This window comes from Eleutherodactylus coqui, chromosome 1, assembly GCF_035609145.1.
Source record: "Eleutherodactylus coqui strain aEleCoq1 chromosome 1, aEleCoq1.hap1, whole genome shotgun sequence".
Taxonomy (NCBI): domain Eukaryota; kingdom Metazoa; phylum Chordata; class Amphibia; order Anura; family Eleutherodactylidae; genus Eleutherodactylus; species Eleutherodactylus coqui.
The window spans coordinates 261,431,636-262,008,351 of NC_089837.1; the positions used below are offsets into that span (position 1 = coordinate 261,431,636).

A 576,716-nucleotide genomic window follows, 5' to 3' on the forward strand; every position below is an offset into this window, starting at 1 on the left:
GCTGCTAATTATCCAAGATTTATTACTGTATTACCTGAAGGGAAGATAGGTATTTTGCTGCTTAACCCCTTAAAGGGGTTGTCTCGCGAAAGCAAGTGGGGTTAAGTACTTCTGTATGGCCATATTAATGCACTTTGTAATATACATCGTGCATTAATTATGAGCCATACAGAAGTTATTCACTTACCTTCCCTGCGCTGGCATCCCCGTCTCCATGGCTCCGTCTAATTTCAGCGTCTAATCTCCCGATTAGATGCGCTTGCGCAGAAGGGTCTTCTCCCATCTGTTCGGCCTGGCACGAGCGGCATTCTGGCCCCGCCCCCTTCTACGCGTCATCTCGTAGCTCCGCCCCCGTCACGTGTGCCAATTCCAGCCAATCAGGAGGCTGGAATCGGCACATGTGATGGGGGCGGAGCTCCGTTTCTCATCTGAATCGGAATCTCTGGCTGGAGGTTCTATCGAAGATATGGCTGAAAATTCAGAAAGAAGAAGCGCTGCATGCAGTGCGTTTTTCTGTCCAAAAGCAAGAGATTTGGCGGAAAGTGAATGGATTCTATTATAGTCAATGATAATAGTCTTTCGGCCTCGGTGATTTCCCTCTACTGCTCTCTGAACCTAGCAAAAAGCAGAATCTCTGTTGCAGATGGGAAGCCACCACTTTCTCCTTCCCCTTCCTGACTGATTCTGTTTGCATCAAGAGGAACAGGAGGAAGACTGTTAGAGCTCTACAAAATGACCTCCAGTGTCTTACTGAGCTGCAAGTTTCTGACAAAATATTGGAAACCTACTCCATGAAGTGGTGTTAGGGCCTGACATCCTGCAGTGGGACATGTGTTCATAGCCCAGCACCGTGCAGTTCAATTGGCATTCGCTAGAGAATGCCAGAATTGGCAGGTATAGCATTGATGTTCTCTTCACAGATGAGAGCAGGTTCACACTGACTACATGTGACATTATGTGCAACTGTCCAAGGATATGCTCCCTAAAGTTTTTTTAAGTAAATCTGTTTTTTTCAGCAGTGTACTCAGAATTTTAATTCCCATGAGCCCCATAATCTAAAGTTATGGGCTCATATAGTAGGAGCTGAAAAACTGAATCTGGGGATGTGGCACTCATACGCACCTTTCACGTTTTCACAGGAGTAGTCCTGTCATTATCAGCGCTCACCTCTGTAGTTTGTGGGATGCATGGAGTGGCGGCTTTGGAGGTGGACAGTGGGGAAATAGTGAGAAAGCTATGATTGACCAGTGTTGTCCACATGAGCAGTGCTGGCCAGTCAGAGCAGCATGTAGTATGTAAGGCTACCAATGCATACTATACACAGTGCGCATCAGGTAGTCAGGGAAGTGGTTTGCCATCTTTGTTTCTTCACTCCTGGATGGTTACTTTAAGTTTGGCCGCACACGTGCGTAAGTGCATGTATGTTTGAAACAGCATGAAATATATGCGCTGTGCAGGGAACACGATTACGTGGTATTGCGCCTATACTTGCGCTTTTAACTGTACTTTTTGGCACTGTTGGGACCGCTCACATCGGCATGGTCTTGGCAATGCCATGCTGGAGTAGGCTGGCCAGCATACTTAGACCCAGGTGTTATCGATTTTTTTCATGCAAAATTGCACAGTTTAGTGCTCGATTTTGTGCAGTTGGGACCTTTTGTGTGCAAACGTGCACCAAAATAGGGCATGTTGCGGTTTTTTTTTGCTCGTGCAAAATGACCATTTGAAGGAAGCCATTAAAATCAATGGGTTCTATTCACTGTGTATTCTGAGCGCAGATTTTGTGTGCACCCTAAAAGTTTATATTGGCTATGTACAATGTAATTGGGTGTGAGATGCAGCTGCTCATAGATTTTTTTTAACAGTCTTCAATTTAATTGCTCTCCAGCTACTCTGCAACATTCTGAAGCTTTTAGGGCACTTCCACATGTGGCAGAAAATTCTGCTGCTGTGGAAAAAAATCACAAAAATCTTCACGTCTAATAGCGCTTAGAATAGAAGCCATTGTTTTTAATATGTTTATACACACTTTTGCGCACAGATTTTGCACGTGCAAAAAATAAAATGCGACAATTTTGACATTTTTTGTGCACATTTGAGCACCTAAGGCACCTTAAGGGTCTACGTGGGTATCCAATAGCCATAAAGTTGCCCAATGAACTGCACAATTTGGCAGGGAAATAGAAAACACCGGAGACTATTTAGGCTGCACAGCCTCTTAAATCACAGTCTCTGGCAGCGCAAAAAGTGCAGTAAAATGCACTAAAACGCACATGACAGTGCAATCTTCACAGCAAAAAAATGTTGCACTATCCTCAGCACTTTTGCACTTACACCCGTGTGAAGCCGCCCTAATATGCAATAATTGTGCTGAAAATCCGCATCAAAATCCATATGTTAGACATGAGGATTTTGGTGTGGATTTTTCCACGGCAGAATACGCTGTCTGCACGAAAGTACCTTCAAGGTATGTTCACAAATAGCATATATGCTGCTTATTTTCCACCGCGGATATGAAACAAATATGCAGTATATTACAGTAGCAGCAAAGTGTATAAGATGTCTAGAAATATGCACATGTTGCAGCAAAAATCTACAGTATACATTGACCTGTGATGTAGATGTTAAATCAATTGCATGTCAAATTGTACTGTGGATTGGTTGTGGATTTGTTGCAGATTCTTAACATTGGGTTCAACAGGGGAAATAAAATATGCAACAATCTGTTGACGAAGATTTGCGGACCCTGCGTTTTTTAAAAATTATTTTATTATATTCACTTTCTCCATCTTCTCCCTTATCAGTACAGTCTTGCCAAGCTTCTGCTGCTCTGTGCATCCTTGTCTCACAGGGTACAGGGGTCGGATGGGGTGGCGCATCATTGCTGGAGGCTGGAAGACCCTAACAGGGGAACAGGTAAGACTGTATTAAACAGGGAGCAACAAATTTGATAAAGGAAATCCTCCCTGTGTGAACTAACCTTTAAACTAACAACTCAAGGCATGATCAGTTAGAACTGGGCACGAATCAGGCATTGGTAGTATATTCTCTCACATATCAGCATGTCATGGGCTGATCAATGAATATACAGGGCATGATGATGATTTATCAGTCATTGCCAGCTTTCAGCATATGCAATGCCTTCTTGTCTTTGTCTGTTTCTTTCAGATTTTCCACAGTCATGTTCTTGTCAACCTTGATTGTGTCTAGTCAGCGTGTTCTTTGGCGTCCTCTTCTTCTGCACCCACTGTGCTGAGCATTAATGCTGTTTCCAGAGAATTGGCTTGTATGACATGACCAAAGTATGAAAGCCATTGCTTGGTGATTTTGCTTTCTAGTGATACTTTTGGTCTGACATGGTCTAGCATTGCCTTATTTGTGACCATCTCTGTCCATGGTATGCGCAGCATATGCCACCAGCACCATAGAGCAAAGGCCTCGATTCTTCTTCTGTCTCCTTTCTTCAGTGTCCAGCTTTCACATTCATATGTAGTTATTGGAAAAATAATTGCACTGATTATTAGGATCTTTGTTGTAATGCTGAAGGCTTTGCTCTTTGCCATATTTTGCCATTCTTTGCATTGCACTACAGCCAAGGTTGATTCTTTGTTTGATTTTAGGCCCCGATTTGCCACTGCAATCGATCTTGGATTCAAGGTAAGTAAAAACTTGGACTAATTCAATTTCTTCATTGTCGATTGTTATGCGTGGTACAACATTGCTTGCTGTTGTCAGCAGCTTTGTTTTCTTATTATTGAGATACAGTCCCATATGTTCGCTTTCTACTTTGACTCTTCGAAACAGGGGATAGAAATAAAATAAAACAGCAAGTGATCACTCACATTCATGCAAGCATTATTACTATTCTAATACAGAGTAGTAAACATTAACTGGACACTTATCTCTTAAAATTTTCATTTAATGTGTTAAGTGTCAAGTTAAAATCACAGGTAGAAAAAATACACCTTAAATGAGCAATAATGTGCAACAGGTCAACATTTTCAGAGAAAAAAGGTGCATATTTAAAAATATCTTGTTCATGCTAAACCAGTAATAATAATCATCTTGTTTTGTATAGCACCAACTTAGAAGAGTAGAAATAGGGACATTGTGATCCCGCTTTATAGAGCTCTGGTGAGACACATCTGGAATACAATGTTCAGTTCTGAAGACTGCACCTACAGAAAGACATTGATAATATAGAACTAAGACTACAAAAAATGGTGGAAGAAGTCAAGAGCTAAACTTATCAGGAAAGCTTAAGGAACTTTATAGTTTGGAGAACAGAAGTGAAAGAGAGTACATGATCAAAACCTTAATAATATATGTTAAAGGTATAAATATGGTTCAGGAAGAAAGTGTTGTTTTTACTAGGAAGCTAAACACTAGAACAAGGGGGCGCAATCTGAAATTAGTTGGCGGGGGGATCAGAAACAACGTCCGAAAATATTATTTTACTGAAAGAGTAGTAGATATTTAGAACAAACTTCGATCAGACGTGTTGGGAAAAACAACAATAGAATGAATTCAAGCATGCCTGGGATAAGCATAGATCAACACTAAGACAGGAACAAAAAAGAAATGATATAAGGGCTGACTATAATTCTATGTTTCTTCATGGTCCACTCAAACGTTACAGTTTATAAAATCTGTAACTAGTGCAATGTAAAATAAATATACAGTTAGGGCCAGAAATATTTGGACAGTGACACAAGTTTTGTTATTTTAGCTGTTTACAAAAACATGTTCAGAAATACAATTTTATATATAATATGGGCTGAAAGTGCACACTCCCAGCTGCAATATGAGAGTTTCCACATCCAAATCGGAGAAAGGGTTTAGGAATCATACCTCTGTAATGCATAGCCTCCTCTTTTTCAAGGGACCAAAAGTAATTGGACAATGGAATCGAAGGGCTGCAATTAACTCAGAAGGCGTCTCCCTCGTTAACCTGTAATCAATTAAGTAGTTAAAAGGTCTGGGGTTGATTCCAGGTGTGTGGGTTTGCATTTGGAAGCTGTTGCTGTGACCAGACAACATGCGGTCAAAGGAACTCTCAATTGAGGTGAAGCAGAACATCCTGAGGCTGAAAAAAAAGAAAAAATCCATCAGAGAGATAGCAGACATGCTTGGAGTAGCAAAATCAACAGTCGGGTCCATTCTGAGAAAAAAGGAATTCACTGGTGAGCTTGGGAACTCAAAAAAGGCCTGGGCGTCCACGGAAGACAACGGTGGTGGATGATCGCCGCATACTTTCTTTGGTGAAGAAGAACCCGTTCACAACATCAACTGAAGTCCAGAACACTCTCAGGAAAGTAGGTGTATCTGTCTCTAAGTCAACAGTAAAGAGAAGACTCTATGAAAGTAAATACAAAGGGTTCACATCTAGATGCAAACCATTCATCAATTCCAAAAATAGACAGGCCAGAGTTAAATTTGCCGAACAACACCTCAAGAAGCCAGCCCAGTTCTGGAAAAGTATTCTATGGACAGATGAGACAAAGATCAACCTGTACCAGAATGATGGGAAGAAAAAAGTTTGGAGAAGAAAGGGAACGGCACATGATCCAAGGCACACCACATCCTCTGTAAAACATGGTGGAGGCAACGTGATGGCATGGGCATGCATGGCTTTCAATGGCACTGGGTCACTTGTGTTTATTGATGACATAACAGCAGACAAGAGTAGCCGGATGAATTCTGAAGTGTACCGGGATATACTTTCAGCCCAGATTCAGCCAAATGCTGCAAAGTTGATCGGACGGCGCTTCACAGTACAGATGGACAATGACCCCAAGCATACAGCCAAAGCTACCCAGGAGTTCATGAGTGCAAAAAAGTGGAACATTCTGCAATGGCCAAGTCAATCACCAGATCTTAACCCAATTGAGCATGCATTTCACTTGCTCAAATCCAGACTTCAGACGGAAAGACCCACAAACAAGCAAGACCTGAAGGCTGCGGCTGTAAAGGCCTGGCAAAGCATTAAGAAGGAGGAAACCCAGCGTTTGGTGATGTCCATGGGTTCCAGACTTAAGGCAGTGATTGCCTCCAAAGGATTCGCAACAAAATATTGAAAAAAAAATATTTTGTTTGGGTTATGTTTATTTGTCCAATTACTTTTGAGCTCCTTAAATGTGGAGTGTTTGTAAAGAAATGTGTACAATTCCTACATTTTCTATCAGATATTTTTGTTCAACCCTTTAAATTAAACGTTACAATCTGCACTTGAATTCTGTTGTAGAGGTTTCATTTCAAATCCAATGCGGTGGCATGCAGAGCCCAACTCGCGAAAATTGTGTTACTGTCCAAATATTTCTGGCCCTAACTGTATGATTATGTTATTGTGCAATAAGAAGTCATTGCATTGTTGCATGATTTCCCTGTCAGTAGCATGGACTTCTATGGTGTTTTTGTTTAGTTCAGTTGAACCACAGGAGATCCAGATGTTGCATCTGTAATAGGATGCTAAAGTATGCCCACACTAAAGACCTTTAAAAAGTGGCCCTACTGACAATTCTGCATTTCTAAGGCTGGACACACACTGGCATTTTATTCTCTCTTGCGCTGCGAGAGCCAGTGAAAATATTTGCCTCGCAGGGCAAGAAAGCACTGGGATGACGCTGGAATATCACCAGTCTTTCCAATGGGGCCAGCGGCAGCAGGGCTAGCCCCATTGAAAAGATAGGGAGAATACCACAGACTTCTGCCACAGCTATGACAGCTGTGACAGCTGTGGTAGGAGTTTCCTTCATCCCCGCGGGGACTGCAGGGATAAAGGAATCCTCTGCTACAGCTGTCACAGCTGTGACAGCTGTGGCAGAAGTGCAGCATGCTATCCCATTGCTTGTGGCAAACCCCGCAGTATGATTTTCGGGGAAGGGCTTGAAATATAAGCCTTTCCCTGAAAATCATCATTAACTGGTAAAAAAAAGAAAAAAAAATTTACTCACCTCTCCGCCGCTCAGACACGTCCTCCGGCTGGCTCCCCGACACTGACAGCATTTTCAGCAGGTGGGGATTTAAAAATCCCCACCTCCTGAAGGGGTTGTGCTGATTGGCTGAGTGCTCAGCCAATTACAGCTAGTGCTTAGCTATTGGATGAGCGCTCAGCCAATTACAGCTAGGGCTTAGCTATTCATGAATGAAGTCCGCAGTATTCTCCCTATCTTTTCAATGGGGCTAGCGCTGCTGCTGCTGGCCCCATTGAAAAGACTGGCGATATCCCAACGTCATCCTGGCATTTTTCTTGCAATGCGAGGCGAGTGTTTTCACCGCAATAGAGAAAAAAACGCCAGTGGGTGTCAGCCCTTAGGCTTCCCTTACACAGACATTTTTTACTGGAATTTACGCAGCGCTTTCAGCACTGCACTAATCGCAGCATAGCACTCCCATTGTTTTTAGTGGGACCACTCTTTTCAGCGCCGCGATTTTCGAGCGGTGTCTGTTCTATTTTTGATGAGGAGTGCTACAAGCCGGCGAAAGTAAAACGCAGCAAAGCGCCACGACTTCAATCGCAGCGCTTACCGCAATGTCTGTGGGAGGCAGGCCTAATAGGGAAGAGGGGCTTATGTATCCCCAAGATGCTGATCCCTATTCTACGTTTTACCTTTGCAGCCTTCAGCTAAAGCCATTATATCTAAGGGTATGTTCAATCTCAAAATTTTCCAAATGAAATCTGCCTGTAAAACCGCAGCTGAAATCTGCAGCTATTCTCCCGTGGTTTTTGTCAATAGGCAAAATCACTGTATGGAATTTCTGAAGTGTTTCCGTGCAGATCCGCATGAAGAAGTAACATGCCACTTCTTCACGCTGATCCGTGCAGAAACCCATCGGAAATTCCATACGTAACAGAGCTAAATCCGAATGTGGATCCACTGCAATAACTGAGGTAGAAACGCATGGCTTTCTGCCACGGTTTTGCAGAAGGATTCCATTAGGAAAATTCCGCAGTGGAATTTGCCATGTAAACATACAGATTTACCTGAAAGTACCAGTTGTGCCTGACTAATCTTATAAAACAGATACATGATGGTAGTGGTAGATATTAATATGTTAGCATTAGTATATCTGTTATTATAATCAAGAAAAAAATGTTTTGTGCTCACGGAGGGAATTTATCAAAAACTAGCACAAGAAACAAATATCTGTGAATGCTTCATGCCTTATTATTCCTGATCAAAGAGCAATTATATCATTGAAGTTGTGGGTAATGGCACTTTTCATACATTTACTGCTCTGCTACTGTAAAACTTTAATAATTTTCTTGTCGGGTCTTAAAAAGCCCCCAACCATTCTAAGCCATTAAGTGAAGGAGTGAAAAATCACCACCTTTATTTCATCTTTGTCTTCTTTCCAGAGCGACTGATTCGGTGCGTCTTTTTTGTATTTAGATTGAAATGAACCTTGAAGCCCAGTGCTTGCTTGAGGTGAGTTTAAATAAGAAACATTAATTGTGTCTGCAAATGTAGAACTGTTAATTTACAGCAGGTTTTCATCTTCCCTAAAGAAAAACTCACACAGTTGTAGAGGGAGTGAATGATGCACTAATGTCTGAAATTATAAGGCAATTATCACATTTTCAATTACATACCACATATGGCAATTAACATTTTGTTAATCATCCTGCTTCTTTTTTACGTGGCTTTTTAAAATAAGTAGCTTACCCTCTAACTCCATAAAATTACTGTTTACAATCACTGCATACATAATAAGTCTGGAAACTTAGCACAAATTCATTGAGTTCTTACGATCCCCAATTCACATCTAGGAAGTTGTGACTAGTGCTGCTCATCTTGATCAAAATCGTCTCAATTTTCACAAAATTGAATTTCCCATAATGCCTGTGTATAGGTCAGTGTGCAGCTTGTATACTGGGGTTATATTGAAGGAAACAGAAAAAGAAGCTGCATCATGTTTTTATGCCTATATAGCAAGTGCTCTTTGTTATTCTACAGAAAATATACTGCTGGGTGTGAAAGCTTGTGTACCAGCAGAGATCTTGAAAGGGGTTCTATTGGAGGCAGTAGAGAAAGTTGCTGCAACATATTTATATGCCTATAAGAAACATGGTCCGTACATTGAGTCCGTATATTTATGTTGCTATCCATATATTTAGTAGCAAAGCAGACAGACAAACTTTGGTGTGGGGAAAATTGTAGTACTCTGCTTGTGGCTATGGAAGTCATTCAGTTATTATTTGCAGACATTATGCAACTGGCAGTGAGGTTTGTGGAATTCAATTACAAACTAGGACAGCTCACAAAAATACAAGCTAAACTCTGTGGCTATCTGTTCTCACATATTGTGTTTCCCAGGAAGTGCAGCTTAATTAGTCGGCGGTGTTTTTTTTTTTGCTAACATAAAACAAAAAGAAAACCAAACAGGGAACAAGTGAATACGCACAGTGTGTTTCTGCAGCCCCAGATATCATTCAAAGTCACCAGTTTGACCACTGCAAATTACTTGCAGGCCTTAAGCAGCTAGAAAAGGTTTTCTGCAATCTACAAAGTTAGCTGATATTACATAATGCTATACTAAAAAGTGAACAAAAGAAAAACTAAGTGAAAACATAAATACATATAAAAGAAACATGAAGAAAGCAAGAGATAGGGGACATTTTGGTGGTTGTGGTGGAGGTGGTTGAGGACAAGCCAAAGTTGGCACTTCAACTGGCTCCCACTGAAACAACAGCTCCATGTTCTGCAGGAGGCAAGACAAGCCCACTGCCATTGCTTTGAAGTGATTCTGACCATGCGTTACATCTGCAGCACACAGAACAGGCTGTAGAGTGGATGACACAGCATGCCTCAAGTACCATTACCTCATCTCCCTCCCTGTTGCAGATACACAGCAGTTAGTCTGCACCAGTCGGCCATAAGCATCCCCTCTCTACTTCACCCCATGCCAAATCCCCTGCACCCTCCGAAGCAGGCCACATGGATGTCAACCAGGCAGTCCAATCAACCAGAGGGAGAAGACTAAGACATTAAATGCACTGTTGCCCAACCTTTTTTTTTCCTCTGAAGAGGAAGAGGAGTGTAGGTCAGTGCACACAGTCAGCCTTCCATAGGCAATGTGCACCCAGGGAGATGTGGAAATGGAGATGCCAGCTCCCGACGTTCACTGTCACAAAGAGTCTACTCAGGAGGAGTAGAAATACAAAGAGAAAGGGAAGGTGAAAGATAATGAGATGCTTGACCCAACATAAACAGATAGGCAGAGTCATGATAGCAGGTGAGACAAGAAGAGGTGGACATTGCAGAGCAGCAACATGCCAAGTCAGCAAGTAGGGTGTCATAGAAAAACAATAGGGCAGTGCCGTAACCGTCAGCTACCATTGGTCATACAAGCAACATCAGGTCCACAGCTAGGTCTGCTCAGAGAATCTGTGCAGCCTGGGCATTCTTTGAAACCACACATGATAACAGAAGAGTGGTCATCTGTAAGATCTGCGGAAAGCATTTAAAATATGGCAAGAAAATAAACAACCTCAACACAATGTGTATAATCAGTCACGTGAACTCCCACCACCTGCTACCTTGGAGAGTCCACATGAGCCAGAGGGCAAAGAATCAGTCCCATTTTGCTCCCTTCTTCCGCTGGTGTAGCTCCCTCTTACTCTATCTCCCTCCACATTCAAACAGTAGCCTCCGAGCATAAAGAGGCAGCTTTGTGTATGGACGTAGCACACCTACTTTAGGCCTCTTCTCCACAACTGATGATCGGGCTGCAGGTTTCAGAGCCAGGAGTGAGAAACAGCGAGCAGAAGTTGAGCTGCAATCATCACCGCCACCTAAACCTTTATTCCTCCATTAAAAAATTATTGCCATACAGATGGTTGCTATGTTTTGACCTTTCAGTCTGGTCTTTTTGAAGTACGAAACATGCTTGAAAAAGACTTGACTGAAAGGTCGAAACGTAGCAACCATCTGTATAGCAACCATTTTTTAATCGAGGGATAAAGATTTGAAATTTTTTACTGCATCTATATGCTGCCGCGGGCTTTCTTTTTATTGGCTGCTGTTTTGAAGCTTTAAGTCCGGGCTCCTATTTTTCTGTGGCGCTGCATACCTATGGAGGTCCTGCCCTAGTGGATGATTGTAAGTGCTACTTGTAAACTATCTTTCTACCACCACCTAAACCGATATTGATGTCTACCCTATATTCCAGCATGTTCCAGGTCAACAGCTAGCCCTCCATTCCCCAGCTATGGCAAAGTAAAAAAAAAAAAGCGCCCCAGCAAACCACGAGCACAGAGGCTGAAAGCAATCATTGCACAGCTGCTTGCAATGGAAATGTTGCCCTCCAGGCTAGTGGACATATACGTCTTCCACAATGTGATGCTTCATGCTACCCCACAGCACCAGATGCCCAGCCACCATTTCGTTGTTCAAAAATACCTGCTGGCAGTCCTTTGCCTCGGCAATCTCATACATGTACCTTGCCTAGTCCACGTGATGAACCTGGTGGTTCAGCGCTTCCTAAGCAATTACATAGGTATACATCCAGTGCTGGAAAAGGCCAGGAAACTGGGCTCACACTTTCGACATTCAAACCCAGCCTCCTCACATTTGGTGGAGGGAGGTGCAGTGACAGTTCAGGCTATTACCAAATCATCACATATGTAATATTATTTTATGGTGGAATTCCACATTGCATATGTGGCAGAGGCTAAGTCAGCAACAGAGAGCAGTTAAGGAGTACAAAGTGGTTCCCTCCCTGCAATTACTCTGAAGCTGGGCAGCAGCATTAACAAACCACAGTAAATGTAAGTGTGTTTGTCTGTATTTAAACCCGTTGTGTTTTATATGTATTCATAACTAGAGAAAGGCATAATATGTTTGCCGAAATACATAGCTAATAAAGAAACTGAACTTGGACTTGATATCTTTATCGGAGTATTAAGTCCTTTCCCAGTGGCTAGGCACGGAGCATGGGCACGACTTTTATTTTTTTCATATTGGTGTACCTATCACAGCTCCTGGTTATCCAGGTAGCTGGCAGTGACCCAAGACATCTCCCCGATTCTACTGGATTGCAGCCACCATAAATCATTTTTATACATTTGCTTGGACAGCAGGTGCCGGTGTGAACCTCTTATGGGCTTAACCCATCGAGCACCAGGTGAGTAACAATTCACTTTCCAAATATTGTTTATGCATTCTACAAGGCACAAGTCTAACTCCGTTCAACCTGCCATATGTATTTTGCTTGATCTAGTTGAGTGGCATAATAGTACTGTAATATAGAAAGACAACTCAAACTTCTATCTTTTACTAGTCTGAATAGTATTGAAGCTTTAGCTCTTGATTTAGATTTTTTCCAAACTGCATAATTATTGTTTGAATTTGTTGTAAATAAGATATTGCGAGATATATTGGGATAATTCTAAATAGATAAATAATTTTTGGGATAAACAACATCTTGATTGTCGCGATTCTACCCAACCATGAAAGTACCTGAATATTTAGTTTGGCAAGATCTTGTCTAAGATTTTTTAGTAGAGGTAAATAATTTGCTTTATAAAGATCACTCACTGGGTAGGTGACATTTATTCCCAAATAGGTGACTTACTTATCCACTTGTAAGGGAAATGATTCCGAAGGGGGGACTCTACTTTCTTTGGTATGTCCATGTTTAGTCCCAAAGATTTAGAATTATTGACCTGATAGTAGGAAGGGTCACTAAAAGCTGAGATAATATTGTAGACCACCAGAAGTGTAATCTCTAGAGAGGAGCAAATCAAGATAATATCATCTGCAAAAAGGTTTAAGCGATGTTCTTGCAAGTTCATCTGAACCCCCATAAAGTTTGTAGAAATTCTTATTTTTTTGGCCAGAGGTTCCATAATTATCGCAAAAATTAGAGGAGGAAGTGGACACCCTTGTCGAGTGCCATTTGTTTTCAAAACTCTTTTTTATTACAATTTTTCATAATCAAAAACAAAACATAGCAACTCACATTATGATACAAGAGAAAAAAAAATTGCATAGTTAAATCGCATTAACATCTTTGACACATGTACATGTTGAGTAATTGCATCGCAGTGGTTAATAATTATATATATAGCACATTAGCTTTAATTGTCTACATAGAACAAAATAAAATAAATCAACAAACATTTAACAGTGGACTTTAAGAGTACAGCTTTTTGTTTCTTTGTTTTTCCTTTTTATTAATTTACTATATGCTATATGGCGTATCAATATATAAAATTTTCCGTTTATTGCCTGAAAATATCATCTTCTCCTCTCCTATATGATTTAATAGTATTGCTTTATGTTATTTTTAATCTTCCTAATCTATCCGCTCCTGCCTGAGTGTGATACCAGGATGTGTTACTAAATGGGCGCATGCATTCTAAGATCTCATCCGGGTCCATGAATCTTTCTATGAAAGCTCGCCATTTCTTAAAAAATTTTGATCCTTGGGATTCTGCCCGTTTTTCCGTCTCCAGTCTCTCCATTTTTAGAAGGTGTTTTAGTTGCTGTATGATATCTGACATTCCCGGGGGACTGGCCTGCAACCATTTTGCTAACATGCTCCTCGAGTGCCATTTGTGATAGGAAATGACAGAGAGGAAACCAGATGTAGAGACCCTGGTTGATGGAGATGAGTAAAGGGCTAACATAGCTGTCAGTATCAGAGCCCCAAATCCAAATTGACACAGGACTAGAGATGAGCGAACACGTTCGGCCCCGCCCCTTTTTCGCCCGAACACCGAACTTTGCGAACACTTCAGTGTTCGGGCGAAAAAAGTTTGGGGGCCGCCGTGGCAGCGCGGGGGGGTGCGGCGGGGAGTGGGGGGGAGAGGGAGAGAGAGAGGGCTCCCCCCTGTTCCCCGCTACTGCCGCCCGCGCCGCCGCGCATCTCCCCGCCCCCCGGCGGCACCCGGACCTTTACGCGCGAACACTGCAGTGTTCGGCAAAGCCGGTGTCCGGGTGCGGATGTGTCCGTAACGGACATGTTCGCTCATCTCTACACAGGACCGATCTCGGGTATCCCCAGTGTACTCGGTCAAATGCTTTCTCTGCATCCAAGGATAGGAAAAGAGAAGGCATCCAACATTCCAACACATAGTGGATAATGTTGATTAGTCTCCTTTTAGCATCTCCTGTCTAGGAGTAGGAAGTCAATTGTTCTGTTTTCAATAATTTTTGAATAGATCTTCAAAATCGCTGTTTAAGAGAGAGGTTGGCCTGAAATTTTCTGGTCTGTCTGGAGTCTTGTCTGGCTTCGGCAAGGTTATTATTGAAGCATTGAGCATCACAGAAGGCAAGCTGTCACTTTTTAAAATGTCATTGAAAAATTGCAGAAGATGGGGCTACAGGATGTGTGAAATTTTTTATAGTACTCCTTGGTCAGTCCATCTGGACCAGGAGATTTGTTAGATTTTAGTTGTTGGATTGCTGTATTTAATTTGGATATGGAAATAGAAGAGTTAAGTAAGTCAAGATCATTTTTTTCTAATGTAGGGAGGTTGAGGTTGTGAAGGAACCTTGCAAAGTCTGCTTCCGTTGGATGGTTTATAAAACTATCTCTTTTAAAGTTGCATAAATTAACATAATCAGCCAACATGTCTGAAATTGAGGGTTAGTAATTTTTGTTTTGTGTTTGTCAAAGATAAATGGTATTCTAGTTGTAGTTGATTTATTTTTGAATTTATTGGCTAATAGTTTCCCTGTTTTGTTGCCTTGCCAATAGTAATGCATTTTGGTTCTAGTAAGGCAAGTTCGTGCTTATAATGCAAAATTTGATATAACTGATATCTTTGTTTTTTATTACAGTATTTATGCTATGCAAGAAAGCTTGTTTATTTGAATCTTCTAATTGTTTGATTTTGTTTAAGAGGTTTTGTGTTTTATTATGTCGGTCTTTCTTAATAAAGGAAGATAATTTAATAAAACAACCTCTTATGTAGGCCTTATGTGCACATCAATTATTAGATCTGGATGTATCGTTTGGGTTGTTGTTTAAAAAATATTTTTTCAATTCTGTTTCAATCTGTTGGGTGTTGGGGTCAGAAGATAAGAGCAAACTATTAGAACACCATGAAGAAGATGGAATTTCATTAAATTGTTCCTTAACAGAAATAGATACAGGAGCATGGTCAGACCATGTTATTGTACGAATGGAAGCTTTACTGACATCTTGAAGAAGCCACTTGTCTACTATTATGAAATCAATTCTTGAGTAGGTCTGATGTGGATTAGAGAAAAAAGTATGATCTCTCTCTGATGCATGTGTAGTTCCCCAAGAATAAAAAAGCATATATGGAGAGTATACTAAATTTTTCATTATTGATATGCTCTGGATACATAACCACGCTACTGCATACTAAACAGTACAAAAGAATAACCGCATAAAAGGGAACAAACTCTCCCTAATAAACTAAAATAAGGAGGGGACCTGCCTAACCAGCAGATGAACCGTCCTGACGAGGACGAGCCTGATCTTGCACCTTGGCCACTAGTAAACCCTGCTTGGGATAGGGGAATAACACAGGTAACAGAGGAACCAGCTCCAGGCTTCAGGCTTCCTCCACAGCAACACATACATATATGTATAATTACTTCATTTGTCAATTTCTTAGCTGTAGGTTTGGTGTTGGCATTTATTATTCATTTTATTCTACAAGCCATGCCTTTAATTGAGAAGAGGTTTATGCAAACCAATATAAACTCCCAGACACCTACCTCTGGTAGCTGTATGCAGTCATCTGCAGTCCATGAAATGGTTAGTCTGGCTTGCAGTGAGGAAGACATGGGTACGTTGACCAGTTGGTCAGGAACGTAGCAGGCGTATACCATGCAGCGTAGTACAAACCAGGTCACAGCAGTGTTGACCCTTGGGGCAAATCAAACAGAAGACACTATACCACACAGTACCTCCTCAGACCAATAGGGTACCTGTGTAGTATAGTGTCTTCTGTTTGATTTGCCCTGGGTTCAACACTGTAGATAATAGCAATTGAATTTGACAAGTATAAATGTATTTGAAATATTGTATCTGACCAAAGAAAGGGTTTCTTCAGACCCTCTTGTTGTTGAGATAGACAGAGAATATCTTGATTTGACATATACGCATTCAGGCGAGCGTGTTTATGTGCATACATAAGTGCGCACAAAACCACCCGTCTATTTGAATATGCACGCATGTCCTATGTTTTGCAGGTGTGCGCGTTTGCACACCTGTAAAACACGGACATGTGAATACATCATAGGAAACACAGGGTTCAAGTAGATGCTCGGTTTTGTGCGCACCTATGTACGCACATAAACACACTCGTCTGAATGAGGCCTCAGGTGGAGTGTTTAGTTTTTGTGTTTTTCTCTGCTCTGAAGAATGTGTCCTTCTGTATTGACTATAGAATCTGAGATTTAAGTAAGACAACAGAAGTACTTAGCAATTAGGGATGAGCGAGTATACTCGCTAAGGCACTACTCGCTCGAGTAATGTGCCTTAGCCGAGTATCTCCCCGCTCGTCCCGAAAGATTCGGGTGGGGAGCTGCGGGGGAGAGCGGGGAGGAACGGAGGGGAGATCTCTCTCTCCCGCCCGCTCTGCCCCGCTCCCCGCCGCAACTCACCTGTCAGCTGCGGCGGCCCCCGAATCTTTATGGACGAGCGGGGAGATACTCGGCTAAGGCACATTACTCGAGCGAGTAGTGCCTTAGCGAGTATACTCGCTCATCTCTATTAGCAATGTTGTTTGAGTGTATCACCCAGGGAGGTACCTAGGTTTGATTATTTTACCTGATGATGTAGCATACAAGGTGTTAGCATTGGAAAAACGTTTTTTACTAGTCACATGGAGCTCGACAGACTGTTAGGAGGAAGGAAAAAAATAAAGGAGTCTTTCCTAGGTATAGATCTGTGCCATGAATGGTGGAAAAAAAAATAATTCCAGCGGGTTTCTCTAATCAAAGGGTCACAAGCCAGACCCGGCCTGAGAGAGAGAAGCTTTTGTTAAGGCTATGGGTGGCATACTAAGCTATAGCCTTGAAGATGGCCGAAAGATCGACATACAGATTGTGGGGGAAAGAGCAAGGGCAAAAAAGCAAAGTCCCCTCTACCCTCTTACGATCAAGCAACTAGAGACTCTGGAAAAATGTATCTGTGAACATAGAAGATGTGGCTTAAATGACAACTGACAGAATCCCGAGTATATGCTGACAATACCTTTTTGCAATACTTGGACAGGCAAGCATAATTTACAGACTGTTCAGTCTCCTTATCAATGTGTATGTCGGGGACACATTTGGTAAATGTCATGGAATGTAATTGTTGGTAAACATCACTGTAATGTGTATAAATGTTCCAAATTGATTTAAATTCACAAGCCACATGAAGAGTCATCGCTGTCTTCTGTGTCCCTAACTAAAAATGTGAAAAACGAGCTAAATAACATGTTAAATAAAAGCAAAGCCAGGTGGAAAAAAAAATAATGCTGTTTGAGACATCAATTCATCTGCTTCCTCAAACATAGTACATCTTCCATGGAACTGCTCTTGAGGACTCAGAAAGTAGCCTGTGAAGATGTCTTTGACTCAGTAACCAGATATTGCTGGTCTGCAATGCAGCCTGGGTTGAACCACAACTTCTGAAGGGGTACTTGCAGAGATAGGCTCTTTTCCATACCAACTAGCATCGTTGCCCAATCAAAAATTGTGTAGAAACATGCAGGCTCTAATTATCACACACGTTCTCAAGTTTTAACTGAAGTGCACTCTGGAAAAAATGTGTAAGAAAAGTCTTACAGTATTTTTTTGTTTGTCCAGTGTCTACCACCTGAAAATTCCAATAATCCTTAAAATATTCCACTTGCTCGCATTCTTCACCTGAAATGATAGAGCATTTGGTTCAATTTAGATAATAGTCAAAGGGGCAACTAAAGTAAAAAAAGGAATGGGTGGACTACAATACTAAGGAAGGTTATCAAAATTAGGGTTATTTAGTTTAGAAAAAAAAGACAGCTAAGAGGCCATCTTGGCAACGGGCGTGTGCACAGAAGCCAGGGTAAGGTCTGCGGATAAATCCGGGGGCCTTAAGGACATAGTTTCATCTCCCCTCACGGATATAATCCATGAGGGGGAGATGAAACAAACTTTTTTTTTTTACACTTTTTTTACTTTTACATGATCGCTTTTATCAATTGGATAACAGCGATCATGTGACCGGGAACCACATACAGTGCCTCCTGGTGACAGCTCCGTCCTCTCAGCTACTCATACTAGCCGGGAGAAGGGAGTTTTTAAATTTCTCAGGCCTTCTGGCCCTCTGCGTATGTGCGTGACTTAATGCCATTCTGAAGAACATTGTGGAGGATGGGGATAAGTATCTTTTTGCCTGAAAGAGATTCCCAACTAAAGTCTGCATATTTAGAATTTCCCAGAATCACTATGTCCTGCATTTTTGAGAACTTGATGTAAAGTTCATCCATATCTTCTGCTTGCCCAGGTGGCCTATAGTGAATGCCTACAATGGTGTCCTTTCTGTTGTTCTTTCCTTTCTTTCATTCTACAGATCTATTATGCTATGAAGCTTGAGGATGACTACCCACTAGCGTTTTTTTTTCCGCTGTGAATTCGCTGCGTTTTTTTGTTTCCAATTGTCAATAGGACTTTCTAATGTTAAAAACGCAACGCACCAAAACGCAAGTTGCGTTGCGTTGCATTTTTAAGATTAGAAAGTCCCGAATTCACAGCGGAAAAAAACGCTAGTGGGTAGTCACCCTGAATCCCTGTTGGGATGCATGCTTTCCTAATATGCAATGCATGCTTTCCTAATATGCAATGCAATACCTTTTACATTAATTCTGCTAGTTAGTATGATCTTGTTATTACTAGAGATGAGCGAGCATACTCGTCCGAGCTTGATGCTCATTCGAGTATTAGGGTGCTCGAGATGCTCGTTACTCGAGACGAGCACCACGCGGTACTCGTCTCGATTAAACGAGCACTGACCATTGCATTCAATGGAGCCGGCAATACAGCCGGTTCCATTGAAAGCAATGGGCTGCCGGCGAGCGTGGGATGAATTGTCGGGAAGGGCTTAAATATATAAGCCCTTCCCTGCAATTCATCCAGAAATGTGTAAAAAAAAAATATATATATATACTCACCTGGTCCCGGCAGACGGAGTTCAGCGCAGCCGGCGGCAGTCCTCCTGAACTGCTCTGAACAGCTGTGAGTAGTATTTAGCAGACGGGGATTTAAAATCCCCGCCTGCTGAATGAGCTGCCTCTAATTGGTCACAGCCTGACCAATCAGAGGCAGATCTCACTCACACACCCATTCATGAATTCATGAATGGGTGAGTGACTGCTGCCTCTCATTGGCTCAGCGCAGGGACCAATCTGATTGGTCCCGCTGAGCCAATGAGAGGCAGCAGTCACTCACCCATTCATAAATTCATGAATGGGTGTGTGAGTGAGATCTGCCTCTGATTGGTCAGGCTGTGACCAATCAGAGGCAGCTCATTCAGCAGGCGGGGATTTTAAATCCCCGTCTGCTGAATACTACTCACAGCTGTTCAGAGCAGTTCAGGAGGACTGCCGCCGGCCGCGCTGAACTCCGTCTGCCGGGACCAGGTGAGTATATATATTTTTTTTATTTTCACACATTTCTGGATGAATTGCAGGGAAGGGCTTACATATTTAAGCCCTTCCCGACAATTCATCCTGCGATCGCCGGCAGCCCATTGCTTTCAATGGAGCCGGCTGTATTGCCGGCTCCATTGAATTCAATGGGCTAACATCGTTCTGCCGGGACAAGGTGAGTATTTTTTTTTTTTTTTTACACATTTCTGGATGAATTGCAGGGAAGGGCTTATATATTTAAGCCCTTCCCGACAATTCATCCCGCGATCGCCAGCAGCCCATTGCTTTCAATGGAGCCGGCTGTATTGCCAGCTCCATTGAATTCAATGGGCTAACATCGTTCTTCTCTGCCACAGCTTTTACAGCTGTGGCAGAGGAGAACGATCTTTATGCTGACAGTGGGGGGGGGGTCTCACTCTTGCCACTATTGTGGCTTAATAGTGGGACCTGGGAACTTGAGATGCAGCCCAACATGTAGCCCCTCGCCTGCCCTATCCGTTTCTGTATCGTTCCCATCACTTTCTTGAATTTCCCAGGTTTTCACAAAAGTGAAAACCTTAGCGAGCATCGGCGATATACAAAAATGCTCGAGTCGCGCATTGACTTCAATGGGGTTCGTTACTCGAAACGAACTCTCGAGCATCAGTGAAAGTTCGACTCAAGTAACGAGCACCCGAGCATTTTGGTGTTCGCTCATCTCTAGTTATTACCAAATTTATATGGTTTTCTTTTTTTGGCAACTTTTTCAAACTTTTGTAAAAAGATTTTATTTTATTCTATCTAAGTATTCAGACTCTTTTTTTTTTTTACTACACTCTGTGTGCTTTTTCTGCAGGGCAAGTTGTACCAGTTGACTATTTGATAGATTTGATACTTTTGTCATGTATTAATTAATTTTTTTCCAGAATGTACAGCATGCGGGTTAAATAATGTACTATCTTTTCTTTGCGGGTCATTACGCACATGGCAATTCCAAATTTGTGTTTTTTTTGTGTTTTTTTATATATATACAAAAAAGGAAAAGGTGAGGTTTTAATATTTTTAGGGTTTTTTTTATATTTTTTGCACTATTGTAACTTTTTATTTTTGTCCCAGGACTTGAACATCATTTGATTATTCTTACAATACACTGCTATAGTAGCAATGTACAACATTGCCTGTGAAGCTAAGGCAGAGGCTGAGCCTCATAAGCAACCGTAGATGGCATAACAGAAAGCCATTGTCAAAGCCTTTAGGTGCCATAGCAACCCACTAGGACCCTGTGATCACATCAAGGGTGTCCGATGGGGGACAGAGAGGGCATACCCTTCCGTCAGCACTTTACATGCAGCATTTAAAGGGTTAAATAGCAGGGATTGGAGGTTTCTCCAGTCCCTGCTGTTATTGCATGTGCCAATCTGCCATTTATCAGTCAAGCTCCCACTCTCCTTGGCACTAGAGACCTGTGCAAGGCTTCTGGTGCAGAACTGTGAAGAGGAGCATGCATAAAAATCAGGTCCCTTTCCGTAAAAAGGCGTATAGGTGGTTATTAAGTTATTAAATGTAAATACAAACCTTTTAATAATTATGATTTTGATTTAAAGTATATTCAATTTTATTCTCATTGGACAATCCCTTTAATTGAACCTTTCCTGATAGTGTACTGATTAGAATTCCAATGCTCTTTTAAAAATTGAGATTGTATTTTTTAAGTAATTTTCTGGGGGGAAAAAATCCTATGTTACACAAGTATAGAAATTCGACTTTAATATTTCAAAACAAATGCAAATGTCGAAGCTGTTCAGGAACTAACATACTTGGATGTTACATCCATATTTTTTATTAAATAATCCATGCAACATGTCAAGTTTCAGCAGTCTTGCTTAGGAAAGTGCTTCATAAATAAACATTTCATCATATCTGTTTGTTAGCAACGTTCTATTTCAGCTATGTTGATGTGGTGTTACAGAATATGTACCATTTCCTCTGCTAAATGAACATCCATGCATAGACTATAAAATGAATAATAAAATGGTAGAATGAACACCTTAGAATTCAGAAATCACTCTGCACCTGTTCCCCTTTATAATTCAGTGTTAGAAAATGTGTCTCTAGATATTTACAGTCCTATAATTTAGATAATTATCCTTTGGATATTCTAAATTTATCTGTCAGTAGGGCTGAGAGCCCAATATGTATAAAATACTTAAATATGTGATTTTATATCATTATTGTATGAATTCAATAAGGTTTAAAAGAGCACCACATTTTTAATAGTTACTAAAGAACAGGAAATATATTTGATACAATGATACAAACGCTGCCTATGATAAGGCAATTCTTCACAAAGCTGTTAATTCATTCTAAAATGTATAGAAATCAATATGTTATTGAATATTCTTTTAACTGTCCAGTGGAGAACAGACTGCTGAAGTTAATTATGTTTGCAATAATGAACAATTGTCAGTCACTTTTAACTTCTTAATGACCACCGATACGCCTTTTGACGGCCTGTATCGGCGGCCTATGTATAAAGAGAGACATCACGGGTTGACCTCTCTCCATAAAGCGCAGGCTTCAGCTGTTTATTACAGCTGACACCCACCGGCAATAGCTGCAATCAGCCGCGTGGCCGATCGTGGCTATTAACCCTTTAAATGCCGCTGTCACTAGTTGTGGTCCTCCAGGGTGGCTAAAAAAAATGAGTAAAAATAAGATCAATAAAGTTTTATTAATTGTAAAAAAAAAAGTAATAAAAGTTTAAATCACCCCCCTTTTGCCATATCTATAATAAAAAAATCTAAATCATAAAACAAAAATACATATTTGGTATCGCCGTCTCCGTAAAAGTCCGATCTATCAAAGTAGTGCATTATTTATCCCGCACGGTGAACATCGTCCAAAAAAAAAAAAAAGAAAGCCAGAAATGCACTTTTTCAGTCACCCTGTCTCCCAGAAAAAAATGAATAAAAAGTGATCAAAAGTCGTATGTATTACAAAATGGTACCAAAGCAAACTACAGCACGTCCCACAAAAAAGTGAGCTCTCGCACAACTACGTCGACAGAAAATATTTTAAAAAACTTAAATGTCTTTGGAAAAAAATAAAAGTAGTACAGCAAAAACAAACTACACAAGTTTGGTATCGTAGTAATCATACTGACGCAGAGAATAAAGTTATCATGTCATTTTTGTTGCAGTTTGTGCACCGTAGAAACAAGACGCACTGAAAGATGGCGGAATGTAAATTTTTTTTCATCTTACTCCACTTTGAGTACATTATATGGTACATTAAATAGCACCATTGAAAAATACAACTCATCCAACAAAAAACAAGCCCTCATACAGCGACGTCGATGGATAAATAAAGGAGTTACCATTTTTTAAAAGGGGGAAGGAAAAAAACGAAAATGGAAAAAAAAAAGGGCCGTGTCATTAAGGGGTTAAAGGAACAGCCGGACTTTGCGTCCAGCAAATTTGTGAAGCAGCTTTGAAATATACTCTGATTTGACCAATAATATTTATATTTGGGCAAATAAAAAATAAATGAAAATGTTATCAAGTATATAGAATAGTGAATGGTGAGTGCATAGGATTCCGTAATGCTATTCAAGATTGAGGTGCAGTCTACACAATAAGCTTCACTGAATTTAGACATACAAGTACAATGATCCCTTAAGTTACAATGGCCTCAGTATATAATATCTTCAACATATAATGATCTTTTCCTTGTCACTATAACTTGAAATTAATTTCAGCATACAATGTCACAGTTAGTCTGGATCTACGCCATGTGCAGTTTGCTAGAAAATCCAGCCAATCAGCTTGAGCATTGCACTGGTAACACACATATCTACAGTATCATGCAGCACTACATGTTCTGTACTGCTCTTTGCATGTACCAGGATGCTCCTTTGGACACCAGGTGAGGACTGCTCCATTTTTGCTTTCTGATACACTGTATGTACTCTACAGGACACGGAAGATACTTCTGTCCTCTAAAATAAAAAGTAATTCATATATTCCAGCAACTTTCTCAGACTTTTATATGCAAAGGCTTGCTTTATCTATATTAGATATCTATTTATTTTCTTTTAATACTAATTTTTCCTTCTTTTATGTTGATATTTTGGAAAATTTATAACCAATGACCAGTTTTCCACAGAGTCATGGTTTCAGCATACAATGATTGACCTGGAACCAATTAATATTGTACACTAAGACATCACTGTAATGGTAAGGCTCGGGCAGAATTCAAATCTCACTGCCAACATTTACGTGTGTTCTAGACATGTTTATTTACATCAATCCTATGATGTATCAACACAGCATTTGCTAGAGGCTGTACCATCTATGTTTGCCGAGGGACGTTAAATGATCATTATCTTCAGTATTCTTCTAAATAATGCTAGCCCAATTTCTGCCATACAGTATGGGAGTAATTGGGCTAAGCATCAGCACATGTGAAAAAGTATAATAGAACGATTTACATCTCTTCTATATTTTGGACCCTCTCCTAGTTATGGCTAGGAAACACTGATAAAAATACTGACCAGAACAATTGATACAAGATAAGAATTCCTATAGAATTTATTCAGACTGCTAAACCACTTCTACGGCCTTCAAAGTCTAGTGCAAAACAAAAACATGAGATGCTGTCCATGTACTGTCCCATATACATTGCATTTTGTATTCTCTTATCGTAGAATCAAAGAATTCGAAGGGACCTTCGGGGTCATCTGGTCTAACCCCTGCTCAATGCAGGATTCACTAGTTTATCCCAGACAAATGTCTGTCCAGCCTCTGAAGACTTCCATTGCAGGAGAATTCACCACCGTCCATGGCAACCTGTTCCACTCATTGATCACGTTCACTGTCAGAAAGTTTTTTCTAATATCTAATCTGTGTCTCCTCCCTTTCAGTTTAATCCCATTGCTTCTACTCTTTCCTTTGGCAAATCATAGAATGGTAGAAATGGAAGGGACCTCCAGGGTCATCTGGTCCAACCCCCTGCTCAGCGCAGGATTCACTAAATCATCCCAGACAGATATTTGTCTAGCCTTTGTTTGAACACTTCCATTGACGGAGAACTCACCACCTCCCATGGTAACCTGTTCAACTCATTGATCACCCTGAGGCCTCAGTCACACGGGCGCATCGGCACCCGTACACCGGCGCCGATGCACCCGTGTGTCTGCAGGAATGAGACGGACGTACCTGCAGATGGCCGTCCCTCTGCAGCGCCGGAGGAAAGAACACATGACCGGCAATGGAGCCGGTCACATGTTCTTTCCTTGAGCGCTGCAGAGAGACGGCCGTCTGCAGGTACGTCCGTCTGCTGGTGTCAGTCACACGGGCGCATCGGCGCCGGTGTACGGGTGCCGATGCGCCCGTGTGACTGAGGCCTCACTGTGAAAAAGTTTTCACTAATATCTAATTTGTGTCTCCTCCCGTTCAGTTTCATTCCATTGCTTGTAGTCTTTCCTTGTGAACATGAGAATAGACCTGATCCCTCTGCACTGTGACAGCCCTTCAGATACATGGAAACAGCTATTAAGTCTCCTCTCAGCCTTCTTTTTTGCAAGCTAAACATTCCTAGATCCTTTAAAGGGGTTGTCCCGCGAAAGCAAGTGGGGTTATACACTTCTGTATGGCCATATTAATGCACTTTGTAATATACATCGTGCATTAAATATGAGCCATACAGAAGTTATATACTCACCTTCCCTGCGCTGGCGTCCCCGTCCCCATCTAATTTCAGCGTCTAACCGCCCGATTAGATGCGCTTGCACAGAAGGGTCTTCTCCCTTCTGGTCAGTCCGGGCACGAACGGCGTTCTGGCTCCGCCCCCTTCTACGCATCATCGCGTAGCTCCGCCCCGTCACGTGTGCCGATTCCAGTCAATCAGGAGGCTGGGATCGGCAATGGACCACACAGAGCCCACGGTGCACCATGGGAGAAGACCCGCGGTGCATCGTGGGTGAAGATCCCGGCGGCCATCTTGGAGGAAAACAAGGAAGAAGTTGCAGAGAGGGGATTCGGGTTAGTAAAATTATTTTTTTAAATTTCAACACATCCCTTGGGTTTGTCCTGCGCTGAACGGGGGGCCTATGCAAAAAAAAAAAAAACCATTTCGGCGCAGGACAACCCCTTTAACCGTTTCTCATAGGACATGATTTGCAGACCGCTCACCATCTTGGTAACTGCTCTCTGAACTTGCTCCAGTTTGTCTATGTCTTTTTTAAAGTGGGGTGCCCAGAACTGGACACAGTATTCCAGGTGAGGTCTGACTAAGGCCTTAGTCAGACGGGCGATTTTTCGCGCGATTTGCGCATGCGCATGCGTCCGGCGATTTTATAAAACCATTGCTTTGCAATGGTATCGGACACATGAGCGCTTTTTATGCGCTCGTCCAATAAATTATAGAACAAAAAATCACAGATCGCACCTATCTGCGATCTGCGATTCCTGTTCTCTTCTCTATATGCGCTCAATGGGGCCGGCGGCAGCAGCGCCGACCCCATTGAGAACATATAGAAGACAAATCATTCTTCTCTGCCACAGAACGATGTGAGAGCTGCCCCTGAGCCAATCAGAGGCAGCCCTCAGTCACCCATTCATGAATTAATGAATGGGTGTGAGTGAGGGATGCCTCTGATTGGTCAGGCTGTGACCAATCAGAGGCATCTCATTCAGCAGGCGGGGATTTTAAATCCCCGGCTGCTGAATACTACTCACAGCTGTTCAGAGCAGTTCAGGAGGACTGCCGCCGGCCGCGCTGAACTCCGTCTGCCGGGACCAGGTAAGTATATATATATTTTTAATTTTTACACATTTCTGGATGAATTGCAGGGAAGGGCTTATATATTTAACCCCTTCCCGACAATTCATCCCGCGATCGCCGGCAGCCCATTGCTTTCAATGGAGTCGGCTGTATTGCCGGCTCCATTGAATTCAATGGGCTAACATCGTTCTGCCGGGACCAGGTGAGTATATATATATTTTTTATTTTTACACATTTCTAGATGAATTGCAGGGAAGGGCTTATATATTTAAGCTCTTCCCGACAATTCATCCCGCGTACGCCGGCAGCCCATTGCTTTCAATAGAGTCGGCTGTATTGCCGGCTCCATTGAATTCAATGGTCAGTGCTCGTTTAATCGAGACGAGTACCGCGTGGTGCTCGTCTCGAGTAACGAGCATCTCGAGCACCCTAATTCTCGAACGAGCATCAAGCTCGGACGAGTATGCTCGCTCATCTCTATTTATTACAATCCCCCCTTAAAATGACTATTTTATCTGTCCCTAATTTCAAAGACCTATACAGCTCCACTGAAATGCCTTTCTTAAACACTTCTGCAGCCCTTCTGACAACCCATGGCTTATGCATGGGCTCCCAGAGTCACCGTCTTGGCATAACAGATGATCAGGTGCTTTCCCTGAGACTTAAAGGTATTACAATTGCTATGGGGAAAGAGTCTTTAGGGTGATGTAGGATTTCTCGTAGTCCTCTCGATGTTCAGCAGTGTCGGTGAAGCATTGTCCACAGCCTTCTCACAGAGTTTCTTCAGGCAGGGTAGTACACAGAAGACTATAAAGGCAAGGATAATCAGAATTACAAGTATGGTTATCCCTACCTGAGCCAGCATTCTCTGCCACCCACTCATCCAACTAAAGTTTTGGTCCTATGGGTCATTTATACGTGAGTTCTTCTTTAGCTCCACTGACAAGTCCTCCAGCTTTTTGATGGCTAAAGTCAGTTTACCGGTTGTTCCTGCTAAGATCATATCTAAGGCGATTCTATTCTGGAAAGTCATGGAGGAGGTCGGTCCTAGCTGGTCCGCCAGTCCCTGTAGGGCGTCCTTGGTGTCCTCAAAGGTAGGGTCAACTAGAACTATCATGTTGTTTAAAGTCTGTATCTTAGGGCGTAGGCGGTTTGCTACAGGTGCAGGAGGGCCAGTATTAGGTGGTACATAGAAGGAGCTGTAGTGTCCCAGAACATCATTCTGGACCCTTCCAAATTGTCATACATATTTGTCTTATGTAGATGCACTGTGCAAAGCCGTCCTGTATAATTTTTTGTATGTGTGTTGCACAGCTGCAGTGACTGAAGAGTTAAAGGGGTTGTCCCGCGCCGAAACGTTTTTTTTTTTTTTTCAACAGCCCCCCCGTTCGGCGCGAGACAACCCCGATGCAGGGGTTAAACAAGAAGACCGGCCAGCGCTTACCTGAATCCCCGCGCTCCGGTGACTTCTTACTTACCTGCTGAAGATGGCCGCCGGGATCTTCTCCCTCGGTGGACCGCAGGGCTTCTGTGCGGTCCATTGCCGATTCCAGCCTCCTGATTGGCTGGAATCAGCACGTGACGGGGCGGAGCTACACGGAGCCGCTCTCCGGCACGAGCGGCCCCATTGAGAAAAGAAGAAGACCCGGACTGCGCAAGCGCGTCTAATCTGGCGATTAGACGCTGAAAATTAGACGGCTCCATGGAAACTAGGACGCTAGCAACGGAACAGGTAAGTGAAAAATTTCTGATAACTTCTGTATGGCTCATAATTAATGCACAATGTACATTACAAAGTGCATTAATATGGCCATACAGAAGTGTATAGACCCACTTTGTTTCGCGGGACAACCCCTTTAACTACCTTAAAAATCCTTGCTGTAAGTTTGGTTGCATGTTGTGTGTACCTATCTTGCTATGTCATGTGACATGGTGTGCATGAATCTATAAGTATGAGTGACTGGGTTCTAGAGAGAGGTTGAGTTCCATCTTGTCTGCTGAGGAGCACCCATCTAACACCTGAGGGTTTGCTACCACAGAGGCGCATGAGGGCACGATCAGCCCTTGTGCAGCTGAAGATGGAAGAAAAAGAGAGACCGCCGGACCGTATGTAAAGCGCATGGAAGTGAGTGAGCCTAAATGTTTTCCCCACCAAAGTCCCAACACAAGAAAGAGTCATAGTAAGTAATTACCCTTGCAAGTGACAAGAAGTGTATACAGTTGTATAATAGTGCAGAAGTCTACGGAGCCTCTGAAGATAATATTGACATTTATTGATGATTCCTATGCGGCCGTCTGGAGTATAGATCACTGTATAGTGGTACACCCGTAACTGACACCCACGCGTGCTGAAGTCTATGACAGCGGGCTGATCCTTATAGCCATTCTGTGGCCATTGACTTTCATGTCAAGCAATTGCTGAATATGTACTGAGTTTTCCTGCACTGTAAAGTCTGCATACTGAAGTCTACTGAATTTCCAAGAAAAATCACTAGTAAAGTTTTACCGTGTCTCCACCGTTCCGGAGGACCCGAGGTACAATGCATGCGCCGAGCATGAATGTCAGTGTATGGAACGGTGGTGTCACGAACTGACAACTATGACCCCCATCATTGCCTGACGTTACAGGTAACAAGAAAATGTGTATATAGTTTATCCCTCGGCCCCATGTACAAATTCTGGCCTCATACAACAGGATTCTTTTATCTGTAACTTGCACGTTGCAGAATGTGGCAGTCATAAGTAGGATATATTTTTATATATTTATTTATATTGCACGTTACAATAAATGGCATTTCATGAGCAGGATCTAACCTTGTGTGCCTATAAGTTTAATGGACAGTTGAAACTTTATTGGGCAAAACCAAGATGGCGCTTATCTTTATGGCTCTCCCAAAGCTCACTCCCGCCAACAATTTCTCGTCAAACACAATTGGCGCCAAACAGCCAACACCCTGGCCTGGCGCAAAGTAGGGGGGGGGCTACCCCTACTTCATAGACTTAGGGGATGTATATCTATATATTTATTTATACTGCACATTGCAGAGCCATCTGCCCTAAGGACCTGATAGAGGGACGTAGTGGGCTTAGGTCCCTTCTAGTTGTGCATTCTGGCTGGTGTACCAAGATGACTTCCGGAACTGGGTGGAGAAGGTGTAGTTCCAGGAGTGCTAAGTAGGGCCGCCAGGACAGGAAGTAGTCACCGGAGTTGTAGTAGGAGTGGCTTGGAGTACAGGGAGAAGAGGTGATGTCTCAGAGGGATGGGGTTGGGAGGCACCACAATTAAAACAGATGTCATGTAGAGATGAGCGAGCACCAAAATGCTCGGGTGCTCGTTACTCGGGACGAACTTTTCGCGATGCTCGAGGGTTCGTTTCGAGTAACGAACCCCATTGAAGTCAATGGGCGACCCGAGCATTTTTGTATATCGCCGATGCTCGCTAAGGTTTTCATTTGTGAAAATCTGGGCAATTCAAGAAAGTGATGGGAACGACACAGAAACAGATAGGGCAGGCGAGGGGCTACATGTTGGGCTGCATCTCAAGTTCCCAGGTCCCACTATTAAGCCACAATAGCGGCAAGAGTGCCCCCCCCTTCCAACAACTTTTACTTCTGAAAAGCCCTCATTAGCAATGCATACCTTAGCTAAGCACCACACTACCTCCAACAAAGCACAAATACTGCCTGCATGACACTCCGCTGCCACTTCTCCTGGGTTACATGCTGCCCAACCCCACCCCCACGACCCAGTGTCCACAGTGCACACCAAACTGTCCCAGCCCAGCCTTCAGCTGCCCTCATGCCACGCCACCCTCATGTCTATTTATAAGTGCGTCTGCCATGAGGAGGAACCGCAGGCACACACTGCAGAGGGTTGGCACGGCTAGGCAGCGACCCTCTTTAAAAGGGGCGGAGCAATAGCCCACAATGCTGTACAGATGCAATGAAAAATCCAATCCTGTGCCACCTCCATCAGGAGCTGCACACGTGGGCATAGCAATGGGGAACCTATGTGCCACACACTATTCATTCTGTCAAGGTGTCTGCATGCCCCAGTCAGACCGCGGTTTTTTTATAAATAGACACAGGCAGGTACAACTCCGCAATGGGAATTCTGTGTGCACCCACAGCATGGGTGGCTCCCTGGAACCCACCGGCTGTACATTAATGTATCCCATTGCAGTGCCCATCACAGCTGATGTATCGTCAGCTTTAATACAGGTGGGCAAAAAATTAATTGGATTACACTGTAGGCGAGGGCCCCAAAAAATTGGTGTACCAACAGTATTAATGTACCTCAGAAAAATTGCCCATGCCCAACCAAGAGGGCAGGTGAAACCCATTAATCGCTTTGGTTAATGTGGCTTAATTGGTAACTAGGCCTGGAGGCAGCCCAGTTAAAATAAAAATTGGTTCAGGCGCAAGTTTCAACGCTTTAATGAGCATTGAAACGTATAAAAATTGTTTAGAAAAATTATATGACTGAGCCTTGTGGGCCTAAGAAAAATTGCCCGTTCGGCGTGATTATGTGAGGTTTCAGGAGGAGGAGCAGGAGGAGGAGGAGGAATATTATACACAGATTGATGAAGCAAAAAGGTCCACGTTTTTGATGGGGATAGAGAACGATGCTTCCATCCGCGGGTGCAGCCTACGTATTGCTTAGGTATCGCTGCTGTCCGCTGGTGGAGAAGAGAAGTCTGGGGAAATCCAGGCTTTGTTCATCTTGATGAGTGTTAGCCTGTCGGCACTGTCGGTTGACAGGCGGGTACGCTTATCCGTGATGATTCCCCCAGCCGCACTAAACACCCTCTCTGACAAGACGCTAGCCGCAGGACAAGCAAGCACCTCCAGGGCATACAGCGCGAGTTCAGGCCACGTGTCCAGCTTCGACACCCAGTAGTTGTAGGGGGCAGAGGCGTCACGGAGGACGGTCGTGCGATCGGCTACGTACTCCCTCACCATCCTTTTACAGTGCTCCCGCCGACTCAGCCTTGACTGGGGAGCGGTGACACAGTCTTGCTGGGGAGCCATAAAGCTGTCCAGGGCCTTAGAGAGTGTTCCCCTGCCTGTGCTGTACATGCTGCCTGATCTCCGCGCCTCCCCTGCTACCTGGCCCTCGGAACTGCGCCTTCGGCCACTAGCGCTGTCGGATGGGAATTTTACCATCAGTTTGTCTGCCAGGGTCCTGTGGTATAGCATCACTCTCGAACCCCTTCCTCTTCGGGTATGAGAGTGGAAAGGTTCTCCTTATACCGTGGGTCAAGCAGTGTGTACACCCAGTAATCCGTAGTGGCCAGAATGCGTGTAACGCGAGGGTCACGAGAAAGGCATCCTAACATGAAGTCAGCCATGTGTGCCAGGGTACCTGTACGCAACACATGGCTGTCCTCACTAGGAAAATCACTTTCAGGATCCTCCTCCTCCTCCTCCTCCTCCTCCTCAGGCCATACACGCTGAAAGGATGACAGGCAAGCAGCATGTGTACCCTCAGCAGTGGGCCAAGCTGTCTCTTCCCCCTCCTCCTCATGCTCCTCCTCCTCACCGTGCTGAGATATAGACAGGAGGGTGCTCTGACTATCCAGCGACATACTGTCTTCCCCCGACTCTGTTTCCGAGCGCAAAGCGTCTGCCTTTATGCTTTGCAGGGAACTTCTCAAGAGGCATAGCAGAGGAATGGTGACGCTAATGATTGCAGCATCGCCGCTCACCACCTGGGTAGACTCCTCAAACTTTCCAAGGACCTCGCAGATGTCTGCCAACCAGGCCCACTCTTCTGAAAAGAATTGAGGAGGCTGACTCCCACTGCATCACCCATGTTGGAGTTGGTATTCCACTATAGCTCTACGCTGCTCATAGAGCCTGGCCAACATGTGGAGCGTAGAGTTCCACCGTGTGGGCACGTCGCACAGCAGTCGGTGCACTGGCAGATTAAACCGATGTTGCAGGGTGCGCAGGGTGGCAGTGTCCATGTGGGACTTGCAGAAATGTGCGCAGAGCCGGCGCACCTTTCCGAGCAGGTCTGTCAAGCGTGGGTAGCTTTTCAGAAAGCGCTGAACCACCAAATTAATGACGTGGGCCAGGCATGGCACGTGCGTGAGGTTGCCGAGCTGCAGAGCCGCCACCAGGTTACGGCCGTTGTCACACACGACCATGCCCGGTTGGAGGCTCAGCGGCGCAAGCCAGCGGTCGGTCTGCTCTGTCAGACCCTGCAGCAGTTCGTGGGCCGTGTGCCTCTTATCTCCTAAGCTTAGTTTCAGCACGGCCTGCTGACGCTTGCCCACCGCTGTGATGCCACGCCGCGCGACACCGACTGCTGGCGACGTGCTGCTGCTGCTGACACATCTTGATTGCGAGACAGAGGTTGCGTTGGAGGAGGAGGAGGGTGGTTTAGTGGAGGAAGCATACACCGCCGCAGATACCAGCACCGAGCTGGGGCCCGCAATTCTGGGGGTGGGTAGGACGTGAGCGGTCCCAGGCTCTGACTCTGTCCCAGCCTCCACTAAATTCACCCAATGTGCCGTCAGGGAGATATAGTGGCCCTGCCCGCCTGTGCTTGTCCACGTGTCCGTTGTTAAGTGGACCTTGGCAGTAACCGCGTTGGTGAGGGCGCGTACAATGTTGCGGGAGACGTGGTCGTGCAGGGCTGGGACGGCACATCGGCAAAAGTAGTGGCGACTGGGAACTGAGTAGCACGGGGCCGCCGCCGCCATCATATTTTTGAAAGCCTCCGTTTCCACAACCCTATACGGCAGCATCTCCAGGCTGATAAATTTGGCAATGTGCACGTTTAACGCTTGAGCGTGCGGGTGCGTGGCGGCGTACTTGCGCTTGCGCTCAAACGCTTGCGCTAGCGACGGCTGGACGGTGCGCTGACAGACATTGGTGGATGGGGCCGAGGACAGCGGAGGTGAGGGTGTGGGTGCAGGCCAGGAGACGGTAGTGCCTGTGTCCTCAGAGGGGGGTTGGATCTCAGTGGCAGGTTGGGGCACAGGGGGAGAGGCAGTGGTGCAAACCGGAGGCGGTGAACGGCCTTCGGCCCACCTTGTGGGGTGCTTGGCCATCATATGTCTGCGCATGCTGGTGGTGGTGAGGCTGGTGGTGGTGGCTCCCCGGCTGATCTTGGCGCGACAAAGGTTGCACACCACTGTTCGTCGGTCGTCTGCACTCTCAGTGAAAAACTGCCAGACCTTTGAGCACCTCGGCCTCTGCAGGGTGGCATGGCGCGAGGGGGCGCTTTGGGAAACAGTTGGTGGATTCTTCGGTCTGGCCCTGCCTCTACCCCTGGACACCGCACTGCCTCTTGCAACCTGCCCTGCTGCTGCCCTTGCCTCCCCCTCTGAAGACCTGTCCTCAGTAGGCGTAGCAAACCAGGTGGGGTCAGTCACCTCATTGTCCTGCTGCTCTTCCTCCGAATCCTCTGTGAGCTCCTCCCTCGGACTTACTGCCCTTACTACTACCTCACTGATAGACAACTGTGTCTCATCATCATCGTCCTCCTCACCCACTGAAAGGTCTTGAGACAGTTGCCGGAAGTCCCCAGCTCCATCCCCCGGACCCCGGGAACTTTCCAATGGTTGGGCAGCAGTCACGATAAACTCCTCTGGTGGGAGAGGAACCACTGCTGCCCAATCTGAGCAGGGGCCCGAGAACAGTTCCTGGCAGTCTGCCCGCTCCTCAGAATGTGTCATTGTAATGGAGTGAGGAGGCTGGGAGGAAGGAGGAGCAGCAGCCAGAGGATTCTGAGTTGCAGCAGTGGACGGCGCAGAACTGTGGGTGGACGATAGATTGCTGGATGCAGTTTCTGCCATCCACGACAGGACCTGCTCACACTGCTCATTTTCTAATAAAGTTCTACCGCGTGGACCCATTAATTGTGCAATGAATGTGGGGACGCCAGAAACGTGCCTCTCTCCTAATCCTACAGCAGTCGGCTGCGATACACCTGGATCAGGAGCTCGGCCTCTGCCCACACCCTGACTTGGGCCTCCGCGTCCTCGGCCGCGTCCACGTCCTCTAGGCCTACCCCTACCCCTCAGCATACTGTATTACCAGTAATGCAGAAACAGAACGCTGTAATTAAATGTGCCGCTTATTGGCCTGTGGTTGGAGGCTGACTTTGCTTACGGAACGCCAGGAAATACTTTTGCGCAAGCCTGCTGTAACACTTAGCTGGCTGCGTATGAATTTGGAGAACTACTACACCCAGCAGAGACCCAGAACACTGAGGACACTCACAGGCAGCCCAAATAGATTTTTTTCCCCAAATGTATTTGCAAAGGCCCACTGCCTATATTCAATCAATATGTCTTCTGTCCCTGCCTAAGCGCTTCTGGCCCTGGAGTATGTCAAAGAACTGCAGAGTGTTGCACTGTGGACTGCAATACAGCGGTGATTTAACAGCCCAGACAGAGCCAGGAAACAATTTTGCGCAAGCCTGCTGTAACACTTAGCTGGCTGCGTATGAATTTGGAGAACTACTACACCCAGCAGAGACCCAGAACACTGAGGACACTCACAGGCAGCCCAAATAGATTTTTTTCCCCAAATGTTTTTGCAAAGGCCCACTGCCTATATTCAATCAATATGTCTTCTGTCCCTGCCTAAGCGCTTCTGGCCCTGGAGTATTACTGCAGGGCGCAATGCTCTACACGGCCGATATACCAAAAAAAAAAAAAAGTGCAACACTGCAAAAAGCAGCCTCCACAGTACTGCACACGGTTAGATGTGGCCCTAAGAAGGACCGTTGGGGTTCTTGAAGCCTAAAATACTCCTAACACTCTCCCTATAGCAGCTCCACCAAGATAGCACTTTCCCTAAAGTATGTCAGAACGCATCTGTGGCGAGCCGCGGGAGGGGCCGATTTTTATACTCGGGTGATACCTGATCTTGCCAGCCACTCATTGCAGGGGGGTGGTATAGGGCTTGAACGTCGCAGGGGGAAGTTGTAATGCCTTCCCTGTCTTTCTATTGGCCAGAAAAGCGCGCTAACGTCTCAGAGATGAAAGTGAAAGTAACCCGAACATCGCGTGGTACTCGTTACGAGTAACGAGCATCTCGAACACACTAATACTCGAACGAGTATCAAGCTCGGACGAGTACGTTCGCTCATCTCTAATGTCATGCCATCTGGGATTCTGGACGTCACAGGCGAGACATACACAGTATCGCAGGTCGCCAGTGTAGGGCGGCGGAGGGGCATGCTGAAGTCTGATCCTCTGATGTTGCGTCTTGAGTAGGGTCATACGACTAATTAAGGATTTCCTGTTTCTGTCTATCTTGTCTGAAGCACTCTGTGGTTTGCAGCCCTAGTCTGTCCCTGTGTTCCACCCCACGGATCCCCAATAGCTACAGTCCTGTCCCCAGTAAGAATCCGTGATGCATATGTACATTATGCCCGCATATCTGAAGCATGAGGGCAGGGGCTAGGTAATAATAATCAAAGGAGAATGTGGCTACATGGGTGTTGGATGAATTGTACCAGAACGTAACTGTACCCTCGTATGCCATCGACCAGAGGTTCCAGTTCCCATTATTTTCTCTTGTGATGGCTAGCTGAGATCCACCCTGAACAGTCCCAGTAGTAGAAGGTAATATAGCATAATTATGCTTGCTCCTCAGGAGGTGGCGCCTTCTTGCAATGGAAAGCATGGATCCAGGAGCTCTTTCCATCTAATTTCACTGATGTGGCTGTGGTCAGTAGCACCTGGTAGGGATTGTCGTATTTAGGTTCAAGGGAGTGTTTTCTCACAAATTTCTTCACATAGACCCAATCTCCAGGAAGCAGGTCATGGGTCCCCATGTCAGTCTCTGGATCTGGAAGGGAAGTAAATACTTCAGAATATACATTAGTTAGGTGTTTTGTGAGAGCAATAACACAGTTCATCAAGCTACCATGCTGCATGTGGAGTTGGTATCACGGTAAATACAATCCTAACCTTGGGGCCGACCCAAAAAGTACCTCATATGGGCTGAGGCCTATTCTGTCAGGCGTGTACCTTGCAGAGAAGAGTACCAGGGGGAGGCACTAGGTCCATGGTCTATTGAGCTCTGCCATGGCCTACTGGATTGTGGTTTCTAAGATACCATTTAAACTTTTCTGCTCTACCACTGCTTTGTGGATGGTATGGAGCATAAAAGGCCAGTTCTAGCCCCAACACTTTCATTATTTTCTGTATCACTTCTCCTATGGAGAGAGTACCTTGGTCACTCTCAGTTGTCTCCAGTACTCTGTATCTGTATACCACCTCAGAGATCAGTTTTTGGTGGTGGTGTTTGTGAGCAGGTATGCCAGACTGGCTACCCTGTGTACGGGTTTGTAGTTTGTAGGGTTTGTAGTTCTGTGTCTTATATTTAGATAGGAACTATCAAAGGTTGATCCAGGGATTATTCTGATTGCCGTTACGGAGTCTAGAAGAAATTTTCCCCCAAATGGGCTAATTGGCTTCTGCCTCTTGGGGTTTTTGCCTTCCTCTGGATCAACTAGGGGTCGAAACAGGCTGAACTAGATGGACATTGTCTTCATTCAGCCTAACGTACTATGTTACTACTATGTTACTATGCCCCAATCCCTAAAGGATCAAGTCTGGGCTTCTGTGTGGCTGTCTTCACAGCCTAATCAGCCGGGTGATTTGTGGTCGCCTCTTTTGTGCCATCCTTGGAGTGGCCTTATGTTGCATTTTCACGCCACTCTCTCGGGCGGCAGGAGGGCTTCCATCAGTGCTGGTACATCTTTTCTGTTTTTAATTGCTATTTTCAACAATGACCTCGCTCTCCTGATGGGTCCGTAGTTATGAGCAATGCCATAGGCATAGCGGGAGTCTGTGTAGACATTAGCCGCACTCTCATGAGCATGAGGTTCGGCTTCAACTACATCATATCAGGAGAGTACAACATAACTTGTATAGAAGCTGCCTTCTTGACCATACCTCGATCCATCCACAAAGAGTTCAAAATCAGGGTTATCTAATGACTGATCAACATGACTGAATCCCTTGTCTTCTGGGCCATTAGCTAGTGCCTAGTCATGTGTATCAAGCTGAGAGAGAGAAAAAGCTATCAGGTGATTATTCCCACTTCCCCCCTTTCTCCAGAGGTAGCAAGGTAGCTGGACTGGGGGCGTTGCAACGCTGGCATGATGAGTGGCACACTGTAGGTAAAGGTGACATTCTATGAAGCAAAGTCTAAGCGAAAACCCTTTTACAGTGTGAACAGAGACATCATGGGGCTAAATACTGTCATATGTAAATTGAAAGCTATCTCAAAACCTTTTATTTTTTATTATTTTTCCAGCTGCAGTTAGCATTTCTAACACAAGAGGGCACAACACAAGCAACAGAGTGGAGGCATGTTGCTTAATATGCTGGGAGGGCCATTGCCACCCATCCAGTCTGTGGAATTTCAGGGACGGCACAGTTTATCACGGCTTATTGTGCCTGAACAAAATTGCAGTTTCAGTGAAGACTGACACTAAAATATACAAAGACATAGAAAAAAACAAAAATGCGGCTGAAATTAACATATTACTCTGAGCGGTCATTACACACATTACGGCTTAAACACTGGTCATTAACTCTCATCCATCCATGCAGTCAAGTCTGTCTCTCTCACATAAATATTAAGAACCATATGATCCTCCACACACAATGTTTACTGCTGTTACGGATTTTCAGGAAATTGTGTATTCACTGGACCAACTAAACCAGCTGAGGACAATCCCTGCGCTGGAACCTCGGGTCTGACTATCCCTAAATGGGTGAAACTCCAGAACTCATATTTCTACTTGGACATTCAGAGGGATATACCTCTTTTAATTACTAATGGCTGATATTGTTTAAAAATTTTTTAAAGATTCGAAGCCTGCTTTCTAATATCTTTTGCCATATTTTGAAGTATGTAGCAGTGCTATGTGAAATAACTATGTGAAAGATAAAAAACAATGTTAGAAAGACATAAGAGTCATGTGTATCAAGCTCAAAGTCTCTGACAGAAAGGGAGGGGTGAGTGTGTCTGTGTAAAAAAACTAGAGAATTGCTTGAATGATGTCCAGCCATTAAGGTGAGTGAATGAGTGCTACTTTTGGCAAATTGTGTGAAAAAGTTTGCTGAGTGACTGTAGAGATTTTCCATCTTCCTTATTTACTGAAGCTGTTATACGCTATGTTAAACGCTGGTGTTTTTGGAATGCGTGGGTATGGTGATGTTTCACCCCCCCTCTCTCCTTCTTCAACCTCTGACTGACATTCCTGATAAGACAGAGAACTTCTAATGTCTAATATGTAGCTACTATGTTGTAAATTTATGGACAGTTGTGACTATTTAACACTGTAGATGATAGCAATTGAATTTGATAGATGCACCTAAAACACTGCATCAGACCAAAGGAAAAGCTATAGAAGTTCTACAACTCTCCTTATTTTGCATTCAATCGCTACCACTAACATTCAACCTTTAACTGTTTGTGATGCTTTTCCCATACGTAACAGTATCAGGATTTAGCAATTATGCACGTGTCCAACTTATCACAGAACTGACATGTACACAAATAACAGCAAGAATGTACCTTAAAATTCTTATCTTTCCTGCCTTCTAAGACAGTATAATTCACTGGATTCACTACAAGTTTCTATTCAATTGATTCAAGCAGAGCACAGTTGTAAAACTCTGCAAGGTTAGTCTCACATTCTTCTCTCAGTACTCATCTCATGAGACCCTGAAAATCTGGGAGACAAGGAGGGGGCTGCTGCTGCCCGCAGATACGGGTAAAAACACAGTCTTTCTGAAGGGCGCTGGAAGCAAACTCAGTTAACCATTTATCTATCTATCTATCTAGTATCATACGTCTTTTCCTATGTATCTATAGGTGACACAATCACACTCTTGCACTGTGTATGTATATCTATTATCACGTACAGCAGTGATCAAACGGTATGGTGGTTAATTGTCACATAGTTGTCCACAGATTTTGCATGAAGTTGCAATTCTAGACAAAACTACTTGGGGTGCTAAACACAGACTGTAGGACAGATAATTGGGAGAAAGTTGTTTGAAACCGGGATAGAGGGGATTTGAATACTCCTATGCAAAATTCAGAAAACGCACCCATCATTGCAGTGTAAAAATTGGGATGCCAGGTAAAAGGAGATGAGATAGGATAGGAGATGAGAAGCCAACTCATATCTGCTGCAGAGCTAAGATGACACCTGGGCAGCAGCCGAAAGTCCTATTACAGCAAATGCTAAAATGGCCGCTGGGCCATGGCTGTCACTGAATTGGCCAACGAAGGCATAGCCTGTCTGGACGATGGTGACAGGCGGGTCCAGGAATACTACATACTAGACACGCATCAAGGTACATCATCCATGACACGGCCAGGGCTGTGCCCTCAGATGGTGAAGAAGGGCTGGCCTTCCTTTGTCTTCACTTCAAAGCACATGAAGCAAATGCCATCTTGTAACTGCAAATATCTTACTTTAACTTCTGTTCCTTATGGTTTTCCGCTATTCCTCTACCAATAATATTTTCCCTGCAGTGTACGGGACTCCCACACACCTTCATTAAGTTACTCATTTTCTTGCAACATCCTCCTCCCTTGTCTCCACCAGTTCACATGCTAAAATGACTTCCTGAGGCTTAGACTGCCTCGTGCTCATCTCTCTTTAGTGTTCCTATGGCCTCCCCAACTGGAACCCTAACCACTTAACATATTCCTGTTCTGTTTTCTCACAGCCCTCTGGCTATTCCTCTCAATACTATGTTCACTTGCTAACACTTGCTCCTCAGAGACAATCTCACCCTCTCTTCAACTGGGTAATGGACGTTATGGCAGAAAACCAGGACCTCAGGCGAACATGGCGTGATAGGGTGGCATTCTAACAATTTAACCTCAAATCCTGGTCTCTTAGTCTGTTAGTTTTAACTAGACCCCTGCCACCCTCATTTATACCAACATAAGCCCAGTTACAGTAACACACTTAGGACATAACATAACATTAGACAATACCGGTCATAGGAGACTGTGGAGGATACTCGTAACTAAGGTCGCCCCATCGCTTTACTGCCACAATTCTAGCGATCTGCTTCAGTGATGAGCTACACCATTCTGTTACTCCAAAGCAAGTATACCCGCGCTAATGTGTCTGCAGACCTAACCGCCATTTCACCTAATCCTCCAAGTTTCTTCCAACCAATGCACCCATAATATAAAACCAGGCAGCAGATATTCAGTATGACAGGTTTGAGTTATCAGATACTGGGCAAGAATATTACCTGTCTTTGGTGGCCTCCAACCAGCCGTATAAGTCACAGAAACAGAAACCGAGCAGGGTGGCAGGTGTACTGGTAAGGTCATATATAGGGCATCTAATATGACCTACCGAACTCTAGGAGGTGATCAGTTTCCAACTGTCTCCGTCGGGTCGTTTCATCCACAGCAAGTTTTCTCATGGATGCTCACGCAGTCCAAACCCTGTCATCCCATCTGGGTCGCCATTTGTTATAGATTGGTACTAATATACCTAATGATGAATATCTGCCCCCTTCCTGATCAGAAGATCTAAGGCCTCAGGCCTGTGCATGCACGGAAGAATCACGCTGAAACCTGCTGTACAGCTAAATGAAACTTCTTTATTCTAATTAAGCTACATTGGGTTTTATAGACAGTGTGCATGGTTAATACGTCATGAAGTACGAATCTGTAGCTAATTGGTGATTATCTTATATGGGTCTCCTCCTCCAGGAGCTGATGTTCTTATCTTGGAAAATTCCTGTTCACCATGAATTTTCAAAGATTACAGCAAGCAGTTCCGCAATTACCTCTGCTGCTTCCTACAGTATCCTGGGATGTTATTGGCTGCGTCTAGCTGTCCAGAGAACATCGCCAGACCAAAGATTGAAACTCCAGGAAAATAATTTGTCTATTCCTGGTGCATCCTGGGAAGAGTAAAGAGTCGCTCTGAGTGGGAAGAATGATGGGTTTAGCTGGGTTATAAAATCCCTAGAATTATTGACTTTTAGAAGTGGACATTAAGTGACACCATGGTAGGGTTGAGTAGTCATATGGTGAGCTGCAATGTATGCTACATGTTTACAGACCTACCACAGGAAAAGTCAAACTTCACCTGCCAGAAATGCAAGCAAAAGGTGCAAAGTCTTGAGGAGAGAATGCAGAAACAGAGGAATGGAAGTATGTGACCCAAAGAAGCAGGAGGATCAGGAGTCAGTCAGCACTAGAGATGAGCGAGCGTACTCGGATAAGCACTACTCGCTCGAGTAATTGGCTTTATCCGAGTATCGCTGTGCTCGGGTCTAAAGATTCGGGTGCCGGCACGGAGCGGGGAGCTGCAGGGGAGAGCGGGGAGGAACGGAGGTAAGATCTTTCTCTCCTTCTCTCCCGCCCGCTCTCCCCTGCTCCCCGCTGCGACTCACCTGTCAGCCGCAGCGGCACCCGAATCTTTAGACCCGAGCTCAGCGATACTCGGATAAAGCCAATTACTCGAGCGAGTAGTGCTTATCCGAGTACGCTCGCTCATCTCTCGTCAGCACCTATACTGCTAAGGAACTGGCACCAGGCTCACACGCAAGAAACATCAAAGAACATTCTAGTAAGCTATCAGAATGCTATTGAAATGAGAAAAAGAATTGTTGTTGTGAAGAAAAGGAGAGTGCTGGTTGTTGGGGATTCCTTATTGAAATTGTTAGAACCAGCTGTCTGCAGACCTGACGAGAGGTTCACAAATCAAAGATGTGTCTGATAGGCTATCAAGATGTTTCAGTTCTACAGACCAGTACCCATTCCTACTAATACATGAAGGGACAAAGGGAACTTGCAACTATCTGCAGAGACTTTGAAGACCTTGGCAGGAAAGTGAAGGAAACAGGAGCACAGGTGATCTTCTCATCCATCATCCTAGTAGATGGCCATGCAGCAAGAAGATGGAACAGGATTCTAGAATTGAATAACTAGCTGCATCGATGGTGCCGTCAGCAAAGATTTGGATTTCTAGACTATGAAGTGAGTTTCCTATTTAATGGACTTCTTGCTAAAGACGGGTTGCTACACACATTAGGAGAGCTTTAAACTAGAACAATGTGGGAATGGAATATAAGGGGCAGGAAATAATATATAGCTAATAAATACAATTTAGAACCTTGCTATTAGAAGTGGAAAGAAAGAGAAAAGACAAAAATTCAGAAGGAAAGTAGAGGAGCAAGAGACACCAATCACAAACTAAAATGCTTTTACACAAATGCACAGAACATGGGAAACAAACAAGGGAAATTGAAGCTCCTAATACAGAAAGAGAAATATGTCATAGGCATCATGGAAACTTGGTGAGATGATAAACATGATTGGAATACAAGACTTGAAGGATACAACCTTTTTATAAGAAACAGACCTATTAAAAGAGAAGGAGGTGTTGCATTGTATGTTAGGAAAGCATACATCTCCAAGAGGGTAGGAAGGATCCAATGGCTGCACGTTCTTAATGGCAGAAATGTCCAAGAACGTTGGGAAAAATTGCAAAATGAGATTGTCAAAGCACAATCATTCACAGTTCTAAAAAGTAGGAAGAATGGGAAGCATTTAAAGAGAACAGGATGCATGAACACAGAACTTGCACACATGCTAAACATGAAGAAAAATATATGTTTATTAAATGAAAAGAGCGGGCAATATCTAAAGAAGAATATAATGCAGTCTGCAGAAACTGTAGGGCAAGTGTCAGAAAACTAAAGCCAATAATGAATTGAAGCTTGCAACAGAGACTAAAAGCAATAAAAAGGTTTTGGGGGTATTTTAAAAGCAAAAGAAAAGTCGAGGATGCTATAGGATGTTACTCTTGTTTGTTTCCCATGCACTTTGCATTTGTGTAGAAAAATTTTAGTTCAGTTGATGTTACATCTTCTTTCTGAGAGAAAAAAGATACAAAATAGGAATTGAAAAGTTTGGCCTACTCAACATAATTTTTAACAAATTCACTATTTTTATCCTGTAAACATTTCATAGCACCTTTGACTTTTCTTTAGCTATTGACATACTCCTAAAATCCTTTTTTATTGCTTTTGGCCTCTCTTGCAAGACTCAATTCATTATTAGCTTTTCTAACACTTGCCCTACAGTTTTTGCAGACTGCATTATATTCTTATTTAGATATGCCCCCTATTTCCATCTGATAAACCTATTTTTCTTCCTTTTTAGCATGCATTTAAGTTCTGTGTTCATCCATCCTGGTCTCTTTAAATGCTTCCCTTTCTTCTTCATTTTAGGGAATGTTAATGATTGTGCTTTGAGAATCTAATTTCAATATATTTACCAACCAACATCCAGCAATTGGGTGCTTCCTTCTCTCTTTGAGTTAATGAAAACCTGCCTTTCTGAAATCCAACCTTGAAGTATAAGTCTTCTCAGGTCTTCCTCCCCTTGTTATCCAAAATTCAATAATAGTGCAATGAACCAAAATATAACATGCTGCAATTTTTTCTACATTGATCGTCAATCCGTGTACAAAAGTTGCCTGTGTGAATAAACTTATTGGCTAATATGGATCCATGTACTGTTCTTGGAATAAACAGACAGAACAAGGACCATCTGAATAAGCCCTTAACTATATTAATACCTTCATTTAGACATCATATCAACTATTTTCTGCTTACTCCTAGAATCAGTTATTCTACAAATTCTGAAAATGTTCCTAACTATGGTATGATTAGGTTTATCTCTTCACCTAAATTAAGATGCATTTATTCTTCAGTAAAAGCCTTAGGGTTTAAACGATATGTTTAGTCTTACTTCAGCACTTAACTGGCTAACATCCAAGCATCCGCGTTTCATCAAATTACTTTTTTGTCCTACATAGGTGACCACATTTTTGGACGAGATTTGCACATAAATGTTTCATGAGTATTTAAAATTGCCAAACTTTTATAAATTAAAGTCAAAGACAGCTTGCTTTATTTTGTGTGTTGTATCACTTCCAGATACATTTTAAAGGGATAATCATTGTGTTTCTTTTTACAATTTTATGTAAATGTCAAATAACATCAAATGAACAATCTTCTATAACATGATGTTAACTGCCAGGGACATTTTACAGAAAATTAAAAATAATAATCTTTATTTGTATAGCACCAACATATTCTACAGCGCTTACAAAGACAGGGGGAATACAGAAAGACAAAAGTACAATTCCAGAACCACGGTCAGATGTAGTAGTAATCAGTTGATGGAAACAATAGGGGTAAGAGTTCTGCTCCAGCGAGCTTACATAATACAAGTAGTGGGGTGATACAAAAGTTAAAGGGGCTGGAGATGTGCACGGTGTGGTGAGTTGGAGAGTGGGGGATGCTATACTCATAAACAATGGTCAGACATTAAGCCGTGTGATGGCAGAAACAGTGTGACTGCAAGGGGCTGTTGATGGTGGCTAGCAGGGATTGCAGTCAATAGGTTAGGGAACAGTGTTATCAGGAGGAGCGGAGAGGGTTTGGTTTAGGAGATGTGGAATGCCTCCCTGAAGAGGTACGTTTTTACAGACGCTTGAAGTTTTGTGAGTCATTGATTTCCCGGATAGCCTTTGGTAGTGCGTTCCAGAGGACTGGTGCTGCTCTGGAGAAGTCTTGGAGGCGGGAATGAGAAGTTCGAATTAAAGGGGCACTCAGTCTGATTTCATTAGCAGAGCAGAGAGCCCAGGCTGGGTAATGGATTGAGATAAGGGGAGACATGTAGGGCGGCGCGGTGCTGTGGAGGGCTTAATGGCTGAAGGTAGTGTGTTTAAATTGTATTCTGCATTTGACAGGCAGCCATTGCAGTGACTGGCACAGGGCAGAGCCATCCGAGTAGCAGCTGGACAGAAAGATGAGCCTGGCTGCTGCATTCAGGATGGACTGGAGAGGGTAGAGTCTGGTGCGGGAGAGACCGATCAGCAACGAATTGCAATAATAAAGCCGAGAGTGAATGAGGGCAACAGTGAGTGTTTTTAGCATTTCCACGGTGAGAAAAGAGCAGATTCTTGCAATGTTCTTGAGGTGAAGCTGACATGTTCGGGCCAGAGATTGGATATAGGGGGTAAAGGAGAGATCGGCGTTGAATATGACCCCAAGGCAGCGGGCATGCTGTCTGTGAGTTATGGAGGTGCCACACACTGAGATGGAGATGTCAGGATGAGGTTGGTTAGTAGAGGGCGGAAACACTAGTAGGTCAGTTTTAGAGAGGTTTAGTTTTAGGTAGAGAGAAGACATAGTGTTAGAGACAGCGGACAGACAGTTGGTGATGTTTAGGAGGAAAGGTGCAGAGATGTCACGGGAAGAGGTGTATAGCTGGGTGTCGTCAGCATTGAGGTGGTATTGAAGGCCAAATCTCCTGATGGTTTGTCCAATAGGGACTGTGTAGATGGAGATTTGTACTTTTTGTAAATAATAGTCATAATGTTTTTCTAGGATTAAATCTGCCTAGATGATTTTATTATACTCAACTTTTCAAAGCTTTTACTTCATACATTATGCTGTGTTGGTGTACAACATACAGGATGGATGTTTTATTATATAATGATGTGACTTTCAATCTGAAAATTCAATTGTGACTGTAGTCTGTCCTATGGCACACTTCCAGGGTTTCATTAGGCTAACAAACAGTATGGGGAGATGTTTTTTTTAAGATTCTCACATTAGAGAATAAGTGGCCACATCTGATTTTATTTCCTTGTTTTACAAATAGTAGCTCTGCCATTTTCAGCTTACATCCACACAGGGCATAGTTTCTGCAGTGTAAAATCTGCTACAGATCTTGCTGCAGATTCATGGTTGAATTTGTAACCGTTCTATAGCAAAATTTGCATTTTACATGGCAGTTTGCAATGCAGTTTAGTAGAGAATGCTACAGCCATAACAGAAGCTCTGACCTTATATATACCCTCTCTTCTTAGGACCAGACTGCTGTTGAAATTTCTTTCCAAACTTCCAGGACCTCATCTCAGGATGAAAACCTTTCCAGTTCACCAGGTAGAACAGCTTCCCTCCTAGTTTTTTGACTTCAAGAATTTCTTTTACCTTGAATTCATCTTTAGAAGTGGTGGATACAGAGGTAGGGGTTGAAGGCTTAAAGAATCGATCCAGGACTAATGCTTTTGAAAGGATGAAATAAGTTTGGAATTTGCTAGGAGGAAGGTAAAAGAAACTTGTAAGCAACTGTGTTCAACTATTTAATGACTTAAAATGGCCCAAGGTACCTGGGAATAAACATGAATAAACATAAATTTTGACAGCCTCAGACAAATATTCTTTGAAAGTGCTAGACCCAATCTCCCAATGATTGGTCTCCACTATCTGTTACTTTTTCATGCAAGCAGCTGCTTGTAACAAAAAATATCTAGCCTTCTGCCAATTTTTAAGGAATTCTTTGTGGAAAGCATTGGTTGCAAGTTTTAGCTTCTGGAAGAGGAACCCAGAGTATGAAAAAGGGGAGACTGTCAAATTCAATTGCATGATTATTATATGTGAATTCTACCCACAGCAGAAGCAAGACCCAATTGTCCTAGTGTTGCAAATGTACATCAAGTGTTTAATTTAGGAGTTCCACTTGACAATTAACTGAGAATGCAGAAAGGAAATCCAGCCTAATATCCACCAGACTATGAGAATCTATGGACACATAACTTATACTGAATAGTGATGAATGATTAGTGGACTGCAAAAAAATATCCAAAAAGAAAGGAGCCGGTTTGTGTGAAAAACTATTTTGTCTTTATTTCAACTGTGCCACGTACATCAAGATAAAATATTTGAAATATTTGGCACAGTTGAAATAAAGGCAAAAGAATTTTTCACACAAATCAGCTCCTTTCTTTGTGGATATTTTTTGCATACAAATACCACCAGGACTGGGTGGGGAATATGGTCTAATGAAAGTCTTTACTGAAGTGATCTGAATGTCGATGGGAGGAGGAGACGTGAGCTAAATCTTTTTCATTTTTTATATGAATAGTGGACTGATTGGTTCTTGCCAGGATTGGGCTGATTTCACTAAAATTATCAGGAATGTGACTGTCATTAAAGTCAATGGGAGTAAAAATTGGTTTAAAAAAGTCAATTGGGAGTAAAAAAAACACATCCCACCCCAAATTGCATGGGAATACAGCCACACATACTGGGAACACTGTGTTCCCGCTATAAAATTGGTAAAAAATAGTGTACAGTGGTGTAGGGGTTAATAGTAGCACAGGGGTGTCACTAAAACAAAAGAAGTCCCACATAGGGTCTTCTGGATCAAAAATTGCATCAAGGAAGACAACAGGTGTGCTCCTTGTTTTAAAAGCAATATCAAAGTTTGCAAAGGACAATTTCTACCAGGTAATCATAAGGCCTTAGTCAGACGGGTGTTTTTGCGCATGCGTCCGGCGATTTTATAAAACCATTGCTTTGCAATGGTATCGGACACATGAGCGCTTTTTATGCGCTCGTCCGATAAAGTATAGAACAGAAATCGCAGATCGCACCTATCTGCGATCTGCGATTCCTGTTCTCTTCTCTATATGCGCTCAATGGGGCCGGCGGCAGCAGCGCCGACCCCATTGAGAGCATATACTAGACAAATCATTCTTCTCTGCCACAGCTGTAACAGCTGTGGCAGAGAACAACGATGTTTGCCCATTGCAATACAGCCGGCTCCATTGAAAGCAATGGGCTGCTGGCGATCGCGGGATGAATTGTCGGGAAGGGCTTAAATATATAAGCCCTTCCCTGCAATTCATCCAGAAATGTGTAAAAATTAAAAAAAATATATACTAACCTTGTCCCGGCAGACGGAGTTCAGCGCGGCCGGCTGGCAGTGGGTGTGAGTGGGTGTGAGTGAGAGCTGCCTCTGATTGGCTCAGCGCAGGGACCAATTAGGGGCAGCTCTCACTCACACCCACTCACACCCACTGCCGGCCGGCCGCGCTGAACTCCGTCTGCTGGGACAAGGTGAGTATATATATTTTTTTTATTTTTACACATTTCTGGATGAATTGCAGGGAAGGGCTTATATATTTAAGTCCTTCCCGACAATTCATCGGGAGATCGCCTACAGCGCATTGCTTTCAATGGAGCCGGCTGTATTGCCGGCTCCATTGAATTCAATGCACTGGACATCTCCGGCCCGTTTCTATTGAAACGCGGCTAGGAGCAGTTTTTTCGGCGATTTCTCGGCCCCGGTCACGCGATTTGCGGATGCGCATCCGTCATGCGATCCGCAAATCGTGGCAAAAAACTCCCGTGTGACTAAGGCCTAATAGCGAAACAGAGGCCTTCTCTATGGAAAAGCTGTTTTTTGTGCTTTAGGAAATTTTCATTTTGGGAGAAGGAGGAGGAAGAAACATTGGGGAATCAGGAGAAGGGGAGCAGCAGCAGTTTCACCACCACCAACAGCAACAGCACCTTGAGGGTAAAATGTGCTCCTCATGGAAACATGAGAACAGTAGCTCTGTATTTTCATATTTTCATATTTTTTTGTTTGGGGTGTATGAGAAGGAAACAAGGTGGAAGCAGAAGAAGGTGAGCAGCACCACCACCACCAGCAACAGCACCTTGATATATATCTATGTTCAGTCATATGTGAGTAAAAATCACCAGCGGGCTAACTAATTAGTTGAATCTGCATAAGGGTGCTGAAGTCATAAAAAAACCCATGACTGGTTCATTTTTATAAATATCAGAACAGCATTATTTGTGGACAAGTGGATAAGTCTCTCAATTACCACAACTCCAACTGTGCTGAACATCCTCTCCGATATCACACTGGCAGTGGGGCAGGCAAGTACCTCTAAAGCATGTTGTGCAAGCTTTGGCCGCTCATTCCCCTTATACACCCTGAAGTCAAAGTAGCCAACTCAATCTCAGAGTACGTTCACATGGGAACTGACATATCCTCGAACATCATAGATAGGTGGTGCCTGTGACTGTGATTCCCTTTCTGCCACTCCTCTGTTAGGTGTTGGATAGAAAACTGGCTGCTGACCTGGGATATGCTGGCATATGGGGTAGATTCAGAGGCATAATTTAAAGCTTCTGAGCCCAACTGCAAAGTTTGCAACAGGGTCCCCAACTATAATGTTTTATTCAAAGTACTTGGCTTTTTATTAGCTGCTTTGTTCCGGTATACCTTGACGATATGCTTATCTTTTTGTCGGATTTTGATTCACATATTTCTCATGTTCATCAGGTCCTCCAGGCAATATTCGATAATTTGTGTTGCAAAAAAGGAAAACTGTGTTTTTTCCATAAAAGAGATCACATTTCTGGGACACATTATTACCCCGGGGGGGTTCAAGATGGATCCATAAAAGGTGCGGGCGGTACAGGACTGGGTGCTACCAGAGAATGTGAAAAAGCTTCAGAGGTTTCTGAGTTTCGTCAATTATTATCGAAAATTTATCAGGGGATTTTCGGTGGTAGTCAAACCTTTGACAGATATCATAAAGGTTGCTTCCCTTCTAAATGGTCCCCAAGGGCATTACAATACTTTCATTCTTTAAAGAGATGTTTTGTGTGCAAACAGACTCCTCCAGACCTTTCGTGGTGAAGGTTGATGCCTCAGAAGTTGGGGTTGGGGGCGCTGCTGTCTCAGGGAACTAGTATGTTGCAAGATCTTCATCCTCATGCATTTTTATCACATAAATTTTCTACTGCTGAACAAAATTACGATATTGGTGACAGAGAGCTGTTGGCAATTAAATCGGTTTTTGAGGAGTGGCATCATCTCCTCGAAGGGGCTCGGCATAAGGTGACAGTTTTTACGGACCTCAAGAACCTGATCTACTAAGAGTCAGCCAAAAGACTCAACCAAGACAGACGTCCTGGGCACTATTTTTTTTCGCGCTTCGACTTTATGATTACATATTATCCTGGCAGTAAAAATGTTAAAGCTGATGCACTTTCCAGGAGCTTTGTCCTGGTGGTTTTAGATGAACCCCCTGCACCAATTCTTTCTGAGGGGGTTGTAGGGTCAGCAGTTTCACTAAATTTGAAGCAGCAGGTCCACAAGGCACAGGATTTAGCCCCAGTGAGCCTTCCGATGGGAAAGCTTTTTGTCCTTGTTCATTTAAGGCTGCAGGTGCTGTCTGAAGTACATAGTTCTGTGTTAGCTGGTCATCCGGGGATTAATAACACCCGAAAATTGGTGGTTGTCATTACGACAACATGTTTTTAGTTTTATCTCTTCTTGTGAGGCTTGTCCAAGAACAAAATCGCCTCATAATGCCCTTGCTGGAAGGTTGATGCCTTTGCCGATATGAGTGAGACCTTGGACTCATTTGTCTGTGGACTTTTTTACAAATTTGCTGCTTTCTGAAGGTAATACTGTCATCTGTGTTGTGGTATATAGTTTTAGCAAGATGTGCTATTTTTGACACTTCCCAGTCTTCCCAATGCTAAAACCTTGTCCAGATTGTTCATTACTCATATTGTGAAATTGCATGGGTTACCAGCAAATATCGTCTCCAATCGTGGGGTCCAGTTCATTTTCCAGATTCTGGTATTTTGTTTGCTCTCGTTTGGGAATTCAGCTCTCTTTTTCTTTGGCATATAACCCAGAGACCAATGGACAAACTGAGAGATGTAACCAGAGTGTTAGGTTGTGCTGCTGGAGTAATTTGTTCTACAGGGTTCCAGGAGCTCATCTGCACAGGTGAGGGTTAATTGAGCTGACTGGGTGTGGTTGTTCTAGTCAGCCAATCCCCTTGGTTTGAGGGTGGTTATATACTCCAGCCTCTCTGCAAGAGGAAGCTGTATTTCCTCAGTCTTGTCTGCCTGTGTTTGTGTCATGTCTGCTTGCAGCTTGCTGTGTGTGGATTGTCTGGTCAGCTTGCAGCTTGCTGTGCGTGTTGTGTCCTGTGCTGCCTGTTTTGTGTCTTGCTAGAGTAGAGACTGCAAGACACTAGGAGCCTTGAATGCGGCCTTGCAGCTTGTTCATTGGCCAATGTACAAACTAATCCCTCACTTTTATATTTAGCTTTACCATCTGCTTTAGAGTGTGAGGTTGAGTGGTAAGTGTGTTTGTGCATTTGGTTTGTCCGTTCTTGTCCTGGTTCCGTGTAACTCCTATTCAGGGATCGGCGATAACGCCTATCCAGGGCCAAGGTTCCAGCGTGGGGCCACCTTTATTGAGGCGATAGCTCAGGATCAGTCGTCCCCTAACCCATGTTTTTGAGTCACGTTCGTGTGGGCCTGATGCTTGTTTGCCCACACGAACGTAACACAGAGTCTGAAACAGTACTTGCAGTGTTATGTATAAGAGAAGCAGAGGGATTGGTCATGGTTTTTGTCTTTGGTTGAATTTGCACTTAATAGATTGTTGGAATCTACGGGGACATCACCTTTCTATTGTAATTATGGGTTTCATCTATGTTTTGGTCCTTTTTCCAAGAAGGTGTCAGAAGTATAAGATGAGAATGAGTTTTCCTCTAATATCAAGGCGGTGTGGGAGGTTATTCAGAAGAACTTTCAGAGGATGGTTCAAAATTTCAAGCGGGTAGGGGATAATAGGCATTCTGAGGAGACTGATTTTTTGGTGGGAGCCTTGGTGTGGTTGTAAACTAAGAACATAAACTCAAACAACAGTCCTTCAAGCGATTTATGGGCCCTTTCAAATTCATTACAAAAATTAATCCTGCATTGTTTTGTTTTGAGATTTCTAGTTCTATGAGAATAAATAATGTGTTTCACAAATCTCTCTTAAAGCAGTTAGTTGATTCAGGGGATGGTGAAAAATTTTCACAGACTGAATCTGAATGGACCTGGTCCTAAGGGTCCTGGGACCCATTCTAAAATGAGAGGTACTGTTGCAGTGGTTCTAGGATTGCTGCCATGCTGATAGTCTGGTGCAGGTTTTGCCGGTGGTTCTGGTGGGTATTGTATTAGCCGCACCTGTGGGAAATTGCCAGGGCTATTTAGTCTGGCTGATGCTGGACTGAATTGCCATTGAATCTTCAGTCTAGCTCTGACTGTGGTCTCAGTCAGAGTTTGGTCCTGGACCTATCATTTGCCTGCTGCATCTCAAAGTTAAGTTTGTATTTCTCTTTTGTGTTTCTTATGTTATTCCCCTATCCCGCGTAGGGTTAACCAAGGAGCAAGGTTTGAGGTCAGGTATGTCCTTGTCAGGGCGAATTGCCTGTGTTTAGGCAGGTCCCTGTCCCTGAGGTTATTTAGATAGGGAAAGAGTTCCCATGTTTTGGTTATTATTGTTTTGACACAGTTTGTGTGTTTTTGTGCGAGATCTGCGGGTTATGGGTCCAGCACATCCCAGGTGGAGATGCAAGGGGTCTAAATGGGATGCAAAAGCATAACCAAATATTATATCAACCACACAAAGATCCCACATTATTTTCCTACACGAGACTCATTTTCATGCCAGGCATATCCCCAACATTATGGACAGATGATATAACACTTGGTTTCACAGTGCAAATCCTGTGGCAAAGTCTAAAAGAGTCTTGATTGCTAAACATAAAGCAGTTCTCCATAATGGACACTCTTGTAGATCCTGAGGGGTGGTTTGTTTTTCTAAAAATCAAGACATGGAATACACTATTCATTCTGGCAAACTGGTATCTTTCCATTCAGGGTCCTATGAGAGTGGGTAGATCAATCTTGGGCCACCTGGCGAATTTTGCAGAAGGGATAGTGGTTCTGGGGGGCGACTTTAACTTCTCTCTCCACCCATTCATGGATTGTTCCTCCTCCGGGGGGCCCTATCCGCGACACAACTTTTGTGCGTTTAAACTGTCCCTTAAAAGATTACAACCAGTGAACGTATGGGGATTATGCACCCTAACGATAGGGATTACTCATATTGCTCTCCTGCCCATCATTCCTATAGTCGCATAGACATGCTTCTGATGAGTCTTCATGCCCTATGCCGGAATCCCAAGGCCTCAGTAAGTAATGCAGTTTCATCGGATCAAGCCCCAGTGTTCCTCACCCTAACTATCCCTAACTCCCTGACAAAGCCCTGGACGTGGAGGGTGACTGACAACTTCCTGAAGTATTTGGTATGCTACTCAGACCTGCACGATACCATAAAAGACTTCCAAACAAATCATTCCCTAGACCCCAATCCCTTGCCTGCCACATGGGAGGCACTAAAATGCATCACGTGAGGGGTTCTCATTAAACACGCTACGCATATCAAAAGGGAAAGAATAGCCAAAGTAAATTCCCTGATAGCTAAAATTACAATGCTGGAGACATTACCACGACCTGTACAATCCTAGGGGCCAGTTACCTGACATGGCACCTGAGAATTTATGGGCTTGGATTGGCCTCTTACATAAATGTAAGAGGCCAATCATTACATAAATTACAAACATTACATAAATGTTCAATGTTCGTTTGCCCGACACTTGTCCAGTGTAAATGGGCCTTAAAGGCCAGCTCTGGAACTTATGAGCTACAATCCCTCCCAACACCAATGGAATTCCTACTACTGAGGAAGGAACCTCCCACCAGGGCCCTATCAAAGATCTATAACATTCTTCTGACACAGATTACCCCAGGATACCCTTCCTTCACTGGATCCTGAGAGAGGGCGATGTCTATCACGGTCTCGGACTACGATTGGGGCAAGCGATTTGTATTCTCCCATAAACTACCAATAGTTTGCACAGTATAGAAAAATAGATGCAAGCTGCTTACTAGGTGGTATAGATGTCCATCCCTCATACATTTATCCATCTGTATCAGACTCCTGCTGGCACTACGGATCTGGGCCTTGGACCATATTTCACATCTGGTGTGAATGCCCGACTGTTCAAATCTTCTGGAATTCCATTTTCTAATTATATGAGCAAACCACATATACGTCAGTAGAGGCGTCCCCCCAACTAGTACTACTCTCTGGTATCTCAGGTTCATTCACCAAGATAAAAAAGGGCCTTTTGTGACACTTCCTCACAGCAGCATGCTCCACAATCCCCTGGCACTGGAGGACACCTCACCCTCCGACTATGTTGGAGTTTATACAAGAGCTAAACCATATAATGCACATGGAGGAGATGGTGGCTGAGAGTTCTCGCAACCTACACACAAACGTGAGCTCATGGTTGGCATGGACCTCTTTTCATGAAACCCCAGAATTTTTATATTTATTACAGCGAGAACACGGCGCTGAGCAGTATTTCCCATAATATCCCCAATATGCTGCCTAACATACTCAAACACATACACCCATATCTGCCCTTTCGTATCCCCATTATTACGTATACACATTTATTTAGTCCCTCCCCCATCCCTTCTTTTTTCTTCTTCTCTTCCTTCCTCTTCTCTATCTCAATCTTTTTATTCTTATTTCATATCTTTTCTCTATGCTTCTTTTCTATAACCTATACTGCCGATAGTATGCTCTGAAGTTCCTATGATACTGGGTTCTCAAGCTGTAAAGTGATTATGCATGACAAATGACTTCATGATGAGAAATTTGCTCTGACAAAGAGACTCATAGCATAAAAGGTAACTCTACAGCTTGTTACCAAAGAAATGGATGGGAACCGTAATCCAACCGTTTTTCAGTTGTTACATACAGGCTTTTATGGTATTGGAAGGACTATGAGAAAAGCTCAAAAAAGTTACAAAGACAGACTATAAGAACTATTTGGTACAACTCTTGCTTTGGAATTCAAGGCCATACCTTAAAAATATATAACTGTTCCGCTGACCTTTGTACATTAAATTTAAAATTTAATAAATAGACTAAACATAAATGTGATGCAGCATCTTATTCTGGTCCCTCCAATAGAACCCCATTTAAGTTCTTTGCTGGTAAACTAGCTTTCACACCTATCAGGAATATAGGTATCTAGAATACCTGTCCCTAACAGACCACATTTTACATTGACATATAAACGTGATACAGGTTATTTTTTTGGTCTCTCCAATATAACCCAAGTATACAAGCTTTTACGCTAGTGGAACCCAAAAACACACTGACTAGCCCTCAGACTGTGTAGTTTAAGCCAGTCAAGAACCACATATAGCTTCTCAGTATTCATTCGAAGACCAGTGTCTGAAATGATATATCCTAAGAAGGACAAAGCCTTCTGGTACCCCACTTGACACATTCTTCCAGTTGGATGTGTAGCCATTTACGATCACTCAGCCAGATGTGAATCTACCTTACAGTTGCCTTGTCAATCCCATATTTGATCATTTTTTCAATAAGGATGGTATGAAATACTCCTGTATTTTCATGGTTAACCCAGTTGGTGATTCCGACATAGAAGGAAATTAGATTTGTTTAGCATGACTTGTTTGTTACAAACCCATGCTGGCTCTGCTTAATTACTTAATTCTCATCCAAGTACTTGCATACATGCTGTTTAATAATTTGTTCAAAGATCTTTCCCAGTATAGAAGTCAGGCTCACAGGCCTGTAGTTACCTGGGTCTACCTTCTTCCCTTTTTTGAAGATAGGGACAACATTTCCCCTTTTCCAATCTTCTGGGACTTCTCCTGTGCAATGAGTTTTCAAAAGTTGCAGCAGATGATTCAGTAATTACCTCTGCTGCTTCCTTTAGTATACTAGGATGTAATTCATCTGGACCAGGAGACTTGAATTAATTTAAGTTAGCTAAGTGTTCCCTCATCATCTCTCTGTTTATAGATATCCTGCATTCTTTTATTTCCCCAATAGCACAGGGAAGATCAGTTGATGCTACATTTACTTTCTGAGAGAAAACAGATGCATAAGAGGAATTTAAAAGTTCGGCTTTATCAAGATCATTTTTAACCAATTCACCATTCTAAAGACCCTTTAACATCTTTGACTTTTCTTTGCTTTTTACATACCCTCAAAATTCTTTTATTACTTTTGGCCTCTCTTGCGAGGCCTAATTTATTATTAGCTTTAACTCATCTGACACTTGCCCTACAGTTTCTGCAGGCTGCATTATATTCTTCTTTAGATTTGTCCCCCACTTTCCATTCGATAAAAAGGTTTTTCTTCTTTTTTAGCATGTATTTATGTCCTCAATAGTTTCATCAGAGCAGACGGAGGGCGGCTCCAGCAGTGCAGAGCAGCGGCACGAGACGGAGACGGAGGCACGAGCGGGGAGCTGAAGGGGACAGCGGAGCAGCTCAGCAGCCGAAGCAGGTGCGGGGGCAGCCGAAGCAGGTGCGGGGGCAGGAGAGACCAGAGAGACCGGAGCGCAGCAGCCGGAGCCAAAAAGCCACCAGGAGTTCAGCGGAGCAGCTGAGACAGGAGGGCAGAGTGAGCGGCCGCAGGGACAGCGGGTGACGTCACCAGGAGGAGCGGAGGAGTGGAGGAGCTGATAAGTATATTCTGTGTGTGTCTTCTGTGTATCTGGTTAGTTGGGTCTTCCGTGTGTGTGTGTGTCTGGGGGTCTAAGTTTTTGTGAGGGGGGTATAAATTTAAAAAAAAATAATAATTTTTGTGACTGGTTGCGCATAAGTGTCAGCAGGTAAGAGGTTGCGCGAGAGCGGCAGCGTGTGAGTGGTTGCACAGAGGCAGCAGCGGGTGAGGGGTTGCAGCAGCGGGTGAGGGGTTGCAGCAGCGGGTGAGGGGTTGCAGCAGCGGGTGAGGGGTTGCAGCAGCGGGTGAGGGGTTGCGGCAGCGGGTCAGCGGTTGCGGCAGCGGGTCAGCGGTTGTGGCAGCGGTTGCGGCAGCGGGCCAGCGGTTGTAGCAGCGGTTGCAGCAGCGGGTCAGCGGTTGCGGCAGCGGGTCAGCGGTTGTAGCAGCGTGTGAGCGGAGTGTGAACAAGTCTATCTTCACTACTTCCACAAGTAAATTGTAGATCCCCATTAGGATGAGCTCCATGCCTGGCAATGTCATCCAGTGTGCTACTTGTGCAATGTATGCGGTCCTTGATCAGCCGATCGAGGGTGCATACTGTTGCGCAAGATGCGTGCACGTCGAACATTTAGAAGCCCAAATTCTGGATCTAAATGGGCAACTGGCAACACTGAGAGCCATTGACATCATGGAAAGGAGTTTGGTGCTCACTGAGCAGACACTCGCTGGGGTAGAGGCGGGGGCGGATGGTAGTACGGAAGAGCAGGGGGAGCAGGCAGTCAGCTGGGTGTCAGATAGAAGGAGGCGTAGAGGGAATAGATTCAGGGAGGCTAGTCCTGAACTGGCACAACCCAACATGTCTGCAACGTTGGCAGATGAGGGCAATGCCATTACAGAGCCAGCACCGCTGCAGCACGACACGCCCTCTGAACGCCAGGGGCATGACTGCTCCAGTGAGACGGGGACGGGGAGCGCAGGGCAGGCTAGACAGGTTCTAGTGGTGGGGGACTCAATTATTAGGGGGACAGAGAGGGCAATCTGCCATAAAGACCGGGATCGTCGAACGGTGTGTTGTCTTCCTGGCGCTCGAGTTCGACACATCGCGGATCGGATTGACAGATTACTGGGAGGGGCTGGTGAGGATCCAGCAGTCATGGTGCACGTTGGCACCAATGAACAAGTTAGAGGTCAATGGAGGGCCCTCAAAAATGATTTCAGGGACTTAGGGTCCAAGCTCAGGGCAAGGACCTCCAGGGTAGTTTTCTCGGAAATACTACCTGTACCTAAAGCCACACTAGAAAGGCAGCAGGATCTTAGGGAGATAAACAAGTGGCTCCGGAGTTGGTGTAAGAAGGAGGGATTTGGGTTCCTGGAGAACTGGGCTGACTTTGCTGTCGGCTACAGGCTCTACCGTAGGGACAGGCTGCATCTTAATGGGGAGGGTGCAGCTGTGCTGGGGGAAAAGATGGCTAGAAGGCTGGAGGAGTGTTTAAACTAGGGACTGGGGGGGAGGGTAAAATGAGAAATAGTGCGGTAGCCAGTGTAACTAGCGATCCGGGTCCAAGCAAAGGGAATGGGGGTCGAGCAGGGGGTGGGGTTAGTACAGTTAGAACTGATAGATCAGCCATGAGTACGAATAGCAACAAAACAAATTTAAAAAACAAAAAAAATGATATAAATTGTATGACCACGAATGCACGAAGTCTGATCGGTAAAATGGGTGAGCTTGAAGCGAGAATGACTGATGAAAACTATGATATAGTCGGAATTACTGAAACATGGCTTGATGATAAGTGCGATTGGGTGGTGAATTTGCAGGGGTACAATCTCTTCAGAAGAGACCGAAGGAAACAGAAAGGGGGAGGGGTATGTCTGTACGTCAAATCAAACTTGAAGTCGAGGCTACGGGAGGATATAGGGGTAGGAGACGAACAGGTGGAATCTCTGTGGGTAGAAATACAGGGAGGAAAAAATAACAAAATCCTGATAGGGGTCTTCTATCGACCACCAAAAGCAACAGAAGAAACTGAAAACTTACTACTAAGGCAGATAGAAGAGGTGTCAAAGCGAAACAAAGTAATTATCATGGGGGACTTTAATTACCCAGATATAACATGGGAGAACGAAACCTGCAAATCTCACAGGGGTGATAAGTTCTTGAGAGTAATTAAAGACAATTACCTGAACCAACTTGTGCAGGAACCAACAAGAGGGAGGGCCATTCTGGACCTAGTACTAACCAACAAACCGGAACGTATAAAGGGGGTGCAGGTTGAGGGGCACTTGGGGAACAGCGACCACAATATAATCAACTTCCAGCTGTCAATCAATAGGAAGCCTTATCAGGGAGTGGCAAAGAAACTAAACTTTAGTAAAGCAAAATTTGATGAGCTCAGAACTACTATCGGTAACATTAATTGGGACAACATCCTCAAAAATATCAGTACGGAGGAGAAATGGGAAAAGTTCAAAAGGATCCTAATCGCCTCATGTGAGCAGTTCATTCCCTTTAAAAATAAAAGAAACTCAGCTAAAAGGAAACCAATGTGGCTCGACAAGACGGTAAGAGGGGCAATAAACGGAAAAAAGAAAGCGTTCAAACTACTAAAGCAAGAAGGCAGCGAAGAAGCGCTAAAATCATACAGAGAAAAACAAAATATGCAAAGATAAGATCAAAACTGCCAAGGAGGAAGCAGAAAGACGGATCGCAAAAGAGAGCAAAAACAACCCGAAGCTATTTTTCAACTACATTAACAGCCAAAGGATTTGCAGGGAGAGCGCTGGCCCTTTAAAAAACAATGCAGGAGAAATCATTGATGATGACGAAGGGAAAGCAAATCTACTAAACAGTTTCTTCTCAAGTGTATTCACCAAAGAAAAGGAAATGCCACAAGAGATGCAGGGGAATAAAACGAACCCCTCACAAAATATCTCATACCTAACGCAGGAGGAGGTGCGGAAGCGTCTAAAGAAAACTAAAATTGATAAATCGCCGGGCCCAGATAGATTACACCCAAGGATACTAAAGGAACTAAGTGACGAGATAACTAGGCCGCTGTACCTAATATTTCTAGACACTATCAAGACCGGAGTAGTACCATTGGACTGGCGCAATGCCAACGTGGTTCCAATTTACAAAAAAGGGAGCAAAAGTGAGCCTGGTAACTACAGGCCAGTAAGTCTCACTTCAGTAACGGGAAAAATTTTCGAGGGAATTCTGAGAGACGCCATCGATGAGTACCTCAAGGAGATTAAGGGAATAACTCCTCACCAGCATGGATTCATGAAGGGTCGCTCATGTTAGACAAATCTGATCAGTTTCTACGATGAAGTAAGCTCTAAGCTGGACCAGGGAGAATCTATTGATCTTGTATATCTGGACTTCTCTAAAGCCTTTGACACCGTGCCACATAATAGGCTAATATACAAAATGAGGCAGCTCGGACTGGGCGAAAACGTGTGTAAGTGGGTAAAAAATTGGCTCAATGATAGAAAGTAGAGGGTGGTAATAAATGGCTCATACTCTGATTGGACCACAGTCGCTAGCGGGGTGCCACAGGGTTCAGTATTAGGCCCCACTCTGTTCAACATATTTATCAATGACCTGATAGAGGGGCTGCACAGCAAAATATCAATATTTGCAGATGACACAAAATTATGCAATATAATTAATGCAACGGAGGACAATGTGCGGCTACAAACGGACCTGGATAAGCTGGGGGCTTGGGCAGAAAAATGGCAAATGAAGTTCAATGTTGAAAAATGTAAGACTATGCACATGGGCAGGAGGAACGGATGTCACAAATATTCACTTAATGGGGTACCACTAGGGAAAAGTGATATGGAAAAGGATCTGGGGGTATTAGTGGATAATAGACTAAACTGGAGTAACCAATGCCAGTCAGCTGCTGCAAAGGCAAATAAAGTCTTGGGGTGCATTAAAAGAGGTATAGGGGCGAAGGATGAGAACATTATCCTTCCATTATATAAGGCACTTGTCAGGCCTCACATGGAATACTGCGTACAATTCTGGACACCGGTGCTCAGGAAAGATGTCACAGTGCTTGCGGGGGTTCAAAGAAGGGCAACTAAACTAATACATGGAATGACGGGACTGGAATACCCAGAGAGGCTATCAAAATTGGGACTATTTACTCTAGAAAAAAGAAGGTTAAGAGGCGATCAAATAACCATGTATAAGTACATGAGGGGACAACACATGGATCTCTCCCGCGATCTGTTTACACCCAGGACCACGACGGTAACAAGAGGACATCCGCTACGATTAGAGGAAAGTAGGTTTCATCACCAACATAGAAGGGGGTTCTTTACTGTAAGAGCAGTGAGACTGTGGAACTCTCTACCAGAGGAAGTGGTGATGGCAAAATCCATAGAGGAGTTTAAAAGGGGACTTGATGTCTTTCTGGAGAAGAAGGATATTACAGGATATAAATATTAGGTTAAGTGTCAATCCTGGTATATAGGCAGGTAGGAACTATTAGGGGTTGATCCAGGGAACAGTCTGATTGCCATTAGGGAGTCGGGAAGGAATTTTTCCCCCAAAAGGGCTAATTGGCTTCTGGCCTTGGGGTTTTTTGCCTTCCTCTGGATCAACGCAGTAGGATAGACAGGCTGGACTAGATGGACATTGTCTTCATTCGGCCTTACATACTATGTTACTATGTATTTAAATTCGGTGCTTATCAATCTTGGTCTCTTTAAGAATCTCATTTTGCAATATTTCCCAATCTTCTTGGACATTTCTGTCATTAAGAACATCCAGCCATTGGATCTTTCCAGATAAATTCCAGAAGATTAGACAGAAGCACTTTTACACAGTCTATAGAGTATAATGAAAATAAAGGTATGGTACCTTGTTAGCCAGTAGAGCAAAATGTGATTGTTCCCAGCAAGAGAAACCACATAATCTTGTAGATATGATACCTTTTAATGTCTAACAAATATACTTGATGTAATAGCGAGCTTGCGAACCTCTCGGGATCTTCCTCAGGCTAAAAATGGAATACATCTGAAGAGGCATGAATATTTATACACACTTATAACATACATACTTATGACAAGGCACAGACATGGATGCGATTGGTTTGCACTTAAAAGGAATTCTGCAACAGAAAACAAACTTTTTTTTTTGTCTAGGCACTGATAGCAGAGTGAAAGTTTTATGGTCCCTGAATTACTGTTGGGTGGGGGTCGTCAGGCCAGGAATGCTACAAGAGGTACACAAACATTTTTAACTAGACACTGATAAGGGATTGGAAGTTTATGGTCCCTGAATTACTGTTGATGGAGGTTTTCACCAGGCCAGCAGTCTTATCTGTGCAAAAAATGTCTCACACCTCCCATTCATGCATAAATCCTGGGGAATAATTTAACCCAGTATTCAGCGTGTCAAAAGTTGTTATCAATTTATATTCCCAAATTATTCTATGGTTTTGTGACTTGAAACCATCCTTCAATATCAAAACTCTCATATCCCCTATGTCATGTCCAAGGTTAGAAAAGTGCTCGGCCACAGGTAATTCTCTTTTTCTTGGTTTAATTGTGTGGCGATGAGATTTCATCCTCGCTTTCAGTCTTTGCCCTGTTTCTCCGACATAAAGACCCCCAACAGGACATTTACTGCACATGATCAGGTACACAACATTTTACGTGGAGCATGTGAATGTCCCCGGTATCTTACAGTCCTGCTGTGTGTTGGGGATCCGTATCCTGTGCGCAGTCAGTATATGTGAGCAAACCATTGGCCTACTTCCGCTACATTGATGACATCATGATCATCTGGACCCACACCGAACAAGAATTAATAAAACTCCATGAAAGATTCAATGCATTCCATCCCAGAATAAACCTGACATTAAGCTACTCGTATACTGAAATCAATTTTTTGGACATCACCATAAAGATTTCAAACAACTCAATACAGGCATTCCTATACCGAAAACTGATTGATCGGCCTACATACCTCAGATAGGACAGTTTCCATCCTAAACACATCAAAAAGTTCATTGTCTACAGCCAGGCCATCAGATACAACCGGATCTGCTCCAGCTCAACAGACAGAGAAGAACATTTGTACCATCTTAAAAGGACATTTTTAAATCAAGGCTACCATCCCACCTCAATTGATGACCAAATCACCAGAGCCACCAGGAATCAACTGCTCCAATACAAGGAGAAGGAAAGAAACAATCGTGTACCTCTAGTAGTAACCTACAATCCGCAACTAGAGGTACTAAGAAAAACTGCAAAGAAACTCCATCATACCCTACACAAGGATGACCGTCTGAACACCATATTCCCGGACCCTCCGCTTCTGTGTTACAGGCAACCTCCTAACTTTAGGAACTTTATAATCAGGTGTGCATTACCCTCTGACACACAAAAAGGAACTTATCCCTGTAATATAAGGAGATGCAAGACCTGCTCACATATACTGACTGCGCACAGCATACGGATCCCCAACATGCAGGACTATAAGATCCCGGGGACATTCACATGTTCCACATCCAATGTTGTGTACCTGATTATGTGCAGTAAATGTCCTGTTGGGGGTCTTTATGTCGGAGAAACAGGGCAAAGACTGAAAGCGAGGATAAGATCTCATCGCCACACGATTAAACACAGAAAAAGAGAATTACCTGTGGCCAAGCACTTTTCTAACCATGGACATGACATAGAGGATATGAGAGTTTTGATATTGAAGGGTGGTTTCAAGTCACAAAACCATAGAATAATTTGGGAATATAAATTGATAACAACTTTTGACACGCTGAATACTAGGTTAAATTATTCCCCAGGATTTATGCGTGAATGGGAAGTGTGAGACATTTATTCCACAGATAAGACTGCTGGGCGGGTGAAAACCCCCATCAACAGTAATTCAGGGACCATAAACTCCCAATCCCTTATCAGTGACTAGTTAAAAATGTTTGTGTACCTCTTGTAGCATTCCTGGCCTGACGACCCCCACCCAACAGTAATTCAGGGACCATAAAACTTTCACTCTGCTATCAGTGACTAGACAAAAAAAGTTTGTTTTCTGTTGCAGAATTCCTTTTAAGTACAAACCAATCACATCCATGTCTGTGCCTTGTCATAAGTATGTATGTTATAAGTGTGTATAAATATTCATGCCTCTTCAGATGTATTCCATTTTTAGCCTGAGGAAGATCCCGAGAGGTTCGCAAGCTCGCTATTACATCATGTATTTTTGTTAGCCATTAAAAGGTATCATATCTACAAGATTACGTGGTTTCTCTTGCTGGGAACAATCACATTTTACAGTCTATAGACTAATTGCTCAGATATCTGCTAGCAAGGGAAGAAGCCTAAAATAGCCAGAAGTCTGCCTTGATTGGCCATGGATGGCAAATCTGGGTACACGTGCTGACCCTTTAAGAGACAAGGCAGCTGCAAGCATGGAGACCTGGAAACTGACAGTGTCTGCCACAGAGAAGACAGGGAACATGGTGCTGGGCACGCCCAACAGCAGGAGGAGATAGGGTGTGCCACCAACCATAACAAGGGGTCTCCACATCTTATGCAATCTTTCCCATCCTTTAATATTTCAGCTATTTAAAGTTATGATTAACTCAGTTATGAAATTTTAAGCCCTATAAATTTTGTATTTCAGTTTATTTTATGTAGTATGTCTATGCAGAATACATTAAAATAGCTTCATGGAGATAGGGTTATATAGGCAGTACTATTGCTGTGAAGTTCCACTCCACAGGAAGATGAGAACAAAATCATGGATCTACTTTGTTAATCTAGCAATATCCTATGCACACATCTACTCTATGATTTAAGGACAGTTTTAATGCCTGAAGAATGCTAATTTTCAAACTGCTATACATTTTCTAAATTACTCATATACAGTAGAGATGTGAATTAATACATTTTGTGATTTTTCATATACATGAATCACTATTGAAGATTGAGGCACCAACCTGAAGCTAGAAGCCACTTGTATCTGAATGCAAAATGTATGCACATTTATAAAGCATATCCAATATACGCTTATACTGGGTGAAAATGATTAAAGGAGAGATATGCCATGAATGTCTGATAGTGAAGTTTCTTCCCAGACAATGGTTATTTCTGTAACTCCCATAGACTTCAATGGAGGGAGCAAACCCACAGATCTCCCAATCTGTATTTATCTTCCCTTCCTGTTTGTGGATTGACAAACATGATTAATGGGACATATGTTCCCGTAATAGATGGGGATCCAGCGGTAGGTTCCCCTGTAAGGAGGCCTTTCTTTTTAGAATCACTAAAGTGCTATTACAATAATCACAATTCTAAAACAAGCATATTAAATATCACATATTCACATGTACAGGACAATCATAAGAGCATGAACATATCAATAGTGCCAACTTTATAATCGGCGCCCCGATGCACGTTTCGTTCAAGTTTTCTCAGGGGGGTATTTTCTTTATAGAGTCACTTTGCCCAACTTGCAACAACAGAATAGCTTTAACTTCAATGCCGAATTCTACAGCCTTGTTAAGCACAGTGCTAATTTCTTAAACATTTCTCTACTATGCACAATCTGCAGGGACTGGAGATATGGCTATTGTGTTTTAACCTGTCGTTCTCCAACAGGTGCTCTCTCAAACTGCACCACACAAACTGAGAGTGCCAAAGTTCTTCAATTATCTTGCCTCCACCATATTGTCTATTGGTGATTATACAAAGTCCTGCTGTTCTGCATCACTAACACAGCAGGATTCTCAGGGACTCCATTTGGCCACTGCCACACTTGCTCACAGGTGTCAAGCTCTCTCCTTTTTATGCTGTCTCTTCTACCTATACTCAGCACTGTAACAACACTGAGCACCACAGCACTTACCAACCCTTCAGTTTTGTGCTCTGCATGGGTCTGTGGAGATGCACAGCACCTCTTACTGCTGTAAGCTGAGAGCCAGGGAACTATCCTTCAAGTTGCCCAACCCAGTGATACTGGTAGAGGCTGGCAGTCTGGTAGCCACAATGCACACAAAAAAGCAGCTGTACAATGCAGTAAGCTAATATACAGGGGAAGCAGATGGGCACAGGCAATGGAAAAACAAAACACAAGAGATGCAGACAATAATACTGTCAGTGGTAGAATGAGGGTTTCCTCCTAACACCCATATGTATCAAACTTGCAAGTTATAGCCTGTAAATATGCCATGTAGGTCCATGTTGGTTGGAATATTTCTCTAAAGCAAATTTGATAATCTTTGGTATACATTCACTTATATATTAGGGCATTTCAATTATCGCATTTATCTACTATATTTTCCACTATATATTAGTTTTTATAAGCATGATTGATTTAACAAAATGGAATGGTTCAGACAAATTCCCCATGGGTGGATTTTGAGGTAGATAACACAGGCACTTTTTTTGTTATTTTTGGCCATCGAAGAGGGAATGAACTATTGGAATGTGCTAGAAGAAGCAAGTTATAGTGTATCAATGTAAATGTAAGCTAAAGGTGAACTGTCTCCTAAAGATTTATGACATATTCACAGAATATATACTGTAAAGTTCTGATAGATGCAGTCCATCTCTGGGACACTTACCTAAGTCTAGAGTCCACCAATCTTGGCCACCGAATCCAGGCCCAGATTACATAGTTATAGAAATATTGTGGTATGGCGAGTTTGCCAGTTTCCTTAATCCCGACCACTTCTCCATTTTACCATAGCCTGAATTGGATATGTCATGGGAATAACCTTTTCAAAATGGACAAGACGGTAATATCAGAGTATAGTATATGGATGTTTTTATAGTTATTTTCCCCAAATGTTATTCTATAACATGATAAATTAATGAAATAATATACTTTAGCTAAAACCTAAACATATCAGAAACTTGAATTTCTTACTGGCAAGGTCAAATTGCTTCAATATAAGAAAAAAGTTTTAATCAAATTAGAGGATTTGTAAAAACTCCCAGATTACCTACAGTTAGGTAGCAATCTGTTGAAATGTTATTTTACCTGCCTTGTGTGATTTAATTGCATTTTGTTGTCTGAATATATTTAGAAGCCTCTAGGACATAAACCACCATCTTAAACAGATTGGCTCTATTTTCGAAATTCCTATTTCACTTGATAAACCTCTTTATGGTAATCAGTTCCCTAAGATATGCCATTAACCCTTTAGATTTGTTTTGTTTTTCCTTCGCTTCTAACAAACTATATCAGCAAAAAGTAAAATAGGTTATAATCACTGAAATAATAATTTACACTTTTTTAAATCTTTATTTAAACCACAAAATTACCTGCTATATTATCTCATGAATTTTAAAAATTCTCAATGTGGATATGAGTCTTGTTTGTTTGCATAGGCTTGCAAACGTAAGAAATACAATTTATTTACCAATTACAGCAAAACGACAAACAAGCAAATAGGAATAGGGTCTGGGCAAGATAAAAATTAGGAATTTGCTCCCAGAAGGACTGCTTGCTTTAAGGATTTATTAAGTTGTTAAGACATTTAAAAAAAATTGTAGTCCTTGTGCCCTTGCATCATCTGTGCATGTACTATCTTTACTATAATAATTATTTACCATACATTTACTAAGACAATGACATATAAAACAGAGAAAATAGAATTATTGACCCATTAGAACAATCTACTGTATATTTACAGCATATTTGTGCGCAACCTATGTATGGGATAGTCTCGGAAGATGATCCAGATCCATAAGTAGTGGGTGCCAGCTGTATTGGAAATAACTCCACTCTTGAAGCAACAGTCAAGAGCAACATTGGAATCTAAGTGGATGAACAGAAAGAGAGAGTGCTTGTCTCTGTCACTCCATCACCCCCTACCTTTTTAATGCAATCCTGGGGTGCCATTGAGTTATCATGGAAACCAGGGATCTAATGAATGCCCCCAAGTCTTTCTTCTTAGTACTTCTATTTGACCCCGCCTGTGTCAGGGTTTAATAGGATGATACTAACAGCGCAATACACTGAGATACGATATTGCAGTGTATTATACAAGTGATGAAGTGAGTGTATGATAAAATTTCCTAGTGGGAGTAAATTGAAAAAAGGTTTAACCCCTTGTGTGGCGGGTTTCCTACGACCCTGTCGTGCCCACCAGGGCAGGTTTTTTAAATGGTCTAATCATTGAATTTTAACTAATTTTGCAGTTGCGTTCCAAGAGCCATAACTTTTTCATTTTTCCATTGACCAGGCCATATGAGAGCTTGTTTTTTGTGGGATAAGTTGTACTTTTTGATGGCATAATTTTTGGGTATATATAATGTATTGCATAACTTTTGTAAAAACATTTGTAGGGAGATTGGGGGGAAAAAAAGAAATTCTGCCATTTGTTTTTTGGATTTCATTTTTACGGCATTCAACATGCAGAATAAATAATGTGATAACATTATTCTCTGAGTCACATGATTGCGGCGATACCAAGTTTATACAGTTTTTATAAACTGGGGAAAAAAGAAAAAAAGGGGCCATGTCATTAAGGGGTTAAATAATGTACCAACTTCCTTCTCTGGGTCATTACGACACAGGGATACCACATGTGTGATTTTATTTTACATTTTTTTACAAAGTAAAGGGAGACAAGTGTTTTTATTTTTTTATTATTATTATTTTTTTACTTTTTTTTTTTTTTGTCGCTTTAGGGGACTTCCAGAGGGACCCATCAGGACCCCCTGATCACTTTCCGGGGGTCTGATGGTGACAGCCCTTTACATGCTGCAGTGACAGCCGTTTACATGCTGCAGTCACATAGACTGCAGCATGTAAAGGGTTAGCACAGCAGAGATCGGAGGTTTTCTCTTATCTCTGCTGTAAGAGCTGGTGCCTGCTTGTCCTCTGACAGCCAAGCACCAGCTCTCCCTGCAACAGAGACCATCGGCTTGCTTCTGACAAGCCGATGGTCTCTATGGCAACCTATAAACAAAGCAGGAGACTTAGAAGCAGGAGATTGCCGGCATATCGGCAATATCTTCCTGCTTCTCAATGTCCTGCTTTGTTCTCTGTGGGACAGTGCAGGCAGAGTACACTGTCACAGCTTGTGGCATTGTGCTCTGCAGCTCCCATAGTGATACATAGCCCGGAAATCTTCCAGGCTATATCGCTATGAGCAGTGGAGCTCATCACGGAAAATTTCCGTGCGTGCCACTCAAGGGGTTAATAGAATTATATATAGGCAGAAGAGTAGAATACATTCAGGAGTGCTTATGCGTGATCGACTGCTGCAACACTGTGCTTGACCCAAAAACTCCTCTGGTAAGTAATAAGCATGTTAATACAAAATTGCAATTTAATGTCACATTTCTTTTATTTACAACCAGTTATGTGTACTTACTTATTATACATGCAGCACTGTTAAATAGCGTGGTCATTGTACATATGAACTGCATTATTTCAGAATTATTTTCCCATCCTGATGGACAAAGAACTACATTTACATTGCTGTTACATTTGGTTATTAAATAACATATTACAAAATCATCATACAATAAATACATAATACTACATCAGACAACACATGGATGGGATATCTGAGTGCTCTCTAATCTGAGTTGAGCCCGAGGATCTAAGGCATAACTTTTAAATCGCTCATATACATGCACTGTAAGGCCAAATGTCCACGGGTGGGTTTGATTTGTAAAATCCACGCAGGGCACCCGCATGGAAGATCCACAAATCAAGCCGCTCATAGGAAAGCATAGTCGTCCCCAAATTAAGTAAAGCATGCAGATTTGATTAGCAGACCATTTGGTGTGAAAGAAAAAAATTTGCAGCATGCTCCATTTCAATGTGGATCCCACATGGACGGCCTCCATTGAAGTCAATAGAAGCTGTCTAGATGGGCTGCAGATTACGTGGCAAAGCAGGAGTTTCTTAAAAAACTCCACTGTGCATATGTGTTGGCGCACCGGCCAGCGCTTCCACACATATGAAGACCTGGATGGGTAAGTAGAAGACCCACAATGTCCTTGGCCACAGGCAGGGTCAGATTCTGATGTGGATTACGCATGTGCATGTGGATTACGCTCCGCCTGTGGACATGAGGCCTAACTTTTATTTTATTAATTTAAAGGGGTTGTCTCGCGAAAGCAAGTGGGGTTATACACTTCTGTATGGCCATATTAATGCACTTTGTAATATACATCGTGCATTAAATATGAGCCATACAGAAGATATTCACTTACCTGCTCCGTTGCTAGCGTCCCCGTCACCATGGCTCCGTCTAATTTCGCTGGCTTCTTGCTTTTTCAGACGCGCTTGCGCTGTGCGGTCTTCTGCCTGGTGAATGGGGCCGCTCGTGCCGGAGAGCTGGTCACCGCGTCGTCATCGTAGCTCCGCCTCCGTCGCGTGGTGCTGATCAGCCAATGAGGTGGCTGTATCGGCAGTGGAACGCGGAAGACAGAAGAAGAAACTCCACGGTGCACCATGGGAAGACCCGCGGTGCACCGTGGGAGAAGACCAGCGGCGCCATCTTTAAAAGAAGAAATGAAGAAGCTGCAGAACGCTGATGCAGGTAAGTGCAATGTGTTTGTTAAAAACTAACACATGCTTTCTTTTTCACAGGGCATAATGCAGGGGTCCATTTAAAAAAAAAAAAATCGCTTTCGCCGCGAGACAACCCCTTTAAGTCTCTGCTTATTGTGAGTTTAGATGTACAGTGGACGTTCTTAATGACTGGCTTCCATATAAGACTGTACATACAGATATAACTGTCAATGACTATGGAGAATCAGCCAACATAGAAACATCCTAAACACAGAAAGAGCTTCTTCAAGTAGCCCTTTACAGTTGCTGACATTTGCAGGGCTCAGGTTTTTGAATCAAGAATATCCTAAAATAACTATGTAATGCTATGACAATGTATGCAGTTACATAACATTTTAGTGAAGGTTAAGCAAAAGATGAAACTGCACTTTAAGCAGGACAAACTGTGTCTTATAATGGTATGCTGGCATTGTAGTCATTGCATTACCTGTAGCCTTAAGCTAGCTATATTCACACAGCATGTGGAATAAACGTGTAATGCTTGGGGATTCACTTGTTACTGAACATTTCTGTTGTGGGGTATAATTGCAGTATATGAGAGAAAACTCACATAAATATACATAAACACAGATAGCTGCAATAAAGATAGATGTAAAAAAATTGGCAGATAGACAGCCTGTATAGCAAAATTCAAAGGGAACCCACAACACAATTCCATGGTTATATACATTTAATAAATGAGGTTGGGTTTTTTTTAAATCTAATATAAGCATGCTATGAATTTGCAGTTCTAATGCATGCTCTTTCTTGTTTCTCATACATTTTATTGAATTTTCAATAAAGTAATAATACATTAAAACAAATATAAGCAAAGCAGTCATTGTTTGATAAACATCGGATATAGGATACATCAATGAAAGTTTTAATCTTGATAGAAGGTCATGCGTACCTTGTCAAAATATAAAAAACAAACTACTTCCTTTTATCCAAGTCAGAAATATAATCATTAGAAATAATTTTCCAGAATTATAACTGCTGAAACATTAACAAAAAAAGGGGGGAGGGGGGTAAAAGGGAGAGGGCTATTGCGGATAAAACACAAGGTTTATATGTGGGAAGGGGAAATGGTTAGAGGTTGGGAACCTTCATATGTGCCTGGTCTATAGAGTTCTTCCAATCTCACGGTTTCACTTAAGTCGCTTCCTGTTAAACAGGGGGTGTAGAGGAGGCACTAATAGGCTGACTCAGATTACAGGGGCTAGTCTGGGCAAGTGCTGCAGGGTTCCATATCCGCATAGTAAGGGAACATTGGTACCTGGATGCCCATGTGCAATCAAAGAGTTCATCCTGGTCCATCAGGAGGGAGACCTATTTCTTGTTAGTCAAATTCACTACAATTTAACCTTAATGAGGTCAATGCTGACCGGGGCCTTCTTCCAGGAGCGCGATAGCCACTCGGGCGGATAAAAAACACAGGGAGATCCATCGGGACATATGTTTGGGTATATCAGGTATCCGTCTTCCCAAGAGTGCCACCCAGGGGGATTTGGATAAATTAACATTTGTGATGGAGAATATCAAATTATAAACTTATATCCAGAATCATCTTAATATAGGGCAATTCCACCAAATATGTAAGTACGTGCCCCGCCCGCTGCAACCCGACATCCCTGGGAACATCTTAGAAAGGCTTTGGGGAGAATAAAACAGACAATTGTGCTAAGTGGGCCGCATGAAAGTATTTTTGGAGACTGGGAACTCCTAAGCCATCCTCAGTTTGTGGAGCATATAAAGAGGCTCGTTGGATGCGTCTAGTTATATTCAGCCAAATAAAGGAGAGCATCTTGGTTTGAAGGTGTTTCAACGTTGCAGAGGGGACCGGGATTGGTAGGGCATGGAATAAATATGATATCTTGGGAAGCCAGGTCATTTTAATTGAATGGATCCTACCTAGCCAGGAGAAATTTTGTGTGGACCACGACACAAGATTTTGTTCTAACCGCTTTATCAATGAGGGGATAATTAGCTTGACAGAGTGTTTCAAAGGAATCGGTAAGGTAAATCCTTAAATATGGAAGGTACTTGTCTACCCATCTGAAATCAAAGTTTAATTTTAAAAGTTTTAGCATTTGGGGAGGGACTTTTAAATTTAGCGCCAGGGATTTAGCGTTGTTGACTCTGAGACCAGAGACTGCTCCAAATTTATCTAATATGTTATAAATGTTGGGAAGAAAGACCAAGGGGGAGGATATGAACAGTAACATATCATCAGCAAATAGTGCGCATTTATGTTCTTTCTCTCCAATACAAAACCCCTTAACACTAGCATTAGAACTGAGTAGGGTGGCCAGAGGTTCGATTGCTAGTGCGAAAAGGATATGAGAAAGGGGGCAGCCCTGCCTAGTTCCCCTCTCTATTGTTATATTATCTGATTCGTAGCCACGAATGTTAACCGAGGCTGTGGGAGATGAGTATAAGGCTAGTATAACCGTTAGAAAGAATATTCCAAAGCCCATCCCTTCCAGGAGATAGGATAAATATTGCCAGGAGACAGAGTTGAAAGCCTTGCACAAGTCTAAGCTCAGAGGTAAGCCCTTTCTATCTCTATCTCCATCCCATCCTGAATGCACTGTGGATATGACATCTATTGCTCTTCTTATCTGGTCCGTGGCCTGACGACCCGGAATAAATCTCACCTGATCTAGATGGATATATTGTCCAATAAATGTATTAAATCTGTTGGCCATAATTTTGGTATCTTCAAATCATTATTAATCAGGGAGATAGGATAATAATTTTCACATATGACATGATCCTTATTATGCTTAGGGATAACCTGAATATATGCCTGGTTAGCTGGGGGGGGGGGGGTGAGCACGGTTCCAAACACAGGTAATTAAAGAAGTCTGGGGTTCCTGAGGCAAACAAAAACTTCTTATAATAAACATAAGAGAAGCCATCCGACCCTGGTGCTGTGGTTGGTTTAAGTATTTTGACTGCCTCTCTAATTTACTCAACTGTTATCTCCCTATCCATCAGGTCATGGTGTTCTGGGAGCAGTTTAGGCTAGGTCTCCTCAATTAGCTCCTTACATCTCTGGTCCGAGAAATGTTCCTTGGCATATAATTTACTATTGCATGCTCTTTCTTATACAGAAATCTCACAGATTTTCTCCACGGATTTAACAATTTCATGGTTTGGGATGAAATTCGCTGAGATTCGTGTCCACAGCAAAATCCAGGGATTGTCATGGAACTGCAACAGACTTGAAATTCATGTCAGACAAAGTGTCCACCCCATGTGAAGGGAAAAAACACAGTTAAGCTCATATATATATACTATTTATGGTTGGGGTTTCACCACAAATATTGCTTTGGCAGCAGCTGCCTGACAATAGCTGTTGCAGGTAAGTTTACAGTTAACTAAAATTCCCAAGTCTTTTTCCATGTTAGTTTTCCCCATTGGTTTCCCATTTAGGCCTCGGTCAGACGGGCGTTTTTTCGCGCGATTTGCGCATGCGTCCGGCGATTTTATAGAACCATTGCTTTGCAATGGTGTCGGACACATGAGCGCTTTTTATGTGCTCGTCCGATTAATTATAGAACAGAAATCGCAGATCGCACCTATCTGCGATCTGCGATTCCTGTTCTTCTCTATATGCAGCAGCGCCGACCCCATTGAGAACATATACTAGGCAAAGCATTCATTGGGTGAGTGAGAGCTGCCTCTGATTGGTGAGGCTGTGACCAATCAGAGGCAGCTCATTCAGCAGGCGGGGATTTTAAATCCCCAGCTGCTGAATACTACTCACAGCAGTTCAGGAGAACTGCCGGCAGGCCGCGGCTGAACTCCGTCTGCCGGGACAAGGTGAGTATATATATTTTTTTACTTTTTACACAGTTATGGATGATTTTCAGAGAAGGGCTTATATTTTTAAGCCCTTCCCGAAAATTCATCCTGAGATCGCCCGCAGCCCATTGCTTTCAATGGAGCCGGCTGTATTGCCGGTTCCATTGAATTCAATGCGCTGGACAGCGCTGCACTGCTCTGGCCCGTTTCTAATGAAACGCGGCTAGGAGCAGATTTTTCGGGCGATTTTTTTTGGCCCCGGTAACGCGATTTGCGGATGCGCATCCGTCATGCGATCCGCGAATCGCGGCAAAAAACAACCGTGTGACCGAGGCCTTAGTCTGTAACAGTGACATGCATTTTCCCTTCCTATATGTCTAACCTTACATTTATTATTATTTACATTTGCCCCTTTTCTGCCCAAGCCCCACAACTTTTCCAAATGTTACAGTTTGTAACAGTACACTGCCCTTTTTCATCGTAACTACTATACACAGTTTTGCATTAGCAAATATTGATATTTTACTGTCCGTCTACGAGGTTGTTAATAAATATGTTAAAAAAATAGGGCCAATTACTAATCCCTTGGTACCCCACTAGTTTTGGTAACCCAATCAGAGTATGTACCATTAATAACCACCATCTGCTTTCTATCACTGAGACAGTAAACTTACCCACTAAGACACACTTTCCCCAGACCAAGCATTCTCATTTTACATACTAACCTTTTATGTGGTACAGTATAAAATGCTATGGAAGAATCAAAATATATGAAAACCAATCCCTGTTCTAATCTAGAACCTACATCTTTGTAGAAACAGATATTAGTTTGACAGGACACATCCCTCATAAACCCATGCTGATATGTAGTTATACAGCTATTTTCATTGAGGTACTCCTGGATAGCATCTCATAGAAACCCCTCAAACATTTTACCCACATTAGAAGTTAGACTTACCAGCCTAAAATTCATGAGATAATAGAGTCCTTATTAGAGATGAGCGAACGCGTTCGTCCGAGCTTGATATTCGTGCGAATATTAGGGTGTTCGGGATGTTCGTTATTCGTAACGAACACCATGCGGTGTTCTGGTTACTTTCACTTCCTTCCCTGAGACGTTAGCGCGCTTTTCTGGCCAATTGAAAGACAGGGAAGGCATTACAACTTCCCCCTGCAACGTTTAAGCCCTATACCACCCCCCTGCTGTGAGTGGCTGGCGAGATCAGGTGTTCGCCTAATATAAAAGTCGGCCCCTCCCGCGGCTCGCCTCAGATGCCTGGTGAGTTAGATGAGGGACAGTGCTGTTTATACCGGAGCTGCTGTAGGGAAAGAATTGGTAGTTAGTGTAGGCTTCAAGACCCCCCAAAGGTCCTTATTAGGGCCACTGATAGCTGTGTGTTGGCTGCTGTTAGCAGTGGCATTTTTTTTTTCTCAAAATCGGCTCTGCAGAGCGTTGCACCTGGCATTAGGGACAGAAGTGCTGCATAGGCAGGGAGAGTGTTAGGAGTGAGTGTAGCCTTCAAGAACCTCAACGGTCCTTTCTAGGGCCATATTTATCCGTGTGCAGTACTGTCCAGGCTGCTGTTAGCTGTGCTGCATTTTTTTTGGGCTTCTCAAAATCGCCTCTGCAGAGCATTCCACCCTTCATTGATACTGCAGGGAAAGAATTGTATAGGCAGGGCCACAACACAGTTATTATTCATAGAATATACGCAGTGCTGCCTTTTGGTGGAAAAACAAGTGAAAACAAATCTATTTGTCCAGCCTCTGTCCGTCCTTACGGGCGGTGGACACGTGTGAGCTGCGTGAAAAACATTGCTAAATCATAAGCACCCAGCTACGCTTTACTGCTGGCTTCGCCATTTGCTTTCCTTAATTGGGAAAAAAAATACCTGCTCTGCCAGAGTTATAATAACTCTGCTACCCTCACGTTCTGTGACACATTAGCAGGGACACAGCACAGTTATTAAACTTCTCATGTTCATTGAATATACGCAGTGCTGCCTTTTGGTGGAAAAACAAGTGGAAACAAATCTATTTGTCCAGCCTCTGTCCGTCCTTACGGGCGGTGGACACGTGTGAGCTGCGTGAAAAACATTGCTAAATCATACGCACCCAGCTACGCTTTACTGCTGGCTTCGCCATTTGCTTTCCTTAATTGGGAAAAAAAATACCTGCTCTGCCAGAGTTATAATAACTCTGCTACCCTCACGTTCTGTGACACATTAGCAGGGACACAGCACAGTTATTAAACTTCTCATGTTCATTGAATATACGCAGTGCTGCCTTTTGGTGGAAAAACAACTGAAAACAAATCTATTTGTCCAGCCTCTGTCCGTCCTTACGGGCGGTGGACACGTGTGAGCTGCGTGAAAAACATTGCTAAATCATACGCACCCAGCTACGCTTTACTGCTGGCTTCGCCATTTGCTTTCCTTAATTGGGAAAAAAAATACCTGCTCTGCCAGAGTTATAATAACTCTGCTACCCTCACGTTCTGTGACACATTAGCAGGGACACAGCACAGTTATTAAACTTCTCATGTTCATTGAATATACGCAGTGCTGCCTTTTGGTGGAAAAACAAGTGAAAACAAATCTATTTGTCCAGCCTCTGTCCGTCCTTACGGGCGGTGGTCACGTGTGAGCTGCGTGAAAAACATTGCTAAATCATACGCACCCAGCTACGCTTTACTGCTGGCTTCGCCATTTGCTTTCCTTAATTGGGAAAAAAAATACCTGCTCTGCCAGAGTTATAATAACTCTGCTACCCTCACGTTCTGTGACACATTAGCAGGGACACAGCACAGTTATTAAACTTCTCATGTTCATTGAATATACGCAGTGCTGCCTTTTGGTGGAAAAACAAGTGAAAACAAATCTATTTGTCCAGCCTCTGTCCGTCCTTACGGGCGGTGGACACGTGTGAGCTGCGTGAAAAACATTGCTAAATCATACGCACCCAGCTACGCTTTACTGCTGGCTTCGCCATTTGCTTTCCTTAATTGGGAAAAAAAATACCTGCTCTGCCAGAGTTATAATAACTCTGCTACCCTCACGTTCTGTGACACATTAGCAGGGACACAGCACAGTTATTAAACTTCTCATGTTCATTGAATATATGCAGTGCTGCCTTTTGGTGGAAAAACAAGTGGAAACAAATCTATTTGTCCAGCCTCTGTCCGTCCTTACGGGCGGTGGACACGTGTGAGCTGCGTGAAAAACATTGCTAAATCATACGCACCCAGCTACGCTTTACTGCTGGCTTCGCCATTTGCTTTCCTTAATTGGGAAAAAAAATACCTGCTCTGCCAGAGTTATAATAACTCTGCTACCCTCACGTTCTGTGACACATTAGCAGGGACACAGCACAGTTATTAAACTTAGATTATTCATTCACTAGAGGCAGTGGGGCCTTTCGTTTTCCAAAAAGGGAAAAAATTATATTTGGCCTGCAGTCTTGCGCCAATTTATTTCCTGCCTGTGAAATCAAATCACTGGTAATACAGCATGCTGAGGGGTAGGGGTAGGCCTAGAGGACGTGGACGCGGCCGAGGACGCGGAGGGCCAAGTCAGGGTGTGGGCACAGGCCGAGCTCCTGATCCCGGTGTGTCGCAGCCGACTGCTGCGCGATTAGGAGAGAGGCACGTTTCTGGCATCCCCACATTCATCGCCCAATTAATGGGTCCACGCGGGAGACGGTTATTAGAAAATGAGCAGTGTGAGCAGGTCCTGTCCTGGATGGCAGAAAGTGCTTCGAGCAACCTATCGTCAACACGCAGTTCTGCGCCGTCCACTGCTGCAAATCCGAATCCTCTGTCTGCTGCTCCTCCTTCCTCCCAGCCTCCTCACTCCACTACAATGACACCTGCTCAGGAGCGGGAACACTCCCAGGAACTGTTCTCGGGCCCCTGCTTAGATTGGGCAGCAGCGGTTCCTCTCCCACCAGAGGAGTTTATCGTCACTGATGCCCAACCATTCGAAAGTTCCCGGGGTCCGAGGGAAGAGGCTGGGGACTTCCGCCAACTGTCTCAACAACTTTCTGTGGGTGAGGAGGACGATGACGATCAGACACAGTTGTCTTGCAGTGAGGTAGTAGTAAGGGCAGTAAGTCCAAGGGAGCAGCGCACAGAGGATTCGGAGGAAGAGCAGCAGGACGATGAGGTGACTGACCCCACCTGGTGTGCAACGCTTACTCAGGAGGACAGGTCTTCAGAGGGGGAGTCAAGGGCATCAGCAGGGCAGGTTGCAAGAGGCAGTGCGGTGGCCAGGGCCAGGGGTAGAGGCAGGGCCAGACCGAATAATCCACCAAGTGTTTCCCAAAGCGCCCCCTCGCGCCATGCCACCCTGCAGAGGCCGAGGTGCTCTAAGGTCTGGCAGTTTTTCACAGAGACGCCTGACGACCGACGAACAGTGGTGTGCAACCTTTGTTGCGCAAAGCTCAGCCGGGGAGCCAACACCAACAGCCTCACCACCACCACCATGCGCAGACATATGATGGCCAAGCACCCCACAAGGTGGGACGAAGGCCGTTCACCGCCTCCGGTTTGCACCCCTGCCTCTCCCCCTGTGCCCCAACCTGCCACTGAGATGCAACCCCCCTCTCAGGACACAGGCACTACCGCCTCATGGCCTGCACCCACACCCTCATCTCCGCTGTCCTCGGCCCCATCCAGCAGTGTAGTTCAGCGCACCGTTCAGCCGTCGCTTGCGCAAGTGTTCGAGCGCAAGCGCAAGTACGCCGCCACGCACCCGCACGCTCAAACGTTAACCGTCCGCATAGCAAAATTCATCAGCCTTGAGATGCTGCCGTATAGGGTTGTGGAAACTGAGTCCTTCAAAAGTATCATGGAGGCGGCGGCCCCACGCTACTCAGTTCCCAGTCGCCACTACTTTTCCCGATGTGCCGTCCCAGCCCTGCACGACCACGTCTCCCGCAACATTGTGCGCGCCCTCACCAACGCGGTTACTGCCACGGTCCACTTAACTACGGACACGTGGACAAGCACAGGCGGGCAGGGCCACTACATCTCCCTGACGGCACATTGGGTGAATTTAGTGGAGGCTGGGACAGAGTCAGAGCCCGGGACCGCTCACGTCCTACCCACCCCCAGAATTGCGGGCCCCAGCTCGGTGGTGGTATCTGCGGAGGTGTATGCTTCCTCCACTAAAGCACCCTCCTCCTCCTCCTCCTCCTCCTCCTCTGTCTCGCAATCAAGATGTGTTAGCAGCAGCATGTCGCCAGCAGTCGGTGTCGCGCAGTGTGGCAGCACAGCGGTGGGCAAGCGTCAGCAGGCCGTGCTGAAACTACTCAGCTTAGGCGATAAGAGGCACACGGCCCACGAACTGCTGCAGGGTCTGACACAGCAGACCGACCGCTGGCTTGCGCCGCTGAGCCTCCAACCGGGCATGGTCGTGTGTGACAACGGCCGTAACCTGGTGGCGGCTCTGCAGCTCGGCAGCCTCACGCACGTGCCATGCCTGGCCCACGTCTTTAATTTGGTGGTTCAGCGCTTTCTGAAAAGCTACCCACGCTTGTCAGACCTGCTCGTAAAGGCGCGCCGGCTCTGCGCACATTTCCGCAAGTCCCACACGGACGCTGCCACCCTGCGCACCCTGCAACATCACTTTAAGCTGCCAGTGCACCGACTGCTGTGCGACGTGCCCACACGGTGGAACTCTACGCTCCACATGTTGGCCAGGCTCTATGAACAACGTAGAGCTATAGTCGAATACCAACTCCAACATGGGCGGCGCAGTGGGAGTCAGCCTCCTCAATTCCTTTCAGAAGAGTGGGCCTGGTTGGCAGACATCTGCCATGTCCTTGGTAATTTTGAGGAGTCTACCCAGGTGGTGAGCGGCGATGCTACAATCATTAGCGTCACCATTCCTCTGCTATGCATCTTGAGAAATTCCCTGCAAACCATAAAGGCAGCTGCTTTGCGCTCGGAAACGGGGGCGGGGGAAGACAGTATGCCGCTGGATAGTCAGGGCACCCTCCTGTCTATTTCTCAGCGCGTACAGGAGGAGGAGGAGGAGCATGAGGAGGATGAGGAGGAGGGGGAAGAGACAGCTTGGGCCGCTGCTGACGGTACACCGGCTGATTGCCTGTCATCCTTTCAGCGTGTATGGCCTGAGGAGGAGGAGGAGGAGGAGGAGGAGGAGGAGGAGGATCCTGAAAGTGATCTTCCTAGTGAAGACAGCCATGTGTTGCGTACAGGTACCCTGGCACACATGGCTGACTTCATGTTAGGATGCCTTTCTCGTGACCCTCGCGTTGCACGCATTCTGGCCACTACGGATTACTGGGTGTACACACTGCTCGATCCACGGTATAAGGAGAACCTGCCCACTCTGATTCCCGAAGAGGAAAGGGGTTCGAGAGTGTTGCTATACCACAGGACCCTTGCGGACAAGCTGATGGTAAAATTCCCAGCCGACAGCGCTAGTGGCAGAAGGCGCAGTACCGAGGGCAAGGTAGCAGGGGATGTGCGTAGATCGAGCAGCATGTACATCCCAGGCAGTGCAACAGTCTTTAAGGGCCTGGCCAGCTTTATGGCTCCCCACCAAGACTGTGTCACCGCTCCCCAGTCACGGCTGAGTCGGCGGGAGCACTGTAAAAGGATGGTGAGGGAGTACGTAGCGGATCGCACGACCATCCTTGGTGACGCCTCTGCCCCCTACAACTACTGGGTGTCGAAGCTGGACATGTGGCCTGAACTAGCGCTGTATGCCCTGGAGGTGCTTGCTTGTCCTGCGGCTAGCGTGTTGTCGGAGAGGGTGTTTAGTGCGGCTGGGGGAATCATCACAGATAAGCGTAGCCGCTTGTCAACCGACAGTGCCGACAGGCTAACACTCATCAAGATGAACAAAGGCTGGATTTCCCCAGACTTCTGTTCTCCACCAGCGGACAGCAGCGATACGTAAGCAATACGTAGGCTGCACCCGCGGATGGAAGCTACGTTCTCTCTCACCATCCAAAACGGGGACATTTCTGCTTCATCAATCTGTGTCTAATATTCCTCCTCCTCCTCCTCCTGCTCCTCCTCCTGAAACCTCACGTAATCACGCTGAACGGGCAATTTTTCTTAGGGCCACAAGGCTCACTCAAATAATTTTTCAGAACAATTTTTATAAGTTTCAATGCGCTTAAAAGCATTGGAACTTTAACTTGAACCAATTTTTCGTTACACTGGGCTGCCTCCAGGCCTAGTTACCACTTAAGCCACATTAACCAAAGCGATTAATGGGTTTCACCTGCCCTCTTGGCTGGCCATGGCCAATTTTTGGGATGTACATTAGTACTGTTGATACAGCAATTTTTGTGGGCCCTCGCCTACAGTGTAATCAAATTAATTTTTAGGCCACCTGCATTACAGCTGACGTTACCTCAGCTGTGTTGGGCAATGCAATGGGATATTTTTGTGTACCGCCGGTGGGTTCCAGGGAGCCACCCATGCTGTAGGTGCACACTGAGTTTTTAATACATCTGTACACTTCTAAAGAACCCGTCTGACTGGGGCATGCAGTGTGGGCCGAAGCCCACCTGTATTACGCACGACATTACTACCTCAGCTGTGTTGGGCAATGCAACGGGATATTTCTATGTACCGCCGGTGGCTTCCTGGCACCCACCCAGGCAGTGGGTCCACAGGGAGTTTAACCTACATGTGTCCACTTGTAAAGAACCCCAGTCTGACTGGGGCATGCAGTGTGGGCCGAAGCCCACCTGCATTAAGCACGACATTACTACCTCAGCTGTGTTGGGCAATGCAATGGGATATTTTTGTGTACCGCCGGTGGGTTCCAGGGAGCCACCCATGCTGTAGGTGCACACTGAGTTTTTAATACATCTGTACACTTCTAAAGAACCCGTCTGACTGGGGCATGCAGTGTGGGCCGAAGCCCACCTGTATTACGCATGACATTACTACCTCAGCTGTGTTGGGCAATGCAATGGGATATTTCTATGTACCGCCGGTGGCTTCCTGGCACCCACCCAGGCAGTGGGTCCACAGGGAGTTTAACCTACATGTGTCCACTTGTAAAGAACCCCAGTCTGACTGGGGCATGCAGTGTGGGCCGAAACCCACCTGCATTAACCCTTTCCAGTCCACTGTGTGACCTGTGAAGACATTAGGGTTTAAGGCTGTACAGCTCCGTTGTTGGTAGACGTCCGTCGGGGTTCTCTTACTGTATATTGCCAGCCTCTCTGCTGTCGGAGCCTATCCTACGTGTCAGCTCATGCAGTACTGGCTTTAGCCAGCATATAGCGCCGTTGTATAACAGCAGAAAAAGAGTAAGCCCCCTAGGAAAACCATATACAAATTGGATTGGAAAGGGTTAAGCACAACATTACTACCTCAGCTGTGTTGGGCAATGCAATGGGATATTTCTATGTACCGCCGGTGGCTTCCTGGCACCCACCCATGCTGTAGGTGCACACGGAGTTTTTACTACATCTGTACACTTATAAAGAACCCCAGTCAGACTGGGGCATGCAGTGTGGGCCGAAGCCCACCTGCATTAAGCACGACATTACTACCTCAGCTGTGTTGGGCAATGCAATGGGATATTTCTGTGTACCGCCGGTGGGTTCCAGGGAGCCACCCATGCTGTGGGTCAACAGGGACTTCACAATAGGGAGTTGTACCTGCCTGTGTCTATGAATTAAAAAGCCCGGTCTGACTGGGGCATGCAGACACCTTGACAGAATGAATAGTGTGTGGCACATAGGTTCCCCATTGCTATGCCCACGTGTGCAGCTCCTGATGGCGGTGGCACAGGATTCTATTTCTCATTGCTTCTGTACAGCATTGTGGGCTATCGCTCCGCCACTTTTAAAGAGGGTCGCTGCCTAGCCGTGCCAACCTCTGCAGTGTGTGCCTGCGGTCCCTCGTCATGGCAGACGCAATTCTAAATAGACATGAGCGTGGTGTGGCATGAGGGCAGCTGAAGGCTGCCCAGGGACACTTTGGTGTGCGCTGTGGGGGGGGAGGGGGGGCGGTTGGGCAGCATGTAACCCAGGAGAAGTGTCAGTGGAGTGTCATGCAGGCAGTGATTGTGCTTTGTTGGAGGTAGTGTGGTGCTTAGCAAAGGTATGCCATGCTAATGAGGGCTTTTCAGAAGTAAAAGTTGTTGGGAGGGGGGGGGGGCCCACTCTTGCCGGTATTGTGGCTTAATAGTGGGACCTGTGAACTTGAGATGCAGCCCAACACGTAGCCCCTCGCCTGCCCTATCCGTCACTGTGTCATTCCCATCACTTTCCTGAATTGCCCAGATTTTCACACATGAAAACCTTAGCGAGCATCGGCGAAATACAAAAATGTTCTGGTCGCCCATTGACTTCAATGGGGTTCGTTGTTCGAAACGAACCCTCGAGCATCACGGGAAGTTCGTTCCGAATAACGAACACCCGAACATTTTGGTGTTCGCTCATCTCTAGTCCTTATATATTAAGAATAATGGTCTATCATATCACTTAATTCCCTTAGACTCGGTGTATGCGATCTAGACCTGGTGAGTTTTGCATTTTAATCTTTTGTGACAATGTCTGCGTGGGGGTGGGGGAGGTTTTTGGGATGTTCAGAGATAACAGAAAACTTGGTAGAAAACAATCGCCACTGTCAGCACATACAGTTGATTCAATAAACAGAGCAAATGCTTGTCCATCAAGGTACTAACTAAACAGCAGTACTCTCACTTACTATTAGCATGCAGCAATGGGGAGCAAACAGCAGCAATGTGCTCACTCCAAAATCTGTCCCTGACTGCCTGAACTTCTCTTCACAGTAATAGACAAACTAAAACTACAATACTTTATTAATAATGGTTTAAATCTCACGGGCCTACACAAACAGACTAACATATATCACATACAATGAAAAGAAATCTCTCATACCTCAATGGATAAATTGATATCTCAAGGAGTCTTAGACCGATTTCAGATATAATTGGTCCAAGCGCATGAGGTGAACAGCTCTTAAATAGGAGCTATGTCCATCATGAGTCGATGAGAGAGTCTGATTGGAACTGGCAGTATCAGTGCAGAGATTGATCATAGCTCTGCCAGATATAATAGCCGGAGAGAGTATTGCTCAATCACCAACTACAGAGTGATAGTCTATAGATGATTGACCCAATCAGTCAGAGTGGGTATAGCTTGATAAAAAACTATTCCTCCAGATATTTAAATTAAGTGAATACTCCCCCTCAGTGGTAAGACCAGATCTTCACTCATTCCAATATGGACAGGGTCTATTCACAATGTTATAGCTGATAGGTCACACATCATGAATGATTACTTAATTTAAGTTCATGGTTCTTAGTCTAGGTTCAACGCGTTTCCATGTCTGATGTTGACATTTTATCAGGAACCTCACAGTAATTATGTCAGTGTTGGATCGTGATATTGACAGCTACAGTATGGGGAGGTAGGATCTGAGATGGCTATTAGTAATTAAATACGGACTGACAGAAGCACTTGGCAGAATTCGATAGATTGGCACATAGATGGCAACTGGAGGCTTATACCTAACACCACCAGAGCCAGATGTGTTTTATGTTAGCAGTGCTGAAAAGCCTGTAGGTGGCATAATCTGGGCACGTAGTCCCAGAGTGGTCCAGGTCTTAGTACACTGCTCTAAATAACAACTGACACAGTCTAGGTACATGAGCTCAGAGTGGTCCAAATCTCAGTGCTGCAGATTCTGAGATGAGTACACTGCTATTGATAATAGCCAGGAAATATATAGCTAATATGTAGTCCCATAGACATATAGGTCCCAGTCCTATAGAATCTTTGTGATACTAATAGCCCGGTCAATTGACCGGTAACTGCATCTGTCCCATAGACGTATAGGTCCCAGTCCTATATAATCATTATAATCCTAATAGCACGGCTAATAAACCGGTAGCTGCCTCTATCAGCTCTAGATAATAATCCCCCCAGGTTGTTTTCAGAAGTATACAAAAAAAATAAAAAGTAAAAGATATATGGTGAGAGATAGCGCCTCCGGCCTGGGTGGTGTTCCAGGCTGTGGAAAAATAGAACTCACCATTTTTTTACTTTGGCAATGAAACTTTTAGCTGACTTCAGGAAAATTGATATGTAAGTATTATTTAATTACACTTAATACAATTAATAGTTTATGTACTTTGGCCAGGCGAGATAATATTACCATCAGAATATTTGGTAGTACCTTTAACATTGAGAAGTACCTTAATCGCATTTTCACCTTCTGAAAGTTAATTTAAAAAAAATATATTAAAAATAGGGGAAAAAGTTGGAAGAAAAAGAAAAGAACAAGCAATGGATAAATAGGTATGTTCAGACATGGCAAGAAATTTCTGTAGCAGATTGGCAGATCATCTACAAATCCAAGTCAACACAATGGGCATAATATGCAAATGGCATTCTATAAAGCTTTATTACTCACTTGCATTGTACATCACCTCATTGAAAATTTTGGTATAGAAATCAAACCGAACAGATGCAACAAATAAGCCATTTCTGAATGTGACATTATAATTCTAGGGGATCTAATAGAATTCATTAGGAGCCATTACAAAACACATCTTTCATGTACATTATGGCTGCTATAAAAATGAAAGCAATGACACTAATGTGAATAGAGATTAACCCTGTCATACAAGTCAAGATAGAATTTTAAAGCCCAACGCTGCATTAAAATAATTTCATGTCCTACATACTATACCTAAATGTCTTCATCCTATAAGCAATTATTGAATTATATCATGAACTTTTTCAGCGTTTATGTTCCAAATATTAGCTTTGCTTTTCGTCTGCCATTATAACTACTTTCTACATATCTAATTGTTTGTTTTTAAGTAAGATGTTGACATTTTCATAGTTCTGGTTAATTACAAATTTTATATGATAAATGAGTGTGCTCATTATTTAGGCTATGGTATCAAGCCACACATTTTGTGTAATTTAATAATACTCCTTGCTGTCTTAGAGAACAAGTATATTTCCCCCAAAAAGTTGTGATTGTTTCTTTGTAATTATTGAATTCATATTATTGATAGACTTTATATGCTCCTTGCTACAAACTTTCAGTGCTCTGCAAACGCATTCACCATATTTATTTTGACAAGAATACCACATCTTAAATATTAACTGCAAATTATAATTCATACCACTGACGCTGAAAACATCCCCATCTGTTACTAGCTTTAAAAGTGCTAAATTTACAAAGGAGATATTTAAAAGTTAGTACATCAATGCAGTGTCTAACATTTTATAGGTATCATAAAACTTTATGTATTTTTTGATGATCCTGTATGGCCCATGTATTAGGCTAGATTCAAATCTGCACCCAGGGGCAGACTGGGAACCCAAAGCGCTCCTGGAAAAAATTACAAAGTAGCCTCATATTATAGGTGGAAAAACAAAAAGGAAAGGCTGTGGGTCCAGCACTGTAATCAATACCAAAACCAATGTATTTGCCAAAAGCAGCCGCCATGAATGAATCCCCTTTAAAATAAATTATGATCACATAATACTACCATAATATTACTGAAAAAAAATATATACAAAGACCAATATTACTCCCATACAGTAACCATATAGCAGTAGATATTAGCTTTATACAGATGCTCAGCAGATCAAATAAGTGATTACATTACAATTATATCCAGTGATCACAGGTGACTGGAGTTGTTCACTTTCGCTATTCTTCTCCACCAGGCACAGACCACCATAATGACTTCTCTTAGTCACAAATCTCTGCAGAATTTGACATACAGACATTTTTGACTCCTGAATTTAACAGACAACTGGCTTTGTTTTCCGAACGTCTCCCCTTCCATAGTATCTCAGATAGTAATGATGTCCCCCATGTTGCCCCACAAACTAGTAGTATCCCAGTTTTCATGCTCCCTGTAGGCCCAACACAATAAGTACCACTTGAAGTGCCCCTCACACAGTAATATTGCTCCCACTCAGTAATAAGATAATATACAGGAAAACTAGGGGACCTACAGCACTCTGCCAGAAGAGCAGAAGTCTGAGATGCTGCCAATTGACTGAGACTTCTGCTTCTCTTTCAGCGTGCTGTGGTTTCCCTGGTTTGGGAAGGTAGCTGCTGACTGCTAGGTGTATTTGTGTGCTGTGCCTCAGCGCAACCACAGGAAATACCAGTATTCCATTACCTCTGTTCCTCCTACATTTCTGGTGCTCAACCCATCTGTACTATGAAGCGCTTACTTTTATTTTAATTACACACAATAATAATGCCCTTCCTGATCTCCATTTAGTAGAAATGCCCTTCATGGCCTCCATTTAGTAATAATGACCCTCATAGTCCCGTTTAGTAATGTTCCTCATTATCCCTTTAAGTAACAAATAGCACCCCATATGGAATGTTAGCTAATAAATAATACCCCTAATGGCTGTGCTTAGTAGTAATGCCTCTTGTGCCCCTTAAGTAATAAATATAGCCACGTTAGATAATGAATAATGCCCTTCATGGCCCCACTTAGTATTAATGTGCCTATGGCCTCATTCAGTAATAAATAATGCAACTTATGGCCCATTAAGTAATAAATAATGCTCCTCATGACTGTATTTAGTAGTAATGTCACTTATAGCCCCCTAAAGTAATAAATAATGCAACTCATGTCCAATAATTAATAAATCATGCCTCTCATGCCCCCTTAAGTAATAAAGAATGCCTCTCATGGCCCCATTTGATAGCAATAAATATTATATAAATGAAAATAAAAAAACAGTTATACTCATCTCTTTCGCTCCTCCTGCTCCCAGCCTCCGCAGTACATACTGCACTGGTCCCTGGCTGATTTCCAAGTAGTGTAATCATTATGGCCAGTTCCACCACAATATGTCTGCTACTGCACCAGGGACAGGACCCGACTGGCCCACCGGGATTTTTCCCGGTGGGTTTAATGGCCAGTCCCTGTCTGCGTCGGAGATCCCGTTCGAAGCCTTCTGCACAGATCTGTCACAAAATGCCAGACAAAATAGCACACTATGCTACATTAGTTTGTTTGGTAAAGAACTTGAAATCAAAATGGAAGCCAGACAGACTCAATTACAGTAAAATTTTGATCGATCATTGAGCTCTGTCATTGGCTGCAGAGGCCTGTTACATCTTATACACAGGCTGCTGCAACCTGTAGACTTCACATCAGAAAGCAGACCCTGAGTGGCAGTGCTAGACACAGCAGGCAGCTGAGAAAAGTATGTGTAAACTGGTGCGTTATTTTTAGTCATGGGGAGACAGTTGAGACAACCCCTTTAATAAATGTACCAAGGTATCCAAAAACTTGTACTCTATGCACCTCCTTAGAAACAGAACTTCACCTGCTTCTTACCACTGTATGCCATGTGAACTTGATGAGAACTCACTAAGGAAATAGTTACATGTGACAAGCTAGTACTCAGCCTGTGATTAAATCTTTAGGTGGGCATTTTGTCAGTCACTAGATAACGGAAACTGTTGGTATTAAAATATGAATTGTAGCATTACCTTTAATATGAAACTAAACCAATTCTTACCAGAAATAACTGTGTGTTTGCATCACTGTTGGTGCCATGTTTTTTCTTCACAAAACGAGCTTTGTATCCGAAAGACAGTAGGCTATAAAATAAATCTTTATAATCCCCATTTTACTTTGTGAGCAACAACTGCACAGTAAATCTACAAAAAAAATACAAAAAAAACTACAGCTTGGTTTAACCCCCAAAGAAAAAGCAGCAATATAGCAGCAATAGATGTCTAAGGGTCCTTGCTATACCTCACTGGAGTTCCAATGTCAAACAGAGGAATTAGATTTTTTTGTTAAATTATGTATCAATCTTAAAGTATTCTAGTGGACTGTATTGTTTCTAGGAGGGAGGAATCAACATAATACAGGGAATACTATGAAGGCACAATATAGTGGCATCCTGTATTATGGTACTTGGCTCAGCCATGTTCATTATGCCAATTTCAGGAGGCCGTATTATGTCCGCAACATAAATGGGAGATATGACAATGCCTCAGCAGTGCCACTTATTAGAAGGTAACTTTCCTACAAGTCAATGTCTGACCTTTTAACAGGCCTTATGACATGAATAGAAGCCAAAAACAGAGTCTTCACTAGATGGAAGAGATAACATGTACATATTTGGAGTTTTTTGCTCTTTATAAGTGTATAGTGAGTTTCTTTCTGGCTGAGTAATAGGCCTATGATGTTGGTTTAACCCCTTGAGTGGCACGCCCGGAAATTTTCGGGGACAAGCTCCACTGCCCATAGCGATATAGCCCGGAAGATTTCTGGGCTATGTATCACTATGGGAGCTGCAGAGCACAATGCTACAAGCATTGTGCCACAGAGAACCAGTGCAGGACTTTGAAAAATGGCAATCTCCCGCTTCTAAATTCAAACTCCTGCCCTGGTTAGTTTACAGGTTGCCATAGAAACCATTGGCTTGTCAGAAGCAAGCCAATGGTCTCTGTGGCAGGGAGAGCTGGTGCTTGGCTGTCAGAGGACAGCCAGGCACCAGCTCTTACAGCAGAGATCAGAGAAAACCTCCAACCTCTGCTGTGTTAACCCTTTAAATGCTGCAGTCTATGTGACTGCAGCATGTAAAGAGCTGTCATCATCGGACTCCTGGAATGTGGACAGGGGGTCCTGATGGGTTTCTGTGGAAGTCCCCTAAAGGAACAAAAATAAAAAATAAAAAAGTTAAAGAAAAAAGTAAAAAAAATAAAAACAAAAACACTCGTTTCCCTTTACTTTGTAAAAAACTTAAAAACAAAATTACACATGTGGTATTCCTGCATCGAAATGACCCAGAGAAAGAAGTTAATACATTATTAAACCCCTTAATGACACGGCCCCCTTTTTCCTTTTTCCCCCATTTCTTTTTTTCCGCCCCCTGTTTAAAAAATCATAACTTCGTTATTCATTCATCGACGTCGCTGCATGAGGGCTTGTTTTTTGCAGGACAAGTTGTATTTTTCAATGGTGCTATTTAAAGTACAATGTACTGAAAAACTTTTACAAAATTCTAAGTGGATTAATTAAATTGAAAAAAAAATGACACTTTGCCATCTTTCAGTGCGTTTTGTTTCTATGGCACACAAACTGCAACAAAAATGACATGATAACTTTATTCTATGGGTCAGTACGATTACTAAGATAGCAAATGGGTATAGTTTTTTTTGCTGTAGTACTTGTATTTTTTTGAAAGACATTTAATTTTTTTAAATTATTTTCTGCTGCATCTTCTGCGCGCAATAACTTTTTTATTTTTCCGTCAAAGTGCTTGAGCAAGGGCTCATTTTTTCGAGATGTACTGTAGTTTACATTGGTACTAATTCGGAATGCATAGGACTTTTTGATCGCTTTTTATTGCATTTTTTCTGGGAGAAAGGATGACTGAAAAAGTGCTTTTGTGGCGTTCTTTATTTTTTTTTTTGGACTACGTTCACCATGCGGGGTAAATAATGCACTATTTTGATAGATTGGACAGTTACGGACATGGTGATACCAAATATGTATTTTTCTTTTATGATTTAGATTTTTTTATTTCAGATAAGGCAAAAGGAGGGTGATTTAAAGTTTTATTACTTTTTTTTTTGTGAAAAAGTCGTGAAAAAAGAAAAAAACTATTACAATTTGGTATTGGCATAATCATACTGGCCTGAAGAATTACTTTAATAAATTATTTATACTGCTCAGAGAATGCAGTGAAAAATAAAAATAAAAAACATGCCAGAATTTCAGATTTTGTTAATCTTGCCACTAGAAAAAAATGGAATAAAAAGTGATCAAAATTTTACATGTTCCAAAAAATTAGATAAATGAAGACTAGAGTTCATCCCACAAAAAGCAAGCCCTTCTAGAGCTCTGGCTATAGAAAAATAAAATTAATACGGCTCTTGGAATGTGGTGACACAAAAGCAAACCTTTAAGAAACCTTTAAGAAAAAAAAAGGTTTTAAATGTACAAAAATAGGAAAACATTAAAAAATCTGTATGAACTTGGTATCGCCAGGATCGTGTTGACTCAGAGAATAATGTTATCACATTATTCTGCACGCTGAACGCCATAAAAATGAAAACCAAAAAAAATGGCAGAATTCCTTCCCCCCATCTCCCTACAAATATTTTTACAAAAGTTATGAAATACATTATATATATCCAAAAAGTACAACTTGTCCCGCAAAAAACAAGCCCTTATATGGCCATGTCAATGGAAAAAATGAAAAAGTTATGGCTCTTGGAACGCGACTGCAAAATTAGTTGAAATTAAATGATTAGACCATTTAAAAAACCTGTCCTGGTGGGTACGACAGGGTGGTAATAAAACCCGCCATTCAAGGGGTTAAAAGCGGTACAGTTTCTACTTGTGGAGAATACCTAGAAGGTGTGAGGAGATTTAAAAGGTATACCAAATTGCATTGCATAGCCTTTTAAGTCTCCTCAAACCCTCTCCGTGCTCTCCACAAGGAGAAACTGTATTCTTCCTGACTCACATCATAGGCAGGCCCGAAGTCAGCACCCGGCAAACTGAAGCAGATTCGTGTGGGGCCCACTCCACTTGGTGACCAGAGATGGTCATACCTCCTGTGTCACTCCCTGTTTTTTTTTGAAAGGTAATAAACAAATTATTTAAAAATCCATAGCCTGCATAATCTAATATACAAAATCCTAGAGGCTTTTTCTTGCACCACACTTGGACTCCTTTGCGTGACCTTTGGTGGATGATTTTGGTGTCCTCGCCACAGCCATAAAATCCTAAAATTTGAGTTTGATACATTGAGTGACCAGTGAGGCCAGGTCAAAGTTCCAGTATTAAGTCTATCAGCAGCGCCGCTAGGAAGAGTGCAGAATTGCTAAGTGAGTTCCAGTGGCGCAAGCATTGCTGTGAGAGAGACTTCGCTTTGCTACACGCAGCCATATAGACTCGGATCTACTACACGCAGCTATGTTGATTTGACTCTACTATACTTCGGTAACTACACTCCAGTGGCGTAGCAAGCTGGGTGCAGGAGGTGCAGAATGCCCCTGGTGCTATCAGTGAGGGGGTGACAGCTCAGCCAGTCAGCTGCGGTGGCAGGGGGAGAAGCTTGTATTAGAGTCTGCCAGAAGCCCCTCACAGAGCCTGCACTGCCCCCTAGCACCGGTTAACCCTCCCTCGGCAGTCCTGACATCAGGGGACACACAGACCTGCAGAGCCGGCAGCTTCCAGGACCTCTGATGATGTCATGTCATGTGATACCCTGTGTGGGAGATGTCAGGAATCACATGACCACGGGGGACATCAGTAAATGTAGGACTCTGCTGTGTTCTGTGTTGTGTGTGTATATGTGTATTGGAGCTGTGGGGGTCTGGATGGATGGATGAGTGAATGTGTGAGTGGACCTGTGGGGATCAGGATAGATGTAACGGAGTTGTGTGCAATGTCTGTGAATCAGGATGGATGTAGCGGATCTGTGTGAGTGATCGGTGGGAGTCGGGATGATGTAGTGGAGCTGTGTGTGTGATGTCTGTGGATCAGGATGGATGTAGCAGAGTTGTGTGTGTGATGTCTGCAGATCAGGATGGATGTAGCAGATCTGTGTGTGCGTGATGTGTGGGTGTCAGAATGGATGTAGCGGAGCTGTGTGTGTGATGTGTGGAAGTCAGGATGGATGTAGCAGAGCTGTGTGTGATGTGTGGGGATCAGGATCGATGTAGTGGAGCTGTGTGTGTGATGTCTGTGGGTCAGGATGGATGTAACGGAGCTGTGTGTGATGTGTGGGGATCAGGATAGATAGAGCGGAGCTTTGTGTGTGATGTGTGGGGATCAGGATGGATGTAGAGGAGCTGTGTGTGTGATGTATGGGGGTCAAGATGGATGTAGCAGAGCTGTGTGTGTGATGTGTGGGGATCAGAATGGATGTATCAGAGCTGTGTGTGTGATGTGTGGGGGTCAGGATGGATGTAGTGGAGCTGTGTGTGATGTGTGGGGATCAGGATAGATGTAGCGGAGCTTTGTGTGTGATGTGTGGGGATCAGGATGGATGTAGAGGAGCTGTGTGTGTGATGTATGGGGGTCAAGATGGATGTAGCAGAGCTGTGTGTGTGATGTGTGGGGATCAGAATGGATGTATCAGAGCTGTGTGTGTGATGTGTGGGGGTCAGGATGGATGTAGTGGAGCTGTGTGTGATGTGTGGGGATCAGGATAGATGTAGCGGAGCTTTGTGTGTGATGTGTGGGGATCAGGATGGATGTAGCAGAGCTGTGTGTGTGATGTATGGGGGTCAGGATGGATGTAGCAGAGCTGTGTGTGTGATGTGTGGGGATCAGAATGGATGTATCAGAGCTGTGTGTGTGATGTGTAGAGGTCAGGATGGATGTAGCGGAGCTGTGTGTGATGTGTGGGGATCAGGATAGATGTAGCGGAGCTGTGTGTGTGATGTCTGGGGTCAAGATGGATGTAGCAGAGCTGTGTGTGTGATGTGTGGGGATCAGTATGGATGTATCAGAGCTGTGTGTGTGATGTGTGGGGGTCAGGATGGATGTAGCGGAGCTGTGTATGTGTGATGTGTGGGTGTCAGGATGGATGTAGCGGAGTTGTGTGTGTGATGTGTGGGGGGTCAGGATGGATGTAGCAGAGCTGTGTGTGATGTGTTGGGATCAGGATGGATGTAGCGGAGCTGTGTGTGTGATGTCTGGGGGTCAGGATGGATGTAGCAGAGCTGTGTGTGATGTGTGGGGATCAGGATAGATGTAGCGGAGCTGTGTGTGTGATGTCTGGGGTCAGGATGGATGTAGCGGAGCTGTGTGTGATGTGTGGGGATCAGGATGGATGTAGCAGAGCTGTTTGCGTGATGTGTGGGGGTCAGGATGATGTAGCAGAGTTGTGTGTGTGATGTCTGCAGATCAGGATGGAGGTAGCGGATCTGTGTGTGTGTGATGTGTGGGTGTCAGGATGGATGTAGCGGAGCTACCTGTGTAATGTGTGAGGGGTCAGGATGGATGTAGCAGAGCTACAGGATGGATGTCCGGCCGGCCCTGCAGTGACAGTGTTGGGACCCGAGGAGGAGAGTGGAAGAGCAGTACATGCGATACAACGAGGTATGTACCATGTACTGCATGTAATCTTGTATGTTTAGGTGGTATACGTTATACCAACTGTACATATAATTATGTAAAGGACATATCAAGGTAACATCAGCATCACTATATACAGGGCATGTATATCTGCTATATATCGTGATATGGAGCATGCTGCGGTAACCTGGGTATCTCCTGTATATAATTATATATGTACAGCTGGCATAAGCTAGACATCCCCTGTATATAGTGATATGGAGCATGCTGGCATAACCTGGTATATCACTATATACAGCAGTTGTACATACATAATAATATACCAGAGATACTCAGGTTAGGGCTCCTTCACATGGGCAAGTGCGATATGTGAATCACGGCCTGATACTGCGCTCCCCACCAAGTGAACGCCCGTGGATGCAAGGAGTTTTCATGTGAAACCAGCCTCTCATCACTGCAGGAATGGAGGTATCCCCGCTGCGGCTGGCACAGCCGCAGCAGAGGATCGCAGGCTTAGCTGCAAGTCAGCAGGGAAACATTAGACATGATACAAATAGCACATTTTTCACTTGCATTTTTTGGGTCAGTGTCTATTTTTTGGCTTTTTTAAATATGTTTCTGCTTAGACTTCTCCATGACTAATGGCAGAAAAAATGCATGCTAAACATAAGTAAACAAATAGTCAACACCCCAAAACACCTGTGAAAAGCTCTTGTGTCGGTTAAAAAAATGTTGCCATTTTTTTAAATCCATTTTTTTGGGGAAAAAATCCTATTCAATTTTTCTCTTGTTTTTTTCTATTTTTATTTTCTCATTATAGATTTTCTTTTTATTCTACTGTCTGTACAGGATAACGGGGTGGCCATCTTGCTTTTACTACAGTCACAGCATTTAGAGTGATGCTTTACTGCAGAACTTTCACAAAGTAGATAGAAGCTGACCTAATAATTTAGGGGGAGGAGGTAAGCTGTGACTTTCACTTTAGCCTTAAGATTCTTGTTAACGTTATGTGTTTCAGAAGCATCGTGTGAGAGGTGTTTTTCAGAACTAAAATTCATCAATAACTCCTAGGTCCACGATGAGTCAAGCTCAGCTTTCTGGCTTGGCCATCTTGTCAATTGAAAACAAAGTAGTGAAAGGAATTGATGTTGATGATGCGATTTCAAAATTTTCACTGAACAAAGTCAGGAGATAAAGGATTTAAGTGTTAATGCCCACAATGTTAAGTAAATAAACCAGAAAATTACACTTGCAACTGTAAGTATCTTGTCTTTCCTTCTTTCTAATCATTTCAAAATTGGGGAGGAGGGGTGACAAAAAAATTCCGTACCGGGTACCACCTGACCTTGCTACGCCACTGCTACACTCAGCTCTGCTTCACTTTGGTAAACACACTTGGCTCTGCTACATGGCAGCTATTTACACTCGGCTCTGCTCCACGCAGGTATACACACTCTGCTCTTCTACACGCAGGTATAGAGTGGTCTACAATTCAGTGACTGTATAGTCTCTCTGTAGCAGATCCAATCTGTAGAGCATACCAGAGATATGAGGTATTACCGCAGGATACATCAAATAAACTTATGTAATATACCGACATGTAGCATACACTAATTGACTGTTGCCATGTCCCCAAAACATGAAAGACCAAGCCATGGACGGCAAACAGTTCAAACCGAATCCTCGGCTTGACAGTTCTTAAAATATTTACAACCATTTTTCCAAACCTTTAATGTTTGAACATCAGGTCAATCTAGTTGTATAAAGGAACATACAGTAAATACATTACAAAATGCATATATATACAGTATATATATATATATATATATATATACACACGAGGGGCTGCTGATAAGTCTTTGGCTTTACACAGAAAGAAACGAGATAGGAAGATGAAACTTTACATTTATTCCACATTCTCTCCACTGATGTCAACACACTTCTTACATCGGTATTCCAAGTTCTGTAAGCCTTGCAAAAAGAAGAATTTCGGTTGTGCCTCAAACCAGTCATCCCTAGCAGCCGTGGCAGCAAAAACGGTGTGAAATTTGGTACCTTTAAGGTGTTTCTTCAGGTTTGGAAACAGATGATAGTTGAAGGGAGCTAGATCTGGTGAATAAGGTGGGTGGTCAACCAGCTAGAAGCCTAGCTGTACCAGTTTTGACATGGTCGCTTGTGCAGTGTAAGCATAAGCGTTGTCTTGCAGGAACAAGATACCTTTGGACAGCTTGCCGCACCTTTTGGTCTTCAGAGCTGCCTTCAATTGGTCCAAAAGTTCAATGTAATACCTGGCATTGATGATGGAACCATTATCAAGGTAGTCCACTAGCAGTATGCCCTCCTTATCCCAGAGCACAGAAGCCATCACCTTAGTGGCTGCTTTTTGCACCCTGAACTTCTTTGGGCGAGGAGAACCACTGTGCCTCCACTTTTTTGACTGCTCCTTGGTTTCAGGGTCATACAAATAAATCCAAGTCTCATCCGTAGTGACCAGTCGATCCAGGATGTTCTAATCAGTCCGGAAACGCTGACAAATGGACCAGGAAGTTTTCATTTGTATGCTTTTCTGATCTGTTGTCAAACATTTGGGGACCCACTTTGCAGATAGCTTCTTCATGTTCAAATGTTCATGGATAGTGACACAAACATGGTCACGAGAAAACCCCATGATGCCTGCTATTCCTTTAGCTGAAATTCGCCGATTGTCCTCTCTCGGTTGTCCATGATGTTCCTCACATTGGTGCTGAAGTGGCCCGTTTTAAATTTGGCAACCCAGTTCTTAACTGTAGAATATGAAGGCCATTGATCCCTCAATGTCTGTGTCATATCACCATGAATATCCTTTGCGGACTTTCCTTGCAGAAACAAGAATTTTATCAGTCCTCTGCTCCTATTTGCTGTGAATATCACCTTAGACTCTGCCATTTTGTTTTCCCGTGTGCCTAGATCACTGTTGCCATAAGCTCCGAACACAAAATTTTGTAAACATACATTAGACACATAAGGCTTTCATGAGATGTAACATTCGTCACCATAGAAACAAAAAAAGAACACAAAGCCAAAGACTTATCAGCACCCCCTCATGTGTATGTATATATATAATATAATATAATATATATATATGGGTTGCATGGAAAAAAATGTTTATTACCTCTCATAAAAAAGGAAAGATTTTTTGTATGTAGTTTTTAATTCAGTTTGTTTACATGTTATGATCACTGGCATGTGGGGATAGATGGAGAACCCCATTACGTCAGACGATCTGTTTTTCATATTATCTGTTTAAGTGTTCTTAATTCTCCTGCTCTTGTAATGTGGCCTGATGAAGAAGTCTGTCCGACTTTGTAAAGCATAGCCCTAATAAAAATTTTCCTAATCCCTTGTGGCTACACTGATCAAAGACAGCAGCGCCACTACGAGTCTTTCATGCATTATTTCTAAAAGGGGCATTATTAGTGAAGGGGGCAGAAAAATGAGGACAATGCTACCGTGTGGGATACCACAGGTTGCTTTATTACTATATTGGGTACTATAAAATAGGAAATTGTGTTATAACATAGATAATGGATGAAGGGTGATGAAAAACTAGGAGCCAAAGATGTCTGTATGGTAAATTCCCAGAGACAAGTTGTGACCAGGAAAGTTCTCATGGTAGTGTAGGCTGGATACAGAAGAAAAGGGGAACTAAACAACTCTAGTCAGAAAACGTCACCTGTGATTACTGGATATAATGATACTGTAATCACATAGAAGATCTGTGGGAAGCTGTTATCTACCATTGTATGGCCATTGCCGCACTGCTGCAGATTTACTGCCACATGTGTGTTACACATTGTAAAGGGACTGACTGGGACTCTGTCGCTCAAGGGCCTGCATAAACCTGTAGTTGGCTCTTATTATGGGCCTTCCACCCAGCCAGCCATTAACCTACTCTATAGCCATGACTCCCTAAAAGTTGTTTGTGCATAGTTATCTTTTTCTTCTGGAGAAGACACATGTTTTGACTTATATTCTTAAGGTAATTTTACACGCAATGATTGTTGCTCAAAATCTGTTCAAATGATCGGAAATGAGAGGTAATTATTACATGTAAACGCGGGCAGTCATGCACTATTCGTTCAATTATTAGCCAAGATTTTTAGACTGGCATAAAATCCATTGTTTGATCACTGGAAATTCTTACAGTTTGAATACAGTTCCCTTCATGTTTCCAGGCACTAAGTGATGGCTTTGTTTTGCTTTGCATTTTCAATGAATGCAATGTTTTCTGGGCTGAGCCAGGAGCCAGGAGGAGAACAATGGAATGTGTGTGGCCCGCTGGGTGATGTGTTTATGCAATAACATTAGCCTAAACACATGCCCAGCTGAGCAAACTACTTGTGGAGGAAAACATAGATGATTGCAGCAATTAATTTGTTATTCAAATATGTCAGGAGCTCTTGAATTTCGTTCAATCTTTCGGCAGTTTGAGCAATTATCTTTGCATGTAAAAGGGCCTTTAGTCATTTTTACAAAACCTTTTTAAAGGTCAGACATTTTTTTGTAGGAAAACTACCTTCTAATATGTGGCGCTTCTGAGACAATTTGTACAACCAAAGCACAACTGAAAATAAATTTTATTTAAAATAGTAATAGGATTTTCACCTTTAACAATTCCAATCACCGAAATAATATTTTTTATGTATGAGAGTTGCACTGGTCTATCCAAGTGCCCTGGTTCTGATAGAATAATGGGCCCAAAGGTCCAGCAGAAGATAACCCCATTTGAAGATAACTAGTTGATTTTATGTTATGACTTGCATACACTATAACAACAGAATATAATTAAAAGTGGACATGCAATTGTTTTGCATAGACTGAAGTTAGTAGGCCTCAACAAAACTTCCTCTGGTGGGCTCTGGTTACTTAGGTTCCACAAAATGTGCTTAAACTGGTATCTAAAATTGGCTCCACAGTCTGCAGGTGACCAATATGGACAATGGACACCTAATTTTTATTTGGAACGGGCCAACAATTGTTAGGCCATATTCAGATGGCTGTGTGTCAGTTGCTCCTGAGATTCTCGGATGCAGCTCATATTGGACAGCACACAGACACCTGCCTATGTGCAGTCCAAGCTGCTCAGACCCCACAAGTAGCATGTGTTATTCTTGTCTGAAAAACAGACAAGAAAAGGACACGCCATGATTTCTTTCACATGAACCATCGGTCTTTGTGTAAGATTGCTCATCTGAATAGCCTGATAGGCTATTACAGGTCCAGGTACTGACCGCAAAATACAAAGACTGCACACAGATAGAATATACGTTTGTGTGAAAGGCCTTTAGGAAGAGATGAAAAGTCATTGGCAGCACACATAGAGGGTTGTGGAACCTTACCTCATAAATGATATATTTAAAAAAAAAAACATGGATTTAAATTTAATATATGTTTAAACGTCAGTATACTTTTAACAACAAGTGTAGTGAACAGTTAGATTTTTTATATGTAGAGATTGTTATATAATAATTTTGGCAGGATTATTCACAGCTCTGCCATCTTCCCACATATGCCAAATGTGCTTTTTAAGCTGGCTGCTACATTTACTTAGGATGACTTCTGATGTACTCTTTCGCTTTTTAAAGGGGGGCACATGCACATTACTGGTTTATAATACAGTATGTCTGAGATACTAAATGGAAGATGCACAAGTAAAACTAATAGCTGTCTTTTGCTTTTAAAACTGGGACCAGATGTGATCCTGGGCTCTAGGGTGTCTTGTGTGTCAAGGGGTACTACTACATCAAGAAAGAGAGTTACCAACAAGAGTTCACCAAATTCTATCTGCTAAATGACAGCTATTCATTTCTAGTGATGTCAGATGTAAAGGACATTTTATTAAATTTTATATTAATGTAACATAGTAACAGTGTATGAGACTGAAAAAAGACATAAGTCCATCCAGTAAAAAACATATCTACATCCAGTAATATATTAATAAGACAATATTTGTGTAATGAGACAATAACAGGCAATCCATCTTGCAAATTGGATACATCTTGCAAATTTATTAGCTGTACACAGAAATATTGTGCAGATTTTCAGTGTTTACCTTCTTTCTTCATTATTGTCAATTGCGAAAGAGCCGCGGGTCGGACAGTTTCCACTGACTTACATGTAAGCTGTCGGTGCGGAATCCGCAATTGATTTCCGCTCGTGTGGAGTAAGAAGCACTTTTCCATAGCATGTTACAAACAGTATTTGCCGTGGATAAGCCGTGCAGATTCAGTGATGCAAATCCATTCCTGTGCAGCCAGCCTTAACCCTTTCCAATCCACTGTCTGACGTCTAAAGACATTCTGATTGAAGGTTGTACAGCTCCAATGTCGGAAGACGTCTAACAGGGTATTCTTACTGTAGATTACTGGCCGCTCTGTTGTTGGGGGCCTCTCCAGCATGTCTCATACCGCAGTACTGGCTCTAGCCAGCAGATGGCGCCATTGCATAATGGCAGAAAGAGAAAGCCTGAATCCAAAATTGGATTACAAAGGGTTAAAGCTGGGCATACATTTCTTATTTTGTATTTTTATCTAAAGTGGCTGAGGTTTGTAAATTGAAATAAACATCTTGAGTTTGGAAAACCTGTGTTCAGGTCGCTTGTGTTGAAGGTGTGAGCAGTGGTGTATATAACGAGCAATCACAAGCTAATTTCTCCCCATTTGGTATTCCAGAATTGGGCAACGCACGATAAGTAGGAACAAGTGGTAAAGCCATTAGTGAGTGCTACTGCAGCACAGCAAGAGGCAATCAACAGCACACAAATGCCGCTCAGCAGGCTGCAATATGAAAGTGACAGGAGACAAACCACTTGCTAGAGGCACAGTCGACCTCATTAACCTAAATAGAAATAGAGACCACCAAGTCCTGCAGGAGGTGGTGCAGCTCGTGGTTGAACTAGCAAGCCATACACGTGAGCCAATATATCAAGAATATGATGGCAGACAATGACGTTGAGGCCTATTTTGCAACGTTTGAAGCATGACCAGAAGCATGCTCGGCCTGCCTGAATGGGAGAGGCACAGAAAGCATATTTTAACCCATTCCCACTTCAGGGCGTAAGTTTACGTCCTGGGAGCGGGGTACTTCCCGCAACAGGGCGTAAACTTACGTCCAGGGTATAGCGCGAGATCACATATGATCCCGTGTTATCCCGCAGCGGGAGCCAGCTGTCAGTCACAGCCGGCATCCCGCTGCAACAGCGGGGGGCCATCGGAGATCTAAGTAGATCATGGCAGGGAAAGAGTTCACAGAGGGAGCGCGCTCCCTCTGTGTCTTCGGCCGGCTCTCGCGATGTTATCGCGAGACCCGGCCTGTCGCCATGGTAACAGGATGCCAGACACTGGCGTCCTGCGTTACCAGTGCCTGAGATCGCTGTATAAGCGATAAGGCATGGCAGAGCTGGCAGAGCAGTAGCTCTGTCATGCCTTATCACAGCGATCATCAGGGCTGTGGTCAAAGTCCCTCAGAGGGACACAAATATTGTAAAAAAAAAAAAACAAAGATTAAAAAAAATGTAAAAAAAAGAGTAAAAAACCCATTTTGTTATGCTTTTTCTCAGATTAGCATAAAAAAAAATAAAACCCCACATATTTGGTATTGTCGCGTCCATAACGATGCGTACAATAAGCTGCACATGCTTTTGACTGTGCACGGAAAAAACGTTTAAAAAAACGCTAAAAAACTGAGGCAAAATGCTAATTTTTAACATTTTGCCTCACTAAAAACAGAATAAAAGTGATCAAAAAGCCGTATGTACCCTAAAATGGTACCAATAAAAACTACAGCTTGTCTCGCAAAAAATAAGCTCTCATAGAGCTTTATACATCAAAAAATAAAAAAGTTACAGGACTTTGAATGCAGCGATTTAGAAAAAAAGAAAGATTTCCAAAAAACGGGTTTTTATTGCAGAAAAGTGGAAAAACCTAAAAAAAAATGCAAGAATTTTGGTATCGTTGTAACCATACCAGCCCGCAGAAAAAATGGAATGTCTCATTTATGCTGCATGATTAACGCTGTAAAAAAAAAAAAAATCTATGGCAGAATTAATGCGATTTCTCTCCCTGCTATCATAAAAAAAAAAATAAAAGTTTTACAATATAGTTAATAGACCCAAAAATGACGCCAATAGAAACCACAGTTCGCCACGCAAAAAACAAGCCCTTACATGGCCGCGTCGATGGAAAAATTAAAAAGTTATGGCTTTTGATAAATGGAGAAGAAAATCCGCCAAAAATTGTTGCGTCCTTAAGCCCAAAATAGGTCATGTCATGAAGGGGTTAATCTGGAGGTGGACGGAGCTCAGAACTATAGTACTCTGAAAGCCAAAGTTTTGGTTCCTTTGGAGGTAGCAGCTAGAGTTCAGTGAGTTCCCCAGTGGACCTACTTTGCAGACAAACCAACATGGTCACAGATGTACAACCTCATCTAACGAAAAAATGGCTACAACCGTCTGTTTTCATGGCACCTGAAATTGTTGTCCTTGGTTGGTACCTGAGAGCACTACCAACAGTGCTGAAAAGGTGAGTTAGTTATGGAGACCCTGAAATGGATGATTAGCTGGTGGTAGTATGGTTACTCTAGTGAAAGCTAGCCTGATTAGTGGTATGGAAAGAAGATCAGAACCATGACCTGTGTATATGGCGATGCTCACCAATATCCTATGATAATTGTCTATCCTCAATATCCACAGGGAATTGTGCATCAGAAAGTTGGGTGGTTCCAGTTCTAATATATGATATTATCCTGGGAAGAGACTTTCCCTACTTTTGGGACTTGTGGGAGAGTAACAGTGGAACTAGAGCTGAGACTGTTGTGACATCCTGGATAAACACAGAACCATCTGAAATGTATTCCTTGACAAGGGAAGGAGACATGTCAGAGGAATAAATAGATCCTTTTCCTATATCTGCTATGTCCAGAGAAACTGATGACCCAGTGCAGGGGCTGATCCTTGGGGTGTTAAGCTTCTGTCTTTACCAAGCAAGGGAAAATATAAGAGTAATTAATGGTGCATCTGTAAAACCTAATGTAAATCTGACTTTCCCATATATATTGGAAAATGATTCACTGTACCAGGTGGATAAAAAAGGGGATAATACAGTTAATCGTCCCAAGGGCTTATCAGAGAACCATTCTAGATCTGGCTTTTGGTCATATTAGAAGTGGCTGTTTGGGGGTCCATATAACCTCTGAAAGAATATTACAGAAATTCTTTTGGTAAGGTGTACATAGGGATGTCAAAAAATATTGTGAGTCATGGCCAGTGTGTCAAATTTCAGGCCCCATGCCTTACTATTTACCTGGTACGTATGCCTATTATTGAGGTACTTTTTAAAACGTATAGGTATGACTCTAGATGGTCCATTAGTAAAGTCCCCTCAGGGCCACCAACATATATTGGTGATAGTAGTTTACGCTACACTGAAGCTATTCCTTTGTGTAGTACTTCTTCCAAAGTGATTGCAAAGGAATTAGACTATGTGTGCAGTAGGGTGTATTTTCTGAAAGAGATATTCACTAACCACACTGCCCCCTTGATGTCAAGAGTTATGAAGGAAATCTGCCAACTGTTGAACCCCTTAAGAACATGGCCTATTTTGGGTTTAAGGATGCAATGATTTTTGGTGAATTTACATTTTAACTTTTCAAGAGCCATAACTTTTTTATTTTTCCATGGACATGAACATATAAGGGCTTGTTTTTTGCATGGCAAACTATAGTTTTTATTGACAACATTTTTGGTACAATTAATGTATTGTAAAACTTTTAGTATTATTTTTTTAGAGCAGGGAGAGAAAACACAACAATTCTACAATTGTTTTTCAATTTTTTTTACAGCATCAATCATACAGCATAGAGCTCCTCCAACATGTCTCACCAGACAACTGTCGTCCTCAGGGGTATATGGAGCTGCGCACAGCTATTACAGACATATATATCAGTAGTAGACAGGAGAAACAGTGTGTGGCAGTCAATAGAGGAACACATAACATTCAGCCAATGGGAGACACATTTCCAAGACACACCCTGTGTTTGTCAGCTTATTGGTCTTTCTCCTACTGGTCTTTGCACTTTGCCACCATTGCTTGGAGAGATTGCAGAGCCACCTGTGACAACCATTCTGATAACTCGTGGTCTCCCCCACATTGACATGCCCCACTCGGTTGCTGCACAGGCAGTTGTTGATGACTTGTTGGCTGCCGGTCTGACAGCCAATCTAAAGAAATGTCACATTGGATTAAAAAAGGCCACAAACTTTGGCTATCTCATGGGGAGAGGCCTTGTGAAGCATCAAGATGAGAAAATTTAAGCTATCCAAATATGGCCCCATCCTGCTAACAAGAAACAAATAAGAACCTTCTTAGAAATTACCAGTTATTACAAACAGTTTATTCCAACTTTACAGACATAGCCATCCCTTTGTCTGAGCTAACAGGGAAAGATTCAAGCTTAATAAAATGGAGTCTGATGGCCAAAATGGCATTTCAGGCTCTGAAACGTGCCCTGTGTTCTAAACCAATATTGATGACCCCAAACTTTGGAAATAAGTTTGTACTGTAAATGGATGGCTCTAGCAATAGTCTGGAAGCAGTCTTATCCCAGGTCACTGATGGAGTAGAGCATCCGTTGTTGTATTTAAGTTTGAAAACAAACAAACCTGAGAGAAATTACACCATTTTGGAGAACGAGTGTCCGGTTATGAACCCCTTCCCGCTGCAGGGTGTAAGTTTATGTCCTGGCAGCCTGGTACTTCCCGCAACAGGACGTAAACTTACGTCCTGGAGATAGCGCGGGATCACATATGATCCCGCGCTATCCCGCAGCGGGAGCCGGCTGTCAATCACAGCCGGCGTCCTGCTGCAACAGTAGATCGCGGCAAGGAAAAAATTTACAGAGGGAGCGGACTCCCACTGTGTCTCCGGCCGGAACTCACGATGTCATCGCGAGAGCCCGGCCTGTCACCATGGCAACAGGACGCCAGACACTGGCGTCCTGTATTGCCTATGCCTATGATCGCTGTATAAGCGATAAGGCATGGCAGAGCAGTAGCTCTGCCATGCCTTATGACAGCGATCATCAGGGCAGTGGTTAAAGTCCCTCAGAGGGACACAAACAGTGTAAAAAAAACAAAGATTAAAAAAATGAATAAAAAAAATGTAAAAAAAGAGTAAAAAAAACATTTTTTAATGCTTTTTCTCAGATTAGCATAAAAAAAGGTAAAAAAAAAATAAAACCCCACATATTTGGTATTGTCGCGTCCGTAACGACGCGTACAATAAGCTGCACATGCTTTTGACTGTGCTCGGAAAAAAAATGCTAAAAAACTGAGGCAAAATGCTAGTTTTTAGCATTTTGCCTCACTAAAAACGCAATAAAAGTGATCAAAAAAGCCGTATGTACCCCAAAATTGTACCAGTAAAAACTACAGCTCGTCTTGCAAAAAATAAGCCCTGATAGTGCGCCGTACATCGAAAAATAAAAAAGTTACAGGACTTTGAATGCAATGATTTAGAAAAAAAAAAGATTTCCAAAAAAAGGGTTTTTATTGCAGAAAAGTGGAAAAACCTAAAAAAAATGTAAGAATTTCGGTATCGTTGTAACCGTACCAGTCCGCAGAAAAAATGGAATGTCTCATTTATGCTGCATGATTAACGCTGTAAAAAAGAAATAAAAAAATCTATGGCAGAATTGATGCGTTTTCTTTCCCTGCTATCATAAAAAAAAAGTTTTACAATATAGTCTATGTACCCAAAAGTGGCACCGATAAAAACCACAGTTCGCCACGCAAAAAACAAGCACTCATACGGCTGCGTCGACGGAAAAATAAAAAAGTTATGACTTTTGATAAACGGAGAAGAAAATCCGCCAAAAATTGTTGCGTCCTTAAGCCCAAAATAAGCCATGTCATGAAGGGGTTAAATGGGCTTTCAAGGCCTTAAAATATTAACTGTTAGGCTGGAAATTTAAACCGCTTACAGACCAAGCACCCTTAAAAAGAATCTGACCTTGATGGGGATTTGAACCTGGGACCCAGTAATGGGCTGCAACCACTGCCTCCACTGTTGTTCAAGGGACATTTTGGAGACCTAAATTAGAGAACCTGATTTTTACTCCCATTGATATTAATGGAAGCTGGAATCGGGAGCCTTGTTTCACAATTATTTTTCTAAATCGGGTCGGTCAGTCCCGATCCAATTATTTCAATAATCACTCAACACTACTCATCAACTTAGACCTTATTGCCAGTATTTTTAAACTACTAAAATGTTATTATAATTACGCCCATCTTTGAGTGAGGAGTCCTACTGGGTTGGCTGCACCTTAACTCTCATCCTATTGGGTCTCATTTCAATCATGGACCTAAGGCGCAACTGAGACTCACAGCCCACCCACCCAGCAGCTGCAGTGCCGAAATCCACATCTCATCCCCTGCCAGGGGTGTTCCACCCTGTTTTTTCCTCTAGAATCATCTAGCCATTGATAATAGCAGCCATAGTACCCTGCTCCTAAATATTTAAGAGGAAAATAAATTGAGTGCCCCAAACTTCTACCTAGCAATGCAGTTCATGTAATTTCACAATGAAGACGTTAAAGAGTTAAAACTAGTCAAACTTTACAATATCAAGGACTATGAGGGTTATAGCATTTAATTGAAATGTGTACTACTTTAACACAATAAAATATTGATCTTATATTGCATTTATTGTGAATGAAAACGTTTCATAGCTTTATACTCATAAGAAAGGAAAGAAATGTCACAATGTTCCAACATTTAGCAGCTGTGACACAGAATATAGCAAGAAATTTTATAATGTTCTTCCAGGAATATGGGATATTAGACTGGGGAAAGTTGCCAACCGATGCCATGGTATAAAACTGAAAGTGCGTTATTGAGATAATTCCTAAGAGCACCTTTATATGTCTGTGCTTAGAGGCTGACACGGAAATAATACTGAAGGCTCCATTTTAGAACTAGTGTAACTTATTTCCTATTCCTTACAGAGTGTAACCTTGCTCTTACCAAATAGATATTGCAAAAAAAATGTTGAATTTATCTGTACCACGCTGACTTTTTTAATTGCTACAATGTGCTGCCTTAATATTGTGCTATGTATAGCACTATGGAGTTTGATGGTGCTATATTAATAAGTAATATCTTAACCATTGTTGCTCCTTATGAGCTCTGGTATATATATTCTGGTTATTTCTATTTAGTTGTATATGTTTACACCTTATTGATTATATTGGGAAGAACTTTGATTATAATCGAATAATTATAGTAACAAATAGCATTACCGAAAAATGTTGCAGATATGTATCTAAGGGCCTGTTTACATCCCGTTTTTATCTGTGTCCAGGGAATCCCTTGCACTTTACATCTAAAAACCAGAAAACGGAGCTCCTGGATGAACAGGAATAAAAGCTATTGCTTCTATTTTTCAAATATCCTGAAATGAAGATGAATAGGTCTCCATTACGGCAGTTTTTCATTAACTTACGAAATTATGTGCCAGAAAGAATAATGTGGTCCACCCAAAGCAAAACAGAGAAACAGAGGTGGGCATATATATTAGATATATATATTGCCCAAACTTGGCTGATCATCTAATATACGAGGGGGTACCCAAAAGAAACAGGCAGGATATTACTAGTGCAGGCTTGTTATGCTACAAAGAGCCTATAAGAAAGCTGCCATGAGAAAAATACATGCTTACAAATGGTTCTCCCATTTCAAAGGAGGTGAAATGTCACAATGTACAGAGAAAACATCCTGATTTATGGCTCTGGTGACTAGTTTTTCCATCATGGCAATACATCTGCCCACACAGCGCTAAGTGTTAAAGGGGTTTTGTCATTAGAAAAAAAAATCAATACTTACCTATTCCTCCCCTAGGCAGTCTTCTTACCGCATCTTCTCCTCACCAATCTTCAACTGGCTCCTCCAGTCCCCAGGTCACGTCACCTCCAGCCGGCTGGATCCTCTTCTTCCTGTTTTGGAGCATCCATTAGCCGCAGTTCACTTCCTGAAGGGCAGTGAATGCTACGAGTGACGTAGTGTTCACTGCCTAGCGGGGAATACCGAATTCTCGTCAACCTGCTTTAGCGCGCATTTACGATATCTCGGCGCTAGTGTTTCATATTGTATGTGCATGACACACTTGCCACGCCCTCTTTATTCACCCAATCTCACTCTGCGCAACTTTTTTATTTCTCGGATTAAAAGAGGCCTCAAAGGAAAATGTTTTCCTGATGTTGAACAAGTGAGAAAAGAAATGGCACAAATACTACAAGGCATCAATAACAACGGGTTTAAAAATATACTTTGAGCAATGGAAAAAAACGTTTCGACACATGTTACTTCAAATGGAGAGTACTTTGAAGGAGACTGAAATTTCAAAATGTATAAATGAATAGATTATTTTTTAATAAATGTGGGTCTCCTGATTCTCCTCTGACAACAAATGCCAAGGGAGATAAGTGGCTGTCAGAGGTGTTTGGCAGTGGATTTCTCCTCTCTCTACATTCAGAACATATGCACGATGTGTATGGGGTTTCAGGTGACTGGCATGTAAGACGTTTATGACTGACATGTATCTAATTCATATGGCCACCTTAAAGAGACAGAAAAAGTGAGAAGGGAAGATACATATATGATGATTTACTCGCTTTACTTTGGCTCCACTATGAAAACAGATTGTGGCGATTAATTTACTTATTTACTCAGAACACTGTTATCACACATTTGGCTGTAGTATTCCAGCATGGAAATAGTGCTGTGTGACGATATCTGATTTTAGATTTATTGAGAGGCAACCCGCTGATAACACTTTCCAAAGCCCTATTAATTGAGAATGGCATAATTTGAGCTAGCCATACAGCTACAACAGCTGTCAGCTTTATGCTCATTCTCACCTCTCCATAAGCACGCACGCTTGACTCAGCTGAGTGTGCACAATTATTTCACTGGTAAGACAATCCGCTGCCAGGCACTTCTAGTAGCAGCTTATCTCCTGGCAAGACCAAGCTTCAGGCATGTTGAATTCCAGCATGTCCAATCCTCATTTTGACCCACATCTTTCATCAAGTGACAGTTAGCAGGCCCCATAGAAAATAGATTGTCAGTAGATCTAAGCAAAATCCCTTTTTATTTGTTTCAGAGGCTTGGAAATTTGGCAAATATTAGTAGTCAACCTGCTATGTATATGTGGCCACTAATATTATAATAGCTCCTAATTTTATTAATTTTATAATTTGTAACATTATGATATTAGACAATATTGTGATATTTTTTTTAGCAGACCTGCTCTGCAAAAACAATATAGCTAACATGGCACATATCCATAATTTTACATGTAAGTGATTCTTCAAGGAGTTTCTTAATCCTAAATTACATTATACCATAGCTGAATCACTGAGAGTAATGCATTAAGAAATTGTCAGGTGTTAATGTCAAATCTAGTGAGCTGATTGTCAGAGAAAAATGTTTTTATCTCACCATCACCAGGTTTTCACAGCAACTGTTATGATTTAAAATCCAGGATTTCCAAATGTTCTTCAATCTGCAGAACAAGTTTTCATCAATAACCATTTTTGTGCATTTTTTTTAGATGATAACAGACTTTCAAGCTGTGAATTGGAATAAGCATACTACTGAAATATTTTAATAAAAAAGAGAAAACTGTGATTTTAACAATTTAGCAAGCTGATCCATCTTCTGATATTGATCTAGATATATAAAAGTGTTTAAAGACGAATTTTGTAAATATTTTTTATATTTATACAATCAATTTGCCTTAAATATTATTTAAACGTTAGAACCAATATATAGGGTTTTCAAACTCATCAGAAATAAAATAAAAAAATCAGCACTCTAAGGGCTTTTACCCACTAGCGTTTTTTTAACGCTGCAATATCGCAGCTTTTTTTTTTTTTTGCAAATGTCAAAGGGGCTTTTTAAATGTTAAAATCGCATCGCACAAAAATCACAAGTTTGCGCTTAAGATATTTTATATGCTTAAATGTTTCAAACCAATATGAAGGGTCTCAAAATTACATATTTATAGCATATCTTGTGTTAGAGGTGGCAAAACACTTTAAGACCATTGGGCCCATTCAGACATGCATATTTCCATCCCGGTGTTGTCCATGTATTTCACGGACAGCACACAAAAACATTATAGCCAATTAGGCTATTCACACAGGCAATGTTTCATACAGAAAGATGGTTCCCGTGAAAAAAAAATAACAGCGTATCCTATTCCGGTTCATATGATAGACTAGAATTGCACATGCTATATCTCAAGTGTGCTGTCCAAAGCAAATTGCGTCTGAGAACATGAAACGCAATTCACACGCGCCAATGGGAATGGGTATTTATTCCCACCGGCCAGTGCCATTTTGGTCAGTAAAAAAACTGATCAATTTCACTGCGAGCGTATGTGCATTTTGCATAATTTTTTTGTGCAGTTTTTTTTTGCTTTATTACACGAGTGTAAAAAAACTGAATGTGGCCGAAATGATGTCATTTAAAACTCTCATTGAAGTCAATGGGCGCATGAAAAACAGAGCACACTCACATTCCATGTAAGGGCATTCTGTGTTTTTAACGCACCCATTGACTTTAATTGGTGATTCTGGTCCAAGTGTGACACTAGAACAGGATGTGAAGCAACTTTTTTACATAGACCATTGGTCTGTGAAAAAAATTGCACTTGTGAATACACACAGTGATGTTAGCGGCTCCAAGTTCTGTCCACATTCTGTCAGTTTCATACTCGGACCGAACTCGGATGTTAAAATCATCCATGTGAATGAGCTCTTAAGGATATGTTGACATATGGCTGATTTGTTGGCAGGCTTGACCCACACATTTGAGTGGGTCTTGTAGAAAACCCTTCAGATGTTTGGGACTGAATTTCAGTTACATACATTTCTGCAACAATAATGCAGAGTTGTTACTTGTGTTATCTATGTTGCGCTAAGTTAATGCAGCACATAATATGGCTAGGGAGTCTGAGGTTGGGGATTTTTTATTTAATTAAGGTTTGCTGCAGTATTTAACTGTAAAAAAACAGAGTAAATTCTAGCTGGGATCACAGGGTCCAGAAGAGGATGAGTCTACAGTCCAGCACCCCCATACATTCCAGTTGAAAACTTTCTCTATATCCATGCTCAGACATGTTTATGATTAATGCTTCCCATGGGAAACTCCATTTAACCAGATGTTCATTGCCAGCAATGTGGATTTAACGTTAGTTTCAAGGTTTTGTAATACTATGACATCCTTGGTGCTATAGATGCCAACAACTAGTTAAATGCATGCAGCTTGCTTTGCACTGGTTTTATAGAGTAAATTATATGATAATCACTCATGGTTACAGTATAAATGGAATATTAAAGGGGCTGTCTGCTTTCTGATTATTTTTTAAAATGTGGAGGAAAAAGTACAAAAGGTCACTTACAAATATAATGTGACTAGCTGATATACCCGGCTTCGCCCGAGTTAATTTGGTACTGGTGTTTATCTGGTGTTCACACAGAAAATCTTATTAAGTCGTGCTTACTTTAGAGATACCGGAAAAACATATGTTGACCATTTTGCATAATTCTCTGCGTTACCCAGGAAACACCACGTGGAGGTAACCATGTGACGTTTACTTTATATAAAATGACATCAGGAAGTGGGAGAATTAGATTACGTACATAAAATTAGGACACTAATTCTTTTGCGCATAGAATTGAATAATCAAGTTGAGACCCATTAACTTTTCCTATTTATGACATAATCAATGCTCGTGCCAAATTTCCCGTTTCTATGACACCGGAAAGTGAAAAAATTACATTCTGCACGTAAAATTTGGACGCTAATTCTTTTGCACTAGAATTGAATAATCGAGTTGGGACCTATGAACTTTTCCTATTTATGACATATTCAATGCTCCTGCCAAATTTCACGTTTCTATGACACCGGAAAGTGAGAAAATTAGATTCCGTACGTAAAATTTTGGACGCTAATTCTTTTGCGCATAGAATTGAATAATTGAGTTGGGACACATTAACTTTTCCTATTTATGACATAATCAATGCCCGTGCCAAATTTCATGTTTCTATTACATTGGGAAGTGAGAGATTTAGATTATGTACGTACAATTTGGACGCTAATTCTTTTGCGCATAGAATTGAATAATGGAGTTGGGACCCATTAGTGTTTCCTATTTATGACATAATCAATGCTCGTGCCAAATTTCCCGTTTCTATGACACCGGAAAGTGAAAAAATTACATTCTGCACGTAAAATTTGGACGCTAATTCTTTTGCACTAGAATTGAATAATCGAGTTGGGACCTATGAACTTTTCCTATTTATGACATATTCAATGCTCCTGCCAAATTTCACGTTTCTATGACACCGGAAAGTGAGAAAATTAGATTCCGTACGTAAAATTTTGGACGCTAATTCTTTTGCGCATAGAATTGAATAATTGAGTTGGGACACATTAACTTTTCCTATTTATGACATAATCAATGCCCGTGCCAAATTTCATGTTTCTATTACATTGGGAAGTGAGAGATTTAGATTATGTACGTACAATTTGGACGCTAATTCTTTTGCGCATAGAATTGAATAATGGAGTTGGGACCCATTAGTGTTTCCTATTTATGACATAATCAATGCTCGTGCCAAATTTCCCGTTTCTATGACACCGGAAAGTGAAAAAATTACATTCCGCACGTAAAATTACGACGCCAATTCTTTTGCGCTAGAATTGAATAATCTAGTTGGGACCCATTAGCTTTTCCTCTTTATGACATAATCAATGCTCCTGCCAAATTTCACGTTTCTATGACACCGGAAAGTGAGAAAATTACATTCCGCACGTAAAATTTGGACGCTAATTCTTTTGCACATAGAATTAAATAATCGAGTTGGGACCCATTAGCTTTTTCTATTTATGACATAATCAATGCTCGTGCCAAATTTCCTGTTTCTATGACATCAGGAAGTGAGAAAATTAGATTCCGCACGTAAAATTTGGACGCTAATTCCTTTGCGCATAGAATTGAATAATGGAGTTGGGACCCATTAGCGTTTCCTATTTATGACATAATCAATGCTCGTGCCAAATTTCCCGTTTCTATGACACCGGAAAGTGAAAAAATTACATTCCGCACGTAAAATTTCGACGCCAATTCTTTTGCGCTAGAATTAAATAATCGAGTTGGGACCCATTAGCGTTTCCTATTTATGACATAATCAATGCTCGTGCCAATTTTCCCGTTTCTATGACACCGGAAAGTGAGAGAATTAGATTCCGTACGTAAAATTTGGACGCTAATTCTTTTGCGCATAGAATTGAATAATCGAGTTGGGACCCATTAACTTTTCCTATTTATGACATAATCAATGCTCCTGCCAAATTTCGAGTTTCTATAACACCGGGAAGTGAGAGAATTAGATTCCGTACGTAAAATTTGGACGCTAATTCTTTTGCGCATAGAATTGAATAATCATATTGGGACCCATTAGCTTTTCCCATTTATGACATAATCAATGCTCGGGCCAAATTTTAAGTTTCTATGACATTGGAAAGTGACAGATTTAGATTACGTACGTAAAATTTCGACGACAATTCTTTTGCGCTAGAATTGAATAATCAAGTTGGGACCCAATTACTTTTCCTATTTTGGAGATAATCTATGCTCGTGCCAAATTTCATGTTTCTACGACATCGGGAAGTTGGAGAACTTTTGGCGAGTCAGTCAGTGAGTCAGTGAGTCAGTGAGGGCTTTCGTCTTTATATATATATAGATTAGTGGATCTGTGCCGATTGCTTGATTTGCAAAGTCATGCCCCTTCATTCAGTACACTCTTCACAGTCATTATGCAGATCTATCCAGAAGATACCACTTGCACATGGAACTGTACATGTGCTACTGCCCTTTGCAATTCATAGTGCTTTTTACTTCAGGCTGCTGGAGTATTATTCATACAGAAGTCGGCACTGATCTACTAGTCCCATTATATTAGTAATTGACACATTATGCTGTTTTCACATTTTGAAAAAAAATCATAATGAGATCAACCCCTTCAACCTCTGTGGAAAATAATGTTAATTTCTGTAATAAAAGGCCTGGAGAAAAATAATGTGTTGTAATCACAGGTTGCAATAAAACCTGTACAACCATCTCAGAAACCTGTGTACGCATATTTACACTTTAAAATCAGCCTCATTCATATTTCTGTACATGAAACTAATCTCGGCATGTGACCCACTGTAAAATAAAAATGTCCAAGATCCTCCCTCTCTCTTCCCTGACGCTCAGCTCTACTCCATCCACTTTTCCGGCATGATCATTTGTTGGATGCAATCAACCCCTGGCCATAGGCGCTGAGTGAGAGAGGTATCTTGCTATTTTCTATTTTACTCTATTTTATGGGGTATTGCTGCTGATTGGTGGCAGCAAACGAACCATTACAACTGATAAAGGTAACAAAGGAGACATTGCTACTGTGTAGGGATAACAAAGGGAACATTACTACCTGGTGGGAGGAACAAGGGGGCATGGAGGCAGAAAAGGTGGCATTATTACTGTGTGGGGACAAAAAAAATGTAGCAGCATTATTACTGTGTGGAGGCAGAAAAGTCTAGGTTATTATTGTTGTACTGATTACTGATGTACTGAAGAAGTCATTATGACTGATGTGGGCTTAACGGGACATTATTACTGTGTCGGGGTAGAAAAGGTTTTGTTATGACTGTGTGCATTTTCCTAATGCAGGTTGTAAAATAGAAGCTGTTATCTGATTGGCTGCTATGTACAACCAACTGTGCAACTGCTTTTTTTTGCAATAGTTTTAGACAATCACCTATGTATCTCCATGTATTTTTTCGATAAACTGAAAGATGCCACAGACTTATGCTCTGTGTATGATGTTAAATACTGTAGGTTTAGAAGTCCCTAAATTCTCCATTTGTACAAGGAAGCAATTTTAGGAGTTATAGTAATATTTCCTGCATGAATAGTAGGTTTTAACACCACGTACACCTTTGTATTAATTTAACTTACTGCAAATTGTATACTCGCCCCTTGGATGAAATATTCCTCAAAAATGCTGGAAGGAGTATCTGTACTAGAGATGAGCGAGCACCAAAATGCTCGGGTGCTCGTTACTCGGAACGAAATTACAGCGATGCTCGAGGGTTCGTTTCGAGTAACGAACCCCATTGAAGTCAATGGGCGACCGGAGCATTTTTGTATTTCGCCGATGCTCGCTAAGGTTTTCATGTGTGAAAATCTGGGCAATTCTACAAAGTGATGGGAACGACACAGTGACGGATAGGGCAGGCGAGGGGCTACATGGTGGGCTGCATCTCAAGTTCCCAGGTCCCACTATTAAGCCACAATAGCGGCAAGAGTGCCCCCCCCCCCGCACTGTCAGCGTAAAGATCGTTCTCCTCTGCCATAGCTGTAACAGCTGTAGCAGAGAAGAACGATGTTTGCCCATTGAATTCAATGGAGCCGGCAATACAGCAGGTTCCACTGAATGCAATGGGCTGCCGGCGATCGCAGGATGAATTGTCGGGAAGGGGTTAAATATATAACCCCTTCCCTGCAATTCATCCAGAAATGTGTTACAATAAAAATATATACCGGCGTATAAGGCGACGGGGCATATAAGACGACCCCCCAACTGTCACCTTATACGCCGGTAATACAGTGGAGCAAAGAATAAAAATCATTACTTACTTCTTCAGACGATCTGCGGCGCTCCTGCAGGCTCTTGCTCCCTCCTGGTCCACGGCAGAGTATTGCTTTCTGGACGCAGGGCTTGAAATCCCCGCCTCCAGAAACACAGCCAATCACAGCCATTCAATGACATCATTGACATTGGCTGTGATTGGCTGAAGGCACGTGTGTTTCTGGAGGCGGGGATTTAAAGCCTTTCGTAGAGAAAGCAATAGTCTGCCGGGAACCAGGAAGGAGCAAGAGCCTGCAAACACCAGGAGGGAGTGACAGCCTGCAGGAGCGCCGCAGATCGTCTGAAGAAGTGAGTAATGATTTTTATTCTTTGCTCCACTGTATTACCGGCGTATAAGGTGACAGTTGGGGGGTCGTCTTATACGCCCGGTCGCCTTATACGCCGGTATATATTTTTATTGTAACACATTTCTGGATGAATTGCAGGGAAGGGGTTATATATTTAACCCCTTCCCGACAATTCATCCTGCGATCGCCGGCAGCCCATTGCATTCAGTGGAACCTGCTGTATTGCCGGTTCCATTGAATTCAATGGGCAAACATCGTTCTTCTCTGTCACAGCTGTTACAGCTGTGGCAGAGAAGAAGGATTTGTCTTCTATATGTTCTCAATGGGGTCGGCGCTGCTGCAGCCGGCCCCATTGAGCGCATATAGAGAAGATTTATGGCCTTTAGAAGGACCGTTGCGGTTCTTGAAACCTAAAATCACTCCTAACACTCTCCCTATAGCAGCTCCAACACGATAGCACTTTCCCTCCTCTATGTCAGAATGCATCCGTAGCGAGCCGCGGGAGGGGCAGATTTCAATACTCGGGTGACACCTAATCTCGCCAGCCACTCACTGCAGGGGAGTGGTATAGGGCTTGAACGTTGCAGGGGGAAGTTGTAATGCCTTCCCTGTCTTTCTATTGGCTAGAAAAGCGCGCAAATTTCTCAGAGATGATAGTGAAAGTAACCCAAACATCACGTGGTGCTCGTTAAGAGTAACGAGCATCCCGAACACCCTAATATTCGCCCGAGCATCAAGCTCGGACGAGTACGTTCGCTCATCTCTAATCTGTACTCTTCTGGAAAATATGTAGTTATAACCTCTGGATATCATACAATAATGCCATAGCAAATCCTAAAAAATCTTTCACATATTCAAAACATTCCACAACTTATTTCCATTAGTATATTAAAATAAATAAAATTCATTGGAAAGGAAATAGTAATTCCATTACATAAACTCATTGGGAAAATCATAGACTCAATCCAATAAAATGTTAAACTGTGGAGACTTACGGTGTGAGATTTGAAAACTGCATCTCCCCAAAGTATAGCAATGAATGTGAAGAGAGGGGGCAGCTTTGGAGACTTCTGCCAGTAGTGTCTTTATTTCCCCTCGGGAAGTTAACCTTTCCACTCCTGGCCTGTGGCAGATGCAGATGGACTTAGTCAGACATTGATCTTAAGCTAAAACAGGTGTAGAGATAAAGGCCACCCCATTTTATCAATTAAATATATTTGTTTTCAAACCATTAACTTTTCTGTTTTCAAGTTTATAATAAAATAATGTTTTCCATATTTGATATTTTCAAACACATTGATGTACTCAGTGGTGAATGAAGCCATCATTTCCATATCCAGATAATTTATACAGGTGATCCTTTACATGCAAAGCAGGTCTATGTTGAAAGCAGTCGGTTGAATAATTTTGTATCTTAATTCATTTTTATGGTATCTCTGTGTTGCATTATAAAGTTGTGTTCCAATTAAGAAGTAAGTTATTCATAATCACCAGTCGTTGGAAGATCACCCTTTAAATGGATTCCCACATGAATTGGCTTGTTTTGTGTTGTCTTTATTTCCTCTGTATATTCATTTTCGTTTGTAGAATAAAAATCAAGTGTTTCTTTCCTCTTTTCATCTGAGTCACCAGCTCCCTTTGGACCACTCAAGAGAAGAAAGCTTGTCAGAAACCCTGACAACTCCACAATTCAAAAGTGCTTTTCAGCACCACCAGCCCAGGTGGGTTTTAGCATTAAAAATTGTACTATACTTGACACTGTTACTAAGCAGCTTGCCAACTGTAGACACAAGTTAAAATGTAAAAAAGTGGTTAAGTAACTGATTTTACTGACAGCTGAAAAAAAGGACATCATAAATTTGAAATTTATTTGCAAACATTTAACAAAATGATGTATTCTCTATATTGCATTGCCTTTATAGGTTCAGAGCTTCATTTGTTCTGGCATAGCAGAAAAATCAAATAGAAGACTATACTCAGACAGAATATTATAAAGGACAATTTTTGTTACATGTAATGGATGTTCTAATTACTTTCAGTTTATGGTGAATTAGAGCAGGTAACACAATAATGGTAGTTTCATACCTGTGCCTGAGTTTCCACTTTCCTGCTCCGTTTGCAGAGCAGGAAAGGGGAATCCCCTTGGCCAAACGGCTTGATCCCAGCACTGCCTGCAGGACTTTTTCTTCTGGTATTTTGAGCTAGATCAGTGGAGGAACCTCCGACCAGAGGTCCAACGCAGATGTGAAACCACGTTATCACTGATTTCGTAGGCTGCCCCTACACAGAGTGCTTTTTACCGCGATTAGCGCTGCATCCCGAACAGTGCGTTAACCACGGTACAATACGACCACTGATTTCAATTGCATTTCTAACACCTCAATTTTGGAGCGCTGTCTCTTCTATTTTCGTGCATTATTTTTATGTACCTCATTCCCCATAACAGTGATGGGGTGCATTAAAAAATGCTGTGTTTGAGAATGCAAAATTGTGGTAAGATGCTGTTGTTTCGTGCGATGTTTTCTGAACGCATGTGTGAGAGCAGCCTTAATTTTGTGAACACTTTTAACATTTTCTGTGTTTACACTGATGGGCTACGTTGAAATGCAAATAACATTTATATTGATTACAATTCTGTCTCTAAGCACTGATCATAGTTACAGCAGCTATTAGGACAGCATCAGAGAGATAGGGAATATTATGTGGGGGTGCAGATATTCCAGTCACACTAAAACCCTAGTCCACTACATTTTTCCTTCTGGCATAACTTGCCCTACAGTTTTTGAAGAAAATAATGCAGTCTGCAGAAACTGTGGAGCAAGTGTCAGAATAGCTAATAATGAGTTTAGGCTTGCAGCAGAGGCCAACAGCAATAAAAAAGGATTTTGGGGGGGGGGGGGGGGTGTATGTCAAAAGATGCTATTGGATGCTTACAAGATGAAAATGGTGAATTAGTAAAAATGATGTTGAGAAGGCCAAACTTTTAAATTCCTATTTTGTATCTGTTTTCTCTCAGAAAGTAGATGGAACATAAACTGATCTTACCAGTGCTATTCGGGGAATAAAATAATGCAGGCTATCTATAAGCAGAGAGATGGTGAGGGAACAATTAGCTAACTTAAATAATTTCAGGTCTCCTGGTCCAGATGAATTACATCCTAAATACTAAACGAAGCAGCAAGGGTAATTGCTATAATTACTCGCTATAATTTTTGAAAATTCCTGGAGAATAGGAGAAGTCCCAGAAGATTGAAAAAAAGCAAATGTTGTCCCTAATGTTGTCCCTATCTTCCGAAAAGCAAGATCCAGGAGACTACAGGCCTGTAAGCCGGACTTCTATAAGCCGGACTCCAGAAAAGATCTTTGCACCAAATATTAAACAGCATGTATGCAAGTATTTAGATAAAAATGGGGTAATTAACCAGAGCCAGCACAAATCTAATTTTCTTATATGACAGAATCATGGACTGGATTGATCAGGCAAATGCGGTGGATATAGTATATCTTGACTTTAGTAAAGTATTTGACAAAGTATCTCATACCATACTTATTGAAAAATGACCAAATATGGGATTGACAAGGCAACTGTTACGTGGATTCACAAGTGGCTGAGTGACCGTACTCAAAAAGTGCTCATACATGGCTGCACATCCAAGTGGAAGAATGTATCAAGTAGGGTACCACACGGCTCTGTCCTAGGCCCAGTGTTGTTCGACATTTTTATAAATGATCTGGAGGAATTGATGAAAAACTGATCAAATTTGCCGAAGACACAAAGCTAGGAGGGATAGCTAACACTGGGGAAGAGCGAGTATTCAAAAATATCTAGAAAAGCTTGAACAGTGGGTGGCCACTAACAGAATAGTATTTAACAAGGAGAAATGCAAAGTCCTACATCAGGGCAAGAAAAATGAAAAAAGCACATACAGAATGGGAGGAATCGGGCTAAGTGGCAGCACATGTGAAACAGACTTGGGTATACTAATAGATCATAGACTGAACATGAGTCAACAATGTGATGCAGCAGCCAAAAAGGCAAACACAATTCTGGGATGTATTAAGAGAAGCATAGAGTCTAGATCACGTGAGGTCATTATCCCCCTCTACTCCTTCTTATTCAGACCTCATCTGGAATATTATGTCCAGTTCTGGCACTCCACTTTAAAAAAGACACAGACAAACTGGAGCAAGTTCAGAGAACAGTTACCACAATGGTGAGCGGTCTGCAAATCATGTCCTATGAGGAACAGTTGAAGGACCTTGGAATGTTTAGCTTGCAAAAAAGAATGCTGAGAGGAGAATTGATAGCTATTTACAAATATCTGAAGGGCTGTCACAGTGCAAAAGGATAAGCCCTATTCTCATTTGCACAAGGAAAAACTAGAAGCAATGGGATGAAACTGAAAGGGAGGAGACTAGAGATGAGCAAATATACTCGCTAAGGACAATTCCTCGATCGAGCATTGTCCTTAGCGAGCATCTCCCCGCTCGGCAGAAAAGGTTCGGCTGCCGGGGCGGGTGACAGGTGAGTTGCGGCAGTCAGCAGGGGGGAGAGGGGGGGAGAGAGGGAGAGAGAGATCTTCCCTCCGTTCCTCCCCACTCTCCCCCGCAGCTCCCCGCCGCCGGCGGCAGCCAAATCTTTGCTGCCGAGTGGGCAGGTACTCGCTAAGGGCAATGCTCGATCGAGTAATAGACCTTAGCAAGTATACTTGCTTATCTCTAGAGGAGACATAAATTAGATATTACAAAAAACTTTCTGAAAGTGAGGGTGATCAATGAGTGGAACAGGTTACCATGGGAGGTGGTGAGTTCTCCTTCAATGGAAATGTTCAAACAAGGGCTGGACAAATATCTGTTTGAGATGATTTAGTGAATGCTGCGCTGAGCAGGGGGCTGGACCAGATGACCCTGGAGGTCACTTCCAACTCTACCATTCTATGATTCTAACCTTCAGAGATGGAGACCAGTTGGTCTCTGCTTCAATAAAGTGAATGGTTTGTTCCAGGGGTTCCATTTTTGGGATTTTAGACGTAAAAACTGATGGAACTCCTGGATGTACATAAAAACAAGATGTGAATAGGCTCTTAGTTGAGGGGTCGTTGTTGCAGAAAATTGTGGTTTAGAGACCAAAATTTTCACATTAGCCCACTGGATTGCAGCATATTTGTTCACAGTAAACATGTTGCTACAAATACATACAGTAAGGCTACCTGTCCATGGGCGCTTTGGCATTGCGATTAGAGATGAGTGAACATACTCGTCCGAGCTTGATACTCGTTCGAGTATTAGCGTGTTCGAGATGCTCGTTACTAGAGGCGAGCACCGCGCGATGTTCGAGTTACTTTCACTTTCATCTCTGAGACGTTAGCGCGCTTTTCTGGCCAATAGAAAGACAGGGAAGGCATTACAACTTCTCCCTGCGACGTTCAAGCCCTATACCACCCCCTGCAGTGAGTGGCTGGCGAAATCAGGTGTCATCCGAGTATATAAATCGGCCCCTCCCGCGGCTCGCCACAGATGCATTCTGACATAGTTCAGGGAAAGTGCTGTCTTGCTGGAGTTGCTATAGGGAGAGTGTTAGGAGTTATTTTAGGCTTCAAGAACCCCAACGGTCCTTCTTAGGGCCACATCTGACCGTGTGCAGTACTGTTGAGGCTGCTTTTTGCAGTGTTGCACTTTTTTTTTTTTTTTTGTATATCGGCCATGCAGAGCATTGCGTCCTCAGTCTGCAGTAATTTTACATAGTATAGGGCCAGTAGTGCTAAGGCAGGGACAGTGAAAAAGGTGAAAGACATATACTGTCTATATAGGCAGTGGGCTTTTCCCAAAAAATTTGGGAAAAAACATTCTATTTGGGCTGCCTGTGACCGTCCTGAGTGTACTGCGTCTCTGCTGGGGGTAGTAGTCCTAATTAATACGCAGCCAGCTAAGTGTTACAGCAGGCTTGCGCAAAATTCTTTCCTGGCTTTGCGTTGGCCCTTACATCACCGCTGTCATCCTGTCCAGAGGAAAACAGTCTGCAGTAATTTTACATAGTATAGGGCCAGTAGTGCTGAGGCAGGGACAGTGAAAAAGGTGAAAGACGTATACTGTCTATATAGGCAGTGGGCTTTTCCCAAAAAATTTGGGAAAAAACATTCTATTTGGGCTGCCTGTGACCGTCCTGAGTGTACTGCGTCTCTGCTGGGGGTAGTAATCCTAATTAATACGCAGCCAGCTAAGTGTTACAGCAGGCTTGCACAAAATTCTTTCCTGGCTCTGCGTTGGCCGTTACATCACCGCTGTCATCCTGTCCAGAGGGAAACAGTCTGCAGTAATTTTACATAGTCCAGGGCCAGTAGTGGTGAGGCACGGACAGTGAAAGAGATATACAGTCTATATAGGCAGTGGGCTTTTCCAAAAAAATTTGGGAAAAAACATTCTATTTGGGCTGCCTGTGACCGTCCTGAGTGTACTGCGTCTCTGCTGGGGGTAGTAGTCCTAATTAATACGCAGCCAGCTAAGTGTTACAGCAGCCTTGCGCAAAATTCTTTCCTGGCTCTGCTGTGCGTTCCGTAAGCGAAGTCAGCCTCCAACCACAGGCCAATAAGCGGCACATTTAATTACAGCGTTCTGTTTCTGCACTACTGGTAATACACCATGCTGAGGGGTAGGGGTAGGCCTAGAGGACATGGACGTGGACGCGGGCGAGGACGCGGAGGCCCAAATCAGGGTGTGGGCACAGGCCGAGCTCCTGATCCAAATGTATCGCAGCCGACTGGCGTCCCCACATTTATCTCACAATTAATGGGTCCAGCATCCAGCAATCTATTGACCACCCAGAGTTCTGCGCCGTCCACTGCTGCAACTCTGAATCCTCTGGCTGCTGCTCCTCCTTCCTCCCAGCCTCCTCACTCCATTACAATGACACATTCTGAGGAGCAGGCAGACTCCCAGGAACTGTTCTCGGGCCCCTGCCCAGAATGGGCAGCAATGGTTCCGAATCCTCTCCCACTGGAGGAGTTTGTTGTGACCGATGCCCAACCTTTGGAAAGTTCCCGGGGTCCGGGGGATGAGGCTGGGGACTTCCGGTAACTGTCTCAAGAGCGTTCAGTGGGTGGGGAGGACGATGACGATGAGACACAGTTGTCTATCACTCAAGTAGTAGTAATTGGAGTAAGTCCGAGGGAGGAGCGCACAGAGGATTCGGAGGAAGAGCAGCAGGACGATGAGGTGACTGACCCCACCTGGTTTGCTACGACTACTGAGGACAGGTCTTCAGAGGGGGAGGCAAGTGCAGCAGCAGGGCAGGTTGGAAGAGGCAGTGCGGTGGCCAGGGGTAGAGGCAGAGCCAGACCGAATAATCCACCAACTGTTTCCCAAAGTGCCCCCTCGCGCCATGCCACCCTGCAGAGGCCGAGGTGCTCAAAGGTCTGGCAGTTTTTCACTGAGTGTGCAGACGGCCGACGAACAGTGGTGTACAACCTTTGTCGTGCCAAGATCAGCCGGGGAGCCACCACCACCAGCCTCACCACCACCAGCATGCGAAGACATTTGATGGCCAAGCACCCCACAAGGTGGGACGAAGGCCGTTCACCGCCTCCGGTTTGCACCGCTGCCTCTCCCCCTGTGCCCCAACCTGCCACTGAGATCCAACCCCCCTCTCAGGACACAGGCACTACCGTCTCCTGGCCTGCACCCACACCCTCACCTCCGCTGTCCTCGGCCCCATCCACCAATGTCTCTCAGCGCACCGTCCAGCCGTCGCTAGCGGAAGTGTTGGAGCGCAAGCGCAAGTACGCCGCCACGCACCCGCACGCTCAAGCGTTAAACGTGCACATAGCCAAATTTATCAGCCTGGAGATACTGCCGTATAGGGTTGTGGAAATGGAGGCTTTCAAAGGTATGTTGGCGGCGGCTGGGGGTAGTAGTCCTAATTAATACGCAGCCAGCTAAGTGTTACAGCAGGCTTGCGCAAAATTATTTCCTGGCGTTCCGTAAGCGAAGTCAGCCTCCAACCACAGGCCAATAAGCGGCACATTTAATTACAGCGTTCTGTTTCTGCACTACTGGTAATACACCATGCTGAGGGGTAGGGGTAGGCCTATAGGACGTGGACGCGGGCGAGGACGCGGAGGCCCAAGTCAGGGTGTGGGCACAGGCCGAGCCAGTGCGGTGGCCAGGGGTAGAGGCAGGGCCAGACCGAATAATCCACCAACTGTTTCCCAAAGCACCCCCTCGCGCCATGCCACCCTGCAGAGGTCAAGGTGCTCTACGGTGTGGCAGTTTTTCACAGAGACGCCTGACAACCGACGAACAGTGGTGTGCAACCTTTGTCGCGCCAAGATCAGCTGGGGAGCCACCACCACCAGCATGCGCAGACATATGATGGCCAAGCACCCCACAAGGTGGGACGATGCCCGTTCACCGCCTCCGGTTTGCACCACTGCCTCTCCCCCTGTGCCCCAACCTGCCACTGAGATCCAACCCCCCTCTGAGGACACAGGCACTACCGTCTCCTGGCCTGCACCCACACCCTCACCTCCGCTGTCCTCGGCCCCATCCAGCAATGTCTCTCAGCGCAGCGTCCAGACGTCGCTAGCGCCACTGTTTGAGCGCAAGCGCAAGTACGCTGCCACGCACCCGCACGCTCAAGCGTTAAACGTGCACATTGCCAAATTGATCAGCCTGGAGATGCTGCCGTATAGGCTTGTGGAAACGGAGGCTTTCAAAAGCCTGATGGCGGCGGTGGCCCCGCGCTACTCGGTTCCCAGTTGCCACTACTTTTCCCGATGTGCCGTCCCAGCCCTGCACGACCACGTCTCCCGCAACATTGTACGCGCCCTCACCAACGCGGTTACTGCCAAGGTCCACTTAACAACGGACACGTGGACAAGCACAGGCGGGCAGGGCCACTATATCTGCCTGACGGCACATTGGGTGAATTTAGTGGAGGCTGGGACAGAGTCAGAGCCTGGGACTGCTCACGTCCTACCCACCCCCAGAATTGCGGGCCCCAGCTCGGTGGTGGTATCTGCGGCGGTGTATGCTTCCTCCACTAAACCACCCTCCTCCTCCTCCTCCTACGCAACCTCTGTCTCGCAATTAAGATGTGTCAGCAGCAGCACGTCGCCAGCAGTCGGTGTCGCGCGGCACGGCAGCACAGCGGTGGGCAAGCATCAGCAGGCCGTGCTGAAACTACTCAGCTTAGGAGAGAAGAGCCACATGGCCCACGAACTGCTGCAGGGTCTGACAGAGCAGACCGACCGCTGGCTTGCGCCGCTGAGCCTCCAACCGGGCATGGTCGTGTGTGACAACGGCCGTAACCTGGTGGCGGCTCTGCAGCTCGGCAGCCTCACGCACGTGCCATGCCTGGCCCACGTCTTTAATTTGGTGGTTCAGCGCTTTCTGAAAAGCTACCCACGCTTGTCAGACCTGCTCGGAAAGGTGCGCCGGCTCAGCGCACATTTCCGCAAGTCCCACACGGACGCTGCCACCCTGCGCACCCTGCAACATCGGTTTAATCTGCCAGTGCACCGACTGCTGTGCGACGTGCCCACACGGTGGAACTCTACGCTCCACATGTTGGCCAGGCTCTATGAGCAGTGTAGAGCTATAGTGGAATACCAACTCCAACATGGGCGGCGCAGTGGGAGTCAGCCTCCTCAATTCTTTACAGAAGAGTGGGCCTGGTTGGCAGACATCTGCCAGGTCCTTGGAAACTTTGAGGAGTCTACCCAGGTGGTGAGTGGCGATGCTGCAATCATTAGCGTCACCATTCCTCTGCTATGCCTCTTGAGAAGTTCCCTGCAAAGCATAAAGGCAGACGCTTTGCACTCAGAAACGGAGGCGGGGGAAGACAGTATGTCGCTGGATAGTCAGAGCACCCTCATGTCTATATCTCAGCGCGTTGAGGAGGAGGAGCATGAGGAGGATGAGGAGGAGCGGGAAGAGACAGCTTGGCCCACTGCTGAGGGTACCCATGCTGCTTGCCTGTCATCCTTTCAGCGTGTATGGCCTGAGGAGGAGGAGGATCCTGAAAGTGATCTTCCTAGTGAGGACAGCCATGTGTTGCGTACAGGTACCCTGGCACACATGGCTGACTTCATGTTAGGATGCCTTTCTCGTGACCCTCGCGTTACACGCATTCTGGCCACTACTGATTACTGGGTGTACACACTGCTCGACCCACGGTATAAGAAGAACCTTTCCACTCTCATACCCGAAGAGGAAAGGGGTTTGAGAGTGATGCTATACCACAGGACCCTGGCGGACAAACTGATGGTAAAATTCCCATCCGACAGCGCTAGTGGCCGAAGGTGCAGTTCCGAGGGCCAGGTAGCAGGGGAGGCGCAGAGATCAGGCAGCATGTACAGCACAGGCAGGGGAACACTCTCTAAGGCCTTTGACAGCTTTCTGGCTCCCCAGCAAGACTGTGTCACCGCTCCCCAGTCAAGGCTGAGTCGGCGGGAGCACTGTAAAAGGATGGTGAGGGAGTACGTAGCCGATCGCACAACCGTCCTCCGTGACGCCTCTGCCCCCTACAACTACTGGGTGTCGAAGCTGGACACGTGGCCTGAACGCTCTGTATGCCCTGGAGGTGCTTGCTTGTCCTGCGGCTAGCGTCTTGTCAGAGAGGGTGTTTTGTGCGGCTGGGGGAATCATCACAGATAAGCATACCCGTCTGTCAACCGACAGTGCCGACAGACTTACACTCATCAAGATGAACAAAGCCTGGATTTCCCCAGACTTCTCTTCTCCACCAGCGGACAGCAGCGATACCTAAACAATACGTAGGCTGCACCCGCGGATGGAAGCATCGTTCTCTATCACCATCAAAAACGGGGACCTTTTAGCTTCATCAATCTGTGTATTCTATTCATCCTCCTCCTCCTGCTCCTCCTCCTGAAACCTCAGGTAATCACACCGAACGGGCAATTTTTCTTAGGCCCACAAGGCTCAGTCATATAATTTTTGTAAACAATTTTTATACGTTTCAATGCTCATTAAAGGGGTTGTCCCGCGAAAGCAAGTGGGGTTCAGCACTTCTGTATGGCCATATTAATGCACTTTGTAATGTACATTGTGCATTAATTATGAGCCATACAGAAGTTATTCACTTACCTGTTCCGTTGCTAGCGTCCTTGTCTCCATGGAGCCGTCTAATTTCAGCGTCTAATCGCCCGATTAGACGCGCTTGCGCAGTCCGGTCTTCTCCCTTCTGAATGGGGCCGCTCGTGCCGGAGAGCTGCTCCTCGTAGCTCCGCCCCGTCACGTGTGCCGATTCCAGCCAATCAGGAGGCTGGAATCGGCAATGGAACGCACAGAGCCCACGGTGCACCATGGGAGAAGACCTGCGGTCCACCGTGGGTGAAGATCCCGGTGGCCATCTTTGCAAGGTAAGTAAGAAGTCACCGAAGCGCGGGGATTCGGGTAAGTACTATCCGGTTCTTTTTTTAAACCCCTGCATCGGGTTTGTCTCGCGCCGAACAGGGGCGCTATTGAAAAAAAAAAAACCGTTTCGGCGCGGGACAACCCCTTTAAAGCGTTGAAACTTGCACCTGAACCAATTTTTATTTTAACTGGGCTGCCTCCAGGCCTAGTTACAAATTAAGCCACATTAACCAAAGCGATTAATGGGTTTCACCTGCCCTCTTGGTTGGGCATGGGCAATTTTTCTGAGGTACATTAGTACTGTTGGTACACCAATTTTTTGGGGCCCTCACCTACAGTGTAATCCAATTAATCTCTTGCCCACCCGCATTAAAGCTGACGTTACATCAGCTGTGCTGGGCACTGCAATGGGATATATTTATGTACCGCCGGTGGCTTCCTGGGACCCACCCATGCTGTCGGTCCACATGGACTTCCCATTAGGGAGATGTACGTGCCTGTGTATACTTATAAAAAACTCGAGCCTGACTGGGGCATGCAGTTTGGGCCGAAGCCCACCTGTATTTAATCAGACGTTAGCTCTGCTGTCCAGGGCACTGCAATGGGATATATTTTTGTACCGCCAGTGGGTTCCAGGGAGCCACCCATGCTGTCGGTCCACACGGAGTTGTAACTGCATGTGTCCACTTCTAAAGAACCCCAGTCTGACTGGGGCATGCAGTGTGGGCCGAAGCCCACCTGCATTTAACATGACATTACCTCAGCTGTGATGGGCAATGCAATGGGATATATTTATGTACCGCCGGTGGCTTCCTAGCACCCACCCATGCTGTCGGTCCACACGGAGTTGTAACTGCATGTGTCCACTTCTAAAGAACCCCAGTCTGACTGGGGCATGCAGTGTGGGCCGAAGCCCACCTGCATTTAACATGACATTACCTCAGCTGTGATGGGCAATGCGATGGGATATATTTATGTACCGCCGGTGGGTTCCAGGGAGCCACCCATGCTGTTGGTGCACACGGAATTCCCATTGCGGAGTTGTACCTGCCTGTGACTATTTATAAAAAAACGCGGTCTGACTGGGGCATGCAGACACCTTGACAGAATGAATAGTGTGTGGCACATAGGTTCCCCATTGCTATGCCCACGTGTGCAGCTCCTGATGGAGGTGGCACAGGATTGGATTTCTCATTGCTTCTGTACAGCATTGTGGGCTATCGCCCCGCCCCTTTTAAAGAGGGTCGCTACCTAGCCGTGCCAACCCTCTGCAGTGTGTGCCTGCGGTTCCTCCTCATGGCAGACGCACTTATAAATAGACATGAGGGTGGTGTGGCATGAGGGCAGCTGAAGGCTGCGCAGGGACACTTTGGTGTGTGCTGTGGACACTGGGTCGTGTGGGGGGGGCGGTTAGGCAGCATGTAACCCAGGAAAAGTGGCAGCGGAGTGTCATGCAGGCAGTGATTGTGCTTTGTTGGAGGTAGTGTGGTGCTTAGCTAAGGTATGCCTTGCTAATGTGGGTTTTTCAGAAGTAAAAATTGTTGGGAGGGGGGGGCCCACTCTTGCCGCTATTGTGGCTTAATAGTGGGACCTGGGAACTTGAGATGCAGCCCAACATGTAGCCCCTCGCCTGCCCTATCCGTTGCTATGTCGTTCCCATCACTTTCTTGAATTGCCCAGATTTTCACAAATGGAAACCTTAGCGAGCATCGGCGATATACAAAAATGCTCAGGTCGCCCATTGACTTCAATGGGGTTCGTTATTCGAAACGAACCCTCGAGCATCGCGAAATTTTCGTCCCGAGTAACGAGCACCCGAGCATTTTGGTGCTCGCTCATCTCTAATTGTGATCCCTGGGCAATAATCCGGCCACAGGGAACGCAGTGCATGCTTTCCATAGCTTTGCTATGGAAAGCGCAGCCCCTCTGTCCACGAGCAGAGATCCGCCTGCGGGATACCCTAGTGGCGTCTCCCGCGGCGGAGGTCCGCCATGGGATACAGCAACGTCCCATGGACAGGCAGCCTAAAACAGGTATTTTGCTCTCTTCCATAAACTTTTAACAGTCCAAAAACAAATCAAAAGAAAGCTTCAAAAGGTGGCATGTAAATACTACTTATTTGGAAGTGTGAGGAGGGAAATATAGAACCCCTGTCACACATGAAATGAAAATGGCTTCTATGGATGACATAGAAACACATTAGAAAATCTAGCTGGTGTACACTAAACATAATCATACAAAACTTTTGGCCAATATACCTGAAATACTACAGATAAACCTATCTGGTTGACATGTTATCTTGTGAAGAAATCTGTGAACTCATTGGAACAACTAAGCTGTAAGGTCTACATTTATGTCTAATGAAATAATCATGTGAGCATCTTTGTTCATATATTTCCATCTTTCCTCTCTGACTATTTCTATGTGTATTCTGAATAAAGGATAGGATTTTAAGGCTGGCTTTACATAGGCGTATTTACGCATGCAAAATTTGCATTCATAATATGCAATAAATAGAACCCATTCATGTAGATTCATCTACATGTGCGTATTTTCCTTCGCATTTCGAGCAAACATGTACTCGAAAATGGCGATACTCGCTCAAGTAATTTGCCTTAACGAGTACGCTCGCTCATCTCTAATTATAACTCTATTCCCTCTGAATAGAAAAAAGTAAAAGGAGCAAAATAAGGTTTTGGTTACATAACATAACATGGTAAAATATAACATAACATGACAAGTCAGTCAGTCAGTCAGTCAGTGTGGATACCATAAACAACAAAAATAAATAATAATAATAATAATAATAAAATCCCCTTAGATTACTGGTTTTATGGTACCTTATGGACACACAAATAAGTCTGTCTAAGATTCACCTGGACTAAAATATTGAAATTTTGTCAGCAAACCTTTTGCATCAACTACAGAAAAGCTGATAAAGCATAATCTACTGAGTTACAACAGGAGAGTAGGAAAAAGTTCACAATGGCACTTAATATCTGTAGATTTTATCCAGTACATCATATATATCAATTGACATGACAAATGATTTTAGTCTGTTTGATGACTGTGAAAGCATAGTTGATACTATAAGACAGTCTGCTGCAAGAATATGTAAAAACATCAGCACATATGCTTTTTGTAATTTAAATCAATGTTGATTTGATTTTCTGTCAACTCTCTGTTTTGTTGGTTAGCTGGGTTATATCTACACCTATTCCGATAAGAGAAAGCATATGGGGAATGATGCTGACATGATAAAGCAATATTTCTATATCTATGCTCAGATAGAAACATACATTATGTATGATATGAGCTACGACCGACAGCTGAGAATAAAAACATAAGGTGTGCTCTATGATGTTGACCATTGTTTCAACTCTCTTCATTTCACATCATGATTCATCAAACTAAGGGCTTGTCAAAACTGATATATATTTCCGTACAACTGAACAGATGGTTATTAAATATGCTGAAATGTTGAACATTCCTAACAATTCGGCAGATATCAATACTTCTTGTTCTTGTTCTTGTCACATATGGTTTAATCCATTAAATCTTTAGCTCTTCTTAAAAAGCAGACAATATGCCATAATTTATTAATATTTGGACATATGCTTATCTACTTTTTACGTTTCTTAAATCAAACATATGCAAAAACAAATTCTACGAAACAGCCTGTAGTTACCTGATGGACCACAGTTCAGAATAGTCTCAATAAATGATAAATAAAATAATTATCTTAGAAAGTTTGTTTTAAATGTGGAATTTAGAATCACATGTGTTGTAAAGTATCAGAAAGCATTTGTTGAGCAGCAGAAATAAGCACAAACATTGATGTGAACGCCCAAGGTGAGGATGGGGAGCCATTTGCAGCAGAAGATACTGATTAAGAATTGTGGGACAATGACTCACTCGAATGATGGATCTTTTCAAATGCTGCATATTCTATTTTTCAGAGCAACAGATGATCATTTGCTACCTGTGATCCCTCTGTCTCCTTTCTTGCATCAAACAGTAATGGCCATTAACTGATACTTCACAAAACGCCTCTAGTCGTGCCTTCCTTAAAGGGGTTGTCCCGCGGCAGCAAGTGGGTCTATACACTTCTGTATGGCCATATTAATGCACTTTGTAATATACATTGTGCATTAATTATGAGCCATACAGAAGTTATAAAAAGTTTTTTACTTACCTGCTCCGTTGCTAGCGTCCTCGTCTCCATGGTGCCGACTAATTTTCGCCCTCCGATGGCCAAATTAGCCGCGCTTGCGCAGTCCAGGTCTTCTCCTGTTCTCTATGGGGCTCCGTGTAGCTCCGTGTAGCTCCGCCCCGTCACGTGCCGATTCCAGCCAATCAGGAGGCTGGAATCGGCAATGGACCGCACAGAAGAGCTGCGGTCCACGGAGGCAGAGGATCCCGGCGGCCATCTTCACAGGTAAGTATAGAAGTCACCGGAGCGCGGGGATTAAGGTAAGCGCTCCGGTGAGCTTTCTGTACGTCCCTGCATCGGGGTTGTCTCGCGCCGAACGGGGGGGGGGGTTGAAAAAAAAAAAAACCCGTTTCGGCGCGGGACAACCCCTTTAAGGGGTTTTTCTAGGACTGAACTATTGATGATCTATCCTCAGATTAGGTCATCATTAACTAGTGGGCAGTCTACTGCTTGAGATACCCACCCATCAGCTATTTGAAGAGTTTGTGCTGTGGTTACTTAGGCATATATATAGCATTTCCAGTGTATATCACTTGGTGTCCTATTAAGGTGATTAACACATAAGGGAATTGCTTAGTTTGATATTTTACAGGATGTAGTGCTTTCAGAATTCAGTTTTACATAGTGATCAATCTTTGATATATAAGTCCAATTCCCAAAAAGTGGATGCTGTGTAAAATGTAAATAAATGTAAAGAAAAAAAGAATGCATTGATTCGGAAATCTCATAAAACCCTATTTTATTCACAATAGAACACATATCAGAAGGTGAAAGTGAGACATTTTTCAATTTCATTAAAAAAATTAACTAATGCAGAAAAACCGGTGGCAGTGGCAACAACATAGATTCCTATAGAAGTGTTCACATGAAGGAATTTTAGACGTACAGAAAGCTCGTACCTATCAAAGATAGGACATGTGACTGCAAACTCGCATCTAAGATCTGTGCTGCTAGAAAAGATAGGACCTGACCTATCTTTGGTGCATGCTTTCGATAGACTCCTATGAGAGCTAGAAAACACGCACTACGCACCTCGGATCATGTGATTGGGCTAACTCAAATAGCTGGAATTCACCTGTTCACGTGATGAATGCAGTATAGGCGCAATCTTTTCACGCGCCTATACTGCGTGCCCACATTGTTCACGTGAATGAGCCCTTAAACTATCACCACCAAGCTGGAATAGAGTATTTGGCATATGCACACTAATACTAATGGAAGTTCATATGCATTTAGGGTTCTGCCATCTGCACAAGGCTTGTAGGTACATGTTTGTTAATTACAACTGGTGTGTGCTGTATGGACATTGCAACCCAGCAAATTTTGTCTGTCATGTGATTGATGTTTGAATCATTATTGGGGCTTTTAGACCTCTAGTACGTTCCTGATGAAGAGGCATTATGGGTACGATCTGCGTGGGAGTCTCTATTCATGGCAGCTTTATTGGCAGTGGTTGTATTCTGACAGGCACTCTCTCCTGGACTAGGAGCTCATTTATTCCCATTGAATTATATTTCAATTGTGCGCAACATGTTTGCTTTATATCTTTTTGATGGTTTGAAGTTGTGCATAGCAGTTAATTTAACAGCAGTATCTTTGCAGCCTGGTACCTTTGCCCTGCACATAATAACATGTTTTGTTTCGATCATGCATGATATTTTTCTTTGAGGTTGCCTTCACAATAGCCATTCATCTTTTGTGAACTTTATATTCTCTGCTTTCCTTTTTCCATATTGTATATGCGGCTATGCACATACACAGATTTATGCATACCTGACTAGTGTATATTCTATGTTTTTAAGTGTTTTTATAGTTTGTATGCATCCTTAATAAAGCTTTGTTTTATATTTTCTATTTAGGTGGATTTCTTGTCATTGTGTTGAAGAGTGCACTTCCCAATACTATGCTGCTTTTTCTTCTTAGGTATAGGACATTATGTTTATCGGTCACATCGCATGAGAGTAGCTCAGTCCTATTAAAGTGAAGGGAATTGAGCTTCTACACCAGGCATAGCCGCTATACAAAGTGGCAGCAGCACTCATCTGAACATCCCTGTCACTTCAGTCAGCTGATTGGCAGGGATTCCAGACGGTAGCCGCACTACTAAACATCTATTGATGACCTATCCTGAGGTCATCAGGATAGGTCATCAATAGTCGTTCAGCAGTGGATCTACCGCTGCCGCGGTCGCTTGTGAAACCAGTTTTGGTGGAGCTAGGCTTCCAGCTGGTTGGCCACCCACCTTATTCACCAGATCTAGCTCCCTCCGAATATCATCTGTTTCCAAACCTGAAGAAACACCTTAAGGGTACCAAATTTCACACCATTTCTGATGCCATGGCTGCTATGGATGGCTGGTTTGAGGCACAACCAAAATCCTTCTTTTTGCAAGGCTTACCAATGTAAGAAATGTGTTGACATCAGTGAAGAGTATGTGGAATAAATGTTAAGTTTCATCTTCCAATCTCATTTCTTTCTGGGAAAAGCCAAAGACTTAGCACCCCCTAGTACAAGATTCTAGGAAACCTAGAATCGTGAGGAGTCTGTGAGAATCCAGGTCCACAGTTAAGCATATAAACAGCAATCAGCAGCATAAGCTGTGTGCAGGGAAGCTCATAAGCATGTTAAACAAAATATCTTAAAATTGTATTTCATATTTCCAAGTCAAATACCACTCCCCACCCCCCAAAAAAGTATAATCACACTTTGTTTTCTGTAATTTTTAAATTACTCAGTGGGCAAATAATAGTATAAAAAGACAAAAGCACAAAAGACAGTACTTGCCTTTAAAAGTTCTGCATCTCCAGCACTGCCACTCTGGCTCCATAAACTCCTGCAGCAGTCACATGTCGTTCATGTGTAAGGCCTCCTTTACACAGACGTCATTGTACAGCATTTAGCACTGCTTTTTCAGCACAGCGCTAAACGCTGTACAAAGCCCCCATTAATTTAAATGAGGCTACTCACACAAGCATCAAAACGCAGTGTCAAAACGCTGGGCTTTGATAGCGATGCATGTTCTATCTTTGGCCGTTTTCAGCTCTGTGTTGCCCATTGAAACGAATGGGCAGCGGTTTCAGCGCTGCCAAAAATGCGGCACAACTTGGTACCACGCTTTTGGCAGTGCTAAACGCCCTAGCTACACTACCTGAGGGGAAAAAAATCCATACTCACCTAGCAGGGGCTCTCCTGGCTGTTGAAAAAGACCTGACGGTCGATACGCGTTCAGCGTCCTCACATTTTACATCCGTGTGTACAATACCCTGTCGTCAATGTTAAAGAATTTTTAAAGAAGTACACCTAGATCAGGTAAAATTGAATATAAGAGTCACTAGTGACTTAACCCTTAACCAGAATTCAGACACGACATCCGAATGTAGTTAATGGCAGTGAGTGCTCGGCGAGCCAGGCACCCACCTTTTATTGAGTACACAGGAAAGGCGTAATCAACATATAGATTAGGGAAGGCATATTCAAATAAGATATAGGTAAGACATATGGGCGTATACGTTATTGGCAAATTAATGACTTTCCCAAGCTCGAAATATCACATTTGACATAGAAACATTGGAATTTGCAGATGTTGAGAAATCACACAATGAAAGGATAACCCCTACGCACCCCACAAGCTCAATGCATCCTGGTTCCATAATAAAGATAGTTTCCAGCACAAACATCCTTGTATTAATCACTATGTGTACGTGACCTGCTAAATCAGCACACAGTTCATGACCAGGCCAGTGTGTTCTTCTCTGAAGGCCTTAAAGGGATCTTCAGAGTGAACCAATGTCAATGAACCAAACTATATCTTTCACACAATAAAGGAGAAGTTTTATGGTTGCAGCTATCCTTTTTCTTTGCTCTTTATTGGACTTCAGCTGCTTGCCGACAGCTCTATGAGAATTTAGCTCCCATTACATCTTCAACCAGAACATTGAGGTGTTGCAGGAGAGGTGAGCTCTGTTTTTTGAAAATTGTTGTGCATTCCTTTGCCTTTAGCTCTCGGGGTCCCCACTCCTGTTCTATGTAGTTCGGGGCTGGCTGCTGGGCACTAGTCAAGCCGGCAAAGTATCTATTACTAGTGACAGGGATTGAAATTCCTGCCTCCCAGCGAGAGATTGCTTTGATTGGCTGAGCCAGCTGAGTGGCTGCCAGCTCGGCCAATCACAACCAGCACTAGATGCACCAATCAGTCATTCAATGAATGTCTGTGATTGGTGCATCCAGCGCTAGCTGTGATTAGCTAAGCTGCCTGTCACTCAGTGGATTCAACTAATCATAGCAATCTCTTGCTGGAAGCAGGGTCTTCAAACCCCATCAATAGCAAAATATCTTCTGTCAGTGATGACAAGTGGCCAGCAGCCAGCCCGTAACTATGGAGAACAGCAGCGGTGACCCCGACGGCACCTGCTAGGTGAGTATTGATTTTCTTTTTCTTCAGCATCCTTGGCTGCTGCAACCAGGCTGAAACAGTTGAAAAATGCTGCGTTTCTGCAAACACCTGTGTGGGGGAAGCCTCGGAGAGAACAGGTGTTCCCTTGCTAGTGTCTGCGTTCCCAGTATGCTATTCTATGTATCTTGTTGTAATGGCAAAGCAAATTAATGAGTTAAATACAGCTATAGTGATGTCAAGAGTAGGCATGGAGAGGTGGAGTATTCAAAGGAGTTTTTCTGGCAGCGCCAGCTGTCAGTGCCGGGATGCAATTGGGATTGGAGCGGAAGCTGATGCTCCGATCCCTGTTTAGTGGCCGGTGCTGCTTGTAATTGCAGGTGTAGCACTCATTGAAATCAATGAGTGCTGCACCTGCAATTACGAGTGCCTGCCCCCAATGTATCCCGACACTGACAGTAGGCACTACCTGAAATACCCCTTTAAGCCCTGTTCCTGTGCAGACGGAGGTGTGATGCTGGCAGGTGAGAGAAAGCTGTAGTGAGAGGACCTTGGTTATAGTAATTTCAGCCCTTAAAAGTATTGCTAGTGTCTGGGTGAATGTCTATCTTTCCAGAAGATGTTGACTGGGTGTGAAGTGACCAGTGCTATTGAGCTGCTGGAGCAGAGCCTGTGAGTCACCATATAAGGCCTAAGTTAGCCCAGTTATTTTCTTCCACCTGAATGACTTGAGTAAAGAAAACTGCTTTCTGCCAAATGTGGCATCACTTCACTTGCTGTATTTCCTTGTGTTTGACCATCTGTCATTACACATGCACACAGAACCTACTAGTGTTACTTGTTTAATGGTCTGAGATGAAATAAGTTACATAAAGAATTGGAAGATGTGAGTGCAGGAACATTTCTATAATTTAAAATCCTAAATAACACCTTCTATTTTTGAAAACTTCTAGACAATGAACAGGCTTGCCATACATTTCCAGTCTCTCTACATTGAGAATTTTATTGCATACCTTTGAGTCTACTGCCATGGTGGGCATAGATTCACCTGCAGTTTATCAAAGACAAAATTCACTGTACCTGCTGTGCCACTCACATCAATATCTGTGCACTTATTACACACATTCCAAATTGCCCCATGGGGCTTTAACACAAAAACAGAACAGTACAGAAATAGTCTGATTAATGTACATTAGCATATATGACAACACTGCATCAAAGCAAACATACAGTAAAGTCAATGATTATTCTAATATATCTTAGTATTTATGCATATGATTTTTTTCATTATTGGACAGCTCTGGTCTTTTATTATACTGACATATGTTTGTTGTTTTTGTGTATCTCTTGAATAGTGTAGTTTATCATGATCAGTTGGGTGCAAAAATCACCCCAATTTTCCCCAAATCAGGTAAGTCCAACAAAATTTTTCACAAAAATTGTGCGAAAATCTAACTTTCCATAATGTCTGCTGTAGAGACCAGAGTGCAGCCAATCAGCAGCCAGGGCACTTTGGTGATGTCACTAAATGTGTCCTTCATCTTGCACCTGAACAGCAGTTTCACTGGATGCCTGCAACACATGACCTAGCCATATATAACATAGGCACAGTGTAACCACTAATCATTTTACAGTTGAGCATAGGACAGAGAAGCTGCATCACGTTTGTATGCCTATATAACATTTGGTCTGCTCTGAGAAAGAGATATTCTACAGAGGACCTTAAAATGCAGAAGTATATTAGGACAGATTGTTAAGCTGCTTGAACATAGCATTTCCCCATGGCCATGGAGATGAATCTGCAATGGATCACAGTCCTGCAGCTCATACGAAAAAACAGAACATGTGGCAGTATATGTTGATGCAGAAGAAAACTTCAAAATTTTTTACATTTTATTCCTCCATAGCTTATCAAGCTTGACAAAGACCTTTACCTAGGTCGAAACACAGCCACTGTTTGGTATGGAATTTTGAAGTTTTCTTTTGCATCAATATATGCTTTCACATGTTCTTTTTTTTCGAATGTACCTAATGAGAAACGAAGGTTCAGGTTCCTGGTCTGTGCCTTGTGCATTTTATTTGAGTCCAGCCCGTAAGGGTCCTAAGTGAGTACTGCCTGCAAACTTCTGCGTGAAATTAGTTCTGCAGCTCAGGCAGATGAGCAGGAAGCTGCTGCATCAGCACCACCATCAATGGCAGGGGAAGTCTAACAGAGGTGTGACATAGTTTTTTCAGCCTGTCACAGCCAGCACAGGGTAGCACTAACAGTCACAGGCAGCACCTATCCATGATGGTCCAAGAGTAGCTCCTGCATGGCAGTACTCAGACATGGCATTGGCACCTATTGACTTAAGGGTGTCTAAGCTGGACGGGTGGCAAGACCTTGCACAAACATTCTTTACAGGCGCTTGCCAGTGTGCTATCAGAAAGTGTTCAGCACAGCTACTGGTGTGATAACTGACAGACGCATCCACCTGTCCACAGACAATGTGGATCGGCTGACATTTAAAAAAACAAGCCAGGTGTGGATTTCACCTGACTTCTGCACCACCAAGGCAGATTCCACTGATTAGTAAGCACGCTGGCAATTTTTAATCACATATGACTGAGCCTAGATGTATATCAAATACCACACTGTGCCTTCATGTTGCTGCTGCTGGAAATGCTGATGCTCTCCATCTCCTGCTTCCACCATATTTCATTCTCCTATTTCCCCCCACATGTAAAATGTGTCAATATGAAGCTACAGCTCTCATGTTTTCACAGGGATCACACTCTGCCCTAAAGGTGCTGTTGCTGCTGGTGGAGCTGCTGATGTTCACCTTATTCTGCTTCCACCATGTTTCCTTCTCCTCTTTCTCCTAAAATTAAAATTTTCTAAAGCACAAGAAACAGCTTTACCTTGGAGAAGACCCATGCTTGCGGGTTCAGTTCACCTGGAATGATTTTCCATTGAAGAAGTAATGACATTGCTTTTAAAACCAGCACCACACCAGCTGTTTCCCTTGCTATAACTTTTTATAGCTTTACTGGTTTTTCCTTGGAGGAGGAGAAGGAAGAGATCCATGCTTGGCTGTTCTATTCAACTGGTAGAATTTGTCCTATGAAAATGTATGACTTTGCCTTTAAAAGAAGCAGCACACCTCATGTCTTGCATAGCGTAATTTTTGGTAGCTCTACAGTCATTCCTGTTTCCTTGGAACATGCTTGAATGTTTTGGTCACCTGATAGAAGTTGTCCTTTGAAAAATAATAACATTGCTTTTAAAACATGGAGCACGGAGTGGCGTGGCTAACTGCTAATGGAGTAGGCCACAGGTGCTCTCTGCTCCCGCCTGAACCGCCGCCTGTAAAGACGAACCAGCCGCTGCAGACTTCAAGACCTACCTGGTATGGGAAGGAGAAAGGGAGTAGACACCCAGGAGCAGCACCGGAGACCGCCCGCAGCTGTAATGGAGCGCTTTCTCCGCTCCCCGATGGGATTGCAGCCACAGCGAAGTGCAGCCAAGATGGCGCCGCACACGAGGAGGAGGGAGGCCAAGCAGCCGCGGGACGCGGTGACAGAGAACACCCGGGCGCCCACTGCAGTGAAGCGCCGGCTGACCGAGGGACCGACCAGCAGGGGAAGGAAGTAAGGAGGCCAGATACCCCTCAGGTACCAGCGGGAAGCGGCTGGAGACGCGGAGGGGAAGCAGCCATACACCAGACAAAGAGCTGATCCCCCACCCCCAGCAGAAGCCATAGAGCCGGCAGAGGCTATTAACCCTGTGATGCAGGGGATCATAGGGGAGACAGAGCCCCCAGACGGCCACCCAGGGACCCCCAAGCAAAGGCTCAGAACCAGCTCAAGAAACTCCCAGTCCCCCCTCTCCTCATGGAGAAACACAGAAGGAGGGCAGGTGAGACCCACTGCGAGTACAAGGCAGAAAGCCGAGAAAGACCTACCTCGCTCCCCCCTCCCTCAAAGACCCGCACGAGGTCAGCAGGACCCCCCATTAGCAGAAGATTCTGCACAAGCAAAAAGCACTACAACCCTCAGCATAAGCAGCGCTTCAAAAGGGAAAAAAGCTACTGCCCAAGCAGCAGCCCAGGGGGAGACCCCCACCCCAAAAAGACAAACAGATCCATGTACCAGCCCCCTGGGCAGCGGAGGACGCAACCCTACAGATGATGACTGGGACTGGAAAGCTCACCTGAAGGCGATCCCTACAAAAGCTGAGATGAACTCACTTCTACAAAAATTAGACGCTGCCCACAAGCAAGATATCGCAGCCCTACAAGGAGATATCAGACATATCGGACAAAGGGTTGTAGATATTGAAGAGAACCAAGACACGATCCAGAACTCCCTAAAAAAACATGCGCAATTATTGGAAATGCAAGCACATCAGATCGCGGAACTGACTAATCATATTGACGACATTGAAAACCGTCACAGACGGAATAATCTCCGCATAAGAGGCCTTCCTGAAGAGGTCGACAATAGCCAACTGGAAGAATGGACCATCGAATTCTTCAATCATATTTTGGGCAGACCCTTGGAGAGCCACCTGGAACTTGACAGAGTGCCTTGGGCCCGAAATCAACTGATCCAACCAGACCCAGAGACGTCATATGCCGGGTACATTTCTTCAGGGAAAAAGACCAAATCCTCCAAAAAACTCGAACAGCCATAGACCTAAAGTTCAGGGGCCACACGGTTGAGGTGTTCCCAAACTTATCTAGACACACGCTGCAGCTACGGCGGGCCTTGAAACCTTTGCTTAATGCTATGCGAGAAAGAAACATCCCGTACAGATGGGGATTCCTGCTCCAATTACAAGCTAGGAGAGGAGAAAAGATGGCGACCTTCAAAAATTTGGGAGACCTGCCGGGGTTCCTGGGGACCTTGGAACTGCCACACATTGCGACCCCAAACTGGCCCTCTTTCAGGGGCCTCCCAGTCCCTCCACCAAGGTAAGAATGGCAAAAGGTGGGAAAAGGCGGTCGCAAAACACAAAGCAACGAGACAAAAGAAAAGGACAGCAACGTAACTTAAAGAGTTACCTCACCTAAGGTCTCGAGTCTCATGGACACATGTAGCTCCGGGGTTAAAACGGAACTCACTCCTCCCTTATTACACACCTACTGAACATGGTCAACTTACGGACCCCAGTTAACGAGATGGCCCTGGAACTTTTTCCTATCCTCCTCTGCTCTCCACTTTCCTGTCGCTCTTCCCCCTTATATCACTCCCCCCTTACCTTTCTCCTCTTTCCTCCCTTCCCCCCCCCCTTCACTTCTCTTCCCTTTTCCATAACCCCTCTCCTCTTTCTCATCTGTTCTCTTTGGTTTCTCGCCACCCCTACAGCTCTTCTTCCCCCTCTAGGATAGAGCCACGGCGATGGTGAAGTCTGGGGTAGACCTCCGTTTTTGGTCTCCTCTTCCCCCCACATAGGACAAGCAGCCCTGAGCTGCTTTAAAAGTTAAAGAACTTTATTACTGAGTTGTATTTTGATGGGCAATCATACCCTGCCCACTAAAGTCTTTTTTGTTTTTGTTTGTGTTTTTACTTCACCCCCTCTGGGGACTTTTTATTTTCCTTTTTCTTTTTTACCTTTTTTTCCATTACTATTTTCAAGTTTTGGTTACAAAAAAAGGCATGCTCCTGTTCTCCCTCACCTCTCTCCCTCCCGACTTTCGTTAGGGCCTCTCATCTGGTCAGATCACGCACCAGTCTACGCGGAATTTGTGGACACGCAGGGCGACACACGACTAAAAAATTGGAGACTGAATGACAACTTATTAAAAGACCCCGCATGTGTTCAAGAGGTTAAAACCACCATAACAAACTTCATAAAGGACTACCAAAATGACGAGACCCAGGCCCCGTTGAAATGGGATGTGCTAAAATGTGTCACTAGAGGGATATTAATATATGGGGCAAGACTGAAAAAAGAGCGGGCATGCGAATTGGGAGAGCTACTGTCAGCCCTACAGAAACAAGAAACAGCGAACAAAAGAACATCAAACAATGGGTTGCAGGCAGACATATCGGCCCTCCGACAGCGAATTAGGTCAATCTTGGACCAGAGAGCCTTAGCTTACAGGGACAGGATACGGGGCATAGACTTCGAATCCGAAGATAAATGCGGTAAAAGGCTTGCACAATGCCTACATCCTAGAACGTCTCAGACATTCATAGCCAAATTGCACAAAACTGGGGGGAATTGGCCTTTTCAACGCAGGACATACTAGAGGAATTTCACAGATACTACGATGGGCTATGCAATATAGAAAAGGAGAGCAGACTAAATGAAGACAGCATAAAGGAAGAAGAGGAATACCTAAAAGAGTTCGAGCCGGGTGGAGCAGGAGGTAGCTGAGAGCTTAGATAAAGATTTCACCCAAGAGGAAATCATGGAGTGCATCATTGGAGAGCTAAAATTAGGCAAGAGCCCAGGCCCAGACAGGTACTCAGCACGCTTTTATAAATTATTTAAAGACTAGCTGGCCCCCCTCTTAGTACAAACCTTCAATGAGATATCCCAAGAGAGCCCCTCCCCCCCCCCCCCAAGCTCTTCAGGCGCAGATAGCAGTGGTCCCAAAACCGGGGAAAGACCCATCATACTGCTCCAACTTCAGACCAATATCCCTGATCAATATCGATGTCAAAATGTTCGCTAAGCTAATTGCTAATAGGCTCAGCGAGCATATTCCGGATTTGATTCACAAAGAGCAGGTGGGCTTTGTCCCTGGAAGAGAAGCCAGGGACAACACCATTAAATCTATCTCCCTGATTAACCTGGCCAGAGCACGAGACGGACCACTATGCTTACTCACGGTGGACGCAGAAAAGGCGTTTGACAGGGTCAGGTGGAGGTTCTTGGAGGGGACTCTACGGTGGATAGGCCTTAGACAGAAGACAAGGGAGCGTATCATGGCACTGTATAGCTGCCCATCAGCTAAGATTAAAATCAATGGAGCCCTCTCAGACACCATAATGATCCGCAATGGCACTAGACAAGGCTGCCCTTTATCGCCTTTACTTTACATCCTATCAATGGAGTCCCTAGCCAACGCCATCCGGAGCAATGCTTCAATCAGGGGCATACTAGACGAGACCTCTGAGCATAAAATGGCATGGTTTGCGGACGACCTCCTCCTGTTCCTGTCAAACCCCAGAGTCAGACTGCCAGTGGTGATGAGAGAATTTGCAAGATATGGGCGGGTAAGCAATTTTAAAGTAAACTTACAAAAGTCAGAGATATTAAATGTAACGATCCCCCAGAGGGAAGCCTTGGATCTTGCAGAGGCCTTCCCCTTTAAATGGAGACCCTCATCCATCAGGTACCTCGGGGTCCAGCTTCCCGCAAACCCCGCCCACATCTTTGAGCTAAATTTCCAGCCCTTCCTCTCTAAACTCAAGGAGGACTTAGAAAAATGGGGTCCACTCTGTGTGTCCTGGACGGGCAGGATCAATACAGTAAAAATGGACACCTTACCGAAATTCTTATATCTATGTCAGACTTTACCTGTCCAACTAGACCGACGGTATCTGCTCAGTATTCGCACACTAATCACCAACTTTGTATGGAAGGGACGCAGGCCTCGACTCAGTTTTGTGCTCCTCACACGCCCTAAGGAACAGGGAGGGCTGGGACTCCCAGACTTCACCCTATATTATAGAGCAAGCCTCGCTAACTATGTGATATCTCTCCTACGAGATAAGAGAACGAAGCTATGGGAAGAGATAGAACACAACTTAACATCTACGGCGGTCCAGGGGGCCCCATGGATACCAAGACAGTCCATGAGGGAGATGCACACTCTATCACCGCTTCTTCGGGGGGTATTAAGAGCATGGGGCACATTCGCCCTGAAAATGGGCCTGATCTCCGTCCCGGGACCACTGACACCACTGATAGCTAATCCCCAGTTCCAGGCCTTCGAGAGAGGAGACCTCATCCTGTCCCTGCCTAGTACTCCTATACCACGAGTAAGAGACGTAGTCGCACAATCGGGAGTAAGACCCCTAAGAGACTTTTACGGGGAAACTAGACCTCCACCGGGGGCTTGGCTGAAGTATTTCCAGGTGAGGGGGTATGTGGAATCCCTGACACCCAGAGGATGTGGTACTTTGCCACTGACACAGTTTGAAACTGCCTGTATGTCGGCGTCCCCCGTGGAACATGGGATCTCGTTGGTATATAGAATGTTGGTGACCTGCGAGACAGAGGATGACCCTCCCAGATACGCGGCACAATGGGAATGGGAATTGGGGGTAACTTTTACCAGTGCTGACTGGAAAAGGGCCTTCCTTATGTGCCACAAGAGTACCAAGTTTGGTACAATACAAGAACAAAACTTTAAAATCCTATCACGCTGGTATAGGACACCGTCGAGACTGCACCAAATGGACGCCCAGGTCTCCCCTACGTGTTGGAGATGTCAGGGCAGCACAGGAACAATGCTACACATCTGGTGGGAATGCCCTCCAGTAGCCAAACTGTGGAAAAATGTAGAACTTCTCTACAACAATATGACCAGATCGACGGTGTCCATTACAGCGAAAATGGCCCTCCTACTAATGCTACCAGGGTCCATGGCAAAGATTAAGTCAGGACTATTGAGACTGGTTATCTTGGCGGTTAGGATGTCTGTCCCTGGCCTATGGCGATCCGCGGTCCCCCCCACAAGGATTGTATGGACAGAAAAATTCAATACACTTATGAGATATGAAGTTGAGGGAGCGGAAGAGGAGAAGGAACGCAAAAAGTCCTGCAGTCTCTGGAGCCCGTGGATCGCCATGAGAGCATCAAAACCCTTTGAGAACTGGCTGAACACAGGTACGCTGGACCCATAGGGGCCCACGGAATCATACAAGCAAGACCCTCCCCCCCATCTTCTTACCCCAGCCTCCCCCCTCCCCCCCCCCCCCCCCCCATTCCCCTAGTTGGTTGCAAGCCTTTTTTTATCCCTTAGGTATATTGCTACATATTTTCTTTTTTTTTCTTTTTTTGTTTTGTTTTGTTTTAAAAAGAAAAACAAAAGTGAGTGTATTCTGCAAAAAATGCGATATATTCCAGGGAGATTCGTAGCTGCCACACTACGACTGAACAGTAAAACCAGATCAATATGGTGTAATACTGTTATATTGTTTATTGAAAATGTTTACTAAAAATGATTGAAACTAAAACATGGAGCACACCTGTTGTCTTGCATAGTATAAGTTTTGGTAGCTCTGTAGTGGTTCATTAAAGAAGGCCCATGCTTGAGGGTTCTGTTCACCTGGTAGAATTTTTCCTTTGAAAATTTATGACATTACTTTTAAGACCAGCAGCATACCTGCTGTCTTGCTTGGCGCAATCGGTTTTTCTTTTAAGCTTTTTTGGTTTTCAGTGATACCCCTGTTCTACGTGTGACTCCCATTGTATACTATTTTTACTCATTTTGGGGAGGAGCGCAGATGTGTGGCTTTAATTTCCATTTGGTGGGGCTTCAGCTGCATTGGGGACTTTCTGAAGAGCAAATTAGTGAATTCAATTTTTACTCCCTTTAACTTTAATAGGAGTCAAAATCCGCCATCTTGATTCATTAATCGCTCATCACTACTCTTGAATTTATAATAAATTTGTATAATTTCTGATTACCAAGTTAGTTTATTTTGTAACAATTTTGACAATCACTGAATTAAAATTAAAGGGCAGCCTAATATGGCTCCTCTCACTTCACTGAAAATGCAGTAAAGTTTTAAGAATATTTTAAAAATTTTGTATATAGCATTTATCCCACTGTGGAATTATTACATTGATCCTTGACTATAAGAAGACAGGAGCCATGGCAGTTAAACAGTTGGCAAATGGTTAAGCAATACTCTGCTCCTTAAACCTGACTCAAAGGCATAATCCTACATGGACTTACTAACTTTCTTAAGTGTTATTTTTTATCTTCTTTGCTAAAATGGTTGCTTTTTGTACTTTGTTTCGGTTTGTGAGTACAGTTAAATAAACAGAATTTTTTTTCCTTCTGTTCCAAGGCTGTTAACCCTAGCCACGGTTAAGTTAAGCAGAAGACAATTTAAAAGGGCATACTGGCTTTGTTGTAATGTGCCTTGATGTTGGTGATGAGTGGAAGGCCAGGCTGCCTTTGCTGCCACACCATGCATTCTTTACAAGACATGAAACTTTGAAGAGGCATGACAGAAAAAAAACTATTAGCAGATTAATGAGGATCCCTACAGTTCTGTCTTTTATGATAGCCAGCTTCTTATTCATTGGTCAATTTCACTGGACAAGTAAATCCGCAAAGGAAAATGTGAAAGGCTTTCTCCTTCAACTGCAAAGAAGTATTAGGTTCTTCATAAAGAGATCTGGCTGCATGCAACAATCAAAGTGTTATATCCCCCCACCTCACACACATATTAGTGTTATCTAAAAGAAAAAATATTCTCCCAACTGGATAAAATGGGTTCCACACAAATATGCAGGTTTCCCTATTTATATTATTATCTTTAGAGATAAGACATGGCATGGCTAATCAAAATAATTCCTTGATGTATAATGTGCTGCTCTTAACAAAACAGCATATGTCTCACAGCTAGTGATATTACATAGCAGTGTGAATTAATTCATTGTACAATTCTTTTGCAGCATATAATTTTTGCAACATTTATTATCTATTATTAGACTTTGCAAAGTTTGATCAAAATTATTGTATTTTTATATAGTACGTGGCATTTTTAGCATTGTTATTCAGGTTTGTATAACTGCGTTTTTTTTCAACAAGATTTTTAATTCTAAGATTTTTAAACAAAAACACAAAAAAAAGCAACTGCACATGCACCCTATGAGAAATTTCTACTGATTGTGCTACTAGGATCGCTTTTGCCTTCAGGACTACCTGAGGAATGGGTTTAATGCTGTGACAGCAATGCCATCATATTCAGGCTATAGATTGTTCGACTGGTGTTGCTAATTTGATCACAGTAGATTCATCATGCTCATAGCCTTTTCTGCTTCACTGTGCAGATTTTTAATTGGTTTGTGAGAAAGAGACCATACTGATCACTGCAATAATATTGTATCATGAACATGGGCCTTGAACCATTCCAACAGTCTACGTGCTGTGACAAGGTTTGTTCTCTTGTCGGAAAGAGACTGCAATTGTACACATGCTTGGTAATCATGTTAAGATATATAGTGCAGTAATAAATAGTGGGGCAGTGACAGAGGACAGAATGAGATTATAACAGCATATGCCAAGCCCGTGCAGGCTGTGGGAACAATGACGTACACGAACGCAACCCAAATAAGTGCTGGAAGGAGGAAAAAGCAGGAACGTGCATACATGATGGACACGAACAACATAAACCAGATGTGCATATCAACAACCATAAAGACAACAGACCCAAATGCTACCAATAGTACTAATGCACAAAGGCAGTTGGAATTGCTAATAAGTACGTACGAAGTATAGGTTTGTATTTTAACCAGAATACATGAGCCCGCAAGCCCACTTCAAGGGTCCTCGTTGTCTTGTGAGTCCCTACTCTAAGACAACTAAAGCAGCCTAAAAGGCACCCTGCCTACAAGTGAGATGATCATCCCAATAGGGATTGCCCCACATTGGAACCTAGCGGTCTGGCTCACCGTAGGCAGTAACAGACAGGAACACCAGACAAGGAAAATACAGTACACACTGAACAGGACAGTTCACATCAAGTGTAGTCAGCACTTACAGGACATACACTGAACACAACCTTGTTCACACCAAGTGACTGCAACTGAAAGGAAACACTACACAGAACAAGAGATGCACACCAAGTGCAGTCCGCACCTTCAGACCTACACTGAACAAGTCATTATTCACACCTAAGGTCTGCTCACCTCACAGACTGAAGGAAAACCCCACTGAGAACCTCTTGCATGCATAGATATAACAGGAGCTAGCTCAAGTGTCTACACACTAAGGGAAAAGAGCGTCAGACACCAAGCTGATGTAAAAGGAACAGTGTCAGATATCACCCACCTACAGACAGGGAGATTAGGTGTCCAGACCATCTTCAGGGAAGGTGGAGAAAGCAATTCAAACGAGCAGCATGCAAAACACCAAAGTACTAAGTGGGGAAAGGATAATGAATAAATGACTAGATCCTTCTAGTAAGAGGGGCTAGTATTTATGTGGACAAGACCAAATGGTGATTCGGTGGCTGGAGAACTCTACACCATCATCCAGCCAAATCAACCACATCTGCAGCAGTGTACTCCTGGAAACACATAGAACTACAGGTCCCAGAAGCACAACATGACAGCATCATACTATAGCTACAAATACCTGGACAGTAAACATGGCACTTATGGAGTCTACAGTCATGTGTGGCTTTCACAAACTTTGACCTTACTGTCTTTAAAGGGGTTTTCTTACTTTTTACTATTGATGACATTTTCGCCACTCAGGATCCCCACCAATCAGCTGCTTCTTCAGCCCGCTTTCAGTGCGGCAGAGCTGAGAGTCCACATTAGGGCCAGGAATGTAATAGATGGCTTAACTCATATTGAAATGAATGAGAGCAAAGCCATCTATTACACTTCCGGCCCTGGCCTGCAAAGCCGGACGTTCACATCAGTGGTCTGGGCCGGTAGTATAATAGACAGCTTTAACATTACGATGTGAATGTTCAAATAGTCTAGTTAGCATATTAGTAATACATTGGGTATTACAATTACAGCACATAAAGGTTACTATTTGAATAATGATAAGTTATGGAATTCTGCAATATGGTTTCAAGATCTCTACTTGCTGTTATTCAATAGGAACTCTCATTGTTTTCTTCAAGTGCTTAACCCTTAACACTACAGGGCTTACAGTTAAATCCTGCAGGTCCTATTTATTACAGCCGACACCCAGCCACAACAGTTCCGATAAGCCAGACGCTCATTGGAGCTATTAACCTTTTAAATGCTGACAGCAGCATTTAAATTCCCAGACCGATGTTCGGGGGTCCTGCACTGCCCCACGGATTGCCATAGCAGCTGGGGGTCTTCTGAAAGGCCCTAGGGCTTCCATTGCAGAGTGCCTATCAAGCCATGATTGCCTGTCAGATCACAGTATATTGTAATGCTATGGCATTGCATCATACTGCAGGAGCGAGTCTCCCCTGGGGACTGAAGAGACAAAAAATAAGTTTTAAAAAGTTTTACGAATTAATAAAAAAAAATTAAAAAAGTGATAAAAATTAAAACAAAGTAAAAGGAAAACCAAAACAAAACACTTTTGCCATATTTAAAATAAAAGAATCTAATTAATAAAACAAAAAAAAACCATAGCAATTTAGGGCCGATCTATAAAAGTAATGCATTATTTCCCCCGAACGGTGAATGTCGTCAGAAGAGAAAATAACACTAGAATTGTGCTTTTTTTGTCACCCCATCTCCAAGAAAAAATGTAATAAAAAGTGATCAAAAAGTCATATGTACTCCAAAATTGTACTAACACAAACTACGGATGTCCCGCAAAAAATGAGCCCTGAGACAATTATGTTGACGGAAAAATAAAAAAGTTATGGCTGTCAGAAAATGGTGGCAGAAAATTATTTAAAAATTTAAATATTCTCGAAAAAAAATAAAAGTGGTTCAGCAGAAAAAAAAAGACTATATAAATTTGGTATCGTAGTAATCATACTGACCCATAGAATAAAGTTGTCAGGTGATCTTTATTGCAGCATTTACATTGATGGAAAAATTCCTTTTTTTTCCATTTCACTCTACTTAGAATTCTTAGTTTTTCAGTACATTTTATTGTACAATTAACAGCACAATGGAAAAATACAACTCGTCCTGCAAAAAACAAGCCCTCTGACAGCTGCATTGATGGATAAATAAAGTTAGGATTTTTTAAAAGACAAGGGGGAGGAAAAAATGAAAATAAAGGGCCGTTTCCTTAGGGGATTATTATCTCTCCTGGTCATGTGATGTACACACAGATGCTTGCCTCATTACAAGACAGGGCTCTTATATCTGCAATTAGATGTTTGTCCATCAGATAATTTTATTTATAATACAGAAAGCATAATTACCATATACATAATTAAAAATCTGTATACAGAAGCACGAATACATCTGAAGTATTATGTTATAGGATAAATACTGTATCTTAATGCATCAGAAAGTAAAACTCTGTAAAACAGATGATTAAGATAAGTAAATCTTGGCGATTTGACATTTTGGTAAATCCCAGTTTGATTTGTTTTATTTTCACTTTCAACTCTTAGGACCAATTCAGGCATGCATATCTTCAGTCCAACCATTCAATAGACAGCATATGAACCCAAAATAGCACCAGACATAATAGCACAATCCCTACATGTCCTATTCTCGTCTATTTTCATGGACAAGAATAGCAGATGCGATGTGTGTGATCAAGATTATGAGATAGCACACATACGGGTGTCCATGTGCTTTCTGATTTTTTACGGGTACAAATCACACACGGCCTTGTAAATACAAACTAATGGTATCTCTATTGGGTGAGGTGTAGGAACACCTAGTGAAAGAGAGCTACTTGGTTGATGCTCCAAATCCATCTACAAACAAACTGCTGCAGCCAATGACAGCGCTTTCACTGGCTGCTGCAGCAGGTTTACAGAAGGTCACAAGCTGACTGCAGCCTGTAAACAACAATATAGCAGAGACTGGAACTGGTGACATGAAACGAGTGGGGAGTGGGGAGTATCACCTGTTTGCTATTTTGGGGGACCATTCAGAAACACTTTATATAACTTGGACAACCCCCTTTAACTGAACTGAGCTGCAGTATCAGGTATGGCTGCATATACAGATGTATCACTTTGTCTGAAAAAACAAGGGAACTGGGGGCTCCCAAGAAAGTGTTACAGCCCCATTTTATGTGCAGCAAGCATTGTAATTAGAGATGAGCGAGCGTACTCAGCCACGCCCCTTTTTCGCCTGAGCACCGCGATTTTCGAGTACTTCCGTACTCGGGCGAAAAGATTCGGGGGGGCGCCGTGGGTGAGTGGGGGGTTGCAGCGGGGAGTGGGGGAGGAGAGGGAGAGAGAGAGGGCTCCCCCCTGTTCCCTGATGCTACCACCCGCTCTGCCACACCTCCCCCCAGCACCCCCTGAATCTTTTCACCCGAGTACGGAAGTACTCGAAAATCGCGGTGCTCGATCGAGTAATTACTCGAAACGAGTAGGTTCGCTCATCTCTAATTGTAATCTATTATTTTCCTAGGTCATCAATAAATATTCTTGGAAATCTTTTTTATTTACATTTTTTTCTATGTAATATTTTATTACTTGATCTGCAATCTATTATTTTGCAAAACAGTATAGAACAGCCAAAGAACATATTTAGACAAAATGTAAAAAAATTGTATTGGAATTAACATTTGCGAAAGTGTGGATATACAGTCTACTATCAAAGCCCCAAAACTGCATCCCGTTAGTAAGGGCTCTCTCTCACAAGCGTTTTTAAGCAGCACACTGCGCACGGATGTCCCGCGCGGGAACATGCAGCAGTACACAATGCCGACAATCCCCAAATACTATCTTGCCGTGTATGCACACACCAAGGTAGTGCTGTAGTGATTTTTTTTTTGCGTACGCATGTCACACACTGTGTGTGAGAGGCACAACTGAAAGTCAATGTTAAGATTGGTAACGCGTATTCTGCATGTAATATGCAGTGAAATACGCTTTTTTGAGAGCCCTAAGGAACACGGATAAGCATTCTTTAATGTTACTGAACACAAAACTCCTTATGGTTTATTTAACAATTAAGCAGTTCTGGGAAGAAAAAGTGTGTAACCACAGAGGAGGAAATACATATGAAAAATGAGGTTTATAAAACACATTAAATTATTTTTGCTGTTTTATTCATTTGTTTCTACAGTTTGACAATACACCTAATTATTTTGCATAAAATAAAACGTGCTTGTTTAGCTAAACTCTAAGGTAGTGTAAAATGGAGCTGCATAAGCAAATTGGGCCCTGCTTAAAAAAAATAAGAATTAATATTGATGGAATCCCACAATCCTCTTGCCCCAAAGGACTGTGAAATTTCATACTAAAATCTTTCAGAGCATTGAACATTGCTCGTTTCATACATTAGCGATGTAGGTTGTGTATTAATCAATGTTTAACAGTGTAATTACAGCTGCTTTAATATCACTGGAAAACAGATCACTAAATGACCTGGACCTAGTGAAGTGTGCAGACAATGCCATGAATTCTGCTCACCTCACGGGTCCATGGAAAAATTACACAGTAAAGTAGTTTTGTTAATTTTAAGAATTTCAATTCAGCAGATAAGTCATTTCATACTAATTTCATACTGAATTATTCAACACATAGAATATCCAAATCAAGACAACTCACTTTTGTGATTATGTTTGTCTTAGACAGAAAGCCCAGCAGTTTTCTTAAATCCTGTAAATGAGATTTTAATATGGAGTGTGGGAACTTCATGCAGATCCATTGTTTATAGCTACAAAGACCAGCAGTTTATGCTTGATGTGAGCAAATATGAGTTGTTCCCTCAGAAGAGAATTATTAATGCAGTCCGGAGATATACTACCTAGCCTGCATCCAACAGTTTATTGAAGCAAAAAGAAGCAGCACGAGGTAACAATGTAATTCTAAATACAGATTATATGTAGATCAACACAGCTAAGCTTTACAGGGCTGGCTAAATAGTTCACAGTAGCTGATATTCTTCCCCAGATATGTTTTTCTAACTTTATGCTTTAGCAAGTAAACCAAACTAGTCTGGTCAGTGCAGTTTTGACTGTTACACATACACATATCTATATATACACACACAGCAATAAAAAGTTTGGAGGTTGAAAGAAAAAAGTGGGAGTTGATTCTTCTAGCTGGAGAGATGAGATAAAATTCAACTAGAACGGGAATAATCATTTACAGTAGCTATCAGTTATCACTTATTTCAACAATTGAATTTCAAAACCAAATACTGTATATCAATGTACCTGAAAAATATACTAAGTTTTTTTACTAAAGAAATCTATGGTTATTACTAGAGATGAGCGAACGTACTCGGATAGGCACTACTCGTCCGAGTAATGTGCCTTATCCGAGTACCGCTGTGTTCGTGCTGAAAGATTCGGGGCGCTCCGCTGCTGACAGGTGAGTCGCAGCGGGGAGCGGGGCAGAGCGGCCGGGAGAGAAGGAGAGAAAGATCTCCCCTCCGTTCCTCCCCGCTCTCCCCTGCAGCTCCCCGCTCCGCAGCGCGTGCCGAATCTTTCAGCACGAGTACAGCGGTACTCGGATAAGGCACATTACTCGGACGAGTAGTGCCTATCCGAGTACGTTCGCTCATCTCTAGTTATTACTAAAAAAAAAAGGTGGAGTTCTAGTTTCCAGTTTCAATGACAATGTGCTTGGGTGGTTAACACCATGGTTTCTTCGTGTATGGGCTAAAATACTAAATTATGGCTTTGTAACATTGTAGTTGTAATACAAAGTTTTAATATACCTCCATGTACCTTCAAATTTCATACAGAATCTCCTTCATATTTTTCTAACATTGCGTCTAGGGGTGCAAATATATGAAATAAAATATGGTACAAAGCACCATAGGACAACACACTAAGTGCCTATGGCTGTTTGGTACACAGCTGCAGGGACTTCCTGTACCCCTGTTACAGCCTCCTATTACTACTGTCTCTGTCACATAGAGGAGGCCTAAATTACACATGGTTAAGGCAAGTGCACAGGCATGGTATTGCAGCCCCCAGAGTACACGCCCATAATATAACTGTATTCATGAGGCCTTAGCTGCATTTACTGTAGGATCAAATATAAACATTTGATGAATGTTATAACTTATCTCTTGGTTGTTCACTTTTAGGGAAATACCTTTCAGAAAATAGCTTGCAGCAACTTTACCAAGGAAAAGAAACAGGGCAGAGCTGGCTTCAATTTTAATGCAAGTTGTAATTTATTAACCCTTGGTTTAAAAGTAAAACATTAACTCATTATATGTCTATAAGCTAAGTACACGTTTGGAGGAAATTTTGTTTTCACTCAAATGTGTGTATTTTGGGATGACAATCATTTTTGCAGTAAGCTTCAAAATCAATGTAAAAGACAGGACTGCAGAAACCATCATTAAAAAATTGTTTATTGAAAATTATATATAATAAAAACATTTTTAAAAAACTGAACCGAAGGGTGAAACATGTGCATCAGGGCACAGAAGTTTCCAGACCCTCGGTTACGTGGTAACACTTTATTATGTGCACGACATTGAGCTTAGTTGCGTCTACTGTACTTTGATATGAGCATGATTTTCTTTAGGAACTTTTTATGTGAAGTATTTCCTCATGTATTAATGCTGCATTTTCTTCTTGTTCTGTTTTTTAAAATATTTTTATTATATATGTAATTTTCGCTAAACAATTTTTACTGATACTTTCTGTCTTGGTCATTGATTGTGGGGTTGTTATTAGAGATGAGCGAGCATACTCGCTAAGGACAATTGCTCGATCGAGCATTGTCCTTAGCGAGTACCTGCCCGCTTGGAAGAAAAGGTCCGGCTGCCGGCGCGGGTGGGAGGTGAGTTGCGGCAGTGAGCAGGGGTGGCCGGGGGGGGGGGGGGAGAGAGGGAGAGATTTCCCCTCCGTTCCTCCCCGCTCTCCCCCGCCGGCAGCCGAATCTTTCCTTCCGAGCGGGCAGGTACATGCTAAGGACAATGCTCGATCGAGCAATTGTCCTTAGCGAGTATGCTCGCTCATCTCTAGTTGTTATATTAGCTGATGTGTGGGACTGTCATTTTTGGTGGGATTCATGGTTTGTCTTCTGTAGCTTCAACATATAGATACTGCAATCTAGGAGATCTGTTACTGTGCTGGACAGAGGCTTCGTCTTCAGCCTTTATCACTCCTCTCCTGGGCATCCTTATCAGCTAATTTGAGAGAAACAGAGTTTATTTTAGTTGTGATCATAAGTTAGCTGATAACATGCAGAAGAGAAAAAATACGGGCTCATCAGTCCAGTACACTGACGAATCTCCAATTGAGACTTATGGTCCTTTCAGACAGGATGAACTGTTGTGCAAACGATGCTCCTGTGTAACAGCCCATGAGTGAACATTATTGGGACGAATGTCAGGCGAGTATTGTCATCGCTCACTGCAATACCAGAATGGAGGCAGAGTGGTCCAGAGAGCATTCTCCCCTGGCAAGCCTCCATCCACAGTAAGCAGACAGACGTTCAAAAGTGAACTGCTGTTTACACTGAATGGCACTTCGTTCAGTTTTCTGTGTGCAGAAACTGAATGACTGAACAATTCTCATTAAGTTGTTCAGGCGCATCATGCATTTACATGGGACAATTATTGTTCAAATTCTTGTCTGAATGATAATCAGCCATTAAACTGCAGTGTCTATGTACAGTGATATGTAGAAGCTGCAGAAGACAACTGATGCACAGATTTTTAATTAAATTAACATTTTGTTTTAGCTCAGAGTACATGCATTTAAGTGAAGTAAAAAAAAATTGCATTTAATCTACCTACTGTTTGTACTGTAGGAAAAGAACATTGTAATTTAGACAAACAGCGCTCATTCTAAGGCCGGCTCCACACGGGTGAGAAATCACGTGATTTTTGTCTGCTGCGATAGTCAGTAAAAAAACAGAATATGAAACCAATAATTTCCAATGGTTTTATTCTCATCTGCGATGTTTTCACTGATGTGATGTTGAGGGGATAAAAAATCGTGGCTTACTCTATCTTTCTGCGATGTGCGATTTTTTTATTTTTTTTTTAATCTCTCATGTATTCCTATGGAGGCTTCTTTTTATAGCAACGCTATAAACGCTGCAATTTTAACATTACAAATTCCCCCCCAACATTGTTCAAATTTGTCGTGCGATATTATCGCGGATGGCAACAATGCGATGTATGGTTATTCTCCAAAAAAAGCATTGCTAGTAGAGATGAGCGAACGTAGTCGTTTCGAGTAATTACTCGATCGAGCACCGCGATTTTCGAGTACTTCAGTACTCGGGTGAAAAGATTCGGGGGGCGCCCTCCCTCTCTCCCTTTCCCCCCCCACCCCCCGCTGCAACCCCCCACTCACCCACGGTGCCCCCCGAATCTTTTCGCCCGAGTACGGAAGTACTCGAAAATCGCGGTACTCGGGCGAAAAAGGGGCGTGGCCAAGTACGCTCGCTCATCTCTAATCGCTAACAATCACAAATCGCAGTGAATAAAGATGCGGTTTTGCAGCAATTTTCTCAGGCACCAGAGAATGATCTGTTTGTGATATGGGGGAGTCCTTTTTTTTCCAAAAAAGAAGTGAGAAAAGGAGCACCTGCTCATCTATTCACTCCTCTTCACTGTTTAATGTGGCGGATACCAGTTATTGCTGACCGTCGGATCTAAAGGATTTTACAGAAAAAAAAGCAAATCCCCTTACACAATGCTTTAAATAGTGAAAAATTAAAAAAACAGAAAAAAACAACATATAACTGGTATTGCTACATCAGTTACAACCCGCACTATAAAATATTACGTTATATTTCAAGAACGGTAACCATAAATAAAAATGAAATGCCAAAATGCCCGTTTTCTGTTATCCCGCTTCTCCAAAACATGAATAAAAATTAATCTAAAGCAGTGTTTCTCAACTCCAGTCCTCATGGAGCCCCAATAGGTCACGTTTTCAGGGTTTCCTTAGTGTTGCACAGGTGATGTAATTATTGTCGGTGGCTCAGACATTGCCACAGATCTTCTTACTAAAGGATATCCTGAAAACATGACCTGTTGGGGCTAAATGAGGACTGGAGTTGAGAAATACTGATCTAAAGTCAGATATACCTCAAAATGGTACCAATGAAAAATACAAGCCATTTTGCAAAAGACAACCCCTCATACAGGTCTCTTTTGTTGGAAAAATAAAACTACCATAGCCTTGGAATCTGGAGGTATGGCTGAAGTCTCATTGGCCAAGGTGCAAAGATCATTTTGGTCCCATCTACCCTACCCAGCTACTCTGCACTGCTACCGGCTGTGGTCAGACCCAAAAATACACATGCATACTATATATCAGAGGGCTTATCCTAAGAAAACATTTAGAACTCCGCTTTAGTAACCTTTATATAATTCAGTCACCATATAATAGATACAAGTTTTACATCTACACAGTGCTAGAGATTACAGAGCAGTTGCCTGCAGTTATCACAGGTGACATCTTCTTTGATTGGGGTCATCCACTTTTTCTTTTATTCTCCACTGAACCCAGATTGCCATGAGGATTTCCTAAGGTTAACTTGCAACTATCACCAACTGGACTTTAAATAACTTTAGAGACAAAGCCTTTTTGCGCCTTAACGACCAACTAATTTTTCAGTTTTTCCCATCGTTGCATTCCAGGAGCCATAACTTGCTAATTTAATTTTCCATTCTGTAGTTTTTTTGGACTACATTTTTAAGGCATTCAGTGTGCAAAATAAATAACATGATAACATTATTCTCTAGGTCAGCAAGATACCGGTGATACCAAGTTTATACATTTTTTTCATGTTTTACTATTTTTTGTACATATAAAAAGCTAATTTTTTTCATAAATATTTGCTTTTTGTGTTGCCGCATTTCAAGAGCCATAGCCTTATAATTTTTCCTTCAACTGAGTTGTATAAGGGCTTTTTTTGTGCAAGATGAGCTCTTGATTTTGATTGCTTTTTATACCCTTTTTTTCCAGATGCAAGATTAACAAAATCTGCAATTCTGGCATGTTTTTAATTTCTATTTTTAACCGTGTTTACTGTGTAGTATGAATAACGTGTTAAATTAATTCTGGAGGCCAGTACGATTAAGTCAATACCAAATTTAGTTTCTTTTCTTTTTCACACTTAAAAAAACAACAACAAAAAAACAACTTTACTTTTTGTTTATTGCTGCATTCAAAGACTCCTAACATTTTTCTTTTTTTTTTTGTCAATGATGCTATGAAAGGGGTTTTTTTTGCAGAATGAGTTGTACTTATTGCACCATTTGTTGATCCATGCAAATTTTTGATCACTTTCTATTTTGTCTTTTTGTAAGAGGGGTTGGCCAAATTAGCTATTTTCGCCATATTTGTCTAAAAGGAGTCCATTTTTTGTGTCATTTAATGTTTGACTTGCTATTCTGCCCCTCTCCTACCCTTTACACAGCAGCTCTGCTAAATCACATTGGCTGCATATGCATTATAAAATAGACCCATGTATGAGACATTAGCTTATGGTCAGTTTTATAGTACTATATTTACTCAAGTTTCGTGATGGGTACTCATTACTAATTGCAAAAAGCTTGAGCTCAAACAGCTTTGTCCCTAGCAAAGTACAAAAATAATACTATAAAGTTGCATAATGTTTCATTATACTGTACAGTGTTCAAGCTTTACATAAGGCTAGGTAACTACTTTCACATGTGTTGCAGATTTATAATACATTCTATATCCATGAAAGGCTGAATATGGCTAGAAGTAGCCATGAGTGTAGATTATTGCTGTGCACTGTTTGGAACAAAACACATAAAAGGTATGCAAAAATACAAGCTCATAGTAAAGAATATGTGCACTTTTGCAAGCACTTTTATTGTTCCAATACAATAAATAACAAGAAGCAACTTTTCAAATATTCTTGGTTCCAGAATATCTTACCATTTGGGGGATACAACTCCAATGGAGACCTCACTGTCTCCATGGTTACAGATGACAAAAACCCGATGTAGTCTGAATCTGATCCTAGTCATGTAACATTCTTCCACATGCCCTTGTTCTACTGAATGTAGATAAGCCATAAGGGGAGATGTAACTATGAAAACACATAAATGTTGTATATACAAAACTGTAGGATATTTTATATATACATACAGAAGCTGCATATTTGTTTTGCCTAATATAGCCAGCCCTTGCCAGTTGTCATTGTAATGAGAGAATGGTTGTTCACCCTGTCAGTGTTTCTATTGTTATGGTTGATCCATGTGTGTATCATATAATTATATTATCATTCTCCATATAACAATTGGTTGGGCTTGTCAAAGACAAATTAATACATTATACACAATTCTGAAAGATTACTGCTTCCCGAAAGTGTTTACTCTCATTCTGGGTGTAAATGTTCATGGTCTTCTATACAAATATAATTGTTTTCTGGACTCTTGATAACTTATTAAAAACATTACACTGATGAAATGAAATGTGGCACTTGGCTCAGTTATTCAGCCATAAGAAATACTGACATGTTAATGCTGTCACCTCTTTCAGGTAGAAATAGTACATTGCTGAGTGTTTGAAGCAGTCCTGACAATCTGGCATGTAATGCAATCAGCTCATTCAGCACCGACACATCTGTAAGCATTTGGTTATACTTTCAAAGTGAAATAAAATCCTGAAATAAAGCAGTTAGTAGTAAAGTAGTTTTCCACTTAATGGATTTCTCAAATATGTCTTGCTTTTCCTATTTTTCAAAATGGAAGGTATAGAGAAAAAATGCAGACAATAAAATTCATTCTGGTAATTCTCAGCATCTGCAAAACAAATAATGAAGTATACATAAATACAAAGTCCTTGGCAAAACAAACAGCGAAATCCAGTGTTGCCAAGCAATGTATGCTTTTTTGGATTCTCCTCTGTGTCTACATGAAAAGCAATTCTAATTCAAATCTAATTTAGTCATGGCTGAAAATTCTTTTGTTAACTAAAATAGAGAAAGAAAAGGAAAAGTGTAAAGTTTAGAAAATTGGGTTAATAAGATAAGGTGGCAAGATATACAGTATAGCTTGCATATTTTGGCCAATGTATCAAATACTTCATGATTATTATTTTTGAAGGAAGCAGTATAGCCCTAAGATGTTGGGGGAGGTCAGGGGCTCAGGGACTTGTGTGGCACACTTACAAAGTGTGGGGCAATCCACTTGATCTAATAGTTTGATAGTAGCATATGCAGACAGCACTCCAGATGTTTCGACCCGATTGGCTCTTTGTCAAGCTTGACAAAGACCCAATTGTGATGAAACGTCGCTGCTGGGCTTTTGCCATGGGCTAAAATAAAAGTCTATTGACTATATTCAACTGTGCTGTCGGGAGTGCTGCCTGCATATGCTACTATTGGACTGTCTTTGGAACTAAGGATCCGGTTCCCTCTGGCATGCACCATTGGAGTTTGAGAACTCCTACCATTTATTGGCTTTGGTGAGTGCTGCTGATACTCTTACTATTTATTGATCTAACAGTTTGGGTGTCACCAATTGGCTGTTAGCCTGCATAATGCACCACACATAAACCATAGACATCAGTCATGCTGTAGATAGTTGCTAAAAGTAGATTCTGGTATAACTCATTTAACACTTACGTACGCACCCGGACTTATCAAGGATGTTTCACACCTGGGTGCCCATGTGCGTTACAGCTGCTCTAGACAGTGTAAACAGATAGAATTCAGGGGTCATGCATACACTCTCGCTCGGAGAGGACTGTAAGTAACGGCCGTTCATTGTATTTCAAATTTTTGTGAAATACAGGTATTTATTGTAATAGTTTCCCCCCATTTTCACTGAAACGAGCTTTTAAAATCTTTTTTTTCATTGTAATATTATATATATTTATATAAATATGAATACAATGCATTACAAATTCTATTTCATTCGGAGTCCAAATGCGTTCTGCGTGTACTTTTAAGTGACGTTAGGAAACCATGGAAAAATAAGACAAAGCTGGTGTAGACACTATGGACCAAATGTTAGGCAGATATACCACGCATCGACGTACAAATAGATGGCCATTAACCTTTTTTTTACAACATTATCGACATTGCGAGTTAAGCTGCGTGCATTACTTATTAAGAAAACAATAAAATGATTCCAAAGAAAACTAACCAAAGACGGCTTTTCTTGAGACAGTTGAGTGTACCAATTGCAGTACCGATAATTGAAGATCGTTCTGAAAATCAGCAAGTTATCAGAAATTATGAAACCAAATTGGCAGTTGAGAGCGTTCTTGGTCAATCGATTTTCACGGTTTCACTACCTTCGACATGTCAGTCACAGTTAGATTGAACTGGTTGAAAAGTTGTGGTTGGTTCTTGCACCGTTTGCTATCAACAAACAATCAGAAAATGCCGAGAAACAAGAAAATCTTGTGCGAATTGTAGTAAACCTGTGTGCGACGAACACGCCGTAACTACGACAACATGTATCCCCTGTGAAAATGTTGTTATTCATTAAGCATGTAATTAGTAATTATAATTAAATAATTGAAATAAAACATATATTACACTGTGCAACAAAAAACTACTTTTTGTTTAGGTGAATTTTTTTGTTTTTATCGAGTTAATCTGGTCTCAACTGAGATTTATTGAGCATTCACTCCTGCATCCATCCAAACGATTTTATCACAGCGAGGTTCAATTTCCATATTTTATTGGTATATGAAAACCGTGCAGAAGCTTTTGAATACATAGATAATAGGGATGAGCGAGTATACTCGCTAAGGCACTACTCGCTCGAGTAATGTGCCTTAGCTGTGTATCTCCCCGCTCGTCCCGAAAGATTCGGGGGCCGGCGCGGGGAGCTGCGGGGGAGAGCAGGGAAGAACGGAGGGGAGATCTCTCTCTCCCCCTCTCCCGCCCGCTCTCCCCTGCTCCCCGCCGCAACTCACCCGTCAGCTGCGGCAGCCCCTGAATCTTTAGGGACGAGCAGGGAGATACTCGGCTAAGGCACATTACTCGAGCGAGTAGTGCCTTAGCGGGTATACTCACTCATCCCTAATAGATAACTTTCTTTTTTTCCCCCCTTTGCTTTAGGGAAAGTTTGTGAAGTTAAAATTTGTAGCAGTCATTTAAGAGTTCATTAATTAAGTGATGGCAACTTTTCGAACCTGCAAACATGATCTAGACTCTTTTTGCTACGTCTGTGGTGTCTTTTTGAGTGGCAAAGCAGTCAAGGATAGAATCAAAAGGTGCCAACAACTTCTGTACAGCCTACAAGGCCTATTTTGGCATGCTAGTGGGGGGAATCAAGACAATAAATGGGCTCCCCACGTAGTTTGTGGTAGTTGCAGGTCCAATCTTGAGGCATGTTATAGAGCAGTGTTCCCCAACTCCAGTCCTTGTGGACCGCCAACAGGTCATGTTTTCAGGATTTCCTCAGTGTTGCACAGGTGATGTAATTATTGTCGGTCCTTAGACATTGCCACAGATGTTCTTACCATAGGATATCCTGAAAACATGACCTGTTGGTGGTCCTTGAGGACTGGAGTTGGGGACCCCTGTTATAGAGGAGAGAGTCCATAGATGAAGTTCATGGTGCCTCGTATCAGGCACAAACCAACAGATCATCTCAAACAGTGCTATTACTGTGTCATTGATGTTTCTCATCGCCAAAAAAGGAAGAAAATAGATGTGTTTGACTATCCAGACATTCCATCATCCTTATGGCCAGTTGCACACAGCGACAAGATTCCTGTTCCTTCTACTCCAAGAGAGAATGACAGTGATAGTGACTCATCAGATTGTGAAAATGTGCAAGATGAGGAATTTTCTGAAGATGCAGATTCCAAACCTTATTTCCCAAATCAACAAGACTTAAAATTTAATCCGAGAACTTGGACTAACAAAATCAAATGCGGAGATTTTAACATCACGGCTAAAGGAATGGAATCTGTTGGATAAAAGCTGCAAGGTATCTAAGCAGCGAAAACGTCAAACATTCTCTCAGTGGTTTATTCTTAAAGATCAACTGTGCTACTGCCACAATGTGAGGAGCTTATTTGGAGAAATTGGATTGCCTTAAGCTCCAAAGGCCTGGCGACTCTTTATCGACAGTTCTAGCAAACGTTTAAAAGCAGTTCTTCATAATGGCAATAAATATTCCTCTATCCCAATTGCTCACTCAGTGCATCTCAAAGAAGACTATAGAAATGTCCAATACATCCTTCAGGTGTTACAATACAAGGAACATCAATGGGATGTTATAGATGACTTTAAAATGATCACATTCTTGGTGGGATTGCAAGGTGGATATACAAAGTATCCATGCTTCTTGTGTTTATGGGATAGTAGGGATACTGCCAGGCACTATGAAACTGTTGAGTAGCCAACGAAGAAGGATTTTGTGGTTGGTGAGAACATAAAGTGTGAAACACTTGTGAAGCAAGAGAAGATATTAATGCACCCTCTTCACATAAAACTGGGGCTCATTAAACAGTGTCAAAGCATTAGACCTATAATTCTGAAGCTTTCCAATACCTAAAGACTGTTTTTCCACAACTTTCAGAAGCGAAGATCAGAGGTGGAATTTTTGTGGGTCCACAAAAATTATGACTATATCTGAGGAATAATTAGAGAAAATGATCTAACCCACAAAAGGAAGAGTAGGAAAACTGTGCACTTTTAGAGGTTATGTGTTTAATGACATTTAAGTACCCTCAGGTGATTTTTAATGCACTGATGCATATTTTACATGTTCAGGAAAGTTTCAGCAATTTTATTGTCAGTAAATATTTTTATGCAACACTGCAACCCAATTTGAAATGAGAAAATAAAGGAATTTTCTCCAATTTTAATAAGTAGATCTGAGTCTAAAAACGATCTCACAGCTAAAATTGTGGATGTTTTCATGGTTTGGTGACCTAATGAATCAGAAAAAAATCCACTTAAACAAAATCTTGTTACACAGTGTTATCGTTAAAGAATGTTTATTTTACATTCTTACCATTTTAGAAAGCTAAAAATTCATTCATTATATAAAAATAGACACGGATATCCGGGTACACTGGGTATCGTTATTTTCAACTCCATTTTTTAAAATGATTACATACTTTAAAAATTCTGGTAAAACAATATTTCCATCAAAAAAAGGTCAAATTGTGAGGATCTAAAACTGCTTGAAGAAATCTTTGCACAAACAAGAGAAATATTATGAATAAGTGGCTAGTGTGTACCTGGGTGCGAACATAAGGGTTAAAGGGCAACTACATGCAAAATATGGTATATTTTGACAAAGCATAGACACAAACCCAAATATAGGTTTGCAAAAGGTCTTCTTAATCTCACAGGGAAGATCCCATCCTTTAAGGGGTATTCAGAATTTGGACATTTATGACATATCCCCAGTTTGCACCATAAAGATCTGATAGATTAGGGTCCCAGAGGTAAGGTCCCAAAACTATGTGGCGTAAGAAGGGCCCAAACTGCTGCCGTATGCAGACGGAGAATGGTAAACAGCATGCCACTAGCACTGCTCTCTCCATTCACTGTTATGGGAGTAACAAACTGTGAGTGCATACTCAACTGTTTCTGTAACTCATATAGACATGAATGAAGAGATCTACAAAAATGCAGCCATATCTTCATTCATTCTTTACCTGTATGTGGCAACAAGTGGAAACCCCTGATATGGGCCCTAGAAGTGGAATCCCACGTATATCAGACAATTACTGTATGGCACATATACTGTAGATATGCCCTAAATGTGTAAGTTGGGAATATCCCCTTTACTTTGTCTCCTGCCTAGAGCCATAATGCAGCTGTATGCAGTGAGCCAAGAGGACAAATGTGCCCAGTTAAAGCCATGTAGCCCAGGTCAGAGGGGCTTAAGAAATTTTTGTTACAGCCTACTAGTTGTACTTGTGTTCACTAAGCTGAAAGGGAAACGTACATATAACAATGTAGCTCAATATTTAAAGGGGTTTTAAAATAATGCTTCGTCAAATACACCATCAGGTGCTGAGTTGATAGAGAGGAGCCCTTTATTGTACACCTCTAACAATTTGTTGGAACAGAGAGTGGACAGCTCATCGATTTCAATATATATCAATGTCTTATTTCTTCTGTACTAGCACCGCAAAAAACTAAAACACCTGCTGTAAGACTTCTGGGGTCCCATCAGCGGCACAACCTGTCATCAAGTCCTTTCAGAACATCCTAAATTAAAAGGGATTGTAAAATTGGATAACCCCTTTAAGTTGCTTACTTCAGTCAGCTTCCTAACAACTTACATCTTCTTGTGAAATTTTGACATTGGATGGCCATTCCATTTAAATGGATGATTGTTAGAGATGAGCGAACGTACTCGGTAAAGCACTACTCGTCCGAGTAATGTGCTTTATCCGAGTACCTTCCCGCTCGTCCTGAAAGATTCGGGGAGTGCCACTGCTGACAGGTGAGTTGCGGCGGGGAGTAGGGGAGAGCGGGCGGGAGAGAAGGAGAGAGAGATCTCCCCTCCGTTCCTCCCCGCTCTCCCCTGCAGCTCCCCGCTCCGCGGCGCTCCCCGAATCTTTCAGGACGAGCGGGGAGGTACTCGGATAAAGCACATTACTCGGACGAGTAGTGCTTTACCGAGTACGTTCGCTCATCTCTAATGATTGTCTAACAATGACCATGTATAACCTATTATTCATAGTAATAATTAAAGATTATATAGATGTTTATCAATGGCTAGGCACTATTTACAGGAGGAGGCTGGGTGGTGAATTGCTAGACTACAAAGTATAAGCCACAATGGCCATAATGAAGGCTTTTCGTATTTAGCCTTCTTATAATTATGCACTTTTAAAGGGCAAAACTAATTATATACAACCATAAACTATTTAATTATTACTGGTAACAATAGGGTATATATAGTTAGATCACTCCCACATACCCATAGAAACAGATGGATGTTATATCACCCCGGATGGGAGCATTTATCCATTTTGTAAACTATGGAAATCAAGCATGGTAGTGTAACAGCCCCTACAATTTTTGCATACAAGTACCCCAATTTTGGGACACATTATGTATGGCACAAACTTAATAGTGAGTATGCTCCTTTTTAACATCTTCAAACTTTATTGGGTTGAATATATGTACCTGGGTTTATATAGTACAACATTCAAGTACTAACTTTATGCTGACACCTAAGTACTAACTGACAGTTGATAGATTTTTTTTCTAAGTCCGACAATGGAAGTCATGACTATGCACCAGAATGCATGCCGATCACACGCACACCGAACAGGGGGGAGTTGTCTCAACTATCTGGCTGTGAGTGCCTGTTTGCTATTGGCACTTGCAGTGACAGCGCTATGATGCAAATGCCCAAATATCTGGTGATTGCTATTGCAACATTGTGATTAGCACATTGACCTGCCCATCAGAAGCGAATGCTTGATTATGATTGGCGTTCGCTGCAGTGGCCTTCGAATAAGTATATAGATCGATCTATCCATCAAGAAGTTTAATCCTTATTTGTGGAGCATCTCATGGAGTTCTGGCATACACTTGGATTAGCTGTTCATATACTATGGGTACCTACTCATGTCTATTTAATTGTTGGGAGTGGCTGTGTTGGTTTTTAACTGCAGGGACTGCTGGGAGTTTTAGTGCATATTATCTAGGTAATTTTTGTGTTTCAGACTTGAGCCACATTCTTATACCTCCAGACTGGGATACTTGGATCATACTAATTGTACGTATGAATAGGCTTCAAAATTTAACTATTCTAAATGGAACTTAAACGTCCAGCATCCTTCAGCTTTTAAACAACATGTATGTCTATTAGTCCATTTTATACTATAAAACATAAAGATTTCTGTTTTATGCTAGGGTAGACATAATTCTGGGTATTTGTCGACTTGTAGGCATGTTTGGTATAAGCCAAGTTACAATACCAAACACAAAAATATATAAATACTCCAATGGATGATGAGAGACATGTCGAGAGAGACTTTTTATCAATATGCCAATAGGAATACAGCTTTAATTAACTCCAACCAAAACATAGTTACATTTTATTAACCTTAAAATGGTGCTTTACTGAACTCAAAACTCTAAATACATGAGGTTGCTGCCTTAGAGAGTACTAGAACCCCCCCTCCCCCTAGGAGCATACAAACTGGATATCAGACCAGATTAAACACCGAAAAAGAGAATTGCCTGTGGCTGAGCACTTTTCCAACCGTGGACATGACATAGGAGATATGAGAGTTTTGATATTGAAAAGCAGTTTCAAGTCACAAAACCACAGAAGAATTTGGGAATATAAATTGATAACCTTTGACACGCTGAATACTGGGTTAAATTGTTCCCCAGGATTTATGCGTGAATGGGAGGTGTGAGACATTTATTGCTCAGATAAGACCCCCATCAACAGTAATTCAGGGACCATAAACTTTCACTCCCTTATCAGTGTTTAGCTAAAAATGTCAATGTACCTCTTGTAGCAATTCTAGCCTGCCGACCTTCCCCCCCCCCCCCCCTCCAACAGTAATTCAGGGACCATAAAACTTTCACTCTGCTATCAGTGCCTAGACAAAAAAATTTGTTTGCTGTTGCAGAATTCCTTCTAAGTGTGAACCAATCACATCCATATCTCGGCCTTGTCATAAGTATGTATGTTATAAGTGTGTATAAATATCCATGCCTCTTCAGATCCAATCCATAAGCCTGAAGAAGAATCGGAGAGGTTCGCAAGCTCGCTATTACTACATGATGTATTTTTGTTAGCCATTAAAAGGTATTATATCTACAAGATTACGTGGTTTCTGTTGCTGGGAACAATCACATTTTAATCCTAGCATTGCACTCTTTGGTGGAGGCCGTAGACATTCATTTTACTTCAGCAGTATAAGGCCTTAGTCAGACGGGCGTATTTTCGCGCGATTTGCGCATGCGTCCGGCGATTTTTTAAAACCATTGCTTTGCAATGGTATCGGACACATGAGCGCTTTTTATGCGCTCGTCCGATAAATTATAGAACAGAAATCGCAGATCGCACCGATATGCGATTCCTGTTCTCTTCTCTATATACGCTCAATGGGGCCGGCGGCAGCAGCGCCGACCCCATTGAGAACATATAGAAGACAAATCATTCTTCTCTGCCACAGCTGTAACAGCTGTGGCAGAGAAGAACGATGTTTGCCCATTGAATTCAATGGAGCCGGCAATACAGCCGACTCCATTGAAAGCAATGGGCTGCCGGCGTGCGCGGGATGAATTGTCGGGAAGGGCTTAAATATATAAGCCCTTCCCTGCAATTCATCCAGAAAAGTGTTAAAATAAAAAATATATATATATATATATATATACTCACCTGCTCCCGGCAGCCGGAGTTCCGCGCGGCCGTCCTGCAGTGGGTGTGAAGGGGGTGTGAGTCAGACCTGCCCCCTGATTGGCTCATGGAAAAAACGCCCGTCTGACTAAGGCCTAAGAAAGAAAGCTGCACTGCAATTGGTTCCTGTAGGCAACAAAGACAGATTTTATTTTAAACAGCTTTCCTAAATCTGTCCTAAGGTGTTCTTTCTGCAACAGTAAATAGTTGATCTGCGAAGTGGATGAAATGCAAGACGCCTTCCCCGATAAGTACACAGGTACAAAAGCAGCTGCTAAAAAGTGTATTCAGAGTTTGCTTCAATAATGGCACCAAACTGGGTCTGTAGCGAACATGAAGAAACTGAAGCCTTTGTCAGTTCAGATATCCAAGTCATTCAGGAAATAGCCCTCGAAAATCAACTCCGAGACTGTGCCAGGAAGTTGATGTATCACAAACCTGAAACTACCATGAAGAACGCGTTCAGGGACTGAAAGACCTTGACAAAACTACTTGTGTAAATTATTGTACGTTGCTGCTGACTATGATTGCAAGAGGACATGTGGACCCATTGCTATACTTTATGTGAAATCACAGAATCCTAGGTACTGGTCTACTGAAAATCTCCATCTGACTCATGAAATACCATTGCACGGCCAGAAAACTCGCAGTTCGTGTGCATTATCAAGAACACGAATAGTGAGCAGTTTTTTTTTCAGATCAGCTGTAAATACCATGGATTATCTGGACGCGCTTGAACAGTTTTACAACCAACTAACACCAGAAGAAAAAAAAAAAGTGTGCTGCTTTTTCCACAAGGTGAGGCACACCTTTCATGACTCAATGGGCACAGGTTCATGAATGGTTTACGGAAAAGCGAACTGAGGGCAAGGGGTTACAGCCATCACGTTCCCTGGACTTGTCTGCATGTGATGTTTATCAGTGGAGAAATTTAAGAAGAAAGTGTACGCCAATAATCCACATACCCTGGACGAACTCAATGAAAACATCATGAACACTATCCACAGCATCACAGTTGAAGAGCTGCAGGCAGTATCAGCCAGCATGTTAAAACTTGTCCAAAGGTGCATAGAAGTAAACAGAGACCACTTCCAGTATCTATTGTAACATATGGGTAGATCAATAAAGCTTTGGAAAAAAACCCTCTCATTCTTCCTGTCACAGAATTGTTGGAGGAGGACCAGTTCTCCATGGCCCACCCTGTATAGTAGCCCATCAAAAAGAATGATATGTGTCCAGGCACTGTTATTAATACACCGTAATCTATATCAGAATGTGACAGGTAGCTGCAGTTCACCTCATTACCATGTATGTATACTAAGCATAACACACACTTTGCCAAATAAAAGTCTGTTACATCAGACCCCTGACTCTGCTCCACTTCCCAGAAAACGCTGATAGGGTGGGGTTGATGTGACCTAGACTCTTAGTTCTGATATAGATTATTATGTATTAAGAATGTCCAAACAAACCTAGGGTTCTTTTTAAGGAGTTATAATTCTCTATATTCGGGCCGGATACCCAATTGGTATTCCATTGGAGAAGGGTTCTGTTACTCTATAAGTTTGCTATCTTGTGTTTTTAGATTAAGTAAATATAGGTATTGCTGATAAAAGTTAAGTATTCATTTTTGGATAGCGTTATCTAGGGCTTTATGGCCATTTGCAAATCGTTAATAAATATGAGTTGCAACACCACACACAATCCATGGCCAGGTATGCCCTGTTTCTGGAACAAACCAGTCATGTTTTTCTAGTCCTAGATAATTCTATTAAATTTTGAACATTTCCTTTTAGTTGTGGGTTATCATTCTATCATTGCATCAAAAGGGGCAATAATTCATAAGGCCTATAGACATGCAACATATTACTTTTCCCTATAATTTCATGGCTTGTTAGGTATATTTTATGTTTACATCAACTGGATGGATCTGCTTTGTGATAATGTTTTAGCAACTGTGGTGGAAACAAGACAATTTTACATCCGACAATTCTCAAGGAAATTGCTGCATTTTTCAAAATAAAAAACTAACTAAAAGCGGAGGTAAATCTATAGACTGCTTTACCTGCAGTGTGTTGGCCACTCTGTCCTGTTAAAGAAAAGCCTATGTTTGAAGTTGTTACGGGAAGAGATTGCATCTTGATATATTCTTCTCTTAAACTGTAATTTTAAGGAACAGGCCTCAAACTAATTCTGTTAACTTCAGCTTCAGTACACTGACTCCGGAAAGTGCTTTATTATTTCCAGTCACTGCATTTCTTTGTCTCCAATTTAGGCATAAACAAAACAATACATGGTTTCTGTGTTGCAACCGAGAACAAGAAACATATTGTATGTTTTAGGCAGAGCAGAAAAGATTACATATAAAATCTGTGCTTGTAATTTACGTGGTTTATCCCTGTCCTCTAATGTGAAAGGAGTCTGGCACATTATGTTATTTATTGGGTTCAAGCTCCAGGGATCCTTTGCTCGCTTCTCAGGAATGCAATTCTCAGTGCGCATGGGTGACAAGTGGATAATGATGTTGTATTTGGAATACCTGAACCTGAGATGCTCTCCAGTTGAACATCAGAATACCTGATTGTCATACCAAACACCTAGCAATGAAAGGAAATTAACACACACAAAAACCTGTGACTATGTGTTAGTATAGTGGAGCCGAGTTTGTTCTAAGCAAGACTGTGGGGGAAGTTACTGTATTATCTTAAATTGCAATGACGATGAACTAAAAGGTTTAATAATGACAAATTTAAAAAGCTTCAACATGCTATATCTATATATTTCAGATAATGCGTCAAGACCTTTGCATGTATTTTACTTCATGCAGTTGTATAAATAAAAGGGCTTATTCAAGTGAAAGGACTGTTCCAGAAATATCCAAAGTACAAGAGTATAGCTGTTTCTGGAAAACAATCCTTTTTTTTCTAATCCTGAACAACCCCTTAGGCCGCCTGAACACAGCAGAGTCGGATTCTGCATGGAGGAGCCCGCAGCGGAATCAGACCCCGACAGCAGCCAGCGTCCGCGAATACCAGTCTCTTTTCCGCTATATCTGTACTGCAGATTGGAGCGGGGAGCTGCTGTCGGACATGCGCAGTACAGATTTAAAAAATAAATAAATAAAAAATGTTTATCTTTCCCGCGCAGTCACTAGGCGATGAGGCGGAATCTGCAACCTGTCCGCAATGTTAATTGTGGATGGGCTGTGGGTCGGACAGCTTCCATTGACTTCAATGGAAGCCATCCGCCTATGAATAGAGCCTGCTGCGTTTCTCCTCCATTCATGGAAACCGTAATTGCGTTTTCCGCGAGTGTGCAGGGGAAAAAAAAAAAAAAGGAAAAACGATTTACCATTGCATGCAATGGACGGTATTTGCTGGGGATCCGCAGTGCGGACGCCCGCCCCGGATTACACAGGAAAAAATATATATATTCATGTGCAGGTGGCCTTACAGTTATTAAGGCACTTTTGCATCAGTAATTTCCAATAGTAGAACCAATACTCTGAGAAAGTATACTGAAAAGATTTGCACCGCTTTTGTATTTAGGACCCACTCCTGGTATTGCTTAAAAATACCAATGCAAGATATGGAAGTGTGAAAGTGGGCTTACAATGTATAAGGCAAGTTATAACTGGACCACCTGAACCAAGCAGATATTTTGTGATGCATTTCAAAAACAAAAATACTATTAAAGGTGGTTTGTCATTAAAACAAAGCCTCAACCCCGAGCTGGACCCTACCTAAAATAACAAACAAGAGTATACTCACCTCTTCTGGGGCTATGGATGCAGCTGGCATTGGTGGCGATCTCTGGCTGGAAGAAAGCATGTGGCAACTGTGGCCAATCATATGCCGTAGCATCACCCTCGGCGCTCCTGGCATCAGCACTCCTATCCTGGCCACCATGATGCCAGAGGTTTGGGGACGTGACGCTGCGGCCTTTGACTGGAATGGTTCAATTGCTTCTGCCCAACCCATCTACCCGGAAATCACTGCTGAAGCCTATGCCAGCTGTATCCCAGGAGGAGTGTGCCATCGTTTGTTATTTTAGGAAGATGAATTTTTAATGCAAGAACATTACAGAAGTGATAAGACACAAGCTAGTAGATACCTGATTAATGTGAATTGAACACCACTCTTCACATTAGGTTTGGTGGGTCCCATGACTGATGGCCTTTACTATGGACAATCTAGTCCATGGGCTATACCATTCTACTGTGCAGACAGGAACCACTGCACTGGTATATGAAAGATTTGAGTATTTTAAATGCATGTAAAATTAGAAAATTGGGGGGGATTTTGTATTCTGTGACCCAAATAAAAACTACAAAAACCAGTAGACAGCGAACAACCCCTTAAAAACATGCAATTTTGCTGATTGTAAAGCATGGGCCAATGGGTAAATTATAAAATGAGCGCTCTCGCTTTGTCAGCATCACGATCAGCATTAATCCTACTGCTGAAGAAATTGAACATCTGGTTTAAGAGTTCTCATATGTGATTGTGTAGCCACTTCACATAATCACAGTACCTTACATAATTTTGACAGAAAGGGTTAAAGTTTTGAAGGTAAAGCACTATATTTGTAGATGTTACCACAAAAAACAGCTGCATACAAAAATGAATCATACATAATAAACAATGTTTGAGCTATGAGGCAAGCTGACACTTTCTGGAGCAAAAATTGTAAATGTACTAATGCAGATATATTAATCATTTCCAAAATAAGGCCATCTTTCAAGAAGTTGGGTGAAACGCAGGTTGTGGGCCTCTGAACGACAGACACTTGGGAGGTATAGTATTACCACTGTTTTCTCTTCCCTGCATGGAGCATTTTGTTTCTTCCACAGTATTTAAACTACTTAGTGATCTGCATTATGTGACTGCCCTTACACCTGCAGGAACAGATGCCAAGCCAAGCATTAAGGTACATAATAAACTAGTTATACATTACAGATGTCTGCCAAGTGAATATCTGGAGATCAAGGATGCATCTACAGGAACCATCCATCAGAAGATTTTGGGAATCCATTGTCTCACATTAACCCCTAAGCATTACCTAGAGAGCAAATGCATAATATTACATTGCAAGTAAAAGCACTGAAATATGCAACTGTTGATTGAAATCTAAGCAATATACATTATTAATGTGGTCTTCCTGCATTTACTGTAGATACATTGGAAGTCTTCATTTAAAGCAGCCTAGATTTCTTGTCCACTATTATTTCCTTGGCAGTGAAATATAAGAAATGTGTGAGAAAATCACATGTACTGGTAGAAGATAGTATAGTGGTATCCCCATCATATAACGCTATAGCATAACACTAGGAAATGTCTCCACATTATGAGGGTCCGACTTCTGGGACCCCACCATTCACACGACTGAAGGGACTGAGGTTTCTTTGGCTCATGCCCCTGCACAGCAGAACTCCTGGCCACTTGCTGTGCAAGGAACTCCAAGCAAATGAGGCTGTGTTGTAGTTGCTTGCACATCGGCTGGCTGGGAAGTGTTGATATGTAGGGAAAAACCACTTAAAGGGGCTGTCTGAGTAACAGCTTATCATTAAAGCACTTCTTGCGTATATTAAAACAACATATACTCCCCTCTTCCCGCTGTGTCCCGCAGCGCTGTTTCAGGTCTCCTCTCCGGCGTCCCTATCACTGAGTTCCGTTAGTGGCTGCAGTGCCTGTGGCATCCCGTAAACCAGGCACTGCAGCCTGTGAACAAAGGCACAGAGAACCGAGCATTAATGCGGAACAGAGTGGGGTGAGGGGAGTATATGTCTGTTTGTTAATTTAGTACATCCAGAAGGGGTTTTACAGATTAGCTATAACTCAGACAACCCCATTAAAGCCCCAACAGTTTTGGATGAGCTTTATGTGTCCCGCAGCAAAAGGACGTTACGGTTTTGGACAGAGTTCTTCCTAATGTGAATGGCTATAGCTATGGTTTCTTACAGAACCGAAGCTACAGCCCTTTGAAATGAGGTCGGGAATGCTGAATTTACAGTTGTCAGTTTTCAGTCAGTGTGCGCAGTGGAAAGAGGGGTGGAGGAGGAAGACCAGGGGCAGTAGCGAAGCTCTGTGATTCCCCTATACATTTCCCTGTGACAGAGGAAGGGGTAACAATTTTTGTTCCTGTTATCAACCCCCCCATCAATCAGGAAGCATTTACTCTCTGATTGTCACATATGGGATTTTTCCCAGAAAAGAAGTGAAATAATGAGGATTTGCTCATCCAACCACTCCTCTACACTGTTTAACCTAGCAAATGCTCCAAACTTTGCTGGTGGTGGCACCTAAATGTTTTTTATAGAAAAACAGCTTTTTCCCCCCTTTCTCAAGGCTTTATATTTTGAAAAAAAAAAAAGGAACAAAAAAACTACACATAATTGGTAGAACCATAACAACCTGTACTATAAAACATTGCATTCTTTATGCAGCAAAAAAACTAAATACAAATTATGCCAAATTAGCTGTTTTCTGATCACCTTGCTACCCCAAACAGGAATAAAAAATAATTAAGTTGTTTATACCTCAAAATAGTACCAATACAAACTAGAAGTTGTCTCACAAACAAAAAAAAAAACAAAAAAAACCAGGCCTGACACAGCTCTGTCAACTGAAAAATAAAAATATTCTGCTTCTGGAATGCGGCTGCTCACAAAGTCTTTTAGTTTGAAAAAAAAAAATGGTTTATATTGTGTAAAATTGGTAAAACCTTTATACACTTGGTGTTGTCATAATTGTAATCACCCGTAGACTAAAAGTAACATAATTATAGCTCGCTGGGAACGTCATAAAAAAATGTGCCCCTCAGCAAAAATAAATAATAATAATAGCTATTCAATACATTACATGTACTCTGAATTGGTTCTTATAAAAACTGGAACTTGTCCGGCTAAACGCAAGCTGTCATGCAGCTACATTGATGAAAAAACAAGAGTTATGCCTGCTGGAACACAAAAGGGAGATAATTTACTGGCTCTTAGGGCTAAAGCTTCTTCGGTTATATTCACACTTGTGTCTGAGGCACAATATAAAAATGACAGACTCCTTTGTAAATCAGTGGGATTCACTGGGCATTCTCTGCTGAGTGACAAATGAAGCTGGTATGAGTGACAGTATTACTACAGAGACCCTACTGCAGGAGTTTGTGGCTCTCTGGCTGTTGCGGTACTACAACTCCCAGACTTGTACTTAGAAATCCTCTGGAGAACGGCAGGTTGCAGACCACTGCTCTACTCTATATAGACATTCGGTAGACAAATTCCAAAAGCAAAAAGGCAGTCCACATTGTGACTCCAGCTAAATAATTAATGGTGTAGACAAAATGAATTATGGAATAAAATATATCAGATAACAGCGAGCTGAAATGCAGGTCCCTCCGGCACAGGCTGGAGTAGTCTATAATGTGTGCCAGCCAGGCAAGTATCGATCTGAGGAGATGTCAGGGTAGTGTCCATTTGCTGAACACTTCTCCGGCACTTGGAGTGACATAGCAACCACAATCCCACTGCAGCTCGGAGCAGGAATGTAGACGGGGATAATAATGAGAAGCCTCACCAAACTTCATTATGCATTGCAGAGAAGTCTCAATGTCTTTCCCGCTTGATATTGTTCTACTGTCAATCATGCACATTATCCTCACATCCATTAATCAATGCATTCATTAATTGGAGCTCTCATGAATGTAAGCGGTGCCTTAAGTTACTTTTACAAGTGAGAAATAATAATGCTCCCCAATTTCTACCATGTTCCCATGAACTTTACTCATGTCCTTGTATAGAAATATGCCATGTATATTAGCCAGCTAGACAGATACAGGGGGTGAAAGATAATTTAGAGGGTGAGAGAAGTGCTGCCTGCACACACAGGGGCGACTATCCAAGTGACTGGCAGCTCAGCAATTACAGACTGTATGGGTTGTGCACCGCCCTGAACTACTTGTCATTGTTCTACTGCCAAGTTACTGCCATGAAGTGACCCCTCAATTTCGGGACAGAATTCCATCCTGGGACCGGAGGCGGTATATTACCTGCAGGTGTTCTTCTCTACCGTCCTTCCAATCCGCTGCTTCTGGGTCCCATTTTCAGTCATCCAAGATGACCAACAACCTTCTCACTACTTACTCCACATAGTGCATTTGTAGTGCTAGATTACATATACACTATACCTGCTCTTTGATTAGCCAGAGCTGCTCATGTGATCAGCAGTGACCAATCAGAGAACAATGCCCAATGTGCATTAGATGGTCATAAAATCTCGGGGTCCTTAAATAGTTGGATCAGAGGGCAGCAGAGAAGGACGACTGCAGGTAATATAACACCCCCACCATTGGTCCCACTACAGAATTTTGGCCAGAAACCAGAGGGTCACTTTACTGGTATGTTTACATGGGAAGTAGATGCTACGGAGTTTTCACTACATTTAGGCAATCTAACATGGCGGTAATGCTGCGGGATTGTCACTAGGGAACTGCTATGAAAATTTTGCAGAATTTGTAATTCAGGTCTTCCCCCTGGATATTTTCCGTGACGAATCCGCAACAAGTCTATGTATACTGCAGAATCACTCTGAATTCAACTCTTGCAGAAAAAGGGTTAAATTCCACACCGCTGTTCTGCAAGTAGTCAAATCCGCACCATTTACAAGTGGATTTACTCACAGCGGAAAATATCGAGTTGCAGAATCTCCTCCGCATGGCTTGTACTGTAAACACTGCGCAATTTCCACTTCCACCCCGCAAGCGGAAATTCTGCAGCAGATCGTGCTGTGTGAAGACGGCCTAAAAGAAGGACTTGTACCTCTGCCTCCTGCTGGATCCACTTCTGGCGTTAGCTCAAGAAACTGCAAGTGTGTGAACGCTGTGTGAAGCCATTGTACGGTGGCTGCGGGATAGCAGCAGTGGAAAACCTGCAGGAAATACTCTGAAAAACCACATACCTAAATGGTGCAGATTTTGCTTTTCTTATTGCAGACCTGCGTCAGGTTTAACAGCTTTGTATTTCAAGGAATTATTCACATCACGCAGCAGAGATTGTGGCTGCAGAAATCTGCATTTCTAAAAGCAGATTTCACTGCTGAATTGCCAGCAGAGTCAAGTCATCTTCAATTCTGAATCCAAAGCCGGACGTTACACATGCAGGTTTTGGGGTGGACTTTTCCACACAATGGCAAATTCTGCTGCGTATTTCAGAGCCGTTGTGCTTGGGTTCTGCTGGATAGAACTAGAATGTCGTGGCTGGAGGTCGCTAATGGACATGTGTGAGCACATATAGGAGAACCCGTGTACAGCGTAGGATCTATAATCCGCTGTATGACGGGATAGAAGACTGTCAGATCTGAAAGCAAACAAATGTAAAAGTCCATGCCCTATTATTACAGAACACATGCCAGTCCTGCAGCTACTGTGCGCTCGTTACATTGTAGTCCAGGAGATTCTGAAGCATTTTCCACTGCACACACCAGAGCACAGCCATCAGCTCCCGCCAAGACATCATGTTCACACACATAGAAGTGTGGGCACTAAGGCTGTTTCCAGGTTTTTTCTATAAAACCATTTAAAGAGCAGTTTTACTTAAAATGAACTTTTTACACCCAATAGTTATTACTAAATTGTTTCAAACTGAAAAAAAATAACACAAAACGATTAACAATTAAGAAAACTATCATTTTTTTTTTAACTTAAAATGTGTATTTTGAACGATCATGAAGAAATAGAGCAAAACCCCTTCTACCCTCGCAAGCACCAACATGCTGCACCTGAACGCTTTATTCCCCACTAACTGCTTTTTTAATGCTTGTGTTATTAAGCCTTCCAAAGAGATAAGTGCTGCTCCGCCACAGCACCTTGGAACATCAGTTCTGTCCCTGCAAGTGGCGGTGATGCCCTGTAGGGTTCATCACTCCTATTAGACGGACTCTCTAATCCAGTACTTCACTTTCAGAGTTTTTGAAAAGCTGCCGTACATCAGTTAGTTGAAGATCAGGTTTTCGGCCGACCGCTTTGGTCTGCTACACCTATGTTTGGTAGGACTGACTTGTTTCTGGAGGGGAGTGAACCCCAGGTAAGCGCGCTGCTCAGATATCTTGGAGGACATCTCTTCTAACAGCTTCTCCAACTTTGCCTTTATCTTCAAGGAGACGGATCCTGCCAGCAAGCCTATTAGTTCTGTCCCGGCTCTCTAATGAGTGTCTTCTCGGAGATGGAAGGACTGCGGCTCTCTACCTTCCCATTTCTTCTGACCAGGATAAAGACATGATCCTTAGCAGAGGTCTAAGATTTTAAAAAATCTTTTTGCATGACCATTTTTTTAACCCCTTTACAGATTAATTCTGCAGAGACCTTTTTTAACGACACGGCTGTTAAAGGATTAAACGGCCAAGAAGTGAATGAAACTCTGTGTGCCCGCCACATGCACAGTGCCCTACATGTATGCCAGTCTCATCTAACCTGGAAGGGGTTACATCCCAAACTCCTAGATAGGGGGTCTAATGGACTCCCTGCCCTCGGGCTCCGTGTTCACATGTGGAGGATTTGATAAGGACATTTCTGCGACCGGATACTTACCTGCAGACACTTCTACAAGCGTTCAGCCACACGTGACTCACCTCTATAGGGTCATTATATAAGGTCTTCCCAGATGCAAGATCACTGCATTTAGATACCCAGAAGTAGGAGAGAAGAAGGGAAGTTACTTCTAGCCCCTTATACACATCCCATTTCTGATCCACACACACACACAACAGGCTGAATACAAAGCGATGAGCTGAGAACGGAGGGGGAAACCACTAGAGAGCTTCCAGACTGGCAGGTTTTACATAGGACTGCACACAGCCTGCAGGGTCTCACTTACACGGGGCCACCCTCACTGATCCCGCGGAGTGGGCCACGTTATGTTACGCGAGGATGCTCGGTCCACGGCACGGTGTAATACACCGAGAGCGTCGGCCACTCATTACCTGCCGGGACGCGGAGGTTCCCGCCTGCTAGCTTCACTCAGCCCAGGCCCCGCCCCGGCCGGTCACATGACACTGACGTTCTCACAGCTCCTTTAACCCGCTCGGATCTAGCAGCAGGCTGCAGTGAGAGGCTGCACGTCGCGGAGCAGCACGAGCATCCATCAGTGTGCACAGGAATGTATTCTGCACGCGGCAAGTCCACCAACTACACCTGAGAGCACGAAGAGCCATCCCGGCGGCTCGCCGGCTGCCGCCACTCCGAGCAGAGCCTGCCCCGGGTCCCTCTCTCCGTGCACCATGTCCCCGCGGCTCTCCTGGATTACCTTCTGCCTCTTTCTATTTGCACATAGCGGGGACACGCAGACTGCCAAGGAAGGTAAGCGCCCCCCAAACTTCCCTCTCTGCACCCCGTGGAGGGGCGGCATTGCCGGGGGCGGCCGGAGATAAGTTTCTGCATTGTGGAAAACTCCGCGCACGTCATGGCAAGAAGCGGCTCGTGTGCCGGCGGTCCCCGGGGAGCCCGTCCTCCGGGGCTGTGAGGCTGGAGCCAAATATAGTGCCTGGGTAATAGTAGATGTAGTGGGGACGTCACCTGTGTGTCACAGCTGTCACACCAGAGTATTACTGCAGGTAGTGGGGACGTCACCTGTGTCCCCTGTCACCACCAGAGTAATAGTATATATAGTGGGGATGTCACCTGTGTCCCCTGTCACCACCAGAGTAATAGTATATATAGTGGGGACGTCACCTGTGTCCCCTGTCACCACCAGAGTAATAGTAGCTGTAGTGGGAACGTCACCCGTGTGTCACATCTGTCACACCAGAGTATTACTGCATGTAGTGGGAATGTCACCTGTGTGTCACACCAGAGTATTAGTGTATGTAGTGGGAATGTCACCTGTGTGCCCCCTGCCACACCACCAGAGTATTACTGGAGGTAGTGGAAATGTCACCTGTGTCCCCGTCACACCAGAGTAATAGTAGATGTAGTGGGAAAGTCACCCGTGTGTCACATCTGTGTGTCACACCAGAGTATTACTGCAGGTAGTGGGAATGTCACCTGTGTGTCACACCAGAGTATTAGTGTAGGTAGTGGAAATGTCACCTGTGTCCCCTGTCACACCAGAGTAATAGTGTAGGTAGTGGGAATATTACCTGTGTCCCCAGTCACACCTAGGTAGTGGGAATGTCACCTGTGTCCCCTGTCACACTACCAAAATATTACTGTAGGTAGTAGGAATGTTACTTGTGTCCCCTGTCACACCAGAGTAATAGTGTAGGTAGTGGGAATGTCACCCGTGTGTCTCCTGTCGCACAATAGTATATGTAGTGGGAATGTCTCCTGTGTCCCCTGTCACACCACCGAAATATTACTGTAGGTAGTAGGAATGTCAGTCACTTGTGTCCCCTGTCACACCAGAGTAATAGTGTAGGTAATGGGAACGTTACTTATGTGCTGCCTGTCACACCAGAGTAATAGTGTAAGTAGTGTGAATATTACCTGTGTGGCCCATCTTTCACACCAAAGTAATAGTGTAGGCAGTGGGAATATTACCTATGTGCTGCCTGTCACACCACAGTAATAATGTAGGTTGTGGGAACGTTACCTGTGCCCCACCTGTCACACCAGAGTAATGGTGTAGGTAGTGGGAATATTACCTGTGTGCTGCTTGTTACACCAGAGTAATGGTGTAGGTAGTGGGAATATTACCTGTGTGCTGCTTGTTACACCAGAGTAATACTGTAGGTAGTGGGAACGTTACCTGTGTGTTCCGTCACTCACACCAGAGTAGTAATGTTGGCAGTGATAGTTATAATATAACCTTCCTGAGTACTACCATAGTGTAGGTGGTAATAATAGTGGTTGTAACCTGTGTGATAGGAGTGCAGGTGTATGTGGTGATAATATGAGTGCTGTCTGTCGCACACACAATACTAGTGCAATGTGCACTACTATTACCTGTGCGGTGTTGGTCACACTCCTGAGTAATGGTGACTACCTACTACAGTTCTTTTTTTCACAGCGACATTCCCAGCATTTTTTTTCCCCAGGGTTCTATGGAACTTGTTAATGTTAAAATCGCATCGCGCAAAATCGTGATTTTGTAGTAAATTGCGATTTTGCCGTGATTTGTTTTTAACATTAGAAAGCCCCATAAACACCTGGGGAAAAAAACGCAGGAAATTCGCAAACGCTAGTGGGTAGTCACGCTAATAGTGCATGTAGTAATAGTACAACGTGTGTGATGTCTGCTGCACACTTGAGTGTGTAGGTAGCGGTACTGTTACTTGTGTGTGACACTATTATGTAGTGCTGATAATACTTGTGTGTTGTCTATTGCTCACCTGAGTACTATTACTGTGTGATAGACACTTGAGTAGTGTGATAGTGCAAGCAGTAGTAATTGTGCCACACACCCGCAGTAATACTACTGTTTAATATGCATTAATAATCCCTACATAGTGAGGTATTAGTGAATATGATGCAGTCTGTGACGTGTGGTGTTACATACTGGGGTAATGTAATAATATATTAAGATGTCACTCGCAAGTAATGGTGCATGCAATGATAATGTGTGGCCTGGGCCGCAGGGCAGTAGATGTCGCAAGACCCCTGCCAGCCGGCATCCCCTTCTAATACATGCATTTATCTCTTGCACTTTGTGTGCCAGTAGTATATGTACCAGTAATACATGTCTGTGCATGCAGTTGGCGGGATAGTGTCTAATATTGTTACACCCCTGGATGTGGAGATGCTGTTCTAGTACCAGTGCATGTACCAATAATAATTCTATCACAGGCTTGTATGTGGAGTAGTTGGTGTATTAGGTGGTAACAGTCGTGCTGTGTCTGGGGGGCTTACACAGTCTGCTGGAGCAGCAGTTTTAGTTTCAAGGGAAAGTTCCCTCCAGCGCCTGTAGAAGGAGCATAGTGACCACACAGAGCACCCTGTGTGGAGCCCAACTTCATGTGTCATCTACCCTCGTTATCACCTTGTCGGGACACTGCACCCCGTCTCTTCTAGGCACTGCGTGGACCTACAGACGCACATACATTTATCTGGTAAACGGCAGGCTCCATGTCTCCCAACAACTGGCATCAGAAAAGGAAGGAAGTTTTCTAGTATCCTTTATTCCTCTATATCATGAACCAGTCGCACCATTCTGGTGACGCCTCATATTTTTCCAATTTGTTGCAATGTAATGTGACATGGTAATCAAAGTAATGTATACATACGACACGTCGGATTTGTCGTAGTCACGGCTGCCGTAAGAGTCCTACAACATATGACACAGAGATCAACAGCAAATCCGGCATAGTGAATTCTTATAGATTGGATCCCTTCTGCTGTGCTTTGGAAAGCCTTGCGGTCTGCTAGAAGGACTGTTGAGTTGAACTTTCAGGCAGTTTCTGGATATGATTAGATGTATGATAAGGTGAAGGAGCTGGGTGTAGCAGAGCGCTACACAATGAGCGCTGCCCCTAGAGCAGTATGAATGCATTATGCAGATCACAGCTCGGTGTCAGCAGTGAATGATCCAGCCAAACAGGACACAAAAAGCTTCTCCGACACAAGATAAGAGACTGCCACCTTTCCTGGAGCAGCTTTATAGCTGTAGTCCTGGGAATAAGGGTCTGTGCAGAAAGATCAGTCTCCAGTGCTTGCAGGCAAAACATATCCATTTCTTGTCCTTCTGCTTGAATCCACACGTCTCATTGTAGAACCATTACACCCAGCAAGTGATGTAGAAATGTGTGCTGTGGGGTAATGCTGACACACATCCTAAGCTTCAGCACAGTAATCCACATCCAGCAACGCAATACATATTTTATGGGATGGAAAGGTCAGTTCATTGGAAGGTGGCACTACGCTAATACTACCTAGATGATGAAGATGATGATCACTTCAAAGATCATAAAATAAGCTTAGCAGACAGGGCTTGTTTCTTAAAGAGGCAGGCATAAACTAAATTGCTGGGTTATGGCTCTTCTGACATCTAGACAGTGTTTAGGAAAGGGAGATGTTGACTGTATATTACTCTTGTCGTACGTTGAGGGCCAGCGTGAGTCAGACAAGGTATGGACGTATCTTCAGCCTTTCTGTAAGGACCATAAAAGCCGTGAACGTGTGATCTTCCGAATATTTGTGCGACTTCACATGTAACGTTTCACTGGGCTTTAGATCTCCATGTGGCACATTTTGTTCTAGGAACAGATGAAATTAGATATTGCTGTCTGTCAGTAACAGACAAAATAGCTCCGAGGTTGTTGTATGTTCTGCTTTTTACAGCGTACGGTGTAGAGATGACATATTATGTGAGTGAATTCTGTCTAGATCACAATTTTACTTTTCTACATTATGATGAACAAGTCTTGGATATGGCCCACAATAAAACACAATGACTAAAATGCTTAGGGCTAAAGTAACAAAACAACATACAGTATTTTGCAAAAAATAAATGCGTATTACCCAGTTTCTGAATTTATTTCTGCCAGTTGACTACATGATATTTATGTGTTACCCCCTGCAGTGCTGGAAGGCCTAGTTGCCATTGAATGGTAAAACACTTTACTTCACAGTGAGCACTATACCCCAAAGGAAATGTTTCAAATTGATGATACTGTAAAAAGTGCGCACAATGATGATCCTAAATTAAAAAAATAAATAAAAAAATTCAGCATCAAAGTTCAAAAGGGTCAAATGTTATAAATAAATGGACTAAAGTGGAGCCATGTTTTAAAGAAGGGACATGTGAGATTACAACAAACATATACTGCTGGCAGGGAATTGGTGTATTAGAGGAGCCGGTAATATATACTGGGCTAACCAAAGTACCTGAAGGCAGCATGCAGTCAGAAATATAACTGGGAGTATATGAGATATCGGCGTCCCTGGCCACAGCACAGGACCAACATACACTTTGAACACAATATATAATTTCTTCATTCTGAGCTGAGCAGTCCTAAGGGCAGTCCTATCATTGACTGACAGCCTGTGCTGTATGTACAGTCATACACAGATGGCTGTCAATCACTGATATGTCCGCCCATTTGACTAGTTCAGTTCAGAACGAAGAGGGTTATAAAGTAATAAAATACAAGTTATACAGTATCTTTTCCCGTAAAACTATATAACAATCTGCTCAGTTCCTCCTGCTAGTTGTGGTTTGGACAGCATGTTCCAGCTGACAGATTCCCCCTAATGTAAAGTACATTTCTATTCTTCATGGAGGGTCTAACTCTTGTCACAACTTTTTTTTCTTGCAGTTATATTGCTGGATTCCAAAGCACAACAAACAGAATTGGAATGGATCTCCTCTCCGTCCAGTGGGGTAAGATATCTCTCAAGTAGTCCCCCAAAAAGTTAATTTCATGCTTGATGTGCTGAGAGCAGACTGTAGGCTTTAGACTGCTTATGCTTTAAGAAGGCAACACAAAAGGATTTAGATTTCATGTTTGTGAGGGAACCAAACTTTGTTTTAGTATTGAACTCAAATAATTTCTTCTCTAGTCCTAAAACCTTCTTAGTTTTGTAGTAACTATGCAAATCTTTTTCTAGTTCACAAATGGAAGTGTCATTCCCACATTATAGGAGGCTATTACTGGATGCTCCATCACACATTGACGTGCTTTTCATGTAGTGCTTCAGTACTTGTGAAATAATTACCAGTGGACAGAAGATTAGCTAGTAGATTGTTCTTGCAAATGGAATTCACAGTTGACTTTGGGAAAAAATTAAGAGCTAGTCTTTTACCGTTAATGATTACAGTCCTAAATATATGGTTCATAGCCCTGGCCTTTCCATTTCCACCACTGTAAAAGTATCGTGCAGGTTTACAGCTTCTCCTCCTTATTTGGCTGTACCAGATACAGTAGAAAAAATAGTAATAATGTGTGTTCACAGCCTGAAATATCATCAAACACTAAATATGTAGAATGACTGAAAGAACACGCGGAGCTAATTTCACGCTTTATCTTAGTTTGAATTAGTGTTATTCTCTTTTGATTTAATTCCTATATCCACATATTGAAGCAAAAAAAATATTGCTGTAAGATGGTATGAAAAAGCCCTTTATATCGGGGAAAAAATGACACAAATTTGTTGGGCTGCTCAAATTATAACCCATAAAGTGCACTAATTTATTAAAGGAACAAATCATTCTTGCCGCTAGGGGTTAACATAACTATTGTAATACTAAAGTACTATAGAATACTGTAATACTCAAGTGATATCAGAAGAATAAAAATTATTTTTAGAATTCCATATTTACAGAAAGGGAAATATCAAACAGGCGAATAAAATATTTACCATTTGAGCTATACACAATTATTTTCTGGATCAAGGCTGAAACGTTCTGAAGCACCACAATGCAGCACCCACCTTCCAGCCAAGCCATGTGTTCCTGCTGTCAGATAGCTATGATGCTTTCAGTTGCTGCCGTAATGTCACTGTACTTCCCATCTGACTGAGTTTTATGTCTTTCCAAAGATACTTGTTGGCATTTTTCCATTATTGCCTATAAAATGTATCACTGCCACAGCCATTTAAACTCGTCTCAGGTATTCTTCTGTGTCGGTGTTTATAGTGATGGTGCTTTTCATTTTATTTAACCCAAACTGTTTCCAAAAGGAGCCCCAATTAATGTAGAAGTCTGGAAGGAAATGACATGCAATATATTGCAACATCATGTACAACAAATACAAATAGTTTTCCTGGGGGTCATGTCTTCGACTATTATTACATAAAATGTTAACAAATATACACAATATCCTCAGAAGTAATTTGCCGCACACAGACTGCCAAGTACAATTCCTTTCTCCTGCGTACATCTGTTTCCTATACAACTCATGCATACCTCTTCTCATGTATGAACCCATACTGACAGGTATTATGCTACATCAGAACATACTGTAGCCGAGCAAGCACCTGGACTACCTGTCATTGTCCTCCTCTCACCAATATGTGGCATCCTATTCATACATTGTATAAAGGCTCATAATTTATTCTTCCTGGGAAGTGAAATTTTGAACTTCTTAGAGATTCAACCAATTATTATTTGTTTATTTTAATTACGTTTATTTTATTTACTGCCACCTTGTTTATATAACACTCTGATATAGTAACATCAAAATGGTGTAATTTATAAGGTACAGAAAGTGACACTTCACAGCTCATTTCTGACAGGTAGTTTTCTGAATTGTAATCTCTAAAATCCTATTTCTCGTGACAATCTCTTCCATATGAGGACATATTAGTACATTTACTGATGCTGAAAGGCAGATATTGTTATCTAATCCTACATATAGTAGTGGGCTTGGGTAGCAACACTGCTGGAGGGTGAAGTGTCTTCCAGATTAACAGTGATCCCCTTGTTACATGACTGATAGAAATTCTATCTGTTTTTAGTGGGAAGAAATCAGTGGATTGGATGAAAATTACACACCAATTAGAACTTATCAGGTATGTCAGGTCCTGGAACCCAACCAGAACAACTGGCTACGAACTAACTGGATTTCAAAAGCCAACGCACAAAGGATTTTTGTTGAACTAAAGTTCACTTTAAGGGATTGTAACAGTCTTCCTGGTGTACTGGGAACTTGCAAGGAAACCTTTAACTTGTATTACTATGAAACAGATTACGACACTGGCAGAAACATGAGAGAAAATCAATATGTGAAAATAGACACTATCGCTGCAGATGAAAGTTTTACCCAAGGAGATCTTGGAGAACGGAAAATGAAACTGAACACAGAAGTTCGGGAAATTGGACCTCTCTCCAAGAAAGGATTCTACCTGGCATTTCAGGATGTAGGAGCCTGCATCGCCTTAGTGTCTGTAAAGGTATACTACAAAAAATGTTGGACCATTATTGAGAATTTAGCCGTATTCCCTGACACTGTCACTGGCTCTGAATTCTCCTCCTTGGTTGAAGTAAGAGGGACATGTGTAAGCAATGCAGAGGAAGAAGCGGATAATTCTCCCAAGATGCACTGCAGTGCTGAAGGTGAATGGCTGGTGCCCATTGGAAAATGCATCTGCAAAGCGGGTTACCAACAGAAAGGCGATACTTGTGAACGTAAGTCTGATTTTTTTTTTTTTCTTTTCTCATTGCTTAACGAGTAACATAGTGGCTATCCCGTAGTCGTGGTGCTAAATAAATGATTGTGTGAAATGTGACTGCCATTTTTTTTTTTTTGCATTTGTAAATTGATTAGTTTGTCTACTGACAGAGTTAATCAGGAAAAGGCCATTTCTGCCTGGAAAGTTCAGTGTAAGTGGTCTCCTGTATTGCTTAGGCTTTATGAACACTGATTATATTTGTAGCAAAAAATAATGTAGAATTACAGAATAGAAATCAGAGAGAAATTGAGCTCTCATATCAGCGCCATGTACTGGGAGATATTTTATCCTGCAGAGCACAGCTTCTCCAAATGCATACCAATAGAGGTTTGTCTGGCAGAGCAGCGACATACTTATTTATCTTCCAAGTGACTGAAAATACGTATCAGGGCAGCATGTGTGATGTTTTTCCCCAGGAAATACTGTTGCCCCTAACATTTCACTTCTGAAACATAAAACAGATTATATTTATATGCTGACAGTAACAAGCAAGTACATCAAGACATCTTCCAGGGAACAGTTTTTTTTTATTTTTTTTATAGAATATGCCTTATATCTCTCAGTAATGGAATACATAGGAAAACCTTTACTAGCTCTAAGATTAGATTTCCACAAAAGCAACTTGCATAGAGATCTGCATACCTAAATTCACACAACAGACCATTAAATAATATTTAATTGTAAAAATAATGGTAATATTCTCACATTTATTCTCTGCCAGAATTTCGAAATAGAACAAATTAAGCCCAACATTAAATGAGAGCCCTCACTGGAAGGACACTTTTCCATTACTTCTGCCATGTCTGTAGACGCTAAATGCAATGTTATAATCCTCAGGAAACTCAAATGACTTTCTTTAGTAAGGTTTCATGTGTAATTGCTAAGCACTTGTGGATTCTGGTGCAGTTGATCAGACACTCCAGCGTCTGAGCACAATTCACTTTAACACTTGGAGCAGAGAAATTGAAAGCAAGTTTGAAAGTTGGAAGTTAAATCTAATTAGAAATAGAGGTTATAGGTTGCCCGGGCAGCTCGGGCATTTTGCACAGCACTGTGTCTAAGCTCATAACGGCATTAAAGGCAACGCTTCAAAGGTTAGATCCTCTCTAGCGAGAATGATGAACTCAATTTTCCATATGTATCATTGTCTACTCCACGCCAGCTATATGGGGAAACACAGTCGCTTAGAGCCATGTAAAATAAATGCACTGAACAAGCTTACTTGAACAGGGTACTTAATTTTGAGCAGCAAAATGTTGACTATATGCTTGTGCTGTCATTTATTCTGGAGTATTGCACTGTGTTTGTTTGCTACAATAATTCCCTTCCTTGGCTTTCATCCCAAGCAACTGCAGAGAAAATGCTTTATACAAGAAACATACATCAGTTCTGCCTGTACTGAGCCTGGCAGCCTGACCATGAATTCCCCACAGCTATGATGGAGTACTCGATTTGCCAATGCACTTGATCATCGATCCCCCGATCAGTATACACTTACTGCCATCTTGCTTCAAGTCAAAGCTTTATCTATGTTCTTTATGCCAAATGTTTAATGCAGTTAACCTAATGTTGCCATCTAAAATTCATATAGAGGAGGATTTATACAGAGAAAAGCAGAAAAAGCCAACGTTTGGCATCGTTTATTTAGATCGTTAGAAACCGGAGGAGATTACTCTCTCAAAATGACTGTATGAAATGAGTCTTTGCTTCATTATTAAATCATTAGCTGGCTGATGGCCCTGACATTGTGCTGCCTTTCACCATCAAGAGAGCGGCGCTGGTAACATTCTTCTACAAGGTAGAACGGTGGAGGTGAAGTTGCGATCTTAACTCCTTTAAGGCTCAGTTCACACACACTGCTTTATTTTCTCAAGTATTTCCACTTTTTGTCCCCGAAAACTCTTTGCGGGATGTTACGTTAAAGTTTATAGCAAATTATTGAAAAGTGCAGTTTTTGTTTCCTGTATTTCTGTGGCATTTTGGGGGTTTGAATAAGGTGGTTTTTTTCCCTATAGCCTTCTCTGTAAAAAAAAATAAAATAAAATAACTTTACAAGTGTAATAAAATTAAAATGCCACAAAGGAATCTTTGTTGAAAAATTCAAACGTTTGAGGGTTTTTAAAAATTACTAAAAAAATGTGTCCAAAGTCTGTAGTCGCACATGTAGGAGTGGATTCAATGAGAAGGAGCCGTATAAAGACTGATGCTGCTTTGTTTTTTGCATTCACGTCTGTTTTTGGCTTAAAAAAATGGCATCTGAAAAAGCGCCTAACCTGCATGTGTGATTCCAGCTGCACGGTATAGCAGAGGCGAGTCCCTGCAGTGCTTAGACACTGGCTACATTCTACATTGCCAGCGGATCTCGCACGCTTTGTACACTAGCACCACTATATTTCTAGAGATTAGTTTAATTAGTGTGGTCATGTTGCCTGTTCCAGTAACTTCTCACCTGGGAGAGCAGCCATCCTTCCTACATCTTTATCAAGGCCAGCAGCTATACATACAAATTATATATCACCACAAAGAAGTCAAGTGCAGGAATTAATTTGCCTGAAGCTTTAATAATGCATGATCGGACTGCTTCACTCAATTCCCCCTTTCTAGTGTTTCCTTGTTAGCGTGGCTTGCAAAAATAAATGTGGAAATGGAGCTATTAGGAAATCCAAGTTAAGTGTCACTGCATCTAATGGGCATTGTATCTCCCTGCAAATGCAGTTAAAATTTTATATGGGGACTTCTGTAGCTTTTTAAAAAAAAAAATGGCAATTAAAGCATCCAAAATTCCTAAACAAGACCTAAGTTTTCTGTTAGTCCAGCTGCACATTGCGGTAGGAGTCCAGCAGGTGAGTTATAAAGGTATCGAGGCGGTATACAGAGCCTTCTATTACCACATACATTAAATATGAGCAGAATGTGTGTCTAAACGAGTGTTTGGCCCCTTTTCATTGCCTTTATTAAACACACAGATGAGCATTACGGCTCTTGGAAATACTTCTTTCAATCAAATCGTCAAAGCATCAGTTATGTAATGATGAGCTTTAACTAAATTGTACCGTGATTTAATCATTCAGCATTGAAGAGTAAGGGAAGCGAGGCTTCAGTTTCATTCTTTTATCCTGAAAACAGAGAGCCGCTGTGAAGGCATAACTTGATAGGTGTGCACAATAGGGCAAATTGTTCGGGAGCTGAAGGCTTGTGTCATTATTTCTAAATCCACCAACTGACTTGGGGAAGTCAGAAAATGAACTGGATTTATTCTGTCTGAAACATGTCTATACTTTTTTCCCACAAATGATATATTTTATTGTAAATGGTTTTCAAGAGTCAGAAATTAAAGGGATAGTGAACTGGCCACATTTTCTTATATTTCTGGAGATAAACCACAGTAGTCGCGGTTTAAAGTAGTTTATATATCTGTGCAGATATCATGTAATAAAGCTTTTGTTTAAGGCCTATTTGAAAAAAATAGCAAGGACATCTTTTAAAGGTGTTTTTCTTGTGCATAAGAGGACAGATCAATACACTTTCTAGTAAACTCCATTTTGCTTACATGCAGTTTACTCATTTTAAAAAGCAATGATCTGTAGTGCTGTCACCAAGCCTTTCTACAAATCTCCTTATGTACGGTATATTGTGATGAACAAGAGCCGCACTTCGTGTGTTAAAGGTTGGGCAGCATGGTTGCAGCACGGCAATCCCGGGGTCAAATCGGACCAAAGACCACATCTGCATAGAGTTTTTGTTCTGTTTGTGTAGATTTCTACTGATTCCCTCCTACACTGCAACACTATGCAAAACAAGCAATTTTTGAAGCAATTTGTTAGAGATTTCCAAGCAATTTTCATTATATTCTATGGTGGAAAGAGTGGCTACCGCTATTTAAGATCATTAGCTACTCACATGACTGAAGCAATTTTTAAAAAAAAGATTTTCACGCTACTTATTGCATTCCTGTAGATAGCGATATCCTGGCAGTTTGTTTAGTGTGATTAACAAGTCTAGGTGTAGCCTCTTTATTAACAGTGGGTTACACTTAGACGTTTTTACCACTCTGCAACAAATTACTATAATTTTGCATTGAGTAGCTTGAAAATCTCTTCAAAATCACTTCAGTCAAGCAAGTGCACAGAATTTCAAGGTGAATTGACTTCCTGACTCTTAGGTTTGTAGGTCATTGATGATCTCAAGCTTATGGTATACTAAAGCTTTCTATTCCTAGAATGTACTTTGTGCAGAAAACGGCTACTATTTAAAAAGTAACTTCACCCCAAACCACATCATCATTTTTTCTTTTTTTTAACCTTCCCTTGTTTTGCACTGTTCACATGGTTTTTGTCAGGTTCCTGTTTTTGAAGGTCAGAATAGTGTAGCATGCAATGCTCTTCTATCCGAAAAATGAATGCAGTGTCTGATAAATCCAGTAAAGATTACGGGGGTAGGGGAGTGGGTAACAAAAAAAAGATCATGATTGGCCATACAATTCATTTATCCTAAAAACACAGACCTAATGGCATTGTGAACAGAGCCTAAAACGATACTACCCCCCCCCACACCCTTTTACATGTCTAGAAAAACGGACTGTTGTTCCTAGTTAAATAGTCTGATGTGAAAGCATTAAGGGCCAGTCTGAATCATGTATAAAGTTGATCCAACCATATATTGCTGCAGTTTTATAGACACATGCTGTACAAATGCTCACTATTTTTAAGCAAGATCTGTATGCTTTAACCCCTTTGCTGCCACAACAGTTTACACGTTTCAAAAATACAAAACCTGAATTAGAAATAAATGTAAAAAAATCCCATACCCATATTTTCTGAAAGTAGAAGCTTACACTCATAAGCACCCTCTTGCAATATTCCATCAAAGTGGGTTTAAAAAAAAAAGGGTTGTGGCTGAAAGTTTAAAACTGGCAACAACTGTTAATAATAAAAGCTTAGATGCCGCACAGATTTCCGTCCAGAGAGCTTGGTCCTGCGGCGTGATTAGACACGCAGGATGATTGGATGTGCAACTGCTCATAAATTGTATTTACTACTCAAAGAGTAATAGAAATAAAGCCTCTCCGATATGATAAATGGGGTGATAACCTAGAGAAAAGTTCCTGTATTCCCCTCCGGTGTCACTGAAAGGCGGTGGATGAAGAGAGATGACCGGTTGGAGTGGGATGGACATTTAGCTGTTACATGCAGATTTTGTTGCAGATTTTCTTTGTTGCATTGAAGGTGGTAAAATCTGTGACATAATGGACATATAGCAGATTTTACAGGCTGTGCCACATGTGCAGGAAAAAGTGTTCTTGAGACTTGTGAAATATCGCCATTCATTTGCTTTATACTGTCATCTGCTGTAGATAACCTGTGCAAATCTGCAGCAGTTCTGCTCTGTGTGGACTGACCTGACAGGCGGTGATCTTTCTTCTAGATGTCACTTGCAGGTACATAGAACCATTTTGTTGATCCCTGAAGAAGACTCTGGCCTTTAATATGATGTCAATATCTAATGCCGGTTTCACATCTGTGTTGGAACCTCTGGCGGGAAGTTCCGTCATAAATCCGACTCGAAAAACACTGGAAGAAACAGCCATGCATGCAGCTCTTCTTGCATCCAAACGCCAGGCAGTTGGCTGGAAACTGGGTCCATATGGTGCCGTTTGGTTCCGTCCTGGGACGGAGCCAATTGCCCGTGGGGATTCTGAACATAGCAGTGAAGTGGAACCCCAAGTGCAGATGTGAAGCCACCCTAAGCCTTAGCCTTGATTACTCTAGCCACAGAGAATACTTATATGTACTGGACTTCTTGACAATGAAAGGGTTAAAGTGTAGACGTTCTCCCTGTTCTGGTGCTGTTTTCTGATGCTTTTCACCCATTTTTTTTACTGGTTTCCTTGCACAGTTTTTATCTTTAACTAACTCTGCCATCAATGCTGCTTTTACTGTTCTATTAATGGAAAGCCCAGAATCATCTAAGGGGCTTTGTTGGGATGCATTTTCTGTGCATACTTTTATAAATTCTTGCATTTTTATCTCTGAGCCAAAATAACTATAATATAAAACCCATAACAGGCACAGAGATAAGGCAGCGTGGAAAAGGACACTGAGAACAATTAAATGTATTTGGAAGTAGGCTTACGGAAAACTGTGAAACAAATAGTCACTTAGGCTTCCTTCACGTATTTTTTTTTCTCCTTTTTTCTTACCTAGCTTGTAAAAAGTGCATGAAATTCATGTGTTTTCTCCAGTCATTTTGTGGCCATGCATTTATATATTTTTTTCTTATACAAAAGCCTGTGGGAAAACTCCATAGTAGGGCATGCTGCAATTTTGTTAAAAATAGCATGGACCCTGGAAATTGCACAAACTTAAAGAAATGCTCTGTAGGGCATTTCATAATTCTCTATCTCCCTCCAATTAATATGTGAACATGGTTCTTAGTTTTTTTTTCTGCAGGAAAGTGGTATTTAAAAAAAAAAAAAAAAAGACAGACAGCCGTAGGTGTTTTTACATGAACATATTTGTGCACCATATGTGCTTGAAAACTTTGCACATCCAATATGTGGTGAATAGAGACCATTGATTTCAATGCGTATTTTGTGTACGCATTTTGTTTGCGCAAAAAAATATACAGCATTCTCTATTTTGCTGAACACATTGGACTAATTAAATTAATTGCCAAATCAGTAAATGGGAATATGGTGGCATGTTGTTCTTTTCGTGCCCAATTTACATGCGCAAAAAGTACATTAAAGCATGCACACGTATGCATAAATGCTCTTATGCCGGTGTGATACTAACCTTACTTGTATAGAGGAAAGAACGTACAGCAACCCTCTGGTCCTGGACAAACGGATGGCTGCTGCACCGCTAAACTGCATGCCTGAAGCAGTGACCAGGTCGCTCTGTCTAATATCTGTTAGCTTCCTAAGCTGTTGAAGAAAACCTTGGAAACCCTGAACATTCGATTTTTCACTGAGGTTAAGCACATCCTCAATTATCCTCATAGGGTCAATGAAGCTGAGCTATGGTACTGTTTGCAGGGACTTCACATTGGAAATCTGTCCCTGTGCATGCACAATGGCCTACGGAAGAACAAGGAGTCATCTATGATGTCCTTGAGGAAAATGCCTTCTCGGGGTGAAACCGAGAACATGTGGTCACTGGTGAATTTCTTTCCCCGAATAACAGAGTTCCAGGCTCTAGGATACCTGATGCATATTATGATTCTGCAAATGGCCCCACATATAGTATCTCGCCCTCCTGGCTGAGAGACGAACCAGAGGGAGCTCTCAAATTGAATTTTCGGGCTGTGTGCAGAGTTGGTCTTTAAGAAGGCTTTGATAGAAATCGAAAGAAAAGCAAATGGTTAGTAACAGCTCTTCTACCTATCCAGAGGCTGCAGTCTTTTGTAGGATAGCTGTATGGCAGCAGCAGATTCCTGCCTGACTATTCTGCAGACGCATACGGAAGCTCTAGTGCTATTTCATTGTGAATAGCTGTTATACAGACTAGTACTTCTTTATTTCACATCCATATTCCGCAGCACTGATATTAGGTTCTCTCCCCTTTTGGAGCTCATGTCTAATTAACTTATTACCATGTTTGTTTGTTTCTTAAATGTGAGAGGAAACCTGAGTAGCGGAAGAAAACCCACGCTGCATGGCGGCAGTGCTAACCATTAAGCCATCGTGCTGACCATACTTAAGACAAGCAAAATCTGGTTAAGAAGTCATGCAGCACTCCCACCTCCGATGAGGATGAAATCTACAGGCAGAAGTGTAGCATTGTTTTCTTTGTTTGTTTTCTACTGAAGTGTGCAAATCAAATGAATAATAATACACATTTTAATCTCCTGCTGATCATTCCCCCATTGTAAGCATATATGAATATGTAAGCAGACGAGGTACTCTTATTATTCATAATCAGTCAGACGCTAACTGACAACAGGAATCCCAGAGAGCTGTGACATTGATTGATAGACGTGCTGAGAGACAACGCATAAGCTATTTAGACACATAACACCACAGTTGCCCAGCAGCCCCTACAAAGTACAATGCCAGCCATTCACTTTCCTCTCAACAACGCTAAAGACGTTTGTTGAAGGGGGGCATGCTTTTTGCTCCTTTAGTGTAAATTAGCATATAAGAACGCAGGGATAGTGTTTTACTATAGCTTAGCTATACAGTAGTAATATATGTAAAAGAGTTGTCTGTGTTTCCAACTCATTGAGACTACTTTGTAGTTAGAAACTGTACAGAATAAATACAGATTCTGATTTATGGCCACTTCACACTTACTCTAGGCAAACATGTAATGACTTCTGCATGGAAAAACTCTCGCTGTAAGGCCAGGCTCACACGAACAGGGCGGATTCCGCATGTGAGAGGCCCGCAGGGAATTTGAGCTGTGAGCATGGCCGGTGACCCTGCGTATGGCACTAACCTGCACTGCTGATGACCGCAGAGGCTTATAGGTGGTCTTACGCAGTACAGGGTTTTGTGTTTTGTGCGCTTTCACTTAGATTCCGTGGCAAAATAGAGCATGCTGAGATTGAAACTACATTCCTTTTCAGTGCCTGCGTTTTGCCACAGAAAGTCCACACGGACTCTAATCGCAGAATCCCCAATAAAAATCTGGTTGTGTGAGACTGGCCTAACAGTATCTCTTCCTTCATGGCCTATATTAAGTTATGTATGTGTTATAGACCGTTAATTTCAACTTATCTGTTGAAATAATATCTGGGAGCACACATGATGCTTTATCAAGGCAAGTTAAAAAAATGTACAAATGTCTTTTCTGGTATGTTGAGAATTTAGTTTGGGGCAAAAGTAATCCTATAATATTTCCTCAAAGAAGTCAATTTAAAGGTAAAGCAGGGGAGAACAAAGGTGAGGATGCAGAAATTCAGCAGTAGGTAAAAGACACACTATAGACCATCTGCATCTGTGTTTAGGTGACAGTCCATGGTCTGGCTGGTTCAGTGTTAAATAGGAACTAGTTATCTTGCTTTTCAAATGAACTTGCATAAGTACAAAGCAGAAACACCAGTATGAATTAGTATGAAAGCAAGCTACAATAAAATATATGGCATGGAAGTTGTCTCAAGAATAGGATTGCTGTCACTCTTGGACATTTGATAGCATGGAGTATTGCACTATAAATCTACAAATACAAACGAATGGAGCAGCAATGTAGTTGTGGAGGCAAATGTAGAAGAGGAATACAGTTCCTTTTAGAAATTTTAGTCTGAGAGCCTAAAACCAGAATTTGTCCAGAAAAAAATAAAATTCAGTGCTCCCAAGCTTCACATATTTTTCACTTTTTTCACCAATAATTCACAGGCTAACGCTTTAGCTCTTCTGTGGATAAATAGACTTAAAAAGAACTTGTTGTCAGTTGTAAGTGCCATAAACTAAATTATGCTATATATAGTTTAGGTGATATGGAGTCCGGGCAGCCTCTTTTCATACTCTCCCATTCCTGCACTCTTCTCCAGCAAACTCAACACATGCACAGCAAACTAAAATTTACTCTCTTTAGAAGGCTGTGCATAAACATTACCATTCATCTCTATGGGAGTTCGCGCATATAGCCTTCTGACAGACAAAATCAATACTTACCTATTCTCCCCAGACAGTCTTACTGCATCTTCTCCTGGCTCCTCCAGTCCCCTGGGGTTACCTCCCCTCTAGCCGTCCGGACAATCCACTCCTCTCTCTGTTTTGGAGCGTCCATTCTTGGCTGGTCAATGTATGTTACGTCACTAGTGACATAGTGTTCACTGCCTAGCAGGGAAATACGGGCTATTGTCGAGACTGCGCATGCACACTGTCTTGCTGCGAGTGTTCATGTACTAGTTTTGCGAGACAGCACAGGCACAGTCTCGGCAATAGCTCGGCATTCCCTGCTAGGCAGTGAACGCTACATCACTAGTGACGTAACGTACATTGACCTGCAGGAAGGAGAATGCTGGCATCCGCGAAGAGAAGATGCAGTAAGAAGGATGCCTGGGGAGGAGGAATAGGTAAGTATAGATTTTTCTTTTTTTCCTTTAATGACAGAACCCCTTTAAGCTGTTTGTGCACATGCTGACTTCATCGGGGGATTGGCTGAGTATAAAAAGAAGCTCCCCAGACTTAGTTTATGGTGCATGTAGTTGATGACTGATTCCCTTTCAACCACTTCATTTGTAGCATTGGACTGCTGCTTCTTCTTCTTTGCAGCTTTTCTATTATTGTAATGGGTAATGTATTTACAATAAACAACATTCATAGGAATTTTATGATCTCTGACAAGTGATACATACAAGTTATTTTTAGTCTGCAGAGGTGCTGGTTTGTCCAAGCTACAGACTACGGCCTCCTGCAGACGTCCGGGTCAGATACCGCTGCGAGAATTCTCGCAGTGAGATGCGAGCCGTGCCCCTGCAGTGACCACCGCGGCTCACCTACTCCACCATCTCCTCCACTCTGCTATATGCCGGCACATGCGCAGAGCAGAGCCGGCGCGTCAGCCGTGACGTTTCTGTGCAGGCCTCTGCGAGGTTCATACAGATATAGGACATGCCGCGATTTGTTTACCGCACTAGTTTTCACGCTGTCAAATCGTGGCTGTCTGCATAGGATTGCATTATCTAATGCAATCCTATGGCAGCGGGCACGGGCGGAAATTCTGCGGGAAATCCTGCCACGGACTGTCTGCCCATGTGCAGGAGGCCTACTTCTGATAAAACAGGCAGAAAAGATACAATCGTTATGTAAATAGTGCTATTATACAACTAGCATGTTATAACCAGGGATGTATAGGAGTGTTCCAGATGGTTTGTACACAATATACCAAGAATGCTTTATATGGTATATTGTGCGGATTCTGTGTGAACGGGTTAAATTTATCTGTGGTCTATTCAGGGCTACATGCCACAACAATTTTCAAGTATTTTTTTGTGTGTGTATGTAATTATATTAGTGTGTGTTTGATTATTTAATTATGCAACTTGGACAGCTGATGCTGAGGGAGACTTTCAGTTCAGGTTGGACAAAGAAAAGATTTTAGTGTGTAGCAGGAGATGTTGTCTGGTGGTGCTTTACTTTATGGTATACAGTTTATGGCCCTTTGCTGTATATAGCTCATGGCTGTGTCCTAGCGGTTTTTGTATTTTGGTGTACATTCTTTAACTTTTATGCTCCAAGGTTTAGCTAGAGCAGGAAAAGTGCTAAAAAAGATTTCAGACCAAGTGCATCACTAGCGCTCGTATCTCTTGCTCTTTACACAAGACCACCTGCACACTGACAGGTTGGATTCCGCATGCGGAATCCGGCCCTGGCAGCAGTGCTGTCCGTGCGCACCTGCCTTTCTTTTTCTTCATCAGTACTGCAGATGGTCCACACGGCTTGCCATCGAGCATGTGCAGTAAAAGATTTTTTTCTTTTAACCCCTGCTTTTCCTGTGTCATCGCCTAGTGATGACATGGAACCCGCGACCCTTCCACGGGCCGCGGTTCGGAAGACTTCCATTGGCTTCAGTTGAAGCAATCCGCTTAAAATCTGCGCAACAGTGGAGCATGCTGCTTTTTTTTTTTTTTCCCCCTCTCCAAGTGGGAACCACAATTGTTTCCCGCTCGTGTGCAGGAAGAATCCCTTTTCCATAACATGCTATGGAAGGTATTTACTGCGGAATCTGGAGGCGGATGCCCACTTCGGATTCTACAATGCAAATCCGCCTGTGTGCTGATGGCCTTATTGTCTTACTTTCATTTCCTGTTACTTTGTGTGGCAGCACTGTCACTCAAGCATAAATCACGAGCAACTATTATAGTATACTCACACATGAAATCACAACATTGATGAAACAATGGAGCCAAAGATATAGATTGGGAACAATATATGGGCAGGAAGGTTAAAATTCCTCATAATACCTGAAGATGTTTCCAATTCTCTGAATGAGCCCTCATCCCTTGCCATCTCTTTCAAGTTAAAAATGGTGGAGCTATATAAAATTCACTCCAGCGATTTCCCCCCCCCCCCTCCCATTATCTATGTAGCTAAGCCCCCAGTATATTTAAGTGAGCTAATGTTACCTTGGTTAGTTAGAGAAATAACTGAAATGCCTGGCCTCTTTCTCCTCATATGGTCATGTGATCTCAGTTCTGACCAGCTCAGACTTCCATAGGTTTATATGCTTAGTTTCTACTCAAATTCTCAGTCTGTATGAGTCTACTACATAGACCCTACCACATGAACTACTTAAATGGGAGCACAGACACTCCATTGGTTACTGATGATGATAACAACACAGTTATAGTAGAGGATATCACCCTTCATCCTCCTGACTGTATAGTTATGGTCTGTTGTTTATTTGGAAGCTAATGAGCATTAAACCGCTCCCCTAGCAGGCGTAGATGGTACAGCCTCTAGTTATAACTGTTCTGATGCACCATGTGATTAATTTGAAAGCTAAAGCAAAATTTTCACCATCATGATGGTGGCTGACCTTGCATGTTAGTGACTGCAATATACAGAGGAGACCTCCAGACTGTATCGTGCAATCGAGGTGAGGCAGGCAGAAATGGAGAGATGTCTTTTCGGTGGAGCGGCCATTTTTCAGATGACTTTGTGTGAAAAAATTGTGGAAAGTAAGTGGTGGTCATATGAAATCTTGTCTGGAGGATTTAAAGGGGTTGTCTCGCGGCAGCAAGTGGGGTTATACACTTCTGTATGGCCATATTAATGCACTTTGTAATATACATCGTGCATTAAATATGAGCCATACAGAAGTTATTCACTTACCTGCTCCGTTGCTAGCGTCCCCGTTGCCATGGTTCCGTCTAACTTCGGTGTCTTCTTGCTTTTTTAGACGCGCTTGCGCAGATGCATCTTCTCCCTTCGGCTGGTCTTGGAAGCATCGGCGTTTTGGCTCCGCCCCTTTTCGCGTCATCGCGTAGCTCCGCCCCCGTCATGTGCCGATTCCAGCCAATCAGGAGGCTGGAACCGGGACACGTCATGGGGCGGAGCTACGCGATGACGCGAAAAGGGGGCGGAGCCAAAACGCCGATGCTTCCAAGACCAGCCGAAGGGAGAAGATGCATCTGCGCAAGCGCGTCTAAAAAAGCAAGAAGACACCGAAGTTAGACGGAACCATGGCAACGGGGACGCTAGCAACGGAGCAGGTAAGTGAATAACTTCTGTATGGCTCATATTTAATGCACGATGTATATTACAAAGTGCATTAATATGGCCATACAGAAGTGTATAACCCCACTTGCTGCCGCGAGACAACCCCTTTAAGCACTATTTTGCCCTTTGATTTTTGTTTTTAGTATGGGAATGGTGAAGCCAAGGTCAGAGAAACAAAGCTTCTTCAATTTAATTTAGGTTGTGGGTATGCAGAAGATATTGCATTGTGAATTGTCACAATTGATATTCCAAACAGTGCTAAACCTTGAATAGCAATTTTCTCATAGTTTTCTTGGTTTATCAAGCAGACGTGAAAGATTTTATATTACAGAATACGGCTTGGTTTTGCAGAAAAATGTTATTAAGTTATGTCTTAATTATTGTTCAGAACATACAATAACCATAAAACAAATGTAACTTGCCTCCAGTCTTATCACCATTGGTGGGTGATGCGTTTCATTTTGTTACGCATATCATGTGGTTTTAAAGGGCCTAAATGTATAAAACTCATGATTTATTATTACACACAATATTACATATTAGCCATTAACTGCGATATTCTGTGCAGTGTTGAAAGCTTTACTGTGGTCGCTTGCAAATAGCAGTCTGGTAATATTACTTTAATTAAAGGCCTCTTGCTATGTTGATTGTTCTTTCCATAAGGGTGTTCACCATACTAAAATGTTTTGTTTGTTCGGCATAGCCATGTTACCCATGGAAGCAAATTCTATTTAGCAGGATGGCAGCTGCTACGATATACGGGGAAGCCTAAGGTTGTGCATATTGTGAATACAGTACCGTTCACATTCCACATCGACTGCTGTGCAGCACCAACCTCAACCCTGCGAAGGTGCTAGCCCTGCATAATACTGCTCTTACAGGAGAGATCTGCTGGCTTTTCTGCGTTATACAGATTATAAAATGGTTCTTTGTAATATTTAAGAATTCAAAGTTAAGAAGTGTGTGTGTGTGTATGTGTGTGTATGTATGTGTGTGTGTATATGTATGTGTAGTGATTATATGTGTGTGTGTATATATATATATATATAATCGTGAAAATGAATTTAGACAGAAATGAACCATCACACTGCAATTTTAGCAAAGCATTTATATTAACCCTTCTCAGTTTAGCGTCTGACCTCGTCTGACATTGAGATTTCCCTGCATAGCTCCCATGACAGGTGAGGTCCGACACATGTTTCTAAAAGTATGCAGAAGAGATGTCTGTCATTTGGCGCTCTCTTCTGCATATGTATATTACAGTATGCAGGAGAGAGGTCCGTCATTGGAGTTTCCTAATGTGCATATAATATATATAATATTACAGTATGCAGGAGAGAGGTATTCCATGCACTCTGAAATGGGCCAGAATGGTATCCAGACACATTTCATATTCACTTGAATAGGAGCTGTACGGCATTCTGGGTCACTGCACAATTTATGGAACTGTGTATTTCTGGCAAAGGGTGACCCCCGGCACTGAAATGCCAGCTCTGACTATCGGGCGATCTGTCAATCAAGTATTGATGACTGAGCACAGGCCATCAATTAAAGGTGTAAAATCCCTTAAAATATCACTTATTAAATATGTAGTGAAATATAGGTAACACATTTCCTGTAGATACTAGTTCAGTATTCTTCACATAATAATAAAGTGTAGTGAAAGTTGGTCACTCTGACATCTGATAATCTGAGGCTTTCCAGCGCAGCACTGCAGTATAATGTGGAATTTCAGAAGACCAGGAAGATTGGGTAGAGAAAAGCAATTAGGATACTTATCTGATAATACAGAAAAAGCATAAGGTTTTATAGCAGCGGGTCACAGGCTTTCCCATTCTGGGATTTTGTTTTAAAAGCTAAGTTTTATATCCTTTAATATGTTCATCTAATTAATCCAAATTAATTGATAAGGCATCAGACCACATTGATGCTGTTTTAAAGGAATTTTCCGTTATTTTAATAATGGCAGCATTTTGATTTATACACAGTCGAGTCACATTATTTTGACCACCTCCTACTTTCGACGTCAGCAGCGTGTAGCCCACGAAGGAAGTGATGCGTTGTTGGATGGCATGGGGAGGGTGTGTGATAGGCTGTCTGCTCACATTTTACCTTTTGTTGTTGGTAAAAGGATCCGTTTATCAGAGTTTCAAAAAAGGCCAAGGGTGACTGTTTTTCAAACAGCGAACTTTATGAACTGTTCGCCTGTTGGTGTGGTGAAAGTTATTCCTGAGTGGAAATATGGCATCATTTGGAATAACCAGCATGGAAACTGCGGAGCACCACATGTCAGTGAACCTCTTCTATGAAGGTGCACACTACAGTGGAGCAGCTTACGATGAAAATGAACCAGGAGCTACCAGACGTGTCTAAAACAGTTCGGTGAACCCTACTGTGCACGGGGCTTCAAAGCAGACGGATGGTCACTCCACCTATGCTAACGAAGGTGCATTGGAAGAAAATGCTTTAATTTTCATGGCAGTACCTGAATTGGACCACCGTTGATTGGCAAAGGGTTGCAACCCTTGTTGGAAGAAAAAAAAGCAGGTGGCAGGTACTCTGAACCAATTTGGTTGTGAATCCATTCTTGCAGATCCCGTACACCCATACATGCCATTTGTTTTCTTCCCTGGGGCAGATGGGATCTTTCAGCAAGAAAATGCAACATATCACACAGCTAGAAATGTCTCATAATGATTGGAAGAGCACAACCAAGACTTCAAGTACTTCCTTGGCCCCCTAATTCCACAGACTTGAACCCAGTTGACCATTTGTGGGACATCCTTGATCATTGTGTTTGTTTTATGTATCCCCCCCGACGCACCTTCCAGTAACTGTGGGATGCACTGTAGCATGGTTGTAGATACCTGAGACAACCTACCAGCACCTTGCATGACTCCCAGCTCATCCAACTGCTGTGGCACATGGCAGTTACTCTGGATATTAGTTGGTGGGCATAATAATGTGACTCCACTATATAGTTTCTCCTATCTACATAAAATTAATATTGATTATTCTATTCAGCCTTTAAAAATATCATATATATTTAGCTTCAGCAATGCCACATACATTTGCTGTCAGCTCAGCATAAACATGGCAGTGCATTGGATTCCCCAAGCCAATGTGTAGCCTTTGGGCCAGTAGGTAAAGAGTTCTGCCTATGGGCATCGCGGAAGGTTATGTATATAAGGCACTTCTGTATTGTGAAAAAGATGAAGTGTTGGCTCTCTGAATATGCATTAAATGAAGTTTAAGTTCCATGTTTTTGTATTGCAGGGAAAGAGATTACCCAACACGTTATCAAGTGATTAGATATGATAGCAAATCAAATGTAATTATGCACAATAACGAAAAATGATTAGAAGTGATATTCACATTTGTCTCAAGTTGTATCTAAAATATGTATAAATTGTGTTTTGATAAACTGACCGTATATAGGTGGGGAAGAAAGTGTAAGTGAGGAATTGGTTAACGTCTTGAGGCTAAACACATCACTTTCTTTTAAATGCCATGGGGAACCTGAGATAAGTGGATAGGCATTTTCTGTGTTGATGTGGTGTTCACTTGTCCGATTGCATACTTCCCAACAGACAGCGGAGAAGCAATTAGAAAGACATCTGTGCCAGGGTTTAGCTCACCATAGAGGGCAAGCTCTTGTGCTTAAGGAGGATAGAAAGCGATCGATGGAAACGTCTGGACCTGTTAGCACCAATAAAACTGAAGACCACTGGGAGATCGGAGAAGGCCTTTTGTTGTAGAGATACTGAAGAAACGGAACTGTGGCCCGATAGGAGGGATAGGGGTCAGGCTGTGCAATCATCCATCTTCCTCAATGGCAGCTCTCTGTCACATTGTAGCTCAGACCAGGTGAACAGGGACATCACCGCTGCCGACACCAGGCCATTCTACACCAAGTGTAAATTAACTTAATATTCCATGACCTTCTATAGAGCCAATAAAAACATTCATGTCACCTAGGTAATAATGGCATGTGACACTTTAGAATACACCGGCCACTAGCTCTGATGTGTTTGCCTTGGACCCATATCCAAAGAAGCATTGTTACTGTGTCATAGACGTTGTATGATTTCCTTAACTGTAGCTGTAATCTACCTCTTTGACCTCCGAATTTAATTATAAATTTGCATGTCGTTATATAGATGCCTTATGTATTCACATGGGGGTTAATTAGATTACTCTTAGGAGAAATGTGATACTAAAGAAACAGGCGGGAACAGTCATGAATACTTATGTATGCGCAGGTGCACGGTTTCAAGGAACATTTGCAATCTTGAATAGTTTCAGCTTTCTAATCAACACAATTTTACATGTAGTAAAATGCAAAATATCATACTTTACATATTTAACCCCTTAATGACCGCCCATGCACTTTTTTATGGCGACCATTAAGGGGCTTTATTCTGCTGCAGTCGCCTTTTTACAGCGCTGCATCAGAAGCAGACGTTTGGCTGTTAGAGCAAGTGCCAGACCGTTATCCATCATCGGGGACTGGAGAAACCGCCAATCACTGCTGTTTAACCCCTTACATGCTGTGGTCATGTGACTATGTCATGTGAATGGCTGAAGAAGGGACTGCCTCTCTTACCCATTGAACCAGGTGTCCCGAGGCACCCAGAGGCCTGAATATGACCTCCAGGTCTGCCAACTACGGTGGCCTAAGACTATTGACATAAAAACACCTTGCATCTGCGGGGAAGTCACATGTTTGCGAGCGCGATATCTCTCTCTCCCACATGAAGTTAGCCTTACTGTGTGTGTAAAAAAAAACAAAACAACTAAACAAACAATACCCCACAAATCTTATATTGCTGCGTAGGTAATAACACAGAGAAAAAGCTTGTGCATTATTTAACCCATATGGTGCACACTGTGAAAAAAAGGAGAAAACAGCTAATTTTGCCTGTCTTGTCTTACAAAAAATGGAAAGCAATTGGAACGTCTTATGAAGCAATAAAATGGACCATTAAAAAGTACAACTCATCCTGCTGATGAGCGTTGACAAAAAAAAGAAAAATGTTAAAGGGTCTTTTAAATGCTTTTTTTTTTCTTTTAAAGTTGAAAAAAAAACTATTTTTAAATTATTTAGTATTGACAGAATTTTACTGAGCTGCAGAATTAATTTAACATATTTATTTATGCTGCACAATCAACACCACTAAAAGTTTTAAAAAATGAAAAAAGTTCAGATGTTGTTAAGCTTGCCTTCATAAAAAAATGGAATAAAAAGCAATTGATTGTAATGTCTCAATAATGGGATAAATGAAAACTAGAGTTCATCTCGCAAAAAAAAAGACATGCGCAGCACAGATTTTTTTATTCTAAACAACTGCTTTTCCCGTGTGCACAGTCCGTGGAAAAATGGAACATGCTGCGATTTTTATTTATTTTTATTTTTTTTAAAATTTTTTATTCCCCCCCCCCCCCATCCCCCCTCAGCTTTCGGAAACCGCAATTGGCTTCCACAAGTGTGCAGTAAGAATTGATTTCCCATAGCATGCTCTGGGCGCTATTTGCTGTGGAAAGACTGAAAAATTACAAGGTTTTGTTAATGTGTCTATATTTGGGGAAAAAAGCCACTTTTCTTAATGCATTTTGCTTGTCCTATTCATTCCACAGTCTATTGTTGGGGAAGCTGAGAGGCCTGCAGACAGCCAAGAGATATCCTTGACTATCTGTCACCCCCATGGACTTTGACGGGACCAGCATCACGCATGTTTGAGCAATAAAAAAACAAACCTAATTGGTATTGCTGCATTCGAAAAGGAACCAGACTATCTAATGTCATGATCTCACACAGTAAACACTATTAAAAAAAATGCATAATGCCAGTGTGGTTTTTTTGGTCTTGTATACATATAAAAATGGTAGCGATAAAAACTACAGCTTGCCCTGTTAAAAAAAGGAGTTCTCAAACACCCCCATCGACAGAGAAATAGAAAATAGTTATGGGTCTCTGATTTTGATGACATACAGGTGTTTTTTTTTTTGTTATTTTTTTTAAATAAAGGGTTTTTTGTAAAGTAGTAACTTTTTTCCCTTTTTTAAAATATTTTTAACGTCCTTTTTATCACATTATGAATTCCACAGAAAGTAAAACCCCCTGAAAAATTTCCTACTTGAATTTTTTTATTACATTTCACCCCACTTTAAAACTTTTTTAAAGTCTTCCAATCTATATATATATAAAGCTGAAAGCCCTCACTGACTCACTGACTGACTCGCCAAAAGTTCTCCAACTTCCCGATATCGTAGAAACATGAATTTTGGCACGAGCATTGATTATCTCCAAAATAGGAAAAGTAATTGGGTCCCAACTCGATTATTCAATTCTAGCGCAAAAGAATTGGCGTCGAAATTTTACGTACATAATCTAAATCACTCACTTCCCAATGTCATAGAAACGGGAAATTTGGCACGAGCATTGATTGTCATAAATAGGAAAAGTTAATGGGTCCCAACTCGATTATTCAATTCTATGCGCAAAAGAATTGGCGTCAAAATTTTACGTACGTAATCAAAATCTCTCACTTCCCAATGTCATAGAAACGTGAAATTTGGCAGGAGCATTGATTATGTCATAAAAAGGATAAGCTAATGGGTCCCAACTCGATTATTCAATTCTATGCGCAAAAGAATTAGCGTCCAAATTTTACGTACGGAATGTAATTTTCTCACTTTCTGGTGTCATAGAAACATGAAATTTGGCACGAGCATTGATTATGTCATAAATAGGAAAAGCTAATGGGTCCCAACTTGATTATTCAATTCTAGCGCAAAAGAATTGGCGTCGAAATTTTACGTGCGGAATGTAATTTCTTCACTTTCCAGTGTCATAGAAACAGGAAATTTGGCAGGAGCATTGATTGTCATAAATAGAAAAAGCTAATGGGTCCCAACTCCATTATTCAATTCTATGCGCAAAAGAATTAGCGTCCATATTTTACGTACGGAATCTAATTTTCTCACATTCCGGTGTCATAGAAACGGGAAATTTGGCACGAGCATTGATTATGTCATAAATAGGAAAAGCGAATGGGTCCCAACTCGATTATTCAATTTTTGCGCAAAAGAATTAGCGTCCAAATTTTACGTGCGGAATGTAATTTTCTCACTTTCTGGTGTCATAGAAACAGGAAATTTGGCACGAGCATTGATTACATCACAAATAGGGAAAGCTAATGGGTCCCAACTCGATTATTCAATTCTATGCGCAAAAGAATTAGCGTCCAAATTTTACGTGCGGAATGTAATTTTCTCACTTTCCGGTGTCATAGAAACGGGAAATTTGGCACGAGCATTGATTATGTCATAAATAGGGAAAGCTAATGGGTCCCAACTCCATTATTCAATTCTATGTGCAAAAGAATTAGCGTCCAAATTTTACGTACATAATCTAAATCTCTCACTTCCCAATGTCATAGAAACATGAAATTTGGCACAAGCATTGATTGTGTCATAAATAGGAAAAGCTAATGGGTCCCAACTCGATTATTCAATTCTAAGCGCAAAAGAATTAGTGTCCAAATTTTATGTACGTAATCTAATTCTCTCACTTCCTGATGTCATTTTATATAAAGTAAACGTCGCATGGTTACCTCCAGGTGGTGTTTCCTGGGTAACGCAGAGAACTATGCAAAATGGTGAACATATGTTTTTCCTCAGTATCTCTAAAGTAACCACGACTTCATAAGATTTTCCGTGTGAACACCAGATAAACACCAGTACCAAATTAACTCGGGCGAAGCCGGGTATATCAGCTAGTCTATATATATAAAGCTGAAAGCCCTCACTGACTCGCCAAAAGTTCTCCAACTTCCCGATGTCGTAGAAACATGAAATTTGGCGCAAGCATAGATTATCTCCAAAATAGGAAAATAAATTGGGTCCCAACTCGATTATTCAATTCTAGCACAAAAGAATTGGCGTCGAAAGTTAACGTACATAATCTAAATCACTCACTTCCCAATGTCATAGAAACGGGAAATTTGGCACGAGCATTGATTATGTCATAAATTGGAAAAGTTAATAGATCCCAACTCGATTGTTCAATTCTATGCGCAAAAGAATTTGCGTCAAAATTTTACGTACATAATCCAAATGTCTCACTTCCCAATGTCATAGAAACGTGAAATTTGGCAGGAGCATTGATTTATGTCATAAAAAGGAAAAGCGAATGGCTCCCAACTCGATTTATTCAATTCTAGCGCAAAAGAATTGGCATCAAAATTTTACGTGCGGAATGTAATTTTCTCACTTTCCGGTGTCATAGAAACGGGAAAATTGGCACGAGCATTGATTATGTCATAAATAGGAAACGCTAATGGGTCCCAACTCGATTATTCAATTCTATGCGCAAAAGAATTAGCGTCCAAATTTTACGTGCGGAATGTAATTTTCTCACTTTCCGGTGTCATAGAAACAGGAAATTTGGCACGAGCATTGATTATGTCATAAATAGGAAAAGCTAATGGGTCCCAACTCGATTATTCAATTCTTTGCGCAAAAGAATTAGCGTCCAAATTTTACGTACATAATCCAAATCTCTCATTTCCCAATGTCATAGAAACATGAAATTTGGCACAAGCATTGATTGTGTCATAAATATGAAAAGTTAATAGGTCCCAACTCGATTATTCAATTCTAAGCGCAAAAGAATTAGTGTCCAAATTTTATGTACGTAATCTAATTCTCTCACTTCCTGATGTCATTTTATATGAAGGAAACGTCGCATGGTTACCTCCAGGTGGTGTTTCCTGGGTAATGCAGAGAACTATGCAAAATGGTGAACATATGTTTTTCCTCAGTATCTCTAAAGTAACCACGACTTCATAAGATTTTCCGTGTGAACACCAGATAAACACCAGTACCAAATTAACTCGGGCGAAGCCGGGTATATCAACTAGTACATTATATGGTGCATTAAATAGTACCTTTAAAAAATAAAACTTGTTCCACAAAAGAATAAGCCCCCATACAGCTGTGCTGAAGGAAAAATTATTGCTCTTAAAGCATTAGGATGAAAAAAACCTGAAAATGACTGGTAGTTAAGGTGTTAAAAGGACCCTTCAAATACATATTCAGGTATACTCCGCAGCAGTAAACGCCACCGTTGTATCAGCTGAGCTCCATAGTTCTAGGAAGAAGTTCAATCCATATGAACTGATGTGCAGTCACGCTTTTTCCACCTCTGCCTACATTACTTCTCCACATGCATTGAACGGAGTGCCAAGCACATAGTGGAATCCAATCTTGTGTGATTAGAAAAACCTGTTTCACTGATCTCACAGGGCAGAATTTGACCCACTTCTTGATTTGAAATCGTTGCAAGAAGGAGTAAATGAACCTTTTGGTGATATCAGGATTTTGGCATTGATTACAAATAAAATGTGGTCCAATTTGTTATCGAAGTCAAAATTCAGGAGCATTACACAAGAATTAGTGGCTGCTACTAGTGCTCACAATTTCCCAGTAACTGCAGGACTGCACCTGCTTGTCTAATTACAGGCCAGCAATTGGCACGTGCCCGCTGTCTCTGCAATAGATCAGCATTCCTTCCTAGCCAGTGAATGCTACGTTACAGGGGCGTGACCTTCACTGACCTGCAGGAAGAAGGATGCGAGGAATGCACGCTTCATAACAAGGAGAAGAGGATCCCGATGGCTTTCGGTGAGCTGACCTGAGGGACTGGAGAAGATCAATGAGTAGAAGATGCGGTACGGAATCTGCCTGAGGAGGAATAGGTGAGTATAGAATTTTTTTGTTTTTAATGACAAAACTCCTTTATCCCTTTAGTGACCACGCCATCGTGTTTTTACGTCCTGCGGTTGCAGGACTTGTATGGAGGGAGATAGCGCTGCTATCTCCTTCCATACATCGCAGGTGTCAGCTGTTCATTACAGCTGACACCTGTGGGCAACAGCCCCATACGGCCGAACAGGACTGTTAACCCATTAAATGCCGCTATCAAATCTGACAGTGGCATTTAAATCCCCCAAACGATGCTTGGGGTCCCTCACGGCCCCCTTGCGGTGAGATTGGGAGAGCCGTGCGGGTGGCATATTTGGGATTTCTGCCGCAGTTCAGCAGCGCTGCTGATTAGAGCCACCTGATTGGCTCTTCGGCACCACGTGACTACACAGCGTGCACGCAGATTGCCTTCAGCAGCCGTGCACTACACACTACAGTTAAGCAGCCGTGCACTACACACTACACTTAAGCAGCACGGGGTTAGCTTTAGGGTTAGGTTTAGGGTTAGGGTTACCTAAACCTAACTCTAAACCCTAACCCTAAACCCTAACCTCGTGCTGCTTAAGTGTAGTGTGTAGTGCACAGCTGCTGAAGGCAATCTGCGTGCACGCTGTGTAGTCACTGAACTGCGGCTGAAATCCTAAATATGCATGTGGGTGTCATGACAACCGGGGTCCTTCTGAAAGACCCCAGGGCTGTCATGGCAGAATACCTATCAAGCCATCCCTGTGGGGTGGCTTGATAGGCTGCCTGTCAGAATGCAGTATGATGTAATGCTATGGCATTACATCATACTGCATAAGCGATCGAAGCATCGCTATGTGTGGACTAAAAGAAAAAGTAAAAATAAGAACAATCAAGTTTTATTAATTATGTTTTTTTAAAAGTAATACAAGTTTACCCCCCCCCCTTTTGCCATACTTACAATAAAAAATCTAAATAATAAAACAGAAATACATATTTGGTATCAATGTATCCATTAAGGTCCGATCTATCGAAGTAATGCATTATTTACTGCGCACAGTGAAAGTTGTCCGAAAAAAACAAACAAACCCAGAAATATGCTTTTTTGGTCACCCTGCTGCCAAGAAAAAAAAAACTAATAAAAAGCTTTCCAAAACTCCTATGTATTCCAAAATGTATTCGGTACTAACGAAAACAACAGAACGCACTGCACAAAATGAGCCCTCACACAACTATATCGACGGAAAAATAAAAAAGTTATTGTCCGCAGAAGATGGAGACAGAAAATAGTTTTAAAAAATTAAATATCTTTAAAAAAATATATGAGTAGTACAGCAGCTTTAAAGTCACTGCTGCTGATAGCTCAGAACTACGGAGTCGGGGACAGCGGCAGAAGTCGAGGCTGAGCCCCGGCAGCTGAAGAGAGGTGAGTATTGTATTTTTTTTTTTTTATACACTTTTTTTAAATGGCTTTTCAGGGAAGAGCTTATGAAGCCCTTCCCTGAAAAGCCATTGACTGGGATGACTGCGGTTGAGAATTGAGGAATTCCTCTGCTGCATCTGCCACAGATGTAGCAGCAGGGAATTCTTTTAACTAGCGGGGGTGAAGGAAACATCTGTGTGTTCTTCTTGCCCGCGGGGGCACGGCAGCAGCGGGGAGGTAATTTTTTTTTTTTGTTTATTTTTGCACTAAAATGTTTCTTTTTCAGAGAAGGGCTTATATGTAAAGCCCTTCCCTGAAAAAGAATGCAGGGGTGCCAGCAGAGCATTGTTTTCAATGGAGTCGCCAGCAGCAAGTACAACTCCATTCACAACAAGCACGCAACTGTGTTCACGTGTGTTTTTGCTCGTACCTAGGTGCGTACATAAGTGCACAAAAACACGCTCTGATGAATCCACCCTAAGGGAAAAAAATTCCTTCCCGACTCCAATCTGGTAATCACAATAGTGATTATAGCACGTAATATTGTAATGCTCAAAAAAGACATCCAGGCCCCTCTTTAACACTTTTGTCGAATTTGCCATCACCACATCCTCAGGCAGTTCCATATTCTCACTGCTCTTACAGTAGAGAACCACCTTCTATGTCCATGCAGAAACCTTCTTTCTCTGTATGGTCCCCTGAAATATCTATACATAGTTATTAGAACACTATGAGCGTACTCTTTATTTGAAGGAGTTGCCAAGTGAAGGTTTTGTGGGTTTTGCTGGCATCGATCCTGCTACCTCTCATATTCTAAGCGAGTGCTCTACCATTTGAAACATACGTCTAAGGATTAAATTGCACAGAAGAGATGCATCAGTATGAAAAACACACATTGGTAAGCGCGATATTGTGCTCACCCATGTGAATGTAGCCTTCGGCTGCTATAACGCGTAGGATCTCTTAATAGCAAACTGGCACCTGGATTTCTGCTTTTCAACCAGGCCCATTCACACCTGCGTTTAGGGCTTCAGTCACAATTCCATTTCTCAGTTCGTTTTTTAAAGCTGAAAAATTTAAATTGGAAATAAACATTTCTGTTATTTTCCCCACTGATTTAATGGGTTTTATCAAAAAAGCAGAACACAAACGACAAACTTTCAGTGTACTTCCATTCTGCTAGGCTTCCATTTTTTTTCACAGAAATAAATAGGTTTCCATTTTTCTGTTAAACTGCACTAACAGAAAGGAAGCAAAGTGAAAGCTTTCAGTTTTTTTCAAAACCCATTGAAATCAATGGTGAAACATAGACACGTTTATTTCCAATCTAATTCTGTTTTTCTGCTCCAAAAACCAAACAGAGGAATTGTAACTGGAGTCCTAACCACAGGTGTGAATGATTGAACTGAGACACTACGTATAGTAGCAGCTTAATAGCAGCATTTTGTCGTGGCGATATCGGGATTTTGTGGTGCTGGGATTTTTTTTCTTTTTTTGGGAGGTGGGGGGTTGTGATATAACCCCTTCTCCGATATTAAAGGGGTTGTCTCGCGAAATCAAGTGGGGTTATACACTTCTGTATGGCCATATTAATGCACTTTGTAATATACATCGTGCATTAAATATGAGCCATACAGAAGTTATTCACTTACCTGCTCCGTTGCTAGCGTCCCCGTCGCCATGGTTCCGTCTAATTTCGGTGTCTTCTTGCTTTTTTTAGACGCGCTTGCGCAGATGGGTCTTCTCCCTTCGGCTCGGCTCGACAGCATCGGCGTTTTGGCTCCGCCCCCTTGTACGCGTCATCGCGTAGCTCCGCCCCATGACATGTGCCAGTTCCAGCCTCATGATTGGCTGGAATCGGCACGTGACGGAGTGCAAATTATTCACATCTATGTCTGTGCCTTGTCATAAGTATGTGTGTACTAGTAATTATTAGGAAATTATAGTGCCAGTGTTTCTGGCGATGCCACACAGCTGTGCTACATGGTACATCCATTATGACCCCCCACACATCACAGATACAGCTCTACTACATCCATCCTGATTCCCACACATTACACACACAACTCTACTACATGCCACACACACCGTTCTACTACATCCATCTTGATTTCCACACATTACACACACACAGCACATTACACACACAGCTCTACTACATGCATGCTGACCCAACCATCACACACAGCACATTATACATACAGCTCTACTACCTCCATCCTGACCCCACACATTACACACACAGCTCTGCTACATCCTGATTCCCACATATTACACATCACATCACACACACACAGCTCTAATACATCCATTTTGACACCACATATCACATACACAGCACATGACGCACACAGCTCTTCTACATCCTGATTCACACACACACACACAGCTCTGCTACTTGGTACATCCATTATGCTCCCCACACATCATACACGTAGCTCTACTACATACATCTTGATTCCCACGCATTACACACACAGCTCTACTACGTACATTTTGACCACACGCAGCCCATGACACACACAGCTCTGCTACATCCTGATTCACACACAGCATCCATTATGATCCCCACACATTACACACACAGCTCTACTACATCCATCTTGATTCCCACACATTACACACACTGCACATGACACACACAGCTCTGCTATATCCTGATTCACACATCACACACACAGCTCTACTACATCCATCCTGATTCACACACGGCACACACAGCTCTGCTACGTCCTTATTCACACACATCACAGACACACAGCTGTTACATCCACATCCATCTTGACTTCCACACATCACCAGAATTCTGGATACAACGATGAGCCCTTGGTTATGTGATTCCTGACTCCACCCACACAGGTGATCACATGATGGGGACATCATCACAGGTCCTGGTGGCTGCTGTTGGCTTATACAGCATACAGTACTTTCTACCACACTGCACAATGGCTCCTTCCACAGTAGTGACGTCACCGCAGGTCCTTTAGCCCACCGGATCTCTGAGGTGATGGTAGGTAGGTGTCTTCTGTAAGGACCGTTGAGTTGTGTCAGAGATAACGGCTTAATTGTATTCTCATTTTGTTATTTTTGTCCTCTCCTTTTTAAGAGCCTTAACTGTGTTTTGCTTCTGTTGATCAGGCTCTGTGTTTTTTATATATGTTGTAGGCACTTTGATGACCTCACTAGGGGCGGAGCATCAGAAGCGCTCACATACTAATTGATAAGTGGTTGTTAGTAGTGTGATAAATATGCATGCCTATTTGGATCTATATCATTTAAGCCGGAGGAAGAACCTTACGTTGGTTCGAAAGCTTACTATAACATCATGTATTTTTGTTCGCCAAAAAGGTATCCTATCTACAAGATTACATGGTTTCTCTTGCTGGGAACAATCACAAATATATTTACCTGACACATTAATTGAAATCTTCAATAAAAAAATGTGACAGTTTTGGGACTCTTGAATTTTAACGTGACTGTTGGAGGGGGTTAAAAGGACAACTAATAGAATAATATAATAAACTATCCAGTGCTCAACCATCAAATGTCCTGCTGCTCCAGTCTTGGAAGCTCCTTCACTCCTCACTGGCCTTAGTGGTAATGCTGTGATATATAGCACACGATCGCAGAGACAATTTCCTGTTTTTTTACTAGTTTTTTTAAAAGTCCTGAAATGCTCCTTTTAACACTACACATCCGGATGGAGTGATATAATACAGCAACTTGTCAACTTATGGGCTTCTTCACACTGGTCCATTTCCCATCCGTGTGCTGGGCATGTAGTTCAGACTGTACACTGACCCATTATAAGACTATGAGGCTATAAATATGAGGGATTTTCCACACAGAACAATAGTTTGTTTAAAAAAAACAAATAGAAAATTGCTACGTGTCCTGCTCTCGTCCCAACATGCACTGTCCTTGCAGATTGGATGGCACCCAGACGAGTGTCTGTGTAATCGTGTTGCACCCAAGAGTCTCTGGTGCAGTTCCCAATAATGCTATCTGAATGAAGTCTGCAATGTACGGCACCGCTGGTGGTACATCAGACTGCTAAGCGGGATGTAGAAACAAGTTTTTCTTTTGTTTATCTCTGAAAGGAGACGTTGGGCTGGCAGAGCTAACAGCTAGTTTGTCATGGTGTCCAGCTGTTCCTATGGAGTTAGCCAGGCAGAAGGGCACACTGGGACTGCATAGATAGAATAGTTATTCTCCTGAATAATCTAATGTGGAGGGGGTGAAAGTTTCAGTGCAAAGATGCCGCCTCTTTCATTATACAGAATAATGGTTAATTCTCACCAATTCTCCCACTTGGTCTCTGAAGAAATCACTTGTATGGATTGAAGTTCTTTTTCTTTTGTATTGTCAGCAAAGCTGTGATTTTAGCTATCAGACATGGAAAAAAGAAAGGGAATTAAAGTGCTTTGAGCGCAGCTACACAACCTCAATATTGTTTGGTATATTGTCTATACATAATGACTCAATTCCTATCTTATGCTGCCTGTAGAAATGAACCTGACTTTATAACTCAGAAATCTGCTGCTTAATTTCTTTTATATTATTTAAAAGGGAACTGAAAAGATGTATCTTATATATTTTCTTGACATGACATAAACAAACATTTGTGAGTCCATTATTTCTGCTAGAAAGTTTCCAAAATAGCGGATCATAGTACTCCCTATAGATTGCATAAACCTAGCAATAGTATAAGCCTTCAATATAATTTAGGCACTGCAATCTCTATCATAACTCCTATGTTGGCATTTTTGGTTGTCACCCAGCTTTCGCAGGGGGAAAAAAATATTTGCCTTTCAAGTTTACTGTTTTAATGTTATGTGTTTCCTAACCTATATAATTGTTGTTCAATTTATAGAAACATACCGTAATCAAATACATTGCCTTATGCTTTTTCGCTCACATTTGTGTGTAAGAATTGCGTAATATGTGAGCGGAAAAAGGACGTAGCGTTTTATATTCTATAGCGCTAAAGAGAGCCCATTGTTCACTATGGGCACATAAATCAACGCGTATATACGTGCCGTTGCAAAACCTAAAAAAAACGGGAAGACTGCACGTGACAGCATGCGTGAGATACTGTGTTATGCACAGTATAATATCACTGCCATATATCACCACCGTCTCCGCAGAGGTCACTGACACACTGTTTTACTCGTACGGCCGTGTGAGCCTGGCCTAAGTCTGCATGTGGATGAGAATCTAATCAATAGATATGTTCTCATTATTGTAGTTAGGTTTCATAGTTGTATAGTTGCTTTTTTTTAGTAAATTCGAAAGTAAAACAAGTCCAAACTTTTATACATTTAAGGCCTTCTTCACACGGGCGACACGGCATTGCTACGAGAAGGCTGTAGCGATATTGCATCACTGGTCCATGCGATATCGCTGCATAATCTCGCGGCAATACCACGATTTTGTAGCACCACATGCAAGGATTTTCGGGGGAGGCTTGAAATATAAGCCCTTCCCCGAAAATAAGCTGTACCTGAAGAAGAAAAAAAATATACACATACATCACCTCTCCCGCACTGTCAGCCCGGCCGCATCTTCTCCACGGGTATCGGCACTGATCTTCTTCTTTTCTTCTAGCCGTGGATTCAAAAATCCAAGCCTCCTAGAAGCGCTGGCTGGGATTGGCTGACGCTTAGCCAATCACAGCCAGCACTCGATGAGTGGCTGTGATTGGTTCAATCATAGTCATTCATCGAGCACTGGCTGTGATTGGCTTCCAGGAGGTGGGGATTTTTGAATCCCTGGTCAGAAGAGAAGAAGATGATCAGTGCCAGGACCCAGGGAGAAGATGTGGGAGAGATGATGTATGCGTATTATTTATTTATTTATTTTTTCTGCAATTAGGGCTTAGATTAAAGCTTTGACAGTAGCATTTGCTACTGTCAAAGTTGCATCGCATCGTACGAAAACCGTGTTTTCATGCGATGAAACAGAGAAGAAGGCTCCATAGGGAAACATGGGCTATAAAACCTCGCGAGCCGCGGGCATATTGCTGCAACCACGAGGTTTCGGTGTGAAGGTTTCCTTCACACATGATACAAAACATTGCATGTGTGAAGGAACCCATAGGAAAGCATGGGCTTCTCATACATGCGATTTGTAGCATTGTAGCAACGCTACAAAATCGCTCTACTTTGTTGCCCGTGTGAAGGAGGCCTAAAGCTCTATATGTTCCAGTGGAAGACAAAAAGCTTCCTTAAATGGCGTAGACCAATTCGGCGTAGAGTGGAGAATTTTTCTTTGTGACCCAAACTGGCAGTCGAGGGGAACCTTGGATAAACCTTTTAGATTATCTGTAATCCTATGTGTAATTTTCACCAAGGGAGATGTCTTCACCTTTCTTGTATCCATCCACACTTTAATTCCTGTGGCAACGTATGCTATAATTTACTATTTTGAACAGCATAGTAATGTGTTTGATTTTTTTCTTTCAAGTAAAATAGTTTTTCTTAGACGCACATTTCTTTTAAGCCTGAGCTTCCTTAGGGCTCCATTAGAGTTTTCCATCGTTGTTCTGTTTTTTGAGCAGAGAAATGGAATTAAAACTGAAATGTTTCCATTTTTTTTCCCCCATTGATAATGGGTTTTCAAGAAAACCAGTAAGCTTTCAGGTTGCTTACGTTCAGTTAGCTTTCTATTTTTTGGGGTCTTTTGGAATTGAACAAATTGCACAGTCTGTGGTGATGTCAATAAGATTGAAGCTGACTATTACACTTCTGGCAATGAGCAGCAACAATGCCATCCAACCCGCTGTCAGTGCAGCTGACCAGTTGATCTGTGGGGATTCCCAGCATCGTGCCCCGTCCATCAACTATTGACCTATCCTCAGGATAGGTATTCAGTGATTAAAGTTCCGAAATACTCCTTTAATAGGCAGAAGATAAATAGTATATTAGGGATATATGGGTAAAGGAGTTTTGTCACTTTGTACTATTAATGACCTATTCTCAGAGTAGATCATCAACATCAGCTGATTCCTGGTGCAGTTGTCATTGTGGACCGTGCAGGAAGTAGAGAACGCTGATCATAGCGCAGTAGCCTGGGTTGGTATTGCAGGCACAGCTCACATTGAATTCACTGGGAGCTGCCCTTGCAGTAACAACCCAGGCCAATGTGCTACGGTCGGCGCTTATTCCACTGTCCATAGTGACAGCAGTGCCAGGAATTAGCTGATTGGCAGGGATCTTAAGCTGCGGATTCCCTCAAATCGGATAATGCTGGCCTATCTAGAGCATAGGTCATCAATAGTACAAAGTGACAAAATCCCTTTTATTAAAGTCCCTTTATATCCAAATGTCCCTTTAAAATACTCTGAGTGATCTGCAGTGGATATAAAAAGTCTACACACCCCTGTTAAAATGCCATGTTATTGTCATGTCATGTTGTTGTCATGTTAAAAGATCCGCCAAAGATCAAAGATGAATTTTAGATTTATTTCCACCTTCAAAGTGACCCATTATCTATACAATTCCATTGAAAAACAGTTACTTTTTTAGTGTGTAAACCAAAATAATATGCTTGCATAAATATGCACACCCTAAGGCCTCATGTCCACGGACTTAAAATCCGCAGCGTTTCTCCCGCACGCCGATCCGCGCCCCATAGGGATGCATTTGACACCCGCAGTTAGTTTAAATACCTGCGGATGTCATTTTTCCCGTCAGGCACGGATCCGCGTGCGGGAAAAAAAATGGACATGCTCCATTTTCGTGCGGGTCTCCCGCGGGGACGACTCCCGCAGGCTTCTATTGAAGCCTATGGAAGCCGTCCGGATCCGCGGGAGACCCGTACCAGAATTAAACTCGCCTGCTCCGGACGATGCGGTTCTTCCCTTCTTCGTGGTCGGATCTTCTTTCTTCGGCCCGGCGGATGTGCCCGGCGCATGTGCGTGGTGTGCCGAGCACATCCGCCGGGCCAATGAAAGACGATCCGGCCGCGAAGAAAGAAAGATCTGCATCGTTTGGAGCAGGTGAGTTTATTCTGATTTTTAGGCCTCATGTCTACGGGGCAGGAGGGACCTGCTACGGATTCTACATGAAGAATCTACCCTTTGACTTTATGACAGCATTCAGTCTTTTTGCGTAGGTGTCTATCGGAATGGCACATCTTGAGTTGGCAATCATTGCCCATTCTTCCTTGCAAAAACGGTCGAAAACTGTAAGATTTTAAGGGCATCTTGGGTGTACCGCCCTCTTCAGGTCAACCTACAGATTTTCAATAGGAATCAGGTCTGGGCTCTGGCTGGGACATTCCAAACTTTGATCATCTTCTGGCGAAGCCATTCTGTTGTTGATTTGGAGGTATGCTTTGGGTGGTTGTCATGCTGAAAGGTGAAATTCCTCTTCATGTTGAGATTTTTAGCAGATGTCTGAAGGTTTTGTGCCAAAATGGACTGATATTGGAACTGTTCATAATTCCCTACACTATTGCTAAAGACCAAGTTCGAGCAGCAGAAAAACAGCCTGAAGCATAATGCTGCCTCCACCATGCTTCACTGTGGGTATGATGTTCTTTTGGCGATGTGCAATGTTGGCTTTGCGCCAAGCACACCTTTTGGCAGACTTGATATAGGTTTTGACAAAACATAGCTGGACCTGGATGTTTTTCCTTGTTAGAAAAGGCTTCCATCTTGCCACTCTACTGCACATCCCAGACATATGAAGAATACGGGAGATGGTTGTCACATACACTACACAACCAGTACTTGCCAGAAGTTCCTGCAGTTCCTTTAATATTGCTGTAGACCCCTTGGCAGCCTTCCAGATCAATTTTCTTCTGGTCTTTTCCAGTATTTTTGAAGGACGTCCAGTTCTTGGTAATGTCACTGTTGTGCCACATTTAATCCACTTTTTTATGACCATCTTCACTGTGTTCCATGGTATATGTAATGCCTTGGGAATTTGTTTATACCCTTCTCCTGACTGATGCTTCTCAACAATCAGATTCCTTTGATGCTCTTTACAGACCTAGACTTTTGTTGAAAAATGAAAATAACTGTTTTTCAATGAAATTATACAGATAATGGGTCACTTTGAAGGTGGAAATAAATCTGAAAGGATTCATCTTTGATCTTTGTCAGATTTTTAACATAACAACATGGCATTTTAACAGGGATGTGTAGCGTTTTTATATCCGCAGTATATAAACAAGTTATGATGCTATATCTCGCTCTCTTCAGGATACTTCCACGAGTGGTTTATGTGTCTGTGTTCTGTCTTCTGTCTGCCATGTTTTTCATACAATAAGGAAATTATTTTAACTGCAGATAAAAAAGGGAAAAACATGAAGCACAGAAAGCAATGATCAACGGGAAACGAACATAAGGCAATTGTGATATTGCCACATTTAAATAGCATTTAGCAAAGCAAAAATTTATCAATAGAGCCATGATGCTTTTGTTCATCTGCTTGTTGCTTATGTGTTTTATTGTTTGTTATTCTTATCTCGATCTCCTGTTAAACCATTTTACATATATATTTATATATTTTTTTCTTTTTTATAAAATGTAATAACTTTTATGGACCAAACAGATGATCATTACCTACAAATAATTCTGCAAGATGATCATTAACAATTGCCTAACTCAGTGATTCCCAACCAAGGTGCCGCGGCTCTCTGGCTGGAAAACACGTCGGTACTGTTGTACCTTGACGTAGTAGCGTAGCAAGGTAGGTGCGGGAGGGGTGGCCGGCATTGGGTGTTATCAGTGAGGGGGGGGGGTGACAGCTCAGCCAGTCAGCTGTGGTCCTGGCGCGCAACAACTTGGCAGCGGCGGGTGGAGGAGCTACTAGCTACTATTAGAGTCTGCCATAAGCCCCTCACAGAGCCTGCACTGCCCCCTAGCGCTGGTTAACCCTCCCCCGGCAGTCCTGTCATGAGGGGACACACAGACCACCAGAACCGGCAGCTTCCAGGACCTCTGATGATGTCACATCACGTGATACCCGGTGTGGAAGGAGTCATATGCCGAGTTTTGCAGCAAAACAACATCTCCTTAGTGCTGGATTTTATTTATTTTTTAAATAGTGTAATATGCTTACTATTTTATCCATCAGGTTCTTCTAGAAATTTCCCAGCTACTATATAGGTTTTTTCCCACCTATTTATAACTACTATACTGTACATGTTTCCCTTATATGGTTACAGTTGCATAAGATCATCACAAGACTTGTATTGCCACAAGGGGAGTTTTCCATATGCATATCCCATTGATCTCAGCAGCACTAGTTCAACCACTTATGAGTTCACCAGCAGAGAGTCTCACATTTTGCTACTCCAGAGTGAATCTCTGATCCCTAATTGAAGCTATGAAAAAAGCATTTAAGTGTGAAAGGAAGCATTCATTCAAAAAGATAATTTTACAGAGCTTGTTTTTAATCAGCGTATACAGTATTGCCTACAGAATCAGAATGCAAGAGTACTCCAGTCAGTACATGTGACATGAGAGCCAAAAATGGTTCCTTTTTCTTTTAGATTCACTACCTATTACTAGTGGTGAGTTACACTGTAATGATGGAGATAACCACTTGAAAATGCAAGGATCTCAGCTAATCACCCAAAACCTCTTCCGGCACCTCTGGCAAACAGCTGATTTTGTCAGAGGAAGCCAAGAGCAAAACCCTCTGACATCTACATTCCTTAATAGGGCATGTAATGTAGACAAGGGCTGTCTTCTTGAGGCAATTGGCTGCCAGAGGTTATGTGTAATTGTATTATGCTGCATACACTTACTAGGGCTTATTCACACGGGCAATAACATTGAGCGAGTTTTGCACACCTCATAACGTACAAATATTGCATGAATATTAACCCTTTCCAATCCACTGTCTGATGTCTTAAAGAGGTTCTGACACAAATAATGTTTTTATGCTTTAGCAGCCATTGTTCCCTGGTCTGCCTAATGGACCCAGGGAACCCATGGTTTAATGGCTGCTAACTAAAGATGAGCGAACACCAAAATGTTCGGGTTCGCGTTATTCGAAACGAACTTCCCGCGATGTTCGGGTGTTCGTTTCGAATAACGAACCCCATTGAAGTCAATGGGCGACCGGAACATTTTTGTATTTCGCCGATGCTCGCTAAGGTTTTCATGTGTGAAAATCTTGGCAATTCAAGAAAATGATGGGAACGACACAGCAAGTTCTCCTCTGCCACAGCTGTAACAGCTGTGGCAGAGAAGAACGATGTTAGCCCATTGAATTCAATGGAGCCGTCAATACAGCCGACTCCACTGAATGCAATGGGCTGCCGGCGATCGAGGGATGAATTGTCGGAAAGGGGTTAAATATATAAGCCCTTTCCTGCAATTCATCCAGAAATGTGTAAAAATAAAAAATATATATATACTCACCTGGTGCCGACAGACGGAGTTCAGCGCGGCAGGCTGCAGTTCTCCTGAACTGCTCTGAACAGCTGTGAGTAGTATTCAGCAGCCGGGGATTTAAAATCCCCGCCTGCTGAATAAGATGCCTCTGAATGGTCACAGCCTGACCAATCAGAGGCCAGCCCTCACTCACACCCATTCATGAATTCATGAATGGGTGAGTGAGGGCTGCCTCTGATTGGCTCAGGGGCAGGAGAGCTGCCCCAATCAGAGGCAGCCCTCACTCACCCATTCATGAATTCATGAATGGGTGTGAGTGAGGGCTGGCCTCTGATTGGTCAGGCTGTGACCATTCAGAGGCATCTTATTCAGCAGGCGGGGATTTTAAATCCCCGGCTGCTGAATACTACTCACAGCTGTTCAGAGCAGTTCAGGAGAACTGCAGCCTGCCGCGCTGAACTCCGTCTGTCGGCACCAGGTGAGTATATATATATTTTTTATTTTTACACATTTCTGGATGAATTGCAGGAAAGGGCTTATATATTTAACCCCTTTCCGACAATTCATCCCGCGATCGCCGGCAGCCCATTGCATTCAGTGGAGTCGGCTGTATTGCCGGTTCCATTGAATTCAATGGGCAAACATCGTTCTTCTCTGTCACAGCTGTTACAGCTGTGGCAGAGAAGAAGGATTTGTCTTCTATATGTTCTCAATGGGGTTGGCGCTGCTGCCGCCGGCCCCATTGAGCGCATATAGAAATGATTTCTCAGGGAAGAAAGTTAAAGTAACCCGAACATCCGAACATCGTGTGGTGTTCGTTACGAATAACAAACATCCCGAACACCCTAATATTCGCCCGAGCATCAAGCTCGGACGAGTACGTTCGCTCATCTCTACTGCTAACGCATAAAAAGATAATACTTAACTGTGCTTCTGTTGTTGTTGACATCGGGGGGGTCATCTCCCAGCAGGCGCTGTTCCTCCTCTTCTGTCTTTTTGACCGCTCCTGCTCTGCTTTAAAGGCACAGAAAAAGATGCCGGCTGGAGGGGACATGCCTGGCGATCGGGCCAGGCCAGGCAAGGTGAGTACAATTTTTTTTTTTTGATGTCAGAACCCCTTTAAGACATTATGATTTAAGGCTGTACAGCTCCAATGTTGGAAGATGTCCTTCGAGGGTCTTTTACTGTGTATTGCCAGCCTCTCTAGTGTCGGAGCCTATCCAACGTGTCACCTCATGCAGTACTGGCTTTAGGCAGCAGATAGCGCTGTTGTATAAAGGCAGGAAAATAGTAAGCCCCCTAGGAAAACCAGGATACAAATTGGATTGGAAAGGGTTAAATCTATTCTTTTGAATGGACTTATACACATGAGCTATTTTTATGCCTTAGCAGCAATGCTGTGAAGAAAACAAATTGCAGGACGTTGTATCTTTGGGCATTCGCCTTGAACACCTCGTTCATTATTTTCAATGGGACCTTAAAAGACATAGCATGGCATTCGCATGTGAGTGTAATGTGATGTTTCTTATTGAAATCAATGGGAAACAGGATCCTCTGATGAGCATGAAACACGGGAATGCAATTTCACTGAAGCAATGCAACGTATTTTTGAATAAAAAATGCCTCACATCAGTGTGAAAAACGCACGTTGGCAAATGCCATATTGGCCCGAGTTTCTTGCCCCAATATTATGCTTACCCATGTAAATTTAGCCTTAAGTGCAAGAGAGTTTAAGTTGAAATGTACATTAACATCTGTATACTGGTAATATCCACTTTATTGCTGAATGTAATGGTAGTCATAGTTATACTGTAATTGTGTAATTTGTGTTTGACATCTGAAAATGGCATACTTGTGCTTTGTTTTAGAAGTTTTCAGTGTGTTTGTATGATAGAGATTTTAGCTCTATCACTACCATTTTGCCTGTAGCTTCACTAACTACGCAGCTTATGAGAGGTTAACTTCTTTCAACAGTGCAGTTTCATGTTGCCCACAACCACGTAACTTAAGCCGTCTGCTTCCACTGCTGACCTCAACTTTTAATGAGATTCAAGAATGATGAAGCCTCTTTAACAACGCACACAGGCAGAATAGACACAATGGACAACAACTTTTCTAAAACGGTGAAACTCTCACTGCCGGATAACTCCTCATTCAAAAGCCCACAATATTTCAGTCCTTTCTCAAGAAACTTGAATTCGTGTCACTCATCAAAGATATTAAATGCTTCTGGGTTTAGTAAGCAAGTGTTTGTCTCAATCTGTTTAGTCTATGTTCATATTTCTCTTCTCAAATTGTAATCCTTTCATTCAATTAATCTAGCCAGTTAAAAAATAAATATTTTAGTTGATTTTTGTTTGTATTCTATCTATACAAATATACTGAATTTAGGTTTAGGGTATTTGGACTTTATCCAGGATTCATGCTTCATATCCGTTTTAATGTATATATTCTAAATATTTTAAAATATACTAAACCTAAATTTGTATAGATATATACAAACAACTGAGGACATGCAAAAATCAACAAAAATGTTTATCCAATTTCACTCTTTAATTCTCTCATGCAATTAATCTACCAGTTAAAAATAAAAATAAATAAAATAAACATTTTAGTTGATTTTTGCATGTACTCAGTTGTTTGTATTCTATCTATTTAGGCTTTGTATATTTTAATCCAGGAGGAAGTATAGTGATGCCTTAAAAATATTAGAGTAGACTAATTACGGCATCCTAATGGGTTCTAAGGGAATTAAGTAATATGATATACAGACTATTGCTTAATTTATTTAAGGACTGTATAGTGACAAGGTCTGTTCCACTTAATTGACACATTGCCAGTGCCATGCTGATATATAAAAATGGTTCAAAAAGTGAACCTGAAAACTACAGGCTGGTAAGTCTTACTTCTATTATGGGTAAAATATTTGAAAGGTTTCTAAGAAATGCTATTCTGGAACACCTCAAAGAAAATAGCTGTGTAACTCTATAACAGCATGGGTTGAATCATAGACTCATACAGTTGGGAAGCACCTCCAGGGTCATTTGGTCCAACCTACTGCTCAATGTAGGATTCACTAAACCACTCTAGACAAAGGTCTGTTCAACCTCTATTTGAAGACTTCTCCTACCTTTCAGTTTCATCCCATTATTTCTAGGGCAAAATAGAATAGGGCTGATCCCTCTACATTTTGGCAGCCCTTCAAATATCCTGTTTCCCTGAAAATAAGGTCTACCCTGAAAATAAGCCCTAGCACGATTTTTCAGGATTTTTGGAGATGTAGAATGATTTTTCAGGATTTTTGAAAATGCTTGAAATATAAGCCCTGCTCCAAATTAAACCCTGGTTACAGTTAATAAAAAAGGCAATTTAAATAGTGTCCAGGCAGCTGTACATGTAAAAAAGTGAAATCTTTTGATGCTAAAATTAATATAAGACACTGTCTTATTTTCTGGGAAACAGGTTATCTGTAGACAGCTATTAAATCTCCTCTCAGCTTTGTTTTGTTGAAAGCTATACATTCCCATATCCTTCAACCGTTCCTCATAGGACATGATTTGCAGACCGCTCTTCACTAAACTTGCTCCATTTTGTTGATGTCTTTGAAATTGGGGTTGCCAGAACTGAACACAGTATTCCAGATGAGGTCTGACTAAGGAAGAGTAGAGGGGGATAATCGCCTCACGTGATCTAGACCTTATACTTATTGCATCCCAGAACTTTGTTTGCCTTTTTTGCTGCTGCATTACACTGTTGACTCATGCTCAGTCTGTGATATATTGGTACACCCAGGTGGTTTTCACATGTGCTACTACAATTTCTCTCTTTCTGTATGTGCTTTATTCATTTTCTTGCCCAGATGTAAGACTTTGCATTACTCCTTGTAAAATATCAGTCTGCTGGTCGCCTCCCGCTGTTCAAGCTTGTTTAGATCCTTTTGAATCCCCTCTCTCTCTTTTTTAGTGTTGGCTATCCCTCCTAGGTTTGTGTCATCTGCAAACTTGATCAGTTTCACCTCAAATCCCTCCTCTAGATCATTTTATAAAAATATTGAACAACATTGCGCCCAGGTCAAAAGCCTTGTAGTACCCCACTTGATACATCGTCCCAGTTGGATGTGCAGCCGTGTATGACCAACCCTTTGAGTATAATCAATCAGCCAGTTGTGAATCCACCTAACTGTTGCCTTGTTAATCCCATATTTGGTAATTTTTTTCAATAAGGAAGGTTTGAGATACTTTGTCATATGCTTTACAAAAATCAAGATATACTATATCTACTGCATTTCCCTAATCAATCCAGTCAGTGATTCTGCCATAGAAGGAAATTAGATTAGTCTGGCATGACTTGTTTGTTAAACACCCATACTGGCTCTGGTTAATTACTTCCTTCTCATCCAAGTACTTTCATACATGCTGTTTAATAATTTGTTCAAAGATCTTTCCTGGTATGGAAGTCAGGCTTCCAGGCCTGTAGTTTCTTGGGTCAACCTTCTTCCCCTTTTTGAAGTTAGGGACAACATTAGCCCTTCTCTAATCTTCTGGGACTTTTCTTATTCTCCAAGAATTTTCAAAGATTATGACGAGTGGTTCAGCAATTAATTCTGCTGTTTCCTTCAGTATACCAGGATATAATTCATCTGGACCTGGAGAAATCAAAAGGTATATTACAGTCAGAAAGGGGATAAAGAGAATCTTCAGCTGTTTTGACAATGTTAAAATGCTGTGCTTTGTAGGGGTAATGTGTAAGGTTACCTTCTGATGCTTTTAGGGTCTCCAGCAGTCAGAAAAAGAACTTTGATGGGCTGGTGGAAGTGCTTTGGATGCAGGCCTTCTCCTTGAAGTGCTGTTCCCAAGCTCTGATTGTCAGCTCTAACCAGGATGCTGCTTCAGCTGTCAATCAGAGCAGTGGAGCAGCTTGATGGACAGACAGAACAGCATTTCAGAAGGCCTGCCTCAAGAGTACTTCTAGCAGCATCAAATTTTCTTTTCTGACTGCTGGAGATCCTAAAAGCATCAATAGAGGTACTTTTGCACCCCCACCTGCAATTTTGCATCAAAACCACTGACAAGAGTCACATTAAGTGTTGATATCCTTGCATGCAAAAATGAAAAGAAAAAAAAAAACTAGGAGAGCAGCACAATTTTGAAGCTTGACCTATGGTTAGCAAAGTAACAGATTAATATTGTTTTTGTATCTATGTGTGTCTAGTCTAAAGTTATTTTTAATAAAATAGAATTTTATTATGGTGCTTCTTTTTTGTAGCAAACTAAGGGCTAAGGGCTTATTTACACAAGCGTATATCGGCCTCCATTTGAGCAGGTACCCAGCCTTCCCAGCCGTCTTTCTGCCTCTCTCCTCCCCCCCGGTTGTTTGCAATGGGAGTGAGTGGGACATCCCGCCCCCTCCTATTACAAACATCAGAGTGGAGGAAAGAGGCAGAGAGTCGGTGAGGGGTAGGGAAGGGGGGGACTGCTCAAATGGAAGCGTATGTCAGCCGGCCAATATACGCTCGTGTAAACAAGCCCTAAAGCCCATTAAGGAGCCTTTAATGGGGGAATTTTTAATGCATAGACCACCACAAATGTTTTCAGATTTATGCCCTAACATATTTTTTATTCTATTGAACAGGACTGGTAAATCTTTCTATTTGATATTTATATGACTCTGCTTTTCAAAATATCACTTTAGGAAAAAATAAGTTACTTTAGTAGAAAATAAACATTCTCTGGAATTGTTGGCTGATAGTCTTCAAAAAAGGATCATAATGCATAACAAAGTTGCATATGCTGTAATTGTCATTAAGTTATATAAAAAAACATCCTTCATAAAATTAGGAACATGGGAGTCCACTGCCAATTTATCAAAAGGAATAAGGCAGCATTAATGAATAAGAACTTTGAATAGAATAATTAGTGGCATATTTTGGTGCCAGCATATTATAGGAAATGCCAATTATTTTAATAATCTACAAGAGGAGATCTAAAATAGTATCTTCTGTAATCAGTATTCAGGAGAAGTGAAATTTGGCTTCAGTAGATATTGTTAATATCTTGTAGGCAATTAATGCAAGTGAGTTCTATCACCACAATAAGTTGCTTGTGGAAGAGGAAGTCAAAAGTTTGAAAGCTGGGTCTAATACAACAACTAAGGTTTTGAAGTGAAAATAATATGGGAAGTCACCATGTTATTTTGTGAAGCTGTATCATTTATATCAGACATGATGAAATGTTTGGTCTCAGACTCCAGACTTTTTGCAAGCAAATTTACATATACAGCTCTATGTTTAAATAATATTCAAAATATTGTTTACAGTTAAATCTATACCATAATTATAAACATTTTTTCTATTTACACTTATTAATAAAAGTTTCTATTCCCAGATATTCCACAACTAATATTAGAATAGCGCCACCTGCTGTTCCTATTGAAGAGTCTTATGTCCAGTCCACATCAGTAAGGCCCAATGTCCACGTGCGGATTTTATTTATAAAATCCGTGCGTGGCCCCCACACAGGAGATCCATGCATCTTGCTGCCCATAGGGATGCATTAGCAGCCGTAAAGCAGCTAAAAGCATGTGCATGGGATCTGTCCCCAGCGTGCCGAGCACATGCCCCGGCTGGAAGAAAGAAGATCCGGCCTGAACGTCAGAGAGTCCCACAGTGTCCGGAGAGGTAAGAAAAATGTCTTTTCCCTCTCCATGGACGCAGGCATGCACGGATTTCACTGCGGGATTCCGCAGTGGAATCTGTGCGTGCAAGTGGACATGGGGCTCAAGGGTTCCTACCCACTTGTGTTTTTTAACGCTGCGATATGTCTGCGTTTTTTTTAACACAATTGTTAATGGGACTTCCTAATGTTAAAAACTAGAGATGAGCGAACGTGTCCGTAACGGACACATCCGCACCCGGACACCGGCTTTAGCGAACACTGGAGTGTTCGCGCGTAAGTGTCCGGGTGCCGCCGGGGGGCGGGGAGATGCGCGGCGGCGCGGGCGGCAGTAGCGGGGAACAGGGGGGAGCCCTCTCTCTCTCCCTCTCCCCCCCGCTCCCCGCCGCACCCCCCCGCGCTGCCACGGCGGCCCCCGAACTTTTTCGCCCGAACACCGAAGTGTTCGCAAAGTTCGGTGTTCGGGCGAAAAAGGGGCGGGGCCGAACGTGTTCGCTCATCTCTATTAAAAACGCATCGCACAAAAATTGCAAAGCACAAACTTGCGATGCGTTCTTAACATTCGAAAGTCCTATTGACAATCGCGCTAAAAAAACGCAGCGATATTGCAGCGTTAGAAAAAACGCAAGTGGGCAGGAGCCCTCAATGTTCTAAGTTGGTCACACCTGCTCCGTACGGTGTCTCGCTCTCTATCACTTGCTCAACATGTCTTCTTACGTCAAAGAAGACGCAGTTGCCCATCACACCAGAGATGTCCCCCACATACCCGGTGGAGCAGAGAGAGAAGCAAGACTGCGCACGTGTGACCACCTGTGAACAGTTACTGAAGTGAGCACAGAATAGAGACGCAGGAGAAGCTGTTCTAGATAAGTCCTGAATTATCTGCAGATAGAAACATTATTACTATTAAGTGTAAATGCAAAAAATGTTTAGAATGTGGACTGCATTTAACTACGGTATTAACAATATTTTTTTTTCCTGGAACAATGCTTTCAATAACTATAGCTTAAAACGGCAGCTTCTGTTTTGCAATAGATTAGTGAACTGTGTGCTATCTGCGTTATATCATTTTAGGCGATTATCCTTGTGTAGAATATGATGCAATTTCCTTGCAGTTCTGCCTAGTACCTCTAGCTGTAGATTTTAGGTCCCTACCAAGAGCATACACTCGGGTATTTCTATCACTGCCATTGAAATGAATGGAGTGCTGACTGAGCATACTCGGCAAGCGCTGCATTCAGAACTGCGTCAATGCTGGGGAAGAAGCAACCCCTACAGTGACAGGGCAATGGGATCAGTGGGGATTTTGTCCAGTTAGCATAGTTTGAGAGGGGGTGTATTATTGGAATGCAAGAAGCTGGATGGACCATTTCGTTGATACAACCATTCTGACCAGACCGTTGGAAAATGTTGGGACCAATGGATATGTGAGAGCACAAATACAAGGCGTATAAGGTTAGGATGCCCTCAACAACAGACCAGTAGAGAGAATCGTCTGCTAAGCACGAGCAACTCCAACTGTTTCGTTATGCGCCATCCAGAGACAGATGGCACCATCATGCTTGTTGGATGATCAGATAATCCTCTTTACTGTTTGCCTGTCAATGGCGTCCTGAGCCCAGTTGCCATGTGAGCGTACCCTCACACAGCCACTGGTCTCAACCCCTCCTAAAAGTCTTCTTAGAACAGCCCAGGGGGCTGGCGATTAATTAATACAACCATCCAGCTTTTCACATTCCAATAATGCGCCCCCTCTCAAACTCGGTCCACTCGACAAAATCTCTTTGATTGCATGATTGAATCATGTTTAGTGGTCAGCAAGCTCTACATAGGTGGAAATAGAGGTTCACTACATATCCACTACATACAAGTAGCCTCTGAGAGCCTTTTTATGGGCCAAGGCTAAAACTACTTCATTTGATCACTCCAGAACTCTAATCATAATTGCATGCTGAGCTTTTCAGCAAAATGACAGTTCCTTCTGTATGGTTAATTTTTATTTTTTTTTACAGTGCACTAGACTAAATTCTCGCCACTTTGGTGCAAATGGCCGTGACCACACCAACTTCTATTAACTCTTAAAAGGAGCCTTTTTCCAGTTTGGTCCCCTGTCCACGGCCGAGACGGAATATCGCTAGCGATATTCCGCTGAGGGGGAGGAGGGGTGAGAGCTGTCCGGTCTCCGCTCTGAGACTATCTGACAGATAGGCTCACCATGGAGAAATGTGGCAAATCATTGCTATGATTCTCCGCTCGTGGACGTCGAGGCTGCACTCTCCATAGCAACGCTATGGAAAGCCTTCACTGCGTTATCTGCGGCTGAATTATCGGCGTGAATAACGCAATGAACTATCGTCTGTGGACAGGAGCCCTTACCCTACTGGAATATTATAAAACGAACAGCCTTTTGTTGTATTTTTCTATTCACTGATTTCTGTAGACGTTTATACTGTTCTCAGCCAAATATATACGCTTCATTTATTATTTTGTCATGTAGCTTATTGTGCTGATGCTAAATTCAAAGCAACGGTATTTGTGTTGGAAACTTCTAAGCACTTTGCTTCTGCTCATGTGTCTTTGTGTTTTCCGAATTGTGAAATATCATCTGCAACTGATTTTGTATGTGAAACAGGAGCTCTAGAATTGAGTCTGATTGTTGTAATTACTCCCAGTTTGAGCTGTCAGTATGATTAAAATAAGAATTCTAGACCTGTCCATCCCAGATGAGGTGTACAGTTACGACTGTGGAAGTACGCTTTCTGCAAACTGTGCATTCTGTGCTGGATTATAGCCCAGCAGACACCAACATGGCAGAAATATATTGCGAATCCTATGACTTTCAAAGTTAAGATTTACCATATGTATTGTTACTAGAGATGAGCGAACGCGTTCGTCCGAGCTTGATATTCGTGCGAATATTAGGGTGTTCGGGATGTTCGTTATTCGTAACGAACACCATGCGGTGTTCTGGTTACTTTCACTTCCTTCCCTGAGACGTTAGCGCGCTTTTCTGGCCAATTGAAAGACAGGGAAGGCATTACAACTTTCCCCTGCAACGTTTAAGCCCTATACCACCCCCCTGCTGTGAGTGGCTGGCGAGATCAGGTGTTCGCCTAATATAAAAGTCGGCCCCTCCCGCGGCTCGCCTCAGATGCCTGGTGAGTTAGATGAGGGACAGTGCTGTTTATACCGGAGCTGCTGTAGGGAAAGAATTGGTAGTTAGTGTAGGCTTCAAGACCCCCCAAAGGTCCTTATTAGGGCCACTGATAGCTGTGTGTTGGCTGCTGTTAGCAGTGGCATTTTTTTTTTCTCAAAATCGGCTCTGCAGAGCGTTGCACCTGGCATTAGGGACAGAAGTGCTGCATAGGCAGGGAGAGTGTTAGGAGTGAGTGTAGCCTTCAAGAACCTCAACGGTCCTTTCTAGGGCCATATTTATCCGTGTGCAGTACTGTCCAGGCTGCTGTTAGCTGTGCTGCATTTTTTTTGGGCTTCTCAAAATCGCCTCTGCAGAGCATTCCACCCTCCATTGATACTGCAGGGAAAGAATTGTATAGGCAGGGCCACAACACAGTTATTATTCATAGAATATACGCAGTGCTGCCTTTTGGTGGAAAAACAAGTGAAAACAAATCTATTTGTCCAGCCTCTGTCCGTCCTTACGGGCGGTGGACACGTGTGAGCTGCGTGAAAAACATTGCTAAATCATACGCACCCAGCTACGCTTTACTGCTGGCTTCGCCATTTGCTTTCCTTAATTGGGAAAAAAAATACCTGCTCTGCCAGAGTTATAATAACTCTGCTACCCTCACGTTCTGTGACACATTAGCAGGGACACAGCACAGTTATTAAACTTCTCATGTTCATAGAATATACGCAGTGCTGCCTTTTGGTGGAAAAACAAGTGAAAACAAATCTATTTGTCCAGCCTCTGTCCGTCCTTACGGGCGGTGGACACGTGTGAGCTGCGTGAAGAACAGTGCTAAATCATACGCACCCAGCTACGCTTTACTGCTGGCTTCGCCATTTGCTTTCCTTAATTGGGAAAAAAAATACGTGCTCTGCCAGAGTTATAATAACTCTGCTACCCTCACGTTCTGTGACACATTAGCAGGGACACAGCACAGTTATTAAACTTCTCATGTTCATTGAATATACGCAGTGCTGCCTTTTGGTGGAAAAACAAGTGAAAACAAATCTATTTGTCCAGCCTCTGTCCGTCCTTACGGGCGGTGGACACGTGTGAGCTGCGTGAAAAACATTGCTAAATCATACGCACCCAGCTACGCTTTACTGCTGGCTTCGCCATTTGCTTTCCTTAATTGGGAAAAAAAATACCTGCTCTGCCAGAGTTATAATAACTCTGCTACCCTCACGTTCTGTGACACATTAGCAGGGACACAGCACAGTTATTAAACTTCTCATGTTCATTGAATATACGCAGTGCTGCCTTTTGGTGGAAAAACAAGTGAAAACAAATCTATTTGTCCAGCCTCTGTCCGTCCTTACGGGCGGTGGACACGTGTGAGCTGCGTGAAAAACATTGCTAAATCATACGCACCCAGCTACGCTTTACTGCTGGCTTCGCCATTTGCTTTCCTTAATTGGGAAAAAAAATACCTGCTCTGCCAGAGTTATAATAACTCTGCTACCCTCACGTTCTGTGACACATTAGCAGGGACACAGCACAGTTATTAAACTTAGATTATTCATTCACTAGAGGCAGTGGGGCCTTTCGTTTTCCAAAAAGGGAAAAAATTATATTTGGCCTGCAGTCTTGCGCCAATTTATTTCCTGCCTGTGAAATCAAATCACTGGTAATACAGCATGCTGAGGGGTAGGGGTAGGCCTAGAGGACGTGGACGCGGCCGAGGACGCGGAGGGCCAAGTCAGGGTGTGGGCACAGGCCGAGCTCCTGATCCCGGTGTGTCGCAGCCGACTGCTGCGCGATTAGGAGAGAGGCACGTTTCTGGCGTCCCCACATTCATCGCCCAATTAATGGGTCCACGCGGGAGACGGTTATTAGAAAATGAGCAGTGTGAGCAGGTCCTGTCCTGGATGGCAGAAAGTGCTTCGAGCAACCTATCGTCAACACGCAGTTCTGCGCCGTCCACTGCTGCAAATCCGAATCCTCTGTCTGCTGCTCCTCCTTCCTCCCAGCCTCCTCACTCCACTACAATGACACCTGCTCAGGAGCGGGAACACTCCCAGGAACTGTTCTCGGGCCCCTGCTTAGATTGGGCAGCAGCGGTTCCTCTCCCACCAGAGGAGTTTATCGTCACTGATGCCCAACCATTCGAAAGTTCCCGGGGTCCGAGGGAAGAGGCTGGGGACTTCCGCCAACTGTCTCAACAACTTTCTGTGGGTGAGGAGGACGATGACGATCAGACACAGTTGTCTTGCAGTGAGGTAGTAGTAAGGGCAGTAAGTCCAAGGGAGCAGCGCACAGAGGATTCGGAGGAAGAGCAGCAGGACGATGAGGTGACTGACCCCACCTGGTGTGCAACGCTTACTCAGGAGGACAGGTCTTCAGAGGGGGAGTCAAGGGCATCAGCAGGGCAGGTTGCAAGAGGCAGTGCGGTGGCCAGGGCCAGGAGTAGAGGCAGGGCCAGACCGAATAATCCACTAAGTGTTTCCCAAAGCGCCCCCTCGCGCCATGCCACCCTGCAGAGGCCGAGGTGCTCTAAGGTCTGGCAGTTTTTCACAGAGACGCCTGACGACCGACGAACAGTGGTGTGCAACCTTTGTTGCGCAAAGCTCAGCCGGGGAGCCAACACCAACAGCCTCACCACCACCACCATGCGCAGACATATGATGGCCAAGCACCCCACAAGGTGGGACGAAGGCCGTTCACCGCCTCCGGTTTGCACCCCTGCCTCTCCCCCTGTGCCCCAACCTGCCACTGAGATGCAACCCCCCTCTCAGGACACAGGCACTACCGCCTCATGGCCTGCACCCACACCCTCATCTCCGCTGTCCTCGGCCCCATCCAGCAGTGTAGTTCAGCGCACCGTTCAGCCGTCGCTTGCGCAAGTGTTCGAGCGCAAGCGCAAGTACGCCGCCACGCACCCGCACGCTCAAACGTTAACCGTCCGCATAGCAAAATTCATCAGCCTTGAGATGCTGCCGTATAGGGTTGTGGAAACTGAGTCCTTCAAAAGTATCATGGAGGCGGCGGCCCCGCGCTACTCAGTTCCCAGTCGCCACTACTTTTCCCGATGTGCCGTCCCAGCCCTGCACGACCACGTCTCCCGCAACATTGTGCGCGCCCTCACCAACGCGGTTACTGCCACGGTCCACTTAACTACGGACACGTGGACAAGCACAGGCGGGCAGGGCCACTACATCTCCCTGACGGCACATTGGGTGAATTTAGTGGAGGCTGGGACAGAGTCAGAGCCTGGGACCGCTCACGTCCTACCCACCCCCAGAATTGCGGGCCCCAGCTCGGTGCTGGTATCTGCGGAGGTGTATGCTTCCTCCACTAAAGCACCCTCCTCCTCCTCCTCCTCCTCTGTCTCGCAATCAAGATGTGTTAGCAGCAGCATGTCGCCAGCAGTCGGTGTCGCGCGGTGTGGCAGCACAGCGGTGGGCAAGCGTCAGCAGGCCGTGCTGAAACTACTCAGCTTAGGCGATAAGAGGCACACGGCCCACGAACTGCTGCAGGGTCTGACAGAGCAGACCGACCGCTGGCTTGCGCCGCTGAGCCTCCAACCGGGCATGGTCGTGTGTGACAACGGGCGTAACCTGGTGGCGGCTCTGCAGCTTGGCAGCCTCACGCACGTGCCATGCCTGGCCCACGTCTTTAATTTGGTGGTTCAGCGGTTTCTGAAAAGCTACCCACGCTTGTCAGACCTGCTCGTAAAGGCGCGCCGGCTCTGCGCACATTTCCGCAAGTCCCACACGGACGCTGCCACCCTGCGCACCCTGCAACATCACTTTAAGCTGCCAGTGCACCGACTGCTGTGCGACGTGCCCACACGGTGGAACTCTACGCTCCACATGTTGGCCAGGCTCTATGAACAACGTAGAGCTATAGTCGAATACCAACTCCAACATGGGCGGCGCAGTGGGAGTCAGCCTCCTCAATTCCTTTCAGAAGAGTGGGCCTGGTTGGCAGACATCTGCCATGTCCTTGGTAATTTTGAGGAGTCTACCCAGGTGGTGAGCGGCGATGCTACAATCATTAGCGTCACCATTCCTCTGCTATGCATCTTGAGAAATTCCCTGCAAACCATAAAGGCAGCTGCTTTGCGCTCGGAAACGGGGGCGGGGGAAGACAGTATGCCGCTGGATAGTCAGGGCACCCTCCTGTCTATTTCTCAGCGCGTACAGGAGGAGGAGGAGGAGCATGAGGAGGATGAGGAGGAGGGGGAAGAAACAGCTTGGGCCGCTGCTGACGGTACACCGGCTGATTGCCTGTCATCCTTTCAGCGTGTATGGCCTGAGGAGGAGGAGGAGGAGGAGGAGGAGGATCCTGAAAGTGATCTTCCTAGTGAGGACAGCCATGTGTTGCGTACTGGTACCCTGGCACACATGGCTGACTTCATGTTAGGATGCCTTTCTCGTGACCCTCGCGTTGCACGCATTCTGGCCACGACGGATTACTGGGTGTACACACTGCTCGATCCACGGTATAAGGAGAACCTGCCCACTCTGATTCCCGAAGAGGAAAGGGGTTCGAGAGTGTTGCTATACCACAGGACCCTTGCGGACAAGCTGATGGTAAAATTCCCAGCCGACAGCGCTAGTGGCAGAAGGCGCAGTACCGAGGGCAAGGTAGCAGGGGATGTGCGTAGATCGAGCAGCATGTACATCCCAGGCAGTGCAACATTCTTTAAGGGCCTGGCCAGCTTTATGGCTCCCCACCAAGACTGTGTCACCGCTCCCCAGTCACGGCTGAGTCGGCGGGAGCACTGTAAAAGGATGGTGAGGGAGTACGTAGCGGATCGCACGACCATCCTTGGTGACGCCTCTGCCCCCTACAACTACTGGGTGTCGAAGCTGGACACGTGGCCTGAACTAGCCCTGTATGCCCTTGAGGTGCTTGCTTGTCCTGCGGCTAGCGTCTTGTCGGAAAGGGTGTTTAGTGCGGCTGGGGGAATCATCACAGATAAGCGTAGCCGCTTGTCAACCGACAGTGCCGACAGGCTAACACTCATCAAGATGAACAAAGGCTGGATTTCCCCAGACTTCTGTTCTCCACCAGCGGACAGCAGCGATACGTAAGCAATACGTAGGCTGCACCCACGGATGGAAGCTACGTTCTCTCTCACCATCCAAAACGGGGACATTTCTGCTTCATCAATCTGTGTCTAATATTCCTCCTCCTCCTCCTCCTGCTCCTCCTCCTGAAACCTCACGTAATCACGCTGAACGGGCAATTTTTCTTAGGGCCACAAGGCTCACTCAAATAATTTTTCAGAACAATTTTTATAAGTTTCAATTAGCTTAAAAGCGTTGGAACTTTAACTTGAACCAATTTTTCGTTACACTGGGCTGCCTCCAGGCCTAGTTACCACTTAAGCCACATTAACCAAAGCGATTCACCTGCCATCTTGGTTGGGCATGGCCAATTTTTACTGAGGTACATTAGTACTGTTGGTACACCAATTTTTTGGGGCCCTCACCTACAGTGTAATCATAGTAATTTCTATGTTCTTCGCCTGCACTCATGGTACAGAAAGGTGTGTGGGGTTGGCCTACATTTTAGCTACATAAATGTCACTTGTGCCTTGGCTATACTAAGGCTACTGAAATGGAACTAAGACTGCGCTCCCGCTATACTGCTGCTTCGGAATTGTTACTGGGGCCTGTCTTGAGTGCTACTATTGCTTACATGGAACGAAGACTGCGCTCCCGCTATACTGCTGCTTCGGAATTGTTACTGGGGCCTGTCTTGAGTGCTACTATTGCTTACATGGAACGAAGACTGCGCTCCCGCTATACTGCTGCTTCAGAATTGTTACTGGGGCCTGTCTTGAGTGCTACTATTGCTTACATGGAACGAAGACTGCGCTCCCGCTATACTGCTGCTTCAGAATTGTTACTGGGGCCTGTCTTGAGTGCTACTATTGCTTACATGGAACGAAGACTGCGCTCCCGCTATACTGCTGCTTCAGAATTGTTACTGGGGCCTGTCTTGAGTGCTACTATTGCTGACATGGAACGGACACGTGGAGAGGACACGTAGTGCCTCAAAAACATCCCCCTCCTCCTCCAACAGGGAAAACATTGTTGGCAAATGCCTTTGCATTGGTTCGTCTGGTGGCAGTCCAAGAATTTCACCTTTACCGACACTACAAGAGAGCCCCCCCACCATCCCCCCGCCACGGCCTACTTAATCCTGGCCACATTCCGAAAACCAACAAAATACAACCGTGCTACTAGGTCCGCAGTCACCACCACATTACCACCAACGCGGTTACTGTTAAGGTGCATATAACCACGGACACGTGGAGAGGACACGTAGTGCCTCAAAAACATCCGCCTCCTCCTCCAACAGGGAAAACATTGTTGGCAAATGCCTTTGCATTGGTTCGTCTGGTGGCAGTCCAAGAATTTCACCTTTACCGACACTACAAGAGAGCCCCCCCACCATCCCCCCGCCACGGCCTACTTAATCCTGGCCACATTCCGAAAACCAACAAAATACAACCGTGCTACTAGGTCCGCAGTCACCACCACATTACCACCAACGCGGTTACTGTTAAGGTGCATATTACCAGTCTGACTGGGGCATGCAGACACCTTGACAGAATGAATAGTGTGTGGCACATAGGTTCCCCATTGCTATGCCCAGGTGTGCAGCTCCTGATGGCGGTGGCACAGGATTATATTTCTCATTGCTTCTGTACAGCATTGTGGGCTATCGCCCCGCCCCTATTAAAGAGGGTCGCTACCTAGCCGTGCCAACCCTGTGCAGTGTGTGCCTGCGGTCCCTCGTCGTGGCAGACGCACTTCTAAATAGACATGAGGGTGGTGTGGCATGAGGGCAGCTGAAGGCTGCGCAGGGACAGTTTGGTGTGCGCTGTGGGGGGGAGGGGGTGCGGTTGGGCAGCATGTAACCCAGGAGAAGTGTCAGTGGTGTGTCATGCAGGCAGTGATTGTGCTTTGTTGGAGGTAGTGTGGTGCTTAGCAAAGGTATGCCATGCTAATGAGGGCTTTTCAGAAGTAAAAGTTGTTGGGGGGGGGGGCCCACTCTTGCCGCTATTGTGGCTTAATAGTGGGACCTGTGAACTTGAGATGCAGCCCAACATGTAGCCCCTCGCCTGCCCTATCCGTCACTGTGTCATTCCCATCACTTTCCTGAATTGCCCAGATTTTCACACATGAAAACCTTAGCGCGCATCGGCGAAATACAAAAATGTTCTGGTCGCCCATTGACTTCAATGGGGTTCGTTGTTCGAAACGAACCCTCGAGCATCACGGGAAGTTCGTTCAGAATAACGAACACCCGAACATTTTGGTGTTCGCTCATCTCTAATTGTTACCCACGCTTTCAATTGTCCCTAATGAAAGATCTGTATTTGTTACCTTCTCATCATTCAGGTGTATACTGTATTATAGTGACCTTGGTACTAGTAACATCCCAGATTGTGTCACTGGCCTCCTCATTGGTCTTTTCTGCTCTTTTCAAGTATCAGACAAGGAAATGTAACTGTTACTTAAATAAAAGGATTCTTGCATTCGGGTATTTTTAATAATTGAACTTATAATACACAATTCTATAAAATGCCATTGAGGTTACTTGTATAGCAAAGCGACAGCCACCAGCTGAAAAGACTCTGCGGCCTTTTTTTGGGAGTTGCATAGGAGAAATATGGCTTTTCCAGTGATGCTTTCTACTGGTGTTACTATAGGCATTATTGCATTAATGCCTATAGTAATTGTATACAACTGGCTGTAAAGCGGTACTTAAAAAGTGAAAGTAAGAGAAATACAATATATGAACTACTGTACGTTGCATAATCATATAGAACATATTGCCAACCTGAAAAAATAAAAATAAAGGCAATTTAACTCCGTAGATAATACAAAAGAAGTGAAAAATACCCTTTTAAACCCTTTTATTTCCTGCATTCTAGGCTCTTCAGTGATTGTAGCATCACAAATATCTGTCCTTGGAATTGTCCTGTAGTACTGGACAGCCGCTTTACCCTCTTGGTATCACTCACTCCATATCATTGCTTTGATCTTTCTTGATAAAATAAAAAAGATAAGTTCACAAATTCATTAAACATTCATCGGTGTGACTATTTGGTCTGTGTTGCAGCAGTGATGTCCTTGAGGAGACATCCAGAGAGATCTGTTGGTGGAGTAATAAAGAGAATGTGAAATGACTATCCAGTACTACAGGACAATTCCAAGCACATCCTGACAGTCATGTCACATGTGTGAAAGAGTTTAAAAAGTGGAGGGAAAAAGCTAAAAGACTTTAGGGTTTTCCTATGACAAAAAGTGGGTTATAAAACTATGCTATGCAGGGGCTCCATCTTCTGGCACTGCTACCAAAAACAGGGCCCCAATTCTTCTCTCAGCTTGACAGTTGGTCATGCTATATGTAGCAACTCTCTATAGAAGTGAATGGGACCTTTTTCGTGTAAATGAAATCGAACTCAGGTGAAATGTATACCCAGTTTTTTTCATGCTTCTATGAAATGGAAACCTACAAAATTTTAAGTGTACAAGCCTAAATTTGTAAAAATTTGTTTGCACTCGTGTTTTTTTCCAATATAACTTTTTTTTATTGTAATCTGTTACCCAAACATTATATGCCATGACAATCTCAGATACTGGTCCACCTACCCTTGTGACCCACATCCATTTCTAATTCTGGTCTCCACAGCCTCCTGCCTGACAGAATGCAGTGACCAGAGATAGCTGGACTTGTCAAAACAGACAACAGATATGACTACCCTCCTTCCCTAAGGTCACTCACAGACCATTTTTTACAGAGTTTCAAATGCTGCTCTAACACTCTAAAACACCTCCATTGATCTCAATGGGGCTTCTGTGATGAGCGTTTCTAACGCCATGATTTTCGAACACGGTTTTTATCAATTTATTTTTTTAGTGCATTTCAGCGCCTTTTAACGCACCTCAGCACCCATTGTAATGATGAACTGCATTAAACGCTGTTAAACCCATTTGAAAACTCTATAAAACAGCGCGTTTAAAATGTGACTTTTTAAGGCGGGGTTCACACAGGGCTGGGTGCACACAAATCCGCCCGCGGCCGCTAATCTCGGGATTAGCCAGCCATGTGGACGAGATTTCTCAGAAATCTCGTCCACACGGGATGGCTAATCCGCTGCGGTAAGTCCGGCTGACACCACGGCTGTGACGGCCGCAGCCGCGGTCTCAAAAGATGCAGCATGTCTATTTATTGTTTACTTTCGTCGTGGCCGCGCTCTTCTCTATGGGAGCGCCGTCCGCAACGGAAAAGCGAGCGGCCGGGCCGCTTCAAAGCCGCTGCGGCTTTTTTCCGCGGCGGTTCTCCCGGCGGAAATCTCAACAGTTTTTGCTGCGGCCAAACCACGGGATTTTCAGCGGGAATACGCCCAGTGTGAACCCAGCCTAATAGATGCCTGTGTGAGAGCAGCTGTACTCCCATGGAGGTGGATGGGAGTTGCGCAAAAAGCATAGCAAAGCACACTACACTGTTTGCCCAGCTCCTGAGTTATGAAAGCAGTGCAGTTTTTGTTTTTTTTTAACATCCAGTATGTAGCTGCTCCCCCGGTATTTACAAGTGGGCTAGTGTTACCTTGGTTTGTTGTTTCTTGTCTGAAACTCCCAAACTTTTTCCTGGTCATGGGATCTCAGTTCTGACCAGCTCAGATCTTTTTTAGGATTATGTGTTCTCAAATTAAGTCTGTTTCTCAGTCTGTGGGATACACTAATACCAGCAGGTCCTGCGTAACTGTATCTTGACGCGACCAGAGGCTAGAGGTTTGACAGGAGGAATGCCCCTCTCACACCCCCAGCTCCCGATAGGGTCAAGTGTGGAAGGTCCTAGCAGCAGGGTGTGCATTGCTTGTAGCCGGCCGGCCCTGCTGGCTTAGGGTGGCAGTTCTTTTTACTGTTGGCCTTACATTATTAGCTGTAAATGCTGGCAGTTTAAAGGTAATAATGTACGGCTAATAATAAAAGGAAGCCTGACTGTAAGCCAGCAGGGCCGGCTACAAGCAATGGAGACGCTGCAGATGTCACTCACCGCTCGGTCCTACGCGCCTTCTGTGCCTTGGCTCCCGGCCCAGCGGAGGATGGGGCCTCAGTCCCAGCCGCTGGAGCTGTATTGAGTGTGGTCCGGTGGCTGGCTGCTCCCTGCAGCCCTGCGGCTCTGAGGTCCGTGACGGTTGGTCCCCCGCGCACACTTCCTTCCGAAGTGTGGGCAGCTGTGTGGCATCCCAGAACTGCTGCAGTAGTGTTCTGGCAGCAGGTAAGACTGTTTGGCACATTTCATGTGTTGGAAGGGGGCCGCGTTTCCTCTGCTGCTGGCCAACTGCACTTCTGCCACTGTAGCCTCCCTGCTGAGGCCGGTGAGCTGCAGATGACATGGTGGGGAGGAGGGCATGCTTCCCTCTGCTGCCGGCCCAAATGTTAAAGGGGTTGTCCCGCGAAAGCAACTGGGGTTATACACTTCTCTATGGCCATATTAATGCACTTTGTAATATACATCGTGCATTAAATATGAGCCATACAGAAGTTATTCACTTACCCACTCCGTTGCTGGCGTCCCCGTCTCCATGGATCCGTCTAATTTCGGTGTCTTCTTGCCTCTTTAGACGCGCTTGCGCAGTCCGGTCTTCTGCTGTGTGCTCATGCCGGAGAGCTGGTCTGCGCGTCATCATCGTAGCTCCGCCCCATCACGTGGTGCCGATCAGCCAATTAGGTGGCTGTATCGGCAGTGGAACGCAAGGAAGGAGAAGACAATCCATGGTGCACCATGGGAGAAGACCCGCGGTGCACCATGGGACAAAATCGCGGTGCATCATTGGGAAAGGACCGGCGGCCATCTTTAAAAGAAGATGCAGGTAAGTGATTTTTTTTTTTTAAATAACTAACGGAATTGATTTTAACGGGGCAGAATGCGGGGGTAAGTTAAAAAAAAAATATTTGGATTTCGCTGCGGGACAACCCCTTTAACATTTAATCACGGGAAGGAAGGGGCACTCTGCTGTCAGCCGGCCACCGGGGAAAAGGCTTGAAGCTCCGGCTGCGTGCCTGCAGCAGGGGCCGTTGAATGTTGCGCCTAATGACCCTTTGCTTAGTGGGCTGCCAGGACCTACAGGGCAAGCACATGTGCAGCCAATCACGTTCAGGGGGTGTCACCCCCCGTTCAATCTTGGCTCCACCAGGACTTCCTGGTGGCCTCAAGATACACGAATACCGAACCTGCCTGCAGGGGGACACAGTAATTCCTGCCACAGCTAGGCCTCATGTCCACAGGGAGAGTCGGATTCTGTGGCGAAATTACAGACCCTGCGTGCCTGTGCAGATAGGTGCCGTCCACACAGACCTCTCTTCTGCTGGGACATCTGTACTGCGGATGGTCCGCACTGCTCGCCGTCGGACGTGCGCAGTGCAGATTTAAAGGAAAAGAAGAATTCCTGCTTTACCACGGAAACCGTGGCCTATCCGCAGTGCCAGCTGTGGGCAGGCCCGCAGATCAGATAGCTTTCATTGACTTGTATGAAAGCTGTCTGTGTGGGATCCGCACTGAAATAGAGCATGCTGTGATTTGTTTGGACCAAAAGTTCATCAAAACAAATCCGCATGCTTTAATTCCACTGCAGACGCTCATGTTTTTCTAAAGGCGGCTTGAACTGCACCCGTGCTGATTCCGCAAGTCAATTCCGCCCGTGGACATTGGGCCTAACTGTGAATAATCACATAGCCCCAGTCACACAGTTATATTAGAGCAGATCACATCTCATTCTTTTGACTATATACCTATGCTCTGTAGCTTATTTAGGTGAATATAGAATGTAATGGTAATTGAGGTCAGTTGCACACAGCTGGATTTGAATTGCGGAATCTGGGGTGGGCGTACACCCCCAGGTTCCGCAGCAAATGCCGTCCGTAACATGCTATGGAAAAGCACTTTTTCGTGCACACGAGTAGAAGTCAATTGTGATTTTCCGCTTGCGGAGGAAAAATCGCAACATGTTCTATTTTTGTTCATCTTCTATTTTTTGCGGAAAGGTTGCGGGACCCGCGTCTTCGCCTAGCGACGGCACGGGTAAATCTGTACCACGCATCTCCGACGGCAAGCCGTCTGGAACATCCACAGAAGAAGAAAACAAATAGGTATGCTGGGTCATCGTCCAGGCACAGTCATGGCCAACCCGGTCATGTGCAGCTAGCCTTAACTGTGCAGAAAGAAATAGTATAACCACTGGTATAGCTGTGCTGATGCATCATGGGATAGATACGAATGAGAAAAACCAAAATTTCTGTCTCAATATGGTGCCTTATGATCATCAGACGGGGCTGCACTGCAGGGAAGTGGCTGGAATTCACAGAGGAAACCTCCACAGTGTGACAAGCAATCACGTAAGGAGGCAGGCATTAAAACATGTTTTTGTTGGAGTGGTCCTTTAAAGAGAATCTGTCAGCGGGAACATGCAGTCCAGACTGCAGGCAGCACATTACAGAGCAGCAGCAGGAGCTGAGCGGATTGATGTGCAGTTTTTTGGGGAAAGGTTGTGTGCAGTCATTCATAGATAGCTGTCAATCACTGATGTCTCCGCCTACTGGCAACTCAGAATGAGCAGAGATATAAAGCAATAAAATAGAAGTTATACTGAATCTTTCCCCATAGAACTATATATCAATCTGCTCAGCTGCTCCTGCTCTATAACATGCCTGCAGTTTGGACAGCGTGTTCATACTGACAGACTCTCTTTAAGGCCCCCTGTCCATGGCAGCGAATCACGCCGGCTGAAGCTTTCCATAGCGTTGCTATGGAAATCGCTGGCCCTGTGTCCAGGAGCAGAGAATAATTGCGATTCTCTGCTCGCGGCCGGCAATTCACAGCATACTGCGAATTGTCACGATGCTCTACGGTCAGCCTATCTGTCAGATAGGCTGATCTGCGGAGAACCGTCTGCCGGCTCCTGGGCGGCTCCTGCGGCTGAGATTCACCGTGGGATACCGCAACGCCTGTGGACAGGGGGGCCTAACTGTCATTAACTTCTGTTTATAGTTATGGAAACAGTATGTTTCTGCTACTTTGTTGTTTCCGTAAGTCCTGAACTTGGCTGAATGGGGGAGGGGGGCAGTGGGGACCAGAAGCAAAGACTGGTATGGGACCTACATTTATGGGACCCTCATGGCATTTCCTGTGGCTGTGCTATGAAACTCTCATATGGACATAATAACAGTCAACATAAGTTAAAAGGGTTGTCTCGCGCCGGAACGTTTTTTTTTTTCTTTTCCATAGGCCCCCTGTTCAGCGCAGGACAACCCCAAAGGATATGTTAAAAAAATTTTTTTATTACTTACCCGAATCCCCGCTCTGCGACGTCTTCCTTCTTCTTCCTTCACCAAGATGGCCGCCGGGATCTTCACCCACGATGCACCGCGGGTCTTCTCCCATGGTGCACCGTGGGCTCTGTGCGGTCCATTGCCGATTCCAGCCTCCTGATTGGCTTGAATCGGCACACGTGATGGGGTGGAGCTACGCGATGACGTGGAGGGGGCGGAGCCAGAATGCCGCTCGTGCCTGGACCTAGGAGAAGGGGAGAAGACCGCACAGCGCAAGCGCGTCTAAAAAAGCAAGAAGACATCAGAATTAGACGGATCCATGGCGACGGGGACGCCAGCAACGGAGCAGGTAAGTGAATAACTTCTGTATGGCTCATAATTAATGCACGATGTATATTACAAAGTGCATTAATATGGCCATACAGAAATGTATAACCCCACTTGCTGCCGCAAGACAACCCCTTTAATATCGTATGTAGAATGGCTAAAAACATTGTAAACTTTACCTCTTCAGGTGAACGTGAATAGTAAGAGGTGATGCCATAGTGTTTGTATCTAATGTGACTAAAGTATTGGTGACAGGCTTTACATATTTTAATTCTGTGATGCAGAAGTTGTGATTGCTTAAATAAAAACTATTGTAAGCTAAATCTGTATTATGCGAAACACAAGAGGGTCCATGAGTCAATAACTATAAAAAAGAAGACATTTCAGATGTCCTTTTCATGTTTCTGAAGCACTTGAATTGATTTGTTTAAATTTCCGTTCCTTTCTTTAAATCATGACACTTTGTTCCCTCCTATTTCTACATCCTCTATTTATATCCTTCAGAAACTAGGAGCATTTCCTTTGAGAATTTAGACTTACAAGATGAGGCGGTTTACTTTTTCTTCATGTGACAGTTGTTTCAAGGGAAATCTTTACTAATGATGGCCATATTTTAATTATCCATTTAAGAAATTGATTGTGCATATGCATAATGTATCTAGTAAATGAACAGTTTCCTGATAGACGGCAGACCATAGTTCCAGGAACTGCTGATGTGTGTGTTTACCATACTGGTGCGATGTTAGATAAATTCCCTTTGTATTACCCTGCTTTATTTAGACGCACTGATTAATTTTACTGTTGTAGACTGTAGGCCATATCATGTATATGAGGGAAATGTTCATTGGGCTTAGGATGCTCTAATAAAAGGTGCTTACCTTGTTGCTTTTCCTTCACAACCGCGCTGCTTTTGTATATTTCCTGTACCTTTACCCTCTCTGAAGCGGTGAAGTGAAAGCTCTAGTAAATAAACATGTCTCCTTTTGTAAATGCATGAGGACAGCTGACTTTACGTTACTGCATGAAATAAGTTGAGTGTCTGCAGTTTACACAGATATTTCCTAATGCTGATACTTAGCACGCCATTAGTGCGATAACTGGTGAAATCCAAATAAAGAAAGTTGAAATACAACAAGAATGCATTATGCAAAACTTTCACTGACTTTTGATTGCTGCCTTTTGGTCCTCTCAGGTGTTTGTCTCCGAATAGCTCCGCTGGCCTGCGTGTATGAATTTACATCTGACATCGAAAATACCGCAAGCTCGTGGCATTTTTTTTTTCACTTTAATTCTGGAAATAAATGACATTTCAACACAGTGACTTTATTCATTTGACATTTGTAACATTTTGTAATGTCAAATGAGTTCTGTTCATTTAGTAAAACTGATCCTTGGATAATTATATATTCTAGGTGTCTCTCTATATATCTAAAAGGTGAAACCATATCACATGGCTATTAAATAAGTTTTTGAAAAAGCTCAGTTACGGTATATTCAGTTTGCCACTTTCATATGATGTTACATTGACAGTGAGTCAGATTGGTCAATTGTTAGTGCGGTTACCTTGAATGTGTAGGATACAAATGAGCCCAACATGGTAGACTAGTCACAGACCGCAGCATACCAATTGTTTGTCCTTCGGTGCAGCCCTCCCCAGAACATGTAATGTTTGGTGCGCGAAGAATAATAGACAAAAAATAGTTTTCTTTGTTTGGGTTTGAACCCTTAGTTAAACTGAAGGAAATTCCTAATAAGGGTTCTGCCGGGTTTGACAGAGGTCTGGCGTCTGTGCTGGCAATTTTCCATTATCTCTGGGGAACATCTGTGCTGCCAGTGGCTGCTACAGGGAATATGTAGCATCTCATTGTCAAAGTTGCCATGGACTGTATGTTAATTACAACTGGCTTACGCACCGCATGGCTGCATCCATGGCACCAAAAGTTATAGGCCCGTTAAAGTGCTTTGCCCTCCTGACACATTTTACTTAAGTGAATAGCTGTTAGGGACTGGCATCAGTTTGCTGTTTGTAGCACATTTCATTGTCTTTCAGCTCCACATTTTACCAGTTTTTGTGACAGAAAATATCAAAGTAAAAAAAATGTCCACATGGAGAACTAAATTAAGATACTTCGAGTTGTGGGGTGACAATGACTTCCTTTTAAGGACACCATTTCCATTCTATCTTCCTTGCTGTTTTTCATTTTGCATTATTAAACAGTGAATATACCCAAACCTCCAGAGACCACATGGTAATTTTTGCTGTGTTAACATTTTAATCAAAAATGTAATAAAGGCTAAATAGCACTGCTGCTCCTTCTTCTTTAACTTCACTGCATACTTTTTACATGACTCAACAGCAACTCCGTGTACCACCGTTCTAACAATAGATTTTCTTTGTTAGAGAAGAACATACAAAAGAAAATAAATCACTTACTTATTTTTTACATTTTTCATCACTTTGTGGCCAACTGGTACAACTAAAGATGTTCTATTTTCACGGCCCTATAATGGAATGAATAATGGTTGCAGACAAGATTTGGTTTTACAGGGAAATCTATAGAAACCAAGCAAAGATCAAACTATTTATTATATGGACTGATTAATTATACAGTATAAAAGAAAGATAAAATGGTGGAGCTCCCTGTCAAAGGATTGTATGATGCATAGGGATGTGGCAACGGTAAGGCAAGTGCCAGTGGGTAGTGATACCTATTGGCGCTGGCTGAAAGAGCTGCCAGCTCTGGTGAATGCCAAATTAACCAGAGGAAGCATAAAATAGCAAGAACTAGAGCTTAGCATAAACTTTCTTGGAACAAATACAATTCAAAAACCTGATTCATCTGTTTATTGAAACATGAGCATAACTCATTTCGAGGCAACGTGCCTCTTACACAGACAACAGCTGGACCGTATATGGCTGTGGTGAGCATAAGAAATTTAGCGGTATACGGAAACTTCTGGCAGGTATGTAAAATTGTATAAATTCCAAGAAAGTTTGCTCCAAGCTCCAGTTTTTTGACTCCTAATTTATTACACACACATTTATGCCTTGATAATAATATGACGATTTGCTCTTTTTGAGACACTGACCCAGAAACTGTCAGACTCTGGAGCTCTTCAAGACAGGTTCTCCTTGCGGAGATCAAGCTGGTATAGAGAGTCTTACAGGCCATGTTTCCTGGGAAAAATATGCAAATAAACTTTCCTCCAGACCAAAGAAAACTGTCTCTCTAGTGCCACCTATAGTTATCTACCCTGTAAGCATTAATCCCTCAAGGGCATAGCCTATTTTGGCCATTAGGACACAACGATTTTTGGGGGATATTGACCTGTACTTTTCAAAAGCCATAACTTTATTTTTCTGTTGACATGGCCATTTGAGGACTCGTTTTTTGCATGGCAAACTGTAGTTTTTCATTGATTCCCTTTTTGGGGTCCATATACTATATTGTAAAATGTTTATTAATGTTTTTTAAAGGTCCTGGAGAAAAAAACACAAATTCTGCCATTGTGTTTTTTTATTGTTTACAGCATAAATGACGTGAAATTTTTTATTCTGGTCTGATTATAACAATACAAAATTTATTTATATATTTTATTTTTAGACTTTCCGCTTTTGCACAATAGAAACCCAAATAATTATTTGGGTTTTTTTTATATCTAAGTCCCATAACTTTTTTATATCCATAGACTATGCTCCTTTTTTTTTTTTTTGTGGGATGAGCTTTAGTTTTTATTGGTACCATTTTAAGGTACATATTGCTTTTTTGATCGCTTTTATTGTGTTTTTGGAGGCAAAATAAAAAAAAAAGCATTTTAGGGGATTTTTAATGTTTTTTGCCGTGCAGGATTAAACGAAGTGTTCAATTTATTATAAAGTTATTATGTATATCATGATGCGAAATATGTAGGATTTAAAAAAAACAAACAAACAAACAAAAAATATATATATATAACATTTTTTTACACTATTTTAATTTTTGACATTTTTTATTTTATAAACCCTAATAGCTCTGATCTCTATCATAATGCCTTATTTCTTACAGTAGAAATCACAGGCCATGGCATGCTTAGACGCAGTATCTGGTGTTCAGTTGCCTGGCAACCTATTGCGCATTGCCAATGACCTCCCAGAGGGCACGCGATCCCTATGTGAATCCTTTACATGCACATTGATCATGGCATGTAGGAAGATCAACAGTGGGGAACTTTGTTCTCATCGATCCCTGCTGTTGCAGCAGGAGACCAGCTGTCTGTAACAGCCGGCTCTAGCTGCGGGATGGCGGGGGCTCCGAAGTTTACGTCCTGTTACTTTAACTACCACCCTGCCAGGATGTAAACTTACGTCCTGTGGCATTCATTTAAAGAGACTTAAAACATGACTAGGGTTATCACTGAAAATGGAGACACCATTCACTTACAGGGTAGATACCTATAGGTGGCACTAGAGACACAGTTTACTTCCTCCTTGTGTAGCACTCATGTATGGCTGTGTGGAATAGGGGCTCTTTCACATGAGCGTGTGCGTATTTCTTTCAATTAAAATATGCAGATTCTCTGCGTGTTTCAGCCTATTGGCAGTTTTTTTTATGCCTCTAAATACACACAAAATCCCACTGATTTATTACGTCAATATGCATGTATGTGAAAAAGTCCTAAGTCTGAGCTGCAATCACCAGCAAACAACAATGTATATGCAGCAGAATATTTAAAGATATAGCATATATCTATAGATATATATTTGTACTTGGTTGTTTCCGCATGACATGAGTATGGGATTTTTTTACAAACGTCCTTCAGGTGCATGAAACGGATTTTTGCCACAGGAATTTTCTGCAGAAGTCTATACATAATCAGTCTATACATAATTGTACAAGGGTGTGCTTTCAGAATTAATTATAATTGGATGATCAAAACTACTGGTAACAGTCCAAGTCAGCCCTCCCACATTTCTTTGCTTCGGTTAATAGAGAGCTTTGGATCGTGGACAAACCCTTAAGTTACTGCTATAAGGGCTCTTGCACACTTACGCTTTTCTTGCACGTTTCTTTCAGGTGATTGTCAATTGGAATTTCTAATGTTAAAAACGCATCGCAAGTTGGTGCTTAGCGATTTTTTTAACATTAGAAAGTCCCATTGACAATCACGTGAAAAAAAAGTGCAAGAAAAACGCAAGTGTGCAGGAGCACTAAGGTTCATTTTTGCTTCATACTACTCTACGTACCACATATACACTGTAGAGCAAAGGACATCATAAAAATTAACTCTTTGCATGTAATCCTGTATTACACATTTTTGCATTGTGGATAGCATAACATTTCATAACATTGTGAGTCACACTTATGTGCGTGGTGACAAGGCCGGCCGCCTATAGAGCATTGGTACAGCATATTATACTGACATTGCACGAGTGAGCTTGGCCTTACGGTTTTCCTATTCCATGTTTCCCGCATTCCTGAATAGTAGTATAGCTGTCTAAACTGATATCATTGTTTTGAAACGGTGAAATTGGTGCTGCTTGTGACCCTTACTTGCCTTCCCAGAGAGCACTTCAATGCAGAATAAGAGCTCATAAGGGAGAGTTTTTACAGCCCCATTTATTGTACGTAAACAGAATCACTGCTGTAGTAGCAGCAAGAAAAACACATTAACACTAAATAAATTAATTTTATATATATTAACGTTACAATAAATGTTAAAGAATTGTTTCAATCCAACCATTCCGTACCCAAAGTGAGCCTTGCAGCCGTGTCGTCAGGACCATTGTCTTCAGAAGAAGCTGACAAAGGCTTGTTGCCTTCTACGTTCCTCTAAGGGTAGACGGAGCTTACTAAGCAGGCTTCTATTTAGTAGGCAAGGGCAAGCAGAATTTAATAACGGTCCTGGGTCAGGAATGATGTTGCTTTTGTTTTCTATAAACAGTTTGTGCTTTAGTACTCTACAGTGAAGTGTTGACATTGACTGACTGTATCTAAACTGAATGATGTTCTGGCTTCATTCACACGGCCATATTGGGTAGAAAGCTGCATGGATTACGCACGCTGTCATGCATAATTTGATGTGTTTCTTTTTTTTTGTAATTCCCTCATGTCTCATAACGGCATTGTGTATGCATCACCCATATGCACTGTATTGCGTATGGACAATGTTGCATACACTTCCCCTAGAGAACATTAGGGCTGTTCATGCATGATACGCGGTGAAATAGACCATGCTGTGACCTTTTTCATGTGCGTATCTACACAAAACAAACACACACTAATGTGAATGGATCAATGAAAATCAATGTACTTTTCACGCGGGCAGGTGTAATATGCGGTGAAATCGCCTAGCAACAGCGCGGCACAATCTGTATTGCACATGCGCTCCAGCGCAATACAGATTGGAAGAACATCAGACAGGTATGCTGGGGTCGCCGACCAAGCACAGGGTCTGATTCCACTGCGGGATCTCGCATGCGGAATTCGACCCAGCCGTGTGTAGGCGGCCTTAGTGATAAAGTTCATGTTGAATTAAATTGTTAGGCTGCTTTCACACGTGTATGAAGGCTCAGTCAGGGTCTAAACTGCTATAACATTGGAAAAAACTGATGCATTTTTCTGCATTGATTTACATAGAGTTTTAAAAAAAACAAAAAACAGGAAAGTAACTCTGCAGACTGCGCTATTTTTCTGTCCAAAAAAACAGAAACCTCACAGAATGGAAGCAAATGGAAGCTTTTCTATTTTGTTCTCCATTTTTTGAAACCCCATTGAAATCAATGCAGAAAAAGGGATACATTTTTTTTCAGTTTTATTTCAGTTTCTCTTCTCCAAAACCAGAGCAGAGAGACGGAAACCCTGAAATTAGCCCTAACGCAAGTGTGAAAACAGCCTTAGGACAGGCTCACACAAGCATGTGGTAAAATGCAGCTTACCGCGCGGTGTGATCTGGCTTATCACAGCAATTTTTGACTTGTGCATGACAGTGTATCTCATGCATTTTATCATGCGCAGTCTTCCTTGTTTCTTTTTTTTTCATTTTCCTGCTCTGTCGCTTAGCAATGTTGTATATAAACGCATATAAATGTTATTGCATATATACAATGTTTATTACGCGCCCATAGAGAACAATCACGCGGTGTAAAGTACAACATATTACGTTCTTTTTTGCTGATATTATGTGCAATGTATATATGCAAATGTAAATGGGTCAATGAAAATCTATTTACTTTCATTGACTCCATTCACCATGTATTATGCGACCGTAATACGCTATTAACCCCTTAAGGACCAGGCTGTTTTGTACCTTAAGGACCAGATACCTTTTAGGGATTTTACCCATGTGGTAGTTTTATTGCCCTATTTTTTTTCCCTTTTAGCTACCAAAATTATTTCTGCTGCGTTTTTTTTCCGTGACATACAGGGCCATTTTTTAAATATCTTTTTCACTGACTTTTTTTTCAGTTTATTAGTTTTACTGGGGGTAAAAAGCTAAAACAAAATAATTTTTTCAAGATTTATAGTTATTTTTTTTTTATTTAGTGTATTTATGCTAAAATCAAGTATAGGAACTGGTTCCTCATTTTGTTTCGGGCGTTTTGATATATAATATGTATGGTTTTGGATTACAGGGCGCATACAGCAACGGTTTTGGTTGGCGTCTGCTTGGGCTATTTTTTTTATGTATATATTGTTTTATTCTGTAATTTTGTTTTACTTATTTATGTAATTATTGTTTTTTATTATGTCCCTTATGGCATTATATAAGACCTCTTGGGGGACATTCAAATGTTTTTTTTTATTTGACACTTTCCCACTGTAGCTGGGGCATCTATAGGACCCCCAGTTATGGAGAAAAACATCCCCTGTAGTGACATTAGTCACTGGCAGAGCTAATGAGGGTCTGCGGGGACCCTGTAGCTCTGCTGTGCCAGAGGTTACCCGGGAGTCAGTGATTGCCTGCTCGCAAACTGAAAGAAAGAATTCCACTTTCACTTTTTCAGTACATCGCACTCATTGAGCACTGTGTACTAAATAAAGTAGGAGGTAAAAAGGGTTAAACCCCACTTTTCCCTCTTCCTGCGGGTTATCAGCTGTGACTGATAGCTGACAACCCGTCCTGCTTCTGATTGATTGCAGAAGCAGGAGGCTTTAATCCCCGCCGTAATTTTACATACGGCTGTATATTTTCAGTGCTTGGTCCTTAAAGGAGATGTCCCGAGGCAGCAAGTGGGGTTATACACTTCTGTATGGCCATAATAATGCACTTTGTAATATACATTGTGCATTAATTATGAGCCATACAGAAGTTATAAAAAGTTTTTTACTTACCTGCTCCGTTGCTAGCGTCCTGGTCTCCATGGTGCCGACTAATTTTTGGCCTCCGATGGCCAAATTAGCCGCGCTTGCGCAGTCCGGGTCTTCTGCTGTTCTCTATGGGGCTCCGTGTAGCTCCGTGTAGCTCCGCCCCGTCACGTGCCGATTCCAGCCAATCAGGAGGCTGGAATCGGCAGTGGACCGCACAGAAGAGCTGCGGTCCACGAAGATAGAGGATCCCGGCGGCCATCTTCAGCGGTAAGTATTGAAGTCACCGGACCGCCGGGATTCAGGTAAGCGCTGTGCGGGTGGTTTTTTTAACCCCTGCATCGGGGTTGTCTCGCGCCGAACGGGGGGGGGGTTTAAAAAAAAAAAAACCCGTTTCGGCGCGGGACATCTCCTTTAATCGGTAAAATTACGCTCTTGTGAGCCTGTCCTTTCACATGAGAATATAATATTGGATATCAGTAATGAGCAAAATACTGTTCTAGCCCATTGGACAACTGTAGCCGTCATTAGCACATTTCTAGCCATGTGGGCAACCTAGCTTCTGTTTTTTGTCTAATTTTTTCTTGTAAATGTGCGTACAGCCTAATCAGCTAATATATACTGTTACTGGGGTGATCCAACTCTACTTACTGTTACTGGAGTAATGCAACTCTACTGAGCTTCTTACTATCCCATCCTTTTACAGACTGCAGTTAAAAGTAGTCTTAATTCCATGCGTGGGATTCAGTCAACAGATTTAAAATAAACTATGATTGTCTGCAGTTGGAAACAAACACATGGTGAAGTTTTGCTCTTCAATGTAGCAATAGTAAGATATTGCTAATATAACTGTACATTAGCAAATTGCAGCTTAAAGTGAGTCCGTTATGACATACGGGCTCATCTAACTATTACACTATCTTGCGTGGAGACCAGTATAGTTAAGAGTTGCGGTGTATTCCTCTACCCCCCCCCCCCAACCCACCCATCCTACCCATCCTCACCAGTAGCAGTTTAACAGCCTTCTTTCCTATGCACAAAAACCAACAGAAGTCCAATCAACGCCAGTGGGCGATGGGACCTTGCAGCGCATGAATCTGGCACACTTCAAGCTAACAGCACAAACAAAATGATTGGCACACCCAGATCTCTGACAAGCAGGGGTGATCAGAGACAGTAGGGAACGCTATTAGGATTATTTGAATAACTCGGCGCAGCAAAAGTTTTTTTTCCATTAGGTTGTAAATTTTAAATACATTTCTGCACATGACATCCTAACTACAAATTGATCAGTGGGATAACCCTTTTTAAATTATATTTGATTGTGTGTATATGCAGAGAGAGAATTATATTCTATTTATATAATATCTCAAAAAAGCCTAGACAATTGTACAATTTGAGATTTTTTAACATTTTCTTTCCTCCTTCTTACAGCTTGTGGACGTGGCTTTTATAAATCTTCATCACAAGACTTGCAGTGCTCTCGATGCCCAGCACATAGCTTCTCTGACAGGGAAGGCTCATCTCGTTGTGACTGTGAAGATGGTTATTACAGAGCCTATTCTGATCCATCATATATCGCATGTACAAGTGAGTTCATCATTTAAATGACATTGCTTAATCAACTGGAAAGTTGTCTTACATAATTTGGCATCCCATGTCTAAAAATGGCAAGTCTTCATTTATGCCTAATATTAACTAATAAAAGCTGCCACATTGACATGGAAATGAAAGAAGCAAGTTCAGTTGCAAGCAAAGTGTGTACTCAGTGGAGACTTTTGTATACTTTTGTTTGCCAAATAACCACATTCTTGGGTAAAAGGTTCACCATTAATAGTGTCTACACGTTTGTTTTTAGGGTTATCACTAGAGATGAGCGAGCGTACTCGGAAAAGCACTACTCGCTCGAGTAATTTGCTTTATCCGAGTATCGCTGTGCTCGTCCCCGAATATTCGGGTGCCGCTGCGGCTGACAGGTGAGTCGCAGCGGGGAGCAGGGGAGAGCGGGCGGGAGAGAGGGAGAGAAAGATCTCCCCTCCGTTCCTCCCCGCTCTCCCCTGCAGCTCCCCGCTCCGTGCCGGCACCCGAATCTTCAGGGACGAGCACAGCGATACTCAGATAAAGCAAATTACTCGAGCGAGTAGTGCTTTTCCGGGTACGCTCGTTTATCTCTAGTTATCACATTCAACATGATGCCAAGTATAACAAAATATGCTCAGGTGGATTTAGGACAAAGCACTGATATAGCACTAAAAAAAACTTTGCACCATCTGGGATCAAAGCTTCAGGTTATTTGTTTGATATTCACTCATTGTCAAAAAACAAAATCGAAAAGCTAGAAGGAGTTGTTGGAATCGAACTAAACTTTCTATGTGTGATTGTAACGTTGATATAAGTAAGTGATTACAATATCAGAGCAAAAGGGTAATTTATTGTGGAAAACTGACCACTTGAAGGGAGGCTTTAGTACCCTGCTGTACCGCCTCTAGCTTGGATACAAGATGTGATACGGGCGGCCATGAAGACATACAGGTTCAGTATGGTACACTGTGGCATATTGATCCACATTTGTCGTAACTAAGCCTCCAGATCGTCCAAATTCGTAGGTGTTCGAAGTTGGTGTCCCAGATGGTCCCATACATGTTCTACTGGCAATAAATCTGGCAACCAGGCAGGCAACAGAAGTATGACAATGTTGTGGAGACATTCCTGTGACATCCTTGCTGTTTTGGGCTGAGCATTATCTTGCTGGAAAATGCCTTTTAGAAGCCCTGCCATGAGAGGAACACATGCAGCTGCAGGATGAATTGAACATATCACTGAGCTGTCATTGTTCCTCATACCACTATTAGGTCTAAACGAGTGTCTATGCGATGGCCCCCAGACAATCACACCAGCAGTAGGGGCAGTGTGCCACTCCACAGCAAAGGCAGAATTGAGGCGCTCACCTGTAGGTCTCTAGACACGGCCATCAGCAGTGCCCAAGTTAAACCTGGATTCGTTGCTTAGGACAACCTGGTTCCACTCTGTAGCAGTCTAGTTTTTTGTTAACAACACAACTGCAAATCGAGGCAACGGTGGGTGGGTGTCAAAGGTTGTACACGTAATGGGTTTCATTAGACCAAATGCCCTACAGCCAAGCACCTGGAAATTATTCCGACAGACACAGGGGCATGTAACGATGGTGCCACCTGTTTTTGAATGACGGACAACTAAATAGTTTGAACTGCTCGTGCTTGTTGGACAATTAGACCATGCCCCCTACTGGTGGTCTTTTGAGGGCGTCCTGAGCCCAGTCACCTTGTGTGCATCCTGTCACACATCCACTTGTCCCGACACCTCCTAATAGTCTGGTCAGAATGGCCCAGGTGGTCGTAGTTCATAAATACGACCATCTAGTTTCTCACATTCCAATAATACACCCCCTCTCAGACTGCTCATGGGGGAAATCTCTTTGATTGTGTAGTAGAGGCAAGTAGCCTCTGAGAGCCTTTCGATATGACTAGGGAGGAACCACTTTGAGGACCTCAGGTGGCAAGACGATTGATCTAATCACTCCACAACGCAAATTATTTGCATATCTGCCTGAGATGTAACTGCATGCTGAGCTTTGGAGCAAAATGACAACTCCTTCTAGGTGCTTGTTTGTTTATTTCCGACAGTTTGTCTGCCCGTGACTTTTTTTTGTTGGGTATACGTTAGCACCCTTTGCCTCAAAAGTATTTTTAAAAAACTACGGAGTTAACCTGTAGTAAGCCCCCCCACCCCATACACTCTTAAACTGGCCTTCCCCCCTAAGTTACTACCAGCTATTCTTTCCAACCATGCCATACACAAGTTGATTGAATCTCACCATAACTTCTTTATCTTAACAGTAGTAAATCTAAGAGCTTGTACACCCTGATTAGAGATGAGCGAGCATACTCGTCCGAGCTTGATACTCGTTCGAGTATTAGGGTGTTCGAGATGCTCGCTACTCGAGACGAGTACCACGCGATGTTCGGGTCACTTTCATTTTCTTCCCTGAGAAATTTGCGCGCTTTTCTGGCCAATAGAAAGACAGGGGAGGCATTACAACTTCCCCCTGCAACGTTCAAGCCCTATACCACCCCCTGCAGTGAGTGGCTGGCGAGATTAGGTGTCACCCGAGTATTAAAATCTGCCCTCCCGCGGCTCGCCACAGATGCCTTCTGACATAAATCAGGGAAAGTGCTGCTGCTGGTGCTGCTGCTATAGGGAGAGCGTTAGGAGTTATTTTAGGCTTCAAGAACCGCAACGGTCCTTCTTAGGCCATAGAAATCGCAGATCGCACCTATGTGCGATCTGCGATTCCTGTTCTCTTCTCTATATGCGCTCAATGGGGCCGGCGGCAGCAGCGCCGACCCCATTGAGAACATATAGAAGACAAATCATTCTTCTCTGCCACAGCTGTAACAGCTGTGGCAGAGAAGAACGATGTTTGCCCATTGAATTCAATGGAGCCGGCAATACAGCAGGTTCCACTGAAAGCAATGGGCTGCCGGCGATCGTGGGATGAATTGTCGGGAAGGGCTTAAATATATAAGCCCTTCCCTGCAATTCATCCAGAAATGTGTTACAATAAATATATATACCGTATATACCGGCGTATAAGGCGACGGGGCGTATAAGACGACCCCCCAACTGTCACCTTATACGCCGGGAATACAGCGGAGCAAAGAATAAAAATCATTACTCACTTCTCCTGGCGTTCTGCGGCGCTCCTGCAGGCTGTCGCTCCCTCCTGGTCCCCGGCAGAGCATTGCTTTCTGGACACAGGGCTTGAAATCCCCGCCTCCAGAAAACACATGTGCCTTCAGCCAATCACAGCCAATGACAATGATGTATTTGCTCTCGCATCGGGTGTTTGCATGCATCAATGATACGTGCATGGGCCCTCAGCTGCATCAAATTATGCAAAGGTTTTCCTCCTGAGAATGGATAAAAACAGTCACCCTATTCTCTTTTTACATAATTATTGAAGAGATTACATTTACCGTAACACAGGGATCTTGTAATTGAAAAATAGCCTTGTTTGATTAACCCATTAGTGACCGCCCATACGCCTTTTGACGGTGGTCACTATTGGGCTTTATTGTGATGCACTGTCTTTTCATGGCACTGCATCAGAATAAAATTGTAGGGCTGGGAAATGTAATGACTATCCGTTTTCTGCTACCGGAGGTAACTGACAGCTTGGAGCAGTGACCAGAGGCTGCAGTGAGTGGTCCTTGGTCACGTGATCACCGTTATTCAATAAATCACGGTGATAGCTTAAAACAAATGAAAAATTGAAAGTTCTTTCTGTTTCATCTCTTCTCACTGTTCCAATCAGGAAAAGGAGGTAAAACCTAGTACCGGAGGCCTCCAGGGCTGTCCCCCACTGCCGATCTTCATCCCCCTGCCAGTGAAGTGCGTGCCCGTGACAAAATGTCGGGCATATGCGCATAAGCTTTATGCCAAGCTGTCTTTCGCAGAAGTTGGCACATGGCAAATACCAGAGATGATGGTCATTGGTCCCTAGTCAAATGGATTGCTGCAATACAACTATGACAGCGATTCATGTCATTTGTTTGGTAAACGCAATACAGGATTAGTGCTGTTTATTTCTCTTCCCTTACAGAGTGCTTTTCTGAGGGGAGAGAGATCTCATCCTATGCTGTTTTGACTTGGAGTTAAACAAAGTACCCCTCATCACCCTCCTCTCACACCCAGATCATCCCACTTCACCCACACAGCAAATAACACCCCTGTACACTTTTTTCTTCTTGCACAATTTATTTTGTTTGGTGGGTCGAAACCACTGTTTCTTTTTATTTAATTTAAAAAAAGATAGCAGCATACCGTCACACTGTTTAGAAGCATACGTCTACTGACATTTCTCAGTTTTTGTTGGTTTTTTTTTTTTCTAATGTCTGTTTCACCAGTTTTTTCTTTTCAGCTTATACACCATTCCTTACAAACAAAGTCATTGTAAATTGGCACGTAGGCTGTATACTGCAGAGCATGCCTACGCATGGCATTGTTCCAGCAGTTCTGATAGTGATACCAAAACTGTCTCTGAGGCAGAAATAAATTCTAGCAGTGACAACTTTAGTTTTACCTCTAGCCCTATTTTGAAGCAATTGTTGAGTCTTAAGAGGCTAGTAGTGTAGTACCTCCCTCAATGTGGAATTCTGCAGATTCATCCCCCCCCCCCCAAATTCCCCAATTTGTATGCGGTTATGGCTAATTTTGCTCCTTTAAATTCCTGTTCTTATTTATCAGGTGAGATCGTGGAATTAATTGTCCAGCAGACCAACATCTATGCTAGACAATATATTACTGAGCACCATACGGCCCCCTGTCCGCGGCAGCGAATCACGCAGGTCAACGCTTCCCATAGCATTGCTATGGAAAGCGCCGGCACCTGTCCACGAGCGGAGAAGCATTGCGATTCTCCGCTCGCGGTGGGCAATTCGCAGCATGCTGCGAATTCCCCCGATTCTCTGCAGTCAGCCTATCTATTAGATAGGGCTGAGTGGCGGAGATTTGGTGTCGGCACCTGTTCCCGGGCGGCGGCTCCCGCGGCGGAGCCTCGCCGCGGGATACCGCATCACCCGTGGACAGCCGACCTACCTCTGTCTATTCCAGACAGTGTCCCAGAAACATTTTTCGGAATCATATTGTTATCGGGTTTAGTAAAAAATAAATAAATAAAAAATATTCTATTCACTTATACTGGTCTACCAGTGCTGCTCATGCGACCCCTGTATTTGTGGCTGTTATACCCCGAACCTTCTTTGAAACGGTAATGTGTTTCTTCCATTTAACTGAAAGAGAAGTCCACCCAAGAGATGACCCTGCCTATGATTGATTAAATAAATTGAGACCCACTAAAAGAATCCTTACTAAATTTATAAACCCCTGAGAAAAATATGTGAGTTGATTAGTCCCTGATGAGCTTCAAAGGCTGGCTATCCTTACGACAGCTCATCCCATCGAAACGCGTCAAGTATACCCTATAGTTTTTGAATGAATATAAGCAAAGCAGAAGGAAAAAATTATGATTTTCAGTTTTTTGGAAAATGTGTAATTTTAAAGACACATTTTTTTGTGCAGTACACATGTGAATGATGAGTACAAGAGGTTACAACTGCAATTTGTTTGTAAGTATGAAGGCAGGAACCGACACCTTAATCTCTCAAATTGCCCAGAAAATATTGGCATTAGTGGAAACATTTTTGAGAGCTAATTAGTGCCATTCTTGCACAAGTGGTACCATGTGTATAAGGGCAACTGCTATACTAGTGTTCCACTAGTCAAATCACTACATGCAGCAAATACAGAGGCCTACGGGACAAAAAAAGTGTCTGGTTTGTAGCAAGCATGGGAAAAGGAAGAACACCCGGTTTTATTTCCCCATATGCCTATCCCTACCAGGCCTCTGTAATTAGGAGAATCCAAATGATTGGGAACAGAAGGTTGTGTGAAAAATGTATCCACTTTATTACCTTGTGCTCATTTAACAGGACAATAATAGGAGAATGCATTTCAGTTCCCACGGAACCTTGATCACCTCAGCCGTATCATCATTTGACTTCTTTGAAAAACACTTCTAAATAAAAACGCACCTGATAATTAACCCTTTTGTAACCTTGTAAAAGAAGAATGCCTGCGCATACCAGTTCCCTTTGGAAAAACACCTGCAATCTTCATACTTTATGAATGGAAAGCAAGGATTCAAATAAATATCTCATGCAAATGTAACATTAATCGTAACATTATTTACAATCTGTTATCAATAAATTACTTATTATTAATTAGTTCTATAAAATTTCCAAAGAAATATAAATGCTTGTCTTGTTAATATCCACCATCATTTGTAACCTTATATGTTTGACATTGATTCAATAATTGATTAGGATCTTCTTTTGTTGTGTTAAACATAATGATCCATGATATAATTACGAGTTTCCAGTATTTCCAAATTTCTGTAATTAGGGAATGCCAAAAAGGAAATGGGGGAATTCTTTTTTGTTTTGTTTTTTCTGTTCAAGCATTCGATGGGGCTTGGAATTGATTGTTGCGTCCTGAAAGCCAATGGGTGTCCCCTCCATTACAGGGTTAGCCATGTGTTCAGTAAGCAGATTGGTGGTATTGCTGAACACACAAGAACCAGTTCAATAAAATTTAAGGTGCATCTCCCCAGTTTCCCCTGCTTTATAAAAAATTAAATAAAAACAATTCTTGAAATTAATTTTTTGCACCTGCTTATTTCACCCCTTGATGAATTCACAATAGGTGTCGTTTTCCAAATGGGGTCATTTTGGGGTGTTTTCTACCATTTTGGCAGCTTAAGCGATCAAAAAATGTACAATGGAGCCCAAAACACGTTAAAGCTAAATTTCTACAATGCTTGAGGGGGTTCAAAAAAGGGCAACTAAATTAATAACTTAAATGGAAGGACAAGAATACCAGAGAGGCTATCAAAATTGGAATAATTCACCCTAGAAAAAAAAAGGCAAGAGGGCATCCACTGCATCTAGAGGAAAGAAGGTTTCATCACCAACATAGAAGGTGGTTCTTTACTGTAAGAGCAGTGAGACTGTGGAACTCTCTGTCTGAGGACGTGGTGATCGCAAAATCGATAGAGCAGTTTAAGAGGGGGCTAGATCTCTTTTTAGAGCACTATGGCATTACAAGATATAGACATTAAATAACCAGAAGGGTTGTTGATCCGGGGATCTTCCGACTGCTGGACCTGGAGTCAGGTAGGAACTTTTCAAATGTTGACCCAGAGATTATTCTGACTGCCAGTATGGAGTCGGGAAGGAATTTTTCCCCCCATAATGGGGTAAATTGGCTTCTGTCTCCTTGTTTTTTTGGTTTTGTTTGTCTTCCTCTTGATCAACATGGGGTGTTGAAACAGGCTGAACTGGATTAATAGTTGTCTTTTTTCAGCCTAGCATACTATATTACTGTATTCAGTTCTGAAAGCCACTGGGTACTCCATTCCTTTGGACACCGTTGTGCATCCAGACATAAGATTAGGGCCACCAGGGGTTTATTTCTGAACTGGTAAACAGGAGTATCAATTTTGGGGTGCACATACTCCTTTTCATGTGCACTACACAAAAAACTGTCTTTTACAACACATATTTTTCTCCTCTGAAGTGCATTAACTTCTGGAAAAAAATGTGGGTTTAAAATGCTCACCCCCACCTCAATGAATACATAAAGTCGTGTATTTTTTAATATGGGGTCATTTGTGGGGTTATCCCATTCTGTCAACTATGAGCCTTTGCAGTCATGGCTTAGTGGCAGAGATTTGCTATCCAGCCTTGGTGGTAGATTGACTACAATGGAAGCTGTCCCACAGGATCCGCAGAGAAATGGAATATTCTGTGATACCTTCCTGCACGTGGGGGAAAAAAAAAATCAAATCCACATGTTTTTAATTGTTTTCCTAATGCATCCCTATGGGCGGCTACAGGTGCGGATCTCCCAGGCGAGAGACTTGCACAGCTTTTAGAATTAAAATCCGCCCGTGGACATTGGGCTTCAAAGGTAGACTGACAGCTAGAGCCTGAGCAGAAGCATGGTGTTCAGCCTTGATGGTAGACTTACAGCTAGGATTTGAGCAGCAGCGTAGTATACAGCCTTGATGATAGACTGACAGCTAGGATTTGAGCAGCAGCTTGGTATACAGCCTTGATGGTAGGATGATAGTATGGTAGTATGTAAGGCTGAAAAAAGACAGATCTCTATCCAGTTCAGCCCATGTTGATCCAGAGGAAGGCAAAAAAACATAATGAGGTGGAAGCCAAAAAAAATCATTCCTGACTCCAATTTGGCAATCAGAGTAATCCATGGATCAATAATCCCTTTGAAGTTAATAATTAAAACATATTGTATCGTTCAAGAAAAACGTCCAGACCCCTCTTAAACTCTTTTATCGAATTTGTCATCACCAGGTCCTCAGGCAGAGAGGTCCATAGTCTCACTGCTCTTACCCCCTAAGAACCCCCTTCTATGTCGGTGTAGATACCTTCTTTCCTCTAGACGTAAAGGGCGCCTTGTTACATTCACAGTCCTGAGTATAAATAGATGATGGAAGAGAGCTCTGTATTGACCTCCGATGTACTTATACATAGTTATTAGGTCACCCCTCAGCAGTCTATACTAAATAATCCCAATTTTAATAACCTCTCTGAATATTGTAATCCACCCATTCCATTTATTCCTTTAGTTAGCTACCTTTGAACCTGCTCAAGTTTTGATATCCTTCTTGAGTACTGACCGGTTCCAAACACTGCCCACGATATTCCATGTGTGGTCTAACCAGTGACTTGTAAAGAGGAAGAACAATGTTTTCATCATGCGCCACTAGACCTCCTTTAATGCACCCCATGATCCTATTTGCCTTGGTAGCAGCTGCCTGACACTGTTTGCTCCATTTTAGCTTACAGTTAACTAAAATCCCCAAGTCCTTTTCCATGTGAGTTGTTGTACCCAGTGGTTTCCCATGTAGTGTGCACTATGACATGTACCTTTTTGTCATCTGCAAATATTGATATTTTACTGTGCAATCCTGCTACCGGGTCATTAATAAATATATTAAAGGAATGGGGCCCAAAACCGACGCCTGTGGGTACCCCACTAATAAGGGTGACCCAATAAGAGTATGTACCATTTATAACCACGCCCTGCTTTTTATCACTTAGGGCAGCTATGCCACTATGTACAATCCGGAACTTAGCTCTACCCCCTTCCATTACAAATAGTGGTGAGGGGCGGGAGCTCAGTGCACTGCTTCCGGCTCTTCCAGCCTCCTCCTCCTGCAGAGAGGGACACCATATATCAGCCAGGCGTGAAAACCCGACCGATATACGGTCATCTGAATAAGCCCTAAGCCAGGTGCTTACCCACTTACACGCATTCTCACCCAGCATTTTTATTTTATATACCAATCTCTTATGCAACACAGTATAAAACACTTTGGAGAAGTCCAGATATACAATATACAATGCTTCTCCCCAGTCCAGTCTTTTTATTCTGCACCCCCAAACATTTCAGCATATAATGAGTGTAATTTGGGCACTTGTTGGATTTTTAGATAATTGTGTTCTGGACTACTTTATTGTAATTTGTTTGGCTCTGAATTTCTGCGTATTTGATTCGTCAATGTGTTTTGTCATACTTGCCTAAAAAATAAATGTTTTTTTTTTTTTCACTTTCATGTTGGGATTCCAGCTGCTTATGAGCGAGTATGTGCTAAATCATTATATTACCCTTATTGAAAATTTGTTTAGCACAGATTGTAAACATTAAATTATGTAGATAAAAAGTAGATGTTCCCTGAAGCTTGGATTAGTATCAGTAGGCATGGTTCCTCTTTTATTACACAAAATATCTTTTTATTATACCGTACTTTTTTAGGACTCTAGCCATTGGTGAAGCCTTATCTCTATAAACATATTTTAACTGTGAGATCAGAAAGCATAGATTTTTTTTTTCTTCCCAAGTTCCATAAAGTTTTGTATGAATGGTTTATAGTAGCATCAGTGTCTTTTCAGGTAAATCAGGCTACTGCAGCACAAATATGTATGTGGTATTCTGTTTATCGAAATAAAGGAATTTAAATGAAACTGCTGTAGAAATAAAGGAATTTCTCTCCTATAGTGAGCAATTTCAATTTCACTGAAGGCTAACACTAGAAAAAAAGGTAGACTAGTAAATGAAAAGGCTGCCTTGACTTTTCTGTCACCAAAAGTGTTTCCCCATCAGAACTAATTTATAAGGTGTTCATTTCACACATTTCATGTCTAAGCAAAGCCTACCAGCCACATGCCATTGCTTCTATTCTTTATATAATAGCTTACAGTTAAAAATCTTTTCATAAGCGATGCAGTTTGTTTAGGCAGTCTCTAAACCTTGGCCATAACCTATCTTCCAGCAACCTTTTAAATGGCACTCATAGTAGACCATATCGGGCCTTGTTCGCATAGTGTTGTTTTGATGATTTTTATTTATTTTTTCAACAAAAAGGCTAGATTTGAAAAAATTGGTGGTATATGGAAGTCGCTCCATTATGCTTTTTGTCTCTTTTTGGAATCCATTCCTGATTTTTGCTGAAAAAAAGCAGACAAATGGATTCTTCTACTTGCTCTATATGCACAAAAGCTGGATTTTAAAGGGGTTCTCTTGTAAACTAGTTATGCTTTATCCTTAACACAGGTTATCAGTCGTACCTTGGCAGGGGGCAGTCGCTCAGGAGCCTCGACAAACAACCCTATGCGGAGGTCAGCACTCTCATGCACTCAGCTGATTTCTGCAGGAAGCTGACCACTCATTTCTTACTGTAGTAGCTAGGCTTGATATTACATCCATTCATTTCAATGGAAACTTGACTTGCAATACCAAGTCTGGCCACTGCAGTAATAATGGAGTTGTCTGCTTTCTGCCAAAATTGGCTTAATGCATGAGTGCACTGACCTGGCAAACCGCTGTTCGGCAGGGGTCCTGGTTGGCAGCCCCCAACTGATCTACTATTTTTTATCTGTCTTGAGGATAGGTCATCTTGTTTGCAACTGGAGAACCCTGAAAATACATTATTGTATAGCTAATTTTTTAGTTTAGACCAGTGCCATGCCAAATGACAATAAAGAAACTGATAACATATAGGGCTTATATTATGGCTTTGTATAATGATGTTGTAATATATATATATTATTCTTATAATTTAAATGTATAATAATGTATACTTTGATTAAAGGCTCTCATTTTCTTTTTTGAAGGACCACCTTCAGCTCCACAGAATCTAATTTACAACATCAACCAAACAACAGTGAGCCTAGAATGGAGTCCTCCAGCGGATAATGGTGGAAGGAATGATGTCACTTATAGAGTTATATGCAAAAGATGCAGCTGGGAGCAGGGGGAATGTGTGCCCTGTGGGACTACTGTGGGATATGTGCCTCAGCAAAGTGGATTAATAGATACATATATAACTGTTGTGGACCTTCTTGCACATGCCAACTACACCTTTGAAGTTGAAGCTGTAAACGGGGTTTCCGACCTGAGCCGTTCTCAAAGACTGTTTGCTGCAGTCAGCATTACAACTGGTCAAGCTGGTAAGTGATATTTCAGTAAGGTATACCTTATATAGTGAGTAAATAATCGATTTGGCAATTAGCATATTTATCAATAATCTCCTTCTGCATATAGCTACACTATAGCAGAAGGATCCAAAAGGGCTAATTAATCAATGCATTTAATTAACATAGTTCATTTTTAAAGAAGGTGTTTGGACTGTAAGCCCTATGGGCACAGATATTCAATGACTAGCATCTTTCTGTGTATGACTGTTAACAGGATTTTAAATGAATAAAGGTGGTTTCACATCTGCGTCTGTCCCTCAAGCTTTGTTTTTTGTTCTTTTTTTAATTAAAAAAATGAAGCACATTGGATGAATAGAGAGTTTACATTTTTTGACTCCGTTCAGTTCGCTTTCAGTTTTTCTGAACATAAAAAAGTGCAGCTGCAGCATTAGGCTGCTTTCACACGGGCTACAAAATTGGGCGATTTTGTTACAGTTGGCAGTGCTAAAAAACATGTTTGTTAGGGCTTATTTAGACGAATGTTTATCGGCCGGGTATTCACGCCGACCGATATATGGCGTCCCTCTCTGCAGGAGGAGGAGGTTGGAAGAGCCAGGAGCAGTGCACTGAGCTCCCGCCCCCTCTCCGCCCCTCAGCACTATTTGCAATGAAAGGAGGTGGAGTGGGGGTGGAGCTAAGTTCTGAGAGGAGGTGGGAGATCAGTGCACTGCTCCTGGCTCTTCCAGCCTCCTCCCCCTGCAGAGAGAGACGCCGTATATCGGTCGGCGTGAATACCCGGCCGTTATACGGTCGTCTGAATAAGCCCTTAAACCCATGCTTACAATGGGTTCCTTCACATTAGCGATGTTTTCACTGATGCTATGTTGCTAGAAAAAAAATTGTGTTATGCTATCTCTGTGCGATGTGCTATTTTTTTGTAGCCCATGTTTCCCTATAGAGCCTCCTTGTTTATCGCATTGCAGGAGCTTGCGATTTTCGTTCAATGTGATACCTTTTTAACATTAGAAACCTCTATTAACTTTCTCGCCATAAAATTGCAGGCAGCAGCAATGCAGCGGGCGACTTTTCACAAGAAAAAGCATCACTGATGCTACAAAATCGCGTGTACAAAGCTGCAATATTGCAGCGATTTTGTAGCAGTGATATTGCTGTCACCCGTCTGAAAGAGGCCTTATTGTTCCCGTCAAAAAAACAGCACCTTTCCCTTTTGTTTTTTGCATTCAAGTCAGTGACAGGGGGAAACAAGCTGAAGGGCTTTTGTCTGCCTTCATTGTTGAACAGATCCTTTTTATCAGTACACTGCCAAGCAACACAACAGGTGACCTGGGAGGGGGAGAGAAGAGCAGCTGATGAGGCGGAGGGAGAAGCCCAGCCATCACCCACCAGCCAGGAGTGTGTATTGTGTGCATTGTACTGGCTTGGAGAAAGAGCTCTGGCAGACATATCCAATAATCAACTACTCCCAAAAAGTATTCACATGCATGTATCAGTTCTGCTTTAGCTTGTAATCAGTACAAAATTCAGTTAAAAACTGATCAGTTTTATAAGGACTCCAAACGCAGGTGTGAAACCAGCCTAAAATAATGTAACCTCTTCACACAACACTATATATCAATACGGAACTCCTTCTGCTTTAAAACATGTTGCCAGGATTGCGTATGGTATCCTTTTGAAACATTGTGACTTTAGTAGTTTTCTGTTTTGTTGCTACAGCTATTTCTGAATTGTTGGTTAAGTGAATGGTTTGTTGTAACTTACATCTGCCTCAAAGATGCATAGACATCCGTATTAGCTCCCATGTATCACACAGCAATGATAGAAGCTGGGCAGAAGGACAGGTCTGCCAGTGTGCTGGGAGAAAGCCAACATTTGCCTTTTCTTTCAGTTGATTTGTGGATGTGTCCCTGAGGTTGGACCTCTATTGATCATGGAGTGTTGGCTATCCCAGTAACTTATATCTACAACAGTGCGCTGGAAAAACAAACATATGCATATATACGATTTGAAAGGGCGTGTGTGCGGGCCAGAGGCTTTCATTTTATTCTTCAGAATATATTTTGTCAGAACTTACAACTGCCTCAAAGATGCATGGATGTTTATACTGGTTCATGTATTTCACCCAGCTATATCATAAGGTACTGTCATAAATCAGTGTCATTCACTAGTTAGTGGAGAGAATTGTTAGATGTGAAGGACATCTGACTTTTTTGCAATGTTTTGGGGAACAGTATTTGCCTTTTAGTTGCTGCCAATGTAGTCCTTACTACAGGTGATGTCATAATTATAGCCAGAATTATAAGTATAATTTTTTGCATTGTATAACCTTAAGGGCCCCTGTCCACGGGCGAATTTTCACTGCGTTCCCCGTGGCGAAAATCCGGCCGCAGGGAGCGCAGTGAACCCTTTCCTTATCATTGCTATGGAAAGCGCAGCCCCCCTGTCCATGAGCAGAGAATCATAGCTATTCTCCTCTGGTGGCCGGCAAATTGCGGCATGCAGCGAATTGCCGCGATTCTCTGCGGTGAGGCTATCTGTCAGATAGGCACACCGCAGAGATCCGTCAGCTGACTCCTGCTCCCCGGCGGCAGCTCCCCCGGCAACGCCCGAGGACATGCATCCTAAGGCTTCTCCCACATGAGCGTCTTTACAGCATTTAGCGCAGTGTTTGAAATGCCCACTAAAAACGCTGTACTGAGCTTCCATTGATTTCAATGGGGCTTCTCAGACTAGCGTTTTAGCATGGTGCATCTAATGCCCGCTTTTTCAAACTCAGTCTGTTCTATTAGGGCGCCTACCCACTGGCGTTGCCGATTTTCGTGCGTGAAAAACGCAGCGTTTTTCACGCGTTTTCCGCGCCTTTTTCGTGGCGTTTTTCGCGGCGTTTTTCGTTAATTTCCATTGACAATCATGGGTGCATTAAGAGAAAAATAAGGAGACATATGCAACAGACAGTTCCTATGTGAAAAATTGCAACGAAACGAAAAAAAAACCCCAAATGGACAAGAACACATTCTATGCTAATTGCTCTTCAGAAAAAACGCAAAACGCAATTTAGCATCGCAGGAAAAAAAATCGCCAGTGGGTAGGCGCCCTTATAGTGCGTTTTCAGCTATTTCATTTATTTATTTTTTTAATGCACCACATCACCCATTGCAATTCTGGGGTGTATTTATAAACGCTTTCGAGCGCATTTGAAAATATTATAAAACGCCATGTTTAAACTTACACCTGTGTGAGAGTAGCCTTAGGCCGCCTGCAGTCGGCCAGGTCGGATCCAGTGCGGCGCTCACCTCTCACGCGGCTCCGGCTCTTTGATGTGCCAGCTGCCAGCCAGCTGGCGCATGGGCAGAGCAGAACCGCGGCATCGGGAGAGATATTTCTTTGCGGGCCTCTGCGAGACCCGCACAGAAATAGAGCACGCTGCGATTTGTTTTCCGCGTGTATTTTCGCGGGGACAAATCGCGGCCGTCTGCATAGTATTGCCTTTTGCAATGCAATCCTAGGCAGGCGTCCAGGGGCGGAAATTCTGCGGGAAATCTCACCGCAGAATTTCCGCCCGTGTGCAGGAGGTGTTAGTGAAACTCTTTAATCTAGAGCTAAGTTTGGTTTCTAGTATGTGGGACCCAGGCTTATCAGATATTCACCTGTCCCGGTGGTGGGTCATAAATGGCAAAGATAGAAATACCCCTTAGGCCTTATTCACACGGGCTACAAAGTCGTGCGATTTTGAAGCGCTACAAAAATGCTTGTATGTGAGGCCCATAGTTTACAATGGGTTCCTTCACATGAGCGATGTTTTGTAGCCTGAAAGGACCCATCGGAAACCATGAGCTTCACATACATGCTTTTTGTAGCGCTACAAAGTTGTGAGATGTTTGAGACTTCTTGTCTCTGGCTGTAGTGAGGCTGCAGCTCCTTCCCAGATTTCCCATGCAGAGCAGCGCTCCATCGCCTCGCATTACCATGTGTAGTTGAACAGAGCTGTGTTGCAGCTCCCTGTACACCAGCTAGACAGATTGGTCAGTGTCCTGGGAGAAAGCTAACATTTGTGGGGACTTACCAGAAGTCTGTCTTCCATTAATCATGAAGTGATGGTAAGTCCAAGCAACTTTATATCTATAAAAATGCACTGGTAGAACCTACATAAACAAGTACAACATAAGATTTGAAGGGCCTGTGTGTGGGCCAGATGTTTCACTTTATTTCTCTGAATATACTTTGTTCAACTAATCTGGGATAAGCTTTTGTTTTAAGAACTTACTTCCCATAGTGTCATCCACGGCCCTTTCAGTGCTTCCTCATGTGAACCTAAATTAAGTTAAACAGACTGAGCCTCTTATTTGTAGTGTCTATGTACAACTCACACAACTGAAAGAAGCAGTGCAGAACCGAAAAACATGGAGGGAGCTCGCCTTTAGGGTCACCAAGGCTCGTGAACAACTAAACAGCCAGCAATGACATGTACTGTTGTATACTTTTATGTTTTTGTTTTGTTTTTTTTGCTAATGTTACTGTAGGTTTTTCAGATAATTTCACATGCAGTATCCCCATTAGAAATATACATGCCATAATGCTTAAAAGTGATGTCCATCTTTGTGCTCTTGCTGTTTTCTTGTTTTATCACTGTACTTTTAGGCTTCTTTCACACAGTGTTTTTGTGATCGGTACATGCCTGGAAGGCTCTCAATGCATACGTGAAATGGATTTTAGGCCCCCTTTCACCAGACTGAGGCCCCTTTTTACCTTTATAGTATCCATTGGTGATGCTGTTTTCTTTCTGTATAACAGACTGCACTCCTCCATTGACATGTATTCTGTAAAGAAAGAAAAAAACAAAAATGTATGTATTAACCCCTTCCCCCGCAGCCAGTTTTGGCCTTGCTGTAAAGACCAAATTTTTCAAATCTGGCATGTATCCCTTTAAGTGGTAATAACTTTAGGATGCTTATGCAACTGGTTCTGAGATTGCTTTACCGTGACACATTGTACTTTTGTTAGTGGTGAATTTTTTTCAATACATTTTGCACTTACAGATTAAAAAAAAAAATACTAAATTTACAGAAATGTTTAAAAATTTGGCAATTTTGTACATATGCTGTGCAAAATAGCTAATAACATTTACCGTATCCATTGTATGTTAGAACCATTTGAAAGCATCCTTTTATTTATTTTGGATGTTGGAAAGCATGTATAGGGGCAATTTATAGGGGCAGTTTTTCTAGTTATATATATAAAATAATTTATTATTTATTTACTTATTTTTTTAAATATATATATATAATGTGTGTGTGTGTGCATAATGTATGTGTGTATATTTATAATGTATGTATGTGGTCAAACCTCTTTTTTTTAACAGATGTAGATCATTCAAATTGCACATTCTTGGTCACCCTATCTCCAAGAAAAAATTTATTAAAGGCGATCAGAAATTTGTTTGTATTTAAAAATAATGCTATCGGAAATTACAGGACGAACTGCACAAGATGAGCCCTCACATAACTATGTCGACAGAAAAATAAAAAAGTTATTGTGCGCAGAAAATGGAGACAGAAAATAATTTAAAAAAAATACAAGTACTGCAGCAAAAAAAAAACTATATAGGTTTGGTATCGTAGTAATCGTACTGGCCCATAGAATACAGTTATCAGGTCATTTTTGTTGCAGTTTGTGCGCCGTGGAAATAGGATGCACCGAAAAATGGCGAAATGTCGTTTTTTAAATGTCTCTCTACTTAGAATTTTTAAAAAGTTTTTCAGTACATTATAAGGTACAATAAATAGTACCATTGAAAAACACAACTTGTCCTGCAAAAAAAAGAAGCCCTCATACTGCAATGTTGATACTAAATAAATAAAGGAGTTACGATTTTTTTAAAGGGGAGGAGGAAAAAACGAAAATGGAAAAAAGGAAAAAAGCTCCGTCACTAAGGGGTTAAGGTATCCATCAGGCGTTTTTCACGGTGCATATGTTTAACAGAAGCCAGTGTGAAAAGAGGCTTTGTTGTGGCTGTGTCTAGGGGTCACAATAACGCATGTACAGGCAGATTTATGTTTTGAAATGAGCCTCATTTGTATTGCCACATATGACACTGTTCTTGGCACGTGTCACATGTCAAATCCTAGAACAAGGTACTCTCCACATTATCTTTTCTGGATAGTGTTATCACATGCTGGATGGCATGTGTTCACTGCAGCCAGTCCCTGGTTACAGACGCTGAGGCCAAGGACTGGCTGTAGAAATCCTGTGCAACCTTGCTACCCGGAAGAGAGGAAGGAGTGGCGCTTTGTAGTTTATTTTTTTTTTCAACATAAAAGGAGGCATTACTATTGATGTTAACAGAAAATGCAGCATTAACGAGGGCAGGAAATAGAGCATTACTGTGTGGGGCAGAAATGGGGCATTGTTACTATGCGTTTTCCTGTTGCAGGTTGCATAATTAAAATCTGTTATCTGATGGATTGCTGAACTGCTTTTCTCTGCATTTGTTTTCAGCTACAGTCACTTCTAACTGCAGAATAGGAAAATGGGTTGAGAAAAACCTGTGTGGTAGGAATGGCTCTAAGAACAGGCAAGGATCATATGGGTTTGAAGTGTACAAGTTACTAAGGAGGTGCTGCCAACCTTTTAGTGTTCCATATAAGTGGGTGTGGGTGAACGGAGGGACAAAAACTGGTGGTTCGGCGTAGTACTCCACAAGCAAGCAAATTACTAGAATGATTAGGTTCAACTTCAATTTAGACAACTAGGATTATATATAGGTTTTGGGGTGAAGCTGCTTCACGGGGTCAGCTGGATTACGTTCAGTCAGGGACTTATTGAACCTGACGTCCCAACTGCCAGGAAAGAACATGGGGATGTCTGTATAGGGAGCAGCAGTCAAAACTGGAGATGTTTTCACAAAAGTTGTCTAAATCGCCAAATAACGGAGAAGTTGAACCACCAGTTTTTTGTCCCTACAGTCACTTCTTTGACTTCATGCAGCCTTTCGAAAAGTTGTGCTATATCACAGTCTAATGTGACGTATCTGTTTATGAAGGAAGCATTGTTAATAGTAATCTTCATATATTGGCAACATATTCTGCAGCACTTTATAACTGAGAGGCAACAGACAAAATAAGACATAACATACAATATTAAACCAATAGACAGGTTAACAATAGGAATGAGAGCCTCGCTCACAGGAGCTTACAGACCCTGAGGAAATAGGCGTGACACGAGGTTTAAGTGCTTGTTCTGGGCAGCAGTCCAACCATTTTTTAAATGAATAGGGTAGCATGCAAACAGCTGTGTGAACCAGTCACCAGCTGATATCTTTGTATATTCAGGTATGAAGCGCATATGTGGTGTAGGGATGCAGTAGAATGAAGGGCGTCAGGTTTCCAAGGGGAGAAATACAGATGCGGGGTAAATGGAGAAGACTAGATTAGGGAATGCAAGACTTCCCTAAAAAGATGTTTATAGGACACAATTCTGTGGGTGTTGGGATTTTACTTGATTGTCTGGAAGTAGCCCATTCCACAGAACTGGTGCAGCTTGGGAAAACTCTTGGAGAGGAGAGTAGGCAGTTTTGATTAAAGAGGAACTTACTCTAAGGGTGCTTTTACACAGGGAACCTGGGAGATTCAGATGCGATAATCGTTCCTGTGGTATTACACAGGAACGATCATCAATAGTGAATGACAGTGGAGTGGAGCTGGGCATCGTTGCGACCAGGCTGCCTCCATTCACATTAAGCAGGAAGTCATTCGTAAGTGAACAACTGCCTGCTTACAAGGCTCACACCCTCATTCAGTTTTCTGCCTGCAGAAACTAAACGATGAACGAGAAGCTAACAAATTGTCGTTCAGTCGGGGTGTGCATTTGCACTGAGTGATAGATGTTCAGGTTCTCGCTAGCACATGGTGCGATGCTGCCACCCCCATTAAAAGCAATGGGAGAGGTGATGCGAGAGCACGCAGCAAGATAGAACGTGCTACGATTTCCTTCTCGCATTGCGATGTGTGAACAAATCGCTCATGTGTATGACCCCATTCAAAAGACTGGGGTTAATATTAATGTGAGATTTGTGAGTTTCACAAAAAACAAAGCGATTTTCTCGCTCATGTAAAGCCGTGTGTACATTCTTTGTCAAAGAATAAATAAAAATCAAGCACTCGGCATGCAGTTACGTCTCAGGCAGATAAGCACATCTTCCTACCTGAGACCCTAAAAGTGGTTCCACCCTTGGCCTATAGAAAGGCTCTCAGAGGCTAGTTGTGTGTAGTGATCTCTTTTCCTGCTTGTGTAGAGCTTGTTGCCCACTAAATGCCTCGACGACGCAATCCAAGAGATTTCACCCAGTTAACAGCGTTTGAGAGGGAGGCGTATTTTTGAAATGCAAGAATCTGGATGATCATATCAATGAATTGCCCGCCACTTGAACTGTTTTGACTATGCCGTTAGGTGGTGTTGGGACAAGTGGATGGGTGAGCGCATATACAAGGAGACAGGGCTCAGGGACCCCTCGACAGACCAGCAGTATGATTGTCCCAACAAGCACTAGCAGCTCTAACTGATTCGTTGTCCGCCATCTAGAGACAGGTGGAAGAATCGTTATAGGCCCCTGCTTCTGTTGGAACCATTTCCAGGCACTTGGCTGAAGGACATTTGGTCTTCTAGCGCCCATTATGTGTATTGCCTTTGAGACCCACCCACTGTTGCTTCTGTTTGCAGTGGTGTCTTGAGCGACAAAACTGGACAGCTATGGAGTGGAACCCGGGCTGTTTTCAGCAACAAATCGAGGTTTAACTTTGGCATTGATAATTGCTGTGTTCATGTCTGGAGACCTAAGGGGGAGCACCTTTGCTGTAGAGTGGCACACTGCCCCCACTGCTGTTGTGATGGTCTGGGGGGTCATCACATATGATGGTCAATTATCTATAGTAGTGTTACGAGGGACAGTGACAGCTCAGCGATATGTTCAGGGCATCCTGCAGCCACATGTGTTCCTCTCATGGCAGGGCTTCCAAGAAGCATTTTCCAGCAGGATAATGCTCAGCGCAAGACAGCGAGGGTGTTACAGGAATGTCTCCCTAACATTGTCACACTTCTGTGGCCTGCTTTGTCACCAGATTTAGCACCAATCATGGGACCATGCAGAATGCCAACTTCAACTATCTTGAGGCTCAGGTACAGAAAATGTGGAGCGATTTACCGCAGGATAGCATACAAAACCTGTATGCCTCCATGCCTGCCTGTATCACATCTTGTATCCAAGCTAAAGCCTGTACAACAGGGTACTACAGCCCCCATACCAATCTGTATCACATCTTGTATCGAAGCTAGAGGTGGCCCTACAGGGTACCAGAGCCTCCCTTCATGTGTTCTGTTTTCTGCAATAAATTACCTTTTTGCTCTGATATTGTAATCCCTTATCTCAAGGTTACAATCACACATAGAAAGTTCCATCTGATTCAGACAACTACCTCTAGGTGCTTGATTTTTTTTAATTTTATTTTTTTGGATAATGAACGTATTTCCAGCTAAATCCACAGCTGAAATCTGAGGCTAACCGTTGAATATTTGCAGCAGATTTACAGATTGGCAGCACTTTCCCTGTTCACATGGGGAGATATTTAGTCTGTGGTTGAGACTGGCACTTGGGGACTGAGCAAGCAAAACATTACAAAGTATACGCGTGTTATATGCTCTATTTAATAAACATGCTTGACCTTGCCCCAGAGAACCCATTCAATGTAATGTACCATAAGCTGAACGCCACCTTCTCTATTCTTTTCATGTAAATCTAAATGCACAATTTCTGGTTTGATCAATCCTCTATTATGAATAAATATAAAATTGACAGCTTGCTTTCATGTATGACCGTGAGAGTGCTGACATTCTGAAAATAAGATTACATTTGCAGTTATAATTATAATGTTCTTTATATGCATAAGAGCTTGTGCTAAAAATATTAATTGGTGGCTGATTGCAGCTGAGCATCACATGAAAAACCTTCATAATTATATTTGTTTCATTTGTGCCTAGATACAGAAATGTGATGTGGAAAGGCAGCCAGTTAAATGGAGCATAGCCATCTATAAAAACATCTGTACTAATCTAACAATGCAGTAAATTATATCTACAAGCAAAGACATTGATCCAGATGGATCATTAACAGCTTTAAACAACTGATCCAAGTAATAGGGGTAAATAGAACATAATCAAGAACTAACTTTTCAGATATGCCAATTGCAAATGCAGAAACCTTTCTTTTCAGCCTACTGTGAGTATTTATATTTTTGATGAATAAGATAGTGGGACCGAACAAAATTATTAAGAGCTCAAGTGCAGGGAATGTAGAAAGCAAGCAATGTCTATTCTATTTACCTGTGGGTCAAGCTCTGGGAAAGAGGGAATTGCTGCTAGCCAGTAAATGTAATCAGGAATGCGCTAGAAAGGATGATGTCTTGTAAGAAAGAATCTGACAAGGGATATTTGTGCAAATCGTTATTCTTGCCTGTTCAGTAAGACAAGGACAAAAGAAGGATACATTAAAAAGGAAACAGCCATGGCAGCACTCCATCTAGCTAATTAATGTCCAGTTGTTACACGGAACAAAAGTTTTGCTTTCAGAAATCTCGTCCATAATCAAAAACATGCCTGCAATATCAACAACCATTGCATGTTTCTACTTTAAAGTGTTAGGAGGGGTTTACAAGGCAACAATATTGAGAATCTGTCCTTAGTAGGGTGAGCTGTGATGTAAATAGAAAAAAAATATCAGCAAACTCCCATTTCCATTTATGCAATATATATTATAACAAATTACGGTATACATAGTCTTGCTCTGATATAAACATGGGTCTAGAAGCAAATGACGAAGTAAATATTCTCATGTGCTACCTGCATTGTATATAAAGTGGAAAAAACACAAGGTACATGTTTTGTTGGGCATGCCAAATAGGAAGCTTACTTAAAATATTATAAGGAAAACTATTTCAGTATTATTGGCCAGAGGGTGTTGGGCAAATGAATTACCCTCATTGGTATAGTCTGTGCATTAAACCAATCTCATGCTGGATGATGTTGTTTATAAACACCGTATGCTATAATCTAGCAATATTGAATAAATACATAATGTATCAGGAAATAGTATTGTATTTTGAATAAATAAATGATGGTAAATTTTATTTTCAAGCATTTATCTTAACTCTCCCTACTCAGGACCTATATTATACATTCTTGCAGGGACTTCAGTTGCCAAAGATATATAAAAAAAATATGTCCTTGCCATTAATTGCTGTATCTCAGACTGTACTGCAGTTAGATCTTTGATCTTGGGCTTGTTTTAAAGCCAATAATTTGGGCTGCTTCAACCCCTTAGTGATCAAACCTCTTTGCATCTTAAAGGAGATGTCCCGCGCCGAAACGGGTTTTTTTTTTTTTTTAACCCCCCCCCCCGTTCGGCGCGAGACAACCCCGATGCAGGGGTTAAAAAAACCACCCGCACAGCGCTTACCTGAATCCCGGCGGTCCGGCGTCTTCATACTCACCTGCTGAAGATGGCCGCCGGGATCTTCTACCTTCGTGGACCGCAGCTCTTCTGTGCGGTCCACTGCCGATTCCAGCCTCCTGATTGGCTGGAATCGGCACGTGACGGGGCGGAGCTACACGGAGCCGCTCTCTGGCACGAGTGACTCCATAGAAGACTGCTGAAGACCCGGACTGCGCAAGCGCGGCTAATTTGGCCATCGGAGGCCAAAAATTAGTCGGCTCCATGGGAACGAGGACGCGAGCAACGGAGCAGGTAAGTATAAAACTTTTGATAACTTCTGTATGGCTCATAATTAATGCACAATGTACATTACAAAGTGCATTATTATGGCCATGCAGAAGTGTATAGACCCACTTGCTGCCTCGGGACATCTCCTTTAATGACCAGGCCAAAGTTTGGAAATCTTGCGTGTCACTTTAGATAGAAAAACTCTGTAAAGGTTTTGCATGTCCAAGTGACTCTGACATTGCTTTTTCGACACATATTATACTTCATTTAGGTGGTAAAAATAGACTGATAGAATTTGTGTATATTTATTAAAAACGCCAAAATTTGGAAAATTTTGGAAAAATTTTAATTTTCACATTTTCAACTGCAATATGTCAAATATGTGCAAACATTCTGTACAAATTTTTGATAAGATATGTACAGTGGTGCCTTGACATACGAGTTTAATCCGTTCCGAGACAGAGCTCTTAAGCCGAAAAACTTGTATGTCAAAGCACTTTTCTCCATTGAAATGCATTGAAACGCCACTAATGCGGTCCAATGTATTTCAATGGGGAACTAAATACAAGTTAAAAAAAAAAAAATCAATACTCCCCTACCGCTGGCGTTCCGCGATGATCGGCGCTGCTGCTGGCTGTCGCTCCCTCCTGCACGCCAACAGAGCATTGCTTTCTGCTTAAATGTCCCGCCTCCAGAAATGCTAATGCCCTGATTGGTTAACTCTATGGAGAAAAAGTAGCAGAGAAGTGGCAGCATAAGATGATGCAAGTGAAAAAAACTTCTTTAGTTAAAGGAACATTTTATTGTTTCAGAGTTTAAAAAGGCAACGTTTCAACCTCCCACGAGGTCTTTATCAAGCCAAATAACAGAAGAAACAAGGTGTGCTGTCCATGTTTCTGCGGGGGTCCTCTGTGAGTGCCGTGGCCCTTTGTTTTTTGATCCTGATTGGTTAACTCAGCACCACGTCAGCCAATGAAAGACAGAGCTGGGTTAAATAATCACAGCCATTCAATGATGTCAATGATGTGCCTCCGGTCACTGTTACAGGGTCTCTGCTACCTTTGGTAGCCAGCAACAAGGAGATTTTAAATTTCCTGGGCTCTCACCATTTTCCTCCGATGTGTCCATCATTTTGCCAGTGGGCGAATGTGCAGAAGACTGGGAAAGGTCCATGTCGGGGGACAAATCCAGGGGCCTTGGGTAAGTAATTTCACCTCCACTCACAGACACCTGCGTCCGACAGCGGTTTTTAATGCACCCCATCATTGTGATGCGCGATTAGGTGCGTTCACTGCAGGCGACATCATTATCTGTCCTCAGCGTTATCACTTAGTTCTCTGTGCTGTTACAGTACTGTACAATTGAACTCTAATTTATTAGTGTATTCCCCGTCACTGATGATGGAGAAGGGTGGGTTTCATTAGGAGGAGGAGGAGACACAGAGCAGCAGATCATGTTGGTTCAGCAGCAATGTCACGTGGATCGGCACACACCGCTGTTATTAGAGGCCGCCAATGTTACTAGAGACAAAATTTTAGTTAAAAAAACGGCCTTCCTCGAAATCGGCCTTAGTAAATGTCAGTGCTAGTATAGGTTTTACTGTATAGTATTGCAGAAAAGCTGTTTGCGTGCATTGCTGTCTGATGATACTAGGATAGCACCCGGTTTGCCAGAACAGGAGTTGATCTTATGGAGGAGCATCACAAGCAGGGGCTCACACTCCATGACATTTATTTTCCCTAACAGAGCATATGAACATTGGTTCTACTCTTGATACAACCCCTTTAAGAACCAAAACATAACAGATTAACTGTTTGAATATTAGGGTGATATGCTTTAGCACAATGCAGTATAAATATATTTGGGCTTGTTACATCCTTTTAATAGTGATGCTCAAGCAGATTATCTTCCATAGGCTTGGTCTGTGTGACCTTTTATACAAATTTGATTTTAGTGATCGGTTAATGGCATCTGTTACTATGACCCATCCCTAAAAGATGCTGTAATAGAAGTGAATTAGGGTTTACAGTCAAACACCGGGAGCCTTATCCAGACAAAGCAAGAAGTCTAAAATCTTTTACCAAAAGTTGCTATAAATTAGTTCCCTTGAATTCCCCCTTTGGGGGACAGTGGATCAACCAGACGTTACATTTGTTTATAATTACAAGAACTTGTTCTGCAGTATGGTCCAGCTACCTTTTTAAATAGATGGGTAGTATACAACTGTAGAAGCTGGTCACCAGCCAATATCTATATCTACAAATGTGAAGTGCATTAAGGGGGTATGGTGTATAAGGTGATACTTTGATCAACATCTGAGTGTAGAAGTGGGAAAAATGAGGAGGACTTAGATTAGGGGAGGTTATTGGCCTCCTTATAGAGATTTGTTTTAGGGCACGCTTTAAGTGATTTTCCCAAGGATAGGTCATCAATAGTTGATCCGTCAGAGGCCCGCCACTCAGGAGCCTGGCCTATTAGCTGATCCGGCACCCGCTGACAGCGATGTTGTACACTGGGACAGAACGGAAGCTGCTGCTCCGACCCTTGTGTATTGGCAAGTGCTTTTAACTACAGCTGCAGCGCTCATTAATATCACTGGGAGCTTTGCCTGCAATTACAAGCGCCTGCCACAACACGGGTCGTAGCAGCGGCTTCCGCTCCGATCCCAGTGTATACCGGCACTGTTAGCAGACGCCCGATCAGCTGATTGGCCAGGGTCCCTAGCGGCAGACCCCTGTGAATCAACTATCGATGACCTCTACTGAGGATAGGTCATCAATAGTATTTTCATGGAAAACCACTGTAAAACTGTGGGTATTTGTGATTGACCTGATTATCAAGGTTAGTGAATTCTGTAAAACTGGTGCAGCTCAAAAGAAGTCTTGGAGATGGTAGTGGGAGGTTCGGATTATGGTGGACCTTGGTCTTAGGTCAACTAAGACACTAATTAAGTTTTTTTTAGGTGTACTGTAAATGTTATAATTTAATCCAGTCATTCTCCCAATGCTATTAAGTAAGGGTTTCATGCACACTTTGCTGTTTTTAAAGCTGAAGGAGCATCTATTGCCATGTGCCAATTTTTCAACTGTGTATTGTCCACTAAATAAACTGTATTTGACTTCCAACCAATTTGGCCAAGTAAGCTGACTAGTACACATGAAACATACAAAATGCAAGTGCTAGCACTTGCATTTTCCCAACAGTCGGTGGGCTGACCCATAACTATCGCATGTGCGTTAACAGCACAGATACCATCAGGTGTTAAAGTAAAACTAACCTTTTTAAAAACTTTTAACATGTCATAGGGACATGTCAGAAGTTTTGTTTGGGGGAGATCCAGGTGCTGAGACACCCATCAATTGGTCAGAAGCGTTCATCCAAGTGCTGTGCCCATTCATCTGTTTTCCATCTCTGTTTGGAGCAATGTTCAGGTTACATAGAACTTCTATGGAGTCCATATATCGCTCACAATAACAGCATAACAGGAACAGCGCTCTGCCTATTCGATTTAGCAATTGGTGGGGGTCTCAGGACCCTGACCCCCATCAATCAAAACTTCTAACATGGCAGTATGACATGTCAGAAGTTTGTAAAAAAAAAAAGTTAATTACCCCTTAACAATACAAGGACCTTTTAGGTGTAATCATGTTTACTTTTTTTCAAGATCTAGCTCTCTGTTGTGGATTTTGCTCTTATTCCCATGACAGGTGTGTATTTTACTTTGACCAACGGCACTTCAAGTTTGCGAGAAAACTGGTTTAACTCTATTTAGAAAATGTGTAGTCACCAATCTCAGGATCAGGTTGAAAGCTGGCTACATTTTCTTTTGTTTATATGGCGCTCATCACTGAAAAGCTTTTTATTTTTGTCATTTCCTACAAACACAAATTTGCCTTTTAACTTGATTTCAGTAGAAATGGTGCGTAGCAGCACGGTAAAATATACATTAGTATAATGATACTCTGCTATAGTAAAATATGAATGTGTTGAAAGAAAACTGATTTAGAACTAATATATTGTTTAACTCAGTTGATTTCCCACATTTTAAAATAAACATGCCTGAACACACCAAAAATTACTACAATATATTTAACACCTTGCAAATCTGTAAGAGAAAAACTTACAGCTGTTCAAAGTTGTGAGTTTGTTGACTGGTGAGAAACTAAACACATAGAAATGGCACACATGAGTATTAGAAGGGGTTTTCCAGGATCTTCTATCGATGTCTGTGTGATTGGTGGGGGACTTATAATCAGCAGAATGAAGGGCCATTTCCAGGCTGTGTCTTGTACTGCAGCTCAGCCCACTTAGGCCCCCTGTTAATGGCCAAGGATGGGGAGAGCGCTGACAGGTCTCTGAGGTGAGCCTATCTGATAGATAGGCTCACCACGGAGAATCGAGCAGAGAACAGCTATGATTCACCGCTCATGGACGCCGGCGCTGTGCTTTCCATAGCAACCCTATGGAAAGCTTCACAGAGCGTGATCCGCGGGCGATCATTGCCCATGGACAGGCAGCCTTAGGCGTCTAAGGCTAGGCTGAGCTGCGGTACCAGGCACTGTTGCATAGATGAGTTGGATGAGTGTAATGTTGTCAACATTGCAGCAAGCACAGCAACTGTTCCCTTATAGTAAATCTGTCAGGTTTCTACTTTTCACCCTTGTGCATTCTGTTGAACCCTTTGATTGCTTATTAGCGCTACAGAACTATCTCTGATGCATTGAATTCTGCATAGTTGAGGTGATAAACGGTGAACTGTAAGAAAATATTTCTGGTAGCAGAGAGCACTAGAATAAAGATGTTGACAAATTGTAGTAGCAGCCACCAGAAATTCAAAGCTTAAAATCCAGGCCAGATAGTGTATATACTATATGCTTTTACTTAAAGGGCTTTTCCAGTTGTAAACTATTGATGGCCTGTCTGCAAATTAGGCCACCAATAGATCAGTTGGGGTCCACCCCTAGGACTCCCTATGATCACCTATTCAGCAGGCCATTGTGCTTGTGCACTGAGCTGTTTTCTGTAGCAAGCAAATAGCTCCATTGCCACTGTAGGGACCAGTCTTGGTATTACAGGCAGAGTTCCCAATGAAGTCAATACTAAGCCTAGCCACTGCAGTGAGAATAGAACTGTCTGCTTCCTGCAGAATTTAGCTCTGTGTCACAAGAACACTGACCTAGCGAACAGCTGATCAGAGGGGTCTCCGAACAGCGAACCCACATCGATCTAGTATTTATGGCCTGTCCTGCCAATACCATCAACAGTTTACAACTGGTCAGCCCCTTTTAACATCAGTAAAATATAATAAATTATGTATTTGTAATGTGCTATTCCACGCAGAGGCATGCAGTAGAACCATGTGGTATACTTTTTTTTGTGTAGTGACAATCTGGATGACAGATGCCAGTGAGTGACATCTGTTAAATATATACATCCAAATTTTTAGCAGAAATCCTCCTGATTTGCGAACTCTGACAGACTAAAGAAACAAATGTCAAATTATCCTTAGTTCTGAGAGGAAATTGTAAGAACACGACGGATGCCATAACAAGTAAATAACAGTAAGATCTAAACACAGGAGCATCCTTTTATTATTACAACTGAAAAATTGCTACATTTTGCATGATCTAACAGAGCAAATTGATATTTTTGTGATAGAACCATTTTAAGTATAGTGTAGAAGTGCCTGCAGTAGATTTCTTGGCTTTGTACTTTTGCCCTAATAATGGTCTTTTGAACTTCTTTTAATCATATCTTGTGTTATACAATTAAAGTAGAATGGCAAAATAGTGTTATTAATTATGATTTGAGGTCCCTCGGGTAAAATAATTACCACATAAAAAAACTGTCTCCTATAATTACTGAATTATGTAAATAACTCTCAGCAGCACTATAATAAGGTCTGATTCAAAAAATAGTCTATTTGGTGCTATTGATGTGAGAAACTTCTTGCCTTATTCGATTTTCTTTAATATACAGCTTTACTTGATTGCTAAAGCGTATAGTAGCTTTCATCTGCAGAAATCACACCCATGGGACCACTAAACGTATTAATTCATCACTTGCATCCTTTTTATTGCTGCGATTCTTTGCAGAGGTAAAATAACAGAATTGGATACAAATCAGAAAGCTGACAGTCAACTGATTCTCCTTTTATCTGCACTTTTTTTCTGTTTTCAGACAGTCTTTTTGTTGTGGTATCTCGTGTTTGCAGCTTCCATTACAAACTCTGCCTTTGTCTCCCTCAAAACATAATGTGAACCTGGTTAAAGTGAATTCAATATCGGTACTTGTTTTGGAGGGTTAGAAAAGGAAAAGCCCCTCTGCAGGTTAACCTATAGCTTTTTAAATGCCTTTTGATTTATCTGTCACCTGATATGCCAGTAATGAATATTTTTCATGGAAGGTGCACTTTAATTACTTTCCCATTTGACTTGCATTATAAGACCCTATCTAGGTAATTAATCTTACAAAGTATCCAATTTCTGCCTTTATTGCAGGCAAACCTTCTGAATTGTGTGTGCTTGAGTGGCTCTGTTTTACCAAACAGGCCTGAAAACCAATGTTGGCTACTTAGATTACTATTCAAAATTGGCCCAGGGAATAGGAAGACTAACAGGAAAGCCCTTGTGTTGTATAAATCCTTTCAAGGGTATGTTCACACTGTGATTTCTGACATGGAATCCACATTAAATATGAAGCAAAATCCGCACCTTGTTTTAGTAGGAATCTACACTATACTGTATGTCATGGATTTTTTTCTTCATGCAGAAAAAGAAGGCTTGACTTGCCATTTCTTAATATGGACTCCACTTTGAATCTGTATCAGAATAACTCTACGCAGAATTCTGCCTATTGATTGGGCTAAATCCGCATGCAGAATCTCAGCTCTAGCAAATGAAAATCTCTCCGAAATTAATGGTAACCGCACAGATTTCTTAATCATTGAAATCTCTATTGGAAAAAATGAATGCAGATTTAGCCCATGTAAATATGGCCTTGCATAGTTTAATAAAAGTTAATAAAAAGCGATGACCATGTAAGGTTGGGTTCGCACTAGTGGCAATTTTTGTTTCTTATTGCATTGAAAGAAAATAGAAAAGCCTTTTAATATCAATGATAACAGATTGAATAAAAAAAATAGCAAATTGAAATAATACAGCAATTGACCTTAAAAGGGTTGTTCAATGATATCAGTTTTTAAACTCCTTTGACCTGTCAGTCAGACAGGTTATACGATTAAGTTAAGTTGAGGTCTGATATCTGGGGCAGCACTGTCTCTCTCTTCATATACTGGAATGGGAGCATTGGGGACCTTTTACACGGGCGGAATTAGGCTGCATTACACACTCAAATCTAAACCTAAGGGCGCTTACCCACTAGCGATATGTTTTCTTGCGATGTGAGAGCGAGTGAAATCGCAAGCCTCACAGCGCTAAGAAAACTCTGCAATATCGTTCATTGTTTTAATGGGGCCGGCGGCAGCAGCAGTGCCAGCCCCATCAAAAACATAGGGAGTACATTGCAGACTTTTGCCACAGCTGTGGCAGATGTCCGCGATGCTATCCCATTGCTTTCAAGGGGGTCGGCACTGCTGCGGCCCCATTGCAAGCAGTGGGTTGCAGGCAACCCCTGCAAGGATGATTTAAGCCCTTCCCTGAAAATCATCCTTAGCTGAAAAAAAAAGTAAAAAAATTTTTTTACTCACCTAGAAGACTCTTGTCTCCAGCCCCTAGACAGTGCTGGTCTGATTGGCTGAGCGCTCAGCCAATCACAGGCAGCGCTCAGCCATTGAATAACAGCTGAGCGCTGCCTGTGATTGGTTACAGCGCTCAGCCAGTCACAGGCAGCGCTCCGCCATTCATATTTCAATTTTTAAAAAACTTTTTTTCAGCTACTTCATACTGCAGTGGGGGGCACAATCGGTGGGTGTGGTGGAGGGCACTATTAGCATTGGTGGCACTATATGGGGGTGCTATGTAGGGGCACCATGTCGGCACTATATGGCGGTGCGGGCACTATATGGGGGTGCTATGTGAGGGCACTGTGGGGGAGCACCATGTGGGGGCACTATGTTATGTGGGGGCACTGTTGGAGCACTATGTGGGGGCACTATGTTATGTGGGAGCAGTGTGTGCGGGCACTATGTAGAGGCATTATGTTATGTGCAGGCACTATGTTTTGTGGGGACACTGGGGGGGTCACTATATGGGGGCACTGTATTGAACTTAAGTATTGGTTGTAACTGAATGTATTGGTTGTCAGATATGTGCTTTTAATATATAAGGTGTGGGATAGGGGTTAGATGCATGCTTGATAAAGACCAGCAATGGTCGAAACGTCGCTGCTTGTATCACCTATTTTTATGGAACTGGAATAAAGGATCATATTTTACATCATCTCCTGGTCTGCTGCGGATCTTCTTCCTACTTAAGTTCAATGCTGTACAAAGGTTGGTCCACCTTTATTTTGATCGGCTGTGCAGAGATCTTCTTCCCCAGTTTTGGGTGTTGAAAGCGGTGCTGCAGGATTCTTTCTCTTATATGGGGGCACTGTGGGAGCACTGTTATGTGGGGGCACCATGTGGGAGCACCATGTGGAGGCACTATGTGGAGGCACTGTGGGAGCACTATGTTGTGTGGGGGCACTATATTATGTAAGGGCACTATGTTGTGTGGGGGCACTGTTGGAGCACCATGTGGGGGTACTGTGGGAGTACCATGTGGGAGCACTATGCGGAGGCACTATGTGGGAGCATGTGGGGTCACTTTTAATTACTTTCAATGGCAGAGCATTGCCATCTCCTGCCACTGCTGGTGACTGCTCTTGCAGGAGATTCATTCATCTACCCAGCATGTCCCCATATGACACTGGACACTGAGTTCAACAGTGTTCAGTGATATGAGGGCATGCTGTGGAAATGGAGGAATCTCCTGTCAGAGCTGTCACCAGCAGTAGCAGGAGATGGCAATGCTCTGCCATTGAAAGTAATGATAAAAGATCACATGGATGGAGAGAGCGATATCAAGTTGTCACAGCCTGATATCGCTCTCGCCATAAAAGTGTGTGCCTCTCATAGGTTCGTCGGTCTTCCAATCATGTGACCGGCGGCGTTGGAAGTGTGCATGCTGTAAAGGAAAGAGAGCAGTGCATCATGGGAACTTCCCCCGGCGGCGCCATCTTTGAATGTTTGTATAGGTTAGCTTTACATGGAGAAGATAACGCATAAAAAGGTGAGCAGAATATTGTTTTTTATGTGTAATGCTGTATTGTATGATGCTTTTACTTTAGGGTGACTACCCACTACAGTTTTTTTTTTTTCACTGCGAAATTCGCAGCGTTTTTTTTTTCTGCATGGGTCTATGGGACTTGTAATGTTAAAATCGCGATCGCGCAAAATCGCAATTTACAAGTCCCATAGACCCCTGCAGAAAAAAAAAATGTAGTGGGTAGTCACCCTTACAGGGCATTAATGCAAAAAAAAACAAAAAAAAAAACACTTTTGGCGGCGGGACAACCCCTTTAAGTCTCCTCTTAGCCTTCTTTTTTGAAAGCTAAACATTCCCAGATCCTTTAACGGTTCCTCGTAAGACATGATTTGTAGACCGCTCACCATCTTGGTAACACTCTTCTCTGAACTTGCTCCAGTTTATTGATGTCTTTTTCAAATTGGGGTGCCCAGAACTGGACACAATATACCAGATGACTAAGGAAGAGTAGAGGGGATAATTCCTTGTGATCTGCATAACATGCGGTGAATGCAGGCAATGAAATTCAATGGACTTTCATTCTTCCATGCACACCAGCATGTGGACACTGCGTGTCGATACGTATGTGAAAAAAAACACTGCATGCTCTATATTGCCACTAAATATGTGCATACAGTCCCCATTGAACTCTATGGATGCTTGTAAATATGCAGAGCTTACGCAACCCATTGCGTAAGCTTTGCGTGTGAAACGCTTGTTGCCTAGCAAAGTGATAAGTAATCACTGTATATGCTTATTTCCCATCCAGCTTCTTTTTTTCACATGTGTATGAAAACGCAGTTACATACGCAGCCATACCCACGCAAAAAAAATGCATACACAATCAGAAGCAGGAAAATACGCAAGAAATACGCAGGCTTTGATACACAGAGTTTTATGCATAAACCCATGAACATGAGCCCTAAGGAAGAGTAGAGGCGGAGTAATTCCTAGTGATCTAGACTCTATGCTTCTCTCAATACATTCCAGAATTATGTTTATCTTTTTTGGTGCTGCATCACACTGTTGATTCATGTTTAAGCCAAATGCACACGGGCGTTTTGCATTGCAGAATCCGGAGCAGGCATCCGCCTTCGGATTCAGCAGCAAATACTGCCCATAAACATGCTATAGAAAATCGCTTTTCCATGTCCATGAGCAGAAATCACTTATGATTTTCCGCTCGCAGAGGGAAAATCACAGTATCTTCTATTCCAGCATGGATGGCTTCCATTGAATCAATGGAAGTCGTCCGATCCACAGCCTTTCCGCAATCGTCATTGCGGAAAGATCGCGGAAACTGCGTTATCGCCTAGTGACAATGTGGCATAATCTGTACTGCGCATGTGCGCATGACTTCTCTTCTCCAGGAATTTTCAAAGATTATGGCGAGTGGCTCAGCAATTACCTCCACTGCTTCGTTTAGTATCCTAGGATGTAATTTATCTGGACCTTGAGACTTGAATTCATATAAGTTAGCTATGTGATCCCTCACCATCTCTCTGCTTATAGATAGCCTGCATTTTTTTATTCCTTCAATAGGAGAGCGATAAAATGGGAATTTATAAGTTCGGCTTTCTCAACATCATTTTTAACCAATTCTCAATTTTTATCCTGTAAGCATCCAATAGCATGTTTGACTTTTCTTTTGCTTTTGACATACCCCCGACATTCCTTTTTTTATTGCTTTTATCCTCTCTTGCAATTCATAATTAGCTTTAGCTTTTCTGACACTTGCCCTACAGTTTCTGCAGACCGCATTACATTCTCCTTTAGATATTTCCCCCCCTCTTCCCATTTGATAAACATACTTTTCCTTTCTTTTTAGCATATATTTAAGTTCTGTATTAATCCATCCTCATCTCTTTAAATGCTTCCCATGCTATCTTCTCTTAGGGATTGCTGACGATTATGCTTTGAGAATCTCATTTCGCTAAATTTCCTATCCTTTTCGGCCATTTCTGTCCTTAGAACAAGGATAGGAAGGATCCAATGGCTGGATGTTTTTGAGTCAATTATTGCACGGGAGCAAATACATGCGGGCACGAGTGTCGTGCATCGTTTGCCCAACTGTCGTCCCGTGTAAAAGGGGCTTTAGTCTTCTCAGTCCCGTGTTATCCAAAATTCAAAGACAGCATGATCACTGCCTCCTAAGGTCCCAGCCCCCCTACTTCCGCAACCATTTCCTCCTGTTATTAAGAATTAGGTCCAAGACAGCAGATCCCCTTGTTTTCTCTTCGACCTTTTGGAAGATATAGTTGTTAGCAAGAGCTGATAGGAATCTCTCTCAGGCAAAAGTAATGGGTCCAACAAATTCTTAACAAATGTCTGGATAGTTAAACTCTCCCATGATCACGATGTCGTACGTTTTTGAGAACTTGACCACCTGATGTGGAAAGTTCATCCATATCTTCTGCTTGGGCACGTGGCCTATAGTAAATGCCTATAATGGTGTCTTTTCTATTCTCTTCTTGTATTCTTACCCAAACAGTTTTTACCGAACTACCATTCTCTTAACCTTGAATCTCAGTAGAGTTGTATACGTTCCTAATATGCAATGAAATCCCTTCTTGTTTTTTTTTTCTTTTTTAGGTCTGTTTCTTATAAATAAGTTGTATTCTTTATCATTGTATTCCAATCATGTGTATCATTCCACCAAGTTTCCATGATGCCTATGACATCATATTTCTCTTCCTGTGTTAGGAGCTCCAATTTTCCTTGTTTGTTTCCCATGCTCTGTGCATTGGTGTAGAAACATTTTAGTTTGTGATCGTTGTTTCTTGCTTTTGTTCTGAATTTTTTGTCTTTGTTCTTTCTTTCCACTTCTAATAGCAAGTTCTAAATTGTATTAATTAGCTGTATATTTTGCCTGGCCTTTTACTTCCCTTCCCATATTGTTCTAGTTTAAAGCTCTCCTGATGAGTGTAGCTAGGCGCCCACCAAATATATGCTTTCCTGTCTTTGTAAGCTGAAACCCGTCTCTAGCAAGGAGTCCATCATATAGGTAATTCACTTCATGGTCTAGTAATCCAAATCTTTACTGATGGCACCATCAACATATCCAGTGATTCTCTAGAATCCTGTTCCATCTCCTTATTCCATGGCCATTCAATGGGAGGATGGATGAGAAGACCACCAGTGCTCCCAGCTTCTTCACTTTCCTGCCGAGGTCTTCAAAGTCACTGCAGATAGATGCAAGGTCCTATTTTGCAGTGTTATTTTTTCCTACATGTATCAGTAGGAATGTGTAGTTGTCTGTAGAACTGAAGAGTCTTGACAGCCTATCAGACATATCTGTGATTTGTGCACCTGGAGGACAGCACACCTCTCGTAAGGTTATGTCAGGTCTGCAGACAGCAGCCTCTGTTCATCACAATAAGGAAACCCCCACAACCAGCACTCTCCTTTTATTCCTCACAACAACTCAGTTTTTTCTCCAAGAGGTTTTTGAATACTTATTAGACTTTTCTTTGTGGGCAAAGTCATTTGTACTTCTTCGTTGTTCTCCTTCATGAGATCCTATTACCTGTTTCTGAGCAGTATGGGTGCTGACTGACTCCTGATCCTCCAGCTTCTTTGGTCACATGCTTCCATTCATCTGCTTCTGCAGGGACACTGAAAATGTATTTTCCTTCATCATTCTGAAGATTCTGCGTCCAACAGCAGTTTTTAACGCAACCCATCATTGTGATGAGTGATAGTGTGTTAAAAAGTGTGAAAATGTGGTAAAATAGAGCAGCCAGCGCTCTATGTTTGAGCGCATGTCTGTGAGCCCCCATTGAAATAAATGTAAGCGTCATACCGCGATTAAAACACGGAGAGAGCAGGAAGCAAGCGAATACATGCCAGCACTCAAATAATGATAATAATTCCACTTTTATTAAACATAGGTCATAAATACATCACTACACAGAAAAACCCAAAACACTTAACACCGTACAGTTACGTCCTGCACGTTCAGGATATATATGGAGAGAGATCGCAGGGCGATCTCGCTCCATACATCGTAGCTGCCGTATGTTTCTTACAGCTGACACCCACCTGCAACAGCTCTGATAAGCTGCACGGCTTATCGGAGCTGTTAACCCTTTAAATGCCGCTATCAATTCTGTCAGTGGCATTTAAATCTCCGGACCGATGTTCGGGGGTCCCGTATAACCTCCCACCGAAGAGATCACAGGTTACCGTGCGGGTGTCATGGCACCCGGGGGCCTTCTGAAAAACCTCAGGGCTGTCATAGCATAATGCCTATCAGGCCGCAGCATGTTCTTGTCCCCTTGGGGGACTAAAAAACAAATAAAAATAAGTTTTACTAATTATAAAAAAATAATTAACAGTATTAACCCCTTTCTGCCACAGGACGTAAATGTACTTCCTGGCAGGGGGTACTTAACGCTACAGGACGTACATTTACGTCATAGGGATAGCGCAAGGTCATAAGAAATTCGGTGCTATCCGGCACACAGAGCTCCGTCAATGGAAAAATAAAAAGCTTATAGAACTTTTAATGCAGTGATGTAGAAAAAAATATTTTCCAAAGAAAGGGTTTTTATTGCGGAAAAGTGGAAAAACCTAAAAAAAATCCGAGTTTTGGTATCGTAATCGTACCAACCCGCAGAAAAAAATGTATTGTGTCATTTATGCTGCGTGATTCACGCTGTAAAAAAACTATGGCAGAATTGATGTGTTTTCTCTCCCTGCTATCATTAAAAATTAATAAAAGTTTTACAATTTAGTCTATGTATCCAAAAATGGCACTAAAAAAACTACAGTTTGTCACACAAAAAACAAGCCCTTTTATGGCCACGTCGACGGGAAAATAAAAAAGTTATGGCCTTTGAAAAATCGAGATGAAAATCCGCCAAAAATTGTTGCTTCATTAACCCCTTAGTGACGGTGCTATCGTAAAATTACGTCCAGCTGTTGCAGGACGTGTATGGAGGGAGGTAGTGCCGCTATCTCCATCCATACAGCGCGGGCGTCAGCTGTTTATTACAGCTGACACCCGCGGGCAATAGCCATGTTCGGCCGATCGTGGCTATTAACCCTTTAAATGCCGCTGTCAATTCTGACAGCGGCATTTAAATCCCCCGAATGCTGTTTGGGGGTCCCGCATGGCCCCCCCGCGGTGAGATCGGGGGAGCCGTGCAGGTGTCATGGCAGCCAGGGGCCTAATGAATGGTGGCTTGATAGACTGCCTGTAAAAAAGCAGTATGACGTAATGCTATAGCATTACGTCATACTGCAGGAGCGATCAAAGCATCGCATGTTAAAGTCCCCTCAGGGGGACTTCAAAGTAAAGTAAGAAAAAAGATCAATAAAGTTTTTTAAATTGTAAAAAAAAAAAAAAAGGTTATAAAAGTTTAAATCACCCCCCTTTTGCCCTATCAATTATTAAAAAATCAAAATCATAAAATAAAAATATGTATTTGGTATTGCCGCGTCCATAAAAGTCCGATCTATCAAAGTAATGCATTATTTTTCCTGCACGGTGAACGTCGTCCGAAAAAAAACGCCGGAAATACACTTTTTTAGTTACCCTGTCTTCCAGAAAAAATGCAATAAAAAGCGATCAAAAAGTTGTATGTATTCCAAATTGATACTATCGGAAACGACAGGACATCCCACAAAAATTTAGCCCTGGCACAACTACGTCGACAGAAAAATAAAAAAGTTATTGCGCGCACAAAATGACCGCAGAAAATAATTGAAAAAAATTATATATCTTAAAAAAAATACAAGTACTACAGCAAAAAAAAAAAACTATACAAGTTTGGTATCGTAGTAATCATACTGACCCATAGAATAAAAATATCAGGTCGTTTTTGTTGCAGTTTGTGCGCCGAAGAAACAGGACGCACCGAAAGATGGTGGAATGTCGGTTTTTTTTCCAGTTCTCTCCGCTAAGAATTTTTAATAAGTTTTTCAGTACATTATATGGTACAATAAATAGTACCATTGAAAAATACAACTCGTCCTGCAAAAAACAAGCCCTCATACAGCGACGTCGATGGATAAATAAAGGAGCTACGATTTTTTAAAAGGGAGTAGGAAAAAGCAAAAATGGAAAAAAGCAAAAAAGCTCCGTCACTATGGGGTTAAGCCCAAAATAGGCCGTGTCCTTAAGGGGTTAAAGTAAAAAAAAATAAAAACCATTGCCATATTTATAATAAAAAAAATAAAACAAAAATACATATTTGGTATTGCTGCGTTCATAAAAGTCTAATCTATCAAAGTAATGTATTTACCCCGCACGGTGAACGTCATCAGAAAAAAAAATAAAGAACACCAGAATTATCTCCACAATTGTCTCACCCTGTCTCCAAGAAAAAGTGTAATAAAAAGTGATTAAAAAGTCAGAGTTCAAGAATGGTACCAATGGAAACTACAGGACGCCTCGCACAAATATTGAGATATCCCTGCATAGCTCTGATGTCAGACGAGGACTGATGTGTTTCTAAGCTTGCCTGTCCATGGGCGGGTTTGAATTGCGTTCCCCACGGCGAAAATCCAGCCGCGGGGGACGCAGTGAAAGCTCTTCACAGCGTTGCTATGGAGAGCGCTTTTTCCCTGTCCACAAGCGGAGAATCACTGCGATTCTCCGCTCGCGGGCGGCAATTCGCAGCATGCTGCAAATTTACTGCGATTCTCTGCGGTCAGCCTATCTGTCAGATAGGCTGATAGTGGAGATCCGCCTACCGGCTCCTGCTCCCAGGCGGTAGTATCCTGCGGCGGATCTTCGCCGCGGTATAGCACAACGCCCGTGGACAGGCAGACTAACGCTATGCAGGACAGTGTTAAAGAATGTCATAGCCACATGAAAAAAACAATAGATATTTATATGCATTATTTCTCGTGGCTTCTTTTGTGTAATAGTAGTGAGAGTTTCTGCCATTGCACTACCTGTATGAGTGTAAAGTAATTGCCATCACATTTGTGTCAAGATATGTGTACTAGGTATTAAAGTAGTTGTCCCGCGCCGAAACGGCTTTTTTTTTTTTTTTTTTCATAGTTCAGCGCGGGACAAACCCAAGGGACGTGATTAAAAAAAAATTATAATTTTACTTACCCGAATCCCGTCTCTGCAGCTTCTTTCTTCTTTGCAGCCAAGATGGCCGCCGGGATCTTCACCCACGATGCACCGTGGGTCCCTTCCCATGGTGCACCGTGGGCTCTGTGCGGTCCATTGCCGATTCCAGCCTCCTGATTGGCTGGAATCGGCACACGTGACGGGGCGGAGCTACTCGATGATGCGTAGAAGGGGGCGGAGCCAGAACGCTGCTCGTGCCGAGACCCAAGAGAAGGGAGAAGACCCTTCTGCGCAAGCGCGTCTAATCGGGAGATTAGACGCTGAAATTAGACGGGCACCATGGCGACGGGGACGCCAGCAACGGAGCAGGTAAGTGAATAACTTCTGTATGGCTCATATTTAATGCACGATGTATATTACAAAGTGCATTAATATGGCCATACAAAAGTGTATAACCCCACTTGCTGCCGCGGGACAACCCCTTTAATGTATATTTTTCCTGTAGCAATAAAGTAATGTATGTGTTCAGGTTAGGTTAAACTAAAGGACACGCCACATGGGATTTCTCTTGAAAGAGAATTCCTTGATATTACTTCTAAAACATAGAAAAGATAGACACACAATCATAAATAGATTATCAGTAAAAATGCTTGGTCAGTGAGCTTGAGCAAGAAGATACTTGAAGCAGGGAATACAGAAACTTACATAGCAATACCATGCAGGGAGAACATAGATAATTAACTTCACATGTTCCTGCTTTCTACAAAGTGTGCAAGCTAAATATTCATTCCTGGACATGTATCCCATTCTCTCTGGGAAATCCCCTTTATTGCCAAAAAGTTTTCTTTGTTTTAAAGAATTATTGCTTTTCAGCTAGCATTTTCTTAAGGCCTTGTTACCACGGGCGACAAAGTTGCGCGATTTTAGCGTGAATTGTCGCAACGCGTGTTCGTTCAGCCCATGCTTTCAAATGGGTTAATTCACACGTGCAATGTTTTGGAGTGTGCGACATCCCGACACAAAAACCTTGCGGGTCTGGCGATATGCCCGCGACTCCTGAGGTTTTGTAGCCCATGTTTTCCTATGAAGCCTTCCTCTCTGTTGCATCGCATCGCACGAAAACGCACTTTTCGTGCGGTGCGATGCAACTTTGATAGTAGGAAATCCTATTGTCAAAGCCATAACCTAAGCCCTAGCTACAGGGAAAAAAAATACAAAAAACACATATATCACCTTAGAAGTGCTCTCCGACGCTGCTGCAGCTCCCCCCCGAGTCCCCGGCATTATTTTGAGCCAATCAAAGCCAGCGCTTAATGAATGACTGTGAGTGTTTCATCGAGCACTGGCTGTAATTAGCTAAGCGTCAGCCAATCGGGCAGCGCTTCCATGAGGCAGGGATTTTTCAATCCCCGTCCAGAAGAGATGAAAAAGAATAGTGCCGGGGACCGGGAAGAAGATGCAGCCGAGACGGACAGCACTTCTGAGGTGATGTATAAAGTTTTTTACATTTTTTTTCTCCAGCTAGGGCTTGTTTTCAGGGTAGGGCTTATATTTCAACCCCCCTGGAAATCCTTGCATGTGGTGCTTACAAAGTCAAATGACTTTTATCACTGCATGTGACATTGTAGCACTACAAAATCACCACAAGAGACCGCACTGATATAGCACGGACCAGTGATGTGATATCACTGCGATTTTCTTGTGGTGATGTTGTGTCACCCGTGTGAGAGTGCAGCCTAAAGCAGAAGGTAAATCTTTACCTCAATTAAAAGGCAAAAAAATTAATTAAACGAAAGACAAATGTTACCTGTATAATGTAGACAAAAACGAAAACTAAAGAGGAAGTAAAGCATGTTTTGCATTACAATCAGTATAAACCTTTTTTAAAAAACTACTAGTTGTATACATCTCTCATTGACTTCAGTCGAATTTATGCTGTCCGTTATTTACAGTGCTTTTAAATAATAGTATAATGGTCAAGGGAATAGCTAAAGGCTTAGGGGCCAAGGTGTAAAAGCTCAGCTTGGAACCCTACACCTGTACCTGTGCCTGTACCCATATAGCTGCAAAACAAGTTTTCATACATGATCTAGCCCCTTGGCCTAAGCTTTCCAAACATGAGCCATTTTCTGAGCTATGTGAAAATTTGTTTGTAGCCGCTTAAGCTGGGGGAGTCTGCAGCGTTGAATTGGCTGCAGGCTTCCTCCCAGGCAACGGTCCATCCCATCTCTGAACGTCGCCCAGAGTCGTCCCACGGCGGTCATACATTATATGACTGGGCCTATGGGTACCAGTGATAGCATAAGCCTATAGAAGATTTAAGTTGTATATGTATAGATACCCTAAGATATTGCTTCTAGTTGTCAGATGATGCCAGCAAAACACAATAATTCAATAGAAAAGTTTTTGAGCTTAACTATTAGCAAGGTTTCATGAGTAATGGCTCTATAATACATAGACTAGTCATGTTGAAAGAATATTTGATATTGGAGTCAAAAAGAAAAATGATTTTAATTGTATATGCTTGCAAGTTGAGGTTTAATCATTTACAGAGAGGAAACCAATTAAAAGAATGCCTGTAAATGTTCAATGTGTAGAAAATTATGTTCTTACAGCGTGTGCATGGCAATTATGCTTAAAGAAATTTGAGAATGTCCATTAAGCTGAAGATTGCAGGAAATATTTTTTTGCCTTAATTAAAGGTATGCAGATTTTTAAAAATATTTTCTGGCATAAAAATTTTCAATTGATATACCACTAACTACATTCAGCCATCCATTGCTCAATTAAGTGTGAAGATACATATAGAGGTTTTTCTTTAATGCAGTTACGTTTTTGTAAGGATAGCTTTATACAAATCTGGTTTATGAAAAACATTATATTTTTAATTATTATTTTGTGGGAGGAGTGGAGGGGGATCCAGTGCCTCGTCTTTCCATCAAAATGCAGCATGCTCTGGATTTGGCATTTTCTGGCGTTTTTCTCCAATATGCTTCTCCATAAGACTTAAAAAATGTTAGAAATAACATGTTACAAATCTAACAAGTTAAAAAAGCCACCAAAAACACTTCTTATAACACAGCAAAAAAAAACTATTATCGGTAAAAATCCATGACATTTTTTTTTACAAGCAAAAACAAAAAAAAATGATGTAATAGTTAGGACTAATGAGTTCATGCACACCCCTGCTGTTAGAGATATGTTATGCGGTGGCCATAGTCTGCGTCCCATACTGTAACTTTTTGTGCCTCCAGAGATTCTGTGAGTTTAGATTGAAAACCAGGCTCCCTTTTCAGTAAGACGTTTTAGGGTACAGTTGCACTTAATTTTTCTGTCCCAGTAAATTACAGTTGTCAAATCATACTGTAGTGAATGACATTTTGTGAAATTCCATTCACGTAGTGAGCTTCATAAGTGGGCATTTTTAGCAACTGCTTTTGTGACTGTGTAGAAATTGTCACCTTGGAGGTGACTGCAAGTAATTGAATTTGTGAAAATTTGTTGAAAATTAATTTTGATTACCTTTTGTAGCCAAAACAAGATGGAAAAACAAAATTAAAAATTCCTTCCACTTTTCCTCTTTTTAGGGTTCAGCCCTGACTTTGGCTAAACAAAAGCTTACAACTGCACCAAACTGTGGGAACATGGCCTAGACTTCAATGGAAGCCGTCTGCACAGAATTTGTGCTGGAATAGGACATGCTGCGACTTTTCCCTCCGCAAGCGAAAAATCCCAATTGATTTCCGCTCGTGGACATGGAAAAGCAATTTTCTATTGCTTTATCCAGCGCTGCAGCTTTGCTGTCCTGTTGGTCTTTTTTTTCAGGAATGGGTACCAACTAACTGCTACAGGCAAGCAAAGGCTGCAGCAGTCACATGTCTTCCTCCTCGTATCTCCCCTCAGGTGCTGGAAGCCATAATGCCAGAAGAATGGCACCTGACCATCCAATCATATCACACCTGGAAACGTCCATCAACACTTTTTTATTGCCTTGATGTTCCTTTATCAATTTGTGCTAGCACATGTAGGCCGCCTGCAGACAGCCGGGTCGGATCCCGCTGCGAGATGCAGACCCACGCCCCTACAGAGACCTGCGGCTCACCTGCTCCCGGCGTCTTCTCTCTGCGCTGTGTGCAGCTGCCGGCCAGCCAGCGCATACGCAGAGAGGAGCCGGCCCGTCACCACTGACATTTCTGTTCGGGCCTCTGCGAGACCCACACAGAAATAGAACTTGCCTCCATTTCTTTTTCACATGTGATTTCACGCGGACAAATCGCGGCCGTCTGCCTATGATTGCGTTTTCTAATGCAATCCTATGGCAGCGGCCATGGGTGGAAATTCTGCAGGAAATCTTGCCGTGAAATTTCCACCCATGTACAGGGGGGGTTGGCATACCAAATACTTTTCTACAGTCAGTATATGTGTTGTTGTATACTAAACATCTAGTTTGGTGACTGTAAATAACTATTGGAAGTTTTGTATAATTTTGACAGTATTATCTACCTTTTTTCCCCATATGTATCAGTTATTCATATACAGCTTCTATGATGGTGTATGAACAATGATTGATATGTATACCACTGAGACATGAATTTTAGGCCCAGGTGTATGGCATTCTGACTGGCTAGGTTCATGCGGCCTCCAGCAGTCTTGTTTGTGTCCAATATGTCAGTGCTTTATTAGCCTATCTGTGTCTGCAGATCTGTGTAGGAGCCATGAGCCATGTGCACTAACGCCTAGCCAATTGTTCTCTCATTTGGCAGGCCTCGCTTTAAAACAGTTGCAGGAAATCTGTTCTGTTTGCCCTGTCGCTTCAGCAGTTTCAAACATTCAAGCTGATAACAATATCCGATCAGGATGTAAGATGAATATTTCACTGTGAGCTTTTATGTTGTTGCTTTTGTAAGGCAAGATAAACTAAACACATAAAGGCATCTGCTGCAAGTACAAGTTGGAGTTTTACAGAGTGAAACAAATTTATGTGATTACCATTATTATATCAAACGTAATCCTCGTAGGTTTAAGCACATAATTGGCTAATGTTCTTTAAACCGTAATTTATTTAAATAATATTTTATATAGCGCCATCATATTCTGCGGTATTGCGCACAGATTGAAGCAGCATACCCTCGTTTGTATGTTATTTTTATTCACTGTCTTGTGTGGTATGATCTGTCTTATGCCGCCTGCAGCCGGGCGAAAATTCCGCGGTGGGATTTCCCGTGAAATTTCCGCCCTTGCAAGCTGCCATAGGATTGCGTTAACAAACGCAATCCTAGGCAGACGGCCAGGATTTGGCCACGCAAAATCGCAGAGCCCCGCACAGAAACGTCACTCCCCGGCCGCCGGCTCCGCTCTGTGCATGCGCCGGCCGGCACATGAAAGAGCCGGGGCCGCGTGAGCAGGTGAGTGACGCGCTGCTCTCTGCAGGCGCTCGGATCCGACCCAGCCGTCTGCAGGCGGCCTTACAAGCAGGAAAATTCATAGTTTGAAATTGAAAATTTTTCAACATTTCTGTGAATTTAGATTTTTTTTTTAATAAATGCAAAGTGTATTGACCAATTTACCAATAACATGGCAACAGAAAATTAATGAATTATGCCTTGAAGATTGAACAGTGAAGCCTCTTCTTTCCATTTAGCTACTCCAACATCAGTACACTTACCTCGTGTGGTGCAGAGTTAAGGCAGCATAAAAGCTCACGACCTGAAGCTTGGGGGTTAAATCCCTGCTTGCTGGAGGGGTAAGAGATGACTGGAAAAGTCAATGGCAAACCACCCCGCAAAAACAGTCATGACTCAGCGCTTGTATCAGGGGACTTTACATTACATCAGGACAGCTAAGGGGAAACAAAAAGCACTATTGTGAACTTTGCCTTAAAAGCTTTTTAGACAATTGACGTGATGAAAATGATTTCTACGTGTTAGCCAATCTCTGTGGTTAACGTCACACTGGTGAGTGTGATTTAAGGGTGTGAATCCTGCCCCCATGTCGCACTCCCTACCATGTGAATTCCCCGGGTATGCAGGGCGTTTTAATGTTAAAACAGCTTTGCATCACTTTCGGTAAGAAGCAATCCGTCAGCCGCCGAGGATTGCAGAGTTTCTCCCATTACTTTTAATGGCAGACCTCACATCGCATGCACCTAGCAAGTGATACGATGCTTCCGCCAGCTTCATTGGAAACAGTGGTTGGTGCGATGCGCGAGCACGCACAAGATAGAACATGCCGCGATTTGTTTCCTGCATAACATCGCCACGCAGGAAAACATACTTAGTATGTGACCCCATTCAAAAGAACGGGGTTCATATTTGTGTGTCTTGCAATGCACAAATCTTGCGCAATTTTCTCGCCTGTGTGAAGGCAGCCTTAAGTTTTTCCATAAGTTTCAGGCTGCAGTCTTCATTTCATTCAGTCATTTGCAGACCCGCTGATATACAGTCTGGGCGCTGTCTATCTGTAAATTTACGAACAATCTGCAAAAAGTGTATTTTTTCTGATATGCACTGTGATGTGAGATATACAATCTGATTTAATTTTCTAATTTGTATATTTATATTTGATTTTCTTTATGTGATTATGGGGGTGGTCATCTTGTCTGATCTGTTATTCTGCTCTGTTAATAGTGTATAGAGATGTGCAGCAAGGAACATAGGAACCTGCAGTCTGGAAATGACTTATTGACTTTTATAGGAAAGGGCACTAGTCATATGATGAGACTTGCAGAAGTAATTGTGCAGGGAGAGGAGGTTTGTAAGCCGAGACCATCTTCTACTGTGAATGGTGTATCCTGTGTTACATATATACAGGTTATAATTTCATTGTAATCCTGCCTGTGTTGATAATGGAATGACTGCTGAAATGTTTTCTCTACGGAAAGTCGCGTAATAACCTAGTATGTAAGGCTGAAAAAAAAAAAACATATTCATCCAGTTCAACCTATTTCCCCTCAAAGTTAATCCAGAGGAAGGCAAAAAAAACCCCATGAGGTAGATGCCAATTTTGCGGGAAAATTTTTTTTTCCTGACTGCAATCTGGCAATCAGAATTAATCCCTGTATCAACAACCAGTTCCAGCCAATTATGAGTCTCAGTAGTCAGCTATACTTCCGGACACATGGCTCAGCAGAGCATATATGTGTTTTCAGTACGGAAAGGGAAAAAGCCACTGCCAGACTCATCTAGTGGTGGCTTGTCTCGCCAGGAGCGGAAGGATCAAGTACGTTATGCTCAATTTTTTAAATCTTTACCATCAAAAAGTTGTGAGATTCTTATACATTAGATGGTCAGCCAAAATGCATCTAATGTATATAGTGTGCTTTAGCGCTCATTCACACGGCGTAAGCGTATTCCAGTCTGTGAACATGCAACATATCCAAAACTGAAAAAAAGCTATTCCTCACAAATTTTGGGCACGTAAATAGGCAGTTTATTTGCATGTGAAAAAAACATGCAGAGGGGCCCATTGTCTGTTGCACATATACACAGTTAGGCCTCATGTCCACGGGGAAATTAAGAATTAAAATCCGGAGCGTTTTTCCCGCACGCGGATCCGCGCCCCATAGGGATGCATTAGACACCCGAAGGTAGTTAAATACCTGCGGATGTCATTTTTCCCTGCAGGCGCGGGTCCCGCGTGCAGGAAAAAATCCGGACATGCTCCATTTTAGTGTGGGTCTCCAGCGGGGACGGCTCCCGCAGGCTTCTATTGAAGCCTATGGAAGCCGTCCGGATCCGCGGGAGACCTGTACCAGAATTAAACTCATCTGCTCCAGGCGATGCGGTTCTTCCCTTCTTCGCGGCCGGATCTTCTTTCTTCGGCCCGACGGATGTGCCCGGCGCATGCGCGTGGCACGCTGCCGGCGTGCCGAGCACATCCGCCGGGCCGAAGAAAGAAGATACGGCCGAGAAGAAGGGGACACACGCATCGCCCGGAGCGGGTGAGTTTATTCTTCTTTTTAGGCATCATGTCCGCGGGGCAGGAGGGACCCGCTCCGGATTCTACATATAGAATCCACGGCGGGCCTGATTTTCTCCGTGGACGTGAGGCCTTAATCTGTATTTTATGAACCCGTTGGAATCATTTGATTATATTCACTGTGTATTACATGTGTGAAAAATATGCGTGTAATATTCGTCGGATTTACGTGTGAATGAGGCCTAAGACTGTAGACACAACAATTTCATGGGGATTATGACTTATCATTGGGATCTTTATTGTTAGATACATGCTGGGTTTGCCTGCCTTCAACTGTAATATTACTATGGCTACCTTTCCTAATACCAGCAACAGTTTTGTGTTTTATTGTTTTTTTTCCAGTCAAGCCATTCGTTTACATGGTTCTATTGCTGTTTTAAGTCCAACCTCTCATTTTGGCATGTTAGAGATAAAATCTGAGAGATACGTTCATAATAAATGTTGCCCATTTCTTGCTCTAAACATAACATTTTTACGAGGTAGTCTTCAAGTTGGCAAGTTTGGGTGCATTTGTGGTAGGTTGGGTGCATGTGGTTACAACAAATAATTTGTTGCCATAAATAGTGTATTTTCTTCTTATTACTGAGACTGGCCACTTTACTGTACTTGACAAATCCCATTCTCACTAATCTGTAGAAGAATTAGCATTTGAATAAAAATAACAAGATAAGGCTTAATGCGTAAAATGGGTCCCATAAAAGCAGAGAAACAGCCAGTGTAAATCTTTTCTTCCTTTTTGTGTCCTTTTAGTAACACTTTTTCCTCCTCCTCTTTTGCTCAAATATAGAACTAAAGCTTTCTTTGTGGAAAGCTCGTTTTAACATATTGAAGAATTTCTGAAATTAAGGCCTTTCTTAATGTAATCTCTTGAAGGAGGGAGGAGGGGTGACTTGCTAGGCTTTCATCCTGTTGAAGAATGACTGAAGGATTTATAAAGTAACTTTCAGCTGATTTCATTGATGAGGTCAGAAGAGATCACATCCTGAATTTATTGCAGATTAGGTTTGATTAATCCGCAGGCCAAAGCACACAGCTGGTGCAATGCTGCTATTTTTTTTTTTATTTTATTTTTTGAAAGGGGGGATTAGGGTTGATTTAGTTTGGTTTCTTTCTTGAAGTTTGTTACTAATAAAGGACATTCCTTTTACAAGTCTGGGTTGGATTGTTGCAGATTTGTACAAGTGAGAGAATGTGATGAATGGACTCTATTGGTTAAGCTTTATTAAGACATTTTTTACCTAGCAAACATTGGAGTAGCGCTTTTTGGTATCCCAGAGTAAATTGATGCAAATGATTTCAATTCTTCTGTGCTCATTTCTAAATTACTCCGTTTGTTTCGGAATGTTAACCATTTGCAATTAATGACTATAAACAACATGGTTGTGTTCTCTCTTTCTGTTTCACCCCCCTTGGATATGACAATTGTAATATGACCGGGTTGTTTTCCACTCTTAACTAGGGCTGCTATTTTGAGTATGTAAATTATTGTTATATGGCCACTGAACCTGAACATGTGAAAAAAACAGCTAAACTGTGTTGGGTCAGTAGGGCTAAAAATTTGGAGCGAGTTCTCTGAGGGAACAACAATAATTGATTTGTATTTAGTTTTCATTGCTTTGCATCAGTTGTTGTTTTGGAAAATAAGCTATAATGTTTCCTCTAAGTTTTTTCCTTAGTTGATCCCACTGTATCTTGGAAGTGCCGTAGTTTGGGGTTTGAAGTTTTATTTTTTGAGAATTCCCCTTGTCATGTAACAAAGAGTGATAAAGAAGATCTTCATAGTAAAATTAAACTAATTGACAGAGGAGGGATTATTTAACTCTGCAGAAGTTATAACTTGATAGCCTATTTCATCAGCCCCTAACACTTCTGGACAACTACCAGGTAAACCAAGAGGGATATGAAACACTCGATTTTCAGCATCTTTAATATCCACTTCCATGAGTTGAAATTTATTGGAGTATACTGGTAGGTGGATGAATAAGGAAAATTATAGCATCACCATTAGAGATGAGCGAGCACCAAAATGCTCGGATCCTCGTTATTCGAGTCAAGCTTTTCGTAAAATTCGAGAGCTCTATTCGAGTAACGAACCCCATTGACTTCAATGGGAGACTCAAGCATTTTTGGATGGGATGGATGGGACCCGTCGGTTGCCGAGCTCTCTCTCTATCTCTCTCTATCTCTCTCGATCTCTCTCTCTCTCTCTCTATCTCTCTCTCTCACTAATCTGTAGAAGAATTAGCATTTGAATAAAAATAACAAGATAAGGCTTAATGCGTAAAATGGGTCCCATAAAAGCAGAGAAACAGCCAGTGTAAATCTTTTCTTCCTTTTTGTGTCCTTTTAGTAAAACTGGGGCAGGGTCGAACACGGCGTGATGCTCGCTCGAGTGGCGAGCACCATCAAGTATGCTAATACTCGAACGAGCATCAAGCTCGGAAGAGTACGTTCGCTCAACTCTAATCACCTTGTATATGTGAACATACAGTTACACTTGTACTCTGAAGAGCCCAGTCAGATGGTTGTATTTTCGGGTTGTGTGGTGTTCATGTATTCCATGGACAGTACATGGATCGCTAATGACTAGAGATGAGCGAGTATACTCGCTAAGGCAAACTACTCGAGCGAGTAGTGCCTTAGTCGAGTATCTGCCGGCTCGTCTCTAAAGATTCGGCTGCCGGCGGGGAGCGGCGTGGGAGAGCGGAGAGGAACGGAGGGGAGATCTCTCTCCCCCCTGCTCACCGCCGCAACTCACCTATCACCCGCGCTGGCAGCCGAATCTTTAGAGACGAGCGGGCAGATACTCGACTAAGGCACTACTCGCTCGAGTAGTTAGCCTTAGCGAGTATGCTCGCTCATCTCTACTAATGACCCATTAGGCTACTCGCATGGCTGTTATTTTATATGGACCAGAAAAAAATTGCTACATGTCTTATAATCATCCATTTTTATGGACGACAATAGCACATGCATTGCCCCTTCACCATTGGATGGCATATGAGTAGGTGTCTGTGTGCTTTCTTGTTTGTTTTGTGCCAATTCTTCATGGTGACAACACGGTTGTGTAAATCCAGACTAACAAATAGTTTTTGATAATGCTTATATTTTCAAGGGAGTGTTTTCTATCTTTATTTTTTAAAACCCAAATTCATGCATGGGTCACTAAGGGCTTATGCCCACGAACAGATTTTCACCGCGGTTCCCCCGGCGTAAATCCGCTGCAGAATTCCACTGCTATTAGGTTCTATTGAACCTAATAGCTCAATGCTCACATGCGTGATTGTGCTGCGGATTTTCTCAGCGGGAAAAAAAATCGCGGCATGTTCAAATTCACGACGTTTTTACGCCGCGGGAGGTCTCCATTAATATAGTATTAATGGAGACCTCAGGATTTCCGCAGCGGAATGACGTGATTGCTCGCAAGCACCCGCGTTTTTAAACGCAGTACTTCTGTGGCGGTAATCCACGGGCGTATCCCAGTCAGTCCATGGGCATGAAGCCTAATAGTCACAAGGTTCATATACATGAATTGTGTAAAAGGATGATAGTGAGGTGAGTTTCCATGAGGAATCTAGTCTTAGACTGTTTACTTTTATTTTCCACTTTGAGATACCACCATCCAGAGCATTGTGGTCGTCTTTGTCAGCTCTGTGGTAGACAGAAATGTAAACTGTATCATTATATAAGCATGACATAATTCAATATTCCGTCTATAATGAATGTCAGATTTCTTGAAGAGGAAAGGCTACAATATCACAATTTCCTTGGCTGATAATGTAATTGTTGGCAGAACACAAAGAAGCCTTTGATATTTTTTTGCACAGTGAGCAAATTGGGACATCTTTTTTTTTGGTTTTTTTTTTCTTGTTAATGCAGACCTCATAGAGAGAATTTCCTGCATGGCCTTTTAATATCTCTGAAAAAGTATAATGTAATGAAAAATGGATGGATAGCTATGTTTTAGCATGCAATAATTACTATGCAGATGCTGTTAATTGTCTCAAAGTGACTGGGACGTCCTTTGAATTCCTGCCAGGAATCCGTAATTGCTCAAAATATGTTGTAAAAAAAGCTTTGCAGGGGTCCCATAAAGTAAATTGAGTATAACGGTTCCAGCAGTAAACGTAAATTAATTTTATTTGAAGGTAATGCTCCAAGAATTATGTAGAATTTACATTACGAAAATATGAAAATCCGACCTGAAAACGGTTCCAGTTGAAAATATGTTTTCAGTTATCTAACAGAAAGTTTCACTTAAACATGGGACATCTCCTGTAATATGGGTGCATATTTCCTCTTTAGGGCCTCTTACACAAAGGTGACAGCGGTTCGGTGGCGAGAAAATCGCAGCAATATCGCATCGGTGTTCTGTGCGATATTGCTGCGTTTTCTGGTGGCGATATCATGATTTTGTGTTGCTACGAAGTCGTGCAACTTTGTAGTGCTCTTTTGCTGGGATTTTTGGAGAGAAGATGGGGGGGGATTGGGCCGGGCTTAAAATATTAGCCCTACCCCGAAAATAAGCCCTAGCTGCATGAAAAAAATAATAATATATCGCCTAAGAAGCACTGTCCGGCTCCTCCGTGCGTCTCCTCTTCAGCTCCAGAACTTGTTTGTCCCCTGCCTCCAGGAAGCGCTGCCTCATTCGATTGATTGGCTGTGATTGGTTCATGGAGTGCTGGCTCTGATTGGCTCGGCCGTGGCACTCAAGAAGCAATCAGAGCCAATGCCTCTTGGAGGCAGGGCTTTTGAAATCTCGCAATGTAGCATCCTATAAAACTTTGCTAATGTGAAGGAACCCATAGGAAAGCATGGGCTTCACATACATGCGATTTGTAGCATTATTGCATCGCGAGGATATTGCATGACTTTGTCGCCAGTGTGAAACCGGCCTAAAGATATACATGGCATTACTAACATTTATAATTGTGATAATAAAAGCATCTATCTCAGACATGCGTCAAAGTAAAAGGGTTGTCCCAATATCTTGATCATTTGATCGCTGTCAGATCAGTTACTAAAACTTCTGGTGATCACTGATTCACAACCCCATTTTAGGGATATATGTATAAGTCCTTCAAAGTAGTAGCTATTCCTTGACTTACCTCTGGGACCTAAAAGGACATATGGACTGGGTTGCTGCCAGGATAAGCTATCTGTGTTTGATTTGTGGGATGTAATGTAACCATGCGACACATCAAGATCTGACATATTACTTTTCTAGTGATGCTGTGCTCAATTGGCTGCAGTCCAGGAAGCGAAATACTATCAATATTTTTTCAGAGACAACCCCTGTTGTTGACATACTCACTTTAAACAAATAATTTATTATAAATCCATTCTTATTAGGTCGGCTGCACACCAGCGAGTCGGATTCCGCATGCGGGAGCCCGCAGCGGAATCTGTCTCTGACCACGGCCGGTGACCCCGCTTCCCTTTTTTTCTGTACTGAGTATGACTGTGGACGCTCGCCATCGGTCATGTGCAGTACAGTTTGTTCTTTTTTTAAATATTTGATTTTCCTGTGCCTTGGCTAGTCGATGAAGCGGGTACCCACGGCTGCGGGTCGGACGGCTTCCATTGACTTCAATGGAAGCCGTCCGTGTGGAGTCTGCACAAAAATAGAACATGCTGCGATTTTAAATCTGCATGTTGAAATCGCAATTGCTATTCACTCATCTGAGTGAACATGTTCTATTTATTCAATGGGTGCAGAATACCGCAGATTGTCTGCGTGGGTGCCAATCACGGATTCCGCAATTCAAATCTGCTCGTGTGCAGATGACCTTATATTGACAATAAGGAAGTTATTGTTATGTAAGCCTTAGGATGTGTTCCAAACTGACCTTTTCAGAGTAAGGCTGACAGCGGAGAATCGTGGCAAATCGCTCATGCTGCAATTTGCCGGCTGCAAGCGAAGAATCGCAATGATTTTCCGCTCGTGGACAGGGGGGAAGCGCTCTCCATAGCAACGGATTATCGCCACGGGGAACGCAATGAAAACCCGCCAGTGGACAGGCAACCTAAAGAATATGCAGTTAGATGAGCTGGAGAGAATAATTGTACAAGAGTTGTAGTTTAGAAGTGAAACCCCCCACAATTATTGCATAGTGTAGACATTTCATTCATGTAACTACCTCTGGACGATTGGTGTTTTCATAGGTTGCAATTGTGACTATGATTTTACTGTTTGGAATCTCACTGAGATGTTTTATAGGGTTGTTCCATGAATTTTTTTTTTATAGTTAAATCCATGTTAATTATAAACCTTTTTGTATTTACACTTATTAAAAAAATGTTTTTTATCCCAAGATAATCTAGGACTAATGTTAGACTAGCGCCACCTGCTGTTTCTATTGTGTCCACCACAGTAAGACTTCTTTCACATGGAGCCATAGTGATTGATAAGAATTTGTTCCTGCAGCCTATTTATACAAGCCGATAAATCGTCCACAATTGCGTTCGCATATCATTTAGTCATGTACCAGTAAAGGATCGACTAAATGATTGCTGTTCACTCACAACGACCTGCCGAACAAGTGAACAATTTATTTTACTGCCTGTATAAAATGAAGGACGAATAAGAAGCGAACAAATTCTCATTAATCGTACAATGATTGTTCATGTTTACAGCTAGCAATTATGGTTCAAATTGTATCCCCTTTTTGCTGTTCAGTAGTTCCATCTTATTGAATGACACCTTGTATTTGGCAGAACAAGTCCTCGTTTTGCAGGAACCAATTTCGTTTATTTTATTTTGCCGGGTGAGATTGGGCAAAAAGGCTATTTCACCTATTCACAGTGTCGTATAAATATTATTGTTACCTCAAGGCCTCCCTCACACGCGCCGCTTTTTACAGCGCAGAGGCTTTTTACGCTGACAGAGGCTCCCATTGTTTTCAATAGAGCCTCTAACACAGCCGCTCAAATGTAGCGTGTTCTGCAACGCACATGTGAGGGAGGCCTTATTGTCACTACGATAATGACAACACTAAGGCCTCATGTCCACGGGGAAAATCAGATCCGCTGCAGATTCTACATGGAGAATCTGCAGTGGGTCCCTCCTGCCCCGCGGACATGAGCGCTGAAAATAGCAATTTAAAAGCATTTACCTATCCGTAGCGGGCGGGGAAGGTCAGCTGTTCCTCACGGCCGGATCTTCATTTTCGGCCGGCGGATGAATTCGTCACGCCGGCGGCACGTCGCCGACGTGCCGCGCGCATGCGCCGGGCACATCCGCCGAGCCGAAGCAAGAAAGATCGGGCCGTGAGGAAGAGAAGACCTTCAGCGCCCGCTCCGGGTGAGTAATTCTTTTAAATTCCTATTTTTGGTCTCCCGCGGATCCGGACGGCTTCCATAGGCTTCAATAGAAGCCCGCGGGAGCCGACCCCGCGGGAGACCCGCATGAAAATGGAGCATGGTCCGGATTTTTTCATGCTCCATTTTTTTTTAAATCTCTTTTATTGACGATCCGCGGGTATTTATCTACCCCGCGGGTGGTCAATGCATCCCTATAGGGTGCGGATCCGCGGGCAGAAGAAGAGTTAAAATCCGCTGCGGATTTTAATTCTTATTTTGCCCGTGGACATGAGCCCTTAATGCACAGAGGTTTTATTGTTTTATTTTTTTTTTTTTTACAAAAAGACTTGCATTGCACCACATTCCAGGACCAGAGCATTTTTATTTTTCACTCGACAGAACTGTTCTAGTCCAGTTATTTTTTTGTGGGGCAGCTTGTAGTTATTATAGGAACTATTTTGAAATAAATACAATTTTTTTTAAATTCTTTATTTATGACTTTTCTATTTTTCCAAAACAACAAGTTAAATCACTGTTAGGTAATGCAGAGAAATTGAAAACCTGCAACCCAAACAGTGGTACAAAATTCCCCAAACTCGATAAAGTGCTAAACCCTAAGGCCACTTGCCCACGAGCGTGACGGGCTCCGCCGCGGAATATTCCGCAGGGAAGCCCGTCACGGCGCCCCCCCAGAGCCCCTATACTTACCAGCGGATCCGGCTTCTTCGCGCCCGCATGACGCTTCCCCGCCCACCACCGCCGTGTCACATGACACGCCCACTGCGTCACATGACGCGGCGGCGGTAGGCGGGAAAGCGTTTTCACGCTATCTTCCGCTGTGTTACAGCGGGAGATAGCGTGAACGGACGGCTTCCATTGACTGCAATGGAAGCCGTCAGCGCGTACACCCGCGGCAAATAGAGCATGCCGCGGGTGAGGACGGGAGATTTCACGGTGCGTAATTCCACTGTGGAATTCCACACCGTGTGCCCTGGGCTATTAGCTTCAATAGAACCTAATAGCTGCGGGCAACGCAGCGGATTTTCGTCGCGAATTACGCGGCGGAAATCCGTTCGTGGGAAGGAGGCCTTAAGCACGTACAATAAACCCCTGGAGGTGGGCCCATTCAGGTACTACCTATGGTATTGCAAATGTGAACTTCAATTATGCTTGATCCTGAATTTTGCAACCCCTGTGAAGAGGACCTTGGCGTACTGCAGCATCCCTTTCTGAACTGTACTAATTCTGCTCTCTAGTGCTCTTATGAGTTGTATATGTTACGGAATTAATAAAAATTTTTAATTATTATTTTATCCCTGTTTTGTGTGAGATGACCATAAAACTGCTATTTTGGCTTTTCTTTAACATAATTTACCATGCTGGATAAATGTACTATTTTATAGTATGGGTTGTATTTGATGTGTATTTGTTTTCGTTTTTTCCTCCCCCCCTTTTAAAAAATCATAACTTCTTTATTTATCCATCAACGTCGCAGTATGAGGGCTTGTTTTTTGCGAGATGAGTTGTATTTTTCAATGGAATTATTTAAAGTTCCATATAATGTACTGAAAAACATTCTAAAAATTCAAAATGGAGTGAAATGGTAAAAAAAATAATTCTGCCATCTTTGGGTGCATCTTGTTTCTACGGCGTACACACTGCAACAAAAACAAACTTTATTCTATGGGCCAGTACGATTACCACGATGCCAAATTTATATAGTGTTTTTTTTTTTTTTTTTTGCTATACTACTTTAATTTGTTTTTAATTATTTTGTTGAAGCGATAACTTTTTTATTTATCCGTCGGCATAGTTGTGCAAGGGCTAATTTTTTTGTGGGGAGTACTGTAGTAAAAGCGCAATTCTGACGGGTTTTTCTCTGACAACGTTCACTTTGCTAAATCGGACTTTTACAGACATAGCGATACCAAATATATTTTTTTTCGTTTTATTATTTAGATCCTTCTGTTATAAATATGGCAAAAGTTGTTTTTTTTTTACTTTTATTACCTTTTATTTTTTTTAAATAATTGGTAAAACTTTTTTAAACTAACTTTTATTTTCTGTTTTAGACAAGAACTTGCGATGCTTTGATTGCTACTGTAGTATGAGTATAGTATGCCATAGCATCACATTATACTGCAATCTGACAGGCAATCTATCAAGCCATGCCACGGGCATGACTTGCTAGGCACTCTGCAGTGGTAGCCTTGGCGCCTTTGAGAAGATTTCCCCTACCCGCCCCAGCTGCCATGACAACTGCACAGCAATCCATGATCTAATCGCAGGGGACCACGCGGGAACCCCAAACTTCAGTCGAGCCATTTAAATGATTAACAGCTCCGATAAGCGGCACGGCTTATCAAAGCTGTTGCAGGCTGGTGTCGGCTGGCACCTGCATTGTATGGCGCGGGATCGACCCGCGATCCCCCTCCATACATATCTCAAACCTGCAACTGTAAGCCCTTTGGTGTTAAGGGGTTAAAGCCTTTGTAAAAATGTTTAGATGCTATGGTCAGGAATGACTGCCGCATCTGTGGGGTTAAACAAGTTCTCATTATTTCAATCATTTTCTGGGAAAACCCTATATGAGACGCAAATGTTCTCTGCTGCAGGCTTGTCACTCTCCCTCTATGCTCAACACTCACTAACTGAAAAATGACAGCTGTAAATTCAGCATTCCCGACTCCACTCAAAATAGCTGTATCCAGTTCTGTAAGGGCTTCTGTAAGTGTTTTGGTGTCCTTTTAAAGCCAAGAAACTTTAAAATGACACCGAACGCATATCCATTGCTTGATAAAATCACAGCTACAACAAAAGCAAAACCAGGTCTATTCGTCCACAACTGTAATGTCCATTTCCTGCAGCACAAGCAGCTCGTCCTAAACTAATGGGGGTGGTTAAAAGGGATTTCCTACTTCAAGTTGTTTTGATGCAGGAAGCGGACAGCTCTGTACATTGCACAGTGGCCAGGTTTGATACTGCAGACTGAGTCTTATTACTATAGCCTGCAGTACCAGCCAAAGCTATAGGGCTGCTTGCTTTCTGCAGCAAAACAGCTGAAAGTGGGACAACCGCCTTTAAAAAATTCCATGTACTTTTATGTCTGTACTAACAAACTTTTTTATATGTTTACCATTTGAAGGATAACCCCAAGGCATATAGCATGTTTGTATGTCTATTGTGTTTATGGATATAAAATGTTAAAAACAGACATATTTAAAGTTTTAAAAAATATCTAGTGTGTGTAATGTAGTCCAAAGTTCTTTAGATTGGCTCCCCTCACATGTTGTTGAGGTGAAGCTGGGAAGGCAGTTTTGACATTAAGGACCTCCTTTTGCACAGGCCTTGGTCTAGCTGCAGCAATTTCTAATTTCTGCGGTTTTAAGAAACTTTCACAAATAACAGATTTGTTGCAGAAGTTCCTACTACTGAAAATGTATTTAATTCATATAAATGAGTTTGTTTCTGCAGCATTTGCATTTATTTCTACTTACTACTTTCAGATGAATGAAACTGTCTTTGCACCTTTGGCAACAAATATGCCATGTATGAATATGCTCTTAATGTTATACTGGGTTCAGGAGACAAACCCACTTTCAAAATGTTGTCAATTTTGGTATGGACCTTGATATGTACTGTCTAATCTATCAATAGCAGAGACAGAGCTGGTGACTCGAAGGAGATTTATAATTTTGTAGCTAATCATTTTAGGGCTCCATCTACGATATGCATGCACTAGTGAACCCTTAAGGCAGAACTGGTATTGTCTATGCAGGGGGTGGGGGTAGGTGCAAATAGAGGAACAAGAACAGTGAAGATTGGTGTGGGTAGGGCAGATGTGTGGATGTGTGAGAGCTGCAGGGAGGGATTTGATATATTCAGATACTATCCTGTAGTTCACATGTAGTCAACCACACAGGTAACACTCGCATCATATCTACAGGTGTGGAAGAATGGCATCACATTACAGCTGGCCCATAAAAGGGTTAAACATGTATGGGTGTAGCTCAGCTGGTAAATAAAAATTCTAAAAATAATTCTTAGAGCGTTGCTTTAAAGGGGTTGTCCCGCGGCAGCAAGTGGGTCTATACACTTCTGTATGGCCATAATAATGCACTTTGTAATGTACATTGTGCATTAATTATGAGCCATACAGAAGTTATCAAACGTTTTTCACTTACCTGCTCCGTTGCTGGCGTCCTCGTCTCCATGGTTGCCGTCTAATTTTCGCCGTCTAATGGCCAAATTAGACGCGCTTGCGCAGTCCGGGTCTTCTGCTTTCTCAATGGGGCTCCGTGTAGCTCCGCCCCGTCACGTGCCGATTCCAGCCAATCAGGAGGCTGGAATCGGCAATGGACCGCACAGAAGCCCTGCGGTCCACCGAGGGAGAAGATGCCGGCGGCCATCTTCACCGGGTAAGTAAGAAGTCACCGGAGCGCGGGGATTCAGGTAAGCGCTGTCCGGTGTTCTTTTTTAACCCCTGCATCGGGGTTGTCTCGCGCCGAACGGGGGGGGGGGGGGGTTGAAAAAAAAAAAAAAACCCGTTTCGGCGCGGGACAACCTCTTTAAGTTTAGTTTCATTGATTAAATGTGCAGTAGAAGAAAAATAATTTTTGATTTAAGGCAGCTGCTTTGATTGTCAGTTTTATTCTCAGAAATGTTTGTAAGGTGATGGTTGTGTTAAACCGCCTGTAGTTGTGAACTGCATCTACTTACCTAAGTATGTGTCTGAACTAAAAGCTGTTGGTGTTAGCGCAATTGAGCTGTTGGATATACTGTGGGTGCCATATTAGACATGGTTAATACGAGCTCAGAGAAGCCAATGAAAGACACACCATTATATTCTGTATACCATAAGGACATCTGGTTTAATTTTGGTGGGAAAGGGCTTATATTGTAACTCAAGCAAAGGAAGGTATGACATTAAAATACATTACAACATATTGTGTGCTGATAGGTCATTCTCATGGTGATTGATTATGATGTAATCAGAAGATGGAAGAAGATGTAATCAGAAGATGGAAGATGATTAGCAGACATGTTCAGTAGAGATTTTGCCACATGGCAGAATTATCAACAGACTTTAATCTTCTATCTTGGTCTTTCCTATTCATCCTGTTTACTCTAAGAGGTCTCGAGAAGAAAGGAAATTAACATTCTCTTTGCCTATGGGAGTTAGTGTCCTCCATCTTAGACCTACTTAGCTGAACAAACGAAAATACACATACAAGATGGAGAACATCTCCGTCATCTCCCATAATTCCCTCCCTTTTATGAGAATTTTTATTATCCTGGATAGTCTTTTACTGCCTACATAACATTATGAGGGGGCTTTACCTAACTTCTTTAGGGGACCCTAACTGTCTCATTAGCCATGAAGTCTACTTCCACCAGGAAATATGCTCATGCCTCCAGCCTTTTCCTGTCTCATACATTATTCCTTCCAACTGCGAAGTGATATCCAGGACAAGGAAAATACATCACAACACATTACATTGTTCGATGGTATTCTGGGTAGATGGTTCTTAAAAGATTTAGCTTGCTCCCAACATTTTTGTGGGGTTGAGCAACCCACCTCGTGGATAGAATAAATAAAGTAGACACACATTGAATACAACAGTATAAAGAAACACAGATACTATAAAATATATAATTCCCTTGAGATGCTGGAGCAAGGACCTGCTAAACCATAAGCCAAAAAGCTAATCAAACCACCACTGATTCTTCTCTTGTGTAAGGGTTTGCAGGATTTTCCTAATATCCTGGATATTTTTATGAATAGACTCTGAATTCCGTAAAATTAAAGCAACACTCGAGGTAAATCAGAGAAAATTGGATCAAAATGTGCCTTATGCAATTTATAAAATCAGTGTGGAAGGTGAAAGCAACCTTACCTGGTGCTCAAAGACTTAACCCTGCCACGGGAAAACCCTCTGGCACCTAATGTCCACGTTAGCGTGTAGAAGTTTCTTTCAGTCCCATATCCCCTTGGTAGTTGGGAGGCGTCTGGGGTTAGCAAGCTAAACTGATATATCAGACGCTCGTTCCACAGATATCCGTGTTAAAAAGGTAAAATTTAACCCGCTCTACAGAGGACTAATAACTTCCGTTGTATAAAATATTTTATTTAAGCTACGCGTTTCGGCACCTCCGTGTGCCTTTTTCAAGCTTGAAAAAGGCACACAAAGGTGCCGAAACACGTAGCTTTAATAAAATATTTTATACAATGGAAGTTATTAGTCCTCTGTAACGCGGGTTAAATTTTGCCTCTTTGACACGAACACCTAGGGGATAGCATTCAAAGCTTTTGCCATATCACATGCTATTCTGTTTATTACCCGATCATTGTATGTTGCCAGACCCCAAACTCCCACTATTGTGCTCCTAAGGCTATAATTCCTGTGTCACTCAGGAGTGTAGGAGGAGGGCCACTGCAGTCTTCATTTAACACCATAGTATCCCTTGTCTGAAATAATAGTGAGGTTTCTAATACATAGAAACACTCTGGCAAGACAAGGTCCTCTGTCACATTAACGAGGATACATGTATATGTAGTATTCCCTCAAGAGAAAACCCAACTTGTTGGCAACTTAACATGTCTAATGTGACTGGGGCTTACCATGGTATGGCTGAATGTTGTATTATTTGTATTAATGTTGGCATTTGTTCTGATTACACAATATCATTGGTAGACTCACTACTACCTTGTTGTATCTGCTGACATTTTCCATTCTCCAAACTATTACATGTGAACCAGTAAGAAATCTCTGCCGAGGCCACCTGCCTGCCTTACATTTAGTGATATTTGTCCATAGTGTGTGTTCCACTTGGTGGCACCCAAAGCAGTATTCATATTAATATAGCTCTGAACATCTCCCTCTTCCACATCGGTGTCATTGTTAACGACAGCGAATATTGCTTTCGATACAGAGGTACACTTGGGTACAGCTAATAGACATATTCAAAATATATCCTCACCATTCTTAAGATTCGCCATACCTATTTGTTGATATTTAACACATCTCTGGCCAAAAATTCCCACATATTAGTGTGACCTTCCACCCCCCACAAACACCTCTGATGTATGTCTTCCGTTTCCCTTATAAGGAAGAAGAAAAAGGACAACCCAATGACCCCAAGGGTCCTACATATAACAAAGAATATTGGCTGCTTTTTTGATAATCTTTTTACTGATAACTGGCGTGAAACCTAACTTGGCTTTTCTTTCAAGTATTACTGAGGTAGTGTTGGTTAATAGCACCTGAAAGCATCCTTTGTATGTTTCTCACATGTCTATTGAGGACAACACAATCGACCAAAAGCAAACTATGCAACTCTTCTTACGAGTCTGGATCTGGAATCGAGGAAAATACACATTTATGAGTGGTAGTTAACGCCTGATATAAGGTGCTCACGTGGGAGGTGAGCTAGGCCTGGAATAAGTAAAGGCCTGTTGCAGGAACCCTACCAAACAAAACTTCATAGGGAATCAACTAAGTCTACACTTCGGCGTGCTTCTGACAGAGTGGAGGACTAATAAAATGTATACCTCTTATTTTCTATGACTTCTGGTATACCATATGTACAAATTACTTTTGTCACGGATTGTCCAATCAGAGCGCTCTCACCGATCACTTTAGTGGGGGTTGCAAGTGCGGAGTTGTTAGATTACAGGTGGATTTATACCCAGCTTTCCCAGGGTTATGCACGCGTGCAGAACGAAAGCTCAAATCACCCCCTGATCCAGCACTCTACAGTAAACACACAAACCCCCTGCCACCACCAGCTTTTGTTTCCCAGGTAAGCTGGAACCCGGACTAGGAATTATTAACCCCTTATTGACCAAGCCTGTTTGCGCCTTAATGACCAGGCCAAATTTTGAAAATTTGACATGTCACTTTACCATAGAATAACTCCGTAAAGGTTATGAATATCTAACTAATTGTACTTCATTTAGGTTGTAAAAATAGACTGATAGAATTTCTGTATATTTATTAAAAGTACCAAAATTGGATAAATGTTGAAAAAATTGTCATTTTTTTCACATTTTCAACTGCAGTGTCACATATTTGCAAACCTACTGTACAATTTTTTGATAATATGTATACATATATCCATGTGTTTACTCTATTGTGGAAGCATATTTGAAAACTATTTTTTTTAACCATTTAGGAGACTTACAAATTTAACATTAATTTTTACAATTTTGTGAAACATTTTGTTTTCCTACACCAAGCCAGGATTGCAAAGGATCATAGGTCAGAATGTTAGATACTTAATTTTAAAAAATACAACTCTTAATGTATTCACTGAGGTGTGTCATGAGTATTTTTACCCCACAGTTTTTTTTAGGAGTTAATGCAATTTTTGTAAATATATCATTTGAAAGTCAGGTTTTTTTTTTCTATACTACACATAAAAATGAGGATTTGCACCCAAAATAGATAGCCCTGTTTATCTTGTGTTCAAAAACATACCCATTGTGGCCCTGATCTTATGTCTGTATGCACAACGGTGCTCGAACCGAAAGGGGCAGCCGGTGGCTTTCAGAACAAAAATTTAGCTTGAAGGTGTTTTAGGCCCCACAGCATGCTTGTAGAGCCCTTGAGCAGCCAAAACCCCCACAAATTACCCTATTTTGAAAAGTAGACTAATTCATCAATGGTGTGCACTGCGAATTTTTACCCCACAGTTTTTAGAATTAATTTAAACAAAGTTGAAGGAAGTGTGCAGAAAAATAAAAAGAATCCCTAAAAAGATTCCCTCACCCCCTTTTGGCATTCCCTTATACTTGGATAAAAGTAATAATGTAAAACCACGTGATATGTCTCAAAATAGGGGTAATTATGGAGGCCTGATTGGGATGGGCACATGGAGCAATAGGGTGTCCCTCCTCCTCCTTCCATGCTTGCAGCAAACCTGTCACTTTTTTGGGGGGTATTTCTTGACCTCAGTAGCAGGGATAGGGTGTAGAAAGTGCTGCTGTGTGAGGCTTTGTAAGCTTGCTGAGGTGTGGCGGTCTCAAACAGAAGGCGCTCAACAAGCTGCTCCTGGAACTGCAGGAAGGTGAGCATTCCCGTGGACTTTATGCAAATGACGTAAGCATTACAGGAAGCGATCTGAATAATGCCGGGCTCACATAGCCGTATATGGAATCCACTTGCGGAGGACCGCAGCGGGTGTCAGCTGTGAGCCCAGCCATACGCAGTACACCTTTTTTTGTTTGTTTATTTATATTGCCGGCACTGTCGCTTAGCGATGACGTGGGTATCCACAGCCATACATAATGTAATTGCGTATGGGCTGTGGATATATTCACAACCATAAACCACAATGGGCTCTATGTTGTCGATATTCGTAGTAAAATAGAATATGCTGCATTCTGTTTTGTGCGATGGGATTATGTAATTCTGACCCGCTAATGTGAGCAGAATTGTGTACTCCAATGCATTTGATTGGTCCGTGTATTACCACGGATCAAACAAATGCAGAATCCGCAATTTCTATCCGGTCGTGTTGGACCGGCCTAAGGTAGACTCACTTATCGAGGCCACCGGTCACTGCTCCAGTCTCCCGGCTACCTTTGGTAGCCATCAACAAGGAGATTTTAAATTTCCTGGGCTCTCCCCTGCTTCTGCGCATGTCACTGTCATGTGTAGAAGCAGGGGACTGTCTGTGGAGAATGATCACAACAGAGTTCAGATGCGAAGGCCTGCATAAGAAGTTTCATCTCCCCTTACCGATTGCATAGATGAAGGAAGATTAAACTTTTCTTTATTTTTTTTCTTTTATGCGATCCTCCTTATTCATCAGATAACGGCAATCATGTGACCGAGGACCAGTCACTGCTTCAGGCTCTCGGCTACCTTTAGTAGCCAGGAGCAAGGAGATTTTAAATTTCCTGGGACCTCCCCAGCTTCTGCACTTGCACCCGCTATTTTTCCAACGGGCAGGTGCGCAGGAGTCAATAAAAAGGTCCGCGGATAAAGACCTAAGTAAGTAATTTCACCTCCCCGCCCTTTTTTTTAAACTTTTACATGATCGTGGTTATTCGTTGGATAAAGGTGTTCACGCGACCAGGGGCCGCATACAGCTGACCCCCGTGAAATCTCCAGGCTCTCGGCTAACTTCTGAAGCTTGGAGCAGGGAGAATTTAAATTTCCAGGGCAATCCTTTGCTTTTGCACATGCACCCGCCATTTTGCCGATGGGTATATACACAGAAGCCGGGTAAAGGTCCGCAGATAAATATCCCATTGGGGCACAAATCCGAGAGCCTTAGGTATGTAATTTCATCCCTACTCACGGAAACGATGAAACTTTAGCTTCAAAAAGTTTTTTTTTAACTTTACATTTACTTTACAGTCATTGAATAATGGCGATCATGTGACCAGAGACAGTGTTCTGCGGCCCCCGTAGTAATCGCCTTGCTCTCATCTACTTTTGCTAGCCGGGAGCAGGGAGTTTTAAATTTCCCAGCCACGTCAGCCGCCTGAGCATGCACAGAAGGCGGCGGCATGACCTCTCAGGAACATATCACCATGGGACATCGTGGAGGCCAGAGGTGAGTAGTTTCAGCTCCCCTCACAGTTTCGACCCATGAGGGTAGATGAAACCTAACTTTAAAAAAAAAATTTATGCGACTTGGGGTCGCCCACAGCAGCCGCCGGTGACTGCTCCCTGCTTTCGTCTACCTCCGTCAGCCGATAGTAGGGAGCTGTCACGCTGTCAGTCCCCAGGGCTTTCATCTACAGGGCCGGCGTGTTTTTACAGCCCTGTAGATTAAAGCCCAGACACCCAGGACGTGAAAACAAGTATAGGTGGTCACTAAGTGGTTAACACAATCTTCAGAATTGTGGTTCTCCTAAAGCGTAAAAGGCAGACTAGTAAAATTTAAATCCTTATTCTACAAAAGAGGTAGCAGTGCTTAGATGAAAATATACAAGAGATGATTTACATAAAAGCGAAGGAGCATATAAGTACACACAAACAGCATAAAATAAAAGGGACAAAAATAAGAAGAAATACCAGTCTATGTTGTTTCCAATAGTGCTGACCTCATCATGGGCAGGATGAGTATATGCGTGGATCATCTTCAGGAAATCCTGATTTAATATTTTAGCCATATTTCCCTGGGAGGCTCTCCAATGGAGAAGATATGGCCGTCATGTTTAATATCAGGAATTTACCCATAGATACTAAACTTCATAGGGAAGAGATGATCAACTATGCCTATAGGCAATTCTGGGGGTCTCACAGCGACGGGAATACCTGTGCCAGGTCCACAGTGTCCTCCCAGTTTAGAAAAAGTACCTGACTCTTAGCTGGGGCCTTTTGGTGACCCATAATCCCCAATCTGAAATTCTTCTTTGATAAGGACACTAGCTAAGCACGGAGCCAAGAAGTTTAGGAGAAATACCAGAGATGTTAAACCTTGCTAGCATGGGGTAATTAACATCCCCTTGTCACTGGCTAACTTTATAACAGTCTGGACAAAGGACCTCCTAAGATGAACAATTTCTTTAGCCGTATTATTGGCATTTGCATTATTATTTATTTTATTTTACAATCAACGCCTCTAGCTAATGTGAAAAGAGGTCAGTTTAAAGTTTCATAAAACTCAAAAATACCTACCTTTGATATCTGTATGTAGTCTTTCTGCAGTCGCTTAAATGGATAGTCTTGCTCGCAGCGAGAAGGTACCTTGACTAATTGGCCTGGGTTGTGATGGGTGCATACCACGTACAAACTGGATCGCAGCAGTGTTGAACCCTGGGGCAGACCAAGCAGAAGACACTAGAATGCACATTACACCCTTGGATTGATGGGTTAGCTCATGGCTCAGGTGTGACATCATGGAGTGGAGCGTGCAGGGGAAGCACTGCAGGTCACCCTTCCTATAGATCCTGTCAGTGTTCTGTTTGGCTCCTTTCTTTTGCCACTCCTTTTTCTTACTTTGAAAGCCTTTTTCTGCAATTTAAGCAACTGAGAGATAGTCCCGCTGCTTTGGGTGCAGCCAGGTTACCAGCTGTTATCCCATTCAAGGGAAGTCAGGTTGCTGCGTCTGATCTATGGTTCCATTGAGCCTCAGGAGTTGTTTCTTTGTTATGAGCCTGGACTTTGATGATAGTCACCTCTGTTAAAAGAGCTAAAACCTTATAGAACAAAAACACTACTTCTGCATTTTGGATTTGCTTATTCCAGGACCTTATGAAATTTCCACTGCGCCACAAAAGATGCAAAATCGTGTACAATTCCAAATGTAAACCTTAAGTCGATGCAGACATTCTCAGTCTTATCTGCAGCCAGCTTACATGTTTCAGCAAGCGCCATTACCTTTATTTCCTGAATACGTTTCCCAGGAGAGAGAGTGGTTTTTGTAGTTACCTCATTCTGTTGGTTACAACTGCACAGCCTGTTTTGCTTGTCCATTTCCATGATATCTGGAACCATCTATGAAAAAATCCCAATATACATGGGAGTTTCAACATAATTTTTATGTTTTCCATTTTCCATTTATCTCCCGACAATCATGCCACTGCCGCCCCTCCATCCCTTATTTCCAAATCAGAGTCTGTGTATGATACCCAACGAAATAAAGCATGCTGCAGTTTATTTCTCTTGTGTATTATACGCAGTGTCCTCTCCCAGTTCAAATGCAGGTGTGAATGAAAATCCATAGACTTTGCCTCTATTCACCGTGTGCCATCACCTCTATTTCCTGAACACATTTCCTAGGAGAGTGTTTTTTTTTATAATTACCTCATTCTTTTGGTTACAACTGCACAGCCTCTTTTACTTGTCCATTTCAATGATATCTGGAACCATCTATGAAAAAATACATGTGCGTAATATGCAGTGACAATACAACCACATGAATGAGCCCTTAGAAATACTGTTACCAAGATTGATCTTTGATAGACAGTTCCATTGCTAATAGTGACTGCCGAGCTCCTTACTTAATTGTGCCCGTAACCATTAAGCCTTGTGCCCCCTGTTCTTCATGTGACTTCCTAGCACAAAACTGACTCCCTATCCCCAATCTTTTTTTTTTTTAAATTAAAATCAGGTATAGAAACATTCCATTTTTCTAATTTTTTACATTTTCTGATTGTAGAATTTGTGTTTTATTGCCCATCTGTACATGACTTTGGGGGCTACTATCTTTCCTGAACTACATTTTAACAGCATTTAGAGAGATGCTTTGCAGCAGCTTCATGGGCTATTCACACAATAGACAAATGCAAACCCATTGACTTGTATGGGAGAGTGTTCTAGGCATGCTCTGGGACCAGTGCAGAGGTCATTTTGCGGGGGGTGGGGGTAGTAGATAGGATCTACCATTCACAATAGGTAATCAGCTATGACTGTGTTATCTACATATAGGTGTTAAGGCCCATTTAGACACAACGATTATCGCTCAAAATTCATTCAAAAGCCATTTTTTGAGCAATAATCGTTGCGTATAATGTGCCCATCTTTCACTTTTTCCCAAAACAATGGATTTCAGTTCGGCATGAAATCTATTGTTCAGCAGAACAGCTGATAAGCCGGACCGCATGCTGTGTTCTGCCCAGGGTGCGCTGATTACCGAAGTGCCTCAGGATGTATATCAGGATTATAAACAGTAATTAATAATAATTTGCCTTCAAACATTTACAAAAAGTATACAGACAATATTTCAGGTCATGGAGGGAAGTGGCAAGTCTGAAAAATTACATGCAGCATAAATTAGTACAACAGCAATAAGGATGATTTGCAAATATACAACCTGTCCTTCAACACGTTAAGTGAGGCACAGGTAACAATCCTCAAAATGGACTGTCATTTACTCCTACACCTGCATTCTCACATTTCAATTGGGTAAAGGACATCAATTTATTCTGAAGGATGCACAAGGGAATCAGAATTATCTTGCAGCTTTGGAGACTTTTTAATAGACCTCTTTGAGGAAAATAACACAGGTACAGTGGTTATGACAGCCCCCTTAAATAGACTAAAGCCAAAATCCAAAAATACACTGACCCTGAGCCAATACAGTAGTGTAGACCTATTTAGGCCTGCCTCACACAGGTGTTTGCAGTAACACAGTGTTTTTCAACAGCCAAGCAGGGTGTGCCGAGCTATTGCAGAGACTGTGCATGCCTGCTGTCTCTGCAATAGATCAACATTCCTTCCTAGCCAGTGAACGTTACGTCACAGGGACGTTACCTTCACTGACCTACAGGAAGAAGAATGCGAGAAATGCACATTTTATAACAAAAAGAAGAGGATCCGGGCGGTTTGCAGTGAGGTGACATGGAGGACTGGAGAAGATCCACGAGGAGAAGATGCCATAAGGAGTCTGCCTGGGGAGGAATAGGTGAGTATAGAATTTTTTTTTCGGGAGGAGGGGGGCCACTCTCAGCTCTCTGCGGTGAACCTATCTGACAGACAGGCTCACCGCAGAGAATCGCGGCCTGCCGTGGTTTAGATCCCACGAGCGGAGAATCGCCATGATGGACGCGACGCACTTTCTACAGCAACTCTATGGAAAGCATTCACTTTGTTACCCGCGGCCAGATTATAACCAGGGGTAACGCAATGAACAAACGCCCGTGGACAGGCAGCCTTAGGTGGGTGCGCCTCTAGTAACCCAAAACCCTGAGATGCTACAACACTGGTAAAACATATTGGGGGAGTCTCTTTATTTCTTTTAGCTCAAACAGATTAGGAATATATAAAAAATCTTTATTTACTAATCATATTAATATATTTCTATTTAAAATTTAGAATGCAGCCCTCACACAAAAACTGTACATCATCAGTCAAATATGCATTAGCATAATGGTTGATGTCCCATATACGTGTTACAATGTATAACCACATCATATCACAATACATTAATAGCAATCACATGTTACAACGCAAAATAAATGAACATACTTATACCATATGAAGCACAGACCTAGATGCACATTCATTCAAAAACTGTAGGGTCAAAATACGCAGTACACACCTAGATGAATTAATTAAGGGGTCTAGATTTCAAAATGGGGTCATTTGTGGGGCTTCTCCATCATTTTGGCCGCTCAAGGGCTCTACAAGTGAGCACTGGGGCCTAAATCACCTTTAGGCAGAATTTTCGGTTTGGGCCCCTTTGTGCGTAAGCACATAATATTAGGGCCACAATGGGTAGGTTTCTGAACACAGGACAAACGGGTATCCATTTTGGAGTGCTAATCCTCATTTCCATGTGCACTATACAAAAAAAACTGTCTTTGAAACGACATTTTCAAAAATATGAAATTAAATTTTTTCTACTCTAAATTGCATTAACTCCTGAAAAGCAATTGTGAGGTCAAAATACTCTCGACACCCCTCAGTGACTATATTAAGATGTGTATTTTTTTTAAATAGGGTCTTTTGTGGGGGTATCTATTATTCTGACACCTATGAGCCTTAGCAATCTCGGCTTGGTGTAGGAAAACAGTGTTCCTCAAAATGTTAATAATTAAGGTTAAATTTGTATGTCTCCTAAATGGTAAAAAAAAAAACTGAAAGTTTTTCAGATGTGCGTCCAGAATAAAGTTAACAGATGGAAATATACCTCATTAAAAATTTGTTCAGTATGTTTGCACATATTTGAGATATTGCAGTTGAAAATGTGAAAAAATAACATTTTTTAAAAAATGTTCCCAATTTTGGCACTTTTAATAAATATACACAAATTCTATTGGTCTTTTTTTACCACCTAAATGAAGTGCAATATGTGGCAAACAAACAATGTCAGAATCACTTGGATATGCAAAACTTTTACGGAGTTATTCTATGCTAAAGTGACATGTCAGATTTCCAAAATTTGTTTTGGTCATTAAGGCACAAATCGACTTGATCACTAAGGAGTTAAATTCTTTATCCTTTCTGTGTGTGCACTTTAGTGGCCAGTGTGAAAGTCAGGATATTTTAAGGGGGTGTATTCACATTTGTGGAATTATCATCACATTTTTCTGCGTAGATTCTGCCTCAAAAACCACAAGTAGAAATTCTCAGCAGAGCTGCAGATTTCATCCATCGCTATCTAAATGTGTGGTCTTAGATCTGCATACGGATTTAGTTTTTTGCGGTGGGAAGTCAACATGCACATCAAGAAGTAACATGTCATTTGTTTTTTTGCCCACATGTGGATTCTGAAGTTCTGTGCGTAAAAATCAGCACCATATAGACTGTGGCAGGGATTCTCATGAAAAGTAATGGGACACAGATTCCAGGGCAAAATTTCAACTGTGTGACGCTAAGATATTTATATAGATAGCTGGAAAAAAAAGCCAGAAACATAGTAAGAATAATTATAATTAAAAGTCTAAGTTAATTATGTCACATGAATCCCCTTTAAAGAAGTCAACTGTTTTCAGATTCTTTTTTGTGCCTTTTTTAAAATTCATAAATAATAAATCTGACAAAAACTGTGCACACCATGGCTGACATTTCTACATACTTTCATGTCAGGAGCATTAGTGTGTGACATAAAATGAATTAACATGATGGCTTTCAAAGCTTTTTAATTTTGTGTAATTGCTCACCTCTGCTTTCAGTCTGCTTGAAAAGAGACTTCTATAAGTGAATCACAGACATGGCAGCTGTAAATGACACATGTCGCAAATGCTTAATAATAGAATAAGGGGAAAGCACATGTGAGAAGCAGCACAAGGAATAAAGATGTCTCCTTGCCTTTGGGAAACATTAACAAAGTGCAGAGCCTGTGGGTTCAAATCTCCTGTACAGATGCAGGTGGCATGCATTTATCTCATGACAAATTGCTTCCAAGTTCAATGTCAGGCTAAAATTGGTGTTTGCTTCAGCGATTATCTCCAAGAAAGAGACAGAAAATACATGGATGGCATTTGTTTTTCTGAAAATTACAAGGAAAATCCTCATGGAAGGTATCAATGGCACTTAGTCCTTCTCTGTGGGAATTTACCATCGCTACAGCATGTTTGCAAAGCTTCAGATTTGTGCCAGATATGTCAAAACCCATTGAAGGAGAAACATTGGTGTCTGCATTGGGAATCAGTTTTAGCACTTTTATATGCAATGCGACATAAGATCAGACCTGATTGATACCAATGTTGACAGTTGTAGAGAAAGTGGGCAATGAGCTGACAACTGCGTTTGTAAAAGAGTCAAGCGAATCCACTAATGATTTTTAAGCAGCATGCCATCATCTAACAACATGAGAATCTGCACGTTTTTTAAGTCACATTGATTTACATTAATCTGATTTTTGTCTTGACTTCTTTCTTTATATAATGATTGATGCTTGTGAGCTCACCTAACGATGTAGCATAAAGTGAAGTTGTAGAATACTAGATCTATGTAGTAGGGGTTTTGTGCAGTTTACGACTTACATGACGTGTGTTTTTTGGTAACTATACATGGGCTAATGAGAGTTCAGACTTAAAATTACTCATAAGCATTCATGTAACTGAAGCTTAAACACATAATTGCAATAGTATTTATTGTATATCACCTCCACACATTATGTCATTTTACATGGATTATAGCTACAGTATAGTCCACAATGTTTGATATCTGTGGAATGGAACTGTATCATTTTTTTTTTCTTATTTGGCTCACATGATCTATCATTTCCAATACTTTTTTTAAAAATCTGGACAGAGCTTAAAGGGGTTTCTATAGAATTTCTGTTATTCAATTTAACTGCTAAGGCCTGTAACTGGCTGAAGTCCTGCTCACAGACAAACTGCAGATCCATTGGGGAGAACAGCGGATGTGGCGCTGGAGCTGCCGCAGCCTAATATGGGTGGGTGTAAGTTCTTTATTTTTCAGCATGGTGAGGTGGTTTAAAAGAAGAAAAATAAAACCTTTAGGGATGCATTCACAGAGGGCAGTAGTATTGTCACTCGATTGCATCACAGTGCCAAAATGTAATGTAAATACATGACTGTTTCAGTGGCAGTTTTACAGTCGTATGGTTGTATTTACCGCGTTTCTCCAAAAATAAGACCCTGTCTTATAATATTTTTTGCTGCAAAAGAGGTGCTAGGTCTTATTTTGGGGGGTTGTCTTTATTATACTTACCTAGCAGGCTCAGTCCACGTCCCTCCCGCTGCACTCCAGAGCTTTGACGCGCTTCTTGCAGTCCTCGGCTGCCCTCAGAAGATCACTTCCTGATTACGGGGTTCATAAATCCCACCTCCAGGAAGCAATGGCTCTGGTTGGCTGAGCTGCGCTCGAGAACCAATCAATGCAGCGTTCAAGAATCAATCAGAGCCATTGATTTCTGGAGGTGGAATTTATGGATCCTGTAACCAGGAAGTGATCTTCTGTGGGCAGCCGAAGACTGCAAGAAGTGCGTGTGAGCTCCGGAGAGCAGCGGGAGGGACCTGGACTGAGCCTGCTGGGTAATGTATTCCTTTTTTTTTTTTTTTAAATGTAATGCAGTTAGGGTTTATTTACAGGGTAGGGCTTATATTTCAATCCTCCTGGAAAAACCTGAAATATCAGGCTGGGGCGTATTTTTAGAGTGGGTCTTTTTTGGGGGGAAACAGGGTACCTATTCATACCTACATGTGGAAAGGTAATTACCAGCAACAGCCATACAATGGTCTATGTATGAATATGGGGAGTGCTGAGCCTTTACAGTACATAGCTAGATCACAGTTACAAACATTGACACACCTTTATTAAAGGAGCGCTAAATATAGAAAACGCACACCAATAAAAAAAATATCCCAGCATTTTCCCCCTTTGATCCTGTTTTCTCATATCATAATCAAACCAGGGAAAATATTAAGAATATACGAAGAATATTCTTCAGTGTCATAGGAGAACAGACATTTCCTTATTCTCCCTCTCCATCAGCAGCCTTCCTCTTTTGCCCTGTCTGTAATATGCCACAATGATTGCTAAGCTCTGCCCCCTTGTCTAACATATCACAAATAATACCGTGCAATATTTAAAAGTGGTAAAATATGTGACCATTCTAGCCGCCTTCCAGAGAAAAGTGGGGGTGATCTCTAAATGAAACTGAGTGTAGACCACATTTATTATTTGGTATATAAGCAAATAGTGTACATTTTGGAGACAATCTACAGCTCCACAAAGCAGGTGATTATTTTATGTCCTCACTGTCAGTTTAAAAAGTGCTCATTGTGCTAAGAGGCATATGCCTTTTAAAATGATAGGAAGAGATCATTCTGACTGCCGCCTTTGACTGTAGTCAGCTGACACCCTAATGGAAGCCGTCCACACGGAATCTGTCTCAAAATAGAGCATACTGCGACTTTTTTTTAATTCTTTTTTTCCCCGCGAGTGGAAAATCTCATTTGATATCCACTCATAGGCATGGAAACCTGCTTGTACATTGCATGCTATGGCAGGTATTTGGAGGCAGAAATCTGCTCTGGATTCCACAATGCAAATCTGGTCTTGTGCATTGGGCCTTACTGAGGGCAGATCCTGTTAAACTAATGTTATTGATTTCTTTGACTGTCACAGAAGTGGTTGATGGAGGTAGTGCCCTGAATATTGCATCTGGTATCTGGATTTCAGTGAAGCCTTTGATACAGTTCCATATAAGGAGTTAACAGATGTGTTTTAAAAAATGGACTTCATCCTTTGGATGTACCAGTGGATTTAGTAGTTGGCTAAAAGATAGATAGCAGAGTGTATTCCTAATAGTGGCAAGTTACTAGTGGTGACCATAAGGGTCTATTCTAAGTCCTATTATTTTACTATGTTCATAAGTGACATAGACAAATCTTCTTCTGTTTGGTGATGCTCCAGAAGTGTGCAATAGTCCTGTTGGTTTTGAAACAAAACAAAAAACTTTTTAGTTTTGGATAAATGATCAAAACAATGGAAATTGCAGTTCTATATTTCCAAATGTAGAAAAATGCACTTGGGTAGAAGCAATCCTCAGACTGAGTATTATTATTAATTCTCGATCCACAGTGTAGATACATATACACACGTTATACTCTTACAGGCATCATCACCCCCTTCCAGTTACTCATAACAAGTATTTTAGTATTGACAAACACATATCCCCATTTTTTTGTACTACCACATCCTCATTTTCAACAGAATTTTTTTAAAATATCAATAAAGATGTTTCGTTTTTTTTAATAACCAATTTGTTTTAACTAAATGACCTTCCCTCTCATTACTGGTGAACCTAATTCTACTCTGCAGCACACCCATGTATACACGCCATCTATTTAGCTCCAAACCTTACTTTTTTCAGCCAATTTACAATTTGTATTTACATGTTTCATGTAAAGTAAATGTAATTTTTAATTATGTATTTGTTTATGTTTATAATCTATGCTCACTTATTGTCACCACATTATCCAATTGGTTGTTTTTTTCTTTGATATAATTGCCTTTTTTTGTGTGTTTGCATTCCATTCTTTTGTTATTTATCTTGTCTGTACCAGTAAATTTCAGTGTGCCCGACAAGTGTAGCTGAGGAAGGGTTTTCACCCTGAAATGCATTCTGTGGCTAGGTTTACCAATAAAAAAGAAATTTTGTACTATTCTGTTCAAGCCTTTTATCTGTCCAATGCCAGACTTGAAAGAAGTGGCACTCTGTCTAGACTAGCAGGACTTCTACACTTTCTCCATCATAGTCACCTTATGTTTGGACATTTGAACCTACACACACTTGGACCCAGGAGTAGCTTCATGCTGTTTCTTTCCATGTCCCATCACTGTCCTACAGAACTCTCCTCTATCCTTTGTATGGCTATGGTTGCAACCACAATTCTGGAGGTTCTCCTACCCCTTCAAATTGATGATGTTGAGCACCCTAGATAGTATTGTATTTTTTGAAAGCATACCTGGATGGGGGGAAATGGTTGGTTCCAAATCCCCCCAGTGAAGTAAGTGCACAATAGCTCTGACTTCTTGCACTCCTATATTGGTGTATGTGTAGCACTAAGGAACTCAGATCTCTTCCTTCTTATAAGTTAAAGGGGTTGTCTCGCGAAAGCAAGTGGGGTTATACACTTCTGTATGGCCATATTAATGCACTTTGTAATGTACATCGTGCATTAAATATGAGCCATACAGAAGTTATTCACTTACCTGCTCCGTTGCTGGCGTCCTCGTCTCCATGGCTCCGTTTAATTTCACTGGCTTCTTGCTTTTTTAGACGCGCTTGCGCTGTGCGGTCTTCTGCCTGGTGAATGGGGCTGCTCGTGCCGGAGAGCTGCTCACCGCGTCGTCATCGTAGCTCCGCCCCGTCACGTGTGCCGATTCCAGCCAATCAGGAGGCTGGAATCGGCAATGGAACGCAAGGAAGGAGAAGAAAATCTACGGTGCACCATGGGAGAAGACCCGCGGTGCACCGTGGGAGAAGACCAGCGGCGCCATCTTTAAAAGAAGAATAGAAGAAGCTGCAGAACGCTGATGCAGGTAAGTGCAATGTGCTTTTTAAAAACTAACCTATGCTTTCTTTTTAACAGGGCAGAATGGGGGTAAGTGAAAAAAAAATTTTTCCACTTTCGCCGCGAGACAACCCCTTTAAGAGCAGAGAATTACATCCATCTTTAAGATGCTGTAGCAAATGTAAATCCTAATAATTTAGGCAGAATGGTTATTCTACTGTCTTTGTAAACAGCCCATGATACCTGCATGAGTATACTCAAGACACATTCGCTTATATGCGCATGTATGGTTGCCCAGATTTATTTATTAGTTTCACATATAACCCAACTTGAAAAGAAATAGTCAATGAATTGATGTTGGGACAAAACGCTACTGATAGACATGATATAATTTCAAGAGTTTTTAGATTAAAAATTAAGAAACTAATGTTTGTTATAACTAGAGGAAAAATATATAGAGAAGTGTTGTGCTTTATGTATTCCATAGAATGGCAGAAGTGCGGCTTACCACATGTCCACATATTACTTTAGTTAAAAGACAAGTTGACACCAAATCAAATTGATAACATTATCAGTGCTGAAATACCTGATTCAGGCCTCGTCCAGATGCTTAATGCGTGTTTCTAAAACTACCAATGGGTTCTTATAGAAGCGTTCATATGCGTGGAATTAGCAACGTAAAACCGCACACACCTAAAAAAAATAAGACATAGGTGCGCGTTTTGCCTGAGTTTCAACTGACTCCTATGCGAGCAGGAGTTAATGAAAACTCCTGCTCATGGAATAGCTTCCCCGCTGCTTACAGCAGGACATTTAAAAAGTGGTTCTGGCCAGAAGCACCTTTTAAATGTCTCGCTGTTAACCCTCAGTCCCTGCGGGGATGTGGGGATTCCCAGAGGGTTCTGTTAATCCCCGCGGGGAGTCCCTTCATTACTGAACACTGTCACAGCATTGTCACGGTGTTCAATGATGAGGGGACTCCCCGTGGGGATGAAGGAATCCCCTGCCACAGCTGTGGCAGAGGACTGCGATTCTATCCCATTGCTTTCAATTGGGCTGGCGCTGCTGCCGCCCTATTAAGAGCAATAGGATGAAGGCAACCTTAAGCATGGATTAAAACTCGCTCGTCTGACCGTGGCCTCAAACAGTGACAAGGCACTACATGACATTTTTGTTAAAAATATGATTCATGGTCCATGTGGCCCTGAAAATCCCCAATCCCCTTGCATGAAAGATGGGAAATGCACTAAAAAATCACCAATCACCAATTTTGCAAAAACTCAAAAATTTGAGGCAAAGTGCTTTTTTTCCCTTCTATTTTTGCCTCCCAAAAAATACAATAAAAGAGCTACAGCTTGTCACGCAAAAAAACAAGCCCCCACAGAGCTCCGTCTATGAAAAAATTAAAAAGGTGTAGGACTTTGAATGCAGTGATTTAATTAAAAAAATAAATTTCCAAAAAAGGGGTCATATTGCGGAAAATTAAAAAAATAAATAAACAAAGGTGGAAGACCAACTGATACCGATGACTGGAAAAGATTTATCAGACTTCGGAATGAGTAGACCCCCTTAGAACGTAGTTAGTAGTGATTTAATGCGAGAACTGGATTACAATGTTGCTTGCAGTACGTTCCATGTTTGAATGCAGAACAAAGAACCGTTTTTGATAATGTTATGCAACACATTGAAAATGGTGAAGGTGATTTGTTATTTTTGGATGTCCTAGGAGGTACTGGTAACATTTTCCGACAGTGACATTTAAAGCCCCCGAACGATGTCCCGTACGCCCCCACACCCACCCGTGCGGTGAGATCGGGGGAGCCGTACAGGAGGTGTCATGGCTGTCGGGGCCTTCTGAAAGGCCCCAGGACTGCATTGAGAGACTGCCTATCAAGCCATAGCCAAGCTATAGCATTACGTCATACTGCAGGAGCGATCAAAGCATCGCATATTGTAGTCCTCCAGGGGGACTTAAAAGTTAAGTTTAAAAAAAATCAATAAAAAATTTTTATTTGTTAAAAAAAAAGTAATAAAAGTTTAAATCACCTTTTGCCATATCTGTAATTAAAAAATCTAAATCATTAAATAAAAATACTTATTTGGTATCACCGCGTCCGTAAAAGTCCGATCTATCAAAGTAGTGCATTATTTTCCACGCACGGTGAACGTCGTCCGAAAAAAAAAAAAAAATAATGCCAGAAATGCACTTTTTCAATCACCCTGTCTCCCAGAAAAAAAACGCAATAAAAAGCGATCAAAAAGTCATATGCATTCCAAATTAGTACTAATGGAAAATACAGGACATCCCGCAAAAAATGAGCCCTCGCTGAACTACGTCGACGGAAAAATAAAAAAGTTATTGCGCGCACAAGATAACTGCAGAAAATAATTGAAAAAAATTAAATGTCTTTGAAAAAAAATAGTATAGTAAAAATAAAGACGGCGGAATGTCGTTTTTGTTTTTTTTCATTTTACTCCACTTAGAATTTTTTTTAAGTTTTTCAGTACATTATATGGTACATTAAATAGCACCATTAAAAACTACAACTCGTCCCGCAAAAAACAAGCCCTCATACAGTGACGTCGATGGATAAATAAAGGAGTTATGATTTTTTTTAAGGGGGGGGATGAAAACAAAAATGGGAAAAAAAAGGGCCGCGTCATGAAGGGGTTAATAGAAAAGTCGGTGAAGATCGTATCGCAAAAGATACTAACGGTATGATTACATTAAATCATGAATTCTGTAATGTTGTTCATGGTACATACAGAGGAACTGATAAGCAAGGTTTATTCTCAACTGCAACCTAATATGGGGAGTAAAGAATGGTTGTGTCAAAGGGCAATTTTGGCACCAGCTAATGAAACTAGAACAGATGAATGAAAACATTATTTCACAAGTTAAAGTAGAAATTGTAGAGTATCTGTCGGTGGATAATGTTATGGACACTGAACAAGTCACCTCCCACCCTATAAAGTTGCTTAATGCTTTGGAATTGTCAGGAGTTCCTTCACGTTAAGTTGAGCTCAAAGTTGGTGTTCCGGTCCTATTAATGCGTAATCTTGATGTGCCAAAACTGTGCAATGGCACATGATTATAAATTGCACACCTGGTGCGAAATATTGTAAGAGTCATTATTATTACTGGAATAGCAAAAGGAGAAAGTGTTTTAATTCCACGCATTCCGATAATATCGTCGATTTTGCCTTTTCAATTCAAAAGGCTGCATTTCCCTCTAAAAACAGCATTTGTGATGACTGTCACTAAGTCTCAAGGGCAAACGTTTAAGGAAGCAGGTGTACATTTAGAATAAACATGTTTTTCTCATGTGCAACTGTATGTGGCGGCTCATGTGTATACAGCCCACAAAACCCTTATATCCTAGCAAAAGATGAAAAGACCAAAAATGTATTGTACAGAACCGTGCTGACATAGCATATTACAGTTACATTCCTTTCACTATTTCAACGTTTTACGTTTCCATATACAGCAAAACATATTAGATTAAACAATACAAATTCCACGCCGACGAAGTCACGGGTAACAAGCTAGTATCTTATAAAGGAAAGCACAACTATGTGTATCTCCAGCTTCTTCAGCCCAATGAGACTGAAACAAAAATTAAATGCTAAGGAAAAACCAGGAGGGGAAAAAAGAGGAAATTGAAAAGGAAGTTAAACAACATTTAGCAAAGAAAGAACAGGACAATATGATGAAAATATTCAATTTATCTTGTCATATCCTCTCTAGCAAAGAAATTGAGGGTTTAAGATTTATCTTTCAGCCCTAGCAGTAAAGTGAACTACTGTGAACTTTTTTGGGGAAATTTATGCTTTATCTTTAAACTCACTTTGACCATAAAGTTGAGCTTACAGGATAGGGAAGAAAATACCAACACCAACAATATCATCAACAAAGCCAATAACCTTCATGCATCAGATTCCCTTCGAGACAAGTCCTCCCTCTAATCCACTCAAAGCTGAAGCCCAAATCTCTTTTGTATCCCACTCATCACAGTGAACTATATATAACCTTTTGGGTCTTTAGTATTCACAGACTTCCGAACCATCAATGAAATATGTATTATAACTAAATCCAATGTTAAAGACTTTGAAGTCCTTCATCAATTTTATCAATAAGTCATATGTATCCAACATTTAAAAAAAGAAACAACTTCTAGTCATTGAACAACCCCATTTTCCCCGTTTCCACCATTTACCAAAGATCCATAAGACTGCTACTAATCCCCCAGGAAGTCCAATGAAATCGGGCATGAATTCAATAACTAGGAATTTGTCATATTACATAAACATTCTGTTAGAAATAAGTCATTAATCTGGACACCTCTACTGTCCCACCATCTGTTATCAGATTTCATATGGTTAATTACTTACTGATGGGCTGCTCTGGACATCACATCTCTATACTCCAATATCCTGCTTAAATACTTCAATACTGTCCAGAATTTTATTCTGGATAGCATTCTTTTTATCTTAGAAAATTACTTCTTCACTTTTAATTCTCAAATTTTTAAACAAATAAAGACTTCCGCAATAGGCACAAGATCTGCTGAATTTAAGTAATTGATTACCTTAAGGCCAGCTGTCCACGGGCGATGCGAAGTCCGGCGGCGGAGAAGATCTAGGAAATACGAGACAATTTTTAATGCAGCGACTGGGTACAAGGGGTAGTTATAGGGCAATGCTGGTAAAGGGTTTGTGAAGAATGTTTGTTCAATTGATACCCACTGTTTGCTATCCCCATGCCAGCACCCGTCAATAATCCGCAATTGAAGAAAAGCCTGGTAATATGCTGATATATTAAGTAGACCCATTCCTCCAGTAGTTTTCAGGTGTGCACATCCTGATTCTTAACTAATACATTTTTAATTCTACCAATAAAGATTTTTCTTTTTTAAATAACCAATTTGTTTTCACTAAAAGACCTTACCTCTTTTTACTGATAAACCTAATTTTACCCTCCAGCACACCATTTATTCAGCTACAAATCCCTTGTACATTTCTCATTCAATTTACAATTTGTATTTCATGTTTCACGTACAATAAGGCCACTCTCACACAAAAAACACCGCTCAAAATAGTGGCATTTTTACCGCGATTTTGAGCAGTGTTTTTGAATGCATGTCACAGTATTTGACAGATTTTTAATGAACCCCATCATTGTGATGGGTGATGAGGTGCATTAAAAAGCGCTAAAAGATGTGAAAATAGAACAGACAGTGCTCGAACATTGTGGCATTAGAAACGCCACATTCGAGCGCATGTCTACGTGGCTCCATTGAAATCAATGGGAGCGATGTACCGCAGTTAGCGCAGCGCTCTGGAAGCCGTATTTGTGAAAGTAGCATAAATATAATTCTCAATGGTCTTTGCTTATAATGTATGCTCACTTATTGCCACCACATTATGCAATTGATTGATTAGATTTTTTTCTTTGGTATATTTGCTTTTTTGGGGGTGTTTCTATTCCATTATTTTGTTATTTCTCTTGTCTGTTCCACTAAATATCAGTGTGCCCTTCAGCGTAGCTTATGAAGGGTTTTTTCACTCAGAAATTCATTCTGTAGCTCAGTTTAGCAATAAAAAGAGAAATTTGGACTAATTCCGTTCAAGCCTATTATTTGTCCTGGAAGTTTGAAGCTGATGCCAGATTTGTTTTTCTTTCCCCTTTGGTCCTATCTGGATTGCAGCCTATTCTGTCCATTTACATACAATGGAAACCTTTTTAAAGGACACAAAAATGTTTCTATTACAGCAAAATTAAACTCGGGCTAACTGCACATGAACACGTCGGATTCTGCATGCCGGAGCCCGCAGTAAAATCAGACCCTGTGGCCAGCCAGCATCCGAGCATACCTGTAATTTTCTATACTACGGATGGTCCAAATGACTTGCTGTCGGACATTCACAGTACAGATTAAAAATAAATAAATAAATATATATTTCCCGCACCGTCAATAGGTCTTTTCACATTGTCAATAGCGGAAGGACCACGGGTCAGATGGCTTTTATTAACTTTAATGGAAGCTGTTTGTGCGGAATCCGCACGAAAATGAAGCATGCTGCGATTTTTTCCTATGCTCGTGGAAATCGCATTTTTATTCTGCAAGCGTGCAGGAAGAATAGCTTTTCTATAGCATGTAATGAATGGCATTTGCTGCGGATCCCATGTTGCAGAGGCCGACCAGGGATTCCACAATGCAAATCCCTTCCTGTGCAGGCAGCCTCAGACGCCCTTATTCTTTGGTTTTCTCACCTAGTCATTGTTTGATGCTACTGTTATAACAATGGTGACTGGACTTGTTTTAGCAAGCCTGTTGGAATTAATCATATTACCTATTATTACAACCAATCATTTGGGTACAGATTGCAGCAAAAATTGTTATGCATGAAGACAGCATTAACTCATTTCTTGCTTGCTGCCATTTATAAAACCATGTTAAGCGAGGCAATGTTTTATTCTCCTATAATGCTGGTTGTATCTAGGTGTTTTTTTTCTTTTATAAAATGCAATTTTCTATTAAGTAGATTTTATTTAAATCAGATACATAGATAACCTCTTTCATCATTGTAACTAGATTAATTAACTCAAATAGACAGTCTCTACGTATTGTATTCAGAACTGGGTGAAGCTTTGTACAATTTTGTTAATGCAATGCAAATTCCCTAGTACTGAACTCTATTCCTTGTGTGTAAAGGCCCTTTCACACACAACGATTATTGATCAAAATTCAATTTAAACATCCGAATTTAAGTGATAATTGTTGCATGTAAAAACGTGCATCGTGTACTTTTCGTTTGAAGGATGATTTTAAGGTAAACTTAAAATTCATTGTTCAGCTACTGGAGATAATGCAAACACCTTTAGCTGTCAGTGGACCACAGGCTGTTATCTTCACAGGGAGTCGGCAGATAACATTGTATTCTGCCGACACCCCTGACGAGAATAATGGAGCTGTGTGCACAGCCGGGCGTAGTATTAATTACATGCTGGGCTCTGCAAACAGCTCCTGGAGGCCCTTTTACATGCAAATGAAGATGATAAAGTGTTAATGGCAATCAGTGGCCATTAACACTTTATGCAAAAATATTGCTAAAACTTTCACTCGTTTGAAAGATTATCTTTGCCTTAAGAAAGTTTTGGCTGAATTCTGTAAATACAGATCCTTACTGTATTTTCTTGTGTGCGGAAAATATGGGCCCATTATAGGAAGTTTGTTCCTCAACGAAGCACAGTGAACATGCTTCTGTTGACTGTACAACAGAAGCAAAATGTGGCATGTTATGCTGAGCTAGACAGGCAGGCATGCGCAGTACTTTTCTTTAAACCCTGGCTTTTCCTGCGTCGTCGCTAGGTGACAATGCGGAATTTGCAACATTGTGGAAGGGCCGTGGATTGGGTGACTTCCATTGACTTGACTGGAAGCCGCCCGTGCGGAATCCGCTCAAAAATAGAGCATGCTGCGATTTTTCCTCCGCAAGCGGAAAATCGCAATTTATTTCCGCTCGTGTAGAGGAAAAATTATTTTGCCATAGCATGCTGTTGGCAATATTTGCAGCGAAATCCGGAGGCAGACACCCGCTGCAAATACCGCAATGGAAATCCGCTCATGTACAGCCGACTAGAGATGAGCGAGCGTACTCGGAAAAGCACTACTCGCTCGAGTAATTTGCTTTATCCGAGTATCGCTGTGCTCGTCCCTGAAGATTCGGGTGCCGCTGCGGCTGACAGGTGAGTCGCAGCGGGGAGCAGGGGAGAGCGGGCGGGAGAGAGGGAGAGAAAGATCTTACCTCCGTTCCTCCCCGCTCTCCCCTGCAGCTCCCCGCTCCGAGCCGGCACCCGAATCTTCAGGGACGAGCACAGCGATACTTGGATAAAGCAAATTACTCGAGCGAGTAGTGCTTTTCCGAGTGCGCTCGCTCATCTGTACAGCCGACCTAACTAAAATAGCCATGCCATCTTCCTTGCCAGTAACTGCTATTGTGTGAACAGACACACAGTCTGGTTAAGGAGTGGTTGACAAACATATTTATGAGGGTTCCTGATTCTCAATTAGTAAATTATGTTTTAACTTTGTATATGTAGTTTTTAAAAAGCTTTTAAGTTTTCCTAAACTAGCAAGTGTTATTTTATTTAAAACCAAGTGTTTGCAGTTATGTGCTTGACAGCTGTTTGACTGTATAGTAGGCTTCCCTTTTATATTGAGCTTTATACAAGGCGGTTGTCATGTCATTCAGAAATCGTTTGTTAAATAGCCAGGGTGATTCTAGAACTAGAAGCTACTCTACAGCTTTGAAATAAGATACAAATAAGTCTGGAGTATTAAACGCAGTTGATTAGTGGAGTGTCATCCTGAAAGTAGATTGCTGTCAATACTTCATTTGTGCAACAGAAATGGTTGTTATCCCATTGTACTATTAGGTCACATAATCTGTGGAATGCATTTAATTTCTTTCTGTAATTCTCATGAATTTCATAATTGAAAACTAGTTGCTTGAAATTGTTTTTAGCCTTCTTGGAGCCTGACATAAATACCTGAGCACTAGCACATTATTCAGTTTCTTCTTGCAGTAACCTCACAGTGAAGAAGACAGGTGGCACTGAACCCCTTTTCTTGAGATTAGTGGGGGTCTCAGCAGTGAGACCACCACTGATCAAAACGGTAGTTGCCATCCTGTGGTTAGGTGATAACTTGACATTCTGGTAAAACTCCCTTAAACTAATTATTATAGACCAGCAACAGTAGACCAGTTTATGAAATGTTACCAGTTTATGAAATTATAATTTTTTCTTTAATTGAAATAAATGGGATTAATCAACAGACCAGTTCTTAATGACCGATGCCAGTGTTAATAATGTCCTAGTGCGTTTTTGATCACGGCTTTTAGTGGTTTTAGTAGACTTATATGACTGCATGATTCATGTTTTCAGATGACCTTACTCTTTTTAATCCAATTGGTTTGATTCCATATAATCAGCATTTATCTGGTATCTTAAAATTGTTTGTCCTGCACAGAGCCATATCTAGCCCCTTTGTGAGAGCAACCTTTATCATTGCAAAAACTCAGAACTGGTCATATTGGGCTAAAAATGTATTGCTTATCCCCTTAGTGATAAGTCTATTTGCACCTTAATAACCAGGCCAAAGTTTGGAAATCTGACACGTGTCATTTTAAGGGCTTAGTCAGACAAGCGTTTTTTTCACAGATGTATAGGTCCATGAAACTGAAATGCAAAACGCATGTATAAAAAAGGTGTGACTAAAGCTCTAGACGTGTTTTTTATTCGCACTATATGTGCGGTCATACAAAGGTAAAATTTGCACATATAGTGCGGCCCCATTGAAAGAAATTGGAGAGGATTGCTATCCTATGCAGCAGGGGATTCCTTGGATGTGAAACTCCTGGATGCTGTCACATCCCAGGGTTTCACCTTGTTGTAAATGGTGCAGGCAGCAGCAGCGCTGGCCCCATTGAAAACACATGGAGAAGATTGCGCTCTTCTGTGACAGCTGTGGCATCGGATTCCTTCTTCCCAACGGGGAGTCCCGTTATCACTGAACACTGTGACAGCTCATCATGGCTGTGGCAGAGAAGTGCAATGCTATCCCATTGTTTTCGATGGAGCCGGCGCTGCCGCCCTATTGAAAGCGATGTAATGAAGGCAACCCCCGCATGGATTTTTTTGGGGGAGGATGGGTGCTTAAGATACAAACCCTAGCTGCAAAAGAAAAAAAAAACTGAGAAGTGCTGTCCGGAGTCCCCGGCTCCTCTTCTTCATGTTCTTCTGGCCAGGGATTGAAAAATCTCTGCCTCCTGGAAGCGCTGCCTCTGATTGGCTAAGCGCTTTGACCAATCACAGCCAATCAAAGGCAGCGCTTCCAGGAGATGGGGATTTTTAATTCCCCGGCCAGAAGAATATGAAGAAGACGATTCGGGGACCCAGGGAGGACACGCTCCCCGGAGCCTGACAGCTCTTCTAGGTGATGTATTAATATTTTAATTTTTTTCCTGCAGCTAGGGCTTATTTAAGGCCTTTGAAAGTAGGATTTCCAATTGACAAGGTTGCATTGATTTGCACAAAAACTGCGTTTTTGTGTGAATCAAAAAACGTGTCCTACTTTTGCCTGGAGCAAATTCTAAATGCATTCAAAAAACGAACATGTGACCGCTTTCATTGGAAAGCATTGGTTCTAATAGATCCGTTTTAAAAATGCGCCCTTACATGCGTTTAAAATTTGCTCATGTGACTGAGCCCTAACATAGAATAACTCAGTAAAGGTTTTGCATATCTAATTTATTCTGACATTGTATTTTCCACACATATTGAACTTCATTTAGGTGGTAAAAACATAGACAAAATTGGGAAAAGTTTGAAAAAAAATCATTTTTTTCACATTTTCAACTGCAATATATCAAATATGTGCAAACATACTATACAAATTTTCGATAAGATCTATATTTCTGTCTGTTTACTTTACTGGAAGCAGATTTGAAAAACTTTTTCATTAGCAATTTAGGAGACGTACAAATTTAAGCTTAAATATGAACATTTTGTGGAGCTTTTTGTTTTCCTGCACCAAACCAAGATTGCAAAGGCTCATAGTTACACTTACCTAAGTGTGTACTGTGCATTCTGACCCAACAAGATTGCATTATAAAGCAGGTTAAAAGATAAATAGATTTTTTTTTCACAAATATGTCACTTTCATGACCATTTTCGTTATTTCAAGTAGGGAAAACTGGGGAGCTGAACCCCAAATTTTATAGCACTAGTTCTTCTATGTTCAGCAATACCCTCATTGTAGCCTTAATCTGCTTACAGGACACATGGTTAGGCCTACAATGGAGGGAACACCCATTGGCTTTCAGGGCACAACTGAATAAATTCCAGGCCGCATTGCGCACTTGTGCAGAAAAAAAATGACTCCCTAAAAGAATCTCCCACCCTTTTGGGCATTCCCTAAATATTGGATAAAAGTAGTAATATAAAACTGTGTGGTATGTCTCAAAACAGGGGTAATTACAGAGGCCTGCTTGGAACGGTCACATGGGGCAATAAAACCGGGTTTCCTAAGTCCTCCCATGCTTGCTGCAAACAACACTTTTTTTGGGAGTATTTCTTGACCTCAAGTGCAGGGACAAGGTGTGGAAATAGGTGCTTTGTGAGGCTTCGCACCTCCTCAGACACGTAAGCTTGCTGAGGTATGATGCTCTCAAACAGAAGGCGCTCAGCAAGCTGCTCCTGGAACTGCAGGAAAGTGAGCATTCTTTAGGATTTCTTGTAGAGTACGTAGGCATTATAGGTAGCGGTCTGAATAAGGTAGATCGCACCTTTTTTTTACCATGGGATAACGGCGATCATGTGACCGGGGACCGCTCACCAGGGCCTCCGGTAGCCAATAGCAGGGAATTGTCGCACTCCCAAACCCTGAGGCTTTATTCTACAGGGCCAATGTGTTTTCATGGCCCTGTAGAATAAATCCCAGACATTCAGCACGTAAAAACACACATGGGTGGTCACTAAGGAGTTAAGGCCTGCTTCATCAGATTTTTAGCTCATATAGCGAATTCGGTACATGCTGAATTCAGTACATGCTAACATTAAAATTGTTAAAACCCATACTGTTAGAGTCGTATATTCATTAAATGTAATTGCAAACATATTAGTTAAGAAATGTAAAAAATTTTATTGCTCCCAGCATGCAAATAAATATACTACTGTTTCAGTAAAAGGAAACATATTTTTCTTTTATTATCATTTGTTATCAAGATGAAATGTTGCTGGTCACTTTACTATTAGAAATTTTCCTTATGCTAAAATATACATGCTGTCACTGCTTTGTACATTTAAATATTTTATTGAACACCTGCTGGACAGCTAATACCCCTGCCTGGACTCATTTAATTCTTTGTAAAGTTTCTTGCCAAGGAAGCTTATGGCAGAGCACATGAGTTTAAATGCACAGTACAGAGTGATAAATGAGCTATTTTCTCCATGAATTTTATGGAACCCAGCTGCGTAGAAGTTCATCGCTTGTTCTCGCTCCTTAAAGATGTAGTCTCGCTTATTATTTAGCTGCCTTGATAGTTGAGCTTTGGTTCACAGCTACACATGGTAAAGCTCGCAGGACTTATTGAAAGACAAATTGCTAAGGTGGGTTACCTATGGAGACCAGTTAGCCTTTACTGTTAAATTTATTAGACCTGTATTTGATCCAAGCTGATTGCTGGAAACACAATGTAACAGTTGTTTTTTATCAGGAAATAACTCTCTTTACTTTACTGTATAATGCAGCTCAGAAGGATGTTGCTGACATTTTTGGCATGCATTCAACTATTAGGTGTCTGCTGAGCGCTAACTTCTGTTTGTCTCTGATCAAAGCACATTATAATCTCCCGTGCACACAAATTGTTCCGCTTGTAGTATGGTCAATTCCTGAGCGATAAAAATAAGTGCAAGACGTAGCATGCATCAAAGATTTTCATAGTTGAAAGTATTCGGTCAGTGCAAACATGCAGTCCATTCCGCAAGCAGCATGTTATAGAGCAGGAGGAACTGACCAGACAGATATACAGTTTTATGGGGAGAGATTCAGTATAACTTGTATTTTACTCTTCTAAATCTCTGCTCATTCTGAACTTAGAGGTCCGTTTGGCAGTCCTATCAGCGAATGACAGCTATTTCTGTATACACAGTCATACAGATATACCCCTTAGTCACTGATAGGACCACCCACTGGACCTCTAAGCTCAGAATGAGCAGAGATTGCAATGCTTGAATATACTAAACCTTTTCCCACAAAATTATATATAAAGCTGCTCAGCTCATCCTGCTCTAAAACATGCTGTCTGCAGAATGCATTTTCAATGTAACGGGTTTCCTTTAAAATTAGCCAGACTTTGTATTTGTTAAAAATGAGGGTCCATAGTATAGTTTGGCCCATTTATTTTCCCGATGGATGGGGTGAACATTTGTGATTCACCCATGGAAAGGGCTTACATCAATAGCAGTCAGAGACCTTTTGACAACTGAGCTAAATAAGAGAGGTGCAAAAAGCAATGTGGTAATTATGGCATGAACAAACACCATGAAGAGGTTTTATTTGGAATTTGGCTTTCTCCTATGGGACCTCATTCCTATTAATTTGCCTAACATTGCACTAAAGGGCTGTTCACATTAGGATTTTCATGTACATTTGATGCATACATTGAATGTACATGAAAAACATATACAAACATGCAATTTTAAGCATAGCTGTACATTTTTTAATTTTATACATTAAATGGCTAGCCATATGTTCTTCGTTGTACATTTTAAAAAAAATGAAGATATGAGGTTGAACATTTTTTTTCCTTGTAAGAATTTTGATTAAGAAAAGTATATGTTAGAGACGAATTGAAATATACAGCCATGTATTTCTATCTATCCATAAAAAAATGTATACATTTGCATTCTTTTTTTTGTGGAACAGAAAAGCGTTATATGATTTACTACTGTTTTTAGATATATAATATTAAAATGTATACGCTTGACTGATAGTGAAATCCTAATGTGAACAGTCCCTTATTACTGTGAATGTTTAGTCAAAATCCACACCCCTTTACTACTTGTGAACGTAACCTTACATTAATCTATTACATAAATTAGTTATTACATTACTTAATTTAATTGATACAATGTATGTAAATTAAATTTTATAAATGCAACGTACATTAAAAAAAAGAATAGATAAAATAATGTTAAAATTTATGTTAAATTAGTAAGTCTCCTAAATTGCTCAGAAATGTGCAAAATCTTTCAAATGTGCTTCCAAAATAAATTAGTGGAGATATATGTTTGACCACAAAATTAGTGTAATATGTATGTACATATTTGACGTACTGCTGTTCAAAAAACAACAAATTCAACAATTTTCCTCTATTTTGTTGGTTTTAATAAATATATCTGTGTACTTGTACCACCTAAATAAATTACAATTTGTGACGAAAAAACAATGACAGGATTACTTGGATGTGTAAAATCTTTACAGTTATTCTCTGTTATAGTGAGACATACCAAAATCTGGTCTGGTCTTTAAGGCATAAACAGGCTTGGTCTTGAATCGGTTAAATAAGCCTGGATAAAAGAAACTGGCAAAAACTTCTGCATACCAGTAACGGAGATGCGTAACTAGGATGTGCAATACTTGTAATGTTTTGGAATTACTTCTAAAGTGCGCTTTGCAACACTCAATCAGCCTTTGTGGAGGAATATATGAACTATTAAGCTTCAAAGGAAAGGGAATTCTGATGCAAATCAAAAATCTGGAATTTTACCTCTAAGGTTGTGTTAAATCTTTTCCATTCAGAGTTTTGTTTGTGTTTTCTTTACTCCTGTTTTTATGTGAAAAAATAAGTCCAGCTTCTGGCAGTGCAATTGAGCCTTATTGGATTTTGATATACATGCAGGAAAAAAGGAGACAGCACGTAATCGAAGATTTGAGACACAGGGATGAATTTGTAATTCACACTTATTTCACTTTCCCCCTATAACTGCTGCTTGAGAAATGGTTACAAGTATGAGAATGTAATAGGACAAGAATTTAAATTAAACATGCATGGCTTGTCTGTTTCTTATGACCTGGAGTTAAGTGGTGTCCCTGGGTAAATGCATTGATTCTTTTCACTCGATTACAAGAGATGAGCAATAGTAGAATCACTGTAAAATAAGGTCACTGAAGAAACAAGAAAAGATGAGATAAAATCCAAGGGGTGCAAATTGCAAGCAATTTTGGTTGCCAATAATACTTTCAAGATGATTTCCATTCCCTGTACATACTTTTTAATAGGAGAGGACGTGCCCAAAATATTTGAAAATAGGCTATGCCCATACTGCTGGATGATTCCATGAATATTGCTAAACCTACTGGATATGTAAGCACACTATATATTTATATGCTTCATTAGTCTGACCCGACTGCCCCGCCTCCATGCCAGCGACGATCTAAGCCTAAGACTATTGAAGCATATTAATTAGAGATGAGCGAGCCTACTCGGCCACGCCCCTTTTTTGCCCGAGTACCGCGATTTTTGAGTACTTCCGTACTCGGGCGAAAAGATTCGGGGGGTGCCGTGGGTGAGTGGGGGGTTGCAGCGGGGAGTGGGGGGGAGAGAGAGAGGGCTCCCCCCTGTTCCCCGCTGCTACCCCCGCACCGCGACGCCTCCCCCCGCCCCCCGGCGCCCCCTGAATCTTTTCACCCAAGTACTGAAGTACTCGAAAATCGCGGTGCTCGATCGAGTAATTACTCGAAACGAGTAGGTTCGCTCATCTCTAATATTAATGCATGTTGTGTATCAGTCAAAAGCAGTTTGGCCATCTTTATTTCTCCAGGTTTGGACAGTCTCTTTAAAGCCTCTCTCACACAGGTGCTTTTTACCGCAATTAATTGTGATATCAATGGGGCCTTGCAGATTTTCAAGTGCTGTCTGCTCTATCTTTGGCCATTTAGCACACCTCATCATGTATCACAATGATGGGTTGCGCTAATACATGATATCGGCCACAGGTAGCTGTGGCTGAAAGCGAAAATATAATCACGGTAAAGAGATACAATTGAAATCACGGAGTTTCACATGTGAGAGGACCCTGAAAGTTTACTTCAGGGTGGCCTTCTTCTCCAGAAAAATTATCAACACCTTTACTTTTACCTTTCTTGGGAGGCTTGTTTTAGACCATGAAAAAGATTTTTTAAAAGCCTTCCTTTTATACCTTCTTAGTGAACAGTACTTGTATGTAAATCTGTGCTAGTAATACTGGCTATATAAACAATATGTCTCTGGCGACAGGTTATTATTACACTTTTTTCTTCTTCTTTAGTGCTCGATGCTTTTAAATATAGTAAAATGATCAGGTGCAATTGTGTGAATGATTTCTAACTTATAGGGAACCTCCACTGACCAGCTCATTGAAGGGGTTGCAGTGCTCTTTCAAACCATGCAGTCACTTCAATGTTAAAATCTAAATGCAATCATGTTAGTACTCAGAACACTGCACTTTTCATAGCAGCCATTCTGAGTATTGCAGGATTTTGCCATTGAAGATAATTGTTTTTGTTTTTCAAGAGAGAGAAAATATCAACAGGTACCAAACCACATGCGCCCTGTTATAGAATACAGTGCATGCTACTCTGGATAGGTCATCTGGTCTCTGGATAAGCCACCAATATTAGATCAGGGGTTAGTTGTTTGCCAGGCTAGTGCTTTCGCATACATAGCTAATATTTTGCCAGAAACGCACATTTCTGTACACGCTGCAACATTCCAGAATGTTCTCGCAGGTAAAGTTTGCAATGAAGTGAATGGAAACTTTGCCTGCAATGCCATTCTAGCCTGCTTCTGTGTATAAAGAGCTATCTATTTAAAGCAGTGGTCCCCAACTCCAGTTCGCAAAGCACCCAAATAGGTCATGTTTTTAGGGTTTCCTATAGAAAAAACATCTGTGATAATGTCTGAGGCGCTGACAATAATTACATCACCTGTGCAATAATGAGGAAATCCTGAAAACATGACCTCTTGGGGTGTCTTCAGGACTGAATTTGGGAAACGCTGGGTTAAAGCAACGCATCAACTCTCCGCGCTAGCAGGGGATCAGTGGGTTCCTAGGCGGTAGACCACCTCTGATCTAATACTGATAACCTATCTTGAGAATATAATGTAATAGCTGACCATGTGGTACTTGAGGATCACTTCCAATCTGGAGAGAAATAACAAATCCAGTCACTCACTTGTTTCATGCAGAGCAGTGAATTTGATATTACTACCCTGAGGATAGACCTTCAATACCTTCAAAAAATATGTAGCATGTTTTCTTCACCATATTTTTTAATACAGTTGCTCCATTTTTCTGGTTTACGCTGCACTAAGCCTCCCTTCATTTCAATGGGGTCTCTTAGGCCACCTGCAGACGGGCGGAAATTCCGCGGCGGGATTTTACGCAGAATTTCAGCCTGTGGAAGCTGCCCTAGGATTGCGTTAGCAAACGCAATCCTATGCACATGGCCGCGGTTTGTCCGCGCAAAATCTTGCGCGGCAAACAAACAGCAGCATGTTCTATTTCTGTGCGGGGCTCGCAGAAACGTCACTCACCAACCGCCAACTCCACTCTGCGCATGCGCTGGCGGCCGGCACATGAAAGAGCCAGAGCTGTGGGGCGCGGGTGAGTACGCGATGCTCTCTGCAGACGGCCGTAAACGTTTTAGTGCAGTGTTTTTAACCCACTCTAAAACGAACACTGTGTGTTCTATTTTCAGCGATTCAGCACGTTTTTGATGCCCTGCGCTGCCCATTGAAATGAATGGTGATGCATTAAAATTCTGTGTAAAGTGTTTTACAGCATTTTTCATGCTGCTTGCTCTGCCACCGAGAGGGGGGTAAATGGTGACGTAGTCAGCTTGCTTTGCCTGAGTTGTGTCTGCACAAAAAATGCAGGCAAACGCCCACAAACGCAAGCACAGGCAAATGCCCACAAAATGCAGTAAAACGCTGTGTTAAATGCAGTGTTTTTAAAGAGCTTTTGTGAGAGTGGCATTAAAAGATTGAATTGCCATAAAGTACTTCTATAATTATACCAATGATCTGAATAGGTCTATTTTGAAAAAAAAAAATCTTGGCCCGATTGATACCCAGTTTTATCTAGAAGATGGTATTTTGTTCATTCAATGTAATAAGAGCATGATAGCTGTGTGTGGAAATGGCAACAGTAAGTGCATATTGATATTGCTGGTAGCCATGCTATATATCACTCTGTATTATTTTATCTTGGGTTCCACTATTAGGTCAAAGGATATATATGGTGATTAAATGAAGTTGTTAGTAGATAATTGTCTTACTTCAATAAATCCAATACTCCAAATGGCCATCAAATGTTTATTTCTGTTGTTTTGTTGTGCTATTTTCATGTATAATAAATATTTGGTCTGTCAATGTATCACAAGAGATTAATCTGAAAGCCTGCGATTTTTGGCTTAATTAGAATTCATTTGCTTAATTGTCAGTATAATCCCATCAATTCCTGTTTGCACTAACTCCAACAATGCTGTCTTCTGCTGTTTGCACTTTAATTTACATTTCGATTATAGTTTATGAGCACAATAAGGCCTTGTTTGAATATTCATTAGTATCTGAATTTTATTGTACTTTATGAAAAAGGTGCTTTATTTTAGTGTAATGAAATAATTAAAGTCACACTGTGAGAGACTGATCAAATGTGGGGTTTTATGTGATGGATGATCGCAAATGTGCTTATTTTTTTTATCATCTTGCTTTTTCCAGCTCCATCTCAAGTAAGTGGGGTAATGAAGGACAGAGTGTTGCAGCGCACTGTCGATCTATCCTGGCAGGAACCCGAACATCCCAATGGAGTCATCACAGAATATGAAATCAAGTATTATGAGAAAGTAAGAGCTGTTAACACAGGAAATTGCAAATGTTCATTATTCGCAATAAAATCATAATAAAACCAGTTTTAGTAAATGTCTATTTCATGTATTATGTTGCTTTCTTTGTTTGTTTTGCTTATGTCTCTGAATTTATGTAACCGCTACAGATTTTGAAATGTGTTTCAAATCAAATGCCTTTCCTTGTGCAGAGAACATTAAATTAACCATTAAATAGGCTTTCAGGTTTGATGTAAATAAAGCTTAACCCCTAATGACCACCAATATGCCTTTTTACGGCAGCCATTAAGAGGCTTTATTTTGATGCAATCACCTTTTTACAGCACTGCAACGGAAGCCTAGCACAGGAGGCCAGGGAGTAAAGTAGGTGCTGGGCTTTTGGATAACAGCCAGGCACGTGCTCAAACAGCGGGTACCAGAGAATCCCCTGATCCCTGCTGTTTAACACTTTACATGCAGCGTTCAATGCGACTGCTGCATGTAAAAGGCTGACAGGGGGAGGCAGCTCCCTTTGTCAGCCATTGAACCCCAATAATGTGATTGCTGGGTCTGGATGGCTTGCTATGGTACCCAACGGATTGAATATAACCTCTACATCTGCTAGCTACTGAGGCCTATGAGCTGAGCTTCATAGCCTTTATAATACACTGCTATACTGAAGTATAGCAGTGTATTTATAAGAATGATAACAGATGGTGATATTCAATCTCCTGGTGTGACAAAAAAAAGGTTATAGTATATAAAAAATTGTAAAATCAAGAAAATAAAAATGTCAAAACCCCACATTTTTGTGTTTTACTGTGTAAAAATAACAAAACAAATTTGACCACCGCATTTGTAGTAACCCAGAGAAAAAAATATAAGTACATTATTTTTATAAAAAATAGCGAATATAGCTAATCTTGCCCATCTAACTTTAAAAAGAAAAAGAAAGTGATAAAAATGTTACACGGACCAACAAATGGTACCATTAAAATGTAAACTCATCCCGCAAAAAAAAGAAAAACCCTCACACAGCGCGAAAAAAAAAAAAGAGATACTATGGGTCTTTGAATGTTGCAAAACAAACACAAAATAAACTATATTAATTTGGGAAAGACATATTATTTAACATATCATTTCTGTGAACGCCGTTAAAAACAAAAAAAAAGTCAGAATTGCAGATTTTGTTTACCTTGTCTCTAAAAAAATTAAATAAAAAGCAATTAAAAATTAGATACATGAAGACTAAAGTTCATCCTACAAGAAACGAGCCCTTCTAGAGCTCTATAGATGGAAAAATTTAAACGCTATGGCTCTTGGAATGTGGCAACACAAAAACAAATAAATAAAAAATAGTTTTTAAATGTACAAAATAACAAAACAAAAAAACTGTATAAACTTGGTATCGCTGGAATTGTGCTGACCCAGAGAATAATGTTGTTGCATTATTCTGCATGTTGAGCACCATAAAATTAAATCCAAAAGAAACAAGTTTTGTTTCCCAATCCTCTTAAAAAGAATTAACAAAAGTTAAAGTTACAAAATGATGTAATTATTAAAAAAAAACTTTTTACCATAAAAAGCAAGCCCTGATATGTTGACTATGAAAAATTAGTTGGTCATTACAGTGCAAACAGTCTTTGTCATTGCATCATGAGAATGTATATACTACTCAAATATACCTTATGCTTTAATTGTTCACTATTTTATAAAAGCTGTGTATTCTCTTGGTGAGAGAAAAAGTGCTACCCTGCTCGTGTGCCATTAACCCAGGTACATGGTTACAGCACCAACACAAACACATAACACAAAAAAAGGATACATTCATCATCTTTATTAATTTATATACATACAATAACATTAGTAAACCAATAGTAGCAAAACCCATGATTATTTGAACATCCTCAATGATCTAGATACATGACCCCCTGGGGAATTTGCGAAACCCGCATTGGGACCTGACATCTCTGTGGTCTGTATACAGGTTACGGATTTTATGTATATATATGACTGGCTATTATATGGAGTATTTATTATGCATATTGGGCTCCAGGTGGACTTGAGGGTGAGTTCACACATGCTTTTTGACTTTAGGTCAAATTTGAATTAGACAAATAGAATGAAAATAAAAATAAACGTCTGCAGAGCCATTTGTGTAGTTGAGAAAAGAAAATGAAAACCTAATGGAAGCAAACTGAAAAGTTTTTTTTTTCTAAACCAATTGAAATCAGTGGGAAAAAATAGAAACATTTATTTCTGTTTTAATTCTATTTCTTTGCTATTAAAAACAAACATAAAGAAAAAATGAGGACTGAGAGGCATAATGCAGATGTGAAACTATTCTGACTGCATGTATCTAGATCATTGGGAATGTGTGTATCATCGTGGGTTTTGCTACTACTGTCTTATTAATTTTAAATATGTATAATTAATTAAAAAAATAATGAATTTCTACTTCTGTGTATTTTTCTGGGCCTATTTTTGTGTTGTTGTTATTATCTGGATACATAGATATGTTATGATATTTACCTCAAGCTACTATTGTTTAGGTGGAATCTAGATACACTAAAACATTACTCAATGATAATAATTTAATAATATTAGTAACCGCTATATAGACCCATAGAACCAACATATTCCACAGCACTTTACAAGTTCCTTACACCTGTTTCAGTTGGAAAGTAATTTGGAAGAAGCATCCTCATGTTGAACATGCAAAAAAAAAAGGAATAAAAACCGTTTATAGTCTCATTATCCTTAAATATTGTATTGAGCCAGTTTTCATAAATGGGAAACAAATGCTGGATAAAAACCACTATTTGCTGTGACTACAGTGCATATAGGTGTTTACAACCAGCTTTTTTCACACACCGAGCTGCATGTACAGCTTCATAGTCATGCAGTCAGGTTCATTCTAAACTCTTCTATTTGACAATCTTCGCTGTAATTCTAGCATCCTTTTTATGAACCAGGAATAGCAGGATGAACTTCTACTACTTCTGCCAAGATAGGAGGGTGATGCAGTAATGCAGTACCTTATATTGTGAGAAAACTCAGAAGATTAATCTAGGTAGTAAAAACTATTACTTTTATAATTTAAAAGAGAATGCTGCAGTTATGACTTCAATAATGGGGATCTTGGAATATACTTACATTACAAATCATGCTTAGCTTCTTGCTACTCACATTTTCCTTCAAGATTGTAAATTAAATCTGCTAATCTCCATGCACTATGGTTTTATAGTTTTAAGCATTTAAGAGAAGTTGTACCAAGGTCTGTATTTTGTTCTCATCCATATTGGAAAAATCTAGGTGGATCAGTTGATAATGTAAGATAAATTGTCAGTTCAAAGAGCTCCAGAGATATCTAGCAGTGGCTTGTCTTCTTCCACCTATCGAATAAACATACATGCTCTGCCAGAGCATATTGTGTGGCTGGCTTATGGGTCTCCTGACATGGTCAATATGATATACAGAATTATGCTTCACACCTTGTGCTGATGGTATTAACGTTTTTCTCACAGTAAAGGATCCTTCTATAATAGACGGGGGAGGTTTCAGTAACATTACAGTAACCTCACATTGTGGGGCAGATTTAAAAATATTGTCACTGGGATGTATTCTGAGATATATATACACAAAGTTTGATTTGTGTCTGATTTTATTTATGGAAGTGTCACATGGCTCATGATAACCATTTCAATTGTGGATTTGTAAACCAGTAATATCATTGTAATGTCTGTAATTTCTATCATAGCTGTACAATGCTACAGTAAATGTGATATACAAAAAAAAATCAGTTAGTGCACTGAAGGATATTAAAAAGTACCATGCATTTTAACACTAATCTCATCCAATTATTTTCAGAAATAATAAACAATTCTTATCATCCAGAGTTCTTAGCAAAGCAGGGGCCAAAGAAAAGTTTTGAATTACTGCAAGCAGGACAGCCCTACCATAAACAATTAACTCAATAGATGGTATAATCTTCGAGTTTTCCTGAATATTGCTGTGTTTGCTCATTCAGAAAGGCTTACATTGTCATCAGCTGTTTTATCAATATACAGATTATTAGTGCAGCCAGCCGTAGAAGGGACTACAGTATTGTATATTCTAAAACTGCAGTGTTCTGAATTCTCCTTAGTTTCTAATTAGCAGTGGCTTAATTTTAGCCTTTAATGGTTTACTCAGGCATAAAAGCTATTACTATAGAGGTATCCCAAGCTCTTGTTATTAGACATATCTATATTAATCTTCTTTCTCAAACTTGCCAGTCTTGTTCCATCCAGTTCTTCTTTATCTATTCTATTTACTTTAAATTAAATCTCATCCTACCTAGTCTCTTCAACCACTCTGATTAATGGAATATCCCCATTTTCTGTTAAGCCTGATCCCATCATATTTATCCTTGAGAAATCAGCTCTTGAACACAAACTTCTCCGAACACTTCTCCTACCTCATAAACCATATAATTTGTTGCTAGGCCTGGCTTCACTCCCAGCGTGCCGCCTGCCATCTAGTGAAATCTGTTAAGATAGAGCTACTCATTACATGTTCTTGTAGAACCCTCTGGTTTCTCTGGCACCTGCTGTGTCCATCACAATGAAATTCATCACAATTATCTCAATATCACAACCCTGTTTCCTACACGAGTCAGTTTTACTCAAGCCTCTTCATTTTTACAATCATTCAACCTTCACCCTCAAAACCTCTTGCAACTATAAATCTATTGTTGCTTCAAAACTAAAGAAAAACAACATTAGACAAGGTCTCGCTAAAGTGATGTCCTGCTGTGAACCCAAAACAAGATTAAAATAAATCAAGGGCTAAAAATAAACAGCCTACTGTGTACAACATCACCTTTTGGGTGCTTGACATTCACTGTCTATAATATTACCCAATTAACCACATTAGGTTCTCAGGAAAGATACAAAACAACTTTTCCTGACAGAAACCTCCATCTCCTCACTGAGCCGTTAAGCCATGTGTTACATCTCAACCCTAATCAACAAATGCACTTTTTGTGGCAATGAAGGACTTGCCTGATCTAGTTACTGCTTTGAATTACATTTGTTTAAGGTGTTTTTAGATGGGTTTTAAGCATGTCAATGATATACTGTGTTTTATTTTTCATAGGATCAAAAGGAGCGTACGTACTCGACACTGAAAACAAAACTAACATCAGTTTCAGTCAATAACCTTCGACCTGGAACAGTTTATGTGTTTCAAATTCGAGCTTTCACTGCTGCTGGATATGGAATGTATAGTCCCAGGCTCGATGTCACTACCTTGGAGGAAGCTACTGGTAAAGATTTCACTTTTATCTCTGCAAAAAATACAGTTGTCATGTATCTTATATATTGAAAACTGCTAAAGATTAGCTGTATTCTATGAATGTGCTCTATCACAACATATAACAAATACATTGTGTATGTATGTATAAATGTATGTGTATATATAAATTATTTTCACTAGTTTCTGCTTTGATTATATGGTTTCTCTTTTCACAGCAACTGCTGTATCCAGTGAGCAGAACCCTGTCATTATTATTGCAGTGGTTGCCGTGGCAGGCACTATTATTCTGGTCTTCATGGTGTTTGGTTTCATCATCGGAAGAAGGTAATAATTGTGTGTATTTTGGCAAACAAATTGGGGGAACTAAAATATAAGAAGAACTTTCAGTGATTGCTGAATGAACTCGGAGACATGTGAAAGTACAATTTATCTTACATTTAGCTGAGGGCTTCATGATGACTTTTAGTTTGTCACTGTGAATGTTATGCAGGAGCGCATTGGGAAGTGGCCCTGGAAAGGAATCTAAAATTGGCCCCATTCAGAACGTAGTAAAATATTAGGTTGGGCACTAAGTAGATGCTAAGTAAGTGCATTTCAACGAGTGGGCATTGGGAGAATGTGCCCATAGCAGGCTTTACTCTGACCAGGGATAGATGGACATCACTATATATGAACTATTCTGTATCATATTTATAAATTCCAATCTGGAAATTTCTTGGGGTTGTGTGATTAAAAGAATACATTTTTTGATGGATGAGCAGGAAATAAAATAAAAAAGACCACATGTTCACCTGTCATCAGCCGCCTGGGACTGAGCTGAGTGGCTTCCTCTGCCCTGTAGACTGCTGCCGGAAGTCAGAGGTCACAGCAAACTTCTGGCATTATGATGCTAAGGATGTGAGTGCTGATGCCAGGAGTTCGGAAGGTGCCGCAGCGGTCACCTGACTTCTGGTGGCCGCCCATGACGAGGGATGGAAACAGAGCAGCAGGGGCCATTCGGCTGGGTTCCGGGGGGTTGAAGACAGGTATGTGGTCTTTTTTATTTTATTAGCTGTCTAGCCATTAATTTTTTTCTTTTATTCACACAGCCACTTTAACAACCTAAGGCTGAGTGAGGCAGCAATGAAGTGACATCCTAGGCACATTTAGTGCTCACTCTTCTATTGGTGAATTAGGTCGAAGCTGCTACTAGAGATGAGCGAATATACTCGTTTCGAGTAATTACTCGATCGAGCACCGCGATTTTCGAGTACTTCCGTACTCGGGTGAAAAGATTCGAGGGGGGGCGGGGGGGGGGAGGCGTGGCGGAGCGGGGGGTAGCAGCGGGGAACAGGGGGGAGCCCTCTCTCTCTCCCTCTCCCCCCCCCCACTCCCCGCTGCAACCCCCCACTCACCCACGGCGCCCCCCGAATCTTTTCACCCGAGTACGCAACTACACAAAAATCGCGGCGCTCGGGCGAAAAAGGGGCGTGGCCGAGTAGGTTCGCTCATCTCTAGCTGCTACCCATATGCTTCATATAGTTGTCAGTCCAATGCTTGTTAGACCAACAGTTATCTCTCCCAACTCCCACATACACATATATGCTTGACTGAGAATGTATGGGTTTCCATTGGGGAGAAGGACACGACAATAGAAAAAGCTTACTAAATAGCCACTATATCAAAACCAAGCTTACTACATAGATATGATATTCAAACCTAGCATACTGCATAGATACAACACAGATAAGGTATGACAACCAAGCTGACTGCATAGATAGAAGAACAGAACCAAAAGTACTACTTGGATATAGTAAAATCAAACTTACCACATAGATACTATAACAGAACAAAGCTTCTTACATAGATACAATACAAGAAATGAGTTTACTGCATAAATATGGTACTAGGAATATGCTTCCATAGTTTTAGTAAAATATATCCACCAGCATTATAAACAAAAATGTATCAATCAAAAACAGGATACAGTAGACATACAGTTGCATCTTGTTTTTTGTAATAATCCTGGATGCATTTGAAAATGTGATGCGGTCTCTCCTAAGCAAGGCCAGTTTCAAACTCTGCCTACTAGTTATTGAGTTTTGGTTGAGGAATCCGCACCAAAGTACAGTATAGTTTTAAGGCCCATTTAGCCAAAACGGTTATCGCTCAAAATTCGCTCAAAAACTGTTTTCTGAGCAATAATCGTTGCGCCTAAACACACGGCCATTGTGCAATGTTCGTTCATCGCTCATTTCTAGCCAGCAAAAAATTTGTGATGAGCCTGATCAGCGCCGCACGCTGATATCTCAGCGAACGGTGCTGATAGCATTCTTTCAGCTGGTGTCCTACTGACAGTTCTCTGCGGGATACCAGCTGAATGCGTCAAGAACAATGCAGCTGTTTGCATACTGAAAACAGCTGCATTGTTCTCAGAGCTGTCGTGGCGGTATCCTGCCCCACCTGCATAATTCTTAAGTAGCTAATTAGCTACTTAGAGTTATGCAAAAATGATTGCTCAAAACTGTCACTCAGACTGTCATTTGAGCGATTTTTGCACAATCATCACTCCATGTAAATGGCCTTTCTCCTGTAACATCAAAGTGCTCTAAAAAGACATTTAGTCCCCACTTAAACTCTTCTATCGATTTTGCCATCACGTCGTCCTCAGGCAGAGATTTCCACAGTCTCACTGCTCTTACAGTAAAGAACCCCCTTTTGTGTTGATTATGAAACCTTCTTTCTTCTAGATGTAGAGGATACCCTCTTGTTAGTCATAGTCCTGGGTATTGTCCCCTAATGTATTTATACATAGGTTTTTTTTGTCACCCCTTGGCCGTTGTTTTTTTCCATAGTGAGTAATCCCAATTTTGATAGCCTCCCTGGGTATTCCAGTCCTCCCATTGCGTTTATTAATTTAGTTGCCCTTCGTTGAACCTCCTCAAGTGCTGCAACATCTTTCCTGAGCACCGGTGTCCAGAACTGTGCACAGTATTCCATGTGGGGCCTGACAAGTGCCTTATATAGTGGAATAATAATGTTCTCAGCCCTCACCCCTATACCTCTTTTAATGCACCCCAGTACTTTATTTGCATTTACAGCAGCTGACGGGCATTGATTACTCCAGTTTAGTCTACAATCCACTAGTACCCCCAGGTCTTTCTCCATCTCACTTTTCCCTAGCAGTACCCCATTAAGTGTATATAGGTGTGCATAACCTTACATTTATCAATATTGAACTTCATTTGCTGTTTTTCTGCCCAAGCCCCCAGCTTATCTAGGTCCATTTGCAGCTGTACATTGTCCTCTGTTGTGTTAATTACCTTGTATAATTTTGTATCATCTACAAATATTGATATTTGCTGTGCAGCCCCTCTATCAGGTCATTGATAAATATATTGAACAGAATGGGGCTTAGTACTGAAACCTGTGGCATCCCACTAGCAACGGTGGCCCAATCAGAATATAAACCATTTATTACCATGCTTTGCTTTCTATCTCCAAGCCAGTTCTTTACCCAGTTGCATACATTTTCGGCCAGACCGAGCTGTCTCATTTTATGTATCGAATGGTACATTAAATAATGGCATTTAAAAATACAACTCATCCTGCAAAAAACAAGCCCTCAGACAGCGACGGAGATGAATAAATAAAAGAGTTATCATTTTTTAAAAGGCAGGGGGAAAATGAAAATGGAAAAAAAGGGCTATGTTCTTAAAGGGTTAAAATCCTTCTAACTTCTTTATCTTTAATCTCTATTAAAGATCCAAGATAAAATAGAATTGTTATATAACATGCCCCAACAATGTGAACTTGATTTTTATTAAAACTACTAGTGTTACAAGTAAACAAGGAGTGCATGTCAGAATAAGAATTTAAAACACAGAAAAGTTCTCACGAGAGACCAGTGAGTATGTCTTCATGCAAGGCATGTTTTATTTTTCAATTTCATGAGGTTGGATAACCCCTTTAAAGAACATAGATTAATTGTAGGCTCACTGTAAGTTATATGTAGAAAATACCCCTTTAAAAAACTGCAAAATGTTTTAATTATAATGTTCAAAAAATGCTACTTGGTAGTTCAGACATAACTGTTCTCACATTTTAATTGTCATCATTAGTTTCTGAGAAGCCAATCAAAACTGTAGTTCAAAAATGACATGGTAGCACTTCCTGTTGCTGCTTTTGCAAACAAAAAAGCCAAAATAGCAAAACATAAAATTGCAAAACATTATTGGCGATACTGTATTGCTCTATATGTATGTGCTGTATACTATAGTTTAAGAAAATGTATATAAAATTATTTTTGTATTTTCTAATTGTATATTTCACAGGCATTGTGGCTATAGCAAAGCTGACCAAGAAGGAGATGAAGAGCTATACTTTCATTGTAAGTGTTTCCTTTCTATATTTTGAAAAACCCTTCTTTACTAACTTTAGTGGTTGATGATGATATGTGTGTGTAGATTACATTTTCAAGGTAAAGCTAACCCGCTGAGTTGCTAGTAACCTTGACTTTGCTCATGTATATCAAGTAGTGACATTGTTCACCTCTATGATTATTTTCACACTGTTTTGAAGACACCCCGCCCCCTCCTTCCCAACACAAACATACATACACCCACCCACACATACCTATGAGATTCAGTAATTTGAAGGTCAATTGGCAATTTGCTTTTCACCTGTGCTGTTTTTCCACATCCACATGTCAGTCATCAAAGTTGAAGGGTAAAAGTGGAGCTGTTAATGCAGAACTCTTTTGTCCCATTGCAGTTGTGGCCACTTTCACACGGGCGACAAAATTGTGTGATTTTCTCGCAATGCAACAGCACTAAAATTACATGTATGTGAAGCCCATGCTTTCCAATGGGTTCCTTCACATTAGAAATTTTTAGTAGGTTGCTATATTGTGGGAGAAAAAATTGCGGCATGCTTTATATGATTTGTGATGTTTTGTAGCCCATGTTTCCCTGTGGAGCCTTCCTTTGTGTTGCATCGTATCACACTGCAGATCTCGATGTACAAATCACATGCATCGCATTTAATAAATATGATTGGTTCTCGAGCGCCTTGGCTCAGCTAATCACTGAAGTGCTCGATGAACCAATCAGAGCCAGCACTTCCTGGAGGCGGGATTTATGATCCCCCTGACCAGAAAGCACTGATTGAAGACTACAAACAAGTGCCGCAGAACTGCCGGAGGGAAGTTTGGCGGAATGGACCTGTTAGGTAATGTTTTGTGTTTTGTTTTTTTTTAATGCAGCTAGGGCTCATTTTCGGGGTAGGGCTTATATTTTAAACCCCGCCAAAAATCCCGGCAAAAGATTGCTACAAAGTCACAATATCGCCATTAGAAAACGCAGCGATGTCACACAGAACACAGCTGTGATATCGCTGTGATTTTTCTCACGGCAATATTGCTGTCACCTGTGTGAAAGAGGCCTAATTAGATTTATTACAACTTGCAATATGTAAATTATAGATTTGCAGATTGTGCAGTTGGTAACTACTGACATACAGCATTATTGCTTGACTTTGGCCTAGTTCATTATTTCAGTTCCACTGTAGTTTGCTGTTTGACTCAAAATTGAGAAGCATTGCAGAAAGTTGAAGCAATTACAAATAAGAGCACAGACAATAGATGTGAGCATCAATCTTGTAAGACAAAATGAGGACATGGAAATTAGATGAAGGATGCAATTCATTTATATTTATGATCAGAATTAGAAACTGCTGATATCGTAGGCTACCATTACCACGCTCATTTGTAATAGTAGGAAGATCACTCGAATAATTTCCTTTTTTATCTAACTTTTTTATATTTATGAAATTAATAAATGGCTGGATTAATACCAATAAGTCTGTGACAATACTCACTTTACAAACAGTGTTGTACAATACAGAGCTTCATAGTGATATAAAATAAATATGAACATTTATACCACTTGCACTTCTAATTTACATTCTAGAAGATTTCTGGTATACTATCAACACCTATCTACAGTGGGTCCGGAAAGTCTTTTAAGTTTTATTTTATTTTTTTTACATTTTATTATGTAGTGGCCTTGTGCAAATTTTAAAAAAAGCCACCCCCCATCATTCTGCACGCTATACCCCATAGTGATAAAGTGAAAACAAAATGTTAGAAATCTTTTTTTTTTTTTAAGTGAAAAATTAATGTTTTACATTGATTTAAGTATTCAGACCCTGTAGTCAGTCCTGAATTTAAGCACCTTTGGCAGTAATTACAGCCTCCAGACTTCTTGGGCATGATGCCACAAATGCTACATACCTGGATTGGGGGATTTTCTGCCATTGTTCTCTGTGGATCCTATCAAGATCTGTCAGGTAGGATGGGGACCCTCAGTGGACAGCTATTTTCAGGTCTCTACAGAGGTGTGCGATTGGGTCAAGGCTCTGGCTGAGCCACTTAAGGACATTCACAGAGTTGTTCCTAAGCTCCAACCTGTGTTGTCTTGGCTGTATCTCTGGGGTCATTGTTTTGTTCTATCCAATCTGAGGTCCCTTGCTCTTGGGATCAGGTTTCATTAAATGGGCACAAACTTTGCAGACAACTTGTTCTCCTCTACTAGCTTGTGTTAGTCTCATCAGTTCTGTACCAGCATTAAAAATGATGGTGCTTTACCACTTTAACCCTTTCCAATCCAATTTGTATCCTAGTTTTCCTAGGGGGCTTACTCTTTTTCTGCCGTTAAGCAACAGCGCTATATGCTGGCTAGAGCCAGTACTGCATGAGGTGACATGTTGGATAGGCTCCGACAGCAATGGGGCTGGCAATATACAGTAAGAGAACCCCGACGGATGTCTTCCAACATCGGAGCTGGACAGCCTTAAATCATAATGTCTTCAGAGGTCAGACAGTGGATTGGAAAGGGTTAAATCATGTTTGAAGTGGCTGCCACTAGGAGTCTCCCTTACAGCTTCTCTGCAATCTAATTTGTCGCTAGATATAGAGTTTCTGTTGTAACAAGGGCACAGGGATGTTTCCATAGCAACATGTAGAGGTGCTATATTCACTGGAGGCTCCCATGCCTCTCCTGCTGTTATAACATGTATGTGTGTACGCACACATTATAAAGGGTATTCTTATCACTTGGCCAAAATGTCTCTGAATGCCTGAATCTTCCTGGGAAAGCAGAGTAGTAGGCATGTAGATACTGCCCCCTACTGATTTGACCACAGACAATGCAGTGCAGCATGGGAAGCAAGAGTAAGGAAGTCAGGACAGAACTACTGGCATATATTATGCTTGCTACGTGCCCCCTCCCTGATAGTAGATGGCAAACAGCAGAACAACTGAAAAATGGGGAAGATCACTTGATAAGCAGAATTTACAGACATGAAAGAGGGTGCAAAGAGCAGCAAATGAGAGGGTAAGGAGAACCTGGTATATTTTAGAAAACTTGTTGAAAATTCAGGCAAACTTTAAGAATACCTCTGTACTTTGTTCCATTCAGCTTTCCATCAATCCTGACCAACCTCCCTGCACCAGGTGCTGAACAACACCCACACAGCTTGATGCTGCCACTACCATGTTTCACTGTAGGGATGGTATTAGGCAGGTGCTTTCCTCCATATAGAACGCTTAAAATTGAGGCCCAGAGGTTCAATATTGGTTTCATCAGACCAGAGAATCTTGTTTCTCACAGTCTGAGAGTCCTTTAGGTGCTTTTTGGCAAACTCCAGGAAGGTTTTCATGTGTCTTTAAGTGAGGAGAAACGTCTGACCACTGTGACATAAAGCCCAGATTGGTGGAGTGCTGCAATGATGATTGACCTTCTGGAAGTTTCTCTCATCTGCACACAAGATCTTTGGAGCTCAGCCAGAGTGACCATAGGTTTCTTAAAACAGCACTGGTTGTTCCAAACTTCCTGCATTAAAAATTATGGAGGCCATTGTGCTTTTGGGAACTTTTAATGCAGCTGAATTTTTTGTAGCCTCCTCCAGATCTCTGTCTCTACACAATTATGTCTTTGAGCTCTATAGGCAGTTCTTCCCTCCTCAAGCTTGATTTTGGCATTGTGAGCTGTAAAACCTTATATAGACGAGTCTGCTTATTTTAAAATGATGTCCAATCAACTGAATTTATCGCAGCTGGACTCCAAGGTGTAGAAACATCTAAAAAAAAAAAATGATCAAGAGAAATCGGAGACCTCCAGATCTAAATTGCTAGTGTCATACCAAAGGTTCTGAATACTTATGTCCGTGTTTGTTTTTAACTTTTAAAAATTGTACAAAGATTTCTAATATTCTGTTTTCACTTTGTCATTATGGGGTATTGAGTGCAGGATGATGGGGGATAACTTGATTTTTTTTCTTTTAATTTGCACAAGGTAACAACATAACAAAATGTTAAAAAAAAGTGAGGGTCTAAAGATTTTTTGGACTCGCTGTACTCCTATAAATAAGTATAATATCTGTGCCAATTTTTAATTTACCATGTTACTTTTTCAAAAGCACTTATTCTCTTGAGAATAACAGTAGTTTAGTGGAAATAGCTTGTTGCATGCATAAATATAATTTGCTCCAATAAATGGACTTTTAACCAATCAGTATAAAGCTCTGTGTAGCAAACCGATAATCCACACCAAATTTATAACACACAGAGAGCATAAACGTGCAACAAAAATTCATCTTTATTAAGTGTTGTCCAGTTGTATCCTAAGAATAGGCCATTAATAGTACATTGTCAAGGTTACACCAGGTTAGCGCAATTGGCGCTGTCTAGTATACTGTGGGTGTCATATTAAGTGTGGTTGGTACGAGCTCGGAGAGAACAACAAAGGCTACACATCATGACTAGGTGTTGCAAATGCTGACTCCACTTTATTGTAAATTCACACAGCTTTTTGTAGAACAAATAGGTCTCCAAGAGAAAAAGAAAGGGGGGTTACACAGCCAAACACAGTTACATCATTCATTTGGTTCAAAGTGTCTTTCTTTTTTGAAGTGTAAATAAGTAACAGTTTCTGTGAACTCATCTTCGCTGTCCCCAATTGTAGATAGAAATCTGGAATTCTTTGTTGTTTTTCTTGTCTCTCAGAGACACACGGTCTTTGGCCCCCCGCACATGAACAGGTTGGAGCCTGCAAGGGAATCCGACCATGTGCCCAGCATCCACGTATACCTGTATTTTCTGTACTGTGGATGGTCCGGACGGCTCGCTGTTAGACATGCGCAGTACAGATTTTTTTTGCCTGAACCGTCACTAGCTGATGACACGGAATCCATGACCTTTCCGCAATATCAATTGCAAAGGGGCGTGGGTCGGATGGCTTCAATTGACTTCAGTATAAGTGTCTGTGCGGAATATACCCGAAAATAGAGCATGCTGTGATTTTTTTCTCTGCTTGCAGAAATCATAAGCAATTCCGCAAGTGTGCAGGAAGAAGTACTTTTACATAGCATGTAACAAACGGCATTTGCTGCGTATCCGTGGTGCAAATCTGTTAGTGTGAAGCTGGACCTTCTCAGCTAATCATCATTAACATAAGCTAAGGAATTTACTCTGTAGAATATCCTGCTCTGTAGAACATTTTACTTGCTAACATAGCCAAAATTAGACTGAAATGCAAAACTAAATCATACAGGATATAATTTCTCTCACAACCACCTGGGACCCCCAATGATGAACTGTAAGCAGACAGCTCTGTTGTCACTGCAGGGACTAACTTTGGTATTATGGGCCAAGTTCCCATTTACTTCAGTGCCTTTAATACCAACCCTGGCCACTACAGTGGGAATGGAGCTGTTTGTTTTCTGCACAAATCAGCTCAGTGCATAAGCACAAAGATCTTAAAAATAGGCCATCAATAATTCACAACTGGATAACCACTTTAAATTTATAGAGAATATAATATAAAATCAATTCTAATAGATGGAACAGTATACGTGCCAAATGCAGATGTACATATCAATGGTAAAACATATCACCTTCTGAGTGCATATATTCTCACATATATACACATAAAAAGAGATTGATCACTACAGAGTGCCATGCACTGCAACTTCCTTATCGCTTTTGTTACTTTACCTGGGAATAATGGATGAAGTAAATTGCTTCCATATATAACATAACCAATAGCCCATCAATGTACACTGCAACACGAGTGGTGCACAGTGATAACTCTACTTACAACGTAGCACAAAGTACTTGACTTATCATAATACACTAAATGTCATATTAACTTTTTCTACATCTGTACCTTTCATAATTCAAATTAACCTAGGTATAAGCATACATTTCTGTGCATTCCCCAAGGTGCACTGACATAAAGATATCAGTATCGCCTATTCCATTATAAATCTATAACCATAAAATGCACATGCGCCAGAAAACACCAGTACCCAGATACGCAGTACAATACCGCAGCCAAGTGCTGCGACGTCATAGCTCTTATCTGTTGACGATATAGGGGGGGGTCTTGCTGTTCCTGTTTCTTTGTAATCATATACAGATGCAGCAGAGTTTAAAGTGACTATCCAGTTGTAAACTATAGTAGATTAGCAAGGGTCTTTCGCCAGGAACTCCTGCTGATTAACTTTTGCTGGGCTACTACACTCATGCACTGAGCTGATTTCTGCAAGCACCTGTCAGCTCCATTCCCATTGTAGTGGCCAGGCTTGGTATTGCACTTGGAACTTTACCTGCAATACCAAGTCTGGCCACTACAATGAGAACTGCACTGCCTGCTTCGTGAAATTCAGTTGTAGAAAGCAACTCTGATCATGATCACAGCGGTCAGGATGGCAGGGGTTCCACATGACAGACACCCACTGATCTGTTACTAATGACCTATCCAGCAGATAAGCCATCATTAGTTTACAATTGGACAACCTCTTTAACATGATTTTTAATGCCTGTCCCACAGTCTGTTTACCCTTTCAATTGCTGTACAATTGGGTTTGTTGTGTCAAGAGAACAATATATATTTTTTAATTGGTTAAGATTACTTTCTGTGGCAAGTTATGACAGACAAGTTAAAATCTGCTAAATCTGTACTCCCATGCTTCATTTTTGTTTGACACAGCATTTGCTGTTTGTGTTTATGATAACCTCATAGGAATCATCTTAAAGTTGTTACAGTAAGTAGAAGGGGGTACCCCACCCTTATATTTACACATGTATTTTGTGGACAGAATTTGTCTGTTTATGGTCGAATTTAAGGTGGGTGCACATATTGGTGCAACACCTTTTGTATATACAGAATGTCCTTTACTTACGAACAAGTTTTGTTCCAGAAAGCTGTTCGTAAGTGCATTTGTTAGTATGTCCGAACAAATGCACTTGTTAGTATGTTCAATCCCGCTCAATACAACGTCGGGTGCAGGCTGCTTCTTACAGCCTGCACCAGTCTGCAACAGCTCTGATAAGCCCCGCCGCTCGTTGGACCTATTAACTTTCTCTCAATATCGCTGCTGACAGTGGTATTTAAAGAGTTAACAGTCCCAATGAGCGGCGCGGCTTATCAGAACTGTTGCAGGCTGTAAGAACAGCCTGCACCCGACGTTTGGGGGTCCCGTTGGGCCTTCCGCGATAAGATCGCAAGATGCCGTGCGGTTGCCATGGCAGCCGGTGGCCTTCTGAAAGACCCCAAGGCTGTCTATGCAGAGAGCCTATGAAACCATGCTTATAGCATGGCTTGATAGAATGCCTGTCCCTTCCCTGTATAGTATGATATAATACTATGGCATAACATCGTACTTACAGACAGGCTTTTTTGTATCTAACGAACTTCATAACTCGAACATTTGCAAGCAGGGGTCTTACTGTATGTGCTTTTTGCAGTTTTAGGTGGTTTTAACTAATGTATCTTTTGTTTTTGGTAAATTAATAAAGATGAATACAAAGGGTATATATATTTTAGTTTTATTTTTAATCATGTAGCACACTACCTACCTTTTTTGTTTTTTAGCATGTTTTTCAGTGTGTGATCATATGTTACATGGTGAAATCTGTCAGCACCTTTTAAGTTTCATATACTATGTTATGAGACTCATAGGTGAGGGAACTGGCAATGTGGGGAGCTATGTTTTGTACTCACTGGGTCCCTTGTTCCAGCTCTGTGTCACCAAGAAATGAGCGTATGCGAATCATGAATCTTTTTCAGAAGGCTGTGTGCAATGCGCATTTGCTTCTCTTTGATCTCTATGGGAGAGCTTGTGCACTAACATCCTTAGACTTCATGGGTCACCTACTTGTGAAAATAAGCAATTGATTTCAGTTATGTAATTCATTTGTGTTTAAACTGAACGATCATCTTGCAGTTTTGTTCGTTTGAACGATTATGTGAACTATATTGTTCCATGTAGACGGGGGCTTAAAGGGGTTGTCTCGCGAAAGCAAGTGGGGTTAAGCACTTCTGTATGGCCATATTAATGCACTTTGTAATATACATCGTGCATTAAATATGAGCCATACAGAAGTTATTCACTTACCTTCCCTGCGCTGGCGTCCCCGTCTCCATGGCTCCGTTTAACTTCAGCGTCTAATCGCCCGATTAGACGCGCATGCGCAGAAGGGTCTTCTGCCTTCGAGTCTGTCCGGCAGCAGCGGCGTTCTGGCCCCGCCCCTTCTACGCGTCATCGCGTAGTTCCGCCCCGTCACGTGTGCCGATTCCAGCCAATCAGGAGGCTGGAATCGGCACACGTGACGGGGCGGAGCTACGCGATGACACGTAGAAGGGGCGGGGCCAGAACGCCGCTGCTGCCGGACAGACCCGAAGGCAGAAGACCCTTCTGCGCAAGCGCGTCTAATCGGGTGATTAGACGCTGAAGTTAGACGGAGCCATGGAGACGGGGACGCCAGCGCAGGGAAGGTAAGTGATAACTTCTGTATGGCTCATATTTAATGCACGATGTATATTACAAAGTGCATTAATATGGCCATACAGAAGTGCTTAACCCCACTTGCTTTCACGAGACAACCCCTTTAAGTCTGCCAACAGAAATGTAATGTGTTTGGACTGTAACATTGTTCTCAGCTTGTATCTAGAGTGTTATTGTGCTATCTTTAATTTGATAGAGCTGGAATGCACTTATATTATGCAACCCTAGTATTTCTATAATATCATTTCTTTAACATGATGTACTTTTACATTTACAAAAAGCACAGCTTTGAGCAAAATATTCTTGGAAAAGGCAGCATTTCATTTTTTGCTGAACCAGTTTGTCAGCATGCATTGAAGGGGAGGCTTGTGATTAATTTAATCTGACTGCATCAGCAGCAACAAAACACAGTGGTCACCAGCTATTTACAGTTGGTTGTGTTCTATTGTTCTTTTGTATAAAGCAAATTTTTAGAAGTATGAATGCTTTTCGTATTGATTTGTTCCTCATGAAAAAAAGCATTAAACTTGGGTTGGTGAACGTCGGCCGTACTGTACCTTAATTTTCTGCACACTTCAATCTTTCATTGATTCAAGTTCTCTGAAAACAATAGCAGTGTTTACGAAAGCAATTGCAATTTACATTTTTATTTCCTCCTATGGTTTCCAACCAACAATGCCTTGAGATCTCCGCCAACACCATTTCATGTTGGTATGCCAGAGTACCTTTCTCCTGTCAAAATGTTTTATGACAGCTTGAATAAAGAACCATCAGAGGCCCGTTTGAGATGCACGAGGTTACTTGGAATCCAGGCCGCTTATCATAGAAAACGAGAGTGTGGCTCATTCTCCATCTGCCTGCCTGAAATCTCTGTGTAGGAGGTTAACCTATTGTTTTCTATGCTCTCACTTGGCCATTCATGTTTTTCCATATACACTAACAGATAAGAAGTCTGCAGCAATAACATAAAAATAAATAACAGTATAACCAACTGCAGTATGCAAATGAAAGTTAAAAGACAAATTAATTGCATAGCTCCTTTCAAAGTGCTGTGCAACATTGTCAGAAAATCCTGATTCATTTAAATGAGAAGTCAGGAATAGAAGTCTCTCTAGGAAACATTAATTTATTCAGTAATCGTTGTAGTATATAATTTTTCCTCACCATTGCACTCACTATGGAAATGTTTTGATTCAATGAGAGTAAAAAATGAAATGAAAGTAATTCACCGGGTTTTGCTTCTTTTCAACTACATTATCAGCATTGGATTATGAAATCTTACAGTAACAAAACTCTGAAAAATGTATTGACTACAGTGAATCATTTTAGATAAACTTTTTATTTTTGCAATCTTAATTTTAGTTGGTTTTCCTACCATAGACATTGATGACATATTCACAGGGCATCTCACCTCATGCAGTGGAGGTCAGGAACCCCCATTCCTACAACAGGTTGGATCCCAAAGGTGGTACCAACATCTTTTAAAGGGCCACTACCGCAAAGACACGTTTTTTCATTTTTGCTCCCTTATTGCTTGTTACACTCTGGATGTCTGCTATGTATAGAACACTCACTCCTGTTTTATACTTATCAGACACCATCTTGATGCTGGGATTTCTCCCTGCTTTCTCTTTCACTATTCTTTGTTATCATTCCCATGTATCAGCCCAGCATCACATGACCAGCTAGAGCTACCACCATCATTGCCTGCTGGGAGGACACTGTAATTATTATTACTCTCTATATTCATCTAATATCAAGCTAAAGACCACATGAATACAGTCGGGGAGCATGATCTATCTCCTTCTTTATAACAATGTAACAGGAGCCTCTAATAGTCATCGGCCACTATCATAGGAGTGTGTCCCACCCATACCAGCGAAGAGCCTGTGTGGTATCAACCATCATGCAATTCTGGTGACTTGACAAGAGTGGCTTCTTGAGAGGGCAGAGATAAAAGTGAATTCCAGGTGGTCACAATTACCCACCTGAAGATAAGTACTCCAGGAATTTTCAGACAGAAAATAACTATAGAAGGTAATACTAGCTGATATATATATTTAGGGCCCTAGTTACATAATGAATGAAAAAATACATTTCTCTGCAGTGGCTTATTAAGCATTTGATATGTCCTGTGTACCCAGCTTGCTGGGGGGTAAAAGATTACTGGGGAAGGCAGCGGCAAACCACCCCGCAAAAACAGTCTGTCAAGAAAACGTCACAATGTGACGTCAACCTAGAAGTCGGTCATGACTCGGTGCTTGCACCACAGGACTTTACCTATATCCTGTGAATATGCCATAAATGATGGGGAAACTTCTTCTTTTAGTATTTACACTCTATGTAAAAGAATATTTAGGGGAAATGCCAATACAAGGACTACATACATCAAAACTATTCAAGAATTCCTACGGCTGCCAATCTAATCACTTGTTTGATTTTTAAGCCAGCTGTAGAGAAAATAAAATACTCTGGTTAGATCCTGTTAAATGCACTCTGCTTTAATTATTAGGATACCCAACATGTTAGTAGGATACCTGATTAGGATACCCAACATGGACCTTTATTTTGCAATGAGTATTATTATGGTATCTGGTTCTGCTGAAGGTTTTCCAGCCTCTTCCCTTTATTAAATTCTTTCTAGTGACAGACGCAATGAAAATGTCAGATTATGCTGTCTAAATTTTCCCTTTTTTAAGAGACATTGCAATGATTTAAATCAGTGCAAAATTGTTATTGTGCAGTGTGGATTACCCAACAGATAACATAATGCTTTATTAGCCTAACATTCATACATATGTCCATATAAAATGCTGTTCATGCCATTTTTTTACCTAGCAGCCCTCTGTTAAGTGACAGTTCTAGCTATATAAACAATAAGTGCCTTTCTTCATCACTGTTCTGCTTTCTGACATCATTACAGTTAAATTTCCAGGCACCAAAACCTACATTGACCCTGAAACATATGAAGATCCGAATAGAGCGGTCCATCAATTTGCCAAGGAGTTAGATGCATCTTGTATAAAAATTGAGCGTGTGATTGGTTCAGGTAAGACCCAGATCCCTTCTTTATTGAGCATTTCCATTTAGCTATTGAATGAAATCATAGGCGTGATATACCAGTAAAGTAATTGTAACTTATCTATTGAGCCTTTTTTGTGCTTTGTTTATAAATAAATTGCAGTTTTTTTCTAAAAATAAGAAAACTGGGAAAACAAAATGTTCATGTAAAAATGTCGATTATAGCGATGCAGAGTGCAAATCATACATTTTATAGTTTAAAGGATGTGTTTATTTATACTAACTTAAAATATAGTATATACACAGAAATGTTTTCTTTTGATTCTATTCTGATTTCCTAAATGTATATTTTTTCTTCTATTTTTTTCTTCATGGCTATGGGTGCAGCCATCTTGTCTGTACTGTTGCAGCACAATTCAGAAAATAAGTTTATGACTTTTCTACGTGTGCTGTGGGCACACTTTTTGGCATATACTGTAGTCACTGTACAGGGAAGGAGGGGAGAGGTGAGGAGCTGTCTCCAGTGCTTATCGTTATTGGTGGATTTTGTGCTGTTTGCTTTAAGATTTATAATAGAGGTGTTTCATTGGATTGTGATCTGTCCACCATGCACATAGCAAAAACTGTCTTCAAAATTGGAAGTGTAAACCTATTACGAGCAATCCATTTCCAGTGTGAAAGACTTTAGTATTTCTGAATTTCTTTAATATACGTAGTGGCATGGAAACGTTTAAAAGGCACATTCCTAGTCCTTCTTTTACAATGTTGTGAGGTTTTTTTGCTCAGGACTTTCCATGTACAAAGATTACAAATACTTTAGATGTTGCTATTAATGCCCTACATTATCTCCACCTAATCTGCAGTTTTTGACTGACAAACACTACTGTTGCCTCAGGAAATATAAGTGATAAGCGAATAAAGTAAAAATTCACTTCCCAGCACCCTCGTCTAACCCGTAATTAGACAGGAGTAAGTAGGTGATCCCATGAACACATTGATTCTGTTAAGACCTACAGGTGAAAAGAGTTAATCTCATTTCCTGATTTAATGTATAATTAAGCATAAGATCTAAAAAAAATCAAAAAACAAAAGCAGGTTGTTGTTAAGACAAAGATATTAAATATCAGTTCCCGATCAAGCAACAGGATGCAGTGTTAATTCTTGCGGGACAAGAGCTCTAAATTATACAGTATGTATGTCATTTTTTGAAATCTCTGATAAGAGACTTTCACAACAAAAAGCCTTCTGAGATTTAGTGACTGCACTGAAATGTCCTTTGTTTATTGTCTGTCAATGCAAACCTGAGGCTTGATACAAACAGCTTCATTGTGGAGGCTCCATGAGGTAAACCTCAAACAACGCGCACAGCTTTCACTAACACAGTTTTACTGATACCCAGAAATCAAATGCATTTTTATTTTATTCCTTAGTAAAAATTTATGAGCTGTAAAGGCTTGCCAATAAATCATGTTTATTGGAGTTTGATAGCTCATGTTTATAGCCAAGCTGCCATAAGGTGCGACAATTTGCTTAATACATTTTTATTTACTTTCAATAAACATAGTGTGCACTTTAGAATAAAATTTATTGGTTAAATTACAGCAGATTCGGTATAGAGCTTTATATAATATGTATTTACAAATTGTTGGTTCATAGAAAAATTCCACCTTGAAGGCACATGAAAGCAACACTGTCATGAAACAGTGGTGTATATGAGGGGCTGTTTACATTATGTTTAGCATGTAGATCATGAAAGGTTCCAACGTACGTGCTACACATGTCCACAGGACTTCATAGTCAGAGGCCAAAAGAATGTCTTTTTGGCCTTTTTCTGGCTATTATATGTCAATATACCACAAAAGGCTATTCTTTCTTCCATGGTGTCCTGTAAAAAAAAAAAGTACAGGATCTTTTTAATAATCGAATCTATCATAGCCTATAGATGACGGTTGACACTGTATGGCCTCTATCACTGGCCTGCGTTAAATGGATATCTCAGGGAGCCACTAGTGACATCACTCGTCCCTCAGGGTTTTGTATTTCACAGTTTATGCTGCATGAGCTGAACACAAAGTCGGCTCCGAATGGGGTTGCTTTTCTAATGAACCCTTGGCGACAATTATTGTGCAAGATACTAGACCTACCAAGAGATCATCTGGTACACTGGTGAGCTAGCCTGACCCTGCAGTGAATTGACAGACCTTTTCAAGAGGCCTGCTTTAAAAGAAAATACCCTAATATAACCAGTAACATGGCTCCAATGTAGAGTTTCACCATATAGCCCTGGTCACATCATATCTGGACAATGTAGTTGAAGTTTACCAAAAAGGTTTTAACCAAACTATCTAAAAATTGTAAGTACTGCATATTCAGTATACTTTCAGCACAAGGTTACATAAATTTAGGAGATGTGAATTTCAGAGATTTTTTTTTTTACTGAAAGCACACCTAACTTATCAGACAACTTTTCATAATCACCTGCTGTGTGTGTACATGAGGAATAACACTGTTTCTGGCTAGTGTTTAACTAGTATCCTATATTTCTGAGTATTTTCCCCTTTAGCAGGCTGTTTCTCTGATTTTCAGCTCTCTTTAACTGGTGGGAGTAGCCTGTTATGTTGTGTTCTATATTATGTGCAGAAAGAAAACTAGATTCCCCTCCCTAATTCTTTGTAACACACACACACACAGAAACAAAACATTATGTAAGATAGTAGACATGTTTTCAGTCGCTATAAAACACTAAAAAAAATCACTAACTATTCACAGGCATATCTGTGTATGTCTAACTGTAGCAGCACACTCCCCCTTCCCTCTACTCTTCATAGAATTCTACGGGCAGAGTCATCCCCTATCTTTCACTTTTATTCTCCATCTTGTTAACTGTGCTACTAGAGATGGGCCTCACTTCACAATAGGCAAATTAGAAGGAATGGAGACCACTAGTGGCCAGCACTTTAGAGGGATTTTTTGGCACAAAAAATGTAATTTTAGGTACAGTGACTTATACTTTTGCTAGCTAACACATTGACTCTCTCTTAAGCACAGGTTGTTTGAAAGGTTAGTGATCATTTCCGTAGATGCAAAACAGGAATGTACATTTAAATAAATGTGTCCATATTGTTAAGAGACATAATTTTAGGTTTTAACGTGACAAAAGGTCTGTTTGTGTTACTAGAGTTTAAATACATGAAGGTTGCCTATCCCTATCCTAGAGTAACTCATTACATTAAAAAATGTTCTTGGAAATGAAAGTCCTTTTTTTCTTTAAGTTTCTTTTACCTTAGTAAATATTGTAAAACATACTCCCTCCGTATTGATACTTGTTCTTGTCTTTGTGTAGCTACGGTATATAACGGCATAATGTTTTGTCTTCTTTCATATTATTAACAAAGTGTGACATTAATAGTATTTAAATAATAATGATGATGATGATAATATTATCATAATAGAAAAAAGCAACCTAGAAATCACATGTATTTGTCTATTTTTTTTCTTTCTAGGTGAGTTTGGAGAAGTGTGCAGTGGTCGTCTAAAGCTTCCAGGAAAGAGAGATGTAGCTGTTGCCATAAAAACACTTAAAGTTGGCTACACAGAAAAACAAAGGCGGGATTTTCTATGTGAAGCGAGTATAATGGGACAGTTTGACCATCCAAATGTTGTTCATTTGGAAGGAGTTGTAACACGTGGTAAGTAGAACTCTCTACCGTGGCTTGGAGTATTTGTTACTCTGAGTAAAAGACCCTCAGTCTTCCAAAAAGCATATATCATGTATAAATTACTGTGAAGGAAATTGGTACCCAGAAATAAGGTTTATCATTGATTTATGCCAGGCATGCAAATAGTAAAGTAAATCAATGCCATCTACAGTACATGCTGACATGTCGTTTCTACTATTTATGTACAAAAACCACATCCATGCTGTGCACTGATACTGAAAACTACGCATTTCATTACAATTAACGCTGTTACACCTCGGGTTGAAACTTTCAAAGTGGATGTTGGTTCTGGTTTGGAAAAGGTCTCACAAACATTAAAGGGGTGGTCTCGCGAAACCAAGTGGGGTTATACACTTCCGTATGGCCATATTAATGCACTTTGTAATGTACATCGTGCATTAAATATGAGCCATACAGAAGTTATTCCACTTACCTGCTCCGTTGCTAGCGTCCTCGTCTCCATGGTTCCGTCTAAATTCGCCGGCAGCTTGCTTTTTTAGACGCGCTTGCGCAGTCCGGTCTTCTCCATTCAGCACGAGCCGCTTCAGTGTGCTCCCCGCTACAGCTCTTCTGCGCATGCGCAGACGAGCTGTCACTGCTCGGGAGCGCGCTGCAGCGGCCATTCTGTACCATCCTCTGTTAGAGGAAGGTGCAGAAAGTGGAGCTGCCCAGCGGAGAAGCCCAGCCCAGCCCAGCAGCCCCGAGAAGCGTCTCAGGTAAGTGATGGGTCGGGGGGGGCTGCCGCTGCGCCGGGCTGCGCCGGGGGGGCTGTCGCTGCGCCGGGGGGGCTGCCGCTGCGCCGGGGGGGGCTGCCGCTGTGATGGGGGAACTAGCGCTAGGCCGGGGGGGGCTGTCGCTGCGATGGGGGGGCTGTCGCTAGGCCGGGGGGGGCTGCCGCTGCGATGGGGGGGCTGTCGCTAGGCCGGGGGGGGCTGCCGCTGCGATGGGGGGGGCTGTCGCTAGGCCGGGGGGGGCTGCCGCTAGGCCGGGGGGGGGCTGCCGCTAGGCTCCGGAACCTAGCGCTGGGCTCCGGGGCCTTCACCTGGGCTGAGGGTCTAGCGCTGGGGAGCCGGGGGCTAGCGCCGGTTACCTGCTGCCTGGCGGTGGGCGTCTGGTCGGCGGCTGCGGGGCGTCTGGTCGGCGGCTGCGATGCGTCCGGTTGCCATGGAGACACAGCTGGCGGCGTCTCGGGAGCGCGCACGTCGGGCTGCAGCGAGCGACGGGGAAAGAGCCGGCGGCCATCTTGAGGAAACTTTTATAAGTTGCTGAAACGCTGGAACGGTAAGTACGAACCAGCTAGAAATGTCATTTACAGGGGGGCTTAGTAATGTGTACTTAATGGGGGGGACTGGGCAAAAAAAAAATTTAACTGCTTCCTCGAGACATCTCCTTTAATGTTTTATGTTTTAGGAAAACCCATAATGATTGTAATTGAATACATGGAGAATGGAGCCCTAGATGCATTTTTAAGGGTGAGTGTTATTCATAACTTTTTGTACAATTAATGTTTTAGAGTTTTGTAAATAGGATATATGTTTAGTTTTACCTCCCTTTAGTAATTTGGCTCGTTATGTATTCAGAAGCAATTTCTTGTAATATAAATATCCTCCTCTATTGGTGTCTTGCTTGTTTTCTTGGTTGGTAAGTGAAAAAAGAATATATTCTCCCTTAATACTGATGATATTTCATATACTGTAGAAGTAAATAAAGTCATGTGTTTAATGGGATTTTGTGAGCAAATTGTTATTCCATTAAGTATTAAAGTAGCCGTGTTGTATAAGTTAACAGAAAACGTTTTGTAAAAAGTATAAAACCCTTGAAGAATCAATAAATAGACTTTTATTCTTAATGCTGTATATAACCATCAAGTTTTTAGGCTGTTTACCTGAATCTTAACCTTTTCCTGCTGCAATCCTTTTTGCATTTTTTTTCCATCCCCACTTACAAAAAAATCACAGCTTTCTTATTTTCCTTGTGACAAAGCCACATAAGGGCTAGTTTTTGTGGGAAGAGTTATATTTTTCCATTTAACATACTACATAATGTATTGGAAGCATTTTCAATACATAAGCAGGTTGAAGTGGAGAAAAGAAAAAAAATGCCACTTTTTCTGTGGATTGTTTTTACACCATACAAGGTGAAGTAAAACTTACATGTTATCTTTATTCTGTAGATTCATTCAATTACAGTGATAACAAATTTGTATAGTTTAATTATTAATGTTGTCTTTTTTTACTAGTTGATGCAGCTCTGTGAGGGCTTGTTTTTTGTGGGTTGACCTGTAGTTTTATTGGTGCCATTTTTGGGCACATATGACTTTTTAGATTCAATTAAATTTATTGATTTTACATATTAAACCAATATGATGCATTACAATAAACATTGATCCATCTTAACCTTTGTCGTTGCTTCACGTCCTCTTGTACATTGAAAATAATTAGAATACTCAGGTCGTCTTCATCTGCATCACATATCATATATCAATATTAATTAATTAATACTTGACTCATAAATGTTATACCAACTATAACTAACTAACAGGGGGGGTATAGAGAACGGGTAAGGTTAGGGGAGAGGGGGTAGGGAGAGGTGGGTTTTAGGGGATAGTGCACCTCCTCGCCTGATTGTATTGGTGTTCTCACTCTTCAAGTTGACCTGATTCCAGCCAGGTTTTGAACGTGTCTGAGGCTCTCATCGCTATCCACGGGCTCCATAGGTTATGCATCCCGGTTCGTTCCTTTTCGCTTTCAGCTCCTTCCTCCTCATACCTCATTAACATATTAAGTTTCTCTGACCACATTATTCGTGTGGGTGGAGATCCCGATTTCCACAATTCAGGTATCGACATCCTCACTGCTAGAATAACCAGCCGCAACAGGTCAGCTTTCACTCTAGCCATAGAACCGGGCAGTATCAAGAGCAGGGCCATCTCCGCTGTTATGGACACCCTAGACCTGGACATGTCGCTGTATAGTAATTCCACGTTACTCCAAAGGGTCCTGACTGGGGGGCAATCCCACCAAATGTGAGTCATTGTCCCGGGCCCGTTCTGGCACCTCCAGCATATCGGCGGTATTCTATTATCAATTTGGTGCAGTCTTGACGGTGTCCGATACCAGCGGGATAGGATCTTAAAATTCTGCTCCTGTAGTCTACCATATCTGGTGCTTTTGTGGCACATGAGGAAGGCCCTCTGCCATTCTAATGCAGTGCAGTTGACCCCTAGCTCATTCTCCCACTGACCCGTGTAGTTTGGGAGGGAGTCCCCTGTCTCAACGTTCAGCAACAACTTGTATATTACCGAAATGCCGTGCTCCGTAGGCTCCGGCGACATGCACATCTCCTCAAATGGCGTTAGCTGCCTTTTAATGCACTCCCCGGGCGTCAGGGACCCCACAAAGCCCCTTACTTGGAGGTAGCTCAACCACGCTCCTGGGGGGGGACTGGAATTGCCATAAAACTCTCTCAGGGGTTTCATCCCGTCCTGATTTACTACGTTAACGACTCTAGGAATTGGAGAGTCTGGGATGGACAGGATTGTATTCTTATCCCTCGCTGGTGGGAACTGTGGATTGGCCACCAGTGGGGTAAGTGGGCCTGGTATTGTTATCAATCTCGCTCTTGTGGCCCATATCCCCCATTTCTTGAGGATCTCTATAAGATGGGGTGAGAGGCTCTCCACCTCCTCAAGGTACTGTCTATGTATCCAGGGGGCCCCCTGTGCTATCCTAGAATCGGCTGCATGCTCCATTTCCACCCATAATTTAGTTGTTTTCGCTTGTAACAGCGAGAGGATGAAGTTTGCCATAGAGGCCTTGTAATAGAGTGAAAAATCCGGGAGCCCCAGCCCCCCTTCTTCTTTAGACCTTGTTAGTAGCCTGTGGCTAAGTCTAGATTTACGGTTCATCCATACGAATTTAATGATTAATGACCGGATACTCAAAAGGTATTGCCGATTCAGGGCTACCGGGAGGGTCTGGCACAGATACAGAAACCTTGGGAGGGGAGTCCATCTTAACTGCGTTTATCCGCCCTGTCCATGATATGTAAAGCGGGCTCCATTTGCTCAATTCCGCCCTCAGGCCCTCCAGGTATGGGAGAAAGTTTAGTTCATAAATCTGTGCAGGGTCAGCTGGGATCAGTACCCCCAGATATTTAATGGCCGAAGACTTCCACTTAAAGGGGAAAGAATCCGAGAGGGCCTCCACCTCCGTCTGGGCCAATGTTACATTTAGGATCTCCGATTTCTGTAAGTTAACTTTAAAATTACTTACTCTCCCATATCTCTCAAATTCCTTCATTACCACTGGCAGCCCTACTCTTGGGTTCGACAGGAACAGGAGGAGGTCGTCCGCAAAAAGCGCTAACTTATGTTCGGAGGGGCCCTCCGTCTGTCCTCTGACCGACCCGTTTTCTCTGATGGCGTTGGCCAGGGACTCCATGGACAGGATGTACAACAGGGGTGACAGGGGACACCCCTGTCGAGTTCCATTATTAATCGAGATGGAATCCGAGAGGGTCCCGTTCACCCGAACTCTGGCTGATGGTCCCTTGTATAAAGCCATGATCCATTCCCTCATTCTCTGGCCAAGGCCTATCTGACGGAGGGTCCCCTCCAAGAACCTCCACCTGACCCTGTCGAACGCCTTTTCTGCGTCTATTGTCAGCAAGCACAGTGGTTTATTTGCTGCTCTCGCCCTGGATATTAGTGAAATCGTTTTAATAGTATTGTCCCTGGCTTCCCTCCCAGGGACAAATCCCACCTGCTCTCTATGTATCAAGTCAGGGATGTGTTTGCTGAGTCTATTTGCTATGAGTTTGGCTAACATTTTGACATCTAAGTTTATCAGGGATATGGGTCTATAGTTTGCGCAGGAAGAGGTGTCCTTCCCAGGCTTCGGGATTACTACTATATGCGCCTGGAGGGCCTGAGGTGGAATGGGGCTCCCCTGAGAAACCCCGTTAAACATCTGCGTTAGCATGGGGGACAGTTCTTTTCCAAAGATTCTGTAGAATCTGGCCGAAAACCCATCCGGGCCTGGCGCTTTGCCTAGCTTTAGATTTTTGACCATCTCCTCTACCTCTTCACATGTGAAGTCCTCCTCCAAGGCTGCTGCATCCTCTATCTTTAGCGGACCCGGGCCGTGTTTTTCTAAGTATGTCCTTTCCTCCTCCCCTTCTCTATCTCCTGCCCGTGGGGGTTGTTCTATGTTATAGAGTCTTTCATAGTATAGGCGGAATTCTTCCAGGATGTCCCTTGTGGAGATCGCTGGTGTCTTCCCTGCTCTCTGTATTTTGGGTACGAAAGTCACCGGTGTTCTGGGGTGTAACGCTCGAGCTAACTTTCTTCCACATTTATCCCCTGCCTCGTACGCTTCCCTACGAAACCTGTCTCTCAGAGCCAGCGTCCTCTGGTCTAATATTGACAGGATCTTCTGACGCAGCGTCGATAATTCTGCCCGGACTACATCATTTGGGGTTTTTTTGTTGGCTGTCTCTTTCTCCTGTAGGGCCGTTAGCAGGGCTCCCAACTCCCTTGTTCGCTCTTTTTTTAGTCTTGCCCCTTGGGAGATCAACATTCCTCTCAGAACACATTTCAATGCTTCCCATTTGACTGGGGCCCGTGTGCTATCGTTTTGGTGATCTTGTACAAAATTGCCTATGGCTGTTTTAATCTCTTGGACACATTGGGGGTCTTTTAGTATATTGTCATTAAGTTTCCAAGTTCTAACTCGAAGGTCTTTTTGAAATCCGTTGAAGTCGGCGTATACCGGAGCGTGATCGGACCAAATAAATGGTCCGAAATCGCATACGGGCCTGTAGTCTAGTAGGGCGTGTGAGACCCATACGTAATCAAGCCTGCCGTAGCTATTATGGGGGATTGAATGGAAAGTGTAGTCCCTGACGCCCGGGTGTAGCATGCGCCATATGTCCACTAGGTGCAGATTACCTAGTTCTCTCATAAGGGTTCTTGTTGCTGCCCGTGAGACAGAGGACTTACCTGATGATGTGTCTTGTTCTGGATCCACGGCCAGGTTAAAGTCGCCTCCCAAAGCAATAGTGGAGCCGTCCGCGAACTTCGCCAGCTCCCTCAGGGTGGCCACGCCAAAGGATACCTGTCCCTGGTTCGGGAAGTATAAATTTGCAAAAGTTATCACCTTTCCAAAAATTTCTGTTTTAACAAATAGGTATCTACCTTCTGGGTCCTGTAGAACGCCAAGGGGTTGCATCTGTAACGTGTTATGAAATGCAATAGATACTCCTCCCGCCTTCCGGTTCGGGTTCGGGCTATGAAACCAGGTAGGAAATGCTTTTGTGGAGCAGGAAGGAATCTCGTCTGTTTTAAAGTGGGTCTCCTGGAGGAGAAGCACCTTCCTACCTTTTTTTTGCATGTGGTATAAAATCTGACCCCTCTTGGAAGGGATATTCAACCCCTTGGCGTTATACGAGGCAATCGTCAGGTCAGCCATGGACCACACTGGTTAGGTCGCTTGTCACGTTCTTCAGGCGAGGTTTAGGGTGGACGGGGTTGGGGATAGTGGGGGAAGGATAGAGCATGGGGCTGGGGGGAGGGGGGGGGTGAAAAACATAGAACATCTACAGGCCTCTCGCAAGGCCTCACTATTCAACACTAAACACTATTAGTCGCTATTAACTAGCTTCAGGCGCAGCTTAAGAGCTGCCTACTCTAGGTGGGGAAGAGGAGACCACCAATGGAGGCCTGCCCCCGCCCTCGCCCTCGCTTGGTGAAAAAAAGAGAAGAAAGGTAGAAATATGACAGATATAAAGAATAAATTGGGTAGCTAATGGCACTGATCTCGCCCGCCGCCGGGTCTATTGCCGTATCCCACAAAGGGAGAGACGAAAGAGAAGAACAGGTATGCAGGAAGGTGGATAACAACCGATCTTCGTTATCCGTTGGTCTGGACACTAGAAGAGGCCTAGTTAGGCTGGTCTGGTCAGTTCGTTACACCAGTCTTCCTGAATGTAAGTCCTCAGGACATCTGTGGCTCCTCTTTCAGCCTTTGTCTTGATTTCTTAGGAGTTTATTCCCCGGTTCTCTTCGTGGTTTCCCCGCTTTCTCCCACTCCATTCTGGGTGGGGGGACCGGCATCTCGCCAATTTTGGGCCAGTCTGGTATTGCAATCTGAGGTAACTCCAAGGTCCCAAGAAATTTGGGTAGGTCTCCCAGGTGTCTAAATACAGCCGATCTCCCTCCTTTTCTCGCGTGAAGTTGCAGGGGGAACCCCCATCTATATGGAATGTCTCTTTCTCTCAGCGCGTTTAGGAGGGGCTTCAGGGCCCTGCGTAGCTGTAGTGTGCGCTTAGATAAGTCCGGGTACACACTAACCGAGTACCCCTTGAACTGCAGAGTGTCCAGCATGCGTGTTCGCTGTAGGATTTGCTCCTTTTCTCTATAAAAATGCACTCTGCATAGAACGTCTCTGGGTCTGGCGGGGTCCGCTGGTTTCGGGCCCAGGGCTCGGTGGACTCTGTCCAGTTCTAAGGCGGAATCGGCAGGTCTCTGCAGCAAGTGATTGAAAAACTCAGTGATCCAGTCCTCCAGTTGGTCATTGTTTATCTCTTCAGACAGGCCTCTGACCCTAAGGTTGTTTCGCCTATGGCGATTCTCCAAGTCGTCGATGTGATTGGTCAATTCTTCTATTTGGTGCGCTTGTGCTTCTAGAATATGCGCGTGTTCTACTATAGTGGTTTGGAACTCTTCTTGCACTTCTTCAACTTCTGCCACTCTCTGCCCCACTTCTCTGATGTCTTTCTGAAGGACTGCTATGTCTTGCTTGTGGGCTGCATCCAGCTTCTGTAGAAGTTCATTCATCTCCCCCTTCGTGGGTATTGCCTTCAGGTGGGCTCTCCAGTCCCATTCCTCATCAATTGTTTCTGGGGCCTGGGGTCTTTTGTGGCTAGCGTGCTGGGCTTCAGGGTTGCCTGTGGCTTGTGTGGTTGTAGCTCTTTTGTTGGGCTGTGCAGGGGGGCTTTCAGGTGATTTGTTGCTGTGTGCTTTCTTCCCCTCTGTATCCCCGGTTTTATTGTGGGGCACTGCTCCCTTCGCTCCTTGTGTGGATCTTTGCGGGAGGGGGGCAGCGCCAGGGCCTGGTTCATGGTGGCCTCCTGGCTCCCCCTTATCTCTCCCTCTTTCTTCCCTACCCCCCTCTCTTTCTTTTATTTGGGGCCCTTGGTCTTTTGGGCTTCCCTGCTGTAGATCTCTAGGGGGTTCTTGTGGGGTTGTAGGCTGCCCTGGAGGGCTCATTTTCTGGGGGGAGCTGGCTGTCGGCATGCCTGAGGGGTTTCTCCCTGCTTCAATCCTCTCCTGTGTGCTGGGAGCGCCGGCTCCCCCTCCCCCTCCCCTCTCTGCAGCCGGACCCTCCGCTCCTCTGACTTCAGCCCGGGGCCATACCTCCTCCTCGCTGCTGTCTCCCTCTGCCCCCTCCGATCGGGCTTCCACCTCTGCTGGCTGCGATGTTCCGGCCCGGGGCTCCTCTTCCTCCTGCGTCCATGGCTGCGCTTCTTCACCGGCGGCGTCCCGCGCCGGCCGGCGCGGCGCCATCTTGTTTTTACCGCTCAGTAGCGGAGCTCCTGGGGAGCGGAGAAAACGCTCCATACTCGGAGCCGGGGGCTTCAGCGGCTGCCTGGGGGCTTCCGACGTCCTCTTCTTCCCCATGGGAGCTGTTTCTCTCGGCGGCGGCGGCGGAACAGCTTACAGAAGCGAAAACTCGGGCAGGAGCTCCGGCAGGGACACCTCACTCCATCAAGCGGTAAGCCACGCCCCCGGGGATCTGGGCACATATGACTTTTTAATCAGTTTTTTACTTGGAGACAGGGTGATCAAAAAAAGCATAATTTTGACAATTTTTTCCCCAATAGTGTTCATCATATGCGTTGAATGTTCATGACGGTTAATCAATTATTTGGCATTAATTGATCAGGTTGTCGTTAAGGAATAACTGATTAATGAATAATATACTGAAATTTTGACTTGCCAAAAATTAATATTTTGTTTAAATAGTTGCTGTTATAATGCAGCTGTTACGTCTGTGCAGGCCGTAGGAACAACGATCTACACAGACAAAACCCAAACAAGGGCTGGGGGGAAATGAAGGTGAGAGGATAGGGATCAACAACGAATGTTAATGCAAGCAAAGAACAGAACTGAAATGCTACGACAGATAAATGGACGCGTGAGCAGACATCCAACAACTAATGGCAAATGCCAAAACACTTACCAAGAACACTAACACACATCAACAGATGGAATAACTAATAATATGAGGTATTAGTTAGTGTTTGGGTACAAAGTACAGAAGCTCACAAGCCCACATCAAAGTTCCTTGTCGGCTTGTGAGTCCCTACTCTAACAAAACAACTAAAACCCAAATGGAGTCCTATCAATAGGGATGGCCCTATGCTGGAAGCTAGGACCTAGCTCACTCTAGATAGAAACTGGCGGAAATACAAAACAAGGGAATTACAACATACCAACTGAACACATCACTGTTCACACCAACAAACAGTCGAGCGAATCCAATCAAGAGCCTCATGCACGCAACACCAAAGCAGAGCATGCATGACTCCAGGTACCTGGGTTCTGAGAGGGAATAAGATAAATAGCAAATGGATAAATGACCAGCACCATCCAGCAAGAGGGGCTGACATTTATATGCAGCACAAAGGTGGTGATTGGCTGGTTGGAGAACTCCACACCATCAGCCAGCTAAATTAGCCACACTTTCAGCAAACCCATGGAACCACAAGTCCCAGGAGCACAACGTGACAGCAGCTACCATTAAAGTACACAAATTTAAATGTACCCTTGCACTTACATGCAGGTGAGTTTTAATTGAGCATTTAGACATAGTGTTGCTTCGAAACTTTAAGGAAATTTTTTAGCAATATTTTGGACTTGGGAACTTTCCAGCTCTCCTGTGTGGTGCAGTAAAAAGGACATGTCACCTCTCCTAACATCCCTGTGTTGGTAAAAAACTTATATTCCCCATGAAATAACAATGTTGGAGCATATTTTCTTAGAATACATTATTTCTCCTGGAAATGTATGAATAAATTGACAACTGCATGATACTAAAACAGACATGTCAATAGAGAGAGGTCCATTTTATTGCACATTATCAGGCATTTTATAATAGGTTCTGAAATATAAACCTATTTAACCCTTTACAATCCAGTGTTGGACCTCGTCCAACATTGAGATTTCCCTGCATATTGCCCATGTCGGGCAAAGTCTGGCACGTTTCTAACACTATGCAGAGGAGACCTCCGACATCTGAACTCTGCTGTGCATACTGTAATATAAATACAGAATTCTGAACTCTCCTCTGCATAGTGTTAGAAACATATGCTATACACTTTGCATGCAGTTATAGGGTGCCTCTGTATGGCACTATATTACATGGATAGATATTGTTAGAGAAATTATAATATAAATGTATGTAATACCATTTTACATATAGTTACAGGATTATTACAAATGATCTTCCCAAATGATGTGAAACACTCATAACTCTAGTTTAATCTTTAAAAATTGCTAATAAAATCATTATGACAGTTCATTTGTATGTGTTTCTATTGAGTAATTCCAAGGAATCCACAACACGCTCTTTCACCCAAAAATAAATAAGAACTGCAGAGTGTGCGAGTAGCAGGAAAATTGGATTGAATAGAGTTAAATGTATCAAGAAGTGCTGTACATTTCACGGTTTTATGGAACCTAGGACAGCTCGTTCATTGAGCATACAGTTATTAAGTAATTACCACAGAGGCAATAAACTCTTTAAAAAAAAGTACAGCTTATATGTTCATATTACATTGTTGGACGTATGTAGATTATCAGACTATTTGTACTTTACATGTGAGAAATGACTGAGACTGACAAATGCTGTGATTTCACTGTATCCAGGAGAACCCAAAACAGCAGCAGATTGTCCATTAATTCTGGCAGCATTTCAAGCCCTTAATGTTACTGGAGTCTTGCTCATGCTCCAACAGTGCATTATGGCATGAAGTCTTTCATTTAAACTGATTATTTTCACACCTCTCAATATCTATAGACAGTATTATCAATAGTCAGTGCATTATTTTGTATTGATGAAGCCTGTCTGACACCAGTGCAAAGAGGCTTTGAGCATGAGTGAACATTGGACTGAGTAAGGACCTAGTGATAACTCAATTTGCAATTCGGTCAGACTGCAAGATCTTGGGCAAGCTTCCTCCTACAAAAAAGCATCTTGTTCTTGTCTATATTGTATGCACCAATGCACTTAAAAGCAAATCATATGAACTATTCAATTAATGTTGCCAAAATCCACATGGATGCATAACTTTTTTTAAAACCATATCTATTGTATAATTCTGAGTAACCTAAAATCCTTCTACGTGGACCAATTATTGGGGTCAAACATTTGCCCAACAATTGGGCTGTGTAAAAGGGCAAACAATTAGCTGCCAAAAAAGCAAAAGCTCATTTATCAGGTGATCACGTCATTTAGATGAGCATAAAAATGTACGCTGGGTGGCTGCATACCTTCCTGTATAAAGTGGGAGATGTGCAATTGATCAATGACTGCTGTTAGGGGACAAACAATCATGTTAAACTGCATGTAGACATGGAGGTATTGAGCGCTGACTGACATGCTCATTGTTGTTATTGTGGACAGATTATCTGCCCAGGTAAAAGGACTGTTACAGGCTTTTAACACGCTGATAGCAGAGCATGTGTATATGTTGTATATGTAACTACTGTTACAATTTTGGGGACACCACATCAGAACTTTGGCCTATTGGTGCCTCATTTCAAGAAGACATATCCATCCTCGTAATAAGAGCTCATTTTAAAAATGTATTTGTAACTATTATTTTCCTTTCCCACACTTTCATATGGCTGAACTAAATTTTGAAAGCTTAAGATTTAGTCTAAAATTTTCGGTTTTTCACATCAGTATTACGTAGTAGTAGTTGATATTTGTTCCAGTAAATTAATATTTAATATATAATATTTAAAGGCAAACTAAGTTGTGATCATCTTCTGCTTTAGAAATGTTTGGAATGGTTTACTTCACCTCCAAAAACTAAACGCTCAGGATCTACTCAGACAATGCCCTTAAAAGTCCAAACATTAAACACTCCGGGATCAAACGCACAGGTAAATGCACCTCAGCCATTTCAGGTATTCATAATTCCCATACGTTCACTGATTTCCAGACAACAGATCCATCTCAAATTCAACCTCATGGATATAGACCTACTATAGGACACACAATGTTGCCATTTAGTCATATCAAGCATTTTTCCTCAGTGCAGAATTCACTCTTAAATGAACATATATTTTCTCTTTTCTGTAGAAACATGATGGACAGTTCACAGTCATTCAACTAGTGGGGATGTTAAGGGGCATTGCAGCAGGAATGAGATATTTGGCTGACATGGGATATGTACATCGGGATCTTGCTGCACGCAACATTCTTGTCAACAGTAACCTTGTCTGCAAAGTATCAGATTTTGGCTTATCTCGAGTTGTAGAAGATGACCCAGATGCAGTATACACAACAACTGTAAGTGATTTATATATTTATTTGTATCTAGATTAATGGCCCTTTTACATGGGCCAATAGTTGTTTAAACAACTACACGAGCGCTGACATCACCGCTAAGGTCGTCAGCGCTGAGCAGGGAGCATTTACACTGAATGACAAGCCAGTGGTTCGTTGATGTTTTTAATCTGACTGAAAAGTTAGCTGAAAATGTAAAAAGTCATTTACACTGAACGATTATCGCACAAATTTGTTTGAACGAATTTTTAGCAATAATTGTTACGTGTAAATGGGCCAATAGTGAGTGCATTGGGATAAATTTACTAAATAAGCAATTGTCTATGTTTGAACCAAGGCTAGAGATTATTTGACTGTAGAGATTGCATTCCTGTGCTTATTGAAATGAAGGTGTAGCTGACATATTAAAAAAAATTGTACCTAATCCAAGACAAATCAAGAGTCAGAAACGTCACAAATAAGAGTCCATTCACACCTGCATTAAGGCTCCATTAGATTTTTCCGTCTCTCTGTTCCATTTTTGGAGCAGAGAAACGGAATTAAAACTGAAGTAAACAAATTCTTTTTTTCCTCCTTTTGATTTAAGTGGGTTTTCAGAAAAACGCAAACGGAAAACTTTCAGTTTGCTTCCTTCCCATTTAGTTCTGTTTCTTTTTAACTGAATAAATAGTGCTGCAGACTTCAAAAAAGCAAACATCCATTTATTTCACTCTTAAGTCCTTTTTCCTGCTTCACAAACTGAACAAGAAAATGGAAAGCCTTAACTGAGCCCTGACTCAGGTGTGAATGGGCCTTAACTAAGAAATGTAACATTTTTCAGTGATTTCATTACAATTATGTATTGAAGTAATGGGATTAGTTACAATATAGACTACTCTACTTTTCTTCCACCCTAATAGCAAGTCTCTTAACAAAAGGTATACATTGACAGTAGACATGTTCATCAACTGATTGAAAAAAAGCTGCTAAGGCTCATAGGTAAAACAAAAAGTTGTTTTTTGTTTGTTTTTGTATTCTTGCTTTTTTATCTAGAAAAATATATTTTTGCACGTGGGGCTATCCATTTCTAAAATATAATTCACAGGCATGTTTTGGTGGTACAATGAGTCCTCTTTAAAGATAGAGCACTTTATTTTTTTATTTTATGCTTTTAACTTGAAATTGTGTCGGTCTTTAACATAATTACTATTTTTACTTTGATAGAAGCCTTGGTAAGTGATTATTATAATTCCAGATTTTCAGTGCCAGTCTCGTACACTGAATCACCTAATCTGATAAGTAATGTGGTGCTTGTCTATGTGCTGTGTATATAAAGAAGGGAAAATTGGTTAGTAACTTAGCATTACTTCTGCCTACTCGTGCACCGTTAAACAAATGTGCTATTATTTTTTATTCAGCTAGTATAACTATTAGCAGGTTAGTATAGCAAGGGGTTTTCAAATGTTTTTTCTTTTACCCACAAAATGATAGCTGCTATGATAGATATGAGTAATTTTACATCTCAATGCCAATTATTTTATAGCACAGTCCTGGTTTGATTCAATAGCTGAAATAGTTTTAGGCAATAAATGACATCTATGAATTATTTTACCTCAATTTGTTAAAGGGCCACTCAACTGCACTTTTTTCCATTCATTACTTAACTAGTGGCCCCACAATGTATGTGGGCTTGTAATAACCTGGCTAGGGTGCTTTTACACTGGACAACTGTCGAGCACTTCAGTGCCAGGCAGCTGTCCTGAAGCTTATCATTCCTGTACTTTCACACAGGAGCGATAATATGGGAGGCAGAGCCAACTGGAGATCTCTTCCGGCTGCCTGCCCCATTCAGAGTAAACAGCCAGTTGATCATAGATGAATGGTTGCCTGTTTACATGGGCCAAATGTTGTTTGATTTTTATGCCTGCATAAAATGAACGACTAATAAGCAAATGAATTATCATTCGTCGTTCAATTGTTGACTGCGTTTACACTGAATGATGATCGTTTCACACGATCCAACGATTAATTGAATAATAACACTGCATTATATTTTCCTGTGTAGAAATCATTGTTTTTACCTGTCGGGGTGCTGAATCCAAATACAGTAACCAAAATTGTCTGTCAAGCAAGATAATGAAGTTGTAGACATCATAAAAAGGATATTCAATATTGTACCATTTTGTACATTGACCATTAAAACAATGGGTTTCATTTATTAAAATTGTCTTTGTTGCCCAAGACAACAAATCCCAGCTTAGCTTTCATTTCTGTAACTGCTGAGGTAAAATGAAAGATGCTCTGTGATTGGTTGCTATGGGAAACTAAGACCGTTTACTTTTAGACAATTTTGTTATATAAGGTCCCATATTTTTCCCGCGAAGCAATACGGCACCTCGTACATGCCAAAACAAACCAGACAGCTTTTGCTTTATGTGTTTTGAGTAAACATTTGAGAAACATGAGATGATGTCATCCGTAATACGGAAGGCCCACAAGGACTACTTTGGATGTGAAATCGCAGATGAAAACACAACAAGGGCCCTGCATTTCTGTTGTGTCACTTGTGATGTGAAATTAATAAACTGGTGAAAAGCTACCGGTACATCAATGTCACTTGGGGTACCTATGATATAGAGGGAACAGAAAGACCGTAAGACAGACTTACTTTTGTCTCGAAGATGACAAGACAATGAAGGGAGAGAATGAATTTTCATCGAGCAATGAAAGAAATGATCCTACATTTAAACCTACAGAACATTCAACTCCATATTTCTTAATACAAACAGATTTAAATGATTTAGATCGTGATTTCAGGCCAAGTAGAAGGAAGGTGAAAATTCTGGGCTCCGTGTTGCAAGAATGGAGTCTTCTCAAGTCTAACAATTTATAGACACAGAGAAAGAAATATTGTGCATTATGGGGCCCTAACGTTTTGGAATTATATAAGTGGTTTGATGTCTGCTCTCGGTCGCTCTTATGATGTCCAAGAGTGAAGGACATGCCTCAAAAGCTAATTTGAAAGCAGTTTTGCTTCACAGCAGCAATGTGTTGCGTTCTGTTTCAGTCGGTTATGCGTGTTTTGCAAAGGAGTCCTATGAAATGCTGTAGCATATGCTTCAATTGAATACTCTGAACACAAGTGGAAGATCTGTGGAGATTTAAAATTCACTGCTGTCATATTGGGAATGCAGACAGGATATACAAAGTATTCCTTTTTTTGTGTGAGTGGGATCGCTATGATGGGCAATCTCACTACATAAGGAAGGACTGGGCAGCCAGAATGTGAAACCTGGGAACAAAAATATTCAACTGGAAAGTCTTGTGTCCTCTGAAGACATCCTGCTTCCTCCATTATATATTAAATTAGGCCTTATAAGATAGTTTATCAAGGCTAGGAATAAAAATGGCAAAGGATTTGCCTATCTAAAGACGAAATTTAAGGGCCATTTACATGGGACGATTATTGCGCAAAGTTCATTCAAAAGAACAAATTTGCGCGATAATCGTCATTTCTGAATGCACAACCATTGCGCACTATTTATCTATACTTCGTTGGGCGCTCTTTTTCAACCAGCATGAAAATCATCGCTGGATCGCTGACTGTAAAGGCTGCCCGCGAGAATCCAGCGGTGATCTGCTTATCTAAATGCTCTGCACGAGTGATAACAACCTAGGGGTGACATCAGTGTTCGTGCAGTCATTTAGACGACTGTGGTCCCATCTAAATGGGACATTACCAATCTTTCAGAAGCAAAGATAAAAGGGTCCACAGATCACAGAACTGAAATGTGACAATAGTTTCAATGAATGCTTAACAAGCAAAGAAAAATCTGCCTGCATGGCATTCAAAAATGTGGCAGACAAATTCCTAGCAAAAACTAGATCAAATGACTTTTAGTATGATTTCAACATACCAGCCACAAAGATTTGGGATACAACATGGTTGTCAGGACTCAAACTGAGAACCTCCTGCACTCCAAGCAGTAGCCCTTCTTTTTGAGCTATTCACACCTTTGGACAAATCCCTCTGCATACTTTGACCTTGTTTTCCAGATCCTACTATACAGCCCTTGTTCTTGCTCCACCTGTTCCGGATTAGAACTTCCTATAAAAGCTTGGGCCTGACGTTCCTGCATTGCGTGATTATTGTGCTCCATTGCCTGTATCAAGCTTCCTCTCCTCACCTGGTCCTCTCCTGCATATGCGACTACCTGCTGACGACTCCTGGCTTCCCATCTGACTATGCTTCACGCGTCTTCTATTTGTACTGGAAAGGTGACTACCTGCGAACGACTCTTGGCTTCCCATCTGACTACGCTTCCTGTCTCATCCATTGTACTACAAACGTGATTACCTGCTGACGGCCTTCGTCTTCCTCCTGACTACTTTTCAAACCCGTGCGGCTACTACATGAGTGCCTCCTATCCAGCCACTTATGGAAGTTCTTTGTTATTCTATATCTGCCACCTGTCGATCTTATCTCAATTGTATACATGTACCTTATTCATGATTTACTGTTTATAATTAGATTTAGAAAACATCTTTAATTTCAATTACTGTAAATCTACACTTCTTTATTCTACTATTAAGGTTATTGCCTGTAAATCTGTTCCTGGCAGTCAAAATCGGAGCACAAATTTGGAAACTGTACCCAAAACTCGATAAGAAACACAAAACCTTTGTCTGGAAAAAAAACATTTTTTTTGTAACAGAGTGTAAAAGGGCCCTAAGTTATTCATTTCCATATGAAAATTCCTGGAGTGCTTGTGATCTCGTGGCTACCTGCGACTGACCTGGATTTGTGTTCTCTCAAGAAGTCAGTATTTCAGTCACCAGTGCATCCTGTGTGATGAAACTACATGGACTGTACCACACAGGCTCTTCACAGGGGATATAGTAACACCTATTTGAGTTACTTATGATGATTATAGGCTCCTGCTACACAGTTATAATGATCACAGTTCATTCTCCTGATTGTATACTTATGGTCAATAGCTTATTTAGGAGAATGTAGAAGGTAATGATAATTGCACTGTCCTCCAAGCAGGCAGAGATGATACTTATTCTAGCTGGTCATGTCATGTTGTGCTGATGCATCATGGAATTGCTAGCACAGCATTGAGGAGGAGAAAGTAAACACAAATAAGGCCAGCTGCACATGGCATAGCCAGATTGTGTATGAGGGAGCCTGCAGCGGAATCGGGCTTTGACCCTGGCCGGCGACCCCGCATACCTACCTTCTTTCTTCATTATCTGTACTGTGGATGGTCTGGATGGCAAGCCATTGGACCTGCGCAGCACAGATTTTTTTTCAAATGTTTATTTTTCCCTCGCCGTCACAAGGCGATGATGCGGGCACCCGCGACCTATCTGCAATGTCAATTGCAGAAAGGCCGCAGGTCGGACGGCTTTCATTGATGAGGGGTGCAGTGATGGAAAAACGTGTTTTCACTGAAGTGGCCCTTTAATTGTGAGTTCCACATTAACATAATTTAAAGTTTGCCATGTACATTACATGGTGTTTAGACAAATGGCAAATACCTGACAACAAAAGGATCTCTCTTTTGAAAAATTTCCATTGAAAAATGCAGATAAAGAAGAAAAAAAAGCACGTCCTACATGTCATATTAATTCTGGAAAATAGTTGGACAGAAGAATCTTCGTTTACTGGTTTTCTCGTAATTTACATATCCAGTTTTATACATTGCATAGAACTTCTCTTATAACCTTTTTTTCCAGCTTAACTACACACTGTTTTTACAACTACACTGTAATACACTGATTTTTTTTTTTTCATTAGGGAGGTAAGATCCCAGTGCGATGGACAGCTCCAGAGGCAATTCAGTACCGCAAATTTACATCAGCCAGTGATGTATGGAGTTATGGGATTGTAATGTGGGAAGCAATGTCATATGGAGAAAGGCCTTACTGGGATATGTCAAACCAGGATGTAAGCTTTTCTTTGCTAAATTCATTACAATTTTGTATTGAACTTTAAGACACATTGTTCTTATTGCTATCATTGGTGTATTTTTTTTTCTTCGCAGTATACAATAAAAATCTAAAGGTGCATTTACACACACAGATGATCGCTCAAAATTCATCAGAAACTGACAGTTTTGAGCGATCATTTTGCATAGGCACTAATGGGCTAATCAGCCCTTTAGTACTTCACTTGCATGTATTTAGAAAACAGCAGGTGGTCTGTTCTCTAAATACATCACTATTGTTCTCCCAAGGGACAGCAGCTGTTATCAGTGCTGCCCGCGGAGAACTCTGCGTGTGGTCCCTCTTATCAGGGACGAGGATTTCATGCTGACCTGAAATCAGCTAAGTATGAAAAGTGCACGGTAAGTGCATGATGGGCGCACAGTTACACACAATGATTATCGCTCAAAAGATGGCTTTTGAGTAAATTTTGTGCGATGATCATTGTTTGTAAAAGGGCCTTAACTCATTAACTTTAATTAAATTAAGATGCCTTATGCATGATAATTATAGAGACAGAGATCACAAAGTCAGAAAAAAAGATATTAAAAGTTTGTGATGAGCCACTTTTTTGCAGAGTGCAAAGTTGTTAACATCTGACAGGGCTCAGTGTCAAAGATTTCATGGACTGTCAAAATATGTGCAAACAAATCCTTGGGGCTGGGAAAAAGAAATATTTACATTCCCCTAGGTACACAGTAAAGTTTTATTTCTTTGACACCTTCCTCAAGCTCTACCAGCAAACATAAACGTCTCTGACAAGAATATAAAATGATTGTAAAGCTACAGCTGCTTAACATTCAAACAAGCACATGGTAAGTAGGGTTTATCATTTATTGTTTAGCTTGCAGAGTTAGGAGGCTCTCATCTGTATTTATCCCCGAGCTGGACGTAAGCTGTGAAGAGATTCAATTCAAGCAGTCAATTCATAAGTCGCTGCAGTGTTTTCAAAGTTTAATTTTAAGCATGTCTTATCTTGAGCAGCTCTTCAATTGACTTTCCGCTTTTTGTCTTTAAAAGATATCGCTAATGTCACTTTCTTGTATGTAGCAGAATTAAAAACGTGTTATTGAATAGCGATATCTTCAAAGAATTAATAAATTGTTATTAACAATCTCATCAGATCATTCTTGGACACCCCATTATTGAAGAATGTGAGGCATATCTAGTATTTTTCATATCACATAATATGCCCATGCAAGGAGATTCATTTATCATGTTTTCTTGCTGCAACCATTAATCTTTGTGCCATTCCATCTTTATCACAATGAAAAAGGGTCACATATTCTGGCCTATCAAAGCTTCATTTTTCATACAGCACTCTCTAAGGTATGCTGAAAAAGAATATTTTATATACATAACCTTAGATACAATTGCTTTGATTAGTCAGTAGCAAGAAAAATACTTATATTATTACCCACCTAGTTTCTAAATAGTTTCATATTACCGTATATACCGGCGTATAAGACGACTTTTGAACCCCGAAAAAATCTGCTCTGCAGTCGGGGGTCGTCTTATGCGCCGGTAAAACAAAAAAAAAAAAAGTGTAAAAAAAAAAAATTTTATTACTCACCTCCCACGGCGTTCTGTCGCGCTCCGGCAGGATGTCGCTCGCTCCGGCAGGCTGTCGCTGGCTCCTCGTCCCCGCCGCAGCATAGCTTTCTGAATGCGGGGCTTGAAATCCCCGCTTCCAGAAAGCTAATACACACGCCGGCAGCCATGACAGCATTGAATGGCTGTGATTGGCTAAAGCACACGTGGCTTCAGCCAATCACACTATTCAATGACATCATTGAATGGCTGTGATTGGCTGAAGGCGCACGTGTTAGCAATCACACCCATTCAATGATGTCATTGAATAGTGTGATTGGCTGAAGCCACGTGTGCTTTAGCCAATCACAGCCATTCAATGATGTCATAGCTGCCGGCGTGTGTATTAGCTTTCTGGAAGCGGGGATTTCAAGCCCCACATTCAGAAAGCTATGCTGCGGCGGGGACGAGGAGCGAGCGACAGCCTGCCGGAGCGAGCGACATCCTGCCGGAGCGCGACAGAACGCCGTGGGAGGTGAGTAATAAAATTTTTTTTTTTTCTCCACTGAATACCGGCGTATAAGGTGACAGTTGGGGGGTCGTCTTATACGCCCCGTCGCCTTATATGCCGGTATATACGGTAGTAGTCATTTTAATTATTCCCATATACCTAATTGTCTGCTATAAAACTATTTTTCCAAATCAAGAACCCTTAGGTCCTCAGGCATTCATCATTACACATATTATTAAAGGGAAACTGTCATAAAGTATAAGCACCATAAGCTAATTTATGGCGCTTGAAGTTCAGATGACCTGGAGTCCAAGTAGTGTGTGCAAAGCCTTCTGAAAAAACTCAAGTTAGCTTGCATGGTCTGACTTTGCCGGGGTACACCCTAGGAATGGGGACCAGGTGAGTATAAGACATGGCTACCCTGACTCCACATCACCCAAACTGTAAGCACCATAATGTAGTTTATCGTGCTTATACACTGAATAATCACCACCTTGTGGAATCTGTTCCTCAACAGCTGAAAGTCGTGATCACCAAAATTTTAGACCAATCCAATATTAAGTAGGTTTACCTAATACAGTGAACATTCTCCAAGTGCACCTTTTGTGGATAAATGGGAGCAAATCTCACAGCCCTTTCTAACATAATCCAAACATGTTCAATAGGGTTAAAGTCTGACTTCATGCTGTTTGCACCAGATGCAGACCAGGCCATGCATACGCTTGAGAGCAGGACTCAAAACTGCAGGAGACCAGGTGTCCAAGGTCCATAGACTTATTTCCTGGGCCCAAGTGAGGCTTTGTTGGTGATGACACCAGGGTATCAGGGGCTCCCTTGTCAATCTTTGGCTATTAAACCTCAGTCAACACAAGGTTCACCGCATGGTCATTGTGGAAATTTGTCTGTTGTTGTACTGCTGGGTCAGTTGAACCACTTTGGAACATCATTCCTGAGATAGATTGACCCGACACAGATGTGTCACCCGACACTCACCTCAGATAAGTCACACATGGCCCGATGCTGTGTGAACTGCTGTTGGATGTCTGTGTATGGTTTAATCAGTCTTAGTACACTCTTGATACTGTGGTTCAGGAACAGCCATCAAGTGTGATAGTTTCAGAAATACTGACCCCACAGCTCTAGATAGCAACAATCTGTCTGCAGTTAAAGTCACTCGAGTCACCACATTTACCCCTGTCTACCAAATGTTGCTTTGTGATGCACAGAGGAAAAGTCAGCATATTGTTTAAGAGCAAATCGCAAGTTCCCCAGTCGTCTCCACGACAGCACCAATTGAGATTGCCTCCTCCTGATAGGACAGGAACATACTGGGAGGTTAAAAGTCCCCCCCCTTCCCCACTTTCCTCAGTGTCTTCCTGTCCTGCCAGGAGGCAGGATCTCTGAGAGGGGCTGGTGGAGAAGCCAGCCAAAGCATACTCACGGGCGGATCGGAGGGCAGTGGGTCAGCCTGTCCTCCCTTCCCAGCCAGACGACTCCCGGGACGCCACATGGGGTGGTAGCCCCCGGGCCAGGTTCCTCCCGCGGCGGCCCATGGGGGGTACAAAGTGGGAGCTTCAGCCCCCCTCCTCCTCCTTGTATAGTCACAGCGCGGCGCTCCAGGAAGCCCTTTGACGGCGGGGGGCGGGGCGTCGCGTCACGTGTCCAGCGTGGTGACGTCATCACGCTCGCATCAGGAGACGCACGGAGGGGGCGGGGCTTAGCGCAGGAGCGCAACAAATTCAAAATAAGGAACCTGAGAGAAGCCAGAAGGTGGACCAGCACTACAAGTCGCAGGGTGTCTGCAGCACCGGTATAGTAGTGAGTGCTCCAGCCCCAGAGACAGCTGAAACCTCAGCCTCAGCGGCCGTAAGTAGCCAGTGCGGCAAAAAATACAAATGCAAAAAATCCAGTGTATTGTGTATGGAAAATTGCATATATACCTGCAAAAATGCTCTTTTGTCAGGGGGATAAAAAAGGTGCCCCCCCCCCCCCCCCCCCAGAACAAAACTAAAAAAATGCGTGGAGTGCGGGACAAGACTGCCAGCTACGTACCAGAGGCCTCTATGCAAGGCGTGCGTAGCTAGGCTAGTCAAAGAGGAATCGGGAGGACGTTAGGAAGCTGGTGAAAGAAGAGGTTCGATCATCCCTAACGTCACAGATAGCGCCGCCAGCTAAGCGCCAGAAAAAGGCGTACGTTCCCGACGAGGCTTCCGACTCAGAGTTCAATCGGGTCGGAGCAAGAGGAACCGGCGGCCGAGGAGTCCTCAGATGAGGAGGACTACAAAAAGTACCTATTTCATCAGGACGACGTAATGGAACTGATTAAGTCGGTCAGGGCTACCCTAAAAATGGAAGAGCCCAGGAAACCACGCACCTTGCAGGATGAGATATTCGGGGGACTAGGGGAGAGGCGTAAGCATACCTTCCCTGTCCACAAAAACATCACTAGAATTATTCAAAAAAATCGTGGGAGGCAGCGGCAAACATACTCAGGCCAGGTAACGCAGCCACTTGCGTGGCGCGGACTCTGGGAGTATGGCTAGAACAGCTGGAACTACATTTAACTAATAAAACGCCAAGGGAACAGATCCTAAACTCTCGCTCCCTATCCTGCGGATGGCAACAAATTTCCTAGCAGATGCAGCAGCCGAAACAGTCAAGCTCTCGGCGAAAGCTACAGCTCGGTCTAACTCAGCCAGACGGGTGTTATGGCTGAAGTCGTGGTCAGGCGACCTAGCCTCTAAAAATAAGCTCCCTCCCTCCCGTTCTATGGCCAGTTTCTGTTCGGACCGGACTTAGACAAGATCCTGGAGAAGGCGGCCGACAGAAAGAGGGGGGTTCCCGGAAGAAAAGCCACAGAGAGGGAAGACCTTCTTCCGGGCCCCAGTGCAACAGCCTGAGACCTACCGAGGCAAGCGCAAGACGGGACGTTGGAGTTACCCTAAGAGGGGCAGAGGAAGAAATATCTTCTTTAACCCCCACCAGGGGGAGCCAAAAAGCAGAGACACTGATGCCATCCCCGTAGGGGCAAGGCTGGGGAGCTTTGCGGATCAATGGGCCGCGATTTGCGAAGGCACATGGATCCCAAAGATCTTACAGCAGGGATACCAGATAGAACTGGTGTCCCTCCTCAGAAGGAAATTCGTTACCACAGGAGGTTCAGGGCAACAGTTACACCTACTAAGGCAAAGCGTTCGGGAGCTACAACAACTAAACGCAATAGCCCCCGTACCTCGAAACGAGGAAACCCAGGGCCATTATTCCAGGCTCTTCCTAGTAAGAATACCCTGTGGGAAACAGCGGATGATAGTGAATCTGAAGCCTCTGAACGCCTGCGTCAGATACAGGAAATTCAAAATGGAGTCCATCTCCTCAGCAATAAAGTTGATTCCCAGAGGGGCCTACATGGTATCCATCCATCTAAAAGATGCTTATTTCCACGTGCCGATCCACAAGGGGTCCCAGAAATACCTAAGGTTCGCAGTGGATATGGGCAAAGGAATAGAGCACCATCAATTCAGATGCCTGCCTTTCAGGATTTCCTCAGCACCCAGGATTTTCACCAAAATTATGGCAGAGGTAGCCGCCTACCTGAGGAAGAAGTCAATCCTAATAATACCCTACCTGGATGATATTTTGATAATAGCAGAGTCCAGGGAGCTCCTAACAAAATACCTGGAGATAGTGCTAGAACTTCTCCAGTCCCTAGGATGGGTCATAAACTGGGAAAAATCCAGCTTAAACCCCAGCAAGGAAAAAACGTTTTTGGGCATAGCGCTCAACTCAGAATCTCAATGCTCCTGCCTGCCCGAGGAAAAAATACAAAAAATCCGACGGCTGGTCAAAATCTTCCTACGGAGACAATTATGCACAATTCGGGAAGCCATGTCTCTCCTGGGAAGCCTGACGTCATGCATTCCAGGAGTAGCATGGGGCCAGGCTCACACCAGAGCTCTGCAAGCTTCAGTCCTATCCACGTGGGACAAAAAACAGTCCTCTCTAGGGGCAAGAATGTACATCCCAAACACAGTAAAAACATCCCTGCGTTGGTGGACATCCCCAGCGAACCTGCGGAGAGGGGTCCACTGGATACAGAACCCGACCACGCACATCACAACGGACGCAAGCGCTTGGGGATGGGGAGTGCATGTGGGGGACCAGTTCCTTCAGGGCCTATGGCCACAGAGGATAAGAGACCAATCCTCAAATTACAGGGAACTACAGGCTGTATGGCAGGTCCTACAGCAGTTAGGAAACTCGCTACAGAACCAGCACATAAAGATATTGTCGGACAATACCACCGCGGTCGCCCATATTTGCCACCAGGGGGCACAAGGTCTCCCGCCCTGCAAAACATCGCGCAGAGGGCCGGATCCTTTCGATCACAGCAACACATTTGAAGGGGACACTAAATCAAAAAGCGGATTTTCTCAGCAGGAGGCAGTTAGACCCAGGAGAGTGGTCTCTCTCCCAGGAAGCACTCAGAATCCCGACCAACCAGTGGGGGACCCCACAATTAGACCTATTCGCAACCAGGGAGAACGCCAAAGTAAGCAACTTCTCCCTCCGGCCAGGAGATCGTCCTACAGCAATAGACGCCCTAGGCCAGGACTGGGGAGAGGGGCTGGCGTACGCCTTTCCTCCGATATAGCTGATCCCCAGGGTCTTACAACATTTCAGAACCCAGGTATGCACACTAATCCTGGTGACCCCCTTCTGGCCCAAGAGAAGTTAGTTTGGTCTCCTGACAACACTGAGCATCCAGGACCTAGTCACCTTTCCTTCCTGGACAGACCTGCTATCACAGGGGCCACTGAACCACCCGGGCATAGACAGGCTCCATTTAACAGCATGGCTCTTGAGGAATCCTCACTAAGAGGGAAGGGGAGAGAGTGGTCGAAACACTAATGTCCAGCAGGAAAAAGACGACCCACCTTATCTACCAGAAGGTTTCGAGAAGGTTTTTCTCATGGAGACAGGGAAGGGATTCCCGGGATTCCATCCCAGATATCCCTCTGATAGAGTTCTTGCAGGACGGTCTAGAAATGGGCCTCTCTCCAAGTACCCTGAGAGTCCAGATCGCAGCCCTTAGCGCTATATGCGACACAAAGTCTGCAGAAAACAGATGGGTCAGCAGGTTCCTGACAGCAGCAGCTAGACTGCGACCCAGGCCCATAAATGTTTGCCCAGACTGGAACCTTAATTGGGCCCTAAAAGCCATGACAACGGAACCATTCGAGCTGATCGAAGCATTACCGATAAAAATGCTTACGATCAAGACTATTTTCCCAGTAGCCATCACCTCCGCAAGGCGAGTTAGCGCGTTGCAGGCCCTGTCCATTCACCACCCGTTCCTGAAAATCTCGGATTCCAAATTAGTATTTAAAATGGACCCTGCCTTCATGCCGAAAGTAGTATCACATTTTCATAAGTCACAAGACATAATAATTCCCTCCTTCTTCAGTAAGCCTAAAAACAAAGAAGAAAAAACCCTAAACTGCCTGGACGTTAGGAGAGCAGTCTTAGGCTACATAGATGCGACAAGCCACTGGAGGCGGGACGACAACTTGTTCGTCCAGTTCAGTGGCCCAAATAAAGGGAGCAAAGCAGCAAAAAGCTCCATAGCCAGGTGGATCCGCCTGGCCATCATAGAGTCCTATAGGGCCCTCCTTGGTAAGGAAATCCCCTTAGCTCTTAAAGCCCATTCTACAAGGGCAGTAGCATCCTCATGGGCCGAACATAGCTCAGCCTCAGTCGAGCAGATATGCAAGGCCGCAGTCTGGAAGAAACCTCACGCGTTCGTTAAACACTATAGGGTAAAAGTGCAGCAGGACGAGGACATGGCCTTCGGCCGCAAAGTCCTCTCGGCAGCAATCCCACCCTAGAAAAAGACTTTAGTTGGTAAGTCTCAATTGGTGCTGTCGTGGAGACGACTGGGGAAAAAATAGATTATACCTACCCGATAATCGGGTTTCCAGGAGTCTCCACGGCAGCACCCGTACCTTCCCCTCCTAAATTGATAGAAAAGAAATTATAGAATATAATTTCCCCCCCCCCCCCCCCAAAAAAAAACCCCAGTTGGGGAAAAAAATTTAATTTAAGCTCCTACCCCGGCAATTCGTTAGAATCCACTGAGGAAAGTGGGGAAGGGGGGGAACTTTTAACCTCTCAGTATGTTCCTGTCCCATCAGGAGGAGGCAATCTCAATTGGTGCTGTAGTGGAGACTCCTGGAAACCCGATTATCGGGTAGGTATAATCTATTTTTTTAAAAGGCCAAAGCTGGCCCCTCAGATTTGTGTTTTAAATTCCATTTTTGCCATTTATTGCCCTTTTAAGAGTAGCCACAGAAAGTTTTTAATTTGTGCCTATGCCTGTTACATATAGGAATAAATGTAGCAGTGCAATTACCCAAAATACATATAAAGCTCTCCCATTTAGCTTTTTTATTGTTACTTGACAATTGCTGTCTTTCAGTCTAATCTGAACCTGGAGAAATTGGCAATTTTTAAAGACTGTGTACACCTCTGCTATGTTTTTATTTTTACTTTTTTTTTAAATCAATGTGTCTTTGGAAATGAAGGCTTTTTGTAATTGGTTTTCATTAAAAATTTCTGATTGTTTGGTCTCTATGCTTGTATTGTTTTCTAAGTCAGTTGCTGATTGGAGAACTGACATATTAGCAAAATCTGTCAGTGAGAGTAAGCTGATGGCTGCTTCTCAGCACCTTCCCAGCCTGATTTCCTCAGCCAGAACAAGTATGCAGTGAGGGAGGCACATTGCACAGTAAGGGATTTATGAGACTCGACCACTCCGGGGCTTTCTGCAGTGACAGGAAGAAGGCACACATTGTCATGTTTAAGTTCATGTGAGTCTTCCACACAGGGAAGTGCAGTGTATGGAAAGCTTATGTCATTGTTTATTACATTGTCTCCAAGTTAAAAGTAATAAAATAGGATAAAACAATCTGATATGTCTGGAGGGAGAAAACATATTACAGAGGGATGTGTGACCTTGTTGGAAAATATGGAAAGATGCTGATCAATTCACCAGTCCCCATGCCCTAGCATGTTGCAGTTACTAGTCCTTGTTTTGTCATGCTCTGCTCTCTGTCCAGATCATCTGCCCTTCATTAACCATACAACAATTAGGCTACATTTTTTTAAACTAATTTTTATTAACATTTTTAAGAAATACATACATGAGCAGATGGTTTAAGAAGTCCACACAGAAATTCGCATAGCATAATCTTTTCACATAGCATTTTTTTACAGTAAGTTTGCATTATTTAACCCCGTCTCATGCGTATTCTTTTTTGTAACCTTCCCAAATAGTTTAAACTCTAACTCCTGCATAATCTTCCCGTTATTCCCGTATTACTCCTTCCCTTGGATGTCGTAACATTTATCAACCATTTGAAACAAACATTATAACTCTTTGTTATTACTAAATGATAACTAACCCACGATCTAAGTCCCTAACGACCGTCTCCTCTTCACGATCAGTCACACTGTTTTCAATATTCCCAATTTATTCATATCGTCCTGACTATAATGCCACATTGTATTGGTAAACTGCGTCATACATTCCTTGATTTCGCTTGGCTTAAAATTTTTTTTCCATAAATTCCCTTCATTTTTTGAAAAATTTGGGGGCTTGGGATTTCACACTCCATTCTATCTCAATTCTCTCCATTTTTAGGAGATGTTTTAACTAATGTATGACCTCATCTAACCCCGGGGGTTTGGCTTGCAACTAACTGTTAAGAAGGCACCTTTTACCGATCAGAAGTATGGTATGAGTCATGTTGGCTTTTCTCACCTGATCCGGCAATCGGTGAAGTACAAATGACTGTGGTGTTAGCTGTAGAAGCTGACCCCCAATGTCCTGCACAATTTTTTGGATCCCTACCCAAAATGTATTAATCTTCGGGCAGTGCCAGATGCCGTGTAAGCAATCAGAATTGGGCAATGTACACCTAGGGCACGCTTGTAGCCTTGTTGGACCATTAGGGTTCTGAGGTTTGTCAAACCCATAAATCGCTCCATAGGTTATCTTAAAGTATGTTTCCCGCCATCTTTCATTTGATACCGCCCCTCTCACAGAATTCCAACTCTTAATTATTCCCTCAGGTATTAACAGATCCTGTAAATCGCGTATCCATTTTTTAAATAAATTCGAGCCATCATCTTTCACCCACACCTCCCTAAATTTAGTATATAATACTGAGATCGAATACTTATAAGAGAGGTTTTTGACTAGGATATCCATGGGATTAAGTATTGCCTCTTTTGAAATATCAGCCTGTTCCGTAGAAAGTTTCTCACTTGCATATATGGGAGGAAGTGAGATGTGGGCAAATTATATTCTTAACACAGTTCCCTAAAATTCCTTATATCTAGGAATTTCTGGGTGTGTAAGATGTTGGACTTTTGAAATACCCCTCTTTTGCCAAGTTTTGAGCATCTTATTTTCCCGATCTTCTTTAAATTCAGAGTGATTCCATAGATCCATATGTTTAGATATTTTGGCAAGACATATGCCTTACGGGCTATCTTCCAAGCTGCTATGGTATCTCTAGCCATGACAAAGTGCTTACTCTCTATAGGAAGATTGGAAAAGCCTGTATGTAAGAGGGCATTTAAGCTGCATGGGCTGAATAGTTCCGCCTCAAGATCATTATTAGAGAAGTCGTTAGATCCCCTTATCCAATCTAAAGAGTGTCTCATGAGGCTAGCTACGTTATACATGCAAATATCTGGAAAATTTATACCACCATTACATTAGGAAGCATCAACTTTTTCAGGGCAATGCGTGGACGTTTCCTTGACCACACAAAGGTCAAGAATGCCGTGTGCAATTTCCCAAAATCTCGTCTTTGTAATAGAAGAGGTATTGTCTGTAATGGGTATAGTAGCCTTGGAAAACTGAACATTTTAATTAAATGGCATCTGCCCAAGAAAGAGAGCGGTAGGTTACTCCATTTATCTAGTTCTAGTTTATATACCCCTCTTTTGCCAAGTTTTGAGCATCTTATTTTCCCGCTCTTCCTTAAATTCAGAGTGATTCCATAGATCCATATGTTTAGATATTTTGGCAAGGCATACGCCTTACGGGCTATCTTCCAAGCTGCTATGGTATCTCTAGCCATGACAAAGTGCTTACTCTCTATAGGAAGATTGGAAAAGCCTGTATGTAAGAGGGCATTTAAGCTGCATGGGCTGAATAGTTCCTCTTCAAGATCATTATTAGAGAAGTCGTTAGATCCCCTTATTCAATCTAAAGAGTGTCTCATGAGGCCAGCTACGTTATACATGCAAATATCTGGAAAAATTATACCACCATTACATTAGGAAGCATCAACTTTTTCAGGGCAATGCGTGGACGTTTCCTTGACCACACAAAGGTCGAGAATGCCGTGTGCAATTTCCCAAAATCTCGTCTTTGTAATAGAAGAGGTATTGTCTGTAATGGGTATAGTAGCCTTGGAAAACTGAACATTTTAATTAAATGGCATCTGCCCAAGAAAGAGATCGGTAGGTTACTCCATTTATCTAGTTCTTTGATTATCTTTAGTATCAAAGGGGTATAATTTAATGAATAGAGGGATTCTGGTCTTTTACCTATGTGTATTCCCAGGTGTTTAATGCTATTTTTGACTGTATTAACTGGGCAATTTTTGAGAGCTGTGTCCGCAAGTCCACCCCAGGGGAAGATATCCAGCAAATCACATTTAGTGGTGTTTACCTTGAAACCTGATATTCTCCCAAAAGCTTCTAATAGATCAAAAACCCGAGGTAAATCAATGAGGGGTTGACCCAGTGCTATCAAGATATCATCGGCAAATAACATAGTCTTGACTGTTTTACCTCGAATTTAACACCTTCAAATTTCTGTAGTGCTCTCTAGGAGTCTTGCTAAGGGTTCTATTGCTAAGTTAAATAGGAGTGGTGATAGCAAGCATCCCTGTCTGGTACCCTTCTGTAGAGGAAATTTTGGAGAGAGAAAGCCTGCAGTGTAGATTTGTGCTTGAGGGGAGGAATATAAACTCCACAAATAGGAACAGAAGAGGCCTCTAAAACCCATCCTTTCCATAACTACTTTTAGCCAAGGCCACAAGACATTATCAAAGGTTTTTTCTGCGTCTATTGTGAGAAGAGCCGGAGAAGGGTGGATCGAAGGATGTAGTTTAATGTCCTCTAAAACGGTCAGAATTTTCCGTATATTTAAAATGGCCAATCGTCCTTTTATAAAGCCTGTTTGTAATGGGGAAATTAATTGGGGCATGATAGTAGTTAGACGGTTAGCCATAATTTTTGCCATCAGCTTTAAATCTGTGTTATTAAAGATATTGGTCGGTAGGATTTTGCATCCATTGGATCTTTTCTGGGTTTGGCTAGCAGTTTAATATGGGCTGTATTCATTTCAGAAGGAATGGGACAGTCTTTCATATTACCGTTAAACAAGGTCTCAAGTAGTGAGGTAGCCTGGTCTTTTAGTGTCTTGAAGAATTCACCCGTATATCCGTCCGGTCCCGGGGCCTTGTTGTTTGCCAATTTTGCTATACATTCTTTAATTTCCAGTTAAAGGGGTTCTGACATGAATAATTTTTTTATGCTTTAGCAGCCATTGTTCCCTGGTCTGCCTAATGGACCCAGGGAACCCAGGGGTTAATGGCTGCTAAAGCATAAAAATCTTATACTTACCTTGTCTCCTGTTGTTGTTGACATCGGGGGGTCATCTCCCGGCAGCATATTAGCACTTTCTGCTTAGGTTAAGCAGCCTGACTAGAGCAACCTGATTGGTGCACGCTGTGCAGTCACGTGGTGCCGAAGAGCCAATCAGGTGGCTCTAATCAGCAGCGCTGCTTAACCTAAGCAGAAAGTGCTAGTATGCCTCCCGGCAGGCAGTCTTCTTCCTCCAGCAGCCGCGCCGCTCCGGGATCGCGCGCATGCGCAGTGGAGAGGTGCCCTCTGACAGGAGTCAGGACGGGCTGCGTCTCCACTGCGCATGCGCAGCACTCCGGAGTTCAGCCGGACGGACGGGCCGCCCACAGCTTGTGACGTGCTTGCTGTGGCGGTCCGTCCGTTGACCTCGGAAGTGCCTGACGGACGGACCAGAGCAGGAAGCGGTCTTTTTGACCGCTCCTGCTCTGCTTTAAAGGCACAGAAGAAGATGCCGGCTGGAGGGGACATGCCTGGCGATCGGGCCAGGCCAGGCAAGGTGAGTACAATTTTTTTTTTTTTCATGTCAGAACCCCTTTAAGATATGAGGGGGTTTTAATTCCACCCTTTGATCTTCGATCAGTGAGGGCCAATGTATATCTGAGAATATGTCATCTCCCATCTCTGTATGAGAGTAAAGTTTTGAATAAAAGTTGAAAAACAGGCGATTAACTTCTTGGGGATGGGTCTGCACTTTTCCCAAAGTGTCTTTTAAGCCCACTATATTAGACCTATGAAAGGGTCCCTTGTTAAATTAGCCATTATTTTCCCTGCCTTGTTCTCATATGTAAACAGTTTTGCTTCCTTTCGTGAGTTGAATAATTGTTCCCTTTTATGAAGCCACTTTTCATATGATTCTTTCACTGCCTTCTATTTTTGTTTGTTCTGGTCGCTTGGATTATCCTGAAATCGTGTGTATGCCTCCCGTAACTGTTCACTATAGTGACTTATTTTATCCTTAATGTTTTTTTTTAGGGATATCGCATAAGCTATTATCTTGCCTCAAATTACCGCTTTGGCAGCGTCCCATAACAGCTGGGGGTTATTTGAGTGTTCTTCATTATCAGCCATACACTCTAGCCACCAGCCCTTTAGCAAAGCACAGAAAGTCTTGTCTTCAGCTAAGTATGCTGGGAATCTCCATATGTAGTCAGTACCCCTCGAAAGCTTCTCACTCAGGGACCATATCACTGGAGCATGATCCGAGATTACCATATCACCTATAGATATATTAAAGGGGTTGTCTCGCGCCGAAAACGTTTTTTGTTTTTTTTGCATAGGCCCCCCGTTCGGCGCAGGACAAACCCAAGGGATGTGTTAAAATAAAAATAAAAATATTACTTTCCCGAATCCCCGCTCTGCGACTTCTTCCTTCTTCCTACTTTTTCCTTATCCAAGATGGCCGCCGGGATCTTCACCCACGATGCACCGCGGGTTTTCTCCCATGGTGCACCGTGGGCTCTGTGTGGTCCATTGCCGATTCCAGCCTCCTGATTGGCTGGAATCGGCACACGTGACGGGGCGGAGCTACACGATGACACGTAGAAGGGGGCGGAGCCAGAACACCGCTCGTGCCCGGACCGACCAGAAGGAGAAGACCCTTCTGCGCAAGGGCGTCTAAAAAAGCAAGAAGACCCCGAAATTAGACGGAGCCATGGAGACGGGGATGCCAGCAACGGAGCAGGTAAGTGAATAACTTCTGTATGGCTCATATTTAATGCACGATGTATATTACAAAGTGCATTAATATGGCCATACAGAAGTGCTGAACCCCAATTGCTTTCGCGAGACAACCCCTTTAAGTGTTCTTTGTATCAGATGGGGTGACACAAGCATGTAGTCTATCCTGGACCATGAAGTCTGTGCATGCGAAAAATGTGTAAATTCCCATCCCTCTGGGTTAAGCTCTCGCCAGACATCTTTGAGCTTAGAGCCATATATAAAGTTTTGTAAATTGGAATCTTGGTATCTGGTGCTGGCCCCCCTAATATCCTGGTTACGGCGGTCCTCTGTCGCTTTTATTGCTGCTTTAAAATTTCCACCCACCACTTTATGGGTTTCCATGTCAGTGAGCAACTTATCAGACAGTTCTATTAAGAACTGTTTGTAGTTCTTATTAGGTCCGTTCACATTATAGATGCTGAAACTTTGATGCTGAGACCGCAGGTCTCCATTAGTGAGCTATCCCAATTGCTCTTTTATTGCTCTCTCTTCACATAGGGTAGTTGACTTCTAATATGTCTGAAGGGCTCATAGTGTGGTGTTTTTTATCCCAATAAAAGGGGATAGATGTGGGGCAGGCTTGTACTCCTTTGCACCTATAAAGCTTCCCTTCCAGCAGTGTTATACTTAAGATGGCCGCCGTCTCCGCAGGGTGGAAGGGCACATGTGCTGCGCACTGCCCTGCACTTATATGTGTGCCTCAGTTATGTTTACCGGGTGTCTGCCAGCACAGTAAAGGTCCTCTCTGCCTTAAGGAACCTCTCGCAGGCTGTGGCAGAGTCTGAAGAGCAGTCCACAGGACCCATTCTCTTCCTCCACGGTCTCTGCCAGCTCTGGTGCAGGGCGGCGTCGAAACTGCTGAGCAGTCAGCAGTGTAGCCGATAAGGTTGGCACCACTGTCAAACTTCACTCCCCGCCGCCTCCCGGGGCCCTGCTGTGTCAGCGGAGCAGGGATACAACGTCGTGAGCCAGCAGCAGCTGAGCTTAGTAATACTTGCTGAGTGGAGGAGCCAGAGCGTTTCCTCACTGCTGCTCACTCCATGGGTCCGGAACCGAAAGGCTGCATTTTAAGGCCGACTCAGCTCCCACCCCCTTTGATCTGGAGATAGCACTACATTCTAATCAACTACACCCTACTTATCTGTTCCACCACTACCAATCTGTCACCCACTAGAAAATCGTAAATGGAGAGATAGCATTTTGTGGCATTCAGTGCATGAGGGTATACAGCCTCTGTCAGATGAGTGGGGAGAAGGAGCTGAAATTGTGCTCATCATTCCTGGAAACGCCGCCCACCCCAGCCACAAATCTCAATGGACGTCTTGAGGTACAGCGAGTATGAGGTTTTGAAATGCATGAAAATGAAGACTTAGAAAAATATGTGTGCACAAAGCTTTCCATAGCCTCAGGGGCTGGCTGGCGAGTTAAAGGCTGGGGTAAATACCAGCACACGGTAGTGGCCCATGAGTAGATTCCCTTCCTTAACCTTTTTTTTTTTTTTACCTCTGTCTGCTGTATAAAAGTGGCTTTAAAATCATCCATCTGGCTTTAAATTGTTAAAAAACAATAGTGGGTGGTATTGTTGCTTTCATGTTGAGATCACACATGCTTTTGCAATCCTAGATACATAATTGAGCTAGTAGTCACAATTGAATCAGTTAGTGGGACTAGGAACTTAAAACTAAAGTTAGGTTATGCAATCAAGTGACCTTCCTACCCTCACATCCCTGTTAGGCCGATCTCACTTAGACAGCTCGGATTCCACGGATCAGATGGCTTCCATTGACTTCAATGGTAGCTGTACGTGCGGAATCCACGCAAAAATAGAACATGCTGTGATTTTATTTACTCTCGCAGAAATCGCTATCAGCTGATATGAGCAGACATGCGAATGTTCTATTCTTGTAAAATGTGCGGAATACCACACGCGGGTAACAATCGCAGATTCTTAAATTCAAACCCGATCGTGTGAGACCGGCCCTACTTTATATATTTAAACTTATTATCCCTAGTTTAAATGCTTTGCCATCCCTGATAGAATTCTGATCCGCAGCATAGCAGACCTCTTCTATTCAGGTACAGATCATTTGCAGAATATAGTTTGTGGTCTAATGAAAAGCGTTTGAAGTAAGTTATCTCAGACTGGCTCATTGAAATGACTGAAGCACCGGCGCACATGCTCGACCATCTCTAAATTCATGCAGGGAGCTTTGAGACCGTCCTTCTCAGTATTGGTGGGGTCCCAGTGGCCAGTCCCCACAGATCTAAAAGTTATCCATTATCCTGTGGATAGGTGGTAACTATTAATCCCCTTTAAGGGTTCACATTATGTTTGAGTTATGTGGCAGGAAGGCTGCTGGTGCATATGCCGAACGTATCCATAGCATCCAACTGACCCAGCGTATAATAAGAGTGTACTTTGGGTCAGTATATATTGTATTGTGGTTTTCCTATGCTGATAGATGCTGATTAGAACATGAGCCTGCTCTTACCTTGTTTACTTTAACTTTTAACATAAGGCTTTAATGCCTTTATTATTTTGTTTTTTTAATACAAATTTATTTGAAAATACCTGATCATGCTGCTGCGTTAGTTCTAATACATCAGAATTTTACACATCAAGGTAAAGTTTCTGTGGGGAAAGCGATTACAAAGTCTATAAATATATTTTACTTAAAAATTAAAAACGTCTTAATTTCTCCATTTCCAAATAATGAGTTCTCAGTTTTGTGAATAAAAATTCATTTCATTTATGAAATAGTTCTTTCATTTTACTGGATTACCATCATGTTAAGAATTAATTGGCGCTCACCAATCAAACTTGTTTTACCTGTTAACGTTGTTAGACTCTTTTTTGTGTCTCAGTCTTCCCACAAGTCAATTTAAGCCAATCCTTCACTGCATGATATTCAAGAACATGAATACTACACCAGTGTTTTTTCCTAGTCCTTTATAACTCAATGTCAGTGACATGAATTACCTCATAACATCATTCTAACCTTTTACATGTCCCTTTGATTGATTCTCTCTGTGCATTTCTACTCAGGTCTCCAGGGTTTAATGAAGTTTGCAGCAATATGTTTTAACTTCACCACCACATTTACAGTTAAAGGTTTCTCTGTTATGAAAGTGATACTCCACACAAAATCACAGCAGGATCACGTTTAACTCTTTTTGTTGCAGTATCATAGGTGTGCAGCACTAAAAGAATTGTTGGGCTTTCTAGAAAACTTTTCCAGTTTCATTTTTTGAAAGTGGTTATTTCTAGTGCCAATATAATAATACGTAGCACCTTTCATTGTAATCCGTAAAAGCCACGTTAGTTGAATTAATTGTTTCGATTTTTAAAAACATTCTAATAATCTGCAATGGTATTTTTTTGTTTTTTAACCCCTTAATGACATGGCCTATTTCGGTGTTGAGGACCAAACGATTTTTGGTATTTTTTCATCTCCATTTTCAACAGCCACAACTTTTTTATTTTTCCGTTGACGCAGCCATATAAAAGATTGTTTTTTGCGTGGCGAACTGTAGTTTTTATTGGTACCATTTTTAGGTACATAGACTACATTGTAAAACTTTAATTATTTTTTTTTTTTGTGATCGTAGGGAGAGAAAACGCATCAATTCTGCCATAGATTTTTTGTTTTTTTTCTAGAGCATTAATTATGCAGCATAAATGATACACTACATTTTTTTCTGCGAGACAGTACGGTTACAACAATACCAAAATTCTTATATTTTTTTTAGGTTTTTCCACTTTTCCACAATAGAAGCCCTTTTTTTGGAAATTATTATTTTTTTCTAAACTCACTACATTAAAAGTCCTATAACTTTTTTATTTTTCCATGGACGGAGATCTCGGAGGGCTTATTTTTTGCGAGACGAGTTGTAGTTTTTATTGGTACCATTTTGGGGTGCGTATGTTTTTTTATCACTTTTATTGAGTTTTTTGGGAGACAAAAAGCTAAAAATTAGCATTTTGCCTCAGTTTTTTAGCGTTTTTTTTTTAACGTGCAGGATAAAAAGCATGTTCAATTTATTGTACGCCTCGTTACGGACGTGTCGGTACCAAATATGTGGGATTTTTTTATGCTAATATAAAAAAAAGCATTTAAAAAAGGGTTTTTTAACTTTTTTTTACATTTTTATTTTTTGTACTTTATTTTTTTCTTCTTTTTACACAATATGTGTCCCTCTGAGGGACTTACACAGCAGGACTGCAGATCACTACGATAAGGCATGGCAGGACTTCTCTACTACCATGCCTTATCACTTTCTATAGCGATCTTAGGCAATGGCAATACAGGACGCCGGTATCTGGCGTCCTGTTGCCATAGCAACCAGCCGGGCTCTCGTGAAGTTATCGCTCCCTCTGTGAACCCTTTCCCTGCCGTGATCTACTTAGTTTACCCTTTATTTACTTTACAATGGCTTTCGTTAAGATAAGAGAACTCTAGACATTTTTAATGGCTTAGGATAAGATAACATGTCACAGAACCTTACCACAGTGAATTTAAACTTTACTATATCTGTGTTTTTAGATATTATGTTTGTATTGGCATTTTTATCAGAATAGCTTGTGTACAAGTATAATGACCAGAGGTTAAATATGGGCAGTATAAGCGATATAAGTGGTCACTAGGCAGGCAGTTTTAAAGGATACAGTTTTTGTCCAACTATTTAGTTGTTTTCAGTAGCCAATTATCTTCACAAATTGTAAGTGTGTATAAAAAAAAGATCAGCGTTAATCATGAAGCTTCATTGATTGTGCTTATTGTGGTTATTGGCGACACAATCAGTAAATGCAAAAGACCCTTTAAGTGAAATTCATGAGAGCTTTTGGCAGGTGGTACTACCACTCCTTGTCTGACAAAACTATCACACAATTTTTAAATCCACTGATAATTTGTTTTTTTTGTTTTTTTTAATCTTCTAGTATAAATGGGTCATAAATAACAAATAGTGGGAGCCTTAAAGGGGTTTTCCCACTACTTAAAATTGCTTCACAACCACTCTGTACTTCCTGGTTGCTGCTGACTAAGACATGTGACCATTGCAACTAATCACTCCCTTTAGAAAGTCAAAGCTGTGGCCAGTGATTGGCTGCAGTAGTCACATGTCCTGGTCAGCAGCAACCAGGGAGTGGCTGTGAAGAAATTTTAGGTAGTGGAAAAACCTATTTAATAGATAGTCTACCTAGGAATATGAATAGAATAGCAGTGGAGAAAGATCACAAACCTGGACTTTCATTGGAAAAATTGTTTTTTTTATGCATGTGTCTTTTGTAGGTTATAAAAGCAATTGAGGAGGGTTATCGGTTGCCAGCACCAATGGATTGTCCTGCCGGTCTTCATCAGTTAATGCTAGATTGCTGGCAAAAGGAACGTGGGGAACGACCCAAGTTTGAGCAGATTGTTGGTATTCTCGACAAAATGATCCGCAACCCGAACAGCTTGAAAACTCCAATGGGAACTTGCAATAGGTAAGACATAGAAAAATAACAGCAGTGCCATGAGGGCTCCCACACACTTGTGTTTGCGTTTTTTGTTAACGCGATTGTCAATGGGACTTTCTAATGTTAAAAACACAATGCAACGCACCAAAAACGCAAGTGCAGGATTAGAAAAACATAGCTGCTTTCTTCCAAAATGGCACTATCGCTAATCACAAGTTGTAAGTGGCATTACAGCTCAGCCTTATTCCTTTTAATGTAGTATAGCTGCAATACCAGGCACAACCCATAGATGGGCATTGTGCTGTTTTTGGAAGAAATCAGCCCTATTTTTATAATACTGGACACCCTATTTAAAGCAAATATTAGCTACGTCACTAAGGAGTTAAAACACATTTAAGGTACCTCAGTTATGTACCAGCCATACTTACTTGGGACATAAATTCAAGGGTTTTTCCAAATATAATAAATGTTAAGGTAATAGATTGTTAATCTTCACATTTTTGTAGTATTGCTGTATTAGTTATATCAATCTTACATGTATTCTTTCTGTAATATTAACTGTAGTGTTTGTATATCATAATGCATTTGGAAAGTCTTCAGACTTTTTTTTCATTTTGCTATGTAGTGGCCTTTTGCAAATTAAAAAAAAAATCATGTCATGTTGCAATATTCTGCACTCAGTATGCTATAATAATAAATTGGAAACAAAAGCTTTGTAAATAAAAAAAAAAGTGAAAACAAATATTTGGCATTTACATGAAGCACCTTTTGGTAGCGTTTACAGACTCCAGTCTTTGGAATGGTGCCACAAGGTTTGCACTGCTGGATTTGGGGATTTTCAGCCATTCTTCTCTGCAGAGATTTGCAAGCTCTGTCAAGTTGAATGGTGACTGTCTGTGGACATCCATTTTCGTGTCTCTTCAGAAATACTCAATTGGGTTTAAGTCAGGGCTCTGACTGAGCTACTAAAGGAATTTCACTGAATTGTCCCTTAGCCACTCCTGTGTTGTCTTAGCTGCCTTTTTAGGGTCATTATCTTGTTGGAAGGTAAACCAATTCTACCCAATTTGAGGTCTCTGGATCAGGTTCTTCTGTGTGCAGATCTCCCATCTATGGATCAGCCAGAGTAACTATTGGATTCTCGGTTACCTCTCTTACCAAGGCCCTCCTCCACGAGTTCTTGTTATTCCAAACACCTTCCATTTAAGAAATATGGAGTCCACTGTGCTTTTAGGAACTTTCAGTGCAGTAGAATTTTTTTGTAGCCTTCTCCAGATCTTTGCCTCCATAACAGTCCTGCCTTTCACTCAGTTCATTGGCTGTAGGCTAGGAAGGGCTTCAATGCTACTATTTGCATCCCCTTATTATAAAGACATTGTCTCCAGACTTATTTTCTTGTAATGTGTTTTTGCACAATAAATATGCACACTTTCTAAATGTACATAAATTAAAGGGGTATTCCCATCCCAGGCTATATGGCATATCGACGGGATATATCATAAAAGTTTGATGGATGTGGGTCCAAGTTTTGCTCTGGGCCCAGTTGAATGTGACAGCTAGCTTTGGTCAGGGTTTACCAAACAGCCAAGCAGGCATGTCTATGCTGTTAACTCTCATAGAGCTAAATAAGTGTTACAGAAACAGCATATACCTCTTTAAATGTATGTTTAACGTCCTTTACACTCTATTGCAGTTCTAATGCCTCTAACCTATTGCACATTTAGACTACTGAGTTAAAGAAACCATCAAACAGCATTTTGCCAGGTTCAACATATTTTTACTGCATGTTTAACAAAATGATTGGATTTACATATGGCTAATATACTAACTTCTAAAAATGTACAGATATTATGAGAAGGAGCCATACGAAATTCATTTAAAACTTTTAAGTGTCAGGTTTAGTTGACTCACAAGTATGAAAAAGTGTTTATCCAGTATTCATTTATATTTTTATTAGGTCATTTGAGGATAACTTTTTTAGAATAGTTATATTTCTTTATAGTACTTGGGGAAACAGCCAAGACTTTTAACCACGGAGTTATAACATATGATCTTTCTATTGAAGCTTTCTTAAAAAGACACCACTTATTATGCACTTAGAACTTTTTGGTGTGTACTTTAATTTTTTTCACATGTATTAGCAAACAAGTTACTTCTACAACTGCTCTAAAATAATTTTTTACCCATCGTTTCCAAATGAGCAGTGCTCTCAGTGGCCAAAATGTAATTAGGCTGCAACAAAATTTGGCTTTGCTTTGCTTAACAGATTTTTGAATAACACATCTTCCTAATGTGCAGATATTAGTATATTCTGCCAATTATACATATACTAATTAATGCTGGGTTACTGACATATGAACAAGAAACAAATGTGCAAAATAAGAAATATGTATATATTTTTTAAATACAATGAAATAAGCCTTTACTTTACCCTAGAAACTCTAATTATAGCAAAAAGTATTACACAGTCATTTAAATAATAATAATCATAAACAAATCCTAAAACTCAAAAATGATTATGACTCACAAGAAGAAGGTCTTACCGGCACTGGATTGCAACCCAGGTATAGTAACCGAGTCGGACTGTAGAGTGGTCGGGAGGAAGCTGGGTCACTAGCAGGTGGTCACGGTTGTAGTAGCAGAGGAGCAGGCAGCAGTGGAGCTTGATTACAGGCTGGGAGCCCAATAATCACACACTGAAGGAATGGCAGGGCTAGGTTTATATAGGAAGTGCAATCAGGAACAGGGGCTGGGTCAGGACCAGGAGGTAACTGGGAAATACAGAACAAGCCTAGGTTTTCAGCAAGGAAACTGCCCAAGTCCTAACTTAGCTGCTGACTGGAATGCAAGAGGTTGTGGGTTTGAGTCCTGACAGTCTCATTGAAAAAGAGGTCTGACTGTTCTCGGCCCAATACAAAATCTGTATCAAGGTCTTCTTCTATGTTCCATTTATAATAGTGATGTCTTGTGTGAAAGAATGGCCTTTGCCTCCTCCTTACCACAAGGCACCAGGTCTCATATATGACTTCTACAGTTTTTCTGCATCTCTTTTAGTTATGCCCCTAGTTAGAAAGACCAGGTTTAGTTAGGGATAGTGATGAGTCATAACATGAAGCTACTGTCAATACTGCACTTGTAATGTAGTCTGTACAGTATTCATCTCTTAATCTACTAGAGGTGCATAGTGGCATTCATATTTATGTACATTAAAACCAATGTATGTCATTATAACTCTTAATTACTGGTAGTGTGCAACCATTATGACTCAAATCGATTGTATTTTCTTTTTCAAATGTTTAGACCTGTAAGCCCGCTTCTGGACCAGAACACCCCTGATTTCTCAACATTCTGCTCTGTTGGAGAGTGGTTAGAAGCTATTAAAATGGAACGGTATAAGGAAAACTTCAGCTCTGCAGGATACAATTCACTTGAATCTGTTGCTGGAATGACAATTAAGTAAGTATAGAATGAATGATACAACCACATGCCCTAAATTGTTAGTCCATAAAGCTGTGTGCATGAACCCTGTACGGAGCCATATGGCGTCCCTATTAGATCATGAGCAATGCTTCTAGAGGATAAAACTTCCATAATAAAGCATGCAATTAAAGGAGTTGTCCCGCGGCAGCAAGTGGGTCTATATACTTCTGTATGGCCATAATAATGCACTTTGTAATGTACATTGTGCATTAATTATGAGCCATACAGAAGTTATAAAAAGTTTTATACTTACCTGCTCCGTTGCTAGCGTCCTCGTTCCCATGGAGCCGACTAATTTTCGCCCTCCGATGGCCAAATTAGCCGCGCTTGCGCAGTCCAGGTCTTCTCCTGTTCTCTATGGGGCTCCGTGTAGCTCCGCCCCGTCACGTGGTGATTCCAGCCAATCAGGAGGCTGGAATCGGCAATGGACCGCACAGAAGAGCTGCGGTCCACGGAGGAAGAGGATCCCGGCGGCCATCTTCACCGGTAAGTATAGAAGTCACCGGAGCGCGGGGATTAAGGTAAGCGCTCCGGTAAGCTTTCTTTAGGTCCCTGCATCGGGTTTGTCTCGCGCCGAACGGGGGGGGGGTTGAAAAAAAAAAAAACCCGTTTCGGCGCGGGACAACCCCTTTAAGCAAACCATGGAAAACCCTGTGTATAAAGTCTAAAACAAAAAATGGCCTTGTTGCCCATAGCAACCAATCACAGCACAGATTATTTTTCAAGAGCAGGATACAAAATGAAAGCTGAACTATGAATCGTTGCTATGGGCAACAAGGATCGTTTTAGTTTTTGTTTTGTTTTTGGTAGACATTTTAAGAAATCTTCCTCATAGTCTATACGGCAGGTTCTGTACTATGGATCAGCGTTGTATAGATTCATAATTGAGCGCCTACAGAATTTGTATATGAAGCCTATATGAGCCTTTTTCATTTATTTTTGTAATTTGACATTCACTACTACATGATTTATTTGCTTTCCTTTGCAGTGATGTCATGAGCTTAGGAATTTCATTGGTTGGCCATCAGAAGAAGATTATGAGCAGTATTCAGACTATGAGAGCACAAATAATACATCTTCATGGAACCGGAATACAGGTGTGATAGACAGGCCTCCCTCACGAGGGAGGTAAGACTATGAGACAACAGCACTGGCCTTCACTACACAAGAACTGCTGCTAGAATCTGCTCAGTTAACTGAGTCCTCTCTACTACAGCGTTTTGCAGTAGATAAAAACCAACTAGATCCTCAAGCACCTACAGACTTGAACTCCTAAGTGCCACCAGACATTTCCTGAGAGAGAAATTGGATCAGACTCATGTGGCAAGGATGACAGCAGTAATAACAAAGTACTACCTGAATAAAGAACAAACAGAGCTCTCTAACCTCCTTTTTGCCCAATGGACTTTTTCAAATGTACTGTATATAAATTCATTTTAAAAAAAGAATATATTTGTTGGACAAAATCTCAAGATTATTGGTAAATACGGCAAAACTATTTTCCTTAAGCTGTGTTTTATTATATAATCTTATTTTTTAATGTGTTATTCTCCTTTAGATCTTTTTTTCTTGGAGGGGGTTGGTTGATATGTTTAATTGCACAATTATTAGGAGACTAATATCATTAGCATGGTTAGAGTTATTTTTTGAATGCCGTTCTGGCATTTTACACAGATATCTATGTAGACATTGGCAAATCAACAGCAGGCAAGTAAAAATTCTGCAGGTTAATAACCGTTTATTTTTGCATATTTTCTAAGGACTTGCTGAATACAAAGCAATAATGGCACTCTGTGCGGCCATGGCACCTTTGATACAGAATACATAGTAAAAATTTTAAGTCATGAAACATTGCTAAAATTGAGAGTTATTTAATTCTCTGAAAAAACAGGGTCTCCTAAACTACATACTAGAAACTAGTACTGTAAAATATAAAGCCTTCCCTATGCGAATGTCAAGTTCAATAAAAAAAAAACACAAGACTCTCGTGGCATAGTCACTGTCTAAACCTTTCACTGCCTGCAAACAAGTGCAAGGTGACTAAGGAATTAACATTTTTTGTACAATAGATTTGAAATAGCCAAAATATATTTTATACAAGATCTTGTTGAATGCAATCCATGTTTGATTGTATGGTTTTAGATTTTATATTTAGCTCTATATATCAGGATGACAAGGATAGCTCATTTGTTTACCATTCAACAGATGGACATATTAGAACTGAAGTTAATACTTAAACACATGGTAATTAGAATTGAGCTTTTTTAGATAGGTACCTGATGAACAGATTTTTTTCCAGTCTACCAGAAGCAATAATAAATTGTGTCTTTCTAGATATTCCCTTTGTGCATATCTTTAGAGTAAGAAATATATTTGTAAAATATGTTTAGATGGTGGACGACCCATCATATAGAACAGATTTGGTTTGTTTAAAGAAAGATCCCAGGGATCGATCAGAATTTGGTCGTCTTTGATTATGTGGGCATCCACAGAATTGTAAATGTTTCAGTGTAAAGTGTGTAAATTTTATTTATACTGTCTTGTTTTGTATACACATTTCTCTGTAGTGAGCTCTGAATACATCAAAAATGCACTATATTTTTCTATTTTACTTGCAGAGGTTCATAAAAACAGGTGTTTCAATGCTACATGACGTATTTTACCATATAGGACCAAAGATGGCTGCAGAAAATACAAATGGATATACTCGTATGCTTAATTTCCAGTCATTTTAATCTCTGTACATTATTTTGACATTTTATTTATTTGATTGTTAGAATAAAAAAAGTCATTTTTAAAATGTTTCCTTAAATATAGTAAAATAGATTTACAATATTTCCATTTCATAGACACTTCCATTTGTAATCTTTGTAATAGACTGTAAATATATTTTTGAACTATAGTGTAGTCTGCTGGAGGATTATTTGTGTTTCTTTAAGGGACCACCTAGGATCAGTCTTTTATCTGAAAATCAAATGTGTTAGTATGAGGTATTTCTGCCCAGCAGGGCAAGTATTTCAACATGCTGTGATGGTTCCCAAAAGTCATTTTATAGAATCATGATAGATGCAACAAAAAGAAATCTTTTTTTTACAACAGATCTATAAAAGTGCCTTCAACAACAAACATTCATATGGCATAAAACTGCATTGATGATAAAAGATTCCACACATTCTAAAAGTTATTTCATTTTGTTGGCCCATATATTGTAGTGTGGATGAAGATTTGTCTATTGTTTTTTTGTATTTGCTTCATGCCTAGTAAACGAGTAAACTTATTGTTAAAAAAATCAAGCAGTCCTGAACTAGCACACCCCAACAAGCTTGCAAAGTTGGCAGCTGAGGGGGATGCCATTACAGGATTAGCATTGCTGCAGCATGACATGGTTTCTGACCGCCAGAGGGATGTCTGCTCCAGTAAAAAGGGACAAAATATAACAAAAAATATAAGGACAGCGCTCGCAGAGCGCAGGTCTCTTTTTTCCTATATACTTTCACAGTAAAAAGGGAAATAGAAGCTCAGGGCAGGCTAGACCAGTCCTGGTAGTGGGAGACTCAAACTAGGGGGACAGACGGAGCAACCTGCCATGAAAAACGAGATCATCGCACAGTGTTTTGTCTTCCTGGTGCTCAAGTTCGAAACATTGCAGATCGGGTTGACAGATTACTGGGAGGGGCTGGTGAGGATCCAGTGGTCATGGTACAGATTGGCACCAATGACAAAGTTACAAGTAGGAGGTAGTTCCTTAAAAACTATTTCAGGGAACTCGGATGTAAGCTTAGGACAAGGACCTCCAATTTAGTATTTTTTGAGATACTATCTGTACCACACCAAAAAAGTAGCACGAGAAAGTGGCTCCAGAGTTGGTATATGAAGAAGGGGTTTTGGGAGAATTGGTCTGGCTTTGGTCTTGGCTGCAGGTTCTACCATATGGATGGGCTGATCTCTTCCAAATCTATTAAAATTTTTTGTTATCCAGTGTATTCACAGAGGAAAATGAAATGTAAAATGAGATGCAGGGTGATCATGTAAACTCGTCACTAAATGTCACTAGTCTAACCCAGTATGAAGTGTAGAACAGTCTTAAAAAGATTAAAATAGACAAGTCACCAAGTCCCAATGGCATGTATGTCCAAGTTCTGACGCGATTGAGTAATTTTTATATACAGACCATAGTTTCTTATATTTAAGAATGCTATAGTGATGGGGTCAGCTCCACTGGAACTGGAATGGCACATTGCCAATGTGGTGCCGATATTCAAAAAGGGGTCAAAAATGAACCTAGAAATTACAGGCCGGTAAGTCTTGCTTCCATTGTGGGTAAAATGTTCAAAGGGTTCCTAAGAGATGCTATCCTGAAGTACCTCAAGAAAAATAGCTGTATAACTCTGTATCAGCATGGGTTTGTGAGAGATTGCTCCTGCCAACTGGACTGGGGGAGTTACTAGATCTTGTGTATCTGGAATTTTCAAAAACGTTTGATACTGTGCCACATAAAAGGTTGGTATATAAAATAAGAATGTTTGGTCTGGGCGAGAATGTGTGTAAGTGGGTAAGTAACTGGCTCAGTGATATAAAGCAGACGGTGGTTATAAGTGGCACATACTCTGATTGGGTCACCGTTACTAGTGGGGTACCACAGGGGTCGGTTTTGGGCCCTATTCTTTTAAATATATTTATTAATGACCTGGTAAAAGGATTGCACTGTAAAATATCAATATTTACAGATGACTCAAAACAAATTAACACAAGGCGGTTGCAAGAGGATCTGGATAAGTTGGGGGCTTGGGCAGAAAAGTGGCAAATTAGGTTTAACACTGCACATGGGCAGAGAAAATATATATAACCATTACATACTAAATGAGAAAGCACTGGGAAACACTGACAGGGAAAAGGACTTATGATTTTAGTTAACTGTAAGCTTATCTGGAGCAACCAGTGTCAGGCAGCTGCTGCAAAGGCAAATAGGATCATGGGTGCATCAAAAGAGGTATATGGGCACATGATGAGAACATTGTTCTTCCGCTTTGCAAGTCAGTAGTTAGACAATACATGAAATATTGTGTACAGTTTTGGGCAACTGTACTCAAGAAAGTCATATCAGAGTTTGAGCAGGTACAAAGGCGGGCAACTAAAGTAATAAACAGAATGGGTGGGCTACAATACCCAGAGAGGTTATTAAAATTGAGATGTAGTTTAGAAAAAAGACGGTGGAGGGGTAACCTGATAACCATGTATAAATATATCCGGTAACAATACAGAGATCTTTGCTATGATCTATTTATACCCAGGACTGTGACTGTGACAAGGGGGCATCCTCTGCGTCTAGAGGAAAGAAGATTTCTATTTCAACATAGGAGTAGGTTCTATACTGTAAGAGCAGGGAGACTATGGAACTCTCTGCCTGAGGACATGGTGATGGCAAATTCAATAAAAGAGTTCAAGAGGGGCCAGGACGTCCTTCTTGAGCAATACAATATTATATGTTGTTATTAGAGATGAGCGAACGTACTCGTCCGAGCTTGATATTCGTGCGAATATTAGGGTGTTCGGGATGCTCGTTACTCGTAACACCACGCGGTGTTCCGGTTACTTTCAGTTTCCTCTCTGAGACGTTAGCGCGCTTTTCTGGCCAATTGAAAGACAGGGAAGGCATTACAACTTCCCTCTGTGACGTTCAAGCCCTATACCACCCCCCTGCTGTGAGTGGCTGGGGAGATCTGATGTCACCCGAGTATAAAAGTCGGCCCCTCCCGCGGCTCGCCACACATGCCTTGTGACTTAGCTGAGGGAAAGTGCTGCTGCTGGTGCTGCTGTAGGGAGAGCGTTAGGAGTCAGTGTAGGCTTCAAGAACCCCAACGGCCCTTCTCAGGGCCACATCTACTAGTGTGCAGTACTGTGTTAGCACAGTATTTTTTATTTTTTTTGTCCAAAATTGGATCTGCAGAGCATTGCGCCCTGCAATAGGGACAGAAGTGGGGGTTAGGCAGGGAGAGTGTTAGGAGTTAGTGTAGGCTTCAAGAACCCCAACGGTCCTTTCTAGGGCCACTTCTATCCGTGTGCAGTACTGTCCAGGCTGCTGTTAGCAGTGTTGCATATTTTTTTTTTTTTCTCAAAACCGGCTGTGCAGAGCATTGCACCCGGCATTAATACTACAGGGATAGAATTGTGTAGGCAGGGCCAGAAGACATTTATTATTCATTGAATACACGCAGTGGGGTCTTCCCTTTGCTAAAAAGGAAAAAAATTATATTTTGCCTGCCTGTGTCAGTCCTAAGGTCTCCATGTACGTGTGTGCTGCGTGTACAACGTACAAAAATCAGACGCAACCAGCTACGCTTTACTGCAGCCTAGCGCCATTGTCTTTCCTGACTGGCAAATACCTGCTCTGCTAGAGTTAATAACTCTGCTACACTATAGTTGTGTGACACTTTTTGAGGGCCACACCACAGATATTAAACTTCTTGTTCATTGAATATACGCAGTGGGGTCTTCCCTAAGCTAAAAAGGAAAAAAATTATATTTTGCCTGCCTGTGTCAGTCCTAAGGTCTCCGTGTACGTGTGTGCTGCGTGTACAACGTACAAAAATCAGACGCAACCAGCTACGCTTTACTGCAGGCTTGCGCCATTGTCTTTCCTGACTGGCAAATACCTGCTCTGCTAGAGTTAATAACTCTGCTACACTATACTTGTGTGACACTTTTTGAGGGCCACACTACAGTTCTAAAAGTTATTGTTCATTGAATATACGCAGTGGGTCCTTCCCTTTGCCAAAAAGGAAAAAAATTATATTTGGCCTGCCTGTGTCAGTCCTAAGGTCTCCGTGTACGTGTGTGCTGCGTGGACAACGTACAAAAATCAGACGCAACCAGCTACGGTTTACTGCAGCCTAGCGCCATTGTCTTTCCTGACTGGCAAATACCTGCTCTGCTAGAGTTAATAACTCTGCTACACTATAGTTGTGTGACACTTTTTGAGGGCCACACCACAGATATTAAACTTCTTGTTTTTCATTGAATACACGCAGTGGGGTCTTCCCTTTGCAAAAAAGCGAAAACATTATATTTGGCCTGCAGGCTTGCGCCAATTTATTTCCTGCCTGGGAAATCAAATCACTGGTAATACAGCATGCTGAGGGGTAGGGGTAAGCCTAGAGGACGTGGACGTGGAAGTGGCCGAGGACGCGGAGGGCCAAGTGAGGGTGTGGGCACAGGCCGAGCTCCTGATCCATGTGTGTCGCAGCCGACTGCTGCGCGATTAGGAGAGAGGCACATTTCTGGCGTCCCCACATTCATCGCCCAATTAATGGGTCCAGGCGGGAGACCTTTATTAGAAAATGAGCAGTGTGAGCAGGTCCTGTCCTGGATGGCAGAAAGTGCTTCGAGCAAGCTATCATCCACCCACAGTTCTGTGCCGTCCAGTGCTGCAAATCCGAATCCTCTGTCTGCTGCTCCTCCTTCCTCCCAGCCTCCTCACTCCACTACAATGACACCTGCTCAGGAGCGGGAACACTCCCAGGAACTGTTCTCGGGCCCCTGCTTAGATTGGGCAGCAGCGGTTCCTCTCCCACCAGAGGAGTTTATCGTCACTGATGCCCAACCATTCGAAAGTTCCCGGGGTCCGGGGGAAGAGGCTGGGGACTTCCGCCAACTGTCTCAAGAACTTTCTGTGGGTGAGGAGGACGATGACGATGAGACATAGTTGTCTTGCAGTGAGGTAGTAGTAAGGGCAGTAAGTCCAAGGGAGCAGCGCACAGAGGATTCGGAGGAAGAGCAGCAGGACGATGAGGTGACTGACCCCACCTGGTGTGCAACGCCTACTCAGGACAGGTCTTCAGAGGGGGAGGCAAGGGCAGCAGCAGGGCAGGTTGCAAGAGGCAGTGCGGTGGCCAGGGGTAGAGGCAGGGCCAGACCGAATAATCCACCAACTGTTTCCCAAAGCACACCCTCGCGCCATGCCACCCTGCAGAGGCCGAGGTGCTCAAAGGTCTGGCAGTTTTTCACAGAGACGCCTGACGACCGACGAACAGTGGTGTTCAACCTTTGTCGCACCAAGATCAGCCGGGGAGCCACCACCAACAGCCTGACCACCACCAGCATGCGCAGACATATGATGGCCAAGCACCCCACAAGGTGGGACGAAGGCCGTTCACCGCCTCCGGTTTGCACCGCTGCCTCTCCCCCTGTGCCCCAACCTGCCACTGAGATCCAACCTCCCTCTCAGGACACAGGCACAACCGTCTCATGGCCTGCACCCACAGCCTCACCTCCGCTGTCCTCGGCCCCATCCACCAATGTCTCGCACCGCACAGTCCAGCCGTCGCTAGCGCAAGTGTTGGAGCGCAAGCGCAAGTACGCCACCACGCACCCGCACGCTCAATCGTTAACCGTCCACATAGCCAAATTTATCAGCCTTGAGATGCTGCCGTATAGGGTTGTGGAAACGGAGTCCTTCAAAGCTATGATGGCGGCGGCGGCCCCGCGCTACTCAGTTCCCAGTCGCCACTACTTTTCCCGATGTGCTGTCCCAGCCCTGCACGACCACGTCTCCCGCAACATTGTACGCGCCCTCACCAATGCGGTTAGTGGCAAGGTCCACTTAACTACGGACACGTGGACAAGCACAGGCGGGCAGGGCCACTACATCTCCCTGACGGCACATTGGGTGAATTTAGTGGAGGCTGGGACAGAGTCAGAGCCTGGGACCGCTCACGTCCTACCCACCCCCAGAATTGCGGGCCCCAGCTCGGTGGTGGTATTTGCGGCGGTGTATGTTTCTTCCACTAAATCACCCTCCTCCTCCTCCTCAACTTCTGTCTCGCAATCTAGATGTGTCAGCAGCAGCAGGACGTCGCCAGCAGTCGGTGTCGCGCGGCGTGGCAGCACAGCGGTGGGCAAGCGTCAGCAGGCCGTGCTGAAACTACTCAGCTTAGGAGATAGGAGGCACACGGCCCACGAACTGCTGCAGGGTCTGACAGAGCAGACGGACCGTTGGCTTGCGCCGCTGAGCCTCCAACCGGGCATAGTCGTGTGTGACAACGGGCGTAACCTGGTGGCGGCTCTGCAGCTCGGCAGCCTCACGCACGTGCCATGCCTGGCCCATGTCTTTAATTTGGTGGTTCAGCACTTTCTGAAAAGCTACCCACACTTGTCAGACCTGCTCGGAAAGGTGCGCCGGCTCTGCGCACATTTCCGCAAGTCCCACACGGACGCTGCCACCCTGCGCACCCTGCAACATCGCTTTAATCTGCCAGTGCACCGACTGCTGTGCGACGTGCCCACACGGTGGAACTCTACGCTCCACATGTTGGCTAGGCTCTATGAGCAGCGTAGAGCTATAGTGGAATACCAACTCCAACATGGGCGGCGCAGTGGGAGTCAGCCTCCTCAATTCTTTTCAGAAGAGTGGGCCTGGTTGGCAGACATCTGCCAGGTCCTTCGAAACTTTGATCAGTCTACCCAGGTGGTGAGCGGCGATGCTGCAATCATTAGCGTCACCATTCCTCTGCTATGCATCTTGAGAAGTTCCCTGCAAAGCATAAAGGCAGCCGCTTTGCGCTCGGAAACAGAGCCGGGGGAAGACAGTATGTCGCTGGATAGTCAGAGCACCCTCCTGTCTATATCTCAGCGCGTTCAGGAGGAGGAGGATGAGGAGGAGGGGGTAGAGACAGCTTGGCTCACTGCTGACGGTACCCATGCTGGTTGCCTGTCATCATTTCAGCGTGTATGGCCTGAGGAGGAGGAGGATCCTGAAAGTGATCTTCCTAGTGCGGACAGCCATGTGTTGCGTACAGGTACCCTGGCACACATGGCTGACTTCATGTTAGGATGCCTTTCTCGTGACCCTCGCATTCAACGCATTCTGGCCACTACGGATTACTGGGTGTACACACTGCTCGACCCACGCTATAAGGAGAACCTTCCCAGTCTCATTCCCGAAGAGGAAAGGGGTTCGAGAGTGTTGCTATACCACAGGACCCTGGCGGACAAGCTGATGGTAAAATTCCCATCCGACAGCGCTAGTGGCAGAAGGCGCAGTTCCGAGGGCCATGTAGCAGGGGAGGTGCGTAGATCGAGCAGCATGTACAGCCCAGACAGTGCAACAGTCTTTAAGGGCCTGGCCAGCTTTATGGCTCCCCAGCAAGACTGTGTCACCGCTCCCCAGTCAAGGCTGAGTCGGCGGGAGCACTGTAAAAGGATGGTGAGGGACTACGTAGCCGATCGCACGACCATCCTCGGTGACGCCTCTGCCCCCTACAACTACTGGGTGTCGAAGCTGGACACGTGGCCTGAACTAGCGCTGTATGCCCTGGAGGTGCTTGCTTGTCCTGCGGCTAGCGTCTTGTCGGAGAGGGTGTTTAGTGCGGCTGGGGGAATCATCACAGATAAGCGTACCCGCCTGTCAACCGACAGTGCCGACAGGCTAACACTCATCAAGATGAACAAAGCCTGGATTTCCCCAGACTTCTCTTCTCCACCAGCGGACAGCAGCGATACGTAAGCAATACGTAGGCTGCACCCGCGGATGGAAGCTACGTTCTCTCTCACCATCCAAAACGGGGACATTTCTGCTTCATCAATCTGTGTCTAATATTCCTCCTCCTCCCCCTCCTGCTCCTCCTCCTGAAACCTCACGTTATCACGCTGAACGGGCAACTTTTCTTAGGGCCACAAGGCTCACTCATAATTTTTCTAAACAATTTTTAGATGTTTCAATGCTCTGAAAAGCGTTGGAACTTTAACTTGAACCAATTTTTCGTTAAACTGGGCTGCCTCCAGGCCTAGTTACCACTTAAGCCACATTAACCAAAGCGATTAATGGGTTTCACCTGCCCTCTTGGTTGGCCATGGCCAATTTTTTTCAGGTACATTAGTACTGTTGATACAGCAATTTTTGTGGGCCCTCGCCTACAGTGTAATCAAATAAATTTTTAGCCCACCTGCATTAAGCACGACATTACTACCTCAGCTGTGTTGGGCAATGCAATGGAATATTTCTATGTACCGCCGGTGGGTTCCAGGGAGCCACCCATGCTGTAGGTGCACACGGAGTTTTTACTACATCTGTACACTTGAAAAGAACCCCAGTCTGACTGGGGCATGCAGTGTGGGCCGAAGCCCACCTGCATTAAGCACGACATTACTACCTCAGCTGTGTTGGGCAATGCAATGGGATGTTTCTATGTACCGCCGGTGGCTTCCTGGCACCCACCCCTGCTGTGGGTCCACAGGGAATTATAAATGCATCTGTTTCCACTTGTAAAGAACCCCAGTCAGACTGGGGCATGCAGTGTGGGCCGAAGCCCACCTGCATTAAGCACGACATTACTACCTCAGCTGTGTTGGGCAATACAATGGGATATTTCTATGTACCGCCGGTGGGTTCCAGGGAGCCACCCATGCTGTAGGTGCACACGGAGTTTTTACTACATCTGTACACTTGAAAAGAACCCCAGTCTGACTGGGGCATGCAGTGTGGGCCGAAGCCCACCTGCATTAAGCACGACATTACTACCTCAGCTGTGTTGGGCAATGCAATGGGATATTTCTATGTACCGCCGGTGGCTTCCTGGCACCCACCCATGCTGTGGGTCCACAGGGAATTATAAATGCATCTGTGTCCACTTGTAAAGAACCCCAGTCAGACTGGGGCATGCAGAGACACCTTGACAGAATGAATAGTGTGTGACACATAGGTTCCCCATTGCTATGCCCACGTGTGCAGCTCCTGATGGCAGTGGCACAGGATTCTATTTCTCATTGCTTCTGTACAGCATTGTGGACTATCGCCCCGCCCCTTTTAAAGAGGGTCGCTGCCTAGCCGTGCAAACCTCTGCAGTGTGTGCCTGCGGTTCCTCCTCATGGCAGACGCACTTCTAAATAGACATGAGGGTGGTGAGGCATTAGGGCAGCTGAAGGCTGCGCAGGGACACTTTGGTGTGCGCTGTGGGGGGGAGGGGGGGCGGTTGGGCAGCATGTAACACAGGAGAAGTGGCAGTGGAGTGTCATGCAGGCAGTGATTGTGCTTTGTTGGAGGTAGTGTGGTGCTTAGCTAAGGTATGCCATGCTAATGAGGGCTTTTCAGAAGTAAAAGTTTTTGGGAGGGGGGGGGGGCCCACTCTTGCCGCTATTGTGGCTTAATAGTGGGACCTGTGAACTTGAGATGCAGCCCAACATGTAGCCCCTCGCCTGCCCTATCCGTTGCTGTGTCGTTCCCATCACTTTCTTGAATTGCCCAGATTTTCACACAAGGAAACCTTAGCGAGCATCGGCGAAATACAAAAATGCTCGGGTCGCCCATTGACTTCAATGGGGTTCGTTACTCGAAACGAACCCTCGAGCATCGCGAAAAGTTCGTCCCGAATAACGAGCACCCGAGCATTTTGGTGCTCGCTCATCTCTAGTTGTTATCACTAATAACTTTTAAAGGTTTGTTGATCCAGGGATTATTAAGATTGCAGTCAGAAAGCAATTTTTCCCCCTTAAATTGGGGAAATTGGCTTCTACCTCATTGGTGGTATTTTGCCTTCCTCTGAATCAACATTGGGAGCTAATAGGCTGAACTTGATGGACATGTGTCTTAATTTGGCCTTACATACTATGTTACCATTTCTTTGTACACTGTAACAAAATTGTGTTTTCAGCTGTCACAAACCTACTTAAAAGATGGGACAAATTTTAGCTTAATTGTGATGACACCACGGAGAAAGTTATCTTACCTTCACTCATTAAAAAACTATTGTTCTCTTAACAGAATAAAGACCAATATAAAGTAATTCATAGCTTAAATAAACCGACCATTTAGCTTTGCACATCTTGATATCACTTTGAGTTAAGGGACAATGGAAAAAGTAACCCATCTGTAATTTAAATTGTACCTCCAGCAGGCAGAGATGGTACAGCACTTAGCTAAATGCTGTGCAGGTGCATCATGTGATTGCTGGATCAGTATAGTGATAGCAACATCAAGATAGTGCCTAATAAGTATCAGAAGAAGACTACATTGCATGTAAGCGAATGCAACATACAGAGGAGGAGACCTCCAGAGTGTAACAGGCAATCAGGTTATGGGTGGAGTGATGGAAAATTGGGCTTCCAGATTGGCCCTCTAAGGTACAGTTAATATAGATATAGTGAATCGATTATATGGGTATAGTTTGAGGTGTATAATTTGAGACTTTTTAATGAAAAGATAGTTAGAGATGGTTTATTAGGTTTAGAATTTAAGGAATTTTTTTTAACTAAAAATAACATATTAGGTATAAAATTTTAGGGCTATTTAAGTAGATATAATCAAGGCCACAGATGTACTTTACTACACCACAGTGTACTCCATGGCCTTGCCTAGAAATTCATACATTATAATGCTAACAGTTCAGGAACAATAAGTGCAAAGGACAAACTCGAACCATGCAAGTGATCGTGGGATGCCAACTCTCAAACTTCACGCGTCTGCAAAGAAGGTATCACAGAAGAGGTTCATAAATGTATTGTAGCTTTATTTAGATCATCCCAGATACATAAAGTGCAATCTTTTGGCAAGATTGCCTTTCTCAACCATAATAATACACAAAGTACTCATATATACACTCATTGTAAAAAAAAAATTAAATCAAGCACCTAGAAGGAGTTGTCAGATTCAAAGGAAACTTTGTGTGATTGTAACGTTGATATTAAGAGATTACAATCTTAAGAAGAAGTGACAGCATACCAGGTGCGCAGATAAATTCCTTTTTAGTCTTCCATCTATGTGACTTTTCGACCCCTTGGATTTTTTGGCAAGCTTTACAAAAGACATACACACCGACAGTGCTATATAACAATATACACTTCACCCACCACCAATCACAGATAAAAAACATAGGTGTAATACGTCTGTACCTGATCGCTCTATTGATTAACTATAATCATGCCAAACTTTTATGTTGAGTAATATTCCACAGTATGCTCAGTACCTACATCCGGCTTCATGTGAATACAGCCCCTCTTGGTGCTAATGCGCATGTTCGAGAGTTTCATCACTCTCACAATGTTTCCCACTGACAGTGGAGAACGGAGATGTGAACAGGGACCTCTGTCACTAACGTTCATGTGTGTGACTACATCATCTATCGTGGTGTTTGCAGCGGGATTACGGTCCTCATATCCAGGAAGCCGCTCTGACATAAGAGGAACCACGGCTATCGCAATCCTACTCTAATTAAACTCTTCTTATCCATCTTTTCATAATGCATCTATGTGTGACCTATCCTTTATCAATCTCATTTTATTCATCTCTAAAAGAGAAAAAAGTAACTCCTGTGCTCAGGGTGACCTGTGCAATGCTGACTGTGACTGCCTTAAGAAGAAACACGTGTGCGTGTATGGACTAATAGAGTCGTTAAGGCCTAAAGAAAGATAACAGAGCTTTCTGTGGTAAAGTAAACAGAAGTTTACTCCTGCACCCGGTGGAGATCATGTTAATCTGTCAAACGTAGTGGATAAGGAAATCTAAATTTTGGTCTCTGACAACCTGAGAGAAGGCTGTAAGTGGATTTCGCATTTGATGGCAGAGAGTGCCAGAGGAAAAGACATTCATCAAGGAGTAGAAGGAAAAAGGAAGAAAAACAACAACTTGGCTATCAAGCAGTTTTGTAGAGAGCCACAGCGTTAACCACTAATAAAGTATAGTGCTCCTGTACACCCACTTTCAACTTCTTTCTGTCATTGGAACGCACAGCCATCGCGTTTGGACCGCACCCTGATGTCACTTCCAGTGACACTCAGCCCCCGCAGCTCCACGAGAAGCCAGCACAGACGTCCCTGCACCATTTTTCCCTCCTCCAAACCAATACATCTAGAAGATCCAGCCCGTGTGTTCCCCACACTAGAGCGGCACGGGCCCTGTTATATTGTACTTGAGAAAGGAGCGTCTCAGCTCCGAAACGCGTTGCACTTACGTCTAGAGCTCTGTATAAATAAACTTCTGTTTACTTTACCACAGAAAGCTCTGCCATCTTTCTTTAGGCCTTACGAACTTTATTACTCCATACACTCAGACGTGTTTCTTCTTAAGGCAGTCACAGTCAGCACTGCATGGGTCACCCTGAGCGCAGGAGTTACTTTTTTCTCTTTCATTGGTCATTGCCTCTTGGGGTATCATTCCCCAGATCTTTCTCCATGCATGCTCTCATTTGATGTTCCCCCCCTTGGGACAGGGTTTCCCCCACCTGTGACTACCACCTTCCCTTTGCACTCTACTTTTTATTATAAACCATCCCAGGTTTTACCTTCCACTGACCAGCTACAAGAGGCGCTGTCCAGTTCGTCTCCTCATTTTGGCATTTCATTCACCTCACTGCAGGTATATGCTGTGATCAGAGTGTGACCATGACCACCAGTATACATGGCTTGAGAGATGATTCCTTAATTCCTTATATTTGATGTAGGGTACCAAGAATAGAAATATATATATAGCTCATCTATCCTCATAACCCACACTCAGGGCAGGAGCCCAAGCCTGGGGGGGGGGGGGGGGAACCAATGAGGAATGGAGGGGGCCCAAAGGAAAAAGGAGCAAACCAGGAAATCTTCATATATATATATACACACACACATATGAAAGGCTCTCCATCAACTTCCCATATATCTATCTCAATAGAAGGTGTAGTAATCAATAATTGCAGGAACCTTTTTAAATGCCGAAACTAATCTTTATTTTTTACCAAAAGTAAGGGTCAAACACATATAGTTAATTAATGCATAATTCAAGATCATAATCCCACAGAGTCAGAGCAAGCCGGAACATACTGTGGCAATCCTGTACCAATGTGATGGATACACCTGAAATAAAAACACAATACAAAAATTAAAATATCAGAATCAAATGAATACTGTTCAAAACCACTGTCTATCAATTCCCTATCTAGGCAGACTAATGAACAATACTCTATGTGAGGTGTAAAATCATACTCCATAGTTAGGCCTTTTGGTGTCATTGTGTCTAAAGTAAAAATCTAACATAGTTCCCATTTTTTCAACATGAAATGACGATAATATTAATTCTCCTGCGGTCTGGCCCAAATGTCATCACAAATGGAATTCTTTTCCCCTCATGTGTCCTAGGATTATCCTGTCTACGCAGTTCTGACCTGGATCTATGTCTAACTTTCTCAACTGGTTTCTCTATCAAATATTTGGGGTAACCCCTCTTCATAAACTTGTCAGCCATCTTCTCTAATCGTGTATCAATATACTCATCATCCGTTATCCTCCGCACCCGAAGTAACTGACTCCAGGGGAGTGATTGGATCATTCTTTTGGGGTGTCTTTAACCCCTTAGTGACGGCTCATCGGGATTCTACATCCTCACTGAGTGGGCTTTAATCCTAGAGGACGTAGAATTATGCGTCCTTTTAGGATTATTGCCCATGGCTGAGGACGTGACAGCTCCATGCTGTCGGTGCCCGCAGGTAGCTGACAGCATAGAGCTGTCATCCCGGGCTGCGGGCAGTCCCCCCCCGACAATGTGATCGGTGCTATCCAATGGATAGCGCCGATCGCAAAAAAGTTTTTAAAAGTACAAAAAAAGTTAAAGATTCAGCTGCCCTGATGGATCGGATCCATCAGGGCAGCTGAAAATACTCACCCGCCTTCTCCGCATTATCCCCCGAAGATCTGGTCCTCCCGGACCCGCCGCCGCTCTTCTGCTCATGCGCGCCAGATGATGGCCTCATGCGCAGAAGCCCGGGAGCCCCCGGCAAATTTAAACTCCCCTGGCTCCCTGCTCCTGAAGGTAGCCGGGAACCAGGAGATGTCAGCGGGGACCGCGGCGAGCGGTCCCTGGGCCCGCAATCGCTGCTATCCAGTGGATAGCGGCGATCGTGAAAAAGTTTTTTAAAAAGTTAAAACAAGTGTCTGTTTCACCTCTCCTCATGGATCAGATCCATTAGGGGAGGTGAAAATACTCACCTCGGGTCCGCCGCAACATCCTCGTCTCCCGGGACCTGAGGTCCCCTTCTGCGCGTGCGCGCCCGATGTCAATCATCAGGCGCGTGCACAGAGGGCCTCGAGCCCCGGAAAATTCAAAATTCCTCTGCTCCTGGCTGCCATGTGTAGGCAGGAGCAGAGGGATGTCACCGGGGACATGATCACTGATCATTTTAAAGTAAAAAAAAAGTGTAAAAAAGTAAAAAAAAGGTGTAAAAAAAAAAAAAAGTTTTAAAACGTACAAAAATTTTTTTAAAAAGTTAAAAAAGCTTACGTTTCATCTCCCCCCACAGATCATATCCGTGAGAGAGGATGAAATGACGTACCTAAGACCGCCTGCAGACGGGCGGAAATTCTGCGGCGGTATTTCCCACGGAATTTCCGCCCCTGGAAGCTGCCATAGGACTGCGTTAACAAACGCAATCCTATGCAGATGGCCACGATTTGGCCGCACAGAAATGTCACTCACTGGCCGCCAGCTCCGCTCTGCGCATGCGCCGGCTGCCCGGCAGCCGGGACATGAAAGAGCTGCGGCCACGGGAGGAGGTGAGTGTCACGCTGCTCTCTGCAGACGCTCAGGTCGGGTCCCGCTGCGAGAATTTTCGCAGCCGGATCCGACCCGGCCGTCTTCAGGCAGCCTTAGGCCCCCGGATTTATCCATGGACCTTACCCCAGCTTCTGCACACGCGCCCGTCGCCAAAATGGCAGACGCTGGATTGCCAGAGTAATTTAAAAATCTCCCTGCTCTTGGCTACAAAACTTAGCCGAGAGCCTGGAGATTTCACGGAGAGCCGCAGTGAGCGGTTCCTGATCACGTTCGCCGTTATTCAAAGTAAAAAAAAGGTGAAGCTTTATCTCCCCTCAACGATGCAATCAGTGAGAGGAGATAAAACTTTTTACTGGAGGCCTCCGTATTTGAACCCCAATGCGATCTTCCTCCATGAACTTTCCCGGATTCTGCACATACGACCACCGGCCAAACACATGCGCAGGAGGCGGGGAGCCCAGGAAACTTAAAATCTCCTTGCTTCCAGCGACCAATGGTCGCCGAGAGCCTGGAGCAGTGACCTTGTTAAGCGGTCGCCGGTCACGTGATAAAAAGGTAGCGATCTACCTTAGGCTGGTCTCACATGACTGGATAGGAATTACGGATTCCGCATGCGTCTGATCCGCGGTAATACGCAGATCAATCGCATTGGATTACACAATTCCGCTCACATTAGTGGGTCGGAATTGCGTAATCCACTCGCAGAAAAGAGAACGCAGCAGGTTCTATTTTACTGCGGATATCCGCAACATAGAGCCCATTGTGCTCCATGGTCGCGGATATACCCGCAGCCCATACGCAACTACATTGTATACAGGCTGCGGGTACCCGCGTCATCGCTAAGCGACAGTGCGGGAAATACAAACAAAAAAAAAGTGTACTGCGAATGGCCACCTGTGTGAGTAGGCAGTTATGTGCAGTACATTACGCGGCCGTACGCAGGGCTCACAGCTGGGATCCACTGCAGACCTCCGCAAGCAGATTCCACATCCGGCCGTGTGAGCCCGGAGTTATTCAGACAGCTACCTGTAATACGTAATTTAATAGAAGCCCTTGGAATACTCGCCTTCATGCAGTTCCAGGAGCAGCTTGTTGAGCGCCTTCTGTGTGTGACCGCCGCACCTCGGCAAGCTTACGGAGACTCACAGAGTGACACTTTTTACACCCCATACTTGCCGCTGAGGTCACAAAATGCCCCCAAAAAGCATGAGAGGAGGCAGGATACGTGGTTTTATTGACCCATGTACCCATCCCAACCAGCATCTGTAATTACCTCAGTCTTCAGGAATAAAACACAGTTCACATTATTACTTTTATCTAAGATTTGGGGAACGCCGAAAAGGTACAGAGGGGGGGGGGGGCGAATTTTTTTAACGTGTCAATTTTCATTCCGTACAACTGCGCGATGAGGCCTGGAATTTATTCAATTGTGCCCTGCAATCCAATGGGCGTTCCCTCCATTACAGGCCTTGCCATGTTTCCTGTAAGTAAATTAGGGCCACAACGGGAATGTTTTTGAACATGGGACAAACGGGGGTATACATTTTGGGGTGAAAGTCTTTATTTCTATGTACACTGTACAAAAAACAGTTTTTAAATTGACAAAATTGCCAAAAAAATGAAAATCGTAATTTTTTCCTTCTGCTTTGCTCAGATTCATTCAAATACTGTGGGGTCAAAACACACAGTAGACACCTAGATGAATTCGTTAAGGAGTCTAGTTTTCAAAATGGGGTAATTTGTGGGGGTTCTTTAGCGTTTTGGATGCTCAATGGCTCTACAAGTGGGCAATGGGGCCTGGAAAATTTATTCCGCTGTACCCTGAAATCCAACGGGTGCTCCTTCCATTATAGGCCTTGCCATGTGTCATTTAAGTAGATTAGGGCCACAAGGGGTATGTTTCTGAACACGGGATAAACGGGGGGCTCCATTGTGGGGTGAACGTCTTCATTCCTATGTACACTGTACAAAAAAAAACAGGTTTTAAATTGACAAAATTGACAAAAAATGAAAATCGTAATTTTTTTCCCTTCTGCTTTGCTTAGATTCATTCAAATACTGTAGGGTCAAAATACGCAGTACACCCCTAGATAAATTCACTAAGGGGTCTAGTTTTCAAAATGGGGTCATTTGTGGGGGTTCTTTAGCGTTTTGGCAGCTCAATGGCTCTACAAGTGGGCAATGGGGCTGGAATTTATTCCGTTGTACCCTAAAATCCAACGGGTGCTCCTTCCATTATAGGACTAGTCATGTGTCCTTTAAGAAGATTAGGGCCACAAGGGGTATGTTTCTGAACACGGGACAAAAAGGGGTATCCATTTTTGGGGTGAAAGTCTTCATTTATATGTGCGCTGTACAAAAAAAACAGTATTTAAATTGATACAATTGCCGAAAAAATGAAAATTGTAATTTTTTCCTACTGCTTTGCTTAGATTTATTCAAAAATTGTAGGGTAAAAATACACAGTACACCCTAGATAAATTCGTTAAGGGGTCTAGTTTTCAAAATTGGATCATTTGTTGGGGTTCTCTGTCGTTTTGGCCGCTCAAGGGCTCTACAAGTGGACAATGGGGCCTAAATCACCTTCATGCAAAATTTCTGTTCTGAAAGCCACCGACTACTCCTTTCATTTTGGGCCCCGTTGTGCATCCACACATAAGATTAGGGCCAAAATGGGTATGTCTCTGAACACGGGACACACAGGGGTATCCATTTTGGGGTGCAAGTCTTCATTCATGTGTGTGCTGTACAAAAAAAGCTGTTTTTAAAATGACAGAATTGCCCAAAAAACGAAAATCACAATTTTTTCCTTTTGCTTTGCTTGAATTCATTCAAAAACTGTGGCGTCAAAATGGGCAGTAAACCCCTAGATAAATTCGTTAAGGGGTCTAGTTTTCAAAATGGGATCATTTGTGGGGGTTCTCTTTGGTTTTGGCCGCTGAAGAGCTCTACAAAAGTGCTGTGGGGCCTAAAACGCCTTCAAACAAAATTTATGTTCTGAAAGACACTGACTACTCCTTTCGTTTTGGGCCCCATTGTGCATCCACACATAAGATTAGGGCCACAGTGGGGGGTATGTCTCTGAACACGGGACAAACAGGGGTATACATTTTGGGGTGTCAATCCTCATTTTCATGTGGACTATAGGAAACAAATATGTCTCTAAAATGACATATTTGCAAAAATATGAAATTTTATTTTTTCTCCTCTAAATTGAATTAATTCCTGAAAAAAAACTGTGGGGTCAAAATACTCCTGACCCCCCTCAGTGAATACATTAAGGGGTGTAGTTTTTAAAATGGGGTCATTTGAGGGGTATCTATTATTCTGACACTCATGAGCCTTTGCAAACTTGGCTTGGTGCAGGAAAACAAAGTGTTCCTCAAAATGCTGAAAAGTAATGTTAAATTTGTAAGTCATCTAAATGGTTAAAAAAACACAAAAGTTTTTCAAATGTGCATTTGTAATAAAGTAAACAGATGGAAATATGTATCCTATCAAAAATTTGTACAGTATGTTTTGACATATTTGAGATATTACAGTTGAAAATGTAAAAAAAAAAGACAATTTTTTCAAAATTTTTCCAATTTTGGTACTTTTAATAAATATGCACTAAATATATTGGTATATTTTTACCACCTAAATGAAGTGCAACATGTGGTGAAAAAACAATGTCAGAATCACTTGGATATGCAAAACCTTTACGGAGTTATGCTATGTTAAACGACGCATGTCAGATTTCCAAAATTTGGCTCCGTCACTAAGGCGCAAAAAGGCTTCGTCACTAAGGGGTTAACAAAAAAGTCTGTACAAAGTTTACCTGCTTTCTTAATAACCATGACATCAAGAAATTGTATGTTATTAAATGAGTAGTTGGTAGTGAATTTCAATTCAGGATCAAAGTTGTTAATTTGTTCATGAAACATCTGTAACTCTGTCTCACATCCCTCCCATATCATGCACACATCATCATCATCATCATCAATACAGCGATACCATTTGCTGACTTTAGGCCAAAATTGTGCTTTATGTTCCTCTTTGAATGTGCGCATAAAGATATTCGCGTACGTAGTAGTACACCCCCCAAAAAACAAAATAGTTATTAGGAAGGATGTACTTCAGCAGCGACAGGGCAAAGGCAGCACACTGTGGGGAGAGATCCGACTTCACCAAAAAATTATTTACCACTTCCAAACCTCTTACATGCTTAATCAAGGTATAAAATGCCACAACATCCAGAGTGACCAAGAGTGTAGCCTCACTCGCCTCTTTATCCTCAATCTTATTCAGGAAATCTACCATGTCCCTTATATAAGAATCATTGCTCTCCGCAAGATTGTTAAGTATCTTATCTAAAAATTTCAAAATGTTGCAAAAACTAACTCTTGTAACTGCAAGAAGACACAATTGGTCGGCCTTGTGGATTAGTCAAACCTTTGTGGATTTTCGGCAGGGTATAAAAAATGGTTCCACTATTAAGTACTTTTCCAAACCTACGTCAATGATACCGTCAAGTAGTGCCTCATTAATCCTCAACCTCAGATAAATCTGAAACTTAAATTCTGGGTTTGAATCCAATTTCTCGTAAATAGACCCATCATCAAATTGTCTATTTCCTCCAAATATTTGGAGGAATCGAGGATCACAACGGCCCCACCCTCATCGGGGGTTTAACCATTATGTTCCTGTCATCCGTCAAATCATTCAAGGATCTAAACTCAGCCTTATTCAAATTCCCGCTTTTACTCTTTTTTCCGACGTCTCTACAGACAAAATCTATGAATGTCTCCAAACAGTGATTATCAGCCAGAGACTTGAAGTTACTCCTGTTATGCAGTCCAACCCCACCGAGGTTAATTTTTGTATTGTATTTTTATTTCAGGTGTATGCATCACATTGGTACAGTATGTTCCGGCTTGCTCTGACTCAGTGGGATTATGATCTTGAATTATGCATTAATTAATTATATGTGTCTGACCCTTACTTTTGGTAAAAAATAAAGATTAGTTTTGGCATTTAAAAAGGTTCCTGCAATTATTGATTACTGCAACTTTTAGATAGATATATCGGAAGTTGATGTAGAGCTTGGCATATGGATATATATATATATATATATATATATATATATATATATATATAGGTAGATTTCCTGGTTTGCTCCTTTTCCCTTATGTGTCTCCTCCATTCTTTATTGGTTTTCTTCCCCCTAGGCTTGTGCTCCTGCCCTGAGTGTGGGTTATGAGGATATGACAGGTTATGGGTTGGAAGATAAGGGATACATGAGCTTTATATATCTATTCTTGGGACTCTACATCAAATATAGGTTAATTTCCATGTGTCTTGAAATATTATAAAGAATAAGATTTTGACTCTGCATTAAGGAATCATCTCTCAAGTAATGGATACTGGTAGTCATGGTCACACTCTGATCACAGCATATACCTGCAGTGAGGTGAATAAAATGAGATTGATATAGGATAGGTCGCACATAGATGCATTATGAAAAGATGGATAAGAAGAGTTTAATTAGAGTAGGATTGGGATAGCCGTGGTTACTCTTATGCCAGAGCGGCATCCTGGATATGACAACCGTAATCCTGCCACAAACACCGTGATAGATGATGTAGTCATGCGCATGTGCATTAGTGACAGAGGTCCCTGTTCACATCTCCGTTCTCCAGTGTCAGTGGGAAACATCGTGAGAGTGATGAAACTCTCGGACATGCGCATTAGCACTGATGAGACACCAGGAAGGGCTGTAATTACATGGATCCGGATGTAGGAACTGAGTGTACTGTGGAATATTACTCAACATAGAAGCTTGGCATGATTATAGTTAATCAATAGAGTGATCAGGTACAGATGTATTACACCTGTGTTTTTTTTATCTGTGATTGGTGGTGGCTGAAATGTATATTGTTATATAGCACTGTCTGTGTGTATGTCTTTTGTAAAGCATGCCAAAGACCCCAAGGGGTCGAAACATCGCATAGATGATGGAATAAAAAAGAATTTATCTACGCACCTGGTATGCTGTCACTTCTTGTTAAGATTGTCGACTTTATAACTGATTAACAGGCTCTGACTCTTTTGGTGACGGTGCATATGTACTTTGGATTCCATTTCTAGGTTACATACTATGTGAGTGCTGCTGACTACAGAAGTTTGTTGTTTAAGGTTGTTTAAATTACAATATCAGAGTATAAGGATAAATTAATGCAGAACACTGAACACTTTAAGGGTGTGTTCACACGAGCGCATAAACGGCGCGTTTTTGCGACCAAACGTATATACGTGACCATCTGAGGCAATGGTTTCGAATGTATTCGTCCACATGGGCGATTTTACGGCACGTAAAAACGGCAACCTGCGGAAAAACGGACATACGCGACCGAAATACGTGCCGGCGAATATTCGATGGCCGAAAAGACCGTTTGAAAAGTAGGAACAAACGAAAATACGCTTTCTAGCTCTGGTCGTGATCGGCGAAAAACGTTCTTTCCGGCGATTATACGCTGCGCTCGTGCGAACGTAAATACGCCTACGCTCGTGTGAACGCACCCTAAGGGAGGCTATAGTACCCTGTTGTACCTCCCCTAGCTTGGAGGCAAGATGTGATATGGGCCAGCATGTAGAGTCATACAGGTTCCATATGGTATCCTGCAGCGCATCGCTCCGCATTTAATCTAATTGAGCCTCTAGATCGTGCAAACTTGTAGGTTGTCGAATTTGGCATCACCAAAAGGTCCTATACATATTCAATTGGCGATAAATCTGGCGACTGTGCAGGCCATGAAAGTGGTGCAATGTTGTGTGGGCATTCCTTTGACATCCTTTCTGTGTGCAGCTGAGCAATATTCAGCTGGAAAATGCCCTTTTATGGCTGCTGGATGTCCGGAACATATTACTGAGCTATCATTGTCCCTTGTACCACTACTAGGGGTGACGGATTGTCATATGTGATAGCCCCCCAAAATATCACACCAGGAGTGGGGCAGTGTGCTGCTGAACAGCAAAGGCAGGTGCCCATCTATAGATCTCCTGACATGAAAATGGTATCATCAGTGTCTAAATTAAATCTAGATTTGTCTCTGAAAACAACCGGTTCCACTCCATAGCAATCTAGTTTTGTTGTTCACTACTCCACTGAATATGGAAGTGACAGTGGGTGGTTGTCAAAGGCAGTACACATAATTGGTGACATGAGACCAAATGTCCTTCAGCCAAGCACCTTTAAATAGTTCCGAAAGACACAGGGGCCTGTAACGATGCCTGTTTGCCCTTTGTGCGATCCCCCACGTATGCAATTGTCCCAACGTCTCCTAACGGTCTGGTCAGAATGGCGGCAGACAATTCGTTGATATGGTCATCCTGCTTCTTGCATTCCAATAATACACACCCTCTCAAGCTCTGTTAACTGGGCAAAATCTCTTTAATTGCATTGTAGTGGAATGTCTAGTGATCAAACAAGCTCTTCATAAGCGGAAAAAGAGGTCCACTACACATGAGCAGTCTCTGAGAGCCTTTTTATAGGCTGAGGGTGGAACCATTTTTAGGGCCTCAGGTAGCATTACTCTAATCATTTGCATATCTGCTTGCAGCAAAATGACAACTAACAGTCACATAGTATGTAAAACTTAAAAAGACATATGTCCATCCAGTTCAGCCCACAGGTGAACCACACCAGCACTGCCACCCTGGGCTTCCCCAGCATTCAAAGCTGCATGACATGTTACTGATAAATACTGATGGATGTAAGGTATTGGCTGATATTTTGGCCAAAATATGTGAGCCCACAAACCATGTCATGGGTCCTCGTTCATTGGGGGTCCCTACACTGACATTAGTTAAAATCACCAAAAGGGAAATATGAAACAGCCAAAAAAAGAGCTGCCATATACTTACTGATAAACCCATACAAGAGGGTAGTCATATTCACCACTTAACCCCCAACATGCAGCCAAAATGCTAAATGGAGCAGAAAGTTACACATGTGCAAGACACTGATGAGACAGCCACTCAAAAACCCTCCTTATACTGAGGAAATGTTCTGGATATACAAACTGAAAACTCTAGTCCCTTACGGACTAAATACAATTTTAGAAGAAATATAGTATTATCCAGATCATAGCACCTTATAGCTTCTTAATATTTTAATTTTAGTACATCAAATTTATTAGCGTATAACCCACACCATTTATTGATATAAAATCATGTATGTATAACAATTTATTGTACTTTATTAAGATATTGTAGTCCAATGATTAGTATGTGTAGATATAATTACTTACTGCTTTTATTTATTCAACAAGGAATGTATATAGTCCATTGACTAGTTATATAGTCCTTTTTTTCTGAACTAATGTTTTAAATTTAACGAGATATTTAGACTAAGATGATATAATATATTATCTCTGTTTTATTATGATACAAAAAACACGTCAGGGAGGCGCTACCTGTGTTGGCTTGGAGCTGTGAACTCTCTATGTGATCACTCTCTATGCGAGTTTGAATACGGAGAAAATAAATCAATTGGACTCACCCGGTGTCTGGCGAGCACCCCTTGGCAGAGGTCTCACCAGCACCTCCACATCCTCGTCGGCTTTTAAATCCTCTGGTATGTCCGTTCGGCTGCTGGGCTTCTGTGTCCTGCTGGCTAGCAGGACCCACTCGAAGTATATTCGTATATGGACTTAGTAAAAAGGAAATGCCCGCGCTCTTTGGGACCTAAACACCAGGGTCGGGCTACAGACACCACTTGCTTCAAACTTTTATTCTTAATATCCTCTGTGCAACGCGTTTCGTCATCTTACACAACGACTTTCTCAAGCACAATGATTACAGCTTTACATATGCACTCTATATTTGTTTTATTATGACACATTCGAGCCTCACTCATCGCCCGCATATTCAATATACAGAGATATTTTGTCTCTTTTTAAATTAAATTATACTCAGGGCCCAGACAGCTTGAGTTGTCCTACCCCATGACCATGACGAGATGTTCATAAATAACCAGCATATAGCCGTGACGTCATCTCATTTTCAATTTGAAGCACACAAGAGGTATTGAATAGAACGCACATAGCATTCCTCTTTCCTTCCCCATGACTGAACACAGAGGAGGATTCTCCTCCCACTAAATTACGTCACACAACTGGCGTCCGGTGAAGAACAGAATGTGAGTACACTATAGCTCTATATAAATGTGTTACTGTGATTACATGAATATATACTTGAAAAAGGCGTTGCAACACGCCAAAACGCATTGTATGTTATAAGTTTAATAAAATAGGATTGACAATATCACGGACCAGCCAGTCACTGATTATAATCATAACCCATATCCGAGGAGAGCAGAGATTTTTTTCTTTTACTTGTATTATCATTATCAAGACCCCTGGCACCACAGAGGCTTTTCACCCTTCTGGACACACCACCAGTACCCCTGGACATCGGATGTGAAAGATTATTGTTACAAGCAAATTTAGACAACAGGTGCAGAGAATTCCCACACTGCACCAGTTGAGTGTGCAATTATTACCTACCCACACTGTTAGATACACTCCCCTTTAAAGTGACTGTTCTGAATATTTGTTGTACTCCTTATACTGAGGGGGATGGCTGCTTAGTGCTTATTCCAACACAAAAAAGTAGATATAGGGTGTCAGGCCACATGGTACATGTAGTGCACCATGCAGGATTACAACCTATTAGTGATGCCATATTGGAATCCAACAGGTTGCCTTGCACCCCACAGGGACCACCCCCTTAGTATAAAGAGTGTTTTTGAGTGACTGTCTCATCAGTGTCCTGCACATGTGTAACTTGCTCCTCCACTGAGCATTCTGGCTGTGTGCATGTTGGGGGTTAAGTGGTGTATATGCCTGCTGTCTTGTATCTGTTTATCAGTAAGTATATGGCCGCTCTCTAAAGGCCCATTTACACGGAACGATGATTGCTCAAAATTCGCTCAAACGGCAGGTTGAGTGACAGTTTTGAGCGATCATCTTTGCATAACTCTTGTGGTGGAAGCCCAGTATATATATCTATATGGATCGATGGGCCTTGGCAGTAGATAGTTGTCAATTTAACATTCTGTATACATATTTGCTTTCTGTCTTGCTACAAATATAATGTTCGTACAGTTATGCAATAGGTACTTCCGCTCATATGAAAATATCTGTTTTATAACTCTGCTGACATGGGGAAGCCAACATGAAACTTCTGTTCTCAAAACGCTGACAAGATAATATATAGTATAAACACGTTACATTTTCCATCTGTTTTGCAATTTTGGAAGACAGTTAACTCAGACATGGACAACCGCAGTCTGAAACAGCTACCGCAGAAATTACCCAAGCAATTTTACTGGAAACGTATGCAAATAACATGGGAGGTTTGTGCAATTTATAGTTCATGATGTAACATCCAATCATATCGAAGGAACCACACGTGGCTCCAAGACAACCCACTCATTTCATCCACCACCTGATGGCCAATCACAGATGACCGGAGGATGGAAGAATTGCAAGATGCTTATCCAATAATTAAACAATACGTTGTATCTATGTAATCTTTGACCTGCCCAGATGGGCGGATATGTTAAACTCTTAAAACAGGCTACACGCCGATCATTAAAGTTAGAATTGAGGAAGCTATACATGCTGAACCTCGTGTCAGTGTGAAAACTTCTTATGCGCATTATCAATTCAGAATTAATATGGAGGGGTGTAAACATTCCAAATTGAGTAAGCCGTGGTTCCACAAAGGAATTCTACGACAGTGGTGGCCCGTACGGGGAGTGATCGATGGGTTCCATAGAGCTTGGACAGGAGACACGGACATATGCGACCTTGGACTTGGTGGGCCCAATAAAAATCTTCAGAACACGGTAAGATAAATTAAAGGAGATGTCCCGAGGCAGCAAGTGGGTCTATACACTTCTGCATGGCCATAATAATGCACTTTGTAATGTACATTGTGCATTAATTATGAGCCATACAGAAGTTATAAAAAGTTTTATACTTACCTGCTCCGTTGCTAGCGTCCTCGTCTCCATGGAGCCGACTAATTTTTGGCCTCCGATGGCCAAATTAGCCGCGCTTGCGCAGTCCGGGTCTTCAGCTTTCTTCTATGGAGCCGCTCGTGCCAGAGAGCGGCTCCGTGTAGCTCCGCCCCGTCACGTGCCGATTCCAGCCAATCAGGAGGCTGGAATCGGCAGTGGACCGCACAGAAGAGCTGCGGTCCACGAAGGTAGAAGATCCCGGCGGCCATCTTCAGCGGTAAGTATTGAAGTCACCGGACCGCCGGGATTCAGGTAAGCGCTGTGCGGGTGGTTTTTTTAACCCCTGCATCGGGGTTGTCTCGCGCCGAACGGGGGGGGGGGGTTTAAAAAAAAAAAAACCCGTTTCGGCGCGGGACATCTCCTTTAATTATCTATACCTGTGTGGCTAACTCCAGGCTCGCCTATGTGCCGTGTCAAGGCCAAGCGATTTGGAACCAAACGACAGGTATTTATAAGTCTCGATCACTCGATAAGAACCTGTCATAAGATATAAAAGGAATGTTTGCATGCCTGTTGTCTTGAGAGTACTAGTTAATTGGTGACATCAATAGCTGCCTCTAGGGAGGGCCTGTACGGGGTGTTTCCACTCCTGAGGGAGGAGGGAGCCGTTCAGGTGGCCTGTCGCAGAGACTCAGCAGTCCTGAGGCCTGTTTGGAGGGCCCAGGGAGGGAGAGACTGCCAGAGAAAAGTCTGATATGAGATTTCCGCTCCTGCTAGGCCTGCTTGTAGGGTCCGGGAGAAGGGAGCTATCAGACAGTATCCCGAGGGGCAGTGAGACTAAGCCAGCCGTACTGGTGCTCTGTCTATTTGTGTGTGTCCACAAATATTTGTTTATCGTTTGAACGTGCACGAGTAGATCCCTCCGTCTGAGGGTAGATCAATAAACTGTGTAGCGACAGAAATGCTAGAGACTCTAGGGCGGGGCATATTATGTCCGGCGTCTGAGGAGACTTTATAATCATGAATCTGGCAGCCATGATTGAAATTGAAAGGCAACAAACATTGTACTGAGGTCAATTCTTACACCCTCCAGAAAAGTGTGGAAGGGGTGGAAAGTCAAGTTATCATTGATTAATCAAGCAATCTTTCTGTGTGCTCAAAACGTCCTACCTGTCAGTTTTATAAAGTTAGTGTGCTTGTCTGTTGTGTAGAGCTAATCCTGCTGAGTTGTTATATAGGAATAGTTTGTTTGTCTGTCATATAGAAGTAGTATCAGTCCTGCTCAACTGTAAGAAAGGATTGTTAGCAATGAGAATGCATTGCTGGGTTATAGCCAAGATTAATGCACCGTACACAGCGGCGCGCTGTGGGTTTGGACTTCATAGGTTGCATTATTGGATCCCTTCTAGTAAAAGACAGACTACTAAACTGTGTTGCCTTTGAATTGTTAAACGTTAATAATAGCATAGAAGTATAGGCTTGTGCCCGTAAGTATGTTTGGAAAAAGAAAAAAAAAGGCTGCTAACTTCATTTAAAAAGAGGAAGTGGAACTCTTAATAAAAGTGAAGCAATTCTTGTACTGTAACAAATAACTACTGCGGATGGCTTGTTATGTAATCTAATCCTTCAGACAAATACATCCATCATACAAATGTAAAAAGTTATATGCCACTCACATCCTGAGGGGGCTCTTAAGAATACAAACTGTAACTGTAACAGACTGCGTAGCCCACCATGCCCACAAGAAAATACGTCTATGTTTGCCAAGTCCCCAACAGCGTACATGTTAGCAGCCCCCCAATTCAATTGTAACCACATACAATGTTAGGTGGTCACCGCTGTGACCGTAAAGTTACAACATAATATATGTGATTTATGCATTAGACGTTAGAATTTCCCTAAGAGACCTAAAAAGAGGAAGAGAAGGTGGGTTGAAATGGCGTCTGTATTAACACACGCCAAAGACACCAGCGTTCAATATAACAGTTTAGTAAATAGAGAGAATTGCAGTACATTACCAATCAGATGGAGATGCCCGGCATCTAAGACTGCATCTGCCCAGTCGCCGGAAGTCTGGGACAAAAACTGTTGTAAAAGTAAAAAGTAGCCACGTTCTCCCTTATAATCCTGTCGCTGGGCTGTCACATGAGCGAGAGACTTGAAAAGAGGAAGTTACTTGCCCTGTAGTCCCAGCACAAGTAACGTATATTCACAGACAATATAAAATAAATAAACTACAGGGAGTAAGAGAAACTGTAGAGAAACAGTAGAGAAGCCAAGGAATAGGAAACAAGCAGGTAACGATAAGGCCAGGTATCCACAGGAGGAACGGGGCAGATTGACCCGTAATTTGTAAAATGTAAAATTGTGTGATGCATAAGACTTTATCTTTATTGGGTTGTGATGTGTACCCAAGGACTGCCAAACTTGAATGAGAGAATAAGGAAGTAAGGGATTAGCCTGATTCAGAGGGGTGGAGCTAGATGATGCAAGAACACGTCTCCTATCCAAGGAGGGGGTAAGAATCATAGATAGCCAGAAGAAAAAGTTTTGTTTTTTCTCCTGTCCCAAACTCAGCTTTCCACGGTTCCTGACAAATTATGGGACACCCACAAGACAGGCATAGGGAAATTGAATATATCCACCATGATGATATATACGAGACCCAGATACACACCCCTGGGTCAAACAGTATCCCCCTAGTTAAAAAAAAATAAATAAATAAGGGGGTGAAGGGTGTTAGGTGCTGTGTGCTGATGCTTTGGAAAAACTGCCAACCGGCCACAATTTCACTGTTAATTTCTCTTGCAGGAGGCTGTAAGGCCTGGAGGCCTCCAAAGACTAACCAAGTTCTGCAGGCCATACCTGTACATACACTGTTGCCAAATTCCGCACCTTTCTGGGCCTTGTTTCATACTGCCACCCATACGACAGTATTGACACAAAAGCACGGAGGACAACCACAGCCATGAGGTTAGATCCAGTGACTCGAGGAGCTCCCTCATCTGCTTGTGCGGTGGCAGCAGTACAGGCAATGGTTGACAAATCTTCTAAGTTGGTATTGGACTACCCCTAGTGGTCCACACCCCAAATGACATCCAGAACATACTCATGCAAGTGCAACCCAAGCACTTATCTCTGGCCTATTAGATCCGGCTACAATGTGCTCTTTCCATGCCTCCCCCAATATTTCTTCCCAATGTTGTAATACCCTGAATCCGGCTACTCTTCTTTTAATCAGGTATTCCTGGGGGGAGGGGAGGCATAGGTGATCTGAGTATGGCAGATCAGCTATTTTTTTAAATTGTTTAAAATTCTGTGCAACAAGATTCTGACATTATTGTGGTGATGTACACACTGTTAATGATGCATATTTTGAGTTTTCTTTTGTAGATGGTATCAGGGTGAGGATTGATGATTCCGAACCAGATATGCAGAGGTCACACAACAAGATGTCCTAAACGCAGAAGCTCTGCCTCCGCATGTCTCAGGGCAAGAAGCGGAACCGGAGGCCCTCACTGAGGCGTGTGGAGTGGTAGAAGGTAAGTCGGCAACTCTTTACACTGACTCCTGGAATGCATTTGGCATAGCTCATGATTATGGCCCAATATGGAAGGCCAGACAGCTTGTTATCTCAGTAGGACAGCCAATTAAGAATGGTGCAGCGGTGCAGAGTCTCATGGAAACCCTACTACTACTACCTGGCAATGGAGAATTCACACCGATTTCTACAATGGAGAAGCGAGAGATGACACCCTGGCCGACAACACAGCAAAGGCAGCGGCCCTCAAGCTGTGGAAGAAAGAAGAATAGATACTGACAGCATGAGTCAGTGACAAAGACTTTGGACTTTGATAAAAACTTTGGACTTTGATAAAAACTTTGGACTTTGATAAAACCTTGGACTTTGATATGTCAAGGACTTTACAGTCACAAGTCAACGAGGAAAGAAAGCAGATGGGCTAAAAGACGAGAGCGACAGAACAGGACGGCGTATGGCGAACAATCAACAGAAATCGCCTACAGAGGTCCCTGTCCCCCATGATGGCCCAACTGGTACGCAGAATCAAAAGCAGCGATGACGGCGACACTGAACAAGAATGGGTGACACCTAGGTTCTCCGTAGCTGCTGCATCATTTGTCCAGTTAGCATGATCTTTGCCATATGCGAGTCCGGACAGAAGTAAGGTGGCCATATAACACTTGCCTTGACCACTCTACCCATTTCAGAGATTGCCAATTTGACCAAATTCAGCTCACACCTGTTGGGGAGTATGAACATGTGCTTGTTGTTGCTCGAGTCTTTTTCAGGTTGGAGGCCCACCCTGATACTAAGGTAAATGAGCAGATAACCACACAGAAATTCATGAATGAGGTAATCTGCAGATATGGGGTACCAGAAGTGATTGAGTCAAACAAAGGTACACACTTCACAGGTGAAATAATGCAACACATTATGTCTGTTTTGGGTATATTTCAGGCTTTTCACACACCCTACCATCCACGGAGTAGTGGGAAAGTAGATACAAAAGGCAATAGAGAAAATGGGTAAATTTTGAATTGAGTGTCTTTCATTAGTTTTTCTTTTTCCCAGGAGGGTACATGCCACAGTAGCTGAATTTGGGGAATGATTTTCTTGTTAATTTTGTCATAGGCCTCTCCAAGGAATTGTTAGTAATGCATTCTGCAGTCTCTGCTTTTCTCCAGGTCCTACAGATGAGTGTCACAATCTAAAACCAGGTGACAGGGTCTATGTGGAAAAGTTTAAGAGAGAAACCCTGTTTGAATGTCCCTACCAGATGTTGTTCACCACCCCAACTGCAGTCAAGCTCAAAGGAAAGCCCACTTGGATCCACACTTCGCACTGAAAAAACTAATGATCCTGCATATCCTTTACATGCTATAATGTGGTACAATTCCTCTAACACACACCTTTGACTACTGTACACTAGCCCCCTGTTTCAGAACAAATTAATACAATCAAATGTGCAATATGAAGCCTACACTGAGGGTGAGAATCTAACACTGCATCGTGCTAAGAGAGACGTTGACGCTCCAGGTGGTAACTTTGATCCACATGTACACATAGATGTAATAGGAGTGCCAAGGGGGGAGCGAGATTAATTTAATTCTAGAGATCAGGTTAAAGCAGGTTTTGATTCCTCATTTGCTTTTGTCACTGTTAATAATAATGTAGATTGGATGAATTATATCTCTTACAATCAGCAGAGGTTTGTAAACTACACCAGAGATGCTTTGCAAGGGTTAGCTAACCAGTTAGTGCCCACTGCATCCATGGCGTTCCAAAATAGAGTGGCCGTGGATATGATTTTCGCAGAAAGAGGTGGGGTATGTAATTTCCTGTACGTGTATTCTCCCTTTAATGTGACCAATGTTTCCCTTGTTTGAAAAAGATGAAGAGCCAGTTCCGATAATGCCAACCAGGTACGTTACCAGAAGAATGGAGAAATGTACCAGTACTGCGCCTGCCTCAGTCTCATAAGATGGACTGTCAGTGGACTTCCCATTTGCCTAGGGAAAGTGCAGAAGACCTTAGGTTCCGGCGAGGGCACACCCTGTGGGGTGTTAACTCGTACAGATAGAGGGTATGGATGCCCGGAAATAAGCCCAGGGAATCCATGGCCTCCTTCTGAGGTGAGGTAGGGACTTACGGGCAGTGGAGAAACCCTGACGCAAGGGAGAGACGACCGAGGAAGAGTGCAAAGTCTGATGCTCGATCTCCATATTAAAATTTTCCTGATTATTATGGTAAATAAAATGTTGACTGGATTAATTATGTTTATTATAATTAGCAGTAGTTTATAAATTATACTAGAAACGCCTTATAGCGACTAGTCGACCAATAGGACCTACCTCGACTATGACTTTTCAAAATAGAATGGCACTAGGTACGATTTTAGCAAAAAAAGGGAGTGTCTGTAAGATGATAGGGGAGACTTGTACCTACATTCCAGACAAAACGTGACCCGCAGGTAAAGACGCAGTTGCCATTAAGAAGCTGACCGCACTAACTAAAAAGAGCTAACCTTAGTCTGTTTTCCTCAGTAAGGTACCTAACGGGAGAAGGAAAAAATATATAAAATAAGTTTTGAAACATTGTGTATTTAGAACACTGTGATAGGTTTTCGCTAAGATTTTGCTTTATTTTATCTGCAGTGCACTCTGCTTATGTCCACGCAACATACCGGTGTTACAACGCCCGTGGTCCTGTTACCTTGCCGCCTCTGGAAAAGGGAAGTGGGAATAATCACCTTGTAGCTCGTTCTTTCCAGATTGATATATATGATAATGCACTTACTAATGAGACAGGGGTTTAGTCATATTGATCAGTAATTAGATAGTTCTGATTTTGCACTCTTGTTGATGAATCGAGGTAACGTCAAGAAGGCGGGGTTCTATACAAGTTATGCAGTGTTTACCTGAAATAGTAAAAGTCGCACCTCTCCTAACCTAATTATATTTGTCACCTTTATAGTCATCCTAATTTCTGTTTGTCGTTGCATACAGTGTATTCCGACCCTGATGACTGCCTGGTCCACCTGTCCCAGTACGATGTCCAACAAAAAGCCCACTATCAGCGCAAACGTCGTCATCATGGATCCAGAATACGATGATGTTGAACCATCCTATACCCCCATGACAGCAATAGCTCCAGTGTACAACACAATGCGAGTCTAGGGTCAGCAGTGGGGGTGGGATGGAGCAGGGCGAGTTTAGTGAAACAGATAGTTTCAAGGGGGGGTCTGTGGTGGAAGCCCAGTATATATATCTATATGGATCGATGGGCCTTGGCAGTAGATAGTTGTCAATTTAACATTCTGTATACATATTTGCTTTCTGTCTTGCTACAAATATAATGTTCGTACAGTTATGCAATAGGTACTTCCGCTCATATGAAAATATCTGTTTTATAACTCTGCTGACATGGGGAAGCCAACATGAAACTTCTGTTCTCAAAACGCTGACAAGATAATATATAGTATAAACACGTTACATTTTCCATCTGTTTTGCAATTTTGGAAGACAGTTAACTCAGACATGGACAACCGCAGTCTGAAACAGCTACCGCAGAAATTACCCAAGCAATTTTACTGGAAACGTATGCAAATAACATGGGAGGTTTGTGCAATTTATAGTTCATGATGTAACATCCAATCATATCGAAGGAACCACACGTGGCTCCAAGACAACCCACTCATTTCATCCACCACCTGATGGCCAATCACAGATGACCGGAGGATGGAAGAATTGCAAGATGCTTATCCAATAATTAAACAATACGTTGTATCTATGTAATCTTTGACCTGCCCAGATGGGCGGATATGTTAAACTCTTAAAACAGGCTACACGCCGATCATTAAAGTTAGAATTGAGGAAGCTATACATGCTGAACCTCGTGTCAGTGTGAAAACTTCTTATGCGCATTATCAATTCAGAATTAATATGGAGGGGTGTAAACATTCCAAATTGAGTAAGCCGTGGTTCCACAAAGGAATTCTACGACACTCTAAGTATCTAATTAGCTACTTAGGAGTTATGCAGGCGGAGCGGGATACCACCGCAATAGCTGCGAGAACAATGCAGCTGTTTTGTATATGCAAACAGCTACTTTGTTCTTGGCGCTTTCAGCTGGTGTCCCACTGAGAGCTGCCAGCGGAGTACCAGCTGGAAGAATGCTATCAGCACTGCCTGCTGAGATATCAGTGTGCGGCGCTGATAAGGCTTATCGCTCATTTCTAGCTCGCTGGAAATGAGCGATGAACGAAAAGTGCACAATGGCTGCGCGTTCAAATGCAACGGTTATCACTCAAAAGATGGCTTTTAAGTGAATTTTGAGCGCTAATCGATGTGTCTAAATGTGCCTTAAGTTGTGTTTGAAATTAGAATCCTTTTACTGTTGTTTGTTGGAACTCTTAAATCTGTTCACTTCTGGTGGTATGACTTGGATTTGCTTTCTAATATACTATTGCTTGCCACAAAACAAGACAGATCTAAAAGCTATTTGCTCATTTGTTCCATCATAATTATTTGATTGGTTACACATTGTTCAATTTTCACTCCCATCAAAGAAGGGATGAACTGGAAATATCCAACAGATGAACATTTTTTGGCAGAGTCAATGCCAGGAACACAGAAAATGTGTTTCCCTTTGAGGAGATGCCAAGCATGAGATGAACCAAAGTCAGCATATTAATAACTTATATGAAAATGGTGAAAACCATTTAAAAGATAGCCTTCCTGTATTAATAAACAGTGATGAAAATGAATGAAGGATTGTGTCTTATAGAAGCTAAGCTCTGTTTGCAAATTGAAACTGCCTTAAGGTAAAAGCAAGGCAAATCAAGTAGATTACTTGCTTACAAACTCACGCTGACAATGAAAGTAAGAATCTCTCACTAAGGACAAATCATTAAATGCTTGTGTTGAAACATAGGGGATCAATAAAGCCTCTTTTGAATTAAACTGCAAAAAAGGTCTTCAGAAGCTTTCGAGACCTGTCATGATTCTTTGCAGTTTGAAAAATAACAAATTTAACTCAATATTCTCATCAATATGGAACAAAGAAAAACAATCAAAATGTAATGAAAGGTCAGCACCTACTTCTTACAGATACCCAGCAGATTTGCTTCCATTGCCAGTCATTCACTCTACAATGGTAATTGATGATTCCACCATTCTCTGCTATAGCAAAGGTCAGTTCCAGGATTTATTTCAATGGATTCTAGAAGTCAAGTAGTTTTATAAGATAAATATTTCATAGCTCATATTCTCCTTTGTTCTTCTGTGATTGCAATCAGATGTGCTTCATGCAAGGGAGTGCAGAAAGTTACCAGTGAAATCAGGGTAGAAAAGTGACAGTTACATTTTATTCATTTAGATAAATATGTAAGAGTTGTCATGGAGATGTGATTGAGCTGTCCATTAAAATAAATGTGGTGCTTTGAATTTAAGGAACATTGCTGGTTTGTTAAAAATGTCAAACTAGTTCTGATAATGTGCTAAATAGAAGATGTTTATGCCATCATGAACACAGAGGTTGTGCAAAAACAGGAAAAAAAAAATGCTTTCTGTGCTAAAAGTCACGTGTTGGGATTACTGTATATCTAGCTTATTTTTTAAAATATTTTTTTTTGTATTTTTACCATTATGATTACAACTCATTTTACAATTTAGATTCACCTGTAATTCGTGTGTAAAGCGTGCATGCAATGCGAGATCTTCCATTTAAACAATTGGGAAACTCCATGATCCCTGGCGTGGCTGTTTTCACATGAAAATGCCTTGCATCCTCGGGGCTTTTACATGAATGGCACGTGTGATATGGGGGCGGGATTCATGGAGCCATATCGCGCTTGCCCCTGTGAAGTTTGCCTTACTTGCATTTTTCACATGCATAAAAAAATTTCACGTGTATCCAATAGTAAAATAATAGAAAAACGCACTTACACATTAGAAAACATCTAGTAACCAGACGTTTATAAACATCTGTGTGCTGTTTTATTTAATGTTGTTGAGGTGCATCATATGTATAGTTTTTCAATATTACTGCACCTACACATTGTATTCTACGTATATGAAACCTGTTTTCATTTCTATCTATGGAAAGTTAAATGATAGGCTTCATTCTTATTATGTCTATATGTAGCAGTTCCTGAGAATGTCAATGTACTTCTCCCCAAGGGTGGAGTTATAAAAAATGCAGATATAGCAGTAGCAGTTGGGCCCCAAAAGCTCCTTTGCCACATGAAGGAACCCCATGGCAAGTTAGGGGCTCTATAATACATTTTGCCTAGTATATGAGCTACACTTGTCTAATTCTTTTCTTTGTTCATTTATACTAATGTCTCATATTTGATGATTAGTGATTGACATATGGAATGCATGTATAATAGCATGCCAGTGCAAGGTTGCATATATTTTTTGACAGCTTTGGCAGTTTATTAGAAAATGATTTGCATTTGCATTATTTATTGCTGTTTTCAACTCCATCTACAGTAAAGTGGATATTAATAGTTAAGCATTAAATATTACATACGCCTTTCTAGGAAATCATATTTCTTTTTGGCAGAATATAATAACCTGAGCCTATTATGTATAAATGCAAAATGTTGCTTCTGGAAATGCATAGCAAGCAAGCAACACGTTAGATTCATGCAATTTATGCAAAATGTTTGCAGATGCAGGTAGGGAATAGTATTAGATATATCAAAACACTTTATAACTCTGCTTCTTTTAAAAGCATATTATCTAATGTGGCTTTACATTTGTTTAGAGAAAATCCAGAGCACTAGCCTTTGCTGTACCAAATTGTGTATCATCTCTGTAAACAGCACATTAGTGTGTAATGTTGGATGTCTGCTTATAAGAACAGAAAACAAAGCCATCATTCTACAAACTAAATCTCCAGAAGTCTAAACAAATTAGTTTTAGCAAGCACATGGAATACCTCAGATGGGAGATAAGGGAATTTTAATTAATTTCAATAAAATGGCATTTGTAGTCTCCTCTCTCTGTTTATGTATTCTAATTTTTCAGTCATGAAACAAAAAATATGGTGTTATCATTAGCATTTAATAGATAAACTACGGAATTCATCATTATGTGCTTTTAGATGACTGCAATGGTCAACGAATGCAGATTACCAATGCAGACAATGAATTGTATGAATTTTAATGAATACTCACTGTAAGGAAACCATGCACAGATACTGTATAGTGATTATGATTTACAAATAGAAGCTTTTGATGGAAATACAATGGATGGATCCAAAGTATAAAATAGCTTGGACCATAGATTTGAAACAAGGAGAATACAAGGGCATATATAACAGTAGCTGATATATCCGGCTTCGCCCGAGTTAATTTGGTGCAAGTGTTTACTTTTTGTTTACACGGAAAACCTTATGAAGTTGAGGTTACTTCAGAGAAACCAAGAAAAAAAATATAGAAGAGTGTTAGATTCTCCTCAGACTGCATGTACCGATAGTAACGCCCCTGTTTGTTCAAATTTACCCCCAGACTGGAGGTTGAAGCCCCTTCTTAGCCTTAAAAGCATGCTCCATCCCTACAGTCCATGGCCGCTTCCTTATGTACTTTACAGCCCTTCAGTACATGTGTTACGGTATGCTACCCTTGATACACCAGCCCGGGTGCCCTAGATCTCACCCACAACCCCTGTCCCTGCCTACTTGCCTCCACTCCTGGCTAACCCCAGGCGGGCAACTGGGCGGCGATCCCTACTCTCACTAGGGACTGAAAAAGGAACACTGGCGTATCTGGATGGAAAGGGTAGAATACTGACAGAAAAGGCAGATGTAAATAACGAACATGAGCAATACTAAGCAGAACTGAGGCAGATGGAAAAAGTTGGCGGATAATAGCCAGGTATAGCAGACAAGCTGACAGAAGCAGGAGACCAACCGAGGCAGCTAGCACACTGAGGAAAACCAATACCTGGCAGTGATTGTCAGTCTCTGCCCGACCTTTAAACAAAAGCCTCCACCCAGGGGCGAAGACAGGGAGACAGCTAACTCCCAACAGAACAAAAGAAAAAGGGAGCTCGTGCATGGCAGCTACACTCACAGGTGCTCACGCGCCACCAGCACCACGCCGCCCACGCTGGCCAGGCACCCGCTCCCCTGACAGCCAGACAACAAGCCTGGGGGACGCACCTCGACCGCGGGACCACGCACACCACCGCCCCTGGAGGACCAGCAACCGCCGCATGGCAACAATATGCCCATAGAGGTCAGTTAGATTATCCTCAGTATATACACACAAAGGTCAATCATATTCTCCTCAGTATATACACAGAGAGGTGAGGTAGATTATTTTCAGTATATACACATAGAGGAGCATTAGACTCTCCTCAGTATATGCAGATAGAGGTAAGGTAGATTCTCCTCAGTATACAAATCATTTCCCTAGGCTTTATGGTGTCTGAGAAAAGATCTCATGGACTTTCGCATAGTTTCTTACGCATAGAATTGAATATTGATTTTGCGACACATCTACTTTTCCTATTTAGGACATAAAGAATTGTCATAGCAAATTTCACATTTGTGCGGTACAGTCGTGAGTTATTAGTTACATTACATAGGGAGTCATTTACTTTGGCGCTTAGAATTGAATAATCAAATTGAGAACCCTTTACTTTTCCTATTTAGCACCTGAAGAATGGTCGTTCAAGATTTCGAGTTTGTATGACGCCGGGAATTTAGAGAATTAGTGACTTTAGCTAGAGTCAGTCAGTCAGTAAGTAAGTCAGTCAGTGAGGGCATTTGCCTTTATATATATATAGAATAGTAATTATTAGGAAACCAATGTTTCTGGTGGCGTTATGCGCCAATCAGGAGGCTGGAATCGGCACATGTGACGGGGCGGAGCTACGCGATGACGCGTACAAGGGGCGGAGCCAAAACGCCGCTGCTGCCGAGCCGAGCCGAAGGAAGAAAACCCATCTGCGCAAGCGCGTCTCAAAAAGCAAGAAGACACCGAAATTAGACGGAGCCATGGAGACCGGGACGCCAGCAGCGGAGCAGGTAAGTAAATAACTTCTGTATGGCTCATATTTAATGCACGATGTATATTACAAAGTGCATTAATATGGCCATACAGAAGTACTTAACCCCACTTGCTTTCGCGAGACAACCCCTTTAACTTAATCCTATCTAGATCCTGTGGCTTGACCTGCAGAGGGCTCTGCACTTAAGGCATCCCAGAAATATTTATAAGTTGAAACACATTTGCAGGCAGGAACGGTCCAAAATTCCTTCATAACGAAGTGCAAATCTTATTTGCAGCTATAGGAAATGTTTTGTGGAGGTGACTGCTGCTAATGGAGGATCTACAAATTATTAAATTCATGGGTTAATCTACTTTTTCTCCTTGCACGGTCGATGTTTTCTCAATGTGCTCAATGAAAGACACAAAGAATGTCATGTACAGGTGAGGAGGAGTCTTAGATTGTGGAGTGATTGAAACTCTGCAAGTTTACAAGCGACCATCACCTACAGCCACAATTCTACAGCAATCCGCCTGGCCCTGCCCTGCAAACCAATTTTTCACATACCGGACACCAGAAGAATTCCTGTTGGTGGTTAAATTCCCCTCTTTTAGATTTACAGGGTGCGTAGTAATATACAAACTAATTTTTTACTATGTTTTTTCTTCTTTTTTCCTAAGGTCTGGGTTGTCCTAGCTGGTTGTGCCGCCTCCTCTGCTATGCCTGTATGCGTTTTATGCTTCATTAGATGCATTTTTGTATTGTAATTTTTTGCATTGAATACCTTATTATACAAATAAAATATACATTTTCTAATTAAGTTCTCATTGGCATACTTAATTCAATATGCACTAGTTGCATTATGTGTGGCTTTTTGCACAACGCCTGTATTGTCAACTTTTAAGTGATTTATGTGTAGCTATTTGATTATGTTTCAGTCACAGACATTTAATATATAAATGAGTATGGACACTATTAGCTGTTCCAATATATATATTTCTCTTGCTGGTTGCAATGAGAATTCGATATAACATCTCATAATACATCGATATCGCTGGTAAAGTATCTGTTAACGTTATTTAAATCTACAATACAAGCTAATATGTCTATATACTTTTTTGACATCTGAGTCATGTGACCCGTGTTGGTCATGTGACCATGGGTCTCTCTGCTAATGCACAGCATCCTCTATGCTCTCTGTCAGGCTGATATACACTTGTGTGGTTGCTAGGCTGCCGTCGCATGCGCCCTTTAAGCAGTATGATGTTAGTGTCACATAATGCAATGTTTGTGAATTCCCACGCATGTGCATTGGGGATCCTGGTCTTTTCTATCATGTGGTAGTTTAAAAACATTTTTGACTCATAGTGTCTTTAGCCCCCTCTTGGGGACTGGTGGTGAAGGAGGGTATGTATGTGGGAGGGTTCGGGCGAAGATAAGTTAAGTGGATATGTTTACTACAAGAGACAGACCCAGAGCCGTTTTTGCCTTATGGTTGGTGTTCCCTGCCCCTTCCTTGCTCTCCACTCACTACTAGCCTGCCCAGTATTCCTCTCAGTTCCTCCACGAGGTACCATTCTCTATATTTAAAGGGGGTTACTATAGTGGGTATTTCCACTTTTGAGAAGTGGGAGGTGAGAAATCTCTTCCATTTTTTGAACAGTTTTTTTGCGACCCTGTCCTTGTGCCTCTTTACTTCTATTCTTTCCATGGTCACTACGAGAGTGAGTTGGGCCACCACTTCTGCTACCTTGGGGAGCTTCTGTGGGAGTCAGTGTTTCAAGATTGTACATTTGGCTGCTAATAGGAAAACATACACAAAGGGTGGGATGGATTGTTCGGTCATGTCTGTTGACTGCTGTGGTTCGACATGAAAAAGTAGGGAGAGACTGTTTACACCTATTTTTATCTTCCATTTAGTTTAGGTATACTGTGCTATCAATTCCCAGAATAGTTTTGTTTGTGGGCATGAGCATAGGCAATGCTCAAAGTCTGCAGCAGGAGGCCACATTTTGGGCATTTTACCAGTCGGCCAGGATTTGTTGCCTTGGCTGGGATGTTGAAATTATATATGGCATAGTGCATTCTTTCAGAAAAGGATTCTCTCCATACCTCGCTATGTATGTGTTTGCATATCATGTTCCAGGTCCGGAAAACCTTGGTCTCTAAGCTGTCATTTGGTATAACATTTTTCCATTGTGTATAGAATTTATGTGTGCCTGGCTCGTTGAATTTGTCTCTAATGGTTTTCTGCATTGTTGATAGCAATGGTATTTTATGCGTCTGCTCAATGAAGGTGTCAAACTTGGTGGCATTGGCTTCTCTTGCTAGGTTAGCTGACCTGCTTTTGTAGAAAGAAAGGGCCTGTTTAATTTGTAATAATTGTGTGGGAGGTACGTAGAATTTTAGTTGTAATTCTAGTTGGGTGACACATCTTTGCTCTTGCATAGCTTTGGGCCATTTACATTTCCGCCACCTTGTACATCTGGTACCCTGCAAAAGTTGTGGTGGCCTATCAGGGGCATATTATTGGATAAGAGGAAGGGGAGGCCGTAGGCCTTTCTCAGTTCCCCCCATGTGATTATAGTGTCTCCTAGTAGCTGGGATTTCTTTATGACCACAGGGTGAGTTGCCTAGGCTGCATGCAGGCAAGCCACTAGGTCCTGGTGCAGGAAGGTTAGATTCAATTTCTCTGCAGGAATACGCATCAGTCTTCTTTATCCAGTCTACTATGTGGTGTGTTAGGCAAGCTATATTGTAGCTTCTTATAGGGAAAATGTATTTCTCCCTCCCCTTTGCCCAGCATTAGCTTTTTGAGTGATACGCAGGGTTTTCTGCCTGCCCAGAAAAATTAACTGAATTCCGAGTTCAAGCGGGTCACGTCTTGGTGTTTGAGCAGTAGGGGGATTGTCTGCATTGGTTATAATAGTTTTTCAAAAGCTCATCATTTTTATGAGGTGGCATCATCCCAGCAGTATTGCTATAGTTCTTTTATCAAATAGCGGTAAGTAGTTTAGCATGTAGATGGAGCTTGGCAGGGCTGCTCTCTTCTGCTTCTCATCTTTTCTCTGCTTATGGAACCCCTAGGGGAACAAATTACAACTAATAGTGACCTTAAAGGTATTAAATTAGGAAATCAAAAGCACAGAATAGGACTCCATGCCAATGATGTTCTTCTGGCATTAACACAATTTTATTTCTTCTTTAAACACAGGCCCAATTTGTATTCTCTAATATGAGGAACATATAAATAATTCCTTCCCATATGGTGGATATAAAAGTCTATACACTCCTGTTAAAATGCCATATTTTTGTCATGTTAAAAAATCCGGCAATGATGAATCATTTCAGATTTATTTCCACCTTCAATGTGGCCCATTATCTGAACAAATCCATTTAATGGTGGAAAATAAGAATAACAAAACTAAAATAATGTGGTTACATAAGTGTGTGAACACTTTCTTATATTTGGGGATGTGGTTGTGTTCAAAAATGGCCAATTACATTTCTCCGGTATAGTATACTGCATAAAAGAAGTAATGCAGTGAATTATGCTAGCGATCAAACAATCATATCTTCACGTTTCCTTGAGGAGGCTAAAAAATTTTGTCAAAAGAAAATTCAATAACATTTTCTAAAAAATATCAACTGTAAAATTAGAGATGAGCGAGCGTACTCGCGCGAGTAGTGCCTTATGCGAGTACCTGCCCGCTCGTCTCTAAAGATTTGGGTGCCGGCGGGGGGCGGGGAGCGGTGGGGGAGAGCGGGGAGGAACAGGGGGAAAACTCTCTTCCACTCTCCCCCCCCTCTCCTCCCTGCTCACTCCTGCAACTCACTGCTCTCTTTGCCTATATTTCGTCGGTTTACCATACAAAAAAATGCAATAAAAAGTGAGCAAAAAGTTGCATGTACCTTTTAATGGTATCAAGAAAGTATCAAGTACAACTTGTCCCACAAGATTTGACATAACTCCATAGGTGGAAAAATAAAAAAGCTATGGAATGCAAAGGTGCAAATTCACTTTTTATTTCTTTAAAAAATGCTTTTTTCTGTAAAAGGAAGAATAAAAAAAAACTACTGGTGTCCCTGTAGTTTTATTCCCTCACAGAATGAAAATGAAAGTCAATTATGCCATACAATGAACATCATAGAAAAACAGCCTACATTTTTTTCTAGAATTGCTGTCTTTTGCTACTCCTACCTCCGAAAAAAACTGAATAAAAAGTGAGCAAAAAGTAATTGCACAAATAAAGACAACAGGTTGTCCTACAAAAAATAAGTGCTTTATTTAGCTTTTTTTAAATGAAAAATAAAAATGTTCTGGGTCTTGTAATGTGATGAGAAACAATTTTATTTTATTTATAAAAGGAGAAGAAAAAGGTCCCCTTGAGAAGGGGCTAACCTGTATCTGTTAATAAAAAACCTTTCCTATCATTGGATTGCTACGGAAGTGGTTTCGATCCTAGTGGATGTGAATTTGGATTAGGCATTGTTTACAACTACCCTGGATTTTGAAGAGGGAGATTGATTGCCCGTTTCGGGTACCTACTCCCCTCTCCTAAGGGAGTATATTCATTTATCCTGTATGTCCATAGCGCAGCTTGGTTGTCATTTTTGTGATTTTATTTATAAACATTTATAAGTGTTTTTACTGTGCAAAAGTAGTGACACATAAAAACTTAGTGTTGCAATTATCATGCTGATCCAGAGTACAACATTGTCATATTTTTTACCCCAAGGTGAATGCCAGTAGAACAAAACCCCCAAAACAATGGTGGAAATTCTGTTTTTTTTTACATTTTCTTAAAAAAAAAAATAATAAAAGTTTTACAAAACATTATATTTACCACAAAGTACAATGCATAAGGAATAACACTATTTCTGGACATTGTATTCTGTATTTTTTTAGCAGTTTTCCCCTCTGTCCTTTGAACGTTTATTTTTTGTGACCACTAGAGATGAGCGAACGTACTCGTCCGAGCTTGATACTCGTTCGAGTATTAGTGTGTTCGAGATGCTCGTTACTCGTGACGAGCACCACACGATGTTCGAGTTACTTTCAGTTTCCTCTCTGAGACGTTAGTGCGCTTTTCTGGCCAATTGAAAGACAGGGAAGGCATTACAACTTCCCCCTGCGTCGTTCAAGCCCTATACCACCCCCCTGCTGTGAGTGGCTGGGGAGATCAGGTGTCACCCGAGTATAAAAATCGGCCCCTCCCGCGGCTCGCCTCAGATGCGTTGTGAGATAGCTGAGGGACAGTGCTATAGTGTTGGAGCTGCTGTAGGGAGAGCGTTAGGAGTTAGTGTAGGCTTCAAGAACCCCAACGGTCCTTCTTAGGGCCACATCTAACAGTGTGCAGTAGTGTGGAGGCTGCTTTTAGCAGTGTTGCACATTTTTTTTTTTTGCTATATCGGCCGTGCAGAGCATTGCGCCCTGCAGTAATATTACAGGGACAGAAGTGGTGGTTAGGCAGGGAGAGTGTTAGGAGTTAGTGTAGGCTTCAAGAACCCCAACGGTCCTTCTTAGGGTCACATCTAACAGTGTGCAGTAGTGTGGAGGCTGCTTTTAGCAGTGTTGCACATTTTTTTTTTTTTGCTATATCGGCCGTGCAGAGCATTGCGCCCTGCAGTAATACTACAGGGATAGAATTGTGTAGGCAGGGCCAGAAGACATATATTATCGATTGAATATACGCAGTGGTCCTTTAGAAAAAAATATTTGAAAAAAAAACTATTTGGCCTGCCTGTCACTCTGCTCAGTGTTCTGGGTCTGTGTCTGCTGCGGGTTGTAGTTCTCAAAATAAATACGCAGCCAGCTAAGTGTTACAGCAGGCTTGCGCAAAATTCTTTCCTGCCTCTGAAATCACCGCTCTGTTGCACTTAATAACAGTGCAACACTGCAGTTCCGTGACACACACATCAGGGTCAGAATTGTGTAGGCAGGGCCAGAAGACATATATAGATTGAATATACGCAGTGGTCCTTTAGAAAAAATATTTGAAAAAAAACTATTTGGCCTGCCTGTCACTCTGCTCAGTGTTCTGGGTCTGTGTCTGCTGCGGGTTGTAGTTCTCAAAATAAATACGCAGCCAGCTAAGTGTTACAGCAGGCTTGCGCAAAATTCTTTCCTGCCTCTGAAATCACCGCTCTGTTGCACTTAATAACAGTGCAATGCTACAGTTCCGTGACACACACATCAGGGACAGAATTGTGTAGGCAGGGCCAGAAGACATATATAGATTGAATATACGCAGGGGTCCTTTAGAAAAAAATATTTGAAAAAAAACTATTTGGCCTGCCTGTCACTCTGCTCAGTGTTCTGGGTCTGTGTCTGCTGCGGGTTGTAGTTCTCAAAATAAATACGCAGCCAGCTAAGTGTTACAGCAGGCTTGCGCAAAATTCTTTCCTGCCTCTGAAATCACTGCTCTGTTGCACTTAATAACAGTGCAACACTGCAGTTCCGTGACACACTCCAGGGACAGAATTGTGTAGGCAGGGCCAGAAGACATATATAGATTGAATATACGCAGTGGTCCTTTTGAAAAAAATATTTGAAAAAAAAACTATTTGGCCTGCCTGTCACTCTGCTCAGTGTTCTGGGTCTGTGTCTGCTGGGGGTTGTAGTTCTCCAAATAAATACGCAGCCAGCTAAGTGTTACAGCAGGCTTGCGCAAAATTATTTCCTGGCGTTCCGTAAGCGAACTCAGCCTACAACCACAGGGCAATAAGCGGCACATTAAATTACAGTGTTGTGTTTCTGCATTCCTGGTAATACAGCATGCTGAGGGGTAGGGGTAGGCCTAGAAGACGAGGGCGCGGCCGAGGACATGGAGGCCCTAGTCCGGGTGTGGGCACAGGCCGAGCTCCTGATCCAGGTGTATCGCAGCCGACTGCTGCGGGATTAGGAGAGAGGCACGTTTCTGGCGTCCCCACATTCATAGCACATTTAATGGGTCCACGCGGTAGACCCTTATTAGAAAATGAGCAGTGTGAGCAGGTCCTGTCGTGGATGGCAGAAAGTGCTTCCAGCAACCTATTGTCCACCCAGAGTTCTGCGCCGTCCACTGCTGCAACTCTGAATCCTCTGGCTGCTGCTCCTCCTTCCTCCCAGCCTCCTCACTCCATGAAAATGAGACATTCTGAGGAGCGGGCAGACTCCCAGGAACTGTTCTCGGGCCCCTGCTCAGATTGGGCAGCAATGGTTCCTCTCCCACCAGAGGAGTTTATCGTGACTGATGCCCAACCATTGCAAAGTTCCCGGGGTCCGGGGGATGAGGCTGGGGACTTCCGGCAACTGTCTCAAGACCTTTCAGTGGGTGAGGAGGCCGATGACGATGAGACACAGTTGTCTATCAGTGAGGTAGTAGTAAGGGCATTAAGTCCGAGGGAGGAGCGCACCGAGGATTCTGTGGAAGAGCAGCAGGACGATGAGGTGACTGACCCCACCTGGTTTGCTACGCCTACTGAGGACAGATCTTCAGAGGGGGAGGCAAGGGCAGCAGCAGGGCAGGTTGCAAGAGGCAGTGCGGTGGCCAGGGATAGAGGCAGGGCCAGACCGAATAATCCACCAACTGTTTCCCAAAGCGCCCCCTCGCGCCATGCCACCCTGCAGAGACCGAGGTGCTCAAAGGTCTGGCAGTTTTTCACTGAGAGTGCAGACGACCGACGAACAGTGGTGTGCAACCTTTGTCGCGCCAAGATCAGCCGGGGAGCCACCACCAGCAGCCTCACCACCACCAGCATGCGCAGACATATGATGGCCAAGCACCCCACAAGGTGGGATGAAGGCCGTTCACCGCCTCCGGTTTGCACCACTGCCTCTCCCCCTGTGCCCCAACCTGCCACTGAGATCCAACCCCGCTCTGAGGACACAGGCACTACTGTCTCCTGGCCTGCACCCACACCCTCACCTCCGCTGTCCTCGGCCCTATCCACCAATGTCTCTCAGCGCACCGTCCAGCCGTCGCTAGCGCAAGTGTTTGAGCGCAAGCGCAAGTACGCCGCCACGCACCCGCACGCTCAAGCGTTAAACGTGCACATAGCCAAATTTATCAGCCTGGAGATGCTGCCGTATAGGTTTGTGGAAACGGAGTCCTTCAAAAGTATGATGGCGGCGGCGGCCCCGCGCTACTCAGTTCCCAGTCGCCACTACTTTTCCCGATGTGCCGTCCCAGCCCTGCACGACCACGTCTCCCGCAACATTGTACGCGCCCTCACCAACGCGGTTACTGCCAAGGTCCACTTAACAACGGACACGTGGACAAGCACAGGCGGGCAGGGCCACTATATCTCCCTGACGGCACATTGGGTGAATTTAGTGGAGGCTGGGACCGAGTCAGAGCCTGGGACCGCTCACGTCCTACCCACCCCCAGAATTGCGGGCCACAGCTCGGTGGTGGTATCTGCGGCGGTGTATGCTTCCTCCACTAAACCACCCTCCTCCTCCTCCGCAACCTCTGTCTCGCAATCAAGATGTGTCAGCAGCAGCACGTCGCCAGCAGTCGGTGTCGCGCGTCGTGGCAGCACAGCGGTGGGCAAGCGTCAGCAGGCCGTGCTGAAACTACTCAGCTTAGGAGATAAGAGGCACACGGCCCACGAACTGCTGCAGGGTCTGACAGAGCAGACCGACTGCTGGCTTGCGCCGCTGAGCCTCCAACCGGGCATGGTCATGTGTGACAACGGCCGTAAGCTGGTGGCGGCTCTGCAGCTCGGCAGCCTCACGCACGTGCCATGCCTGGCCCACGTCTTTAATTTGGTGGTTCAGCGCTTTCTGAAAAGCTACCCTCGCTTGTCAGACCTGCTCGGAAAGGTGCGCCGGCTCTGCGCACCTTTCCGCAAGTCCCACATGGACGCTGCCACCCTGCGCACCCTGCAACATCGGTTTAATCTGCCAGTGCACCGACTGCTGTGCGACGTGCCCACACGGTGGAACTCTACGCTCCACATGTTGGCCAGGCTCTATGAGCAGCGTAGAGCTATAGTGGAATACCAACTCCAACATGGGCGGCGCAGTGGGAGTCAGCCTCCTCAATTATTTTCAGAAGAGTGGGCCTGGTTGGCAGACATCTGCCAGGTCCTTGGAAACTTTGAGGAGTCTACCCAGGTGGTGAGTGGCGATGCTGCAATCATTAGCGTCACCATTGCTCTGCTATGCCTCTTGAGAAGTTCCCTGCAAAGCATAAAGGCAGACGCTTTGCACTCGGAAACAGAGCCGGGGGAAGACAGTATGTCGCTGGATAGTCAGAGCACCCTCCTGTCTATATCTCAGCGTGGTGAGGAGGAGGAGGAGGAGGAAGATGAGGAGGAGGGGGAAGACACAGCTCGGCCCACTGGTGAGGGTAGACATGCTGCTGGCCTGTCATCCTTTCAGCGTGTATGGCCTGAGGAGGAGGAGGAGGAGGAGGAGGAGGAGGAGAAGGATCCTGAAAGTGATCTTCCTAGTGAGGACAGCCATGTGTTGCGTACAGGTACCCTGGCACACATGGCTGACTTCATGTTAGGATGCCTGTCTTGTGACCCTCGCGTTACACGCATTCTGGCTACTACGGATTACTGGGTGTACGCACTGCTCGACCCACGGTATAAGGAGAACCTTTCCATTCTCATGCCCGAAGAGGAAAGGGGTTCGAGAGTGTTGCTATACCACAGGACCCTGGCGGACAAACTGATGGTAAAATTCCCATATGACAGCGGTAGTTGCCGAAGGCGCAGTTCCGAGGGCCAGGTAGCAGGGGAGGCGCGGAGATCAGGCAGGATGTACAGCACAGGCAGGCCAACACTCTTTAAGGCCCTTGACAGCTTTATGGCTCCCCAGCAAGACTGTGTCACTGCTCCCCAGTCACGGCTGAGTCGGCGGGAGCACTGTAAAAGGATGGTGAGGGAGTACGTAGCCGATCGCACGACCGTCCTCCGTGACGCCTCTGCCCCCTACAACTACTGGGTGTCGAAGCTGGACACGTGGCCTGAACTCGCGCTGTATGCCCTGGAGGTGCTTGCTTGTCCTGCGGCTAGTGTCTTGTCAGAGAGGGTGTTTAGTGCGGCTGGGGGAATCATCACAGATAAGCGTACCCGCCTGTCAACCGACAGTGCCGACAGGCTAACACTCATCAAGATGAACAAAGCCTGGATTTCCCCAGACTTCTCTTCTCCACCAGCGGACAGCAGCGATACCTAAGCAATACGTAGGCTGCACCCGCGGATGGAGGCATCGTTCTCTATCCCCATCAAAAACGGGGACCTTTTTGCTTCATCAATCTGTGTATAATATTCCTCCTCCTCCTCCTGCTCCTCCTCCTGAAACCTCACATAATCACGCCGAACGGGCAATTTTTCTTAGGCCCACAAGGCTCAGTCATATAATTTTTCACCTCCAACAATTTTTATTTTAACTGGGCTGCCTCCTGGCCTAGTTACCAATTAAGCCACATTAACCAAAGCGATTAATGGGTTTCACCTGCCCTCTTGGTTGCCCATGGCCAATTTTTCTGATGTACATTAGTACTGTTGATACAGCAATTTTTGTGGGCCCTCGCCTACAGTGTAATCAAATGAATTTTTAGCCCACCTGCATTACAGCTGACGTTAAATCCGCTGTGTTGGGCACTGCAATGGGATATTTTTATGTACCGCCGGTGGCTTCCTGGCACCCACCCATGCTGTGGGTCCACAGGGAGTTGTAAATGCATCTGTTTCCAATTCTAAAGAACCCCAGTCTGACTGGGGCATGCAGTGTGGGCCGAAGCCCACCTGCATTAGGCACGACATTACTACCTCAGCTGTGTTGGGCAATGCAATGGGATATTTTTATGTACCGCCGGTAGGTTCCAGGGAGCCACCCATGCTGTCGGTCCACAGGGAGTTGTAAATGCATCTGTTTCCACTTCTAAAGAACCCCAGTCTGACTGGGGCATGCAGTGTGGGCCGAAGCCCACCTGTATTAAGCACGACATTACTACCTCAGCTGTGTTGGGCAATGCAATGGGATATTTTTATGTACCGCCGGTGGGTTCCAGGGAGCCACCCATGCTGTCGGTCCACAGGGAGTTGTAAATGCATCTGTTTCCACTTCTAAAGAACCCCAGTCTGACTGGGGCATGCAGTGTGGGCCGAAGCCCACCTGCATTAAACATGACATTACTACCTCAGCTGTGATGGGCACTGCAATGGGATATATTTATGTACCGCCGGTGGCTTCCTGGCACCCACCCATGCTGTCGGTCCACAGGGAGTTGTAAATGCATCTGTTTCCACTTCTAAAGAACCCCAGTCTGACTGGGGCATGCAGTGTGGGCCGAAGCCCACCTGCATTAAGCACGACATTACTACCTCAGCTGTGTTGGGCAATGCAATGGGATATTTTTATGTACCACCGGTGGGTTCCAGGGAGCCACCCATGCTGTCGGTCCACAGGTAGTTGTAAATGCATCTGTTTCCACTTCTAAAGAACCCCAGTCTGACTGGGGCATGCAGTGTGGGCCGAAGCCCACCTGCATTAAACATGACATTACTACCTCAGCTGTGATGGGCAATGCAATGGGATATTTTTATGTACCGCCGGTGGCTTCCTGGCACCCACCCATGCTGTGGGTCCACAGGGAGTTGTAAATGCATCTGTTTCCACTTCTAAAGAACCCCAGTCTGACTGGGGCATGCAGTGTGGGCCGAAGCCCACCTGCATTAAGCACGACATTACTACCTCAGCTGTGATGGGCACTGCAATGGGATACATTTATGTACAGCGGGTGGGTTCCAGGGAGCCACCCATGCTGTGGGTGCACACAGAATTCCCATTGCGGAGTTGTACCTGCCTGTGACTATTTATAAAAAAACGCGGTCTGACTGGGGCGTGCAGACACCTTGACAGAATGAATAGTGTGTGGCACATAGGTTCCCCATTGCTATGCCCACGTGTGCAGCTCCAGATGGAGGTGGCACAGGATTGGATTTCTCATTGCTTCTGTACAGCATTGTGGGCTATCGTCCCGCCCCTTTTAAAGAGGGTCGCTGCCTAGCCGTGCCAACCCTCTGCAGTGTGTGCCTGCTTTTCCTGTGGCAGACGCCCTTATAAATGGACATGAGGGTGGCGTGGCATGAGGGCAGCTGAAGGCTGGGCAGGGACAGTTTGGTGTGCGCTGTGGACACTGGGTCGTGGGGGGGGGGGGGGAATTGGCAGCATGTAACCCAGGAGAAGTGGCAGCGGAGTGTCATGCAGGCAGTGATTGTGCTTTGTTGGAGGTAGTGTGGTGCTTAGCTAAGGTATCCATTGCTAATGAGGGCTTTTCAGAAGTAAAAGTTGTTGGGAGGGGGGGGCACTCTTGCCGCTATTGTGGCTTAATAGTGGGACCTGGGAACTTGAGATGCAGCCCAACATGTAGCCCCTCGCCTGCCCTATCCGTTTCTGTGTCGTTCCCATCACTTTCTTGAATTGCCCAGATTTTCACAAATGAAAACCTTAGCGAGCATCGGCGATATACAAAAATGCTCGCCCTTGACTTCAATGGGGTTCGTTACTCGAAACGAACCCTCGAGCATCGCGAAAAGTTTGTCTCGAGTAACGAGCACCCGAGCATTTTGGTGCTCGCTCATCTCTAGTGACCACCCTATGTGTGTAGCTGTGAGAAAGTGAAACACTTTTTATTATCTGTAGCAGTGTCTATGTGTGTCTGTCTGATTTTCACCTAACTCCTCCTGCCCCTCCCTTCGTCCCTCTATATACACCCTCCGTAGACGCCCTCTGTGGCGAATTTCAGGAAGCGCAGGTAATATTTGAATTTCAAGTGATGAACTTTGTACTGTTTTATTTTCAGTTTTGACTTGGAAATGGATTCAGAACCTTTGTCTTGCAAATCAGCAGCTAACATGAGTTTAAGGCATAAAGACAAGATCTTTTGACCAGGTACGCATCTCATCAAATTACTGGTAGTAAGTTACCATCAAATTTTCAAGTCTTGCACTGTTTGTTTTACAATATGCACCAAGTCAAACTAAGCATCAAAGAAGCTTGAAGACTTACTATCCAAGAAGTATTGCTTTTCTGGGAGAAATCTAAGAATCCAACAAGACTTAAAAGATTGTGTTGCAAAGTTTTAAAAACTTTATGAACAGTGAAAAAAACTGAAAAAAACAATGCTGGCAGAACTACAAGTGCAGCTCAAAATGAAAAGGAGGAAGCCTTCAAGTCAACCTTTGACGATCTTTTCGATATTGCTCATCAGGATGCACTCATCAATACTACTGAAGTAGACAGGGTGTTTTTGTTACTCCAGAGACAAAAGGGACGTCCTGGCTGCATGGGAGAAGTTTACTTGAAATTTGCACGAGAAGAAAAACAAAGAGAAAAGAGGAAATCAGGCCATATTGCATGATTGGAAAAATCACAACAAGTAGGCCTGTTTGCTCTCTTTTTAATATTTCCTTTCCACCATTTTTTGTTGCATTTTTCAATTTATATGTTCATATAAAAGTTAAATTTCTAAATTTTGCCAATACAACTTTTCCAAATATAAAACAGTAAAAATGATTGCTTGCAGAAGTATACTTTTCAACTAATTCCATTTCTATATCATAACATAGTGACAAAAAAATAACATTATCTATTGGCATCTAATATTCATGCGATCCGAATAGAGATGAGCGAGCACCAAAATGCTTGAGTGCTCGTTACTCGAGTCGAACTTTCAGTGATGCTCAAGAGTTCGTTTCGAGTAACGAACCCCATTGAAGTCAATGGGCGACTCGAGCATTTTTGTATATGACTGGTGCTCTGCTAAGGTTTTCATTTGTGAAAATCTTAGCAAATCACCAAAGTCATGTAAAAAACACAGAAATGGATAGGGCAGGCGAGGAGCAACATGCAGGGCTGCATTTCAGGCTCCGAGGTCTCACTATTAAGCCACAATAGTGGCAAGAGTGAGACCCCCCCCCACTGTCAGCATAACGATCGTTCTCCTCTGCCACAGCTGTAACAGCTGTGGCAGAGAAGAACGGTGTTAGCCCATTGAATTCAATGGAACCGGCAATACAGCTGGCTCCATTGAAAGCAATGGGCTGCCAGCGAGCGCGGGATGAATTTTCGGGAAGGGCTTAAAAATATAAGCCCTTACCTGAAAATCATCCTAAAATGTGTAAAAAAAAAAAAAAATTATGTCAGCATTAAGATCGTTCTCCTCTGCCACAGCTGTAACAGCTGTGGCAGAGAAGAACAATGTTAGCCCATTGAATTCAATGGAGCCGGCAATACAGCCGGCTCCATTGAAAGCAATGGGCTGCCGGCGAGCGCGGGATGAATTTTCGGGAAGGGCTTAAAAACATAAGCCCTTACCTGAAAAAGAAAGATTTTAGTGTAAAAAAGAATAAAAATGCAGGCATTCTCTTCAATGGAGCCGCTGCTGCTGCCGGCGACTCCATTGAAGACAATGGTCCGCTGGCACACCTGAATTCTTTTTCAGGGAAGGGCTTTACATATAAGCCATTCCCTGGAAATGAATTAAAAGTGATTTAAAAAACAAAAAAAGTAGATACTCACCTCCCTTCAGCTGCCGGGGCACAGCCGCGTCTTCTCCTGCTGTCCCCTGCACTGTGGTGCTGAACTGCTGTCATTCAGCTGAGAGCTGCGCTGAGCCAATCAGAGGCAGCACTCACTCACCCATTCATGAATTCATGAATGGGTGTGAGTGAAATCTGCCTCTGATTGGTCAGGCTGTGACAAATCAGAGGCAGCTCATTCAGCAGGCGGGGATTTTAAATCCCCGACTGCTGAATACTACAGAGAGCAGTTCAGGAGAACTGCCAGTTGGCCGCAGCTGAACTCTGTCTGCCAGGACCAGGTGAGTATATATATTTTTTTTATTTTTACACATTTCTGGATGAATTGCAGGGAAGGGCTTATATATTTAAAGGGGTTGTCCCGCGGCAGCAAGTGGGTCTATACACTTCTGTATGGCCATATTAATGCACTTTGTAATGTACATTGTGCATTAATTATGAGCCATACAGAAGTTATCAAAAGTTTTATACTTACCTGCTCCGTTGCTGGCGTCCTCGTCTCCATGGTGCCGACTAATTTTCGGCCTCTAATGGCCAAATTAGCCGCGCTTGCGCAGTCCGGGTCTTCTGCTGTCTTCAATGGGGCCGCTCGTGCAGAATGCCGGCTCCGTGTAGCTCCGCCCCGTCACGTGCCGATTCCAGCCAATCAGGAGGCTGGAATCGGCAATGGACCGCACAGAAGAGCTGCGGTCCACGGAGGGAGCAGACCCCGGCGGCCATCTTCAGCAGGTGAGTATGAAGACGCCGGACCGCCGGGATTCAGGTAAGCACTCTCCGGTTTGTTTTTTTAACCCCTGCATCGGGGTTGTCTCGCGCCGAACGGGGGGGGGGGGGGGGGGGGTTAAAAAAAACAACAAAAAACCGTTTCGGCGCGGGACAACCCCTTTAAGCCCTTCCCGAAAATTCATTGTGCAATCGCCGGCAGCCCATTGCTTTCAATGGAGCCGGCTGTATTGCCGGCTCCATTGAATTCAATGGGCTAACATCGTTCTGCCGGGACAAGGTGAGTATATATATTTTTTTTTTACTTTTTACACATTTTAGGATGATTTTCAGGTAAGGGCTTATTTTTTCAAGCCCTTCCCGAAAATTCATCCCGCACTAGCCAGCAGCCCATTGCTTTTAATGGAGCCGGCTGTGTTGCCGGCTCCATTGAATTCAATGGTCAGTGTTCGTTTAATCGAGACGAGCACCGCGTGGTGCTTGTCTCGAGTAACGAGCATCTCGAGCACCCTAATACTCAAACGAGCATCAAGCTCGGACGAGTATGCTCGCTCATCTCTAGATCCAAACAAACTTTATGTAGCAAAACACATCCTTTTAAAGAACGTCCATTAATCCCTTCCAAGTATAGGAATTGTACCGTATATGTCAGAAAAGTCATATATATATATATATATATATATATATATATATAAAAATAATACAAGTGGGGGGAAGGGAGCAAATGCTAAAGTGTACTTTAACAACATGTATTTGAGATATTTTTTATTGAATGTTGTTCTATTAGAGGGGAGACACTAATAGGTTATGTTTGCGGTTTTTATTTTTCAGAGACAACAAGGAAGTAGACTTTCTCTTTAAGCAGCTCATCAGAAGATAAGAAACTGACACTAGATTATTTTGAGGACATCCCAGGAACACTTCAGGAAGAGGAGCCAAGTGCAAAGAAAATGAAGTAATCTCGAGGAAGTAAAGAAATTATTACCAAAAAGTTGTCATTTTTGTTGGAAAGATGTACCATTTTGGACATGGATACAGTGCGAATTATATCAGCTACTGCAGAGGCCCAGCTAATTAAAAGTAGGTTTAAAAATTCTGATTTATAGGCTTCTATTTTACACTGGGATGGAAAATTGCTTCCAGATATTTTGAATAGAGAAAGTGTAGAGAGTGGGGCTGTGGGGAAGAAGATCAATTGATAGGAGTACCTCAGCTTGAAAATAGTATGGGGATCACTCAAGCAAAAGCTGTATTGTCTGAAGTAGAAGAGTGGGGGGCAGTTGGAAAAATCAAGGCGATGTGTTTTGATACCACTGTAAACACAGGTCATATCAGACGAACATGTATGCTGTTAGAACATGTTCTGTTGAATTCTGCACTGAGCAGGGGGTTGGACCCGATGACCCTGGAGGTTACTTCCAAGTCTACCATTCTATGATTCTATGTTTGGGAAAAATCTTTTATACCTGGTATGTCGTCACCACATTTTAAAAGTCTTGTTAAAGGCAGAGTTCAATTGCAAAATTGGCTATACCACTGGCCCTCAACTAGATATTTTTTAAAAGTTTCAAGCTAAATGATCTCAGATAGATGAAAGGAAATACAGAAGTAGTATTGAGGATAGATATATTAAAAATAGGATAAATGATCCTGAAGAGATTTCAAGCTTTCTTTTAGAACAACTAAAACAGTAGCAGGCCAGAAATGACTATAAAGAATTTCTCCAATTAGGTTTGATTTTTTGGGGGAATGGCACCAGATACAACTGAAGAAGGAATTTCTTTCATTGTACCTGGTGCCATTCATCATGCTATGTAGATAGCCAAAGTCATGTAGCCATTAAGAATGTATTTTTTTAGGGATTAGTTTCCTTTGAATGATGTACAAAAGAATGGAATAGGCATAATTTGTTTGTTTATTTTTAATATTTACGTAAAAGCTTGGTTTAATGCCCCAAGGCAGCTATGGCCCACAACCAAGATTTGCAATTGCTAAAATTGCTTTAAATTATAAAAAAAATTGATAAAGAGGTATTAGAGAAAACAATAGGCAAATTTATAAATCACCTGTGGTATCTAAATTCAGAACAAGTGGCATTTTGGTTTTTTGATGAAACTTTAAAGGAAGAAGTCAGGAAAAAATGGCTTTGAAATTATTATCTTTTTGAGAGCAGGAGGTTGAAGATGAATTAGATGACAGAAATGTACGAATGCAATTCAGCCTTGAAGAAGCACATTCACTGTTGATCAGGGAAATAGATTTTTTTTATTTCTCCTCAAACTTTTGATTTTTTTAAATGGTTCAAAATTGCAACTTCTTTCTTGGAAAGTGAATCGGGTGTTTGGTTTGAAAACTCTGATTACTTGAAAGGTAAAATGATAGAGAGGGGTGTCAAATTGATCCAAGATTTTAAGTGAAACACTTTTTATTATCTGTAGCAGTGTCTATGTGCAGAGGCGTAACCATAGAGGATGCAGGGGATGCGATTGCACCCGGGCCCAGGAGCCTTAGGGGGCCCATAAGGCCTCTCTTCTCCATATAGGGAGCCCAGTACTATGAATAAAGCATTATAGTTGGGGGCCCTTTTACAGGTTTTGCACTGGGGCCCAGGAGCTTCAAGTTATGCCTCTGTCTATGTGTGTCTATCTGATTCTAATTCAACTCCTCCTGCTCCACCCTTCTTCCCTCCATAGACACCTGTGAGCAGTATGTAAGTTGATCTGTCAATGAGCAGTTCGACTAAGTTCACATCTGTGTTGGAGGCATTTTTCAGAGCCTCCAATGCAGATCTGTCCCAAAATTTCAGACCAAACAGTGCAGCATGCTGCCCTTTTGTGTCCAGGAAAATTCTGGGGGGCATGATAAGAGCTGGACAGACTCCATCATACTCAGAGGTGCCTCTCCATATCCTATCAGCATTCAAACATTTTTTCACAGCCCTCTCTGAGAGCAGCACAAAGTAGTCACTCTTGCATTTTCTCAGCTGCAGTACATTTATAGAGAACTACAGGAAGTAGTCCTCCATACTCATGAGCTGGATGAGCTAGCTCCAGCCACTGACTGACTGCAGCCTGCTTATTACTGTGCATAGAGAGGTAGAGGTGCCAAACAGTGGCTGGAGTGTGGGATGGGTGAGGCTAGCTGCAGCTCATGAATATTGAGGATTAGTTATGCTTGTGTTGCTGCTACTAATAAAATGCACGTTTCTCACAAACTAATGCATGGATACATACAGCAGGCATATCGCAGTAATCAGTGTGACCGTCACTACCTTGTGCTCTTCTCAAAGAGAGCTGTAAAAATCTGGTGACAGATTCCCTTTAAGGTCAAGCTCAACCCTGCGTATACTTGATATTAAATGGTAAGAAAGGAAGAAAAGACTGAATTCCATGAATTGCAAGGCTGTAAAAGCTACATTTCTGAGTAAATATCAAAAACAAAGAAACAATTTAAGAAAAATCAAGACATAAACAGTAGATGAGTCTTATTTACAAAGTGATAATTTTAATCAACCTCTATTCTGTTTTTCCAGTGAGCCTGCAATGTACGGCTGCTAAAAGGGATGTGTTATTGAAATTGTTGTCGTCACATTTACTATGTCGTTGCCTTCAAAATACATAATTCTTCTGTTGCTTTGTTAGTTCATCCTTGGTTTAACTATCCGGAAATTTAAGTTTTGATAAGGCATTCATGACCACCCCAATGCTCACACTCTAATTACATTTCATCTATTAACTATGAGAAGCAAACTCTTTTCAGAAAAGTAAATGAGATGTTGCTTTAATTCTTCCTTTGTTACAGGACAAACTGAATTTTAATATCATACCATATGCTGTCCTATCTGGTAAAAGTAGTGTAAGGATACAGAAACTCTATCTAAAGTATTAGGGCTCTAGCATACAAACATAATAAGATTCCCATTATAATACACAAATCCTTTACTATACCTCTATATCCTCATGATTACATGCAGAAGCATGGTCGTGGGGTTGTTATCTGGGTTTCATGGCAGCCTGGCTCCTTCTGATGGCCCTCAGGGCTGCCATTATTGTTTGCCTAATAAAACATGCCTGTGGGGGGGGCGTGGCTTGGAGAGACATCGAGACGGCAGCAGCAGTGTGAGCTCCGGTAGTTACTCATAGCGATTTGCAGGTGACAGCTCCAGTCCACAAGATCCTGTTAGCATCCAGAACAGCGGGGATGACAAGAAGAAGAACCTCCAAGGCTAGAATCATAGAATGGTAGAGTTGAAAGGGACCTCCAGGGTCATCTGGTCCAACCCCCTGCTCAGTGCAGGATTCACTAAATCATCCCAGACACATATTTGTCTAGCCTTTGTTTGGACACTTCCATTGAAGGAGAAATCACCACCTCAAGAAGGCTGGAGGAATTCTTTGTGGTGTGGAAGTCCCCTTCAGTAATAGCCGCTAAGGACATGCCCACTTGTTGGACAAGCAGCACTGCAAGACAGAAACAGCGCCTGAGACAGGGAGAGAAAAACAGGCTCCCTGCACTGTTGTAAAGGCACGTGACAGCAGCAGCAGAAGAAGGGATGAGAGATACAGATGCAGCCACTCCAGCAAGGCATGAGAAAATTGGACGAAATAGTCAAGGCACACAATGAGTTAATTGAAACACATTATGATGGAAGGGGTTCTTGCCAAACTGCAAAGTAAACGAACAGATATCGAAGATAGGAACAGACTAAATAATATTAAAATACGTGTTCCTGAAAAAATCTCAACAACAGAAATTCCTGAATATATAACACGCCTCATGCAAAAAATCGTCCGAAATCTACCTGATCATGACCTGAAAATAGATAGGGCTCACAGGTTGCCCTGACCAAAATTCCTCAGTGAAAGTAGTCCAAGGGGCATTATTGCACGTATCCACTATATTCATAAAAAAAGAAGCTTTAATGAATGCATCAAGAAAGATGCAAACACTTCCAAGTCCCTACACATATGTACGCCCCCCCCCCCCTATTGATCTCTCACAGGCTACAATGGAGGGAAGAAGAGGTTTTGCAGGGGCAACAGCCCTGAGAAAGAGGGGTATACCATACAGATTGGTGTTCCCCGGAAAAATAGAAACGACTAAAGACAGCATAAACCATATTCTCCATAATCCAGAGGCAGCAGATGCAGCATTGAAATCGTGAAAAATTTTCTGTGTGAGCAACAGGTAAACACCTGTACCAAATTAACTCCGGAGAACCCTGGTATATCAGCTAGTCCTTTTATATAATATTGGGGTAAACTATCCTAATCTCCCTGATGAATACATATATATTTCCATCACCCCCTACCTCCTCTTCTATTTCCTTTTTTTTCCCAAAGTTCATTTTCCTATTCTGTCAGTTCTTACATTTCAGACGAGCGTGTTTATGTGCGTACACATGTGCGCACATAACCACGCATCTATTAGAGCCATTGGTTCCCTATGGTGTGTTCGCATGTCCGTGTTTTACAGGCATGCAAACGCACGTACCTGCAAAACATAGGACATGCGTGCACCACATAGGTTTGTGGTGCATGTCAATATTCCCGCGGAGAGTCTCCTTATCACTGAATACTGTGACAGCACTATCACAGTGTTCAGTGACAAGGGGACTCCCCGGGGAGAGTAAAGAATCGCCTGCCACAGCTGTCACGTGACAACTGTGGCAGAGGATCGAGAAGCTCTCCAATTGATTTTAGTGGGGCCGCCGCTGCCAGCAATAGGATGCCGTCACTCCGACAGGGATTTTCGGGGAAGGACTTTAAATATAAGAGAAAATCAATCCTAGTTGTAATTAAAAAAAAAACAACAAAAAACTATACTTACCTCTCCGCAACTGCCGGGGCTCAGGCGCGTCTAGCTGCTTGGGTCTTAGCACTGTAATGAAATTCTTTCAGCAGATGGGGATTTAAAACCCCCACCTGCTGAAAGGGCTGCATCTGATTGGCTGAGCACTCAGCCAATCACAGGCAGCACTCGGCCATTCAATGAATTCAATAAATGGCCGAGCGCTGCCGCGGCCTCATTGCGGTCAATGCTGCACAGATCTGCATTCACGTGTGTTTCTGCACGTACGTGGGCATGTCAGCTTTGTGCGCACCTATGTACGCACCAGCACACACTTGTCTGAATGTACCCCTAGGCTGCTTCTTCAGTTGTCCTCTTTTATATGCAATTGTTGTTTCCTATTAGGTGAAAAATCTGAAAAGTATTATGGGATGACACTCTGTATTGAACCAAGGTTATAGAATATGTATGTATAGTCTTGCATTCATGTGTCCTGGGGGCTTTCCCGTTATATACAAACCCCGGTATATAATGTTTTCTATAGTGATAGTATCATTCTTTGTTGTATGTTTGGCTACTATGAAAACAGTAGCCAAACAAAAGGTTGATAATAAAAATAATGGAATAGTTGTACTGTTAAAAACCATTGAACTTTTCCCTGGATGTATTTGACACCCTAGCTTACAGGTCCGGAGATGTACCAAGTTTTAGAGACAAACTCTATTAATATTCAGAATACAAATAGAAATTATGCCATTTCAAACATAGTTGCTGCTTGCAAACACTGAAAATAGATGTTTTCTATTCCTGTATATACTGGCACTTTAGGAGTTTACTAGAAGCTAGCGACACTGATGAGGAATATGCATGAGGCACTAGTTCTTATTAAATGTATATAATGAATCATCATGAATATTGATTCAGGTTACAGAAGAGCAGATCACTCTGTGAGGTGACTGAAGTAGCTTTGACAAAACAAATAAATTACAAAATGCATACATGTCCTTTATATGGACATATTTTACATAGCTACTGCATTTTTATTTTCATATCATAAGTGGTCAAAATGTTTGTGGTATTAATGTATTTTTTGATGAAGTTAAATCATCTAGGATATTCAAATGTGAAGTTTATTTGTACCTATAATGGTTATCCTATCAAGGACCTAACACATACCAATAGCATATTTGAGGTTGAAAATCAATAGCTCAATATATTAGGCACATCTGATCTCGTATTTTAGTAGAACTTTATGGATTGTCATTTTGTGATTTGTAAAGAGTTAATTCTTATGGCAAATCCGAAACCACCATCAACTACAGGATCTTAAAAAGCCTAAACTATACAAAGAGGGAAAGGATACAGAAAAGGTGATTTATTACAAATGGCATAACACTTTAATATATGCCAATTAATATTTGTAAGGTAACATATCATATTCCCTAATATGTGGGGGAGTATGGTATAGACTGTTAAACAATTACATGCAAAATGGCATTGTTTATTTTCTGAACAGAAAAGTGAAACCAGGAATCAATTTACTCAGAAAACAATCTGAAGTACATTCATAAATTGAGATGAGAGAAACATACCAGCCTGTCATTTCCAGTGCACTTTTTGACCCATTTTTGAATATTGGAACCACATTTGCTATGTACCAATCCAATGGACCGACCCGTCACTATCGTGTCCTTAAAGGGGTTGTCCCGCGAGACAAACCCGATGCAGGGGTTTAAAAAAAACAACGGATAGTACTTACCCAAATCTCCGCTCTCCTGTTACTTCTTACTTACCTTGCGAAGATGGTCGCCGGGATCTTCACCCACGGTGGACCGCAGGTCTTCTCCCATGGTGCACCGTGGGCTCTGTGCGTTCCATTGCCGATTCCAGCCTCCTGATTGGCTGGAATCGGCACACGTGACGGGGCGGAGCTACGAGGAGCAGCTCTCCGGCACGAGCGGCCCCATTCAGAAGGGAGAAGACCAGACTGCGCAAGCGCGTATAATCGGGCGATTAGACGCTGAAATTAGACGGCTCCATGGAGACGAGGACGCTAGCAACGGAACAGGTAAGTGAATAACTTCTGTATGGCTCATAATTAATGCACGATGTACATTACAAAGTGCATTAATATGGCCATACAGAAGTGCTGAACCCCACTTGCTTTCGCGGGACAACCCCTTTAACTATAAGAAACAGTTTATCACATTCCTTAATGCTTTTCAAGCTCAGTGGTGCATGCCATTAGGACCTGGCAATTTATCTCTTTTACTCTTTTCCAAGGCAGCTCTGTACTTCTTCATGGGTTAACCTGGTGACATGTAATTGAGAATTTACCTTATCACTCTGCATTTCATCTGACATGTTATTTTACTCTGTGAATACATTGCTGAAAAAACTGTTTAACAGATTTGTTTTTTCCTCATCACCCTATACTATTTTCCCTCATTACTTTTTAAAGGGCCAACACTTTCCATTTTAATCTTTTTTTCTACTTATATAGGTAAAGAATAGAGATAAGCGAGCACCAAAATGCTCGGGTGCTCGTTGCTCGAGTCGAACGTTCCGCGATGCTCGAGGGTTTGTTTTGAGTAACGAACCCAATTGAAGTCAATGGGTGACTCGAGCATTTTTGTATATCGCTGATGCTCGCTAAGGTTTTCATTTGTGCAAATCTTCAAAACCTACGACAGTGATGGAAACGACACAGATACAGATAGGGCAGGTGAGGGGCAACATGCTGGGCTGCATCTCAGGTTCCCTGGTCCCACTTTTAAGCCACAATAGCGGCAAGAATGAGCCCCCCCCACTAACAATTTTTACTTCGGACAAACTCTCATTAGCAAGGCACACCTTAGCTAAGCACCACACTACCTCCAACCAAGCACAAGCATTGCCTGCGGGACACACCGCTGCCTTTTCTCCTGGGTTACATGCTGCCCAACCTCCCCCCCCTGTACGACCCTGCGTCCACAGCGCACACAAAAGTGTCCCTGCGCAGCCTTCAACTGCCCTCATGCCACACGCTGGCCTCATAGCCACACCACCCTCATGTCTATTTATAAGTCTGCCATGAGGAGGAACCGGAGGCACACACTGCAGAGGGTTGGCAGGGCCAGGTAGCGACCCTCTTTAAAAGGGGCGGGGCGATAGCCCACAATGCTGTAGAGAATTGATGAGAAATTGACGTTCGATCTTCATTCCAATCCTGTGCCACCTCCGTCAGGAGCTGCAAACATGGGCATGAGTTACATAGCAATGGGGAATCCAGGTGCCCATACAGTATTCATTTTGTCTAGGTGTCGCATAGCTCAATCGACACTGCAAGGGGAAAGACATCTGCACTCTGCCCCCTACCCAAGTCAGTCAGTGTCTTTGTGCCAGGCAGGTCAAACACCGCGATGGGAACTAAGTGTGCACCAACAGCATAGGTGGGTCCTAGGCAACCCAAGACATGAACAATAAATAAATCAGAGCGGCCAAACATGGCAGACCTTGGCCCACAGCTTCAGCAATCGTAGGCAGGAAGCGGACTTTCACTGCACCCAGGACATAGGCCTCTGCACAAACCCTCAGCAATCGCGGGCCTACTGCGGACTCCAATGCTAGCGTAGCTGTGAATGTCTCATTAGCGCTGTATTGCTCCTCTAGTTTGTCCCAATGCAGTGCCCTGGATAGCTGAGCTAACGTGAGATAAAGTACAGGTTGGCTTAGGCCCACACTCCATGCCCTAGTCAGTCTGGCCTTTTTTCATAGTCACAGGCAGGTACAACTCCGCTCTGGAAAGTCTACGTGGACCCACAGAATCGGTGGGTCCCAGGAAGCCACCAACGGTACATAAATAAATCCCATTGCAGTGCCCCGGATAGCTGAACTAACGTGACATAAAGTACAGGTGGGCTTTGACCCACACTGCATGCCCGAGTCAGACTGGGGTTTTTTAATTAATAGTCACAGGCAGGTACAACTCCGCAATGGGAAGTCTGTGTGCACCCACAGCATGGGTGGCTCCCTGGAACCCACTGACGGTACATAAATAAATCCCATTGCAGTGCCCCGGATAGCTGAGGTAACGTCAGATAAAGTACAGGTGGGCTTTGGCTAACGCTGCATGCCCTCGTCAGACTGTTTTTTTTTTAAAATTAATAGTCACAGGCAGGTACAACTCGGCTATGGGAATTCTGTGTGCACACACAGCATGGGTGGCTCCCTGGAACCCACCGGCGGTACATAAATAAATCCCATTGCAGTCCTCAGGATAGCTGAGGTAATGTCAGATAAAGTACAGGTGGGCTTCGGCGAACACTGCATGCCCCAGTCAGACTGTTTTTTTTTGTAAATAGACACAGGCAGGTACAACTCCCCTATGGGAGGTCTGTGTGGAGTGGACCCACAGCATGGGTGGCTCCCTGGAACCCACTGACGGTACATAAATAAATCCCATTGCAGTGCCCCGGATAGCTAAAATACAGGTGGGCTTCGGCCCACATTGCATGCCCTAGTCAGGCTGGATTTTTTTCTTAGTGCCAGGCAGGTGCAGCTATGGGAAGTCTGTGTGGACCAACAGCATGGGTGGGTCCCAGGAAGCCACCGACGGTACATTAATAAATCCCATTGCAGTGCCCCGGACAATAGAGCTAACATCAGATAAAATACAGGTGGGCTTCGGCCCACACTGCATGCCCAAGTCAGACTGTGTTTTTTTAATTAATAGTCACAGGCAGGTACAACTCCGCAATGGGAAGTCTGTGTGCACCCACAGCATGGGTGGCTCCCTGGAACCCACTGACGGTACATAAATAAATCCCATTGCAGTGCCCCAGACAGCTGAGCTAATGTCAGATAAAATACAAGTGGGCTTCGGCCCACACTGCATGCCCGAGTCAGACTGGGTTTTTTTTAATTAATAGTCACAGGCAGGTACAACTCCGCTCAGGGAAATCTGTGTGGACCCACAGCATGGGTGGGACCCAGGAAGCCACCGACGGTACATAAATAAATCCCATTGCAGTGCCCCGGATAGCTAAGCCAACGTCAGATAAAATTCATGTAGCTAAAAAGGTGGCAGCATATAATGATGCAAGATGAACTCCTTGTCTAAAGGAACATGCTTTATTGTTTCATAGTTTTAAAATTAAGGTGATATTTCGACCTACAAAAGGTCTTTTTCAAGTCTACAAAGACAACAACAAAAGTGTATAACACTGGACATAAATCTACACATACATATCTAAAATATTTACATAGAAATAAAACCACAAGAGACAGACTAAAAACAGAATGATACGCACCAAAAAACTCATGAAACACGGTATGAAGTCCATGTTCCGTATGCCTACTGCGTGCAGCAGCTAGCTCTTAAATAGCATAGTGGTGAAAAGATAATACACATAGCTCCACCCATATGATGTCATAGCCGGTTTGCAATTAATAAGGAGTTACTTAGTAACCAACAAACAAAGGGCAAGGCCTAACCGCAAAACTGTTAATGTATATAAAAATATTTATTCATACTACTGTATCACATAATGCAGTTGTCGTTATTAGCCAGGCGCTAGCGCAAAGTAAATATATATAGCTACCGAGGTGATCAGCGCGGGATAGCGTGTAAGAGCCGGTATATATAGAGATGCATATATGAGTATAAAAAAAGAATAGAGGGTGTCAATGCGCAATGCAAAAAGGGGGTGTGTCAACACGTGACAAGTAACGCCTAGATGCGCTCGGCATAACAGCGCACGTCGGGGAGTGACGTAAGCTCGTGCGCCACATGGGGGAGTAGTACCACATAATAAAGGGCATTAGTGTGTGATGCCACATAGGGGCGTGTCACTAAGTGACAACTCACATATTGATATGCCCGGCGCAACAGCGGACTTAAGGGAATGACGTCAATGCGTGCGCTGCATGGGGGCGTGTCAATACATGGCGTCTGACATCACTGCGTTCAGCAAGACAGCGAGCCTCAAGGAGTGACGTAAACGCGTCCAGCGCAAGGCTAGACTGGACCCAGCATCAATGCTCATGAAACCTAACAGTGGCAAAGTCGTGCTGCGCATGTCAAACAAAGAAACTATTAATGGCATATTGCTGCAGTAGCGCTGAACATATCGCAGCTCCCACATATTAGAAAATAATATTAATACTACAGAAAAAAACTATGTGTAGAAAGTAGTACATTGTGAACAGGTTTTCTTTTGACATAATTTTATTAAATATTGAATATTTACAGCAAGAAGTCAAAATGTGTCAAGAACAATTCCCCAAACTGGAATTTGAGATCGCATCCAAGACTACACAGCAAGATTGGGAAACTCGTCGGACTGAATCAGATGTCTTCCTGAAGAAGTTTAATGAGAATTTGGAGGATTCTAAGAGATCTAAGTGGTTTCGTGACCAGCAGCACTACGAGGAGGGGAATGTCTTCAGCTGGCAGTCTCGTAAGACCCAGATTGGTCAGGAACGGGTGGCTAATATTAGTCGTGGAAGACCAAGATCAAGACGATGGAGGAACCAGGGAAGAACTTACCGTTCACCCAATCTTTGTTATTCAATGGACGATTCAATCCGGGGCAATTCATCCGCTAATCCATCTTTTTTAGGACGCAGCACTTCGAACAAACGCAAGAAGAAAGACGATTTCGACACAGGAAGCGAAGAGGAGGCGTCAAGCACAAGAGGTCGCAGAAGAGAAAATCCGTTAACTGTGACAAGACCCCCATTGTTGAGACCACCAATGGGGCGGACGACACTGAAATGAATTTAGTTGTTAACATATCATCTAGGCCGCTATCGGAGATCGAAACGAAGGTGCTGGCTAGGGCTTATCTTTCTGCCCTAAAACAGGACACACAGACTGGTTTCAACTCGATCTAGATCTAAAGCGATTCTTTCGCAATTTATGGCTCAAGAGTTCCTTTTCAGGTAGGATGGGTGGTGTTGTTGCGCAGTCCAGCGCCCATAACGATTTTTCATTGGCTGGCGCTGGACTACTTAACAAGAGCCACTATCAGCCTCCATGTTCTGACCCATGCCTTGAGGCATATATTTCCTTAGTTCAGAAGAATGTGGCTAAATTGAGGCATCAGGATGGTGGTAGAAAATTTGACAGTCCCAACATGAATAAATTTAAGTTTGAGGCTTTGAATTCTCTTGCAAAAGATCAATCTATTATTATAAAATTAGCAGACAAGGGTGGGGCTGTTGTTGTCATGGATGCCATTCAATATCAGAATGAAATTATGAGGCAGTTAAATGATAGGGAAGGGTATGAAGTTTTGAAACATGATCCTACCTCGAGACTTCAAATCCAACTTAGGATACTTTTGAATGACGCCGTTATGGATGGAGTCATTGACTCTGACTTACAACGCTTTATTGATATTCTACACCCAAAATCCCCAACCCTGTACATTCTGCCTAAAATACATAAAGATCTCGCGAACCCACCAGGGAGGCCAATTGTGTCGGGCTGTGAATCCATCTTCAGCAATGCGGCTATCTTCCTTGACAAAATTCTACGACCCTTTGCATGTGAGGCTGCCTCCTTCGTTTGACACACCAGTCATTTTTTATCTATGATTCAAGATATTGAGGTAGGCCCTGACACGGTTTTAGCGTCATTTGACGTAACCTCTCTTTATACCTCTATTGAACATCATTTGGGTCTTGCATCAGTTGAATACTATATTAGGAATTCAGATCTGTCCAGTGGCTGTGTTGGCTTTGCCCTGTCGCTGCTCGAGTTCATACTCTTCAAAAATTATTTTTTCTTCACGGGTGTGTACTACGGGAAGCGACAGGGCACAGCCATGGGCTCTAACATAGCCCCTTCTTATGCCAACATATTTATGCGGCGATTCAAGGAGTCATATATCTATACCTCCCATTTTTGGCCCCATGTTCGCAAATGGCTGAGATATATAGACGATATCTTTCTTGTTTGGGACGACAGTATTGCACAGCTATTGGAATTTCAGAGCTTCCTAAACTCAATTTATCCAAAACCTCAATTTACAGTTGTACTGTCAACAGAAAAAATACAATTTTTGGATGTACTAGTGTATAAGGACTCTTCGAGACTATCCACTGATCTATTTACAAAAAAACCCCGACAGAAACAGTGTTTTACATTTTGACAGCTTTCATCCTACTCGGATGATTGAGTTGTTACCGTTCAGTCAGATGCTGGCCTGAATTACTGGCCATAAAAGTACCATTCGTAATAAACGTATGGATTTACCAGTTTCTAAACACTTCACTGACAAAAAACATACCGTGAGCCAATTGCATTTTCAGGTCATTGACCATATCCCACCTCTGGTTAGAGGAGGAGATCATCAATCATTATTTAAAAAAAGGGAATTAAAATGGATTCACGACCTTGATACATTGGCCCCTAAAGGCCTCAATGCTGAGTATCACTTTATGCCATTTATTTAATATGCTCTCTCTCTTTTTTATCTTATGTGTTGAAGGTAATTATTGACAATATACAACAAGTTATTTTTCTCCAAGGCAATTTATTTATTAATTTTTTTCTTTCAGATGATGCGCACCCTCCATGTTCCGGTTATGCCTACCTATGTATCCGTCATACTTTGGATTTTTTTTTTTTTTGATTATCTTGTACGTTTCACACTTTCTTTCACGGTTTGTCACTAGTTTTCTCACGTTTCTTTCTTATTTCGTCTTTTCTGCTTGTGTTTTATTTCTTATTTTTACTTTGGCATTTTTTATTTATTTTTTGCTTTGTTTTTCTTTTCTTTTTTCTTGTTTCTTTTTTCCCTCTTCCCTTTTCCTTTCCCGCTCCCTTTCCCCCCTTTTTTCTCTTCTTTTTGTGTTTTCCTTTTATTTTTTATATTTTTTCATTATTTTATTTTTTCTTTATATTTTTTTACTTTCATTTTTCAGTTTTGCATCTTTATTTTTTTATTATTTTTATTTACATTTATTTTTATTTTATGCTTTTTCAGTTTTGTCTCTTTTTTTTTCTCTTTTTTCTTTGTTTTCCCTTTTCTCTTTTTTTCTTTTCCAACATTTTTCATTTACACTTGATATGATTTTGTTCTCATATTATGACCACATAATAAAATATCACTTTTTAAGGTATATCTATGGTTATTGTTTGACCTTATTTCTAATTTGTTCACTCTATTATACTACTTTCTACACATAGTTTTTCTCTGTAGTGGTATTAATATTATTTTCTAATATGTGGGAGCTGCGATATGTTCAGCGCTACTGCAGCAATGTGCCATTAATAGTTTCTTTGTTTGACATGCGCAGCACGGCTTTGCCACTGTTAGGTTTCATGAGCATTGATGCTGGGTCCAGTCTAGCCTTGCGCTGGATGCGTTTACATCACTCCTTGACGATCGCTGTCTTGCTGAGCGCAGTGATGTCAGACGCCATGTATTGACACGCCCCCATGCGGCGCACGCGTTGACGTCATTCCCTTAAGTCCGCTGTTGCGCCGGGCGTATCCATATGTGAGTTGTCACTTAGTGACATGCCCCTATGTGGCATCACACACTAATGCCCTTTATTATGTGGCACTACGCCCCCATGTGGCGCATGAGCTTACGTCACTCCCCGACGTGCGCTGTTATGCCGAGCGCATTTAGGCATTATTTGTCACGTGTTGACACGCCCCCTTATTGCATTGCGCATTGACACCCTCTATTCTGTTTTTATACTCATATATGCGTCTCTATGTATACCGGCTCTTCCACGCTATCCCGCGCTGATCACCTCGGTAGCTATATATATTTAATTTGCGCTAGTGCCTGGCTAATAACGACAACTGCATTATGTGATACAGTAGTATGATAAATATTTTTATATACATTAACAGTTTTGTGGTTAGGCCTTGCCCTTTGTTTGTTGGTTACTAAGCAACTCCTTATTTAATGTAAACCGGATATGACATCATATGGGTGGAGCTATGTGTATTATCTTTTCACCACTATGCTATTTAAGAGCTAGCTGCTGCACCCAGTGGGCATACGGAACATAGATTTCATACCGTGTTTCATGAGTTTTTTGGTGCGTATCATTCTGTTTTTAGTCTGTCTCTTGTGGTTTTATTTCTATGTAAATATTTTAGATATGCATGTGTAGATTTATATCCAGTGTTATACACTTTTGTTATTGTCTTTGTAGGCTTGAAAAAGACCTTTTGTAGGTGGAAACGTCGCCTAAATTTTTAAACTATGAAACAATAAAGCATGTTCCTTTAGACAAGGAGTTCATCTTGCATCGTTATATGCTGCCACCTTTCTTGCTACACGTGTTTCCCCAAGGGGCATATGTCCATAGCCCTGTTGGTGGCTTTGCATCAATCCAAGGAATTTTTTTTCGCTATTGATAACAAGAAAATTCTTTACTAAAATTCTTATTTTTTTTCTAAATTTGCCTCCCCCGGAATACCCTATTCCAGTGGGGTTGAGTGAGTGTCGTGGTTTTTTGTTTAATTATTTTGAGTCAGATAAAATACAGGTGGGCTTTGGCCCACACTGCATACCCCAGTCAGACTGTGTTTTTTTTTATAAATAGACACAGGCAGGTATAGCTCCCCTATGGGAAGTCTGTGTGGAGTGAACCCACAGCATGCGTGGCTCCCTGGAACCCACCGACGGTACATCAATAAATCCCATTGCAGTGCCCCGTATAGCAGAGCTAACATAAGATAAAATACAGGTGGGCTTCAGCCCACACTGCATGCCCCAGTCAGACTGGGTTTTTTTTCTTGGGCCAGATACGTAGAACACCGCGATGTGAAAACTTAGTGCAGCCATACGATGCACAGACCCCTGTAGTATTCCTGTTGCAAAGGTATAAGCTGACCCCACTAACAGTTATGTTGAAGAAGTCTAGGTAGACCCCAGTAACATTTCAGTTGCAGCAGTATAGACTGACCCCAGTAATATTTCAGTAGCAGCATTGTAGGCAGAGCCCAGTAACATTTCAGTAGTAACAGTATAGACAGACCCCAGTTACATTTCATTTGCAGCATTATAGACAGACCCCAGTAACATTTCATTTGCAGCAGTATAGACAGACCCCAGTGACATTTCAGTAGCAGCAGTGTAGGCAGAGCCCAGTAACATTTCAGTAGTTAAAGTATAGACAGACCCCAGTAACATTTCATTTGCAGCAGTATAGACAGACCCCAGTAACATTTCATTTGCAGCAGTATAGACAGACCCCAGTAACATTTCAGTAGTAACAGTATAGACAGACCCCCAAAACATTTCAGTTGCAGCAGTATAGACAGACCCCAGTTACATTTCAGCAGCAGCAGTGTAGGCAGAGCCCAGTAACATTTCAGGGGTAACTGTTACCATACAGTGCGGCATGGGGTCCCGCGGTCGGCACGCGTCGCTCCGGCGTCGGCTCCAGCAGCCTGGAGCCCTGTGTCGAGGTCATCCCAGCAGCTTGGGTTGGCCAGTGGGCGGCGGCGTGGGCGTGCCCGCCCGTAGGGTGCCGCCCGCACTCCTCTGTGCTTCTTATACAGCAGTGGGTGGAGTTGCCTCCTCCCACTCTCCGCCCCTGGGCGGAACCTTGTGGTTAAAAGACTGGCAGTGAACTGAGCTCATTGCCAGTTATTGGTTCTGCATGCACCTAGCCAGTCTGTCTGCGGTTCTCCTCAGCCAGTCCCTAGTTGTCGGTCAGCTCCCTCTGGTCCCCTATTACTCTGTCTGTTTGTGTTGGTTCTGTTTGCCTCTAATCTAGTCTGGCCCAGTCAGTACTAGTTGCTATCCAGCACCCTGCCAGGTTGCCTGTGAGTCCCATCTCCAGCCTTGTCAGTTTTGTTTGGTCTGTTACACCTGTCTCCTCTGTCGGCACTCTGTTCCCCCCATTAGGTAGTTTCCTGCTTGTCAGCCGCCAGGTCCCTAGCCAGTGCAGGGACCGCCGTCCAGTTGTCCGCCTGGGGTTAGCCAGGGCCGAGGCAAGTAGGCAGGGACAGTGGGGTGCGGGAAGATCAGGGCATCCCACTTGGCGCTCGGGGGGCAGAGTGCCGTAACAGTAACAGTATAGACAGTCCCTAGTAACATTTCATTTGCAGCAGTAAAGGCAGACCCCAGTAACATTTCAGTAACAGCAGTGTAGGAAGAGCCCAGTAACATTTCAGTAGTAACAGTATAGACAGACCCCCCAAAGCATTTCAGTTGCAGCAGTATAGACAGACCCCAGTTACATTTCATTTGCAGCAGTATAGACAGACCCCAGTAACATTTCAGTAGTAACAGTATAGACTGACCCCAGTTACATTTCAGTAGCAGCAATGTAGGCAGAGCCCAGTAACATTTCAGTAGTAACAGTATAGACAGACCCCAAAAACATTTCAGTAGTACAGTATAGACAGAGCCCAGTAACATTTCAGTAGTAACGGTATAGACAGACCCCAAAAACATTTCAGTTACATCAGTATAGTCAGACCGCAGTAATATTTCAGTAGCAGCAGTGTAGGCAGAGCCTAGTAACATTTCAGTAGTAACAGTATAGACAGACCCCAGTAACATTTCAGTAGTAACAGTATAGACAGACCCCAGTAACATTTCAGTAGTAACAGTATAGACAGACCCCAAAAACATTTTAGTTGCAGCAGTATAGGCAGACCCCAGTGACATTTCATTTGCAGCAGTATAGAGAGACCCCAGTAATATTTCAGTAGTATCAGTATAGACAGACCCCAAAAACATTTCAGTTGCAGCAGTATAGACAGACTCCAGTTACATTTCAGTAGCAGCAGTGTAGGCAGAGCCCAGTAGCATTTCAGTAGTAACAGTATAGACAGACCCCAGTAACATTTCATTTGCAGCATTATAGACGGACCACAGTAACATTTAATTTGCAACAGTATAGACTGACCCCAGTAATATTTCAGTAGCAGCAGTGTAGGCAGAGTCCAGTAACATTTCAGTAGTAACAGTATAGATAGACCTCAGTAACATTTCATTTGCAGCAGTATAGACTGACCGCAGTAATATTTCAGTAGCAGCAGCATTCTGTGAATGTTGCACCTCTGCTTTGTTTAACCAGTCCCTTCTAACAGGTGATGTTCCTAATTAGAGATGAGCGAACGTACTCGTCCGAGCTTGATGCTCGGGCGAATATTAGCGTGTTCGGGGTGCTCGTTACTCGTAAAGAGTACCACGCGATGTTCCGGTTACTTTCAGTTTCCGCGTTAGCGCGCTTTTCTGGCCAATTGAAAGACAGGGAAGGCATTACAACTTCCCCCTGTGACGTTCAAGCCCTATACCACCCCCCTGCTGTGAGTGGCTGGGGAGATCAGATGTCACCCGAGTATAAAAGTCGGCCCCTCCCGCGGCTCGCCTCAGATGCCTTGTGACTGAGTTAGCTGAGGGAAAGTGCTGCTGCTGGTTTTTTTTTTTCAAAATCGGCTGTCTGCAGAGCATTGCGCCCTGCAGTAATAGTCCAGGGACAGAAGTGGTGGTTAGGCAGGGAGAGTGTTAGGAGTGAGTGTAGGCTTCAAGAACCCCAACGGTCCTACTTAGGGCCACATTTAACCGTGTGCAGTACTGTGCAGGCTGCTGTTAGCAGTGTTGCATTTTTTTTTTTTTCAAAATCGGCTGTGCAGAGCATTGCGCCCTGCAGTAATACTACAGGGACAGAATTGTGTAGGCAGGGCCAGAAGACATATATTATTGATTGAATATAGTCAGTGGGCCTTTTCTTTTTAAAAAAAGGGAAAAATTCTATGTGCCCTGCCTCTGTCAGTCCTCAGCGTTCTGTGTACGTGTGTGGTGGGTGGAGATAGTAAACAAATCATACGCAGCCAGCTACGTTTAACAGCAGGCTTGCGCCAATTTATTTCCTGCCTGGGAAATCAAATCACTGGTAATACACCATGCTGAGGGGTAGGGGTAGGCCTATAGGACGTGGACGCGGGCGAGGACGCGGAGGCCCAAGTCAGGGTGTGGGCACAGGCCGAGCCAGTGCGGTGGCCAGGGGTAGAGGCAGGGCCAGACCGAATAATCCACCAACTGTTTCCCAAAGCGCCCCCTCGCGCCATGCCACCCTGCACAGGTCAAGGTGCTCTACGGTGTGGCAGTTTTTCACAGAGACGCCTGACGACCGACGAACAGTGGTGTGCAACCTTTGTCGCTCCAAGATCAGCTGGGGAGGCACCACCAACAGCATGCGCAGGCATATGATGGCCAAGCACCCCACAAGGTGGGACGATGCCCGTTCACCGCCTCCGGTTTGCACCACTGCCTCTCCCCCTGTGCCCCAACCTGCCACTGAGATCTAACCCCCCTCTGAGGACACAGGCACTACCGTCTCCTGGCCTGCACCCACACCCTCAACTCCGCTGTCCTCGGCCCCATCTAGCAATGTCTCTCAGCGTAGCGTCCAGACGTCGCTAGCGCCACAGTTTGAGCGCAAGCGCAAGTACGACGCCACGCACCCGCACGCTCAAGCGTTAAACGTGCACATTGCAAAATTGATCAGCCTAGAGATGCTGCCGTATAGGCTTGTGGAAACGGAGGCTTTCAAAAGCATGATGGCGGCGGCGGCAACGCTACTCGGTTCCCAGTCGCCACTACTTTTCCCGATGTGCCGTCCCAGGCCTGCACGACCACGTCTCCCGCAACATTGTACGCGCCCTCACCAACGCGGTTACTGCCAAGGTTCACTTAACAACAGACACGTGGACAAGCACAGGCGGGCAGGGCCACTATATCTCCCTGACGGCACATTGGGTGAATTTAGTGGAGGCTGGGACAGAGTCAGAGCCTGGGACCGCTCACGTCCTACCCACCCCCCGAATTGCGTGCCCCAGCTCGGTGGTCGTATCTGCGGGGGTGTATGCTTCCTCCACTAAACCACCCTCCTCCTACGCAACCTCTGTCTCGCAATCAAGATGTGTCAGCAGCAGCACGTCGCCAGCAGTCGGTGTCACGCGGCACGGCAGCACAGCGGTGGGCAAGCGTCAGCAGGCCGTGCTGAAACTACTTAGCTTAGGAGAGAAGAGGCACACGGCCCACGAACTGCTGCAGGGTCTGACAGAGCAGACGGACCGCTGGCTTGCGCCGCTGAGCCTCCAACCGGGCATGGTCGTGTGTGACAACGGCCGTAAGCTGGTGGCGGCTCTGCAGCTCGGCAGCCTCACGCACGTGCCATGCCTGGCCCATGTGTTTAATTTGGTGGTTCAGCGCTTTCTGAAAAGCTACCCCCACTTGTCATACCTGCTCGGAAAGGTGCGCCGGATCTGCGCACATTTCCGCAAATCACACACGCACGCTGCCACCCTGCGGACCCTGCAACATCGGTTTAATCTGCCAGTGCACCGACTGCTGTGCGACGTGCCCACACAGTGGAACTCTACGCTCCACATGTTGGCCAGACTCTATGAGCAGCGTAGAGCTATAGTGGAATACAAACTCCAACTTGCGCGGCGCAGTGGGAGTCAGCCTCCTCAATTATTTACAGAAGAGTGGGCCTGGTTGGCAGCCATCTGCCAGGTCCTTGGAAAATTTGAGGAGTCTACCCAGGTGGTGAGCGGCGATGCTGCAATCATTAGCGTCCCCATTCCTCTGCTATGCATCTTGAGAAGTTCCCTACAAAGGCAGACGCTTTGCGCTCGGAAACAGAGCCTGGGGAAGACAGTATGTCGCTGGATAGTCAGAGCACCCTCCTGTCTATATCTCAGCGCGTTCAGGAGGAGGAGGAGGAGCATGAGGAGGATGAGGAGGAGGGGGAAGAGACAGCTTGGCCCACTGCTGACGGTACCCATGCTGCTTGCCTGTCATCCTTTCAGCGTGTATGGCCTGAGGAGGAGGAAGAGGAGGAGGAGGAGGATCCTGAAAGTGATCTTCCTAGTGAAGACAGCCATGTGTTGCGTACAGGTACCCTGGCACACATGGCTGACTTCATGTTAGGATGCCTTTCTCGTGACCCTCGCGTTACACGCATTCTGGCCACTACGGATTACTGGGTGTACACACTGCTTGACCCATAAGGAGAGCCTTTGCACTCTCATTCCCGAAGAGGAAAGGGGTTCGAGAATAATGCTATACCACAGGGTGCTGGTGGACAAACTGATGGTAAACTTCCCATCCGACAGCGCTAGTGGCAGAAGGCGCAGTTCCGAGGGCCAGGTAGCAGGGGAGGCGCAGAGATCAGGCAGCATGTACAGCGCAGGCAGGGGAACATTCTCCAAGGCCTTTGCCAGCTTTATGGCTCCCCAGCAAGACTGTGTCACCACTCCCCAGTCAAGGCTGAGTCGGCGGGAGCACTGTAAAAGGATGGTGAGGAAGTACATAGCCGATCGCACGACCGTCCTCCGTGACGCCTCTGCCACCTACAACTACTGGGTGTCGAAGCTGGACACGTGGCCTGAACTCGCGCTGTATGCCCTGGAGGTGCTTGCTTGTCCTGCGGCTAGCATGTTGTCAGAGTGTGTTTAGTGTGGCTGGGGGAATCATCACGGATAAGCGTACCCACCTGTCAACCGACAGTGCCGACAGGCTTACACTCATCAAGATGAACAAAGCCTGGATTTCCCCAGACTTCTCTTCTCCACCAGCGGACAGCAGCGATACCTAAGCAATACGTAGGCTGCACCCGCGGATGGAAGCATCGTTCTCTCTCACCATCCAAAACGGGGACATTTCTGCTTCATCAATCTGTGTATAATATTCCTCCTCCTCCTCCTCCTGCTCCTCCTCCTGAAACCTCACGTAATCACGCCGAACGGGCAATTTTTCTTAGGGCCACAAGGCTCACTCATATAATTTTTCTAAACAATTTTTATACGTTTCAATGCTCTTAAAAGCGTTGAAACTTTAACTTGAACCAATTTTTCGTTAAACTGGGCTGCCTCCAGGCCTAGTTACCACTTAAGCCACATTAACCAAAGCGATTAATGGGTTTCACCTGCCCTCTTGGTTGGCCATGGCCAATTTTTTGGATGTACATTAGTACTAGAGATGAGCGAGCATACTCGTCCGAGCTTGATGCTCGTTCGAGTATTAGGGTGCTCGAGATGCTCGTTACTCGAGACGAGCACCACGCGGTACTCGTCTCGATTAAACGGCAACTGACCATTGAATTCAATGGAGCCGGCAATACAGCCGCCTCTATTGAAAGCAATGGGCTGCCGGCGTACGCGGGATGAATTGTCGGGAAGGGGTTAAATATATAAGCCCTTCCCTGCAATTCATCCAGAAATGTGTAAAAATAAAAAATATATATATACTTACCTGGTCCCGGCAGACGGAGTGCAGCGCGGCAGGCTGCAGTTCTCCTGAACTGCTCTAAACAGCTGTGAGTAGTATTCAGCAGCCGGGGATTTAAAATCCCCGCCTGCTGAATGAGATGCCTCTGATTGGTCACAGCCTGACCAATCAGAGGCATCCCTCACTCACACCCATTCATGAATTCATGAATGGGTGAGTGAGGGCTGCCTCTGATTGGCTCAGGGGCAGCTCTCAGCTGGAGAACGATCTTTACGCTGACAGTGGGGGGGGGGGGGGGGTCTCACTCTTGCCGCTATTGTGGCTTAATAGTGGGACCTGGGAACTTGAGATGCAGCCCAAAATGTAGCTCCTCGCCTGCCCTATTCGTTTCTGTGTCGTTTCCATCACTTTCTTGTGTTTTGCAGATTTTCACAAATGAAAACCTTAGCGAGCATCGGCGATATACAAAAATGCTCGAGTCACCCATTGACTTCAATGGGGTTCGTTACTCGAAACGAACTCTCGAGCATCACTGAAAGTTCGACTCGAGTAACGAGCACCCGAGCATTTTGGTGCTCGCTCATCTCTAATTAGTACTGTTGATACAGCAATTTTTGTGGGCCCTCGCCTACAGTGTAATCAAATGAATTTTTAGCCCACCTGCATTACAGCTGATGTTACATCCGCTGTGTTGGGCAATGCAATGGGATATATTTATGTACCGCCGGTGGCTTCCTGGCACCCACCCATGCTGTGGGTCCACAGAGAATTATAAATGCATCTGAAACCACATCTAAAGAACCCCAGTCAGACTGGGGCATGCAGTGTGGGCCGAAGCCCACCTGCATTAAGCACGACATTACTACCTCAGCTGTGTTGGGCAATGCAATGGGATATTTTTATGTACCGCCGGTGGGTTCCAGGGAGCCACCCATGCTGTGGGTCCACAGGGAATTATAAATGCATCTGTTTCCACTTCTAAAGAACCCCAGTCTGACTGGGGCATGCAGTGTGGGCCGAAGCCCACCTGCATTAAGCACGACATTACTACCTCAGCTGTGTTGGGCAATGCAATGGGATATTTTTATGTACCGCCGGTGGGTTCCAGGGAGCCACCCATGCTGTCGGTCCACAGGGACTTCACAATAGGGAGTTGTACCTGCCTGTGTCTATGAATTAAAAACCGCGGTCTGACTGGGGCATGCAGACACCTTGACAGAATGAATAGTGTGTGGCACATAGGTTCCCCATTGCTATGCCCACGTGTGCAGCTCCTGATGGCGGTGGCACAGGATTATATTTCTCATTGCTTCTGTACAGCATTGTGGGCTATCGACCCGCCCCTTTTAAAGAGGGTCGCTGCCTAGCCGTGCCAACCCTCTGCAGTGTGTGCCTGCGGTTCCTCGTCATGGCAGACGCATTTATAAATAGACATGAGGGTGGCGTGGCATGAGGGCAGCTGAAGGCTGGGCAGGGACAGTTTGGTGTGCGCTGTGGACACTGGGTCGTGGGGGGGGGGGGGGTTGGGCAGCATGTAACCCAGGAGAAATGGCAGCGGAGTGTCATGCAGGCAGTGATTGTGCTTTGTTGGAGGTAGTGTGGTGCTTAGCTAAGGTATGCATTGCTAATGAGGGCTTTTCAGAAGTAAAAGTTGTTGGGGGGGGGGGCACTCTTGCCGCTATTGTGGCTTAATAGTGGGACCTGTGAACTTGAGATGCAGCCCAACATGTAGCCCCTCGCCTGCCCTATCCGTTGCTGTGTCGTTCCCATCACTTTCTTGAATTGCCCAGATTTTCACACATGAAAACCTTAGCGAGCATCGGCGAAATACAAAAATGCTTGGGTCGCCCATTGACTTCAATGGGGTTCGTTACTCGAAACGAACCCTCGAGCATCGCGATAATTTCGTCCCGAGTAACGAGCACCCGAGCATTTTGGTGCTCGCTCATCTCTATTCCTAATGATTAGACAATGAGCAATATTGCACCCACCCATAAGCAGGGTAGTAGAAAAGAAGCCAAAAACTACAGGCTGTTAGTTTAACATCCGTAATAGTTAAACTAATGAAAACTCTTCTGAAAAAGAGGATATTTTTTGACCACTTAAAACTGACAACCTGCTGTATCCCAAACAGCACAGCTTTGCTAAGGACAGATCATGTCAAACTAATTGCATTGATTTCTTTGACTTTGTCACAAAAGTGTTAAATGAAGGTGGTGCCAGGGATATCTCCTGTCTGGATTTGAATAAGGCCTTTGCTACAGTTCTACATAAGGTTGCCTTTAGATGGAACGATTCATTCAAAAAATAGTTCAAACAAGTGCAACTTAATGATAATCGTTTAGTCTTAATGCAAGCCAACTACTGAACGACAAATAGAAATCGTTCACTTTTCGCTCGTCGTTCATTTTATGCAGGCATAAAAATCATTGTTGGCTTGTTCACTTATTGTTGAGTTTAAACAGTGCTCGTTCAGCACTCGATTGAACAATGCTGAAGGATGTTCTTTGAATGGACCAAGGATCCTATCTAAACAGGCTGAACAAGAGCGAATGAGCTAGCCAGGTCATGACTCGCATGTAGGTCATTCAAACAAAAAGCGGCTTGTCTAAAAGGAACTTGAAGAGCACATAGACAAATTATTGAAAATTGGACTTAATTGTTTGATAGCCCAGTGGATTCAAAGTTAGTCAAAAGATAAATATCAGATTGTTGCTGTTAAAAGACTTTATTCTGAACAGGGATAAGTTACAAGTAGTGACTACAGAGGTCTGTCCTGAATCTTATTCTTTTTAATATGTTAATTAGTGACATAGGAGAAGGTGCAGTAGGTAAGGTTTGTCTGTTTGCTGACACAAAATTGTGCAATAGGGAATAGAGATGAGCAAACGTACTCGTCCGAGCTTGATACTCGTTCGAGTATTAGCGTGTTCGAGATGCTCGTTACTAGAGGCGAGCACCATGCGATGTTCGAGTTACTTTCACTTTTATCTCTGAGACGTTAGCACGCTTTTCTGGCCAATAGAAAGACAGGGAAGGCATTACAACTCCCCCCTGCGATGTTCAAGCCCTATACCACCCCCCTGCAGTGAGTGGCTGGCAAGATCAGGTGTCACCCGAGTATATAAATCTGCCCCTCCCGCGGCTCGTCACAGATGCATTCTGACAGAGATCAGGGAAAGTGCTGCTGATGCCGGAGCTGCTATAGGGAGAGCGTTAGGAGTGATGTTAGGCTTCAAGAACCCCAACGATCCTTCTTAGGGCCACATCTGACCGTGTGCAGTACTGTTGAGACTGCTTTTAGCAGTGTTGCACAATTTTTTTTTTTTGTATATCGGGCGTGCAGAGCATTGCGTCCTCAGTCTGCAGTCATTGTACAGAGTATAGGGCCAGTACTGGTGAGGCAGGGAAAGAGATATACAGGCTATATAGGCAGTGGGCTTTTTCAAAAAAATTGGGAAAAAATACTATATTTGGGCTGCCTGTGACCGTCTTCAGTTTACTGCGTGTCTGCTGGGGGTAGTAGTCCTAATTAATACGCAGCTAAGCGTTAAAGCAGGCTTGTGCAAAATTGTTTCCTGGCTCTGCTGTCTCCGTTACATCACCGCCGTCATCCCGGCAGAGGGAAACAGTATACATAATATTATACGCTGCCTACAGTATCTGTCTGCTGGGGGTAGTAGTCCAAATTAATACGCAGCTAAGCGTTTCAGCCGGCTTGCGCAAAATTGATTCCTGGCTCTGCTGTCTCTGTTACATCACCGCCGTCATCCCGCCAGAGGGAAACAGTATACATAATATTATACGCTGCCTACAGTATCTGTCTGCTGGGGGTAGTAGTCCTAATTAATATGCAGCTAAACGTTACAGCAGGCTTGCACAAAATTGTTTCCTGGCTCTGTTGTCTCCGTTACATCACCGCCGTCATCCCGCCAGAGGGAAACAGTATACATAATATTATACGCTACCTACAGTATCTGTCTGCTGTATCAGCTCAGCATTTTAAAAAAATAGAAGCAAAATACTTAAGGCCTACTACTGGCCTTTGGCCACTTGACTGCTTCTGCTCTGTGAATTCCACTAGCTCAGTCATACGCACCTACGTCTCACTACAAGCGTGCGCAAAATTGTTTCCTGGCTCTGCTGTGCGTTCCGTATGGGAAGTCAGCCTCCAACCACAGGCCAATAAGCGGCACATTTAATTACAGCGTTCTGTTTCTGCACTACTGGTAATACAGCATGCTGAGGGGTAGGGGTAGGCCTAGAGGACGTGGACGCGGGCGAGGACGCGGAGGCCCATGTCAGGGTGTGGGCACAGGCCGAGCTCCTGATCCAGGTGTATCGCAGCCGACTGCTGCGGGATTAGGAGAGAGGCACGTTTCTGGCGTCCCCACATTCATCTCACAATGAATGGGTCCACGCAGTAGACCTTTATTAGAAAATGAGCAGTGTGAGCAGCTCCTGTCGTGGATGGCAGAAAGTGCATCCAGCAATCTATCGACCACCCAGAATTCTACGCCGTCCACTGCTGCAACTCTGAATCCTCTGGCTGCTGCTCCTCCTTCCTCCCAGCCTCCTCACTCCATTACAATGACACATTCTGAGGAGCAGGCAGACTCCCAGGAACTGTTCTCGGGCCCCTGCCCAGAATGGGCAGCAATGGTTCCGAATCCTCTCCCACTGGAGGAGTTTGTCGTGACCGATGCCCAACCTTTGGAAAGTTCCCGGGGTCCGGGGGATGAGGCTGGGGACTTCCGGCAACTGTCTCAAGAACTTTCAGTGGGTGAGGAGGACGATGACGATGAGACACAGTTGTCTATCACTCAGGTAGTAGTAATTGGAGTAAGTCCGAGGGAGGAGCGCACAGAGGATTCGGAGGAAGAGCAGCAGGACCATGAGCTGACTGACTCCACTTGGTTTGCTACGCCTACTGAGGACAGGTCTTCAGAGGGGGAGGCAAGTGCAGCTGCAGGGCAGGTTGGAATAGGCAGTGCGGTGGCCAGGGGTAGAGGCAGGGCCAGACCGAATAATCCACCAACTGTTTCCCAAAGCACCCCCTCGCGCCATGCCACCCTGCAGAGGCCGAGGTGCTCAAAGGTCTGGCAGTTTTTCACTGAGTGCAGACGACCAACGAACAGTGGTGTGCAACCTTTGTCGCGCCAAGATCAGCCGGGGAGCCACCACCAGCAGCCTCACCACCACCAGCATGCGCAGACATATGATGGCCAAGCACCCCACAAGGTGGGACGAAGGCCGTTCACCGCCTCCGGTTTGCACTGCTGCCTCTCCCTTTGTGCCCCAACCTGCCACTGAGATCCAACCCCCCTCTCAGGACACAGGCACTACCGTCTCCTGGCCTGCACCCACACCCTCAACTCCACTGACCTCGGCCCCATCCACCAATGTCTCTCAGCGCACCGTCCAGCCGTTGCTAGCGCAAGTGTTGGAGCGCAAGCGCAAGTACGCCGCCACGCACCCGCACGCTCAAGCGTTAAACGTGCACATTGCCAAATTTATCAGCCTGGAGATGCTGCCGTATAGGTTTGTGGAAACGGAGGCTTTCAAAGGTATGATGGCGGCGGCGGCCCCGCGCTACTCAGTTCCCAGTCGCCACTACTTTTCCCGATGTGCCGTCCCAGCCCTGCACGACCACGTCTCCCGCAGCATTGTACGCGCCCTCACCAGCGCGGTTACTGCCAAGGTCCACTTAACAACGGACACGTGGACAAGCACAGGCGGGCAGGGCCACTATATCTCCCTGACGGCACATTGGGTGAATTTAGTGGAGGCTGGGACAGAGTGAGGGCCTGGGACCGCTCACGTCCTACCCACCCCCAGAATTGCGGGCCCCAGCTCGGTGGTGGTATCTGCGGCGGTGTATGCTTCCTTCACTAAACCACCCTCCTCCTCCTCCTCCTACGCAACCTCTGTCTCGCAATCAAGATGTGTCAGCAGCAGCACGTCGCCAGCAGTCGGTGTCGCGCGGCACGGCAACACAGCGGTGGGCAAGCGTCAGCAGGCCGTGCTGAAACTACTCAGCTTAGGAGAGAAGAGGCACATGGCCCATGAACTGCTGCAGGGTCTGACAGAGCAGACCGACTGCTGGCTTGCGCCGCTGAGCCTCCAACCAGGCATGGTCGTGTGTGACAACGGCCGTAACCTGGTGGCGGCTCTGCAGCTCGGCAGCCTCACGCACGTGCCATGCCTGGCCCACGTCTTTAATTTGGTGGTTCAGCACTTTCTGAAAAGCTACCCACGCTTGTCAGACCTGCTCGGAAAGGTGCGCCGGCTCTGCGCACATTTCCGCAAGTCCCACACGGACGCTGCCACCCTGCGCACCCTGCAACATCGGTTTCATCTGCCAGTGCACCGACTGCTGTGCGACGTGCCCACACGGTGGAACTCTACGCTCCACATGTTGGCCAGGCTCTATGAGCAGCGTAGAGCTATAGTGGAATACCAACTCCAACATGGGTGGCGCAGTGGGAGTCAGCCTCCTCAATTCTTTACAGAAGAGTGGGCCTGGTTGGCAGACATCTGCCAGGTCCTTGGAAATTTTGAGGAGTCTACCCAGATGGTGAGCGGCGATGCTGCAATCATTAGCGTCACCATTCCTCTGCTATGCCTCTTGAGAAGTTCCCTGCAAAGCATAAAGGCAGACGCTTTGCGCTCGGAAACGGAGGCGGGGGAAGACAGTATGTCGCTGGATAGTCAGAGCACCCTCCTGTCTATATCTCAGCGCGTTGAGGAGGAGGAGGAGGAGGAGCATGAGGAGAATGACGAGGAGGGGGAAGAGACAGCTTGGCCCACTGCTGAGGGTACCCATGCTGCTTGCCTGTCATCCTTTCAGCGTGTATGGCCTGAGGAGGAGGATCCTGAAAGTGATCTTCCTAGTGAGGACAGCCATGTGTTGCGTACAGGTACCCTGGCACACATGGCTGACTTCATGTTAGGGTGCCTTTCTCGTGACCCTCGCGTTACACGCATTCTGGCCACTACGGATTACTGGGTGTACACACTGCTCGACCCACGGTATAAGGAGAACCTTTCCACTCTCATACCCGAAGAGGAAAGGGGTTCGAGAGTGATGCTATACCACAGGACCCTGGCGGACAAACTGATGGTAAAATTCCCATCCGACACTAGTGGCCGAAGGCGCAATTCCGAGGGCCAGGTAGCAGGGGAGGCGCGGAGATCAGGCAGCATGTACAGCACAGGCAGGGGAACACTCTCTAAGGCCTTTGACAGCTTTCTGGCTCCCCAGCAAGACTGTTTCACCGCTCCCCAGTCAAGGCTGAGTCGGCGGGAGCACTGTAAAAGGATGGTGAGGGAGTACGTAGCCAATCTCACGACCGTCCTCCGTGACGCCTCTGCCCCCTACAACTACTGGGTGTCGAAGCTGGACACGTGGCCTGAACTTGCGCTGTATGCCCTTGAGGTGCTTGCTTGTCCTGCGGCTAGCGTCTTGTCAGAGAGGGTGTTTAGTGCGGCTGGGGGAATCATCACAGATAAACGTACCCGCCTTTCAACCGACAGTGCCGATAGGCTTACACTCATCAAGATGAACAAAGCCTGGATTTCCCCAGACTTCTCTTCTCCACCAGCGGACAGCAGCGATACCTAAACAATATGTAGGCTGCACCCGCGGATGGAAGCATCGTTCTCTATCACCATCAAAAACGTGGACCTTTTAGCTTCATCAATCTGTGTATAATATTCATCCTCCTCCTCCTGCTCCTCCTCCTGAAACCTCATGTAATCACGCCGAATGGGCAATTTTTTTTAGGCCCACAAGGCTCAGTCATATAATTTTTTTAAACAATTTTTATATGTTTCAATGCTCATTAAAGCATTGAAACTTTCACCTGAACCAATTTTTATTTTAACTGGGCTGCCTCCAGGCCTAGTTACAAATTAAGCCACATAAACCAAAGCGATTAATGGGTTTCACCTGCCCTCTTGGTTGGGCATGGGCAATTTTTCTGACGTACATTAGTACTGTTGGTACACCAATATTTTGGGGCCCTCGCCTACAGTGTAATCCAATAAATTTTTTGCCCACCTGCATTAAAGCTGACGTTACATCAGCTGTGTTGGGCACTGCAATGGGATATATTTATGTACCGCCCGTGGCTTCCTGGCACCCACCCATGCTGTCGGTCCACACGGAGTTGTAACTGCATGTGTCCACTTCTAAAGAACCCCAGTCTGACTGGGGCATGCAGTGTGGACCGAAGCCCACCTGCATTTAACATGACATTACCTCAGCTGTGATGGGCAATGCAATGGGATATATTTGTGTACCACCGGTGGGTTCCAGGGAGCCACCCATGCTGTCGGTCCACACGGAGTTGTAACTACATGTGTCCACTTCTAAAGAACCCCAGTCTGACTGGGGCATGCAGTGTGGGCCGAAGCCCACCTGCATTAAACATGACATTACCTCAGCTGTGCTGGGCAATGCAATGGGATTTATTTATGTACCGCCTGTGCCTTCCTGGGACCCTCCCATGCTGTCGGTCCACACGGACTTCACAATAGGGAGTTGTACCTGCCTGTGTCTACTTATAAAGAACCACAGTCTGACTGGGGCATGCAGTGTGGGCCGAAGCCCACCTGCATTAAACATGACATTATCTCAGCTGTGATGGGCAATGCAATGGGATATATTTATGTACCGCCGGTGGTTTCCTGGCACCCACCCATGCTGTCGGTCCACAGGGACTTCACAATAGGGAGTTGTACCTGCCTGTGTCTATAAATTAAAAACCCCGGTCAGGTTGGGGTATGCAGTGTGGGCCGAAGCCCACCTGCATTTAATCTGACGTTAGCTCTGCTGTCCAGGGCACTGCAATGGGATACATTTATGTACAGCCGGTGGGTTCCAGGGAGCCACCCATGCTGTGGGTGCACACGGAATTCCCATTGCGGAGTTGTACCTGCCTGTGACTATTTATAAAAAAACGCGGTCTGACTGGGGCATGCAGACACCTTGACAGAATGAATATGCCCACGTGTGCAGCTCCTGATGGCGGTGGCACAGGATTATATTTCTAATTGCTTCTGTACAGCATTGTGGGCTATCGCCCCGCCCCTTTTGAAGAGGGTCGCTGCCTAGCCATGCCAACCCTCTGTAGTGTGTGCCTGTGGTTCCTCCTCATGGCAGACGCACTTATAAATAGACATGAGGGTGGTGTGGCATGAGGGCAGCTGAAGGCTGCGCAGGGACACTTTGGTGTGCTCTGTGGACACTGGGTCGTGCGCGCGCGCGGGGGGGGGGGGGGGGGGTAGGGCAGCATATAACCCAGGAGAAGTGGCAGCGGAGTGTCATGCAGGCAGTGATTGTGCTTTGTTGGAGGTAGTGTGGTGCTTAGCTAAGGTATGCATTGCTAATGAGGGCTTTTCAGAAGTAAAAGTTGTCGGGGGGGGGGGCACTCTTGCCGCTATTGTGGCTTAATAGTGGGACCTGGGAACTTGAGATGCAGCCCAACATGTAGCCCCTCGCCTGCCCTATCCGTTGCTGTGTCGTTCCCATCACTTTCTTGAATTGCCCAGATTTTCACAAATGGAAACCTTAGCAAGCATCGGCGATATACAAAAATGCTCGGGTCGCCCATGACTTCAATGGTGTTCGTTACTCGAAACGAACCCTCGAGCATCGCGAAAATTTCGTCCCGAGTATTTTGGTGCTAGCTCATCTCTAATAGGGAACAATTTAACTTTGCTGTATAAATGGCCAACACAATGGAAACTGCAGTTCAACTGCAGTTTTCAAATGCAATGTAATGCACTTACGGTGAAGAAATCCTCAGACTGAGTATTGTATTGGCTGTTCTGTGTTTTCCAGAACTTCAGAATAGAAGGATTTAGGGGCTCTTATTTCTCAAAATAGTTAACAGTCTGATCAGACAAAAGGGAAAGTAAGTACAATGTTTGGCTATATAACTAGAAAAGAATAGAGGTCTAGTAAGACCACATCTGGAATACTATATACAGTTCTAGAGAACCCATCTAGAAAAGAACAAGATGGGATACAAAAATGGTAGAAGGTCTCAAGAACAAAACTTATCAGGAAAGATTTAACCCCTTAATGACATGGCCTATTTTGGCGTTGAGGACCAAGCGATTTTTGGTATTTTTCCATCTCCATTTTTCAAAAGCCATAACTTTTTTATTTTTCCGTCGATGCGACTGTATAAGGCCTTAGTCAGACGGGCGTTTTTTCGCGCGATTTGCGGATCGCATGACGGATGCGCATCCGCAAATCGCGTGACCGGTGCCCGAAAATCGCCCGAAAATCTGCTCCTAGCCGCGTTTCATTAGAAACGGGCCGGAGCTGTCCAGCGCATTGCATTCAATGGAGCCGGCAATACAGCCCACTCCATTGAAAGCAATGCGCTGCGGGCGAGTGTGGGATGAATTGTCGGGAAGGGCTTAAATATATAAGCCCTTCCCTGCAATTCATCCAGAAAAGTGTTAAAATAAAATATATATATATACTTACCTGCTCCCGGCAGCCGGAGTTCCGCGCGGCCGGCCTGCAGTGGGTGTGAAGGGGGTGTGAGTCAGACCTGCCCCCTGATTGGCTCAGCGCGTATTTAAAAGTTTTGTTGTCCTCAGTCAAATGTTGGAGTCACAGTTGTAATTGAGCTAAGTAGAACAAAAGGTACAAGCTTGCTATATTATACCACCATAATTAGGGCCCCTGATATTCTTACATATTACATGTATCATATGTGATAAGTTCTCTACTTCTGTACAGAAACTCCAATTAGACATCTTAAAATGTTAGATGTGAATGATTGTATCCTTTTGGTCAAAGATAGTTACTTCGCCCAGAATCGTGGCTGCATTTGACATAAGGTAGCGATAGGAACCCACTGCCCAGATGTATGACTAAATAATGTCTTTTTGGCATATGTCTTGGGGGTATATTCTTTATCTGCTGTACTGAAGATCATAGATAACAACACTTTTCAGTACAGAGGCATCCCACAAAGAAACAGTTTCTTTTACAAGTAAGTTCATGAGTGACGCATGCTATTGTACGGTATTCAGTTGTATATGTCGGGTGTTTATGTTTGCCACACGTCAGGAGATTTTTCTGTGATATAAACCAATAGTATCATATCAACAGAGCCGTAACAAGTGTAATATCTTTTTGGAGTTTATATGTTCTCCCAAAGAATCTTCCTATACAATCTTACCTTGGCTTGCGAGTGCCTCAGCTTGTGAGCTTCTTCACTTGCGAGCACTCTCTACCGAATTTTTGCTCTGAATTAGGAGCGAAAACTCAGGTTACAAGCCTCCTTCCGCATTCCACATGCGCAATGCCACCACTGTCTCCGGGAATCTTGCTTTGGCTTGGGGGGTTCTCTAATACTCACCTACCGCCGGCGTTCCGGTTCTCATGTAAGCCGCCGACCGGGGTGGGCTTTACAGAATACAGCGAAGTCCTGAACAAAAGACGCGACTCAAAACCAATCCGTAGCAATGAGATTTTACTTAATTTGGCAGAACCCTTAACCAACCCGAACTCCCCCAGAAAGTTACATACGCTCAGCGGGGAAGCTGAGACTCTTGTGCCATGCAGCGCTGTGCTCTATAATGTGCGCCCTCAATATCCTCCAAGCTTTTGCCTAGCCGCAGGCCGTCTCTAACCAGCCGCTATTACCTTCTATCACCCTGGAAGCAGGAACAATCAGTGTGGATGCTAGGGAGGCACCGGCGGCACAGCACAAGAGCTTACAATCTTATCAACACACCCGTATTCTCCCCTTACACAACACCACTCAACAGATATAACAATATATAGCTCACCAGTCAAGGCAAAGTACAGTTGCGTAACGTGCGACTTGTAGATATCCTTAGACAGCTCTACGAGTATAGAGTTCTCTGTGTGTTAGGACTATGTCGGACAGCTCAGTCCCCAGCAGTGCGGCCGGCGGCCATCAGTATGCCTAACTAAACTAGCTAACTACAGGCCTTGTTATTAGTCTCAATTAGTTTGGCGGTGCGTGCACGGTTACACCAGAGGCCTTAGTTCTCTGGCTGACCCGGGTCTGGTGGGTACCTTTAGACTTTGTCCGGAACGCAGGAATAGGATTTCATCCAAGAACCATATGAACTCACTGACGCCGCTACTTCTGAGCCCGGTCTGTAATGACCACCTTCTTCGTTAAGATGGTAGTCTGACAAACTCTGGAACAGTCTCTAATGCAGCTCCCCTCACGGTAGCTCCGGTCCTCGTTGGGGTCCTTTTCCCGGTGGATCGCAGTGTCTCTCTCGCTAGCTGCAGTCCTCACCAGCCCATCTCAGCTCGCTCGCACGCACCTCTTCTCCTTTCACTCTGCTCCTCTCTCTGGTCATGATGTACTTCTTTTTTCTCTGTCCCAGTCCAGAGCACAGTGACCTCTTGTGGTCAAAAACAAAATGACAGTTACAACAGAAACAGGGACATTCACAGCAGGAGGACTGTTTCACCATCTTACATGCCACCCCACTAGATGTTGCCGTCCCTGGCAACCTCCCCCACTCAAACTCATCCTGCGCGTAGCGCTGTGGGGGTACACCAGCGGTGGACCTGGCCGTCCTGCGCAGAGTCATAGGACCAGGGACAGTTGGCACACTCGATGGATGTGGTTCTGCTGGCTGGGCATCTCTCTCCCTGGGTGGCGAGCTTGTCACGACCGGGGACTCCGACATGGCCGGGACAGGAACTACCCACCATTCATCATCTACCAGGGGTTCCCCAATACTAGGGGTAGGGATAAGCATCTCCTTATCAGCCGCAGGTTGCTGAAAGTGACAGTGTCTCAACATGTTACGGTGGAGGTTCCTTGAGGGTCCCCCAGTCCCCTCGGGCTCAACCTCATACACGGGGATATCAGGATCTACCTTCTGCTTCACTATGTATGGAACCGCCTCCCACCGCCCATCCAATTTTCCGGTTGGCCTCTTGGCTCTGACTATCACACGATCACCTGGAGCATACTCGTCCATCTGCACTGGCCCCGGGTTGGGGTGCACCACTTGTCTCAGGCGCTCACCCACAACCTTATGTATTGCTCTCAGTCGGCGACGATGGTCTTGCACCCAGGCGGTGGTGCTCCTCGGCGGAGGCTGCCTCGGATCCGGCATGTGGAGATCCTCGATCTCCTGGCCTGCTCTCCCAAACATAAGCATGTGTGGAGAGTAACCAGTGGTATTGTGAATCCTATTGTTGTAGGCCCACATCAGCTCAGGTAAGTACTCTGGCCACTGGGCTTTTTGACTTTCCTCTAGAGTCCGCAGCATCTGTATCAAGGTGCGGTTGAACCGCTCACACGCCCCATTCCCTTGTGGATGGTACGGAGTCGTGCAGGAACGTTCGATACCATAGAGCTGATACAGCTCCCTCATCAAAGCACCCTGGAAACATGCCCCCTGATCTGAATGAATTCTCCGCGGACACCCAAACACTTGTATAAAGTGTTTACAGACTGCCTCAGCAGCCGATTCAGCCGCCTGATCTCTGGTGGGCGCGGCCACTGCATATTTTGTAAAGTGGTCCGTCATGACCAAACAGTAGGGGTGTCCTGAGGTAGAGTACCCGATCTGTACATAATCAATCAATAAGATTTCCAGGGGGGCGGAAGTCCGGATAGTTTGTACAGGGGCCCGTTGCTCGGGGCTTTTACTCAGCCCGCAGGACCGACATTTCAGACATGCCTCGGTCACCATTTCTCCCAAATCCGGGCAATATACGAAGCGCTGGAGCCATTGGTACGTCTTCGTGCTCCCGAAATGAGCCCCCCTCTCATGGGCTTCTTGAGCGGCAGCTGGTCCCAGTGACATAGGGATGACAACCTGTTGCCGGTGCTGCAGCTCTGACTGTACGTATATGGTCCGGCACAGGAGCCCCTGGTTAATACTCAGCTTATCCCATTGTCTCAGCAACTTCTGACCTTCCTGCGTCAGACTGGCCCGCTCGTCCGGGCGAGGCCAAACCTTAGTTCGGACCCACTCTCTCACTTTCCATAGGTCCGAGCAGCTACTTTGGACTCGTTCCCAATCTCCCAATGTCTTCCCCAACACCATCGGCATCCCTGAAGCCACCCCACTTGAATGTGTCAGATTCTGGAATGGTGGTACTCTGCCGAGGTGTGGAATTTCAGTGTCTTCTAAATCCTCTTCTCCCCTCTTGGTCCGCGACCCCACCGGAACTCGGGAGAGGGCATCGGCGTTGCCGTTCTCCCTCCCTGACCGGAACTGGATGCGGTATTGATACTTGGAAAGGCGGGCCATCCATCGCTGCTCAAGGGCGCCTAGCTTAGCGTTCTCCAAGTGCGCTAGCGGGTTATTGTCCGTCATCACAGTCACTTCTGCACCCGTCAGATACTCTGCAAACTTCTCAGTCATGGCCCAGACCAGCGCCAAAAGCTCCAACCTAAAGGAGCTATAGTTGTCAGGGTTGCGCTCCGACTCCCTTAACGACCTACTGCCATAGGCAATGACCCTCTCACGCCCGTCTTGAACTTGAGATAACACAGCTCCAAGACCATGTAAACTTCCATCCGTGTACAGCAAGAACGGGCTATCAAACTGTGCATAGGCCAGGATTGGGGCGCTGGTCAGAGTTCTTTTCAATGCCTCGAAGGCTTCTTGCTGTCGTGGCCCCCACTCAATGGGGCGATTCCTGGGCCCTCCAGTTGTGCCTCTCAGCAGCTCGTTTAGTGGACCGGCCAGATGAGAGAACTTGGGTATAAATTTCCTGTAATAACCGGCCAGGCCAAGAAACGCTTGTACTTCCCGTAGGGTTCTTGGCTGGGGCCACTTTTGCACGGCCTCCACCTTGCTAGGGGCCGGTTGTACCCCTTCTGGAGTGACCACATGTCCCAGGAACTCTATGCGCTGTTGAAGCAGTTGACACTTTTTGGGCTTGATTTTCAGACCATGATCTTGTAGTCGTCCCAGGACCTGCCGCAGTTTTTTAAGATGATCTTCGAATGAAGTCCCAAACACCACAATGTCATCCAGATATATCAATACTGATTCAAAGTTTAGGTCACCCAGACAGTGCTCCATCAACCGCTGAAACGTCCCTGGAGCGTTGGTCAGTCCGAACGGCATCCTATTGAACTCATATAGTCCCATGGGCAAGATAAAGGCTGTCTTTGCCTTGTCTTTTTCAGCTACTGGCACTTGCCAATATCCACTAGCCAGGTCGAGCGTGGAAAAGTACTTAGCTCGACCCAAGGAGGATAGTGACTCTTCGATCCGTGGAAGAGGATAAGCATCCCGGATGGTTCGGGCATTCAATTTCCGATAATCTACACAGAACCGAAGACTTCCGTCTTTCTTTCGCACCAGGACCACAGGAGCAGCCCACGGGCTTTTACTTTCCTGTATCACCCAGTTTTCCAGCATGCTGGCCACCATATTTTTCACCTCTTGATACATCTTGGGTGGGATTTGCCTGTACCGTTCTCGAACTGGCGCAGCGTCGCGGGTAGGGATTTCATGCTCGATAGCGGTGGCACACCCGAAGTCTTCATCATGCCTTGAGAACGCTTCCTGGTACTCCCATAGCGTGTCTTCCAGAAGCTTTTGTTGCCCCGGGGTCAGAGAGCGGGGGTCCACTCCCATCAGAGACATGATCACTCGACCATTCCACTCAGCTGTTGGGGCCTGTTCTTGCTGGACCTTCACAGCAAAGGTCCAAGCCGACCTCCCATCTGGCTGTAGCGTGAAGCTCCTCCGGTGAATGACACCGCCCTCGGGCACATGAACTTCAGCCAGCAGGGTATTCCCAGGAACGATCGACTCACTGTCCCAGACATTGAGGCAGCGTATAGGCACGCACCCATCTTTCACGGTGACGAGTGCTCAGGCTACCAGCGGGTGGTTCTGCATTTCTCCCCGTGGAGCAGGCTCGATCAGGACCTCCAGTCCATTCAGTGGCCGCCCAGCTCCCACTCGAAGCATCAAAATTTTCTCCTGTCGTGGTGGAATCTTCACTGGAGCTCTCAGCGGTACTCTCACATGCCCAATAGGACACCCTGACATGAGGCTCTTCTGTAAACTGCAGCTCCTCACCATCTGCTGTAGGACCTTTTGAGTTGGCCGGTGCGTGGTGGTCCGCTGCCAGTATTTAGGCCCTTCCTTGGCATAGAGGTGATGATCGAGGTCTCTCAGCACGTTCATGCCCAGCGTTACATCGAGTCCCTTTCGGGACGGATGATCTACCAGCACCATCCCCTTTTTGCCAATGTCCTGCCCAAACAGCCGGACTCGCATCCAGACGATCCCTTGTACATCCATTGCACCATTATTGGCAGCTGTCAACCGGATGACACTTCCATCTTCCGGTTCCATCATATGCCCGAAGTGTCTCTCGAAAAACTCCAACGGCATCAGGGTGCATTCCGATCCGGTATCCACTAGGCAGTGTACCTTTTGGCCCTCCAGCTCAGCTTCCATAATGGGACTGCTAGCATAGAGATCGCGTTCATTGCGTAGTGGGCTTAGCTCTGAGGGAACTGCCGCAGGATGCCCTGTTACTGCGGCAGTCGGAAGTTTAAAGCCAGCTCAGGTTCCGTCTGTTGGTGGCACTCTCGAGCGATATGGCCATACCGTCGGCAGCTCCAGCAAAGAGGTCCCCTTGATCCCCGCACCCCGGATGGGTCTGGATTAATGGATCCTCGCCCCCGGAACACTCTCTGTGGAGGTGGGCAGGACGATGGGGTCAATCCCGGGGCCCTGGATGAGTCCGCCTTCATCTGGGACACTTCCAGGCGGAGTTCTCTCATTTCTGCTCGTAGGGCCTAGACCACATCCTTCAAGGACTCGGAGTCTTCAAGACCTCCCCGGCCCCCTGTCACTTGGGTGCTACTCACTGCCTTCACACTCACAGCCAAGGGCTCTTCTTCTCTCTCTACAGCAGCCCGGTAAACATTATAAAATGTCAGGTCAGCATCTGCCCGGGTCATCTCTTGCAGTTTATCCTGTGAAAATCTATTGTATAGTCCTAGAATAAATTGGTCTCGTAGTAGCCGGTCCACTTCCTTGAAAGCTCCCATGGCCCCTGAATCCCGTCGTTGCACTTCATTCAACACTTCCTGTAGGGCGTTAGAGTATTGTATTAACGTTTCACCCTCTCGCTGGGACCGGTTGAAGAAGCTGCTGCGCAACTGCGCTACCCTGGTTCGCCCTCCCTGTGCCCCCTCCAGCAGGGAGAATATTTTCTCCAAAGTGTCTCTTTCTGACTCGGGCCGTACCATCACGGTCCGTCTAGCGTCGCCTTCCAGGGCCTCCAATGCTATCTCTGCACGCAGCGCAGGTATCAAATTACTCAATTTAACTATACTTTGTACCCTTTCGGTCCAGTCCTGCAACCCCATATTTTTACCGTTAAACTTTGGCAAGTGCTGCATTAGTGCTCCAGCCGATAAGTACCCTACTTGGGCTGGCGTGACAGGTACTGGGGCTAGGAATTCTTGTTGTGCAGGGGCACCCTGGGCCGCTGGCGCTAGGGGAATGTTTCCCGCCACGTCTCCGTCCATGACGATCGCTGTATCCTGCCGACTACGCCAAGTGTAAGCCGCCGACCGGGGTGGGCTTTACAGAATACAGCGAAGTCCTGAACAAAAGACGTGACTCAAAACCAATCCGTAGCAATGAGATTTTACTTAATTTGGCAGAACCCTTAACCAACCCGAACTCCCCCAGAAAGTTACATACGCTCAGCGGGGAAGCTGAGACTCTTGTGCCATGCAGCGCTGTGCTCTATAATGTGCGCCCTCAATATCCTCCAAGCTTTTGCCTAGCCGCAGGCCGTCTCTAACCAGCCGCTATTACCTTCTATCACCCTGGAAGCAGGAACAATCAGTGTGGATGCTAGGGAGGCACCGGCGGCACAGCACAAGAGCTTACAATCTTATCAACACACCCGTATTCTCCCCTTACACAACACCACTCAACAGATATAACAATATATAGCTCACCAGTCAAGGCAAAGTACAGTTGCGTAACGTGCGACTTGTAGATATCCTTAGACAGCTCTACGAGTATAGAGTTCTCTGTGTGTTAGGACTATGTCGGACAGCTCAGTCCCCAGCAGTGCGGCCGGCGGCCATCAGTATGCCTAACTAAACTAGCTAACTACAGGCCTTGTTATTAGTCTCAATTAGTTTGGCGGTGCGTGCACGGTTACACCAGAGGCCTTAGTTCTCTGGCTGACCCGGGTCTGGTGGGTACCTTTAGACTTTGTCCGGAACGCAGGAATAGGATTTCATCCAAGAACCATATGAACTCACTGACGCCGCTACTTCTGAGCCCGGTCTGTATTGACCACCTTCTTCGTTAAGATGGTAGTCTGACAAACTCTGGAACAGTCTCTAATGCAGCTCCCCTCACGGTAGCTCCGGTCCTCGTTGGGGTCCTTTTCCCGGTGGATCGCAGTGTCTCTCTCGCTAGCTGCAGTCCTCACCAGCCCATCTCAGCTCGCTCGCACGCACCTCTTCTCCTTTCACTCTGCTCCTCTCTCTGGTCATGATGTACTTCTTTTTTCTCTGTCCCAGTCCAGAGCACAGTGACCTCTTGTGGTCAAAAACAAAATGACAGTTACAACAGAAACAGGGACATTCACAGCAGGAGGACTGTTTCACCATCTTACACTCATGATGGCTGCCCTGGCCTCCTCAATGCTGACAGAGCATTTCTTCCTGGAAGCAGAGCTTGAATACACCGCCTCCAGTAAGCTAATGCTCTGATTGGTTATCTCTATAATTGTGATAATAGACCATATACTGTACCTACTTAAAAATGTTAGCTTATACAATCACATCCTAGAATAAGGCAAAATCCACCCCGATTTTTTTACGGGCCTTTATAATGACCATACCGAAACCTGGGAAGGATCCCACTATCCAATCTAACTATAGGCCAATATACCTCCTAAATATTGACCTCAAACTCTTTACTTCCATCATGATGTCATAGGCAACACGGAAACTTGGTGGAATTATAGACATGATTAGAATACACATACAGCATACAACTTATTTATAAGAAACAGACCAAAAGAAAGGGGAGGAGGTATTGCATTGTATGTTAGGAAAACATTTTAATCTCCACAGAGATGCAAGCTTTAGAGCATGGGCGTTCTATAGAAACTGTTTGGGTAAGAATACAAGGAGAGAACAACAGAAAGGACACCATTGTAGGCATTTACTATAGGCCACCTGTACAAGCAGAAGATATTGATGAACTCTTTCTACATCAGATGGCCAAGCTCTCAAAAAAGCATGACATAGTGATCATGGGAGATTTTAACTATCCAGATATTTGTTGGGAATCTCTCTCAGATAAAAGTAATGGATCCAACAAATCTTATCTGCTCTTGCTGACAACTTTATCTTCCACAAGGTTGAAGAGAAAACATGGGGATCTGCTATCTTGGACCTAATTCTTACCAGCAGGAAGGAAATGGTTGAAGAAGTAAGGGTGGCTGGGACCTTAGGAGGCAGTGATCATGCTATCCTTGAATTTTGGATAAAAAGGGGAGGAAGACCTCAGAAAACTCAGACCTCAAGGTTGGATTTCAGAAAGGCAGATTTCAATGAACTCAGAAATAGCGTCCGAGAAGGTTGGGAAATATTGCGAAATGAGATTCTCAAAGCAAAATTGTTAACAATCCCTAAAAGAAACAAGAATGGGAAGTATTTAAAGAAACCAGGATGGATAAACACAGAACTTGCATACATGTTAAAAAGGAAGAAAAATATGTTTATCAAATGGAAAGAGGGGGGGAATATCTAAAGAAGAACATAATGCGGTCTGCAGAAACTGTAGGGCAAGTGTCAGAAAAGCTAAAGCTAATAATGAATTGAGGCTTGCAAAAGAGGCCAAAAGCAATAAAAAAGGTTTTTGGGGGTATGTTAAAGCAAAAGAAAAGTCAAAGATGCTGTTTTCTCTCAGAAAGTAGACGGAACATCAACTGATCTTCTCTGTGCTATTGGGGGAATAAAAGAATGCAGGCTATCTGTAAGCAGAGAGATGGTGAGGGAACACTTAGCTACCTTAAATGAATTCAAGTCTCAAGGTCCAGATGAATTACATCCTAGGATACTAAAGGAAGCAGTGGAGGTAATTGCTGGACCACTCGCCATAATCTTTGAAAATTTCTGGAGAACAGGAGAGATCCCAAAAAATTGGAAAAGGGCAAATGTTGTCCCTATCTTCAAAAAAGGGAGGAAGGTGGATCCAGGAAACTACAGGCCTGTGAGCCTGACTTCTATACTGGGAAAGATCTTTAAACAAATTATTAAACAGCATGTATGGAAGTACTTGGATGAAAATGGAGTAATTAAGCAGAGCCGGCATGGGCAAGTAACAAACAAGTCATGCCAGACTAATCTATGACAGTATCACCGACTGGGTTGATCAGGGAAATGCGGTGGATATAGTTTATCTTGACCTTAGTAAAGCATTTGACAAAGTATTTCATACTATACTCATTGAAAAAATGACCAAATATGAGATTGACAAGGCAACTGTTAGGTGGATTCACAACAGGCTGAGTGATCGTACTCAAAGAGTGGTCATAAATGGCTGCACATCCAGGTGGAAGAATGTATCAAGCAGGGTACAAAAAGCTCTGTCCTAGGCCCAGTGTTGTTCAACATTTTTATAAATGATCTGGAGGAGGGAATTAATGGGAAACTGATCAAATTTGCCAACCCCACAAAGCTGGGAGGGATAGCTAGTACTAGGGAAGAGAGAGAGAGAGAATTCAAAAAGTTCTAGAAAAGCTTGCACAGGGGGCAGTGACTAACAGAATAGTATTTAACAAGGAGAAATGCGAAGTCCTACATCTGGGCAAGAAAAATGAAGAAAGCACATACAGAATAGGAGGAATTGAGCTAAGCAGCGCATATGAAAAAGACTTGGGTATTCTAATAGATCATAGACTGAACATGAGTCAACAATGTGATGTAGCAGCCAAAACGGCAAAAACAATTGTGGGATGTATTAAAAGAAGCATAGAGTCTAGATCACGTGAGGTAATCATCCCCCTCTACTCTTCCTTAGTCAGACCTCATCTGGAATACTGTGTCCAGTTCTGGGCACCCCACTTTAAAAAAGACATAGACAAACTGCAGCAAATTCAGAGAAGAGTTACCAAGATGGTGAGCGGTCTGCAAATCATGTCCTATGAAGAACGGTTAAAGGATCTGGGAATGTTTAGCTTGCAAAAAAGAAAGCTGAGAGGAGACTTAATAGCTGTCTACAAATATCTGAAGGGCTGTCGCAGTGCAGAGGGATCAGCCCTATTCTCATTTTCACAAGGAAAGACTAGAAGCAATGGGATGAAACTGAAAGGGAGGAGACACAAATTAGATATTAGAAAAAACTTTCTGACAGTTAGGGTGATCAATGAGTGGAGCAGGTTACCACGGGAGGTGGTGAGTTCTCCTTCAATGGAAGTGTTCAAACAAAGACTGGACAAATATCTGTCTTGGATGATTTAGTAAATCCTGCACTGAGCAGGGGGTTGGACCCAATGACCCTGGAGGTCCCTTCCAACTCTACCATTCTATGATTCTATGATCATGGCCTCCAGACTTAATAAAGTTCTCCCTCTTCTGGTACATCGGGATAATGTTCGCAAAATTTTAAACCCCTTTCACAAGGCAAACCTCCAAAAAACACCACTATCTTACCCTTGACATTGAAAAAGCTTTTGATAGCCTGTCATGGTCTTACCTTCAACTCGTTCTCCACCAGATGGGATTTGGAGGCCCCTTCCTATACCTCATTATAGCCCTATACTCTAAACCCACAACCTTCCTTAATGTTCCCTCCAGGGACAAACCTACTCCAGGTAATTTATTAAGAGGCACTGGACAGGCCTGCCCAGTCACTCCAACCTGTTTGGTGATAGATCCCCCTAACTATAGCTATACGCAATAACCCTAATATTTTCAGGGTCCCTGTGGATTCTCAAAATTCATCAACACAAGACTTAGCCTCTTTGCTGATGACCTCTACCTGACACTGACAAAACTCATCACTTCTCTCTCTAATTTACTGTCAGATCTGGGGAATTTCCAGAGGACGTCTGGCCTTAAAATTAACCAATCGAAGTCTGAAATTCTTTACTGTAAGGTCCCCTCCTACACTTAAAAGCTCATTGAAATTAATTTCCAATTCCGTATCTGTCGACAATCCCTACCTTATTTTGGGATTACACTAGAAAAAAAAACCAGACACTATCTATAAGTCAAATTACAAACCCCTCTTAGAGAAGCTTAAACATGACCTGCTAAAGTGGGACTGCCCCTACCTCTCCTGGATAGGCCGGATACACATTATCAAAATAGTATTACTACTATTAAGACTGTTATACCTATTTGTAACTCTCCCAGTACCACATTAGGCCATACAGCCTTAGGCCATGTAGCTCTGCAAAAAAGAATCATGTCCTTTATCTGGTCCTAAGAATCAAAGTAATATAATACAAACGTCCTAGAATACCAAAAAACATAATGTTCCTTCACAAGAAATCAGGGGGCCTATTGGTACCAAACCTCCTTAACTTTTACAAGGCAGCCCGTTTAGCCCAAATTCCACCAATTTATGCATGACCTAACTCGCTATTATGGGTTTTCATAGAAACCCCACAATTAAGTCCCTATAATTGGCCGTCCTTGCTCTGGACCAGTCCACCCTTCAAATTAGTCTCTGAAATTCAGTCCCACTCTCATTTTTTACCATTTTGCTATGGCGTAAGGTCAGATTTAAGATGACTCCTTATTTTGCCCCATTCTCTATGACCCCACTCCTGTCTAACCCAGCATTCCCTCCAAGACAAGAGGTTACAAGCTTTACCTGGTGGCAAATTAATAAATTAACTACCCTATATGACTTCTTACTTCATGGTAGGCTTATCTCACTATCCTCTTTCAAAAACCATTTACAATCGTCCCCAACAGAGTAGTGAAGAATAACTCGGGCATTTCATACTTGGTCCTCCCTTATTCTCCCAGAATCTAAAATGGGGCTGAACTGGCTGGAGGCACTATACAATTACTGCCCAATTTACCCAGGCCTCTCTGCAACACATGAAATAAGACACAACAAGATAAATCACCTTATATGACCCAATGAGAATCAGACTTAAATACTTCCCTAACTATAGAATGATGGCGCCACTGCAGTAAGAGTCTGAGCAAAAATAGTTGGCAAGTTAGTCTTAAAGAGATGTCCTTAAAGGTTCTACATAGAGCATATTAAGTGCCACCCCTCATACATGCCATCTATCCTAAAATCTCCAACCTGTGCTTTAGGGGATGCGATAACATTGGCTCTCATCTACATATTTGGTGGTCCTGCCAGGTAGTGCAGGGCTTTTGGAAAAAGTTTACCCATCTTATTTCCTCTGTCACAGGAACTTCCCTTGGATTAGATCTGTTAGTACTACTATTAGGCAACAAACCAAAAAGGATACGCAACGCCCCCTTTAAACGTATACAATTTATCACTATGGCAGCTCACACCCATATTGCTCAAAAATGGTATCCTTCAACGCTCTAATTGCCCAAATTAACAGGACACATCTAAATGAGAAATTGATTGCCTTACGATAGAATAAGCTAGTCCAATTTGTGTCAGTTTAGGGATGGTGGATCACCTTTGCCAATATCCTTAACCTTCAATACTACCTCCAACTCTAACCCCTTCAAAATACAATAAGTAGTGTAGAGCCTAAAGATATTAAAGGCCACCCCCTTTGCATAAAAAAAAGGATCACTGGCCAATTGAACCTAAAGCGTGACAACAAAGAGATAAATAAATGAATAAATAAAATACAAAAGTGCCTATATTGTATTGTACTGTTTCCCCCTTCCCCCTATACTATGTTGCTTTTAGATTTGTATATATTCATAATGCTTTTTTAGAGTTAATCGATTTTATCAATGCTAAGTATTCTTGCCAAATTTTTCTCCCCCTGCATGGGTTCTGTGCAGCAGGAATGTTGCCTAAGTTTAAAATTACTTTCAATAAATACTTTTGAAACATAAAAATGATAGCTGCTCTCTATATGTTTCTGAAAGGAAAAAATTACTTCCTTCCTTGATTTAATAAAACCATGTTGAGCCTTTCCATTGGGTGTTTAGACACATTGGAAAGGACACTACTTGGACACATTTTGGGATTTGTAATCTCACTATTTCCACTTCTGTTTTGTAGACTGAATCTCAAAATGGTCTGAAATAAATGCATGTGTGTAAGGTGTAATGAAAATAATATTTACAAGATAACATATATGGAATTATTGGTGCATGCAATCTTTAACATTACAATTGGGTCAATTGCATCTTAAAAGATAAGTGAACTTAAAAGTGCATGTACACCTTTACATTTTTCAGTTTTTACCACTTTATCTAAGCTAAAGAACTAAAACAACTGTTATTAAAAATCTCATTAATATTGTGTGTACAACTCCTGTGCAGACCTAAATTCACTAGGGTCGATGCAGCTGCTGCTCTATTTTACAGACTAAAAACAAACACTGTTTGTGGTCTGATCCTGTAGTCTCAAGCCTTCCATCTATCCTGTATTTCTAGAATATGTGGTATGCATGCCAAAAACCATTTAATGTCAGAGAAGGCAGTTTTATTCACACGTAGCATATTTTTATGTCCTCAAAATGCAACCAAACAGCATGGAGCAGCACACTGATTTAAGCAGTACGACGTACATAATCATTGTATATTCATAATAATTTTTTTAACTCTGTGAATCTGTCCTTTTTCCATAAATCCCATGGAAGTGAACACAGGAATTATGACAACGTCACTGAGCACTGTGCTGCAGTTTTCTTAACTCCCATTTAAATGTTAAGATATATGTAGACATTGAATATATGGATTGTAAATTAAAGTTCTTCTATATTTGCTATACATATACATTTGAGGTTCTTAGTGCATATTTCAATCAATGTCCCAAAGAGACATTTTCTCATAAAAGTTAAAGCTTGCCATGTCAGTATTAGAGACAAAGGGAGAAATTGCTTGTGAAAGGAAAGAGGGCAAAGAGCATGTTCATGGAGAATTCTGAGTTCTAAACTAGTAGCTTAACATTTAGAAATGTTAGAAAAAGAAACTGAAAATAAAATAAGCAAAGCAGAAATCAGTTTATAGCATGCTACAACTTCAGCTTTCTGTCCAAGCATTGATTGTGCCGTGACTTCCACGTTTGTGATGTGCATACATGTTTCATTAGCCTTGGCAGTCGAGGGTTAATAGCTCCCTGTCCTGTTTAGCTGCTGGGCTGGCTGAGATTATTGATTGCTCAGCCTGCCATTTAGTAAATTTATTAGTTTGGTTTTACTACTGGGCTGGCTGGGATGATTGTCAGTTCAGCCAGTCAATCAGGTTCTTTCTAGTGCTATTTAAGGCCCATTTAGATGGGAAGAGTGTCGGGCAAACCATGCCCGACACTCATCCCCACACATACTAGCTCCCGTGCCCCTGCACAGGCATTAGTATTGCTGGGTCACAGCAGGGACACAGCAGGAGATTTCTCTCCTCACGCTCCCCCACCCCTCTCTATTGACATAACATAGCGGCCATTTAATACTGAACGGCTGCTATTTACACTGAAGGATCAGCGATCTGCTCATCGGCCATCGTTTATGCTGCATAAACGATGGACGATGAGCAGATCGCTGATCGCTCAGTGTAAATAGCAGCCGTTCAGTACGGAACAGCCGCTATATTATGTCAATGGAGAGGGGTGAGGGCGCGCGGGGAGAGAAATCTCCTGCAGCCTCCCCTCTGTGAGCCAGCGATACCAGCTCCCATGCAGGTGCATGGGAGCTAGTAAGCGCGGGATGAGTGTCGAGCATTGTTTGTCCGACACTTACTCCATCTAAATGGGCTTAAAGTTAAGCTTCTTTAAACAAAAGTTATGTCTTATGCTGTGCCAAAGAATCCTGTGTATCAGTATTAGGCCTCCTTTACACGGGGACCTACATGTGCAAAAATCATGCACGTAAAAACTTTTAGAACTATTAGAACTAATCGTTTCCTATGGGAATGTTCAGATGTTTTTTGCATGTCTAAAATTCTTTAATCTAAACGTTGGCATAGGAAAGCATTGGTTGTATTACCCGCCAGCTTTTTATGCGCATGATTTTTGCATGCGTAGGTCCCTGTGTGTAAGCGGCTTTAGGATGTGGGTGTCAGTCAGCATTTGTACTTTAAGTTTATTAGGTTAAGGGATTAAGGTTGGTCTCACATGGATGATTTGGATTCCGGATGTGTGAGCCTGAAGCGAAATATATCTCTGACCCCAGCCGGCAACCCTGCGTAGCTGAGCTTTTCACTATTCAGGATGACGGCGAGGGCTCGCCGTCGGTCATAGACAGTAGTTTTATTTTTAAATATTTGCTTTTCCCGCGATGATGCGGGTATTTGCGGCCTATCTGCATTATCAATTGTGGATGGGCTGCGGGTCGGACAGCTTTCATTGACTTCAATGGAAGCTGTTCATGTGAATTCCGCAGAAAATAGAACATGCTGCGATTTTAAATCCGCTTGCGTAAATCGTAATAGCTATCTGCTTGTCAGAGCGGATATACAAATGTTCTATTCTTTCAATGTGTGTGGTATACCGTGAGTTGTCCGCACGGGTGACAATCGCAGATGCCGGAATTGAAATCTGGTCATGTGAGACCAACCTAAGTGTTAGTACAGTGGTTGCCAGATAGTCTTGAATTGGTGACACTCTCCTTGTACTCCATATGCAAAGATCTAGAAAATAATTTCATTCTATTACAAAAGTACAGATATTCCGTAATGTCTTTGATCTGTAACATAGTATTTTTTGTCTTGACTTCTAGATGCATTAGAATGTGACCTACCTATGTGTTCTATCACACATCATGATAAAAGGACCATACACCACAAGAATGTGAACAATGAATCTTGGACAACCTGTACAATTTCACATTAATTGGGTTGTGCTGCTCAACATACAGTATACTTTCAATACAGTGTACTGTACTTAGAGACTTTCAAATCGTCTTGTGAAATATTCAGTTACCATTACATATAAGAACAATTTTTAATTAAGCAATCACTTAAAGAAAAGATATTTTAAAATCAATTAAATCTTACATATACCAAAGGTCATAGTATGGACCACATTCAGTCGTCTTAATTATTAGCCCAATTCTTCTATGTGGAAAAAGCATAAGACCCAATAAAAAAGATTTCTGTGTGCAATTTTAAAGATTTGCAGAGTAAGGTTTTAATTTTCTACAAGGTCAGCATTTTACAAATGCAAAATATGAGACTAAATGGGAAAGACAGCCAATTACTAACTTGTTGTATAACAGCCATAGTAATGTTTGTAACGAAAAGTTCTTTTAATAGTGTTTATCCTAAGGCATATGTGGACTCAACAGACAAAATGAATTTAATAGAAGCAGTTGCTTCAAATTTGAGGAAAGAAATGTTATTAAATTCACTGTATTGTCTGGATAAAAGAAAATCTATTGTATTTCAAACATCTTTTTGTGTCTACATGAAATGTCAAATTTAATAGTTAGACCTATAATTGATATGATAAAAAGAGTAGCATTGTATTTCGTGGCTATAGCAACAAAAACACGTGTGCTTTCTAGTTAGATGAGTAACTATAGGTTCATAGGCAATGCATATTGGTCTATGCATATCTTAATCCTTCATAGTCAACTCCTATTTTTTTAGTAAATCTCCAGTAAAAATGACATAGGCATGTTATACATATGTAAAACTATAGATACGAAAAAGAATGATGACGCGCTGTGAAGTATGCTAGAAAGATGGATTGCTATTTGATGTAGATCTTTCATTTTTGAGTAGAAAACTAGAAAGCAATGTGATTTGAAATATGCATGAAAAGTAGAGAGAAACAATGGGCGAATTTATCCTGTGTGTTATTTTTGAAGTCAGTTTTGTTGGATGCAATCTTGGCATTGTTTGCAACAAACTTATCAAAATGTACTAAATGCACAAATAAAATCACATTTTATGTGATTACTAAATTCTGTATAATAGTTATGCAATTTTAATTTAAAATCAGCAGATATTTTCTTCCACACTGGTTTGACTTTGGGCAAAATCCCAAGGAACCCTGGTCTTTATCCTTTCTTCACACCAGTTGGAATCAGGGCTTCACTGTGAAATCGCCAAGCCATTACACTGGAAGTGGTCCCAGTTATGTGGCAGTTGACACTACAATAGATCAAGGTGTGGTACCTGAGTGTGTGAACCAAGGTGAAGTCAGAGAAATCTGTGTTGAGACAGGCAGCATAACTTCAAAACAATGGACAGTTCAAAAGTCAGAGCACATTAAGCAGGTTAAGTGTAGTACAAACAGTCTAGGAGATAGTAGATACCAGATAGAAGAATGGTCAATACAATAAGCCGAGGTCAGGAGTGGACAATGAAGCAAAGTCAGGAATAGCCAAAGTCAAAAACCAGAGTCGATACAAGTGAACAGTACCTTCAACTGGAAGAAAAATACCAAAAGCTTAGATACCTTCCTTGGGAAGAAAATACCTGATATAACCAGAGATGCTTCATGACTGTCAGGGGACAGAACAGCAGAGGGTATGCTGTCCCTTTAAGACTGCAGGTATATGTGCACCAGAACCCTTTAGGCAGCAGAGGGGGTTATGACCTGCGCCATGTCAGTAGTATAAGTGTATTTTGGTGAAAGATAGTGAAGGGGAAATTGCAAATAATGAATACATTTTCCACAATAAGGCAACTCTCACACAAGCATTTGTAAAGCGCTGCGTTTTTCAACGTAGTGTATTACAGCATTTAGAGCAGCTTTTTTGTGAACATTTGTCTGCATTTTTACCGCATATTTTGTCCAGTAATAATGCAGGTAAAGCAAGCTAATGACGTCACCATTACCCCCCCTCCAGGTGGCATAATAAGAAGCATTAAAAACACTGTAAAACATTGTACACTTGGTTATACAACATTTTTAACGCTATTTTTAATGCACCCCATTCATTTCAATGGGCGATGCAAGACGTCAAAAACGCGCTGCAACGCTGAAAATAGAGCATACAGCATTCATTTTAGCTTGCGTTATAAACGCTGCGCTAAAATGAATTTCTGAAAAGCCCTGTTGAAATGAATGGAGGCTTAGTGCAGCGTTTTTAGCTAAGTGCTGTAAAAAAACGCTGGTGTGAGAGAGGCCTAAAGGTTTTGTCACAAACCTTTGATAAAGAAAGTATTAATATCATTTAATAAAAAGTGTAGTACTAACACATCATAAAACAGATGCAGAAAAACATTAAATATTTGCTCAGAGTTGACCCTAAACCTTCCAATATTTTGTAGCTTCTGTACTTTTATTTTTTGGTGTATTAAGAATTGTCACAGAGCCAATTATTTAGTGTGTCACATTTAAGTCCTCCACATTTTGTTTATAGTCTTATCACTGTCTGGCAAGTAAAGAGAAACATTACAATTTCAAACTTTTTTTGAAGATATTCTTTTTATTAAATTAAATGTATTTTACATTTGCTGTAGTCATGCTTTTATATCTTCTATTTCAAAAAACAACATTATGCATATGAAACTAAAGCTTTGTTTTCAAACTGGGCTTATGAGGTTTGGAAATTCATGAGACTTTGCCTGGAGTTATGCTGTGCTATAACTTAATAATAAATTGTTCTGTGCTCTCTAATATGAATAATCGTAAACTGGTCTGGCCTGATGTTAGAACACTCTGTAATCTAAATTATTATGATTGTATGGAAAGTGATTAATGACACACTGCTATCCTAAGCATTTAATATGTTATGCCTGAAACTGTAGGTGGGGATCCGAACTCCTGAGACGCACAAATATTCACAGAATGATGGTCCTCTGATTCCCATTTGATAAAGCAGTCAGTGCTAGTGGAAAAATAGCCACACTAAGGCCTCCATGGGCAAATTTTTGCTGCAGAATCTGCACTGGGCATCCACACTGCGGATCCGCAGCAAATAGCGCTCATAGCAAGCTATGGGAACTCAATTCTTCCTCCACACTTGCGGGAACCATTTTAGTGTGTATTCCATGCGGACAACTTTCATTGAAGTCAACAGAAGCCGTCCGATACACGGCCCGTTCGTGGATTCCAAGTCGTCACGGCACAGGGATTAAAATCTATACTAGGCATGTGGGACAGCGAGCCTGCTGGGTTCATCCGCAGTACAGATTTCCTGGCAACGGATTAGGTACTTGTGAACGCAGCATCTAGCAGAGCCAGATTCCGCCGCCAGATTCCGTATACGGAATCCGGCTCTGCAGTGTGCAGGAGGCATTTGATTGAAGCTCTCCATTGAAGTCTATGGAGGTTTACAAAAAGAACCAAGCAATAACCTCTCCCCCGAGGTCAATGCAGCAGGCAAGGTCAAGGAACTCCCCTTGTCTTGACAGGTGGAGATCTAAAGGTGGGGTCCTCATTTTCCACTTCTGATTAAATGTAGCTATTCTACAAGAGGGATGAAAAGGCGCCCTGTTTGTATAAAAGGTGAGGAGGGGAAAAGTTGCAATATAAGCCACTGTAGTATTTTTTCAGTTATCCTGTTTGTCTTACCTAACTTGATGCTCTATCTGTAGGAAAAATACATATTTTGAAGAAAAATCCAATTATTGAGATACTAAGCGATATCTGCCCTTTTACATGTGCCTATGGTTGTGAATGAGCATTCATTAAACCACTTGTTTAATCAATCATTGCCCTGTGTCAAACAGGACAGCAATTGCCCAATGAAAAAAACACATGCTAATTCATTGGCATCTTTTGTGGAATCAAAAAAATTCATAGTATTTAGCAGCACACCTCCCTGTGTGAACAGGGAAATGTGCTACCAAGAGTGATGGCAGTGAGTGGCCTGTGTAAAAGACACGGTAGACGAGCATGGATCATTGTGACTGGAGCTTAACGAACACCTGAATCAATCTATCTATCTATTGATCTATTTATTTAACTATAGAATTTTGATCTATATTTTTGCATAAGTTTAGAGTGAAACTTGCAGGTAATTACAAAACATGTGAATAACAGAAAAAAAGACTAAATTAACAAAACATGCTAAGAATGTTTAAGAAAGTAGTGTGGTGGATTTCCTTTGTGGAATCCCGCCTTACTTAATTAGGAATGATCACACCCTTCCTGATTGATTGATTAAGGTATCGGACAGTGCACTGTCTCCCAGAAATCACTTAGTCTGACACCAGTTCAAGAAAAAGTAACTTCCTGTTTATTCTTGGAGCGTAACAAAGCTTTATAAGGCACATCAAACACAGCCCTTTTGGGGCAGGCAAGAATTACATAGACACAATGTGTTGATTGATTATTGGATAAGCGTTTTCCTTCATCCGGTCATCTGGTATTGCCTGTCACGTGGTGGCACTCTGGAGAGTGGAATGGGCTCTCTCGCCCCACGTGTGTCAAACCGATATGATTGGAAACTATTTCATGAATTAGTAATTGCATAGACCGCCCATGTTATTTGCATCTGTTTCCAGTAAAATCGCTGGGGTATTTTTGCGGTAATCAAAAAACGGTAGTCCGTCTCGGATGCGGTTGATTGTCTGATTCCTAGTTCCGTATTAGTGCATGCAGCTGGACAGTCAAATATATTTATACATGTTGGTTACGGCTAAATTGCTAAATTCCATCTTTGTCAGCAGAGTTATGAAAAACAGATATTTCATATAAGCATTGCCTCATACTATTGTGTAACTGTGTATTGTGTACGTACACTTCTATAGCTGAATCAAAACAGAGTTAAAGCATTTGAATTACCAATTCCCCGTAAGGCCCCAAATCCCAATACACAAAGATTTATATACTGGGATTGCCATCACAGACCCCCCTTGAAACTATCTGTTTCATTAAACTCGCCCTGCTCCATCCCACCCCCACTGCTGACTCTAGACTTGTAAGGTGTTGTAGACTGGAGCCATTGCTCTCATGGGGGTGTAGGATGGGTCAACATCATCGTATTCTGGATCTGTGATGACGACATTGGCATTGACAGTGGGCCTACTGCCGGACATCATAGAGAAACAGGTGGACCAGGTAGACACCAGGGCCGGGATACACTGTATGCAACAACAAACAGAAATTAGAACCATTACAATGGCAACAAAAACAGTTAGTATTTTCTTCATCAGAGTAAATCCAAACCAGGACCCTGTCAACCAGTCAAACCACCCCTGGTCCGTTCCTTGTTTGATACTGGTGGCTAGATCTCTCAGGCGGTTGATCTGTTGATGGATTGACGCAGAGTTGTCAGAGAGGTTAAAACAACACATCCCTTCAAACTCTTCGCACCCATGGTTCATGGTCATAAGGATGTAATCAATGGTGGCTCTGTTCTGTAGGGCGGCTCTTCGTATGTTTTGTACATCTAAGAGTAGTAGGTCCAGTGCCTGGGATGTGGCATTTAGGCCCTTTACCATGTCACAAGCTAAACCGTTAATCACTCTTGTGTTATGCTGGGCTAATGCGGGGGTGCCTAGAATGCTGAGAGCTAGTGCTGTGTGCTCTGAGAAACTCAGTAGAGTGGGTGGTCCTACACAGTTATCGGCCAGGCCGTGGATGTCCTTCCGATCCCTAAGTGAGGGTGTGGGTGCCGGGGGGTCTGGCTTCTGATACATAAGGATACTTAGACGGGACAATGCACACGGTCCTCCTGTAATGTTGGCGGGGATATATGTGTATGTTAAATTGCCACAGGACAGGACCCATCCTACTGGTAATTTGACATGTCTGGTGTGGCTGGGACTCCGAACTACTTTTCCACAAGACATGGTAGTCACTATCTTTTGACATTGTTCTTCAGTACGGGAGCAAAGTATTTGGGAATCACTAGTGACCACTTGGCCCCTCTCACACTTCCCAATGTACCGTGGATTACATGTAAAGTTATAACATACCTCAGCCTGTGAGACATTTCTGACCTGGAACTCAGTCATATTGGACCAGTCAGCGTGTTCTATAGTCTCACAGTAGGGACAATACTCATATATGTTAATGAAGGTGTTATCTTGTATCACATCGCCTCCCCCCACATCATCATCATCATGTACCATTGCATAAATTGATCTCAATACATTTACTGGAGTGGGAACGGCCAGTAGGCAAGCTTGTAGAATATCCTCCCCGCTCCTTAATTTAGGCATGCACATATTAGTTATATTGATAACATCTCTGGCTAAATACTCCCACATATTGATATGGCTTTCCCTCACTAGTTTAGCCTGCTGCTTCTGGCTCTTCACCGAGGTACCCTTTCCGTCCCGGGTTTAATCCCCGGCATCTCCACCACACGTGGGGCGTCTGCCGGTACGAAGGGCATCCTGTGTGGTGCCAGCTGAGGCGTGATCTGTGGTGCCAGTGATTGATGTTCATCTTGTGTCCTTGTGGAGACATGAAATGGACCTTAGGAGTAGATGTATTGGGGGGTGCGAAGTTAAGTTGTTCTTGTATACTCGTGCGAGCTGCTGGGTTTTTGCGTAAGCTGGGCTTCGTTAGCGAGAATTGTTCTTCTGCTCCCCCTGAAGTCGCCGTCGCTGAGCGATGTTTTGGCCTTGCACCATATTCCTTGTTTGCCAATATGCCGTCCCGGCGGCGCACCATCTTCACAGGGGGGGGTCGGCCTCGGAACTTCTCTCCAGACCTGGTGACTCCTATCTCCCCATCCTCCTCACTTTCTGTCCATTGATCTCCATCTTCCTCCCTGGGTTGCAAGGGAAGGAGTGGGGGTAGATCAGAGCCTCCCTGAGCTCCACCTTCCCTTGTAACAGGTCCTGCGTTCAGCTGCTCCTCTGTAATTGGCTGGTCTGGGAACAGAGGGACAGCTTGTCTTTGTGCTTGCAATGTTTGAGGATCTATCACTGGATATAGTGGAGACATGGCAGGTGTTTTGCATCTCTGAAGTGTAGCAATATGGCTGCCTTCATGGGTGGACAGCTGGGTACTAGGCCTCTGGGGTGTACCAAGATGGCCACCGTATGGAGTGGGTGGCAGTGCCCTAGGCCTCTGAGGTGTCTTAAGATGGCTGCCAGAGGAAGTGGTCATTGAGGAAGTGGCTGTGGAACGCATATTGGAATGCCTAGTGTTTCCTGCGACATCATCACAGGAAACTGCAGTGTTGAAACGCACGGCAGCTCCGGATACAGGAACCGCCTGCTCAGCGTTGAATACAGGAAGTGTGGGCTCATTTACACTTCCGTCTGGGCGCGGGGAGCCACATCCCAGACAGGTCTCTCTTTGCCTGGGGTTTTGCACTCCACAGACTAGGCACATCCAATATGGTAAGTTACCTGAATGCATGGGAGGTGCTGACGGATGTGTAAGAAGTGGGTTCACAGCATTTGCATGATACACATAACGTTTGTATTTCCCTCCCTCTCCCTGCACCGTCTCGCCCCACCCGTCTCTATTTAACGTCTTCGAGACCCGATACCATCCTTCTGCAGCTGTGAGCAAATTTTTATCCTGCAACAAGCCACGCCTATCTTTTAACAAAACTTGCCAGGCTTCCGGCTGAAGTCGCCCATTTGCATCTGCATCCCAGCATGCAATCTTCCGTATCTGCGGCCACTTATTTGAGCAGTGCTTGCCTTCTCTTTCGGCTACTAAATCCCGTGCCAGCCTCTCGTTATTATTGCTTGATTTATTCCCCATTCTTAAGTCCGTATTTTTAGGCGTCTGGCTGGGACCTGTAGTACTAATAGATTCTAAACTAGCACTTCCTCTTTTCTCCCCCTCTGCAGGGCTTCCCCCCCCCTCACTCTCTCTCTCTAGCAGGAGGATATTTTCTATATCAGCGACACTACACCTAACCTGCTTCCCATGTCCATTAACCTCTGTCGCCCCCAATACCCTACAACGAGGAGGTGGAATCCCTACCTATCTCAGGAGGGGGGCATGGGCGTCTCGTATGTTTTTTTTTCCCGAGAAACCCACACCCTTCACCTGTACGGGGTGGCACTTCGTAAAGTGTCCCCCCGCTCGTTCCTATGGCCGCCTACACTTTCCCTAGGCGAACGGGAGGTTAATTGGCTGATATGACTACGGAGCAGGTGTGATGGATCGGGTGTATGCCAGCAGCGTGCGTAGTTAGCGCTAACTGTGCCGGCTGGGATAGCGTCGTAGTCCAGACAAGAGACAAGCGGTGCGGTACCCCCGTTTCTCCCCCTTCTTCTGATAACAGACTACAGTTTAACCCTATATCACAGATCTAACTTCAATTCTATGCAATATACAGACAGACTATTTCTATATGAGATGCAAGCAGGATTAACTCTACACGATATATAAACACTCTTAATTCTATGCAAGGCTTATCTTATGCAATGAAATGTGGATCTATGCAATGGATGAGCAGAACCATTCAGATTGTAATTACTTATACTCTACTGTTACCTAATTTAGCAATAGTAATTGTTAGTACTGTCCATTACAGTTATTGTACACATCAGAGAGTCAGTGGTATTAGTGATTATTTGGATTTCCACATCTCAGAGGGGGATGCAAAAACTGTCCTTGATACAACAGGTGTTGCATTCCAATCTCAAATACGGCAGTCAGGTCTAAAATTCTAGGAGTAACGCTAGATACCGGACACAGTATGTCCCGTCCTAGAACCTCACAGAGTTCTACTGCTACACAGTTCAACAATCTACCTTCAGCCAGAGGGATCCACTCATGCACGTTTAAACGATAAACAAATATTTGTGGTCCATCACCCTCGAGCAGTGGCCCGTAACCACAACGGTGGGGGGGGGTACGGATCGCTCTGATTACAGATCTCCCATCCAAGGGTACTTATTGTCAATAACAATCCTTTTTTGCAATTTGGGCAAGACATGGGTGGTATACCCGCACAATTAGACAGACAATTAGACGGAGCACCAGTACGGCTGGTTTAGTCTTACTGCCCCTCGGGGTCCGGTCTGGCAGTTCCCTTTCTCTGAAAGCCTTTTACCAGACTTTACCAAAGTAGCGATACCTGCCCAGACGTTTGACGGCTTCCTTACCCTCAGGCTTTGTAACCAAACCAGACCAGAGCAGGACAGCCTTTTTTGTCAAACTACCCTCACAGGTCCCCTACTCTTAGGTTTTGTAACCAAACCTGACCCGAGTAGTCGGGACACCTGCGCAGGGTCAAGCCCCCCCTTAAGGCAGCTACTGACCTCGCCACTCGACCAGTACTCTCAAAACAACAGGCATGTAATCATTCCTTCATATTTTATGACAGGTTCGTATCATGTGATCGAGACTTAAAGAAATACCTGTCGTCGTATGGCTCCAACTGACCGGCCTTGACACGACACAGGCAAACCTGAACTTAGCCACACAGGTATAGATAATCAATTTATCTTACCGTGTTGAGTAGGTGGGCCCACCAAATCCAAGGTTGTCTGTCCGTGCCTTGTGTCCGGCCTCTTTGGAGCCTTTATCGATCACAGTCCCATCTGGGGTGCCATGTGGTGGATTTCCTTTGTGGAATCCCGCCTTACTTAATTAGGAATGATCACACCCTTCCTGATTGATTGATTAAGGTATCGGACAGTGCACTGTCTCCCAGAAATCACTTAGTCTGACACCAGTTCAAGAAAAAGTAACTTCCTGTTTATTCTTGGAGCGTAACAAAGCTTTATAAGGCACATCAAACACAGCCCTTTTGGGGCAGGCAAGAATTACATAGACACAATGTGTTGATTGATTATTGGATAAGCGTTTTCCTTCATCCGGTCATCTGGTATTGCCTGTCACGTGGTGGCACTCTGGAGAGTGGAATGGGCTGTCTCGCCCCACGTGTGTCAAACCGATATGATTGGAAACTATTTCATGAATTAGTAATTGCATAGACCGCCCATGTTATTTGCATCTGTTTCCAGTAAAATCGCTGGGGTATTTTTGCGGTAATCAAAAAACGGTAGTCCGTCTCGGATGCGGTTGATTGTCTGATTCCTAGTTCCGTATTAGTGCATGCAGCTGGACAGTCAAATATATTTATACATGTTGGTTACGGCTAAATTGCTAAATTCCATCTTTGTCAGCAGAGTTATGAAAAACAGATATTTCATATAAGCATTGCCTCATACTATTGTGTAACTGTGTATTGTGTACGTACACTTCTATAGCTGAATCAAAACAGAGTTAAAGCATTTGAATTACCAATTCCCCGTAAGGCCCCAAATCCCAATACACAAAGATTTATATACTGGGATTGCCATCACAGTAGGTTAGTCCTTTGGGAGAAAGTTTGGAAGCGATGGCTTATTAAGGGACTATAAGGAACATGGCTGAAACATACACAGAATCATAAATAACACTACTTAGATAATACAAAAATAATCAGGTGTCTAAAAATACTGCAAATAAAACAAGCAGTCAGATTAAATAATAAATGAGTTTTAATTTCCCATGTCCCTTTACACTTGTGGGTTATTTTTGGCTGAAAGCCTTCATTGATTGTATTGCAGCCATTGCTGTATGTATTTAAGCAGAATAACCACATAACACATATGTACCATGTGTAAAATGTGCAAAATCATATTTGTTTGGATAGAAGAGGGTGAATTTAAGGTATCATAATATGTTATGATTGCAGCAGATGGATGGGAAGTAAAGTATAAGTGCTTGCCAAGAGATGCCTAACTCCCAAAATGGGATTTATGTGACTGGCATTTCACATAATTATTGTTCTATTTCAAATCCAGTACTGTGCTGCAAGCATATAAACATTGCATTGAACACATGAGCTCGAAATTAAGAATTTGCAACTCTGTGTTATTAACCAAATCGCTCAGACACAAAGTCTTAAAACTCAGATTAAACATATCAGATATTAGTAAGTAAGTGTTGTTGCAAAATAGAAGTCTGCTAATCTTGTCAGTTCCTCTTATCTCATAAAATCTCACTGAGAACATGTATAGCAGACTTTGCTAGCAGGTGATCAATCATGCTTGGAGGATATGTGGCTCCTGCAGCCATTACGATTTAAGCAGGTAAATCCTTTAAAAGAAAGGAAACCAAAACCAAGATTGTAATCTCATTTCCATGGAAATCCTGACTGCATTAGCACTGCCCTGCTTTATCTTCAGTTTCTTTACATGAGATTTCTATTCTATGTCCATTACACTAATCTGAATTATTACAGCCATTCAAACTGCTTATTATAGCATCACAACAATAATTATTAACAGACATCACAAGTTATTGTACTGTGAGGGAATTCTTAAATAAACCTATTTCACTTGGAAGGAATTTCAGACATATGAAAACTGGAAAAAACATCCTCATTGAGTCTAAATAGGCAAAGTCCAGTAATAAGTATGTTCTTGCGCAGTTATCATTCTATATTTATGTAGCAATTAAAAATTTCATTCATAGGTCACACAAAGAAAAATTTAATGTAGAAAAGAGAATATTATTATCTATGTTGTTTGAGCAGCTTTGGTAAGTGGTCAATGGAAGGCATGGTGCCCTCACATGCAGATGTTATTGTAAATGCTAGAAAATCACATTACAAGGACATGAAACTATAGGTAAAAATAGTAATTGTAGTGGATCAAGCATGCTAAATTCAGTGCCATAATATCACATGTGAAAAATATAATCTAGTGTACACACAACGGTTGCTCAGAAACTAGAATAACAGAATCGTAGAGTTGGTAGGGACCTCCAGGATCATCTGGTCCAACCCCCTGCTCAATGCAGGATTCACTTAATCATCCCCGACAGATGTCTTTCCAGGAATCCTCATATAAAACAGAATTAATGAGAAATAAAGGAAGGTTGACTATAAACTTCATTAAAAGCTCAGTATGCGCTTCCTCTCAGTATTCTTTCTACTACTACCATTTTTTTGTCTTAAAATAGATTACCAGAATTTCAGTTTATGGCCTATCCATGGTATAGGGAATTACTTGCTGAGCAGTGGGGGTTTCCCTGCTGAGATTCCCACCGATCTTGAGAATGGAGCTCAAATGTCACGCTCTTCTGTCACTGCAGAATTTGCTTCCCCCCCCCCCGCAGTGACATCACTCTGAATGGAGCAGTGGCCACACAGCACAGTCAACATTCCTTTGATTACAATGGAGCTGATGGAACAACCCAAGTGGAAGCTGCGTGTGTATATTTTTAGTCACTTTAAAAGTTAATGGAAGGCTGCTGTGCTTGCATGACCAGTGCTCAATTCAGGCTCCTCCTACAATGAGGAGGAATGGGAACACAGAGTCCCTGTTCTTGAGATTAGTGGGAGTTTCAGCAGTGGGACCATCAGCAATCAGCAAGTTATACCCTATTCTGTGGATAGGGGATAATTTGAAATTCTGGTACAGACCCTTTAAAGATACACTTGATTACTTGCATTTGGTCTCCACAGTACTGATAGAGGTCAATATAATAAGTGACTAGACTAGGAATTGAGAACTTGGATAGGGAACGGATCGTACAACAAGACCAAAGTAGGAACTACTACGAAAGAAAATCTGAAAGAAGCAGTTTAGACAAGGTTTTCAACTTCTGGATGTAAAACAAAATGTTATACTTCACTAAAAGCACAGAGAGATCTTGGAAAAATGGAGTGACTTAATTTATAGAATTTTATTTTACTTTTCTTTCTTCTTTTACTTTTTATCATCACTTTTTGGGGTACAGGGCTTAAAATTATTTTTGGTGTTTTAAGTTATTTGTGCCTCTGAAAATATTGGATTGGAATTCCAGATGTCTCCAACATGTTGTGAGCAGAGCTTAATGGTGATTGTGTGACTTCACTGTGTTAGGGCTCATTCTCACAGGCGTATGTATAAAACGCTGCATGGATCACAAAGCGTCTTACTGCCATGGGAGCCGGCTATCGCTACGTATGGCAGCAATAGTGCACTGCGTATGAAAGTTCACCTCACGCACGCTGTCATGTGCAGGGTGACTTGTTTAATTTTTTTTCGTAAGTCCCTGCTATGTTTAATAGCGGCATTGTGTATGTGTACGAAGAGCATTGAATACGCTACCCATAGAGAACAATAAGGCTGAACGTGTGTAATACATGGTGAAAAAGAGCATGCTGTGATCTTCTTCATGCATGTAGTTACACACAATGTATATACACTAATGTGAATGTGTTAATGAAAATAAACATACTTTCATTGACTTCATTCACCGTGTACTACATAGGAGTGCGTTGCGCGTGTAATATGCAGTGAAATCATGCAGGTGGGTATGAGCTCATAGTATGATTCATGAAATTATCACAAAACTGGAAAAATTGGTGTTATTATTGACTTGTTTCTCAAGTAATTGTAGTTTTATGTATTTCTTTCTGAAAAAACATAAGGACTGCATTTTGCTCCTAGAATTCATTCATCATTCTCAAACCACACTCTCTGACAAATTTTGATCCATGCCAAGTTGTCTCATCTCTAATTATACCAAAGTACAAATTTTGGCTTTTTAACAAAGATAAATGCTCAGTATCAGCCTGCACCAGTGCAGGTCCCAGGGCTTCATTTCACAAGACAAACTTATTTTTTCATTCCAAGCAGAGAGAGCAAAACAAATGCATAAGATACAGAAGGAATCAGTTTACAGGCTGGGAATAAAATAAAAACAGATACCAGGCATTAGTGCAACTGGTGTTCATCATAAGCCTTAAAAGGATAAGCTGATCTAACTTCCACACTGCTAGCTGTGGTTTATGAATGATACAGCTTTATCTGAGATATGTTAAAGGCTCAATAATAGTAGTGGGCACAGAGGTTAGGAAAAATGAAAATGACAACATTTAATACAAGCACCTTTTATTGCTTTCATAACAGCTTGTCTGCAGTCTTCCATTCACCCTTTTATAATACTAATTTCTTGAGAATGCTTCGGAATAATGCTTGAAAATGCAGTTCATATTGGCTCAGTGGCTAGCACTGTTTCTTTGCAGTGCTTAGTCGTAGGTTAAAATCTAAATAAGGACAACATCTGCATGGAAATTGTGTGTTCTTCCTGTATTTGTGTGGGTTTCCTCCTATACTCCAAAAACATGCTAATAGGTGAATATAGATTGTGAGACCCAATGGGGACAGAAAATATCAAGTAATGTAAAGCACTATGTAATATGTATGTGCTACATAAATAAAGATGATTATTATGAAACACAGGGGAAACATGCAAACTCCATGCAGTTATTTTCCTTGGTCAGATTTAAATATAGGATCACAATGCAGCAAGACAAACTAATTCAGATTAAACTAAACTTTTTGCTGAGATTCAGTGAACTGGTCGAATAGAACTTTTCACAAGTTTGCTCAACACTATTGCTGGCTGCACACGGCCGGGTCGGATTCCAGATACGGGATCCTGCATCGGAATCCGACCCTGTGCCCGGCCGGTGACCTGTCATTTTCTTCTTTCTTCTGTACTGCGGATGTTCCGACCAGCGAGCCATCAGACATGCGGAGTACAGATTTTCCTGTGCCATCACTAGGCAATGACGTGGGTCTCGCAACATTTACGCAGTGTTAATTGTGGAAGGGCCTCAGGTTGGACTTCAATGGAAGCCGTCTATGTGGAGCCCGCACAAAATAGAGCATGCTGCGATTTTTCTTTTGTGAGCAGAAAACCGTGATTGATTTCCGCTCGTGTACAGGAAAAAACACTTTCCCATAGCATGCTATGGACGGTATTTGCTGCAGAATCTGGGGGCGGCAATCTGCCCCGGATACCGCAATGCAAATATGCCCGTGTGCAGGCGGCCTATGGCTAAGTCGAGTGGTCCAAAAAGTTGCTCATTACCTTGCATAAACAAAAACTTCCTAAGGCACTGAATCTTTAGAGATACAGTTGGAAGCATAGTTTGCAACTTCAAAGTTAAAGGAACACTGGCTGCACTATCTGGAGAGGAAGCTATCACCGCCTTTCACCAGGCAGGTGGTCAAAACCCCTCAAGTGACTAAAAAGGACATGCAGCAAGATTTGGAAAGAGCAGGCACTGAGGTTTCCATTTATATAGAAAGGCACATACTAAACGCTGAAGACCTACATGCCCAAATTCCAAGATGTACACCTCAACTGATGTAAAAGCACAAGAAAATCAAGCTCTGATATGCCCAAAACCATAAAAATAGGCCACATAAGCTTTGGAATTCTTTTCTATTGAGTGCTGAAAAAACCCTGAAACTTTTAAATTTTTTAACTAAAACTTTTAACACTGAAAAGAACACTCTGCCTATATTGAAGTATAAGGGCGCCCACCCACTGGCGTTTTTTTACCTGCGTTTTGCGTTTTTCCTGCACAGGCATAGAGATAAAGTGTGCTCATGTCCACTGGCGTTTTTAAAATCGCCCCGCCCCGCAAAATCGCATCGCAGCTGTCCTTACACTCTGGCTCCTTTTTTTAATCTAACTTCTCCCATGGTTTTCAATGCTCCCGGAAAAAACGCAACGCAACGCAATTCGCACGCGCCGCGTGGCGTTTTTGCAGACAACATTACTGAAGACTGTGGAAGGGCGGGCATTCTTCACAGGTGCTGTAGGGTGTGTTGGTATAGAAACGCTATGCAACGTTTTAGGATGAGACATTCTCCGCGTTTTGCGTAAAAAAAACGCAGCGAAAAACGCAAACGCGTAGATGCGAAATCGCTGCGTTTTTCACGCACTAACAACGCAAACGCCAGTGGGTGGGCGCCCTAATGGTAGTTCTGTGATGTTCTGGGGCCGCTTTGCTTCTTCTGGTACTGAAGACCTGCAGTGTGTGGAGGGCAAGATGAATTCAATCAAGTATCAGGAAAGCAAAGTTTGGTGGACTTTGAAATATGCTTGGAATCATTGTCCTGTTAGAAGATCCACTGATCCAAGCATATTTCAGAGTCCATCAAACTTTGTTTCAAGAGGTCCTGGAAAACTCTGGAGTGGTCATCACAGTCAGCTAACTTGAACAACATTGAAAATCAGTGGTGGAATTTGAAGAATGCAGTTGAAGCACAGAAGCTCAGAAAAATTAACAAACTGGAAGCTATTGCTCATAATAAATTGCCTAAGTTTCTTCAGCAACACTATTACAAGCTGATGTCTGGCTGTGCTTCACATATGCAGCAGGTTATGGGAGAAGTGTGCTCTACCAAATACAAAAGACCTTTGTCATGAAAGGAATGAATAGTTTCAATAATGTGTAAAGCCCAATTTACACAGGACGAGTGTCGGGCAAACGATGCCCAAAACTCGTCCCTGTGCCTCTGCGCTCCCATGCTCCTGCACATGAGGTAGCAGACCAGGCTGGTTCACGGAGAGGCCAGCAGGGGGGGTGGGGCAGTGCAAGAGATTTCTCTCCTCTCGCTTCCCCGCCCCCCTCCATTCACATAACACAGCCGCTGTTCACTACTGGATGGCGGCTGTTTAAACTGCACGATCAGCGATGAGCTTTATCGCTCATCTTTCATGCAGCATAAAAGATCAGCAATGAAGCTCATCGCTCATCGTGCAGTTTAAACAGCCGCCGTTCAGTAGTGAACGGCGGCTGTGTTATGTGAATGAAGGGGGCGCGGGGGAGTAAGAGGGGAGAAATCTCCTGCACTGCTCCGCCCCCCCCTGCTGGCCGCTCCATGAACCAGCCTGGTCTGTTAGCTCCCATGCGGGAGCGCGGTGACACAGGGATGAGTGTCGGGCATCGTTTGCCCGATACTTTTCCTGTGTAAATGGGGCTTAAGCCATTAAAAGTGTCATTTTATGTTGAATTTGGAGAAACCACTTGTTGTATTAGCTGTTTTGTGCTATTTAAATTGTTCTTGTTTTTTGCATACAACTAAAAGCGTGTATATTGGCACATAAATCTAATCTGCAATGGGGATTGAATAATTTTGATTACAACTACAGATTAAAATGATAATAAATAAAAAACTATTCAGTAACATAATGGGCTATATTTTTCTAACTAATATTTAGACCATGTAAACTTAGACCAAGTAGTTGAAAGATGTGTCAAATTTATCATTCTGTAGAGTTAATATGATACTTTTGTTTAGCTTTACACCATCTATTGTATGGCTTTCTTTGCACAAAAGCAGGTAGTCAAGTGTTCTAGGTAAACATACTGTAATATGCCAGAAGCCTCCCTTGTAAAGGCATATATACCATAGAGGCAGAGCATGTGGCTGCTGTGGAGCCCTTAGAGAGAGGGCCTGTTGTGTCCTGACTAGACATGGAGGGTAAATAAACGCAAAGAAGCACTACCGTGCGTAACTAAACCAAAGCACAACCATGCGTAACCAACGTAACTAAACCAAAAGGGGAAATCTATGCCTAAATAAAACCCCTACCTCAGGAGGAGCCACTACCTGCTCAGCAGGCCGATCGCCCTGATAAAGAGTGGACCTGCAAGCGAACCTTGGCCACTAAGCTATCCCTACCAGGTAACCCTGAAAGTAATGCAAATAGCAAAAGAAGAAAAAACAGTAGCACTTAGCATTAGCTGCAGTCCTAAGGAAAGACCAGGAGCTCAGGAACAGGCTGTGCACACCAGAGCTCCAGAGAAGATACTAAACATTGACCAGCATAGACATCCAGTCTAGATCAGATTATATAGGGCATGGAAACTAGGGACAGGGGAAAGCTGACATCACTCACCCAGCACCATGCACCTCAACGCCAGGAAAGGCAAAGCTACTGCTAAAACCTGATCCGGCCTGAAAGTAAGGTGAAGATCTCAGAACGGCTGCAACAGGGTCCAGCTGTAGTCAATTCCATCTCCTTTGCTACTGAGTGGTGAGAACCTGTGCAGAACCATCCTCAGAGGACCTATATTGTTAGCAAACAGTTATGGAATTGACCCAAGGCAAAGGGTATGCAGAGTGAAATAACAAACACAAAGCCCTTTTGTCCTTGGTGGCAAGATCCTACACCGTAATGTGGAGTTTTTTTTAAATCTTTGATATGAGGGCCCCTGTATTCTATGTTCCTCATGCTCCCCTGTAAAGCTCCCCAAACACCCACCATGCCGGCTGCATATACCACTTTCAGTTCTAAAGTTTTGGCTGAAGACATATCTTTTATTGTCATTGAAGGTACAATTTAAAGGAAATCTGTCACCAGGTTCCTGCTGCCCAAACAACAGAAGGTGTGAACATTGGACAGGTATGCACATTGCATCCATGTGTTATTCTGAAATGAATAAACATACTTTGATCATCTGATTTGGAAGGTTGCTCTGAGTCATAGAAGGGGGCTGCACAGGCTTCTCCCTGCCTGAATCATGTAGACCGATATCTCTCTTCCTATACACAAGCAGTAATAGAGCAGTCTCTCTACATGATGCAGGCGGGGAGAGGCCATCCTGGCTCCCCCCTGTGATTTTGAGTGACCAAACAAGTCACTTTAAAATGCATTTATTCTGAAATAACACATATATCAGTGCAATGTGCATACTTGTCCCAGGTTCATGCTACCTGTGGTTGGGCAGCATGAACATAGTGAAAGATTCCCTTTAACCCCTTGAGTGGCGGGTTTCCTACCACCCTGTCGTGCCCACCAGGGCAGGTTTTTTAAAATGGTCTAATCATTGAATTTCAACTAATTTTGCAGTTGCGTCTCAAGAGCCATAACTTTTTCATTTTTCCATTGACATGGCCATATAAGGACTTGTTTTTTGTGGGACAAGTTGTGATTTTTTAAGCAGGGGGGAGGAAAAAAAGAAATGGGGAAAAAAGAAAAAAAGGGGCCATGTCATTAAGGGGTTAAATAATGTATTAACTTCCTTCTCTGGGTGATTACGACGCATGAATACCACATGTGTGATTATATTTTTGATTTTTTTTACAAAGTAAAGGGAGACAAGTGTTTTTATAATTTTTTTAATAATTTTTTTCCTTTTTTTTTTTTAATTTTTTTTTTTTGTCCCTTTAGGGGACTTCCACAGGGACCCATCAGGACCCCTGATCACATTCCGGGGGTCTGATGGTGACAGCCCTTTACATGCTGCAGTGACAGCCCTTTACATGCTGCAGTCACATAGACTGCAGCATATAAAGAGTTAACACAGCAGAGATCGGAGGTTTTCTCTGATCTCTGCTGTAAGAGCTAGTACCTAGCTGTCCTCTGACAGCTAACAACCAGCTCTCCCTGCCACAGAGACCATTGGCTTGCTTCTGACAAGCCGATGGTCTCTATGGCAACCTGTAAACAAAGCAGGAGGTTGCCGACATATCGGCAATATCTTCTGCTGGTTTTTCAAAGCCCTTGCACTGCTCTCTGTGGGTCTGTGCAGGCAGAGCACACTGTCACAGCTTGTGGCATTGTGCTCTGCAGCTCCCATAGTGATACATAGCCCGTAAATCTTCCGGGCTGTATCGCTATGAGCAGTGGAGCTCGTCCCGGAAATTTTCCGGGCGTGCCACTCAAGGGGTTAAGTGGTAAGTAATAATAGATTCCCATTTTTGTACAAGTAATTTTCTTTTAATTATTTCCAGACTAATTTCATTATTCAAAAAGTTGGTTAATTTGAATGCATTTGCTATATTAGAATTATCCTAACTAGAGAAATGCTCAGGTGCTCGTTACTCGGCATGAAATTTTCGCGATGCTCGAGGGTTCGTTTCGAGTAACGAACCCAATTGAAGTCAATGGGCGACTCGAGCATTTTTGTATATCGCCGATGCTCGCTAAGGTTTCCATTTGTGAAAATCGGGGCAATTCAAGAAAGTGATGGGAACGACACAGCAACGGATAGGGCAGGCGAGGGGCTACATGTTGGGCTGCATCTCAAGTTCCCAGGTCCCACTATTAAGCCATAATAGCGGCAAGAGTGGGCCCCCCCCAACAACTTTTACTTCTGAAAAGCCCTCATTAGCAATGCATACCTTAGCTAAGCACCACACTACCTCCAACAAAGCACAATCACTGCCTGCATGACACTCCGCTGCCACTTCTCCTGGGTTACATGCTGCCCAACCCCCCCCCGCACGACCCAGTGTCCACAGCGCACACCAAATTGTCCCTGCGCAGCCTTCAGCTGCACTCATGCCACGCCACACTCAACGCTATTTATAAGTGCGTCTGCCATGAGGAGGAACCATAGGCACACACTGCAGAGGGTTGACACGGCTAGGCAGCGACCCTCTTTAAAAGGGGCGGGGCGATAGCCCACAATGCTGTACAGAAGCAATGAGAAATATAATCCTGTGCCACCGCCATCAGGAGCTGCACACGTGGGCATAGCAATGGGGAACCTAGGTGCCACACACTATTCATTCTGTCAAGGTGTCTGCATGCCCCAGTCAGACTGCGGTTTTTTATAAATAGTCACAGGCAGGTACAACTCCGCAATGGGAATTCCGTGTGTACCCACAGCATGGGTGGCTCCCTGGAACCCACCGGCTGTACATTAATCTATCCCATTGCATTGCCCATCACAGCTGAGGTAATGTCATGTTTATTGCAAATGGGCTTTGGCCCACACTGCATGCCCTAGTCAGACTGGGGTTCTTTAGAAGTGGACACATGCAGTTACAACTCCGTGTGGACCCACGGCATGGGTGGCTCCCTGGAACTCACCGGCGGTACATAAATATATCCCATTGCAGTGCCCATCACAGCTGATGTAACGTCAGCTGTAATGCAGGTGGGCTAAAAATTAATTGGATTACATTGTAGGCGAGGGCCCCCAAAAATTGGTGTACCAACAGTACTAATGTACCTCAGAAAAATTGCCCATGCCCAACCAAGAGGGCAGGTGAAACCCATTAATCGCTTTGGTTAATGTGGCTTAATTGGTAACTAGGCCTGGAGGCAGCCCAGTTAAAATAAAAATTGGTTCAGGTGAAAGTTTCAAGGCTTTAATGAGCATTGAAACGTATAAAAATTGTTTACAAAAATTATATGACTGAGCCTTGTGGGCCTAAGAAAAATTGCCCGTTCGGCGTGATTATGTGATGTTTCAGGAGGAGGAGCAGGAGGAGGAGGAGGAATATTATACACAGATTGATGAAGCAAAAATGTCCCCGTTTTTGATGGTGATAGAGAACGATGCTTCCATCCGCGGGTGCAGCCTACGTATTGCTTAGGTATCGCTGCTGTCCGCTGGTGAAGAGAGAAGTCTGGGGAAATCCAGGCTTTGTTCATCTTGATGAGTGTAACCTGTCGGCACTGTCGGTTGACAGGCGGGTACGCTTATCCGTGAGGATTCCCCCAGCCGCACTAAACACCCTCTCTGACAAGACGCTAGCCGCAGGACAAGCAAGCACCTCCAGGGCATACAGCGCGAGTTCAGGCCACGTGTCCAGCTTCGACACCCAGTAGTTGTAGGGGGCAGAGGCGTCACCGAGGACGGTCGTGCGATCGGCTACGTACTCCCTCACCATCCTTTTACAGTGCTCCCGCCAACTCAGCCTTGACCGGGGAGTGGTGACGCAGTCTTGCTGGGGAGCCATAAAGCTGGCAAAGGCCTTGGAGAGTGTTCCCCTGAACCTGCTGCCTGATCTCCGCGTCTCCCCTGCTACTTGGCCCTCGGAACTGCGCCTTCTGCCGCTAGCGCTGTCAGATGGGAAGTTTACCATCAGTTTGTCCACCAGGGCCCTGTGGTATTGCATCACTCTCGAACCCCTTTTCTATTCGGGAATGAGAGTGGAAAAGTTCTCCTTATGCCGTAGGTCGAGAAGGGTGTACACCCAGTAATCCGTAGTGGCCAGAAAGCATCTAACGCGAGGGTCACGAGAAAGGCAGCCTAACATGAAGTCCGCCATGTGTGCCAGGGTGCCAGTATGCAAGACATGGCTGTCCTCACTAGGAAGATCACATTCAGGATCCTCCCCCTCCTCCTCCTCCTCCTTGTCCACAGGCCATACACATTGAACAGATGGGAGGCAGGCAGCATGGGTACCCTCTGCAGTGGGCCCAGCTGTCTCTTCCCCCTCCTCCTCCTGCTCCTCCCCCTCCTCCTCCAAAACTCGCTGAGATATAGACATAAGGGTGGTCTGGCTATCAAGCGACATTCTCTCTTTCCCCGTCTCTTGTTCCGACCGCAAAGCGTCAGCCTTTATGCTTTGCAGCGAACATCTCAGCAGGCATAGCAGAGGAATGGTGATGCTAATGATTGCAGCATCGCCGCTCACCATCTGGGTAGACTCCTCAAAGTTTCTGAGGACGTGGCCATCCAGGCCCACTCCTCGGTAAAGAAATAGGGAGGCTGACTACCACTACGCCGCCCATGTTGGAGTTGGTATTCCACTATTGCTCTACGCTGCTCATAGAGCCTGGCCAACATGTGGAGCGTAGAATTCCACCGTGTGGGCACGTCGCACAGCAGCCGGTGCTCTGGCAGATTAAATTGATGATGCAGGGTCCGCAGGGTGGCAGCGTCCGTGGTGGACTTGCGGAAATGTGCGCAGACGCGGCGCACCTTTCCGAGCAGGTCTGACAAATGCGGGTAGTTTTTCAGAAACCGCTGAACCACCAGATTGAACATGTGGGCCAGGCATGGCACGTGTGTGAGGCTGCCGAGCCGCCACCAGGTTACGGCCGTTGTCACACACGACCATGCCCGGTTGGAGGCTCAGCGGCAAAAGCCAGATGTCTGTCTGCTTAGTCAGACCCTGCAACAGCTCAGGGGACCGTGTGCCTCTTGTCACCTAGGCTGAGTAGTTTCAGCACGGCCTGCTGACGCTTGCCCACCGCTGTGCTGCCGCGCCGCGCCACTCCGACTGCTGGCGACGTGCTGCTTATATTTCTTAATTGAAAGGTAGAGGTTGCGTAGGAGGAGGAGGAGGGTTTAGAGGAGGTGGCATAGACCGCTGCAGATACCAGAACCGAGGAAGGACCCACAATGCTGGGAGGCGCTCGTGCCTGTGTCCTGAGAGGGGAGTTGGATCTGAGTGGCAGGTTGGGGCACAGGGGGAGAGGCAGTGGTGCGACCCGGAGGCGGTGAACGGCCTTCGTCCCACCTCGTGGTGTGCTAGGCCATCATATACCTGCGCATGCTGGTGGTGGTGAGGCTGGTAGTGGTGGCTCCCCGGCTGATCTTGGCGCGACACAGGTTGCACACCACTGTTCGTCGGTCGTCCGCGCTCTCACTGAAAAACATCCACACTTTTGAAGACCTAGGCCTCTGCGGGGTGGCTTGGCGCGAGGGGGTGCTTTGGGAAACAGTTGGGGGAGTCTTCGCTCTGGCCCTGCCTCTACCCCTGGCCACCCCACTGCCTCTTCCAACCTGTCCTGCAGCTGCACTTGCCTCCCCCTCTGAAGACCTGTCCTCAGTTGGCTTAGCGAAGCAGGTGGGGTCAGTCACCTCATCGTCCAGCGGCTCTTCCTCCGAATCCTCTGTGCACTGCTCCTTCGGACTTACTGCCCTTACTACTTCCTCACAGATAGACAACTGTGTCTCATCATCATCGACCTCCTCCCCCACTGAAAGCTCTTGAGACAGTTGCGGGAAGTCCCCAGCCTCATCACCCGGACCCCTGGAACTTTCCAAAGGTTGGGCATCGGTCACAACAAACTCCTCAGGAGGGAGAGGAACAATTTTTTCCCAATCAAGGCAGGGGCCCGAGAACATTTCCTGGGAGTCTGTCTGCTCATCAGAATGTGTCATTTTCATGGAGTGAGGAGGCTGGGAGGAAGGAGGAGCAGCAGCGAGAGGATTGAGAGTTGCAGCAGTGGATAGCGTAGAAGACTGGGTGGTCGATACATTGCTGGATGCATTTTCTGCCATCCACAACAGGACCTGCTCACACTGCTCATTTTGTAATAAAGGTCTACGACGTGAACCCAAAAATTGTGATATGAAGCTGGGGACCCCAGAAACTTGCCTCTCTCCTAATCCCGCATCAGCCGGCTGCGATTCACCTGGACCAGGAACTCGGCCTGTACCCACACCCTCACTTGGACCTCCGCGTCCTCGCCCACGTCCACGGCCACGTCCTCTAGGCCTACCCCTACCCCTCAGCATGGTGTATTACCAATAAAGCAGACACAGAGCTGTCTGAATAATTATGCAATTAGTGGCATGCAGTTGTAGGCTGACAGTGGTTATGTTACGCACACTGCAGTCCGTAAAAAATTTCACGCTAGGCTGCAAAAAGGCCTAGCCGGATAATAGTGAGCCACTACAACTCCCAGTGGCCACACAGTAAAATGCACACGGTCACAGTTAGCCCTAAAATACGCTGTGCGTGAAGTTGACGGGACGGACAGAGTGGTCTAAAAAATTAGGCAATTATTGGCCTGCACTTGGAGGGTCAGAGCGGTTATGTAACGCACACTGTAGGCCGAAAAAATTATACGCTGGGCTGCAGAAAGGCCTAGCTGGCTAATAGTGAGCCACTACAACAGTAATGCACACGCTCACAGGTAGCCCTAAGGAGGAATGTTTTTTCAGATTTTTGTAAAAAAAACAGCAGCCTATATAGCGTGTATATGTCTTTCCCTCTATCAGCGGCTGTGGGCGTACGCGGTGCGTGAAGTTGACGGGACGCACAGAGCCGTGTAAAAAATTAGGCAATTATTGGCCTGCACTTGGAGGGTCACAGCGGTTATGTTACGCACACTGTTGGCCGAAAAAAATATACGCTGGGCTGCAGAAAGGCCTAGCTGGCTAATAGTGAGCCACTACAGCAGTAATGCACACGCTCACAGGTAGCCCTAAGGAGGAGCTTTTTTGGGGTACTTGTTGACAGAATTCTACACTACCACTGTCCCTGTCTGACCAGTACTGCCCCTATACTCTGTATAATTGGTTGCAGACTGACAACGCAATAGTCTGCATAGCCCAAGATGAAAACAAAAAAATTGTGCAAAACTGCTCACAGCAGCCACAACAGTAATGCACACGGTCAGATGTGGCCCTAAGAAGGACCGTTGGGGTTCTTGAAGACGCTAACACTCTCCCTATAGCAGCAGCACTCTCCCTAATCTCTGCCAGCGTGTGTATGAGGCGAGCATCGGGAGGGACTGCTTTATATACTCGGCGGTCACTTGATCTCGCCAGCCACTCACTGCAGGGGGGTGGGATAGGGCTGGAACATCACAGGAGGAAGTTGTAATGCCTTCCCTGCATGTCTATTGGCCAGAAAATGGCGCAAAAAATGCAGGGAAGGAAATGGAATTGACTCGAGTACCATGTGGTGCTCGTCTCGAGTAACGAGCATCTCGAGTACCCTAATACTTGAGCGAGCATCAAGCTTGGACGAGTACGTTCGCTCATCTCTAATCCTCACAATAAGATTATTTGTATGCATGATCATATGCCATGCTCAAAGTTTGTGGCAAGAAGGCCACACTTTGGGTACCTTACAATTCGGTAAGGATTTGTTGCCGTAGCTGGGATGTTGAAATGATAAATGGCATAGTGCATTATATTGAAAAAGTATTCTTTCCACACCTCGCTCTATACATGTTTACATATTGTGTTCCAGCTTGGAAGAACCTCGATCTCTAAGCTGTCGTTTTGTATGACTTTTTTCCATTGCGTAGTTTATTTATACCTGACTCATTGAATTTGCCTCTAATGGTTTTCTGTATTCTTGATAGCGATGGTGTCATATGCAACTGCTCAATGAAAGTATCAAAATCTGTGACAGTGGCTTCTCTTGCTAGATTAGTCAACCTGCTTTTACAGAAGAAAAGGGCCTGTTTATTTGCAAGAATTGTGAGGGAGGTAGATGGAATTTATGTTGCAGTTCTAGTTGGGTGAGCCCTCTTCACTCTGCATCATGCATGAAGCGGATGGCTAGATTTGGGCCATTTGCATGCCATGTCTTATATACCTTGTCATACTGCCACCTGTTGAAGTTGGGGTGACCTATCAGGGGCATATTCTTAGATACGAGGAAGGGAAGGCCGTAAGCCTTCCTCAACTTCCTCCCATGTGATTGTGGTGTCTTTTAGTAGCTGGGATTTCTCTATGTCTGCTAAGCGGTTTGAATAGGCTGTATACAGGCAAGCAACTAAATCCTAGCGTGCAGCTAAGTCTGACTCAATTTCTCTGCGGAATACGCATCAATCTTCTTTATCCAATCTACTATGAGGCAGGCTAAGCAAGCTGTGTTGTAACTTTTTATATTTAGAAAATTTATTTCTCCCTCCCCTTTGTCTGGCAGTACCTTTTTTAATGAGATGCGAGGTTTTCCACCTGCCCAAATACATTTTGTGAATTCTGAGTTTAAGCAGGTCACATCTTAGGGTTTAAGCAGTAGAGGGATTGTCTACATTGGATATAATAGTTTTGAGAAGCTCATCATTTTTATGAGACGGCACCACCCCAATAGGGATAGTGGCAAATGTAGTCATTGTTTTAGCTCTTTCTTTATTCTATCAAATAGCAGTAGATAGTTTAGCATGCAGATGGAGCTTGATGTCCTTCCTATTTTGATGCCTATGTAATAAAGGGTTTTACTGTGGTGATCCGACAACCTAGTGACAGCATAGAAGAGCAGCACCACCGATATTCCAAAATACAGTACCGTATCCACACCTCGCACCTGATGGTGGTTCTTAGTGGAGTGCTGCTGCTTCTGTATTTTTGATTGGACAACCTAGTGATGTCCATAAAGTAGTAGGGCAAGGCGAACCTAGTTCTAGTATTTCACTTTTCAGGTGGTTTATTTTATAGCCTGAAAAGACCCAGTATTCGGTTATCATTTTTAATAGTGGTTTCAGAAGTATTTCCGTGTGTTCTAGAAATAGTAGAATGTTGCCTGCGAATATGGTAAACTTCAATTTGTGGGAACTTATATTTACACCTTTGTACACATCTAAATCGGTCAGTCTTTTGACTAGTGGCTCTGGTGCCAGGTCGAATCGTAGGGGTGATACCAGGCAACCCTGTCTTGTGCCTTTGTGGAGTTCAAATAGCCTCGTATATGTATTCTGGCTCTAGAGTTGCAGTATAAGCTGTAAATATTAATTCTAAAAGGCTCCTTCAATGTTCATTTTGTTTAGCACCATGTTCGGCCAGTCACAGTTTATATTATTGAATGTTTTTCTGCATCCAATGCTAATAAAATTGGCCTGCAGTTCTTAGTTTGGGCAAATGATTTAGGCGCATTCGTTGTGACATCGAGTGTTGCCCGGACTTTGCTGGAGATACACGTCCCTTCTACTAAGTTGGTCTGTGTTATAGAAGGGCAAAAATTGTCACATGAGAGAAATCTTACCACTCAGTCTTTTCTGTACCCATCTTTTGGCACTACTGAAGTGCATATTTGCCTGAATAATTGAGCATGACTTTCACTTGGTCATCTCCTTTGTCCCTTGTACATTTGTTTACTTATCCCAGATGAGCTACAGTTGCAAATGTCATTCCCAAAATGATTAATTCTGATGAAAACTTTCCCAAAGTTTTTTAATTCAGATGTCTGTGAATTGCACCATGACAGAAACTAAAGCAGCAGTAAAAAGTTGTAAGAAAACAAATTTTGTTACTTACTGTGGATTTTAATTTACTGATGCTTAGCCTGTATTTGAGAATTCTTTAGGTTTCTTAGTCTGCCCACATTCTCCGCCAAGAAACTGTTGTAGCATTTTTTAAAATTTAGAATCTGCAATAAGGCTAATGGGATCTGAGTTCTCTCATGTGCCCAAATTAATTTACGATGATTATCGGAAAAAGAACAAGATACATTAACTGTGTGAAGCCACCGATGTGTTCTTTCTAACTAGCCCAGTCCATTGAGCTTTGTTTATGATGCAAGGCAGAACAAAAGGAAGTATAGTGTCCCGTCATGGTTGACCAACAACCTAATTTACATCTTATTGCAGTAAAAAGTAAAGGCCCACTTAGACGCAATGATTATCACTCAAAATTTGTTAAAAGTGTCGAAAGTGAGCGATAGTCATTACATGTAAACGCGCGCCTATCGTGCACTTTTCATTAGTAATTCATTCATCATTGTCTTTCAGTCCACTTAAAATCCATCGTTTCGCAGTTCGCTTTTAATTTAGTTTAAATGAAATTCATTTAGTGGTTTAGCGATTTGAGATGAGTGGTTCATTGTTTAGTGTAGGCGTATATTTTACACAAACAAACTATCGTTCAATTATCGTTAAATGTAAACACTACACAACTATAAAAAAACAACTGAAATTCCCGTCCGCCTCATCCATTTTCCAACGATAATCGTTACGTTTAAATGGTTGTCTTTAAAAGCAAAACCATCGCTCCCTTTTGATCGCTTAAATGAATTTTGAGCGATAATCAGTGCGTCTAAATGGATCTTAACAAATGCTACAAAAGTTTAACACTTTTGAATGAATAAATTGTGTGACATATTGCTTATATCAGTGTCACTTATAAGAGTGAAAGAATGTAGTTAAAATGACTAAATATGGCACCTAGGGAATGTCCAAATCAGTCAGGTCTGTGCTGCTTGTATTAAGTAATGAATGACAAGTGTAACACAGAAATCACCTTAATACTTTCACAACATAAAGGAGTTTAACTGTTAATTAATGCTTGCCACAGTATGGACCACAAACCAAATCAGTATCAGACCCCTTATATTACCAGCGCAATGTGAATGTCTCTCACATTGTCCATAGCTACCCAGAATGCTAGAAAACTAAGGCTAGAAAGCTAGCCCGAATGCTAGAACAGAAAACTGCAGTTAAAAAACTACAAAAAAATTATTTCCATGTTCATTTGTTATCTTCACAATTGAGAATGCTTAAAAATCATTCAATGAAATCAGAGCATCCATAAATTGTTCAGAAATGCATGACACAAGTAGCATAATAGACTATTTGCAACACCTCAGTGTATAGATTGAAATATAACTGCAAAATGAAAAAAAATTGAACATTTTGGGAGCCACTAAGAGTTTAGGTCAAAGTCACATCATGTAAAGGGATATTTTGTATTCTTCACTTTTAGTGATTGCTTCTAATTTTTATGTAGGTCTATTGATCACAAACCTTTTCTCTCTAATAGTAGCAGATGTACGGTTATTAATTTTGTATAATATCCATATACATTTTACACAGAGATCAGAAGAGCTAATTATAGAAGGTTCGGCCTTCTGTGAGCGAGAACAATGCTTCCAATATTCCATCCAAACTCCAGGAGCCAGGAATGCCAACAATGATTCTTATATTCTTTACCTGCTAATTTATTGGCATCATTTTCTATATGTTGGCAGGTCCATGACTTACTATAAGTAAATATTATTGTGTTAGTTTTGTGCATTATAACAAGAATATGACTTTGTTTATAAATAAAATAATTGAAAAGACCCGCTAAATGCATGAAATTTATGTTCGTTCGGTGCCCAGTTCCAATTTGCATTCACTCCTGTGTATACTTGCCTAGGAGCAGATGGATGTAATGCAACAGTTTAAAGGCATTTTGTTCTGTTCCTCGAAATTTGTATCTCTAGTCAGAATACGATTGTCTAATTAGCTCAATAACAAAATCTACTAGACTATCAATGATGTCAGTTAAAAAGTGTTTGAAAAGTCGTATACAATAAATGCAGGTCCCCAGGTGCCCAGAAAGTGCTGGAAAACAAATCGTTATATGTATATTTTGCTCTCAGCAAAACAAAGTACATTTTGATAGATTTGACAAATCATTGATTGAAGTGCTCCAGAAATATGACATAGGTCTTCTTCTCCACACTACCTATAATTCTTTAGTGTATAATTAAAGTTTAGTTATTGATAGGGGCTGAATTTTCATGCGTTCAGTGGGTCTCAAGCCTGTCATAAACTTCTATTTGTAAATTGTGTCTTTTGAATGTATACTGGCCAGGGTTATTGGTTGAAAGTCAATCAAAAAATAATCTTTGTAAACACATATTCATGAAATATAGAACTCTTTAGTAATAGAACTAGCCAATATAAGCACAATAACCTGCATAATAATACAATTATTAGCTTTAAAACTGATACGATTCAAAATTTCATTTCAAATGTGCCTTAAACTATTATTGTAGTTTTGCATAATGTCACCATTCTTTTAAGACTTTCATTATTCATCAAATAGCAATGCTTTGGAAGAAAGGACCCATAGGCTAATAGTAATTGCTTAGCTTAATATGAGCTAAAAAATGACCACATGCCATTTATGCTAAGTCTCATTATTTAATATGCATTTTGCATAATATCTTCTGTATCTATGCTTTTGGTGTGTATGCAAAAAAAAAATCTAAAAAAAACTAAGCAATAGAGATTTTCCTACATTAGTTTATAATCAGCTGTTCAAAACCAGTGATCCCATAGGGCTACTTTCAAACTCTTCAAACCGTTTCCCTGTACAAGGGGGCCCTTGACCACTCACTGACAGTGCAAAACCCTGAAGCACTGTGCTATTTACTAGCATATCCTAACTATATGCTATCATTTTCTGTGGATGGGGACATCCCTATAGCAAACACAACATTAACTATAACAATTACCATGAAAGCACGAGAATTAATTCTGGGATTACAATTATAAGATGCTGTTGGAGCTATCAGCCATAGAAAATAATTCCATTATAATTAAAAAGCCTTTTATCATCTGTCCATTTGAAGAAGTTGTTGATCACTTGACAAATGGGAAAACAAGCAGGTTTCTGTTTCTTTCTGGCACTTGTGACAAGCAGAATAGCGTAGTTCAAAAATGTCAGAAAGAAACTAAAATCTCCTAAAATAGAGACCTCACTGGTCTGCATTTGACACATTAAAGACTATAGCTCCATCAAGGATTCCCTGTGACAGAAACAGGAGATAGCTTAAATAGTGGTGTGGACACCCTACAACTTGTCTCACATGTAGCCTCATAGTTACTGTGATTTTACCATCAATTTATGGCATTGAGGAATAAATGCGGCATTGTTGGACATAGCTGAAGATAAGAAAGGTAAATTTATGACATTAGGCTATATCTTGCTTTACCCTCCATTAAAACAATCACGGTGAGCAAAATACACATAATTGTGACATTTTGCTTAATTGTGGCCTCTGTGAATGGGCACTGAAAACAGAAACATAGTCATTCAGTACATTAAAGGTGCATAAGATGGTATTTGCTTATCTTTACAAAATAACCCATCAAGAACAATGGCACATTGTAAAAGCTAATTATATACTGTATATTTTTTAGTGTTCATAAGTTTATTACAGAAATTGGAAGCTAAGACACTAAGGCCGGCTTCACACGAGCGTGACGGGCTCCACCGTGTAATATTCCGCAGTGAAGCCCATCACGGCGCCCCCCAGAGACCCCATACTTACCAGCGGAAGATAGCGTGAAGACGCTTCCCCGCCCACCGCCGTCGCGTCATGTGACACGCCCACCGCGTCACATGACGCGGCTGGCCATGTCACGTGACGCGCCGGCCGCGTCATATGACGCGGCGGCGGTAGGCGGGAAAGCGTTTTCACGCTAACTTCCGCTGTGTTACAGCGGGAGATAGCGTGAACGGACGACTTCCATTGACTGCAATGGAAGCCGTCAGCGCGTACACCCGCGGCAAATAGAGCATGCTGCGGGTGAGGACGGGAGATTTCACGGTACCAAATTCCGTGGTGGAATTCCGCATCGTGAGCATTGAGCTATTAGGTTCAATAGAACCTAATAGCAGGGGGCAACGCAGCGGATTTTTGCCGCGAATTTACGCGGCGTAAATCCGTTCGTGGGAAGGAGGCCTTAATCTATAAAACATAAAATAACTTTTATATTACAAACATAATTACTGTTACAGTTATATTGTAAATAAAGATTTCTACAGTTCTAAACCTATCTTTTTACTAAGTGAAATGTTTACAGATACATGATATGTTCATTAAAAGACTTTTTAAAATACCTTTCAAAACATAACAAAACAAATATTTTTAGAAACTGCTCTTGTTTCACAAATTAATCCTTACGTGCATGGCTAAAGTCAAGCAACCCTATCTCTACTATAATCTAGAGCCAATGTGAAAAATGAACTGCCTTTATTTCAAAGAGCTGCATTTTGTAAAGAAAGGAATGTAGTTTGTCCTTATACTCTGTAACTAATATGTGGCTGTCTGTCAAATATGTGTTTATAAGAGCTAAACCAGTTCAGAAATCTGAAATGCAATCATATAAAATTGTGTATTTATCTATTTAATTACTGAGGGTATTGTTTTCTTGCTTCATTTTAATTATTTTATATCTTTTTGTTTTATACTATTGAGTATTATGTTACCATGAAAACAGAATGCTACTAGAAAGAGTATTAAGTAGTTTTTGAGCATCCAAATATTTAGCAATGTAAACCAAATTCGGTGTTTCCAACATGTTTGCCTATGAAGAAATCTATTAAGGATCTCCAAGCAGATAAAGTAATACTCACATATCAATGTACTTCTGACTGCACTGTTGCAATTTCTTCAACCCATCCAGATAGAATGCCTTTGCTTGGGAGGCAAACTAGGTGTTAGCTGCTGCAATTGCATTACAAAAAGAGGCAAATTTGGTTCCCTTGAAGTGTTTCTTCCAATTAGAAAACACATGATAGTCTGAGGCTGCCAGATCAGATGAATAAGGAGTTGATCCAGCACCTTGAACCCGAGTCAACCAGTTTGCTCTGGGTGGTGGCCGCTGTATGGGACGAGGTATTGTCATACAAGAACACAACACCTTGAGTCGACTTTCTGTGCCTTTTTTACTTCAATGCCTTCTTCAATTTATCCAGAAGTCTAGTGTAATACACAGCTGTAATAGTAGACCCCTTTGGAAGGTATTGAAGAAGGAATATCCTATCTTTATCCCAGAAGATAGATTCCATAACCTAGAATGATGACTTCTGCAATTTGAACTTCTTTGGATGTAGAGAACCACTGTGGCTCCATTCTTTTGACTGCTCTTTTGAGCCAGGATCATAAAACTCCATATCTCATCTACTGTCACCAGCCAAGATAGAAAAGCATCAGTATCTTGCTGAAAATGCTGCAAATTCTGCAGTGAAATCTGCTGCAGGCTACATCATGTTGTCTTCAAACCTTTATAACCCACGATGAGTGGAGATGGAGCTCCTCATATCTCTAGTGGAAAATCGCCCTGCATTGTGGGACACTTCCTGCAGTGAGTATAAGGAGTCTTACTGCCAGGAGGTGGTGCAGGGAGTTTTGGGGGAAAGATGGAACAGTGCCACTACCCAAGAGTGCAAGCAATTCTGTGAGTATTTTTTAATTTATTCCTGTTGCCATGCAATGTCTCTGAATCATCTGTAGCAAGTTCTGATTCCTAGCAGGCACATGTGCACTGCAAACATTGTTTTATATGCATAGTCTGGCACTCTTTGTGACACTTTTGTGCTGGAGTCAATTTTATAATTTGTCACATTTCCTCTAGTATTTGTGTGTATTTTAAACTTTAACTAGAAACTTAACAATGCATCTGTATACAGATAATTTAAGGGCTGCTCTAACGCAAACATTTTGAAAAAATGAAAAACAGGATTTTCATAGCATTGCTTACAGTGTTCATCTTGCCAACAATGACGAGGTATTGGTAATTAATTAGGCCAACCTCAACACATTGGCAAGGTAGATAAAGTGACTATATTAATTATATAAAATCAAATGTGCATGAAGTTTACCAAATTATTTCAAGCTCACCCAGGTCAAGAGACATCATTGTCTTGCTAGTCCCTAACTAAACATGAGCCTATAAGTAACTAGCTAAAAATTATGCTGTTTGGAGAGATCAGTTCATCTGCTTCCTTGAACATAGTCCACCTGCCATGGAACTGCTCCCTGAGGGCTCAGAAAATAGTCTATGAAGATATCGCTGACTTAGGGAGCTGATGCTGCTGGTCTATGATGCAGCCTAGACTCATTTACAACTTCCACTGGCAAAGTTACAATTTCAGCCTCTTTTGCATTCCAACCAGCATCGTTGTCCCGGGAAAAAAATAATGTGAGTCCATAATTAAACACCTGCCTTCTGGTATCCATGTCCCTGCAAGTGAAGGGACGCAGAACATGAATCATCAGGCTAAATCCCTTATCCACCACAATGATGAATGGGGCAGGTGGACCTGAAGAGCCAGTGTGGTTCTGTGGTTCTAGCAGGGACAGCTAGTTGTTACAAAGTCGCTAACCCATTCTGGAAGCCCTGAAAATGCCTCCACAGCCCTTCCATAGGCCCTATATATAAATAAGCATAAATTAATAGTTACTATTAGCAACAGCCAACAGCACTACTTTAAAGTACTGTTTCTAATTGCAATATCAGATGTGGTGTTTTTTGTAAACACGGATGTGTTTGATATCCAGCACTTCAATGCAATTAGGAAACTATGCAGCATCCAGGAAACCTTTGGCAATGTCCATCCAATCTAGATGAGAGGATGGAGCCATCACCAAAGGCACCAGATGCTGCCAAAGGACATCACAGGTCTCCCTGATGATCCCAAAAATAGTACATATGCCCAACAGAAAAACGAAATGCAATGAAGCATATAAATTCCCAATGACCAGGAACCTGCACAAAGAAGCAAACGGGATACATTTTAGCACAAATGTCACTTTGAAAGGGTTAACTCACATGTTAGTATTTCATAACTAGAGATGAGCGAGCACCAAAATGCTCGGGTGCTCTTTGCTCGAGTCGAACTTTCCGCGATGCTCGAGAGTTCGTTTCGAGTAACGAACCCCATTGAAGTCAATGGGCGACTCGAGCATTTTTGTATATGACCGATGCTCCGCTTAGGTTTTCACTTGTGAAAATCTGGAAAACCTACGAAAGTGATGGAAACGCCACAGAAACGGATATTGAAGGGGAGGGGAAGCATGCAGGGCTGCATCTCAGGCTCCCAGGTCTCACTATTAAGCCACAATAGCGGCAAGTGTGTGCAACCCTCCCTAACAATTTTTACTTCGGACAAACCCTCATTAGCAAGGCACACCTTAGCTAAGCACCACACTACCTCCAACCAAGCACAATCACTGCCTGCGGGTCACACCGCTGCCTCTTCTCCTGGGTTACATGCTGCCCAACCCCCGCATGACCCTGCGTCCACAGCGCACACAAAAGTGTCCCTGCGCAGCCTTCAGCTGCCCTCAGGCCACACGCTCACTTTATAGCCACACCACCGTCATGTCTATTTCCAAGTGTGTCTGCCATGAGGAGGAACCGGAGGCACACACTGCAGAGGGTTGGCCAGGTAGCAACCTTCTGTAAAAGGGGGGGGGGGGGACAGTCCACAATGCAGTATAGAATCAACCAGAAATTGACGTTCGATCTTCATTCCAATAAAGTGCCAACCTCCGTCAGGAGTTGCAAATGAGGGCATGAGTTACATATCTATGGGGAATCCATGTGCCCATACAGAATTCATTCTGTCTAGGTGTCGGATAGCTCAATCGACACCGCAAGGGGAAAGCCATCTGCCCCCTACCCAAGTCAGTCAGTGTCTTTGTGCCAGACAGGTAAATCACTGCAATGGGAAGTCTGTGTGCACCCACAGCATAGGTGGGCCCTAGGCGACCCAAGACATGAACCATTAAGAAATCAGAGTGCCCAAAGATGGCAGACTTTCACTGTGCCGAGGACATAGGCCTCTGCACAAACCCTCAGCAATCGAGGGCATGAAGCGGACTTCGATGCTAGTTCAGCTGCGAAGGTCTCAGTAAATCACTTGCGTTTTCTTTCACCGCTCCAATGACTGGATTAGCCAGGAAAAAGCTCCACAGGCCCAAACTGGCATAGTTGCAGTTCCCCCGGGACGTAGGCCTCGGCCAACAGCTTCAGCAATCGTAGGCATGAAGCGGACTTCAATGCTAGTTCATCTGCGACGGGCTCATTAAATCAGTTACGTTTGCTTTCACCGCTCCAATGACTGGATTAGCCAGGAAAAAGTTCCACAGGCCCAACCTGACGCAGTTGCAGTTCCCCCGGGACCTAGGAATCGGCCAACAGCTTCAGCAATCGTAGGCATGAAGCGGACTTTGATGCTAGTTTATCTGCGATAGGCTCAATAAATCAGTTACATTTTCTTTCACCGCTCCAATGACTGGATTAGCCAGGAAAAAGTTCCACAGGCCCAACCTGGCACAGTTGCAGTTTCCCCGGGACGTAGGTCTCGGCCAACAGCTTCAGCAATCGTAGGCATGAAGCGGACCTCGATGCTAGCACAGCATTGAACGTCTCATTAATGCAGTAACGCTCCTCTTCTTTTGCCCAAAGCAGTGTAACAGACAACTGTGGTAACACGACAGCAAGTACAAGATGCCCAATGCTGATCCCCTGACCCCAAGCAGAAGGAGGAGGTGGCCTTACAAGGCCAAGAAACCATGACCAGGACCCGCTGTAGCCTGTGTGGGAAGTATGTGAGCGAGCCCTTGGTCAGGCTCGGTCCCAGCAAACACACTGTGTGACCCAAGGTGCCACGAGTTACATAGCAATGGGCAATCCCGGTCCCCTCACACTATTCATTCTGTGTTGGTGTCGGATAGCTCAATCGACACCGCAAGGGGAAAGCCATCTGCACTCTGCACCCTACCCAAGTCAGTCAGTGACTTTGTGCCCGACAGGTAAAACATCGCAATGGGAAGTCTTTGTGCACCCACAGCATAGGCGAGCAGAAGGAACCCAAAAAAAGTAATAAACATGAAGAAATTACAGTGCCCAAACATGGCAGAATTTCACTCTGCCGAGGACATAGGCCGCTGCACACACCCTCAGCAAACGCGGGCATAGAGCGGACTCCGATGCTAGTACAGCTGTGAACGTCTCATTAAGCCAGTTACGCTCCTCTTCAGTGGCCCAAACGAGTATCACAGATAACTCTGGTAAAAAGAGAGAAAATACATATTGGCCTCGGCCCACAATTCATGCCCTGGTCAGTGAGTGTTTTTGGGCCTGTTAGGTAAAACACCGCGATGGGAAGTCTGTGTGCACCCATAGTATAAACAGACCCCTGTAACATTCCAGTAGAAAACGTATAAGAAGACCCCAGTAGCATTTCGGTTGCAGTAGTATAAGCAGACCCCTGTACCATTTCTTTAGTAGAAGTATAGGCAGACCCCTGTAACATTTAAGTGGCAGCAGTATAGGCAAACCCCTGTAACATTCTTGTAGCAGAAGTATAGACAGACCCCTGTAACATTCATGTAGCAACAGTATAGGCAGACCCCTGTAACATTGAATTGGCAGCAGTATAGGCAGACCCCAGTAACATTCTTGTAGCAGCAGTATAGGCAGCCCCCTGTAACATTCTTGTAGCAGCAGTATAGGCAGACCCCTGTAACATTCTTGTAGCAGCAGTATAAGCAGACCCCTGTAACATTTACGTGGCAGAAGTATAGGCAGACCCCTGTAACATTTACGTGGCAGAAGTATAGGCAGACCCCTGTAACATTTAAGTGGCAGAAGTATAGGCAGACCCCTGTAACATTTAAGTGGCAGCAGTATAGGCAGACTCCCAGTAACATTCTTGTAGCAGCAGTATAGGCAGACCCCTGTAACATTTACATGGCAGAAGTATAGGCAGACCCCTGTAACATTTACGTGGCAGCAGTATAGGCAGACCCCTGTAACATTCTTGTTGCAGCAGTATAGGCAGACCCCTGTAAAATTTACGTGGCAGAAGTATAGGCAGACCCCTGTAACATATACGTGGCAGAAGTATAGGCAGACCCCTGTAACATTTACGTGGCAGAAGTATAGGCAGACCCCTGTAGCATTTACGTGGCAGAAGTATAGGCAGACCCCAGTAACATTTTTGTAGCAGCACTATAGGCAGACCCCTGTAACATTTAGGTGGCTGCAGTATAGGCAGACCCCCAGTAACATTCTTGTAGCAGCAGTATAGGCAGACCCCTGTAACATTTACGTGGCAGTAGTATAGGTAGACCCCTGTAACATTCTTGTAGCAGCAGTATAGACAGACCCCTGTAACATTTACGTGGCAGAAGTATAGGCAGACCCCTGTAACATTTACGTGGCAGAAGTATAGACAGACCCCTGTAACATTTACGTGGCAGAAGTATAGGCAGACCCCTCTAACATTTAAGTGGCAGCAGTATAGGCAGACCCCAGTAACATTCCTGTAGCAGCAGTATAGGCAGACCCCAGTAACATTCCTGTAGCAGCAGTATAGGCAGACCCCTGTAAAATGTACGTGGCAGCAGTATAGGCAGACCCCTGTAACATTCTTGTAGCAGAAGTATAGGCAGACCCCTGTAACATTTTCAAAGCAGCAGTATAGGCAGACCCCTGTAATATTCTTGTAGCAGAAGTATAGGCAGACCCCTGTAATATTTTTGTAGCAGCAGTATAGGCAGACCCCTGTAACATTTAAGTGGCAGCAGTATAGGCAGACCCCCAGTAACATTCATGTAGCAGCAGTATAGGCAGACCCCTGTAACATTTACGTGGCAGAAGTATAGGCAGACCCCTGTAACATTTTTGTAGCAGCAGTATAGGCAGACCCCTGTAACATTTATGTGGCAGAAGTATAGGCAGACCCCTGTAACATTTTCAAAGCAGCAGTATAGGCAGACCCCTGTAACATTTTTACGTGGCAGAAGTATAGGCAGACCCCTGTAACATTTACGTGGCAGAAGTATAGGCAGACCCCTGTAACATTTAAGTGGCAGAAGTATAGGCAGACCCCTGTAACATTTACGTGGCAGAAGTATAGGCAGACCCCTGTAACATTTTTGTAGCAGAAGTATAGGCAGACCCCTGTAAGATTTAAGTGGCAGCAGTATAGGCAGACCCCCAGTAACATTCTTGTAGCAGCAGTATAGGCATACCCCTGTAACATTTTCAAAGCAGCAGTATAGGCAGACCCCTGTAACATTTAAGTGGCAAAAGTATAGGCAGACCCCTGTAACATTTAAGTGGCAGCAGTATAGGCAGACCCCTGTAACATTTACGTGGCAGCAGTATAGGCAGACCCCAGTAACATTCCTGTAGCAGCAGTATAGGCAGACCCCAGTAACATTCCTGTAGCAGCAGTATAGGCAGACCCCTGTAAAATGTACGTGGCAGCAGTATAGGCAGACCCCTGTAACATTCTTGTAGCAGAAGTATAGGCAGACCCCTGTAACATTTTCAAAGCAGCAGTATAGGCAGACCCCTGTAATATTCTTGTAGCAGAAGTATAGGCAGACCCCTGTAATATTTTTGTAGCAGCAGTATAGGCAGACCCCTGTAACATTTAAGTGGCAGCAGTATAGGCAGACCCCCAGTAACATTCATGTAGCAGCAGTATAGGCAGACCCCTGTAACATTTACGTGGCAGAAGTATAGGCAGACCCCTGTAACATTTTTGTAGCAGCAGTATAGGCAGACCCCTGTAACATTTATGTGGCAGAAGTATAGGCAGACCCCTGTAACATTTTCAAAGCAGCAGTATAGGCAGACCCCTGTAACATTTTTACGTGGCAGAAGTATAGGCAGACCCCTGTAACATTTACGTGGCAGAAGTATAGGCAGACCCCTGTAACATTTAAGTGGCAGAAGTATAGGCAGACCCCTGTAACATTTACGTGGCAGAAGTATAGGCAGACCCCTGTAACATTTTTGTAGCAGAAGTATAGGCAGACCCCTGTAAGATTTAAGTGGCAGCAGTATAGGCAGACCCCCAGTAACATTCTTGTAGCAGCAGTATAGGCAGACCCCTGTAACATTTTCAAAGCAGCAGTATAGGCAGACCCCTGTAACATTTAAGTGGCAAAAGTATAGGCAGACCCCTGTAACATTTAAGTGGCAGCAGTATAGGCAGACCCCTGTAACATTTACGTGGCAGCAGTATAGGCAGACCCCTGTAACATTTTCAAAGCAGCAGTATAGGCAGACCCCTGTAACATTCTTGTAGCAGAAGTACAGACAGGCAGACCCCAGTAAAATTTCTGTAGTAATAGTATAGGCCAACCTCTGAAACATTGGGGTACCATGAGCGTAGGCCGGAAAAATTAGTTGGATAAGAGTGTAGGCGTGGGCACGAAAAATAAGTGTACCAAGAGTACAAGTGTACCTCGGAAAAATTTATCAACCGAGAGGGCAGGTGAAACCCATAAATATTTTTTGAAAGATACAGCTCATTGTTGCTTAATTTGTAACAGAGCCTGTAGGCAGCCCTGTTGAAAAAAATTGGTTCATGTTAAAGTATTAATACCCTTGAAACTTTGAAAAATTGTTAAAACATTGGTAGATGAGCCTTTTGGGCCGCAGAAAAATTGGCCGTTCAGCGCGATGACATGTTTTTTCTGGAGGAGTAGCAGGAGGAGGACTAATATCAGAGACAGATTGACAAAGCTAAATGCCCCGTTTTTCTGGTGATAGAGAAGAGTGCTTTTATCTGCGGTTGCAGCGAAAAGAATCTTTAAGTTCCGCTGCTCTCCGCCGTGGAGAAGAGAAGTCTGGGGAAATCCAGGCTTTGTTCATCTTTATGAGTGTAAGCATGTCGGCACTGGCAGTTGACAGGCGGGTACGCTTGTCCGTGGTGATTCCCCCAGCTGCACTAAACACCCTCTCTGACAAGACGCTAGCGGCAGGGCAAGCCAGCACCTCCAGGGCATACAGCACAAGTTAGTGCCACGTGTCCAGCTTTGACACCCAATAGTTGTATGGAGCAGAGGCATGACGGAGGACGGTGGTACAATCGGCTACGTACTCCCTCACCATCTTTTTACAGTGCTCCCTCTGACTCAGCCTTGACAGGGGAGTGGTGACGCAGTCTTGCTGGGGAGCCATAAAGCTGGCAAAGGCCTTGGAGAGTGTTCCCCTGCCTGCGCTGAACATGCTGCCTGATCTCCGCGCCTCCCCTGCTACTTGGCCCTCGGAACTGCGCCTTCTGGCGCTAGCGCTATCAGATGGGAAGTTTACCATCACTTTGTCCACCAAGGCGCTGTGGTATTGCATCACTCTCGTACCCCTTTCCTTTTCGGGAATGAGAGGGGAAAGGTTCTCCTTGTACCGTGGGTCGAGAAGGGTGTACACCCAGTAATCCGTGTTGGCCAGAATGCGTCTAACGCAAGGGTCATGGGATAGGCAGCTTAACATGAAGTCAGCCATGTGTGCCAGGGTGCCAGTACGCAAGACATGGCTGTCCTCACTAGGAAGATAACTTTCAGACTCTTCCTCCTCCTCAAGCATCATGTGAACCCTCTGCAGTGTGCCCAGCTGTCTCTTCCCCCTCCTCCTCCTCCTGCTCCTCCCCCTCCTCCTCCTCCTCCAAAACGCTCTGAGATATAGACATGAGTGTGGTCTGGCTATCAAGTGACATACTGTCATCCCCCGTAACCTGTTCCAACCGCAAAGCGTTGGCCTTTATGCCTTGCAGCGAACTCCTCAGCAGGCATAGCAACAAAATGGTTACGCTAATGAGTGCAGCGTCGCCGCTCACCATCTGGGTAGACACCTCAAAGTTTCCGAGGACCTGGCAGATGTCTGCCATCCAGGCCAACTCCTCGGTAAAGAATTGGGGAGGCTGACTACCACTACACCGCCCATGTTGGAGTTGGTATTCCACTATTGCTCTACGCTGTTGATAGAGCCTGGCCAACATGTGCAGCGTAGAATTCCACTGTGTGGGCACGTCGCACAGCAGTCGGTGCTCTGGCAGATTAAACTGATGTTGCTGGGTCCTCAGGGTGGCAACGTCCGTGGTGGACTTGTGGAAATGTGCGCAGACACGGCACACCTTGCCGAGCAGGTCAGACACAAGTGCAGGTAGTTTTTCTACCGCTGAACCACCAGATTAAAGACGTTGGCCAGGCATGGCACGTGTGTGAGGCTGCCGAGCTGCAGAGCGGCCACCAGGTTACGGCCGTTGTCACACACGACCATGCCAGGTTGGAGGCTCGGCAGCGAAAGCCAGAGGTCAGTCTGCTCTGTCAGACCCCACAACAGTTCGGGGACCGTGTGCCTCTTGTCACCTAGGCTGAGTAGTTTCAGCATGGCCTGCTGACGCTTGCCCACCGCTGTGCTGCCACGCCGCACCGACTGCTGGCGACATGCTGCTCACATTTCTTAATTGAGAAGTAGAGGTTGCGTAGGAGGAGGGGGAGGGTTTAGAGGAGGTGGCATAGACCGCCGCAGATACCAGAACTGAGGAAGGACCCGCAATTCTGGGTGTGGGTAGGACGTGTGCGGTCCCAGGCTCTGACTCGGTCCCAGCCTCCACCAAATTCACCCAATGTGCCGTCAGGGAGATATAGTGGCCCTGCCCGCCAGTACTTCTCCACGTGTCCGTGGTTAAGTGGACCTTACCAGTAACCGTGTTGGTGAGGGCACGATTGATGTTGCGGGAGACGTGCTGGTGTAGAGCTGGGACGGCACACCGGGAAAAATAGTGGCGACTGGGGACCGAGTAGCGTGGGACCGCCGCCGCCATCATGTTTTTGAAAGCCTCCGTTTCCACAAGCCTGTACGGCAGCATCTCCATGCTGATCAATTTGGCAATGTGCACGTTTAAAGCTTGAGCGTGCGGGTTCGTGGCGGCGTATTTGCGCTTTCGCTCCAATGCTTGAGCTAGCGACAGCTAGACGCTGCGCTGATAGACATTGCTGGATGGGGTCAAGGACAGCGGAGGTGAGGGTGTGGGTGCAGACCGGGAGGCGCTCGTGCCTGTGTCCTGAGAGGGGAGTTGGATCTGAGTGGCAGGTTAGGGCACAGGGGGGAGGCAGTGGTGCGACCCGGAGGCGGTGAACGGCCCTCGTCCCACCTTGTGGAGTGCTTGGCCATCATATGCCTGCGCATGCTGGTGGTCGTGAGGCTGGTAGTGGTGGCTCCCCGGCTGATATTGGTGTGACACAGGTTGCACACCACTGTTTGTCGTTTGTCCGCGCTCTCACTGAAAAACATCCACACCTTTGAACACCTAGGCCTCTGCATGGTGGCTTGGCGCGAGGGGGTGCTTTGGGAAACAGTTGGGGGATTCTTCGCTCTGGCCCTGCCTGTACCCCTGGCCACCCCACTGCCTCTTCCAACTTGTCCTGCTGCTGCACTTGCCTCCCCCTCTGAAGACCTGTCATCAGTTGGCTTAGCAAACCAGGTGTGGTCATCTCATCGTCCAGCGGCTCTTCCTCCGAATCCTCTGTGCGCTCCTCCCTCGGACTTACTGCCCTTACTAGTACCTCACTGATAGACAGCTGTGTCTCATCATCATCGTCCTCCTCACCCACTGAAAGCTCTTGAGACAGTTGCTGTAAATCCCCAGCCTCATCATCCGGATTCCGAGAACTTTCCAAAGGTTGGGCATTGGTCAGGACAAACTCCTCAGGTGAGAGAGGAGCTATTTTTTCCCAATCAAGGCAGGGACCCGAGAAAAGTTCCTGGTAGTCTGCCTGCTCATCTGAATGTGTCATTTTCATGGAGTGAGGAGGCTGGGAGGAAGGAGGAGCAGCAGCGAGAGGATTCAGAGTTGCAGCAGGGGACTGCGAAGAAAACTGGGTGGTCAATAGATTGCTGGATGCATTTTCTGCCATCCACGACAGGACCTGCTCACACTGCTCTGTTTGTAATAAAGGTCTACCACGTGGACCCATAAATTGTGATATGAAGCTGGGGACCCCAGAAACGTGCCTCTCTCCTAATCCCGCAGCAGGCGGCTGCGATTCACCTGGACCATGAACTCAGCCTGTGCCCACACCCTCACTTGGACCTCCGCGTCCTCGCCCGCGTCCACGTCCTCGAGCCCTACCCCTACCCCTCAGCATGGTGGATTATGAATAGAGGAGACACAGAGCGGTGTAAATAATTATGGAATTATTTGCGTACACTTTCACGCTGACAGCGGTATTGTAACGCTAACTCCAAGCAGAAACAAAGAATACGGAAGGCTGCAAACAGGCCTAGCTGTGCAATAGTCATGCACTACAACTCCCACCAGACACCCTGTAAATTTCAGACGGTCAGAGGTAGCCCAACAAAGGATCTTTTTAAAAAAAAATGTTAAAAAAAGAATACAGGATATATAGCGTGTATTCGACTTTCCCTCCATCAGTGGCTGTGGCCGTTAAGTTGACTGCAGACACAGACCGGTGTAAATAATTATGGAATTATTGGCGTACAGTTTGACGCTGAGAGCGGTATTGTAACACTAACTCCAAGCAGAAACAAAGAATACAGAAGGCTGCAAACAGGCCTAGCTGTGCAATAGTGATGCACTACAACTCTCACCAGACACCCTGTAAATTTCAGACGGTCAGAGGTAGCCCAACGATGGAGCTTTTTTTTTTTCTTTTTAAAAAAGAATACAGGCTACATAGTGTGTATATGACTTTCCCTCTTTCAGTGGCGGTGGCCGTACGCTGTGCGTTGATTTCACTGCAGACACAGAGCGGTGTAAAACATTATGGAATTATTGGCATACAGTTGGAGGCTGACAGCGGTAATGTAACGCAAACTGCAGCCAGAAAAAAATTATACGGAAGGCTGCAAAAAGGTCTGGCTCTGCAATAGTGATTCACTACAACTCCCACCAGACAACCTGTAAAATGCAGACGGTCAGAGGTAGCCCAACAAAGGAGCTTTTTTGAAAAATTTTTTTGAAAAAGAATACAGGGTATATAGCGTGTATATGACTTTCCCTCTATCAGTGGCTGTGGCCGTACGCTGTGCGTTAAGTTCACGGCAGACACAGACTGGTGTAAAAAATTATGGAATTATTGGCGTACAGTTGGAGGCTGACAGCGGTAATGTAACGCAAACTGCAGCCAGAAAAAAATTATACGGAAGGCTGCAAAAAGGTCTGGCTCTGCAATAGTGATTCACTACAACTCCCACCAGACAAGCTGTAAAATGCAGACAGTCAGAGGTAGCCCAACAAGGAGCTTTTTAAAAAAATTTTTTGAAAAAGAATACAGGCTATATAGCGTGTATATGACTTTCCCTCTATCAGTGGAGGTGGCCGTACGCTGTGCGTTAAGTTCACAGCAGACACAGACCGGTGTAAAAAATTATGGAATTATTGGCGTACACTTGGAGGCTGACAGCGGTAATGTAATGCAAACTGCAGCCAGAAAAAAATTATACAGAAGGCTGCAAAAAGGTCTGGCTCTGCAATAGTGATGCACTACAACTCCCACCAGACAACCTGTAAAATGCACACGGTCAGAGGTAGCCCTAAGAAGGACCATTGGGGTTCTTGTAGACACACTACCACTGTCCCTGTCTCAGCACCACTTTCCCTATACTCTGTATTACAGACTGAACGCTATAGCTGTAATAGCCTGCACAGTCTGAGATGAAAAAAAAAAATTTTGGTGCAAAACTGCTCCCAGCAGCCACAACAGTAATGCACACGGTCAGATGTGGCCCTAAGAAGGACCGTTGGGGTTCTTGAAAACAGGAACGTACACTACCACTTTCCCTATAGCAGCAGCAGCACTCTCCCTGATCTCTCCCAGTGTGTGTCTGAGGCGAGCCGCGGGCGGGACCGCTTTAAGTACTCAGCGGTCACTTGATCTCACCAGCCACTCACTGCAGGGGAGTGGGATAGGGCTGGAACGTCACAGGAGGAAGTTGTAATGCCTTCCCTGCATGTCTATTGGCCAGAAAATGGCGGTAAACATGCAGGGAAGGAAATGGAATTGACTCGAGTACCGTGTGGTGCTCGTCTCGAGTAACGAGCATCTCAAGTACCCTAATCCTCGAACGAGCATCAAGCTCGGACGAGTATGCTCGCTCATCTCTAAATGTAACCTTTTATATCTTGTTTTTTATATCTCTTTTAGGCCAGTTTTACATGGGCATATTATGCTGCATTTATATGTATTGAATTCAATGGAAATAGTGATTGCAATCCCAACCCAGGCCACTGCCAAGTGTATGAAGCTGTAAACTTCTACTCCATGCACACTGACAGCAGCCTGGCAAACAACTGATCGCCAGGTCTGGAGTGGTGGACCCCCACAATTCAACTAATAATAACCTATCCTGAAGATAAGTCAGCAGCAGTTAAGTAGTGCACAACCATTTTAAAGGTCGAGATTTACTCCATGTAGGACTAATGCTACAGGAAGAATAGCAATGCTGTTGGAACAACTGATTTTATATTTACATACCAAGCATTCAGAAACATAGTGCTGTTAGGGAAATTCAACGGTTTCCTAATATGCTGCTGGGCTCCAAATTATAGCGGTAACTGACCGGTCAGGAGGATGCAGACACACACAGGCCATTATGATGCTATGTTTAATGCATTCTGGTTTATTATGCCCATATGCTTAATCTTTATAGGATTTTACAACGCGAGTGGCTTAATGCCAAATACAATTAAAAATACAATTAATAGCGGTTTCTTAATACATCAGTTTCTTATCAATTTGTCCTTCTCTCTGCTGATGTTAGCCTTGAGATACATCCTGTAAAGCTCATTAGTAAGTTTTGTCAAGAAATATCTTAAGATAAGAACACAGTACAGGAAACTTTGTGGTGGTCCAATTAATTTCTCCAGTTGGATTAGTCAAGGTGAAATCTAGCATATGTCCAGGTGAAAGTTGAAAACCACACAGTGAAAGTTAAAAAACCATACAAATATATATGTGTAACTAAATATTATAACAGACAAGCAAAAGAGACATCATGGAGTCTTTAGGCCATCTTTCAGGCCTGCAGCCTTCACAGTGCTAAGATATAATTAATTGTTAAGGATTTAGCAAGCTAAGGCTGGCTGTCCATGTGTGATTTGTCATAGCGTGATCCGCAGCGATAAATCGCAACTGGAGCACACATGACACGCTTTCCATTGGATTACTATGGAAAGCGCAGCCCAATGTACACGATTTTCCACTCATATCTAAAAATCGCAGCATGCCGCGATTCACCGTAATGAACCTATCAATAAAATAGGTTCACCGCGGAAAATCACACGGAAAATCACGGTGACATTGGTGCTCCCCGGCAGAGGAATATCACTTGCGATATTCCGTCCTGCCTGTGCACACTCAGCCTAAGTTACCATTTTCCATTAGGATCAGGCTGATCTTATAGGTTAATATGGTAGCCAACAGGATAAGGGCTTCTTCAAACAGCTGTATTTGCTCATAAAATATACGCACACACTGCACAGAGAATAGAATTAATTGATGTCAGGGGGTTTGTTTTCATTAGCGCTTTTTGTGCACACATTTTGTGTACACACAAAAAGTAGGTCCTGCACTATCTTTCTGCATATTGCGCAGCAAAGGCCCACATAGAAGTCTATGGGAGATGTCCAAATGCTTGCTCAATGCACTGCGCAATTCAGTGAAAAAAAGAATATAGCTGGACCTCATTAGGCTTAATAGCCTTTTAAATCATGGCGGAGTTGTGTTGCACTCGCATGTGAACAGGCTTTGCATGTGCAAAAAGAACAATACTATGCACAGATACGTGCGCAAATCTACCTATCAAACCTTGTTCGCAGTGCAAAAACATTGTACTGAAGCGTGCGCAATTGTGAAAACGGTTGTCTGAAGGGGCCCTGATGCTGACATTCGTAACTAGATTTCACACGTGTTACCTCTACAGCATACCATTGACTATAAAGTATACTATGTTATTGAATGGGATCAAGAGGTTTGTGATTTCTAATTAAGAATAGAAACTCAAACCATAAATTGATAAAGCTGTAAATCCTATATGAATGTGTGCATTCATCCTTGAAATGTACAATATTTTGTTTTCCAGTACATAGAATTATTACAAAGAAATCAGTATTTACATTATAGCACACAAAGTAAATTCTTTTCATTCTGAACAAATAGAATTTTAAATGTTAACGTGATAAAATGTAACAAGAATTTATTTAAAGAAAAAACACATTTGGCATTCCACACATGATAAATGCCTTAAACAAAGTAAGTCTGAGAATATTGATTATGAACACAATTGAAGAGAAAGGGTTTAATGAGATCAATCTGAACATGCTGTATACACAGGGAATTCCTACATCTGCCTATTTTGGGTGAAGAATATGTAAGAGCTCGAAATTGATTATATGAGTTGGGCAGTTAACATCCCCTTGAGTGCACATGTTTCTGGATGATAAGTAAATGAATTTTTCTTTTTAGATATACACATGCAGCTGTTCAATGGAATTAATCAGGAAAAATACAAAAACATTGATCACTAGGTATAGAGTGGACATTCTTAAAATACTTGCTTATGAAGATTATCTAATCTCTATGTTCCTTACAAGTTCATGAACTTCAATTTAAAAGTACAACTGGAACACACTATCTATATTTTTATAGATCATCATAAACTGGGTGAAGTCAAGGAATGTTTTTGATGTAGCTAGAAAAGAAGCAAAAGAATAAGGGCTCACTCACACAGCATATGTGTCCTGCGTATTATGCGTGTAAAAGTATGCATATGTTAAATCCCAATAGCCTATATAGGTGCATATTACATGCAGGATACGCACCAGAATAGGACCTGCTGCGATGAAAAAAGAGGCAAGTGTGTGTGGCACAATAGAAATCAGTGGGCTTTTAGCACTGCATATTATACATGTGAAAAATATGCTCATAATATGTGGGTGACATATGCCTGTGTGAGTGAGCCTCAAGTGCATTCATCACGATAAAATATTTTGCTAATACAGAAAACATATCTGTTACACATTGGTGATCTTACATTATTACTGTATAATCCAAAAATAAATTTAGCATGTTTTTTAAATGGTTGTTCAGGTAAATATTTTGGCAACTTTTTTATATTTCGGTTTTACTTTATTTACCTTTCTAATTTATTTTTTGACAAACTGCCTGGAAAGTCTTCTTGAAATATTTCCTCCTTCCTGTAAAATCCATTAAAGCGATTAGCAGTGCAGATGGTAAGCACAGACTCTGACCTCTATTGTTTGTCTTTTGCTGCACTGTGAAGGCTTGGACAGTATCTCATCATGTCTAAATGATATTGCAAAATATTTCACCACCTAGCAAAAAGTAATATTTCCTGCTGTATTTTTTTTGAGTGTATGGTGTATTTGTTCTGACAGGGTATAGATACGTTTGACGAGGTGATGCAGGATTTTGATTCTACTCACATGATTTCCTTATCTTTTGCTAGTTAAGACATTTTGATATGTTGAGCAGTCAAAATTTCTGCTTGAAAAATCATCAGAATATGTGAAATGGCTATTGACTGGACAAAGCTGTCCAGAGGCACAAGGGTGCGTTCACACGAGCGCATAAACGGCGTGTTTTTGCGCCCAATCGTATAAACGTGACCATCTGAGGCATTGGTTTCCAATGTATTCGTTCGCACGGGCGATTTTACGGCGCGTAAAAACGGCAACCCGAAAAAAAACCGGAACATATGCAACCGAAATACGCGCCAACGCATATTCGATGGCCGAAAAGATAGTTTGCAAAGTAGGAACAAACGATAATACGCTTTCTAGCTCTGGTCATGATCGCCGAAAAACGTTCTTTCTGGCGATTAAACGCTGCGCACGTGCGAACGTAAATACACCTACGCTCGTTAGACCGAGCCCTGAGGCTAACTTCACATGGGCGAAACATATTGTGCTCTCCACCACGTGAATTCCCTGCAGATGCAAGGCATTTTTATGTCAAAACAGCTTCTCATCACTTTGGGGAGTTTCTCCCATTGTTTTCAATTGGAGACCTTGCATCGCATCACTTGCACCTAGCAACTGAAAACAATGGGAGCTGCAGAAAGAGAACATGCCAAGATTTGTTTCCTGCATGGCATTACAATGCGGTGCCATGCATAAAAACATCGCTCATGTGTATAACCCTACTCAAAAGTATGAGGTTCATATTTGTACGAGATTTGTGCATCTTGCAACACACAAATTTTAAGTGATTTTCTCACAGTCTAACTTAAAGCATCTGGCTCCCAGTACAAAATCTGCAATTGTCCATCACTTCCCATCTATAATTCTGGTGTGTTAGGCATCACCCTGCTGTCCCTGTATAATGTGGCTTTTTTCCCTCAAGCACTGTGGTTGTTAATGCTAGGCATCTCCCTGCCTGTATATGTAGCTTTATCTGCACTATCCTCCAGCACTGTGGGAGTTAATCTTCATCAGTGCCTCCAGTCCAGCTGCAACCTAATGAGCCATTATCCTCCTATTTAAATGGACCACAGACAATCCTCCTTGCCTGAGCTTTGGGGTTGTTTGTTTCCTGGTTGCTATTCTGATCATAATTTGCTGTGTACTGACCCTTGGACCTGTTTACCAGACTTGCCTGAACTGTGCCTGTTTTGACCCTTGGAACTGTGATGTGGACTTGCTTGAACACTACCGCCCTGACCCTCGTACCTGTGACTTGGATTTCATTATACACTGCGTGCCTCAACATAAGGTCCATATTAAGACACTGGGCTTTGGCCTGTCTCATGGTGCATTGCACCAGTGTCACCGACCCCTGTGGGTCAGCTGCCAACCATACCAGGCTACTCCAGGAGATATCGGCCTGCTCAGTTAACTGCAGCAGAGTCCAGATCCTTGTACAGGGGTTGAAGGGTGAATGCCAGGGAACCAGCAAGATAACACCCTTAGGTTTAGCCCAAAGCCAAACTGGTTGGTTGTCACAGTGAGTCCACACTTGCTGGTTGTAACTTTGTGTCTTATTATATTGCAGGGGTACCTTTTTTTGTGCCCCCTCAGAAAGAGGACCTGGGTATGACTGCTACCTGTGTGAAGGGAGGGGCCACAGTTAGGTAACAGCTCCCAAAATGAATGATTCCCTAAGGTAGAATGGGTCACAGAAGGAGAAATATAAAAATACAAAAACAATCACAGAAAATGGCCACATACTTACTGATTAAGGAGGGCAGATAGCTGCATCCCCTCATCATGCGGAAAGCAGACTACCAAATGAGGGAGCTAATTACACCTGTGAGGGATACCGATGAGACAGCCTCTCACACAGCCTCTTAATATAGAGGGGGTAGCTGCTTGGTGTATATTCCCACACAGAGTGGATAGAAAGTGGCAGACCTTCTGATACATGTAGTGCACAATGCAGACCAGAAACCTATTAATGATGCCATGATAGTTCAGCGGCTCAAAAAGTGAACCACATTGGTACTGCCACCTTGGGCTTCCCCTGGCGCTTTAAAGCCACACTGCATTTGAATAATAGATAATAAATGCAAGGCATTAGTTGGATTTTGGCCAAGATACATCAGCTCACAAATCGCGTCAAGGTTCCTTGCTTGTAGTGAGTCCCTATACTACTATAAATACGTCACAGAAGAGGAAATATAAAAACACAAAAATAATCACAGAAAATGGCCATATACGTACTGACTAAGGAGGGCAGATAGCTGCATCCTCTCATCATGCAGGTAGCATCATGAGAGGATGCAGCTATCTGCCCTCCTTAGTCAGTAAGTATATGACCATTTTTTGTGATTGCCTAAGGTAGAATGGGGACCCTTCAAGATAATTCACAATAGGGGACTTGCCGTAGATAAGATGGAAATACCCATGCCAATTTGATAGCAGGCATGTCGCGGTTTGTCGGTTGCGACAGTGTCATGGTATATTAACCATGATGCAGTAGCAGACTAGTCACTCTTCTCCTATACAGGTCACTGGTTGACACATTTTGTGTTGGGGTTGCCTGCTAGTATCTGTATCCATTTAGTTGCATGTTGTTATTCTCTTAAGAGTCCTCCACCTCTGGGAGAGGTATTAAAATTAATAGGTGTGGTTTCTGGTTTCTTCTCTGGTGTACTTACCAGCCAATAGGAAGGAATTTATATTCCTACCCCTCCCCTAGCTCATTGCTGTTTATTGCAGTACAATTGTGGTTAGAGCTGTGTCCTGGAGTTGGCTGTGCCTCTTTCAGTTAAATTGCAGTTTATTTCCCTCACTTTTCCCTCCTTTTTGGTTATTTGCACTGTGTTTTGGTCTTAAGCGTTGCGGAATAAGTTGGCGCTATCCAAATAAAGATTATTATTATATTATTATTATTCTCCTTTGCCCCCTGGTAGCAGTCCGAGAGGCTTCAGTAGGTTTGCACTTAACAATCTGCTTTAAGGTAGGGACCTTTCCCAGTTGTGAGCAGGGTCAGGTTTCCCTCTTACTTTTTGTTTTCCTTTGTTGAACTACAGCATTGTGTTTCCCATTAATCTGGTGTGGACACAGTCTTGAGTCTGTCCTGGAAATTGTGCTCCGGTCCAATGTGACAAGGCAATGCTAGAGGGAAGCTATCTTCCGGCCTAGCCAAGGACACGAGATCTAGGGTGCTCTCCCAGCTCAGTTTTCCCTAGACCATATAGGATCACTGGTCACACCCCTGTAGTATTAGAAAGAGTGGCTTATGCTGGGTAATAAAATGCTTCTCCATGCTAGTAAACCACAAAACCCTTTTTTATGCAGATACGACATCTGCATCCAGAGGGGATACAGGCTTGAACATTTCAAACAGGCAAAAACAAAAGCAAAAGTCAATCTTACAGCAGTGGCCATGCACTCTGTGCGGTTTCTGTCTTCCATCTCTGATCATGGATAAACAAATCTCTCTTAAGGTGGTGCTTGGGTACACTTTCTCAGCCTTTATGTGCAGATTGCCGGTACTCACTTGTCAGAGTTATGCGCAGACCCAGTGAGTGAAGAGCACGTAG

At 43.0% G+C, this 576,716-nt stretch overlaps 1 protein-coding gene across 4 annotated transcripts; it reads left to right on the forward strand.

The window, feature by feature from the left end:
• The first annotated feature begins 179,288 nt into the window (after positions 1–179,288).
• Positions 179,289–420,664, forward strand: EPHA7 (EPH receptor A7). 4 transcript variants are annotated; one of them, XM_066608353.1, is made up of 18 exons: positions 179,289–179,562; positions 184,455–184,519; positions 186,595–187,264; positions 256,190–256,345; positions 267,553–267,888; positions 350,922–351,046; positions 356,165–356,333; positions 356,539–356,647; positions 360,637–360,692; positions 372,075–372,200; positions 375,676–375,861; positions 377,302–377,363; positions 387,956–388,063; positions 388,263–388,472; positions 394,252–394,401; positions 414,216–414,409; positions 417,683–417,838; positions 418,851–420,664. In XM_066608353.1, exons 1-18 carry the CDS (start codon positions 179,484–179,486, stop codon positions 418,963–418,965), a joined length of 3,072 nt encoding a protein of 1,023 aa, XP_066464450.1. In that variant the 5' UTR covers positions 179,289–179,483; the 3' UTR covers positions 418,966–420,664. The 4 variants fall into 4 exon arrangements, with proteins under 4 accessions (XP_066464450.1, XP_066464460.1, XP_066464469.1 ...); XM_066608363.1 differs by having other exon boundaries at positions 372,087–372,200; XM_066608372.1 differs by lacking the exon at positions 387,956–388,063.
• Positions 420,665–576,716: the final 156,052 nt, after the last annotated feature.

Coding starts and splice junctions, on each gene's coding strand:
- EPHA7 (XM_066608353.1), top strand. CDS start 179,484: ATGTCCCCGCGGCTCTCCTGGATTACCTTCTGCCTCTTTCTATTTGCA. Junction 351,047..356,164: donor AAATCAAGTATTATGAGAAA/GTAAGAGCTGTT, acceptor TATTTTTCATAG/GATCAAAAGGAGCGTACGTA. Junction 388,473..394,251: donor ATGCAGTATACACAACAACT/GTAAGTGATTTA, acceptor TTTTTTCATTAG/GGAGGTAAGATCCCAGTGCG.